We start from the raw sequence: 478,646 nt of genomic DNA, 5'->3' as shown, positions 1-478,646 counted from the left end.
GATGGCGCTGTCCACATTTATACAATAATTTTACATACCTTTTTTTGCTCCGTTACATACATCCCCTTTAAATTATGCTAAACTTGTGAAGCGTCAGTACAGTAGGAAAACTTAACACAAGAACCAGAAAAAGGTAAAGAAAACAAAACAAGAAAATGACTGTGAATATCCTTGACATTTCAGCATAAATGTCAATTACAAAATTCCTCAATAAGAGGTATGCAAGAATGGACTGGTACCAAAATCCAGACTAAACATAGACGAAAGGGATGCCCTAAACAGTTCTCTTCTAGGGCTGGGATAAACCATTATTTTTTAAACGATTAATCTAGCGATTATTTTTTCGATGCATCGATTAATCTAACGATTAATTTTTCAGACCGATTCGATTTCGATTGTCTCCCCATTAATTGACTACTAACAATTTATAAATGTTGATTTACATATCTGAATCAAAAAAACATGAATTCTTTAACATTGCAATATATGTTTATTGCTCTTAAAATTACAAAATAAAAGACTGACTAAGAATGCATTACTTTGCACTTGTATAGAGATAGCATTCAATAAAACCTTGAAGCCTTGAAAACGCATAGCTTACTGAAACAAGCTTACTGAACACATAGGGCCTAGCTTACTGAAAAAAAGTTCTTCTTTAAGATGAAAATAACAACAACTTGATGTCTAGCATTCAATAAAAAAGGTCACCCAAAATACTTGTTTAGTGCAATTGAAAGAATACAGTAACCAATGTAAACTTGAGGGCTTTAAGCTAATACAGAGAGTGCTTTTCCAAAAAAATAAAAATAAATTAACAGTGGGAGCCAACAGCCTGTCATGCAGAAGAAAAAATCTCAGAATGCTCCACGTGAAACTTTGGCGTTCCGCCCTTTTTCTATCGTGTCTAATGATTTTGGTTAATATGCACGAGGGAAAGAGAGAGAGAGAGAGAGAGAGAGCAAGACAGCGCTCGTGTAGTTTGAATACTGTGAGTGCGGGATGGCGCGTGAAACTTTGGTGTTTCGCCCTTTTTCTATCGTGTTTAATGATTTTGATTAATATGCACAAGGGAGAGAGAGAGCAAGAAGCACTCGTGTTGTTTGAAGACTGTGAGTGCGCGCGCCCGCCGGGGCTCTCTCTCGTACCCGCCCTGTCAGGCGCAGCAGTCATTCTATTCTACATCACTCACCGATCAAATAAGGCTTTGACAGTCGCCAAAAAAAAGATCAATGCAGAAAAACCCCTGGATTGGTTACATAACGTTGGACAGAATGTTGATCCGGCCATCGCGTATATTCAGCGCACATAAGGTAAACGTTTTGCAAACGTTTTTTAGAGAAATAAAAACAGGTCGACGAATCGATGCGCATATTTTGCGTCTACGTATTTTTTGCATCAACGTCATCGATGACCTCGACGCGTTGTCCCAGCCCTACTCTCTTCACATACACAATTCAAGGATTAAAAATTTCAACTCAAAATGGCAAAAATCAAACTCATAACCATATATATTTACCCATGAAAAATTATTTTCACCACATCTAAAAGAGAAATCACTGAAGGTGAGGGATCCTGCACAAACTGATTATTCATCTCACAGATCGATCTTTGTGGAGGTTTAATGGTCCTACCAGCCATAGTTCTGACTGTGCCTGTTGGAAAGTGTTCTGGTTGAGTGCCAACTACAGGGTTAACTGTATCCGGAACAGAATTATTGTCTACATGTGAAGGTGGAAAAACTGGCATAGCCAAGGAATGCTGTGAAGATATCTGGTCAAAGGCATCGTCTGGAGGTAGTCTATCATCCAACAAATGTGGAATGTCACTGGCCTGTTCAGTGGATATAGAGCTGTCACAGTTAAAAGAGTCTGGCTTTGAATTGGATTTCTGGATATCCAAAGAATACTGAACTTCAGACAAAGCCACTGAGTCGGTTTCATTTCCAGGGAAGTTGGGCTGATCAGACTGCATAACCCAGTGAGCTGTTCTTTTATCACTGTTGGGATGATCAGGCAAGTCTGAGGTTGCATTAATTGAATGAGACTGAGATGGTAAAGCAATTCCATCATCTTCGTACAGAAAGTTAACAGGGAGCAAAAGATTCCTGTGCACAGTCTTTTCTCTGCCTGTTTGTGTCCCTTATCCGATAGACATTAATAGGTGATCTCACTGACATTACTTCATAAAGATTGGACTCCCACTTATCTGCTATTTTCTGTTTGCCACACTCACCTCGATTTGCCAGAAGGACTTGGTCACCAACAGTCAAAGGTGAACCCCTCACTTTCCGATTGTAGATTTTTGCATGCCGAGCTTGCCCAGTAAAACTGTGCTTCTTTGCAATTTTTGCAGCTTCGCCAAGGTCACATTTAAGCATGAATACAAAATCTGAATACTTCACAACAGTATCATCCCTGAGAACATGTTGAAACATCACATCGATAGGAAGACATGGGACCCTCCTGAACATCAGATAGAAAGGCACAAAGCCTGTGGTCTCGTGAACAGTGCAGTTATAACAGAATGTCAGCATTTGCAAAGACTGCGGCCACTTGACTTTGGACTGGGGAGGTAAAGCTCTTATCATGTTCCCTAAGGTTCTGTTGAAGCGTTCAGTGATTCCATTTCCCATTGGGTGATAAGGAGTGGTATGTGATTTCTTGACACTGGCCATATCTAGCAACTCCTTCATCAATCTGCTCTCAAAACTCAGACCTTGATCCGAATGTACACGCCTAGGGAATCTGTAAATACAGAAGAGACCATTCCATAAATGATGAGCAACTTGCTTCGCAGACTGGTTCTTACAGGGAAAAGCATAGGCTAATTTGGTGAAATGGTCTGTTGCTACCAGAACATCCATACTCCTGTTATCACCCTGTTATGCTGTCCAGAAATCAATGCAGATTAGTTCCATCGGCTCAGAGGTGTGTATGTTCTCAAGAGGAGCACAATCTTTTGGTTCAGGGGTCTTGCCGACTATACACAGCATGCAGTTCCTCACATAATTAGCTATGTCCTGTTCCATTCCTTTCCAAAAGAACCATTGTTTGGCCAATGAAAGTGTCCTGGAGCGACCTTGATGACCAGCAGCATCATGCAGACCATTAAGCACTTGTTGTTTCAGAGCATCTGGGACAATTAATTGATACAACTTTTTGTTCATGTGATTATCTCTTTTTACTCTGAAAAGCATGCCATCTCTGAGGGTGAGTTTATTCCAATGCTTAAGAAGCCTTAAGACAGTACAGGGCTCACTAACACATTCATGCTTGTCAGCATGTCGGTGTCTTTGAACTTAAATGAGTGCTCTACTCACTGTGTTATCCTGTTCTTGTAGCTGACAGAGTGCTCACACTGAGTGCAGTAGTCTGGTCCACACGGATGAAATGCAGAATGCTTTCCATGCCCATCATTCATCCTACACCACCAGAACAGTGTGCATCCAATACTGCAATTACATCCTGCGAACTCAAAGCACACACAGTCATCTGACCTTGGCCACTTACTCCTGTTGCTTCAGAAAGATCATCAGCAGGGCTTAATACTTGACATTTAGCGGTAAGTATGAAAGAATCTTGGACTACTTGATCTAAAACTCTGTTAACCTGATTGAGCAAGAAGTGGTAAGGTTCTGTTACAAGTCGATGGCTTACACTAGACTGGACAAAAGGTTCCCTGCTCAATGCGTCAGCGACAATGTTCTTAGAGTTGGGAACGTATTTCAGGTCAAAGCTGAAAGAGGCTAATTTAGCAAACCCAGCGTTGCTCACAAGCATCGAGTCTTGGCTTGGTGAGTATGTAGGTGAGGGGATTATTGTCTGTCCAAGCAGTAAAGTGACGCCCCTTCAACCAATAATGGAACTTGTCACATATCGCCCACTTAAGTGCGAGGAACTCTAGCCTGTGAGCTGGGTAATTCATCTGAGAATGCGACAGTGTCTTGGTAGTGAATGCCACTGGTCTGGCCATAGTGCTGCCCTCTGGGATCTGAGAGAGAAAAGCTCCTAAGACATAAAATGAGGCATCTACTGCTAGTATGAAGTCACGGTTAAAATCAGGGTGTACTAGCATTACACTTGTGAGAAGGTCCTCCTTTAAAGTGTCAAATGCTTTCTGGAAATTGTCATTCCAGTCTGTTGGTGAAAGTTTAACACACACAGCCTTTGAGATTAGTTTCCTCCTCCTGCCTCTAGAGCCCGCATTGTCAGTTTTTGAGATCAGATCAAATAACGGTTTGGTTTTAACAGAGCATCTCTCTATAAAATGTTGGTAGTACAACACCATACCTAAGAATGATCTGATTTTCCTGTGACATGGAATGATTCCGTCAGAGACCATCAAGTCCGCTGCTTTAAAGGGGGGGTGAAATGCTATTTCAGGCATACTGAGTTTTTTACACTGTTAAAGAGTTGGATTCCCATGCTAAACATGGACAAAGTTTCAAAAAATAAGTTGTACGTTTGAAGGAGTATTTTTGTTCCCAAAATACTCCTTCCGGTTTGTCACAAGTTTCGGAAAGTGTTTTTCGAGTATGGCTCTGTGTGACGTTAGATGGAGCGGAATTTCCTTATATGGGTCCTAAGGGCACTTTTGCCGGAAGAGCGCGCGCTCCCGTCCAGCGAGGCTGAGCACAGACATTTCACTGATCAGAGTGAGAGCGTCGCGAAAAGTCACAAAAGAAGTGTGTTTTTGGTTGCCAGGGCAAGACAACCCTGCACAGATTACCAAAAAAAAAACAGCATTAAGGGACCAGTGGATGGAGTTTATTTTTACAGAGCATCAACGGAGTTGTGCAAGTGTTTTTGTTTGTTCCCTGCATTTTGAAGATGCTTGTTTTACAAACAAGGCCCAGTTTGACGACGGATTTGCGTATCGTTTATTTCTTAAGGATGATGCAATACCAAAGAAAAAGGGTCACGACCGTGTGTTGGAACCGCAGGCGGTGAGTAAAACTGCTTAAAATATCTCTGCCTCCTTGTTAGTGCGTCCCCTCCCATGCCGGAGACCCGGGTTCGAGCCCCACTCGGAGCGAGTCGTTGCTGCTGCTGCTCTCGTTCAGTTTTAGCCTCGGGATCTGATTCTGGATCATAAATAAATGGCTGAATCTGTAAGGCATGGTTTGTTTTGGATGATGTTTTTTCCTCAAGGTAATGTCACAGCTTCCAAAGGCTCTCAACGCAAAAGCCTACTGGCGCTCGTAATTCTTTAGCTCCGCCCACATGTCGCGCCTCCAGCTGGTCGTGTTTTTCCGGGAAAAATCGGTACAAACTATCTTTCTCTTATGAATATAATAAAACTAAAGACTTTTTGGAGTTATGAAGGATGCAGTACTACTCTATAGGTACTCAAGATTAACAGGATATTGAGTGAAAACGAGCATTTCACCCCCCCTTTAACATCTGTGATGACCTTAATTTTCCCCAGATCAGTCTTAACACTATCCTCACAAATGACATGTCCAAGAAACTTAACTGATTTTCTCAAGAAATGGCATTTTTTAGGTAAGGCTTGAGATTGTGGACCTTGAGTCTTGAAAACACCATCTCAAGCCTTTCAAGTGCAACCTGTTCGTTGGGGGCAAAGACCATGAGATCATCAAGATAGCACAGTAAACTTGTGAAGTTTTTGTCACCAAAGATTGACATCATCATTCGCATGAATGTCGCAGGACTATTACAGAGGCCCTGCGGCATTCTGTTGTATTCATGCAGCCCAAATGGTGATGAGAAAGCAGTGTATTTCTTATCGTCTTCGTGTAATGGTACATTATAGAAGCCTGAAGTAAGGTCCATAGTCGAGAAGAAAGCATTTCCTCCAAGAGCAGCTAAAGCATCTGACTGGTGTGGCAGAGGATGGGCATCTTTCACAGTCCTTGCATTTAACCATCGAAAATCAGTACAAATCCCCAAATCACCATTCTTTTTCCACACAAGGACAAGGGGGGGGGGGCGTACTCACTGTTTGATTTTCTGATTATGCCCTTCTCTTCCATTACATCCAGTTGTACTCTCAGTTTCTCATAATGACTTGGAGGTACACGACGGTAGGGGAGATGAAAGGGTTTGTCATCCACTAGGCGAATCCGATGTACAAAATCTTTGGCTTCTCCACAGTCCAGCTTATTCCTTGAGAATATGGACTCATATTTCTTGATGAGATGGAGTAACTTAGTTTTCCATACCGAAGACACTTCACATGCTGTCAGATCCAGGTGTCTTAGTCCCAAGTCATTTAAGGCTTGCACCATCTCATATTCAAATTCCTGGGAATTGTCCTCTAGTTGAATGTGCTGAACTTGAGACTTTATAAGGTCACTCTCTGGAAAATCTTCCACAGCGATACATGGAGAGACATCTGCAATCTTAGCATTTCTTCTTAATGTCAACACACTCTTTGTAGGATTTATAACTTTGATAGGTATCCAACCATTGCCCCATAAAGGTGTAATGACTCGGCCTACTATGATCTGTTTTGGGCCACATCTGGACTGGATGGGCTCCACCCGCACCATACTACCCGCAGACACCACAGTGTTGACAGGAAGCTTGCCCCATGGAAGGTGTTCACTCTTCGGTTGAAGTGTCACACAGTGCTTGAGTTTAACAGTACTAACTTTCTCAGGTACGTGATCACCTCTCCATCTCTGTGTGTTGGAAAGCAAGAAATTAACTCTAAACACTCGTTTTGTCCATTACCGCGTCGAAGTGAAATCAATTTCCAGTAGTCATCTGTTTTTTTCAGGAGAGTCAGCAAGCTCTTGATGGCGTTGCTGCCCAAGATCATCTCATCAGTTTGGTCTGGAACGATCAGCACAGGTATTATCAGTTTACATCCGTAAACACAGACGGACAAATCATACATCGCCATTGGTGTGACTCGATGACCACCACAACCGATAATTACAACATCATCGGCAGAAGATTTTGTAAACGTTGAAGTGCTTGCCAGCAAACTAGCTTCAGCTGCCTCACTGAGAGTGCAGGCCATTGAACCACTGTCAAGTAATGCAGCGAAAGATGGGCCATGCTCTACAGACACAGTAGTATAAAATAATGAATCAGCTCTAGGGACTCATTGTATTCCTTGAAAGACAGCAATTTTCCCAGATGAGACACTGTTCAAAAATAGACTCATAATCTTGTGTCACAAATATGGGAGGATTTTCAATCTGGTCTGTGCTAACCTCTCTTCTGCACAGACCTGGTAGTTTTCCGGACTGGGCTGAGTGGATTGACTTCTCCACCTAAGACAGAAACGCCTGGAGTGACCTGGTGACTGACACTGGAAACATAGTCGGTGCTCACGACAGTGCATCAAGGTGGAATGGGCAGCATCATTACAAATAGAACACGGTAAGACCTTCGATCCTAGGAAGTCTGGTTTTAGGCTGGCATCTAGGATGAGATGGAGGTTTGTTAGAATTGGTTAGCAGAACTTTTTCAAGCATGTCAATGACCTTTTCAAGGGCAGATAAATCTGTACTTTTTGGTTGTTCGCACTACGTGGGAGCGGGACTGGAACTGCGTTAACATCAATCTTGTTGATTGAAACTCTTTCACTTTGGCTGCGATGCACTGCACTGGTGGATTTGAACGATAAGTCAGATTGATAGTCATTAAGCACAGCCTGTACTTCATGGGCTGACCATTTGTCAATCGGTTTGGATCTGAAGGTTAAAGCTTTACTTGGGAAGTGTCTGATAAACATGTGGACTATTTCCACACTGGGCTTGTCAAGTGTTTTACCTTGCCCTTGCAAGCATTCAGAAGCAACATCTGCAGCTCTGTTGAGTCTAAGCCAGTAGTCGTATGGATTTTCATTGTCCTCGGGTAAAGTAGTGTAAAAATCAGCAAGAGGAACATGTGAGTAATGACTACAACTGAAATGTTTGCACAGCAGGCTGTAGACAGAGTTTGGGTAGACAGTGGTGGCAGAGTCACAGTTCCTGATCGAGAATTTGACTACATCTTTAGCTTTACCATGCAGGTGTACAAGGATTTCCTCCACATGTTCATCCACATTCAAGTTGCTTTTTTTGAACAAATGTCCTCATCAGATCTTCCCATTCCTCAATTTCAATTGTATCTGAACCATCTCCTCTGAATGAAGGTGGCTCTTTGAATTTTCTGTGCTGAATCACTTGATTTTGTGACTAATTAGCCATGCTTAAGGGGCTGTCACTCTTATAATCATCAGTGTGTTTTTTACTTGGTGCGTCGGTGTCAAAGCTATGGGAACTGAGATGAGACATAATGTTCTCTGCTAATTGTTGGCCAATTTGATGGACAATTGAACTCATCTGCCCTAACATATCAGGCACACTATCATTGCTGGGTGTAGATGTGGAGGCTACTCTGGGATTGACATCTGACTGCATGTCTGCTGTATCATACTCTCGTACAAAACACACCCCTCTTGTAAAAACAGGTCTACTATTGCTATTGCAAGTGTCGGGGCTATCCATCGGAAAGGGAATTGGGAAACCTAAAACCCCTCTGCCTATACCCACTGGAACAGGAGTACATTGACCAGGTAAGTATCTATTGATGTTACTATTCTTAAGCAATGAAATACGCTATAATAAGAACAGGCATTAACTCAGTATCAAAGAGCAGAAAGAGAAAAGTCCAACAGAGTGAAAAAGGATAAAGTCAATGAGTCCCTCAATCACCAAAGGCTGTGGAATGATGACGAACAGTTCAACTGACGAAACACGCTTCCAGTCCTAATGCAGCAGCACAGTGATCTCAATCAACTTGCTTGAAGACACGACCCAAAGCAACACAGTGGCATCATGTGACGTCTTGCCTGGGCGGTTTGCTTTCCGCACAATGGTGACGGTGTGTGTAAATATGGTTTCACTGATTCAGAAAGAATAAACCATTTCTGCATGAAACACAAGGCAACACACAAATTGATTACAATCAGGTCTCTAAACACGTTATAACTCAATATTGAGCAACACACTCAAAGCCAAACAAGGCTTAACAGAGTTCCAACATATTCATTGAAAGATACAGTCACAATAAAGCAACTACTTGTTTGTTTAGGACACTTATAAATGGTAATTCTCTTACCCACAGCAATGCTTCATTAACTCTGCTGTGGGCGGTCCCTACTCCACACGCTAAATCACACCACACAGCACATAGATGGCACTGTCCCCATTTATGCAATAATTTAACATACTTTTTCACTCTGTTGCACCTAGTTAATCTCTCAGGAGCAGTATTTATCTGCTTGATAGATCAAACACCTAGGCAAATCCCATAATATCATATAATAGAGTCTTCTAGGAGAATTTTTGTTTGTTCCAGATAATGTTAAATGAGGACAACAACAAAAAAGCAATTTTCCTGCATTGTAGGGTCTGATTAGGTTGTGCTGTTACAAATTAAAGATAATACTAGTAGCCTATGTGTCTCATATATTCACCCATCATAAAATACTTACTCCAACCAAGTTGGCAAGCCCGGCTGACACACACCATCACAATTCTCATGTAATTATGAAGAATTCAAAATATGGCAATCACAATCATGTGGCTTGCCGTCAGATGGGATACACTTTTAAGTGTATTAGATGATATATTGATATATGTTGTTGGTGGCACTTGTTTTTATCTTGAGGATACTTTTATTTAGCTGAACATTATAATCCAATACCAATTGTGACTTTTACTAAACTAGTTGAACGTAGGCCTCAAATAAATCAAATAATTAATTCAATTCAACTGACATTATTGTCACTACAGCATACACTTGAGTATGAAAGTGAAAGTCTTGGATGTGGTTATGTTGTGACAGGAAAGACAAAAATCCTCAAACTGCACAGTACACATGCAATGCAACGTATTCTCATAATGTACATTAATTGCTCACTATAGAAAATACACAAGGATATAATATACAGAATAAGTCTATCCTTTGAGTAGTTTCTGTTGCAGAATCAGTATCACAGTAGTGACTGGGTACATTATGTGGTGGCCTATACCGGAGTGTTAAATCACCAAAAATGACCAATAATCAATTTCCCTTATCATTTAGGCTACTCACTGGCATGGCATTACAGATGTCTGACTTTCTGACTTCTCCGGATGAACAAAGATTTTTAAGAAAAAGTGCATATACTGCAAGTGCATTGTAACCCATGCACGTGTGGCAGTTGGTCGAAAGTGATGGTTAATAGATAAAAAAAAGTACATGTGTCAAGTAACTTTGACAGTAAAACTGTCAACTTCAGCAGGACCCATGCTTTTACATTGGACAAGTGGTAACCCAACAGAGAATCAAAACTGTTTAGAATACAAAAGAAACAAAATTAGTCCTTACAATCAAATATGAAATATTAAAAATGTATCCTCCCTTGGTTTAGAAAGTGAGATGATAGATTCACGACAAAATACTGTAATTTGATTCAATGTGGTCTTTGACGTCAACAACAAATTAATCAATCAATCAGTTTTCTTGCTGCTGTCTGTAACCGGATTTGAACAAACCCGCGACACATTTTTGGATTACCACCCACCAGTTGAGGACCACCACTCATTACCATACGCAACTGTAATAGTTTAGCATCTTAAAAGAGAACAGTCAGCACTTTATTTAGGTCAAACCAAGAGAGACCAAAGCAGACAGACGTGTTTGACTGAAACAAAAAATTGCAAACATTTTGTTAGATGGAATGAAACTCGTGCCTGAAAAAAGGAGACATGCTCACTTCCTCATCTTACAAAATAAAAGAATAAGAATAAAAGAATATAACGACAACAAAACACTGTAATATTTATTTATCCTACTAGCAGATATTAGAGGTTAAAGTTGATTGGGTTTAATGTATGAAAGTTATAAAAATCATTATTATTGATAATATTTTAAATAATTCCAGTAACATGTTTTGCCATGTTTCTTTCTCTTTTCGATTTTCAGGCATTGTTTACAGACTACTCGCAAAAAGTGCAGGTAAATATGAAATGAAAAAGTCCTCTCTCAGCATGTACCTTCAATCTAAAAAACAAAAACAAGTGGTAACCTATTACAACCCACTTCCTGTCGCCTCCAGCAAATGAGTTTATGTAAAAAATGAGGCCAGCACATCGTCAATCTAAGCTGTTATCTGTCCTGTAAACAAAGTGTTCAAGTCACAGACAAAACAGGATTATTGTCTAATGCAAAATTAAATAAATGTTTGATGTTAAATGCCATTTAAATTAATCCCGTTTAAAATTATCAGGAACATTTGAAGGCTACTGAAACTTGCTTGATCTAAATGACTGATTTCAATTAAAAGTCTTGCAGATACACAACAACATTTAGTCCTTTCCTAGTGTTGTCTATATTAGCGTAATTGTGTTATAGAAAGACTGTGGTTTCTCAGCACAGCTGCATATTTCCTACAGAAGGCATTGACCTTTGGTTATGATACATATGATACTTAAATACAAAAAAGAAAAAGATTTGATTCAAGGAGTTTCCAAAGTCAAAAGTTTAACCATAAGCAAAATGAGATCTTACGGTATGACTCTACAAGTGTTTCTGTCTGGCAGACACTGGCAAGAAGCAGAGAAAGGTCTTACAACTGATCATAGTTGATAATTTGGATTTTGACCCATTGAGTAACCACATAAATGGATGTGGTGTGGCAACCCTAAAACAAATCTAGATGTCTTGAAACCGGCAGAAAACATGTGATTTCTCTGGTAATCCGTGTGGTGTTTCAGATCTCCTCTAACGAGGACAAAGGTCATTTGGAACCGGTTTATTTCAATGCTAATGTGTAATATGGTAAAGGAATCCCATCTTTAAAAAATAAAAACCCTGTTTAAAAATGTAAACAGTAGAAAAATGATTAAACACAAACCTTTATGAAACAGCAAAAAGAAAAAGAAAAAAAAAAATGATAACATCAAAACAAATTATCATTTCTATCTCAATAATTAGATACAAAATATATGCATGTGTGTAAAAGAACATTTCTACAAGGCAATAATTATATATATAAATGGGAATATACAGTATACAGTATATACCACCAAATTATAAGTTATATGACAAAAATGTGTACAAAGACTGAAAGGTCCCACGTTGTGATGAGATTTTTAGGCCTACAGTGTGGGATGGTGCAGCATCAGTGTGAGGAGGAGGTTTCAGGGTTGCTAGTGTAAGTACTCTCGAATGCGTCCGTGGGCGACTACACTGTGGTTAACATGCTGTAGCTCAGCAATGATCATGTGAGAACAAGAAAGGGGAGAAAGCACAGATACGTTTTTTTAGCGCAGTCATTTGTGTTTTCCGCAGAAACAGTGAGACATCTTTTCCTCCGGTCGGTGCCAATAACCAGAGAGGTTGGTAAGTAACCACGTGGCTAAAGGGCACCATTGGAGAAGAGTAACGTGGTGCAAAAAGGTGCGACAAGCACTTTGAGTTGCATTGTAAGAGCCTCTTCCCCCTCCCCTCCGAAACCACACTCTATCGCTGTAGGCCCCTATCACACAAAAACATCTCTCAACAACAGCATCGGTGGTTTCGCTGCATACAGTAGTTGAATGTACCCTATGCTCGAGGCTCCTATACCATAGGGTGCTTTTTTCTTAATGCCTCTGCACTCTTCTCCTTTATCTTGGTTGAGGTCGGGATCTTTGAGCTCCTATAAAAACCCCTGAAATGCAAGCAGGTGGTGCAGAGGGAGGAGACGAGCTGCTTTCTGTGGGAGAAAGTCACTTTATGGAGGCGCAAAACTCAAGTTTTATTGATTACAGAAGATTTTTCTGTTTCAAAGATCTAAGGGGTTTTATTGTCTTTTGGCTTATTGTGTTTAAGATGTTTAGTCTGTTAGTTATGGTAGGGCATATGTATCCACCAAATTAATTTTACTTCTAAAGAAAAGTGAAAGCTTGAACAAAACAGAAAAAAAGCAGATAGGGAGTAATGAAAACTCAGTCGCATCATGGTTTGTGGATAGACTTCCTCTGAATGATAGACTGACCTTAAAATAACTGCTGAGATAAACAGTTTTTTACAGAGATAGAAAAACAATATTAAAATGTTGCATTAACTCTATCAAATCTCATTTTATGATTGCATTTGAAATATCTTTAAGCGCCTGCATTGCCAAAATGCGATGACTTCCTGTGAAAAAGTTTACCACAAACAGGTTGAGCAGACAAGGCAAATGATCAAACTGGCATGTCTTGCCATCCTACGACCGTTACCACAGGGCTCATATGTCTGGGAAAAAGTGCACAGCCACATTCACAAGACCCCAGCGAGGAAGTTGAAAGCATCGAAAGTGATTTAAAAAAAAGATAAACAGATTGAAAGATTTGAATTGATCTGAATCATATTCAAATGTGGTCAACAGGGACAAAATAATGACTTCCTTTTAAATTCATAATCTTGACACTTGTTCTGACATTAACATCTTTTAATGTGAAATTCACACATATTCTGACATTTACTTGAGGCAGTTCGTGCAGCGTTTTAGCTGATCTAAAATTAATTAAATTAATTATATTTTACACATCAGTCCAATAAATGAGACATTAATATTGAATAACTTAAATTTTATACATAGTTTTGCTAGTTAAGTTGTGTTTTTGCCACGTCAACGAAAAGAGCGCTAAAAGAGCAAAACATGATTTCTGAATGAATCAGTTGAGAGAATGATTCAATGATTCACTCAAATACTTCAAAAGCTTTTTGATTCCCAATCTTGACACTTTTTCTGACAGTCAGCTTCTAATAGTATGCACTGGGTATGTTAAATTCACATAATAGCGAATATATATTTTAAGGAGAAACATGTATTTGTGGCGTTTAATTCCTTAATAAATCATCTTAGAGAATGATTCAGTGATTCATTCTTTTTTTGACCGTCAACCTTCAGAAAGATTGTGGTCACTGAAAAATCCCCAGACTGATGACTAATGACAGTCTGTCAGGAAAGCGAACAAAAGACAAGCAGTGATACAAACAGTGAAATACATGTGTAACTATACATGTATAACTATGAAATGAATGTATAATAATAGTCAATTAAGTTAAAATTATAATTAATTTAGAAAGCGTCTTATAAAAGTAATAAAACGCTTGCAGACCCTGCTGCTCGTAACTAACAACATCTTTTAGCTGTGAACTTTATTCACAAGACTTCATTTAGTATCATTAACTGGTGATCTAAAGGATGTGTTAATGTGCTTGTTTTATCAAAGTTAAAATTAAATAAATGAGCTTGATATTTTGGAACATAAAGTCCGAATAAACTGGTGTGATCTGCTTTCAAATGTGTGAGTTTCAAGCCACAAATAGAACGCACGTACTTTGAGTGTTACAGTAAAAAAAAAAGGGGGGCAAATGATATGAAGAGTTCGTCTGCAAAAACAGATAACTCCGTATTTTATTATTTTATTGTGCATTCCAATTAATCTCAATCAAACTGCAGTTGGGTTATTTTGATTAGGGTAAAAAAAAAAAAATACAAACGAACACAATAAAAACATAACATCATAAAAAAACATGATTTCTGAAAATTGAAAAAAAAGAAATTGTAGTTATCTGTTTTTACGAATAAACTGCACGATTTCTAACTCTGATGCACCAGGGGCTAAAATTAGCAATCATTTAGATAAAGGCATGCAATTTTTCAGAGCTCTGACTCAACTTCAAATATGGTCGCTAGAGGGCAGTAAAAATAAATAAATACAACCTTTACTTAGAACATAAAAAACTCCTTATAGTCAAATATACTCTATATTTACAAAATAACAATACAACTATAAAAAATAGACAGTTTATACTTTATTGGCGTTTAAAGAACTTTTTCAATCCAGAAAGTTGTATCCAGAGAGTGATTTTGACAGCTTTGTATAAACTTTGAAACCTAAAGCTAAAACGTGAATAACCTCTTTGAACAAAATACAGTATCCTGAATTGACACGATGCACTATTCTTGCTGAACAGCCCATTCTGTTGGCAACATACAAAATAAGGGGAAAACTGCAAGAGATTGTATAAAATTTTGGAAACCATGCATAGTTATTGCTATTTAATTATACATAATCATTTACAGAGCTGTGTAAAGTATAAAGTAAATTGTGATAACTGCTTTCATGAAACAGTAACCTGGTAGTTTTGAGAATGTCTTAAATCTCTTTAGATGCATTTCTTCATCATACTTGCACATGCCTTCCAGCACATTCTAGATTCCACCAACCAACAATCACAGGATTATTTATTTCAACACAATATTAAATATCCCAGCTCAAGCTCCTCTCATCATCCTCGTTCCCTCTGCTCCACGTACTTTGACTTATCATGGTCACTTTCACGATCTGCCACATTTGCTGGCCCTATGATTCAAGGTCCCACATTTCTACAGCACTTTCATCAACAAACGGGAAGAAAAAAAGCTTAGAAAGCCCCTGTTCGGAGAGTCCGATCCACTGGCAACAGCCACTGCAATGCAGAGATCTCCTGCTTCTTTTTGCTAGAGGTTGTGGGAATGAATCTTGGCAGACGATTTTAAAAGTTCACCTAGAAAAAAAAAGCGAGATTGTGGAATTGCTTCAGTGGAAGCCCATGTTTCTGAGATGAGACTGTGCTCCAGCACAAGCAAGGGAAATAAAAGACACTTTTCCATTACGAACACAAAGAAATCAGTGCACACTAATACAGATACATGAATACGGACACATACATCTCGCATTAGTGTTTCATGTCAGTAGCCCAAAACCCTCTTGCTTTATAGTAATATAGATTACACTTGTTTAATCATAAAAACTAGTCAAAGACGAACACATCCCAATCCAAATATAGTGTTTAAACTTCATATTTCAATAGCCTCGCTTGCCCAGAAAGAACTGGTTAAGTGTTATAAAAGGAAAGACAGTGTATTTACACCTGCATCATTTAGACTTATTTCCCCCCTTATCGAAAGCATCTCAACACCAGTTAGTCGCTCAGGGAGGTTGTCCGTCTTGTTAAATGTCGATACTGTAAATCCCACTCATGTGGTGTTGTTAGTATGTGGGTTAGCAGATCTGCGATGGGCCGCTGCGGGAGTTTGAGATGTCAGACCCGTGTGAGGAAGTCCAGGCTGAGGGAGGCAGGGATGTGTACGGTCTCCAGACTGAGCGCTGATGGAGTGTAAGGGAAGAGCACAGGGAAGGTGTATTTAGTGTCTACCAGCAGTTGGTTGTTTTCTATTCGATCTTGGAGGCGATTCTGTGAAAGGAGAAATGAGGGTATTTATTGGACGTGCTCATTGAGAAGCCATCAAACACTGCAGAAAATACAGAGCTTTCAGTAACAAGACAACACTAACTTATACCAGCTTTTAAATGATTTCATGTGTATGTGGAAAAAAATTTGTATATGTTGAATGATCTCATACACTTCTTGTTTGAAAAGCCCTTCTAAGACAGATGTTTATATCCACTTCAGATTTTGTAGTGTAAAGTGAACTTGAAAGTGTGCAGCTATCTATACAAAAATTAATTTAAAATGAGTCAATTTATCATTTGTTTAATGATACAAAGAAAACTGCACTTACATTTCTTTATTTGTTTTTATTTAGCAATGAATAAATGCATTAATCAAAAATTACACCTAAGACATTTATTATGTTACAACATATTGCTATTCTAAATAAATGCTGAATGCTTTTTTTTACAGCTAATAATATTTACCGTTTTCACTGTATATCTGTTCAAATGAGTGCAGCCTTGTACACTAATATGAACAGATCTCCTGGACAAAACATAAACCTTACCAAGCACAAACTTTTAAACAATGGTGTATAATATGAATCTATAATCTATCTGTTATATAAAAGAAATTCCTTTATATTATATACACTGACTAAACTTTTTAGGCAGGAGTTTGTTTACTAGCATATTTATGATTTCAAAATTGTTGAAGTGTTTTATTGATTTAGAAATGTTGGTACACCCTAGCAAGTGTGTGTCCATAGTGTGCTTACCTGAATGTCTCTAATGAAAGACACAGTGACTCGTTCCTCGAACTCATTGAGTGGTGTGTACAAGTTGAGGATCTTCACAATCTGAAGTGAATTAGAATAGCATGTTTAAGTCAATGAAACACAAAACAAAACAACGCATAAAGAAAAAATATGAATGTTAAATGTCTACCTGCTGTAAGCTGAGGGCGCTACAGAGCGAGCAAATGGCCTCAGCATCTTGGGAGGTCTTCTTCTTCACCTGCAGCAGCTGTGCGGCCTGGATCACAGGCTCCATGGTGGCTACGGCTCCACTCTGGTGCAGATTCTTTCCTCTCAGCCATTCCTCCAGCTGACTGATGTTGTACCTGAAGTGACAGTAATGAGACGGACGTTACGTTAATCTGAAGTCCTGAAGATTTAACAAGGCCAAGGGTTTGCCTGAGAGCATCAAACGTGTACCTGAGCTGCATGCCTGTACTCCAAGAGCACACATCCTTGCGCAGCAGCAGGTTGTTGAGGGTCACTGCATTGATGGAGTAGAAGAGCTGGCGAAACACCTGCTGAATGATCTCAGGGTCCAGGCCGTGGTCCGCCATGGTGGTGTAAAACTGTCCCAGCTGCTTGATCAGGGCCTGGAGCGTGTAGCCCACTGGACCGCCGCTCTCACAGTCCAAACTAGAGGAGCGGTTCCTGTAGCCCATGGGCTTCACTCCGGCCAGACTGGGGATGCTCTCGCTCTCAAGCATGGCAGAAACTGACAAAATCAAACACAAATAAACGTTATGGACTATTAGGACTTCATTTTTAGTGGTTGTGGTGGTCTGGCGTCGCTCTGTACCCACCGATCATGGGTTGCATCATGCCCTCTGCTACTCTGACGAGCTGCTGATAGATCTGGATGGAGAGGTCACTCAGAACCTGCCGATACTCGGCCAGGTCAAAGTTCTTCAGGCAATGCTCGTTCTGCTTGGCAGTGTTCTGTGTCATGAAGGCCTATGACAGGAAGCAACAGCCAAATCATACCAGTGATCTAGAAGGGGTCATCTGAGGCTTAAAACCACACTTTTCATGAAATCATCACTGGATGAAATCAAAATCTCACCTCGTCCCCGCTGTACTGCTTCAGACAGTGCAGAAGTCGACTGGCGTTGGCCAGCCAGAAGGAGGTCATCTCAAAGTCATCGTTGTTTCTCTGGAGAGAAGATGATTAAAAAAAAAGAGGGATGATGAAATCATTGTGGGTTTATACATTACTGTTTTCATGTTTTTGGAGTTAAGCTTTTTAAAAGTCTCTTGTTCAGTTAGGCTGGGTTTATTAAATCATAAATACAATAAAACTAAAAATATTATCAGATTTTAAAAAATCGTTTTCAATATATTCTAAAACAGAATTTATTCCTGTGATGCCAAAGTTGAATTTTCAGCATCATTACTCCAGTCTTCAGTGTCACATGACCCTTCAGAAATCATTCTAATATACTGGTGCTCAAGAAAAAAAATAAAATTTTTATAAGTGTTGAAAGATGGTTGTGTTGCTTAATGTTTACGTGACAACTTTGAAACATATTTTTCAGGATTATTTGATGAATAGAATGTTAAAAGCAGTCATGCTAAACTAGAATGTTATAAACGTCTTCATTTATGTTTAACAGATCAATTGTTTAACATAAAAAATAGCCTTTATTGAAACTTTTGATCAACTGAATGCATTTTTGCTGAATAAAAGAATTAATTTCTTTAAAAAACAAACAAACTTTGGAATAGAAGTGTAGCTGGTATGAATTCTGGGAGTGTGTCATGTGATTACATGCAGTATACATACCTTCAGGACCTTTTTGATGGCATTGATGTTTGAGGTAAGGAGAGAATGGACTTTCTGATCGTCGTTGATGTAGTCGGCATGACGGATACACATGAAGAGGATGTAAGCAGGGAGGCAGGGGACCGTGGCTGACACCGCATTGGGCTTCATGTCTAAAAACAAGACCTGTGTATTTAACATAGTTACAGGACATCTGCATTAAAACAAGCCTGCATGTAAATACACACACCTGTAATTAAAGACTTGACCAGCAAGGGCTCATCTTCTTTGTAGTACTCCAGCATGCCTTCAAAGTCCTTTTCTTTCCTTTGGACGGTGACCTGACGGGTCAGCTCTGGTCTGCTCTTTGTGGCCTGAGACACTGTACAAAGAATAACAGCACATCAGCAAATGGCAATAAGTACAAGACAATGGTAAACCCACAGGTAAAAGACAGATGTTTAACCTTCCAGCTCCTGCACTTTCTTCATATAGATCCTCAACTGCTTCTTCAACTTCTTCTCATTCTTCTCCAGCTTCTCAACAAGTTCCTTCAGATCCTGGAGAACAATAAATCACCATCATCTTGAGTGAGAATGTCAATATTGTGTGTTGGATATGAACCGTTGGCTACGTTTGAGGGCTCACTGGAAAACAATCGTGTTGTTTCCCAGTCGAAATATACTTAAAACCAGATGTTGATTGTGTCTTGTCTTGTTTTATATTTCTTATCGCGACGACAAACTGTTTATTTGTTTTACCATAAATCTAACTAAATTCAGAGATTCATGCTTAACACTAGAGCCTCCAGAGGTCGCAGTATACCTAAAACCGCCAGCTGGTAAATTTTACCCACGTACATTACAACTGTATTTATATGGCTAAAGCACATATTATTTCACTGTATTATGCCACTGTCTTCACAAAAAAAAGTGCTCAAAATATAGTATAATAGGTTAAATAACGTTTTTCTAATAAAAAATAACTGAACATTTAAATAAAATAAAGCAATTCAGAAATATACATAAAGTCAAAAGTTTTGCACAAATTAAAGTGCAAAAGAACTATAAAGACCAATAGGTAAGATGAACATCATAGCAAATCTGAATGGCTATTTAAAATTTATTTAAATATGTTTAAGAAAGTAGTGCAGCTGGTTTATATATGGGGTTTCCAGGTTAAGGACTGCATTCTCTGCAGTTTAGCGCCATCTACTGTCAGAGAATGAATGTGCTTTCATTCAACGCATCTCTCACGCATTCCTCCATGTGCTTCTCAGGCGTGCTTGTTTACATCAGAGCACACACGTGTCTTTCAAGCAGCATGCAGCGGCATTGTGCATTTTGACCAGTTGATTGAATTGGTTTCTTAAAATGCATTCCAATTTCTGAATATTTTTTTATATATAATTATTTGCGGTATTTATAAGTGCCCACGATAACAATATCGTGCATATTCATCACCGTAATATTACTGAATACCGGCACAAGTCTAGGTCTCACCAGGTTTTCGTTAGTGAGGCGCGTGATCTCCTGCTGCACGCTGAACTCCACCAGAGCTTCAGGAGAAAGTGTGGAGAAGTGGTCCAGCATTTCCTGTTTCTTCTCCAGATTGTCCTTCAGCAGTTCGATTTGCGTGTGGAGAGCCTCTAGCTCATCCTTGTGCTGTCGAGACTGTGTCTGCAGCTGGGCCTCCAGCAGCCTGAACACAAACATGCCACAATATGGTATGAGTGGGTGTAAACTGTGTATACACTTTGGTTAGCCCTCAAAACACTTCTCAAAACTGACAAAAAAACTCAATATATGCCTAAAATATGCCTTTACTGGTTGAAAAGACACTGACAGAAACAGAAGCCTCAAAATCCAGGAGTGAAATCCAAGAAATTGAAAGCACAACCTGGCAACTTGCTTTAGCCCCTGGTAGGCCAGGCCAAGCTCTCCATCTTCATTCAAATAACCCCAGTCTTGAGCTTTACTGGCATCCGAATAACAGAGAGCCAAAGAGACAGAGGAGCAGCAGCAGAAAGACAAGAGAGAAAGCAAAAGAGAAGAATGAGAAGATGACAGGGCCAGTTAGTGTAGCAAAGCAAGGTATGGCAGGGTAGTTTAGTCTTTTTTTGGGCACATCTGAATTCCCCATCTCTATTTCACCCATATTATCTTCTAGTAAAGAGGTCATGTAGCTGCTAGAACTTTGGTTATTTCTCTGGGATATAATTATTTATTTATTTTTAGGTGGGCTGCCTGCACAAGATGTGGCACTCACAGGAAATGAGAAATAGAGAAAGGAGGGAAAAATGCATGCATGAGAAATCAGACGGTGTTTAAAGTGCCAGGTCCTTAGACCACAGTGTACGAGAATGTATTATTTTTAACAGGTAATGGGCACCTCATCTAACATCTGTCACTCTCTGTTTCAAAAGACCACTTGAAAAATGTGACGGAGAGAAAGTGTCATGAATTCAGAGCAGCCTGGATGGATATTGGACAGCATGAAAGTTCAGATTTAACAAGAAAACTAAAACTGTTCCTTTAATTGGTTACCTCTAACTTTTGTTTTAGAGCAGTAGACATAATGCTGTAGTGCAACAGAATATAAATGTAATATGAAACATCTCCGTTTCAATACAACTAGTATGAATGCAAAATAATGTTTCATAGCCAAAAACATATTTATGGCCGCTAAATTGTCTCCAACCTGCCATGAGCCAGTGGTGATCTATAAATTTGACAGAAATATTGCAGATAACTTTTAAAATGTTAGCTTTGAGACTGTAAGTGCTTGTTTGAGGCAGCTCTATGCTAATTCATGAGAAGTGATTGGCTCTCCAGTAATGTGGGTAAGAAAACAGAGTTATACAGCTGTAAATGAAAGCAGACGGAGCATGAAGAGCTGCTCTGGACTTAGATGAACGGTCAATACCATTAGATTCAATCTTCATTAAAATAGACGAATGAGTATGTGGAGGAGAACTGGTGTCACTTTAAAAGCCTTTCATTAAGTCTATTGGACTGCCATACTTCTTTAAATCAGGCGCATCAACAGTGTCCTCCGAGTCCACGGGCTTCTTGTTGTTGGTCCATTCTGATTCATCATTGGAATCCTGTTTGAATGAAACAAATATATATCAAAAGGTAGCATGAATATATGTTCGACATTACTATTATAATGAACTTTCCTTGAACTTAAATAACTCTGAGCTCCATCCAAACCCATTATATATAATCTTATCCAATGCGATGTCTCATGCCTGATTGCTTTTATAGAAGCTAAAGAAGTTTTCCATTCAAGGGACCCTGAAGCCTGGTGGGATGCTTAGGAAGTCTGATATGATAATGACATACTACAATAGCTTCATTTGGTAAAAAAAAATGGATCAGATGTCTACAAATGTCAAATGTATAAAATGAGGGGTGGTGATGTTTTTAGACTCACAATGTGGTTTATGTTCTCTGACTGCCTTGTGGAGTTCACGATTTGGGTCTTAAGCATAAGGACCTCCTCCTTTCGCACATCCAGCTCCTCATTGGCCGCTTTGAGCTGATTCAGCAGCAGGTTGTAGCCCTCTTGAAGCTCATTGGATGAGTTGTTGTCGGAGGCCTTGTCGGCCACCGCTTTCCTCAACTCGTTCAGGTCATTCTTCAACTTCTTGTTCTCAGTCTCCAGCTCTTGCCGCTGCAAACAGAACAAATTATATGAATATTGTCTGAAGAAGATAAATGGCCTGCATTTGGTACCACTTAAAGGATTTATTTGTTATTAAAAGCTATCAAAAGTGACTGGAGGCAAAAAGTTGTGAGAGAAAGAATCTTTGAAACAGAGGGGGACTCAACAAAAAAAAAAATCAAGCAATGCTGACTGCAGTAAATTTATCCAAGTGAATCTAACGCCCGTAGCTAAAGCTTTGATCAGACACACAAAGCGTTTGAGTGCTGCAGAACAGGAACCATCAGCAATTATAATATAAGCTCACCACGCAAAGCTGGGGTGCTTTAAGAAAACAAACAAGCCAGTTATGTAATTCTACTGCCTTGAGCTCCTTATTCAGCTGCACAGCTTTCAGATCAACTTTGGGATCTGGTGACTTCATTCTTGTACTTTGCTCTCTGGTCAGAGTCAAACCTTTAAAGCCGGTAAACCAAGCCTGCTGTTGGGGATTCAACATGCCCTCGTGCTCAGATAAATGACTGATTGAACTGAAAACTGACTGCTGATATTAAAGTGTTAAGGGCTTGTGAGGTGTCCAATGAAGATCACAATCACGATAGTCAAACTTAGATCGGACAAAAAAGCTTTAGGACACAAAGGAATAAATTTGATTTCTTCTTAAGAAATCAATATTAAGACTAGTCCAAAAGTGTTGTACATACATATACAGTATTATATAGTAATTATATACAGCTTTATATGCTTATATTATTTCTAGCCAGACAAAATAAAACAGAAGGTTGAATAAAACAAAAATTGTATCACTTTCCTCCCCTCTGCCTCTGTGTGTTTTGACTGAGATCTATTAAGAAAATCAACCGGATCTTAAAGACAATGCATCCTATTAAACCTTCTGTCTATTCCACACAGCTGTGTTTTCTTTTGTCAAATTCAGTGTCTATGGCAAAGGCACTTTTCAAAGTTAGTCTGAAAGTTAAAGTGTTAATTAACAAAATAAAAGAATTTGAGAGTTTATGCAAATAGATTTAAAAAATAAATAAAAGCAAAACATCATCCACGTGCCTTCCTGCCATAATTCAAACCTCTTAAAATGCCCTGGTCTTAAATGTCTGCATCGTTCCACTCACCCACAGTTTAACAGGCAGAGCGAGCAACAGCAGCAGCAGAGCGGCCCAAGTGCAGAACAAATCAATGAGCACCAAGACAGACATTTGACCGGAGGCAGAGCGGCATGATCATCGCACGGAGCTGAACACTCTTACCTTCAGACTGTTGTAGGCCAGGTCTGCGTTTATATCATCCTCTGACGTGGAGCTCTTGGGCTCATTTCCCTATAAGATAAAAGAATAAATAAAGAAATAAAAAAAAAAGTAAACACAAGCTGACTGATAAAGCAGAGGACCATGCTGTTGCAAGTTCAGATGAGGGAACATCAGAAAAGATAACCGGTGTTTATGACCGGCCGGCTATGTTGTAACCCACGGCCAAAAAGTGGGAAACATTTAGCAGTCACCCAGGTTAAGTTCTCTTGCTAAAACTGTCATGATCAACACATAACAATCAGCAAATCTTGATTATTTTTATTAACGCATACATTCACTACCTCAAAAACCCTGTCAGATGATAAAACGGTCAGCTATCTTTCCTTTGTTGACATATTTCCAGTCAAAGCCAACAGACTTTAGTTTAAATGTCATAAAATATCAAAGTAAAAAAAACAATGATTACTCTATTTTTTTTTATTTTAAAAGTTTTGTAATTTTTAATATTGTTCTATTAAAAAAAAAAGTTAAGTTTTGTTTAAAACAGTTTTTTTGTTTAAAAAAAAATAAAAAAAATTTTTTTAAATTGTTTTCTTGCAACTGTGAGAAGGGTCTGAAAGCAGGAAAGACATGACAAATACACATGCCTTCTGTTTGCTCAGTTCCTCTACTTCCTCTAGACTGGTCTGCAGTCTCTTTCGCTCCTGCTCCAGCTCTCGCACACGCTTCTGTAACTTCATGAACACACTGAGGTCCATGGCAGCCTTCTCTATGCCCATCTCCTGCAGGAAGACAAAGCAAACTGATGCTCATCCTGAAGTGTCTTTACAGTCTGCTGGTGTATATGAGCAGATTCAGTGAAATGGCTTTACCTCCACCTGCTGGATGGTGTCATCAGTGTCTCCCACCTCTGACATATTGATGGAGGGGTAGTTAGAGTCCGAGCCCAGACTGCTCTGGTTAGAGGGGTTCCTCCGGTGGCCAGGCTGGAACTACAACCATAAAGATGTTACAGACAACAGTAAAAATTACAACAGTAATTCCAGAAGTTCAGACTCCCCTGTCAAAGCCTTACCTTCATGGAGGACATGTCCTCCTGCAGATTTTCGTATCTCTGCTCCAGTCTGGAGAATTCTTTCAGCAGATTCTGATACCGTTGCCTCTCCTCGTCCAGTTCAACCTGCAGACGGATCTCTTTCTGAGACACATCACCTCCTAGAAATGAGAGACAAAACAAAGGCATTCACTCACAGGAATAAAGCAATGAGCCAGACAACATGCAGCTCCCATTCACCTGTATCAACTTTCACAAGCGGAATATTTCTGTATCACGTGTGTGAAAAACTTGTATTTGTTTTTTTCAGCATCTAAGGGTATGAAAAACTAAAACGTCTTTTGATCCATTTTAGTTGCGAGATCCCAGTTTATTTTACATTCACACTGTTACCGTGTCCTCTTGAATATTATGCAATGTAATAGTGATGATAACACTTTTATCAATCTTTTATTGATCTTCGGCTTGATTGACATTTTATCCATCAATAAAAGATGTTTATTACTCTGATGGAAGACCTTTGAGCATCTATGTGAAGGTTACAAAATGTTCCCGATTCCGTAATCTCAACAGAAATAAAATGAGCACATCCTCTACATTCAAAATGCATATTATAATCCAAAAATCATCACCACTAACCTAAAGCAAACTCATCTGTACTCAAAGTTGTATGCACAGTGTGAAAGCCTATAAATCACATCCTTTCTGAAAGAGCTGTCAGATGTATGGCCTGATAGTAGTTTGATAAAGCAGCCATCTATAATTAAGAGATAATTATCATACCAAGATATATTGGTATAATTAACCTGTGACATCGTTTACTTTGACCCTTTTATTTGAAGCAATCAAACGAGTGAAGCTCCATAAAGACATACCAGAAATACCATACCTTGTTTCTTTTTGTTATAACTGTTATATAAATGACAAAACAAAAGGGTATTTCATGTTTTTTTTTTTTTTTTTTTGTGTTCAGCAAATGAAAAGGAAGTCATTTGGAATGACAGTCACGTCAACATTTGTGAAATGACGAAATCTTTCGATTGGCCGAAATAAAAGACCAGAAATTAAACTTCTGAGGTGAAAATTAGTTTCCTACTCAAGACACTGTTGAAGAAAGTCACCAAAACAATCACTGCATTCATAACAGTCCTTTAACCCTCTGGAGTCTAAGGGTATTTTTGGGGCCTTGAGAAGTTTTGTCATGCCCTGACATTTGTGCTTTTTTCAGTTTCTTATAAATATCTAAATGGGTAAAGTCTAATATCACTGTAATCAGCACAAACTGGGCTATAATAATATGTGAAATGCATGCATGTACATGATTGTATTTTTGAGAAAAAAAATGTTATGCATGGTTAGTGAAAAACTAAAAATGTTAAATCACTTGAATAAGGCAATAAAACACATACATAAAATTGGTTGCCGGAAAAGTTGAGAACTGGAGCTTGTAGCCTAGAATTTTTCTTTCTGAATGATGTGAAAATCATCTTGTTTACTCACTCACAGAAAACAATATATTGATTTAAATTTTCTAAAACACTTTTTGTTGGTAAAAGTCATATGCGAGTAGGCGTCAACTATCATGGATATCATTGTGATTTACACCTGAGAAGACAAAGGGCTGCATAATGAGCTGCATAATGAGCCTCTCATTCAACTGTGCCACTCTGAGGGAGGACTTACAAGAAAGAATGTGAGAACAAAATAAAAGTATATAATTTTATGTTTGTAGTTTATTAAGAATATATTTAATTATCCCACAACATAATTTAATATCCACTTGGGGAAGCAGGTAAACAGTTTATTAGGAACAATCAAAGCTGACTTTCAAATTTTTTGGCATCCTTTCTCTAGTCACACAATCCTTCATAAATCCTTTTAACAATCTTATTTTCTACCAAATAAACCCCATTTATTATCATCATCATCATCATTATTATTATTATTATTATTATTAATGTTGAAAAGAGCTGATAATATTTTTCAGGTTTTTTTAGGGGGAATAAATCGAAAGAACTGCATTGTTTTTACATTTGTTAGAGTTATCTCTATTTGTCACATTTATATTATTTACATCAAGCTTTTGAATGGTATAGTATTGTATATTGTTATTGAAACTTCATAATGTTTCACTTGATTATACATTTAGTCAGGAATTATAGTTTGGAAAAAGTATTTGGAAAAAGTCTAACTAGTAAAATGTTTACACGTTATGTGAAAACTAGTACAAATAAATAAAAAGAGACTTACTCATGTTTATGATCTCTGCTGAATAAAGTGCTTCATTCTTTTTTCTGAGGAAATCCATTTCTCAAATCCTCAACCACATCACATCTTTTTGGGGTGAATTATGTCTTATTCCTCTCATCGCGAAGCAAACAGTAAAATAAAATAAAAACTTGAAGAACAGTCTCAATGCCTTTTCTTCTGTGTGGGCGTATTCAAGCCGCGCGCTTCAGTTTGAATCTGAATAGCGCGTTCAGCGCGGGGGCGTGGTCACATTAGATATAATGAGCGGAGATATGAAAAACAGACATTGCGTTGTTTTCATATGGATTACTTTATTTCAGAATATTTGTTTTCAGCAGCACTTGTTTAGTTTAAAAGTAGACATTCCAGGCTTTCTATAGATATCTCTCTCATGTCTCTTCGTTGAGTATTCACGGAGTTACAGTTCATTTTAATGAAATGTTTGTACATGACGATCAGCGGAGACAAAGACTGTAGACAGCGCACCTTGTTTGTTATCTTTATTTTATAAGTGCACAAAGGTTTTTTGTTATTATGTCTGAATCCAAAAAAAACTAGACCCTTTACAGATTCGATTGATGTATTGCTCTTATCTGTACGAATAAAACTGAGAGTGTAATTTAAGTTCTTTTCGGGGTTATCAGGTGAAAATGACTCAAAACGCATATATGCGTTAATCGACTCGAAAGGGTTAAATAGTGTTTTGAACAACTTAAACAGCCTCGACAGCTGAACAGCACTGAGGAAAATAAGCGACATTTAACAAACAGAAAGCTTATTGAGACCGAACCTGGGGTTTCAAATAGCATTCTCCCATGTGAACCGGCTTGATACAATGGTCAGTTTTTAGTTGTGTAGGTAAAGCAGCAGTATCACATTCCTCTACTGAAATCCAATGCAGTTTGAGTCTCTCTCTCGTCCCACTTTTGCACACAGACCCTCTTGTGCGTCAAACAAAACCAGCCCAGCCCTCCAGGCAAGCCACACATCCTTTCGCTCCTCACACTCCTTCCTCCAGATGCTCTGCGTGTGCGTGTGACTCTGAAGCATGAAACTCACCCTGATTGGAGGTCTGGATTCTGCGGTTCATCTCTTCTTTCTCCTTCTTCAAAAGCGTGTTCTCTTTCTCCAGCTCCTCCACCCTCTGCAAAAGGAAGGAGAAGTCACACCACCCTTTCATCTCAGACCATCAGACAAACAAGCAAGTTTAACTGGAAGCAAGCCAGGTTAGATTATATACAGTGGGGTCAACAAGTTTGACATTTTAATTATTATTATTTTATTTTTTTTGCATTTCTCTAATTTAATATTAAAAGTTTTTACACAAATCTAAATTATATTATCCGCATAGAAATTTGAGTGAAAAGCTGAATTAAAATAAAATGTACAATTATTTCAAACCATCTTATTATTTGAAATATCCCTTTTTGTGCATATTATATATATATATATATATATATATATATATATATATATATATATATATATATATATATATATATATATATATATACACACACACACACACACACACACACACACACACATATATTATTATATTTTAAATTGATCACATTTTTAACTTATGGGAGATGATCACATTTAAAGCATACTAGTACTACTAGTGATTATTCCATTTCAAAAGACCTTTTGTGAGTTGGTCAAACCTTTTAAACAATTCCCATGCATTATTAAATTTGCTTGTGCATGACAGACATTAGTTATGTAACAGCTGCCCTGTGAGATTGCAAACTGAAAAGCTAAATGCATTGACCTGTTTTTCCTATTTAGCCTCAGACATTTTAAATGACACAGAAATATTGAGACGAAGAACATCAACAAATATCAACTTCTAGTTCTCCAAGCATCCTTTCTCACCTGTTGGAGTCCTTGTTTCTCGTTGCTGAACTCCTCCTCTATCTGCTTCCTCTGGGCGTGGGCTTCCTGGAGCTCCGCCCTCAACTTCTCAAGCTCTTCCTGCAGTGATGTCACCTTCGTGCCAGGAGTCTGCTGACTGCGAAGAGTCTCCACTTCTTTCTGGAGCTTAGTGACCTCTGATTCCAGAGTAGAGTTTGTAACAACCAGCTGCTCGTTCTGAGTTTTATACTCTTTCGACTGTAATGAAAGAAGATAACTAGTCAACACCATGCCACTTCCATTTTTGTCACTCTGTAATCATTCATGCATCCTATTATGCTCCTGTACCTTGTTATCCATCTTCTTCTGGAGCTGCACGATCTTGTTCTCCATTCCGACACTGAGGTTTTTAAAGTGTTCGGCCGAACGTGCCTCTATCTTGAGCTGTTTGAGTTGGCGCTTGGCACGTACACGGCGGTAGAAACACTGGATGACGATGGCAGCATATCGGGCACGGAGATACTTCTTTCTCACGAGCCAACCACGGACAGTCTTCTGTATGATCATGGCTTTGTGATGGAGCAGGAACTGAAAAGACAGAAAATGCAGCTTAAAACTGTGCTTTAAAGAAACATTAATAGAGTGTGAAACAAAAGATAAAGGGCTGTACAGTACCTCCTGATATAACCTGCGTATGAACATGCCCCGGGTGAAGGCTTGAATGGTGATCACAGCCCGACGGGTCCTCAGAAACTCCCGTCGAACTCGTACCATCCGGTACTGCTTCTGACAAATAAGTGCTGCTCGGGTCAGGCGAAGCATCTCTGCATATCTGAGAGGGAATGAGAGAACAAGGGCTGTAAGTAGAGCGAAAAACATGCCAGTGAAGTTCAAACTAAGAGCCGTCTCCTCAAACATTCACCTGCGTGCCAAGTAACCCCGGCCGTATCTCTGCAGAGTCATAGCAGATTTGCGGATCTTGCGGTACCGAATTCTCTGGAGCCATCCTCGCACGGTCTTCTGGATATTAATGCAGGCGAAGCGGAACTTATCAGCTCGGAGCTTCTCCAGATAGGCCACCTGACCTGCCCTGAAGAAAATCTTCGTCTTTCCAAACTGGAACTTATCTGGGTCCTGAAGGAGAAATGAAGTTAAGAGTCACAATTAACAGGTTTATTCATGACAAATATCAACATTACAAATCATTTTTTATGTTGTAGAAGGCAAATATGTAACCTCTTTACATTGCTCATGTGTCCAAAATGCTATTAATTAATAAAACTTTACACACAACTGGTAGGAAATGTGCTTTTGATATTTGATAATATATATGTTGCGTGATTTATTTGAACAAGTTTACTGTTTTTGTGGTGTTATGAGCAGCAAGTTCTTAAAATGAGAGAAAGGCAGACTTTTCCGCTTGCTGCAATAAATCGCTATTTTTCTGCACTAAACTAAACTAATATACAGTACAGACCAAAAGTTTGGACACACCTTCTCATTCAAAGGGTTTTCTTTATTTTCATGACTATGAAAATTGCAACAGTAATAATCGATAATCGAACACCCCTCCCGTGCATACACCCATGCACTCACGCAGGCATAAAACAAAAAAACATAAAAAGAGAGAGAGGGAGAGAGACTGTTCAGACTTTCAATCTGTATAACAAACTGTTTCATTCATTGTAGAATAGTCTATCCTAACCGAAGCCAATTGATGGTTTTATGATTGCTGAAACATATTTATATAACATAACCGAATGACGACACTTATTAACATTATTAACAGTCCGTCGATTATCAACTGCTCACAAAGCTGTAGGAGCCTAGGACATTTCCATTTTTAAAATAAGCATGAACATTAATAGCATTTTTTTTTTAGTTTACAGATTAATTAAGATTAGAACAGATTAATTCAGACATTAATTAAAACACATTACACGCTAAAACATATTGTGAACAGCGTGAATGACGGCACTAATGTGAACATAAATTTTAACGTCTGTATTTATTACAATAAAACTATTTCATATGTTTAAAAAAAAAAAAAAAAAAAGAGCATGTCCACAGTTCTACAGTAATTGGCGCAACCCTCTGGCACTGTTTCCCTACCCCTGCTGGCCTGTACTCAGACTGCACTTCACGCCCCGGCGGGGGTTCTGTCCATCACTGCTACCCTGTCAGAGTTTGCTACCTCCTATCAAAAAAATAGGTAGTACTTATAAGGGCCCGCCAAACCCAGGGGGAGCTTTTAACTGAAACGTGGGAACTAATATAGAGCCTTAAAAGGCCAGGCCCGGGGCTAATCAGATTTCTCTGCCTGTGTCGCTGTCCTCATTTCACAGCTGCGGTTGCAGCCATTATAATAGTTTAGTTTTGGTTTTTAATGGCAAAGTGGTCATATTTCACTTTGATTCTTTACTAATTTAATTCAGAATTTTATGTTTTTTTGTTTTTTAAATAGCCTACAAAGCAGTCAGCGCAAGACAGTGAGTTGAGCATTTTTGATCAGTTTATCCTTCTCAAAAAAAAAAAAAAAATTATATATATATATATATAAGCGTCATAATATTTCAGGAATTAAGTCAAAATTACGATGATAAAATCATGTTACATTTCATGATGTAAAATTGTAAATTGTAAAAATATATTACACTTGTATACTCCAAAAAAAAATATATAAAAAAAACAAGAAATGGTATGTGGCACCTGTCATTCTACACATTTCAAACGAAAAACAGCAATAGGCTTATTTCTTTCGGCGATTTTTTAAACTCGAATTGCTTTATATCACGAGTCACTTGTTTGTAATAAATTATTCAGGTTTTTTTTTTTTTATTATGTATATACATATACATATACATATACATATATATATATATATATATATATATATATATATATATATATATATATATATATATATATATATATATATATATATCTTACAGACCCCAAACCTTCAATCAGAATATATGTTAGAAATGTTAGAAATATTTACAAAACATTTCAATTTCTAGGATAGGAATACATTTTGAGCTTATCAATTTTCTTAATTAATAACATGGTAATAGATGGCACAATAGCATGGTAATAAATAAAAGTAAAAAGTACTTCAAAACTGCTGGGGTAAATGTCCAGACAAACATTGTATCACCACGACACCAGGATGAGAGTGAACACTATCCATGCAACTTACATTTGAGTCATTTCTAGCCATGGTATTCTTACCTTTACCAATGTCTCCAGCAGGTTCTTACAAACCTGCTTCTTATCCCCAATGGTCATGTCTTTCTTTGTCATGAGCACCCGATATCTGCTGAAGAAATCTGGATAGGTCCACCTAAGAAATGACATCAGATGTGATGAGGCAAAAGCATCCAAAATAAACTTTATTTGTGCTTTGATTTCCATAGTTCTATAATTTCCAACGATTAGTAATAGCATGAGGTTATGCACATGTATATGAAGTGCTTGTTTAAAAAAAAAAGCATAAGAGTTCCATGTGTACCCTGCCCTGAAGCCCTTTTAAGGAATCTGTAGATCCGTTACCTGGATGGATAGCCGGCCGCACTGATGCGGATGGTCTCCAGAACTCCACATGCTCGCAGTTGCTGAACAGCTCTTCTAGAATCGAACCTACAGAAAGCAAGAGAGCAATCGAAAAGTGAGGAATCTTTGTGAAAACCAACATAAGAAGATTCTAAAAAAGCAACACCTGGCTACAAAAAGTGAGCATGTCACACCACAAGAGATTTGGGGTGTTACCTAGACCTACCGGATCTTTCTTTTGAGCATAGAGCACATCTCCCGAGAGAGAGGCATTAGGAGACTGCAGTCCGCTCAGGGACAGGAGGATATCTGACTCAGACCTCTGTGACTGTGTGTTCACAACCTTAAGAGCATGTGACCGACAAAACCCTCTCAATTTAGCATCTGTGAAGGGGCTTTTGTGCTCTGAATTTGCAGAGGACACAAACAGAGCAAAACAAGATACTCTGTCCTTTCTTAGAAATGTGAATTTTACAAAATAAATATGACTGACTAAAGAAGAATATGGTGTAACATTAAAAAGCTGACAAATACTATATAAGACAGAAACATTTCTTTTTCTACAGTATTTTGGAACAGGGCAGTCAATATTACATCAGGATTTCACTCGCCTCAAACATTTCATGGAAAAAGAATTAACAAAAGTGTTAAATCAGCAAGTACTTTGGTTTAATTCTATTTTACAGAACCGTATTTGCTAATTCTTAGAGGAGATTTGATGTCTGATTGTTGGAGGAAACTTACAGTGCAATTGAGGTCGATCAAATGTCTCTGTACCAGCATGACTCTAATGTTCTCTGGCAGATTAAATTAATTTGCTGTATACCTATTTATATGCAAGATAAACTAGATAAGTACTAATGAATTGATAAGACCAAACTTACACAAAGGATTCCTTAAAATCATTGGGTTTAATGCAGCGCACATAATGAGGGGTGGTAGCATTCAGGGTTTCCATCAGAAGATGTAGAGAGTTCCTGAACTGTGAATAGGAATAGGTTTGCATTTTATAATTATGTTATGCACCTAATATTAATACGTCAGTGAAACCGCTGTCCAGCATAAATCTGGATCTAAAACTGGCCACCAATTCTCACCTGGGTTCCCACAGTCTTCCTGTGCTCTCGGTTGTGGCCTTTTGGAGCTGGTTTGGCAGCCCGGACATTGATCTTGGAGGTCTTGCTGGTGGCGGAGGGAGGACCAGCATCTTTACCATCGTGGAAGAGATCTGCAACCAACTGGAACTGTACCAAAAAAGTCAAAAGTCAAAGTGTTCAAAAGAGAAAATAGAACATAATTTAAATATATTTAGTAGAGGCACAAGAATATTAACACATTTGATTATATAAGGGTCACATGAAGAAATCTTGACTGCTTAAAGCTTTCCATTGATATTACAGACACATCACATCTTACATAAGGGGCACACTTTTTTTTTATTCTAGCTAGACTAGCGTAAAATTTGCATTCAACTGCAGCAGCACTTCAAAGCACATTTGGAAGCCCTTTAAAATCCACTCCCTAAACCTCCACCGCAAGGCTGGTGCACAGTGTGTTTCAATGCATCCCTAATACCATGATCCTGCCAAGATTCAAGGCTCGGAGACAGAATACAGATGACATCATTAAACTGCTGTCGCTGTAAGTCTGATACAGTAGGATGACACTGATAAACAGAGATGCTGGACTAAATACAAATGAAAAGTGCGGATAGCAGTGGTCTCCCGAGTTGAACAGGGTTGGAAAGTACTGAGAAATTACATTTAAGTCAAATTTAAAATTCAAATGATTTGTTATAATTCAAACTAAAAAAAAATGACGGTAACTTTAGTATAGGGACCAATTCTCACTATTAACTAGTTGCTTATTAGCATGCCTATTAACATATTGGTTGTTTATAGTACATACAAAAGGACATATTCTGTATGACCATATTCTACATATTCTTTAATCCTACCCAATACCTAAACTTAACAACTGCGTACTATTAATAAGCAGCAAATTAGGAGTTTATTGAGGCAAAAGTCATAGCTAAAGGTTTGTTAATAGCGAGAGTTGGACCTTAAAATAAAGTGTGACAACAAATACAATTTTAGACTGAAAAGGATTTCATTTGCTGTTTTAAATCAGCAATAAAAAATATTTTTTAAAGGAATAGTCAGTTCATCCAAAATGTAGATTAGTTTGGTTTTTAATCAGAACAGTTTCTGAGAAATGTATCATTCCTTTAAACAAATATTTCAACTATGATTTAATTTTAAAAGACAATAGGAATTTTTTTTTTATAGGAGGAAGTGTTATTATGAAGTAAGTATTACGTTTAAGTTAAAACGTCTTAATGGTGGATTTCTTTTTTATAACAGCTTTTCACTTGACAAGACTTAAATTGATGGACTGGAGTTGTGTGGACTACTTGTGGATTATTGTGATGTTATAATCAGCTGTTTGGACTCTCATTCTGACGGCACCCATTCACTGCAGTGGATCCATTGGCGAGCAAGTGATGTAATGCTAAATTTTTCAAAATCTGTTCCAATGAAGAAACGACATCTATATCTTTGATGGCCTGACGATTGCTAAATTTTCTGCACAATTTTCATTTTTGGACAAAGTATTCCAATAATAAGAAAATACGTACTTGAAATAGTATTTCTTAAGTGCGGATCAGTGGTAGATTAAATAATGAAGCTATAGACATCACACAGACTGCTCATTAAAACAGCAAAAGATCATGTTTAATTATTTGTGTACAACCTAATTAATATGAAAGAGCTAAGCCTTCACGGTTTCATCGATAAAAACCACAATGAGGGCCCTGCCTGATGAGAGCACTGCAGATATCCTGAAGAGAACATAGCTGGGAAAACATATTTAAACTTCAGATAGCAGTGCTGAAAACAGTTAGCACTTGAGACAAACTGATGTTTAAATTGCACTTCTTCCACAGGGACACCTCATTACAAGAGTCCTAACCAAAGTTTCATTTTAAACTCGACACTGTCCCGCAGAGAAGATGTTTAGCTTGTAGACGCTGATGTGCTGCTGTCTACAAATGAACTTATCTTAGATTCCAGTGAATTCTGTTGCCAAGAAATCTCATGACAAAACACTACGAGACAGATCAGTATTGACAAAGACAATGGATATACTATTAAATCTCGGGTTAAGATGGATCCGGCTGTTCGAGTGATACAGTGCTAGGTGTGGACAAGGTCTGGTCTCTTGTTTGTCTGAAAACTTTAAGTCAATTAACTGCTTAAACAGGCCAGAGAGCAAAACATGAGCTGAAGTGTGATTTCAATCATGCAGACATGAGGAAGCATGAAGCATAAACAGAGGCTTGGCTGGATGCGGAGTTAAATACACTGAGAAAAAATAAAATAAAAGCCCCAACAAGAAATAAAAAAAACAACGTTAAGAATAAAATTTAATAAAAATATACAGTGCTCACCTGGCTGGCCTTGAGGATGTTTATCTGCTCTTCATAAACAGTGTCTCTGTTCTTCTCCAGGAAGCCGTCACACTGGTATTCAACCTGTCACATCATGTCACAAGTGTGATGCATTCATCAGTACTACACTAAAAATAACATGCTACATCATTTTTGTGCCTCCAAACCGGCATGAAGAAGAATCGTCTATTTTGGTTGCATTCATCATGCATTATTAACCAAATCATTTGTGTTGTGTAACACAATTTTCACAATTTCATAAGTTGGGTTTCAGTGAGCCCATCTGCGCAACACACATTTTGCTCATTTCCACAAAAAATATTTACGCCATCTTTTCAATTTAAACCTGATACGGATTTCAAAATGGAAATGGTTTACAGCTTAAAGTGTGAAAAGCCTGCTTTTTTGTAAAAGAGTTTTAGGAAGTTAAAGGGATAGTTCACCCAAACATAAAAATTCTGTCATTAATTCCTCACCCTTGTTTCGTCCCAAACACGCAAGACATTATGAGTCCATCTTCGGAACACAAATTAACTTATTTTTGATGAAATCCGAGAGCTTTCTGACAGGAGTTTGAATAATTAATGACAGAATTTTTAATTTTTGGGTGAACTATCCCTTTAAGCATGATAGGTTTGGTAATATTATGTCCCAGCAACACCCTGAGCCCTATAGTGTGTTTAGTATAAGCTGAACAAACCTTATCTGCAAAGTGGACCACAATGAAAGACTTGTTGGACATCCTGGGCTTTTCGAAATGCCCGCTTTTTGAATGCTGGCTGTACAGCTTCTGCGCCCAGTTTTGATCCGTTCCTTTAGGCACCTGTCAGATGCAGTAAAGAAAAATACTTTGAACTGCAGGAAACTGAAAACATAATTTAGGTTACCTGTAGCAGAAATAGCATGATTAGACTCATGAAGCTGCTCGGATTCATACTCAAAAACTTCAAAGAGGCAGAGGTCTTTAAAACTAAATGAGACACTCTGTTCAGAGACCTGTTTAGGTAACACGCCTCTCAAATTCTCTTTATCGTATTCTCAACAACTGTTTTCTCTCTGCTCACGACTCACCTTACACTCTTCATCAAGAAGGTCCAGAATACCAAGCTTGGCTTCAATGAGGTCAATGCACGGCTGGTTATCATAGAAATCTATAAGTGTCCAGGGGATCTGCTCCTTCATATACTCTTCTTGCTCCAGTTTAAACACATGCTAAGGAATAAATGATGTATATGCATTAGGTAAATGCATCAAATACATTACATTTGAAAATAAATACAGCCAAGAGTCATGACAAACACATGGGTAATTCCTGTCATGTAGTACATTTTCTAACTTTTTCAAAATGAACGCTTTTGTATTTCTACACCGTATAATCTATTTACTTCTAAACGCAATTCTTAAATGCAATTGCAATTCTAAATTGTAAAATGTCCTAGAACATGATTATGCAACTGGCTTTTGTTATTCAAATTAATAATATAAAAGACTAGTAGGATAGAAAGTGATACTGAAAGCCACAAAAAAAAAAAAAAAAAAAAACTGATTAGAAAGTGATATAGAAAAACTATAAAATTATTATCAATTAAAAGAATATTCCTGAGAATATTAATGGATTTTAATGGATTATTATTTAGGAAATGTCCAGATTTTTTTTACTCTAGATGTGCACAACACTCAAGAACAAACTAAAGTAGTAGTTAAAGTAAAGTAGTTTAAATAAATAACAAAAAATGTTGTTGTTTTTTTGTTGAAAAAATACAAGTTACTATTATTAATAAAAGTTATTAAAATAAAACAAAACTAATTTCCAATTTTAAAACGTGAGAAAAAAATTATAATCACTATTATTATACTTCATCTAATAAATTAATACTTAATAAACAGTATACGTCTAAATACTCCATATGAGTGACAGTGAAATTGAAACTAAATAAGACTCAGAGTTCAGAGTTCTGTTGTGAAAAATCTTTAAATCACTGTGCAAAATATAAAAAAAAAATAAAAACATATCTAAAACAAAGCTAATACGATTGTCTAACCTTAAAAATTGAGAATATACATTATTTAGCCTATGCAATTATATTTTATCTAATATATTAAGACATTTAAGTATATACAGTACCATTTATCTAAACACTGCATAGCACGAGTGTCCCAAAAGACACTAACCATATGGATCTATTGCTAATCTTTTACTGACCGAGTTGAACTGTTGCTGTAGTTTCTCATTGGCGTAGTTAATACAGAACTGCTCAAAGCTGTTGATCTCGAATGTTTCAAATCTGTTGGGAGGTGAAGACATGTTAACAAAATCAATCCGACTTCCCTGAAAACAAACACAACACCTCCCAGACTTCTCTCTGCATCCTATAGCTTGGCACTTCTCTGCTTATTTACTCTAATGCTGATCAATAAGTTCCCCTCTTTGAGAAAGTAATTAGTCCCATGGTCAGAAAGGCTTAAAGGCAAATGCTGACTCTAAAAACTCAATGCAGCTTCTGCTAAGGGAAGGTCAAAAGACAAGACATATTACTCTACTGTACATAAGAACACAAAGAGCTACGTTTCTAAAGCTGTACTTTCATGCTTTCTAATTTTCACAAGCATTACCCATAGATATCCAGCACCCCAATGAAGGAGTGCTGTTTGGTGGACGTGTGCAAAGCCTTATTGATGTGCTCCACGATCCAGTCAAAGAGATGGGCGTAAATGTGTTTAGCCAGGGCGTCTCGGGCGTTGACCGCCTGGGCATAGGACACATTCTTCACATAGGTCTCGGCAGTGGTCACCAGCTTCCTGCGGCACAGCCAGTGCTCCATCTGTTCCTGCTCTATACCCAGCAGCCGACAGAAATGATGTAAATGTGTGTCATCCCTCTGCAGGTGCAAAAAGAGATTGTAATTGTTTAGTGAAGGATAGTCAGCAGTTTAATGGTTGTGTGCTAAAATAAATGGCATACAATAAAAAGACACCATATTTGTTGTACACTTACGTTGATATGGCAGGATTCTCCATCTCTCTCTGACACAATCCCCACGTTCCCCAGGTGCAAGATGGAGGCAATTACTTTAAAGATGCTCACTTGATCGATCTCTTTCACACCTGCACAACACACAGTGTCACCATGATAAATATTTATGTTTAACACTCAATATGGCTTGTTGAAAAATCTTGGTTACAGTCATATTTATTGCTGAAGTTTTTACCAAGCATTGTAAGAGCCTCTCTTGTCTTCACAAGGTCCCCTGCGTCGTTCACCCCTTCAATAAAAATGTTCTCACCGAGAGATGTGTAGGTAAAGTCCTCTGCGCTGGCTGAAACATGAGGGTGATATAGACAATTTGAATGAGTAAGACTTAAAGACTGTCAGTGGCAGCATTATGATCAAAATCATGTACGCTGGCATTCAAAAGTTTGCGGTCAGTAAAAGATTTTTTTAAATGTATTCAATAGGATGCATTCAATTCATCAAAAGTGACATTAAATACATTAACATAGTTACAAAAGATTTCTAGATTTTATTATATATTATATTGAACTTACTATTCATCGATTAATCCTGAAAAAAATGTTTACTGTTTCCACTAAAATGTTAAGCAACTGCTTTCAAGACTTATAATTATACTAAATGTTTTTTGAGCACCAAATCAGCATATTAGAATGATTTTTGAAGGATCACATGACACTGATGACTGGAGTAATGGATGGCAAAAAATCTGCTGTCACAAGAATAAATTACATCTTAAAACATAAAAAGCGTTATGACAAGTCTCAGTTAGCCTATGACAGTACACATAGCAAGATTTACATACATATATATATATATATATATATAGACACACACACACACACACACACACATAATTACAGTAACTATATTACTTTTTTGGGTAGTAAAGTAACGCATTACACTAATAATGTTGGTAACTACACTACTCTACTAGACTATAGGAACGCACTTTCCTGTGTTACACATATGGTGTATTTTCCTGTGTCTAAAGTCCCCTAACGATTGATCTTAGGGCTTAAGAGCGTTTTCTATGAGTAATTTTACGATCGTTCATTACTTTTTGACGTGCGTTTCCCAACATTGCACGTAAAGCAATCGCACAGCTGTGCATCAAGTGCTACCTAGGAGTCACTCACCATTTGTCTAGTGCTGAAACGTCACTTTATAGACGATTTCATCGGGCGCACGCGCCTGGCCCTAAGTTAACTTCCAGTCTGTGCTGTGTATATTGGTCTGGCCTTCTACAAACACAGTTAAAGTCAAGGTGATGAGTAGACTGAAGTTGGGGTCAGGTGGTTGTGATGTGGGATGTGTTTCCCATACATTTATTTATTTTTGGAGACTCGTCACGATTTGAAAACTAAACAATTTTCCAAAAGGCTTTGTTGAATAAACATTAGCACGTACTGCACGTTTAATAATAATAATAATTCCTTACATTTATATGTTTAAATATCAAAACGAGACACAGGTGTTTTTATATCACTGTATTTCTGAAGGAAGACTTGCAGATTATATGCCTGATAAAGCAGCGTTTGTGAGTTTAGCACTGCTTTGTTTCCAGCTGTTATTGGGGAAACCTCTATTTCTCACGCTTTAAAGCATCTCTTGCTTAAAACTTCTTGTTTTATTTTTAATAGTAAATTCCCTTTGTTTACTAAAAAATAAAGTTTTCTTAATTTTCAATATTTAAAAGAAAATCTAAATGAATGTTTTATGCCTTCATTTGAGAACCAGAAAATTTTAAATACACAACAGAATTTCTAAGGGGACAAAAAAACATTTCATAAGGCTATTTTAAGAAAAATTGAATAAATGAATAAATGTTTTTAAGCATTTAAATAATTACACATGCTAAAAAAAAAAATCAAACATATGGTGAAAAAAAATAAAACATTTCATATGGCCCTAAACGTGTAATTTTTAAAAAACTTTTAATAAATTGCTAAGAAAATGTATAAGTGTTATGATTTAAATTAATTAGACATGCTTTTTGATTAATATAATTAAATTTAACCATTAAAAAGGAGTTGAGAAAAAAATAAAACTGAAAAAAAATGGAATCCAGAAAAATGTAAAGGAATTTGGAATAAATTCCCTAAAAAAAAAATTTAAAAGTAAAATTAAAGTAATTAGTAGTGAAGTTACTTTTCAAATGCAGTAACTAGTAAAGTAATCTCATTACAATTTACAGAAGTAACTAGTAACTAATTACATTTTTTGAGTAACTACCCCAATATATATAAATATATATATAGATATATGCTGAGAACAGCTATCGTCATATCATCAGGATGAAAAGAGACACAGTTGAGTGTCATCAGCATAGCAAGAAATTAGTGATGTCAGGTAGACAGAGAAGAGAAGTGGTCCAAGAACTGAGCCCTGAGACACCCCAGTAGCTAGATGTTGCGACTTGGACACCTAACCCCTCCAATAAAATTTCCAAATACTTTTTTATTACATTTTAATAATAATAAAAAAAAATGTGCATATGAATATTTAATTAGTAAAAAAAAAAAAAAGAAGATACTTTAAAACATTACATTAAGGCCCTGTTTACCCTAAAGCATTTTTGTTTTAAAACTGCGTTTTCTACATGCTTGGAGCGGACGAATGGGGAATCTACCTATACATATCTATGGGTACAACTATGAGCATGATGTTACTGTTAACACAGTCATCAAGGATACGCAGAGCGAATGTGGGCAGCCATGCCATAATTTTCAAAAACTCTCCGTTTTGGTCTGTTTACACAATCACAACCCAAGAGTTTTCATACTAAAATGGGGTCTGAAGCATTTTCTCGTTTTCAACCCTCAAAAACGCCAGAGTAGTGTAAATGACAGGCATAATAAACAAAAACACACAAGTGTAAACATAGCCTCATTTGACAGATGAGCTGCATCATGCCTCACATTTTTTTTATGATGACCTATAAAACCTATTTCTGCCATCAAACAGTATGTATCGTCATAAGGCCCAGCCCTAGTCAATGGCAAATAAAAACAATTGGATTTCAAAAATACAGTTACAAGTAACCAAACTAGTCACTGAGTTAACTGGACCACTTACTCAAGGTAAGATCTTTAAACTCTGGCAAAGAGGATGAAGCACAGAGCTGGTAGAAGATGTGATAGTTCCTCTCTTCCTCAGCCTGCAAAAATATACTGATGTTCAACACTTGGAAAAGCACAAGAGGCTGCAAATGAATCTTAAAGCACCATTCCTACATGAGACGAACCTGAAATACTACTCTGGACTTCTCAAGCAGATACGTTCGCATGTTGGCACCAATGATGTGATATCTCTTATCAAAGCCGATCTGGATATATTTCCCGAAACGGCTGCTGTTGTCATTGCGGGTGGTTTTTGCATTTCCAATGGCCTGCACAGAAGAATAAAAAAAAAGTACAGTCACTCTTTGGTTGGTTTAATCTGAAAAGGGAGGTTATCAAATTACTATGATGCATAATGGAACATAAGAAGGGTGGAGAAAGGATTTCACAACAGAGGGTGTAGCATAATTGAGGATGCGTAAACCTAAAATCCTGTTTGCTGCATCATTTCGAATGAGTAATTATTACCATGATTTTGAATTATTTGTTTGTCTGAGCTGGGGTGTTATGAGTCACCTGTAGTATGAGGATAGTCTATGTCCCCATCCTAAGAGGCCCTTCTATCATCAATGCTCATTTCCACAGTAATGATATCTCTAAATTGACTGTAAGATATGGGTGCTCTCATTGGCACTCAGATTATCTTCCTGAAGGGCACAAGTGCCTGCTTTGCTCTTATCTGTTCAAACAGGCCTGCCAATTCTTGAGTTTAATTTTGCAGCTCAAGTGTGGCAATGAGATGGAGTGATGAGTGGAGTGAGGGCACCTTTACAGCTGCTGTACTTGACGTAAGTACTTGGTGTCACAAGTTTATTAAATTAAAACACAAATTATTCTGGTAATGTGTATGTGAAGCAAGCCAATTAAAGGGTTAGTTCACCCAAAAATCAAAATTATGTCATTCATAACTCACCCTCATGTCGTTCCAAACCCGGGAAACCTCTGTTTATCTTTGGAACACAGTTTTAAGATATTTTAGATTTAGTCCGAGAGCTCTCAGTCCCTCCATTGAAACTGTGTGTACGGTCTACTGTCCATGTCCAGAAAGGTAAGAAAAACATCATCAAAGTAGTCCATGGCCTGCACTCGGAAGGAATGTGGCTATTGTCACAAAATGGGACATATTCTCGCTGAGTGTCGAATTTTAAAACGAAAGCAAGAGTGTCAGGATGGTTCAATTCAACCTCGCGGGTCAGTTTTAGTAAAAGTTGTGTCTCAGCAGCCCACGTCTTTTGTAGCGCCTGATGAGTGTTTTCAACCTTTTGTGTTTGAGGGTTATGTATCGTTGACTGGTCGTGTGGAGGATCAGAAGGCTGTGAGGATCTTGCGGGATACGGGGGGATTCCAGTCCTTTATACTGTCCGACATTTTGCCTTTTTCCACGGAGTCCGCACGTGATACTAGTACTATTGTACAGGGTACAGAAATGGGTTTTGTAACTGTACCTCTTTATCGTGTCTGGGTGTCATCTGATTTAGTCTCTGGATGTTTTAATGTAGCGGCTCGTTCTTCCCTACCTGTGAGAGGTATTGATTTTATTATGGGAAATGATCTCGCTGGAGGCAAAGTAATGCCAGTTGTGCATGTTGTTAATACTCCATGTATTGATCAACAACCTGATGCGCTTGCACAACATTTTCCAAATGTTTTTGCTTCTAGTGTAGTTACGACGCGCGCTTAGGGAAAAAGTCTCACGAAGGAGAATGAAGTGAATTTGGGTGAGTCTGTTTTTTCAGAGATGTTTGAGAGAAATAAACTTTCTGAAGATTTGGATGTTAACCCAATCAAAAAGTCTGTTTGTCCAGATCCTGACGTATTTTTGCCTATTTCGTGTGATGTTCTTATTGAGGCTCAGAAAAGTGATACTACATTAGAGAAGTGTCGTCTCAGTGCGGATAGTGAAAAATCACCGTCGCATAACCATCAGTTTTATTGGAACAACACTGTGTTAATGCGTAAATGGAATGCTCGATTATCGAGTGATGAAAATTCAGACGATTGGAATGTGGTCCATCAGATTGTCGTACCCTCGAAATTTCGACAGCATATTTTGAGTCTGGCACATGATCATCCTTGGTCTGGGCACCTCGGTATAACTAAGACTTATAATCGGGTGCTCCAACACTTCTTCTGGCCTGGGTTGAAGACTGATGTGTCTCAATATTGTAAAACTTGCCATACATGTCAAGTAGTAGGAAAGCCCAATCAGATTGTGCCACCTCCTCCACTCCGTCCTATTCCGGCTGTGGGTGAACCTTTTGAACGCGTCCTTGTAGATTGTGTTGGTCCACTTCCGCGAACTAAATCTGGTTCTCAGTATATTTTAACAATTATGTGCACTGTCACACGATTTCCGGAAGCAATACCGTTACGGAATATAACTGCCAAATCTGTCACCAAAGCTCTAACCAAATTTTTCACAACTTTCGGATTGCCGAAAATTGTTCAAACAGATCAAGGTACTAATTTTTTGTCTAAAATATTCCGAAATGTGTTGAAAGCCTTGACCGTGTCACATGTCACCTCCAGTGCCTATCATCCAGAATCGCAGGGGGCTCTGGAGCGGTGGCATCAGACACTGAAATCCAGTCTGCGAAAATATTGCCTGGAGGCGGGGAATGAGTGGGATGATGGAGTCCCTTTGGTTTTATTTGCTTTGCGTGATGCGCGACAAGAGTCACTTGGTTTTAGTCCGTCTGAATTGGTCTTTGGGCATAATGTACGGGGTCCTTTAAAAGTACTGAAAGACAAATTTTTTGTTACCGGTAACTGAGAAACGTAATGTGCTCGATTTTGTTTCTCGTACTCGTGAACGGTTACAAAAGGCTTGTGCTGTCGCAAAAGAAGCTCTTTCTCGCTCTCAAAAGAAAATTAAACGTTGTTTTGACAAGCAGGCGGTCAGGCACGTGCACAGGTAGGGCTCAACCTGTGCAGAGCACATGCCCTTTTTGCCCTTACACTCCGAAGTGCCCTTTTTTTTGGTGTTTTTTTTTTTTTTTTTTCAATGCTATTGGTCACCATTTACTAGAGGTGGGCAGATCGATACTAATATCGATAATATCGATACCAACGTTGGTATCGGTATTGATCGATACCAACGGGAAAATATCGATACTTAAGTTTCAGTTTCTCACGTTTTGCGACCTGGCCGTGTTTGTCAAAATGCTGCTACTGTCACAGAGCAGAGCAAGCTCTCAAGAGTGCTGCTCGTGCTCGACACTGCTCTCCGCCCCCTCTCCTGTGTTGTACCGTCACGTGACTCACCACTAGCGCTACTTTCTTTTACTGTCTATGGCTACCACCAGCAGTCAGGCGCGCGCACCGCTCAGCCGCGCATTTCTAACAGCAGTCAGTCAGAGGCGGAGAGAAAGAGGAGCGTTGTATGGCTGTATTTTCAGGCCGATCTACCCTTTTTGTGTTAGCTGTGAAAGGGATACTAGTTTCTATATTTAAACTACACACAGATGTGCACCAGACTTAATTATTTTTATTATTTATTATTTTATCTATAGCTGATTCTCCAAGAGCAGTGGATATTACAAGGCGCCTATCAGAAATGATTGTGAACGACCTGCAGCCTCTTTCCATAGTGGAAGATGTCGGCTTCAGGAATTTTGTACAAGGAGAATTTGTTTTACATTGTGAAGTAAAACTTTGTGACTTTGTTTTAGAAAAAAAATCCTGAAAAGAAGTGCACTAAAGAGGAGAAACATTTTTTTTATTAACATGCTACTTGAAAAGAGAATTTGTTTTTACATTTTTTTTTATATTTGTGAAGTAATCATTTTGTAACTTTGTTTATTTAAATAAAACAGAAGTAACCAAAAGTTGTTTCTGAACAAAAGCTTTTGTAGTACTGATTAATAACCCAAAATGCAAATCACAAAAACAATTAAAAGTCATGAAAATTCATTTAGATTTAGGCTGAAGACGCATCCACCTTAATTATTAAAAAGTATTGGTATTGGTATCGGTATCGGCGATACTGGCCCTGTATTTACTTGGTATCGGATCGATACCAAATCTAGCGGTATCGCACACCTCTACCATTTACGTCTGTATGTCTGTTTTACAAATATTTAGCAAATGAAAGTTCTTAAAACAAGCTTGTGTAAATCTAATTCGATTCTCAAGCTGTCAGTAAGCTGATAACTCCGCCCCCTCTATATTCATTGAATCAACTGAAGTTCCACAGCAGCCGCACAGTAGACAACAGCTGAGCTGAACAGTTTTGCGAAGGGTAAATAAATATCTTGTTTTTTGAATAAGTACTACTAAACACTATGTCTATAAAGGCTCATATTTTATTTATTGGATGTCTGTCTGACTGGCTGAGACATGTGGGACGCATAGACAGTAAAAGGTGGGACGTCGCCTGAGAGAGAGGGCTAGCATTTGCCATCTAGTCATAGCCAATACATAGCCAACACTTAAATAGCCTGGGCATATAGTAGCATTTCATCTTTTATAAAATGCGATTTTGGCCAAATGCATTTTACCACAGGAAAAACTGAGCGCTCCGTCTATATAGCTAAAAAAACTAGTTTGTAACCTGTAGATGAAAATGTAATGTGATCCTGGCAGCGGCAGGCGCCGTCGCCGTTTTAATGACGGACAAAAAAAATAAATAACATTTACACGCATTCGCTGGTCAAAAACGATATATTGATAACAACAACATATAATTTTTTTTTTTTACCATCGGAAAATCATAACAAGTTTCGTACTGGAATTTACACAAAGCAGCGAGTGATCCTCGTCACCTAGATAACTATATTTCTAAGAAATTTCTTCTTTGATTTATGATTGCTGATACACTTAATTTTTTAACATTTAGGATAATCATGTTATGGTATACTCTCCGTATACTCTCTGTATAAAAAGTAGTAAAACATGGTTTTACTACAGTAATGTAGTAGTAACTAAAAAAAATTACAGAAGATCACTGTGAAATCTTTATATTTTATCATGCAGAATGTAATTCATGATTCATTCCAAGGCTTCGTTTATTTGATCCAAAATACAGCAAAAACAGTAATATAGTGTAATATTTTTACAATTTTAAATAACTGTTTTCTATTTGAATATTTTTTTAAATGTAATTTATTTTTGTGATCAAAGCTGAATTTTCAGCATCATTACTGCAGTTAGTACTCTTCAGTGTCACGTGATCCTTCAGAAATGCTTTTCACTGCAACTGTACTTTTCACACTATTTTTATTTATTTTTTCATTGCTGGCTTATTTTAGGGAAAGTGTAGTGAATAGGAGACCTTCAAGAAACCAACATCCCTGGTCCACCACAGTATCAAATTTTTGCCAGGTAGGCGGAAACATGTTGGATATGTTATAGTAACGGTATGGCTATAGTTTCTTATAATCTGGAATTGAGTTGTACCGTAGTGTTGGACATAATTACTTAAATTATATTTCAAAAAAGTTAGTCAAAAATACTTGACTCATTGCTCACCTTCCCCTCTTCTCAATGTCATTCATAAAAATGTTAACCAAATAATACAAATTAGCTTATGAAACCAAACAGAATAGCTAAAAAAGAGAATATATATAATTGATATAAAAAAAGGGAGGGGGTGCCCTTTTTCAGTTTCAGCACATGCCCCTCAAAAGGTCTGTGCACGGCCCTGCAGGCGGTGGTGCGGAAGTTTGAGCCTGGAGAAAGAGTATTGGTGTTGCTCCCTTCACCTGGTTCTGCCCTAGCTGCACGTTTTGCAGGTCCTTATTTGAGTAAGAGTAAGCTGAGTGACACTGATTATATAGTTCATACCCCAGAACGACAACGGAAGACACGTTTGTGTCATGTGAATATGTTGAAATCATATAAGGCCCGAAATGAGAAAACTGAGGGGAGTAACGTGTCTGAATGTGAGAAACCGGTGTCAAACGTGGAGCGAGTGTCGTTGCTGTCCCATTCAATGGATTCTGAGGATGTAGATGATGGGTTGAAAATGTCCACGGAAATGTTAAATGGTGGCCACTTCTGAGGTTTTAAGAGTTTTACCATCTCATTTATCTTATTTATCTAGCGACCAGCGTCAGGATGTGATTGACTTAGTAGAGAGTTATCCTAACCTGTTTAGTGATGTTTCGTCTGGAACTTCTGTCATCCAGCATGATATTGAAGTGGGTAATGCAGTTCCAATAAAACAGCTTACCCCGTAGGTAAGAGGGAAATCATGAAACGTGAAGTGAACTATCTGGTCCAGAATGGTTTTGCCAAAAAGAGTAGTAGCCCTTGGAGTTCACCATGCATTTTGGTACCTAAAGCTGACGGTTCATTCCGTTTTTGTACTGATTTTCGCAAGGTGAATTCTGTTACTGTACCTGATGCATTTCCGTTGCCTCGTATAGAGGACTGTATTGATAATCTTGGCACAGCTCGGTACATTATGAAACTAGACCTTTTAAAAGGCTATTGGCAGGTGCCATTGACTGAACGTGCTTCTGACATTTCTGCCTTTGTGACTCCCGATTTCTTCTTTCAGTATACACGGATGGCATTCGGGCTACGAAACGCACCGGCAACCTTTCAAAGATGAATGTCTATGGTTTTGGGTGATGTGCCAAACTGTAACATTTATCTTGATGACGTAGTTATTTATTCTTCTACGTGGATTGAGCACATTTCTACCTTGCACAATGTTTTTAGTCGATTGACAGCCGCCTCCCTAACGTTAAATCTGATGAAATGCGATTTTGCAAAAGCCTCTGTTATCTATCTAGGAAAACGGGTTGGAAATGGTCAGGTACGTCCAGTAGACGCAAAAGCGACGGCTATTCTTGACTATCCTGTACCTACTACGAGGCGAGAGTTGAGCAGATTCTTAGGGATGGCTGGCTATTACAGGTGCTTCTGTAAGAATTTCTCGACTGTGGTCGCTCCTTTAACAAAGATGTGCAGTCCTAAGGTTGTTTTTAATTGGACTGATGAATGTCAAAGTGCTTTTCTTTGTGCAAAGTCTCTCCTTTGCAGTGCCCCGGTGTTGTCTGCTCCTGACCTAGCTCGTCCGTTCAAGCTTGAGGTAGACGCCAGCGCGACCGGAGTTGGAGCTGTCCTGCTTCAGAGTGGTGCTGATGGCATATCCCATCCAGTGTCCTATTTTTCTTCTAAATTCAATCGTCATCAGTTGAATTATTCTACTATCGAGAAGGAGACTCTGGCTATGTTGCTTGCTTTGCAGCACTTCGACGTGTATGTTGGATTTAGCTCTACTCCCGTCATCGTTTTTTTTAAATAAAATGTACAACCATAACCAGCGTTTGATGCGTTGGGCGTTAATGGCTCAATGTTATTTTCTTGAGATTCATCACAAGAAAGGAAGTGAAAATGCCGTGGCAGATGCCCTTTCCCGGGGTTAGGTAAACGTATAATGAAATTTCTATGTCTGGGTTGGTGTAACTCCTATTTGCTAATACTGTAGCTTCACTCAGAACCTCGTTCTTTTAAGTGTGGGAGTGTTACGGCTTGTGCCTTGTGAGTTTCTTATCTACAATGTCCTGATTTTTCTTTCTTTTTCTGCGTCTTGAGTTTGATTACTAGGTGTGCCCCGTGCACCTGCGCGTCGTTGTACACCTGCGACTCATCGTACTCGTTGGTGAACGACGCTATTAAGGACGCTGAAGCAGAGCATGACGGTGTGAGGGAGGAGAGAGGAGACTCACCTGCCAACAGCTTGCTTTTCTTTTCTTGTCTTTCTTAATTGGAATTTATGGGGGTTTTTTTGTTGTTGTTTTCATATCTTGAAGTGTCTTGTTGTTAGTTTCTGTTTATCATAGTTTGGTAATCTTTTGTAGAAGTATTTTGGTGTTTATTCCGTTATGATACGTGTTTTCTTAGTTTTGTTTATTTAAATAAATGTTCTAGCCTTTCATTTAGGTCTCACGTATCCTTCTTTATGTTATGCAACCCTTTTCTCTATGAGTTCTAAAGAGGGGTTCGTAACATGTTTCTTAACTGTGTTTAACATCATGTGGTGACTTTAATTCTCACAAGAATTAGTTCATAGCATACCTCCATGATGGGGCTGGAGGCCAGTACTTTCTCTTCGACGCTGGTGTCATTCGCTGAACCTCCCACTGTGGCGAAGAAGCGCATGGCGTACTTTGCGGAAACTGTTTTACCGGCTCCCGACTCGCCACTCACGATTATCGACTGGTTCTTTTCATCTCTGCAGAAGAACAATCAGGTTTAAACACTGATGAAAACAGTGTCGCTATGAATAACTGAGATGATACTGTAAATCCATTGTTAATATTAAGCACATACAACTAATAAGAAGTATATGAAACATAGTATATGAAAGTATATGAAACATAGTTCCCTGGAAAAAAACAATATTCAAATAATTCAGGATAATCAGAATATTTAATAGAAAATGTATTTATTAAAAATGGACACGGTAACATAATTTGAATAAATAAAATTTGTAGTTAGTTTAGTAATTAGATTTAAAATTATGTGGTATGATTTATGCTGGTACCAATATGACATAGGCTTCAAAAATACATAAGCTATAGCCTCATATGAAAATTCTATTAAATTCAATACACATTACTGTCCCCATTGGGAAAATTTGTGTTGGATCCTGGAGCCCGCATACACATGTTCAATCTTATTCCCTAAATGTAGATTCTGCTATAACCTTTGAAATGACAGTAGCATCGGATCGGAATATTTAAACCTGCTTTGGCACAGCCACTGATCCAGAGAAAGCAGTGCTCATCATGTAGCCTAAGCTTCATGTTTGAAAGAGAGACAGAGAGAGAGAATAAAAATTACACTTTAAATATAGATTGTATATTTTACATCATGACAGCAAGTGGGGACCAGTGAGTGTTAAAATTTATTTGACGCAAAAAACTCTGAATGAAACAAGTCTTCACTTATTTATTTCTAATGATTTTTTATTTATTTAGTTATTTTAAAGTAATAGGCCTAAATATTTTTAAATAGACTAATTTATACAATTTTAGACATTTATAAACAGACTCATTTATAACATTAAAATATTTTGTCAGACAGTCATTAGCCCACATATTATTTTGCTTGGTTGTCTTGTTGTTTTGTTTTCAGAAACGTGGGTGAACCGTGATCTATATTCTAAAAATCAAATAGGCTAATAAAAACCACATAGGTTAATGTGTCTACCATCTTACTAATAGTAATACTATTGAAATGTAGTTGCTGCTATTTGAGGTGGGATGCAGTAAAGTTTAGGGACAGGGTGGGTTAGGGTGTAAGGGTTGGGTCGCCGTGATTTTGCCAAGACAGACATGTTCCTGGATCTACATCTTTTGATGATCCTGGATCAACATTGTCCAAAAATACAGACTTAACCCAATCCCTACCCCTAACCTAACCCTACCCATAATTTATTCCTATAATGACAGCTGATTAACAAGGGTGTAGAAGCGCCTAACCCTGATTGTCAGCCTAAAACAGATATTTACTGTTTGATTAACAAGGATGTTGATCCAGAAACATGATGTACTTGGAGAAATCACGTTCACAGAAAGGGATGGGTCAACAGTGTAATTACAAAATTAATTACAGAAATTAATTACAGATGTAATTAAATTCAGGATTTTTTTTTTATATAAGTACAATGTAAAAACATTTATGTACACAATAAGTGCATTGTTTTTAATTATTTAAATGCAAGTCCATAGTAGTTATGACCAACTGATATAAAGTGGCACCAAATACACATTCAAATTAATGAAATTTATATTTATTTTAAATGACCAAATGTTAAATAAATATAAATAGACCAAGTACTTTTTGCTGCGCACAGCAAAATACAGGGTGAGAAAAGATAAAATAAACATTAAAATTGGCTTTTTCCTTGTGGTAGACTAGCCTCATTGCAGTTGACAAATGCAGTTAAAATCCTCCCATCTAAACCCCACCGGATGCTGCTGGTTGGTCTATATGCACCAGACACACACAGATGTCCCAGGAGAGCTACCTCAGAAATACCCAAACGCAGCAAAGAGCCGTTTTGATTATTGAAGTGTCCATTCAGTGAATCTGGCATGTGTAAAACCGATCAAATGTCAACACAAGTCTGACCTCAAGCTTTGCCTTGTCTTTCCCTCCTCTTTGCCTGAGGTTATTTTAGAGCTTTAGCATTACACAAGTCATTAGTAAGTCATGATGTGTCTGCGTGGGATGTTTAGCTCCAGCTTAAACCTGATGTGCAAATGGCTTTGTTTTTTTGTTTCAAGCAACAAAACAAAAAAAACCACATGTAAATACAAAGGTTGGAAGAATGATGTTGCGTGCACTGTGATTATCTGCCCACTCTATCCATTATTGAGTCAAGCTGAACTTTTCAGATTTTGTGTATATACGGAACTGAATCTCATTTGAATAACTGACTGTCCACACAGTGTTTGCTGTGATTTGCACAGATCAGATTTCATGTAGTTTGTTGCATTTCAGACTATCTAAATATGATCGGATTTCATTCAGATCTGCACTACATTTGGGTTGACAGTCTGAACGAGGCTTTAAAAACTTAAACTTTTCTTGAGAAATGCTTATTCCAAGAATTTGGAATGGCTTTTACCTAAAAAGAGTTCTCTAAGAATAAAAGAGAAAGTAAAACCTTTTGTAACAGTTTAAATATATTTCTGTCTCTTTTAATACATTTAATGCATCACTGATAAATAAAAGCATTAATTGCCTTTAAAAAATCCTCCATTTAATTATACAATCAGAATTGAACTGTATGTTTTAGATTTGTTGACTTGGGAGTGGTTTTGAAAGAGGGGGTGTGTTTGAAGCTATTAAGATGTCAGAAAATGATTTATAGCATCAATAACTTTTTTAGGACTATTATAAAATGAGTACAAACCTGGCCATCTGTTTGTACGCTTCCTCCGCCACAGCAAATATATGAGGGTCCATGTCCCCCATGTTCTGGCCGCTGTATGCATTGATGACTTCTTCTCCATAGATCTGAAGCTGCTCGTATGGGTTGATGGCCACCAAAACGATTCCTAAAAAGAGAGATTGATATAGCTTTACTCCTACAACTGTGCTGTACTGGTGATCCACGGTACCACATCAATTAAATCAGACGGAATCTTGAGGATACTGATAAAATAAACAAGTTAATTAAATATTCGCTCAGAAATCTCAACTAAAATATCAGGAGACTGGAATGATGTCACAACAAGCAAAATGAGTTTAATGCATGATGGGTCATCTTCAAAGAGCGAACACAAAACAGACACATGCCTGTGAAAGTAAAAAGGAGCAAACATAAAAGAGGAATTATAAGGCAACAGGCACTGACGACACCTGACAGAGGCAATAATGAGAATCATTCAGTCATTACAAAACACAATAGAGGGAACCAACAATAAAACAAGACAAACATTTAGACATTAACTATCTGTGAGACCGTATGACCATGGCCTAGGTGTATACACTGTAAAACAGCCTACACTCTTTTTGATTGCCTCAGAACTTTTCAGTAGAAGTAACACACCCACAAATAAAAAGTAAACCCAAAATGCAACAACCTTTTAACAAGGGCATGCTGTCGTAGGGACCGTAACTAATAGAAACCCTGAATGTAATGAGTGCTGACTACATAGAGATGCTGTCTTTGTTCCTCTCCAGTAAAGTCTGTTGACCCTGGATACACAATTACCATATTTACAGTTAGTGAGAAGTAATTTGCAGGAAGCCCGGAGAACCCCACTTTAGAAATCAAAATCTGTCTCACAAGATAGTAACTACAATGAAGAGTGAAATTACAATTAAACTAGGACATTCATCACCAGTGTTTGGAGTAACGCATTACAGCTAACGCGAGTTACGTAATCAGATTTCTTTTTGTAAGTAAGTAGTAAAGTAACGCTAAGAAAATATAATAAGATATAAGAAAATATATTTTTACTTTTTCAGATAAGTAACGCCAGTTACTTAGAATAAAGTTCCATTAGTTAATGTTATTTAATGTATTACTTCACATGAACAAACAATAAACAATACATTTATTATAGGGGTGTGCACGGAGAGTTGAACATTCAAATATTCGTTCTGCTCTAATTATTCGATAAATAAAAATGATATTCGAATTTCGAAAAAAAAAAAAAAAAGTTCACAAAACCTAATTTGGTCACTTTCTGTGATTCTCCACGGCATATTTGAAGATGTATGCAAGCAAAAAATAATTAATTAATGAATAAGGGGCCGTTCACATATCGAGCCTAATAACGTGTGGAAAACGCTAGGCGTGCCGCTTTCTTCTTCTTTCCAAAACGCTCGGGCAGAAGCGCTCCTGAGGCGTTTGCCAATGACGCGCTCTCTCCATGAAGACGCAGAAATTTCAGCAAAGGATAAATGGATTTCCAGCACAAAAAAATCACTTTCAGTAGCTCTGCTACTAAATTTAATTAAAAATGGCAATCCATATACAGCTATGATCAGCTGTTCCTTCATCTTGGCTAAGCTTTCAAAGCTGTTACGGGAAAGGATGAAGCTGATTGTTTAGTTCTTGTCACATGACCTACGGTGCGCTTGTGGCATTCTGAAAAGTTGAGATGTTTTTAACTCGATGCGGTGCGGACACACCTGGAAAAAACAGGCGTGTCGCACCGCGTCGCTGCCATTATGGAAGCTACATACCCTACATTGGAAATTACTAACATGAGCGCGCAAAAGACGCGATATGTGAATGGCCCCTAAGAACTGCGGTCTTCTAAATAACTTTAAATATGCAGTGGAGAATAACAGAAAGTGACCGATTTCAAGAACATTGTTGCGGCATCTCTAAAGCAACGAATAAACACCGCTAACTTGGAGAATGCAGTGAAAACTCCTCTTCTCACATCTGCCCTAGACCCTCGGCACAAACATCTCAGGTTTCTCGATGATGAAAACATGAGAGAAGTAAGAAAGTTCATTGATGCGAGTGGTGCGGATGCAGCCGCCGCCAACGATGAAGAGGATGCAATGCTTACTCGTCGGAAAAGGCTGAGCCAGTTCTTCAGCAATGATTACAGAGTCCAGCCGAAACGAGTGGGAACAGTTCTTGCTGGAGCCATGTATTTCCCCAGATGAGGATCCCATTCAGTGGTGAAACGAAAACACGAAGCGCTTTAAAAGTTTAAAAGTTAAGTGTAGGCTACGTTCTACAATAGTCTAATTGCTGCAGGCTGCTTTACAGTTTTTCTTTGTTCACTTTTTTTTTTTTGCTTTTAATCTGTACTTTTGTTTGTTTGCATGCATTGTTAAAGGTTTTCAGCTACAAAACACGATGTGTAATGTTCAAGCTTATTGTGTGTAAGCTTGTTCAAAATGATGGAAACAATAAATGTTGCTGAAAAATAACGTCTGTCTCATTAAACTTAATTTAAATAAACAAATATTCGAATATTCATTTTTTTGTGAGCTCAAATATTCGAATGTGATATTTGCGGAAAACGTCCATCCCTAATTTATTACTGTATTTATTAATCTTTTTTAATGTTTGCTCAGGAAAATACAGTTATTCATTGTTAGTTCATGTTAATTCACAGTGGATTAACTAATGTTAACAAGCACAACTTTTGATTTGAATAATGCATTAGTAAATGTTGAAATGAACATGAACTAAGATTAATAAATGCTGTAGAAGGATTGTTCTTGCTTAGTTCATGTTAACTAAAGTAGTTAACTAACATCAACTAATGAAACCTTATTCTAAAGTGTTATCAAAATCAGATTTAGTTTTACTCAAAATTAATAAAAACAGTTAAAAGCAACTCAAAATTTGACTCAAAGCTTCAATAGTTAAATAATACAAATATCCTTTATGCCTTTAATACAATTTTATTAACTAATTTGCTGCTGACCTTCGATGATGCAATTCAACCATACCAATAAGAAAAATAACATAAGATAAATTAACATTTCTTCTTTTTTTATTGCTGAAATAAGAGTGTTGAACTTTCTTCTTCTGTGTTCTACTGTACAGACGTGAATTTAATTTTCCTTCAGCCTGAGGCTTTTGGTGTGAAAAGGCTTTTACATTTGCCAAAAATAGAACTTTTATCAAGCAAGCCCCGCCCTAATTTTTAAAAGTAACGCAAAAGTAACATAACGCATTACTTTCAATAATAAGTAACTAAATAACGTAATATGTTTCTTCATTAGGAAATAACGCAATATTGTAATGCATTACTTTTAAAAGAAACAATTCCTGAAAATAAAAAGTGTATCTCACATCTGGATTTAAGAACTACCAACGAAGCACACTTCCAGTAACCAACCATGTAAATATATTTATCAAGTTATGATCATAATAGGACAAATATAAACACAAATAAATATAAAATGACCAATACATCAAAGCCATTCTCTTTAACACAAACACACACACACACACACACACACACACACACACACACACACACACACACACTGACTTACCGCAGTAGGTGTAAATGTGATTGGACTCGAGGAAGCGGACCTTGAGGTTGTGGAGCACAGCAGGCTCGTGGAGGTAGCTGAGAGCCGTGAGGTCATTCTCTCCTACCAGAATATCAGGATTCCGAAGAAACGGAAGTGCATTGTGTTTGGGACCAATTGAATATTCTAACGTCTAGGAATGGAGACAGTAATGCCATTAAGAAGAAACAGTAGATTAGAGATTGATGGGATTCAAACCACAATGTCAAGTAACTCCATGGGCTTTTGGCCGACTGAGAGTGTTAGTAATGCATTACAGGCACAAGAGCTTCAATAAGTTATGCTGATCTTTATTTCATCTACTGGTTTATTTAGGTTTCCCCAACATTGTTTTTTGATAATACACTCGAGAATATGGCGTACAACCTTTCCTCTCAGGACCTGCCCTTCTTAGACACCAAAACATGATTACTGATTCATAAGACACACTTTCCTCAGTACGGTGAAACTCAAACTAATGCAGGAAGTGTTAGGATCTGGTTTAGTACACAATTGCTGTGTCATGATTGAGATTTTTTGTTTTGTAGTCAGAGGAGAAAATAATAATAAAATTTTTCTTTGTGCCAATTTTGTCGACTAGACGCACCTTTTTTTTTGGCTACTTTTCAAATATAAGTCAAATATAACTATTTCAAACACTTCTTTTTTTTTTTTCTTGGTTGTCCTAGACCCAGAATTTTGATTTTAATATGAAAATTATTCTAAACATAAACCGTTTCAATGTTTATTGTTTGAACAATTTCCCACAATGACAAAAAATAATTACCTCCTAATATTCTTTTTTTCCCACCGGCATTTTTTTGTTTTAAATTTAACAATAAAACAAGTCGTTACAGTGAATGCAAGATTTGTTGGTGAAAGATAAAGGGGAGGGTTTTTGCTTACCGATTCATCTTCTAATTGGAGATGAAGCACTGTGTCACCCTCCTTAAAATCCTTGATGATTTCAGCAGCCTTCCAAACCTCTTCTGGGTCAGGGATCCAAACCCGGGTGTACTGAAACACAGATAAAAACCACCTTGAAATAAAAGAAACCTCTGATATCCCACCATAAGCTCAATCAACACATATGAAAGCAACACATCTGTGTCAGTGTAATATGAACATACAATCATGGTTTTGCTTATGTAAGAAGACAACAACCCAAGTGGTCATTCATCTTCCCAGTGAGGAACTGGCAAAACTGAATAAAGCTGAATACAGAAGAACTCCAATGCTTTTATCAACAGACTCTGTTTATAACTGGAGGATCAGCAGTACAGGCAGAAAAGTTAACAGAGATAAATCAGTACCGCAGCAGGATGTAGACAAACTATGTTTGCAGAATTTGGCGTAACCTTCAGATAAAATGCTGCTCCATGTTATTTAGAGAAGAAAATTACTCAAATGGGATGCGTATGTGTTTGAGGTTGTCTGCCCTGAAAAATGAGACAATCTGATATGTCTGAATCAACTGCTGGATGTACTCAAGTAGTATTCTAGCAAATAGTCTTTGAGTTAATATATATAAGTAGCTGCTGGACAACTAGTTGGTCATCATGACACAGAGAGAGGTCTGCATTACCCAGCAAAAGACTAATGGAGAGGGATTCCTTCCTGTTACCCTGAGAGTTAGCCAAGATATTAAAGAAAGTGAGAGCCTCATGAATCAAATAAAAATATATACCACTAATAATAAACCATATCGTCTTGTGTCTAAACATTTGTGTGTAGGTGATAAACTGAAATCAAGCTGAAGGCTAAGAGGATGTAATGAGAGTGCTGTTATCTCTCCTGAAGGCGGTTAGATAGTTTCCGCTGGCGATCTGTGTGTAAAGAACGCAGCTCTTGACCTTCAAAAAAATCCAGGAAACACACTCTGGTGAATAAGCCGCTTAAAGAGCTGCAAGTTTATTAGAAGCACATTCAGTGGCTTAATCCACCACAACTCTGTATGATGAGCTTTAATAGATTCTTAACTAATAAATCATGCTCTAATATTAAGCAGCAACCAGTTAAACGCGGTTATAAAGTCTCACATTGGAACAACAGGGATATTTGAACCAAAAAAGAGAACTTGGTCTTCCTTGGGTCATTCCAAAATTGTATGACTTACTTTCTTCTGTGCAACATAAAAAAACATATTCTGAATAATGTACGTGCGGTCACCAAAATGGTTTGTTTTCCAACTTTCTTCAAAATATCTTCTTTTGTGCTCCACAGAGGAAAGTCACACAGGTTTAAAACAACATAAGGGTGAGTAACTGATGACAAAATGTTCAGTTGTCACTTTACCTATAGCACTGCATCCGTTTCAAAACGCTGTCTGACACCAAATTGACTTCGGTGTGTAAGATTACATTTAACAGTGTTATTAAATTATAATAGGATTAGGAAATATAAAAAAGGTTTGGTTTATTGTCTCACAAACAGAAGTTGCCCTCAATTGTGTACAATACGGAAAAGACAACTCAGTCCTTCCTGTAAACGCCTGAACTTTGCACAGTGTTGTCCACTGAAGTGGCTCCACATCAGAGACTTCCCAGGTGACCACAGTATTTTCAGTCCTAGTCAGAGGCGGAGTGAGATACTCAAGATACTACTGAATCAGGTGCTGAATCTGAGTGGGCTGCTCTTTGATAGATTACCCATGTGACACTTTCACATGGCGTTAGTTGCAAAAAGCACGTACATCCCTGAATGTCTTAAATAAGTTGTATGCACGGAAAGGAGGTGATTTTTGTTATTCTTGTTCATACCTGATTTTAAACAAAGATATATGACAACTAGCAAAGCCTTAATTTCTACAAGTCACACCTGCAGCCTGACTGAATGCCAAGATCTTATTGGGATCATCATACATTCTGGGACAAAAAAGGACAAAAAAGTGCATGGTGTGTATCCAGTTCATCTGATCTAGTCTGACACAATGGGGACGTACTTTAACGGAGATGAGTGAAATGTCGGGATGTACTGAACAGAGACAGTCTGCCTTTTAGGAGTCTGTGCTGTGCTTCAGGCAGAAATAAAAAGGAAAAAAATGGGAGCGAACAGTGAGATTCACCGAGACACAGCGGAAACAGACATTTCGATCGAACAGCAGGGGTCCTGTCTGGCTTTGCAGCCAACTCACGTCACTCCATGTTTTACTGTTTCAGTGCAGCGTTCAAAGGGGCTCAAGAGACACAAGTAGCTTGACGATAATAAGAGCTGATGGTACGGACTCATCTTAAACTTTTTGGAGCACTGCATAATTTTCGGGAAGTGGAAAACAAGTAAGCTGTCCCCTCAAGGGGTCCAGTGTTAGCAACCAACGAGTAACAATTTGCTAGACAGTGGCATAGGTATTTATAATTTCAAGAGAAAAGGTTAATGTGAGTGTAAGATGATTTAGTCAACTTCTTAAAAAATGTATGAATGACAGCGCACATTAAATAATTAAAAAACTAGTGGTATTTATTTTTAAGAAACCAAGCGCAACTTTCAAATAAATGCTGTTCTTTTGCTGTTCTGTTCTTTCCATTCATCAAATAATCCAGAAAAAATGCACAAAAATATCAAGCAGCAGAAAAGTTTAAGTTTTGATAATAATAAGAAACATTTCTTGAGCATAATAAAATCAGCATATTAGAAACATTTCTGAAAGATCATATGACATTAAGATTGAAAATGCAGCTTTGCAATAACATAGATACATTTTAAATTATAATAAACCAGTAAACAGGAGGAAATTAATTTATTTTATTGTAATAAAATCACTATAGTATTGTTTTTATTGTATTTTTGATCCATTAAACACAGCCTTGGTGAGCATAAAATAACTTTCAAAAATATTTTTTAAATCCTATTAACCCTTAATTTAAAAAGGTACACCGTTTAATAATAAAAAAAAAAGATTTAAACAGAATATGGTTATTGTTTTACATTTAATTAAAAAATAATAATAATAATTTTGTAAGTGCATAATGTGCTTCAAAAAGTCAAGACAAGGTTAGGTTTAGCCACACTGGCTGATAATGCTGGTTTCATGTGTGCCTTCTCACACAGATAAGTACACACAATAGTTACATAAATTCTCAGAAATATGGGTTTTAATCTTATCAAAAATGCCACTTTGGGGCTAAAGTACGTATGAAGTGACCTTTGTAAAAAAAATAAAACCCTACAAACCTGAACAGGATCATAATTAAGGACGCCTGTGGTTTAGATTTGTGCTTGGACCTCATTTGTGTCCTGGAAACTACCTTTGACTAAACCCTTGTGCTGGACACAAAATAATGATGACTTAACTGCTAGGTTTATACCTGGGCAATCTAGAATTGCTGATACAGATAAAAACTGACCTATTATTATTATTAACTGTTATACGAAGAACAAAATTCAATTGAAAAATACTAGAAACCTGCCCATTCAAGAATATTCAAAACACAAACCACAGACACTCGACGTGAGTACGAGGAATCTGGGACAGGTGTGATAAGCAAATGTACCTTATCCCATGAAGACATGCATGCTGCAATAACATTGTTTTAATTATCCTTTTGAAAGCTTTAGGTACATACAGCAGAGGAGCTCCACAGATGGGCGTGTGTACAGAAAGCAAAATGAATGAACTGAAATATGATGCTTGGACGTCATTAGTTTCTCAGTTGCCCTGATATAGAGGTGTTTGAGTAGAGTAGGCCACATGGAGCTGTGCAACACCATCCGCTTATTTGGCTTGTAAATGATTCTCTGATGACAAAACATTTGGAGTATATGATGACAGCCACAGCGGAGGATTGTGATTGGAGGCCTGGGTGATTTTCTACATTAATCAAGGAAGTAACAACAGTTCCAGGGTTGTACTTACTGTACAGTGAAGACTTTTAAACAAAATATCATCTGTGTCAGCTCATTAAGGGCATAGCATTACAGCAGTGTTTTTAGAGCAACATCACGGTAATAGGGTTAATTAACATAATTGAAAATTACAGTAATGATACATGACAAACATTTGTTTAAATAGATGTGATGCTTTAAAGAAAACCAATTTCTGGTTCAGGATGCATATCAAATACATATCAATAACGCATAACAAAACTAGTGTCGCAACAATTTATGCAATACACGCTAATAATTAAATCTGTGTGCATGGAAAACACATTAAGTCAGGAAAGCATTAATATTCTTCTAAATGTATTTATCATTTTAAATTTAGTGATTGAATTTAGAAATTGTTGGGAACTTTTGGGATAATGTATGTACACAACTGCATGAAATAATTCACGCTGGAGGTTGTTTTTGGATATTTTATGAAGAAAACATTACATATTGTGTTTTTAAAATGAAATGTGTGTATAATGTTTGATAGACAATATTTAGCACAATGTAGAATTACAGCTAGAAAAACTAATTCTCTAGTCTAAACATACTAAAAATACTGACTTTATTACTACTTTTGTGGCGATTTTAAATGATGAGGTTGATATGGCCATGGTCATAAATGCATAAAAGCACACTGTATGTGGTAAAATCGTATGTCACGTGACGTAAACTGAGAACATGGTGAATGAACAAATGCCTCATTACCAATACAGTGATAGCAAAGAACTCAGGAAGGGTGAAGCCCAATGAAACAATAGAGTCTATTTGGTCCTACCTCTGTTTTAGGTTGGGGACAAACACTGGCCCCCTTTCATACAATTAATTAATTAATATCACTTTGTGCTCCAGTGCTGAGCATGTCCTATTTTTAAAAGCACAGGCACACAAAGAGCAAATCCCCATCAAAACACACCCACAGTGTCCAGTCAAATATGCCTGTAATGTGTCTTTAACTTGGTGTGGAAAGAATGCATGATTGGCAGATTATAAGATTAGGGATATTTTAAAGTTTTAACAGCTTGTAGTGGCTAAATCATTCTTTATAGTTGCCTGAGCACAAATTATGGCATCATAACAACTGACATCATAAAAAGACTGGATCATCTAAGAAACCTTACATATGCAAATAAAATAATATTAGCTTAGCAACATGCTAACACATGATCAGAATCAACTGGGAGTGTCTCTTACACACTACACAGATTGTTAATGGTGTCTTCAGTAAAGAGGTCTTCAACCATACATTTGTTTTATGATTCTCGTAGCTTCATAACATTAAGGTTGAAGCACTGATTACACGTGGACTATTTTAATGATGTCCTTACTAACTTTCTGGGCTTTGATTGTGGTAGATGCGTTGCTGTGCAGGATCAGAAAGCTCTCGGATTTAATCAAAAACACCTTAATTTGTGTTCTGAAGAACCATGAAGGTCTTACAGGTTTGGAAGGACATGAGGACGAGTAATTAATGACAAAAAAAATCTTTTTTTGTTGAACTATCCCTTTGACAAAGTAGAAATATTATAGTAATAAGCTTCTGTAAAGAACTCAGTTATTCACAGAGATTTTCACATGGATTAATCAAAACTGGTTCCTCAGAGAAATGCTGAATTATTGACTAAGAAACTTGCTCATCAACCATTTCCTGTGAGTCCAGAAAAACTGGCATAGAAAATGAGTGCACTGAAGTGATGGGAATTCTGAAGAATGTACGGTGAATGAACAGTATCAGAAAAAGGGTTCTGAAAAACTATTTATGGGTTTCTCACACTTAAAATCCATTATTTAAGCATAGCTCACCCTTAAATCATTTACTTGAGTTTCATCCCAAAAATGTATGGCTCTCTATTTGTCTTTCTTGTAGAACACAAAAAAAGACATTATGAAGAAACAAAATTGGACCTCATTCCTATTTCATTGTCTGTACAATTAAAAAAAATACTATTATTGTTGTTGTTGTTTAAACTATAATTATAAAAACAAAGATGTAATATTGATCTAATATTTCTTAATATATGATGTATTTTGGTTGTAAATTATAATTATAGTAATAAATGTGCTGTGTCTGAAACTGACTATAGATTATAGAGTTATTTAATACATTTGCATCTTTTGATTTGTTAATCACACGAAGCTATGTCAATTATTGTGCAGCCCCATTTCTTTGTTTTACATCATAATTAATCATTAGCTTTTCATCAACTCGCAAAGCCCCTTATGGGAAACCCTGTTCTAAATGATGACAGAAAAACATAGATGGCATGTCTGATGGAAGACAGCCTTGGATGCCACATCTCAAAGCCTTAACAACAACATAAGCAGACAAGATAAATGACACTGCATCATCTTTCACTCAGTGACATTTTTGTATGTCTAATTTTTTAATCTCCCTATTATTAACCCTCATTCTAGATTTCTCACAAATATGCATAACACAAAAGGAATTAGCATGCATGACGAAGCTTTAACGGACAAACCAATCAGTTGAAACCGGTATGATCTTTGAACCATAAAAGCCGATACTGCATGAAGCAGCAGTGACAGAATGTCTAATAAAAGCCAAGAAGGAAAACCATTAACAAGACACGAAACTCTCTTTGGTGTGTTTAGCATGCATGCCATTCCACACCTCATCCTGTCATCATGCGAGCCTGACTGCTTTGTCAGTTGTTCCAATGCATTTCCTGCCACCATAATGAACTTCTCATCAGAGTCAATACAATCAGCTGCAAGTTTGCCAGGGTCATTTATTCATTATCTCAGAGTCTGAGCTCTCGGTTTGGCTTGAAGGACACCGTAATAAAGGCCACAGATAAATAGTGGAAAATCTGTTGTGGTGGGAGGGAGCTGATGAGGAACTAAGGTGAGACCTGTGTGACTGGTTTTGCATGGTTTAGCTGCATAATGAAGAGCCCTGGATCCACGTCAGCTGTTTAACTGAGCAGTGAGGGTTTGCAGCAGCTGTAATGATTTGATTTTGGTTAAAAAGAGAGATCAAAGTTAAAAGATAAACAGCTGAGTTTTACCGTTTTTGAAATTCGAATCCATTCAGCCGATTTTCGGGTCTGGCGGTAGCACTTTCTGCTTAGCTTAGCATAGATCATTGAATCTGATTAGACTGTTAGCATCCCCCGATGGAAAATTTAAAGTTTTGATTTTCTAGGCTAACTATACTCGCAACTTTTCATTTTCCATCGGTCTCTGTACATGATGTAACTACAGTAGAGTCAAGTTTTAAAAAGGTAAAATAATCGAAACTCTTTGGTCATTTTTGAGTTAGATGCTAATGGTCTAATCAGATTCAATGATCTGTGCTAAGCTACAGCTAAAAGTGCTACCGCCAGACCCAACGAATGGATTCGAAAATGATAAACTCTAGGGGAGTTGGAAAATGATCCTATTTTAAGTCTATTACCATTCAAACATTTAGGGGCTGCATAAAAAATTAAAAAAACATTTCAGCAAAGATACAAGGAAATTTTACTAGAAATTTAAAGAAAGAGACGTGTAATGTTTCAAAAGATTTCCATTTCAAATAAATTATGTTCTTTTAAACTTTCTATTCAAAGAACCCTCAAAACCAAATGCATCACGGTTTCCACAGAAATAAACAAACAAACAGAGCAGCATTACTCTTTTCAACACTCAAAAAACAATAAGAAATGTTTCCTGAGCATCAAATCAGCATTTTACGATGATTTCTAGAGAATTATGTGACACTGAAGACTGAAGTTATGCCTGCTGAAAATTCAATAAATAAATTACACTTGAGAAGATATTAGAGTAGGAAAAAATACAAATTTAATATTTCACAATATTACAGCTTCTACTGTATTTTTGATAACATACTGTAACTGCAGATTTGTTCACCATAAGAGAATTTCCGAGCTCAGAACTTACAGTTGAACGTTTGAATGCTAATGTCATTCAAAATTAGAAATTACATTTTGAAGAAAAATTCTGAAGACATATTTGGCATTAAATCTGTGAATTCATGTTGGTTTCAAAGACTGCTTGAATGGAAAACTAAAAACATTTATGAATAATAGTAATAACTAGAAATAAATCATCTTTTCTTAGATCCCTAGTATATTTCTGTTTGGGAATGATCAATGTCAGGAGGTCTCAGGTTTCAATGGGTTCTCCAGACTTTCCCTTTAGGCTAAAGGGTAAAGGGATAGTGTCTCTCTAGCCACACTGTGATCACTGGCAGCACACTCACAGAAGCCCTACAGGGAAAGGTCAGGGGTTTCCTGGAGAATGCGTTACACTTTTCTTTTCAACCTCTTTGTCCACTGTCTAGGAATAACTGGCCGATTGTCTGAATCTCTGCGAAATCTGACACAAGTGTCTGATTGTGCTGGATCAGGAATGAGGATTTGTTGCAGGGGTTAACAGGTGAGCTGCCCTAGGAGATTTCCGGTTAAATCAATGAATCGTAATAGGAGGAGAGCAGGTGCTCTCAATAAAGGTTTCATTGCACTCCTTTTCCCAATTCTGTATAAAGACATAATAAAAACTAATTGGGAGGCTATACTGCATTGCCTCGCTGAAGCTCAAACAGTAGAGCACACCGCTAGCAACAACAGGTCATGAGTTCGAATCTCAGGGATAGCAAGATCTGATAATGTGTGCACCTTGAATGCAATGTTACTCACCTTACTCCCCTGACAAAAGCACCTGCCAAATGCATGAAGGTAAATGCATTTAGAGATGTATTGCATTATGAGAGATGTATCATGCACATTGACAATACATATGTTTTTACAATTTTGCTTTAGTATGTTTAGAATTTAACAAAAATATATCATTCATATTATTAGATAATATTCACATTTAGATTTATTATTTTAAAAAATCATATGCATTTAAATAAAATGATTTCATATTATTCTTTCTTGTGTTTATTCAGTGTATAGCATGCCTTGATTATTTGATTATTTGTATTTACTATATATATATATACACGTTGTAATATTCTAACCATGTTTTTGGTTGAAGTAAATTAATGGTTTATTCAAAAAATATTTACCCCTATATATTTTTAACTATATTAAATATTGTTATATATTAAATATTGTCAAAATACTGAAGAATGTCTTGACAGAAATTTTATTTTTTCAATATTTAAGCAATATCGACCCGTAGCCTATTACACTGGGTTAATCAAAAAACTTTTGGTGCTGATGGAGCCAGGGATGTTAAATCAAAAATTGTTCATAAACCATTTTTAAACCTGCCATAATTCAAATTATGTTATACTGGGACTCAGAAAGGTACACAAAAAGGTGCATGAAGATTACAATAAAAGCTGTAGTGCTTATTTCAGACTTCTCTCTAGAGCTCTCATAGAGACTGTTGTTTCTGCATCAGTTACTTTAGCAGTGGCACTAACCGAGCCATGAGTGAACGGAGTGTGATCTCACATCCAGCCCATGCTCCACTCCCCCTGGACCTGCACAAGACTTGTTTACCTGCCCAGAAGCACTGAGAGACCTCAACAGTGACGTAACATACGGTTTAATCAAGGAGATGCAGTAACAGGAACAGAAGACCATAGAGTACAACAAAAAGCACAGAGAACAAATATAGAAAAATGTTATTTTCGTTTAAAAACAGCACATCAGAGTCTACCTGGGGCTAATGACTCTCTTTGTCCATCCCAACAAATCTAGGTTGTTTTGGGGTCAATTGAATTTAACCTCCTACGAAGGAGGGGGGTCGAAACTTTGGGAGGGGTGCTTGTACCCCAAACTAATCCTCTTTCTAAGAGAAATAACCAAGTAAATACACAAAGCTCCAAAAAACAGACTACATGGGCAAAAAAAAGGAGGCAGATTATTAAGATTAATTAGGAGATAAGAAAGAGGGGGTTGCCACAGATGACTTTGGGTGTCTAAAAAAATCCAGTTAAACAAGGATCATGTCTAACTACTGTATCTATCCCCTACTGTATCTATCTATGAACCAGTGGCCTAAAGTTCACTGGAAAAAAGCCTGGCAGTCCATTCAATAGTATTTGTTCTCAATGTAATCAACGACACATGTGGGTGTCAGCAAGGGCGTAACTTTGGGTCTACCATTGGGGGGGTTAAACTCGCGGCATATGAATAATTTTCTTGTGTAAAAGGTAACATGCTAATTTACACTACAGATTATTTAAAATATGATACTATCTTTCTTGCTGGCAAATGAAATTAATAAAGAAAACGAACAAAAGTATTCATTCTGAATATTTCATATTATTTTAATCTGAATGATGTTATGATATTAAGGGGGTTATATTAGTTGGATCTGATTTTTGGGGGGGGGTCATGACCCCCGTAACCCCCCTGCAAATTACGCGCATGGGTGTCAGGGTGGTTATGGTGACATCACTGGCTTGGCCTTTTTATGCTCATTGAGATAACAGCACACAAGTTAATAATACGACCTGAAAGCTGTGGAACACTTTTAGGGCAAAAGAGTATCAGAACAATACCAGAACACAAAGGCCAAAATAAGGGACTGAACTGAGGTAATATGAATCCACCCTTATGATGACTCTGTGAGAAAACCGGACTGAACTGAAGAGTCTTTCCACGGCTGTAGACTGGAGAAAAATAAATAAATTCATTTTTCATACAAGCCCAAACAACTTGGAATGACTGAGTCACCTTCAGCATTGGTATGTGAACATAAACATAAGGCTATACCAACGTTACTCCTAATCTGTAAAATCATATTTACATCTAGATTTCCCACTGTTAAATATATTTCTATGAGGTCAAAATATTATAATACAAATAAACAAATATCAGTTCATATTTGTGGAATAACAAGGCATAACTGCTAAGTTTATATTGCTTTTTCCAGTCGTTTATACCATTTCCTATATGATAAGATATTTTATAGGCACACACAGTTATAAAAAAAGTAGATTTTCATAATAACTTTTCCTACCTCTGGGAACCCTGAGAATAAATTACAACATGCAGAACAAACAAACAAACAAAAAAAAAACTACAATATTTAAATATCAAATTATAAATTCAATTCCTCACCTTCAACCAACAAATGTTACATAATATTGCCAAACAGTTTATCTATGAAAATAATTTACAGTACATTAATATCCAATAAACAGTTTACTGCTTATGCTGGTTTGACAGATAACGTTACACCTTAAACGTAAACAAACATCTTTCCTTTAGCCGCATATTAATATAAATATTAACTATTAGAGTCACTAAAGTCCTCAAAAGAGGAAGAGCTCGTCATCCCAGTGAGTTGTCTATATAGACAGCATTATTTGGCAAGAAAGACGCATTTGAACGCGCTTAAAGATGCTGTCTAGATAGGGAGCTCCAATGGTTTTCGAAACACAGCGAACTCCGAAACTACGACAGATCGAAACCAACAGAAACACACACCTGTCCGAGAGACTTCCCCGTGTTTTATAGGAAGTTAAAGGCAGTTAAGCAGAACTGCAGGGCGTCAAATAATTAAATATTTCCCTTTGTGGGATTGTATAATTACAAGATTTCAATGTTAGTCATGCTAACGTTACATTAATCGAGGATTTAAGATTGGTGAAGGCGTTTCGCGTCGTTTAACGTTGCCTCACACAGTAAATGAATTATTACTGTTTCACCTGTCTTATATTATTAACTATTTATTTAGTTATTTCATGGTGAAATAAAACTGATCCAAACCACTCACCCGAGAGTAGAGTTCAGTCACAGACATGATCCCAATAGAGCAGCTCCCACCTAAACGAGTTACAGGTAAAATATCTCCGTTTGAATACGATGAAATTCCCAACAAGTTTTATAATCCAGGTTTTCTGTGTCCTGTCACCACTCCATGTCGTCCTGTCGAGCTGGTTTGTACTTTTGAACTCCCCCTGACGGCTAATATTAGCGCGTTAGCCGCGCCTGATCACGGCAGGTGTCTGTCTGTCCCCATGACTGAAGTTGGAGTTGGACAAGCCCCTTTCATCTCATCCTTCACATATTAAAAATCAAGTTCAATTAAGCGATGGCCACGACTAATCACTGAGTCATAATAACGAATGAAAGGTACTGGTTACATGTGAGAAAAAATATGTAATTGTCAAAAAAGCAGGAGTGAAGTTGCTTCCCTCCCTTCTTCCCTTCTCCATGGACTCTATCATGCTGACTGACATGACCGCAGAGGCAAAGAGGCTCATGGATCAATGGCGCAATTCAGTGTGTCTACAGCGACACCCTCCGGCCAAGTACAGCACTGCACTACAAAATCACATGTTGACGGAAATGAGAACGTCGTGGTAATGCCAAGTGAAGGTTAAAGACCGTCCGCTTGTTTAAGAAAATATTACTAGAGCATTTTTAAGCGTTTGCTTTTGTAAAAGTGTCGTTTACATTTAAATGTACACCAAATGAGGAGAGATGCAAAGCTACAAGCATTCGTCTCATAGCTGTAAATGAGATGTAAAAATACCTATGTGTGTGAATGACAAATGATGTCTAAAGGTAAAAAAAAAGAACACAAGACTCGAGAACAGTTTAAACACTCTACAAACTCATTGGAAAAGAAAAAGATTAGGGCCTTAAAGTATCTAGTTTACTTGTCATATGACAACAAAATGTTTTTTTTTTTACTAATATTTCAAAACAAACCAAAATAATAAACAAAGCGATTACTATAATAAATCCAATATTTCCCCCCTTGTTTTTCTTTTTTCTGTATTGCACTTCTGCACCACTAGCTTACACTGAGAACTTCCCTTTGTGTACTGTGAATATTGATAGCTGGGTCTTATGATAAATTGTTACTGTTGGTCCTCATTTGTAAGTCACTTTGGATAAAAGCATCTGCTAATTGACTAAATGCAAATTTAAATGTAAAGTAGCTGTTTTTTTGTTTTTTTTTTAAGAAATAACAATATCTTTTTTTTTCTAATAATGTAATTTTTTTAGAGACTTTTCTTTTATCTGAACAGTTATTCCATACATATTTACCTTTAGACCAAACAAAAATGTTAAAAGTAAAAATACTTAATTATTTTTAAATCAAAAATTGTTTCTTATAGAAAATGACAGTTCCAAGTAAAAAAAAAAAATATTAACTGCAGTCTTATTTACCTTTATATGTATAATATTTGAATGGCTTATGAGATCCAGACAATATATATCCACACACACACACACACACACACATATACAATGAATGCAGTGCGTTTTTTACCAGTCAACTGAGAGCATTTTAGATTACATGATTGTTTACCACATTAAATTATTCTTATTTTAATTTACTTTTTTTAAATAGTCTACATAGTCATACACAGTATAAGCTATTAAATACATAGAAACACATAATTTCACCAAGATTACGTAACTAATTTGGTCCATTTCATACAATGTGATTTTGAACACAAGACTCTCTATACCCATGTCCTTTCTTGTGTTTCTCAGAAATATCTGAGAGCAGAAGCTGTCTTGAATAATCAGATAATGTGGACTGTGTATGCTCAGTATCTGCATCATTAATCAAAGACACAAAGCAGAGCAACACAACAGCCTCTCTACACTTATCTGTAAAATGCAGAGTGGACACAAGCCACGAGTAAACCACAGGATGAAACATACATTCAAAATAAGAAAAGCCTCAGTACTGTTCACATCCTGAATAAGGTCAGAACAAAATACATTAACAAATGCATGAACGTGTTTAGCTTAATGTATTTATTCATAAAGCTGTAACCTGTAACTATCAGTAGACCACATACTGTAATTAATGTGCTGTGGAAATCTAAAATGAAAGAATCAGAATCAGAATAAGCTTTATTGCCAGGTATGTTTAGATGTAAAGAGTAGCAATGCCTGACCTACCTTGACATAAAGTTCATGTTCCCGCATCTTCTTTTAGAAATTGTACCAATATCCACAGACGCAAGGATCATCAGAGCTCTGAATTATTCAGAAGTTGAATATTCCTCATGTTATGCTTAAAAAGATTGTATAGAGTACTTTGTAGTCCCAAACTGGCTTGAGTAAAAGTCAAACCTGTCTGAACAGCCTGGTGAGAAAGAAAATAGACAAAAATGACATCAGACCAATTGTTCCACACCCATACCACTCCTAGGTAAGGTATTGGGTGTTGACTAACTTCTTCAACATATACGAGCTGTCGTGGAATTTACAGAGTCAAAAGTTTTCCACCCACTAATCATTTAACCCAGCAGCTTATTGGTCTAAAACCTTGTCGCTAAATCATTATGGAAATAATCTGCATGTTAATTGTCATTTCTGAACCTTAACCTTTTGACCTCGTCTGATACTACTGTATGTACTGTACATGTTTCATAGCAACCCTAGACAGTTTCCCATTGTTTTTAAAATGCCTGGTGTTATATAAGGCGTCGTTGTATAAGGATGTCTGACTGATTTGCAGAAAGAGGACTTTGATTTGCAGAAAGAGGAATTATAAAAGCTTTCTTTAAATAATTATTTTTTAAATATGCAAATATCTACCTCAAAAGAAGTTAATCCAGTCAGACTTGTATTTAGGTCTAAATACCAACTATAGCACAGTATATCCTGAAGGGGTGAACTGCTATGGTGCCAGATATTGGCCTTGAGAGGATGTCCTGGATCTTCTTATTGTACTGCTCCTGGTACCACAGACCCCTCTGGAACTCTTGTTCTTCCTCAGCTTGTTCTGCTTCATGAATGCGCTGGCGGTGCAGCATCTGAGCCAACAAATCAGCCTTATACTCTTGAGTAGTCTGCCTGAAACTGGAAATTTAGGAAACAAAATATAATTTTTTGTATGTTTTGGTATAGGTATGATTCAGTTGAACAACTCTGACAGACAGGAACCTACCGAGTCTTTTCTTCTTCATCCAGCAATTTGTTCTCTACAAGGATTCTGTCGAGCTCCTCTCTCTCTTTGAAAGGCTCGGCCTGTTTCAGCATATTCTCATTCACTAAAGAGAAAAAGATCAACATCATGATATATATTTTATATCAGTTTGTAGATCGTTTCTTAAATTATTTGATTCTCACCATGGCTGCATTTATTTCAAACAAAAAAAAACTATATATATATATATATATATATATATATATATACAGCTACAGCATATATAAATATACAAATGTTATATAAGTATACGATATATACAAATATTATAAAAGTATATAATATATACACACACACAAATATAGATAGATAGATAGATAGATAGATAGATAGATAGATAGATAGATAGATAGATAGATAGATAGATAGATAGATAGATAGATAGATAGATAGATAGATAGATAGATAGATAGATAGATAGATAGATAGGGAAATGAGCATGCCTGAAATGATACAGTTCAATAATAAAAAATAAATAAAAGAATTGGCCAATAACCGATATGGTACAGACATATTGTGCATCCCTAATAACAACTGTGGCTTGATTTGATTGATTCATCCTATTGAATAATATGATAAATACCAGTAACTGGGCCTCCTCTTGCTTCAGCTGCTTGGCCTGTATTCTCTGCTCCTCCAAACACTCTGTCTTCCTCTAGTTGCATCCGTTGCACTTCTTCCTTATTACGGATCTGAGCAGCACATTCAGTGCAAACCTCATCCTCTCTGCACCTCACCTGCACGGCACAAAGCTCCTCACTTTGCTTTCTAAAACACAGGAAGATGGAACATCTTGTAGATTGATTTAAAGTTCATTCAACTTAAAAGTAAGGTCTTCTACCTAAAGAGCTGATCGAGTTTCTCAGCAACAAGTCTGTCTCTCACTCTCAATTCTATCTTACAGACTCTTGGCTCTTTCAAGCATCTTAGCTTGCCTCTCCAACACTGTCTCCTTTTTTGCCTCCATCTCCCTGAAGAGTTCCCTCTCCTCTGACTCTAGCAGCTCACGAAGCCTGTCAAAAAGAGCCAGGTCATTACACTATACAATGAGATGATTTCTTAATAATACATTCTTAATAATTCCATTCAAACCTTCTCCTCCTTTCATCATTGTCTATCTGGTACTACTCTCTTGCTTCCTGCAGATGTCTGCTAATAGTGGCCGACACCATCCACCACTGTGTGTTCCTTTCCCGTCGCATTCTCACATCACAGGAGCTCTGATTCTTTGTGGACTCCAGCAATTCTTTCCCTATGGCCTCCTGTTTCCTCCTCCACAGAGAGAGCTCAACTACGTCTTTGGAGAAAGCCGGCTTTGTTCTCTGAAATGCACATATATGAGTTTAATATATATATATATATATATATATATATATATATATATATATATATATATATATATATATATATATATATATATATATATAGCACTCACTATTCTAATTCTATTCTTTAAAAAAAAGTCTACCTTTCTAATCTTTTTGTATTCTATCTATTTTCTTTTTATTTATTATACAGTTATAAAAAAGACCTCTAACACTAGCTTGCTCTATTCTCTTTCTATTCTATGTTTTCTTTTTATTATATTACTTAAAAGCCCTTTCTACGTGCACTGCACTTATATATCATTGCTCTTTTGTTGTTTTTGATTGCTTCTGTCATTATTTGTAAGTCGCTTTGGATAAAAGCCTCTGCTAAATGACAAAATAAAAATGTAATGTAAATGTAAATGTATCTACTGTACATTATTAATTTTCTACATTAAAGCAGTACTTACATTTACAATACCTTTCATTAACATAACTACAAATATTATAAAAGAGACTAAAAGGGATCTAGACTGAAAAGTTTGTAAGATTAACTTTACGTTAAAGAAAGAAAGAAAGAAAGAAAGAAAGAAACCTTTCCATGTCAAGTCAAGTCACCTTTATTTATATAGCGCTTTAAACAAAATACATTGCGTCAAAGCAACTGAACAACATTCATTAGGATAAGTCTAAGGGATTTTTTTGGCAGTTTTTCGTCCATTTTAGTTAAAATTGGGTCAGAAATGTTGGTATACTACTACTACTACTACTAACACTACTTATTGCTACTACTTCTACTAACCTTAGCTAGCTTTAGAAATTACCCTCCAACTGCACAGTTGTGTTTACGGAACTGACCTGATGTTGCCATAACAACGACAGGCGAACTCCTATTGTTTTCAGCTCCTGTTATGTGATACTATCGATGGTGAATTAAGACAACTAGTAATTATGCTTGAAAATCTTTAAATTCTTTCAAATTAAATGTCGTATCACAAAAAGTGCAATAATCTTATGACTGTGAATGTATTTCCCTTGATGGACCGTGACACGCGAGCTTTTATTTTGTATAGTTTTCAAGCGTTTCAAACTGTACAAAATAAAAGCCCGGCTTTATACCTAATGTGTCTTTTTGTTGCTTGTACGACAAGTAAATAATAAAAACCCAAACAATCAAACATTTACACATCTAACCCTAACCAATATTCTTTACAAACTATAATAAAAAGCGCAGGAACACATAAAATAACATATCTAGCTCACATTCATATTTAGTCTATATATCTGCTATGACATTTCATTTGTTTATGGTTTTGGTTGTCTTCGTTACTGAGCAACTTTACAATACAATTCAAACAAAACAAACACGAAAAGGATAACATGAAATTCTCCAGTTAATACGAAACATTTCCCCTTATTTGTAAACTTGCTGCTGATTTAAGCTTTTATTTTAAAGTTTCTCTCCTCCAAGCGTTTCCTGTGACGTCACGTCTCCAGAACGCGCCAAAGTTTGGACGGACTCTCTTATATAAATACGAACATTTCTGTCTAGACACTTAACGGGTGTGTTTAAATATACCAGCAGAATAAATAAACAACCTGCATCAAATGAGACAGCTTCAACACTGATATAAGTGACACGTAAGGTATGTTTATTTGATTTGGACATTGGATAGCCCAAGGTTATCGGCTTTGACGTTTCACCAAAGTAACGTTACCTGGTTTTATTTAGCATGTCAGTTACTCAAAACTAATATATTCTGTGCAAGTGTTTTAGGCTTTGTGTGCTCTTTTTTTTATCCACAAATAACGTTACTGCTTCTTTCTGCTACTAGTTTTCAAGGATGTTCTGACTTGTGTCCACAGATCCGATCATGGCTGTGCCTTTTGTTAAAGACTGGGATGTGGTGCAGACCCTTGGAGAGGGGGCCTACGGAGAGTAAGTGTCCTTTTTATTAGTCTCATCCTGATTCGTTAGTCTAAAAATATATTAATCTTTTTCAAATTATTGTAGGGTGCGACTACTGGTCAACAAGAAGACAGAAGAGGCAGTGGCGGTGAAAGTTGTGGACATGGCAAAAGCCAAGGATTGTGTAGAGAATGTGAAGAAGGAGGTTTGCATATGCAAGATGCTTTCACACCCAAACATCGTGCGTTTCTTTGGGCACAGGAGTGAGGGGACGACACAGTACATCTTCCTGGAGTACTGTAGTGGAGGAGAGCTCTTTGACCGAATCGGTGAGCTAAACATATATTAGGAGATCTTATTTTTATTAGCTTCTTTGTCCAGTATAATGTAGATCTGGTGGGGTCTAAATATTTGTGGCGAGCAAATATGAAAGCTTCTACTCAAAATGTAATTTGTTTCCGATTCTGACAGAGCCAGACGTAGGGATGCCAGAAAAAGATGCACACAGGTTTTTTCAGCAGCTAATAGCTGGTGTGGTAAGTGTCAGCTTTCAGATCATTTTTCTTTGAGTCTGGTGTGTTTGTGAATGGTTTTCACTGCATAGCCACCTTTGTTGTAAAACTAGATTTCTCTCTTGCTGACAGGAATATCTTCACAGTGTTGGGATTACACATCGTGACATAAAGCCTGAGAATATTCTTCTTGATGATAAAGGTACATCTAATGGGTCTTGTGTTAAATGTCATTATTAAACCGATTCTGGCTTCTGATTGGTCAATGCAGTGTTCCAGCCAACAGTGACAGTTGAGACACATTTATGACACCCATAAAATTGTATTCTGTTATTAATAATATCTAAGGAGATATGTCTTCTTTGGTCACTGCTGGGGAAAATGTGAAAAAAAAATAAAATAAATATAAATTAATAAAACATAAATAATCCTAGTGCAAAATCAACTAAAATGTATTTGGAAAACATTTATTTCATGCTATGTCTATTACAAATACATAGACATATTCATGCATTTAAAAATACCCTGCAATTGTACTTTTGGTATACTAAAGTGTTATACTTAAAGTCTGTTAAACTGGAACAACTCATTTTGTGTGCAATGCACTTTAATTGTGTGGAAGTACTGAGGTCCAGCTAAAGCTATACTAAAGTATATTTGACTGTTAAAGGGGAACTATTGCAAGTATACTTTAGGTACACTTTAAATGTCTTGCATTCAAAGACAAATATTATCAAAGATTGTTGAATCCTCATCAATAGTGTGATTCAAACACATTTTAGGCTTCATATGAAGAAATGTGCATTGTGCACAAGTAGTACTCCAAATAAAGTTTAATTAAAATCTTTATATCAGGAAGTCGTTATGTCCGTATATATGGTTATTAATTTTAATTATATGCTTAACATTAAATATATTTTAAATATATTACTTTTTTACTAGGGAATAAAAATAAGATTAAACTAATGTGAATTAAAAAAAAAAAATAATAATTAAAAAGATATACATTTAACAGTACAGTACTATAGTAAGTAGAAAACCTAAATAATGAACTGTAACAGAATTATATATATACACATACATGCATCCTATTTATATTGTTTCTCAGATAATCTGAAGATCTCTGATTTTGGACTGGCCACCATGTTCCGCCATCGTGGCCGGGAGCGGGCATTGAACCGTCTGTGTGGCACTCTGCCCTATGTTGCCCCCGAGCTGATGTCACGCTCAGCATTCCATGCACAACCTGCAGACACTTGGGCTTGTGGCATCGTGCTCACTGCAATGTTAGCTGGAGGTAAGGCATCAGTATTCTGGGTGTGTCAGTCAGAGACTGCATCTTTGTTGAGAGTTCAGTTGTTGGAAGCTGCATTTTTCCATAGAGTTACCATGGGACCAACCGAGTGAAAACTGTCAGGAGTATTTGGATTGGCTAGAGAAGAAAATCTACCTCACACCCTGGAAGAAAATCGATGCTGTACCACTGAGTAAGTTTCTTAAGAGTTACTTAATGCAGTATATTTCAGTATTTATTTAGAGTTTTCTTTCAGTGTTAATTTAGACCAGACCTGTGGACTCTTTTGACTTAGACAAGGAAGGAGCCACCAAGAACTCCTGCACAGATGCTCGGAAACATGTTTAAAAACACTTGTGATTCTGAACTCTTTGTTTTCTTTTCTTTGTCAGGTCTGCTATCTAAGATATTACTGCATAATCCAGAGGACAGGATCACCATTCCTGAAATTAAGAAGCACAGATGGTTTAGCAGAAGTTTCAAATCAGGTACTGCTTTCAAACTTCAGCTCATTTAATTATGTTTGTCTTTCAAGAATGTTTCTGATTCTTTGGGATCTGAATGTGTGACCACAGCAGTAAAACGCCAGAGTGACACACCAGTATCCAAAATGCATAGGGCTGATTCTGAGCTCTCACAGCTGAGAAGAAAAAACAGGTCAGTATGACAACTACATGAGACCGCTGGCTTGATAGTTCAGTACAAATACAGTAACGTTCTAAGAAGCACATCCATCACTCACTACCTGTGTGTTTCTGCAGTGATGACAGAGCACAGATCTCCAGCTCTCAGCCTGAGCCGCAGGGATTGTGGGAGGAGAAGGGGGTTACGGTGCACACTGATGTCAGTGTCAGCTTTTCACAGCCTACCTGTCTTGACCACATGCTGCTGGGCAGCCAACTGCTGGGCACACCAGGAGCCAGCCAGGTAACCTGTTCTATAAAATGAATATTATTGATAGTATGTTGATTTATTGTCTTATTTATGTCCGTTATTTCTGTAAACAATTGTGTTCTTATTCCATAGCACTGGCTTGATTTAACTAATAGGTTATATGTATTTTAATTAATAATGGATTTATGTGAAATATTTGTGCATTTATTTTTACAGAGCCCGTGGCAGCGGTTGGTGAGAAGGATGACTAGGTTCTTTACTACGGTAAAGGCAGAACCGTCTTGCATTGCTCTCCGTGATGCCTGTATTGCTATGGGTCACACATGGAAACAGAGCTGCACCAATCAGGTGACCAATTAAATCAATCAGTTGTACCGTTTAAAGCATTTGAAATCTTTAGCACTGAATCTTGAACTGTGTTAATGCACTGATCTCATCTCCTTTTCGCTCTTTTGATTCATAGGCGACAGTTTCCACAATGGATCACCGCAACAGTAAGCTGATCTTCATAGTGCACTTCCTGGAAATGGAGGAACGCATTTTAGTAGATTTCCGATTGTCAAAGGTGAAAACAACCCCATTTATTAATTGCTTAATGCTTCTAAATTAACTGTTAAAACAAATAAAAACTAATATCGAGAATAGTTTTTTTTATATTATTGATTGATTTGTTGATTTATGAATAGTACTGATTTGATGATATCAATGTCTTCTCAAAACTATTATTTTGTGTTCCAGGGGGACGGTTTGGAATTTAAGAAGATATTCCTGAAACTAAAACAGAAGCTGTCTGACATTATTAGCAACCAAAAGGTTTTGCCTCTGAATTGATGCGTGTCCACATTTTTACATGCAAATCTGCTTTCACACGTGTACAAAGGTACACAAAGTTGTTTTATGACCGTGGAACGTGTTCAGATTTATATGTTCGTAGTTGTAGATGTCTGTTTTTCTGATCTGTATCTGAAGGAATGAGGAGAAGCTCTCGAGTTAAGTTTATCTGTTCATTCATGTTCCGTTAATATGAAGATAAGGTTTAATCTCTGCCCCTTGACAAGATGTGAGATTCTGAACGTGTAAATAAATCTGTCATTAATAATGCTGTTTGGTTTAGTAAGCTGTTTAAATTAGAAAAAGAAGGAAGTGTAGAAATCTTAGAGCATGTAACGTGACCATAGTGCAACTTGCTTTGGACAGTTCACTGTCTAGAGAATCAAATTAACATCCAGTTGTGTTCAGCATTCATTTTATTAAACAATGAGAGGTCAAAAACATTGAGAGTCTTTTGCTTATAAAGACCATTCGTTCAAAAATATCAATCAGTTTTACCTAAATGACTGGTTCATCTCAACCCATGTTATTTAGATGCAGCTGAAATCAGTTTAGGTCATTATAAATAGACACATGGAAGGTGAATGCCAAGGTGCTTAAGTAATGTGTGTATTGATGTAAAAAGACTGCTAAAATGTTCTTTGTATTACCTCACAAGAACAATTAATTGTAGCAAAAATGATAACAATCCTGCTGCTGATAATCAATGTTCTAGTATTTTAGTTATACCAAACTAATGAATTCGCTGTTCTAAAGCTAATCTAAATGGGAGGTGCTTGCTAGTGAACACTTAAATTGATATTTGTAAAAAGTTACATTCAACACAACCCCCCCCCCCCTTCTTTGTTGACTTCTACTGATGATGGAAAAAGTTTCTGATCTCCAAAGTGTTATCCTGTAGTAAGTGTATGGTAATCATGATTGTGATCAGCTTTGTCTTTAGCTTGAGGCCATGACAGTAATAGTTACGTTGACTGGCTCCTCGCCTGGGGGAAGGTTTGTGGGTGTTGCGGTTGGCCTCGGCAGTGCCATTGGTGCCGCTGCAAGAAAAAGTATTTTATTTTCATAAAAGTTGGAATAAAAAAGCATTCTCAAGTGCCAACGGCATGAGGTACCTGTACTAGCTGATTGGCTTGGTTGTCCTTCACCTTTCTCCCCCTCCGCTGTTCCACTACCCTCATCCTCAGGAAAGTTAATGTTCTCTCTAGACTGGCTGTTCTGCCTTAAAAGCACAAATAATATTTAAGTAGTAAAGTAATAATAATAATAATAATAATAAAAAATACCTGTAAAAATATCAATTGTAAACATACCTTCCAAATATCAAGTCATGAAGCCCTGTAAAATGTGACAGTGGTATTAACATGGAACCATGCTACAGAGTTATTAACCAATCTATATTTGATTTCCTGAAACATTAAAGATGCGTAACTCACGTGGGTTATTGTTGCGGTTCCGTACCACATAGATGAAGAGCAGTACAGTGATTAGTGTGGCTATGATCATGCCCCCGATGGCTGCCCCGATCACAGCTGGGTAGGCATTGAAGGGAGGGTCGGCTGGAAGACAGTATATCTATTTCAGCTTCACAAAACCAGTATCACAATTGCATAGTTTACCATGACAATTGGACGTCGTAAGAGCTTAATACATAATATTATACAATTGTATATTACAGTTTTTTGAGAAAAAGCTTAAACACTTGGGGTAGTTGTTTTTTGGTCATTAGCATATAAGATTATACGTACTTTAGCACAGAATAAGATTAAGAATAAGAAAAGTAACCTCAAGAAAGATCAAAGGGCAAGTTAACAGGCAGATCATGTAAGAAGAAAAGAACAGAAGAAGGGAGATGTGGGTATGGAAGTGGGCAATTGATTGTGCTTTTCACCTGAATGGACAACAAAACAAAAAACAACAGCTTTAGATTTACAGTGAGAACTGTAAGAACAATAAAAACACTCCAATCCTAAAACCTTTTTTAACAGCATCAAATTATACCCTGTCTTCTTTGGGTATTTTAATGTAAATGATTGTTATCCATGTTTAGATATGCCCTGATATTCAATGGTTTTGTATGTGTTCTCACCTGGGTTCTTTATCTCCGAGGGGTTTCCAATGGTGCGGTGGTTGATGGCAGTAACACGAAATGCATAGGCTCCATTGGGATCCAGATTGTTGATTTGGTAGTGTCGGGAATCGTGGTCTAGATCTGCCAGTTTTTGCCAGGGAAGGTCACTGTTTCTTTTCTTCACAGGTTCAGGGAGCCTCTGGCGCTCAATGAAAAACCCGGTGAGGTTACCCTCAGTCTGGAGCTTCCACTCTAGGTCAACATCAGTCCTTTGACGACTGTTGTAAATGATCTTACTGATGCTTATATTTGGGGGCATTGGGTACCCTGAAAATTTAAATGGTAAATCATTTATATGTAAAACCAGTTATAATCAAAAAGTGAGCTACTGGAGTTGAGAAAGATAGCATGCATCATTGTGCCTATCTACCTTGTACAGTAAAGTGCAATGTAGTGTGTCAGTCTAATATATAAAAGCTTGCTTACTCTTCACCATCAGCATAATGGGGATCTCTGCCCCACCGACAGCATTGGTAGCCGAACACCAGTAATCGCCACTGTCTGTGTTGCTGTCTGTTTCGCGCACTGTTAAGTTTGTCCAGGCAGCAGCTTGCTCCAGCACGTACTTCTTAGGAATCTCATTCACATGCTGCTTTAGGTTGTTGAACCAGGTGATCTCTGTGACAGGGTAGTTTCTACTCAAGACACAGGTGAGTTGGGCATCATTACCCTCATAGACGGTCATCATACTTCGCTGGGTCACTAGGACTGGTGCCTCTAAAGACAGTAAGAAAGGACCGTTTTTTAATGATTGTTTTACAGACGCAAAAATAATGATTGACCCTTTCTTACCTAGTTTTAAAACACACTGTTTGGTCTCCTTAGCCAGTGGATGTTTTGCATGGCATACAAAAGCTTTTCCACTGTAGGTAGCACTTGACCGCAAAACCAGGATGTTTGCGTTCTCCTCGGATGTGCCTTGCATGTCCCCTGTGCTGGAGGCCCACCACACCAGTGCTCGAGGAAACCCACCTTCCCAGGAGCAGGACAGCATTAGGTACTCATTGTTTCGCGTTGCATATGCAGAACACTTTGGTTCACCGTAGGGCATCCCTGGGATAAAGGGAATGTAAATACTATTTATTGACCCTTTGTTGATCTCAAAGTGAACAAGGTGCACTTGGTTTTACACTTACAAGTTCTGATACTGCAGCTTTTGATTTCATTCGATGCGACGTGGGAGCCTTGACAGATGAAGATGGAGTTGTTTGCAGTCTCCCGACCTTTCTGAATCTTGGTGATGTTTGCGAGTCCCTCGCTCTCTGCTCCAAACACATTTGGGGTCCATCTCAAAGAGCCTGCAGGGATCCCGCCCTCCCAGGTACACTGGAGGGCCAGGTCAGTGTGATTGTTTACCGGTAGGATCAAGCAAGTCGGAGCGCCATCTGGAGGATCTGTGGGAACAAAACGATTGTGTAACACAGGGCAGTGAAATGGATCTTAGGTGATTTGGGCCAATTTAGGAAACTGATAGAGGCAGAGAAGTGTTCCTGAAATTGAGCCAAACGAAGAGGTCGGATTAGGTGTCTATTATTTATCTACACAGTGGTAACAGCTAGTCGACTTCTAGAAAGTTCAAGAGCAATGCATTGGTATCTGTTGAAAACATCACCTAGGATCTGCTTGATCATTCCTGCTGTAACTGAGCCAAATTTGAAGTCATATCATGAGAAGGTGTTGCTGTGTTAGTATACAGTATCGGTGGGGTTGTTAGTACCCCAGTAAGTCAAGAATAGATGTACATTCAAGGCATGAAGGGGAGATTGAGGTGTTATGACAAAACAATACAAGGCCTCCTGACCTTTCTTGACTTGTCATAGCACAGAAACAATCACACCAGCTGTATACCTTCAGCTCTCAGAACTGTCCTTCACTTCCTCCAGATGCACGTCCACAATCGGCCATTCTGGAAGTCTGACACCTTTGTTTGCGTAACTGTCTGTCCCTTCGTGTGAGTGTGTTTGTGTGTAGGAAAAGGTGTAAGAGGAAGCAAATGCAAGAAATTTCAGAAGGAAACTTGAGGAAGCTATAGAAGGGCAGGTTGAAAGGTGGCCACCAGAATCCAGGCAGGGGTTTGTGGGAGCACTCACAGTAGACGGTGAGGGTGATGGTTTTCCTGGAGCGAGTGTTGAGGTAAGTGTTCTGAGCAAGGCATGCGTAGTGGCCCGTGTGCATGCGGAGGATCCTGTTGATGGTGTACTGGGGACCCGCATACACCTGAGAGTTGTTGTAGAACCAGACGTACTGACTTGGGGGATTAGAAGAAGCTTGACACAGGAGAGAAACCGTCTCTCTTTCCAGGGCAGAATAACCCCGCTCCGTCACTGAGTAAGGGGAGACATTGATCTGAGGCTGGTCTGGACCAACTGGAAAAGAGCCAGAGATATTTACATAGGATATCCTCTTGAAATTGCGCACCAAAACAATATGATGCATCAAATTTTGCTGAATATTTCAAAGGCTATTTAGGAGTCTCTTACAAATGGTGTCAAGCAAGACTCGATCACTGCGCTGCTGGTTGACCTGGTTGCTGGCAATACACCTGTACCATCCAGTGTGATTTCGGTTGACATCAGTGACATTTAATTGGTTGTCGTCATAGATCTCGGCTACAGTGGTGAGCTGACTCTCCCGGCTCTCATGTTCCCATATGTAATTAATCGGCCCCGTGCCATTCTCCAAGCCACAGCGCATGGTCACTGATGTACCCTCCACTGGCGAAGAGTCACTCATCACAATGTAAGGTTTGGTCACTGGCACTGTTTAAGTAATTACAAAATTGAGCCTTGTTACTGATAAACCATGAAAGAGTGGTTGTAATATATGTTAACTTTACTAGCACAACCTAAACAATAAAACATTAATGTTGGTTCAGTTGAACCTTTTCTCGGAAATAACCTTTACATTTATTCATTTAAAATTAAATTAAATTAAATTAAAATTATGCATTTAGCAGACGCTTTTATCCAAAGCGACTTACAGTGCATTCAGGCTATCAATTTTTACATATCATGTGTTCCCAGGGAATCGAACCCCCAACCTTGTGCTTGCTTGCTTGCGCAGTGCTCTACCAGTTGAGCTACAGTAACACTTTAGCAGATGGTAACATCAAACAGTTCATGCCAATAGCATTATAGCTTATACTTAACTAGTTATTCTCAACTAGCAATACAACAATAGTTTTGATGCATATGCTAGTTGAGAAGAACATATTCTGCTAATTTAGGGTTTCTACACCGCCCTAAATGTCAAGGACAACCTAAATGAATCTTGAACTTTGTCAGCCATTGTTCAGATCAGTATTTAGACATCACTTGATTACCACTGACCTAAAACACGCAGAAATACATAGTAGTAATACAGCTTGGCTCCTTCAAGTGTATCATACAGTGCCTGGCAGGTATACACTCCTTCTGCAGCCAGAGGAAGCTTCTCAATGGACAGAGAGGCGCTGTTGCTGATTACTGTCAGATTACCCAAGTCACTGGCTAATTTCTGTATTTTAGGACCCTTTCCAAAGTTGTACACAATGGCACGGATGGTGTCTGTGCCTGGTTTGGTAAAGCCCCAGATGTAGACATCGGGCAAAGTAGGGCCACACTCCAAGATCACTCCTCGTCCTACAACGCCATTGGTCTTGGTCTCACTGTATACCACCTGCCCCGGGTCCAAGATCTCTACGCCTGGAAAAGCACACATACATTTTTGAAGGAGGCAGTGCTCCAAGTTATTATTAGCATTGAGTAAGTTACAAAGGGTACATCCTGCGTGAATTTCTTTACACGCTTTTAATTAATTAATAATATAATTTTCCTTATGTTGGTATGCTAACACAAAAAAAAAAAAGATTTTATAATAATAATCCACAAGTCAGAGACTGGACAACCAAACAGATACTTCCAATCAAGTGGAACAGTTTACAAATATAAGACTGGAATAATTAGTTGACAGCACTGAAAAGAATATAAAAAATGATTGTTGATATTCTTACCTTGGAGGTAGAGGGGTAGAGATAAAACAATCAGGCAGATATAAGGCACCCCTAAAACCCTGTGGACCATGGTACCATGACTCTCATATCAAATGCCTTGACCAAGATGTCAAAAAAGCACAATAACTGTCTCCAAAATAATAAAGAGCGAGAGAGAAATATCCAATATATATTATGCAACCTCTCTGAGCTTATGATTACTGCCAAAGTCCACAAGCTCAATGAGAGAAAGAGGCAGCGGAGTCTATCTAAACTGATTTCGCTTGAATAATTCACAGACCTTCCCCTCCATGTACAAGAATACAGTGGACTGGAGTAGAAAGGTTTAGGATGACACAATGATAGCTGTGTCTCATATATTATTGAAGGAGGCTGGATGGATGGCCGTTCTTGCATTCCATCACCCACAGTAAGAAAGAAAAACCTCTGTACATGTTGAGTTTCAAAACAATGATTTATTCTCTTATATAAATAACAAAAAGGTTGCTAATAATAAATAACAGTGGTGCCTCAATAATGGTCATAGACATATTTTTCACCAGCCTGGACATAAACCATCCATGCAATCAATGTCTAACAACCAAAATGGTTTAAAGCAGAGACTGCATACAAAGGTAAGATGTGGCTAATTTGCAATTAAAAAAATTCTAAATATGGATTTCAAGGTTAGTTAGCCAGGTTCATCACAGCCCGAGGAGATGCACTTTAATCACAGATCCCAGCTCTTCTCTGAGCTCCTCCCTCTCTGGGTTTGAGGTCAGAATTATTTTAGTGTGTGTGTGTGTGTGTGTGTGTGTGTGTGTGTAAGTGTTTCCATCCACGACAGCTCAGCCAAGCAGAGGGAACAGAGTGCTCCCTACATTCATTCATGAGTTTCTCATGTTACGCTTCCATGTAAAGTTTATAAACACACCAAGAAAAACAGTTACGAACGCAAGGGTTCACACCCATACACTGTACACAGATGCCAATAAAAATTATGATAGATATGGCATGACCATTGTGTATGCATACACATAATATTTTTGTTGAAGGTTTGTGAACACTTGTTTGAAAGTGAATCGATTAGATTGATTTAACCTAGAATTGGTTTGATATTTTGTTGCAATGACATTCAGAAGTGTTCAATACTTCTTTGTGGTCGATATAATTTCTATAGAAGTCTTTTGGTCTTAACACAAGAGGTTTACAGCTGCTTCTCTGCTCACACACACTCATACAAATGGTTCCTAATCTGCGTTATGTGATTAGCGCAAATCAGTTCTGTAACCAGACAAACCTGCTGTGATCTGTCATGTTATGCTCACGCCAGATGGTATACAGTATGTCACGTATATTAAATGCAATTTATAAATAGGTTTAATCAGATTACTATTTCATCATAAATCTTGTGTAATCATCACAATTACTTCCTTATAACATTTTGCATTGCATTGCATCATTATATCCTGCTTAAATGCAATTATTTTATTTTATTTTATTTTATAACTTATTAGTTATAATCAGACATCCTAAACCTAAAAATAGCATTGAAGCCGATGTTTATTTATTTATGTATTTATTAGTAGAAAAGAGAAACAAAATAATCACAAGTGGTTAAAATATTCAAATATTACATAATTCACAGCTTATTTAATACCATATGGTCACTGTAACAACACACAAATACTTATAATGTAATCCATCACAATTTTGCACAGTTTAATGTGCTCTATACACTATATAAATACTCCTTATGCAGTTATTAGAGTTGCAGTGCATGAAAGAACTTTGTACCATTGTGCATGAATGCCACAAAGCATAATGTAAACAATAATAAAGGACAAATGACCAAAGAGATTCACAGTTCTAAATAAATACTTCCTGGAATTTGCTGGTGTGCATGTAAAAAAAACCCTCTCACATACATGTGTATATATATATATATATATACAGAATATACAATTTTAAGATGCAAAGGAATATGAATAATTACGAAAGCAGAAAAAAGATCCATTTTAAACACAATTAAATAAATATGGTAGTAATATTGTTTAACAATCATACATATAATAATTATTTTAATCGATTTTTCAAGAATATATATATTTTAATGCTACCATGTTATTGTTGCAAGTTCATCAAAAATACCTGTTTAGAAATTAAACAAATTCACTGGAAAATCCTGAAACTATGCAATGATGCATAACTGTACAGAATACAATAAACAATATGGGCCTGCCTGTTATAAATGGAGTGTATGCACCACCTTTAAAACAGATTTATAAATTTATTCATTCTGAATCTTTTCTGCTTTAATCTGTAATTATTTGCTGATTAATTCTAAGCAATATTAATACATTTCATAAAATATGAAAATATGCATGCAAATCCAATTATGCTTAGAGAATAACAGTTTTTAAAAAGATCTATTTAGAAAGAACACAGTAAAAAAAAGCACACGATGACCAGAGCAACTGAAGAAAGACAAGAAAGAGAAAGAGGTTGCAAATGTATTTACACATACTGCTCTTTGGGGAAGGTGTACGAGGAGACGGGGCCGGGGCCAGGGGGTGTGGGGTATGTGAATATGGCGTTCTGGTTACCGTGCTGAGTGTAGGGGTTTTGGGGCAGGAAGGTCAGAGGAGGCTGAATGGGAGGAGAGTTTTGCTCCAGATAGTCCTCTTTGTTACACGCCAAACGGTAACTCACGTAGTCTGCCGTGTTTGGGAGCTCATCGTAGAACCTCCCGGGGCTCTGTGGGAACAAAGATACAAGGTCAGATAGAGAGAATGAAGAATGAGAGAATGAGCGCTGTGCATATTTAATGAGTGCGCCCTGGCACACGGCTGACACTGTCACCCTGGTATTACGCATGCTGGTGCGTAATATCACGTTTGGACCTTTTTTCCAATTCAGAATACATAAATGTTTCAAAAGTAGCAAAGTTCAAGGAAGTTACACCAAGTTATTGCTAAAACATACTCTGTGATAAACTATTAGGGAGAAAGTATCAGCATGTTCGTTCTCTTCTCCAGTAGGAGGCGCTCTCTGCTCACTGTGTCTTTGAGGCCAGAGGCAATGCAGGTTTATCATTAAAGCCTCAGTTCCTCTATTCAGGTCGGTAGCCAGACCATGGTGCATTAGTGCATCTTTTCATCTGGTAAAAATGCCAGAGCCCTCACTGGTGTTTCTGTGGCTTTACTGAGTGCTCTCTTACCTGGAAGTCATCAGCTGCCTTCTTTTTAGACGAGCAAGGCTTTTTGTGGCCAGGAGAAGAACCATCTCTGCAACAATAGAGAGGCAGAGATAGAGGGTCTTAACTTCAACAATGACATAAAAGAACTACAGGCTAGTTTCATTTTGTTTTTTTGTCCAAGAAATTTTACTGAAGCCACACCATATCATTTTAAAAAAATAAAATAAAAAAATGAACCTATGAGGTTAGTTCTAACTAATATAGTTACATAATTTTAGCTTTGGCATAATTGTTTGTCCAATAATGTAAAATACTAAAATGAGAATGTTAAAAGTCATTAACAATATAACTTGGATATACATATATTATAACATTATATTTAATATTTTTAGAATATATTTGTATTATATTATTATATGTATTTATTATTAAATCTATTTATACGTGGATAATACTAATAATGTAAAACAACAATAATATAATAATTACATTATATTCAATATAAATATTAGTTGTATGACATTAATTTAAAAATGAATAATACATACACTATTTACTGTATATATATATATATATATATATATATATATATATATATATATATACTTTTTGTAATATTCTAATTAATAAATATATTATGCATAAGCACATAAAAATATGTATTTATTAAAATAAATACAAAATATATATATTAAAATATTAAATGTTCATATATATATACTTTTTATATTATAAAACATTGTCATATATATATAAGCAGATACATATTTTTTTAATATTAGTTGAAATATATATTTTGACATTAATATGATTAATAATATAAAATAAAAATGAAATAAAAAAAAATTATCATTTAATTAGGACATTAAGTGAGGTAAGCAAATAGACACTTGTAGACACTTAAGTCAGTGAGGCCTCAATAATGAAATCTCAGAATTTGATAGATCCTTGCAGATAGCTTTTTAATGAGCTGGATACTTACGAGTCATTGTCTGACCCTGCATGTTTGTGCTGCTGCTGTTTGTTGACCAAATATATTGTGCCAGCTATACTGAGGATGATGGCCAGTGCAATCACCCATCCAAGGACACCCATCACCCTCTCTGCAGCGCTCAGTGGCTGGGGTTTCTCTGCAGGAAAAATACATGTTGGGCATATCCTTGCTAATACCACCATATACAACACATCAAGTCATTGACTCAGTACTACTTACGTATTCAAACCTGACATGCCTCTGAAACATGTTTCCGCTCTAACATTCACGAGAATAGCTCTATTGTATGGCCCCACTCTTATTGTTTTGTGTTGATGAGAAAAAAAACTAAAAATCCCCACACATCCGGATCTCATGCTCTGCTTTTGTTCAAACTACAACAACACCATACCAACAAATGGGGCTGCCATGGAAGGGATTCATGGGAGCTTTCCCTTAGGTCACTGTGTACATAAAACAACAATGATGTAAAATGCCAGCTAGTGAAAAAGAGGATTTGTCATGTGGTGCTGTAATGCCTATAAAAGAGATGTTAATGGCATAATGTGTGCACTTGAAACAGACAATACCCAACCTCAAATAAGTGACTGACACCACAAAGTATGTCCTGATCAGACTGAATTGCTCTGCTTGGAAAAAATGTGCTTATTGAATTGATTTATACATTTTTATTTACGTCAGCAGAGAATTCACAAGACTTATTAACACTTGTGATATCACAATAAATACACTGTATATCTGAATATGTTGTTCTTGGCAGCATCATGAAGTTGAACTCATAAAGGACACAATAGCACATCAAGAGTTTCCTGAATAAATTAAGCAATGTTAACAAATTTATATTAGTGAACCAACAGGGCAAAAATCTTTATTGTGAAAATTACCTCTTTGCTTCTTTCTAGAAGAAATTTACAAATTAAAAAAACACTCATAAATGTTTTCAATTGGCACAAAACACAATGTATTAGACATTTTACAGCATATCATATGGAAGAACAGTACATTAGCTGAACACCACTTGCAAAAGACCAATGTAACATCCAACCAGTTTGTTCCTTGGTATCCTAAAAATTCAATAATTTAGCATTTCAAAGCACATATATATATTGTAGATTGCAGCCACTGAGACATGCATTGAAACACTGACTCTTAAAAGCTAAAGCCATATTTTAAATGGTGTGGTTGTTTATATATACACATTTATATTCTTTATAGGTGGTATTTTACTACTGCAGTGCACTTCTGTTGTACTGCATTATGGAACCTGTGATTACAGCAGCCTGAAATTCACTTTTCTGTTTGAATAAACAAAAAACACAATATCTGACAAAACAAGGCAAAGTTTCCATGAATCATGCACAAAATGATATACACAGTGTAAGATGTTCACAATTTATAGGTTATAGTGAAGTATCAACTGCTCTTAAGTCAACACTATCCCGAGGCGAAACTTCTTTCTCAATACAACAGAACTGTCAAGACATGTATTCTCTTCCAAACAAATACCTAGTTTGTTAGAGATAACTCTGTTGCAAAACCGGGTGAGTCAGCATCCTAAACGTAATGGAAAAGAACTGATTTCCCACGTAAATTGTGCTCTGTACTAAGGAATGCAAATCACAATCGATTTCAATGGAAGTTAGCATGTTGCTAGGCTAACAGCACAAACACTCCACACAGAACACAACGCACAGCTGATTTCAATACAGTTTCAAATTAGCATGTTGCTAAGCTAATAACAGACTAACAAAATCTTGTGATTCAACATCCTAAACAACATTGAAAGTGACCAATTTGCAAAGCCAACATAGGAAAATCTTGTAGGAGAAACCTTGTGTGTCACATAAATAGTGGTTTATTGTAGTAAGGTTTTTTTTTTTTTTTTTGGTGTATTGATTACTATTTGTATCAATTTTAGCCTACTACAAATACCATGGATAAACTATGGTTAGAATTGTAAAAGCATGGTTAGGGGTAAGGAAGAACACAAATCGCTATCAATTTCGATAGAGTTTGAAGTTAGCCTGTTGCTAAGCTCACAGACAATAAGCATATACGTACCCAAATATTTGGTAAAATAATTAATTACATTCAAATATGTATATCGCTATTTTTAAATATAAGAAATATAACCTAGAATTGCATAATAACACTAATATTTATCTCATTCTATGTGAGAGATTGTAATGCTGATTTAGAATTTGGCTGAAACAAGGGATTTCAAGAGGCAGCATAATTATGCAAATATCTATGCACAATTACGTTGGCTGCTGTAAACAGCTCGCTAGGTTTTGAAACAGAGTAATTTTATCAGGCAAAGTCAACAACATGACCAATCATCGGCCCATCTCCAAACATCTAGCATCCGTTTGGATTTTCATGTCAATAATGTCCTCTGGTGAATCGCATCCATTGTCAGTTTGGACCCCAAAGCCTGCTTTAAAAGGAAGGAGATGACAATGAATGCGAAGATGCTGAGAAGCTCAACGTCTTGAGTCCTACACATACCACTCTTCTTTAGAGATGACAGAGCCATCCATCTGAGGAATCATGTCCACTGAGACCTCCACCTCAGATCCGTAATCATAAATGTAAGTCTGCTCACTATGTCCGCATTTCTCATGGTCCTCGATCAGTCCCATGTGGTACGCCTTCATCCTGCTGTCACTGCAGTCGTGCAACTCCCCAACACTTCTTCCCAAGATACTGCAGCCTCTGTAAAGTTCCAGCTTCTTCTCTTCATCGGAGTCTTCGGAGAAGGGCAGACTGTGAGGTAATGAGGGGTGTGACGGCACGCTGCCAGCCTTGCTGTAACCATTTCCAAGGATTTGCTTCTTGGTACTGTAATCTCCTTTAAACATGCATCTCCGGCGATATAAAAACACTACCAGGAGCGTAATGGCGGCCAACAGCACTGTGCCACAAACAACAGCTCCACCAATGATGGCAAAAGCTTGCTGTGGCTCCTGAGAAACCCCGTGTGGGTTGCTAGGGAATTCTGGGTAAGGAAAAAGATCACCTTAATTACCAAAAGGGGAATGGAGTTGTTAAAGACCTTGTGCGCAGTTTTCTTTCCTGTGCTGGCACATTTCCTTTTGAAACAGGAAGTGGGGTCATATCAAGGGGCTTGTATCTTTACTTTATGTAAGACATAGGCTTTTAGACAACCATTCAAAAGTTTGGGGTTTTGAAAAAAAAAAAAAAAACTTGTGCTCACCAAGGCTTCATTTATTTGATTAAAATACAGTAAAAACAGTAATATTGTGAAATATTACATTTAAATTTAAAATAACTTTTCTATCTGAATATATTGTAAAATCTAATTTATTCTTATGATGACAAAGCTGAATTTTCAAAAAGATGATATTTTGAAGATTGCTGGTAATCAAACAGTTGGTGGTTGCCATTGACTTCCATAGTAAAAAAAAAAAAACCTTTGATTACCAGCAATCTTCAAAATCTCATCTTTTCTTTTATCTTCAACAGAAGAAAGCAACTCATACAGGTTTGAAACGACATGAGGGTGAGGAAATGATGACCGAATTTTTTTTATATTTTTTGATGAATTATCCCTTTAAAAAAACAATTCTTGCAATGCTGAAAATGGTTTTGTTGCTTAATGTTTTTGACAAATTGTGACACTTTTTGTCAGTGGAAAGCATTATTTGAAATAGAAATGTTTGCAACAATACAAAGTCTTTATTGTAACTTGTGATCAATTTAATCTTGATGAATGAAAGTATTAATTTATTTTAAATAAAACAAAACAAAATTAAATAAAAACTCACAGAGCCCAAACCTTTGAATGGCAAATGTACTTAAAGCTAAAAAAAAAATTATAAACTTTTATGAGTACACTAGCACAATGGACAATGACTTAAAGCCACAGAGCTTTTAGTCACTGTCAGATAATTTTGATTTCACAAGGTCTTTAAGAAAACAACATGGGGAGAAAGAGGAAGTTTAAATAGGGAAGGCTTTTCATTTCTTTGTATTTCTTCACCATGGAATCAAATCCCAGGTGCCATCACAACGACTGAACTATGCAGCAGACCAGAACCAAACATACATGTACACACAAGTAAATGTAAGCATGCAGTTTCTACAGACCACACCTTATGCTTGCAGCATGCAAAGAGAAAAATATGACTCAAGAGGTCCTCACAGACAAAGGTGCAGTCAGGAGCCACATGCAGATAACTTGCAGCAACATGCCAAGTTCTACCCCAGCAAGCAATTAATCAAAGCAAACACCTGAGGGCTGAAGAAAAAATACAGGCAGGAGACAAGCATCCACATTTCAGGCACTGAGCGTCTTCATTGTTTATTGAAAAAATGATGGCATGATCATAGCTCTTAGGTGATGTTTCAGAGGCAGTCGAGAGTAAATTTAGTGCAAAAGACAAAAAAAATAACATGCATATCCATATGCACAGAAGCCGTTAAGCCACATGCTTTCAGTCGAGTGAGAAGTTTAAACAACACACCTGTGACAATGACCTCAACAGATGCAGAGCCTGTCCCAATGCTGTTGCTGGCGTCACAGACATATGTGCCTGCGATGTCATAGGTTACAGGACCTTTAAAGATCATCACATCATCACGAAGCTCTACTGTACTCGGCATAGTTCCATTCAAGCTGGAGAGAGAAAGGCTCATCAGATATGCAAAAAATCAAGATATGCAGATCTGACAAAAATATGGTATGCCAATAATTTGCCCCATGGACATCAATTTTAAGTGCATTGCAAACAGAGCTGAAATTAATTTCTGTGGTAATCAACATATTATGTTGTTGTTCATATATAATAGAGTTAATATATAATATTCAGTAATTTAAGATATGGTATATTTTGAGATTATCATCCATTTCAAAGTTTTTTAACTGAGCATTAATAAATTTGTGCAGAATTGACTCAAATGACATACTATCTCCACTGAAACAATGAGATGGCTGGGTTGGCATCAGCCAAGCAGGTGAGCTGAACGTTTTCTCGGTTCAAATACCAGTTCCCATCGAAGCCTTCTATTATCACCTCGGGTTCATCTGTAAACGAGGAGAAAAGGGAGCACAAATTTATCCCATAACTTTTAATTTTATTATTTCCTTCAGTGGACATTTAATACAATTGACAAAAATTAATATTTAGAATAAAATGATTTTAATAGATAACCCATGATAATATATTTTAAAATATATTTTAAAATGTTAAACTGCTATTACTATTAAGCTAAACATTATAGTATATGTACTGTTTTAATAAGTGAAATATGGATCATAAAATAATCAATCGAATAATTAAAAAAACAAATACTATTTGAAGTGACTTGTAATTAGGGGGTTAGTAAGACTTCTCTTTCAAAAATATCGTGAAATATTATTGCAGCTGAAAATTTTCTATTTAAATACATTTTAAAATGTAACTGATTTCTGTGATGACAAAACTGAATTTTCAGCAGCCAATTCAGTCTCTAGTGTCACATGATCCTTCAGAAATCATTCTAATATGCTGATTTGATGCTCAGAATTTGTCAATGTTGAAAACAGTTGTGCTGCATAATATTTGTATGGAACCCAAGATACTTCTTTTCTTTTTTTATGAATAGAAAGTTCAAAAGATCAGCGTTTATTTGAAATAGAATTTATTTGGAACAATATTAATGTCTTTTCTGTCACTTTTAAATAATTTAATGCATCCCAGCTGAATAAGTATTATTTTTTAACCTTACTGACCCCAAATGTTTGAACAGTAGTGTTTAGCTGGTTTCTTACACTGAATGTTGAGCGTTACACTGTCAGTGTATTGTTCATCTTTATATGTGGAGACACAGGTGAGCAGCTGTTGGTGTATTTCTCGACTGGGAACCACCAAATAGTCACTGCGCACTGTGATAGTCCCATCAGGGTTGCGTATCTCTTGGGTGTTAGATTCTCCATCTAAATCAGTTTCCCATGTGATCACACTGGGTGGCTTCCCATTGGCAGAAACACATGTGGCAACAGTCATCTTCAGATCTTTGGTTCCCGCCACTATGGAGGGTGTGGAAAGACTCATCTGGATCATAGGGCGAGCTGCAGGACAAATACATAGGCTTAGAACACTGGGATATTTCATGCACTGCAGACAACCACTGGATTACTGTAATATTCTGTGCCACGCTATGTTTTGCAAGCTTTTGAGCTTATTGGTGTTTTTTTTCATTAAGAACTGCAAAGCGCTATATAATAACCAGTTTTCATGGAAAACATTTTGAAAAGACAAAGGCTTCTCAACTTGGAAAATTATGCAATATACGCAGAAATTCATCTTCTGTGAAATCAAAAGTTTTAGTAATTTTATCTCAACACAGCGGCTAACCATAAGCACTCCAACAAATGCTGAAATTCTCTTTTCGTCTGTTCCAGTGAAGAAACAAACATCCTGGCTGACCTTAGAATGAGTACATTTTCAGCACATTTTAATTTTTGGGTGAACTATACCTTTAAATCTTTACTCGACCACTGAAATGAATGTTGTTCAGCTATTAAATCTCATCTGAAGTCATATTTTTAGATGCATTGTTCGTGGTATTGGTCAGTTTTACAGTTGGTATTAGGAGAACAGCAGCATTACATACCATAAACAGTGAGATTAACCATGCTCTCCCTGTTGCCAGCTGGGAAGGTTGTGTACTCGCAGATGTAGGTGGATTCATCCGACAGTTTTAGTTTGTTGAAGACTATGGTGGTGTCCTCCAGGGAAGGCGTGCGTTGGCGGATCGCAGGGTTCTTGAAGCGTACACGCTCTCTGAAGGGGCTCAGTACTGACACCCCCAGGGCTGGATTGGCGATGGCAACATTCTGCTTAGTGCCATTGACCAGCTTCTGCCAGGTGACCTGTGAGATTTTAACAGGTGGGTTGCTGTTGACAAACTGACAGCGTAGCTCTACCTGTGATCCCACAAATCCTGACTTACTGCTGTCCATCTGGACCATCTGACCGTGAACACCTGGAAATAAAAAGATGAACAGTTAAACAACAAACAACAGAACTATTTTTTTCTCCATATTTGGTAACACTTTACTAAAAGCGTTTTTGTATAATGCATTATAAAGGGTTATTAGAGACTATAATGCATTCTAATTATTCATAATGTGCATTGTTATACATGATATCTTGTAACAATTATAACCGAATATAAGATGCATAGTGTAACAATGAATTAGTGTTATAATGTATTAATTGTGGTAACAATTATTCATTAGATTCCAAAAAAGTTGGGACACTGTACAAATTGTGAGTAAAAAAGGAATGGAATAATTTACAAATCTCATAAACATATATTTTATTTTACAATAGAATATAGATAACATATCAAATTTTGAAAGTTAGACATTTTGAAATGTCATGCCAAATATTGGCTCATTCTGGATTTCATGAGAGCTACACATTCCAAAAAAGTTGGGACAGTTAGCAATAAGAGGCTGGGAAAGTTAAATGTACATCTAAGGAACAGCTTTAGGATCAATTTGCAACTTATTAGGTCAATTGGCAACATGATTGGGTTTAAAAAGAGCCTCTCAGAGGAGCAGTGTCTCTCAGAAGTCAAGATGGGCAGAGGATCACCAACTCCCCCAATGCTGCGGCGAAAAATAGTAGTAGACAGCAAAAACTTTTACAATGTAAAAAAAAAAATCTATATTTCAAATAAATGCTATTCTAAATGCCATTTTTTTAATTTGTCACAGTTTTCTTAAAAATATTAAGGAGCACTGGTTTTGTTTTCAACATAATTTCATGTAATAATAATATATAAAGTCTCTCTCTCTCTCTCTCTCTCTTTATATATATATATATAAATCTAAACCAAAAATTCATTTTTATTTAATTTGACCCTTTATTTAAAATCATGCTAGAACTGGGGCAATTAACTCAGTAACTTCCCATATGGGTACATTCAGCTTATTGCCTTAAAAAGACTTTATCCACCAAGACAATGGCGTATGGAAGACAAAGAGTACAGAAAGATGTAGACGAGTCTCTTTACCGTGGGCCTATAGCTGGTAAATAAGGTGCAGCAACTCCATGCAACTGAGACTGGGCTTAGATGTAGTTGTCTAAAAATAGTAGGGTTTAAGAACCACGGCTACAATAAGATACAGAGAGGTACTTCACCCGCCCTGGCTAAAGGGTGTCTGTAAACACAGCCAGGGTTTACATGCGGGACGTGTGCGTGATACTCCAATCCCAAGCCTCTACATAGCCAGAGGACTCCTAGTGCTAAACCACTTAAAACAGGAGACATCCCTTCTCCAAAATAAGGCTGCACTTTACAGAGGCAAAGTCCCTTACATAACCATAAACAACATTTCTCCTCTTTTATTTTTTGTGGAAAATTCTAGTCCTTTCTGAGGCAGGGAGGTTCAGCTATGTCAGTAGTGGGTTTTACCTCTTTTAAATGATGCCAAAAAGAGTGTATGGGATTCAAAACGCAAAGTATTTAACTTTTATTGACAGAAATTTGAGTAGGAGGTAAATGTTACTTTGTGGTTAATTTCAGAGTTTGTAATAATTAAGGTCAAATTAATAGACAACATGACTATAAATCTGTTCAGTGATGAAAGAGAATGTAGCTTATTAAAAAAATGCTAAAAAGAGACCAAAAATACACACAATTAATAAAATGAATAAATTTAAGATAAGAGAATGGAGCGTATTAAAAAATTAATAAATACAAATACACACACTAAAATCTGAATCATGAATAATAATTAATCAAAAATAATCTACCTAATTCAAATAAATCAAGTTAATCGGTGATGTTTGACTATATAATACATCATATATATGATATATGTATATTTCACCACAGAGTCAAATGGGACATGGAATGATTTAGCAAAATAAAATGTCTGTTTCAGAAAAAAAAACAGATTAGGATATTCAGGACACAAATTTAATATTGTTAAATGCAGTCCTTAAGTCTTTGGTCACTATAGATAGGGTAAGCTTTAAAACAACAACAACAACAACAACGACAAAAAAATAAATGTGAGTCAGTGGCAGGCAGAAAGCCGGTCCTGGATTAGAGCAGACTGACGTTCCTGGGCTTTAGGACTGCTCATGAGCCAGCGCAAACACAGCAAAGCCCTGCTGAATGGAGGGCTGCTGGACGACAGGTTAGAGGAGGTTAGCGACAGCGGCAGATTACAGCACTCAGGATATTGAAGTTCAGCATTGCTTCCAACCGCATGAGAGAACATCAGTACAACGCCCTATGCATGATGCTGCATTAACCTGCATTACAGATACCTACATGAAGAGAGATGCCTTCAGCACGTCCCTGTCATTCACAGATAAACAGTTACTCTAGAAATCATTTACTGTTTGTGATATCCATTAGTCATGTTTGGGGCAATATGGCCAGATTTGCAGATCATATTCGGGAACAGACAGGTAGAGAACCAGTGGTGCATCTGCAGCTCAGGATTATATTACATTTTATCACCTTTTATGAAATGATTCAGCAATCAAAGCAGTAAGTAATCATTATTTTAGAGTACATTCAGTTTTTGAGATGTTTCACATGCTATATTACATGTCTGATAATTTGAGAGCAGCATTGAATCAGTGAGTTGAACTCAAGAATTGGATCAGTCTGATTCACAAACAAATTATTTAAATCTGTTTTTATGAACTTTTTTTATGAGCTTTTTTTTTACTTACAATTCAGACTACTTTCTTGCAATTCTGAGAATTTCCAGATAAAAACTTTGTGTGAATTGTGAGATATAAATCTTCAACTGTGTGAGAAAAAGTCTAAATCTAATATTGTCTAAAGTTGTAACTGCTTTTTTATTTTCTCTCATAGACAAAGAAAAATAAAATGATAAAATATAAACTCTGAATTGTGAGAAAGTCATAATTCTAAATTCATACCTCACAGTTCTGACTTTGTTTTCTCATAATTTCAAGAAAAAAGGTGAACTATGAGATAAAAATGAGCAATTACCTTTATTACTTTTTATTTTGTTGCATGAAATCCCCAGTTCTCACTAACTGTAACCACAAAACAGTTACAAAATTGTGTTGAAGAAAAGTGAATTACATCAACAAGTACAATAATTAAATACTGAAAGAAATTGAGATCTTATATTACCAGGCTATATATTCATCAGCTGATTTGGCAATGTTGACTCAAACACACACACATACACACACACACAAATGAACAGAAGCCAGTTTCAATAGAAAGACCAAACTACAAGTTGATGAAAACACAACATTTCTCACCATGACTTAAATCTGTGACAGAAACTAAAACAGGATTTGTCATTTGGACATGATGACCTGACACGATGGGCTGGACTGTGCTTCATAAGTCAGCTGTCATGACACTGAGCACAAAGGCTAATGAGAACTGAAAGTCCTCCGTCAACAAAGGGGACCAAGAACACAGTCCTAACTGCTGTTCAGCTGTCCAGTCTCGTCACTGCATTCTTGAGTCAATTGGAAAAGACACAGACATTTCCACACAGCACGCACTGTCAGCTCAGAAACTTGTTCAGACATTTGTTGCCTAATAAAAAAGCAAATAGAGTTTCACAGCTTTGCTTCTTATAATATTAAAGGATTAGTTCACCCAAAATTCTGTCATTATTTACTCACGCTCATTCCAAACCTGAATGAACAAATCTGCTTTACATGCAATTCAGTTTTGATCCATGAAACCACAATAAAATGATGAATGATCGAAAGGATGCAAAATCCCCATAAAATTATCATGGAACAATGCAATATCCCAAGTGTTTAGACACATTTAAAGCGGGTACAAATATGATAAAATGCACTGCTATGCAGATGTAATTTTAAGTTTTCTAAAGCAAGCAGAGGCTTTCACAACTTTACAGCAATATAGTATATATTATGATAGCTAAATCATACTTGTCATTCAAACATGGCTACTCTTAAATGTCATTTGACCTCATTCCTCCACTCTGCTGGAGGACTGATGAGCTCTGGTCTCTGAGCTGATTAAAAGCTTTGAGAAACGAGAGCTACAGTGTATCCAACACCTATGAAAAAGGCTGATGAACATTCCCAGTCATTCTATGAGTAAAATGAACAATGTCTTTCTATATTTGTGGGAAAGTCATGGCTTAGCGGTTAGAGAGTTTGACTCCTAACCCTAAGATTGTGGGTTTGAGTCTCATGCCGGCAATACCACGACTGAGGTGCCCTTGAGCAAGGCACCGAACCCCCAACTGCTCCCTGGGCGCCGCAGCATAAATGGCTGCTCACTGCTCTGGTGTGTGTGTGTGTGTGTTTACTGCTGTGTGTGTGCACATGGATAAGATAAATGCAGAGCACAGATTCTGAGTATGGGTCACCATACTTGGTTGTATGTCATGTAAAAAATCCCACAAAATGTGTAATAACCAAAGGTGCACTATTAAAGGGATAGTTCACCTAAGAATGAAAATGACCCCATGATTTACTTATCCTCAAGCCATCCTAGATGTTAATGAATTTCTTCTTTCAGACCAATACAATCGGAGTTATATTAAAAATGCCCTTCTGAAATTTATAATGGCGGTGAATGGGGGCCAAGATTTTGAAGCCCCAAAAAGTGCATCCATCCATCATAAAAAGTACTCCACATGGCTCCAGAGGTTTAATAAAGGGTTTCTGAAGTGAAGGGATGCATTTGTGTAAGAAAAATATCCATATCTATAAAAATATATATCCACAAGTTCCATTAAATGTCGTTTGAACATTTATGAGAGATACGAGCATAGCACAAGCTCTGGTGAGAATGCGTATCAACACCATGAGTTTTTGTTTTTATGTAGTGTAATATTAATACGCACTTTCATTAGATTGGGCTGCGCAAGTAATTTATATATGAAAATTATTATATTCAGTGGTTTCTCCTACTTTTCTTATTGATTTACAGTTTTTCAGGAAGTGATGATTTTGTATTTTTTAACTCGTTGGATGGAAACGGTGCTAGTTTTATCTGATATTCCTATTTTGCGCACAAGTTAAATTTACAACTTTGGAAGGAAACCTGACTACAGTCTTAACATCAGAAAAAGTACAAAACATTATTATTCACTCACACCTTTTCGAAATAAAGGTATGAATGCTGTCACTAGTTCCTTTTGCCTAAAGGGTCCACATCGGTACCTTAATTTAGGTACATGCAGTATTAGTAAAATGTACATATTGTTAAATAAAAGGTACAAAACTGTACCTTTGGAAAAGGCACCGCCCCAGTGACTGCTTTCACACGTTTTTTTTGTTTTGTTTTGTTTTTTTGTTCTGAGAGTGCAGAACCTTGTAGGAATTTTACTACCTGTTGATAAGTGATCATAGTTTCTAGTCGCACCCTGACATGACTCAGAACTAAAAAATGCCTGTTTATATGCAAGTCAATAGCTTTTGCCTAGCACTCTTGCACAACTCAATTGTGAAATTTCCTATTTCTGCTTCACTGCTTGTGTTAGGATCAGGAGTGAGCATATCTCAGGTACCCTTTTATCCTCAAAGTTGAGCCCTGTCCATTTCCACAAGAATGTTCAAGAAGATTTTTGATTATAATACACTCTTCTATGTTACCCGGGACAATTATCATAGGTCTTAGGAGAGTGAAATTAACTCTGTTCTTTAATTTTCCCCTTTATTAGAATCATGGTGGTCTAGTATCTCACATGTTTGATACTAATGAAGAACCTATGGAAAGCATCGACTTAAACCCAACCACAGATAAAGGATGAGAAGTCAATTGTTGAGAGGATTTTCACATTATTCATCACTCTAACAAAAAGTTCAGACCAAATCTGTGAACAGCCCATGAATATTAAAATAGCTAGCTTGTGCTTCCTTACTTTTTGTGAATGTGTGAAACAGCAATTATTTTAACAATACCATCAGAAGCACAAAAGCATTTCTACACTGCTGTTTTACCTGAGAGCTGTCCATCATGATACTCATCACAATTCACTCTATCTCCATGTACTAGGCTGTTAATCTAAAAGCAGACAGGCAAAGCTGGCGATATCCGCAAAAGCGCTGCAAACTGCTTTAATATGCCAACCATTGTGATAGCAGTAAAACAACATTCAAGTCTGTTCCTAATTTTCAAAAAGAAACAGTTCAAAGACAACTCTCAAACTCAACATAACACATGTAGCCATCAATGAAAAGTTTTAATAAGAAATTCTCTCCTTTCTGTGGAAATCACTTCTTGAAATACACAAAGGATACTTGTAACCGTTTATTTGAAAATATATTGTCATGTTTATAAGCCTGCAAGTATGGCAGATGTCATCATCTAATATTATAGCAAACATAAGGGAACAGAAACATATCTACACAGCCTTGTCCATATCTTTATCGAAAAAATATTTTAATTTCAACTTTAAAATACTTACTCTATTCCAGCTTGATATGCAGAGACAATAGAAAACTTTGGCTCTATACTCAACCAAGAAGCAGGATTATCCAATGACAATGCTGTCCATTGTTGGTCATTATTCTGTTTGGTGACTTTAGTGGTGTGGATATTACACACTTCAGCCTTAATACTAGTAGTGGATGAAGCTAACCAGAGCGGAGTACTACAGCAGTACACTGCCTTAAGCAAGCTATCATCCTTAATATGATGTGCCAGTAAGCCGTGAGAGCCCTCTGTGTGAATCAGGCAGGGTTATCAACTTTCACCAGTGGACCTACCATTACATGCAGTGACACTGCTCTACAACACTCGAGTTTGATATCTCTCTTTTCACTGGGTTTATTGGGTTTCTCATGATGAAATGTTGGATTTGTGAACTCTCAATCAGCTCAGATGTGAGGATGGATGACAGCCAGATGAGATGAGATTGGTGTTGCTTACAGTGTTTGAATAAAACACTTTTTTTTTCTAAAATCTTGTTTCTTTGAAATTACAAAAGCTCATACAATTACTAAAAAATTAAACTGAAAATATAAAAATACAACTAAATTGAAATATTAATATAATAATAATAAAGCATGTTATAAATAAACTCTTCTAAAAGCGTAACAATTCTCTTTTACTCTAACAGTGCTGTAATTTGCTTGGGATGATATGCAAGAAAGGGTTACTGAAAAAAACAATGAACAACTCTTTTCGGTGAATGGCTTCAAAAGTCACCGAGATGAACAAAATCCCCACCACTACAGAACACTCTTAATCCAGATTTATTTGATATCCATTTCTGATGAATTTTTACCCCATGGTACTGATTTGCGTCTGGTGGGTTGGTACAGTTGAATCATGTTAGCGATTAGTCCCTCAACTTAATCACAGCTCATCATTACTCAAGCTCAGAGCTGGCTTATGCCAACGCCGTGGTTTTAGTACGATGACCTGTTGCTGGAGTTCAGCCCTTTACTACATTACCCACGGACTACTGCATCGCCTGTTTAGAAAAGACTCCCAGTATTGCCATGGCAATGGGCCAGGGGATAACAGATGGTGGGAGCGTTTGCTCAGTGGCAGTTAAAGCGGGAGCACTGATAGTAAGGGGGGAAAGTGGGTCAGGATCAGCCACAGCAGGACCAGACAATGCTTAACACCAGACAGGCCACACACACACATATACAATGTTCTTCAATAATTCCTTCTAATTAGTGCTGCAAATGGAAGAATGCATTCATATTTCACAGGGATTTAAAAAATGCAAGTTCTCTTTTCATTATTCAAAAAGTCTTTCTACATTTCACATCTATATTAAATTGAGTTATGTTCTTAGCCATTATTTTCATACTAAGGTGAGTTCTGATACACATTTACGTTAACTGACATGTAGAAATAAATGCTGTAATAAAAAGCTTGCACACGCTTCACATTTTTCACACACATCCACTTTCTGATGCTGTTAATCATTTAAAAAAAATCAGCTGAGATTGTTGTTAATGAAGTTGACCAGCTGCTAAACATCCTGCTGTTTCCTTAGCTGTGCTTCTTCCTATATCAAGATGACATGAAGTCGAGATGACATGAAACCAGTTTCTGTGGTTGTTACTGAGTGACAACAGTTCAGAATTCATACTCAAGTCTCACCCCTAGTGATGTTCTATTTTGGGATCTCCTAAAGGAAACAGTAGAGAATGATAGACGGCATTATCCAAAACACTATAGATGCAGCAATCCAAAATAAGTTATGCATAATTTGTTGGATTCATACACAAATCATGCTAATGTACAAATATGTTTGTACTATGGCACCATCTTTGCAACAAAACACATTTGTCAACGGCTTGTTCAAACAAATCCAAGGCACAATTAATAAGGGTGAATCTCATAAAACCCGGCAAAAACATGCTCAGGTCACCATTTACTCCAATATCAAAAGAAATAGTAATAATACAAATAAATTTTGCATTGAAAATGTGATGTTTTATTTGTTTTGCATTGTTTCTTATGTATTTTAGGACAAACATGCATACTTTACCTCTCAGTTCTCACTTCTGTAAAGAAAAACTAGTCCTAAAAAATAAATATCCAGATTTCAAATGTAATAAACACCTTTTTCTCACTTCTGCTGACTGTGGGGAACTGGAAAACGTAAAGGAGGAAGATGGAAGTTGCATGTGTTGCGCGCACACCTCTGGGAAATGTAGGAGCAAAGGAAACAAAGTTTACTTACTTTAGCAAAGGAAAACCAGTCTCCTCTTGGCTTATTTTGATGTTTTTCTTTACAAATCCTCGTTTGGTTTTTCTAATTCGTGACTAGCGTTTTGTTTTGTTTAGGGCCGGGACTTTAACGCGTTAATTGAGATTAATTAATTACACAAAAAATAACGCGTTAACTAAGATTAATTAATTACAGGAAAAAAAATCCCGCATTTTTAATAACTTATTTTTGCACCGCGGAACGTTTCTCACTGGATGAGTTTCGGCGGACCGATTATACTGAAGCACCAACTAGCGTTCGCAAACTTCGCACAGAGCCATATAGAGATATATAGGGCCCTATTTTAACGATCTGAAACGCAAGTGTCAAAGCGCGAAGCGCAAGTAACTTTGTGGGCGGGTCTCGGCGCTGTTGCTATTTTCCCGGCGGGATAAATGGGTCTTGCGCCTGGCGCAAATCTAAAGTGGGTTGGTCTGAAGTAGCTTCATTATTCATAGGTGTGGTTTGGGCGTAACGTGAAATAAACCAATCAGAGCATCATCCAACATTCCCTTTAAAAGCAGGTGCGCAAGTTCCATTATGGATTGCTATTATTATGGCGTATTTACCATGCGCCCTTAAAATAGCATAATGAACAACGCGCAACGCGCCACTGACTTTAGACTAGGTTTTTTCTGGTCAGTGGCGCAATTGTTTAATGGAACAGCAAAAAAGCACCAGGGATCGCCGGAACACGCCTCCTTTTTTTGCGCTGAACCGCCCAGGGAGCGCAAGTTCATTCACTAGTTTAGCGACGTGCGTCTATGGAGGGAAAAGCGCGCTTTGCGAGTGTGCAAAATAGGAATGACACATGCGTCGGTGTACAAAGTCAATTGCGCTGGGTGCAAGATAGGGCCCATATTGTCACTCTATATGGCTCTGACTTCGCATATCACCGCAAGCACATTGAGCCTCAAGGATCACCTCAACGCAAAACATATAGCAGCTAGCGTGGACTTTACACTTTATGTTGAACTATGTATTATTCTTTATTGAACTCTTTTTTGTTTTGGCCAAGGTTATTGAGAGTTGGACTTAGTATGTTATGGCCTCTGAAGCAACAGAGAGATGTTTTCTAATAGTCAGTGTTTCCAATGTTTGGAATTTAATTGACAGTATTGTGTTTTACTTAAAAAAAAAACACTTTACAGAAGGTTCCAGCACCTATAAGCTTCCTGAATTTCTGAAATGTACTATTTCTAAATTGTTTCTAAATATGCTATTGCTACACTTTATGGCAAAAATTGCACTGGTCTGCTAGACTTGGTTGAACAAAGATAAACAATATTTTGTTGCTTAAGCTTATGTATTCAGTCATTATTCAATGGTATACTATAAATCCATGTGAAAAAAAATTACTTCTCACTGTTCTCAGGTCAAATATTTATATGCGATTAAAATGCAATTAATTTCGATTAATTAATTACAAAGCCTCTAATTAATTAGATAAAAAATTTTAATCGAGTCCCGGCCCTAGTTTTGTTCTCTTTCCATGCTCGTCACGAACCATGATGCAGCACTGACAAACTACAACATCCACCTGCATGTCTCCTGGTACCTCAACCGAAGTGAGAAAAAAAGTGTTTATTATGTTTGATACTGCATATTTATGTTACAAAAATGCATGTATACCCCCCCCCCCTCCAGGGTTGTGTGAGGGACATTTTATTACATATGCACGCACTTTATTTCACGTCTTCTGAAATGTTGACAACAAACACCGCTTACCCCAGTGAAAGGTTTGGAAAAGCAAGGACAATTTTAATATAACTTCGATTGGATTATTCTGAATTAAGCTTCAGGGGTTAGTAGAAGATGGGGTGAACTAACCCTTTAATAGCTGAGTACAAACAGCACAAAGAAAATACTGCTGCATATCCCACTATAGAGATAAATCCAGCACGCTGCACATGTGACTGCTTGAGCTGTTGATTTACTCCCCAACACAAGCGGATTGCATTCACTTTCCCGAAAAAAACCAATCACAATACACCAGATGGTTCTTAAGTGTAGCATAGTGTCTAGGAAATCTCAGACGGCCCATGTGTTTGTAAATAGGCAGACTCTGCAGACTTTTACTGTTACATACCAAGCAGTGCTTCTGATGTTACATTTACATTTGTAAATCTAGTTCAATACTACACTAAACATTCTGTGTGGTCTTGAACTGGATTTTTTGTAATGTAAATTTACTAATTTTCTGGCATGTAATTATTATGGTTCGTGCTCAACCAGACCCACTTGTCACTTTTAAAGTATTAGTTCACCCAAAAATGAAAATTAGCTTGTGTTTTACCATCGAGGCATCCCACGTATGACTATTATTTTAGATGAAACCAGTCGGCGTTATATAAAAAATTGTCCTGACTTTTCCAAGCTTAATAATTGCAGTCAGGGGATGTTGCAGTTGAACAGTACACAAGTTGTCAAATAAAGCTTGCGCATTCATAATAAAACGTACCGCACATGGCTCTGGATGGTGAATGAAGGCCTTCTGTAGTGAATCCATATGTTTTTGTAAAAAAAAAAAAGTAATATAATAATGTAATATGTAATAATAAACACTTCTCTATCACCTCTGGTATTTGTCATAAGCGAAAGCTGAATGTGTGGGCTTTATTCGAAGAATTGTGGACTGTTCAACTGCAACACCCAATTACTGCAATTATAGAGCTTGGAGTAGCCAGAACAATTTGTATTATATCTCCGACTGGATTCGTCTAAAAGAAGAAAGTCATGTACACTTAGGATGACTTGAGTAAAACAGTCTAATTTTCATTTTTGGGCGAACTAACCCTTTAAAAGATTCAGATCATCCAGCAAATGTTAATATTACACAAAGATAACCCAAGTAAATACAAAATGCAGATTGAAATAATGATTTCATTTATTAAGGTAAAAAGGCTGTCCAATCCTTCCCAGCATTACGTGAAAAAGTAACTGCCCCTAAATCTAATAACTGGTTGTGCCACCCTTTGCATCAACAACTGCAATCAATCGTTTGTTATAACTGGCCACGAGTCTTTCACATCGCTGTGGAGCAGGGCCATGAAAAGACATTTTGAGGGGCAGTGGCCCAAACCAAAAAAAAAAAAAAAAGAACTGACTTCCATTAAAGATGGAAGATAGGGGAGAGTGGGGTAAGATGAGCCAGTTGGTAAGTTGACCCACCCTCAGCAATACATAGACCTATTACTGTTATAGTTTTCATTAATAACCATTGCTATATAAATGATAACTTTGTCTAGTGCCCTTATGAATGCTTTTGGCACGACTTTGTGGAAATTTAACTACAATATGAAATAGCATAGATGTAACATACTGTAACATATGTTCTACAGATCTCTGCACTAGTGTTACATGCAACTGTTTTGATAGTGTTGATAAGGTTTCTGACAGATAATATCATGATGTGTGTGTGTGTGCGTGTGTGTTTTTTTTGCATTTGCATTTGCCTTACCGAATGTGGTATCCTGTCAGCAGTAACATGTCTCTGGGCTCTTTTGATTAGCATCAGTTTAAATTCTGGTAATGTTGCCAGATATTGCTATGAAATATATAAAAAATAAATAAATACAAATATCTTTCCACCTGTAGTCACTAATGGCCAACAAACTTTCTGTTTAGTCTGTTCTTAGGAAGGCTAAAAGTTTGGTGTTCAACATATTGTTTCAGAAATGTAAACTATTAAATATTGAAATTTAAACTTCATTTGATTGATGTTGATTTTAATTATTATTTATTTCACATGGGTTTGAATCAGATTTGGTCAGATGCTCATTTTACACACAGATGGTGCATCTTACCCCCTGACTCGACTCGGGTCATCTTACCCCAAACCCGGGGCAAACTGAGCTTTTTTTTTAATAAGAAACCATATTTTTTAGAACCCTTTGTCATAGATACATTCTGATTCAGTGTTTAAATGCATTAAATCTAAATGCCACTTCAGATGCAGCTTCTGTGTTGAATTCATTTGCTTGGTAACAGTCCAGATGTCCTATTATTCCAATTCACTGATTAAAAGTAAGAATTTCACTCAAAACATAAATGGACACTTTTAGATAAAATGACTTCATAAAGTTAAAAATGCCCATAAAATGTAAAAATAAGCCTAACTTATTGGAAAAGACGAATTTCTCTCAGTGTGAACTGACCACCACACAGAATATGAAGAATATTCAAAACATTTGGAGTCAGCTGTCCAAGGCAGTCCTTAAACCAGCACAATAACACACTCAGCTAAATATTGTCTAATGATCGTTATCGATAAAATGGCAGAAAAATAGAGATTTTTTTTTTTCAATATCGCACACCCCTAGCTCTCACCATGGCTCTCTGCAGTCCCAAAGCCTTAGAAATGACTTTATAACCCTTTCCAGACTGATGCATGTCAACTATTTTGTGTCTCACCTGTTCTTGAATTTCTTTAGATCGCGCCATGATGTGTTGCTCTTTAAGCATGTTAAGCTTTGTAAGACAGGTTCTATTTAACTGATTTCTTGATTCAACAGGTTTGAGTTTGGAAGTAAACAGGTCTGAGTGTGGTTAACTCAGCTTTCTAAAATAATGTGGTTAATCACAGGTCTTTCATGATTTAACAGCAGGGGGGTAATTCATTTTTCACATAGGGCTAGGCAGGTTTGGACAGCTTTTTTCCCTTAATAAATGAAATCATAATTTAAAAACGGCATTTTGTATTTACTTGCATAGTCTTTGTGTTATATTACAATTTATTTGATGATCTGAATCTTTTAAGTGTGAAAAGATTTGCACAAAAAATAGAATCTAAAAAAAAAAACAGAAAGGGGGCAAAAACCTTTTAACGGCACTGCATGAACACTTTCATCATGTTCTACAGGAAACATGGGGAATTTAAATAGCACAGTAAGCAGAAATAAAACAAATCAGTAATAAGATTTGGTCAGAAAAACAACATGTCCAATATGTTCAATACTGAAGAATGACCAACTAGTTTGACCAATATTTTGTTTTTAAACAAGTAACACTTTTATACACAATTGATTCTTTAATATCGGTTCTATGATAAATTGCATGGTGAACCACTAAAGAGCAGCACACAACTATAAACATAAATAGCATTTTCTAAATTATTATTGTTACTGTTGTTATTACTATTATTATTGATAATTAATTGAATATTATTAGTCTAACTACTGCTATTAATACTTTAAACGCAGCTTTTAATGAATGATTTAGCAGTTATTGTTTTTAATAGTATGTAATAGAACATATTGAAAAAAAGAATCTGTCTTACCTCGTATCAAAACGATGGACATCAGTGGAAGAAGCAATTTCATAAGCATCATGGTCTTGTTGAAGATGTACCGATTTCAAAACAAGTGGTGCGGTATGAGTTTAACAGAAAGCACAATCCCTTAGAGTACACGTATACGGGTTCCCCATTTATTGAGATGTGACAGGAAAACTGAAGATATTTAGATGTCCAGTTGTTTATTTGAATTTGTCAGTCTGTCCGTATGGGCACCAGGCGCTGGACCAAGCCCTTAAATTCTCAGATTGAGTAAAACAATTACGCGCGTCGAGGCGCACTTTGAACTGCGCGCGTGGGCAGCGGATCGAACATAAATCAGCTTAAAGCTCTGAGATTAAAGAAGAATGGAAGACCGTACCAACATAAACCTCAGGTCTCGGTCCATTTGCAGCATAGACTAAACGCTTGGTTTTCTTCCTTCAGTTGCTGTCCTAGCGTCCTGAAGCGTTATCCTCATCCACGCGCTTCTGACAAAAGTCTCAAACATCACCTGTTCCGAGGAAACTCGTCGTATTCACTTTACCTAACATAAACCCTGGTCCCCGTTAAACTGTAGGATGTTTAAGAAGCGTCAAATGACGCTAACCAGCAGAGGATTCAAAGTTGCGCCCAACTTGCAGCTCTCGTTTGATTCGCCCGGTGATTGAGGGCAATACGATTAATGGATCACAGCTTCAGGCGAGCAATAAAAGTAAAACTACGTGTTTGTGAATAACGTTTTAACAGTATGGTCTATCATTGATCAGTTTTAATGTGTGATAAACGCCCAAATTCTTGTTTGTAAAGCATTTTGGGATATTTAAACACGGAATTTATTGTGCAAGCGCGTGTCAAAGGTCCAGCTTGTCCTACACCTCCCTCTGGTGCTCCAAAATGAACATGCAATTTCAGAACTGCATTGCAGTGTCAAATACCCACACAATAATAATGAGAGGAGTATATTTATGTTCTAATATAATGTAATAAAATAAAATGTAGTATAAATTATATTACCAAAGATACTGCAATCGTATAGGATTACATTACATTGCTTTACATACTTTTGTCCAAAAATGTGTGCAAAACCTGTGGAAGGCCAATTCATGCTGTATTTTGAATCAGAATTATATGGAAACATTTTTTTTTTTTAAATAACTTATAAATAAACATTATAAAACATAAAAAACATAAACATTTCATCCCAATACATAAAAAGTTAACTGCTTCATTAAACTAAATAGCACTTTTTAAAATTAAGGAAGAAAAAATTGTCGACTGATACGACAAATAGTTCAGAGAATGAAGAATAAAAACTTAATAAAAATGACAAAAATTGAGTAAATTTTTTAAGTAAGGCATGGAATTTAGATTGTAAATCGCAATAAATTTGCCTTGGTATTATAACATGAAAACATTGCTTATAGTAAATCCGATTATTCCTATGATACTTTGGGCAGTATGATTGTGAAATAAATTTTTGTTGTTGTGTTAATTAAATTAAATAGCCATTTTTCATCTTAATTTGTTGGGACTCCAAAGCAATAAATGAATGAGGAACACTTGTATGGTACAGATGAATTAATCTTTTCATTTGATGTGAAGGGCAGGTTGTCATGGCTTATTTTGAAATCCTTTCAAATGTAAAACATCCTCTTTACACTCCGGCAGCATTGTTATCAGCTGAGGCAAATTAACAATTCAAAATAGAGCAGTGGAATTAATTCTCAACTTAAGCAATGAGCTGTCAGTGCTTTTCAAAAAGCACACGTTGTCACTTAAGGAAACACTGGAGATGTCACTCTCTTTAATCTCTTAAATAAATAAATAATCATTCATTCCCATGGAAAATAAAGCAACAATAAACACTGGTGTGTGTGATGTTCACCTGTCTAGAAACAGGATTTGTCTGAGGTGCAGATTGACTGAAATCTTAGCGGTATTGAATATACCTGCATACATCTTAGAAAATGACAAAGCCTTTTACATGCTAATTTGTGCTTTAATTGAAATGCATAGAGCAACAAACAAATAGTTCACTAGGGCACACCCATAGTGTTAACTGAAAATAAAATGCAAGAGAACCAAATGATTGGCAGCTGTCAGGGCACAACAGATCCGACATTATTACTTCCATATAATGTAGTAATGTTAAATAGTTTACATTTAAATGAGCAAAAAGCACATGCAAATATATACATTTTATTAATATGACCGATATTTATGTTTCCCAAATATTTTTATATCATATTTAGGAAATGATGAACCACTGCAAATATTGAAAAGAACAATATATTTTTGTATTCTTTTCTGCTGATGTTTGTTTATTTTATTTATTTTTTCAGAAAGTGATATGTTTATAAAAAAGTAATCCATACCTTGAGGTTTTCCATTGTTGGCCTTCTAAATCAACAGCAATGTATAGCTTGTTTATCTTAATGTAATTGTTTTGTTGTTTAATGTCCATTTAAAAATGCTATTCAAAACATATTAACTAATGTTAAAATATGGAATTTTACATGAAAATGTTTAAATTAAAAAAAGACCATAAATTGACCATACATTGACAATAACTAATATAATAAATGCTGTATAAAAGTTAATCAGTGACTGATGTGACTTTTTTTTACTCTGTTCATACAGCAAAATTGATAAACTAAGACTGAAGACATGGAGACATTATAATGTTTATGTATGTAAGGTTTATTATTCTTTGGACATTCTACTAATCAAATAATCCTAAAATACTTTGTCATGGTTTCCACAAAAACATTAAGCAGCACAAAATTTCTACATTGACAATAATAAGACATTTTTCTTGAGCATATTAAAATGATTGCATAAGGATCATGTGACACTGAAGACCGGAGTAATGATGCTGAAAAGTAAGCTTTGCTATCACAGTAATAAACTGCATTTTAAAATATATTAAAACTGAAAGCAGTGAATTAAACTGTAACAATATTTCACAATATTTTAGCTTTTTTAAGTGTTTTTCATCAAATAAATGCATCCTTAGTGAGCATAAGAGACTTCTTTTAAAAACATTTAAAAACTGGACTCCAAACTTTTGAACAGTAGTGTAATAGCAAACATAAACACTGAAACATCTTGTAAATACTTACTTCTTATACTTGGAGTTCTCTGATAGCTCAAGGCAAAAATAATCATTGTGGGAAACTCTGGATAACATTAAGTAAAAAGCATTTTCTAGTTCTTTCAAAAGGGGGAGACATACGGTTCTCCATCTCTCCTCTCTCCCTCTCTCCTCCTTCTCCTTCAACTCTCCATAGAGCTGAAGCTCGATGAACCACTGGAGAAGGTGTCCTGCTAAATCACACAGACACACATCACAGACTGGGATTAAAACAGCACGACCATAAAGCCTCTGAAAGGTAAATGTATATTGTGCATGCTCAGGCAAAAAAAGGTTTTGGGCTGTGATTGAGGATAAAACAGAGCAGATCAGCTTTTATGATATACAAGATAATGTACATCCTACCAGAAAATTACATGCCAAATTGTGCTGTACTGCACTCTCTATTTTACATAAAAGAATGACATTGGGCTCATCGAAGCAGCAAAAGGCCTTCATGACTCTCATCAGGGTATTTTACTTGGGGAAGGTGAAAAGACATATTATGCTCATGTGATGATGTTCTCATATGTTGTGATCTGAGGCGTTGCTTTTGTGCAGCATGGATGGGAGGGGCTGCTGCATTGCTCTGCAGTGCAGTACTTCATGCTGTTAGGTGGAATGCTATGTGAGGCAGTTAGGTGGAGCTACAGCACTGTTGTTTTTGTCAGAAGAGCACAGTTTCACTGATGGTCCACCTAGCCGAGGAGACTAAACATTTTAAAATGCAGGTTTGTTTAACAGTGTGCTTTCCTATATAAATATATTTTCAAATTATTTAATTTTAGATTTCAGCCTAGTTCAGCTTAGTTATTTCAAAGCTAATTATTAATTTATCTGCAATGCTTTTCATAGGAAGGTTATTTAGACCTTCACATGTTTTGGGAAAACAAGACTTATTTTATTATTATTATTTGAATATAACATAGCACATCTGATATAATCAAATAGTATATATTTATATATGTATAAAAAATTATTTTATTCTGTTCTGTGATATTTAACTCTCCTCTTTCCTTTTTTTCTATCTAGAGGTTTGCAATGAATACAATTAACTCTTTGTTTGGGTGGAGTCTGGCTCTGGGAGGTAAGAACATTATGAATGTTACTTTTCATATGAAAACCATTCTAATCATTCAAATATATTCTCAAAAAATAGATTTTAATTCTAGTTTCCTTTTAGTTTTCTTTGATTAAGCAATATATCTATCTATCTATCTATCTATCTATCTATCTATCTAAACACACACACACACAATATATGTATATATATATATATATATATATATATATATATATATATATATATATATATATATATATATATATTAAATGGAAAAGATCACCAGTCCAAAATTGAAAAATATTCAAAGATTCACCCTTTGTAATCCTCAAAAGAGAGAAAGTCTGTTTTGAGTTGCCATGATATTGAGAGTATGATGACCACTGTAATTTTGGGGAGCACCTTAAATAAATGTAGTGCTGTACTGAACTCTTGACTTTTCCAAATAAATGTGCAGATATGACGAATACCTAACAGGCTCAATGATTTCTCATCTCCAGTTCTGATGATCCCAGTGTTGTGTCAGGATGAAGAGAGTGTAATTACAGTATGCCAAGAGGAAGATAATGACCTCAGAGTGGACTGCCTTCTGGAGCCCAGACAAAGCTACCACACAGACTATGAGTTCTCCATGTCTAAAGGCCAGAAGGAGATCATCATAAACACCAACATCTCTGGAATCATGCCTGAACCCAAGTTCAGGCACAACACGTTTGTGACAGAGCTTGAGCCATATGGATTCAGGCTGACCATTATGAGCTTCACCGTCACTGAGAATACAACGTTCATCTGTAAAGTAACCAAGACCCAGAAGACTCTGTTTGTGGAACTGGGTAAGGCAGCTGTTTTGTGGCACTATGTAAAATTAAATGAATACTTTTTCTGCCTAAACCTGAACTTCTCTTTGCCTTTCAGACAGCATCGAGCCCTGCTCTGCCATCAGTGTGTTTCTACTGGGTTACCCTTGGCTCAATATTCTGGTTCCTCTGTGCATCTCACAGCTTTGGGAAGCCTTTTAAGAGACAGCCAGCTATGCCATCATATTTCCTGAGTATAACTAAAGTAACTCTGTAGATTTATCAGCACATTTAAGTATTTTTTTATGCTTTTTGATCTACTTGCTCTGCTTTTACTATAAAGTAAGTACCGATTGCTGCCTCTATGAAGGTATTTGTTTATGCCTTTTTACGTGTCTAGTCTAATCACAAGTAAAGACATGTTGTGTGTGCAATCAATTAAAGGATTTTTAAGATTCTTGACTGCTATTAAAATCGTTGATGAAGGTATGTCAAGCAATTGTACTGCAACAGTGCCATCAATGCTTTCAGTGAAATGCACCATAAACATCTTGGGTCATTAGAGTCTAGATAAATAAATAATTCCCATAATTTATTGGCTTAATTATGGTTTTCCCAGCAATTTGAAATTAGACACTGCAATTGCACGGTTTGATGTTTGTGTGAAAGAAAACATAATTTAATGGTATATAAGGTATCATTTTAATTTGATCAGTAGTTTGTTTTGAAAATGCTATTGCCTTCTCAGAAAATGTATCTTTAATAAAATGTATCACTGGTGTTATAGCTCTTGCTTCATTTGTGAAATAAAATTAACCACCATAAGATAAAAAAAAATAAATAAATAAAAGTTTTCATTTTTGATTGCTAATAATGTCAAGATAATAAATACCATCAGGTTGGTTATTGTAGATACAGTAAGTGAATGGGCTCAAGACTTCAACACATTTTTGAGAAAAACCCTTAACTTCTCTTCTCTTTAAACTCAATGAATTTTATGCTACTGATCAGGCTTTTATATGTAATTTGGGGTAACAAAAAGTTTTATAGGGTTGACAAATAATAATGCAATAACTGACACTTTAAATCAATGTTTTAATCAACAACAAAACAATTGAACAAAAAACAGATAAATGCAAAAAGTAGCCATTTGATAATATCTAAACATGTATCCAAATCCAAATTTAATAAAATTTGTTTAGTAGGGATTATGTGCAAATTATGTATATATATAAAACAGTTTTTAAAACAGTTTAAGGCACTGGCCCACCCCCAGACCTGTACACCATCTTATATGGTTCACTCTTGACAAATGTGATGAAGGGAAAAAACTCCATGAATGCAGTTATGACTTAAAGTTAAAAATATCGGGGGAAAAATGCCCCTGTGTCACGTCATGCTGTTGAGGAAGCACACAGGAGGCCCAAGTAAATGAGAACTGTTTTTAATCAAGGAAACACAGGAGAGAATCCACAATAGGTGTTTGAGTCAACACACATAGAGCGTGAGTACACCTGACAAACACAAACTAAACAGACTAGAGAACTTTTAAACATGGAACATAGTTCCACTAAACAATGGAACATAACCAAACTAAACGAGGACAGGAACATGACCAAATAAGGATAAACAGGAACAAAAACTGGGGCAAAACATCACAAAACAGGTCCATAATCCTGACATCCTTTGAGTTTTTATCTAATATTTATATTACATCATTGTTTGGTTGTCGATGTTATGGATCACGATTGTAAAACGTAAGCGTCCATATTCGGATACACGCAGACTGTGTGACAAACGGAGGAATAAAAGCAGGATAAATATCGGCCAGGCGTTTATGAGATGGAGCTGCGCGAAAATCTTGGACTTGACAGAGACTCTGCTCTCGCGAGTGTATTGATAGACAGGTAAGCAAATCAATTATTTATTTTGTTATTGTACAAGTAACGTAATAGTTACAGTAAATATGATTTTAATAGATATGAATTATACCACATGCCTGTATATTCTGTCACTGTAGCATTTTTTTTATCAATAACGTTACCTGTGAGAAAATAACATAACGTGGCAAATGGACTGTTTCAGTTTCAATAATAGCACTTATAAACAAAGTTATTGTCATGATTCTGCCCTCGTGTCCTTGATTTTTCCTAGTCTTGAGGCAGGATCATGACAGACCCTTGTTTTGTGTACAAGCACATGGCCTTGCCTTTGGGCCATGTGCTTGTGTTGTCTCGTTCCCTTGCCCCGCCCCCCTTGTTAACCTAGTCGTGTCTTGATTGTCCCATCTGTGCCACCTGTCGTGTCTTGATTGTTTCCCCTATTTAGGTCTCCAAGTGTGCTCTGTCTTGCGTCGGTTCATTGTGATTTGTGTACCTCATATGTGTTCATTCGTGATTGTACCTTGTCCTTGAAACTCCTCGAAGTCTTTTGTCCTGCAGTGAGTGTTTGTTAGTAGTTAGTGTTCAGTCTTTGTTTACCTTGTTTATTGTGTTTTGTAGAATTATTTAGTGTTTACCCTAGCCCTTGTTTTCCCCCTCGTGGGTTTTTGTTTTCCCTTTTTGTATAATAAATCCTGTGTTGAGTTACTTCCTGTCTGCACCTGAGTTCCTCCCTTGCCAAAACCCTGACAGAATGAACCGACCAAAAGGGAACTCAGCAGACAGGAGGCAATTCTGGTTATCATCAGCCAGCAAGCGGGATGGTTATGAGGGCTCTCGCCTAGTGGTGTTCCGGGGGACCAGGGGAGGTCGCTCCGGAGCAAGTGGTCGAGAGGAGCCACAGAGGTCCCCCCCACCTACCCAGCTGCCACCAATCCCAGAGGGTCGTGTCCTGGCCGTGGCAACCCTGGGGGATCAGGCAAGCCCCTCCCAGAGTCCTGAGGTGCCCTCCACAGCCAGCAGTCTCCCCATGAAACGAGGGAGACGGTTTTCATGGGAGTCAACTTCAGAGTCTTCGGCGTCCGAGACTGCCCTGCCCGAGACCAAACTCCCCCAACCCGCCTCTGACCCAGCTGTGGTCTCTGCACCGCGCCCAAGGAGGAAGAGGAGGAGGAGGGGGCCTGCCGGTCCTGTGACCCTGTCTCCTCCCGTGCCAGCAGCGGAGAGCGCTGGCGTGCCCGTGCCAGCAGCGGAGAGCGCTGGCGTGCCCGTGCCAGCAGCGGAGAGCGCTGGCGTGCCCGTGCCAGCAGCGGAGAGCGCTGGCGTGCCCGTGCCAGCAGCGGAGAGCGCTGGCGTGCCCGTGCCAGCAGCGGCGAGCGCTGGCGTGCCCGACCCAGCAGCGGTGAGCGTGCCCGTGCCAGCAGCGGTGAGCGCTGGCGTGCCCGACCCAGCAGCGGTGAGCGTGCCCGAGCCAGCAGCGGAGAGCGCTGGCGTGCCCGAGCCGGCAACGAAGAGGGCTGTATGCAAGTCGGCAGTCGTGAGAGCGGAGGAGAGTGCCGCGGCCGACTCTGCAGCAAAGACTTTAGTACAGTGTGTCTCATCTCGTAAGGAGATGCCAATTATCTTAGCGGCTAAAGCCTTTTCAGATTATTTGTCTAGTCTTGTCCGTATCCTAGAAGTCCCCGTCAGTCCTGTCTTGTCCTCAGACCCTGTCCCCAGAAATCCCGAGTGTCCTGATGTCGTCTCCCCGTGTCCCGTAGATGTCGTCTCCCCGTGTCCCGTGAGTGTTGCCCCGTGTCCTGCTGATGCAGTCATGTGTCCTGTTGATGTGGCCCCATGTCCCGTAGATGTCCCGTGTCCTGTTGTTCCCCGTGTCCTGTTTCCCCGTGTCCTGTTGTTCCCCCGTGTCCTGTTGTTCCCCCGTGTCCTGTTGTTCCCCCGTGTCCTGTTGTTCCCCCGTGTCCTGTTGTTCCCCCGTGTCCTGTTGTTCCCCCGTGTCCTGTTGTTCCCCCGTGTCCTGTTGTTCCCCCGTGTCCTGTTGTTCCCCCGTGTCCTGTTGTTCCCCCGTGTCCTGTTGTTCCCCCGTGTCCTGTTGTTCCCCCGTGTCCTGTTGTTCCCCCGTGTCCTGTTGTTCCCCCGTGTCCAGCTGTTCCCCCGTGTCCAGCTGTTCCCCCGTGTCCTGTTGTTCCCCCGTGTCCAGCTGTTGTTCCCCCGTGTCCAGCTGTTCCCCCGTGTCCAGCTGTTGTTCCCCCGTGTCCAGCTGTTGTTCCCCCGTGTCCAGCTGTTGTTCCCCCGTGTCCAGCTGTCGCCTCCCCGCGTCCCGTAAGTCTTGCCCCGCATCCCTTGTCTGCTCCTATCATGCCCCCTGTCAGTTCTCCCGAGACCCCTCCCCGCCCCTCACCACCCAGACCTGCCCGTACCCCCCGTCGTCAGCCTTCGTCCTGTCCTCCTAAGATTCCTGCACCACCCACCCACCCTGGTCTGTCCCCCATGAACTTTGTGGTCCCGCCTCCTCCCCTTCCCTGTTTGTTTTTTTTGATTTGTCACCCTAACCCTGCCGTCGTGTATTCATGTCTGCCTTTGTTATTATTTGTCATGTCTTGTTGGTTTGTGTCGGTGTCCCAGTCCGTCATGTCAGTCACGTCTCGTGTTTGATGTTCCCTTGAGGAGCGTCTGGAAGCCGCTCCTTAAGGGAGGGGTTCTGTCATGATTCTGCCCTCGTGTCCTTGATTTTTCCTAGTCTTGAGGCAGGATCATGACAGACCCTTGTTTTGTGTACAAGCACATGGCCTTGCCTTTGGGCCATGTGCTTGTGTTGTCTCGTTCCCTTGCCCCGCCCCCCTTGTTAACCTAGTCGTGTCTTGATTGTCCCATCTGTGCCACCTGTCGTGTCTTGATTGTTTCCCCTATTTAGGTCTCCAAGTGTGCTCTGTCTTGCGTCGGTTCATTGTGATTTGTGTACCTCATATGTGTTCATTCGTGATTGTACCTTGTCCTTGAAACTCCTCGAAGTCTTTTGTCCTGCAGTGAGTGTTTGTTAGTAGTTAGTGTTCAGTCTTTGTTTACCTTGTTTATTGTGTTTTGTAGAATTATTTAGTGTTTACCCTAGCCCTTGTTTTCCCCCTCGTGGGTTTTTGTTTTCCCTTTTTGTATAATAAATCCTGTGTTGAGTTACTTCCTGTCTGCACCTGAGTTCCTCCCTTGCCAAAACCCTGACAGTTCTATTGCTCTTTGTACTAAGGTAAGGATTTTTATCACGTGTGGTGACCGAGATTATGGCACTACAATTAAATACAATCGGATATGTGTTGTTAAAAATATATTTAGTCATTACTTGCAAATGTTTGTTCAAATTTACTTTTAGAACGATTGGTTTGAGCACGTTAAACAACATGGCATTAACCATAAACATGTAGCCATTTAGCCTCCTTGTTAGTGCGTCCGCCTCCCATGCTGAAGACCCGGGTTCGAGGCTTCGAGCCCCACTTGGAGCGAGTGCGAGGAGTGTCAGAGAGGACCCGGGAGAGAGGGGTATTACATAAAATAATACGATCAGATATACAGGTAATACAAAAACGAATAAATTACCTCATCTGTGATCGTGATTCGTTTATCCAATTTAGATACATTGCTATGGTGAAAACGCATTAAAAACGACATCTCCCATCGTCACCTGCTTCATAGCGTCATCAATCGTAGCCTTTGTTATTGTTGGAAATGCGCCCTCTTGTGGTCAATTACAAAAATCACATATTGCAGCTTTAATTAGATCACACATCATGTAATTAATTAGATTTTTAAAACAATATAAATAATATCATTGCTTTAAAACTGTTTCTCAGTAGGCCAATTTTTCAATATTGACCTTTACTTTGACTCTCAAGTAGCTAATCACAAGGGTATCTGCTGGTCTTGTTAATATTTTGCCTAAAGTAGACGAAACGTCCCAGCATGCCATCTACAGACTTTGATCTGTTCTGCTGAAGTTCCTGATTACAGAGTATAAATCAGTACCATGCATGACTCAAGTGTGGACAGAACAGCTACAGTTATAAGTGTAAAAAAAAAGGCTGCAGAGACTGACAGAACGCTACAAATCAGCAGGCATAAATCATAATCCAGCCAGCCAAGAACTTCCAAATAACAGGTATAAGAAAAACTCAAAAAACAATGCAGAAATATCCTGCCCTGTTAATTAATAGTGCTTCAATATTTCTTAATTTGATTATGAGAAACACATAAACACATTTTGTATTTTAGTTTAGCAACATTATTATTATTTAAATTTCTTTTAACTTCATGTAAATAAGAGATTTTCCCAACATATAATGAATATAAACAGAATTATTTTTGTAAATATAATACTGAGCTGAAAATGATTAAAGCTAGTTAATCCTAGATGTGGAATGTGAAGTTCAAACACAGAGATGCAGCTCTTAGCTGAAATGTAAATATGTGGGAGGTAAGACAGGTCTATGGAACAAAAAGTAACAAATCAGAGAAGATGGCATATGAGTGGAAAACAGTTTTGCTGGTGTGTTTATTAAGAAAATTCCCAGATAATATAGTTCCTGGTTCATCAATAGGGTGGAATACATTATTTTATTTTATTTGCTTTTTACAAATATATGTATACTATTATATTATTATACTATACGTAGAGTGTATAATATGAACTTGTATTTCAGTTTTGGTTCAATCAAATCTAATTTAATTTAGAAAAAGTCAGTAGTTAATTTAAGCTTTAAGTTATTTAAATAATTTTAAATGACAAAAATACCTAAACTAACACAGTTTATATATTGCCTTAGATATTTTTTCTAACCATTTGAGCTATGTAAACTAAACAAATATTATTTTCCAGTAATGTCTTACAATTCTGTAACAACCTTGATTTTAGTCTTGATTTTCAACACAGGCATGAAAATACAATGTGTAAAAAAATCTTTAAAATAAAAATAAGCACTGCAACTTCAGCACTGCAAAGATTAAGTTGACAGCAATGTTTTATTTTTTTAAAACATGAAAAATAACCATTACATTTGTCATTTCTATTTCTATTGTCTATTTCATGATTTTTTTAATAATAGCCACTCTGCACTTTTGGGTAAATTATATCAATGATCTGAATCCGGTTTGGATCCCAAACACAGTCTTCTTCCAGGCCGCTCAGCACCATGCCACAGTTAGGAGGGCACCAAGCAGTGTCGTACCCCTTATCATGCCAGGTCTTCTGCATTGGATTTTTTTTTACTCTTCCAACATTGACCCGCACTCTAATCACAACTCTTTGATGCTCAGGCAGATTAAGTGGGTATCTGCTGGCCTTGTTAAGATCTCGGCTGAGGTAGACGCCACGTCCAAGCATGCCATTTGCAGACAGGCGAAAGCCACAGGCCATGATCTGCTGTGCAGCATTTCGAGAGGTCCCATGATACATCAGGTATATTTGACCATTTACAGGCTCAGTGTAGCTGTTGAGACATGGCACACCTGGATACAAATCATCCTCTGCCCACATGTTTAAATCTACATAAAACAAACAAAACCGTCCATCTGCTGTTGTTTAAAGAGGTGCTGTGAGGTTTGTCGATATTGTGTAAAAGTTTAGAGAAACATGATGCTTACCTCTTGGATGACAAATTCAAACTGTGCAAACAGTTGCTTAGAGGCGGGGAATATATTGATGCCACACCTCAAAAAGATGGAAATCCCCCAAACATTAAGTTTTGTTTCTTATGAAAAAAGCAGTCCAGAAACAGCTTTTACACAGCTGACAGAGAGCAGCAGAGTGTGTTCATTTCAAATTTAAAATCTTAATGAAGGTTTGACAGTTTACAGTTTCTTTGTACCCCACACTTTCATCGCCTTATTGACATCTTTAAAATTACTTTGGCATTATTTGAATTGGTACAGTTAACTATAATAGCTTCACAATCACAGATGTAACATTATCCGCTCTTTTTTCCCTTTTTTTTAACAGAGCATTAGCACAAGTTTGTGTTGTGAAGCCTTAGTATTAAAACACATAATCACCTGTTGATTAAAAATTTTATAATTTGTATATGAATTTAAACAAATGAAAATATGAAACAGAAACTACAAAGTTGGCCTATAAAAAGAAATGAGGTTAAGATTGTTTGTCTTTTCAATGAGATGCCGTGCAGCTGCAGATTAGAGGAAGTGATTCAGTCCAAATGAAATTTCCTGAAAAAAAAAAATCCTCTGGATGTGAACATAGATGCATGTGTATAGACCACCAGGGCTGTATACAGAATTCCTAAAATAATTTGCTGATTTCCTCTCAGACTTTTTGGTTACCGTTGATAAAGCGTTAATTGTCAGAGATTTTAATATTCACGTTGATAATACAAATGATGCATTAGGACTCTTTTGGATTGAAGCAAAATGTCACTGGGCCAACTCATCATTTTAATTATACAGTACACTAGATTTAATTATATTGCATGGAATTGATCTTACTGCTATAGATATTGTACCTCAAAGCGATGATGTTACAGACCATTTCCTTGTATCGTGCATGCTGCGTATAACTGATATTAACTATATGTCGCAGCGATACCGTCTGGGCAGAACTATTGTTCCAGCCACCAAAGACAGATTCGCAAATAACCTGCCTGATTTATCTCAACTGCTATGTGTACCCAAAAATACACATGAATTAGACGAAATTACTGACAACATGGGCACTATTTTCTCTAATACATTAGAAGCTGTTGCTCCCATCAAATTGAAAAAGGTTAGAGAAAAACGTACTGTGCCATGGTATAACAGTAAGACCAGAAAGTCTTAAGCACAAATGGAGAAAATCTCAGGCTTCACAGATTGGTTGTTGATAACATTCAATACCCCGAGCAAAGACAATATCTAATTGGTCAAGACAACCTTTGAGGTGTGGCCAAAAGGTCAATTTAAATACTCAGGACACCATCAAATTTTGCTCTTAGCTTGCTTCTTAGCATTTGCTATTAGTCATGCTGGTTTTTAGCCTGCTTTTAGCTTTTGCTCCTAGTCATGCTTTTAGTCATCACTTTTATCGCACAGTTCAGACTGCATGGCTGCTGCTACTTAGCCACGATGAAAAGAAACACCACCTAGTCTCGTCAAACTTTACTTCTTTTCTTTTCCATTGAGAGTTTCGTGTTCTGAGTTAAGTTTTGTAACGCTGTGTCTCCCAGTCTGACCTCGAGTGACTGTTCAACTGCAACCAGCCACACACAACTCCGCATCGTCAGCCAACTTCAGCGACTACTGAACCTGCAGCCAATCAGCAACATCAGGAAACCCCCTTTCAATGACAAAAAGGGAAATAACAAATTTAATCGCAAAGGCAATAATCACAAATTATTATTATGAAGTATCAATACAGTTTAAAATAACTTTTCTATTTTAAGTTTTAAAAATGTGATTTATTCTTGTGATGGCAAAGCTGAAGTTTAAGCACCATTACTCCAGTCTTAAGTGTGATGTAATCCTTCTAATGATCCTATGCTGATTTGGTGCTCAAGAGACATTTATTATCACTGTTGAAAACTTCCCTTTTTTGTTGAAACCATAATATAGGATTTTTTGGTGAATAGAAAGAACAACTTTGTGTGTGTGTGTGTGTGTGTGTGTGTATTTGTCTTATATTGTAGCAACAGAGATCCCCAAGAAACCGAGGATTCTGCATTAGATAAAATGTATAAAGTAACTGGCCTTCCTCTTTAATTTTGATTATTTTTTAAATTATTAGTGCATAAAGAGTGTAAAAAAAATTTTTTTTAGCTCTGACCCTGACTCCTGAGGTCATGGAGTACAGCGAAAGATTTTTCAACATCCATAGAAATTACCATGGCTTTACATTGAGTTGTAAAGCAGTACTGAGCGATGCCCATAAGATGTGTAATATTTGTGAGCAGGGGCGTGTCTAGGGGGAGGCTGGGGGAGGCAGTGCCTCCCCTTGGATAGGCTAAGCCATGCCTCCCCTGAGAAATGGACTGTCCATCTGATGATAAATAAAAAAAATTAAAGTTGATTGTTTTGTGCATATTTTCCATCGCTAGCTGATGGGTCTGACCCAACCCAAAAATCCAGTTTGGCGCTGTTTGACAGAGCGCGCGCGCTTCAGGGATAGGCGCTCAAAAAAAAGTTAATTATTTGAGAACAGAACACCAATGAAATGTTTACCTGGCAGAGGTTTAAAATAGTAGCGTGTCCGCAAGGGACGCACAAATGAGCTTTGCCACCCCAGAACAGCGTATGGGATCGAAGTGCTTTGAGAGCGGAACAGCGTGATTTTGACTGAAACAGGTTTTTTTTTTTTAAGTCAGAGAATTCTGTGACTTTGAGGTCCAACGCTAAAGTGCCCCTGCTGTCCGGTCTGCTCCTCGATTTCTGCCGAGGGTAGTATATTAATATTTTCGGCTGTGGACGATAAAAATGTCTCCACGATCAGCTTTTGAAGAAATATTGTTGCACATTGTATCAGCTGCAGTTCTGGCTCAGCGGAATTAATATACTGTGACATTAACATCAGTGTTAACTCGGCGCTAGAGTTACTCAGGGACACTGCACTTATTCACAAACTATTTTTTGCATCTGCTTTAAATCCTTACTGGTTATTTCAACGTTTCATTTGTGTGCTTTTTTTACGTACATTTTTTCTGAGCCCAATCAAAGCGCTGCACGAAAACAAAAAAGCCCTTCAAACTGTGCCTGATTTCTAAGTAATGTTTTGTGCTTATACTGTCAAAACACACAAGGTTTATGTATAGACTCAGTTGGTTATGTCTAAAATGAAAGTAAACAACTGATATACGCGCAGGTCTTAAAGGGACAGTAGGCTACATGCTGCTGTGTGAATTAAAGGGATAGTTCACCTTAAAATGTAATTTCTGTCATTGTTTATACACTCACATTTTGTCCAAAACCTATATTAACTTCTTTCTTGAGCCGAACACATAAGAAGATTTTGAAGAATCTGTGTAACCAAACTGTTGCTGGTCCACATTGACTTAGATTGTAGCAAAACATACTGAAGTCACTGTGAACCAGCAACTGTTTGGGTTTCCACCTTCTTCAAAATAACTTATGTTTAGCAGAAGAAGGAAACTCATTCAGTTTTTTTTTCTTCACTATTTTAATTTTTGGGTGAATTATTCCATTTATGTTACTAAAACACCAAACACAGAGAGAAAAATCACTCAATACTCTTGACTGAAAAAAATAATAATACAGTTGCTTTAATAGGAATCAGTGTAATTTGTTTTAATGCTCCTGCTAAATACATCTCTTGTACCTGAAAATAAAATGCTTTATTTGTATAATATCTTTGTTCTGATTTTTAAGTAACAAAGATAAAATAATGACAAATATTTTAATCTTCACCCATGTACGTTGGCCTAAATATCTGCCACATTTTTTATAATAAAAAATTAATAAAAAAAGAAACTATATTTAAAAAAAATCATGTTGCCTGTGCTAATGATATCATAAATTCAATTCTTATAGTTTCACAAAAAAAAACTTTTATTTCAACTCTCTAGGTCTCCTGACCCCCTGTAGCCTAATACGTTTCCTTTTATCTAGGCCTACATGTTTTTATTTACATGTATTCATTTAGCAGATACTTTTATCCAAAGCCACTTACAAACAGAGAATACCATTCAAATACTGTTCTCATACTGTTCAAATGAGCATATATATTTTTTTTTTTACCTGGGGCCGCATTCACAAAAACTTAAAAGAGGCTACAAGTAGCTCCTAACTGACGAATTTAAGAGAGACTCCTAAAAATAATTTCCATGTAAGTCATAACTTTAGACTCTTAATGTGTTTTACTAAGAGTAATTCACGAAGCATTTTAGCCCTAGAAGTAGCACCTACGTCTGGAACAGCTTAGAAGAAATTAATTTACCTCTTGTCAGTTTCATTTAAAAAAGCCTGTGTAGCACGTCTTCTCACAAGCAAATACCTGTCACTCATCATCAGGCAATCACCGTGAGGAATCAGAGGAATGTTCCATATAGGGTCTATATTTTTTTAATTAATTGATTGTTTGCTTGGTACAGTGAGGATGGGAAACATCCTGATTCAAAGGAATGTATAAACATGTTATGAAGCTGGTCAATTATGTCCCTGCACTCTTTATAAAATTCTGGAATGAAGCCATCAAGCCCTGCGACTTCCCACTTTTAAGTGACATGATGGCATCTTTAACCTTCTGCTTAGAAATGTGTTCACACAGTGTGTTTCTATCTTCCTCCAGCCTAAATATTGCAGTGGAATGTTCTCTAGGAAGTTAGTTGATAGTAGTCTCTCGTTGTTTTATTAAAAGATTTAGTGGTCAGCTGTAAAACATTATTTGAGTCTTTAAGAGCTGCAATATTAATAGTACTTGGAAAACCCCCTGGTTTATTTCTTGAAATGTAGATTCTTTGTCTTGCATAAAATACTGCAGTTTCTGCTTTTTGAGTCAACAACTGATCCAGTGCACTCGCATTATTGGTGCTGTATGAGTTATTGCAAAAATTCTTGGCGGTATAAAAGAAAAGCATTCAAATGCCAAGATTTAGATATTGGGATTCTATATGTTGGTGCTATATGGTGGTGCGATGATCTCACATATCACTTGTTTCTATATGGCAAGGACCAGTCGAGATGTTAAAAAATAATCAGTTCTTAAAAATGACTAATGAAAAAGAATGGAAATAAAGTGTAATCTTTCTCAGTTGGTTGTCTTACTCTCCAGGCATGAAATAAACTAAGATCATTACAAAACCCCTGCTCGTCCTTTTTTAGAATGAACTTTTTTCGGTGGCTTTTGATCCAATGAAGGATTCAAAACACATTTAAAGTCACTACCCAAGATAAGAAAGGGTTTAGTGGCTTTGACACCTCATTGACAATTATTACTTTGTTTAGCAAAAGCCTAGACCACAGTACTAATTGTAATAATTTGTGTTTTAATGTTTGTTTCTCCAGAAAAAAAACCTCATTACAAAGGTCCACCACCACCCCTGAATCATTTTAACATTATGCCAGGATATCGCTGGGATGGAGTTGACAGGTAAGAGGTTTTGATGAGTGACAGCTGGTTTGAAATATCATGAGCAAACTAATGCAAACCTCAGAAAATGGTTTTAATAACTTTTTCTTTGATCCTTTAGGTCCAATGGTTTTGAGCAGTAGTGGTACAGCAGGATAGCCAATAAGAAAGCTGTCCAAGAGATGGCACACAAGTGTAATGTGGAAGACATGTAGCTCCAGATACGTATTTAGAGATTCATGATATAAAAACTGAAATGACTGAGATGAGTACTGTTCATCACTGCACCTGCACACACTGCAGTGGAACATTTTTGTGTTCCATCAAAAACCAAGATGTTTGTGTGGAGTTGTCGGTCCTACTGTGTACAAGAAACATACTTTTCTTTTCTTTTTTTTAACAAATGTGTATTGTCTTGATTTTCATCAGCGCCATTTCAAAACCAACAATTTTAGTTAACAGAACAAATTCTACACTGATTAAATGATGCAGCACACATTATTGTTTTTTTGTTTAGTTTTTTTTGTGAGAATTTTTTTATTATTATTACCGATAATAATAAAACAGTTGTGCTGCTTAATATTTATGTGGAAACTGTGTAAGATAGACAAGAACACATTTTAGTTTTAGAACAACTTTGTATATATATGTGTACATACATATGCTATGTTTACATTTTAAATACATTTATATTACAATAAACAAAGTATATTATATAAACAGAGTTTCTAAAGATATGAAATGTCATGTAATACAGGAGAAAGATAACAAGTAAAGCTGAATAACACAAATGCTTGATTTAAAGAAGCTTTTTTAATTATTTATGCATCCATTGTATAAATGAACTTTGACGGTTTTCTCTGGCCTTCAACTGTCAGCTACAGCTGTTCTTTTGAGAAGGGCAGGTGGTGGGCGCGTGTGCACAGACACATCCCAGCCTGGAAAAGCCTCTTTCTGCACTGTTTTGTATTCAGCTCTATAAAACAGATTTAAGTTCATCACTTTCAACATATTCTTTTAAGATTTTAAGTAAATCTGAATGCAGGTTCAAGGGTAGTGCACTTACCTCAGTGAAGTGTTGATTGCCAGGTTGTCAGGATGAGGGACGACCTGATTTCTCCGGACATAGATTCTTTTTGGAGCAGGGAAGTCCTGCTTGTAAAGAGAACATCTCTGGCCAGTCCTGTTTTCTCTTGTGGAGATTCTTCCATGCCACACAATCGGAGTGCCATCTGGTTTGTAATAAGGGAAATCCTCTCTATTGGTTGTGCTGAAACTCCTGTCACCTGCAATTACATAGAGATATTTGGCTCATAAATCTATTAAACAGATTAGGTAAGTTTACCATTGATATAAATAACTTTCCGTATCAAAACAAATACTAATTACTTATTTTCCAGAATTTCAATAAATTCCGCCACATATAGAGATAGGCTGCACAGTAATATATTTTTTTAAAGTAATTTATTCCTGTGATGGCAAAATTGAGTATCTTTGAGCAGCAATTACTCCAGTCTTCAGTGTACTCAAGAAACATTTCTAATCACTTTAATTATAATAATCATTTAAGGTGAAAATGACTTTACACGTTTTATGAAATCCTTGGTAACATTATAAATGTAAATACACTGTAATGTCTGCTTGTTCTGTTTTATTTTTGTCGTTGATGAAAATTTTTATCCCAAACTTTTGAACATTATCTACACAATATATAATGTAAAGATCTATTTTTTCAGCCTTCTAATCTTGTCTGCTAAGGAATTCAATAATTTAATCATAAACTTAATTGAACTTTGAGCATAGAAACAGCTGTTATGTAGTGATAACTAATATTTGACTCAAGTTAACAACAGATGGTTAGTAGCTTTTCTAATACAAACCCGATTCCAAACAAGTTGGGACACTGTACAAATTGTGAATAAAAACAGAATGCAATGATGTGGAAGTTTCAAATTTCAATATTTTATTCAGAATACAACATAGATGACATATCAAATGTTAAAACTGAGAAAATGAAAATTTTAAAGGGAAAATTTAGTTGATTTTAAATTTCATGGCATCAACACATCTCAAAAAAGTTGGGACAAGGCCATGTTTACCACAGTGTGGCATCCACTCTTCTTTTTATAACAGTCTGCAAACGTCTGGGGACTGAGGAGACAAGTTGATCAAGTTTAGGAATTGCAATGTTGTCCCATTCTTGTCTAATACAGGCTTCTAGTTGCTCAACTGTCTTAGGTCTTCTTTGTCGAATCTTCCTCTTTATGATGCACCAAGTGTTTTCTATGGGTGAAAGATCTTGACTGCAGGCTGGCCATTTCAGTACCTGGATCCTCCTTACATGATGTTGTTATTGATGCTGTATGTGTGGTCTGGCATTGTCCTGTTGGAAATTGCAAGGTTATCCCTGAAAGAGATGACGTCTGGATGGGAGCATAATGTTGTTTTAGAACTTGGATATAAACCTTTCGGCATTGATGGTGCCTTTACAGATGTGTAAGCTGCCCATGCCACACACACTCATGCAACCCCATACCATCAGAGATGCAGGCTTCTGAACTGCACGCTGATAACAACTTGTGTTGTGCTTGTCCTCTTTAGTCTGGACGACAGGGTGTCCCAGTTTTCCAAAAAGAACTTCAAATTTTGATTTGCCTGACCACAGAACAGTTTTCCACATTGCCACAGTCCATTTTAAATGAGCCCAGAGAAAACACCTGCGCTTCTGGATCATGTTTAGATATGGCTTCTTTTTTGACCTATAGAGTTTTAGCCGGGAACAGCAAATGGCACGGTGGATTGTGTTCACCGACAATGTTTTCTGGAAGTATTCCTGAGCCCATGTTGTGATTTCCAGTACAGTAGCATTCCTGTTATGTGATGCAGTGCTGTCTAAGAGCCCGAAGATCACGGACATCCAGTATGGTTTTCCAGCCTTGACCCTTACACACAGAGATTGTTCCAGATTCTCTGAATCTTTGGATGATATTGTGCACTGTAGATGATGATAACTTCAAACTCTTTGCAATTTTTCTCTGAGAAACTCCTTTCTGATATTGCTCCACTATTTTTTACCCCAGAATTGGGGGAATTGGTGATCCTCTGCCCATCTTGACTTCTGAGAGACACTGCCTCTCTGAGAGGCTCTTTTTATACCCAATCATGTTGCCAATATACCTAATAAATTGCAAATTGGTCCTCCAGCTGTTCCTTGTATGTACATTTAACTTTTCCAGCCTCTTATTGCTACCTGTCCCAAATTTTGGAATGTGTAGCTCTCATGAAATCCATTTCAAAATGTCTCATTTTCAACATTTGATATGTTATCTAAATTCTATTGTGAATAAAATATAAGTTTATAAGATTTGAAAATTATTCCATTCCTTTTTTACTCACAATTTGTATAGTGTCCCAACTTTTTGAAGTTTTGTTATTGAAATTAATTATTTTCCCAAATTCCAATGAAATTCATACCATCTAGAGTTAGGTTGCACTGTAGGATCCTCTTTGGCTCTACCTTTGGGCAGGCTTTGGGCCCGAATTCAGTTTCTGTTGTGGTTACCATCTTTTCCCGCTTACCAGGATAGAGCAGTAACCCTAAAGAGAAGATACGTTAGCATTTGTCTTGTTTTTTTTTTACTCATTAAAAAATATACTTTAGTCTAATATCTGAATGACATGTGCCATTTGCTGACTGTTACAGACTCAACTATGGTCATATATCTTTTGGAATTCTGAATGAAAATTCAAATCAAAAAAAGGACAAATCAAAATCTCCTTGTTTCACTGCTTACCTGCTAAAGAAGGAAGTTCTCCCAACATTGGAAAGGCACGTGCATGTTTTGATGCCATTTGACCGTTTTTGAGAAACAAGATATCTGTTCTACATCGATGACCAAATGGGATTTTTATAGATGGTCTCTGTTGCTTGCTGATTGTCTTCTCATGAGTGGCCATCTTTGAGTTACTGTTGAATCTGAATATATGTATTTTTTTCAATGAATGAAGGTGTTTCCAAGGTTATGATGGTTTCATATTTTTAATCAGTCATTTTAATCACACTTTAAATATTTTAGGTTCCATTTTATATTAAGTTTAAAATATGTACAATGTTAAGGCTACTTAATATAAAGTGGGACCATATTTTCTTATGAGATACTTCCCATGTGCACTATACATATTCAGAGTAGTTATTGGCTGAATAGTATTTAGAGAATTGAAAATTATTTTATCTTGTATTCTTTGTCCTGCAACTGAAGTGAACTCACCTCATGCATGGCAGTTTTTTCCCCATGAATCTGATTCCTGAGCAGTTTAGTAGCCTCTGATTATTTTACATTCTTGCAGCACAGTGGCATGTTTGGAAATGGCTGTTACACACAGTTAGCGGCTGTTGCCATGGATGCTCTATTCTTTATAGAAAGCCTGAAGGGTGATGGACTCAGCTCAAGAACAATGAGTGTTCTGTAATAAATATCGTAGACTGACGTGACGCTGCGGTTGTGCTCAGCATGAGATTTTTGTTTAATCAAACCAGAGGAAAGCCTGTTGGTTTAAGTTTGTGCTTAAAACTGTTCAATTAATGGATAACACCCAAGAAAACACATGCTGTTATTGTTGTCTTAATGTTGTTGTACTGTTTGGCTAATTCCATGGGAACATTCTTATGAATCTTTAGGTTGTTCCTTTCTGGTTTTATTTTTAAATAACCATAAACTAATACTAAAATTTCTCCAAAATTTGAACTATATTAAACATCTCTTAAAATTGCCAACACATGCATTTTTCATTCCGCATTTTCCATCAACATGTTTTCTATTCACATAAAATATTTAGTTGTCATAATAAAAGGTAAAAACTTCTTAAAACTACCCCTATACTTTCACAACCTTCACCTTAACCCTTTTAACCTCACAGGTAAATAATTATAAGATTGCCACATAATAAACAATTTGATTATTTACACTTTCTTTTTCTTTTCTTTTTTTCTATACACAGACAATGGTAATCAACTGGTTTGGTTACCAACATTCTTCAAATTATCTTCTTTTGTGATCTGTAGAAGGAAGTAAGCAATACAGTTTTGGAAAGACATCAGGGTGAGTAAATGGTCATTGAATTTTCTTGTTTGGGTGAAAAGACAGGGTATAAATTTAACACACACAGACAATTCTATTCCAAAAGTGAAAAATTGTGGTTTCTCTAAAAATGGCTAATTGAGACTTCAGACTCTCAGTGATAGACCTGTTATCTGCAGATTGCCTTTTTTTAATTCAGTATTTCAATTACAACACCCTCTTTCTGGCTCTCCAGCCCCATCCACCATGAGAATAGGCCTTCTTCTCTCACTTCAGTGAGACCATCCCTCTATCATGAGGCAAGGCCCTATATACCTCCCTCATTAGGGATATTCAAAGCCGGTCAGCAGTGATGTCAGCCAGTGAAGCTTCTGCTCTGAAAGGTGCAGAGTAGAAACCATATGTCTTTGTTCTAACATCCAGAAGAAGGGCATCTGTGGATGTGGAGCTTGGATGTTTGGGTACTTTGTCTGCCCTGTGAAAAAAATGCTGTTTTTACAATGTTTTAGACTGGACAGAAACTTTGCAAAGTGTCATACCATAACTACAACCAAATGTCAATGAAATGTTAGTCAAATCTATTCAAATCTTAGATCTAGAAGAATAGCATCATAGAGTTAATACTGTACATATGCCTTATATGCATAATATACACATGCATAAATGTGTTTTGCATATTCCTCCTCTTGGTGATAAAACCTGAAATGTATTTCAGAAATATCATTAATCCTTGTCTAATGCTAAAAAGTTAAATGTTTCTTGCAGAGATAATGCACATGCTAAGACTGCTATGTTTACATCTTGCTATTTAGCTGGCAGACAAAAAAAAGCTAAGAAAAGTTAACCTACCATAGTGTTTTTACTGTAAACTCCACACTAGTGTTCAGCTTATTTATTTAAACTTTGAGGGAGACTATATCTGTGTCTGCTCACTAGTTAAAAATAGACACTTTCATATACTGGGAGTGTGACTAAGGTTTTGGCATACAAGAGTCAAGTTACATGTTCTGTAACCATAGCTGCTCTATAGGTACCTGATGCTTTCAAGACGCTGTGTCAAGATTAAAGATGACATGCCATCCTAAACGTTTCTTAAGCTGTTCTTTTCAAATGTGGTGAATTTGGCTGTTTGAATGCAATACTTATTTTATCCACATATGGTGTTTTTAAAAAATGTCAGCATTATTTATTTACATTTGTTTGTTGAGCCTATATATTCAGCAGTGCTTTTCCAATCATACAATTATTGTGCATATAGTGCACACGAAAATGGTACATTTTACATAGGTTTATTATCCCCATTCATGCTTGCATGTTTAAACAAAAACTATAAAACATGACAAGCTATGGAAATCTAAAGTGAAGTGAAAAAAAAAAAACATTTTGCTTTACTGTAAGTTAAATTTAAAGTTTTATTGTTTAGTTTCACAGAGAGAGAATAAAAGGCAACATTAAGTTAGAAATCAAACACACAAGAAGTACCTTTAATATCTGAACATCTGAGAGTCAGAATTAATTTAAACCTAGAAATAAAATAAATAAATAAATAAGAACTTGCATTCCAGTCAAATGAGCAACTTTGTGATAGGGATAAAGTGGAAATGACTACTGTCAATAAAGCAAAAATCTAACAAACACTCAAATCACTCAAATGCTTTAACTCCGGTTGTTATCATTTGTAAAGAAACATATATTAGTAGAATATTAGTAGTAAATATTAGCATAATATAAATAGAATCATTTTCACTAGTGGATATTTGACTCGCTGTAAATACCAAAAATGTAAAATAAAAGTACCAGTTACAGTATCATTTGCGTCTCATCAACAAAGAAACCAAACTGTGTCTCTCCTTTCCTTTGTTGTCAAACATACTGGCCAGGGCAAAAGGCTCAGTTTTCACTTCAGTTTGGTAGAATGGACAGTGTTTCAGGTGTTCAGCCATTGATGGTGTGTCGCCGATGCACCAGTTACCAACTTTACTAAAAAGAGTACTGAACTCCCAGACCTGAGAAAGAGCGATAGAGAAATAGAAATCAAATCAATAAATCAATGCAGATTTTGAATTCTTAGAATCTTTTCAGACATACAATAGCAATAATTTCTAAACAAATGGTTGCTTGGTTTAACTAATTGTGTAAAAAAAAAAAACATTAAAAATATATTTGCTGAAATGTCTCACTTTGGTAGGTTTCCAGCGAGTACCTCCATGAGAGTATGACTTCTTGTGCCACTTAAAGCCCACCATGCCTCTTTCCTGCAGAAGTGTGGCACATATTTCCCTAAACAATCGGGAGACCAAGGCTAGCTGGGACAGGGTGAAACTATCCAGGTAACCAGCTATGTGGCAAAGCACCTCGAAGGGAAGGTCACTGAGAGAATCTTTATGTTTGATATGTGCCTTCTGTGAATCGCTCATAAGAGAGGCAGGAACCTCAGGTGTGAGGGTGAAAATACTGAGGTCTTGGTTATAGGAGACTTTGGCCCTGTGTGTGGAGGGCTGTAATCTTCTCTGACTGAAGGTGCAACCAAGGTAGGCCAGAGGACATCTCTGCTCAAACCAGCCACTCAGAGAGGACTGGATATCCAGGTGCACATTCTTAAAGTGTGAGGCAAACTCATCACGCCGGAAGACATGGCCACACATGAATGTGAAAGCTGAGGTTGATTTGTTGTGTCTGAGGGTAACTGCTTCTGTATCGAGGTCAAGGTGAAGTTTCAGATCCCGGCCTGCTGTGATTTCAGCCAGAGTTGTGTTGGATTTGAAGGGAGCTGTGGCAAAATTATACGTCTGTGTTGCGATGTCGACATAAAGTCCATCTGTTGCCACCGTTTCACTTATTTTGTGGCCCCTTATCTCAACCTCCGCATAAAAAAGTAGGGTTGAAAACATCTCATCCATCGCCCCACCATCTTTCTCAGGCAGATCCAGGTCAGATGTGCCAACACTCTTGTGCTCGGTCATTACTCTTGTATTGAATTCTCTGAGTTGAATGCGTTTTTGTTTGTAACTACTGGGAACCTTGAAGGTCCGTAGAGTCTGGACTGGTATTGGCTCCAAGTTCCCATAAACAAAATCTCTCTCACGGGGCGTGCAAGCATCCATCTGACCAAATGAGATCAACATGCGCCCATGATGCACTATGTACATGTTGAATTCTCTGGGTTTCACTTCCTGTCCGAGTCGCTCCAGGACACCATCCTGCCAAGGTGCCAGTCCAGTTTTGGTGATATCCACATGGGATACGTTTGCTTCCTTTTTCTCGGGCTCTACAGAAGCTCCTTGTGGCTTTGAAGAACCTTTAGATGTCTTTTTTCCATTCTGTTCTTCTTTTTTCAATGCCTCCGCCTCTGCCTGCTTGCAACCACCCATTTCCATGCTAAACATCTTTTCGAAAAGATTGTACTTGTCTTTATCAACAGGGCCATTGAGGACCACATCTTCTTTCAGAGCTTTCTCACAAGCTTTAGATGGTCCATTCACCAAGCCTCCTCCTGGACCTTCATGTCCATTGATGTGCATCCCATTACACATAGTCTCTTTTCCTACGGCTTCATCCTCATCGTCGTACTCCTCCACTGCAGCAGGCTCCTCTTCTAGTTCCTCCATTAACTCAGGAAAGCATTTCCTCATTTTCAACCGGGCACATAGATGTTTCTGGTCTCTCAGTGCCATGGAAAGGTCCAGTGATTCTTGCTCATGGAGCTCTTTCAGTAGGTTTGTATACAAGGGGGCATCTGGGTTCTCAAGAGGCCAACGATTCCACTCCATCGAGCAGCAGACGACGCTGGCGGGACACACCTCAAGATGTTTGGCCAACCGAGAGCGACACAAGGTGAAAGGGCAGCCATAGTAAGCATTGAGACAAGGCACCTTCTCATTAGGACACAGCAGAGAGTGTTCATCCTCTTTACACATGTGGAAGGAGGCCCCACAAAGCAAGCGGCAGTTGATGACCATGCATGACACAGACACTTCAATGGAGGCTTTGCAGCGGCGACTGAAACAGGTCTCACAATGTCTGTGCAGCCTCGGACCGGATCTCCTATAGCGGCTCTGTGGAAAAACACAATAGACAAGCACAACAAAGCAACTTGCACTGGTTCCAAATTGGAATTTCAAAAAGAGAAGCACAGAATTCATTCTATATTGTTGTATCTCCTATAGCAGGGCACACCAAACTTGGTCCTGGAGGGACGATGTCCTGCAGAGTTAAGCTTCAACCCTAATCAAACACATAGAACTAGCTAATCAAGGTCTTACTATGAATACTAGAAACTTCAAGGCAGGTGTGTTGTTGAGGATGGCATGGAGCAGATTCATTACACTTTTCATTAGTGCTTTCAAACGATTAATCATGATTAATGGCATCCAAAATAAAAGTTTTCGTTTACATAATATATGTGTGTGTACTGTGCATATTTATTTTGTATATATAAAGCCATACACATACAGTACATATTTTAAAAGATTTAAATGTATATGCATTTATATATTTATATTCATATAATTTATATTATAGATAAATATATTTAATATATAAACATGGCATATTTTGCTGAAATATATACATGCAAGTAATATACAAATTAATGCAAAATATACATTTATATATACATGATAAATATCCACAGTACACACACATATATTATGTAAATGAAAACTTTTATTTTGGATGCCATCATTAGTTTGACAGCACTACTTTTCATTAAACTATAATGCGCTGGAATATAATTCTACCAAATCCTGTAATTAAAATCTGTATTATGACATAAACAAATGATTTTTACATACAAAATATCACAATATCACATTTAACCAATATTTTAATCATCAAAAAATGATATGTACATACCATTATTTTCTGAAGCAATGTCAATGTGAAACAGCAGCTTCTGGAAAAAAATGTTGTATCTTATTCATTAAAATATTGATCAATTGTAGCAATTATCTTTATGCATTTATAGATTACATTGTACTAAAACATACATTTTCCTTATAAAAGTACCTGGTTTTGTAAAACCTTGCTGTAAGGGCAAACGGCTGTGGACAGCACTGACAGCAGAACCTAAACAGTTACCGAACAGCTTACCTAAAGGGTGAACCATGTCTCAAGAAGCTCCCCGGCTTGTTCCAAGAGTCTTTTCTAAGGAACAGGATTGTGGGTCATGTTAAAAATAGTTGTCTCAGCTGTCAGTAGCAAGTTACATGACTTGAAGTTAGGCTACTGAGGAAACTTTGACAAATGCATGACAAACACTGTCAAATAAAAATCGATTTTTGTCTCTCTTGCTATAATTGAAGCTCTTTACTACCTACAGAAGACAGGACAGATCAACAGAAAGAGTTAAATTTTTTTTTATTGCTTCATCAGTGGGTCACCAGATGGCAGTGTTTCCTTTAGGTTTAAGGAACAGGGATCCACAAGCAACACAACATGTAATTCAAGAAACCCTTTTGATATCTGAACACAAACACATTTTGTGTTGTTATCCTTCCTTACCTTATCCATATTTTTATTAATAAGTTTTTGCCATGTGATTTTCCTAATATATATTTTGTCAAAAGGCTCGGGAACATCCATCCTTTTTCCAAACTGCTTGTCCTCAGTAGAGTTGCAGGGATGCTAGAGCCTTATCTTGGCATCTCTGGAAATAGCATGGCTCAGAAACAAGTAAAATTAACTATTTTACTCGTAAAATAGTGAATTTTAACTATTAAAATAGTACACTATTTAGTACATAATAGTACACTAATAATACACATAATAGTACACTAAAGTAACCACATTTTCTGGTAAATTATGAAATGATAAATGTTATTAAATTAATATAATTTTTTAATAAAATTCAAATTAAAAATAGTAACTTTTAAAATAGTTGTATTTTTGTTTATTTCACTGGTGGAAACCAAGTAACAAATGCCAGTACCCGTTTAACTGTAGTATTTAGGACTAAATGTAGTATTATTTTTTGTAACTATAATTACCATGGTACATTTTTGAAAGCGTGGCTATAGGAAGCCTATATAGTGTAATTAGTACATAGTAAAGTGTAGTAGCTATGGCAAACACTAAAGTTCCACTGTAAACGTGAATGTTAAAATGTAAAAACTTAAAAGCTGTGTATTTTAATTTTGGTAAACAAATGTATGGAGAAATAAGCAGTTCTGTCAAATGTGGCATGTATTTTTATGATTTCTTTATGGGCCCTTTCTGGTCATGAAATTTCTAGTTTTCTAGTTTTGAAGATCAAACACTTAAATGTTTTTTTTTTTTCAGACTAAACAAGAAAATATGCTGATTCAGATGACTTAATATCCATGCAAATAAAACCCATCCTGTTACATTTTTGTCCTGAAAATCCTTCATATTTGTTGTACACAGAGACGACTTCTCGAGTCCTCTCAGGAGGGTGTAGCCCAGCCGCTAATCACGTCCTGATGTTTGCTGTAGGTGAGCGGGATCAGACCAGTAGGAGTCACCGCTACACTCGCGCTCTCTCTGCTGAGCCTCTCTGTGTTTGAGCAGGGAAACAAAATGCCGGAAGTGGGTTTTCGGGGAGACGGAGTATCGGGACTCGTAAGCGTGGAAAGTTTCCTTTATTAAGAGATCTAGTTTTCCCGAGGATTAAAGCTGTTCTTCAGGTGTTGTTTCACTGTTTCATTCATCCGCACTTTTACAATGGGGCTCCCGGCGCTGGAATTCAGTGATTCTTTCCTGGACAGTCCTGACTTCAGGGAGCGACTCAGATGCCACGAAATTGAGCTGGAGCGTACTAATAAATTCATCAAGGAACTTATCAAAGATGGAAATATGCTTATTAGTGCGCTTAAAAGTAAGTAACAGGTCGTGTGTCTTTTTAAAAGTAAGATAAGTTGTGATTTATGGAGGTTTATAAGTGAGAAACTATATATATATATATATATATATATATATATATATATATATATATATATATATATATATATATATATAGTTAAGAAATGACCTATGATAAACTGGTAGCTGGCATTTTGCCCTTTTAAAAACATTTAATTTAACTAGGCTACTTAAAACTACAGCTCCTCATACAAAGGGTCTTCAGAGTCATATTAACAATCTATCTCAATAGTTAATCTCAAAAATCAAATCATTACAAACATATATATCCACACTATTATCAAACAGGTTGAAGAAGTGAGCATGTACAGGGTTGGTGTATTCCATCATATAATACTTGTTTATTCAGCTGGTATCTGATGTGATATCAGAAAGGAGACAATTCTCTGCTAGATATGCTGTTATCATCCTCTTCACTATCATGGCTCCTCCTGCCTTCCTTTAGATAAATTTGCTTTGCTCTAGCATTAGCCTTTGAACATTTAGGTCCAATCAGCTTTGACTATTCTTGTTATTTTCAACGTTCTTCTCTTTCACAACTTTCTCTTTTATTCTCAGCCACAATGCAGTCTTGCAGAAGGCTCATTGGGGCTTTTGTACTAAAGAAAATCAGTGGATGTCTTCCAGAAAAGACCTACATCATTAATGCTTTTATTGACAAATGAAGTATTTGTGATGTTATCTCCTTCCTTTTATATCATATTATATTAAGATCTGAAAATTCAGTGGATATGCTCACATTATAAGGAAGCTCTGTCACATAACTCTTTGTTGTCTCTCCAACAGATCTATCTGCAGCTGTGCAGAAATTTTCCCAGTCCCTACAGGATTTCCAGTTTGAATGCATCGGAGATGCAGAAACAGATGATGAGATTAACATTGGTAAGTAGTTGGCAAATGATCAAGATGAAAATTATTTGAATAATCATACAATTTAATAAATTATACAATTTCCTATCTGGAGAAAAAAGAAAAGAAAAAATGTACTTACCTTAATGTTTTTCTGAACCAGTATTCTTTCATTCATGCAAGGGAACGTTTAGCAGAATGTTGAAGCTGCTCTCATTCATACAAAAAAAGTGGATGGGGACATCCCAAGAGGAGTCAATCCCAAAATAGTACCCTGAAGAAAATTTAGATCTTATTCACTAAAAATCTTGCCTTGAGAATTTAGCCTGATAGCAAAGATTGCCATTCATTGTAGGGAAAATTCATTTCTTGGTCATTCATCTATGACTAACTCCTTTGTCTCACAGAATAAAGAAAGTCATACAGGTTTGGAATGAGGTGAGAGTGTGTAAATAATGGCAGAACAGTCATTTGTTGGGAGAACTATTCCTTTAAGCTGTAAAAACAGTGATGAAAAATGGGAAAGTCTCCAAAATGTTCATGCCTCCATAAGCTTTTTATTTGCAGCTGTCGTCTAAGTCACCCACCAACAACAGTAAGCAGAGAAAACACATTACTGTAGCATTACAGCTCCATAGTGTCAAACACAACAGTGATGGTTCTTTATCAGACCGGGACAATTACTGCCTGGCATTTAGAAAACCATTATCCCAAACAGCAGTCTGCAAGGCGTGAGAATGTTCCCTCCGGCCTTGGCTCTCCATTTTGGTCATAACACTAGATATGTAGGCTGGTGAGATTCTGATCATTTGCAGATCATTTTCAGTTAAAATTGACCCCTTTTTTTCTTTCTTTCTATATTTTTTTATTTAAAATGTAAAAATGTTTCTTTAAAAAAATATTTCATTTAATAGGGTTTAGCGACACTGGTTTAAGGTTGTACTTACTTAAATTAATGGCCATACATTACTTTCAAAAGTTTGAGGTAGTAATATTTTTACTATCTGATCAAATAAATGCGGACTTGGTGAACATAAAAGACTTCTTTCAAAAAGAGTAAAAAAAAAAAACAGTAGAGTATGTTTGTGTTAAATCATAATACCAGTTCTTTGAATCTGATTTGAATATCTCAACAGGACAAGTATTGGTTCATGCACGCCTGGCATGTCCTTTTAAGTGCATCTCTGCTGATTTGTGGTTCTGCTACACGTCAAAGCAGATTTGTCTTGCTGTAACATGATTTTGAAATAACCGAGGGTGTATTTATGTGTAGGTCTGTGCTTTTAATAGAAAGTAGTTGCAAGTAGTTTTTATCTGAGTTCCTAATTGGATATCTGGAGGAGTTAAAATCCCCAGAGAATGACGAGGGGGACTGAAAGTTGGGACACTGTTTATCTCAAACCAGAAAAATGGTTTATATGCCACAACAGGAAGTGATGTGGCCAAAGTGTATTTTGTTTAGGAAAAAAAAAAAGCACAATCTCAGAATCACAACATAGCATGACATAATATCAACAGTAGTTTATTTTAGATCACAGATGTTTTCTCCTGCAAGTTTTGGATCATTTCTCAGGTGCTTAGCCTGTTTTTGCATTATATTTTAAGTATTACAACAAGCCAAGGCATATTCAGGAATTATCATTGACAATCACGCTGTCAGAAATGTAATGGATCATTGTAAAACATGCAATTCAGCTTTTGAAATAATTTATCTTCCCTTTTTTTCTATGACTGACCATGTTGCACACATGCAGGGCTCACACAGGAAACATGCTTTATTCTACTCTCACATTTCTACATCTTGAACATGTGGTCTGCTGTTTCTTGAAAAACCCCTTTGTGCATTGATCAGGTGTTAGGAGGCCATGGAATTATTAGTTTTTTTTATTTTTTTGCATAGTTGATATTATATGCAGGTTTTCTGTATTTCCTTTATGCTAAAGGTTCAAAGAGCAAAATCAGATGTGCTGATAGAGTAATTACAGATCCAGAGCTGATGATTTGTGATTGAAATTCTTTCCCTCTTATCACAGCCCAGTCATTAAAGGAATTCTCCCAGCTGCTGAACACGGTGGAGGAGGAAAGACGACGACTAGTAAGTTGCTTTGTTTAGAAGTCGTTTAGAATCTTTTGTAACATTAAACATGTCTTTACTATCACTTTTGATCAATGTAATACATAATTGCTGTACAAAATAATTCATTTCTTAAAGAAATGGAAGTGTCTTTTCAAAGAATTTGCCTTTCAGTTAATCAATTTAAATTCTCAGTGATGCCATAAACGCACAGCATGATGTGGTCTACTTCAAAAGTACCGCAAACCTCATAAATGAAGTAGCCAGAGTGATTGTTTGCATTCTAGCAGTTGTCTCTTTATTGTTCCTTTTTATGTGGTTTTGTTCACACTTAGTTAAAGTTTCATAGCACACTTCTAGCCTAGTGGTTTAGCACCATAAGTGTGCGCTATTTTGAGGGAGAGTTTTTGTGAGCATCCACAGTCAGGTCTGAGTTTTATGAGAAACAGAAAGATGCTTTCTGTAGGTCGTGACTCTTCGAGGAGGTAAGGGCTTAGATCAGCAAGTGCAGATGATAATGAAATACCACTCATGCTGTTTCTCTGAAATATCATTTGCAACATCAATGCCAACAGCATAGCCATCTTCACTGCTGTCAGCTGAAGCTGCTAACGGGTGCTTTAATGGGCATTTTTACATGAAGCAGCGTGTTGCTAGGAATATTCCTGCCATTCACTGCTGCAGCTGGTGGATCATTAGTCATAGTACAGCAGCGAAAGACCTCATCAGGAAAACAATGCTCCTCTGTGCTTCACTGCTGACTCTACCCACATCTTAACAAACATGCAGCTCTGTTTGGGATTCATGTGACACTTCTCTGTGCATTTCTTTTTTTGTTAATATAGTTTGAATGCACTACCGTTCAAAAGTTTGGGCTAATTTTCTTGGCAAGTCTGTTATGCTCAGCCAGGCTGAATTTATTTAATTAAGAAATACGGTAATAATGTGAAATATGTCATATATTCATATTCGCTGTAATGGTGTGACTGTAAGACAGGAGCCTCTGTTGTAACAAAGACAAACAGCTCTATTGTTTCTTCTGGGCTTTTGTCTGGATGTCTAACAAATACACTGAGGTCAAGCCTCAGGTCATCCACTCATGACACTTTGTTTTATTGGCTCATATCTTCAGATGATTGCTTTTCCAGCTTGTAGATCACACCGTGGTTTCCTTTCTTATGCTGCCTTGTGCAATAAAAATCATATCAGTGAGTCATTTCTGCTCTATATATTCATAGGGCCTTTCGCAACGTTTTAGTTCCAGAACTAAATGTACTAAAGTACTGGTACGATTTTGCACCAACTACTTCCCAATACCATTTAAAGGGTTGTACTAGGACTTGACGTAAGCCGACCGACAGCGATGTCATTTGTGCGTGTCATTCAACAATGTTAACAAAGAAGAATAACATTAACAACAGGAGGATGGAGGATGCTGTGATCGGAGCTGTGTTTTTGATGTGTCTCGCGGGTTTCCCAATAATGGACATGGAATGTCGACATATATACGTAAAGTGATTGAAAGAATGGATGGGAGGATTAAGAATCTCCAACGACAAATGGCAGTGCTGCATTTGCTACAAGTGAGACACTTCAGCCTCCGTATATTTATCGCTGGTCATCATACTTGCGGAATCGACACAATGTTTACAGTATGTCACACGGTTTTTAAATCATGGTGGGTGAGGGCGTTTTCGACCATGTCTGGCCAATCAGTGTCTACATGGGAAGTACATCACAGTTAGTACAAGTTGAGCTGGTTAGACCCTGGTCCGGAGTACGAGCTAATTTGGTTCTCGAAAAAGGCAGTCCGGTACTAAAATCGCACCCAGTTCCGTTGGTGGGAAAACGACCAAAAGTGGGTAGTTCCACAATTAGTTCTGGTACTATGATAAAGTTCCTGTGGTGCGAAAGGCCTTTTATCATCATATTTCATAAAGATGGATAATTTTATTTTTTCACAGCATCTTAATGAAGTGAACACATATGGCTGAACTTTAAATAAATTCAATACTATTTTTGAACTTTCTTGATAAAGATCTGGCAGGTATGTTTAAATATTCCAGATTTCTTCTCTCTTTTTTTGCCCTTTCTGAATTTTTTCTTGTTAATATCGTTTTAATTGGTGATCAGTTTTATTGGTTAGTCCATTGTTGTCAGTTATACTATTCTGTTCCATATAGTAAATTTTTGTAATATACCTTTAATAAAGAAACCCTGGTCTTTAATGACATCATCTTCCAGTAAGTGACATCAGTGACATCAACATTTTTGGTTGGCTAACAACAACCCAAACATTCTGTGATGTTGTGTGGTGTTAGTTCGTTTGATTTACTCTACAATAGAATTGTACAGGAAATGACCTTAAACGTGGATTACATTCAAAATGTGTCAGTACCCAAAGGAAAAACAATTTGTTTTGAATTGGAAACACTTGATTTATCCAAGAGGATATGAAATTTGTTGCATTTGCTCAGACAGTCCCAAGTCTGCAAGCATCCAAGCTGCAGTTTCAGTCCCATCCATTGTTCACTGGAGAATGCGGAGCTATGTGAAGAGCCTCAGGGGAAGAATTACCCAGCAGCCTTCTACAGTTTCTTTACTTCCTGCAGACCATGGCTGTGTTGCGCTTCAGTCTCACAGGCTCCTGCGCTGGGCCTCTCAGGATGACAAACACCTCCGTCAAGCTGAGAAAGTCCCAGAACGCCTTTTCATTCATAGACGTACAATAATAGAGCCAAAGGGTGAATAACTCCTAGTAAATGCATTGCCCTCCCATGGGGTGCAGATGGGAAGTACTCCGTGTTACTGGAGCATGGTGCCGAGACAGTCAGGTCTCACGTAACGGTGAATCATTATGTAAACACAATCGTAGTAGTGTTTGATTTAACTTCTGCCATTGTGTTCTGCCAGATTAGTAGACGCTCTCATATCCAGAGGTACTTTCATCTTAGGCGCACCGCCAACATGCTCTGCTTTGAGTGGGAGGCATTTTCCCACATGATGGATCGGACTGATGTAAGACATGAGTTTCCTCTCTGGCTAAAAAGGGCCATGGGAAGTTTTGACGGGAGAAACTTTTGAGCAAACAGAGCGACTGTCTGCACTCAGTGCTCAGCTGTATCTGAAGTCCTGAAAGGCCTCTTCTTTTAATGAGATGAGTGCTTGTTGTTAGGGATGTAACGATTACCTGAGAGTTGAAAATCAATTAAAATCGGTTGAGATGCTAAACAAATCATGATTCAATTAGGAGTTTATATGAATATTGACTGTCTTTAGAAAAGTTTAGATGGTATTTTTTCTTTTGCCTCTGTATAATGCGTATTAAAGTTCATAAGTGAAGCGTAGCTTTGTTTACAGAAACCAAGAAAAATGCTTTAAGCGCCACCTGCTGGCAGAGAGTGAATCTGCGTCTCGTTCAGCTTGTCTGCTGTTTCTGTTTCATCCAGATATTTTTTATGTATAGTTTCACAAAACTGAAGTGAAATCATTCTGTTTTTGCTTCACATTTCGAAATTATACAATCTAATTTAGATTAAAAACTGCTCATGTTGCATGTGTATGCAGCATCTTTGTTTGGGTCATGGTTAAAATGCAGTGGTTGTCTGCCTTTAATTTTAAATGGAAAGAGCACAGACAAAGCCTTATTTTGTTTATATGTAAGTGCTGTGTGTACATTAATGAGTAAAAAAAAAAATGAACAAATGATTTTAGCAAATAGCTGCAATATGAGTGACAAATTTAAGGGGAACTGAATACTTTCCGTACTCACTGTATCTTAACTTAAATGCTCCTCTGCTATCATGAATATGTTTTTAAAGTTCTGCATTAAAATGTATTTTGATCATGTTGGGAAGGCATCAAGGTGTTGAAACTCTTAAAAAGGAAATTAAGTAGTTTGGTGTAATTTATTAGTATTAAATAATAGTATTAAATATTTTAACATAAATGCTTCCCTGCTAATTAATATTTTAAAACCTTTGTCTGCCAATTAAAGTCATGCTGTGCATCCAACATGTAGAGACATTAAACAGGAAATTATATCATATAGGGGACCCCTGCAGGTCACTAAATTTCTGAAAATATTAGATCATTTATCCCGTTCATGACAACACAATCGTGTGATCATATAATTCTTGATATTTGTGAAACAAACAACCACTTTTTACATTTGAAATAAATAATTGAAAAACCTTTTTTGAAAATAATAAAGATATGTAACATGTGTAAAGACATTATTTTTGCCTTTATTTGAAGGTTACACCACATGACAAATGTATTTATTTTAGGGCCGGGACTTTAACGCGTTAATTGAGTTTAATTAATTACACAAAAAATAACGCGTTAACTAAGATTAATTAATTACAGAAAAAAAAATTCCCGCATTTTTAATAACTTATTTTTGCACCGCGGAACGTTTCTCACTGGATGAGTTTCGGCGGGACCGATTATACTGGAGCACCAACTAGCGTTCGCATATCACCGGCAGCACATCGAGCCTCAAGTATCACCTCAACGCAAAACATATAGCAGCTAGCATGGACTTTACACTTTATGTTGAACTATGTATTATTTTGTTGGTGCAACAGTTTATGTTGAACTCTTTATTGTTTTGGCCAAGGTTATTGAGAGTTGGACTTAGTATGTTATGGCCTCTGAAGCAACAGAGAGATGTTTTCTAATAGTCAGTGTTTCCAATGTTCTGAATGTTATTGACAGTATTGTGTTATACTTAAAAAAAAAAAAACACTTTACAAAAGGTTTCAAGACCTATAAGCTTCCTGAATTTCTGAAATGTACTATTTCTAAATTGTTTCAAAATATGCTATTGCTACACTTCATGGCAAAAATTGCACTGGTCTGCTAGACTTGGTTGAACAAAAATAAACAATATTTTGTTGCTTAAGCTTATGTATTCAGTCATTATTCAATGGTATACTATAAATCCATGTGAAAATAAATTACTTCTCACTGTTCTCAGGTCAAATATTTATATGCGATTAAAATGCGATTAATTTCGATTAATTAATTACAAAGCCTCTAATTAATTAGATTAATTTTTTTAATCGAGTCCCGGCCCTAATTTATTTATTTCAAAAATGAATTTGACTTCTGTATAGTTTTGGAAAAAGTTGTTCAATCTCTAAGAACTTAGCAAATGTGTCCCTTATTCTTTATTGTGGCCACTCAATAATATCATTTATATGTCCCATGTGCAGCTCATCTTTCTGATGCTTATAAGCCTGTCATGGATGTTTGTGTAAGGCAAGTTTGTTTGACTCGTTTAAAATGCAAGTTCGGCATTTTATGTATAACATGTATGCGGTAAAACCGCACTGAAATTTAGTATAAATATGCTGTTGGTTTACAATATAGGGAAAGACCGTGAGCCGAACAGGAAATGCACTCATATCTTAAAACTGAAGTTGTCACTACATCCTTTCAAAGCCTGTAGCATACATCTGGACTTGCTTGGAGTCTGTACATTTTCTATTATTTGCAAGTGCAAATTCCATTAATGTTGATGTGGGTGGATGGAGCCTGTAGAGATGGACGGTCCGTGCTGCCGCCGGCTGAGTGAAGGCAAGCATGTGGAACTTATTTTGACCAATTCTCCAGCGAGACATGAAGTCCTCCGTGCTGTGCCTGGGAAAGTGTATAAAAGGAACTAGTGTATGTAATTGTGTGTTTTTCCAATCGGAGTGCCTACATGAAAATGGGACTAATTATAGTGCCGTTATTTTACAGTAAATAAACGTAATTCCCTTGGATAGGTTCATGCACTGTGCCGCCTGTTAACTATTAACAGACTGTGATGTCACTGAGTTTACACATTAAGAGAACCTCATTGTTCAGTGTGCGTTTTAACACTATAGACTGTAAAATGGGTGAATTTCAAATACTTTGGTTTAAACATGTTGCAGTTAATCATGTTAGAACTTTTAAGATGGAAATACTTCAAATGTATTTAGAAGTACTTAAAATGCTCAAATTTTTTCTTCGTTTAATCAAAATATTTACAAAATTATAAAAAGTTTGTGTGTGTGTGTGTGTGGCAACATCACTTTCCTTCCTTTTTCCATCTAGACCTTGTATTTTAATAAAACTATTTAAAACTATTTTCAATGCAAGTTACTGAAATTCTCATATTTTTAATTCATATTAAATCTTACACTAATGAATACAGGTAAAATGAATAGACAATACCAAGGCTAAGTACAAAGCAGCCATTTCTCTCAATGACTAATAAATATTTTGTACAATTTTATTATATAGTTAAAGGTTTTTGACAGATGATTCATTAGTGTTGGTTTGTCATACTTGTCTGTTTTAAGTTTTTAATGATTTTTCTTTTATTTAGATACAGAATGCTGATGATGTCTTGATCACACCGCTGGCAAAGTTTCGGAAAGAGCAGATCGGAGCGGCCAAAGTGAGTTGTTAAACCCTTAATGTACTACATCTCAATGGAAAGTAATTTTTACCTATGATGTGACAGGATCCTATACGGTCAATATAGGCACGTGAAACCCTGCAGGAAGGGGGGAAATTGCAAACAACTGTTGAAGACAAGCGCAGTCAAATTATAGCCAGATACTGTAATGCCACATTGACCAACGTGAAATGGCCTGTGAGTGCTGTGCTAGAGGGCACGTTTACAACCAGACTCTAGTTAAAGCTTTACTCTTTCTAGGAGATTAGCTTGTTGTGCTGCATGGGAGCCCTGGTGATCTGTGAATGTGACCCCTCCAGAAGTATTAGAAGAGCTGGAGCGCTGCCTGTCGAGCTCAAGCATCCAGAGCCAGAACTCTTGATGCCTTATTTGGGTGTTTTGGCCCAATGCTCTTAAGCGAGAGCTGTGAACGAACTCGCTCAGCTTAGACATTGAGACATGATAGAGGCCAAAGGGAATGGCAGTCCGGCTGTTCAACCTCCCGCAGATGTGTGCACATATTCAGACCAAAACACTGTCACACACAATGTATTCCTGACTTGGATACATAAATATTATGTCAGAATTGGAACAAACAGCTGAATGATAACTAGATACTTAGATATTGTAAATATTATAATATTTCTTAATAATATTTAAATTTTTTAAGAGTTTTGTTATTTTTGAAAGAAGTCTCTCATACTCATACTCTCATACAAAAATTATTTTTTTATTTAGTAATGTTGGGGGCATATTACCGTCTTTTTTTTTTTAAATAACTGTTTTCTGTTAGAATGCATATTATAAAGCGTAATTTAATCTTGGTATGGCAAAACTGAATTTTCAGCATCATTACTCCAGTCTTCAGTGTCACATGATCCTTTAGAAGTCATTCTAATTTGCTGTTCAAGAAACATTTCTTCTTATTAATAACATTGAAAACAGTTGTATAGCTTAATATTTTTGTGGAAACCATGGCAAGATTTGAGAAAACTTAAACTATAAACATCTTTACTGTGACACTTTTGATCAAATTGATTATTTGTTTTACAGAACTGACCCCAGAATTTTCAACACTAGTGTACATTCATATTATTTATTTCTAAAAGGTTTACAGTAATGCTTTACTGAAAGCTTTTATGTATAATGCATTATAAAGGGTTATTATATTATATTATATTATATTATATTATATTATATTATATTATATTATATTATATTGTGTGTTGTAATACATTATACAATACATTCTTGTCATAAATAATTATAACTGAATTTAAAAAGCAGGTCACATTTTATTTTAAGGTCCAATTCTCGCCATTAACAAACCATGAACTATGACTTTTGCCTCAGTAAACTCCTAATTTGCTGCTTATTAATAGTTAATAAGGAGGTTGTTAAGTTTAGGTATTGGGTAGAATTAGGGATGTAGAAGATGGTAATGCAGAATATGTGCTTTATAAGTGCTAATAAACAGCCAATATGCTAGTAATATGCATGCTAATAAGCAACTACTTAAGTATAGGGTCCCCCTATAGTTTTACCAAAATGCACTGTGTAACAATGAATGAATTAGTGTTATAATATATTAACTGTGACAATTATTCATGAGACTGTACAATGCATTTCAAAGTGTTACCAGATCCACTTAAAAAATGTTTGCCTAACTCTCCTATGGTACTTTTGGAAGTGTTTCTTTCATGCACAGATAATGTTTTTCTTAAAAATGCTTTGTATACATGTCTTTTTTTAAATCCTTAAACAGAAAGCTTACATTTCTTAAAGAGAGTGATGTCATTGCTAGCCAGCAGATGGGCTTAGAAACTGGACTAAGCATGTCAGAAATGAGCTTCCTTCGGTTTGATGTTTGGCAATCCAGTCTGTGGTTTAGACGGTGTGTCCATTAGAGGGTCATGGGAAAGGTTAGGCTGATGTCAAACAGCAAAAACAAACAGCTCCAAACTGGTTTTAGTCACAGACGCAGTCTCAAAAAAAGGAAAAAAAAAAGATTCTCATGGCTGGAGGTCTGAAGCATATTAGTGCTTGGTCCAACGTAAATAGGTGCTTTTTCTACTTTAACATCTTAAATCATCTCGACTCTTTTGTTATATAAATTAACTTCTTTTTTTCTGACTTTGGGTGTAAATCTGTGAAATTTTATGGAACGTATTTAATACGGTGGATTATTTTAAACGGCTCTGCAGAATCTGCATCCAAAAACCTCTTCAGAAATCTACACAGAATTTTTTCTAATGTTTTCAGTTATAATACAGAAATAAAAAATAAATATGTTGGTTATGGAGATAAGTAGAATTTTATTGAAATAATATTTATTTAGTCTATTAATTTTTTTTATATATATTAAATTAAATCTATGGAATAAAATGTATATGTAAAATAAATAATATTTAGTCAAATATATAAGATCATTTAATAATTTATTATTTTATAGTGAATATGTATATAATAAAAAATGTCCATTTGAAATCTGGTGGAAATCTGTAGGCAAAGGCTTCCAGCTGAATATTTAAAGTAAACTTGAATTCAGGTTCCTGGAAAGTCAAATGTGAGTCTGCCATCTACTGGTTATAACATTTCAGGATTACTTTTTGGCCTGTCAAATAAAAAAAATAAACTGATTCAAACTTTCCTACTGTTTTCATGGTGTTTGTGAATAAGTCTAACATTTTATATAACATCTTATCTCTGCAAAAGGCATTCATCCTCATAATTACAGTGCAGGAAATTCCAACTCATGTCACCTTTTTTTTTTTTTTTTTTTGAAGGAAGGGAAGAAGAAATTTGACAAGGAGACCGAGAAGTATTACACAGTTTTGGAGAAGCACTTAAGCCTGTCTTCAAGAAAGAAAGAGTCACTTTTGCAGGAGGTAACTTGAAAGTTCATTTATTGATATAAAAGTTCCAGAAACACACAGAATATTACATTATTTTCGTATGATTTCTTTTACCTTCACTGAATGCTTTGATTATACTTCATAGGCAGACACCCAAATAAATAACGAAAGACAGATTTTCTATGACGCCTCCCTGGAATATGTTTTCAAAATCCAACAAGTGCAAGAAAGGAAAAAGTTTGAGTTTGTTGAGCCGGTAAGACACACCTATTTCCATTTCTGCAGTACTATGAATGCCACTTTTGTTTGGGGAGATGAGAAATACGAAGAAGGCTTCCTCTTACTGAGAGAAAATTGCTGCACTGTTTTTTAATCTATTACATCTTGTAACATCAGCAGGGTTGTTTCTCTGAAGCACATGTCTATCAGAAAGAAAATGATGATAACAGCCACATCCTGCAGCTCAATCAACCCCTGAATACACTGCATGATTATGAGAGTTATTGCTTTTATACAACTGTTGAAATGACCACTGTCTTTCTCGCAGCTGCTGGCCTTTCTCCAGGGATTAGTCACCTTCTACCACGAGGGTTACGAACTGGCACATGAGTTTGAGCCATACAAGCAACAGCTACAGTTCAACCTCCAGAATGTAAGAGCTTTCAGATAACGTTACCTGACATATCGGTCAGACAGTAAGCCAATAAAAATATTAGGCTTGTATAAACGCCATTGTGTAGTGCTAAACGTACCTTAAAATTGTTGATTGTGTGAATCACTCAATCTGTATAATAGAATATCCAGTATTTATTGTTGCATATGGAAGGAATTGTACTTTGGAGACCAGTGATGTCCCTCGAGAACCAATTTACTGTTGTTTTGATGTTCCCTCTAAAGACAAGAAATAATTTTGAGAGCACAAGACAGGAAGTGGAGAATTTGATGAGAAGGATAAGGTCTGCAGATCAGGACTTTAAAGCTCCAGGAGAGTGGACCATGGAGGGCTTCCTCTATGTGCAGGAGAAGCGTGAGTATCCCCCTGAGCATTTCTAATAATAAAATCATATATTTAAAGATTATTGTATAGCTTTTTATTAATACATGAAAAAAATGTTTTTTTTTCAAAAATTTACTTTTTTTAGCTTTATAAAAACTAAACTTTTTGACGTTATGTACTCCAAGGCTGGATTTATTTGAATAAAAATTCCAGTAATATTTTGAAATATTATCACAGTGCTTTCTGTTCCAATATATTTAAAATGTAATTTATTCCTGTGATGGCAAAGCTGAAGTTTCAGCAGCCATCACTAAATTCTTCAATGTCATTCATTTGTTGAAAAAAAATAAAAATAGATGCGTAATAAATATACATTGTTGTTCACTGGAACAATTGAAATTCACTAATGATCACCTGTTTTCTGTTGAAGGACCCTTGGGGTGTACATGGAGTCGACATTATTGCACGTATGAGAAAGAGACCAAAATGTTTACAATGAGCAACTCTGAATTCAAGTCTGGAGGCAAACAGGTATTAAATGTTCAGAATTTAAAGAGGTCATCGGATGCCCATTTTTCACCAGTTGATATAATTCTTTAGGGCCTTCATGAAAAGTCTATTACATACTTTGGTTACAATTTTGTAATGGTAGTGTAAAACAACACCCTTTTTTACTTAAAAAAAAAAAAAACAGCTCCATTCACAATGACCCATTTCGGTGCCATGCCCTTTAATTGTTAATGAGCTACTGCTGACCCCGCCCCTCTCTTCTGTAGAGTGACAAGCAGTTCTCTGAGACTGTTAACTTGCTAACTAGCACATTATTAGGAAAGGCAATTTTGCAAGGATTCATAAAATTACACTCACTTAATTGTAGATGTAACTGGATGAGCGAAGATAAACACATTTAGGTAGATCGGGGACACATTCCTTTCAGAAACAAATGAAATCCACCACGTCTTTAGCGGCTCGGATTTCGGAGTAAATGACGACTGTTATATTCATTATTACATCCAACAACAGAACACCTCAATCACTTAGGAGTCATTCTTGTCTACATCTGCTCCGGCTGTGAAACAATGGCAGGCTGTTCACAGCTCACACAGGGCGGGTCTAAGGAAACACGCCAGTGTCAGTCACCAATCGGGGGAGGGGCCTGTGCAGAACTACATCACTCTGCCTAGAATCTGTGAATGGCTTGATTTGAGAAAGCACTCTTTATTTTTGGAGATTTAAAAAAGAAAAACACTGGGTGGATTTCTGTCATTATAGGATTGTTGTGTACACACTGCCACCACACATTTCAGTCCAAACAGCATGTAAAAGTGTATTTTGCATCCAGTGACCCCTTTAAACGCTATTAGCTTAATTTCAAATTACCATATTGAGATACCTTTTGTTTTTTCTTGTCCAGAATGGATTGATCATGAGTCCTCCTGAGATGTTTAAGCTGAAGTCCTGCATCAGACGGAGGACTGACTCTATTGACAAGCGATTCTGCTTTGACATTGAGGTGGTAGAAAGGTGTGTTCACATAATTTCATGCATGACATTGAGAGAAATCTGAGAGCTGCAGGAGACGAGAGTTATATTCTGTTTAGATCTTTCTTCAGTCCGTCATTTTCAGCACTCTCCTTCCTTCCATTTCTTCTTTTCTCTCCTCATAACTGAAGAGGTAACCCCTGTGAAGGGCATCTGTTCAATTATCTGCAATGTTTCTATAATGTCCATCGGTATGTTGCACTTTTATCTAAAAATGCTGGTGTGTTTTAATAATAATAAAATCTCTTTTAATAAAAACAATCTCCCTTCCCCTGAATGTGGAGCATTTAAGTTACCTTTTTAATTCTAATTAACAGTGCTCTTAACATACTGAAACATTTTTTATGACATTGTTCTATATACAAAAAACCTAATAAGTGAATGTTAATTAAATAACTGCACTTAAGCTTTTGAGTTATTGAAACTAGTTAATTATCTGATTATGTGAAAATAGCTGAAAATTTACTCACCTGATGCTGTCCAAAATATAAATAAGTTAGTGCATTGCATCACTTGTTCATCAACTGATCCTCTGCAGTGAATGGGTGCCGTCAGAAAGAGAATTTATACAATTGTTAAAAACATTACAATAATTCACAAGTAATCCACACAACTCTAGTCCATCAATTAACATCTTGCGAAGTAAAAAGATGCGTGTTTGTAAGAAATCCATCAAGATGCTTTTAACTTCAAACCGTTGTTTCCAGCTAAAATAAATCATTTCCAATAACTCTCCATGATAATGCTTTTTCCAGTTAAGACATCTCATCTGAATCAGGAGAGAAATATGCACAGATCGACCACAAGCAAAAACATTCCAAAACAGTTCTAAACAAATATGTTGATGTGAGAAAATTGATGTGAGAAGACAACAGGGGATGGACTTTTCCAATGGAGGAACTGTTTATGAAGTACATGCTTGTATTTTGGACAGAAGTGACGGTTTAAAGTTAAAACATCTAAATGATGGATTTGTTTCCTACACACACAGCTTTTCATTTCACAAGACATTAATTGATGTACTATAGACTTTGGATTACTTATGGATTATAGTTATTTTATAAGATGTTTGCACTCTCCTTCTGACGGCACCCATTCACTGCAGAGGACAAACTCACCTACATCTTGGATGGCTTGAAAGGGGTACTACATTTTAAGCACATTTACATTTTTGGGTGAACTATTCCTTAAAATAAGTCAGTTCTTAAGAGCCATGGCTTGTTATTTAAACTAGTACTGTATAACTGGTTTTAAGTACAGCTAGAGATGATAACCCAAAAGAAAGATGGTTGTTTGTTTCATTCTGTGGTATCTGGCCCTTTAACTTATTTCATTCATTCGGTCTGCAACTTCGCCGCTCAGGTAAAATATGATTTCCTATGCTGTGGCGGAATTGGTGAATAGCAGTGAAGGAAAAACTGCTTCATAATACTGCTTGCATAACTCCGTTTCCTTCTTGCTACACTGTAGCATGTGGATTAGCTTTGCAGGCTTTGGCAACATTTCATTATTCAGTGGTATGATGCTTAAAACTAGTTTTAAACAGATAAATAAATAAAACTAAATGCAGAGTTCTGAGCCCTTACATTAGTATTTGAGAGTTAATAGTCTTCAGTGTGTCCCACAGGCATGGTATCATCACCCTTCAGGCTCTCTCTGAATCCAACAGAAGACTGTGGATGGAGGCCATGGATGGAAAAGAGCCGGTAAGTGCAACGGCCAAACCTAAATGAGATTCTGTTCTCAGTTTGATTAATATATGTCAGTTCACAGTACAATCATTTTTAACTTCTTGAAATCTTGATAAGGATTTAGACCACTGACTCCCTTTTTGCATTTTAGACATGTAATTATTGTTACACAGTCTTTTTGAAATCCAGGCAGTGGATAATGTACACACGGACAGGAAAAAGTTGACAGCTGAGAATTTACACTTCGCTAATGACTCTTTGTTTTGACTCTCATGCTGTCAGTTATAGTTGATTGGCTTAAACTCATTTGACCCTCGTTACACTGTTATTATTTAGCTGAGTTTGTGAATTCTAATATACAAAGGATTAATAGTGCATGTATGTTTATATTATGAAACTATAAATTGTGTTTTGTATATTCGTTCCTATAATTTATTTTCTGTAAAGAGATATGGATTATGCAATATAATGCATAAATGTATATGCTTTAAATAGCGTTTATCTTTAGTGTGTTATAAACACATGCTGATTTCTTCTAGATTTACACCCTTCCAGCACTTTTGAGCAAGAAAGAGGAAAGTAAGTTTATTCCTCCAATTTATTTAATTGTCATTTAGGTTTATATACAGTGAGATGAACAGTTTAATTTGGCCATGTGTGGTGTTAATTCATAAGACAAAAATAGTTTACCAGAATTGGCCTTATATTTATAACATACTCTGTGTCCACAGCATTCCTAAATGAAGCAGGCTTTAATTTTGTAAAGAAGTGTATAGATCTTGTGGAAACAAGAGGTAAGTCTCTGCTTCTGACCTACCTTTTTTCATACAGTATATATGACATATTATGTATCATGTATTATGTATCATTACCATTCAAAAGTTTAGGGTCAGGAAAAAAAAAAGTTTATTCAACAAGGTCAAATTAAATGGATTAAAAAAAAAACTGAAGAAATGGCTGTTAAAAATTTGCCATCATAGGAATAAATTGCATTTTAAACATTATTATAAGGTATATTAATATATTTGTGTTTTTACTGTTTTAAGATGAAATAAATGCTGCCTCATTGAGAATTAGAGATTTTACCCAAAGCATCTTACTGACCTCAAGCTTCTGAATGGTGGTGTAGGTCTGAACAAAAATAGCTTTTAATTTTACTTGCTGTAAATTGAATCAGATATATAAATATTATTAAAAAAATTATTTTTCCTTTAGGCATTTACACAATGGGGCTGTACAGAATTGGTGGAGTTAACTCTAAAGTCCAGCGACTGATGACCTCAGTGTTTGGTACAGTAACACAGAAACCCGATAAATACTTTAGAAAAATAGTTTGACTGTTAGAAGTACAGGTGCATCTCAATAAATTAGAATGTCATAGAAAAGTTCATTTATTTCAGTGATTCAACTCAAATTGTGAAACTCAGGTGATCAGGAGGTGATCAGTTTGTGGCAGTTTGTGGCACTGCTGAGGTGTATGGAAGCCCAGGTTTCTTTGACAGTGGCCTTCAGCTCATCTGCATTGTTTGGTCTCTTGTTTCTCATCTTCCTCTTGACAATACTCCATAGATTCTCTATGGTGTTCAGGTCTGGTGAGTTTGCTGGCCAGTAAAACTGGTGCAGTGACTTTGGTTTTCAAAAAACACAATGGACCAACACCAGCAGATGACATTGCACCCCAAATCATCACAGACTGTGGAAACTTAACACTGGACTTCAAGCAACTTAGGCTATGAGCTTCTCCACCCTTCCTCCAGACTCTAGGACCTTGGTTTCCAAATGAATTACAAAACTTGCTCTCATCTGAAAAGAGCACTTTGGACCACTGCACACACCAGTTCTTCTTTTCCTTAACCCAGGTAAGACGCCTCAGGAGTGGCTTAACACACTGCAGAGGACAGAGAGATGGAGCGTTCAGTGGCTTAACAACACGATCACTGTAGCCAAATTCCTTGACACATCTGTATGCCTTGACACCAGCCTCAGTCCATTCCTTGTGAAGTTCACTCAAACTATTGAATCGGTTTTGCTTGACAATCTTCATAAGGCTGCAGTTCTTTCAGTTGGTTGTGCATCTTTTTTTCTTCCAGACTTTTTCCTTCCCCTCAACTTTCCGTTAATGCTTGTATACAGCACTCTGTGAACAGCCAGCTTCTTTGGCAATGAATGTTTGTGGCTTACCCTTCTTGTAAAGGGTGTCAGTGATTGTCTTCTGGAAAACTGTCAGCAGTCAGCAGCAGTCTTCCCCAAGATTTTGTAGCCTAGTGAACCAAACTGAGAGACCATTTTGGAGGCTCGGGAAACCTTTGCAGGTGTTTTGAGTTGATTAGCTGATTGGCATGTCATCATATTCTAATTTGTTTAGGTTGAATTGGTGGTTTTTAGTTAAATGTGAGCCAAAATCATCACAATTAAAAGAACCAAAGACTTAAACTACTTCAGTCTGTGTGAACTGAATTTATTTAATACACGAGTTCCACAATTTGAATTAAATTACTGAAATAAATGAACTTTTCCACGACATTTTAATTTATTTAGATGCACCTGTACAAACTATTTCCATTAACTTGTACCAGATGTGTTTGATACCAAAATCCATTTAACCCAAGTTATTTTGACCCTTCCAGCGGCCAAAGCTCCTGCAGATATGGACCTTGACCCAGACACCTGGGATAACAAGACCATCACCAGCGGCCTGAAGAATTACCTCAGGTTTATAAATAATCCATACAATCATTCATTTCTTAAAATGGCATGTTACCAAGGAAAAACAGGAAGTCATTCTGTTCCCTGCAGGTGTCTGGCAGAACCCCTCATGACTTATAGACTCCACAAAGATTTCATCATGGCAGTCAGTACGTTCTAGCATGTTCTTTGCTCTCTAAACTCCTCATCACGTCCATATGTGACTTACTTATTTAATAATTGGATGCCTTTGGGTTGTTGTTTTTTTTTCTTTCTAGAGTCTGATGATCAGAACTACAGGGTGTGTGCTGTTCATGCCCTCGTCCACAAGCTCCCCGACAAGAATAAAGAGATGCTGGATATTCTGATAAAGCATCTACATGTGTACGTCACTCTAAATCCTCAAGTAGAAACTGCCCATCTAGAACATTTGTTCCTGAGCACACTTTAAACTTCACATGGTGATGCTGTGTTTGTGAAACAATTTTTCTGCTGTTTTTGACAGGGTTTCCACACATAGTCAGAAGAATCTGATGACCGTGTCTAACCTGGGTGTGATTTTTGGCCCAACACTCATGCGCTCTCAAGAAGAGACAGTTGCTGCCATGATGAACATCAAGTTTCAGAATATTGTGGTAGAGATCCTCATAGAAAACTATGACAAGGTGATTGTTTAAACAATGATCTTTTAATGGAAACCATGCTGATAGAAGAACAAATTATTAAATAAAGGATGAGAATTTTCTGAATACTAGGTTTACTCCCTATATTTTACCCTTGATATTAAAATTCATGTCATGGGCCATAACCAAGAAATTGCTAATATTACATTTCTATACTATTTTATTTAAATAGATTAGACACAAAATGCTTAATAAAATCAATACTTTTAAATGCTATAAGATAATTTAGCCATCATGACATTATAATGGACAGTATACAAAAAATAGATATTCCTTTTGAGATTTGATTTAAGATTACATTTAACATTAACAGTTTTATTCAATTATTAGTGTTTTAGTTTAAGTGAGCATTAGATTACAGCAAATTTTAAAAGATAAAACAATTTAAAAATCAATTTTTAAGTTTTTAAGAAGTTGATAAATTTTAGCAAGGATGCATTCAATTGATCAAAAGTGACAGTAATGACAATTAGAATATTTAAAAAATTGTAACTTTCTATTCATCAAAGAATCCTGAAAAAAAATATATCATGATTTCTGCAAAAAAAATATTAGTTTTCAACCTTGATAATAATAACAAATATTTCTTGAGAAGTTAATCAGCATAATAAAGGATCATGTTACACTTAGGACTGAAGTAATGGGGCTGAAAATTCCACTTTACCATGATAGGAATAAATAACATTTTTAAATATATGAAAATAGAACAGTTATTTTAAATTGTAATAATATTTCACAGTATTACAGTTTTTCTTTCAAAAACAAAACAAAAAAAAGTTAAATGATATTGTATATTCTGCAACTCCAAATATCTGGTTTTATATAGTTTTGCTTGTCTAATGTACACATTCTTAGTTTGGATCACAAACACTTATAGTACCATTTTGTCTTTTTTTTATTTATTTTTTAGATATTTCATCAAGCTCCAGACCCTAACGTCCCTCTGCCACAGCCTCAGTCTCATGCTAGTGCCCGCCGCAGCAAAGCCATCTGCCTGTCCTCAAGGTCCCGCAAATCCAGAGGCCTGTACTCTCCCACCTTGTGCCTGGCTGATGCTGACAGTGAGTGTCTCCAGAAACCGACATCAGTCCTTCTATTAGAGTGTCAACCTAACCCCTTCTCTCCATCAGGTGACACGTTCAGCAGCAGTCCGAGTAGCACTCCCATGGGCAGTATGGAGTCTCTCTCATCTCACTCTTCAGACCAGAACAGCTGCTCTAAGACGGGCTCCCCATCATGTACCAAACACAAGGCATCAGGGAACCTATGCTGGACCACTTCATCTCCCTCCTCCAATGGCCCCAAAAGCCCCGCTTGCACCACCAGCCCTGATTCCAGCTCCAAAGAGGACGCCAACAAGACTGATGGAGAATGGGAAGAAGCGCTGAGCACGAGTCCAGGTGATCGAAGCTCTCCGGCTTCAGAGATCCTCCAGAGAACCCTCAGAGAGACTCTGGAGGTTCATGGGGAAGAACGACACAGTCTGTCCACCTGCTCTTCTCTCACTTCACTCCGCATTTCTGAGGGTAAGAACGAATACGTTTCGCTTCATTTTTGTGAGGTGAATTCACTAAAGGCCGAAACAGATCACTCTGGTTGTTCAGTTTAACAAACTATTGCTAAATAAGGCAAAAAAGCTAGTGTATTTTGTTCTATGGTTTGTATATCTACAATCCTTTGAATGACATTTATAGACTACTGCCACCTACTGGTGTAGAGAGTTGTTTTCTCTCATGCAAGTGCATCATAGTTCATACTAGTTGGCATGCAAGATGCATGCAACATGTTGTGACAACACAGTTGGCTTTTATCGGCTCTAGTTCTTTGATGTCGGTTTTTTGTTTCATGGTCTCAAAACACAGCACAAAATCCTTTTTGTCCGCTTTATCCACTAAACATTCTCAATCCAATGATTAAACATTTACATTTACAGCTATCAATTTAACAGATGCCGCGTGTGCAAATCAACATCAGTGGATCTCATTCTTCCTGCAGTTTTGTCCTTTTTTACACTTCTCATGTATTAATAAATTATTTCACACAATTTGTAATGTGTTTTTTTTTTTTTTGGGTTACGCTCAGGTTTCAGAAGCTGTCACGGCTCTATTCAGAGCCTGGTGTCATGCAGTCAGAGAGACAGTCTGAAGTCCGTCCATCTGCCGGAGCTTCCTCCTAAAGTGACAGTGACATATAGACACTCCTCGGCCAGCAATGGCTACCAGAGACCAGGATCTGTGTAAGCTAGAACCTTCTCACTGATTTTCTGTCATAATGTAAAATCTGTTTGTTACACTGATCTCATGCTTTTTCTTCCGCCAGTGTGGCCTTGCGGGCAGCAGTCTTTGAGAGTCCTGGAATTTCCCAGCCCCCAACGGGAAGGTAATGAGTCAGACTAAGAGTATTTTTTCAGTTTTAGTAATTATTATTACATATTTCCAGGCCTAAATGGAATCTTCCTTTTAATGTTTTTACAGTGTCTAGCTGAGAAAAACTATATAGTTGTGATCAGATGTCATTTATGCTCTGTTATATCTTACTTCTAAGGTGTGTTCTATGCCACTGTTCAAAAGTTTGGGGTCGATAAGATTTGTAAAAAGTTTTTGATCAACAGTTGTTAATATTGTGAAGTATTTTTGCAGTTTAAAATGTTTTCTTTAAAAAAAAAAAAAATTCTTTGAATAGAATGTTCAAAAGAACAGCATTTATTTGAAATTACATTTTATGTTTTGTAACCTTCAAAAAGTTTTTGACATTTTATATTTAACGGAACAAAATGAATAAAATTTTGTTTAACAAAAATGTTCACCCCAAACCTTTTCTCTGTATAGTTCAGGTGTTGTTGGTCATTTTGTTCTACTTCTTTCCAAATAATAATTTATTGTTCACAAAAAAATGTAATCAAATTTGATATAAAAAGGCAGAGAATTGGATGCTGAAAACAGAGTAAATTTGTGTAGAAATGCTTAAATGATGTGTAATATGACTGAATTTCTATTTCCTGTACTAAGAACAGCCAACATGGCCAAAAGATAAGCCTGGTGTTGATGTTCCCAGTGATATTAGTATGTTTCCGCAGTTGTCTTGTCTCTTAAATCTGGTGTTTGTTTTACAGAGAGGCTAAAGCCTTGTATTCCTGTCAAGCGGAGCACAGTCATGAGCTGAGCTTCCCACAGGGGGCGCACTTCTCCAACGGTAATGTTCCTAAGGATAATGTTTGAGCAGTACTGTACTTTTTTTGTGGAAAGACATAAACATAAAATGCTCTGTAGAATGTTGTGTACTCAGTTCTGCTGTATTTGACTCTTCATGTCCATGCAGTGTATCCCTCAGTGGAACCCGGCTGGCTCCAAGCGACATATGATGGCAAAACCGGACTCATCCCAGAGAATTATGTGGCTTTCCTCTAATCTAATGGCACCAGAACAGGCAAAAGCAAAGTCCATGGTATCCATGGTATTCATTTCTGCAAAAAAAGGGATCATTATATGCCTTACTGTATGTAAATAGTTTTTGTGTGACGTTATAACCAGATCATTGACTGTCGCATATGATTACGTTTTTTCAGGATGTAAATATCACCTTTGTCTTAAATGTATTGTAGATTTGATTTCCATCTAGGTACATGCAGTTGACTGTATTAACATTTCTGTGTGGCCCACAATGCGAATGGGCTCTGATATTTCAAATTTGTTGACATAAGCTCATAACACTCTGAGAAGTGTTACGGTACAGCTCTGAAGGAATCTATGGATTTGTTTTACATAGAGGGAGCATTTATTAGCGACTATATAAAGTAGCAGAAGATAATGTATTGCCCAATGTGATATTTGTGAAACTCTTGAACATATGTAACATTATTTTCAGTGATGCCAAAAGGTGAATCATGTTTGGTAAAAGTGAGTTAGCACTCATTGTTATTCCATGCAATTTCAAAAGGATATATAGAAAATCGGTATCTCTTAGTAGTGAGTGTTTTTAATAAGAACCTTTGTCCTTAACATTTTTGTTCCAAATTTAAACAATTAATATCTTGATTGAACTAACTTTATAAGCCAAATATGTTTCTTATATGCTGCAAACCTGTTTTATTGTTCTAATATACTGTCAGTTTTGTGGCATTTGGTAAAAGTATGTTACAGAAAAGTGTTGTTTAGATGTTTTAGCTTATACTGAATATATTTGTTGAGTGTAATATAGTGGATTTCTTTTATTAATAAAGCACAAGAAAATACAAGTTCAATTTTGTAAAGTTTGTGGTAATTGCAATGAATTGTAGTTTGTGCTCACAAAAATGCAGCTATTCACATAATGGTTCTGCTGTATTTTATTTTACATGGGTTTAGCATTTTTTATATGTTGAAATGGAAAAATTATAATATGTTATACAGATTGTAATACTATTAAAATAATTTACATAGTAATTAAATGTTTGGTAATTTTCTGTTTAACTAGTAAAATGTCAGTTTATTTACTGATTGGTTCCTTTGGTTGTGTTTTGACCTGTTTGCATCTATCTATCTATCACTGCCTTTGAAACCTCAGTTCAAATCTCAAAGGTTTTTCTTTATAATGTTGTATCTGTAGTCTGCTTTACTGTCTTCGGGGGAAACACAAAAAGTGACACAAATTCACATTTAGAAATGTGTAGACCTTACTTAACTTTGTTTTTGTACTGTATAGTACATTACGTACATCTCGGTGACTTACGAAATCAATAAATGCGTAAGCAGTCAGTCCCAAAGTGTTATTGATAGTAGCTATCTTACAAATTCCCCTAACTTCGCTCTTGTTGTCATTTGCGTGGAAGTTAGCTTTTACTTTAAACCATTAATGAGAGGCTAATATCTGACCGCATCATAGCCATATTTACCTCAATGTCCACAGAAGGGAAATTCCAGCGAAGTAGCCTAATTTCCGGATTTGAAATACAGTTTTTTGACGTGGCTGTATGGACAAAACGGTAGGTCAAATATTAATCTTTCAAGCACATAAAACGTCATACTAGTTTTTTAAATAAAAAATCTCAGGATTTAATGACAAGTTGGTTTTTAAGTATACGAAATTCTGATCCGCACTCACGAGAGTAGACTCCTTTTTAAGCTTAATTTTACATTGTTTATTTCCCCATCAGTGATGCAATGTAAAATAAAACGTAAAAAGACGACCATGATTTCTTATAGCTACTAAGTAGCCTAACTTAATTTGTCACATCAAAAAAAAAAAAAAAGGACGTTTATTTTTTTAGACCAGGGCGGACAGACTTATTCTTAATTCTGCCAACTCAGCAGCATGTGTCACTGTGTCAGCAGTCAAACAACGTGACTCGCATTCTGGAAAAACTGCATCCGTATTTTTCCGTTCTCTCTGGAGTGTTTTGTGAGGGATTTCAAACACTGTGACTGAAACTTTAGGTTCCTCTTATTCATCTTCAACATTTTGAACAAAACTTCTCTTGTTACAAAATGGAGAAATTAAGCATGTTACATAAAGAGCGTCTGTGGTAAAAAAAAAATTGACATGCTGAAAAAGCAGGCTGTTGAAAGTAGAAAAAAAAATTCTTAACCTGTGTTCGAACAGAAGTTTTTGTAGGCCTAATTGAGGCATGATTTATGATAATGACAATGACATTTGACGTTAAATAATAATTATAATAGGTTTTATTTATATAGCATCTTTCCAGAGCTCGAAGACAATTTACAATAAACATCAGAAAAGCTCATTTCCAGCAACAGAAAAGTGTTCACCTAGCAATATTACCTTCTTTAAAGCTGTAGGTTTAGCAATTTTTTTTCCACTTTTGTGTGTGCGTGTTTGTGTGTGTTTTAACCCAGCAGGCCAAGGCAGAGAAGCATGTGAAACCACATGTAATCCTAGTGCAAATTCTTGCTTGTTAAATAGCTGATTATCTGCTTCTGTAAAATAAAACGCAGTGGCTTGGCTTCTTTAATGAGATTTTAGTTTCAAGCAGTCCTGAGAGAGAGATTTTTTTCAAGTGCCTTCACTAGCATTGCCAGCTCCTCCATGTTGTGTGACTTTTCCTCCAGCAGCTCATAGCGAAGGCTTGAAATGTCCTGCTTAATCTCCTTCAGTTCACCTGTAACACAGCAGCCTTATGTCTGAGTTATGAAATATACTGGTGAAACTTCATTTTAAGGTGTCCTTGTTACACATTACATGTACTATTACAATAACAAAATAATTATGCATAATTGTGTGCAAGTAACCATAAACCAAATCCTAATCAACATAATGTAGTTGAATAAGTAATATAATAAATGAATAAGTACACTATAACAAGGACACCTTATTAAAATAAAGTGTAACCAATATATTAATAATACTAATTTATTTGAGTATATTCCAGTTATACATTTGAAATATGTCAAATATGAAAACAAAGACATATTTCACCCCAAAATGCATTATTTAGTTACAATTGTGCTGTTTCATACCCCTTTTCTTTTATTTATTCAGTCGGACACAAAATGGAATTTTTATTTGTTATTTTTTAACATGACTCAGAAAATATATACAGTGGTGGCACTTGGAATATTTAAGATTGTGTCATTTGTTTTTGTTGAATTGGTCATTACAATACCCATAAAATGAACTGTGAAAAATCCCTGCTATAAAAGGAATCTTGAAATTTTGCTGGAATATTGAAACTGATGGAATGGCCCCCTCAAAGTCTGGACGTCAATCCCATCGAGCAAATTTGGGGCGAGTTGGAAAATATATACTGGACGGATGTATTGTACATTAAAAGAAAAGCCTTTGGCTTGAGTTGCAGAAGGCATGGGATAACATCAGTGTTGAAGTTCTCAGGAAATATACTGACACTATGCAAGAGAAATGTGCTGCTATTATTGCTGCAAAAGTTGGACACACCAAATATTAAATGTAACATTTTATAAAAACAGTACAACTCTGATATTTGTTGTGCTCAGAACAACCATCTTCATGTGTCATGAACATTATGAAATGAAATCACGTTTTGGAGGCAAAAAAGGTCAATATTTTCAGATCTATCAGGTGTTCTAAAAATTTTCACCACTCTATTTTACCATATATATTTTGTAAATTATACCTCTTATGAAAGCTTAAATCCACTCACCTTCATTGACTTCATCACATTCTTTGTCCTTTTGAGCTTTGATGATATATCGCTTAACAAGACGCTTCATAATTTTCTGTACAGATTAAATGCAGTAAATTCTATGTCAAATTGCAAACAAGCAATTAAGAACCATAATCAGATCTATAATAAAATACCAAAAAAAATGGAAGTTAACATGCCTGATATCGAGTGGAGCTGGGAAGAGATTTGTCCTGGCAAGTTTTGCTCTGTCCCAACTGAATTACAATCCAACAAATAAAAAGAGCAATATAAATGGATTCATTTATTAAGAGTGCCACACTGAATATTCTTACTCTAATGTAGAATTAGAGGGTATTTTCCTTACCTCACTGAGCTCAGACCCCTTCACAATGGCTTTGTGTCTGTTGAAAAGCTCCTGCAAAAGACTCTTAGCCCCCATAACTAGACCCAGAACAGATTTGGGACTGGGAACCAAGTTAAAAGGCACAGGGAGAGTCCGGCCTTCCTCAAAGTAGGTGAACCAAAGCTTGGCCCGGGCAAACTTCCACTCCACATCTGCATCATCCTTCATGAAAGAAAAGAGAACCCTAATGTTTTGAATACTTAAAGAAATGAATAAATACAGAGATGCAGAGGTACGAAATGTGAAAGAAAATGGTTTAGTTCAATTAAAACGAATTAAGCAGTCAAACTAATTAGCCCATTTTGAGGACATAAGGTCTTTTTTTTTTCGTAATATGCAAAAACTCTACACTGGTGTGCTTCATCAGCACAGTCTTAAATACAGATTTACAGATTTCATGTCAGCAGATTTATCATGTCAGCAGCTCTTCAAAAGAAATATCAAGACATTTACTAAGAAGACATCAAGTACCTCGATCTCCTGAAAGGAACTGTTGATCATAGCAATGAGCATGTTGAGTAGGACGATGACCACCGTGACATTGTAAACTCCATAGAGAACATAGCCAGTGTTCTCAATGAACTTGTGTCCATTGTTCACGACTACTGATTTGACTTCAGAAAGGCCAAATATTGCCCAAAATAATGTTTTGAAGCTTTCCTCTACACTACAGAGACATAAAGAGAAGATTTATATTTAATGAAGGAGGTTAAAATTTTGAAACATTTCCTTTTCTTATAAGAAGTGCATTTATTTTGCCATGTTCATGGATCAATTTACTGTGTATTCAAGATACTGTTCAAAGAATTTGGGGTCAGATATTATATTTTTCCCTTAATATAAGAGTAGTAAATGATAATTATACATTATATGTCATCAGCATGGTCCATTACGCTGTTGCAGACTGAGCGGGAATGGAAGGCGTTGTTATTGTAATACTACTGTATGTGATTTTTACTGTAATGTTTTCACACCAGTGAATGAGACATGAATTAATCTGACAGTGTTGCAATGAATCCTCCACCGGCGCCATCTCTTATCGTGTCGCTGGTTAGGATCTGAGCAGGGAGGGTGTGAGATAGCTTGCTATTACTAGGCTTTCTGAAATCAACTTCCCTGCCTTTAATGGGCAAAATCACCAAGATTGTATTTCTACTCACGTTGTGAAAGCTTCATTCTGTTTAGCGCCCCGATAATATGAGTAGAGGTTGAACATTCCAATCATGAAGGCCAGGAAGACTAAAATGAAGATAACCATGAACTTGAAGATGTCCTTCACAGTTCGCCCCAAAGATATCTGCAGTGGTCCAAAGCTCTCGTTCGCTGGCAGGATGTACGCAATTCGAGAAAAGCTCAGGACCACTGCAATGGCATACAAGCCCTCAGAAACTAACTGAGGATCAGACGGGAACCAGTAGATTCGAGCTGGAACATAAAATACATTTAGCTAGACATTGATTTGTAATTTAGTATTACTAAATGTTTCCTAACTTGACGGGACAATCACTCACCCAACTGGAAGTATCCCACCTCAAAAGGCAAAGTTACATTGGTTAAATCAGTGTAGTGCTCATCAACATAGCATTGTGCTACAGATGCATGCCAGAAAGCCATTATCCTCGAGATGAAGGATGCCACAAAAATGGCCAACATTCCAAAGTCTAGCAAATTCCATGGCTCAAGCAGATATTCTCTTGGACCTTGTGACCAGATCTCCTTGCACTCTGCCCAAATCATCCCTGAGCAAAGGACATTAAAACACAGAAATGGATGTTGAAACATGCAGTTTGTCTTGAGACATGCAAATGAACTGTACATTTTGTTCTCTAAATACAGATTATATTAGAGTAGTAAACTTTGACAAGTTAAAAATCAGTCAGAAACAAACCTATGACCCAGGAAATGATGAGCATTTCCATCCATGTAAAGGGAGTTGTTTTCATACGAAACAGCTGTGTCGGATAGTCATGAAGGGTCATATTTGGAAGCAGCTTTGTCCCATCGAAGCGGTCTGCAGCGTTCATGACCAAAAGGCCAAGGAAAATAGTGAAGGAGGCCGCATGTGCCACAAACTTAAGGAAAGGGCCACGCATGATCTTTCCCATCTGTTGGTAACAGAATTTTTTACTGATTGTGGTGTGATTTAAATAAGATTTTATGTGCTGTGGAAACATTCTTCTATTGTATATTTGTACTTTACTGCTTATCAGCCTGATATGTTTATCAGCATTTCTGTGACTCATAGGATATGGTGGATATTTTAAGCACTGGTATAATTTACAACCATGGGAACAGTTTTACTGAGGAAAGATTTCATTGAAGGATACATCTGTTTTTTGCCAGTGTTAGAAAGTAAACAGCATACCTTTGTGTGAACGCACTTACCTTGCTGCATGGTGCCACCCAATACACCATTGCTAGAAAGGGAAGTCCGATTGCAACACCTAAAACCACCAGGAACTTAATAGCCGTTTTTTGTTGCCTGAGTCCGGGCAGGTTTTCGTACCATATTGATAAGAGCTGTTGTTGACAGTTAGGATGGGCAACAAACTGTTTGGGACAAATCAATTAAAAGAATCATATTGAGATAGAATCCCTGTGTGAAAAAACTGCATATGTTGGTTAGGTATGTTCTGAAGTATGGTAGCTGGGTTAAGCTGGCCCTTAGTTGGTCCTTTATGAGCTGGTCCTGGATGAGCAACTTGCTTCTGCTCAGAACCAGCTTCAGGTCAGCTTAAACCAGCTCCCATTCATGCTTCAAAACACACCTAACCAGCATATGCTGGGTTTTCAACAGGGATTTGAAAGGAGGTTGTGAGATTTCTGTTTTTTGTATTTACCTTTTTCAGTTCATACTTTATTGCGAGTTTTAAGCGAATGAAACTTGGTCGTCCAGGCACTTCTAAAGTCTCATCCTCTTCACCATTCAGAATGGCTTCCACTTCCTCTGTACTCCGACACAGGTCCAGAAGCCCCACAACAAAGTCTTTGCATTGCATAGAAAGTTTCCTATATTCATTCTGAGGAAGATAATCATTACAAAGAACATGCAATCTTTTTACATATTTAAAGGAATAGTTCAACCAAAGTGAAAATTCTGTCAAAAATTCTTCTGTGAAGCACAAAAGAGAAGTACTGAAGAATGTACCGGTCGCCGAGTTTCAAACTGACAATAAATTATGAAATAAGGCAAAAAAAAAATTGTGTATGAATAAATGTGAAATGTGTAAACTGGTATTCTTCTGGTTTGTAATAAAATCGCATGACTTTCATGTTTGAGTGAACTATTCTTTTAAATGACAAACAGTCCAGGTTGCCACTTGGACTTAATTGGTGTACCTTAAATTCTTTTTCAATATTGGCCAAGGAAGCCAGCTCATTGCTGAGCTCCAGGGCCGCCAACACAGGATCCTCATTGGACAGAGAGAGGTACGCTGGACTGGCCAATCCCCTGTATGCATTGATACGCGAGCGGGAGTGGGAGAAAGAATCATATTTTTGATGATAATTGCAGGTGTTGCAGGCACAAAAGTAGTCGTGTGGTTGCTCAATGCAAGCACCCATTCCCAGAAGAATGTGCACGATTTCATATTCGTGACAATGAGATGCTACAATTATTGGAGTGACGTCATGAGAAAAGCGAGTGCCATCTTCGTCGTATGCAAAAAAGTCATCATGCATTGGAGCCTGACTAGGGCTCCCTGTGAGTCTCTTGGAGTCGGCGAAAGCTTTGTGGCTCAAAATGGCCTCAACAATCCTAGTGTATCCTTTGCTGATTGCCAACAAAAGTGCATCCCCAATACGTGACAGGTTGTCTTTCTTCAACAAGAGTTCTATTACTTCTAAGTGCTCGTTTGCCACCGCCAACTGCAATGCATTCTGGCCCATGTAGTCCACACAGTTAACGTCCAGCTCAGGGATCTCCTCAAGCATTCGGCGCACCTCGGGTATGTTTCCATACTCGGCTGCATCAAGGAAACGTTCCTCTACTGGGGTTAGGCTGTTGGGATGGGCATTAAACATGTAGGCTGCCCCTCGCACTGCCTGCCTTCTGCTCTTGGGTAATGCCTGTCTGGCCAGGTTCTCACTATGATTAAAACAGATCAAAAACGTGTACTGTGACTTCTATTTCATAAAATGATTTTAACTATTCACACCACTTCAGGTACTTAAAAATAACTAATTACCAATCTTCCAAAGTTTGCACTGCCATCTATCATTATAAATTATTGTATACACAGTATATTTAGTATAGGCATTGTACAGAAATTGGTATTGGTGTATTTTTATTGATGTATATTTATTTCAAATCAAATAAATAAATATTTGATATAAAACTTGAATTACTAATCTATAAAACAAATTAAAAGCATATTAAATTAATGTTATATTATTGTTTTGATAAATATAATACGGTATTATCACAATATATATTAATGATTGTGATGTCTAATGTTGCCTAAACAAATTATGAATTTTACAAATATAATGTTAATATTTTTTTTAATTTCAAGTTAACATTTTTTTAGAATATGTTTTCGAATAATACATATTAAATCTTCATAAGATTGTTTTTGCAGTTGTCTCCATCCAGAAACATCATTCATTTATTCAAAGAAACAAATACAAACAATGCTTTATAGCCGGTAAGTTGATAAACATGCATTACTGCCAATGCCTTTTGGATGATATGCTTTTTAACTGCATTACTAAAACCAAATTAATAAAACCAGACATTTTAAATAACCAAACCAATTGACAGAAATTTCACTAAATACTGAGTAACAGTTTAAGGTCAGGACATTGAACGATATATTATCTTAGAAGGCAATGGTATCTAAACATACAAAAACTTGACCAACTCACCCATGGTAGTGTCCATAACTGCCATAACAGTCCTCTCCAAAGTCTTCGTTCATCAGTAGATTGTCTTTACTTCTGTTCCTCTTTTCAACTGTGTGATACTTTGAATGATTTCCATCCTCCAGAACAGGTCTCCTTTGATTCATGCTTCCAACTGAGGCAGTACACGTCCGAAATGTGAATACAGCAAAGCTAACACATCCTGTTATCCAAACATCCAGCTGTGAGTGATTGAGTGTGCGCTACACACTGGCAAGTCACCATCTTCTACAATCCTTTGTTATGTTCCCAGTTAAGTCTTGAGACGTAGTGCAGAGCACAGAGGAATTCTGAATGTTCTTTTCCACTCATTGGCAATAAATTAGAAATATAACAATCTTCATGCTGGTTTACAAAATCACAAAATGTTTTATTTGATCAAACTCAATTAAGCTTAAAGTGTTTAGTCCTGATTTTATCATTAGACAGACAACAGAATCCACTGATTAGAAACATTTCCAATTTGAAGAAACCCTGAAGAAATCGTAGAAATGTCTCATGCAGCTCCCTCACCTTTCAAAATATGTTTACTTTACATTCCTCTCTGTTCGTAGGAACGGTGATTAAAATCTGCTTTCAGCTTCCAAAATCAAAACCCAGTGACGGAGTGCAGATATAGAATCCCTTTGGGTCTGTTTCAGCATTCCCAATAAACCTCCTGTGTGTTCATTACGAGTGCCCAGCTCTCTGTAAACTGTGGGAAAGGGCTTCAATGGAATTCCAGACTGACCAATTGTCAATGTACAATCAGCGGCGGCATCACAATTTTGATTTGCTTTATTTTTCTTCTCTCTGGCATTCTTTCTCCCACAGCCCCCCATCTGTGTGTGTGTGTATGTGTGTGTACAGTATACCCACATGATTAAATTTGTACGTGCTGTAGTGGTCAGTATACTGCCTCAGAAGTCTTAACTGAGCATGTGAGCCAAACCGATGGGTCAAAAGGCAACGCACACAGTGGGTCATGGGAAGCCACTGTCTTGTTTCTATACTCATGTTGATAGGCCCTGAAACTGATGACTATCAGAGTGACTATTTTTTGACACCGGTATTTCTTATTATTTCCAATGACAAGCTTGCCCACTGCCTATATATATTTATATATATATATATATATATATATATATATATATATATATATATATATATATATATATATATATTTTTTTTTTTTTTTTTTTTTTTTTTCAGATTTTATTTATTTATTGTATTTATTTTGCTAAATATATAATGATCTCTCCTATGACTGGCAAACCTCTGTGTACCCACATTACTGGCAATGTATATGTATTATACATACATGAAGTTAATATAGTCATGTCCTTCTAAGCTAAGTCAAGTGGAATTTACCAAATCACCAAATCAGCATTTTAAATTTCTTTTTTTATTTCTTCCTTATTAATGGATCATGTGACACTGAAGACTCCAGTAATGACTGCTGAAAATTCAGCATTGCCATCACAGGAATAAGTTACATTTTAAAATATATTACAGTAGAAACCATAAGTAATAATATTTTACAATATCTGATTTTACTTTTTCATCAAATAAATGCAGCCTTGCTTGATCATTAAAGATTTATTTCAAAAACATAAAAAACATCTTACCAACCACAAGCTTTTGAACAATAGCTTATCGCTTAGATATTAATACATTTTGTGTATTAAAAAATCTAAACTGTGACACTCCATGACTAAATTGAATCACTTCAATGAAGTCTGTAGGTTATTTGCTGTGAACGCAAAATTCCACCATGTAAATAATGTAATATACATTATATATTGTGTTACAAAAAATGAAATTTTTCAAAATATTGTACTATTTTGAGATGTACCATATAATTTTTTGAGCTGCATATGGTGCATCTCAAAATTGTACAATATTTTGAAAAAGTTCATTTTTTGTAACATTTCAAAAAGCAAACTTTCATATATTTTAGATACATTACATGTAAAGTTTGACTTTTTAAGACCTTTTTTTTAATTAGAGCTTACAGCTCATCAAACATCCTGTATATCTCAAAATATCAGAATATTTCCAAAAATATTCCAGAAGGAAACACGATGCATTAAGAGCCGGGGGTGAAAACTTTTGAACAGGATGGAGATGTCCAAATGTTTTTTTTTTTGTTTTTTTTTGCATTTAATACTGCCATTCGGAAGCAACAGAAGATACTTGCATGTTTCCCAGAAAACAAGTTAAGTACAATTTACCTTCAAAATTTTTTTCACACGCCGGTTCTTAATGCATCAGGTTTCCTTCTGGAGCGTCAGTGAATGTTTAAACCTTTTTTCCCTCCAATCTCTCACAGTGACTCCCACATAAACCCAGGGCAAGGTCCTGCTCACAAAACACTTCAGCAGAACTGGACTTTTTGTTTAGTCTTTGGCAGGACAAAATCTGGCAGGATTCTTTGCTGTAAATAGACATAGTACAGATGGTTTACCATATACACGTATCAACTGACATATTTACCAAAGGACAGTGATGCTAATAGTGGCCCACACACTATGCAGCTTGTTTTAAGCGTGTTAATTATCTCTGTCCTGCCAATGAATCAGGACAAACAACAGGCCACCCAAGTCAATGGGGACACTGCTGTGCACCCTTATTTCAAAGTGCCTGGTCACCTTAAAGCTTTTCATTGTCAGAACATCATTAAACCTTTTTTTTTATTATCTTAATGAATGCAGTCTAATAGTGTGCTCAGTAAATATTTTTAGTTTTTACTGTGTGAATTTACAAATATTTACAATATGAATTTATATCATGCAACTGTGACTGTTACTGTAATTATGACTTTAAATCTCCCAAAGTGACTCTATATGTTGCAATGTGATTGGATCTTGGAATTGCAACTTTATTACTCGTAACAAAGTTGTTATAGTTTAATACAGGGTTTTTAATTTAGTTGGTTTTTATTTCATTTTCAGTTTAAAATTATTTTGTTTAGTTTCCATTATTGTCTGTTGGTTAATAGTTACGTTAGTTTATGGTTTAGTCTTTATTTCTATTTCTCAAATGAGTAATGAGTAATGAGTAAATTACTTGGCAGGGGACAAATTTGTGTTGTTAAAATGATTCCTTATTCAGTCCAACATAACATAATTTTGCCCACATTTTATGGATTTTTGGACAACTGCATGTCCTCTGATGGGTCTTAATACTTGTTCAAATGAGGGTGGGCTTTACTCATTGATGGTAATTCAGACTTGTTGAACTTCTATCATAATTGAATTCTGCAAAGAGTGCAACTGAATTAAGATTCAGTAAAAGCCCTATTTAGAGTATGAATAAAATGTTAAATGGTATTTCTCCATCAGTCACTTATCTCTTCACCGTCATTCCTTGTCTGCTTGATTTAAATCAAAGAGGTTATGACTTGATTAAAGGTCCTGCCTGATTTGGGAGATGGCCATCTAAATCATCATGTAGAACTTTATGATAGACAGTTACATTTTAGGGAATGCTAGGGCCATTTCATGAAACTGTAGTCCAAAGTATTCAAACCAAAAAAAGAAAATTCAATATCATGTTAAAATCAAAGGATCATTTCTGTTTCGGTTTGAAGCAATGTGTGATAGTTTCAGTTCAGTTCTTAGGTTTTTTGTTATGTAGTTTCACTTTTAGAGTAAGTTCCAGTAAACTGTAATAACTTTCCTAACTCTCAGGACTTTGGCTTCTTCTGACTTAATTTCTCTGAACTGTGACCTCATGGGATTATGTGACTTTATTCCTCTGTGAATTCATACCTTACAGTGTTACTTTGTTTTATTTTATATTCAAGATAGATTTGTACACATTTTTATTTTATATTGCTTTATTTCAACCTCTATCTCACAATTACCATTTTTATTTTTACTCTGAAAGTGGCGAAAACAGGCTTTGAGTAAAATCTCTTGTAAACATTCAATGGAGAATTCCTGGAAATATCCCGTGTTGATAGTTTGACAGTTTCTTTCAGACTGAATTATTTGGTTTAATTTAGCATGGTTCCATGTAAATAAAACATTTTAGTAATGACACAGTTCTCTTTATTCATAACAAAAAAAGATGATGAATATTTTGGGCCGTGACCCAGGATTAAAAAACATGGTGGACTTAATCACAATGCCAAAAGGTTCATTCTTTGCTTTTTTAGAAAAGCTCACAGAAAAAAGTGCAAGTTTTTAGTGACTCCAGATGATAAGTTGTTCCACTTTAATGCAAAAGCTTCCAAAGCTTCAGCGATTTATTTTAAATTCGGGATCTCAACTCTTCTGATCTTCATAGTCACCGATTTGATTTTGACAAGTGTGCCATTTTTGGTCCAGGTGTCCCAGTGCATATGTGTCTGGGTGGAGAGATCTTGGTCCAGTGGTGAGCCATTCAGATTTGCCTTGCCACACTGATTAAACCACCATCCTGTGTTATTCTGGTTCACACTGCAGCTCTCAACAGCTTTATTAGCAAAAGTGCAGAATGGAGAACAACCGTCATTGTCAACATCAGAGGTACTGAAAGGGGCTGTGTCTTGATTCTGCTCTTGGTCATACCCTCGAAAAGCATCACCTGCAGAAAGAGAAACTGATAGATTACATATTTAATCCACATTTTCAGTAGATTTCTAGACTGTGCAACTTAATCATCAGCGGGCCCACATGGAATATGTGGACATTATTTGCATTTCCCATGCTAATTTTGTAGAAAAAAGAAGTGTTATAGGAATAATATTTGCTATTGGCTGACCTGCACTACCAGCATATCTGCCAAGGTGTATTGCAAAGAATTTAGTCTCGTCTTCAAGCCAGAAATTGTCATATGAAGCATAGGCGGTGGTGTCATCTTGCGAGACCAGAGACACGTGCAGCTGGAAGCGTGTGTTTCTTTGATTGACAATATTGAAGATTTTTCTCAAACCCAACCAGTGTTCACCTTCAGAGACACAGATATATTAAAGTCATTAACTGTATACAGTAACTGAAACCTGTATGAGTCTCTTTCTTTTGTTGAAGACATTCAACCGTTTTTTTACCTAGAATATGGAAGTCAATGATTACTTGTCTGGTTACTAACATTCTAAAAATAAAAAAAAATATCTTCTTTTGCATTCAACAGAAGAAAGAAACTTATACAAGTTTGGAACAACGAGGGTGGATAAATGATGACATAATTTAAATTTTTTGGTGAAATTTCCCATTAACTGACTAACTGTGGCCTACCTGGTAAATGTCCAAATCCATCCAAGTACTGTGACCACATTTGTTTGAAGTCAGTGAGACCATCCATCCGTCTCTGTATTACTGTCCATCCACCCTCCATGTAATCCATCTCACAGAACACCTGTTAGATGGCCAGGTTAAGATACTTAATTCATCATGTGTAAACCTAAAACCATGTTTGATTTGCTTTCAGATTAAAATAACTATGGTTGGAAGTTTTTACACATAACTAAAAGAATGTACTTTCCTCAAAGGAAACATCTGTGTTTTCTGGCTGAATTATATAAATCCCGCTAGGGATTTTTGGAGAAACGGCACCTAGCGTCTCTTGGATGTCACTACAGTCTTTCCCTGTGGAATGAAAGGGAATTCACTATGAGGATGTGTAAATAATAAATATTTTGCAGAACGTTTGACAGCATGTTAAATTTCTCACCGTGGGACTCCATGGGCTTTACCGAAAAGATGTCACTGTTGCTTCTCTGCACATCTGAACTGAGTGTGTTTACTTTGGCCATAAGCTCGGTTATCTAGAAAAGGACATCAAAGCAATGTGTTGAAGAATGCAAAAGAGGATATGCAGTTTGAAAGTTTGGACATTTTAGAATACCTGATTTGATAGAAATTCTGAGGATTTCTGCTGTTCATCAATGAGATCTCTGATCAACTTCCTAGTGTTTCTTGTATATGACACTATGGTATGCTGGAGGTTATCTAAGACAAACAACCTGCATTAAACTCTGTGAGAACTGCAGTGGGTTTAAAAGAGTGACAAAACGTAAATGTGAAGTGTGTGTAAAAAATTGTAATATGTTAGCCTTGACCCCAAAACCAGTCATAAGTAACATGGTTATATTTCTAGCAATAGCCAAAAATACACTGTTGGGGTCAAAATTACTGATTCTTTTTTTATGCCAGAAATCATTAGGATTTTGTTAAGATCATGTTCCATGGAAGTATTTTGTAAATTTCCCAACATAAGTATATCAAAACTTAATTTCTGGTTAGTAATATGCATTGCTAAGAACTTAATTTGGATACATTGGTGATTTTCTCAATATATATTTTTTCAATAGTTGTATATCAGCTAAATATTGTCCTATCCTAGCAAATCATACATCAATAGAAAGCTTTATTTATTCTGCTTTATTTCAGACTCGTATGCCTGGTTTTGTGGTCCAGGGTCACATACGCATATGCACATGCTCTGAGTGCTGTGCACAGAAAAATGTAACACCTACTACACAAGGAATGTTTCTCATCACGCATTAGCTTTGCAGTCATTTCACATGGCATAGTGCATTTGTCTTTGTCTGCATCTCTGTTATAATGCTCTTTTTGGCCTTGTAGAGAGGCGTCCTCAGATTCCCCAGTCAATATAGCAGGATCATTGCGATTAGTACTGCTAGTATTCTAAGACAAACAAAATATACCACACATTATTACTTATTCAGAAGTTGCATTATACAACAAAATATTCATTTAAAGTATAAGGAATTTGTAAAATAAAATGTAAATATGATTTATTGGATTATTTAACATTAACTTACATGTACCCTTTTCCAGTTTTTATATAAGCACCATATGTTTACTTTATTGTGATAAGAATGAAATACTGATAAATATTGCAAGAATATAAATAAAAACTTTAAGGTTTATTAACATTAATTACAGATTAATTACAGAAGGGAGAAGTTTACAACACTCACCACAGCTGATTATGCAAGAAGATGCAGAAATAAAGTGGTCCAGATCATTTTGGTGTACGCAGCGGTCCCACATGTGAAAGTGTGAAGATGTGCTCCTTCCAATGAGACGACAGTTTTCTCCAGCATTCTCTTGTGGACCGAACTGCCTGTTTGCTTCAGAAGAAAAAAAAGAAAAGAAAGAAAGAAAGAAAACCTCACAAAAACGACAAACAGCTGTTCTCACCTCAACAAAAAGTGTCCAGACCAATTCTGTTTCATTCTAAAGTACTTTTGTTTTATTGTACTCCGACAACATCCTGTATTGGCTATGAAAACCAGATGCTGAAATGTGACACTTCTCTCTGTTGAGGTGGGAATCAGCGGGACCCAGAGCAGCATACGTAAATGCATTCCTTCCAGAAACACATGAAAATCCTGGACATGGAAGAATGAAATGCTGTGAACCAAGAGGATGGCACTAGTAATGACAAAGTAATGGGTTTAATTCTAGTCGATTTATTTAAGCCTGATTCAAACTATATACTGATTTCACTATAAGTTTCTTTGAATAATAGCATGCAAAATGCATTAATGTATAAATGTCATTTTCATTGTACTCTTGGCATGAAGAAATTCTTGATCATGGTCAAAAGGTTTCATGGTATTGTCATTCATTATACCCTTAAGGAACCCATCTTACGACCCATGCACACCAAGAAAGATACAGTGCCGTGAAAAGTTTTTTGCTCCCTTCTTGTTTTTTTATATTATTTTTTTTTTGCATATTTAAAAGACTCAAAAAAATCTAACAAATTATAATATTACACAAAGATAATGCAAGTAAATACAAAATGCAGTTTTTAAATGATGATTTAATTTAAGGGAAAAAAACTGTCCAAACCTGCCTGGCCCTAAGTGAAAAATGAATTGCTCCCTCTTGCTAAATCATGAAAGATGTGTTTAGAAAGCTGAGTTAAATTTCACTAGCCAAACCCAGGCCTGATTACTGCCAGACCAGCTGAATCAAGAAATCACTTAAATAGATATTGTCTGACAAAGTGAAATATGCTTAAAGAGCAACCTATCACGCCACCATCTAAAGAAATTCAAGAACAAATGAGAAACAAATTTGACATGTTTTAGTCTGGCAAGGGTTATAAAGCCAATTCTAAGGCTTTGGGACTCCAGTGAACCATTTTAGAGCCATTATCCACAAATGAAGAAAACTTTAGAACAGTGGTGAACCTTCCTAGCAGAGGCAACAACAACTCATCCGGGAGGTCATAAAAGAACTCGGAACAACATCTAAAGAACTGAAGGCCTCACTTGCCTCTATGAAAATCAGTGTTCATTCAACAAAGACAAGGAGAACAAGACTGGGCAAAAACAGCATCCATGGAAGAGTTAAGCCACTGCCGACCAAAAAGAACACAAAGGCTCATCTCACATTTGCAAAAAAAAAATTACTTGATTATCCCTAAGACCAATGAGACAAAACTTTTACTTTTTGGAAGGTGTGTGCCCCATTTCTTCTGGCCTAAAACCAACACGCATTTCATTAATAAAAGAACATCATACCAACAGTCAAACATGGTGGTGGTAATGTGATGCTCTGTGGCTGCTTTGCATCTTCATTTACATTTATTCATTTAGCTGACGCTTTTATCCAAAGCAACTTACAATCGCTATATATGTCAGAGGTCGCACGCATCTGGAGCAACTAGTGTTAAGTGTCTTGCTAAGGGACACATTGGTGTTTTACAGACAAACATGCAAAAAAAAAAAAAAAAGATTTAAGAAAGCAAGAAGGGGACAAATACCTTTTCACGGCACTGTAACAAAAATGCTTGTCTGCATTTTTAAATGGACTCTTACTGGGTGTCAATGTTCATTAGCTGGAAAAAGTCATTCTGAAATTGATTCCATCATCATCATTATCCATTATCTTCAGTTATCGTCCTAGGAGCGAGCAGGCCTTCTGCTCCCGCGTCATTTTGCACCGTGAGCGCGACTGTCGTCAGTCGTCATGGTAACCGGCGGACAACAGGAAACATGGCGGAAGAGAAACTTTCATTTGAGCAAACGTTCTCTTTCAATTTGCTTTCTACAAAAAAATTCACGTTACAGCAAGATCCTAAGATATCACGACTCCTGATGAAATGGTAAGAATATGCTCTATAGGTGGTACAAGAGGCGCGTCATTAATTTTGTGCGTCTGTATTTTGCACTTTTTCTGCTTTGGAAGCTCCTGACACCAATACAAATACCATACTTGGCAATAAAACTCATTCTGATTGTGATTCTGAAATGAAAAGATGTATAAGTCTCTGCATCCATAAAACACATTTACTAGAAATATACACATTTTCTTAACATGAACTGAATTTCAATCAAGAATTGATTTGTGATGCTTTATAAAACATGGCTGCTATCCAAATCACAAACAAATAAGAGAAGAGCAAATAACAATGCCATGAAAAATAGAAAAAAGAAAGAGAAAACCTCGTTGATCAAATGGATGTCTCGCAAAATATGCATATCCATTTTACATCTGCAGTTTATTTTTTTCACTGCAAATCTGTAAAAGGTTTTTGATATACAAAAAAAAAATAACATCATGGAAACATGATTCACTCCTAATTAGTCGATGTAATTTGTTTAAAAGACAGATAGGATGTTTCAAAATCAACCCCACAAAATTTAGGGGGAATCCCAAATGAACAGATTCTTGTAAAGCTGTTTTGATTTCTTACCTATATGCATGTCAACCGGATATGTCATTGTGGATTCTTTAGGTAGTTTCCTGATGAGAAACTACCTATTTCACTGAGTAAAATGGGTGAAATTATGTAAAAATTGTGGATTACTTAAGTTACACATTACTGGTATTTTATCAGATGATCAGTATAAAAATAACATAAGATTACATGATTAATTGTTCTTGCACTTTCTATCAAAAATTGATAAATTACCAATTCTTAAATTCATCATTGCTTTTTAGGTCCATGCTAGGTCGAATTAACATCCAGGCCTTCAACTTTGACCAATCTTTCCAGTCTTATAAAAGCAATGACTTTGCTTGGGTAAATATTCACACATGAACTTCGACTTTCTTGGTCACAGCAACATTAAACAGTCAACATTATTATTAGTATTCTTTTATTTTTTATTTTTTTCAGAGTTTCTTTCAAGATCCATGTGTGAAGAACAATTTAAAGGTACTTGATACTGCTGGATCATGGACACCACTGGGTATGTTAATACTTCTGATGATAAGGCATATTGCCATTGGAATTCATTTACAATGTTTTATGTCAATTTATGTATATATCTCCTTTCATTGAGGCTAATAATGGCTCATGGCTTTTTAACCATTCACAGGTAGAGACATCACACATGTAAATGTTGAAGTTGTTCCATGCACAAAGGTGTCTGTAGATATATTCAATCCAATTTACTCAAATGGAATAGTGCGTACATCTGGCCACATTGTCAGATGTTATCATGAAATATACCCAGACTTTGATGAGTTAAGGATGGTATGTATTGTTACATCATTCACTTTTATCAATGATGCTCTCAAACATGGCTGATCATAGTGGCATCAAAATGATTGTTTAACCTCTGTTGTATGGCATGCTCTCTGACAGCTTTTGCTTGAAGAAGATTCTAACAACTATCATATAATCAGTCCAAGTGATCGTCAGGAGTTTTTATTTAGACTGTTCAAGCATTTGGTCTTAGGTGGTGAACTTTGCCAATGTGAGGATGTCATCGATCCCTATATTGAGACAGCAAAAATTATGTACAAAGACTTGGTCAGGTGAGAATTTTACAGACATGTTTGTTCCGTTTTAACATTTCACATGAATGTGGGACCAAAATAAGTAAACTTGAGTACACATTAATGTGGAAAAATGTTTAATGTAGTAATATCATATAGGATATACACCTTTTTTCTTTTAACACATGACGTCTTTACCATGATACCCAAACAAATGTATGGTTGGTTGTCATATGATACATTCTCTTTCATATGTCTTTTACAGTGTTCAAAAGGATCGAGAAACAAAAGAGATCACTGTGGTCACAACAATCTTGAAAGTTTCTGCTCATGTATGTCTCTTATTTCTTGTGCATTATTATCATTAAAGATGCAGAATTCCTTATTATGTTAACATTACTGTTTTTTTGTTTATTAGGATCACAGTGGATTGTGCTACCCATCTGCAACAGAAAATGAGCAGACATTTGCTTACCTCTGTATTGATCCATTCAAAAGGCATGTGTACGTCCTATACCATTCATTTGGTATAGGGGACTTTAAATGAAGGGCCCTAGATCTCATAAAAACACTGAGACATTATTATACACTACAACCACAACCTTTAATTTATGTTAATCAATAGGAGAAATTTAGTTAAATGAACAGTTAAACCTACAATGAAAAACTTCCAAGAATATAATGTAGCAATTCTGTAAATACATTTTGAATGTAGCTTCATGCTTGAAACATGGTGTTTAATTAATTTCAAGTGATTATTTTTAGAGACTGAATACATCTGTTTCTTTATATGTTTCATACATGCTAATAAACCTTTACACAATCATAGACTTGAAAAATAACTAATTTATCAAATCTTTCATACTAGTCATTGAGGAGCACACGGGAAAAGTGTTAAACGTGATGTGGTTGTCTTCCTCCCTACCTATAAATGTTGTGTATGGTTGGTTCATTTTAGTCATCAGTCAGATTTAAAGCAAAGCAAGCTGTTTTGATCCAACACTGATTGCCTTGTTCAGGTGTGTTTAATTAGGGTTGGAGCTAAACTCTGCAGGACAGTGGCCCTCCTGGACCGAAGTTGCCTATCCCTGCCTTATAGCATCATGCCAGTTCATTGGCCTCTTTTTTTTCAAGTTTCAATGTAAAAAAAAAAAAAAAAAAGTAACATTTTTGTGATGGTGATTACGTAGGTATGAAGTTAAACAAATTAGCATATCGTGACGTCACTGTCTGAGTCTTCAACCTGTGCCTTCGGGCGCATCATTGCAAACCTCATTTTGATGCAGGCTATATAGACCACAAACAAATTGAAATCTTTGTCAAAAACATGTTTATTGCATGAATTTCAGGTGAGAAAAAAATTAGGTACTGTCATTAAATCCATTTAAGAATGGCTGATAAAAAGAGCCTGCAGATCCCCAATTCTCTTAAGACAAGATAGGGCCACCAAAAGAACCATATTATGGGTCAAAGTTATCTGACACAGCATAAAATGGCTCAAATGGATGGCCTGCCAGAGTGGCAGTGGCCACCCCTTTAGAAAAACTACTCTGAAGAAACTCAGTATTGACCTACAGTATATATCAATGGGCTATGTCCAGATTGCGTTCCCTACACCAGGAGATTAAAAAAAAAAACTTTCCCTTAAGGGTATGCAAGCATCTCATGACGGAAGCCCTAGAATTAAGAAAAGTGTCTGTAATTTCTGCCGAGAAACCGGAACACATCAATGCACTCCACTCAGGGGGCCACACACAAAATCCAAATGGGGGTGTCAATCATGCCCCGAGCCTGATTCAGCAGGTTGTGTCTGAGGGGACCCTCCCAAGGAGGGCCGGCTAACTAGTTCAGAGAACCATGTCTGAGTGCACCAGAACAGGACCACCAACAGCAGACGTTCAACTCTATTTGTCCGTACTCTGAAGAGAACTGCTGGGAGCTAACGGATCGGTGGGAAGGTATAAAGAATAGCCCTGGTATACTCTATGGGCCAGAGCATCCATACCAAAGCTGACGGAGGACACAGAGAAAACCAAAGTGGGCAATGCGTAGTCATGCTTGAAGCAAACAAGTTCACTTCCACTCGGCTGGACCACTGCCAAATGAGACTCACCACCTGATGGTGCAATCTTCATACTCCATGCTTCGACCTCCAAACTCTGTCTCAAGAACAAGTCCACTCCTGAGTTCAGGTGACCTGGGATATGGACTGCTCTGACCAACAGGAACTTGGTCTGCGCCCAAAGAATAACGCATCTCACCAACCTGCACAGGGGGCGAGAGTGTGAGCCTCCCTGACAAATCAGGTACAAGACCACAGCAGTGTTGCCATCCTGATCTAAATGTGACATCTACTCAATTGGGGTAAGAACTTTTTAAGTGCCATAACACTAACAGTGTCTCCAAACGGCTTTTGTGATTGAGCTAATGCCAGCGATGTTAAGGTGACTCAAACCTCAGACACCCTGGAGCCAGAACGTTGCCAAAAACGTGTCCATTCACCATTCAGGCCAGTTCAAACAGAAGAATACAGTATTGCCAAGCTTCCAAAAGCAAGCCTGAGGAACTTGCTTGTGTCTCTTGATAATCTGGCTGCAGAAGCATACATCCTTAGATATATGGTCACAAAACAATCTCCAGTGAGACAGGATGAACCTCTACGTTAGCATCATGAAATTGCTACTCAAGCAAGTTTAGGTAATGCAAATCCAAATCAACACAATCAGTCACATTAGAAGTGACAACGTTACTTCCAAAACAGGTAGTACTATAAAGCTGGATGGTGTAACCATACAACAGCCTGATTGTCCTTAATGAGTAACCAAAACACCAGAATTGTGGGAAAAACCTCTGAAACATAAAATTGATCCTGAAATCAGGCAAGCCAGCGCCAACCAACATCTACTGCAGGACTCTTAGAGTCTGCACCTAAGGCCAGTACACAAAACAAAAGTTGGAAGCATAAACACCAATCAGTTGAACATGCCTGCATTAGTGCAGCGCAGAAGTAGAGAGAGGCATCTGCTCATCGGCTCACACTACACCCTGAGCCGTAATAGCAATGTTAAAACAGTTTGCCACTTAATGTTCCAGCTCAATGCAGCAGCAGATTTGAAACAAATACTGGACAGACCAATGTTCAGTAACATAAAGCACCAAGACCATTGTGCACTACAAAACATCTACTGCATGGCTCCTCAGACTCCGCACCTAATAACAGTAAACAAAAGCTGAAAGCACAAGCACCATTCAAATGGATGTGCCTGCATTAGTGCACTGGCGTGAGTAAGGAGAAAGATAGGAAAAAGCCGTCTGCTCACTCTACCACCATATGTTTTATCATTCTGCCACTATGTTTTAGCTTCAATAATTCAACAACCGAAAGAATCGCACTATGAGCTTCTGAAGTGTACCATAAATCATCATTGACAAAGACAACTGGGTCCAACTAGTGCTCCTTTTTACATTTGAACATATGTGGCCAGAGAGAGTGAGAGGAAGGAATGGCGGGGGTTAGACATGAGGACCCCTTTTTTAGGGAAGGCCTGTTGGAAAATGAAATCTGTATCTCCATAAAGTTGGTCATAAGCAGGAAGCATGAAGTGCTCTAAAACCTCCAGGTATACAGCTGTGTTGATCTTGGACCTCAGAAAACACAGTGGACCAATACCAGCAGATGACATGGCACCTCAAACCATCACTGACTGTGGAAACTTTACATTGGACCCCAAGCAACATGGATTGTGTGCCTCTCCTCTCTTCCTCCAGACTCTGGGACCCTGATATCCAATGGAAATGCACAATTTACTTTCATCAGAGAACACAACTTTGGACCACTCAGGACCAGTCCAGTCCTTTTTGAAGCAAGACACTTCTGACGCTATCTGTTGTTCAAGAGTGGCTTGACACAAGGAATGTGACAGCTGAAACCCATGTCTTGTATACGTCTGTGCTAGGGCTGGGATAAACTATTATTTTGTAAACGATTAATCTAGCGATTATTTTTCCGATGCATCGATTAATCTAACGATTAATTTTTCCAGACGGATTCGAATTCGATTATCTCCCCATTAATTGACTACTAACAATTTATACATGTTGATTTACATATCTGAATGAAAAAAAACATGAATTACTTAACATTGCAATATATGTTAATTGCTCTTAAAATTACAAAATAAAAGACTGACTAAAGCACTATTCGGACGGGACTAGTTTTCTAAACTACGTTTGAGTTTCGATTCTTACCACCTGACGTCTGTGATTTTCATGTACCAATTCGGACGGGACTAACATCTCCGTGTTTATTACAGAGGTGGGAGGGTCTGATTTGTGCATTTGGGCAATACATTGCATTAATTCAGAATGATTGTATTATAGTATTATTACACAATAAATACTAAATGGCTAGTATAACAAAACCATGTTAATGTGTGGTTCCTTTAGTTTAACTTGTTTTCCCTTTTTTTTTTTTTTATTAAATGTAATTAAAACATTATGTGAGTACATAAATGAACGTGAGTAATCTTACCTGATGCTGATATTACAATAGCCGGTATTAAAAGTTTACGCGATCTTGCTCTTGATTTTATTATTTGTATTATTTTTTTATTATTATTTATTTGCCGCTAAACAAATCTGTCAAACATCCGCGCGGTAAGAACATCTACGTAATTCACGTTGGCCAAACGCGTTGTGAAATAAAATATCACCGGCAATCACAGACATTCGCATTCGGACGGGATTAGTTTTCTCAGAGGATCACTGAGTTTGCTGAAAAACGGTAGGTAATTTGCTCTGGAATTATCACAGAGGTTGTGTGAGAAAAACACAGACGTAGCAGATTCGGACGGGATTAAAATAACCAAGTACGCTTAAACCCTATTCGGACGGGACTAGTTTTACAGGGGGTCGTTAGAGAAATCTGCGTTTCACAGACGTACTTGGTGATTTTAATCCCGTTCGCTCCAATAATATCCGTGGGATTTATCGATAACGATAAATAGACAATATTTTGCTGAGTGTCACTTTAATTGTGCTGATAAATGACTCCTAATTTTTTTTTTACCTTTTAAGACATTTTTTTCTAAAAGTGTGCACCATCTTTAAGGGCAAATACTTGCATTTGGGCTGTTACCAGGAAAATGTAATCAGTATCAACAAAATTGATCTTTGCAATGCAGAGAAAACATAAGCTGCATCTGAAGTGTTATTTAGATGTTTTATACACTGTTTAAAGCAGCTCTGTGGGACATGGAATACTTTAACCTGCAGTTACAAATGAATAAATAATTTTTTGATATTTTAAACATAAAACATTGAAAACTGATGTTTGAAATTATAAAAAAAAAATGAAAAGGTACATTAAATGTGAAATTAAAACTGGCAGTAAGTGGCAGCGAGTCACTGTTAATAACTGAGTCATTGCGATTGAACCATATAGACTGCAAAAAAAATATGGACGTAGTGTCCGTGACGTCACCCATAGACTCCTCAATAGCAGTTTTGAAGCGCAAAGTGTGCAGAGTGCATAGACAGTAAAATAAATGGACACAGCGACCCCATTGGAACTCAACTGAGACAAGTGAAGCCCGTTTTTAGCTATTTTTAGCACTTCCGTTTCTGACGCGCAGACTCAAACTAAGCTTGATAACATCAGCAACCTGTCTGACATTTTTAAATGTTCTAGTAGCTGTGGGTGCAAACTACCATCGTTAATCTTGCAGAGACGGCGAGCTTGAGTGGGGAGTTCTTTGGCGTGACTGAGGAGTAAGTATTCTGATTAATTATATTATTGTACGGTAATGCGACAGAGAGTTGAGTGGTTATGACGCAATCGTTAGCCTATTTTTACAAAAACTGTTTCTACGGGGCCATATGGAGCCCTAAATACATTGTCGTGTATCTTTAGAAATAAATAATGGACAAATGGAGTCTTTAAACGCCTCAGATTTAAAGTTATTCGCTGTCAGAGCAGCCGTGGCCATCTTGGCAGTGCGTCACCGTGCGACTCTCCCAGATAATCGAAAATGGGCAAAAAGGGCGGGAGGTGATTGCTGAAGCCACGCCCACCTAGCGGCAATCCACCTGTCACTCAAGTGGCCACGCCCTTAATTATGCAGAACTTTAAGTCTTAATATAATTAAAACGGATGAGTTTTTTTTTAAATTCACCCCCCTCACAGTTGTCAAAATTAGCAATATAGACCAAAATCATTTTTTGAACCAGGCTGTAAACATTTTTTTTTCTGCTGTAAAGTTGGGCATTTTAACATGGGGAGTCTATAGCCCCTTTCACACTGCACGTCGGACCCGCAATATTCCCGTAACATTGCCTGGTCGCCTTCTGTGTGAAAGCAACCACGTCCCGGAATTGATTACCGAATCGAACCCGGGTCGGGGACATAGTAACATTGCGGTAATCGATCCGGAACGAGCGCTGTGTGAACAAAAGCCAGATCTAATTCGGTATCGAAATGATGACGCGCGTTATCGCGCGACTCTTTTACCGGCTGTTTTGAAGGAAGATCAACATTCGCGACGAAAACACATGTGCAAACTGTAATGAAGCAGAGATCAGTTAGTTCCTCACTTTCCGCGCTGACGCAGAGATCGTTTGCTTGCTTCAGTTAAAGTATAACGTGCCAAGCGTTGTCGACTCGTACATTACACGTCACGCGCTGATGTCACGTGTCGTTACGGGATCTTCAGGGGTTGTGTGTGAAAGCACGCACATATACCGGGTCATCACTGGCAGTGTGAAAGTGCCAAATCTAGCGACCAGGGAACAATTACAGGAACACTTTACCGCTGTATTTGCCGGAATGGCAGTGTGAAAGGGGCTTATGAGACGGACTCCCTTTTGCTGCCAGCCTCAAGCGGCCAGTCGATGAATTGCAGTTTTAGTCACTTGATTATTGGCTTCACGAGAGAGAGAGCGCGAGGTTGCCGCTTGGATTGAACAGAATCATTTAAATGGTTGATTCCATCAGGAACGAAAACCAATCATGTTGCTCAGAGATGCAAAACAGTGGCTGTGTTTGGAATTATTTTTGTTTTTAGAAATAGAGCAAAAACAGGGAATGTGTTGTCTAAATGTAGTCTCTTAAAATTAACTTCTTGTTTGTTGAACTGTTGTATAAAAGCAATTTATTTAATAAATAAACATCCTCTCTCGGATTTTCACAGAAGAAGTGGCCAAGACCATAAGCTGGAAGACCATAAGCTGGAAGGGGGCAAATGGCAAGTCACATGTCGTCAAAGACACTAATGTACCGTAAATCACTTTAAGTATTCAGCTGCAGGGAAGGGAAGGGAAGTGTAACGGCTCCCACACACAGCTGCGTGCGGTGCAATGCTGGGGTCGGCTGAAACTGTAAACGGTGTTGCAAGATTGGGTTGAGTGATTTACGCCCAATCATGATCGAAAACCCGCCCCCTTCAGCAAAAAAACAACGATTCTGTCACAGATAAACAATTTAACTCCAATCTGCCCTACAATTTAACTTTATCTGCCCGCCTAAACCGGTGTCGGTTCCTGGAATATCTGATTCCAATGGGTGGAGCTACCATGAATATTCACGACACCATAGCGTGGCGGGGCAACAAATACAAGCGAGTGGAACAAATTATTAGCGCTTCAGATGGTGTTTTGTTCTAAACTACTTCTAACTGTTCGTTTCTCACGAATGACTGAGATTAAGCTTTTTAAATGTCTGTTATTGCATGGTTAAATAAATATTTACAAATATATTCTTGTGTTTTGATTCTGTCTCCCAAAGTTGTCTGTAGGCTATTATTGAAATAGCTTTTATATAATAGGATGATAGCTCAATTGAAATTAAAAAGTATTCTCATTTAAAGAATATAATATATATAATTTTTATAATGTAAAACAATATGCATGAAGTTATACCTGTCCTAAATACGATCTAGACTGTTTAAAATTGATAAACAAAAACATCTGCCTCAACATATTTCTGTGTAAAAATTGAGTTTTTTTTAAAGCATTCATTCATTAACTCGAAATTACTTTTAAAGTAAGATACAGTGTCTTAAAATTACATATTTTATTCATATTCATCTGTAAAAACGAGAATGTTAGACAAGAGAAAAACATGGGATCAAGGACAAAATTAATACAGCAGGACCAATAAAATATTTACTATATTATTCAAATATGTATTTATAAATGTACCTTTCCTTAATTTTTGTATACCCATGCCTTCTACACCAGTGTTTTTGTGTTCACTTGTTTACAAAAAGATTACATAAGAATGATAACATTACTAAACTGATAAGATGTAGGCCTAATTTTTATGATTAATGGTAAGCCATTATTATCAATTAATTTGACCAACGTTCTAAAGCATTGCTAGAGAAAACAACTGTTAATGCATCTGAAAGCTTAACATTTATGACAACCTTTGATAAAGTAAAGGTTGTGTATCAAAAAGATTTTCAGTTGAGTCAGTATAAAGCAACATCCAAAGCATGCAACATGCAACTCCAAGATCTTATGTTGACTTAAACAATCAGCCTATAATTTAAAGGCTATTTTAATAATATGCAGACAACTTTGGGAGACAGAATAAAGACACCAGAATATAATATTTATTTAAACAGCAATCACACACCTTTTAAAAATACTAATCTGTCATTCATGAGAAACGAACAGTTCTATATCATAAAATGTCAGCAAAAACTAATTTGAAAAATTTGGAGAAATTTAACCTTAAACCTTTATTGTAGGTCTTCCAACGCTTCCTACAGGATCAGGTCTGTAATAGGGGTGTAAATCTGATGGTTCATCACGATACGATATGATATTGATTCTCATACCCAGCGATACGATATTTTCCGATACCTCAAACAATTCTATGATACGATTACAATTCGATTCGATACAGGAGTATATCGATCAATATATCCATATTTTGATACTTTATATCTATTTTAAACAATCGTCTACATTTTTATTAACTCACAAATGCAACCAAAATATATAAAAAGAACATTTATCTGAAAATTTTACATTCTGTACTTCAGTTGGGACATTCACAACAAAAAAATAGGCCTACACATTTTTTTAAATAATAAAGAAAATAAACAATTGGAAAAACAATTCTGGCTGCTACTATGGACTCAGTGATAATCTTTTCTACAGATAACCAAATTACAAGCAATAGCAGAAAATAACTACAATCCAACAAAGACACAAGTTCAATAAACAGTGCTTTTCAGGTTTTTCAGCTCTCAGTTTTTCAGGTACGCGACAAAAATGTAATAGGCTAATCAAATGTAAAATAACTGCATAGTCTTCACTCTATAAATTAAATATATGTGAATCATTTCTGATGTTATAACGGTTATTTAGTAAGGAGCAGTGAGCACTTGTATTTTTTTAATAATATTTATTATTAGTTTGCTTTTACTTTAAGAAGGAAGCACAGATTTAATATGCTGATACACTCGCCTTTTCTTTCTCAACTGTTTACGTTAAGACATGCCTAACGACTGTGTTTACTAGGATATTCGTCAAAATGTGCATTTTGATTTAATTTTGTCTATTATTCATCCATGCACAAAAAAGCGGAAGAGAGCTCGATTTAGTATTCACGCAGTCTAGACGCGGCTGTCTGTGTGCGTGCGCATGCTTCAGATGTGTGCGCTAAAAACTTCTCACACAGCGCTCGACTGTACCACTAACAATCACGAGCTACTTTTATGCTTCACCTTGTGCCTTCGAGCAAGGGCAGTCCTTATATCGAGTCCTGATACGCGAGTTTGAGCGAGAATGAAGATCCCGTAACGACACGTGACATCAGCGCATGACGTGTAATGTACGAGTCGACAACGCTTGGCACGTTATACTTTAACTGAAGCAAGCAAACGATCTCTGTGTCAGTGCGGAAAGTGAGGAACTAACTGATCTCTGCTTCATTACAGTTTGCACATATGTTTTCGTCGCCAATGTTGATCTTCCTTCGAAACAGCCGGTAAAAGAGTCGCGCGATAACGCGTGTCATCACTTCGATACGGAATTAGATCTGGCTTTTGTTCACACAGCGCTCGTTCCGGATCGATTACCGCAATGTTACTAGGTCCCCGACCCGGGTTCAATTCGGTAATCAATTCCGGGACGTGGTTGCTTTCACACAGAAGGTGACCAGGCAATGTTAACGGGAATATTGCGGGTCCGACGTGCAGTGTGAAAGGGGCTAGTGAGACTTGAATGGGAGAACTGAGATATATTGGAGCGGCCTTCCCTGCGCTTAGCCTCCTTAACATGTTGTGGTCCCTAAAAGATATAGCATATAAAATTTTATTACTATAAGCTATAGGCCTATGTAATTAGTCGTTAATTATGTTTAAATATGTAGATTACTTTTACTATTTATATAATCTGCTTATACAATTTATGTAAACTTCTTTTATTTATTTTCCATTGCAACTTTAAACAGGTCTAAAGAGTTTTTTTTGTTTTCATGTAGCCTTGGCAACTAGCCTGAATAATATGCAGATGAAATGAAACTTGTCAACTCACCTCAACATGCCTTTTGCAATCATATAACCCGCCATGGGCAATGCTTGAGCAAGACTGTAAGAGTTTTACATCTATAAGACAGGGGTACTTTTTTTTTTTTTTGTGGCACTCTCCCTCTGCCATGGTGCTCCTGTTTCTAGATAGACATAACTGATTAATTTTGTTCAGGAGAAGAGATAAAAGCCTGCCCACACTGACAATTGATTGGTTGATTTGCAGAAACAGGCCAATCAGGATGCTCTCTGTCTGACATGCGCTTTGCACACACGCACATAAGCACACACACGCAAGGTCTCTCGCTCCCTCTCCCTCTCCGCCGTGCGCGCGCTACACGGTTTGAAATACAGTTTCTGTTTCGCATGCGCGCGCTACACGGTTTGAAATACAGTTTCTGTTTCGCATGCGCGCGCTACACGGTTTGAAACACAGTTTCTGTTTCGCATGCGCGCTTTTGCTCGCTCGGTCTAGATTCCGGGAGATTTTAACTAATTTGCGGGTCTCAGGGAGCCGCTTTTAATATGCGGGAGACTCCCGGAACTTCCGGGAGACTTGGGATGTCTGAGTAGTTAAGCTTAACTTCGTTCAACTTTATTACCTGTTTGAAATAAATAATCCATAAAACAAAACGAGGCGCTCACGCTAATAATTTCTGTTCCACTCACTTGTATTTGTCGCCCCGCCCATGCTATGGTCTCTTGAATATTCACAACCAAATATTGTTGTGAATATTTGTTGTGAATATTTCGGGAACCGAATATATTGTAACACCGGCTTATTTTCCCCAGCCGACGAAGTCAAAAGATGCCCAATCTGGCAACACTGATTAATTCCAGCCAATAACTGGGCACCCCGGGCTTAAGTCATAAGTAGCCTACCAAATGCATGCTGAATTTAAAACCTCATTTTGTGTCTACAGGTGCTGTACGCGCAAATAGTTTGTGTCGCACAGCCACAGACATTCAACGTTATGCCATAAGATGGTTTAACTTGGCTGCAGACCGTGGTGTGGCAAGGAGGCGCCTGACCAACCGGTCTAACCAGGCTGAGGCAGATGATTAGGCTACTTATGGTCATGTTTTCCTTTGTTAAATAAAATGTTTTATTTGTTTCAAATTGTTTCAGTTTTAATTTAAATAGTCTGTCGCAGGCTACATGTTGTTTTACAGTTCAGAGACCATGCCCTTTACAAATTCCATTGGCCTGGAGCCCATTCTGTTTAAACCCCACCCACGATCAACTGCAAGATAGAATACAACCAATTTACTGCTCCTTTTCAATAATCCGACTTGCATTCCAATACTAAAAAAACGTATGTTTGCTACTTATGTCTCATGTCAACTGTAAATGGTTACATACAACTTAACAGATATAAAACACATTCCCATTTCCCAGAATTCCATTATAATCAGAAAACATCTCCTCTTGTAGTACTTACAACTAGTCTTGCTGATCCTAGCACTTAGAACTGACACTCTGTTTAAAAACAGCTCTCACTGATGCTCTTTTTGTACTCAACTTTTTTTATAAATATATATATATATAATTGTTGAGAGAATTGCCTTAAAAAGAAAACTGTGTAGGCTAGCATGTTAGTCGCTTTGGTTAAAAATGCGTCAGCCAAATGTAATGCAGCCTAATTTATCACATACCAAAACCCAGAGACACTTCAAGCCTCGGATTTCACAGTTATTTCTTCTCATGACATCTTTAACAAGGCACGGTTCAATCACGTTCACACACTGGATTCACTGCATGAATTTTGGATGAGGAGGAAGTTATCAGGCAGTGTGGTGGAAAAAAGTGGCATTGCAGACGGAATTTTATGAACGGGTCCAAAACGGACCCGGGCCGGATACGATGCTCATATGACCGGGTCCAAAACGGACCTGGAGCGGATGGGGCTCATTCGCGGATCCAAAGCGAAGCCGGGGCGGATTGGACGCAGTTTCGGATCCGCTTTCTGGATCCGTTCCGGAGTTCACTGTACCTCCGCGGCGGATGCGTTTCGTAGTCAGTTTGCTGTCTGGGATGGGGACGCCCCTGATGTCGAGGAGGACTCTATATGGGATTAGAATCCCGCCAAATGTATTTTAGCCAAAGATCGAAAAATAATAAGCAAAGATCAAAATATTTAAAAACGAGTGTAAAATAATAATGCACAAAACCGAAAAACAAATGCAATTTTTTTAAATAACAAAAATGAATCAAAAAATAATAAGCGTAATTCAAAAATGTAAACACATTTAAAATTATGTTGCACAAAACTGAAACATGAATTCCACATTTTCCAAATCTCAAACAAAATCAGGTTTCCTGCTCATATGTTATTTTTGTGTGTGTGTGTGCTTGTGGTCTTTTCCCCTTTGCTCTTGTTTCCACGTTCTGCGCTTGCGTTTCTAAAAGTTGCATTTAGTGTTTCATGTAAATCAGGACAGGCTTCAGTGTCACCATTGGCCCACAAATTCTAGACTGACAGCTGCTCCTCCAGCCAATCAGTCCAAGGGGGAGTTGACCACTCGTGGCTGCTGTGGCAGGTGTGTGAAGCAGAGGGTGACGGTGACATGCCCACTTTAGTTAAATAAAAATGTAAAATGTAGTTTTTTTTGTTATTTTATAGAACTGAAAGCCATCTTAAACAATGAACATTGTGCATTGCACACACATAATGTAAATCATCCATGCTAACACGTTCTCTATTTTATTTTATTTTTTCATTTGAGCGTATTGCACTCTAAGAGTGGCACTCTAGATTTATTTTTCATAGACGGAGTTTATTGCTCAAGTTCAAATGACCAAGACGACAGAAATTGCATCTTGTTCTCTTTAATTACTTTACAGAAGCATAACGTTTCGTTGTTATTCTGAGTGCAAACAAATAAACGTATGTGGATTAGAAAGATTTATTACTTTTATCTGTATGACCAAAAATGACGGAGTATTTTAAGAGCAAGTGAGAGCACCGTGCCTCCATCTGTCCTGCTGTGAGCGCACTGCTGTTCAGTTTCCACACACACTTCAATAGTGTACATTTCTGTAGGTTAACATTAGATTGAGCTGCCATGTATTACTACATACATCTTTTAGATGAAAAGCTATATTTGAGGTCTATGAATGATAGGTGGGCTTTCAGATGTCCTGGCCGATGTAGGCTACTGTATTAACACATAGACCAGCCATTAATGATCTGTCCTTTACCAGCCACACCAAAACAAACAGGAGGAGAGCATAAAGACACAGGGCAAGTACAATTGAGTTCAAAATTAAAATATAATCCCACAGTTTATACTTTATTTATTTAAAAGGTAGGTTATATTTCTGTGTAAAGTTGTGGCTCAAACTGTTATTACGATTTCAGGTCCCGGTGTTGTGCCCAATTTTGACCCCCTGCCAAATTATTACCCCCCTCGTTCAAATCGCTACCTGATTGCCTAATCCTAACCCCACCCCTAATCCTAACCCCTCCCCCAAACCTACTCCTAAACCTACCAATACTAGGGGGGTAATAATTTGGCAGGGGGTCAGAACTGGGCACAACACCGCCAACATTTCCTCTCCCGTCCCAATCCCATGATTAATAGTAATTTTGTTTACAATCAATGTCAGACTCTAGTGTGAAGATGGATAAGCAGCATCAGCAGGCAAATCCCGGACCATCTCAGGTAATTAAGCTTAAATATTTTGTTAGTGGGTGATAGAAACATTCCCTTTGTGTGATATTTAATGCGCATCTTGTCAGTAAAGCTGGTTCTGTAATCAGTGGTAAATCTCCACCTGCGCGCTTTCACAAGGAGCAGCATTAGGCGTGTTCGACTTGAAGCAGCTGCACAGAATGATCACTGTATGATATCAAAGTACCGCAAGAGTGATTAGAATACATTAGGCTTGTTTGAGATGTACTTTGCCTCACCTGAATTGTTGGCGAGAGTAGGTGGCTGCAGTAAAGGGAGGGGTCAAAAAAGACCTTTAAAGCCAGACACTTCCTGAATATCGCTGTTATGTCACCCAGAAACGTCAGCAATGGAGGAGATCACGTTCACGTTTTTTATCGCAGACGAAGTGGATGTAATCGAAATACCACTGTATTGTCATCATGTGCAGATCACGTCCATAGTATTTTTTCCGAACTATGCAAGTCAAACCTGTTTTGTAGCAAACATTCTTCAGAATTCCTTCCCTTGTTTTAAGCCAGACTTTGACAATTCTCAGATGAAACCACACAAAGATGGGGCATAAATGGCTAAACAGTCCATTTAGATATGTATGTGTGCATGCATATTTTTTATGAATTTATTTATTAATTCACACAAACATACAATAGAATAAAGTAAAAATTACAACAAGAAAGAATTCTAATTAGAAGAAAAATAAGATAAAATAAACACGTGTCCTAATTTTTAACTCCATTAGGCGTTATTTGTTTTTGTTTAGTTACCAAGTAAACTTGGTATAAATAAATAAATGGGTAATCTAATTCTTAGAATTAATTGAATAGAATTTTTTCTGTCACCCACTAACAAAATATTTATGGCTAATTACCTGAGATCGTCCGGGATTTTCCTGCTGACACTGGTTATCCATCTTCACCTGCCACAGCAGCCACGAGTCGCATTGGAGTGGTGTCAACTCTCCCTTGGACTGATTGGCTGTAGGAGCAGCTGTCAATCTAGAACTTGTGGGCCAAAGGTGACGCTGAAGCATGCCCTGATTTACATTAAACTTTAACTGCAACTTTTAGAAACGCAAGCGCAGAACGTGGAAACAAGAGCAAAGGGGAAAAGACCACAAGCACACAAAAAAATAACATATGAGCAGGAAACCTGATTTTGTTTGCAATTTGGAAAATTTTGAATTTATGTTTCAGTTTTGTGCAATATAATTTTAAATGTGTTTACATTTTTGATTCACGCTTATTATTTTGTGACATACCCGGGTATGTTTATGAATGGACTGTTTGTCATTAAAAAAAAATTGCATTTGTTTTTTGGTTTTGTGGATTATTATTTTACACGCATTTTTAAATATTTTATTTATGGTTATTATTTTTCGATCTGTGACTGCAATACATTTGGCAGGTTTCTAATCCCATACACTAGCGTGCAAGCTTCTTAATTGTAGTCTGCAGCATGTTGGAAAGTCCCGTAGTTTTGGTTTGCGTCATCATTCCTCTGGCCAACACACTAAACTTCACGTTCTGACTGGTGACTAGAGAACTAGAGACTAGAGGTGACTTTGCTGTTGATTCCTCTGCCATCATCTCAGCTGGTGAGTAAAGAGATATCATTTGAGTATGTCCACTCAAATGTGGGTTAAGTGATTTTTTTTTTTTTTTTTTTTTTTTTTTTTGTAGTTGATTATGAGTGGGTTGGGAGTTTGTATGCCATCATAAGAGATCAATCAATAAATATGTTTTATTCTTAAGTTATTGTAAACCTTAATTAAGTAAATGTTCTTTATAAAGTGATCCTCCTTTTTTGTGGATCAACTTGTTGGTGATTATTTTAAAAACACTTTTTTACAGGGATACAAAAATCTAAAAATGTAGTCAACCTCATGATATTTTACACAAAATAGATGTACTGTAGAATAGTAATTTTTAAAGACACTGGTGTTTATGACTTTCTGGTGTTTTAAATATGCTTAAAGATAAACCATGTACAAATTAATCAGTTAACAACAGCATTTACTAGTATTTTCTTCTGTGCTGTACCAAAGCTTCTCAAAATCGCAGTTTGAACCCGCCCCAAACAATTGTATTCTGTCAATGCGCGGGGCGTGGTTTTAATTTTGATATAAAGTGTGCACACCAAAACTTAAACTATTTGCTAGAGCAAATGATGAATATTGCATTAAATATACTTTGATAGAGACTAGAGTATGCAAATACAGCACGAGCATCATTGGGAAGCAGAAAGTGTCCGACTTGATTTCTCCGCTACAGCCGCAAACTGCAAGGGGCAACTCTCGCTGATCAGTCTGTGCAGCGCTGCATTAAGTCAAACATATCTAATGCATATATATATATGTGTGTGTGTATGTATATATGTATGTATATATATATATATATATATATATATATATATATATATATATATATATATATACACACACACACACACACACACACATTAAATAAATAAACAAGAACTTTTATTTTGGATGCGATTAATCGTATGGCAGCACTATCTAAAATGTTTTTATCATAGTAAAAATAGATGATAAATGCGCCTTTCGTTTGGATTTAAATAACAAGCACTTTGGAGGTCTTGTTTATCATATTTATTTTAATTTAAAAGAAACATAACTAAAATTATATGTGAATAACGCGATATCCGCCTTTGATCTCGTAGGTCTCCGAGTCCGTTCCACTTCGAGAGGTCCGTCTTCACTGAGCTTATTTCGCTCCTCCCCTAACCGACTGCAGCCGTCTACCCTCGCCTACATTTCACACGAAGTGAGGCGCATCTCAAACAAACAAGACTAATGTTTTACTGAATAATGACATTACCGGAAGAGCTTTACGGACACTTTTACTGTCTATGGGGTTGACACGTAATTCGAGAATTTTTCCTTTGGAGCATTTGTAATGAGAAGCCACCCCACCCCGCCCCTTCTCTCTCTCTCTCTCTCTCTCTCTCTCTCTCTCTCTCTCTCACACACACACACAAACATACACACACACAATATGTAGAAATAAATATGTGACTACTGCCTGACAGACAGTGTAAGAAAAATATATAAATATCTAACCTTTTGTTAATAAAAAATAAAAACATTTGTTGCACTTTAAATTCGTGACAGTTAATGTGTGACGTCATTTCCGCCTCTTGGTCTAAGAAGAAAGGACATTTTGTGCTGAACAAAATCCGTTTTTGTTCTTAGCATCGGTGAGTCGTTTTTTTTTTTTTACTCTATGTTGGTCTAAATCAAGATTTGATTACCTTTGTAGCGTTGTATAGATTTTGTAGCGTTGTATAGTTTTTGGCATTGAAAAAGAATAACTGGTTGTCTGGTATGATACCATTAGTCGTCGATGAAATGGCAGCGTCACGGAAAAGAGTCTTCTGACTGCGGTCTTGCTGACAAATAATATTAACGTTAGCTATAAGATTTAACATCGGCGATACACAGGATGCCAATGTGGTTAGGCTACCCTCTTATGAGACGTAAACATGCGTACTTTTTAAAGGCAGAAATTACTCCTATAATATTTTTGTGTTTTAAATGGAATACTTGGAAGATCACAAATATCAGAAGAAAGGGTTGTCAAAGGGTAGAAACCGATGATCTATAATTGAGAACAATATATAGTTCAGTGGTAGAAACTCAAGAATTTTCTGAACAGTCATCGTCATCCAACAAATACGACACACAAGCACTGATCTCTAATAGAGTTAGTCATATATAGATCAGGGGGTATTCCCGAAAACAGGTTATGTGACATAACCGGGTATGTTAAAGAGTAAGTAAACGGATAACCTCAATTTTAAGTTCCAAAGACGGAGGTAACTTTCAGGGTATGTCAGTAGTGAAAGCAATTGTCACACTCTGAACTTAACCTGTTTCTAGGGTTAGTTCACTTCAGAGAGCCTTCAGTGGGCGTGACAGATAGCGCACAACATTATATAATATTACAATATGTAATATAGCCTATTATATATATATATATATATATATATATATATATATATATATATATATATATATATATATATATATATATATGATATGTTAATGAGGGAGCCCTAATATAAGTAATAAATAAGGTAATATATTATTCTAATATGATTGTTTATTTTATTGGCATATATAAGAGCTGTGTAAATTATAAAACACTATGACAAGGTAATGTTTAACTTAAGATATATATATATATATATATATATATATATATATATATATATATATATATATATATATATATATATATATATATATATATTTTACATTTTACATGTTATATTATCTCACACATGGAGCGGCATTTTCTGTAATATCTACATTTTAAATCAAAATACATTTCTGATATGACTTTATATATAATTGGCATAAAACAAACAATATAAATCACATTCTCAAGGATTAAAGATTAAATGGAAAAAAAATTAAATGATTGTACAGCCATCAGTTAGGTGGCGATATGCACTAAGCATGTAAACAACTAATGAACAAAAGAAGAAGAAAGAAACAGCTTGGCGCGCTTTTTCTTAGCGTCTGTTTCTATAGTGATTTGTCGCTCTGTTGAGAATGTCTTGAGTCTTAACCAGGAACATACTCTGAGTTGACTGAACTTACTCCTGGATGCGTTTTTGGAACCACATACCTCGAGTAAGCAAGGTTTGGGGTTAATCAACCGAGTGTTCAGGGTTTAGTTCACGATAAGGTAACCCTGCTTTCTGGAATACACCCCAGTCCTTACAAGGCTGGTTTGATCTCCTCTATTGTCCACGAGCTATGGTGCGGGGTTGCCAGGTTTTCACAACAAAACCTGCCCAATTGCTACTCAAAACTAGCCAAATCACGTTTCGAGAGGGATCCCCCCAGTAAAAGTCACATTGCAGATAGGTAAAATCGAGCAGCAACTTCCCGCTCTCTCCCGTGAAATCATCAAAACTGCAATTCATCAACTGGCCGCTAGAGACTGGCTGCAAAAGGGAGTCAGTCCCATAGACTCCCCATGTTAAAATGCCCAAATTTACAGAAGAAAAAAACATGTTTCCAGCCATGTGCAAAAAATGAGTTTGGTCTATATAGCTAATTTTGCCCTTCATGACAACTGTTTCTTCCGTTAAAATTATATTAAGCCTTATGCTGTGTTCACACCAAACGCGAATAGAGCGTCTGGCGTGAATGATTTCAATGTTAAGTCAATGCAAAAGCGCGTATACGTGCGTCTCGAGGTCTCGCGGTGGGAATGAGGCGTTTAGCGTGGTGCAGAAGATGCAAATTCGCCTCATGATGCGAATTGAGCATCTGGTGCGATATGCGCGTTACCCGCGAATGGTGCTTTTATTTCGCGTCTGCCGCCGAGTTAAAAAATTTGAACTTTGGCGTCAATTCCTGCCGCGTTAACCAATCAGGAGCCTGCTCAGGAGTCTCTCATTCAACAAGGAGGAACGACTGATGTTGTCAGTGAGCAGTCAACCAGAGCTTTATGACACAATTATCACAAACAAATGCATATTTCAGGAATAAAAAGGACCTCGCTTGGAAGTGTGTTGTAAATACACATTTAACTTTTGAGTCACTTTCATGTTTATTGACCCGCGGCCTTCCCGCTGTATTTTCCCCCTAATATAGCCTACAGCTACTTTTCGCTAACAAGATAATGCGTTTATTCAGAGGGAGTGTGCAGGAAAAAGTGGAAAAGACCCAAGTGCTCGATCAACATCAGCCATCTTGCAAACAGACAACCGCTAGCACTTGCCCCTCCCACAAGAAGCGGATTTCGCCTCAGACATGCATCAATTTCACTTCAAACTTTTGATTTTTACATGCGTCTATTTCACTCTAGCCGCGCGAATGCATTCAAAATTTTCAAGCGGCAAACTAGACGCGAATTTGACGCTCTGTTCGCCTTTGGTGTGAAAACAGCATTAAAGTTCTGCATAATTAAGGGCGTGTCCACTTGAGTGATCGGTGGATTGCAGCTGCTGACACTGCCGTCATGCTAGGTGGGCATGGCTTCAGCAACCAGCTGCCGCCTTTTTGCTCATTTTCGATGTCCAGGAGAGCCACGACGGACTGCTCTGCACACTTTGAGCTTAAAAAATACTCTTCAGGAGTCTACGGGTGATGGCACAGACACTATGTCCATGTTTTTATGAAGTCTATGGGTAAAATACATGATTTTGGTTAGGTTCCCCTGGTCAATTTAGCATTTTAGGGGATAAATATCATGTTATTGGGGTCGCTTAAACCTGCGGACATGAAAAACAAAAACCCTCTCCAATATTTTGATCACTTGGGGTAATAATCAACAATTATGATTTTAACCCTTAAATTTTAATTTAATTTTAACCCTACTATGATGTCGTAGGAGAATCCAGTGGACAGAAATTTCTGATCTTTCAGATCTGCCTCCATTTTGTTAGCAAGACCCAAACTTCCAATGACCCAATCAATTCCCAAAGGATGGAACCAAGTCTCGTCTTCTCATTTTAGATGCCGTTTCACTCAGATAGATGTCACATTAAAGAAAAAAATACAATTGCAACTTCTCTTTCATGTCGACTTTAAGAAAATTAAATAAGATGGACCTATTATTAGTTGTAATATTTCAATTGGTTGGAGAGGCTCCTCACTGCAGAGCCAATGGCTGGAGCTTGACGTTCAGAGCTCTTTTGACAAGTCGGCTGTTTCATGATTGGACAGATTTACCCAGATCCATATTAACTATGGTGTGTGTTTCATGTTTATTATATAAATACCATGCAGTAATATCTTCACTAGAGGGAGCGGGGGCCGGTGAGAGGATTTTTCACGAGTGAAGATATTACTGCGCCAAGACGAAGTGCTTACAAGCACTTGCCATGGTATTCCGCCATACAATATAGTTATCCATTTTACACGCTTGAAAAGCGCAACGTTTTGTTTTGTGTTACCGTCCTAGGTCAAGTTACACTACGCGAGTAACTGTATTTAAATAGGGAAAACGTGGAGGTGTTTGGTACCTTCTCTGCTTAGCCCATATTGAATGAATGGGCTAAGCTAAGCGCTTTCAAAGTGTCACCGCGCGCCAAAGCGATCGAGTGCACGCACTGAGACGAGAGAGCTATGTATCAACTCATCTTAGTTAAGGGAAAAACATACTTTAATATGAAAACATGGTGGAGTATCCCTTTAAGAAGCTAAGATTTAAGAAGTTGTGCCATTTTACAAAGATAAGCTGATTAGATGTGTGTGTGTGTGTGTGTAAAATAGTATATCAGTCTGGCGAGAAATCTGAAAAATTTACTAGCCAGTGGCGATTTTATTGCCAAGGTGTGCGTAGAGGGTTGCAGGTCAGAAATTGAATACCCATGCCATTTCACAATAAGGACAGAAAAGATGATCACAGCTTCTGTTTCATGCTCTAACATATTATACTTTTTCATGTTATGATTTGCAGAACTGTTAATTGTAGTTAATTGTACCCTTCATGTATTCTATGCTGGGAAAAGGAAGACATTCATTTAGACCTGTTAATTAATCATGTGGCTCTATGTGTTTTCAGGTTCCTTCATTAAAGGGGAAGAAAGCACATACTTCCTCCATTGACCTTTTATCTGTTCAAGAGTTCATTTAATTTTTTTAATAAGATAATGTGTTCTGTCATGGACGACTAGACACCCATCATGGGGTATCCAGCAGAGAGAAAGGCTTCAATTGGCACATCCTGTGGTCATATTTTTTTTGTTGGATTTCATATTGACTATATGTTAAGGTCCAAAGAAACCACCATTTGTCATTTAAAAATGTCTTTTGGTCAGTGTAGTTGCAGTGCATTTTTTAGTGATCCAGGATGAGGTTAAAGAGCTGCCATGGAGGAATGGCATAACATCCATCTTGTTCATCTAACCAAGCTTTTTGATTGATGTGGCTTCTTTTATGTTTCACATTATGATAAAGCAGTTTTAGTTCAGGGCACATGTCACCAGTTCTGTGAAGAAACCCTTCTGTTGTGTAATCAAGTCAAGTTTTAAAGACATGGATAAAGAGGATTTTTTTTCTCTCTCTCTCCGTTCAGGGTTAGATGTTTTTTTTGTCTTTTTTACACAGTTCATCCTCTATATGCACAGAGCGTATTCAAGCCTTTCTCTCTGCTGGACATCCCCTTCTCTTTCCCCAATTTTTTGAAATGGAAATTATACAAAACAGTGCTTTCCTGAGGGGTTTGTGTCGCAATAGCGCCCCTGCAGATTTACAGTATGATAATTCATCAGAACTCTTTCGTATATCCACATATGCTAAGTTCCCCACCACTGCGCCAGTGACGGAGAGGAGTCTCGCTCGGGCAGGCTTTTATTACACTGGAGTAGGTGACCGTGTCCAGTGTTTCCGCTGCAATGCGACGGCTGACAACTGGCAATCTGGTGACTGCCCTGCTGAGCGCCACAAACAGCTGTCTCCCAACTGCAGCTTCATCCAGAGTTTACCCGCCACCGCAAATCTCCTGTCGTCCTCCCACTCAGCCTTTTCCCCACTTCGCAATGTAGCCATCTTGCAGCTGTCTGCCCCTGCAACCACAGGAGTGTCGACCACTGCGGCATCATCTTCAGGCCAAACAGAGGAGCAGGTGGGTTACCTAAACATGGGATTCAGTAACCTGGCACCCTCCAGTCCCATTTCCTCCCGTGGAGTGGAGGATGTGTCTCACCAGAGACCGCCGGCTTGTCACAATCCCAGTATGCGTCGGGAACAAGATCGCCTTGACACGTTTCAGAATTGGACTCTTGCTACAGTAACTCCAGCTGAGCTCGCCAAAGCTGGTTTCTACTACCTTGGCCAGGGTGACAGGGTAGCTTGCTTCAGTTGTGGCGGCCAGCTTAGCAACTGGGAACCAGGAGACCGGGCAGTATCTGAGCACCAGAGGCATTACCCCAACTGTCGCTTTGTTCGAGGCGACCGTGCAGATAACGTACCGTTATCTGGTGGTGGCCTTTCAAATGTATCTAACTCAGCAATGCAACAGTGCGAAGAACGGCTGTTAACATTTGTCAACTGGCCCTCAAGAATACCTGTTCGACCAGACCAGTTGGCTAAAGCTGGGTTTTACTATGTTGGTAAGAGTCTTGATGACATTACAAGTCATTCAAAGTTTAACTATTGTGCTTAGATCCTCATGCTTAGGATTATTTCTTTCTGTTTGTTTTGGTAGGTCGTAACGATGACGTGAAGTGCTTTTGTTGCGATGGTGGACTCAGATGTTGGGAGTCTGGTGATGATCCATGGGTAGAACATGCTAAGTGGTTTCCAAGGTAAATAAAAGTGGCATGATTCTCTGTCCCATGATGATATTATGTGAATATTTATTATGCATGCATGTTCTTCCAGATGTGAATACCTGTTGCAAGAAAAGGGCCAAGAATTTGTTCATCAGATTCAAGCAAGATTTCCAAGACTATTTGAACAAGTATGGTAAAAATACTGGTGTCATTTGTTATTCAAACATTACAATGTACACTGATGGATTTCTATCCTTTTTTACGTTTTACAGCTTTTGACTAATGGAGACAGCAACTCAAGAGAATTTGTTGATCCCCCTGGTAAGTTTTCTATTGAGCTGACCTTCATGTGATATTAATTTCCTTTACATTTAGTCAGTATTTGTCATGTTTTATATTCATTAATTTTATTTTTTTAAACTGTGTAGTTGTACACCTGGGTCCTGGAGAAGACCGTTCAGAAGATGCAGTGATGATGAACAATCCCGTGGTTAAGTCAGCGTTAGAGATGGGATTCGAACGTAGTCTGGTGAAGCAAACAGTCCAGAGCAAAATTCTCACAAGTGGAGAAAATTACAAAACTGTTCAAGAATTGGTTTCTGATTTACTAAGTGCAGAAGATGAAAAGAGAGAAGAGGAGCGAGAGCTTCTTGCTGAGGAGATGGCTTCAGGTATTTCTACAAAATGTATTTTCAGTCTGATGATTCCAGAGTTTGACTCAACGGAATCTAACATTCAGTGTGTTTCTTTACAGATGGTTTTACTTTCCTTAAGAAACATCATGCTGCTTTGACACAGCGTCTAAAAAGTGTCCAGAGCTTAATGGATCATCTTCTGGAGGAGAATGTCATCTCACAGAAAGAGTATGACACTGTTCGTAACTGCACTTCAGTCAAGCAGCAGACAGGGCAGCTCATTGATTTAGTCCTGTCAAAAGGAAATGCTGCAGCAGAGGTTTTCCGCAACTGGATCAAAAAGAATGATGTGTACTTGCTGAGAGAATTGATGGGTATGTAATATATGAATCAGATATGAGATAGTGTCTGTAAATTTTCAGTGTTACATGTTGTTAGTCTGTGTCAGTGTGAAACTACAAGGCCAGTAGATAGGAACACTTGAATCACTTAAAAAAATGGTGATGCCTTTTATAAAGATCCTAAAAAGAGCAGGGACAAATCCACAACAAATAGAATCACTACATAATATTGACAACCAATTTTTATTTTTTTTGTTCTTACTGCAATTTCAGCCCAGACAAATGAAGCTGCATCACCGAGTCAAGATCTTTCAGGTATATTCAAACATGAGAAAAGGTTTTCTTTTGATTTTGCCCCTTTTTATCTCTAGCCATCACACTAAGGGAATCAGTTAGATCCCACTCTGAAACAGTGAGTTTGTATAAAGTAATTGACTTTTTCCATTATGTTCACAGATTTGCCTATGGAGGAACAGTTGAGGAGACTTCAAGAGGAGCGCACATGCAAAGTTTGCATGGACAAGGAGGTCAACATTGTCTTCATCCCCTGTGGCCATTTAGTGGTTTGCAAAGAGTGTGCACCTTCTTTACGCAAGTGCCCCATATGTAGAGGATTGGTCAAAGGGACAGTACGTACTTTCCTATCATAAAATAAACCCTTTGACAAGTAACAAATCAACAATAAATTGAGCTGAAAAAATATTTAAATTAAAACTATATGAGTAAAACAATAAAACCGTGAAACTCAACAAATACCTGATGCTTGATTTTTTAATTCATTAAAATCTTGTCTACAACAAATGCTTAAAAACAATGTACAGAAATATTTCCATTTCAAGTTTCTTTAACTTAATAGCATCTGTTGAATTTTATTTCAGATTAAAAACATTCATTGCATATATATATATATAAAAATGCATCTGCACATTTAGTGTCTTAAGAGTTGATTCATGTCATTCTTAATCACGATCAGTAATTTAGGAGTAGATTAAAGGACACATTTGTTTTAAATGTCCAGGTCTTGAAGTTTACCCCAGCTTGGTCCCACTTTGACTTTTACTCTGAGCTTAACATACAATTTCACAACACTTTCCATTTCTCGCTTCATAATCTGTGCAACCTGTAAAAACATTACCGTTAGACTTATCACCACTGAACTTTGCTTACAGTCCAAGGTACATGCAATAATTAGACTAGTCTTCCCAATTACCTGAATGACATCTTCCTCTGCAACCTCATAGATTAGTTCATCATGCAGCTGAAGTATAAAAAAGCCTCCTCGAGAGGGTCTACACTGGTTTCTGTGCCTACCACCTGAGCAAAACATTATATATTACATTTACATCTGACATGTAATAGTGAAAACGCTGTGATATGAAGTAGGTCATACTCAGTCTGATTGGAGGGTGTTGATGTGATGTGGGAACTCCAGGAAATGCTGCCTCCAATCTGCGCTGGATGTTGATGGTTGCTAACTTAACAATGTCAGCAGCAGAGCCCTGGACGGTTGTGTTTACTGCCTGTCGCTCTGCCTAAAACGTGAGGACAGAAATTAAACACTTATTCCACTGCAGGTATATTCTAATGGAGGAATCGTGAAGACTTACGTGAGACTTTATGTAAACATTTGTGTCTTTTATTCCAGGCAAAAAACGCTTCCTTCCAAGTAACGTCTGCACATAACCATTTTTCCCACATTTCTGCACAGTTTCACGCAGAAAGTTCTGTATGCCTGATGGAAAAACAAGAAATAAGTATCATTATTTCACACTTTTTTTTTTTGGACCAGGCACCAGTTATAAATTGTAATAATTTACCAGTGTATCTGGATTTAAACGTCTCAATATAACAAGCAGCATCATTCTCATCGATGCCCATTTGTTCTCCAAGTGACTTTGCTCCCATGCCATAGATTATTCCATAACAAATCTATTGACAAAATGTTTACGATTTTAGTGACAAAAATACAATTTCAATATTATCAGTGGCAAGTGATAATATGAATGTGCTAATTACTACTGTATAGTAATTTACAATTTTAAAGTTTATTTTAGAATGCTTGTACATGAAAACATATGTATTTATGTAGCAAACCTGTTTGGCTTGTTGCCTCATATTATCATCAACTGAAGCAGGGTCTACCATTTTCCACTCTGCTGCTATGCTTTTAAACACATCTTCACCACTGTTGAGCACATGGAGGAGCCGCCTGTCCCGGGACAGATGAGCTAAAATGCGGAGCTCCAACTGTGAGTAGTCAGCAGCCAGAATCAGACCTCCTGAACACAGGTACAAGATTAAAACAGAAAGCATGTAAATGTGGTATAAATAATGTTTATATAAGTAAACAGATGTCTATTTAAATTATCCCCTCTTTAACCAGACCTCTCAATAATAGTTTCATACCTGAAAAAGGAACAAAAGCATGCCTCATGCTGACAGAAAATGGCATCCCTTTTTCTGGTGATTCGTCTGATACCTTTAAAAGGGGTGCCAACTGCCGGTTCATTTTTAATCGTTTACCCCTGAAATAAACAATTTTCAATGTATATATTTAAATATGTACACATGTATTTTGGTATATAGAATAAAAAGTGGGAAAATATAAGACGGTACCATGTTTTGCTTGCACCATTCTGTGATGGTTGACTTTCTTCTATAAGTGTTGGCATCTGAATTTCAAAATCTTTAGGGACATTTTGAATGTTTGGTTCAGTAAAGCTCACGCGACCTATGTGAGAGAAAGATTCAAACATTCAAATTCTGTCATATATTAAGTTTAAAGGGTAATTCTTCATGCTCCACACCTGTGGCAGTGTGTGACTGTGAAACTGGATGTATTCGGTCCATCTTCAGAAGTGAGTGCCACTTCTTCTCTCGTTGCAAGGGGAAAACCACTTTTGTCAATGCATTCGTGATCCTTCTCCACTCAAGAATAACACTTGGTAACTGATGCAGTGGCTTGAGCTTTTCTAAAACATCCTGATGAAATAAGAAAAGAGTGTATTCAGGAAGTACATACCATAAGTTTAAATGAAAGAAAAGAGCCGACACTAGAACGTACCTTAGTTGTACTGAACTGCTTGGAAAGTTTGATACGGGCTCCTGCTCTCCTAGTGTAGCCCAGCGTCTTCTTATTCTTTAGAGCATTTAAATCTCCATTGGGAGGCAGCTTCAACTCAAGAAACAATACCTGTAAAAGTTGAGATGGAGAATTATAAAGTTTTTCATACAGGATAATGAATTTCTATGTGGGTAAATGTATAAGCCCATTATTATTTTAAATGGAAATAATGATAACCTCTGCTACATCCTCTGGACTGGTAAGTGAGAAGCTGTGTCCCGCTAGCTGATAAGCTTGGGATTCAAGAGCACTTAGCTTGGCCTGCATCACATGTTTTTGAGCCTCACATTCAGCAACACTAAACCCAATTCCATTTAGCTCCAACAATGCCAGGCAGTACTGGGTGGGCATCTCTACTTTCCTGAATACGTCTAGCAAAGAAAAGAACAAGACATCACATAATTAGTATCTATATCACCAACTCAAATATAGACCAGGTTTGTTCAATCCTGCACCTGTATTGCCACTATCCTGCAGAGTTTATTAACTAATTAAAAACATCCCAACCAGCTAATCAAGATCTTCAGAATTACTAGAAACTTTCACGTAAGTGTAGGGAATGGCTGGAGCTCCTACTCTGCAGGACACCCTTCAGTAGCAGGACTGGACACCCCTGATACAGACAAATCCAGAGGCTCAAATTATGTTTCTACCTAAGAAACCATCCTTTTCAAGAAGACAGTTGAGTTGCGTCATGACTCTGAAGACCAGAACAGACTCAACAGCAGCTCTGTAGCGTCCAGGCTGACTGGAATCTCCATAGATGCCTAAACTCTGCACACCCTGACCAGGACTAATTCCTTCCAGCATCAGGAGATCCTCAGTAGCAAAGCTGGATACCATGTTGTGGAGAGTGCGCTCTTTGGAGCTTGAATCCAGAAGCCAGCATGCAATCTAGTGAGGGACAAAGAATTGAACATAGTTAGAAATCCTATCCCTGCCAAACTCTGAACAGAATGTTTATTTTTTATTTTTTTTGTCTGACTGTATTCTAACCAACCTTTGGGTCTTCAAATGTGCCACGCATAGCAAGCTCACATGCAAGTAGCAGGGTCTTGTAAACATGAATGAAATCATAAGAGACTATCACTGATTCTTTTCCCAAGCAGCACTTTATTTGCTTCAGTCGCTCCTCAACTGTAAGGGTCTCATCAAGAGGTGGTGGAGCTAAACTGGCACTTATATCTGTCAAAAGACAAGAATAGCAGTAGGTTTAGAGGCATTCAATGAAACAAACTCATTAAAGTTGGTTAACAACTTCACAATGGCATGTTTCCTACCTGTGTCTGACAGCTCCTTTTGTAGAGACACAAAATAAGCATCTTTTGATCCCCAGCATACAGATATGCCAATGACAACAAGATCCTCATATCCCTTAAGAAAGAAGCCATCTTTTCTTTTCCTCACTGGGGTAGTAGCTTCAAACAGATAACACAAGTTTATAAACTGGATAATATCTGGAAATTACATTGTCTTATATGCAATGTTCCCTCTAATTTTTTTTCTTGCCGAGCAAAACTTTTCTCTATTGGGCGGACATTTTGGTTGCCTGAGCAAAAACAATCTTTATACCACACTTGCACAGTGGACACACAAAAATAGTGTGTAACTTCTAACTTTGATGTGTTATTTATTTTATATATGTGCATATTTCTATTTATTTGACCCCTGATGTAACTATATGATGTACATTTTTCTTTTTTTACAGTATAAACTGCCATTCAAAAGTTTGGAATCAGTAAATCAGTTTCTTAGGGTCACCACGGCTGTATCTATTTGATAAAAAAAAAAAAAAAAACATTATTATTTCACAAAATAATTTAGTGAAATATTATTGGAATTTAAATACAAGTTTTTTTATTTTTATATACTTATATACTATATATTATTTATTCCTATAAATCAAAGCTGAATTTTCAGTGTCACATGATCCATAAGAAATCATTATAATATGATTTTTTGAGACCGGTGATATTTTTCAGGATTCTTTGATAAATAAAAAGTTAAAAAGAACAGTGTTGATTCAAAATATAAATTTTGTGTTACAATATATACTATTCTATTTTTTTAATACTTTTATTCTGCAAGGATTTATAAATGGATAAAAAGTTATCATAAAGACTTAGAGGGAACATTGTACAGTATATTGGGATACTAAAACATATAAGAAACAACTTTTTTCTAAAGTCTTACGTTTTTTGAATTTTCCACCTATAACTGTCTCAGTTTGCACCGAGGTGTTGTCTATCTTTTCACAGGCAAGAGCAAAAGAAAATCTGTCCTTCGTTTTCCACTCCTTTATAAATGTATGGAAAAGCCTTATATCACTTGCCACATCGATTATGGAGAATGTTTCTGGACTGCAGGAGTTTGAAGCAGGAAGTGACTGACACTGAGAAAGCCTCATAAAGCCCTCATCAGCCAGAGACATGTCTAAATCTGATGCTGTGTTTGTCCTCAAACAAGACTGATAAACTTTCTGGGAACTGGATATAGAATTTGGATCCAGTTCAGACCTGTGCTTGGTGACATTAAGAGGTGATTGTATAGCTGAAGTGGTCATTTTAACTCGTGGTGTGACTGGTTCAGAAACTGGCGTGGGAGGAATAAGGTCATTGTGAGTCACTGGTTTGGCCGGGACTAACACAAAATCTTCTGTTTTTGAGTTTCTTGGACCTCCCTGATAAATTCCACTGTTTGTAACTGAGGCTACAGCTTTTTCGACAACAGCAGCAGCAGCATTTGGTTCCACCACTGTTGAATTTGACTGCCCTGGAATCTCAGATAGAGTTAAAAACTGATCAGACCATTTGTCAAAAATATCCTGCATTCCTGGGCTGATGTGAAATGATGAACTGTTTAATTGGCGTCTTTCAGCTGAAACCCTTGAAAGAGGCTCATTGCTTTGTGATACATGTAGTTCAGACACAATGTCATCTGTATAACTGGGCTTCTCTGCACCCAATCTTGGGCCATCACCAGCCTTGACAGCACTGTTAATTTTATCAAGGTACTGTTCTCCAATAAGTAGTGAATCTCCCCATTCTGAAAGATTGAAAGATGATTCCCCCCATTGGATTGCTTCCAGATCCTCCGTTGACACTGCATCTCTTCTCTCCGGAATGAGTTCTGGAGAAGAGGCGTTTGAATTGGCACGCGCTTCAACCACCTGTTCTTCTTCGTTGTCTCGATCCATTGCTGCCTCCTCCATGGCATCCAAGATTGAGTTGTCGTAGAGACTGTCAAACAGAAAACTGCTACTCCGGTTGAAGCTGTTGTCAGTAATTTGATCAGAGGACTCATGATTTTCCCTTTGCTCTGCAGGTTTATTGGAACTTGATTCTTCTTCAGTAACCTGGTTACTGTAATTTAAAATATTCTCCAACTGGCTATCAGTAAGCGAGATGTTATATTTCGGTTTGAATTCAGTGGCCAGGCCAATCTTATGAGGTGATAAACCATTAACTGGGTCTTTGTTTTGGTCTTGATTCACATTTTCCAGGAAAGATGACTTGTTGATAACTTTTCTCTCACTTTCTGAATCAACATGTTTGTTACTTTCTTTGAGAATGTTTAAATTACCAATGCCATCATCCCCTTGAAGCATCTTTTCAGTCTGTGTATCAAGTTGAAAACTATCACCAAACTCTTCCATTCCATTTGTGTACAAGTCAGGAGAGCTAAGCTTGCTAAGCTTCACAGAACAACAAACTAAATCATGTTTAACTTGGACAGTTTCATCTCTGCTGCTGGTTGTCCCAAAACTGTGAGTAACTGTTTCTCGCTTTTTATTTTGAGTTAAATGTTTAGTTTTAGATGTGCACTTTTTCGCAGTGACATTTTGTGTTTCTCCTCCCTTTTTTGGATCATACGAGTGAGTTTTTGACTCAATGACTTGGTTCAGTCCAGCAGTGAATGGCTGGATATTCACCTTATCTTTATCTATTTTACAATCAGTTTCAGGTTTATTAAAGCAAAGTTCTTCAACATTTGATATTAGTTTAGGGTCTTTTGAGATTAGAGGTGGTGTTTTTGATTCACTGACTGTGGGTAGTGCATCAGCGTCCACAACATCCATCCTTCTACGTTTCGAAACTGGACTTACACGATGGTCACTGCCAGAGTTGCAGGCACTTTTTATACAGGTATTGTGTCCAATTTTTTTTTGAAGTGATTTTGAAGAGCAATCCGATGACTCAGCTGTTTGGGTATTTTGACAGCCCTTGTCTTTCGCATTTATTGATTTTAGAACTTTATGCAATGTACTTGATTGCTGTTCACATTTTTTAGCAGGTTGACAGTCAGCAGATGATACACCGGAGTCAATATCCACTGGCTTTTCTGAATTAGTAGTGATCTCTAATGTCCTCAAAGGAGGATGGGAACAACTGTCAGAATTTTCACCCACCAACAATTTTTGTTTGTCCACATTGGTTATATTTTGCCCCTCTTCAAGTTCTGGACACCTTGACATAGACGGTAGTGGTTTTTCGTTGGCTGATTCCTCGGTTGAATGGGAATCTAGCTGGGTTTTTGTTGCGAGAGATGCTGGGTTCCATTCCACCCCAAGAAGAGCCAAATCCTGCTGGAGGAGCAGCTGGGCCTCAGCCACAATTTGCTGAGCAGCCTCCCTTTCAGTCAAGGCCTTTTTCCCGCTGACCCAGATGCAGCGCATACTCTTACGTTCTTGAGCCTCTGCCTCGCTTTCATCCACTGCCTGCCTGGAGCTGCAGAAATTCAAATGATCACAGTATGACTTAAAATAATTATAGATTAAATAGATTAAAAAATATTCAAATTCTGTCCATTAAAATAAACCGTTATGGATGGTAACCATAACACAAACTAAATTAATTTCCAAATAAATTAAACATAAAACAATACATTATAATGTATTAACTTAAAGTAACTGTTAAACAACAGGAAGGGTGATAATAAAAAAAAAAAAAAACAACCAAAATCAATCATTTTAAAATTAGTAATCAAATCATTAAAAACTAATATCAACCAAAAACTGATACACATCTCTAAAATGACCACATTCTGCAGTAAGTAAAAAGCTTATCAAACATAAGAATAACAAAAAAAAAAATTTTAGGCTTATCATCTCTCGGTTTCATTACCTTTTGAAAGGGATAGCTTTCCTGAGGGCCTTCTCCAACTCAGGAACATCAGCTCTTGCCACCTCTGCCACTGTGACAAACCCGGAGCTGTGGAGCGTACGTGCTCTCTGAGCGTTTAGTAAAGAAATACGAACCAGATCACACAACTCCCTCTGGACTCCAAAACTCAGACGACTCTGGAACTGGGATAGAAGCAGCTCTAGATTGTGCCATCCAAGTCGATTACAGAAGACTGTAACCATACCTGAAAAAAATTGTTGCCAGATTTTTTACTATGCCATAGTTTATCTTATATTGACAAGTAAGCAAGCCCGTGCCTACATCCTCACAGAGATGTCGATGTACCTGCATATGTTGAGGCAGACTGCTGAAGTGACTGAAGCTGTCCTCGGCTACAGCCGTACTTCTTTGCGACAGCTCCAAGTGGTTCTTCGCTTATCAGTTCATGGAGAACTAATGTTGTGAAAAAACTGCACAATTTTTTTTTTTACATCAACATACAGCAGCTTAATTGTAAACATTAATTGAAGCACTTTATAATAAGAAAATACATAGTACCGTTTGTGAATGGCCATCTGTCTGCGTTGCTTTTCGGTTTTAGCAATTAATTTGCCACCAACGGAGCGGGCCAGGAAACCTTCTTGGATGCCCACCATCTCAGCCACCCGTTTCATTGCAGACGGTAGTTGTTCCCACAAACAGAAGAATTGGTACCAGTCAATAGTAGTCCAGTCCACATACACAGGTGTTATCTTAAAAATGCAAAACACAATTTTGTTAATAACTCATATTTTGAATATAAAGAATAAATATGTAATAGAAAGTTATAAGCTGATGTGTTTGTATACCTGATAGAGGATATGGAGATCATTTTCCAACACAAATCCTTTCATTGCTCTTTGGAGATCTGCAAAAATCCCCAGGGCTTCTGGGGGTGATAAAGATGAGGACAGAGTGGCAGAACCCAGATGCGTGGGGCAGTACCTCTCCACTGTGAGACAGACAATTATTAAATTATCAAAATGTCAACATCTATCGTATACCAAAAAAAAATTCTTGATAAATTACCATCTCCCTCCGTCTGTATATGTATAAACTCATTGTCCATCAGCCACTCTATGCAGGCTTCAATAGCCCCCTTGTTTCGAGCTTCTGTTTCAGCTTCTTCCTCACGTGGCTGTTCAGCTGCAATACTGGCTGCGAGAAGAGTGCAAGAAGCATACATCCTCACATCCTGTGGTGAGCTGGCGACTCCTCCAACGATGATCTTCAGTCAAAATGATGAAATTAAATCCTGTACATATGCAACCAATACAGTATCATACAACATACTATAAGGAGAAAGACATTCCCACCTCGAGGATGGCCCTGAGCATGCTGGTAGTGACGCCCTCACCCTCCCGCTTCACCAGGCAGCTGCTGATAGGCTTGAGTGTGCCCTGGATGAGGCTGATGCCCTTCGCACGTTCAGCCTCTTTACAGACCAACACACTCTCACCTGAGTCAACACAGATCATTACATCACTATTAACTGTAATACTTTTGAAAATTTTTGAAGGAAGATTGTGGATCTTAATGTTGTGGAAACCTCAAAAAAGAAATACTTTTTTTTATTTGTTTGAATTATTGGATATTTTAAATACAATTTTTTGTAACAAAGTTAAATTCTGAAATGCCAAAAACTGTTTCTTTTGTTCAATTCAATATGCCCGATTTTTTTAATAGTAGTACACATTATATAACAATGATATATAACATAATAATATACTATCACAAAACGCATAATAATGAACAATTCAAAAATCTCTAACAAAACAGTTGTTATGAGATTGAAAAAACATGTAGCACTGACCTATAGTGTCCACTCCTTTACGGCCTGCTCGTCCCACCATCTGCTTATAGGTTAGAATGTCCAACAAATGACCATTAAAGACAGGGGTTCTGATAATCACACGACGGGCGGGCAGATTTACACCAGACGACAAGGTGGAGGTGGCAGCTAGCACCCTAATGTATCCTTGACGAAAAGCACCTTCTAGAATATCTCTCTCATCAAATGTCAGACCTAAAACAAGGATTACAAGAAAACACAATAGATTTGGGATGTCCTTATCTTTTTAAAATGAAAAAAAGGTTTACTTTTTTATGTTTTTTTTTCTTAAATATTTTATTTTACATTTTATATTATTTAAATTATCTACTTAACTAAGTTATTGTCTAGCAGTCGGATCATTTATTTGAAGGAATACTCCACCCCAAAATGAATTTTTTGTCATTAATCACTTACCCCAATGTCATTCCAAACCCATAAAAGCTTATTTCACTTTCGGAACAAAATTTAAAGATATTTTGGGTGAAAACCGGGAGGCTTGTGTCTGTCCCATATACTGCCAAGTAAATTACACTGTCAAGGTCCAGAAAAGTATGAAAGACATCATCAGAAATAGTCCATCTGCCATCAGTGGTTCAACCCTAACGTTATGAAGCGATGAGAATACTTTTTGTACGTAATGAAAACAAAAATAACAACTTTATTAAACAATTTGTTTCCTCTGTGTCTCTTCGCATCACCATAACTCCATTTTGTAGAATATCCACTGAACACAAGCAGCATATGCTCTTCTGTGTCAGCTGCACCACAAGGATATGTGTTCTGTTTATTAATGCTTTTATTTGAATGAAAACAGTGCATCCTTGTGGTGCGGCTGACATGGAAGAGCGTATGCTGCATGCGTTCAGCTCATATTCTCCAAAATGGAGCTACTGTGATGTGGAGAGACACAGATGAGAAAAATTGTTGAATAAAGTCATAATTTTTGTTTTCTTCCATTATAAAAAATAATCTTGCCGCTTCATAAAACTCAGATTGAACCACTGATGACAGATGGTCTATCCTGACGATGTCTTTAATACTTTACTTGGCAGTCAATTGGACAGTCACAAGCCTCCCAGATTTCATCCAAAATATCTTAAATTGTGTTCCGAAGACGAACCAAGCTTTTATGGGTTTGGAATCACATGGGGGTAAATGATTAATGACAAAATTTACAATTTGTGGTGGAGTATTCCTTCAATTATTATTATTTCTTTAAAAAAAATGTTTTTAAAAAAGTACAAAAGCTGAAAAAAGTGTTAATAAAGCTTCATAAAAAACTCGGATTAAAATGTTATATTTACAAAATCAATCATGTAATCACATGTACCTGCATGGTGGAAGGCCACCCCCCAGGGAACCGTTCGCTGGAGCACCTGGTCCAAGCCTGCAGGAGCACGCTTGAGCTGAGCTACAACATCCTGGAGACCTTCCTGATTCAGAGATATACTCTGCACTCCAGAGCCTGACTGCATTTCTACAAAAGCAAACAATGTAAAAGCATAACACGTACCGGAATACTAAAAAGCATGCAACTTGATATATTGTAATCTGTAAACCTTTGTGATGAAGATTGTAAAACTCTCTTCCAATGCTGTCTGCTAGTTTCTCACACCAGTTCTTTGAAGGGCAGAACAGCAGTGCAGAGTGTCCATCCTGCACCGTCTCAAAGCAGAGGCTGACAATGTGATCATCATCTCCCTACAGACACATTAACTTCTTATCTTGTAATAGTTAACATTAGCATGTACATTCTATGTCATGCAAAAATTTGATTCAGTTTTCAGATGCCAACAAATGTGTCAGGCTCTGACCTTTACAGGAAGAGCTGGGGTGAACTGTCTGATCAGGTTCATAGATCCATCGTAGACATTTGTGCCTATCTTGACCCACTCCATCAGTGGCACAGGACGATAGTTAGTACTATACAGCTCAGCATTCAACCAGTGAGCAAGAAGGTCCAAGTTTGGCAGTGTGGCGCTCATACCAACTATCTGCACACCAGCAGAGGCATTTTGAACAGAACCCCTTAAAATAGAAACAGGGTTAATCTTGACCAGAGAGACTGATTGTTAGGATTACCATTTCTGGAGGATTACTGGCTCAAACGTTGCATTATCACATACCTTGCTGTGTTTTTTTGGCCAATGTATTGGATTTTAGTAAGCAAAAGTTCTAACAGATATCCACGCCCTGAGTCCCCAACCATGTGCAGCTCATCAACCACAACAATTCCTGCAAATTGGGTGAAAATTTTGTTTTACAAGAGTAACTTAAAGAGTAAAAAATGTAAGTGTTTAAAATAATTTAATTATTTTACCAAGAAGATTCAATTTGTCTTCTTCAATGAGTCTGTTGATGAGTCCATTAGCTTTCTCTATTGTGCAAACAGCTACATCCAGAGCTGAAAACCCACCGGCTGCTGAAGTGTTACCCATATACCCCTCCACTCTGACCCCTGCCTCCTGAAATACATTCTGGGTGAAAATGGCAAGCGTAAAATTAGTAGAACCTCATCAACAAAATTCTTAATTGTATATTGACAGACATTTTAAATTTAGAAATCAACTATTAAATATCTAGATACTGTATGCACTCACAAACTTTGATCAGTGGGCAAACTGAGATTTTTATACAGTATGCACTCATCAAATGGGAACCAACCTGAAGATAAAACATCTTCTCACGAGCCACAGACACAAAAGGAAGAATGAACATGGCCTTCTGTCTCGTTTCCAAAACTCTCTTCAGGATTAACAGCTCAGAAACCAGAGTTTTTCCTGCACTGGTTGGAGCTTAAAAAAAGAAAATGTAAAACCGTACATTTTAAACTGGAAAGAAATGAATTAACTACATGTATTATAGTATCACATAATCGCAATAAGTTAAATATTAAGTATTCTATCAGGAGCTGTTTCTCAGGAAAACAAGACTAAATACAAACAAAACATTTGCAGTCAACAAACAATAAGAAAAACAGCTATTTACCAGAATACACCAGGTTCTGGCCCTCCAACACTTTGCCCAAGGTCAGACACTCAGCCTGCCACTCAAACATCCTCTGAACACCAAGACTCTGGTATTTCTCCAGAACAAGGTTAGGGAGACCCCAATTAGAGAGCAAAAGCTTGTCTGACTGGTCCGCAGGACGTCCCATATGGATGCTTTGTGCTGTTTGGTGTAATAAACAGCAAAAACTGAATTAATATTTCACATACCAGCATTTTTTATTGTTGTTATTTTCAATAACAAAATGCCACACAATTTTAAAAAGTCTGGAGTCAGAAAGTTTAAATTTGATGAAAATTGACAGTAAAAGATTTTTTTTTGTGTGTTTCACAAAAATAATTGTTCTAATAAATGCTGTTCTTTCTGTTCTCAAAGAATCCTGAATAAAGTATCACAGCTTCCACTTAATTATTACACAATACAAGTGTTTTTATCATTGACAATAATAAGAAATGTTTCTAGAGCAGCAAATCAGCATATTAGAATGACTTCTGAGAGATCATACAACATTAAAGATGGGAGCAATAGCTGAATAAATATAACATGAATGATGAAATTAGACAATTCTTTCTGTTTGTGAAAATCAGAAAATGTAAGTCCCTTGTTTAAATGCAACAGTGGAAAATATACCTGCATCTGGTAGTGTAGCATCACCGAGGACACTGAGATCCAGTCCAGGAGGAGGGGTTAGCACAGAAACTGAAAGGTTTTTCATTGATCTCTGCTGATGCAACATTGATCGCTCTTTAGCAGCAGCCATATGTGTCGGACTGAACAGAATGTAGTCCTTGGAGGTGCTGAGAGAGTCATTTGGGCTGGTATCTCTTCTGAAATTTAACTTTTGCTTGCTGTTTGCTACTTTAGGTGTTTTTTTCATGGAGTTGATGATCTTTTGAGGTGAAGAATATTCCTTGTCACATTTAATCTCATGGCCCCGGGCCCGTCCACCTGCTTCAGTCATTTTGGTTTCACTGAACAATAGCTTTTGGGCCAAATCCCTCCAGTCGTTCTCTTTTTTGGCTTGTGTTCTGGTTCTTCTGCGCTCTGTTGGTGACAACGCTGAGCCTGGACTTGAAGGGTTGATGTTTTCTCCATTTTGCACTTGTTGCTCACAAATATTTTGTGGAAATTCAGAGGTTTTTTTAAGCGATGCTGATTCAGTTTGTTGAAAGTTTTCATCTTTTTTGAATTTCAAGACTTCTGGACCCAGTTCATCAATAGCTTGTAAAATTTCCACATCCATCGCCAGAGTGGGGTCTCCTGCCATCCATTGCTTATTCTGGTTTTCCTTCAAATAGAAAAAGTGAATTTTGCACTTGGTGTAACTAAACTTATCAGTGTTTTAATATTATATAAACTGAGTATTAAAGACATACTTTAGGCTCATTATATCTTCTGTTCTCAGATATATCCGTTGCAGAGGAACATGCTTGATGCAGGCGACTTGATTGTCTATGTGGTTTCTCATCTGCAATAATTAAGCTACACAAATAAAAAAAAACTACCAGTTAGTGACAACAATTATTTACATCTCCCATCAGTCATAAAACAAACAAATGCAAAAACATGTAGTTAAAACAAGCTAAATATAGGAATTATAGCCTCAACACTAAAAAAACGCTATTGTTTTCAGCGGGAACTCATTCAAAGTCTCACTTACTTATTTGTGTACATTAAACAAAGTCCTTTCAAGCGTTAAGATTAAACAGTGAACCATTAAAAGCTCCATGTCAACCAAGTTTGTAAACAAAACCTTGGAAACGTACACAATAAACACAGATTCAGATTTCCAACAAATCTTACCCCTTTGTCTTTACAATCCGATGCTGTCCCAAATAAATCTTTCTTGTCGTTGAAGTAGTCATCACGTTTAGAAATTAAACGACTAACGTTACTAGTAATGTCTTTACAATCAATGCTTTGGTTGAGTGAAAATGTAAATAAAATAAAATATTTGGGTTAAGGTAGCTGTTGTGTTGCTACCTCCCGTCACTCCACACAAACAAACTCATATAAATGAATTAAAAGAAATTAACGGTACTGGCATTCCTCTTGTTATTTCATCCAGACGAACTCGCATTTATCATTTTCAGAATAAAGCTATTTACATAAAAGAATCGTTAAGTCTTTGAATGAATTATATTTCATTGGTCCTGTTGATGTAAATTCATATTTAATGACAATTCGAAGAAATCAAAACAAAACAAAAAACAACCAAATCAAAGAACCCGCGGTGTTTGCACACTAAACTGTCCCGCAGAAACAAGTCTACAGAGTCGAGGTTCCTCCAGTGACTGCATGCAATATCATTTTAGCTGAAAATAAAATCTAAACCATATTTAAAAACTGCCAATTGACACGCCTTTATCCTTAAATATAACATTTAATAAAAACAGTATTTAAATGGCGTTCTTGTTTTCTATGGTTTTAGTGGTGTGCGTGTGTTAGTGAGTCATATTTTTGAGTGAATCTTTTAACTGAACGATTCGTTCTCATCACTCCCACGATTCCTATTTTTCGTTCACTGAACGCCTCTCGTGTAAGTAACGACCGTTTTGCCGTCTTTATTAAAGATTAAGCACGACCAAATATAATCCGAGGTATCGAGGTATCTTTTGGTGATTCAAAAGATTCGAATCATTTGGATGAATTACAATTTACAGCACTGCCATCACTCGTATTACAGTAGATGGGGCTGTGCTCCTTCAGGATTGAGGGAGAAACCAGCGAGGAAGACAATCGTGCTTGTTTCGAAATTCAACTTCCAATTTTGTAGCTCACTTTTTTTTGTTTCTGGTCGCTTTTCATTCGATAATTTTCTTTATTGTTGTATGTCTTTAATAGATTTCAGTTTAAACAAAAAAAAAGAAAAAAAAAGATTTAAAACGCAATTCAAAAATTGAGTCCTCTTTTTTGTATTTCCTTGTAGAGAATAATGGTTTTATGGTCGCTGTTTGTAAACCTTGCCAGTATTCTAAGCACTCATGAGCAACAAACGGGCTCTGGTGAGTTGCACAATACTTTCTTTGCAAGACTCTTGTTTTTTATATCCGTGCTGCAAAGCCTGTCTATCCAGATTAATTCTGGAAATTAAAAGGTACGTTGTGAAATTAAGTTTATTATTATTATTATTATTATTATTATTATTATTATTACAAATGAGGTTGAATGTACTTTAAAATGTATTTTGTGAATGTGTAATTACTGATGCTATAAACAAATTATTATGCGTGTGTGTTAAATTAAAAGTGTCTAAACATTATGAATAACTTCTCAATCATTATTTTTAGGGCTATATGTGGAAGATGTGGATTCACTTGTGACTTACAAAACGTTGACTACAGATACAGACTGTTATTTAAAGTGTCCAGAAACCAAGACATATTTGGTGTGACAGTATTCGGGGGCTGTTTAAATCCCTTCTTTGGCATTACTGCTGGTGGCCTTCAAAGGTGTGTTTTAAAGCATTCACAAATTTGTAACATCTTGAGCAAACATTTCTGTTGATTCATTGCTGATATAAACTGATATATATATATTTTTTTCTTTCAGATGTATTGATATGGAGAGAACTGAAGGCACACATACTGTTCAACAACTGCTTGTCAAAGCTGTGGAAGACTGCTTTATAGGAAGATGTGTCATTTTTGGATTGAAGGTATGGAGGCATGTCTTCATTTGATTCTGGGTGGAGCATCTAGATGATCGTCTTTTTATTAATTTTGTTTTATGCAATTCTTGTTCCTTCCTATCAGCTCCCTCGTAATGTTGCCACTTATTCGCTATCTGGACAGTTAGTGGCCTGCCAGATCATTTCCCCATGCGAGTCTTTGATGGGATGTACTGTAATCAGCTATTTTAAAAACCTCCTGCAAGCAAATTCTCACTCTGCCAACAGTATCTATCCATCACAACAGAAAGACTCACAAAGTTCTCAAAGAAATGAACTCAGCAGTTTTGATTATACTCCTCCATCGTGTGCAAAGTTGGATTCTCAACCCAGCAATGAAGGATTCACACTCTCAAGCGCATGGCAATCACCTGGGTTATGTTTCCCACCGGAAGAATTAAGTAATGATGTATTAGAGCAGTCCGGCGATTGTGATCGTAATATTCTTTCACCAAAGAACGAGGACATACGAAAATGTAAATGCACTTCCCAGAGCAACACCAGTCATTTGAAGCATGCTAAACATATAAAGGATGAACTGAAGAATGAAACACAGAACCGTCACAGGAAATCTTTGTCCTCGAACTGTGATATGTTTGAATTATCAGCACATTTTAACAGTTTTAATGCATGTGACACTATAAATCCACTTAGCACCTTGTCTTGTGGAAATAATACTGAAATAACTAAATCCAAATGTCTTGTAAGTGCTAAAACCAGGGAAGAATATGATGCCTCTTTGGATGAGAAGTCACTTTACAGTCTTTATTTAGAAGATGCACCTTTATCCGAAAGCTTACAAGATTTTGTCAGCATGGAGCCTCCGATATCAGACATAAATGACAGAGAGGAGCTCTGTTCAGGTAAAAGTGCTCAAATGATTCAAGTGCAAAATAGATGCTCTCTGACTGAAAATTCAGCAAGCATCTCAAAAACTATACCAATGACTCTTTGTAGCGAAAAAATGTCCTCACCAATGTGCAATGTGAACCACATAAGTTGGAAAGAGAAACATTACTATCCAGAAAATCTTGAAACTAAGATAAACAGTGCTGAGATCCATAAGACTCCCACTCTTTTGTACACTACCAATTCTTCAAAAAAGATGATTCCTTTTAGTCCTGACATTAAATGTGGATTTAATCACTCTACAAACAACAGGTTGTCTTTTTTTAACAAAACAGAACTTCCTTTAAAAAGAAAAATATTAACTAGGAGCAGACCCTCTGTGGCTTTTTGTTCAGTAAACCGTGAAAAGGGCAAATATTTCGGGCACTGTGCACAAAGTGAGGTCCATTCTGTAAATTGCAGTCAGGCAGGAACGCATTGTGTTTGATGACCATGAGGAGAATTACAATTGCTCTGTAGACTTGTTTGCTTCTGGTCAAAGCAGTATGGACATGAACCTTTTGGATGTGACAAAGATTTCTAAAGGCAATGAACCGAGGAATGTCAACATATCAGAGCCTGGAGGTTCAGGTTTTCTGCTTTTTTCACCATGTTTGCAATCCACCCCAGTTTCTCATTATAACAACTCATGTGGGCAGAAGACCAGGCGAAGCCAAAAACGTGTAGACTCACTGTGCTCCAGAAAAATTAAATGTGAATTTAAAAGCAAGAGCTTAGATTTGAGGTTAAGTGATAAAAGACAAAAGGTGGATCAGTTGCCGATTGTGGGGTCTGCTGAGAGTTTCTCAGGCAAGTCTGACATGCAGGATGCAAGTTGTAATTTGTCTGTAAATGAGTGGTCCAAAGATCTTTTTGAAAATTCATTTTGAATTAAAATTAAGTGAGATTAATTACAATATTTGTTCTGTTTGGATATTGTAATTGTAAGTAAGCAGTTTTGTAAATGTAATTGTTAATAAACTGCTGTTTGAATCATTTAAAAATGTTCATGGAAAAAATACAGTTTTTTATTATTATAATGAATACATACCCAGAATTGTATATTCATATGCATTTATATTATGTAATCATAATTAAACAGATTTAACGTTTAATCATATATTTTTTATTATTATTATTTAAATATATATAATGAAAAGGGTGATAAGAAAACAGGTTTGTCCAATAAAATCGTGTATATTTTGTTCAGCAATGAATACTTCAGCAAGCAACCTTGTATTCAAATTTTTTTAAGGCAGTGATAGCTAAACCTATTTCCATACGTCTGTTCTTACAGCTAATTGAGAAAAAAATACTCTATATTATTTTGAACCCGTTGAACCTTCCTACAGTGTTTATCTCATTGTCAAGGTGATGACGACATTGTTCTCGCTGTTGTGATTTTTGTTGATTTATTGAATTACTTAATTCTGATAGGCTCTTCTTGAAAATAAAAGTTCTGTTTTGACCAATGGCATTGAGCGTAAGATCTTCATCGACCAATCATAAGCGAGCGTTTCACCGCAGCCAATCGGGAAGCAGTGACGCGCATTCAACTATAAAATATTTCAGATGACGCACGGTCTCCGGCTAAAGTACGACGGACATTTTGCAACGCTTTATCCAAACAGATAGCATCGTTGTTTAAACGCAAGACGCGAGGAGTTACAGCACGACATTCGACGTACAGTGGAAACCAAGAGGAAATTCAGATGTTTAAGAGGACTGTGTTGCAATTAATGCTTGTATAAAAGTTTAAGTTGCGTGGCGACTCAACGGCTCAAAGATGTCTGACGAAGGCGCGAGGGAGGACGCGTGCCGCGAATATCAGTCCTCGCTGGAAGATCTGACTTTCAACAGCAAACCGCACATCAACATGCTCACCATTCTAGCCGAAGAAAACATCCAGTTCACCAAGGATATCGTCGCAATAATTGAAGCACAAATTGCCAAGGTTTTTATGAAAATAGATTTATTTTTGTTTTGTTTCAGTCATCGTCTTTTAGCTCGATCGTGGCCGGTTTGTTAAATGACGACATGACATGAGGCCTGTAACATGGCGGCTGCACGACTAGTGTTCGCTAACCACTTTGTATACATCGATGTAAAACATGTTTTGATGCTATATTATCGGTAACTAGTAACCTATTTAGTTTATTATCATATACCAGTGTTTTAATGGCAATAAAAAGTCACACCCCTCCACATTCCCAAACTAGGCCAGTTGCAGCAGCGTGTTTATTCGCTTGAGTCACAGCTGCTCATAAAGTCGGATTTACTGTTGACGCATTTAGCTTTGAGTTAATAATCCATGTTTTACCTTGTCAGTAATCTTATCGGATCATGATAATCGCCTGGTGGCTTCACATACAGTATTCGCTATTTATTTATTTAAGCCAATGTTAGTCAATTTTACGTTTTATTGTTCAGTGTTAATTATATTAATGTAACGCTAAATCAATGGCATATGGTTTATATTAACATATTAACCGTAGACGGAAAAGATACCAAGTTTCCGTGTTATGTAATCAGCACAGCTAACGTTACCAGAGTCATCGTCGATGTGTAGTTGGTTGTATACTGTGCATAGCAACTTTGTAAATATTAATTGGTTGGAAATGTGCCAAGACACACCGTGTTGATACCAACCACAAGTCAATCAGGAATACGTTTTTGCACACTCATGGCTGTAGTTCTGTCATGTCACCAGTTGGAACACGTGGTATGTCGCCTGTGTAAATCGATGGATGGGTAATATTGGGGAAATCCGTGGAAAGTTTTCATATCCTTGTTTATGTTTGCAACCTATTTGAAATCTTGCATTAGTAAGGATAGTCGTGCTGGGCTGCTCCGTGAAAATGAGCACGCCTAAATTTAAAGTTTTTTTTTTTATATATACAAATGTGCGCCATTCAAAGTTCTGTATACTTGAACCAATAAAGGGTTTGGGTGTTAGATTGCTGAGTAATTTTCCATTATTTACTGCAATGTTAATAAATGGTATACAACTGTGACAATAAACTATGTGAAATGTCCTTTTGTCTTTATTTCCCAGTGTATTTTTTTGTGGTAATATTTTTATATGTTGATTTCATTCTAATCTAAGTGCTCTTTAATACAAATATATTTGCATTGGTGCAGTGTCCACTGTAATACTACAAAACTAAATGTGTAAAAAATACTTAAACAAAAATGACATGATTTTACAAAACCTGTGCTTCTGTCTGCACAGAGCCCATGTTGGTTACAACTTGTCAAAATCTTTTTATGGACTTGTGTAAAATTTAAAGACCCAAGAGGTGTTTCATCAATCCTCCCCATATGAAGATATAAAACTAAACTTGAATTTAAATGGATACTGGAGTTAAATTCCTGGTCAAGTACAAAAAAATACAAGTGAAAAAGCTTTAATACTTAATTTTTTCCCCGCCACTTTTAAGGACTTGGGCTTCTTGCTAAAAAAAAAAAAATGCGAATAACCGAAAATGATTTGTACTGACAACCTAACAAAATTTTCTTGATGGAACTGATCCTTGAGTGAAGATTGAACATTGAAGAATTTTTAAAGATTTTTTTCTACCTGGGACATGGATATTTTTGTTCCTGCATCTGAGAATCTTCCCTGATTTTTGATGGATCTTTTTTTTTTTGAAAGATTTTTTTTTTTTTACTGCAAACAATGGACTTCTCAAGTGCTTGATTTTTGTTCTCTGTGCCAGTGTTTTTAATCCAACTTCAACCATTTAATAACCTCAACAATCAAACTCTAATTTTATGTAGATGTGCATTTCTCCCATGTTGTTCTCTAAACTTGTCAGTTTTCTATCACTTTAGGCACCTCCTGGTGAGAAGCTCCCAGTTTTGTACTTAGTGGATTCCATAGTGAAGAATGTTGGAGGGGAATACCTTGAAGTGTTTGCTAAGAACCTAGTCAATTCCTTTATTTGTGTATTTGAGAAGGTACTTAATTCTTTGAAATTGTGTCCATGGTGTTACTTCTGATTAATCATCATGTGGTCTTTGTCCTCATTTAAAACACTGCATTGTGCTAATTCATTTTTGCCTTGATCATTTATTTCATACCTTAAAAGTGATTTAAGTTTTTGTTACATTTTTGAATGGTCATCTGTGTAGTTTTGTCGGTGTTCTTTGAGATTAAAGTGTCGAGGAGTCAGATATTCTTTCCCCCCTTTTTTTGCTTCACTTTAGGTGGATGAGGCCACTAGAAAAAGTCTCTTCAAACTGCGTTCCACATGGGATGAAATTTTCCCCTTGAAGAAACTATATGCGGTAGATGTGCGTGTGAACTCAATAGATCCTGCCTGGCCTATAAAACCATTGCCACCAAATGTGAATGCCAGCATACATGTCAACCCCAAATTTTTAAAACCGGTGAGCATTTAAGGAGTTCTAACTATTATTTTTGTTTTTCTAGAGGTGGGAAGAAATGTACAGCTTAAATGTGTGCTTTTCTCTTTGTGTAGACTGAAGAAACCTCTCCAAAGCCTCCTGCACCACAACCTCCAGCTCCGAGCTTGACACAAGAACAATTGATAAGGCAACAGTTGCTTGCCAAGCAAAAGCAGTTGTTAGAACTTCAGCAAAAGAAGATAGAGCTTGAGCTTGAACAAACGAAAGCTCAGTTGGTGAGTTTAAAATTGTGTGCTTTATAAAAAGACAAACTAGAAAGCACTGCATGTAATATTTGCTGTTTTTAGAAGTATAAAACTAGTTTTCTGTGATGTGCCAAGCACAAGTGATGCAACAGCAGTGCATAGGAGCTGTAGTTGGTCTTATGCGGTTTGACAGACAATCTTTATATTGCTTGATATTTAACTAAAATAGAATTGCTCTTATTTTTTTATTCTGAAGGCTTCCAGTCCTGCTATTTCTTCAAACCACCATGCCGGTGCTCCTGCACGTTTCAATATCTCACAAGTCACTCATACAGTTCCTTCAACACAGACCAAACCTTGGCTTCCAGCACCATCAGAAAAAATAGCAACCAGAGATCCTAGAATAAACAGGCTTGGTACAACTGTAAATGCAAAGGAACAAGTGATGCATAAGAAGGAGAGTCGGGTAACGCCAACCTTTCAGTCTACATCAGAAAAAAGAGGACAAGTCACAGCTGAAAGACAGAGTAAGTTGGATAAGTTGAGGATTCCTAAAAAGGATAACTCTGCAGTTGAGGAAAAGCCTAAATCCAAGTTGGTGTCACCATCTGGAAAAGGTATGCTTGTCAGACCCAGAGGATTGGAGTCTGATCATTCAAAAACTCCTGAAGTAAGTAAGAAGGACCCAAGGCTACATAAGCAGATGCATGACAGGACAGATTCAAAAGATGAAGATATCCGAGAGAAGAAAAAAAGTTCAGAGAAGAAAGACCGAGATGAAGGTGTCAAAAACATGGATCATCAGAAGTTCAGCAGCACCAGGGGCAAGCTTATAAACGGTTCTCTAAACAAGCATGAAAGACTTGAGACATTTCTGAAACAAGAAATTAAGGTGAACAAAGCAAATGTTAGAAAAAGGTCTCGGTCAAGATCACATTCACCCCCATTGCATTCTCCCAAAAGAAAAGAGAGGCGATCATCTCCAAAGAGGAAAACCAGGAGTATTACTCCACCCCCCAAGTCTGGAAAGGCTAGGATAAGTAAACATTCACATAATGAGGATGCTTTTCCACAGTCAAGTCTTAGAGATGAGCGAAGTGCCAAGAAAAGTGCCCCAGAACCAAGGCGATCAAAAAGGCCACTTGATAGAGCTGCTGATCAAAAAGATGGACCACAGCTGAGAATTTCTCCTGCAGAGCATAAAGACACAAAAGATAGCAAGAGATGGAGGAGTGGATGGGAGGAGAATAAACAGTAAGTGGCTTGACCTTTAATTTTCAATACTAAAACATCATTTGTCTTTCTGTTGTTGAAAATGTAACCTCATTCAGATTAATAAACTGCCTTTACAGTCCCAAACAGTCAGATTCAGATCTCTCACACGGACGACTAGGCAACCAGAGACACAAGACTTGGAACACTAATCAAAGACCACCCACATCTCGTATACCTAAACACCATCGTTTGAGTGTTGATAGCAACATACAAATACCAGAAGCACTTAATTCTGCAAGTAAACGGGACCTTTTAAGAAAGGTGTGTCAATATCTCCTTGTAGATTTGTAATAAAGTTTTCTTTTGTAATACATATTTAATTAACAGTATTTCTAAACTGGAAATTTTTCATTTCAGGCTAGCAAAAGACATGCTGATGGTGAAATATCCAATGACGAATTCCTCAATGTAGCCCATCAAATAAACCAACTTTTTCAGTATCAAGAGGAAAGACAGCGATCTGATTCTTGGGATGAATCGTGTGATGAGGGATTATATCTATCAAAAAAGAAACAAGGAGCCATGTCTGTTGCAGAGCTTTCTTATCTTGAGCATAAGTCTAAGTTGAGAAGAACACAGCTTCAGCGTCCAGGTTAGATTTGTCCTGTTTGTAAATACTGTATGTGAGTTGTAGCACATTTTGAATCTTATTTAAAGCTTTCGATTTTTTGTTTATTTATTATTACAATTTCACCTTGGCATATATTAGTATAGTATTTAACCATGCCCTACGTTGTTGATGTTGTTGGAATTTTATAGTCAGTCTAAACTTATTGTTCATCTCAATAGTGCAAAAAGAGGGCCAGTCACCTTTGGATGAAATGTTCTATCAGCCTCAACATGAAATGACAGAACAATACAGTGAAAGCTCAGGAGTGCATAAAATGTCTGGTGATGCCGTAAAGCCTGACCGTGAAGATCCTAGAAGAACCAACAGGCCTCCATCATGTACAAGTTCCACATTCAGAAATTCACCAAGTCCAGTCAAGTTAGAAGGGACCTGTGGGAAATCCACAGGACTGCCATTTGAACGGTCATCATCTCCAGTTGAAATGGATCAACCTGGAGACATCAGCCCACGTTTTGAAAGTCCCAACAGTGTGCACTCTGGTACAGGTCCCGATGATGGTCCTATAAATTTAGAGGGTCTATCAATGCAAGATAATTTCTTGGAACTGGGAAGAAGTGGACGAAACCTTGATGAATCTCCTGGGAATACACCAACGCACTCCTCAGAAGGATCTATGGCACAGGTGAACCCATCACGGCATGAGGGACCAAATATTTCTCAACGATTTGATAGATATAAGAGCTCTCAAGCTCCCTTTGATGGGCCACCTAGCCACATGAGAGAGCCAAGGTTAGATGGTCCTCCAAGACCTTATGCTCCTCCTCCTCGGTATGAAGGCAGTACTGGGGGATTTGATGGGTCTGGTGGACCTGTAAGGTTTCCTGGACATCGCTTTGATGCCCCTCACCGTTTTGAAAGATTTCCCAAAGCCCATGAAAGACCTGTGAGATTTAACAACCCAGCAGTATCACACAGGCCAGTGAGGTACACAGAGCCTCACAACATGGTGAGATTTGATCCTCAAGCCCCAATTCATTATGACCACCCAATGCACCAAAACAGATTTGTTAATCCACCAAGGTTTGATAATCCTCACATGCAACACGGCCCCCAAGGATACGAGGAACCACGGTTCCCGGCTAGACTAATGAATTATGATAAACCGCAGGGTGCAGTTAGATTTGATGGTCCATCAGGTGGGATGCGCTTTGAGAACCCGGTGCAGCCTGAACCCTTGAGATTTGATGCACCGCCTGTCATGCCAAGATATGACCCACAAGGTCCTCCAACATACTGCGGTCCAAATATTCCAAACCAGCTGAGACCACAGGAGCCAACAATGTATGATCAAACTCAAGGTCAAGCTCCTGTGATAAACCCTGCTGTTCTACCTCCTAATTTCAACATGCCACCCATGAACACATATGGTGGCCCAGCCCAACAGTTTACCATGCAACCAAATGTTTCTCAAGCATCTAACTTCAGTGTGACAGTCCCTACGTCATCGGATTTCCAGGGTTCATTTAGACCTGCCCCATTTCCTGGTCCAGGTGTTGGGAATGTTCCTCAGCCTGTAAGTATTTCTTGCTCACTTTTGAAGGTTAAAGAGTTTTCTTTTTGTTAAGCATGGAAATGTAAAGTTTAGTTCTTGTCTTGTGAATTTTTAGATTATGGGAGCTCAACCCTTCATGCCACCAAACCAAGTATCTTTCCTGCCTGGTAAGAATGTCTTTATTTTTTTGTTCGCATATCCTGAAACAGAATTATGCACTTTTGTTTGTTTTGATTGTGACGTGTATTTTAGGCCTGTATTATAAGAAGTAAATTTTTGATTCAGGTTCCCAGTTTCAGCAGCCTGAGCCTGAGCCATTGAGGCAAATAGATGTGAACGATTTGTTGTCAAAACTTATATTCACTGGAATAATTAAACCTGCACAAACAGACTCGACCACTGGTATGCATTCTATATTAATTTATTATCATAATAATATTTATTCATCCCTTATTGTTGGACTTTTTGATTTTCTTATTTAAAATGAGCCTGATTAAATATTTATAAATCTATTTTAGAGTCTACATCAACAAATCAGACTATATCTGTGCCTGAAGAGGAAGAGGAGGAGGAACAAGAGGAAGATGAAAGTGTCCCAGATCTGACTGGCTTTGTTTTGGAGGACATGAAACTGTATGTACATATAGTATCTACATACTCTCTGGAATTTAGACACAAGTGAATCTGACAAACACTTTTATTATTGTGTGTCAGTGAAAAATGACTTGATGACACCAGATGTTTTGTGTAATTTAGGAGACACGACAGCATTATCACCAAACTGTATACAGGAATCCAGTGCTATTCCTGCGGCATGCGTTTTACAGCATCTCAGACAGATGTGTATGCAGATCATTTGGACTGGCACTACAGGCAGAATCGTTCAGAGAAGGACATCAGTAAGAAAGTTACACACCGTCGGTGGTACTACAGTCTGACGGTAAGCTGGAAACAATACTGACATTTCTTTTTTTATTATTTCATTTTGTGTATTGTCAAAATATTGTCACTGAGAATGTAAATGACTTCTTGAAAATGGAAAAAAAGGTCTTTTAAAAACCTAACATGAAGTTCTCTTCCTTTTTTTAGGATTGGATTGAATTTGAGGAAATCGCTGATCTTGAGGAGAGGGCAAAGAGTCAGTTCTTTGAAAAAGTTCATGAAGAGGTTGTACAGAAAACTCAGGAAGCAGCCAAAGAGAAAGAGTTCCAGAGCGTAAAGGCTGCAGCAGATGTCGTTCACGAGGTTAGGCCATGTACACAGACTTAGTGATAATTCATAGTATTGGACAAAACTGTGTGAAGTTAAAGATTTCTTTATTTCTCTCTCCTCAGCTGTGTGAGATTTGCCAGGAGCAGTTTGAGATGTACTGGGAGGAGGAAGAGGAAGAGTGGCATCTAAAGAATGCCATCAGAGTCGATGAAAAGGTAAGAAATCCGCTAATTCAAAGAGCAGGTCAAATGTTGTGGCTTTGGTGTTTGAGAAAACACTTGAATTATTTTCTGTTCTCTTTTAGACATACCATCCCTCATGTTACGAAGACTACAAAAATGTAAGTGTTGATTTGGATAATGGCATCTTATCATGCATCACATATTAAAGTCACATGGCTAAAACCAACTGTATTTAGTAATCTGCTTTTATGTAAAGACTTGTGCGAAGAAAAAACATTCCATCTTAATTTTCCTTTAGTCAATTTAAATGCTTCCCCTTTTTCCGTAGACATCCTCCTTTGTGGACTGCACACCCTCACCCAATAAAATGCTTACAGAAAACCCTTTAACAGCTTTCATAAAACAAGAGCAGGGTGATGATGCATCATGCTCCAGTATTAAAGAAGAGCCCTCTGAGGACAATACAGACGCACCAATGGTAAAAGAGGAGGTTCAGGTTAAGTTAGAAGGAGAATCACAAACCAGTGCAATTATTTTCTAACTATGCTGCTCCTTAGCCACCTCTTTTTGTGGTTACTTTAGCTGGTCTTTTGTGTTTTGTAAAAAAAAAGGATATTTTTATATTGCAGAGCTCTGGGGTCGGGACCTCAGCTAGTCACTTTAAATACATTTTTGTATTTGTATTTGCCTGTACATTTCAGGTATTTTTTTGCCATGCGAATACCCAATGAAATGTACTGTGAAATATGTACGTTTGGGGTAAATGTATATGTATAATTTTATTTATAAATAAAGATATTTTTGGTATTCTTTGTGTAGTATTGATAAAAAAAAAAAAGAAAAAAAAGAATTTGAAGTTGTTGTGTTTTCGTTCACAATGAGACATTTGTTTTGACATTTAGAGAATGGTGAATGGTTGTTGAATACTTATTTATGAATGACTTTTTGTTCCAAAAAATAATAATAAAAATAAATCATTGATAATTCCCTAAATCCAGGATTGGGGCAGATTGTAAATTATTTATAGTTGATGGACCATAATTTACGATGAGAATTTCCCTGACCTCAATGTGTAAATAGTTATTTCAGTTTACTACTGTATTTGATTCAGAGTATGGCGTTTAGTTGAAAATGGAACAAAACAAAAAACAAAAAAAAAATCATGGTGGGTTTTTTTTTCCTCTCTCTCTTTTTTTTGCAGAGATACAAAGAGCAATTTTGGTTTATTCATAATATTCAATAAAAAAATAAATTGAGGAAGAAATAGTGTCTTGTGTGTAAAGTGATTATTGTGTGCTTTTAGAAAGATTTGCAGTTGTGAGATTTATGCATAATCCTAAATAAAGTTTCAGTGCTAATGGAACCTTCTCTGTTCATTTATTTGGTTATGATTTTTATAACCTATGTCTGTTTAAATGTCTCACATAATTAATTACAACCACATTTTTAGTTTATTCTAATATTTGCAAAGTAACAATACATAGAATTGCCATAGAATTATGCATAGTTTCCAGTTTAAAACCTTAAATGTCTTAATTTCCTATTTAAAAGAAGAAGAATATAAAACCTTGGTTGACCAACATGCTAAATAGCTTCCACATTACTTCTCTTCAAAGATATCCAGAACCCATGTAAAAAAAAAAATTATCACATGAAAAAAAAAAAAGCTCTGTGGACCTTCAACCCCTGTACGAAACAGTGGTTTTGTCTGAATTCTTTATATAATATTTGTCTTCATGCATACAAACATGCTCAAAAAATCTTCTAACACTTCAAAAAAATTGTAATTTAAATGCTTTTATTTTTTATTTATTTATATTTTTTGCACTTGCATAAAAGGGGAATAATGTTGGGAGAGATCTTTTAAAAACTGATATTATTGATGTAAAAAAATAAAAATGGCCAAACAGCATTTGTTAATAAATATATTCGGCGTGGCGCAAATCCAAAAATACTACTGACCTTAATGTGTATCAGTCACTCCTCTCTTCCTTCTCTACTAATGTCTCCACTGCTAAAATGACATACTACCATAACAAAATTAACGATTCATCTAACTCTCGCATGCTTTTTAAAACATTTTCCTTCCTCCTTTGTCCTCCTCCTCTCCCTCCTGCTTCATCTCTAATAGCTGATGACTTTGCCACGTTTTCATTGACAAAATTAAAAACATCAGTGCACAATTTTCCACACCACAATCCGTCAAGCTCATATCACCAGCAAACATACACTCATTCATATCATTCTCTTCACTCTCTGAGGCAGAAGTCTCCAAACTCATCCTTTCTAATCATCCTACTACTTGTCCGCTTGATCCTATTCCATCTCATCTCCTCCTGCAGTTGTACCTGCACTCACTCACATCATTAACACATCCCTCCACACTGGTGTTTTTCCCTTGTCACTTAGACAGGCTCGTATAACTCCACTACTTAAAAAACCCACCCTCAACCCATCTCTTTTAGAGAACTACAGACCTGTTTCCCTTCTTCCTTTCATTGCAAAAACTCTTGAATGTGCTGTGTTCAACCAAGTCTCTGCATTTCTCACAGAGAACGATCCTCCTTGACAGTAACCAATCTGGCTTCACAAGTGGACATTCAACTGGGACTGCCTTGCTCTCAGTTGTTGAACCCCTAAGATTGGCAATAGCAGAATCCAAGTCTTCAGTACATATCCTGCTTTATCTGTCCGCTGCTTTTGACATGGTTAACCACCAGATCCTCCTCTCAACCCTATTGGCAAAGGTCATCTCAGGAACCACACCTAAGTGGTTTGAGTCTTACCTATCAGATAGGTCCTTCAAAGTATCTTGGAGAGGTGAGGTGTCCAAGTCACAACATCTAACTACTGGGGTGCCTCAGGGCTCAGTTCTTGGACCACTTCTCTTCTCTATCTACATGGCATCATTAGGTTCTGTCATTCATAAATATGGCTTTTCATACCACTGCTATGCTGATGACACTCAACTCTACCTCTCATTCCATCCTGATTATCCGACGTTCCGCATCTCAGCTTGTCAAACAGACATCTCTTGCTGGATGAAGGACCATCACCTTCATCTCAACCTTGCCAAGAGAGAACTGCTTGTGATTCCAGCAAACCCATTGTTCCATTACAATTCCACCATCAAGTTAGGCCCATCAACCAGACTCCTCCAAAACAGCCAGAAACCTTGGAGTTATGATTGATAATCAGCTGACTTTCTCAGACAACATTGCTAAAACTGTCTGGTCCTGCAGAATTTCTTTATTCAACATCAGGAAGATCAGGCCCTTTCTTTCAGAACTCCTTGTTCAAGCTCTTTTTCTGTCCAGGCTCAACTATTGCAATGCTCTCTTGGCAGTACTTCCAGCCAGTTCTATAAAACCTTTACAATTAATACATTTTTAATGAGCTAAAAAGAATACACATCACACCTCTGTTTATCAATTTCCACTGGCTACCAATAGCTGCTCGCATAAAATTCAAGACATTGATGTTTGCCTACAAAACCACAACTGGCTCTGTACCCATTTACCTAAATGTATTGCCTCAGACTTGTGTGCCCTCTAGCTTGTGTTCTGCAAGTGAACTTCACTTTATTGCGCCATCCCAAAGAAGCACAGTCACATTTATGGACTTTTAAATTAAATGTTCCCTCATGGTGGAATGACCTGCCCAACTCAATCCGAGCAGCTGAGTGAGTCCTTAGCCATCTTCAAGAATTGGCCCTCTTTATTTGACCCTCTAACTTAAAAAAAGAAAACACACACACACACACACACACACACACACACACACACACACACACACACACATATATATATATATATATATATATATATATATTGCCAAGCAGGTAAAGATGCATTCTGTTAAAGAAAATATATAAAAAAGAAAAGAAAATAATACACAGATGATTCAATTTAACCTTCTTAGTTCCCATAAAAAGAATTTGCATCAACAAACAGAAGAGCCACTAACGAAGCACTTGATTAATTCATTTTGTCTTTTATCAGTATTATCTTTATGACTTCCAAACAAGTCACTGCTAAGTCATATATGTGTAGAGGTACAACTTTGATTTTTTTATTTATTTTTATTGCAGTTGATACTTTGTGTATAAATTAATTATTACCCATTCCATCAAGTATAGGTCTCTGCAGGAAAGTAATAGGAGTTACCAGATCAGGGAGTTTTTACACCATGATACCTGATTGGTTGACATAGTGACGTTAGGTTTAGGGGTGGGGTTGGGTACTGAAATGTCACGTAAAAGGACGATATGTTACTTTTTTTAATGACTGACCAATCACAGTCGTTTGTGATCCCTGTGTTTATACAGTCTATGGTTTAAGGTTTAAACATGAATTTGTAGGGATTACTGGGGCGGATTATTAATTTTCAGATTTAAAGAATTATGCAAATAGGCTATCTCGGGCCACATATAAAACAACGTCCTTTTCTGTTTTTATCCAGTCTATGGTCCTGATACACTTGCCTCTAAGGAGCTGTCGAGTTTCTGAGCCGCCGCGCGCGCCCTGCAGGAGCACATGTTTATGTCAGCAACATTGCGCCACCCAAAGGTTGTAATTCGGCTTTAAGAAATAAAGTTTTCTTTTAGGAAACTGTCATGGCTGCTCCCATGACTAACGATCAGCGCTTTTTTATTGCTCTGGCTCTCGGGGTTTCATTTCTCAAGTGTCTTTTGATAAACGCCTAGTAAGTGTTTATCTCAATTTATCTCACATAATATAAGTTACCTTTTCTCTCATATGATCACATTAAAACGGAAAACCCATTGCTATGTTAGAAGAGCGACCAAATACTCGAGACTCATTCATTCTGTCTTCCTTTTACGAAGAGGAAATGATTGTTTCTCATCACCTAATGCCGAGCAATTTCATATTTATTGTGTTCCAGCCATTCTACGGACTTTGAAGTACATAGGAACTGGCTCGCCCTGACTCACAGTCTGCCAGTATCACAGTGGTATTATGAGGTAGTCTTATGGGTTACATAACTTCTTCAAACAAATACATACGCCGGGTTTAATTTTGTGGTTTATTTTGTATATTTTCAGGCTACGTCTGAGTGGACATTGGATTATCCTCCCCTGTTTGCTTGGTTTGAATATGGACTCTCTCATATTGCCAGGTTTTTTGATAAGGAGATGCTGGTTGTTCAGAACCTGAGTTATGCAAGTCCAGCCACAATCCTGTTCCAAAGACTGTCAGTCATCGTGGCTGATGTGCTCTTCTTTTATGCAGTTAAAGAGTATGTAGCCTCTACATGCCACAATTAGATCCAAAGTAGTTTTTGTGCCTTTGTCTTTTTAGGTTTGAAAGATACTTTTAATGAAAGACGATATTAAATGTTGAATCTGAGATGAAGAACATTTGTACTGTTCTAGATGCTGCAGATGTTTGCGAGAAGACAAAGGAAAGGACCTCCTGGGAAAGCCATCTTTTATCCTGACAGTGTTGTTGCTGTGGAACTTTGGTCTTCTAATTGTTGATCGTATCCTTGGAGATCTGGAACATTGATACATCATGCATGCCCTGATGTGGCTCACACATTCATTTCCCTTACCTGAAATTAATTTCGCTTGACTGAATTCCTGCAGATATTCATTTCCAATATAACGGATTCCTTTTTGGAGTTCTTCTTTTATCAATAGCAAGACATTTCCAGGTATTAACTGTAATTTCTGTTATTTAGTGAGTTTCATAAAGAAGACATAACTAATAATCTCACATTTGAAATGCATTTGTGTTATACATGCTTTTAAATAGAATTTTGTTATATTTTGTCTTATTTGACTTTCTGCAAAGTTCCTTGGAATATGAGTTTCTATCTTGAAAATGATTTTGTGTTAACAGAATAGACATTTTGAAGGAGCCTTGCTGTTTTCAATACTTTTAAACTTGAAGCATATATATCTATACATCGCACCTGCATACGGTGTCTACCTGCTGAGATGTTTTTGTTTCACCCAGAGCAATGCAGGTAATACAGTCTTTATCATCTTTATATGTATTGTATATGTATTTGTGTGTGTGTGTGTTCATAAAGAATGTGTCAAATTCTACATAGAAATCTTGTTTTTCAGATGGATCTGTGCAGTGGAGAAGTTTCAGTGTTATGCGGCTTGTAACTCTAGGAACTATTGTCTTGTCTACTTTCGCAGTGTCATTTGGACCCTTTATAGCACTGGTCTGTTATCAATATATGAACAAAGCTCTTCATATAAACACATACTGTTCAACTGTAAAGTCAGTTTACATTTTTATTCAGCAAGGATGCATTAAATTGATCAGAAGTGGGAGTAACAAGTTTTTAAATTTTTACATACAATTTATCTTTGAATAAATGCTGTTGATTTAAACTTTTGCATTTTATGATATATATATATATATATATATATATATATATATATATATATCATAAAATGCGAAAGTTTAAATTATATATTTAAAAAAAATTATCGAACAATTATTTATAGTAATAATTCACAATGTTATTGTTTTTACTGTTCTTTTGATCAAATAAATGCAGTCTTTGTGAGCATAAATCGATTTGCATTTGTTTTAGTTTATCACAGAGATTCATTGATCAATTGTATTCATCTTTATTCATCAAGGGTCAGCTTCCACAAGTCCTGTCACGTCTCTTCCCTTTCAAGCGTGGTCTGTGTCATGCGTACTGGGCACCAAACATCTGGGCACTTTACAATATAGCAGATAAAGCTTTTTCCATCCTGGGTATGTTCAATAACTCAAACAATTGTGTTGTATTGCTATAGGTTAAACATATATATAAAAAAAAGTATGTTCATATTATGATTTCAACTGATTTTATCCTGATCATTGCTAATGCACTTATTTAGGTGTGAAATTCAAACTGCTTGATGTTAACAAGTTTCCCAAGGCCTCAATGACAGGTGGTCTGGTTCAGGAGTTTCAGCACTCGGTGCTTCCTTCGGTCTCTCCTTTAGCAACCCTTGTTTGTACGGTACTCTCAATATTGGTGAGTTCTTCTTTTTTATGTGTTTTGCTAAATTGGCCTTAATTTCATTCATTGACACATGAATAATTATCAATACAAAAAAGAGAAAATTGATTTCTAGATTTGCCAAGCTCTGATGCATATACCATTTTTGCTCTCTTGCAGCCTGCACTTTTCAGGATATGGCATCGACCTAATGGAGCGAGAGGATTCTTGCGCTGCCTTGTCATCTGTGCCCTTGGATCCTTTATGTTTGGTTGGCATGTGCATGAGAAAGCAATTCTGATGGCCATACTTCCTTTAAGGTGTTCATCTGAAGGTATTCTTACATGAGCACATTCGCCCGCTGACTACTAAACACGGTTTCTTGTTTTTCAGTTTGCTCGCTGTAGAGAGTAGAGAGGATGCCAGGATTTTTCTAATCCTCAGTATAACCGGTCATTATTCTCTATTTCCACTCCTCTTCACAACCCAAGGTACGTTTCCATTCAGAAAAACTCACAAGTGTTTTGCATCATCACTGATTGTAATTCTTAAACATTTCTATTTTTTATTCCAGAGTTGCCCATCAAAATATTTCTCATGTTGCTGTTTACAATCTTCAGTCTCACTTCTTTAAAAACGCTATTCAGGTCTGTTCATTAAACTGGGATTATTGGGCCATTATTGTCTTTTATGTTTGAGCAAAGCATTGGTAATGTGATTCTTCATTTGTTTTTCCAGGAAGGGCGGTGCTCTGTTGAAGCCGCTGGAAGCGATGTATCTCTTGGGCCTGATTCCTCTTGAGCTGATCTGTGAGTTTGTTTACCCGCTGACAGTCTGGAAGAAGACATTTCCCTTCCTCCCGCTCATGCTCACTTCCATTTACTGTGCTCTGGGAGTGACATATGCCTTCATCAGACTATACATTTCACTCCTGACATGTTCAGACAACAGTAAAAAGATGAAAATGCAGTGAGTCGTGTGATTCAGGTGCTGGAGGCTGCTCGTTTCTGATGAGGTGGACAATATTTTTTTATTGGACAAAAATGAATGATTTGTAGCTGATATCTAAGAATTTGTTTGGGGATGGTTTATGGGATATGAGTATCTTGGTACTCAGTTGTTTATTTCTTTTAATAATTTTATAATGTAGCTTATGATACAAATGTTTATTTCTAAAGGTGTTTCTATAAATGTATTTGCTTTGTAACCCTGCCTATGGCCTGCAGTGTATTACTTTGAAATAAAGCTGAAGTCATTTAAATATAAATATTGGACTGAAAAATATAAAATTAAAGAAATATTGCTGAAATAAAAGTACTACAATTACTAAAAATGTAATAAAATTAAAGCAAAACAGAAATACTATAAAAGCTTTTTTTACTATATAAAAGCTAATTTCAAAATGTAATAGTATACAAATAAAACTGAAACTTTTAACCCATTTTATTAATAAGGCAACATAAAAGTTCCATACCAGTTGACATATTACCTGATTCTAAGTACCTCATTGTTTTTCCTGAAATATTTCTAGAGTGAAAATCATCAAATACAGAGATTTGTCACCGTAGGCAAGTGTGAAGTATAGGGTGAAAACAATAATCTCAAAGCTTCATATCGAGGATTTGTGTCTTTCATTAAAAACATTATTTAAAAAAACAAAGAAATCACGAACAGTTCACACTTGTCTTCTTGTGAAGGTGCCAACTCAACATAACAAAAACAGCTGTGGAACTCAAATCATGCTAAATAAAGTCCATATACTGCCTTAGTTCTGGGACCACATTTATAACACAAAATCCATGCCAACGTTCATATTTTATAAAAATCAATCATTGATGTTGAATAGTGCTTATTGTCACTTCAGGTTCTAAGCAGATTTGTGCACTTTTTTTGTGCGTATGCTTGTACACAATCTGAAGGTGCAAAAAAATCTAAATACTGAGAAAATCCCCTTCAAAGTCCACATGAAGTTCTTAGCAATGCATATCACTAATCAAAAATTACGTTTTGTTATATTTACGTTAGGAGATTTTCAAAATATCTTCATGGAACATGATCTTTATCTGATATCCTAATGATTTTTGGCATAAAAGAAAAATTGATAATTTTGACCCATATATGTATTGTTGGCTATTTCTACAATTATACCTTCGCTACTTAAGACTGGTTTTCAGCTCCAGGGTCACAGTTTATAAACAAGGCCCCGGTATCTGGTGTGCATCAACTGAACAATGTTTCACTAGTGATTATCTATTGTATGCTATAATTGCACAATTTAAATTTTGTGTTAGAGATCAAGCCTCAGTCAAGACAAACGTATCTGCTTACTAGTGATGCTTTTAAAATATTTCCAAGAGTAAAAGTCATTTTGTGATTTGCCTGTGCTTTCCAGTGCAAGGGTTCTCCAGAAGACTCAAGACTGGAAAAACAAACACATGCAGACCTCAGAAATATACATTTAAATATGTGCATTACAAATTCAGATTTTTGGGGTCAGTAAGATTTTGTAATGTGTTTTTGAGCATAAAGCTCACCAAGGCTGCATTTATTTGATAAAAATAAAGTAAAAACAGTAATATAGTGAAATACTATTACAATTTAAATTAACAGCTGTGTTGCTTAATTTTTTTGTGTGGAAACTGATACTTTTTGCACAATGTTTTGATTACTTTGATTTTGCATTTGGTCACTTTTGATCAGTTTAATGTGTCCTTACTGAAGATTTTTTTCTCGCAAAATAAAATAGTAAATTAAACAAAATTCTTACCGAACTCAAACCTTTGAATGGTTTGAGTATAGTATATGCAAGTTTGGAATATGGAATTAATAATTGTTAAGACTTTTCGTTTTACTGTTTTGACAGCAAAGTTTAGATCAGCTAAAAAGATGATATATGGAAAATGCATTTAATGAATTTCTTTTGCACCTACAACCACAGCTAACTTTATCAGGTAAGTTTGATACTTTCCCTTGATAAAGTGCTTTATTTGTGATGTTATATCAGTGGTTCTCAACTGGTGGGTCTCAAATGAGAAATGGGTCTTAGGTCTGTTCTGATGGGTCACTGACGGCAAAACAGGCACAACTTCCCACATGGTTAATATAATCAAAGATGTCAGCCTTTTGTGGCCAAATATTGTTTATTGTAATATACAACAATATATAGACTTTTTTTATTTATTTACCGGTACATTTTGTACAGTAAACTTGGGTTGCCATTGGATGTCCTTTATAAAACAGTTGAGAACCACTGCTCTATATTCTATTAATTAATTAATTACATTAATTTCACAGTTTTAAGGGCAATTCAGGCTACGTCGGCAATGTACTGTCTCAGAGTTCACTCTTAGGGCAATATAGTAATGCCATAAACAGTTGATGTGCTCACCTAATGAAAGTCACTAGACACGCGCTCAGTGTTCTCCACTGAGCCTTTCCTTAAAAAGCCCCACATTGCTCACTCCTAAGCCTTGTCAGCAGTTCCTTAGTCTCTTGAAACCCTTATAGCATTAGAAGTTCAATGTTCAGCTGAGGACAGCTCAGATGCAAGGCTTGGTATCTCCACTGGGGTCAGACAGCACAATGCTTGGGTGAAAGTCTTCCCAAAGTTCCCCATGTTTTTCTGTTGAAGAGATCACACAGGTGTGGTGGGAAGCTGCATCTGTTCCTCAAGAGTGGGAATACCAAACTCTGAAATCATTTGGTTTTCAGGTGGGGAATTTTCTGGTTTCTCTGTCCTTAAGTTGACGTTTAACCCACCTAACTCCCATTGATTGGTTTCTGTCGCCCTTCAATAATAATGACCAGGACTGGGGTGAGGTCCATCAATTTCTTCAGCATATCCATAATGTCAGGATGATCTTTGGCTCCTTCAATGAACTCCTCGAGCGTCAGTTCCCCTGAAGGTTTAAGCAAAGAGAGATGTAGAATCTATTTATGTGAATAAATGAGGATTTTCATAAACAAACTGGTTCTCACCTTCTCCGTTAACATCAATCTTTTCAAATATAAGAGCCACTACTTCCTCTGGCACAATGTCACGATTTCTTGTAATGTCTTGTATAGCCTGTTGTAGAACAAAAAAAACATAACTTCAAATCTTTTTAAATAGAAACAGATGAAATTCAATTACAATTTCCCATCTCTAGACCTGCAGCATTATTGTATAAAGTAGTGGAGAAGCCACCCGAGGTCATCTGAACACTATTTCCACTTTAAGAAGTGTCAGTCTCAGAAACCTTTGCACAAGGAAGACAGTTCTGTAACTGGATTAAATCAGATCATCCACAAGTTAAGCAGATTGATCCAGTGTCCATGTTAACCTGACCCGATCTGAAGTCAGGTTCTGTTCTATTTTTGGTTCGTTCACCAAGACCTGATGTGGGAGAAAATATAAATGTAGATAATTCAGTGATTAGCCTAATCAGAGGTTAACATATGTCATCAGTTGCATCCCATGTTATGTACTTATGCACTAATCGGTTACGTTTGTTACCAATGAAAATTCCAACAAGAAAAGGTGCACTTTAAATACCCGGATGATGCACTTAGTGTGTTATTTTGGACACTTCATGGACTCAACTCTCACAGGCTCATCTGTAACTACGTTGTGAAGAGGTCGGGGCTATCAGACTCCAATTATGAATGAAGCACTACATGGTTGAGTACATAATATATTAGGGCATATTATATATTGCATAATGTGGGATACGGTTGTTGGAAATAATTTTTCACTTACAGTAAATATTGTTTCCAATTCATCCTTGTCAATTTTTCCATTGCCATCCTGGTCAAAAAGTTTAAAGTACCATTTGAGCTTCTGGTTGATTTCTCCCTTGAGCATTAAGCTGATAGCAGCGATATATTCCACAAAATTGATGTATCCATCCTAAAGAAAAGGGAGAAAAGAGAGGGGGATGGTTCATATTACAATATTTTTTGTTAGGCTGTTTTAATATGAACAATCCAGCTAAGGAGATCCAGGCAAGATCATCATGTTAGCTTGTTTGTTTTCAATCAGTGTAAGCTTCGTAACATTGTTACATTATAAGCTTTTCTCCTCTAAGCTGTACAGTTTCAGTGTTGTACTTGACTCAACATATCAGTAAACCAATAAAGTGAGCTTGGAAGAATTACAAAACGATATTTCTTATTAAACATCATATATCATATAACCTGCTGTTGAGTCAGTACCGATATAGCAAAATATAACAGTAAAATTAAATGGCCAAAAAATATTGCTAGAATAAAAAATTAATTTAGTTGCTAATATTTCCTTATATATGTTTTTTTTTTTTGTGCTATATTTTCAATTTTAATATATTAATACTGTCTCATTTATGTTTTAAAAATAACATTTTGCACTGACCCAAAATGGAGGTTTTGGATGTATTTTCTTTTTGTAGTATATTTTGAACACCTGTGTAAATGATAAATGGCTTACCACCAGAGTTTAACTTGTTTTACCAATCTGATCTCTGGTGCGAAAGATGATTTGCACAAATGCAGTATTAGATCCATCACAATCCTCAGAAATCACAATGCTGAGACTGATATTACAGTCAAATGTAACCAAGTTAAATCACTTCAAGAATCAATCCTCACCCCATCCATGTCGAAAGTGAAGAACACTTGGTCCACATAACTGTTGGCATCCTCATTCATCCCCTGCAGTCCCAGGATGGACTTGAGCTCAAAAAGTGTGATCAGACCTGATGGAGACTCCCGCATGAATTTGTTATACCAATGGTGCATGTCCTCAGCGAGGATGTCTTCCATACTTGCGTGTGTGTTCCCCATGACCCTCGCTGGTCCTGTGAGCTCCGACTGCGAAGTGCAGACTGGCCTCCAGGATACTGAATGTCTGAACCTATTAGATCCAGGTACCAATAAAAAGCCTTAAAATAACTACTGCTAATGGGATAATGGCAAGGTCTGACTGTTATAGAGTAACTGGCACAGAGTAGAGAATGCTTGTATAAGAGCGTTCAGCCTGCAGATGAACCATTTGTGCGGTCATTGTAGTGCAGAGTGCATCAGAGGCCACCTCACACTTGGCTTTCTTACAGTCCTGGGAGATCTCAGTTATACTGATCCAGCCATCTCTCAATGAAGACTAACTCTTATTTTTACAAAATACGTTTAAAACTTAAATAGGAGTGATAAAATTCTGGTTGATACTGATCATTGTTTTCAAATTATAGCTGACAACATCACATTTTTTCATCACAAATTTGACACAATTTTGGCTAAATATATTTAAAAAAAACTATAAACAATCATTTTAAAGACTGCAAGTAAATATAGGCATTGCAGCATAATACTGTGTATACATAAATTATCTCTGTGTGTGTGTGTGTGTATATATATATATATATATATATATATATATATATATATATATATATATATATAGTGTGTAATTTGCTTGTTAGATTTTTTTTCATATTATGGCTGATAACACATTAAAATTCTATATAATTTTTATAATTATAAAAAAAAAAAAAATCTAGAACTATATATATATATATATATATATATATATATATATATATTACATTTAATGGTATAATAATGGTTTTAAATTATTTGCTTTATGAATTATTATTAAACTTAGTTTATACTAAATTTTTTTAAATTAAATTTAAAAATGTAAATATATATATACATAGACCATTATTTGATAAATTACTGCATAGTTTCTGATCATGCAGAATCAACATAACATTTTATACTTAATGTTATACTTAAGTATATTTTTGTAGGATTTATTGTTTTGCATAATGCATGCATCAATTAAATTGAAAAAAAGAATTATGCAAATAAGATGTTTTGCATAACTAGGTAACATTTTTACAAAAACAGCTAAATCCAAACTTAAAAGGCTCAATCTCTTTAGCTTTGCAAAAAACACAAAAAAATCCTGTTCACTTTCATTTTGTGAATTAAATAGAAATGAAGGGTGAGAAAACTTTTTTTTTTTTTGCAATTCATGAGTAATGGAGTTTAATGCAACACTTGAATGCTAATGCTATTGGTGATCTGACCTGATGATCTCCCAGCCTCGTTTTGTCCACATGCCGATCAGATCACTGACTCTTCTCACTTGGAAGTGGTGGCGAGGGAGATCTGTGCTCTTCGTTAGGGTCTTAATGTGGTTTGTATCCACTGCAGTAAATGGGATTAAGTGACTGCAGTCATGAGCTCAAACGTTCACGGTGAGCATTAGCCTAACCTCTCAACTCTTACTTTCCTGCCATTTCTAAACATCTACCAGTAAATTAAGAGAAGTTTCCTGTCCTGGGATTAGCAGCAGCGACTCAAAACAAAACAAACGAACACATTAATGATCACGGTGCCACACAAGCCAACATAATTATATAAAAACAGTGACGTGATTAGCTCGTATGCTATGCATGCTCAAACCTGAGCAACAGGAGGATCTTACTCATCTTTGGAGAATTATTTGTAAAACATATATTGTCCAATCAGAACAGTAGTAAAGCAAAACGTGAACAAGCTTTAATTCCACCCAACAGTTACTTCTGCAAAAAATCATTTTCAAATTCTCATTGCAATGGTTCTTATCCTCATCAATTTCATATTGTTTATTTTTACACAGTCACACTTTCCCCTGACATTATTAGCAATCAGGACAAACCAAAAAGTGTATTCTAGTATTCTATTTCAGTAAAAGCCACATTAGCAAATCCTTCCACCCCTGACCTTGAATATCTGATTCCCAGGGGTGTTGGACAAGATCCCAGGCCCTATGCATAGGCAGTCCTGATGGGCCCCCTTAGCCCCGCCCCCATGAAAATATCCAGATAAAATAAAATATATTCCAGACTTTTCAAGGGCCCTCTCTTCCAGTCCGATGCCCCTGCTGATTCAAATCCAAAATTAATCTCATCTCTCCTTTCACAACATAGAAAAGCAGCATGATATTTGGGTTCATGCCATAATTAAATATACTAGTTGTTCAGTGTGAATATTAAAACAGAACAGATGCTTAATGAGCGAACTTTAAATGATAATCTGCGCCTCACTAGAGCTTCCATGAGGTCAAACTCAGCACAGATCCCAGAGATGAGAACAGATCTGTGCCCTGATTAGAATAAGATATTTGCACTGAGAAAAAAACACGATTGAAAACGATTTATTTTTCATTCTCCTTTTTATTTTCTTAAGATCAACCATTTCTATTTTTCTTTGACAGGAATACAACTATAAACAAAAACAGAATAAAAAAAAGTCCCTCGGTGGAGACTGTTTCCTATATACAAAAGCATTTCTCAAACCAAACTAATGTGTGAATTCACGCAAGCGGCTCAGAACAGAGGTATCAACTAAATATTAATACAACTGTACAGAAGAGAAAACACTGTTGTTCTCTGCACCTGCAGCTTTCACTTGCTCTTTCAGACGACTCAAATGTTTGAAGTCTGAAACCAAGTTATCCGCATTATTCATCTTCTCCGGATGACTTTGCTTTGGTTAAGAAGTGAGTTCTTCAGCCTGAGACAGATCTGACCTTTTTCTCTATTGAGAGACTTTACGATCCTGCAAAATATCAATAATGAGATCAAATGAGACATTAAGTTAGAGCATGTAACTAGTGTGAAGATGAATATGTCTCACCCTCACTTGCCTCTAATGGTTTACTTCATCCTCTTTCTGTTCCTCTTCTTTCTCATCGGTTGTGTCGGCTTCTGTTTGTGGTTTGACTGGCTCTTCGTGTTTTTCTTCTGTGCTGTTAGCCAGCTGTGGTTCATCTTCACTTTTCTCTTCTTTGTCTTCTGGTTTTATTTTCTCTTCTTTGTCTTCTGGTTTTATTTTCTCTTCTTTGTCTTCTGGTTTTGTTTTCTCTTCTGGTTTTGTTTTCTCTTCTTCGTCTTCTGGTTTTGTTTTCTCTTCTGGTTTTGTTTTCTCTTCTTCGTCTTCTGGTTTAGTTTTCTCTTCTTCGTCTTCTGGCTTAGTTTTCTCTTCTTCGTCTTCTGGTTTTGTTTTCTCCTCTCCCTCTTCTTTTTCTGAAATCACAGTCTCCACTATTTCCTCTGGTTCTGGCTTCTCAGAATCTGTGGCTTTAGTTTCCTGCTCAATCTGTTCTTTAGAGGAGAGAGATTCTGCATCTGGCGAGGTCTTGTGTCCTTCAAACACGTCTCCTTCGTGCCCGTTTGGAGTCGTTCGATCGAGGGTGGGTGTTTTATCCACCTCTTCTCCTCCTTCATCTGCACTGGACTTCCTGTGCCGGCGAGACGGCGGGCGCCGCTTGATGGAATGTCGAGCTCTACCCTGCGCAGATTTAAACAAAAAATGTGAATTTAAACACTGTAACAGTTTTTATTGGTTTGAATTCACTGACATGTGAAATGATACAAAGCCTTAAACCTTGTTGATGCTTTTGAGAACAGTTCCCTCGGCGGTACTCTCAAAGCTGGCAGGAGTCTCCTCTTCTTTAGGTGTGACAGTTGCAGGAGGACTGGAGGGGCTGCCGGGGGAACCGGGGGAGAAGGCCTGCACCGGAAACTTCATCACCCCAGGACCCGTGGGAGAAAGCGTAAGGCTGGCCTGTGTGAATGGGATGGAAAATCACTTTTATTATCTAACGCAATACTGACCTCTGCTCACTAGAGGGAGACATTGCTGCGGACAACCAACCTGCAGTTTCTCAATGAGGGCAGAGTTTCTGTTCTTCCTGGTTGATACTGTTTCAGTTCCTTTCTGAACAGATAAACAATAAATCAGTTTTGTAAATATAAAAAACTTTTAACAATACTCATGTTGAAAAAGCTTGAAAATCTGCATCATTGCTACAACACATTGCATATTTTGAATGTATATGCATTCATCTACTGAGGATAATGTTCTAACTACACTGTAATGAAAGCTAGTTTTATTACTGACAATGTAGGGTTTTTTTTGGAGGTCAATTCCCGGATCTTCTCACCTCATCCTGGCCTTGAACTGCGTCATTACCAGCAGGCAGCGGCAGAGAGCGCGGGGGTCTCCTCCTCACAGGCTTGTTCTGAAACAAGAGCTCAAGCAGCTCAGATCCACATGCCTAAACACGTACATACCTTACTACCACATTACTTCCTCAGAATTCTAATGATCAAAAAAGAATTAAAAAAATTAAATAATAAAAAAATATCTATAATAATAATAATAGACGAAACATTTGAAGAATTAAATAATTAAAATCAAATAAAATTAATAAAATTATATTATTGACAATAATAAAAAATAAACAAAACAATTTAATAGAAATTAATAAAAAAAAAACAGTCACAGTGATAAAACAATACATAATATTAAAATATATATATAGTAGAAATATTATACTCTAACAGAGATAAGAAAAAACCTCACATAAATAATTAAATGTAAATTAAAATAATTAAAATATACCACAAAATCAATACGTAATATTAATTACAAATAATTAATCAATTTATTTTAAATAAAATCAAATAAATAAACATAAGAAAAGAATAAAACTATTTAAAAATAAAAATCAGCTTTAAAAATTACACATGACTAGATCAAACATTAAGATATAGCCATATACAAACTGAAACAGACTTATAACTTATACTTGAGAGTTGGCAGTGAGGAATGTTTAAGAAATACTAAAGTAAACATCAGGGCTTGCAAAGGGGAAAAAGGCAGGAAAGTAGTTATAAAAAAACAATCAAACAGATAACATCTGTCACCTGCATAGACATGTAGCATAGTAGCTCTGCATTGCATAACATTCCCCGTTATTAATATCTGGGTTGCACTTTATTTTACAGTACGTGTACTTACATGTATAGTTTACTTACAGTGTACTTCTATATGAAAGTTCTTTGTAATACAATGTAACTACATGGGGTAAGGTTAGGTTTAGGGGTAGGTTTAGGATAAGTACCTAGTTATTACATAGTTATTGTAATTACTATAATAAGTACCTAGTATGTACATGGGGAACAGGACTGTAAAATAAATTGCTACCAATATCTGTGCTTGAGGATGCCTTCCTTCGGTGTCTGTTTCCTAAGCGATAGAATGACACTTTGTCAAGCTGTTCATGAGAATTTGCATAATCAGTCTTAACATCCACACTAAGCTTGGGGCTAACTGTTTTTTCAAAAGTAATCAATAAAGAGCAGAAAAACTGAAGTTTCAAATCAAAATGGTAAACTTTAAGCATAAGCATTAAAATAATGTTGAAAAGATGAGACGACTTTGTTAAAGTCATGAAAAAAGGAGATGGGAAATATTAGGAAGTTCAAGTGCGAAAGCAGAGAGGATGTGATCATATTCGGATACTATGAAACCTCACCACTTCAGCGTCTGTCATATGGGATACTGGACAACTGAATTTTCCAGCTAGTTCAGCCACAGAGCGCTTTTTTACAACAGAATGCTCCTGAAATAGAAAAATGTTACTGTATGAATAAGAACTAATATTTTTTGTAATATTAATCTTTTTTAATCTTTTCTTTTTCTTTGTAATATTAATCTAAGGCATAACAATCCATGACAAAGCACTCTAAAAATCAATTTATTAACTGTAAAATCACCTGCCACATTTATAAATACATAAAACTAATTTTATTAAACATGTATGAAAACACACTCAATATTGCAAAGGGCAAAGCAACACCTTATATTAGAGGAGTTTAGTTTAGCTTTGACTTTTTAATCTTCTAGTAAAGATTTTCTAATTACAAGCCACTAGGTTCTGTTATGCAGAGAAAATGTCTCGTTTTCAGCACAGGAAACCACAGTCGTAAATGCTCATTTGAGCAAGAGTGTATTTCAAAAGGAAATCTATGAGAACGTGTTTTTGGAGCCATGCAAGCTTCCTCAGGGGGACACACAGGCTCAGTGGGAGATGACTTCAGCCCGCTGTTATCATTCCCGTCTCAGGCTCTTCCATCTATGACCATTAGCACTCTCACTATCAGTGAAGGGAAACCAGTGCTGCCTTGTCAAAAGTGATGTTTTAGAGCTGAGGCAATGTCTATGAACTTACACGACTGGTTGTTTTCAAGACGTTCAGTCTCAGAGCATCGTGGGAACCCACTAACACTAAGCTGCATGCAGTCTATACCTTACAGGAAGTTGGTTATACAATGATGAGGCAACTTAAGATAAGACTGAAGAACACATGAAGAGTCAAAAACAGGAAGGGTGCTTGAGCAAGCCAAACACGACTGAACAAAGTTAATTATGAATAAAACTTTTCTAATAAAGTTTCTCAGTCTGCAGGTACAGTTTTTTTTTGTAACATTTTACTTAAAGCCTTTTGGTATAAGGAATTATAATGCGTTATTAAGTTGAAAATGTATTATATTTATTCATAATGTTTGTTGTAATACATGATTTCTTGTAAAAAAAAACAACAACAAAAAAACATTTTAAATGCATAATGAAACAATGAATTGATAAGTGTTATAATGCATTAACTGTGGTTATATTATAATGTATTCATTATTAATGGATTGTATATTCGGATACTATGAAACCTCACCACTTCAGCGTCTGTCATATGGGATACTGGACAACTGAATTTTCCAGCTAGTTCAGCCACAGAGCGCTTTTTTACAACAGAACGCTCCTGAAATACAAAAATGTTAGTGTATGAATAAGAACTAATATATTTTGTAATATTAATCTAAGGCATAACAATCCATGACAAAGCAAATTTATTTCAAATCAATTTATTAACTGTAAAATCACCTGCCACATTTATAAATACATAACACATTTTCTTAAACGTATGAAAACACAATATTGCAACAGGCAAAGCAACACCTTATATTAGAGGAGTTTAGTTTAGCTTTGACTTTTTAATCTTCTAGTAAAGTATAACTGTGGTTATATTATAATGTATTAATTATTAACGGGATTGTGCAATGCATTAAAATACTAATTTTAAAATGCATTATAAATAAAGGCTTTAAAGAGTTAGTTCACCAAAAATGAAAATTCTGTCACTAATTACTCACCCTCATGTCGTTCCAAGCCCATAAGACCTTTGTTCATCTTCGGAACACAAATTAAGTATATTCATATTTTTGATAATAATAATAATTTTGTTTCATTGTTTACGTTCAGCATGCGCACGCTGTCTATTAAATGTAAACTATCACTGATTACGTTGATTACGTTCTGGGATACTCTCCTAAATGGTGGAAGACGATAACTTGGAAAGAAGAATGGTTGAATAAATGATGTTATGATTGCTTTCTTTGACCTTAAAAAGTATTCTCGTAGCTTCATAAAATTCCGGTTGAAGTGCTGATGTCACATGGACTATTTCACCGATGTCCTTGATACGTTTCTGGACCTGGGAACATCACAGTTGCATTGCGGTCTACGGAGCTCTCAGATTTGATCAAAACGATCTTAATTTGTGTTCCAAAGATAAACGAAGGTCTTACGGCTTAAGTGTTATGTTTATTTAAAACAATGCTGGCTGTCAAATTGATAATTGAATTATTTTTTTATTAAATATTGTTTTATTTATAATAGATTTTATTATTATATACACACAACCATTAGATCAGATACCAGGTTGCAACAAGTGACTGACTTTAGAAGTGAGTAATTTAATCATTCACTCGACCGATTCGATCAAAAACGCTCATATATCCAGAACAAAACGTGACTACTGTCTTCATGAGTGAGTCATTAAAAATGATTCAAAAACAACAGATTCAATAACTCAACTAACTCTAAAACACTTTCATCTAAAAATGAAACACTCTAAAGAGGTCTTGTGCAGAGATGTGCTATGCTTCTACTGTGACATAGTTTAAAGTAAAATATGTTAGTCGATATGTTGTCAATATTAAATTGTAATTATATACTTTAATATACTTTTAAACCCTTTTAATATGTAAATGTATTAGGTTAAGATTTGAACCCGAATCTTCACTTATACACTCAAATATGTCAAGCTAACACAAAGAACTATACAATTCTTTAAAATTATTTTCGTCTTGTCTATTTAAGCCTGGTAGCAATTTAAAAAAAATGTAGGCACATGACAGCTAACTGCTTATTAAAAAAGCCAAATAAGACCTGGTAAACACCTGGTAACTTAATGCATTCAGGCCTACATTTATTAAAAAAAAAAAAAAAAAAAAAAAAAAAAATCTCTTTTGCCCAGCCTCTTTCTGTCTGCTGCCCATGTGTTCCAGCTCCACTAGATCCAGTCGTCTGTACGATAAGAGCATTCCATCATGACATCATTCGCCCTATTTAGTGCCCCAGAAAAAAGCTTGTTCTGTCAAATAGCCTGTTACCATTTTAAATCTAGGCATGTTTACGATTCACTGATATATCAATGCAACCCTCAAAATTTGATATTCCATGTTTCTAAATAGCAGTAACTCGTAACAGAAATATATTCAAGCAGTTTATCTCATAGCAGGCAGTTAGACATCTGACCCCTAGAAACGTTCACAGACAAATTGAGAAATTTATGCTAACCGCCAAAAACAACATGGGAAGATGACGAGGACCTGCCCCAGAGACCGAACCGCTCCCAGAGCAGAGCTCCCATGCCTGACACACAACATAAGAGCATGCTTGCCATTTTTAACAACAGCAACTGAAAAAACACTGATTTCCTTCATCCAGTTCCCCTCTATAATCACATTTTTGGTTTTACAGTAGATAACATGAAACATAATCTGGCTTTTTGCATCTCTGCAGGAATATTTTAGAGAGAAATATGTTTTTGCTGTTAATTTACTCGCCCTCAGGTCATTTAAGACGTAGGTGACATTCTTTCTTCAATAAAACAATAAAGATTTTAGCTGAAACGGTCATCCCTGGTGATTTATAAAATGCAAAATAAAAATGTAAAAATTACAATGATATGCATGTACGACTGACACTGTTGTTGTTTCCAAAAAGATTGACACTTCAGCTATACCAACATACAAGCATACAAATCTACCATTTTGATGAAAAAGCCACCTTCTGCAGACAACAAAAGTGTCTATATGAGGTCATCCTTAAAAATATTTTGGTTTGCAGTAACAGTTAAAATTTTTTACAAAAAGGGTCGGTAGGTAGGTCTAAATTCAAGTTTAAATTCATTACGTAGTTATGAATTTAAACAAATTAGTATATCGTGACATCACTGACTGGGTCTTCTACCCGTGCCTTTGGGCGCATCATTGCAAACCTCAATTTGATGCAGACTATATAGACCACAAACAAATTAAAATCTTTGTCAAAAACATGTTTATTGCATGAATTTCAGGTGAGACAAAAAAAAAATTGGTACTGTTATACTGTTTTACTTGCATCCACCGCTACGATGCAACCTACAAATGAGAGACCGTTTACTTTGCTTATTTGGGTTGTCACTTTTGTGAAAAAAAAAATCCTATTTGATTTTTAGAGACGTGTTCATCGAATCGATTGTAAAATCGATTTTGCATGTCTAAATACGTTTTATACAGCAAATAACACCAAATAAAGGTAAATCCACGGACAACAGGCAGGACGAATGTAAAGTTTCAATATATTGGTAAAGACCAATATTGCTGATGATTTATTGGCGTGAAGTTACGTGCACAATGACAAACGAGTGCAACATTCTCGAAAAACAATAACCGGAGAGGACTGCCATGATGCAAAACATTTACTGCAGGCTTCAACATGGCTGTGTTTACGATTAGAAATGTCAATAACAACAACAAAAAAATTGCATTCGTGGGCCATTCTAGCCCGAATCTGTATCTGTATGCATGAGACTGTCTGAATACTGGCAGAAAAAAAACCTGAACGCACTCCAAGAGAAGGTCATTAAAATCAATTTCCTATTTTTGTTTGTTAAACTTGTGTTGGTTGGTCCAATCGATTTGTGAAATAGATTTTCGAACAGTGACAGTCGACATGGTCAAGGTTTTAGATTAGACGGGAGAAGGGATGGGAAAAGATCCAGAACTTCGTGCCAAGTTAAAGCGGTGTCGAGCTGTTTTAATGTATTTTTTAGATGTATTACGGTGCCCGAACCCGTATGACTTTGAACAGCGTCCGCGAACATTTTGTTTTGCAGCTGCAGCCATCATTACCAAGCGAGAACCGTTGACTCTGACAGTGAGTGAGAGTATGAGACGAAGCGAACGCACAGGCCATAGTGTGACATCCGTGTAAACACAGATGACGTCAAGGTTTTATTATTTTTTTTAATAACGTAGCCTTCGTTTGTATCTAGGCCTAGGCAATTTATATATTTACAATACTTAATAAAATATCATTAATATTATTGTATTGCTTTTGTATTAGTTGTTTGAAGAGAAAAAAAATGGTCAGTCTTAATACAAATTTACAACTGGCAAATTGGTCGGACTAAAAGCAAAAAAATAAAAAATAATAATAATTTTAAGCCTAAATTGACAGGGTCGGTCGGGTTATGGCAAACAAGAATATTTTTAAGGATGCCTGAGAGAAAGCAATAGGATAACATTCGCTTCTTTACACAGACTACCGTATTTTCTGGACTATAAGTCGCACTTTTTTTCATTTGGCTGTTCCTGCAACTTATAGTCAGGTGCGACTTATTTATCAAAATTAATTTGACATTAACCAAGAGAAATGAACTAAGAGACATGAACCAAGGGAAAACTTTACCGTCTACAGCCACAAGAGGGCGCTCTATGCTGCTCAGTGCTCCTGTAGCCTACACTGAGCAGCATAGAGCGCCCTCTCGCGGCTGTAGACGGTCATGTTTTCTCTTGGTTCTTGGTTATAAATAAATGCGACTTATTTTTTTCCTCATCATGACGTATTTTTGGACTGATGAGACTTATACTCAGGTGCGACTTATAGTCCGAAAAATACGGTAATCGATTTGACTTCATAAGACCTCAATATGTCACGAGTCGCAGATTAATTGTTGGTTTTTGTATCTGCTTTTTTAACTCATAAAATGAAGGCGCCTCTTGGCTAGCATATGATAAATCACCAAGGACCACCGTTTTCACAAAAACTGTGTTCTATTGAATAAAGTCTTGGATGGTCTGAGGGTGAGTAAATAAGCAGCACCTTTTCATTTTTGGGTAAACTATGTCTTCACATGGACATAAATGACAAATGGTATGGTCTTTACTTTTGGAAGGTTTAATGCAGACGCAGTGTATATCTCACATGTTGAGTACAGGGCACTGAGCTCATTACTACTCATTTTAGGAAGGGTGTGGGCAGCTCTTCCCATGAGACCCAGTGGGTGGTAAGATTTACAGCATATGTGTGTGAGTATGGGTGGCTAAGGGTGTGTGTGCCCCACAGCTGTGCCTTTGCACACATTTAACACAAACACACACACACACCTGCAGAGATGACCCCTGAAGATGACATCACTGCTGCAATCACCACTAATAGTTTCTTCAACAATTTTACTACCTCAATAAACACTGTTAGCAACAAAAGACATATTCCTTCCAATGCTTACTTAATCTTTACAAGAGTTGGCAGCAGTCATATGACACAGAGTGAGTAAACAATGCAACAAACATAATCAGTTCAGCATGAGCCTTTCTTCATCTCCAAAACAGAGGCATGATTATGATGACACACGCTTTTAAACTGCACTGCAGAGCTGGAGCAAGAATCAGCTCATGAAGCATAAGGCCGTCATGAGTGTGGGAGCAGTTCCGTGTGAAAAAACATCTAAGTTAGGCTCTCGGGTATTGGTCTGCGTTTCCTCTACAATCGCTTCAGCCACATTGTTACAAGGGGAATTTTGTCAGTGGCAACAAGAGAGGCAGTCTCTCTTAAAAAAAAAAAAAAAAAGAAAAGAAAATTTCAAGCAACACTTTCAACTGATCAAGTGGATTTTTGCATTGTAACAAAATATGCTAACACTTTAGTATAGAGAGTTCTCACTATTAACTAGTTGCTTATTAGCATGTCTATTATTAACATATTGGCTGTTTATTAGTACTTATAAAACACATATTCAGCATGACCATTCACTGTATCAAATAAATTAAACTTAAGAGATATTTCTTTAAAAACATTACAAATCTTACTGACCCTAAGCTTTTCAATAGAGCCTTTCACATGACATGTTTTTTTGTTATAAATGCTAATATAACCATACAAAAATTTTCTTATTTCAAGTATCATTTTATGTCCATATGGTGTTGCATCTGTCCTTAACCCGGAAACTGTGAAAACATCAAATGTGACTGAAACATTACAATTATTTTGTTAGAGAAATAATGAAACTCAACCCAAACACGCTCCTCATTTCAGAAGTCCACCAGCACACGCTGCTGAGAAATTGGAAAGTGGAAAATGGAATCTTATTAGTGTCCCACAAAGAAACTGTTGTATGTCTGAGGGTTGAAGGACATGAGGAAGCAGCCATGATTCAATTTACACTGAAATTCATCCCTTAATATGGAAGGATGCACATGGAGGAAAGAGAAAACTTGTTTTACAGAGGGCCGTGAATGCAGACACTTCTATCTACATAAACTCAACCTTGTGTGATTTTGCTCTTCAAAACATGTCAGAATTCACTTTATAATGTAGAGGTACAAACTGCATTCTCAGCATTGCTGCATGGGATGCACAGTGGGAATAAGTACAAAGAAATTCATAACAAAGCAAATGAGAGGTCAACTCAAAAGATGTATGTCCTAGCCATTGTCCATCTCATTGGGCAGCTGGATTGGTGCAGGACCCTAGTTGTGATTTGCTGTATGCTTGCAGGCTCTCATCTCAATATCTGACTGTGACACTGTAACAACATTGAGTGCTTAATGGCACCACAAGAACGAGCACAAAGCCAATTCTCAACTAGGGGTGCTCCGATCACGATCGGCCGATCGTTAATGCGCATCTCGTCAGTAAAGCCGGTTCTCTAATCAGCGGTTAATTCCATCAGGTGCGTGATTTCACATAGAGCACCTGTTACTACACAGAGCTGTTGTTAATAGAGAAGATGCGCAAATCCACTTCATTTTCGACGTTTTTTGGCGCATCTTCTCTATTTTTATTTTTCTATTTTTTTCTATCTTCTCTACGATCGGCCAATCGTGATCGGAGCACCCCTATTCTTAACTACCATCTTTCCTGAGCTGGAATGTCAAATTCAATACCATAACGGTTATCCAAGTTATATATTTTATCCAATGGCACTAATATTTGAGGTTTGTTATACCCACAATAATGCAAGGTTGCATGTTATGTACAACAAAATCACACATTTTTGCACTTGTTTAGAGTATTTTTATGGCCTAAAGTCACCATTTCTTTATTAAAGGCAGGAGAGTTCTAGGACAATCATGTTCACGTAGAGTGATCTCTATCCAAAAGTGCCCCAGTACTATGACTTCATATACTGGCTCAGAATACTTGGAGCGGATGGTGTGCTGGAAAAGTCAAGGCTTCGCAAAACACTCTGGTGCGAGTCAGTGAGTTATGATGACGGATTCCACCTCTCACCCAGATCCCATCAGAGTCCAGTCTACAAAATAGACATCCACTTCCTGTGACAGGACAACCTGCATCCACTTGACATTATCTGACGAGGTCTCATTGATTGTAATGACTATGAACCAAGCAACTCTTCAAATTCATGACATGGAAAAGACACTGTGTCTTGCACTAAACATTTACATCACTTGCAAATACTCCAAATGAAGTTATGACCCTGAATTTTGAAGGGTAGCTGGGACAAGTTCACACCCAAATGCTCTCACAGTCTCCCAGCACAGAATTCTTCATGAGGTAATGGATGATCGCTATCTTAAATGCACAGAACACTCTCCATTATGAAAAACAAACCAAATATACAAGTATTTCGGGGAGGAAGCTTGTTGTAGTTGGTTAATGTCACATTGCAACAACATTTCCCTTCTTCAAATTGCTCTGTCTCATCTATGAACACACTCTGTGGTTGCGTACCGCTCTGACAAAAGAAGGCCGTTGCCCTAACAGCTGCTGAGGTGGGACTGACACTGACCCGCATGCTCACATAGCTGACATTCAGAAGATAATCAACTTAAATATCCCGACGTCCATGCGGTTCAGCGCTCTGAGAGTCAGTATGACCCAACACGAAGCTGTGAAACGGACAAGCTTACAATGAAGTCAATCCAGTCTTCACAACTCCTCTTGCAGCCAAGATTTTTGTTTAATGTTTAAATGTGATTCAGTTCACAATATATTTACAGAGAATGGTTCCTATGGCTTAAAGTATGCAAAAGTTGACGATCATGATAAAATGAGTTTGTATCTTGTCTATTATATGAGCAAACAAACCACAATGTAATTTTCCGAAACAGACAACAGAAGCACATCATGCATACTGCAGTCAGTTGTTTTGTATGTTATACACTCACTTTCCAAGCAGCAGCACATTAAATTTAGCTTGAATTATTACGCTATATTATTGTGCAACACCATAACGTTCTCTCAGCATGCATGATCAGTAATTAAAAAAAAACATCTAACATGATAAAGCACCAAATACAGCACAGTATTAATGTTGATGAGGGACTTTAAACCATTAATTGTTTCCAGTTGCAGATTCATTTGCATGAAAAAAAGAACTGCATTAAATATGAATAAACATTAAGCATATTAAATAATACACTTAATTTTTAAATAATACATTTTAGACAAAATTATCTGTTGGGTTTGTAGGCATTTATTTTGGTATGTTCAACTCAAAAAAATCATTGCTATTTAGAGATTTTATTAAAATAACAAAATTGGAAAAGTATCTGAATTATGTATGGCAGCTTCAGTGGGATATATTATATAGAGCCTATGTAAGTCACAGTATAAAACCGTCTAACCTATTGGAACATTTTTAAATTTGCCCACAAGCCAGTAAAAAAATAGCAAGTTGTCAAAGCTCTTTTTTTTTTTTTTAAAAAGCAGTCTATATTTAAGCCAGTTGTTTTTCTTTGATCACTTAAAAATGTTCAGAGATTGAAAAGGTGGTTTGAGTATTCAGCCACTTAATTAATCACAAACTATGCTGAAATCAATTGTCAAAAAAGCCTCTAATCTGCAAACACAAGCACGGGGTCCACCATCCAAACCCGCCATTTTAATCTGTCATTTAAGGTTACACCACTTCCTGTGTCAGTTAGCTCGCTGCCATTCCAGTCATACTTTCTTTCTAACTCGAGAGACATGTAAGTGAGGCAGTGTCAAGTCAACAGGGTTCTCTGGTCAAACACAATTGTATGCGTTACTGGCACAAACACAACAACAAAACTGTTGGTAATGATAGCCGCCTCTGCAAACAGGGTTATGTAAATGGAGGTTTGCAGGTGGCTTGGCCGATCTGAATGACATCGCCACAGCTTTGCTTTATTCATCTTTCACCCACTGACTCCAAACTCACATATGACTCAAACACATGCTGAGAGTGTTTATGTGGAATGTAAACCGTTATCTCTTAACCTTGACAGCACATATTTTAAAGAATAATGAATCTGTCTATAGTAATATATATGTATATATATACATTAAAATGATTCAAACCTGCACTAACAATAATTTAAACCAAACGTGTCTTAAATTAAAAACTATAAAACGTGAAAACAAACATATTATGCATACAGTGGAGTACAAAAGTCTAATTCAAAGCCTAATTTTAACCTAAAAGATACGTTTTAGAATTTTCAAATTGTAATCAGTTTTTCAAAAAAAGTGTGAAGTTCATGCAGCTTTAGTGCTGCTAACACTAAAGCAAGGTGACAAACCAATAAATAGAAAATAGCCTACTGAAATGTTTCTGTATTTTTATTTTTTAGATTTGCAAAAAAATTGCTGATATCATTAATAATGAAAATGTATTCAACAAGAAAACGAAAACAGACTATAGTCTAAATCAATTAGATCTATGACATCTCTTATGGCTGCTGCTTTGCCATCTTGAATCATCTCGTGGCATCTCATAGACTGAAATGCAACAAGTTTTGGTTTACTTTGTAGCAGACAATGTGTGAAGAGCATTAAATGAAATAAACTTGAAAATAAAAAAAGAAAGAAACAACAACAACAGTATTTTGAAGCGCAAGCACAGAACATATTATCATACCTCCATTTTACAGCGGTTTTAACGTGTTCTCGATGTCTTGTCGCAGTTTTGATGTGACACTTGCTGAAGTACACGCGCGCTCTCTCTCTCTCTTTCCTTGCACGAGCGCGCTCGCTCTCGCTCTCTCGATCTCTCTCTCACACACACACACACACAAGTCAAGAGGGTGGTCGTTAGTTATATTTAGGTCTGACTCTTACAACATTTCCATGGTCAAAAGATTGTGTCATACTCTGCTAAAAAAGCTGTTGCAGTGAAATGACCTGCAGTTTCTTACGTATTTTGCCATGAAACTCATATCTGTGCTGTGTGTGCTGAAAATACCGTTATTACCAAGGTGCACTTACATTACTTTTTTTTTTTTTATTAATGTTTCACAAAGAACAGCACTTTCACAAATATAATTAAAATTGTGCTGATTTCATGAAGACCCAATACATATGTTTTCTACACACAGCTGTTCTATTCTACATTGAGCATGTCGCCCCCTGAAGGGCGGAGCCGTATTTACATCACATGCCAAGGAATGGACAAAACTATACACAACTAGCACCACCAATACATCGATGTTTTAGTTATTTTTCAAAGCTTAAGACACTTTATAGTGTAAAAGTTCACCTTTAAAAACATTAAATAAAAATCTCAGAAACCGTCTAAGTGTGTTTCAAGATAACTTAAAATGACAAAACATAAAACAGGGCTGTGTTGCATGGTGCAGAAGTGTGTGGTCACAGAAACAAAACAGCTTTATTGCAGCAACAGAGGTTAGAAACACATTTCTTACATATAGACTAACAGATCAGCCTCAAAAACCACTGGTACTGTTGGGATGAAGAGGCTAAACGAAAACAAAAAACGTTAAGTAAATGCATGAAAATGCCTGTAATTACAGCTGGAGTGTTTGAATTTGGTCTGTTAACATCTACACGATATTGACAGTTTCTCATATCAATGATTATTTTAAAAGAAAAAGATTCTAAAAGACAAAAGTATTAGCCTCTGAGCTTTTAAAATATCCAAAGATGTTGTTATTGCTTGGTGACTAACAGTTAATTTGATTACAATCCAAGTCTAAGATTTTGAGGCATAACCTGTGTTGAGGCAGAGGATGTGCTTTTTGCAGAATGCAACGTAATGGGAGGAGCTTCAGTAAGGGAACAATGGTGTAGTGATAGCTAATACTTCCATTTATGGATGAAATGAAAGTAAGTTCAATGTTTACGTATAAACAAAACATAATTACTGTGGAAACGGTTTCCTTGAGATCTTCTCTAAGCAGTGCATCTTTTTAAAAAGAAAAAAAGGGGGAAAAAAAGTGTACTGCAATATGTACTGCAAGTACAGATGTGATGAAGATAAAGTGATATTCACCACAGAAAACTGAGCTTCCTCGTGTGAATGTGAAGACAAATAAACAGCACAGATATTTACCACAACATTAATGTGTCAAGTATGGAAACCTAAAAAGAGGAATGTGCACAGTTTTAATTTGGCAACAAGGAGAGCTGCGAAAAGCAGAGGAAGCCACATGCTTTGCTAGCATTACTTATGCTTCCTGATTGTGCAGACTTTAACATTGGGACTCTGCAGACACGTGCTATAGACATGCATAGAGAAGTGAAACCTTCAGTACAGGACTAAGTTTAACTGAAAATATATGCTGAAAAAATAATATACGCTATAGTATACACCTATGAGTGTAATAGCATTGCCTAAATATTAGCGTGATTAACAATCAACACCATAATACTAGGGTGCTTCCACTAACAGTGAATTAAACTTAAAAGAAAAAAAGAAATTTCAGATAGCAGGTAGCTATCAGGGAAAGCAATCACTGGCTAAGTTACCAAGTGGAGCAAAGTTAACTTTATGGATGTGAGCAGTGATAAAACATGACAAATGTCAATAAGTGCAAAAAGTGACTTACAAGCTCAAATCAACAGCATTGGGGGCATTCAAAAGTTGGGAAGTTTTGGCACTTTTAAATGATAAAAAACGAAAATAATTTAACTTCTACAAAATGTAAAATAAAATAAAAAATGCATATCAGATGTTATGCTTTTTTATATTCACATGACATTTATAAAGATACAGTAAACTAAATTTGTATATTCTATATAATTTGTATATTATGCATTGCAGGAATTGTACAAAAAATAATAATTGCAACATATTTACCATGTTTTTTTTTTTTTACTGACACACCCATAACTCAGGAGAAAAACAAACCCTCACAAACAACTCTGACATGAGTTGAACTCGCAGTCATAACAGAAGTAAATGGGGGCCAATTTCTGGAGGCTTTGTGATGCGTTTAATTTAGCTCTCACTCAACCGGATTCACTGCCAGAGCTTAAATTAATCCAGGATTAGGCCTTAAATTAGAACATTTAGGTAGTGCCCTTGAAGAAGAAAAAAAAAAATCCACCTTATTGCTGTGCCTCTTGATACAAATCATTGACACTTACACGATATGTCTGTGCAAGTTGCTTTCAGTTTTTTCTTTTTTGGGAATAGTCTTAAACCTTGTCTATGCAACCAGGCAGCCATTAGTTATCTATTTAAACCTATTTTAATTGTGTTGCGCTCTCATTGTGACTAAGTTACAAAATTAAACAGAAAAGGTTTATTTTTGTCTGTAAAAATACTGTTAACACACATATTAGTCTTGTTAATGTTTACAAATTAGCCCCATTCAGATTCATCATAACTGTGCAATTGCAACCAAAATTTGTGCCTTTTTAAAGAAAAAGATGTACCAAAATTAATTTGCAGAAATCAAAACTTTGTTGATTGTTCCTAACTTGTACTGAACCCAGTGTAAACAAGGCTGGTCAGTCAAAACATGACCTTTTCATCTTTTGTTTTTAAGAAGCACACCAAAGAATGAGGTACTTCTGGTCTGTTCTTTGTTATCTATTGAGCCATTTCCATTCAGTTCTGCAAAACATGCAACTCTTCCTGCTGTAGATTTCTCCCTGCAGTGCAAGCGCTGGGTTTTCTTCCTCCTGTCCATTTAGCAAAGACCGATCGGGAATTTTCCCCAACAAAGAAGAAGAGGACAGGATCCAGACAACTGTTAGCCGTGCACAAGCAATGCGCTATGACGGCAGCCTTCCGGACTACCAAAATATAGTTACACGAGTCTTTGTATGTACGATTCTGGACCTGTTTCTCGGTGATTAAGAAGATTGTCCGCACTACGTGATACGGCAAAAAGCACACCAGAAAGATCCCAAGGCTGATGATGACCAGAGCACAAGCCTTCTTCCTGCAAGGTCTGGTCCTACCGAGAGCAGGACTAGGCCTCAGAAGGTTCCTCGCAACCAAGACCGAGGAGAAAATGATAACCACCAAAGGCAACACAAAGCCCACCGGAAACGTAACGTTGTTGATAAGGAGCAATTTATCCACATTGTCTTCTGCCAGCTCCAAACACCGAAAACTGTCTAGGTCATTTTCTTTTCTCTTAGTGAACAACAGCGGACTGCAGCCTAAACCCATCAAGAGCCAAATGAGAGCACACACGATACCTGCGACATAGTGCCTCTGTATGCGAATGTACATGTACGGTCGCACCAGCGCCAGGTAACGCAAGATGTTCAGGGCCACTAGGAAATACACAGAGCTATACATATTCAGATAATAGACGTATGAGATGAGTTTACAGGTGATGTGACCAAAGATCCAGTGAGATTTCAGTATGTAGTACGAGACTCTCAGGGGCAGAGAGGACACCAGCATCAGGTCTGAGACCAACAGGTTCACCATTAACAAGTTGACTGGAGTGAAACTCTTCTGGGTCCTCCATTGGCTGAAGAAGATGCAGACCGATAAAGCGTGACCGGCGAGTCCCAGGACAAAAATGAGAACGTATGCTGCAGGATACACTTGGTGTTTGAAGTCATCAGTGTTGTTGGGGCTCAAACAGGAGAGCTCTGGATCAGACGCATTCATGTCCTTCCCTGTAGAATGATTACAAACTTAGTTTTAGAGATTTAAAACAAGTAGATCACCCCTTATGTCCACTCTTAAAAATAAAGGTGCTTAACAATGCCATAGAATAACTTTAAATGGTTCCATAAAGAACATCTGAACATCTGAAGAAGCTTTCGGTTTCACAAAAGGTTCTGTGGTGAAAGAAGGTTCTTCAGATTACAAAAAAGTAAAAAAACAAAACAAAAAAAAAAACAAAGATGGTTCTTTAAAGAACCTTTGACTGAATGGTTCTTTGTGGAACCAAAAATGGTTCTTCTATAGCATCGCCTGAAGAACCTCTTGAAGCACCTTTATTTGTGTTGTTCCAAATCCTGAACAGTTTTTCCATTCTTTCATTGCATCGACAGAAAAAGCACCAACATTCTTCAGAATATCTTTTGTTTCGATGGAATAAGGAAGCCATTTTTCATTGAAGTATACCTTAACTTAGTATGATACTGTCCACTTTTTTTTTTTTGGCATCAATGGTTCCACGAAGAACCTTTTCATTCCACCACAGGTTCTTCACAGTGTACATTTTTTTTCTTCAGATTATGAAAATATTTAATAAAGAAAATAAAAAAAAAAATGGTTCTTTAAAAAAAAAAAATGGTTATTTGAGGAACCCAACATGGTGGTTCTATTGCATGACTGCAAAAACCACATTTAGCCATCTTTATTCTTAAGAGTGAACATGTTTTGTATTTTTATTGAAAATTTGACTGCATGTACTATTTGCAGTTCACATTTTATTTAACTTTTATAAGCGGGGTCCTGAAAACAGGTTTGTCTAGTCTTGTGTGAACGATCTTCACATTCCCAGTCATAATAAAAATAAACCATTCTCTCAAATTACTTTCTAAACTTCACTCCACAGTAGTGCTCACATATGTGTGAACACAGTTTAACGGTTATATATTTCACAGCAAACTGTAAAAGCAAAAACATCTTACCTTTTCTGCAGTGTGGAGAGGTAAAAGCAGGTCGTCTAAAAGCGCTCACAGCTTGTCACTAACCAAACCACCACAGCATTGTCAGCTACTAGAGGTGGTATGAAATAGGAGGATGTCCCAAGACCGGCCTCCCCATCATCACTTTAATCTGTTCAAAATGAACGATTCATTTCCTTCTAAGAACAGCAGGCGTCTTTATACCTGCATTGTTCAGTATGGCAGTTCTATCAAATGCTGTAGATAAATGCTTTGAATATATCTTTATATACAGCATGTATGAAAGGTCCAAATTCCAATGCTTATCATTATTAGGTAAGTGGCATCAGCAATTTAGATGCAAAACAAAACACTAGTTACTTTGAACGGTGCAAACTAGCTTTAAACCACAAAAGCATATGCAAACGTGCATTTTACCGTTCCCCTTATTCGTGTCCTCATGTAACATGGAATTTAACCCAGTTACACTGCACTAAACTTTCACAAGCACAAGCACTTCTGTTGATGATGGACTGATAACCTTTTAAAAGAACCCACTGTTGACAAAGCAGAACCTTTGTGACGATAGAAGTACATTAAAAACCATAAATGATGCAAGGGGGAATTTGAGCGAACAAACTATATAAAATCATCTTCTGCCTTCAAGTACAGACATGTTCCAGTATTCCACTCACGATCATTTCTAAAGAGGAACGCACTTATGAAAATGGATGATTTCACAACTTTTGGGAAGCTTGGATGCAGACATGATTCCAATGTAAAAGTGATCAGGTTTTAAAAAAACAAAAAAGCAAGACGCAACGAGATTATTCCCTGGACTCTAAATACAACTATTGTGAGCAAGACATCTGCGAGCATGTCATTGCTTGACAAACAGCATACCGGTTTGGAAATTTGTCTGCCAACACTTGTCTAAACAGTTAATTGAAAAAACAAGCCTGATTTATCATTTTAGCACCATGAGCTCAGTCTCGGTTTGTGGCAACAAGAGCCAGGTAAAGGTGCCAGCGTCTTCTTTGAATCAAAACAGGACACGTGTCATTGTTCTTAAACGAGTCAGTTGTTAAAACTTTTGGGCATAGCATAATCTTTCAAAGAAAAAAGAACATTTGAGGTATAACATAATTGTTTGAATATTAGTAACAAAAGCTCTAAAACGATCTTAAAATCCAACAGCAATAACAACAATGCGGGCCAGGAAGAACATAAAAAGTCAGACAGATGACAAAAATGCACTTCCACACACACACAACGCCATCCAAAAAACTCAGTAATGCTTAAACGGCAACTCATTTATAATAGTTTCTAAATTAATTCAATTGACTTCTATCACGCAGAACAGGGGGTCCTCTAAGAAATGAGAATAGACACCAGCAGGGTTTAAATACATGATTAAAGGAAATTTGATCTTACACCCTGTGAATCTCAATTTCTTGTACAACAATGAGGAAAAAGTAGGAAGATTTAAAATGAATTGGAAAAAAAACATAAACAATAAATTATCATCATATGACACTAAACTTGCCAGATTTTACATGTCTGCATATCAATTAAAGGGATAGTTCACCCGAAAATGCTGTCATCATTTACTCACCCTTTTACTTAATTATTATTTTTTTCAATAATATGGAAGTCAATCAGCTATTTTGTTGCAAACATTCTTCAAAATATCTTCTCAGGTGTTCAGCAGGAGGAGGATACTCATACAGGTTTGGAACAACTTGAGGGCAAGTAAATGACAGAATCATCATTTAAGGAGGTATGCATCGCATTATTTCCTCAACAAACAACTAAAAGAATAAAACCTCCTTCATGGACCCTCACACACTTAAAACAAACTAAAATGAACTAACACAGGAAAAGCACCTGTGCTTTTTCAGAAAATGCAGTGCATCACTTAAATATTAAAACAGGGGGAGGAGTCCAAATTATAGCAACATATAACCCTCAGGCATGTCAGTGTTTCCCTTTCAATGGTGGAGTGGTTTTCTTCAGGGAGTATAGAGTGGATTTATTTAGGGCTCTGGATGTTCTTTAACGGACTCCTCCTTCAGTTTCTGTTCCTGCATACGAGTGCGTGTGGAACCTGAAGGGACAAGAACAAATGTTTAAGCAATAGCCTTTACGTGAGAATGAATTATTCAACAATGAGTTGCACCTTTTGATTACAGTATTTTGCAATGCTTCCATCTGAGCTAATTATGCAAAATAGAAAATAAGTTCTTATTGTGGAGTATTCAGCTGGGAAATGAGACTTGTCATTCTGGATTATAAAAGAAAAATTCTTATGCACACCAAGATAGCATTTATTTGATAGATAATACAGTAAAAAAAAGGTAATATTGTGAAATATTAGTGTAATTTAAAATAACGTTTCTATTTTTAATACATTGGAAAATGTAATCTATTCCTGCGATGGCAAAGCTATATTTTTACCAGCCATTACTGGAGTCTTTAATGTAACATGGCATAACAAGAAATCAGTCTTAATTCTTTTTTTTTTTCCTTGCAGGATATATATTAGTACGTAACAATATGATACATCCGTTCCAGTCCTGGGTGATGACTGCTCAATACAGCATTCAAAAATGCACAACTGTTTTTGCTTTACAATTAATAGTGCAGCAGAACTACTTCATCTTATTTGCATGTGAGAATGCAGAAAAAGGCGAACTATCAATTCAAAGAATCCTGAAAAAATTATGAAAATATCCACAAAAATACTAAGCAGCACAATTGTTTTTAACATTGATAATTACTATGAAATACCAAAATACTGACCACCAAATCAGCATATTAGAATGATTTCTGATGGAGCATGTGACACTAATTCAGCTTGGCTAGCATAGGAATAAATTACATTTTAAAATACATTCAAATAGAAACCATTGTTTTTTGAATTTACTACTGTTATATGCAGTCACTTAAGACAAGGGATTTTGTTCATTCAACCCACCTAATACGTACTATATAATAAACACCACCATCTGACTCATAACAAAAAAAAAAACTACCAAAAAACAAACAAACCAAAAAAAGATGCACAGACAGGAGGAAGTGTGATGGTTTGAGTATCTTTGTGATTCTAGGAAATCCAGCTCACGGTTCAGATAACAGACACGCATGAAGACTGCGGGAAACTTACTCATCTCAGCCAGCTTCTGGATAAGTGTTGACTCCCCACTCGATTTGCTAAAAATGAACAAACATTTTGTTGATGAGTCACTGCATTTAAACTTGGAGCGATAACTAAAAAAAAAAAAAAAAAGGAACATAAATCCGACCTTCCATCAGCTTCATCTTGTCCATCCATGTCAAAGCGTAACCTCTTCAGGGGTTTGGGGGCGGAGCCTCCATCCAGACTCCTCTTGAGGGACCAATCGGTGCTGCTCACCATCTCATTAATCTTCTGAAATTTGTCTGCAGACTGTTCAGATGAAAAGAGAGAGTTTTAAATAAAGTCAAACACACTTAAAATAGATCGAACATTTACTAAGTGCTTTCATCACTAACCCCAAAGGACTCGCCAATAGATATAAGAATTCTGTCCAGGACGCCATAAAAGAAAAGATACAGCACGATTAGTACAAAAAACATGCACAAAACCACATAATCCTGTCTTTTTTTTTTTTTACGGTAAGAAAAACTAACTAAATCAACCTCACTATTCATCATTCCTCATCTTAAACAAAAAAAAGGCATCTAGTCAAAAGACAATATTTTAAACGTATAGATTCTGAGTCTAAAAGTGATCGACGAGCTCCGGAATGTAATCACAGACCTGCTCCGTGGGGTCATGACCACTGGGGACACACGGCTGCTTTTCAAAGGGGAGACGTAGACGTTATTGCTCCCAGGCACACGCAGAGGAGAGTTTTTATAGGGGCTGCAGGGGATGCGGGGAATGGGAGACAGAGGAGGAGGCTGGGAGACAAGCACACACACCCTCAAGTCAACCCAAAGTTGTTGTGAAATCTTTCATTCATTTAAACATGTCTCAAAGCCACCAGGGGGCAGTACAATACAAGTAAAGTTTGATTCAGTGAAGGTAAACCTGAGCGTCTCACCCGAGGAGAGGAATACTGAAGGATGTTAGTCTTCAGCTTCTGCATGAAGACCAGGTTGTAGAAGACAATGATGGAGTCATACTGCCCCTCTCTGATAAGCACACGCTTAAATGTCTGACAGATTCAGAAAAAAAAAAGAGAACGATGATTTGTTTAATATCACTTTAGATTCTTTCTTAATGTATTTGAATGATCATCAGAATTAAACTATTTAAAAGGGAACACAAGACAGACTGACTCTCACCTCTTGATTAGTATTAGGCATCTCCTTGTAAGCGGTCACAATCGTTTTAAAGCGCAAGTCCACGTTCTTCACCTTGCATATGGCATACATAGCCGACATAATCAACTGAGAAGAAAACGGGGAGGAGAGTTTTTAAAACATTATGCAGAACATAGGCAAAGCTAATTAAATGCAAATGCAGGATATTATAACATTTATGAAAAAAGCGCTGGTAGTACCTGGTCCAAGTGTCTGTCTCGCATCAATTCGTACTCGTTCTGGAGGGTGTGCTGAAGCAGGGTCCATATGATTGGCTCCAGTTCTGGGTGTGAGGTCAGCAGGTGTGAGAACAGTGTTTTCAGTCGCAGGTAGGCCATCCTATACACTGAAACACAGAAAAAAAATTAACATGAATAGATATGGATAGATATGTAATATGGATAGATATGTAAATATATATATATATATATATATATATATATATATATATATATATTATATATATTTACACACTAACGTTCAAATGTTTGGATCAGTAAAATATTTAATGCTTTTGAAAAAACTTTCTTATAAAGGCTGTATCAGGCTGTATATTTTATATAACTAATTTTGGGAAATATTATTTCAATTTAAAAAATCTTTTTCCAAATATACTTTTAAGTATTATTTATCCTGTGAAGCAAAGGTTTTTTACAAAAGCTGATTTATAATCAATGTTAAAAACAGTTGCTGCTCAATATTTTTTGGACCATGTGACACTTTTTTTTAGGATTCTTTGATAAATCATAATAATTAGAGTCACAATAATACACTACTATTCAAAAATGTAAAGTAACAATAAAATTGTAGCATTTTTTTAAAAGAAATTAATACTTTTATTTAGCAAGGATGTGTTAAATGGATAAAAAGTGATCATAAAGATATATATTTTACGATAATATTTCTATTTTGAGTTCTTTTTTTTTTTTTTTACTTTTTATTCAAATAATTTTTTTTTTTTTGTATTTTTGATCAAATATAGCTTTAATGAGCATAAGAAACTCCATTTAAAAAACCCCCACAATATATCTTTTAACTTTTGAAAAGCAGTGTGTATATATATATATTTTAGTGTATTTACATCCCTCCACACACACACACACACATCATTTTAGAAGACCAACTCTATTAATTAGGGCTGCACAATATACAGTTTCAGCTTCGATATCGCAATGTGCACCCCCGTAATAGTCACATTGCAGGATGTGCGATGTTTAGTACACAGAGTTATGTTTATACTGATTGTTTATTGCTCACACACAGACATCGTTTCCCTGTACTCTGCTCCACCCCGCAACAGCTAAAGTCTGTCATCTGAACTGTTTTAGTGCATCATAAAAAGAATGCGGCTTGCGTTTATTGTCAGACATTTTTAGTGTCGCACCGCATCCAGTGTAGACAACATCAATGATTCTAATGTGTTCATAGTATTTTGCATTGTTTGCATTGGAGACACAGTGAGGGCCACACAGATGCACATGAACTCTGAATTCACTTCCACATCTATTAATAACATGCAAAGTTATGTTTAGGTGAAGGTAAACACTTGAGAAAGACAATGGATGTGTGTAAAAATGTTGTCGCTTTAACACAAATCTTTGTAGATTTATTAGGTTTAATTTATATAGCGAAGACTTCGCGCTGTTATTTTACATTTGATTATTCAATTTCTGTACCTGAATACTATTAGACTTACCTGAAAAAAAGTAAAGCACGGTTCATTTCATTTGTATCTTTGTTCTATTATATTGATCTATGCTTGTAATTAGTTTATATTATATGCTGATTTAATCACCCACAAAAATCACCCTAATCATAGATAATTTTTTCCCCAAACAGAGCTATTCAAGTCGTGGTCATTTCTTAATTTTTTTATATCACAATATATATAGCAGAAAAACTAAATGTCGCAAAATGTTATTTTTTTTCCAAAACCATGCAGCCCTACTTTTAAGGCATGCTATTATTGCTTCTGTATAAACTAACAAAAAAAGTAGGGGTGCTCCAATTGATCACTACCAGCCGATAATCATTGGGATGATTAATCGGCGGTCTCCAAAAGGCTGATCTAAAAAAACAAAACAAAAAAACAACCATGTCAAGCCTATGACGCTGTCGTGAGAGGTTTGGCACAACATGCAGCAGCAGCAGTACCATCTCAGGCTCTGTCCGGCGCAGGTACCTCACCTTCATATTTTTCCATTAATTAACTAATTAATTTGAAAACCTTGTGTGAGATGTAATTTTACAAACAGCGCGAGTGAATCAAAGAGTACACGCTCCTTCCTTTCTCTTAAAATATGCAAATGGCTTCAAATCAACATATCGCTTTTTCTATAAGCGAGCTGCACACTGCACAGTTGACATAGGAATTGTCACTTGCACAGTCAAGGCAGTGTCACATCGTCACTAAAGTTTAGAAATTGCTTTTCTTTTTAATTCTTGTCAGTGTGTGCATATTAAAATGAATGCATATTATTGAAGTCTATGGTGTTTCACCAACACATATGGCTTCTTGGCTAGGCTTAAAGGAAAAGAGCACTTTTAGATAAACAAAAAGTCAATAATAGATGGCACTCGTAAAGGTAGCACAAGAAAAGTTTTTTTATGAACCGCAGGACTGCTTGTAATAAAGCTGCAAAAGAAAAGACAGTGGAGCTGACTATTTCTGTCAGTGGTAAGTTTGTGATAATAAAGAGAAAAGTACTTAAAAAATGTTGCCAATTGCTTGAGCAACTTAATATATAAATATATAAGTAAATGCAAAAGTAAAAAGCATTGACAATTATGTGTTGCTTATATTTATCAAAATAATGGATAACTGTGTGTAATGGATTGTGTATGTGGTAAACGTGGATCAGTAGCAGACTCGTGTGTGAAAGCACAGTCCGTGCTACTTCTCCTCTCACAAGAGTCACCTAAGAGGGGAATTCCCCCCATTTTTTAAAATCCTGATTGGAGTACGACAATAAATAGTTCTAAATGATCGGTCTCAATAACCCTGATCAGAGAACCCCTATAAAACAAGCTTTAAAATGTTCTTTACAGAACTCACTGCATTTGAATGTAAGCTTTGCTTTAACCTACATTTTTTGTAGAAGAGGCTCAGAGAGTTTGAACGGAGTGCTTTGGTGCCTGGTGCGGGGGGCTCGGACTCTGTTGCTGGGGGTTGACGGCTCGGCCGCTCGGGAGACAGATACCTGAGGAAGGTGAGGAGGTTAAACACATTACATTCACATTTTGCCAATGAAAAGGAGATAAAAATGAGAGAGCTAATTAATGCCAGTGGTTAAAATACTGTTTTGCTGTGTAAAGTTTTTGAAGTCTTAAAAACATGCAAAATACAGTAATACTGTGAAATATTACAATTTAACACAATGTAACAAACACACACACACACACACACACACAACTTAACATGAATCTTTATGCAGCCTTTACAAAAACTGAGGTGAACAAAACATTCAGTCTTTAGATTTAGCTTCAACAGATTAATTCAAAAGTACCAGCTGAAAAGAATGATTCATTCACAAACAAAAATGATTCAGTCACTGAGTTTAACTTCACAGTGGTTTTTGGGAGTTCACTGGAGGGGAAGATTAGCAGCAAATTACTTAAAATATTGGTTTGCTCGTGCATAATTTGTTTGAAACTTGTTTTGAATTCATGAATTTGCATAAACTGAAATGATAACTGTTTCCAGCCACTGCACAAAACTAGCATATGAGGCTGACCATAATCAAGTGGTTGAGCTCGTTTCAGGGAAACATCTATATATCACAGACTAACCACAGCTCACAGACAGGCGTTCTCTGAGCGCATAGCAAACTGGCCTAATAACTTATGAGCTTGTTTGCAACCTAAAAAAAACCCAGACTTTTGGTTCCTTGTTTGCATCCTAAAAGAAATCACGCCACTTTGTTCTCACGCAAAGTTCGCACTGAAACATTAATCGTAAGGTGCAGCAATACACTGAACCATGACTAATCAGTCTTTGAATTACACAACAGCTATTTAAAAAACGATCTCTGCTCTGAAAAAACTCAATTTTAGGCCCCTAAACCCCAGAGGCATTTTTAGTATCAGCATAAACTCAAATTACGGTGTATATTATATATATATATATATATATATATATATATATATATATATATATATATATATATATCTACCAGCTCAAGAATTCTCTGAAAATCACCAATTAACAAATTAAACATTTTCTTTTAATTAAAATGGCCCTTTTAAAGTGTCAAATCACAAGATAAGATCATGTAGTCAATCATCCAAGGAAATTTAAACCCGGTTTTAAACGAAGATTTAAACTAAACCCTTTGCTAATTGGCACTGAGGTATTTTGTGTCAAAGGATGAGGGTAAGGTCCTCATTTTTTGGGAGTGACAGACTGAACACGTTATTAAGATGTCGATTCAGATACGAGTTCACATTGGCAAAATTAACTTGTTTTGATCTTGTCTGTTTTCCTGTGCACTGCTTATGCAATAACTTCCTATGTTAGAATGGGGAACATTTCCTCTTTAACCCTAATTAATTTCAGACGTCACAGCTACATGTGCAGCATCCTGTAAAAACAGTGGAAGAAACGGTCTCAAAGTTGTTGATTCCTCAATTTAAATTAGTTCTATTATCAAAGGTATGTAGTACAGGAATTGAGTCTTAAACATTTGACGCTATAACCTTTTAACAGGATGTTGTGTGGTTCAGAATCGCACAGCTCTAGTTTTGAGGAATGACTTACAGATCAGCAGCAGTGTGGCTGTGATTAAGGGGTTGGTTTAGTGTTGCGGGGGGCTCTGCTTGTTCACCAGGTCCTTCCTCACGAGACTGTCTGAGGAGGTCAAAGAGCGGAGAGCCCTGCACAGAAGAACAAGATGGTGAGTTACATCACTGATCCGAAACTGAGAGAGCCTCATAAAGAGGAACTGATTAGAGGATACAATGTGCATTATTCTGAATTAGGCACTGTTTGTAATTTCATTTGAACACTATGTAATTTTAATATAATTTATATAATTTTTAAATAAAGTTAAAAACGAATTATATTAAACTATCAAAGACACTTTACAGATTAAATAATAATAATAATAATAATAATAATAATAATAATAATATTAAAAATTAAAATTAAAGCTAAACAAAAATGGCAACCCACTTTCTAGCAAAGGTCTGAACAATCAAGGGCCCCAAAATATAACAAAACAAAATTCACTTTATGACTATAACAGAAACTTTCCCAAAAACCTTATTTTCACAATTGGATTCACGTTGATTTTAAAGGTTATGATGTTGCTAAAAAGAACATTACTTTGTGTATTTGGTGTAATGAAATGTGTTTATGTGATTTAAGGTTCAATAAACATTATTTTCCACATACTGTACACTCTTGCTCCTCCATGCCCCACCTTTCTGAAACGCATTGATTTTTACAAAACTCATCTTTCTGAAAAGCAAAGGTGTGCTCTGACTGGCCAGCTACCCTGTACGTTGTGTTTAGCTGAATTGCTCAAGTGTGTGACGAAAATGTTACACCCCTCATCATATAGTGATGCCGTCTCCGGGAGGGACGAAACAAAAACATTCAAATCCAGTATAAACCAGGCATTTGTTGCATCCAGTGGGGACATAATTCTGTGTAATTACATGTAAAATTACTTTTTACATGTTGCATTGTTCCATGTAAACATAAAACCATGTCTGCATGTGTGATTAATATAACGGAAACATTGTCTATAATAGTCAACCATGATTCTAAAAGTAGCATTAAAACCAATGTGAACTCTACATTCAACTCATTCTCATGTCTGGTGCGTGCATGAGAGAGTAACAAAGAGGAGGTGCTTTAACACCAGCCCCACCCTATCGTCTGCCTTCCAGTCCTCCACATGAAGAAAAACTCATTCTGTAAACCAGAGACTGAACAGCAGGTTGGGTTCTAAAAGCCTTATATGACTACAACAAAGTGACAGGCTATGACTAAGATCTCGACGAGACAAAGATGATCACGCCTAAAGTCACAGAGTGATGGGAAGCCAAACAAAAGGATAGGAACTGAAATGAAACCAGGCTGGTTGGTGGAAATTTCACGTTACTCTTCTTCATGAAGAACATCTTCAACCCGGTATGGATCCTCCTTTCATGAAAGGCTCAAAACTGAGATCAAGAATCTTCCGAGTAATTTGGAACAAACATCTAAAAACCAACTTCCTGTGCCGGTAAACAAGGCTTCTATTTATTCAACCACACGCAAAGCATTCATCATGCCTTGTTGAGAGGAAAAAGGAAGGTAATCTAATGTGGTTTGCTCATGCAAATGCCTACATGCATTTTTCTTGCACTTTTACAGTAGGATTACGCAACATCTGAGTGGAAAGACGCTTCTTCTGGCCCCTTTGTGAAATGTATACACTGGATTTGTATACATTTACATGAATCTTCATGGAATTTCATATTTTTGTTCTGAGTGACTGACTCCTTTTAAGCCAAACTCTAATCGATGACAATGACTGAAAACAGTTCAACCACAAACTGTACCAAAGATGGCTTTAAATATGTGTTATACAGCTCCGTTTTCAGTATTGTCTTTATTTTTGGGCTGCTCTTGAACATGGTGGCCATGTACATTTTTTTTTGCAGACTGAAAATGCGCAACGAGACCACAACATACATGATGAACCTTGTGGTCTCAGACATCCTCTTCGTCTTCAGCTTGCCTTTCAGGACATTCTACTTTATTAACCGTCATTGGCCATTCGGCGATGTTCTCTGCAAACTCTCAATGGCTGTGTTCTACACCAATATGTATGGCAGCATCCTCTTCCTTACATGCATCAGTGTGGACCGATTCTTGGCGATCGTTTACCCCTTTGCATCTAGAACATGGAGGACCAAGCGCAAAGCAATAATCACCTGCTGTGTGATCTGGGTGTGTATGCTGTCAGGAAGCCTAACTGGAGTTTTAATAATGGACACCACAATGAACACCACTTCGAAAACAAACGGCAGAGTGTACTGTTTTGAGAACTACTCAAACTCCCAGTGGAAGTCCAAGGTATCAAAAGTGGTGGTGCTTATGGGAACCGTGGGCTTCCTGATTCCACTGATGATCAACATTTTTTGCTCCATGAGGGTCCTACAGACCCTACGAAACACAGAGATCATCAACCGTGGAGGGCAGCTGAACAAGGCTAAGATATTGCGTATGATTGTTGTGCACTTGGTCATTTTCTGTTTTTGCTTCATTCCATACAACATCAATCTGGTCTTCTACACACTGGTCCGGAGTCAGGTTATTACAAGCTGCACCGTGGAGACAGTGGTCCGGACAATTTATCCAATTGCATTTTGCATTGCCATAACCAACTGTTGCTTTGACCCAGTGATCTATTACTTCACCTCCGAGACGATTCAGAACTCCATTAAACGGAAGTCTTACACTGAACACAAAAACACAATTGACAACAGTTTTAATAGAAGTGATTCGAAGAATAAATCTCTTATTGTTAAATTCATCAACAAAGAGTCTACAAGATAAGCAGACACAAATTGTTTTTATACCCATTTTATATTAAATTCTCATCTGACATACTCTTAGCAATTGGTTGGCAGAGGAAGTATTGACTGATAACTAACTGAAGACTGTTGAACTTGCAGAACTATGAAGTATCATTTTGGTGCTAGAATGGATGTGTTTAAAGGCTAAATTCAACTACCATTACTGAACCTGTAATTGTATTGTACTTAACCTGTAATTGTATTAGAACCGTATATTACTGAGACCTGACAAGAATAATCAGTATTTCAGTATAAAGTGATACATTTCAAAACAACAGATTAAATTAACCTTAAACTCTCTTGCTTTACATTGAAAATGTCTAAATGTATCAACTAATAATTAATATTTTATTTACAACATTTAATAATCCAGGTTCATTTATTTAACAAATAACTAAGTTTAATAATGCTCATTCAAAATACCCTTAACCTTTACAAAGTGTATATAGAAATTAAATTAAATGCTGTTGTTCATTGTTTTTCCCTCCATATAATCTACTGAATTAAGTGTTAATTGAACCTTATTTTAAAGTGTTACCATCTAAACAAAGTTCATTATTTCAATGAATTAATGAAATGAATTAAATTAATGAAATGAACCTCTAGTTTAAGTATAGTAATATTCAGCAAAACTGCCAGTCTCTCGTGACACTTGGGATAAACATTTTTCTAGATAAAATATCCCCATGTGTCATTTCCTGTTTATTCCTGAGCAATTCAGACAGTTGTATTGTCTGAGGACAAACAGTAAGAGGAAAAGGGAGTGACTCAGAGAACGATGACATTAAGTGGGCTTTGGTCTACTGATTATATCAAGGTTCTTCAATGTAAGAAATTAAGCTGATGATGAACAGGTCTGCAGGCAATGCCACTTCCATGCAGTTAGAGATTTTCCCAGCAATAGCTCAAGCTGTATTTTTCTTCTTTTAAAAATAAATATTTATTACTTTATTTTATTTCTGATTCATATCTTATTTTATTATTTGTAAAATATCAGTTTTAAAAACATACGATGAAGAAACTGAATGTACCAAATCAAAGCTGCATTTCAGGAGCACAGAACAGGACTGAATGAGCCCTGCACCATCACTCACACTGCATTCCATGTGCAATCACATGCCCGGGGGCTACACTCACAAACACTCAAATCATACCTCTAAAGGGCATTTTAAACCGTATGCAATAGGCAGCAGTCTTTGCATGTGATCTTCCTGCCACACACACCGGAGCCTGAATTGAATGAGCCAGTGCAATCCTGGCCAAGACAACATTTCTGAGAGTGATTTTTGTAAATGTTATTGTTTTTTGGATGTAAATGCTAATAAAATGAAAAAAATGTAAATTAAATGCAATTTATTTCTTGATAAAATGTCTTGAATGCACAGAAAAACACTCTCTCTCCCTTGTGCATATTAATCAAAATCATTAAACACAATAGAAAAAGGGCGAAACACCAAAGTTTGATGCGCGCTCGTGCACTCACAGTCTTCAAACTACACAAGCACTGTCTTCTCTCTCTCTCTCTCGTGCATATTAACCAAAATTATTAGACACGATAGAAAAAGGGCGGAACGCCAAAGTTTCACATGGAGCATTCGGAGATTTTTTTTCTCCATGACAGGATGCTGGCTCCCACTGTTAATATTTTTTTTTTTTTTTTTTGGAAAAGCACTCTCTGTATTAGCTTAAAGCCTTCAAGTTTACATTGGTTACTGTATTCTTTAAATTGCTCTAAACAAGTATTTTGGGTGTAAAGTAAGTAATGCATTCTTAGTCAGTCTTTTATTTTGCAATTTTAAGAGCAATAAACATATATTGCAATTAGGAGTGTGAAAATTGCTAATAAATTACGTTCGAATATTCCCTCTAAAAAATACACAAATATTCGAACTATTCGAACATCTGGATGCGCATGTTGTCAATGACACGCATTACGTCAATAACAGGCCAAAATAATACAAAGAGACATAACTACTTGTATAGATAGTCTATTTAAGTTTAAACATATGACAACGTATTACCTACACAAAAACAAGGATATCAACCACTGGCGAACACTGCAGACCTCACGCTCTCTCACCCTCACGTTCTCTGCGCATAACGGTAAAAATTTTTGTGCAAGCAATTTAAGGTCGCGACTGTTGTCCCAAATATAGCAGGCTTCATTCAGTGATTCAAACAAATATTATTAATATTAATTGAATTTTTACAGCATATAGAACTGACATTGAATGCTCCGAGCGAGCTGTGCTGTGGTAAACATGGAACTTCTCCTTGACATGAAATGATAAATAATCAAACCTCGGTTCCATTGCTTGACAGAACTCCCTGAAGCCTGCCCCATCCGCGATACTGATCGGTCTCATGTCCTTACAAATGAACAAAATTATTTTATCCGTTATGGACTCTTGTCGTGTTGCAGACAAAGAGCTTGCGGCGGGCGATGCAAAGTAATGTTAAGTGTCAAGACGTGACTGTTTAGCTGGAGTTCCACACATTATGCCATGCTCATTTGGGTGCACATTTTTGAGATGTGACCTCATGATAAATAGCATGCATACAACTTTATCTCGCGGGTCAACAATTTTACCTCGTTTTCTCTGCTGCGGTCGAGTTTGGCGCTGCACTTGCTGGTATCTTCCATGAAGACGCGTCAACTTTCAGCAGTGATGCTGTGCCAGCCAGTGCAACTCTTGTGAGGCTGTGACCTGTCCCTGAACCCTCAGGCGCGCTAGCGCGCCCACTCGCAAAGCAGACAACCACGCCTCTACTACCGCGGGCCTTTTTTTCAAATTTTTTTTTTCTTTGAATACTAATTTTCACCTTCAAAATTCGTTTTTTTTAACTATTCGAATGCATATTCGAATTTAGAATATTCGTTGACAGCCCTAATTGCAATGTTAAGGAATTCATGTTTTTTTTTCATTCAGATATGTAAATCAACATGTATAAATAGTTAGTAGTCAATTAATGGGGAGATAATCGAAATCGAATCGGTCTAAAAAAATTAATCGTTAGATTAATTGATGCATCGAAAAAATAATCGCTAGATTAATCGTTTAAAAAATAATCGTTTATCCCAGCCCTAGTCTGAGAGCTCTCAGTCCCTCCGTTGAAACTGTGTGCACGGTATACTGTCCATGTCCAGAAAGGTAATAAAAACATCTTCAAAGTAGTCCATGTGACATCGAAGGGTCAGTTAGAATTTTTTTGAAGCATCGAAAATACATTTTGGTAAAAAATAGCAAAAACTACAACTTTATTCATCATTGTCTTCTCTTCCGTGTCTGTTGTGACAACAGTTCAATGATATCTGGTTCGCGAACGAATTACTCGATGTAACTTTTTTAATGTGGCTGTCACTCCTTCTGAGTTAAAACAAACCAATATCCCGGAGTAATTCATTTACTCAAACAGAACACTGACTGAACTGCTGTGAAGAGAGAACTGAACACTGAACTGAAAGCGGTTCACGGGTTCTTTTGCGCTCAACGTAATGACGTCATTGGAGATGATTGCCGTTGATTGAAACCTTCGGTTTACCCCCGCTCATAACATTAACACAGAATCAGTTCAGAATCAATCATCAAAAGAATCAGTTCTGTTCAGACGCTCTGCGTGTCGATTTGCTTCACACTGAATCACACATGCGCGTTATCATAAGCTCCTCGGTTCTCGAATTGGACGCCTCTGACAGAAACGGTTCTTGACTCGTGAACGAGTCAGTCTGTTGTTCGTTATCTGGCTCGGCTCGGTGTTCATCTTCAATTCTCTCTTCACAGCAGTTCAGTCAGTGTACTGTTTGAGTACATGAATTACTCCGGGATACTGGTTTATTTTAACTCAGAGGGAATGTCAGCCACATTAAAAAAGTTAACAGCTTAAGTCATTTGTGGATTAATGCGTATTGGAGATGAGAACCATTTCAAACGATTCCGTTTGATTTGGTGAACTGATTCAAGAAGATCCGGTTACAGTGAATGATTCGTTCACGAACCGGATATCACAAACTGCTTTGTCTTGAACTCGCTCACGACAGACACAGAAGAGCAGACAATGCTGAATAAAGTCGTAGTTTATGCTATTTTTTTTTACCAAAATGTATTTTCGATGCTTCAAAAAAATTCTAACTGACCCTCTAATGTCGCATGGACCACTTTGAAGTTGTTTTTATCACCTTTCTGGACATGGACAGTATACCGTACACACAGATTCAAAGCAGGGACTGAGAGCTCTCCGACTAAATCTAAAATATCTTAAACGGTGTTCTGAAGATAAACAGAGGTCTTACGGGTTTAGAATGACATGAGGGTGAGTCATTAATGACAATTTTCATTTTTTGGTGAACTAACCCTTTAACTAAAGTAAACATAAGAAGATAAAAACCATTTAATCTGATACTGCCTGTGAATATCTGTGATGATCTGTCAAGATTTTATTCTGAGAAAACAGTGAGGAAATCGTTCATGGAATCAGATTAATTTTCTGACATATATAGACCAACTAATATATAACACATCCTTGGACCGAGACATACAAGTGAAAGCAAGTTACTAAAGGGTTCAAAATGCCATTAAAATGCCATTTCCTTTATAAAATAAACATTTTCAACAAGCTGGAAAATAAATAGCTATACTTCATAAATACATTTTGCTGTAAAATTATGATATATGACAAACATTACAAATTTGGTTTTAAAGTTCAACATTTTTACTAATGCTACTCAGTGATGCTCACAAGTAATTTTTGCATACATAACACAATCTTTCTGAGAAATCAGCTAAATTTGCAACTGCAATGTACAAGATATCACAGGAAATCAAAAAAGGTTGTACAAGATCAAAGTAAATTAAAATTTAAAATCCAGTACAATTTTCCCGTCAACTGACCTTATCTTTAAGTTCTTTTAAGTGTTTTGTAAATCACCAATTTTTAATCAAACTATGTGAATTCAGTTTGTTCCAAAAACAAAAATTAAGTTCATTTTTAACAGAAGTTAATATACATACATACATACATAAAAGACTTAGTGTTAAAGGCACCTTCACTTAAGCTTTAGAGTGAACAGAGCATGTTTTGAACAAAGTTATCAACACTGTATATGTTTTTCCATGGTTTTACACTAAGGTTAAACCAAACCTTTCTGCAAGTATTATTTAATATAGCAGACAAAATTTCTTTGTTTTATTCAATCAATTTAACATGCATAAGACAAGTTTAATTAACAGGCAGTTTGACATTCATGTGATTCTAAGGTCCTTCACTAGAGCTGTCGTGATAGTCAATAAATCAATTAATTGCACAAAAAAAAAAAAAAAAAAGGAGCTCGATAATATTTTCGGCCGAGATATTTTTCTATTTTAAAAAAAAATAATAATGTAGCATGTCATGATGTGATGTGGTGTTAGTCTGGAAAGCAGCCTGTGGAGAGCACATGGCAGAAAACACCCTCTCCAATGGCACCCAGGAATAAAGAGATAACGTCTCGCTAGAGTGACCAGCTTTGGGAAGTGCCTTTCATTTGCTTGTGGATGTTTGCGTCGCAAGTAATACAGCTACTTGCACAACTATTGTACTTCATTTTAATACCACGTAACATATTTTGCAAGTAACTTTGTTGCCCTTTCTGTCAAAATAGGCCTTATTTTCGCTCGCTTCATTTGGCTTGCTCAGCTAAATATGCCTGTAGGCGTGTTTTTGCGTTTCAACGCACCCAGTTAACACACACGCTTCGTTTTCTCGTTTCTAAAGCGCTCATGCAGTTGCACTCCTGAGTCGTCAGCCGTTACTAAGCATCCATCAGCTGCGATATCCGTAACAACAAGGAAATATCAGTAATGGATTTCCTCCACCGAAAAACCCTTGCTGTAATTCTGCTACACAATTTATTTATGAAGAAAAGTAAAATAAAACTCTGCAGTGTTTTGGTGCACCCCGTTTTTCAAAAACAAAGGTTAATTTCACCCCGAAGGAAGCGGATTGGTTCTTTTCACATATCCTAGAGCACTTGATTCATTCCGAACATCATTTCGAGATGTTTTTTTAATTAGGAGTGGATGCACCTGGAAAAAACGAGCGCATCGCTCCATTATGAGCAGCATACTGCATTTGAAATAACCAGAGATGTATAGTAACGAAGTAGAACTACTTCACTACTGTACTTAAGTACTAAAAGGCGGTATCTGTACTTTACTAGAGTATTATTTTTTTCTCCTACTTCCACTTTTACTTCGGTACATATTTTCGCTGAGTTTAATACTTTTACTCCGATATTTTTTTTTATGTGCTGCATCGTTACTCGTTACAATTATAATAATGTTACGAATCATTCCATTACAAACCACTGCCAGAACTGTAGATGGCAGGTTTGATGAAGCTGCCACATCATTGAGCGAAACGAGCGATTAAGAAGACTGCGTGTGCTGACTGAACTGCTGTGAAGAGAGAAATGAACACCGAGCCGAGCCAGATAATGACTCGTTCACGAGTCAAGAACCGGTTGCATCGGTTTTCGGATGACCAGTAACGTTAGTTCTTTCTGACAGTTCGATTCAATAAACCAGTTGAAGAAAACAGTTCACCGATTCTTTTGCGCTCGATGCAATGGCGTCATTGGCGTTGACTGCACATGGGCTCATAACATTAGAATCAGTTCAGAATCAATCACCAAAAGAATCAGTTCGGTTCCAGACGCTCTGTGTGTCGGTTTGCTTCACGCTAAATCACACATGCGCAGTATCATCAGCTCCTCGGTTCACGAATCGGACGCGTCTGACAGAAACGGTTCTTGACTCGTGAACGAGTCATTATCTGGCTCGGCTCGGTGTTCATCTTCAGTTCTCTCTTCACATCAGTTCAGTGTACTGTTTGAGTCAATGAATTACTCCGGGATATTGGTTTGTTTTAACTCAGAGGGAGTGTCAGACACATTAAACAAGTTAACAGCTTACTTCATCTGTGGATTAATGCGTATTGGAGACGCGAACTGTTTAAAACGATTCAGTTCGATTTGGTGGACTGTTTCAAAAAGATCCGGTTAAATCGAATGATTCGTTCGTGAACCAGATATCACAAACTGCTTTGTTTTTAACTGTCTTACAACAGACACTGAAGAGAAGACAATGCTGAATAAAGTCGTAGTTTTTGCTATTTTTGGACCAAAATGTATTTTCGATGCTTCAAAAAATTCTAAATGACCCTCTGATGTCTTACGGGTTTGAAACAACATGAGGGTAAGTTATTAATGACATCATTTTGCAAATTGGGCTAACTAACCCTAGTAACTGTTTTGTGTTTACAAGAAGTTACAGTCAAAGGAATTGTGATTGTCCTTTAGGTTAATCATTTGAAATAGTAAAAACAATATGTTCAAACTTTTGACTATTTTCTTTAATAGCTACATAACACAATACTTCTACTTTTACTTTCAGTACTTGAGTAGTAAATTTTAAAATAGACTACTTGCAATACTTAAGTACAAAAAATGTTGAATACTTTAGTACTTCTACTTAAGTGTGGTGCTTAAAGAGCACTTCTACTTCTACTCAAGTCACTTTTTTGATAGAGCACTTGTACTTTTACTCAAGTATGGTTCTCTAGTACTTTATACATCTCTGGAAATAACGAACTTGAGCACAAAAAAAGACGTGATATGTGAATGGCCCCTTCATCGAGCTCCTTCATCTGTCAAAATATTTACTTTCGGTTAACTGTTAAACGGTCAATATGAGCATCCCTAACTGGCATACAGACATAATATAACATACAAAATTAATTCATTTTAAGCCACACAAAGTCAACATGTTGGTATTTCTTGCTCTGAAACTGCCATAAAATAAAAAAGTTTATTGATCTTTGAAAAGGTGCACTTACGTTTTTATGCCATTATTATTATATTAGTTGAAACTGGTCTTAGAACGACGATATTATTGTTTATCGTGATAATTTCTTGGACAATTTATCGTTCAGCAAAATTTGTTATCGTGACAGGCCTATCCTTCACTGGCAGAAACAACTGCTTTCTAAATGAAGTCCTCGTCTGTCATAATCAATCACTTTACATTTCCATTTCATAAACCCAGGTCATATAGACACAGCTGCCCTGGCTGATTATGACAAGGTGAGAGCATGTGTTCGCTTTACATGAAGAGGAAGTTGTAACTTTGTAAATTTCTTTCTACGCTTTGAGGTGGCTATATGAAGAGGTGGCTCCTGGATTGTAACCAAATTAATAAAAGTCAATCTCCATGGTGCCCGAAACCTCTTATATTATATTTCTAAATTTTAGTAACAGTATAACCATACAGCTGTTTTCCCTCTTGCCAAAGACAGGTCCCTCATTTGGTTCTGGACTGAAAGAAGCAGGTTTTGACTGATGCAACAAAGGCCAGCCAAGCTGAAAGTGATTATGGATCTCCATAATGCAACATACATATTTATTCAAGCCAACTGGACGGTGGACACCAGCTACTGCTTCACCTACTACAAGATCTCCTACAGCGTGAGATTCATATTCGGCATATTCAGCAATGCCACAGCATTGCAGCATTTTTGTCACGTGCCTCGGACGTTCACCAGCACGGCCATCTACATGGCCAACCTGGCCACTGTGGATATCTTCTTCTTGATCTCCCTCCCCCTGTGCATCTATTATTAATCATAACAAAGCTGCCACTTCCTCCAACCTCACCAAAGACTGGTCTCCAGGAGGTGTTTTCTGTCAGGTGACCTTCACGCTGAAGTATATCAGCCTATACGGAGGAATCTTCTTCCTGGTTTGTATCGGAGCAGCTACTTTGCTGTGGTTCACCCTCTACATCAGCATCTGAGGAAGGTTTGCACCGTCCGCATACTCAGCGTTGGGATATGGTGCTTGGTTCTGGCACGCAGCCTAACTCTGCCTCTGCATCCCGATGGCACAAGTCATGCCTCTTGGATCCGTCTTCTAAACGCCACCGTAACATAATCCTATCTGCTCTGGGCTTGGTGCAAATGGCCTACATGTTGCCCACATAGTTCCTGCTGTTAAACTAGTCTAGCATACTCTGTGTGCTCTGCAGGCTGCCACACCGCAGTAAGAGCCAGAACTGACGCACACTCACCGTCATCTACTGGGTCCTGGTGGTCTCTTTTTTTTTAATCTGCTTTACCCCTTATCACCTCAATCTGCTAGATTACGCTCTCATGTCACGAAAGTGCTTCATCCTGTAGTGCTCTCATTGACCAGCACTAATTGCTGCCTGAACCCCATTATTTACTACTTTTCCAGTAGTTTGGTACGCAAAGGGCCGACCAGCAGCATGTGCTATGTGCTAGTCAACGAGGTGCTCAGGAATGACGTATGAAAAGTTTTAAATATCATTTAAAGGAGGTCTGTTATGCAACTTTCTACAAGATGCAATAAGTCTGAGGTGTTCCCAGGATATGTCTGTGAAGTTTCAGCTTGAAATCCCCCACAGATCCTGTATTATATAATTTTGAACATGCCTATTTTGAGTGGAAGCAGAAACACGCTGTTTTGTCACATGCAAATGAGCTGTTGTTCTCCCCTTTTTTTAGAATAGAGCTGTGCCTTTATAGCTTCTACCTAATATATTCTGCTAAGTACATCTGCTTGTTTTTGATTATCATGTCTATCATGCTGATATCATGTGTTTTAAACCATATCAGTTTAAACTTTTGATATACAGTTTTCTGAGCGCACACATCCGAAGTGCATGCACATTTATAGGATCACTCTGCCATGTTGCAGAGTAGCTAAACTAAAACTGAAGGCTTGCTAAACAGATGCTTTATTGACTAAATTAAGAAAATAATCCACGTAAATGGCAGTGGACAGTTACTCACCGCTTTCCAAGCGAGACTCTCCATGATAACGTGTTCGCACTGCTCCAGGTGCTTCATCATGTCGTGTTTCAGGGTGGGCTCGGCTTTAATGAAGCTCTCTATCACCTTGTAGAAGTCGAAAGCAGGCAGCTGGAAGACGTCCAAGATCCAGGGGAAGCACAGATCAGTTTCGACAGAATCGCTGGCCCCTGAGCTGCGGCCAAAACCTCCATTCTTTAAGGAGTTCCCTGGACAAGGAAGCAACATGTGTGGCTAATGTGTACAAGTTTGTTCTATCTTAAATGAAATTTATAAACTGAAGCTAAAAAAGGCTTTAGATAACAATTTGAGTTGTTGTAAAAGTGTAAATGGCAAGCACTTACCAACATAGGTTGCCATTACAACTTCCAGGGCACATGCAAGCAATGAGGTATGGAACGCTGCATTGTTGAGAAGTTTACTGAAAAAGGAAGTAAGATGATTTATTGTCAATGTATATCTCATAACAAAACCACAGATTATTTATGGCTGTAATGATCTGATAAATGATGGTTAATGATCTGAGATGATGTTCATGTTGTTCTCACCTGAAGTTTTGTACAGATAATCTCTTCTCCTCCTAAAAACAGTACAAATGTTACCACCAGAAAAAAATATATGACTAATAATATGACTGAATGTTTTATTGGGGCTTACCGATTTAAGCATGGACTCCATGACTTTGTAGTAGAGCTGGGCACCAAGATTAAAACGCTGGAAATACACACAATGAAGTTTGCCCCTTTGTTGTACAAAAGCTACATTATTACCATTCAAAAGTTTTTTGATTAAACATTAACAAGATAAGGTTTTAGTAAAAAAAACTATTATGTAAATTCTATTATGTTGTTTAATATTATGACAATTTAAAGTGACTTTAATATTTTAATATTTGTTTTTTTTTAAATAAATTTAAATGCCAATTTTCTGCAGTTTTGCTGCTCAAGAAACATTTTGCATTATTATCTATGCATTATCAAACAGTTGTGCTACTTAATATTTGTCTGAAAACCACGGATACATTTCTTTTCAGGATTCTTGGATGAATGCAGCATTTATTTGAAATCTTTTGTTAATATTACTGTCACTTTTGAACAATTTAATGCATTCTTGCTAAACAGTAGTATAAAACTAAGTATTAAAAGTAAATGTTATCTAGGGTGTCATTTAATAAAAACCACAATTATGGCAGCATAAACAAAAATCAAATAAGATCGCAAACTTTTAACAGTATGATGGGGATAAATGTAAAAAGAAAAGTGTCTAGGAGTACCTTTCTGCCCAGTCCCTCACAGTGTTGGCCCACCGCCTGTGCAAACCTCTCGATGAAGACCTGACCCAGCTCTTCAACCCTCTTTCTGATCTCTTCGGATGGGTCAACAGTGCAGTTCTGAGAAACACATTCCAAATAATATATTATATATCACTTGGTTTCTGTATAAAATAGATCTGGCTTTTCTATTTAGCAAACATAATATATTTTTAAAGGAAATACCTTGTAATAGACCAGGAGATTGCTTGAGGGCTGATCACTGGCTGAGATGAGATCAACTCTAAGCTGCTTTATAGAGTTCATTGCAGCCCTGGAGAAACAAAACATAAGTGAAAAGAGAAAAGTGCTTGCACGACTTAAGGTTGGAAAAGTTTCCAATATGGTCAAATGTTTTCAAGGAGACCTTTGCTATTTTTACAAACTCAGTTAGAAGAGGTCTCTTTGCTCATTTACATCCTTCATAAAATCAATTACTGATATGCATTTTGAAATGCTCTCCAGTCAAATATTGTACTGTGTGTTCCCAGTAATAAGTAAAACCCAGGATAAGTCAAGAGCTTTGGGGGCCACATGAAAACACCAAAACCAATCTCAGAGGGAATCCCATCATGTGACATTATCTTAGAGCATTACAAAACTGTTAGGTGCACATAACTGTGATCCTGACTAGTGAACAAATTCCCAAGCTGCTTTTCTTTCATAGATTTAGGAAATTATTGTGATTTGGTGTTTTTATTAATGCTGTTGGAGAACTGGTTCATTCTTTCATGTTCTGGGAACTGAAGTCACACCTGATCGGGGTCTGTGGAACTGGAATTGCAACATCATCTCCAGACAGATTCTTTCTTGGAGTCATTTCCAATTTTGACCTATGAGGAATATTGACATTTATTCCAAAGACATATGTATCTGCAAAAATGTTTGACGCCGTGATTTTAATTTGATCACGCTTACACTTCCGTTATGCTTGGGGAAAGCGTCTCATCATCAACCAAGAACAACCTGGCATCAAAGTCCTTGTTTTTGTGGTACAGCTCTTCATATTGCTTGGAAAGTGTTTCCAGCTACAATAAAAGAAAACAGATGACCACAAACATTACTTTAATTCAGACGTTGGCAAATCTAAAAACCATATAGCTCTCAAAAGCAGAAGCAGCTTTTTTTTTTCTCCATATTACTCACAGGAGGAAGCCCTTGGAGTCCTGACAGACCCACAGATTCCAGGAACGCACAAAAAGTCATCTGGTACACGTTTTTCACCTGAAAAGGAAAACAACACGACCTCTGGTTAGAAAAAAGAAAAGCTCAGTGCATGTGATGAGCTACTCTTCACACACAGTTATGTAAATGCAGACGTGATTATCCAAATATTAATCTATTTTATGAACACAGGCGGTGTTTGAAAGATTGCAACGGCTCATGGGATTGTATCTGAATGAGTGCCAACCTCATCCACACTGCAGTCGCTCTCCTTGCACAGTGTTTCCAGCAACTGCATGTCCATCTCTGGAGGACGGGTTTTGGCTTTGCCCTGATTTCGTCGGGATGTCCTAGTTGGAGGACTCAAGGTGGCTGAACTAACGGCTGACTCTGGAAATAAAAGAGTGAAAAACATCTGAGATAATGGTAGTTGCAAGCCAGAAAAGCCTGATCCTTCAGATACTATCATTATGTTCTTGAAATGCACTTAACTTGTCACTCCAAGAAAATAAGGCTGTTTATAAGGTGGTCAATTTTTTTTTTTTTAAGAAACAAATGTAATTCCCCAAAATGACACTGAAAAGATTCTGTTACTGTAATAAATGCTGCAAATACCAGCAGGAAAACACTGATACAATATTTTTTTGTATATGCCCAAAGTTTGTGAAAAAAAAAAAAAAAATCAATAAAAAAAGTTGTTTGCTGGGTCATTCACAATATTTTCACTTGTCTCTGAGCTGAGGAATGTGAGGAGCACTCACTGTAGGGTGACAGAAGCAGAGACGGAGTGAAACGCTTGGTGAAGAACTCCAGAACACACAGCAGCAATTGAAAGGCTATCACAAGGTCATCCTCCATCTGGAGAAAAGTTCCTATACAGGATAAAGGACACACGAAAACAAGAAGTGACAAAGTGGCCGTGAGGATACTCTATCCATGACACATACAACCCAGAAATCTCCACTCACGAAAGCAGAAACTCTAAACAAGGCTGATTATTCACATGGACAAACAATAGAATGTGACAAACATTTCCATTTTTCCTTTATGACTCACCCTTGGCCAAGAGGAACATGGTCCAACTGCTTTCCCAGAGCTCTGTTCTCCTTGAAGAAACACACATGGGACAGTAAGATCTCTGGTGTTTAATGGAACAATACTATAATCTTTAGGTAACTACGGGTGGCCAAACAACAGAACGAAACAGGACTTCTACTCACTTTGCTTTGTCAGGCTCTGCAGAAATTTTTTCACAAGTCCTGCAGGGAAATTAAAGATGGACTTTAAGTTAGTCTCGGCACACTTGAAGAACATGTGGAAAGGGATTTATACAGACTGCATGCACTAGAGGTGCCCCAAAAATTAAATAACTCAACACAATTATTATTATCATTGTTATCATTATTTTTATTAACAACAATAGCATTAATAATAACTATTATTATTATTATTATTATTGCTAATAATAATAGCTATAAATAACAATACTTCTTAATAGCTAAAAAAAATACCAATTTAAAAATATTATTAACTAAAAAATTTAACTGTTATTGTTAATAATAAACGCATAAAAAAAGAGAAAGTAGACTAAAAAACATAGCCAAAAATGTTTACTATTCAATAAAATAATCTTTGACATGGAAGAAAAATTTAACTGAAGGCTAAATAAATAAATGCACTTTTAAAAAATTGACAACATTTATAAAATAAATAGTAAATTCAATATAAATAGATTTTGGTTACTTTTGGTGCATCATTAGCACATGCTGTACATTAAAACCACAAAACTAAAAAAACTAAAAAATTCACTGAAAGCCACTAATAATGTCAAACAAGAGATCATTGAATGTTATAGACACAAAACATAAAAACTTTATTTCTGATGCAGTGAGGACATTGCCACAAATAACCACAGAGCCTGCCAGCACGATGCACTCGAAGCACAAAAACAAAGGGCTTCTCTGCAGTTTGACCACAGGCTTCAATCAGACCACATAACTAGACTTTCTGGTCACCACTAATGAAGCACTGTTTTTCAGTAACTGCAGAAGACAAGACTGGACTGGGGCCAATCAAACAAATAACCCACAAAGCAGATCTATCTTATAATGAGACAGCTGCTGCCACCTTCAGGTTTACAACTGACATTTAGAAACGTTTCAAGGTTTTAACCATTTTAATACACTAAGAAATGAATCATCAAGTTATAATGCAGATCATGCAATACAGAAGCTTAAGTAATTATTGTAGGCAAAAGAGAAAACCGTTTTAACGCAGTAATACACAACAGAACAACCAAGGAGTGACTTGAGATGAGTCACACATTCTTTAAATGAGAGGCAATGCAAGCTGTATCTAAATAAAGTGACTTGCTGAGGGAAGGGCGAGCACACCCTGAGACATGCCCAAACATCACCCGACTAGTAACTGTTTAGTCCTTTACTGTAAGGAGCCTGTAAACCTAGGATGCATCAATGTCCTGAACACTGAGGGTAGGGTTTTATAAAGCATACAGAAATAGAATAGTGATGGAATTTCAAAGTCTAATTCCAGTTGGTAGGTAGCCTAATCATTTTGAGCAATTTGCAAATAATATTTTAAACGCATGCACTTTATTTATATGCCTAATATCAAAAACGCAAAGCATGTCATGTCTCGTCACTACAATGCATGCTTACAATAAACAGAACATTATAATGGACGCAAAATATAATTATTGTTATACTTCTCATTTGTGGTGCCAATGGGTCTTAAGTAGAGGTCAACCAATAGTGGATTTTGCCGATACTGACAGATGAGTTGGACCACAACTGATACCGATTAATTAACCAATAGTTTTTAAAATGGATACTGCAGGGCTTGAATTTCGGTGCGGGAATGCGGGGATTGCGCATAATTTTAACCATTCCCGCAAGGTTAGCTTTTATAGTGCGAGAAATTCCCGCACAAATATATTTGCTTCATCTCAGAGCAAATTATTAAAAAATAAATTCACAGATGCGAGAAAAAATATGTCAAATTGTTTAGTCAAACTGTCATTTATTTTCGAATTTAATTCCTCAATCAGCGCTGGACCGGCATTTTCTGGCTCAGCGCTGAGCTCATAGTAAACGGCGAGCCCTGGCTGCTGTAGACAGACCATGTTTCACGCTGTCAATGCAGCGGTCTACGTTGCGCTGATCTTATTCACACTATCAAGTGTAGGTGCAGCATTCTAACATTTTGAGTCAAAATGAGCTGTTTGTGAAGAAATTATCCGCTTCCAAATTGTCGTTGTAATAACGAAACTGAAACATTAAAAAACATTTTGCTCTTTATGGTGTGCGAGTGATAGAGCGCGGCAGCAACGAACCAACTGATCAGCTTACAGCGTCACAACATTGAATGCTCGGCCGAACAGCTGATCATAGCTGTACAGGGCGCCTTTATTATTTTTCATCTCCATAAATATATCTATAAATAAATCTAGTAATAAAGTTAACGCAAGGGCTAGAAATCAATTAATATTTTGCTGATCCTTCTTGTCATCATGGAGAGCGCAGTTGGTTGCATGGCAACGACAGACGCCACGAGAGTGCAAGCGCTTGTGGAAATGAGACTGCGGCGCGCGCGCTCGAGCTTTCCACTTGTATGAGCATGTGACTGCGCGTTTCCCCTTGTTTTCTATTCATTATGCGCAGCATATTTCCCGCGCGCACAAACACGGCCACAGACAATGAATTGTTTGGTTAGCGTAGTAGTTTAAATATGGACCGTTGGCTGAAGCGAAAGACAAGTTCGGATGATGCAGATCACGATCCAAAGAAAAAAGTTTTCACTGAAATGGAGAAACTCATTCAGACAGCCATGGTCATACCAGTAGCGAGTGTGTCGTGTGAACGTGGATTCAGCACACAAAACAGGATCAAAACTAAATTCAGAAATTCACTGAATAATACAAGTCTCACAAATCTAATAATCATTTCAGAGCTTGGACCTTCCCTTGAGCAGTTTGACTTCAACAGAGCCATCATCAAATGGAAAGAAATGAAGATGAGGAGACAGATGAGAAACTTAGAATAAGTCACATGAAAAAAAGAAATGGAAAAAAAATGACTGAAATAGAACTGAAATGTATGAAAGACATAAATACTTATAGTTTAAACTGAGTTCTTAATATCAATTTACGATATCAGTATCAAAAGTTAAAAAAAAAGCAAAGAATTGAACTGAACTGAAACACATGAACTGAAATAAACATTAATATATAGCATAGGCCTAGTTTAAACAGAGGTCTTAATGTCAATTTGAAGAGCATGATGTATTTTGTATAAAGTTGGGTTTTTTTTTTTAACTGATTTGAGAACTGGAAATGCACAATTCATGCATACAAATCTGTAGATATAAATAAATGAACATGATTAAATTAGACCGATGCATCAAAAGTCATTCTCCCCCCATAATCTTTAGATCCCCCCCATGTGATCCATGTAAGGGGGGAATTCCCCCCCAGTTTAAAAAACGAAATTCAGGCCCTGTACTGAACAAAAACAGTACTGAACCATACTAGTAGTAGTAATACTAGTCATAATAACAGTAATAATAATAATAATAATAATAATAATAATAATAGTACATGTTGAAATTACCACACTCTTAACAAGGAACAATACGTACACAGCTTTTATTAATCTTAATTTTACAAATAGACTCTTATTTTAAAGTGTTACCATTTAATTTCAACAGTGACTACGTTTACATGCAGCCAATAACCCATTCAAAACCGGGATATTAGCAATAACCCGGTCGCGCAAGGCCATGTAAACACCGGCAAAAACCCGGATAAGAATCGGAAATTACGCATATTGCGTCTTACGTCCAGACGCTAACCGTGCGTCGCCGTTTACATCGGGATATTGGTGACTGATTACACATTCCATGTATACAGGAGTAACTCTCTCTGCTCACGCATGTAAACAGGTTATCCCGAATGTTTCAGAAACCCGAATAGTGACCTTAACCCGACTATTACCCGAATTTTAACAGCTTGTAAACGTAGTCAGTTATGCTTGATGCGCATCTTTAAATATATATAAATATATATACACAAAGGCCATAGCATTACAATTATACCAGCACATATATTCTCACACTTTAACTGCTTCTATTCTTGAACACTTAATAATTATCGAATCAAAATAAAAGAGCAGCGCTGAGACTCTAGGAGAACTCACCGGTATCACACACACTCCAGACACAAGCAGCGGTCTAAAACGGTTTATTTAATCACCAAACAGACACAAGTTTACTTAAAAAAAGAACTATGAGGCATAGATAAGTTTGAAGTTCAGTGTTTAAAAAACGGAGCAAACGGAAAGAGCGCTCTATATTATAGCTCTATAAATGAAGCATACAGACTTTATTAGAGCCGCAGAAAGACAAACGTTTCAATGAAAATGCTCAATGCATAATTCATTATGTACATTAACAATGATTCAAATTTATGAATGGCGCGGTAGGATTTTCTGTCAGCTGCATTTAAACTCGGGTTTGAAGTTTACTCTGTTCAGCGTGCAGTATCACATGACTAAACTAACAGCACATGCATAATTACTTTTTTAATTTATTGACAGTTGCCAGTAGATCTTGAATGCTGATTAAATCAAGAAAATGTCAAAACATTGTTTAATAAATCCTATTTTTCATTTAAAAAACATCACTACTATAAATTTAAAGCAAAACCGTACAACAAAACTTACTTCACAAATCTTTGGTAGAGAGCCAGAGTCACATCGTATTTGTTCTCCAGTCGTTTCAAAGCAGTGTTCACTTTAGGGCTTATTGTGTCCACATTTACATCCATCTTCCTCACAAGACTGATAAACTGCTTCACACTGCACAGGAAGAGCAACTTATTTAAAGTGTAGTATATGCATTATTAATACCTTAAAGACGTAACCACACTCTGACAGCTCAAACTGCTCACCCCAAGCGAGACAACTAGGATTTCTCAATGATATTTATTTATTTATTAATTTGCCACACATACCTTAGTCCAACTACTTTCAGGAACTGTGTGAAGGTGAGGCTGAGGCCATCAAGCTCCATCCCCGCAATGAACAGACAAGCTCCCCACTGCTGTCTGTTTGAATATGGCATCTAGCATGGAGGACACATGTTTGTGTTATTATCACACATTAATAAATGAACACATTAGATTGGTAGACATAAGAGGAAAGCGTACATTTGCCTTGTCCATCGACCTGATCTCCCTCTCCCAAATTCTCCAGGCATGATCACAGATGGGATTGGTGGCCTGAAGCTCCTCACTGAGAGACACGAACTCAGGCTCCTTGTCCTTGTGTCTGGTAAAACAACACCGTCGACAGACATGAGTAAACACATTGTGAGCTGAGTGACACTATTGTGGGGTGGTCTCCATACTGGCGCTGCTGGACGTGCAACATCGCTTATACACGTAAACATTTGTCAGCTATTTGGGAACCATGTGAAGCAGTATATAAGATCTTTTTTAGCATTTAGGATATATATTTTAATAAGATACATGTCAAAAATATGTTGTTTCATCTATCTATTACATACAATGATAATGGAACATATTTTGAAATTTTATTTTCACAAAGGATATTTGAAACATTAAAGTAGACACTTTACTTGCATTTAATTTGTATATATAAAAACACTTCTGTAAATATTGGCCAATAAACAGATTTATTACTAGCTACAGTATAGATATTTGTAGTACCTACATCTTATCGGTGGGTTCTGTGATAATAGCGTAGTAAACAGTTAAATACTGGGTGCTTCCTAATTATCATGTTATTACTAAAGTAATTAAAAACTATGAAAAATTATTTGCTATCAAAAACAGAAACTATCATTTATAACTGTTAAAAGTAACTCAAATAAAAAGTGTACATTTAGCATTTTTCTTAAGACGACAGAATCTTATTCATTCATACAGTTGGTCGCTGGTTTCCTCTCCCACCTTCATCAGTAATTAAGACTGTCAGCACTACTCATTCATTACAGTGTGTTGTGTCGTTGAGGTTTATTTTCGAGGCAGTGGCGCGGTATTAGCTCACCGTTCGGGGCTCAGCACTGAGTTGTCGCTGCTGTCCGGAGATCCGCTCTTCATGTTCCCCTTGAGCTCTTTCTTCTGCGGGGTCCCGCTGCTGCGCTTCTTCGGCGGCATGTTGACAATGAAGAGCGCGTTCACTCCCAGCACAGCGAGCAAACCCGAGCGGCGGGCTGGTAGTGTTGATGTTGTGGTTAGCGGTTGGATGTCGGAGCTTGAGATCGCTTGTTTGTGTCCGCAACTCTCCACTATTTCCTCAACAACCCAAAAACGCGGGAAAATTGTTCGACGCAGCATCCGCCACAATCGCGTCACGTCCGGTTTTTGCGCGTAGTCAACCTTAACTTTTTAATGTTACAGTGATTTTAAAACTTTTTTTTTTGTCTGTCTGAACAATATATTCAGATTAGTGGATGGTAAAAACATGAAGTTTAAAATGCTAGTGAAACATAAACGTGAACGGTTTCAAAGATTTCTAACGTACTCAATTCTAAACTCCCCAGATGGCATTGTATGTCAAGTTTGTGATGTAAGATGCTACCACTGATCTATAATATAGTCATAAAACAGTCATATATAGATCAGTGTATGCTACGCATTTATAACCATTTTGATTACTATTGTTATCAGAACCTAACATGTGAAGGAAACGTTTAAATGTTCATGATTTGAGACAAGAAAACACGGTTTTGATATTACAACAAAAAATATTTCTAATATTTTATTACTTATCTGTATACGTATCTATCGAAAATAAAAGTGGAGAAGAACGTCTGAACATAAGACGGCCACCCTTTCTTTTATTTTATTTTATATTATATTCACATTAAGTGATTCTCCCCTTATAGAAATGTACTGAAATGTAAATGATACTTTGCATGACATGGTAGACCAGTAAGATTACACAAGTAAACTTTATAGAATCATATCAATGTGCAATATATCTTATTTGAATGTCTATTTTGTTTATTCCCTCTCATGTTTTATGTCATTTTAAATATTGATATATTAGTCATATTCGTTCCCCTCAAGAAAAAAAGAAAAATAATCTCAGTTTGTCCAAATCGCATTGACTGCATTTCGACTGCATTTTTTCCCCTACAAGATACAAACATGTTTATTCATTCATATTGAAAACCTTTCTTTTGTTTCTCCATAGGTTTATTCATAACAGCAGTTCACCCCATGAATTGTGCGTTATTCATTAAAGAATGACTTGAAAATATAACCACCATTTTAAAAGAAATACCAAGGTGCTATAAACAGGAGCAAAGGCACTAACGTGCTTTGTCTGGAGCGAGAGATGTAATAAATTAAATTGCCTATATAAAACTCTGCCCACATACCAAGATGTGAAGATGTGAAGATGTGAAGCATCTTCACACAATCTCAGTGGAACAGCCATCATGAATACGCCACTTATGTAACTTGTGTATGACTACTATGAAGCAATACAGAAAATAAACCTATGCACCGAATAATGGGTCATCGATAAATTTCAATTGTATTGAGACAATATTTGGCACACACATCTCCAGATCTCATCACGGTTTTTCTTGTACAGAAAGAATACTCATATTGTGCCAATGAATGTGTAATGATACATGGAAACAAGTCAAAGCTTTTAGGTACAGATGATGAGACATTATTCTTTGATCTAATGGCAAACACAGACTTACAGTGCTTGTAACAATATCCTGAAGGAAGAAGAAAACCCTTGCATTATCTTCTGAAACTACAGAAAACAACCTTAACAATTACTTACGACTTTGGGTTGAGAGGTTACTTCAGGATTTAGGAAGCACTGTTGAAAATACAGTATATGAAAGGGAGTATGTGAGTGATAAGAAAAATAAAAAGAGAGAGGAGAGAACCAGCTGTTATAATTCCCAGGGAAAGCATACAAGCAATGAGAGAGACCTATCCAAATCTTAAAGTCCACTGTTTTTTGGGGGAGGGCCAGGAGCCTTTAAACTTCCTGCTCACAGGAGCATTGTGTATGGTTTCTCCAGGAACTTGCGGAACTCGGCCAGCCACTGTGCGCCAACAGCGCCATCTACCACCCGGTGATCACAGCTCAGAGTCACAGACATCATGCTTGCCACATCAAACCTACGAGACACACAGAAAACACATGCACTGACTGGAGGAACTGTTTTAGAAGCACCATGTATATTAGTAGGGCTGATGGCAAATGAATGTCTCTCTATTTCCCTTGCTCACCCTTTTTCGTTGTCTGCAGGCAGAAGTCTCTTTTCTGAGCCACCCACAGCCAGAATGCAGGCTTGAGGAGGGTTAATGATAGCAGAAAAATGCTTGATCCCATACATGCCCAGATTGGAAATAGTGAAGGTACCACCCTAGGAAAACCAAGAATGTTTGCTTTAAAAAACAAAACAAATAATGCATTTTATATACACAATACATTTTATATTATTTCAGCTATATACACATATACAGTTTATTATATTAGTTTGTTGTCAGAATTTTTTTTTTTTTAATCAAAAGTCACAGTAAAGACATTTATTATTTTACAAAAATTATATTTTAAATAAATGCTGTTCTTTTAAACTTCATATTCATCAAAGAATTCTATGGATTTTTTTTTAAATCATAGTTTGTACAGATATATTAAGCAGTAAAATAAACTGTTTTAAAATTTTATATGAAAATCTAAATCAGCATGTTATATCCTGGAGGATCATGTGACACTGACACCAAATAGAAATAGAAACAGAAAGCCTATATAAGTATAAAAATGGATGCATTTATTGTATTTTTGATATAACGGATGCAGCCTTGTTGAGCATTAGTTACGTCCTTCAAAAACATACGTACACACACACACACACACACGCTAGTGATGTCAAATGATTAATCACAAATATCGCATCTAAAATAAGTTTTTGTTTACACAACGTGTGTACTGTGTATTATTATGTTTATAAATACACACACCTCTATATATATATATATATATATATATATAAAATGTTATGTTTATATATTAAATATATTTATAGGTAATATAAATATTAGATGTAAATACATGTAAATATTTGTAAAAACAAAAATATACTTATATATATACTTATATATATATACTTATATATATATATATATATATATATATATATATATATATATATATATATATATATATATATATATATATATATATATATATATACACACACACAAAAAAAAAACACACACACAAAGTAATTACATAAGTATACATAAGATATAATTACATTTTTTTTTTTTTTTTTTTTACTTTTCAGTAAAAAACATTTTTTTTATCATATTATTAAAACGTTCAAATTTTAAGAAAGACACAGGTTGTTACAAAACAACACATCATTAAATAATAATTTCTTAAAAAGAATTATATCTTAACTGACCACCTAAAATACTCACCTGGAATTCGTGCGGTTGTAGTTTTCCCTCTCGGGCTTTAGCAGCTAATGAGGCTACGTCTTTGCTGATAGTCGCAAGACCCTTAATATGAGCATTAAATACAATGGGAGTTATTAGACCCACAGGTGTACTGACTGCCACACTAACATCCACCACGTGATTTCTGTGCGGAGAGAAAAAAAAAAATTACATTTACTGATAATTGCCCTCTAATGGTTAATTTGCATTGTGGGAGTCCACTCACTGTCTGATGATTGTGTCCATCCAGGAGGAGTTGGCCTCTGGCACTTTTAAACAGGCCAGAGCCGAGGCCTTGATGATGAAGTCATTGACCGAGAGTTTGAGGTTATCCGCTTTCAGCTCCTGATCAGGAGGAAAAGGTACAGTCTAAATTAGGAATACTATAATGTGGAGTTCACTATCACGCCACGGTCATGAGAAATGATTTCACTCACAGCATTGAGTTCTTTCCTGAGTTCAACAACTTGGTCCATGTTGACATCGATAGACAAATAATAGTGAGGAATAGTCTGCTTCGATTGCATCAACCTCTGGGCAATCACCTAGACAGCATGACAGTAGGAGACAGGCAGGAAACAGAACATTATGGGTAACAAAAGTCTTCACGTATGCATAGAGAACATAAAGCGGTTTCTGTGGTCAGTGGACTCACTCTGCGGATGTTGCTGATGGGGATGTCAGTGAAGGTTCCTGTAGGTACAGCAGCAAAAGCAGGGGCGGCTGGAGGGCTGGGTGTGGGTGTGGGTGCAGCAGCTGGTGTCTGGCAGCATGTAAAAGAATGAGCATAAAATATGAAAATAAAAGAAGAATGAAAAATAATGTATTTTACACTGCATTTTTACTACTATAAAAAATACAATATAAAGTGTATGCATTTTTTGCTCCAAATGAGTTTGCTGTATTACAGGAATCTACAGACTTGCATTTTCTAAACCGATTTGGAGGAAATTCTAATAATTATATTAAAACATATTTTATATATATAAAAAACCCTACTAAAAAATGTGAATTTAAGTAAATTTGGCAACACATATTTAATAAAAGAACATTCCTGGGGTGAGATGGAGTGTTATTTTAGTATTATATATATACTATTTCACTTTTATAAATATTTTGAATAAATATAAATAATATAAAAAAATAAATATAAATAATATATAAAAATACGTTTTTTTTTTTACTATATCTGAATTAACCATTTTTTTATAGTATAAGTTTTGGATAGATGATAATAACTGGTGAGAGAATTTAAAAACTTTGAAATGGTGGGAATTATTCGGACGTTTGTGCAGCATTATGATACATAGACTTTCTCAAAGGCCTTATACCTCCATTTCGTTACTGGATGAGCATCATTATGGCTATTCATAAAAAATTTTAATCAGACTAATTATATGGTGGGGCGACTGATTTTTGATTTGAGAGTCAAACAAAACTAGATGGTTACCGACAGTCTTCAAAATACCTTATTTCATATTGCACAAAAGAAACTAAGTCATTCAGGTTTCAAATGACAAGAAGATTTGTCAACTATCCCATTTATTTATTTTTATTTAATAAATAAAATGGTACTCTAAAAAATAAACTAAAACTGCCAGCTGGTGGCAGGAAATGTCTTTATGAGTGAGTGATTCATGTCATTCAAACGGCTGATTCATTCAGTAAAAAGTTACGACTCTCTATATGAAAAGGTCTTTGAATTATTGGTTCACTCAACTCGTTCAAAACTAGTCTTCACGCAGAAACTTTGCTGTGATGCTCAAAGATACACATCAGTTCTGCGGTGGCTTAATAGGTAATATTTTTGTTGGCAAAATTGAGCAAAAACATGATATCGCTTATCATGTGATATAAATACGAGACACAGACTCATACAGGGGCATTTTTTGCCCCAATATCTTGAATTTCAGAGCATAACTGATTTATGGAGTTGCCCTGCATCATATTTGTCAACAGTCAACTGTATGAAATTTAAGAGGAAGACAGGTCTAGGAGCGGGGCCAGTGCTTAACGGTTTTAAAATATTTTAATTGTGTTATTTTTCTATTAATTAATTAATTAACATGTTTTCTAAACTAATTAATTAACATGTTAAACTGTTAAACTGACAGCCCTAGTACAAACAAAGTGTGTTGGATCTAGTTGCATCAAAATTTGACTTACAGGAGCGGGCTTAGGTGGAACGAAAGTGTCGATATCTTTCTTGGTGACTGCGCCGTCTGGTCCAGTTCCTATGGACACGGCAGTAGCACATTCCCATTTCTGTCAGTGTCACATATAAATCACCCATAACTGACAGAATTAAAGTCAATCTGCCCCTACCTGTGACTTGGGCGATATCAATTCCCTTCTCGGCTGCCAGTTTCTTGGCTAGTGGACTGGCAAACACCCTACCCTTCCTAGGAGCAGCAGGGGCGGCTGGAGTAGTGGCAGGTGCTTGGGTGGGAGCTGCTGGAGCTGGTGGTGGGGTGGCCACCTGAGCAGTGAATTACAGTTTAAAGACATATGTAAACCACCTACTAAAATTATTTCTTTTTTGTTAGGTTAAATGTCAAAATTCTGGGTTATAAAACACATTAGAACACATTATGTTTGTTGTAACTGTAGATTAGCAGTAAGTGCACATGCTAACTATAACCAATCAATTAGTACATAGCTATATAATCATTTTTAAATTAAATAAATATCTTAATATCTCGTCAGACAAAATATTTGTTGTACAGCCAACCCCACAAAACAGGCTCAGCATGATCGTGGCTTGTGTCATTCAAAGTGCTGCTGCACCTCAAAATGAACAATAAATGATTTCTGCTAATGTTTACTGATGTTAAAAAATTCCTTAATTTTTAAAAAATAATAATATTATTAAGTGTGCATGATTAACCTTAGCAGTAATTACATAAACAATAAAGGTCTTGTAGAAAAGATGGAGCTTTCTACCGGTGTTGGTGCGGGAGGTGGGCTTGTAGCCACCCCTGTCTCTACATAGTCTGCAAATGCGCCAATATCGGTTTCCTTTTCCACAATGATACAGAGAGGAGTGCCAAGGGGAACGTCTCTGGTGCCCTCAGCAATCAATATCTTAGCCAGGTAACCCTCCTCCTGTACCTCAAAACCTGAAAATCAAAGGAAGAAATTATGTTGTGAACACTTAAATCTGGTTTATGCATATATTTTTGATTGTGTATAAATAGTTAATGTATTTATTAGGGATGAGCGAGTACAGCATTATCTGTATCTGTTAACCATATGAATTATCTGTATCTGTATCTGTACTCGGACTGGGAGGGGCCTAACCAGAAAGTGGGCGGAATTTAACCCCGGAAGTAGGTCTGGTTGACTTAAAAAGGGAGGGGCTTTAACTGGTATGTTATTTTAAGCATGAAATTGATAGGGGTTGATCAGAGATTGTTACATTTATTGCTGATTAGAAAACTATTTACATGACAGCGTCAGCATTGAGCTTCAGATAAATGGTTTTGATCACAATAACAAATGAACTATATACAGAACAAGTTTTGCAATGAATACAACACATGCGGTTGCAATTATGAAGTTAAATGTAATGAAGAAGAGTTTTCATCTCAACATAACTTTCTTTTTTTAACTTTAAATTTTTTTATAATCAGTGTGATTTTTTATTTTTGGTTCTTTTTTTATTTTTTATTTCCACACCAGGTATGTGTGTGTGTGTTAATTTGTAATATTATTTATACCACAACTACCTTTATTTTTTTTATGAAATAGAGCAAGAAAGTGTCACAGTGCGTGAAGTCAAAAAACTGGTTAGAGCCAGCTGACGTTTAAAAAAGAAAAAAAACTCAAGATGACCGGCAGAGAGATGGAGAAAGAGACTGTGTGTGTGTGTGTAGCTAATTAATTTGTAATAGTTTTATATACCACAACAACCTTTATTTATTTTTTATGAAATACAACAAGAAATAAGTGTCACTCAGTGCGTGAAGTCAAAAAACTGGTTAGAGCCAGCTGACGTTTAAAAAAAGAGTTTGCGAGTCGCATTCTACCAAGCGCCACGTCTAAACAAACCCCATTTTAAATGCTGTACTTTTGAATTATCTACTTGTGAAAGAATCCTGAAAAATACCTTTCCAAATATAAGCCCCGAATCATCATATGAGAATGATTTCTGAAGGATCATGTGACACTGAAGACTGGAGTAATGATACAATTTACATTTTATGAATAAATGTAATAATAATAATAATAATTAATAAATTACATTTTAAACTGTAATAATATTTCAGAGTATTACAGTTTTTTTTATTGTATTTCTGATAAAATTATTGCTGCCTTGGTGAGACTTCTTTCAAAATATAAAAAAAAATATTTAAAGACCCCAAACTTTTGAACGATAGCGTATAAATAATGTTGAGTGCGACCGATCATCAATGACCAAATCTGCCCAACCTAAATATGTGATTACAATTTAGCCATAAATCTCAAAAATCACCATTTCCATAATGAGAAACTGTTATCTATAAGCAAAATAATTGACAATTTACCGATTGTTGCCTTATCGGTCTCGATTTCAGCCAGCAGGTCTCCCTCACCAAGTTTCTCACCCACCTTCTTCTCCCAGCGCTGCACGGTGCCCACAGTCATAGTGGGGGAGAGAGCTGGGAGAAGAACCTAATGAAAGCAAGACAGAAAGTCAGTAACAGCAGGATCAAAACATACTTGCATTTGCTTAAACCGGCCAATATCCCAAATATTTTTTCTAATTTTAAGTCATTTTCATATTTGGTCCACATCTCATACCTTCATGTGAGGTGGGTGGGAGCTTCCAGGAACTTGTGGTGAAGCAGGAGCAGCAGCAGGCGCTGCTGGAGGGGGAGGGGCAGCTGCAGGTGCAGAGGCGGAGCTAGCGATTTTATCCAATGTAAGGTCTTTAAATGCAGGGATGAGGTCAGGACTAAAGGTCAAAGGTTAGATGATGTATATAAGGCGGGAAAATCTCAAACATACATTCTATTTAACACACACACAGATATTAAACATACAACTTCATGCTTTCATAAAAAGCTAAGATCAAGACACAGAATCAATTAAGCCCTTTATTATGACTGCACCATTTCTCTGTGGTACCACAAAAATGATAGGAAAGTTTCCTCTCAAGTATGAATACTTTTAACTATCATTTTACATTATTAAGGACATTATGCAATATGTATACAGCAAACAGTAGATATTGGTAGTGCAGGTAAAAATGATGCTTACTTGTCAACTGTAATACAAATGACACCCCCAATGGGCACATCTCTTGTACCCTGAGGGACCAAGATCTTGGCAAGGTAGCACTCCTCCAGCATTTCAAATCCAACAGTAGCCTTGTCTGTTTCAACCTGACCAAATCAAAACAGAATAGCTAAAATTCAGAATTATGCCATGGGGCTGTTGAGCGTTTGATTCTGATTGGTTGACAGATGCTAAAAGGTGCCATGCTCCATGTCGTTGTCTCATTCATTCTCAGTCAGATGTACATTAATATTACAAAATTCATCAATTATTACTTATTCTTGTCATCACTATTAAACTATTAAGTGTAATTTTATCTTGTTGGTAAAACTGAATGTGCTTCACCTCAGCAATCAAATCTCCCTCATTGATTTTGTCTCCTTCTTTCTTCTCCCAGCGTGCAATAGTGCCCATCTGCATAGTTGGGGACAACGCGGGTAGTTCCACCTGTAATAAAATGAATTAGGTTAAATTAACTGAAAGCATTTTGCATGAATGAATATAAATTCTACTCATAGAATGTAATAAATTAACAGTCAGAAGTTGAGAGTAATTGTGTTCCTGTAGCTCAGTTGGTAGAGCATTGCGCTTTATCAAGTGCAAGGTTGGGGTTTCAATTCCCCGGGAACACTTGATAGGTAAAAATGTATAGCCTGAATGCACTGTCGCTTTGGATAAAAGCGTCTGCTAAATGCATAAATTTAATTTAATTTAATTTAATTTAATAACAATGACTTCTGATCAGGTTGATCATGTAACACTGAATACTGAAGTAATCATTGTTGAAAATTCAGCTTTACGGTCACAGAAATAAATAACATTTTAAAATAAATTAAAATAGAAAACATTTTAAATGGTTACATTTTTGTACAATATTACATTTTAATGCATTTTTTTTTTTACTGAATAAATGCAGCTTTTGTGAGCATAAGAAACTTCTTTTTGGATAATTACAAATCATAACTATTCCATACTTTTTGTTATGTAAATGATCTGCATTGAAATTGTAGTTCAACAGTTCTGTTGTTGATTACTGTGATGTAAGATCATGATATTCAGGAATCCCACAACTTCCAAATGATGGATTTCCATGACTTGTGCCAGTTTTTTGTTTTGTTTTTACGAATGAGGATTTTTATTTATTTTATGGAGACTGGACTCACAAACAGCTATTTCAAACTGATGAAATGGTTTAGAGCAGAGTATTAATGTATAATCATTATGGAGATGAGCATTTATTTTATAATTTAATTATTTTCTAAGCATGGAAATATATGAAGACATCTACTAAGACTAAATATTTAGAATATTATTAAATCATATGAAACTGTTCTGGCGTCTCGTGAGATAGCATGCAAACACGGACCTCTGACAGCTCACAGAATTTATGACATACCTATATACACATATATATAGAAATAACATCTTGAAGGTGACACCAACAGAAGAAACGCACTGATGCGCTATTCCAGGATTCAGTTCACATAAAACATTTTGAAATAATTTTATTCTCCCTCATGTTTTCCAAATCTGTGCCTTAGTATATTCAAAAAGAGAGAAAAAAATCAAGTCAAACGGGGTTGGAAGCACATAATAACATGAGTTAGCCCTTAGCTTACTTTCTGATGTGGCGGCAGACTGTACACTCGCATGCTTTGACTGAAACTAGCCGTCTGGCTTCTCCAGACCCATGATCTGTTAATGAGGATGCTGTTGAACACACGCCGACCGTCACTCAAGATCCGGGGCCGGGCCGGGCCGCTGGAGTGGTATCGCTTGAGATGATGGCATGACAGCGGTCCGGATCGTGGACTAGCAGCAGCAGCAGGGCCCGTCCGGACACTGGGCCGGGTGAATCTGGGAGATGGACGCACTCGCAGCGCTAAACGCAACATTTTGAACGTGATGACCCCTGTAAAACGACGCTGGATTTGAGTAAAGCCACTCTGGTATCAGAGTATCTGCTATTCCCCCGACAACGTACCAAACAACCTCACTTTCCAATGACCTCCTCACTCAAAAACATTCCACTTTACGACAGTCTCCTTCGCTTCGTCCTCCTGTTAACGCGCCAGGGTTGCCAGATACGTTTCCTTTTAAATTTTCTCATGAACAAAATCATGTTTAGTCGCAAATTATAACTATGATAGATATGAAAGTGATTAACACTTACATTCTTCGCATAAGCTTAGAGAATCGTTAGGTTACACAATTATATGGGCGAGTATTTTATTGAACAGATGCATCAATCTGAGAGCGGGCGAGTGTAATTGTAAATACATGGCAACCTTCAAGCTGTCAAAACCGGTGTCGTACTTCTCAAGCAAGCACTGACGTAAAAGTGCCGCAAAGTAAAAGTTTAACTATCCACGCCTACTTTTCAAATATGGATCACTTCGCATTTACATTGCTAATGCATTGCGACTCAAGTGAATTATTTTAAGGTATGATTCTTTTCCATTTTTTATCCTTTAAATGTTTAATATACCCATAAATAAAACGCAAACTCCCTCGTGTCGTTAAATCCCCCCACTTTATATCTTCCATAAACACACAGTAATTTGAAAAACTTATCAGCATAAAACAAGACAATGCAATTGTTGCATTTTATTGAGGTATTTTTCCAACCAACTATTAATTCATATACTGATAAGAGAGCAGGCACGTGCTTAGAAAAGCATTTATTGTAATGCAACTTTCAGCAAAATAGAAAAATATAGAATACAATACATGTAAGGAAAAGCATCAAGTAGCGTTATTTTGCATTGGTATTTTGGTTGTTTATTTTACGATTTTAGCGAGGGCTGCTGCTCGTCTCTCTGTGTTCTTGAACAGAGCTCGAATAAGGCTCTTCATCTCATTACAGGAGAACTCCACTGCCAAAGGGCCTTTCCCCTCTGCCCACCTAAATAAGAAGAAAAATATGTTTAACGTGAGCTCCAATTAAATATATGAACTCTACATAATCCTAAATAAAATAATGAAAAGCTAATAAAGCAATTACAGACAAGATCCTATAAAATAAACCATATATAAAAGAAGATGTGTATCACCGGTCCACAATCTCCTGTAGATTTGCATTTAGCACCATGGAGATCTCTTTTAAGGTCATCCATTTCTTAACATAGACTGGAACCTCTTCTTGATATTTTTTGTTCTTGTTTTCATCCGGCAATGGATTGAAGACCAGCGGCCCTTCCTCGATGATGGTTTGACATAGTGTTCGCAGTCGCTCACCATCCACGTTAGAGATGTCCTGGAATGAGAGCACTTAGTTTATACCCCAAACAGTTAATTGTTGTCCCCAAAAACAACAGCATTATGTATTGCCTTACCTCCAACATCATAATTTTGTTAATCAGCTCTGAAATTGCGGTATTGAGGAGAGTCCCAATGGCTTTGCAGTATATGTTCACAGGCAAGACATCTTGCCAAACTTTTCCCAACCTCCTCAGCTGATGAATTACCTAAAATAAACGATAACAATAAAACCTCAGTGACAAGCACTCTAGGCACAAAACCCTCTACTGTTCATTCAAGGACAGTGAATTTGTGGTGTTTCATCATACTTGTCTGATAGCCTTGCTGGCTACAGAGTAATTGTCTTCATCATCCAAGTTGGAGAAGTTCCTTGCAGTGGACAGTCTCTCCAACATCTCAGCTTTTTGAACGTTCATTTGTGCCACAAAGCACCGAGCACCTTAAAATAAAGAAAAAAAATAAGCATCTCATCTTGAACACTGCTATGTACACTACTGTTCAAAAGGTTGAGGTTGGTAAGATTTCTCTTATGCTCACCAAGGCTGCATTTATTTTATCAAGTAATATTGTGAAATATTGTTATAATTTAAAATGACAAATGCAATTTATTCCTGTGACAATCCTTCAGAAATTATTCATTATTCAATTATTCATTATTTGGTTTCATTTAATTTTGAAATGAACTATACTGAATTGTTGTGATTGTTGTTAATTGTAATGCTGAATAAAAGTATTAATTTCTTACGGACCAATTTGAACAGTATCATAAAATGTCAGTGTGCCCTCACCTAGTCTTCTGAAGCCTGGGACCAAGTCTACAAAATAAGCAACTCCATCTTTCAAAGGAAGGTGAGGTTTAAACTGGAAACCCAAGGTTAAGAGGTGGTGAGCTATGAACATACAGTTATTGTGTTGGATTGCAGCCAAGTGAGGCAACTTCAGGAAGTTGTCCCTAAGTTATGAAAAAAAGAACCACATTAAAAACAAACAAACAATATACTGAGAATATGGCCATTTAAAAAAAATACATCAGCTTACTTGTGATATGTAGGCACAACATCATAGAATAGGTGAAAAATGTTTCTGACTGTGTAGAAAAGCTGGACTGCACTGCAAAAAGAAAAAGACCACATATTCATGAAGTTCAGCAATTAGAGCTTCCACATGGACATAAATCCATACAGTATCTGCTAGGGATGCACCGAATTCTCGGCCACCAAATATTATTATTATTATTATATTATTCAGCGCACAGGATTCACTCTCCTCATCACTGCTCCACTCAATATTCCACTCTATGAATGTGCACCACTCATACAGTACTCACTGGAAAAGCTAAATCTGCTCAAATAACCCACCGACAGGATATTTCTTTGTAGTATATTTGTTTCTGTCTGCAATAGCTCTACATTGCTGTAACATGGCAATGCTGGTAAAATGATGCTACTCTCGTGACGCTCTGCTCACTAATAATAATATCTTTATAGGATTATACATAATTTTAATAATTAGTAAAAAAAAAAAAAAAAAAAAAAAGCTCTATCTGATTCTGTTGCATGGAACCGAATAAATAATACTGATATTTAATAATATAAAATAATATTGATGTTTAATATTAAGGTAACACTTCACAATAAGATTCCGTTAGTGTTAGTTAATGAAGCCTATTAACTAACATGAACAATACATTACAGTATTTATTCATCTTTCCTAATGTTAGTTAATGAGAATAGAGTTGTTCAGTGTTAGTTCATGTGCATTAACTGTTAACAAGCACAACTGTTGATTTTAATAGTAAATGTTTAAATTGACTAAGACTTCAAGATTTTAAGGCATTGCCTTAATGTAATGTGTAAATCTGTGTAAAATATATCGTAAAGCTTTTACGGGTTTGGAACGACATACAAGTAAGTGATTAAAAACAACATTTTCATTTTGGGGCGGAGTAACCCTTTAAAGGGATAGTTCACCCAAATAGCAAAATTATGTCTATTAACTCACCCTCATGTCGTTCCAAACCCGTGAGACCTGTTTATCTTCGGAACACAGTTTAAGATATTTTAGATTTAGTCTGAGAGCTCTCAGTCCCTCCATTGAAACTATGTGTTCGGTCTACTGTCCATGTCCAGAAAGTTAAGAAAAGCATCATCAAAGTAGTCCATGTGACATCAGAGGGTCAGTTAGAATTTTTTGAAGCATCGTAAATACATTTTGGTCCAAAAATAGCAAAAACTACGACTTTATTCAGCATTGTCTTCTCTTCCATGTCTTTTGCGATAGAGAGTTCAAAAAGCAGTTTGTGATATCCGGTTCGCGAACGAATCATTCGATGTAACTGGATCTTTTTGAACCAGTTCACCAAATCGAACTGAATCGTTTTAAACGGTTCGCTTCTCTAATGCGCATTAATCTACAAATTACTTAAGCTGTTAACTTTTTTAATGTGGCTGACACTTCCTCGGAGTTAAAACAAACCAATATCCCGGTGTAATTCATTTACTCCAACAGTACACTGACTGAACTGCTGTGAAGAGAAAACTGAAGATGAACACCGAGCCGTTGTGTAACTCTCTCTCACAACAGACACGGAAGAGAAGACAATGCTGAATAAAGTCGTAGTTTTTGCTATTTTTGGACCGAAATGTGTTTTAAAATTCTAACTGACCCTCTGATGTCACATGGACTACTTTGATGATGTTTTTATTATCTTTCTGGACATGGACAGTATACCGTTCACACAGCTTCAATGGAGGGACTGAGAGCTCTCAGACTAAATCTAAAATATCTTAAACTGTGTTCCAAAGATAAATGGAGGTCTTATGGGTTTGGAACAACATGAGGGTAAGTTATTAATGGCATAATTTTGCTATTTGGGTGAACTATCCCTTTAATTATAGTGTCTGTAATGCCTGCTACGTACCACTGGGGGGAGCTTCCCACCACCTCAGACAGAGTCTGAATGGCAAGCTCCATGAGCTGCTGCACTGACTCACTAATGCGACACACAGGCAGGCAGAGAGTGTTGGGACTCAGCTGCTTCTCGTTTTCCAGGCTCTGCTGATCATAATGGGCAGTTTTCTTATTAGACTCCTTCCTCTCCTTCTCTCCTCCACTGGGACTTGGTAGTTTAGGGATAGAGAGCTTATACTCCGGAGTGATCTGGATGAGAAGAACATATAGAAGCCTTTAAATACAATCTTTAATAGCTTAATTTAAATAAGAGAATTTAAAGAGGTCTTACTTTCACTGTGTTGTGCATCTCAGATGTCATCAGTTTCCGTGCAGCCACAATGACATCTTGGCATTTTTTACTTGCGAAGTGCGAGTTGATGTTCCTGGCGTATTTTAAGAGGTCCGTTGAGTCCCCTGCGAGGTAGCCCATTTCTTTCAGACTGCTCTCAAAATCTTCTGTCTGTTTAATGACCTGACAATACAATTTAATATTGTATTACAAAGTCTGCTGCACAGTTGTCATATGCTGATAGATCCTTGCAGTCTTACCTCACTATACTCAGCTAGCTGACTACTGTTAGCTGGTATGGAATGAACCAGGCATTCACGAATTATGCATTCAGACATCTCCTCCCATATCAGGTCTCCTAAAATCTCAGACACTTTCTTTCCATCTATAGACACATCTGAAGAAAAAAAAAAACACACACACCATACTCAGCCTACTTAGATCCTTTTTTAAGACCACTTGTTAGATAAAGTGACGTACTAGGGACTCCCTACTATATTTTCTATGAAACAGTTTTGCATTTTATGCCTGACCAATAATGACATGCAAATAGCACCATAACACTTATAAAGAGTTAGTTCACATACACCGAATTAAATAAACACAGACAATTGTGCATGCTAGAACACACCTGATTGGTTCTAGTGCTGTGGGCTGTTTAACATAAGTTACTTGTCTCTATAATGTTTAAATGTGAATAAAATCCTACATGAAATCTGTTCTTATATATTAAGCAACCATATCTCTTCACAAAGCTTGGATAAAACTGATTGAATCATGTGGAATATTTTAAAGGGTTGGTTCACCCAAAAATGAAAATTCTGTCATTAGTTACACACACCCTCATGTCGTTCCAAACCTGTAAGACCTTGGTTTATCTTCGGAACACAAATTAAGATATTTTTGATGAAATCTGAGAACTCGCTGACCCTCCCTCCAGAAACAGCAAGGATATTACCACGATCAAAGCACAGAAACTTAACAAGGACATAGAATACTTTTTGTGCACAAAGAAAACCATAACACCACAATACATTCAGCAATTCTTCTCACAGAGTTATCATCTTCCCATCATTTTGGAGAGTACCCCAGAATGTAATTAACATAATAAGCTTAGAAAAAATACGGTTGAACCCCTGATGTCACAGACTTTTTCACCAATGTCCTGGATACGTTTCTGCCTTGATCTTGGTAATATCCTTGTGGTCTATGGAGGATCAGAGAGCTCACGGGATGCATCAAAAATATCTTCATTTGTGTTCCAAAGATGATTGAAGGTCTTGCAGGTTTGGAACGACATGAGGGTGCGTAAATAATTACAGAATTTTCATTTTGGGGTGAGTTAACCCTTTAATAATGCCTTAGTTAAAATTAGTTTGCAAAGACATGAGCTTGTTGAGATGACAGAATTTTCATTTTGAAAGTTATATAATTGTATTAATTAAAAATTATTATAAATATGTAACATTATAAAGTTATATAATAGTAATAATTAACCACTAATAACCGCTAGCATAGTGTACAAATTGTAATTATTAATCATGACTACAATGTCTATGGTGAACAAAATAAACTTTTTGGTCACACACACAAAAAAAAAAAAAACGTACCAAAAAGGTGTTCATGTAGTGTTTTAAGCACGGTGAGCACTTTGGTATAAGCCTGGCTGGGATCTGGATGCTCTGCTTTGGTTTCTGTACACTGCAGGCTCAAGACAGCGCCCTGTTCTGGGTGACTGCTCACTTCCACCACCAACGAGGGGTATATGATCAGAGGCTTCAGCATGTACTTAAACAACACTTGCCCTAAAGGATTGACAAAGAGTCAGGCAGTCAACTTACAGACTAAAATGTGAACAAATCGATCTAGAGGTACAAATGGGCTGTAACGCCAAAACCTATTCGTACCAAAGAGTTTAATTTTTTTATGTAGCTCTCCTTGAATGAAGAGGGCTTGGAGAATGCTGGGGAGAAGGGCATGTGGGACAGATTCATCTCCCTTAGAACCTCCTCTGTTCAAATGAAGCGCTGTCTTCAGGAAAGACTTCACACTAGTGAGCTCGGCTGAGAAAAAAAAACAAACAAACAGAAAAATCAAAACTATTTAGGTCACCGAACAGAGACAGAATGTTCTTAAAGATAACATTTTTTCCAGTTAGACACCAGCAACAGAGCTTTTCTTCTGTATTGTGACATACCGGAGTGAAACTGATTACTAAAGAAAAAACAAATTGTAACCTAAATTGGTCACAATGAGATCAACAAAATGCATTACAGAGAGGGTGAATTTTCATTTCATACCAGTTTTAAGTAAAATATAGTTAGTTACTTTTAGTGGAAGGAAGTTTCCAGACTGCCAGTTTCTGCCACTCTTCCCCAAGGTGGTAGATGAGATTCTCTCTCTGTATTGTGACCTCTGAGCTGAGGGCATGAACTAAAGGCAACTCTGTGTCTTTCCAGGCTTTCAGGGCATCGACACTAGCTCGTGCCTGTATAATGCAAGTAGGAATATGTGATTAAGACACTGTATAGTAATTCATAGGGCTGTTAATCGACCAAAATGCTATTCAAATTAATTACATGATAATGCCAATAAATGTATAAAATTTGAGGATGAGGAAAAGCCCTCATTGTTTTATATAAAACATTAAATATACAATTAATTAATAAACCTGTTAAATTCAGAGGGTAGTAATATGATGAATGAATTTAATGTTGAATGCGACTGACCTTTCCATGTTGTTTGGCTGCAACCACAAAGTTTTTTTCCTGCAAGGCCCTGTGATACTCCTCTATTGCCGTGTCAAACTATAAGAGCATATCAGAATAATCAGATAATGTTTCTATTACACAAACCATGTGCCCTTACTTAAATAAACAGGCAAATTACTGTAAACTGTTATTACACAATCAACTGAATTACAAGAATGCACATGCTTTAAATCATAAGTCTAGCTTTATGGTCAGAAAATCTTCTAAGCCTATACAAAAATCCCAGTAGCATTACCTCTTGGAGATGCTGGAGCAGGTCTATAACTGCAGTATTTTTCTCTAGCTGCTGTTTAAGCTTAGCATACTCTGTTACGGCATCATGGAGATTCTGCTGAACCTGGAAATGCATACACTTAGTTTTCATAAACTGTTTTTTTGTGTGTGTGGAACTAACGCATACTTGTTTATTAATAGTAAAATAAAGGTACCTCATTCTCAATGCAGCTTTTTAATAAATCAATGTCTTTGGAAACTGATTCAACCTGGTCCAAAAGCTCTTCTGCTCCCTCCATACTGGGCATAAACTCAATATATTTTTTATTTATCATGTCTGTAACCTCTTCCTGCATGGAGAAAAATAAAGGAGGTTAAAACTGACACAGAAACATAAAACGGTAATAAATACAAGCTTAAACACAAAAAGGGTTTTGATATAAATGGAAAAATATTTTTTTCAGGAATACAAGGATAAACTCATCATCCAATTGAAATATTAAGACTAAGACACATTTCATTTGATAGATTTAATTACAAAAAGCTCTGAAAGTGATATAATGATCTCGTTAGACACAAAATCTCACAAATCTCTAAACATAATCAAGAATAAAACACAAAAAGGCAAGTTTGATGGGTAAAAAAAAGAACCAAGACAGATATTATTATTATCGTTGTTAACACGGTCTCAAGACTGTAAAGAACACAGTAATGTTGCCTGAAACAAGTCTAATAACATATAACTTAATCTTTCTCAAAGAGCTCAGACTGACAATGATATCAGCAGCATAACACGTGAGCCAGAAAGTGTCACATCAATACCGCTCTATTCTCGAATTAAACATGAATCAAAGTTTTTATTGTCCAGTGAAGCTTATTACACGTTTGCTATTCTTAAATGACTTCATATGTCATGAGAGGAGTGTGAGCCGCACTTTAGTTAACGGTCGGTCAATGTAACGTTATGCTAACATTATTACCAAAAGAGTTAGTGTGCCAAAAAACTAAATAATCGCATTTTTTAATTATTAAATGTAACATGAATTATTGTTTACAGTTAAGTTAACTCAGTTTTATTGGGGTTTGACAGCTGCTAACTAGCTAACTCAACTAACGTTACACTGTTTACCTTCGTTTCTTCCACTTTCCGTGACAGTTTGGAGATTTTGCAGGCGAGGTCATCTTTCTCCAGCTTTCCTGAGCTGGCGAGCACTTCTGTCACAAACGACGACATGACGGTAACGTTAACGGGTAAACGACTGAACGCTCAAGATAATTCACCACTTCATACCACGACCCGCCATTCCGCGCGCAAGGGATTCTGGGAGTCTCTGTCTGTTGGAGGAAAAAACAAAGCAGTATTTGATTTTAAAAAGGGGGGCGGTTAGAAATGATCGCTTGCTGCCCGGCGAGGTGCTTTAAACCATACAATTGGGTCATTCTGTAATTTTATTAGGGCAGGTTAAAGACGAGACTGAAAAACAATGAAATGTATTCATTGTTTTGGATTGTTTTGTTTGTTTTAGTGGATATACAATAATTTAAATTTCGCTTCTAGTCAGACTGAAAATGTGTATTCTTAGTAAACACACTTTAAATAGAAAAGCAACTGCACTAAATTAAAATGGCAGAAAACAACAACAACTACGGTGCTTTCTGGAATATAAAAGAGTAAGAAAAATAAATAAAAGGTTTAAAATTATAATAACAAAGAAATGACATTTAGATTTTCATCTGAGTGAATTAGGGTAACGTTACTACTGTCATATAGTGTGTGAAATGGAGATTTTTTATTTTGGTAGCTTTGTCTAACAAGTGGTATCAAATAGATGTACAGAGACATCATTAAAGTGAATCTGGGTAAGCCTTCAGAACGTTTAATAACCTTAGACCAGCAGGCTAACAAGTTGTGACAAGTCTGAAGTTTGTGTCACTTCTCAGCCATTATGTTGACGGCCATCACCCCCACCAAAGGGAATGAGTCAAAGATCAGGGAGGTGGCATCCCACCCATGTCCATCCTCATGTGGAGCTACCATCTCAGGCAGGGACCCTAACCCGCATAGTGTGTATAGGTTATGATATAGATTTTTATAATGTTCACATATGACACAGTGTATAATGAATATCAGAACCCTCTTCTGTGGCCTGGAGATCTACTGTAGCAGACATGCAATCATCAAATCATTAACACATCAGTAATTGAACCAATGCATAATGTTTATCTTAAAATACACACTGTTAGCATGTGTAATACTGCAGTTTAAGTAAATGAGCATTGTGACAATGGCTCTAGTCGATTACCTTGTTTGAGGACTGGACGTTGAGGTTTCACTCTTTGCCACCTTTACTGAGCACCTATTATTGTGTTATTCTTTGGTATTACTCAATACAAATGTGTTATTCTATGTTATTTACTTAATATGGTTTTATATTACTTATAATATTATGCATAACTATGACAGAAAGCAATATACTGATCAATATGCTGAGTTATTCCCAAATACTGGTTGTCGTGAAAAGGGTCAGGTGTATAAAAGCCCTCCCATAGGGCAGTACTAGTAGTGTTGAACAGGATTGGACATAAAAGACCTCCCACTGGGAGATCCTGGTAATATTCCACTAAGTTGTATCTGTGAACTAAACTGACCTCTATAATGCACCTGTGAACTAAAATAACCCTGAGAACTTTGGGTGATTTCCAAATGCTGACAGTGGTAAACAGACTTGGAGGGAGGGCTCACGTGACCATATCCAACCAATAGGGAGAGATTGTTTAATTGTTGATTTGGCCGAATTCCATCATTAAGTGAGAAGGGGTGGGAAACTTGGCGGGCAATGCCAATTAAAAACCGGAACTACCAAATAAGGTATGGAGATAGAGGTATAAAATGAGTGCATGGACAGACAGAATATTCAGATGCGACGGCCGTCATCTCGGCTTTGTTGTTTTGAGCAATAAAGTCTATATTCTGACACCTGGAACCCCGTCTCCTTAGCCTTATTTATTTGACTGAAGAAATTCATCATCAGCCCTAAGACACGACACTATTCTCTAAAACTATTCTGTTACCTACTGATGAAGGTGTAGCATAACAGACAGTAGGTGACAGTAAAAAGTAAACAGTTAAAAAGCCTCTTCATTTTCTGCAGGGCAATAGGAGAGTGTAATCCTGATAATATAATGACATGTTTCTGAAACTTAACCAGATGGCTCCAGTGCTTCTTATCTTTCTTAAATGCTTCCCATGTAGCTTTAGAAGACCACAATCCACTGTGCAGAGCAGTACTTTGTTGCATCAACACAATCATTCCCATGATCAAATTCTAATTAAACTTAGGAGGTTACGTCTAATTCTGTAAATTAATCCAGGGAGTAACAGGCATGAAGTGTTGTGGTGATGCACTTTTTTTTTCTGATGATTTAATACAGATGTATGAAAAATATCCAATTGTCTTCATTTAATCTTTTTTCCACACTTTGCTATTTAATAACACAGAATGTTCAGTTTTAGATGGGAAAGCACAGTCTGACTTTACAAAAAAATGATGGAAAAAAACAAATGCAGATTGGAGCATTTCTTTTGATGAATATAATAGCAATTTGACACTGTGGCATAGGATATGTCTCACTAATTTTATCTGAATTACACAACATTTTTATATTTTGTTAAACATAAATCAACACTATGCCATAGGCATTAATCAAACAAGTGTAGTTAACAAAAAAACAAAACAGATTGGACATTGTATGCATGAGTTACAACAACTTCCTGTCTGATGGCATTTATAGCATGCTTTAGGACTTAGTAAGTGTTGCTAGCATGTTTAGCACACAGTGGAATGTTTTACTGTAGCCTATTGCTAATAGTGCATCACAGTGTTAAACATGTCATGTCCTGTTGACAGTAGGTGGCGCTATGATTCTGACTGAATCTTGGCATGTCAATGTGTTCAGGCCAGGACTCTAATCAGTCATGTTATGCTTGGGGCAAATTAGACACTGTATACCTGAGTTATAGCAACTTCCTGTTTATTGCATTAATAGCATGCTTTAGCAAATTAGCTAAGTGTTGCTAGCATGCTTTTTTCATGTTTGTAGCATGTTGCTAGTCTATTTAACACTTGCTGAGACTTTTTAATATATTTCTAAAAGTCTATTACGGTGTTAAACATATCCCTTAATAGGTAGGCTATGTGAACAAAGATATGTGAACAAAATGCACGTTTTTGCCATTTGCAATCCATATTAAGCACCCGTGGCAATATTTCAATCATTAAACAGTGCGTCAAATGGTGTAAAAACACTTCAAGCACCTTAATATATTTAAAACAGTAATATTAAAAGATCAAAATTCAGTAATCACTATATTAATGATCTATAGTTTACACAGGCAAGCAGATGAGCTCGGAATATGAAGGCAATACACTTAATGGTTCAGTGTTTTCGTTATAATGGTTTTCTAAGGGAAAACATGTAACGTGAAACTTTGCACATTGTGTTTATATTCTGGGTCCATATAAAATATACATCATCAATATGGTGATTACTGAATTTCACCTTTAAATATCTGTGTTTTCCTACACTACCACTTAATGCAAACTGTGTAAAAATAACTGCCGGTCAGTGGAGCAAAGCTCGTTTTGCCCTTCAGGTGGGCGTTTCTATGAGTGTGTGACATCATGTGAAAACTACTACCTCACTGTGTAGATAAACAATTCATATAAATGCATGAAACTGTAGCTGCTCTTTGTATGTGCTTATTTTTAGTAACAGGCCATTCTGAAAGCTTCTTACCCACTGAAACATGTTTAAGAGAGGAAGATAAAACTATTATTTAAAAGCAAAAACTATTGCTTGACAGAGAGTTATACTTCTTTTGAAACATAATTAACATGGCAGTGTTTTGTGGATACTGACAAAGGATTTGGCCTAATATATATATGTATATATATATATATATATATATATATATATATATGTGTGTGTGTGTATATATATATATATATATATATATATATATATATATATATATATATATATATAAAATGGCAAATATATGAGGAATATGACGAAATATATGAAACTAAAACTTGTTAATGTAAAAATATTTAAAAATCTTTATTAACAATATTTTATAACATTTGTATATTTTGTAAGATATATTAAATATACACATCTGAAAATATATTCTTTGCACGGTTATGACTGCAGAAGCCATAACGTGATGAAACATGTACAAATAAGAGTTCACATAGATTTACAAATAAATGGTCCTGTCAGTGGTCTCCTACATAATAACTAGTTATTATCAATGGACCTGCAGCAGATGTATCGTATAAATGGAAACTCTTATAGAATTATGATGAGAAGAACTTGGAAGAAACAGAAATGAGAACAGACAGAGGGTGAAAACATAAGAAAAAAGAGAACTCACAGGACAGGGCGACAAAGTGAGAAATCAAATTTTTATTGAAAGGTAAAAGAGGGGTAGAACAAAGGAGTGGAATATCAGATAACCACTGTACAAAGAAAGAATACACAGAAGATCTTCAGCTTAGTGTAGACTGAAATAAAGTGGCTCCAGCAAATCTCTATAAAGGACTATATTTTCACGCTGTCTACAGCTCATGTGAAAAGAAGAATGGGGTACAAGCTTTCACTCTGCCTTTTCTGCCCTCTCACAAACCTGGCTACAAAATGTCATCTATTTGATCTTTCCTGAGATCAATAAGAAAATAAAATCCAGCTCAGCCTGAGGCAGAGGATAGATCACCTTGTGACTGTGCCTTTTTTTGTTTTATTTTTTACCTTGCCTCACTTCACAGTGACGACTGAGCTGCTGTGGATGGACTCCATGACAGCAGTCAGGCGGCTGCACAGATCATGGGGAGATTTCCTCACTTTGGGGGGCTCCTTCAGGACCACCATTTCTGCAGAACAATCCAGGACTCTGGGCAGGAATTCACTGAGCTTTTCCTGGACAGAATCTGATTATCCAAAAAACAGCCAAACATGAACAAAAACATGAGCATGTAAGAATCTAATTTAAATGGTCTATATATGAAATCTGGGGGAAAAGAGCCCACCATCCATGTCCTGCCCCAGGTAGGAGCACCAGCAACTCCTGATCAGCTCAATGATGTCCAAGTCCTCTTGGCTGATGCTGTCTCTGACCATGAGGTGCATGCAAGGGATAATGCACTCATTCATGATGGTCACTGCCTCTGCCACTTCATTTTCATCTTGACTTTTAAAGAGTGTGGCTGCGTTCTCATTCAGCACCTGCAGGGGGCAACACATACACAGAAATTTCATATCAGATGGGATTAAAATATATTGTACCAGTCAATGTTTCTCATGAGCCTAAAAATATTTTGATCTAAAGGTTTTTGACTGATATAATACATTAGGGGTGTACTCATACATGTATTTGGACCAAACCGGCATGGTATGAACACCTTGGTTCGGTGCATGAGAGTTTATAACAAATACACGCAATTCATCCTCAATCCAGCAGTAATGCTACATTGTTTGATAATCGCCAGCAGAAGAACAGCGAATGCCATGATTTGCGCACTTTTTTGTGCACAAACAAAGCCCACTAGACAGTGACCATGTGCTGATTCTGAATGCGTCTCTCACTGACAAAGGAGTATACTTTAAATGTGCATACACTCAACTGTTCATGTTTCCTACCTCTCTCATTCAGCACAAATCCAAATATTATACTATATATATATATATATATAATACATATATATATATATATATATATATATATATATATATATATATATATATATATATATATATATATATATATATATATATATATATATATATACATATGTACACTAGCAATGAAAACAAAACATTGTGCTTTTGTAAAATAAAGAAAACAAATAGGATGTCGCTTTCTGTCATTTGAGTTTCCTTTCTATGAATATATATATATAACATTATAATTTAAATATAATATTTAGTATTTTCACATCTAGGTGGAAAAAATAGAAATTGTACTACTGTCTGTTCAAAATAAATGAAAAGAATCCGAGCATAATAGATTTGTTGTTTTTTCCTGTTGTACTGAAATCATATCAAACCGTGACCCCCAAACCGAGGTACGTACCGAACCGTGACATCTGTGTACTGTTACACCCCTATAGGACATGTAAAAGAATATCTTTACAAAACTACATATACCAAAGTTCAAATTAATTGTGATCAGATTTAAAAGCAAGTATTCAATAAATAAAAAACTTCACAAAAAACCTTTATAATGTTACAAAATAAATTATTTTCTTTTGAACTTTCTCCTTATCAAGTAAACCTGAAAAAAAAATTTGACCACTCTTTTTTAGTGTATGTTTTGGATTATCAATGTCTACATACTTTCAAACACTTTCTTCTGTAAAGTGCTATAAGTGACTGGTTCACTCCTTTCTTCTCCCCTTTCCTAAGAAGGACTGAGTTGTCCTGGTGTGCATGTGCGAGATAATTCAGAGCTTCTCTTATCCTGCAATGAAAAAGATAATTGTTGTACAAACTCTCCAATTAAATGCAAAAAAAAAAAAAAAAGTGAGTCTACATACTTTCCATTCTGATACTGCTCGAGACCTGTCAACAGGTAGGCAAACACTGTCTTGAACATGCTGTAGTCATCATGCCATTGCTGGGAAGAGAGGGGGAAAAAGTAGTTTAAAATGATCAAATACAAAAAGTTTAAAGTCTATAATAGGAGTCACTTATGCTCATCAAGGTTGCATTTATTTATTTAATCAAAAATACAGTAAAAACAGTGATATTATAAAATATTATTAATTAAAAAAATATTTTAGATTTTAATATATTTGAAAATGTAATCTATTCTTGTGATGCCAAAGCTGAATTTTTAGCAGCCAATGCTCCAGTCTTCAGTTGTGCTGCTTAGTATATTTGAGAAAGCATGGTAGATTGTTTTCAGCTTAATTAATTAAAACAGCATTTATAAAAAAAAAAAAAAAAAAAAAAAAAGTAACACTATAACTGTCTTTACTGTCATTTTTGATCAATTTAATGCATGCCTGCTGAATAAAAGTATCAATCTCCTCAAAAGCATATTAAAATCGTACTGACTACAAACTGTTAAACACCATCATATTATATGTTTAAGAAAAAAAAAAAGTTGATAGCATTTTTGATTTTACCAAGTACTCATCCATGTCCATGTCTTCTGGTTTTATGAGACGGATCTTAGATCTAGCCTCTCTCATGATACTGATAGCCCTATAAGGAAAAAGTACCAGTTTAAATTATTTCAATTATTCAATCTTAATTTATCCCCCCCCCCCCAACCAAATACTGAATGAAGTAATTGATTTAAAGGAAATGGGTACCGGTCATCAAAACTCAGGTTACGATCTGCAAACTGCTCCAGTAATGTCCTCTCAATGACAGGGTTAGGTGCCTGGTTTTGGAAAAAGTAGACCAGAACATGCTGGAGTCGAGGGTCTTGCTGGGGCGTGGTCTCTTCCTGGGACAGCTCATACAATCTGGAATATTCCTCATGAAACGCCTGATGAAGAGATCCAAAAGATTTCCAAAGAAATAAACAGGTTGAGCATGCTTAATAAAGTTTATATATCTAAGTTTATGTGAATTATTATCTGAATATATGAGAACTGTGAAGTAGCACCATATGGTTTGTTCAGCCGCAGAGTATTTTTGAGTTGTATACCTTGATGAGTCCTGCTTCAGGCCCGTCTTTGTCAAACACCTGTCTTGCCTTGGCAATTGCAAAAATGACACCCTGCATAGCTGGTGTTAGCATCATCTATTCAATTACAGATTAAAAATATGTCAAACTTTGATGTTAAATTTCATGTATGAATAGCCTAGTTTTACAATTCATGAAACATTTACCTCCTCATTGTAGCCATCGGCATCAGAGCGCACCAGAATCTTGCCTACATAGGGTATGTCGACCTCAGACACGTCATTCTCAGGCTGGCTGTGTGCGGCCGTTGCCTGGTTCTCCTCTGTGGACAAGGCCTCCGGCTCTGCCTCTGGTCCTCCCTCATCACTGATGACCTGCTCCTTCACCTCCACCTCTGACTCAGATCTGTCTGTAGTGGCTGACTCCACCTCAGGCTCCTGAGAAACACGGTGAAACAGGGTGTTAATTGACTTTCAATGATTTTTTCCACTCATTATAGTCTATATACAGATGTTCACTCATAACGTCAATTTGTATTCAAACCAGGAAGTCTAATTCATCATGAGAACTCTCAGGAATTCTGAATTGATTTTTAAATGAGTAGAAATGTGAATCTCCCAGCATCATTTGACTAGATTTATAGTAGTTTTCGCCCATCAAAAGACTGTTTTGGCTGACTGTGAAGAAACCAGCACTGAATGCTAGTAAGTTGGTCAAGGAAATGTATTTTATTTTTATTTTTCATCATTTATTCCTTTTACTGCTTTAATGCATGGATGAATGTTGAATGTTTGAAAATAGTCCGGCCCACTTTCTGTGTGTACAACAGTGATGTGGGGTTTTTGTGTGCCGGACAGAGTCATTATCATAATTGAAACTAAAGCTGAAACCACAAAAAAATTCACTAATCTCAGTTAAAATGAAAATTATATTAGATTTAACATAATACATGTAGTTTCACTGTAATATGCTGCACATTTTGGAAGTATGTTTTACGTCTCAGATGATTTATCAAAGTGTATGAATAGTATGAAGTAAAAGTATGAATTATAGTTTATTTTGTGGTGAATTTGTGTATTATATTTAACAAGACGTTAAATATTTAAACATATTTAACAAAATCTTTCATTAAAATACAGTAAAAAATTATTTGTAAAAAATAAATGTCACACATGAGTCACATTGCGGATTATATTTTAAGTAGTTATTTTGTTAAATGTGTTAGTGTTGTGTGTTTTTGTCATTATTATAACAGTTACTAAAACTGAAATCATAAAAAAAAACGTAAAATAAAAGTATTTTATTTCAGCTAGTTGCCAAGGAAACATTTCTCATTTTCATTTAGTTTAAGTTCAAGTACTAAAATAACTAAAAATAAACTAAAACTGAAAAAAATCTAATGTTATTCGTTATATTAACCAAAACTGTAATAGTGCATGAGTGATACTAAAATATGAGATATTAACCACTAGAGGTCATATCACTACCATTTATGACAATTCGTAGCAACCACATCATGTAGTGACAGCACAGTCATAAAACAGGAGCATCAATAAAATCAATGAGTCAAAGAGATAAACAGCAGACGAATAAATCCTGTGTTGTACGTATAGAATGGACTTGCTTGATTGAAACTCCATATACTGACTCAACAATATCCAAGATTACGCTCTCTAAAGACTAGACAGCAAGAACACATGGCGCTTAAACAATTGCCTGTTGACTGAAGCATCAGGAAAATGTCCTCCACAATCATTTAATGACTGCGGAAAGGTAGGAATCCAGTTGATCTTGATGGTGCATGCAGGAAACACAGGGCTCAGGTTCTATTTAAAGCTCTTGTCTGACACACTGTCCCCAGCAACCCCACATTAAACATGAACCAGAAAGACTGAGGAATGTTGGACGGCTCTCAGCTGTCCGATGAACCTTATCCACATATTCCTTTCCAAAACGTATCCTCTTACAAAATACCAGAGCTTTTGCACAACACAACACAACAGATAAAACATTAAACAAGTGCAAACAAACAAGTTTGTAGCGATTTAACCACTAATGTAAATCTAGAATCTTCTCCCGATATTCCCATACATAGTGCCCAAAATATACCCAAACATCTTTTCTATACGGGAAATCCAAAAATAATTCACTAAAAACATTAATAATTGTAATGAAAAAATAATATTGTTAAAAATTACTTATTTTCTGTATAGAAATTCCTGACAAATCCACTAATATGATCAACTATGAATGGAAAAAGAGATGAAAAAATATGTTTAAATGTATAAAAATACAAATTAATACATTACATTTCACTGCTGGTCATGTATGTCATAAATAAAAATCTTGAATCTTAATAAAAAATGTATACACTATGCATTTTATATATGTACATACACAATATACAGTAATGATATACGGTAAAAAGGGAACAATTTGATTTGTTTTTATATAAAACATAAGTTTACTGTAATTTGCTACACATTTTGGAAGAATGTTTTACATCTAAAATACGTTTTATCAAACTGTGTGAATAGTATGAAGTAAAAGTATGAATTACAATTTGTTATGGCATTTTATGGCATGTGAATTGTGTATTATACATGTACAATATAAATATATTCTTTATTTAACTCGCATTTAGTTCAAATCCCATCATATTCTTTTTGTTAGTGTTGTGTGTTTTTTGTGTGATAGTACTCTGTTGCAGTTTATGTTAACACTGTGACCCATATGTAGTGTGCGTGAAGCCTCCAGTGCTGTATATGTGACCTATTTTCTGCACATCTCAAATAACGCTTTAACACTCTCACCTGACTCTGATCTGACTTCTCTTCATCAGACGGGCCATGTGTCTGGCTGCTGGGGATACGCTCCTCACCTCCCTCTTCCACATTCTCACTGGGCTCTGATGATATCGAGTTGAGAGCTGTTGAATTGGCCATGGGCTCTGGGAAGGGAAAACACGGTGAAGATATACCTGCAATGGATCCATGGAAAACATCTGACCTGAAGATAAAGGTTCTGACCTTCACTGTCCTGGGCAGGTGCTGGTGTTGAATCCGTGGGTGGCTCTTGGGACACTTCATTTGTTTGTCCTTGATCTGGTTCTGGGTTTTGCTCCTGTTCTGGGTTCTGTGGCTCTTCTGGGACGGGTTTCTCTGTGTGTGTTTGAACTTGCGCTTCTTCACATTGGGCTTGGCTGAACTGCTCTTCCCATTCTCTCAGTTCCTGCTGGAACCAGCGGTTATCCTCCCGAACATAACGCTTCAGGATAGACGGGAGGGAGTCCATTCCTTTCAGAGCTTGCCCTGTTTCATCGTCCGTGTCTTCTGTCATTCATAAGCAAGAAAAAAGTCATGTTCAATTTCATTATTGTAGCAGATAGGAAGAGCATTACAAAAAGGCCTAATGTTACATAAAAGCACTGCACTGCAATTTTATCCGTCAAACGTAAAATCTTATTTAACGTTCTGTGGTAAAAAGGTGTTGTTTTGGCTCTGAAATCTTGATAATTGACATCCAGAGTGGCTAGTTAATGGAGTTTTGTTCATTCAGCTCCTAAAATCAGCCAGCCAATATCAAAAAATGCAAGGACAAACTTGTTCATTTGAAATTTCCATGATAATTTTAATAAATTAGACATGCTTTTTGATGAATACATTTTAATTTAACAATTCAAACAGAGTCTGGGAAAATTAAAACTGAAAAATTTAATTTGGAAAAAAATTAAATAATTTTGGTCAAACATATAATGGATTTCATAGGGCCCTAGAACTGCATTAGAAATAATTTGTTCACCAAAAAAAAAAAACAAAAAAAAAAAACAGCAAGTTAACTGTTACATTGATATAGAGTACCTGCCCTTGAACAGTGGTGACTTAAAAACACTTTTTTATCACGTTTTAATATTAAAACATTTAAATAATGCATTAAACGTCCACCCTATTTCAAATAAATATTCATATCACTTTTTTTTTTACAGAAAATACTAGAAGAATTTATCAAAATAAAAAGCATTAAGCGTATCTAATGTTCACAGCTTGACAGAGACTCTCATATACGCCCACGAATAATAAAATCTATCAGCATTTATTTCTGAAAGAAATCAGAGCTAAGGCCAAAGCCTTAAATCAAGTGTGTGATGTGCTTGGCTCCTTCAGCAAAATCTGACTGCAGATGCGTAATCTGAGAAGCACATTGGAAAGTACCTGCTATGAGGTATGGCAGCTTGTCATTGATGTACATGAGGCAGTAGGCGCTAGCATTGGTCATGCCACCGTATGAGTCTCGAACCAGCTCCTCCCAGGTTGACTCTGTCACCATTACATCGTTGTACTTCAGCCAGCGTTTATTAGCATGATCATAGATGTACGCCCAGTAATGGCCGGCAGAGGCCTGTCCTTCATGCACAAGTACAGCGTGTAGCCTGTAGGGCACCTGGAAGCATCAAATACATTGAGGTGTCATGCTAATTTCTTGAAAGGGCTCAGTCAATATAAAAGTACCAATGAGTGTTCAGGATATAGACTTTACCTGACACAGACTGTTATCTGAGTACATGCCCTCCAGGGTCTGGCTGACCTTGTCAATGCTGGCTTTCAGCTCTGCACACAGAGAGGGAACACAGATCAATACGCTACGCCTGAAGCCAGGATCCTGATACAGTCACAAACACATTAGGATAACTGCATGTGAATAACGATGGCCTTCAGAACAGAAAAATTAAAATGCACAACAGCTCGGATACAAAACCTAGTGAGCTGCCTCGCTGCCTACATAGACAGCTGTCTTCTGTGGCAACAAGAACTCTGCGTGCCAGACAAATAACACTCAGCATACAAAGTGCCCAGAAGATTTGCCTCACAAATGATTCCAGGCATCAAAATATAATGAAAGCATAAAAAATGGTTCTCAAATTTTGGTAAAATAGTCAGTATTTTAAAAACATTTTTATTAATGCTTTTTAGTACTAAAGGAGTTTTTTATATATATATGTTTTTAGTAATAGGAACTATTTAATATTATTATATTATCTTGAAGATTTAGAATTTATATTTTCACAGATATATTAATAACTATGGTATGTGTGTAGTAGTAGGACATCCAAGTTTTTTCAGCTAATGTTTTATGAATAATGTAAACATTTGGCCATACTACTTCAGACATAAAAGTTTGGTGTAGATATGAATTTTAATGTTTTTGAAAAAGGTACTCACAAAGGCTTTTGTTAAAAATATAGTAAAACCATAAATAATATTATAGAATATTATTACACTTCAAAATAGCTGTTTTCTATTTTAATATTTTTTTTAAATGTCATTTTACTTAATTTACAGAATTTTCATTAGCCATTACTGCAGTCACATGATCCTTCAGAAATCATTCTAATATGCTGATTTGCTGCTCAAGAAACATATTATTATTATTATTATTATTATTATTATTATTATTAATAAATCTTTGGTAAGATAAGTAATGTCTTTACTGTCACTTTTGATCAATTTAATGTGTCCTTGCTAATAAAAGCCATTGTTTCTTAAAAAAAAAAAAAACACTTTTTGATGCTACACATTAAACATATTGCTTTCTACATAGGAGGCAAATTGACACATTTTTAATTAGACTGCATTCTTTTTTTGGACAGTCTTTGCATCAAGAGTGCACCTATGATGCCTTAAAATCACTAGGGTTTGAGGCAGATTTATGTGTTTGCTTAAATACACTGATTCAAGTTTCACTCAGTGAAGGATCTACCGTTTATGGTGTTGTCAACTTCTGCTCTCCAGCGCTGTAAGCAGCTCTTGACGAAGTACAGCTCTTCCTCGGTCACGCTGTGGGGCGCTGGTTGCAGTGGCACCTCTATGGGGGGTCTGCTCTGAGTAAAAGGCTTGTGTATTGGAGTTCTCTGTGTAGCTGTCTGCGTGCAGCCCGAGCCATCTGATGAGCCTGCATCGTCTGGTTCTGTTTGACTACAGAAAGAAATTAAACATTTAGATGGGGAAAAACATGGAAGAGAAGACAAACAATAAGCACAGTTTGTCACACAGCTGATGAATAAGAATGCAAGAAAACGGGCCTTGCCTGCTGTCACCTGAGCTGGGTTCTGTGTGTGCGGCAGGGTTCATCGGTGCTGAGGCTGGAGACACGTTTGTGGGTTTTGTGGTGGCAAACTCCAGCACATACTGCAACATGTCTGCCAGGGGGTACCTGGTTGGACCTGAGCCATAGTTTTTATATCTTAAAAAAAAAGAAAGTCATAGTTTTAATATTTTAAATTGAAAAACAAACCACAAATTACAATTTTAAAAGATTACTTGCACTGTTGACCAGGATTTAGCCTCTATTTGGGTTTTGAACGTACCCCTCAAGTTCCTGCTGTAGAACTGTTAACTGGTCCTTGAGTCTCTTGACTTCTCCTCTCCTACCATGGGTCTGATCAACATTTCTGTGGAGGTATCTGATCAGAGAAAAAGTGAATTTCCATTTACCACTTTTTATGATTTTAAGAGACAAAACAAACAAATAATTTATAAGTTATATATATATATATATATATATATATATATATATATATATATATATATATATATATGTATATTATAAATGAATATATATGCCAATATACTTCAATACATTTTTATACAAAAATATACATAATTAAAAATAAATAAATCTACGAACAAACATAAATAAATAAATATAAATGTTTATTAATTATTAGAAATATATTTGTTCATTATTACATATATCTATGAATAGATAAATCTACAAACAAATAAATAAAGTCAAGTTGTAGTGATGATATTTCTCACCTGTCCATATAGATCACTTGGGGAAACTCCAGTTTTTTATGTATTTTTTCAGGTCGCCCTAAAGACTGATTGAACTCAAATCTGGACAGCTCAAATGTCAACACTGGCGGCAGCTTAGAAAACCACCTCTGCAAAAAGCGAAAAAACCTCAAACTTTTAATTAACTTAAAACAACCTGTGCATGTTGGTGACATATAACGCCCTTGCATTTCGGGGGTCCTGAGTTCAAATCCTGGCTCGAGGACCTTTCCCGATCCTGCCCCCCTCTATATATATATCTCAGATCCTTTCTTAGCTCAAACAGTAAAACGTGGTGCTGACAACACCAAGGCCATGGGCTTGATTCCCCAGGCAAGAATAAATAACAGGCGTTTATATAATTGTATGTAGTTAAGTAGAAAAACTCACCTCTTGGCCAGAAGACATTGTCTGATCTGAATGGAGCGATTCAATCTCTCCTTCAACCATGGCACCCTCCAAACATTCATCTAAGTCATCGAAGCCGTTCACTTGGAGAGGGTATTGTCCAAATTGCTCAATGTTGGACACAATCTTTCCTGCACACAATTACACAAATATCATCAAGGCCTCTAATAAACAGAATAATTGCAGAAGAAATATCATTCTCTTACCTTCATGGAGTCTCTCAGCCACAAATGTGCCATAAAACAGCTGGACCATGGGGTTGTTTTGTTTATCCTCTGGATTACTGAAAATAACAGCTGCCATGTTTTATTTTTGGGACAAAAATAAATCCTGGCAAGTACATTAGCAACCAAATATACCATGGGGTAATTACTCATGATTCTTTAACAAATGCTACGCTCATTAGCATTTATTAATTAACCCTCCACAGCAAGATGTTGCCTTGGGGTAACAAACACATTTTCTTCATGTTGCAAGCACATGATGCATATAAGATGGCAATACAATTATTTTAAATAAACCATTAAAAAGGTTTGTATTTTTAACACATATATTAACATATTTTTAAATCATTTTCTGGCATGATGCACCCTGTGGTGGATTTGTCCGCTGGAGAACTGCCTTCAAAAAGATATTTTAAAGTTTTCCACCCATAAACAATGATTCACATTTGTTAGCAAGTAAAGTTAATTTTATGAAGAATCGCTTCAATGTATTTCTTGCCAAAAAGGAACATTGTTTGACTGTGGAATGAATTAAGGATGCAGTGAACATAGATGTAGCCACCACAAAATATTGCAGTTATCAAATACCAAATGTAATTATTTTTTTATTTACACTATTTTGTATTAAAATATAGAATATTATATCATACAACTTTAATGATATTTATATTTGTGAGGTCCATTTTTTGTAATAAAACATTTAATGCATCAAAATGAAGTCATGCTCTCTTCATCATAGCTATTATTTCTTTGACTCTATAAACTTACTTTCCGTTAGCAGCCAGCTGGAATGCATCCTCGAGCCAGTCAAGCAACTTGTGTGTGAATTCACTGACATCCTAGAATAAGCAAGCTTAAAATAAACACGGTTTTCCTAAAATACAACACAGTGTCTGTTTAGAGGCAGCTCTAATGTAGTGCTGTGATTGGCAAACATTTCAAGATACCTTTAATTTAGCCCTGCCATTTGCATCTGTTTCATTTTAAAATTAGCCCCTGACAGAACAGCTGTGAATCATATTATTCAAATGATGTACCTGTTGTGCCTCACTGGTTCTAAATGCATCCCTGAGAAGCTCGACTGCTGCAGAGGGGTCTACGAACCTACGGTTTGAGCCCACCATCAGAGCAAACAGGCAACGCAACTCCTGCATGAAGGCAATGTTTCTTTTCTCCTGCAACAGAAATCCAGTCAGCACATAGTGGAATAATTCACATATTCAAGAAGATGTACTAGTGAAGCTGAGCAATACGGGCATAAAGTAGCTGAATTTGAATTTAAAAAAATTGTTCACCAAAAAACAAATTAATATATATATATATATATATATATATATATATATATATATATATATATAAATGACACTCAATACAACACAAAGACTTAAACGATACTCATGCTCATCTGGCAGATTACTCACTGAATGACTCTTGCATTTCTCCAGCACACGCTCAGACAGACAGTAATTGAGCACCAGTCTACGGAACACCGGCAGATGGAACAGAGACTAAACACAAGAGAATTTCGTTTTATTAGTCCAATTCGCCCTCTTCTAGCATGCATTAGGCCATGAACAATTATAGTTGCACTTTTTGACAAGTTTTATTGATACAGTTGTTGCTGATTTTGTTCATGTCATGTTTAACATCTTTTGATGTCAGGGTGCATTGAGTATTACCCTTGTTGTGTTTCATGTACAAGGTTTTACAAATTTTATGAATATTCTGTCTCTTGGTAATATATGTGATATTTTCAACAATTTAAGAAGCTAACAAGAGGCACAGTGTGTAATCTTTGCTGGCATATAAAAATAAAGACAACCCACCTTAGATACTAAAAATCCGAACACATGCACAACTGATTTGCATTAGCAGAAAACAAATGCGACAATGCCTGCTCATGTTGGTCAAAATCAATATGCAACAGTTTAATAAGCACAAAAAAACAATTAAAAAAACTTTTAATTCTAATTTACAGATGCAAAAAAGGTTTCTCAAAAAACCTTTTGGGGTCGATAAGATTTCATAATGTTTCTGAAAGATAATTCTTATGCTCACCAAGTCTTGATCAAAAATACAGGTAGAAACAGGAAAACTGTGAAATATTATTACAAATAACTTTACTATTTTTATATTTTACAATACGATTTATTTGTTAGATGGCCAAGAAGGATTTTTAGCATCACAAGATCCTTCAGAAATCATTCTAAAATGCTGATTTGGCGCTCAAGAAACATTATTATCAATGTTGAGAACAGTTGTTCTGCTTAATATTTTTTTTGTGGAAACTTACACGTTTTTTTTTTTTTTAATGCGTTGATGAGTAGAAAGTTTAAAGGTATCATATTTATTTACCATTAAAAATTTCTGCAACAATTTCTGTACCTTTAATTTTTTACTGTAAAGTATTCATTTCATTTTAAAAAACCTGAAATCTAAGTGGTAATGCATAATACTATAGGTATATTCATATTCATGCTGGGGCTGTTTTCAAATGACATCATTAAACTGCATTACGAATGAACAAAAGAATGTTACTTATCTGTAAGCCATAAACTCACTCCATGAGTTCATGCCTCTCTTTATCATCAAAACAATGCTCTATTTAATTAGCTCAGACATCTATCAATATCAGTGAAGGCTTATATTTCAACACAGACATCTGAGAAGCCTCGCTAAATTCAGTCTGGAATGGATATAATAAAATTACCGCTCTGAGACGCTTCTGCAGTCAGGAACAGAAAGAAAACAGACACTCCATCTGATCTTCTCTATTCTCCAGTCATTAGCAACACCGCTAATTTAATTTACGCTATGGCCAGATGATGTAACAGGTTAGAAGAGAGCCATGACTGCAGTTCTTTTGTCTTACAGTTTGATTTCCTTATGAATCTGTTAAAGTATTCTATCAAATAAAAAAGGTCCACATTCACAATCACCTTTCACAACACAATTTTTCTTTCATAATGAAACACATTCTAAAGATTCAGCTTACCAAAGTGCCTAAAATGTGTGATTAAAAACTCCACAAATACCTGAATGACAGCACTGAACCAGCAAGTATTTCCCACATTACGGATGCCAACAGGACAGTCGTCCTGTCGGATCCAGTCAGCAGGGCTGCAGCTCTCTCCAGACACCTCACACCTCTTTCTTTTCACGCAGGCCGCATTCTCTTCTGCACTAACCTCCAGAGCCCTAGAGTGAAAACAGGAGCAGGTAAGACAGTCAAGACCTGAGACTGATAGTTACTGCTGCCCATGATTTCTAAATTCACACAAAACCACTGCAGCAGGAGAGAGAGGCCAATTGTAACGCTCTAAACTGATTAATTCACACTCAGGTTAGAGTCATGACACTTGCTTAGCATTTGGTTAATAAAGTCTCTTCTCTCGGTCAAAGAAAAGGGTGTTAAAAATTATTTTTTCATTACATTATTTTGAGAAATAATGTTTGAGGGTGTCAATAAATGATCCAGTTTTGATGCCCTTGATAACCTGGTTGTTGTTTGAAAGTTAACATGAATGATTTAGGAGGGACTGTAACACTAAAACTAAATTGTAACCTGACATGCTGAGGACTGTTTTGGCCTTGGTTGGCTGATCAGTATATTTAAAAGACAAATGAACTTATTTCAGATAATTACTGTATTTTTTAAACATCATTTCTTACAGCTAAAAATACTATTATAGAACAGCAAAAAACATTAATTAACATTAAAGTGTATTAAAGCAATGAAGTTATTTTTAGGTGTGCTCTTATTTGAGACTCAGTGTGTTTATATTGTTAGTCTTCCAACTATAAGAATTGCCCCCAAGCACTGTAGCAACTATTACAGAAGTATTTCCTTACCAGTTTTATATGATATAGTCCTTTTTACTACAAGTTGATTAATTGTAGTTATATATATATACCAAAATCAGTGGCATGTACCATATCCTTCAAAACTGTGGGGCCGGTAAGATTTTTTGTTTCTGAAAGATGTCTCATTTATTTGTCATTGATTTGACTAAAATATAGCCACAATATTACTATTATGAAATATAATTTTCTATTCTAGTATATTACAATGCAGTTTATTCCTGTGATGGCAAAGCAGAATTCTCAGCAGCCATTACTCCAGTTTTCAGTGTCACACGATCCTTCAGAAATCAATCTATTAATATGTATGTGTCCTTGCTGAATAAAGGTAATAATATCATTTGGAACAGCAATGTACTTTTGGCACATGCAAGTATTTCTCATACCAAAAGCAGATGACTTGTACATTAGTAGTAATCAATGAGTTATGAAGGAAAGTGTTCAAATGTTACAGTTGCCTCTACTGGTAATGAACCTGTGCAGCTCTCTCTGCTCCGCTTCGGCCTGCTGCGACTCCTGAAGACTGAGCTCAATGGCGGTCTGCAGATCATCTTTAGCAGCACCTGAGAACAAGTCCATACTACATGAGCATAAAATAAACACCATGACTTCATCTGTCACACTGCTATATAAATAAGTTAATCTTTGGAAAATATGGTGACATGAAAATCATCTGATATTAATAGTGTCGTTTAAGCCCACCGTTCTGTGTATTGGGGGTGTTCCTCTCATTATTGGCTTTAGTTGTTTCTTCGGGCATGTGCTCCTCTTCTGGGGACTGGGTGGTCAGTAGCCCAATGGCATGGCTGATGTCACCTTGACTAGCCTGGATAAAGAGTTCTCTCACAATTAGTCATAACTACTGAAATACATGAACATGTTTTGCTGTGTTTTATTTCAACGTCTAGGTGAGCCAACCCTCACAGAAACTCTCGCACATGGTATGATTTTCCTATTTACAAACATTTGTCAGGCTTATTTTCTATTAATAGCCATGTCATTATCATTACATCTGCTGCTCGCGTTATAAACACATGGATAAGTGCTGCTGTACTAAACATACGTTCAGGGCGCTCTGGAGAACCTGCAGATCCTGAATGCCAGTAATCTCTCTGAGCTGGTTAAGCAGCATTTGGCTCTGAAAAAGACAAGCAAACATGCTGTTTTTTCATTTCTGTGGATCAAAAATTCAAATGCTTTGCCACAGGCATATTGAGGATACTTCTGTTTGTGATAACAAGACCCACTTGAGCAATTAACCACTCAATAACAGGATCTGTTCCAGTAAAAAAAAGAGCAGGTGTGAACTGATCAAAACAAGAATATGATATGAGACGCAATTTGCACTTGGATTTATCACCCAGCATAACCACATTTCTGACTCAGGTGTCAAATGAGTGTGGGATGGAGGAGTCTATAGCTGGCCCGATCAACAGTTATGAAAGCCTTGGGCATGAAAATATCTAGATCTTCTATTAAATCCATATCAGATTAGATTTTTTTTCAAGTACAGTATGCCTGAAAATAAGCTTTAGCATGTGGCATGTAAACATAAAAAAAGACTGTGGCCCAGATAATAGATGCAGGAGCAACAGAACTATATAAAGCCATTCTGACAGCAGGTGGGAATGTCAGCAGGGCTGAGGAGGAAGCCAGACACCCGAGGCTGGGAGCAGAAGACATATATGGTGAGCTGGAGGCCTGTGAGCGACACTCAGAGCTCTATTTTGGGCCTTCAACACAGATAGCGCTTGTGTTATCATAGATGAGCTCGAGTGACACAAGCAAAGAAAATTCACTAATTCCTAGATTTAATTTAGAAGGTAGAATTGAGTAGTTAAAAACTTAACTTAGAAGGGAAATTAAGAGGAAATAAAAATAGTAATTTAAACATTTAAAACCGTTCAGAACAGAATCTCAGTCTGTACAAGATTCCTATGGTAGTTATTTATCATAAATTGAAAACAGTCCTAATGGGATCAAACAATCATCTAAAACTCAAACAAGTGCATAAACTAGATAGTGGATACTGGATATATTTAATTCTGAAATTTGTGTAATGCTTGTCCGAACTACACAAATTATTGTTCAATGAGAAAGGGTTCCAAGGGGTGTGTTCCAAATTAGGATAGAAATTCTTATTGCTGTATATGTTTAAGATTTTATAAACATATGTTAAATTAAATATTACAAGTTCACAATATAATGCTCAGTAGTGCTCAAATATAATCAGTCTACAACATCCACTAGCTGTTTAAAGCAAATAAAACGGTGACAGCCACTGCTGTGTGTCTAGATCTCATTAACACAAACCGTGTTTTTTTTCAGGTGAACAAATTTTTTGTAAAACACAACATACTCACCGAGTTATCAGACGTTTCCCCATGTTCAAAATCCTTTTCAACTCTCATGGCAATGTCTTCAAAATTATATATTTCTCCAGACTGCTTCGCCCTGGCTCGAGAGTGTGACCTACTCCATATGCCTCCAACACACACACAAACACACACACACACCCACACAAACACAAGCGCGCGCTGGGAAAGGTCGTGCTCGCGCGCTTGATAAACAGTCAAGAAACGTCAAAGGATACTAGTCCGGTCTATTAATAATTACAGACTCATTTAGACAGCGGTAATGTGGATTCAACTAAAATAAATCGCAATTTTCGTTTTAATTAAAAATATAGGCAATACACAATTAAATTTAGACCTCAAAAATGCTGCCATATGGTAAAATCGCATTTAGTCACTGCTAAACAAAATAACAAAGCTTCTTAGAATTTTTTTTTAATTTTATTTTTTTAACATCTCACTTGAATTTGGTAATTGCATTTACTAAATTAATACGGATTCTCCTTAGTTTATGAAGCTTAATTTTTGCTTAATTTCTTTGAAAACAGTGACTTGCACTGTAGTAACTTTTTTTCGGCGGAAATTATTGTTACTTAGGGTATGTAAATAAAACTAACAACTAATACATTTAAATACATAACCTCTCAACATCTTTAGGACCGATAATAAGGAATCATATTCTTCATGATGCTCTTACTGCAGACTTATTCTGACAGAATGTAGCAATAATTTAAAGTTGAGAAAACCTGTTGAAAATATAAGAAAAACCTGCTTAAACTTTTATCATTCTATTGGCTACCACACTACATCACACTAACTAAAATACATTCCAATGACCTTAAAATATGCGCATATTTGTTTTTGTTTTCTTTATCTCATTCTGAAAAGCAGCATTACGTCCTGCTAAATATATATTAAATAGAAATAAAGAAATAAAATGTGTATTTTAAGATGATTTACTGATAACACATAATTGTATAATTATGATGATGTATGTTTTATAGCCCATTATGTTCTAGTTTACAATGCTTAGGGTCCATGAATGGAACAGTCAGAGTACACATACTATTCACTAAACCCAGATCTTCTTACCATCATAATGGAAAATCAATTTGCTAGAGTGGTGAGCAAGCTGCCCCTGTGCATTTGTTGCAGTCATGTGTACAACGACCGTTCTGATGCTCCATAGCATTTTACTGGAATAAAACATAATTCTTGGTAGTGTAAAATTTTAGAAGCTGGGACAAAGGCAGTGGAAACCGACTTGAATCTGTTTGCGGTTTTCTTCTTAATTGCCAGGATGAGTCCCGTCCTCCTGCTATCTTTGTTACTGTCAGGTAAGTCCAGTGCTTTTTCTTGTTCCTATTATATTAATTATACAATCTTTCTGTTACGTATATTGCATAACTTTTAATGCTGTTTGCATAAAAATTTAATATCCCAAAAATGTAACAAAATTAGAAACATTTTAAGACTATTTACTGTATACCATGGAGTGAATGTGACTGAATTCTATATGCTGCCAAACTGAACTGATAACTCTAACTTAACCAAGTCAAGCAAGCTCTTCACTGATTAACATTTCTGTACAGTTATTCCACAAGCTGAATTAGTTCCAGAGAAACCAAAGAGATCTGCTCTGAACCAACTCACCAGGTTACTGCTTCGCAAATATAACTCTGGAGTCCGGCCTGTCCAAAACTGGACCAAAGCAACTACCGTTTACATTGACCTTATAATCCAATCTGTCCTAGATGTGGTGAGTGCATTTTAACATTTAGAGAGATTACTTGTATTAGTTTAACTTGTAATATTGGTCATACAATGACATTTTTTTTATGCCAAGCTGTTTTATATGCAGTGCATGTTAACTGTTAGAAGTTCTTAAATAAATTGTTATTGTTAAATAAATGTATTGCACAGTTATTAAAGTGTGTTTCTTTGTTAGTAAAATAAAGTACATTTGCACATCTTTTCACAGGATGGACAGATGCAGAAAGTGACCACCAGCATTTGGTATCGCCAAGTTGGTATCAATTAATTTGTTTAATTAGTGGTAACAGTTCATAACAAAAAATACACAGCAGCATTATTGTACATGGCTAACATACTTTATTCAGATTAGCCTGATGCAGATTGTATAAGGTAGCTGTTTTTAAAATGTTCTTGCACTGTAACCTCTTGGAATCAAACCTATTGTCCTTTGATCTGACCTGAATATTTACTTTAAATATTTTCAATAGACCAGAAAATGAATATCAGTATATATTGCACATTATATACATACCTGAGTGCCTGCATAAACGGCATGTCTTATTCCTTTTAAATAAGAATGCGATGGATGAGCAGGTTTCATAAACTACATTTATGAGACAGATTCAGCAAAGAATACACATACACAATAATCTGATTTTGAAATGCATGGAATCTGATATTTGAGTGATCTGAATCTTTCACATGGGACCTGCTAGGTGGTAATAGTACACCGCATTACTCTAATGTTTCAGATATGGAACGATGAGTTTCTTGTTTGGGATCCTGAAGAGTTTGATGGAATCACTGAAATATCGCTGTCCTCGGATGCCATCTGGGTGCCTGATGTCATCATAAGTGAATTGTATGTCCATGATAGATGAATCTCTCCAGCCTGCATCACAAACTCCTTTCGTGTTCTGGAAATGGATTTTGCCGAGTTATGCTCTCATTGCATCATATGTCTCCCTATCTCTCCAGCGTCGATGTTGGCAAATCCCCAGTCATCCCATATGTTTATGTCAACTGCTCAGGAACAGTAAAAAACTACAAACCCATCCAGGTGGTCTCAGCCTGTCACCTGGAGATTTATGCCTTTCCCTTTGACAAGCAGAACTGCACTCTGACCTTTCGCAGCTGGCTCCACTCAGGTAAATTACTCACTTGTGCACAGCGTGTGCTTTGTATACAAGCTGGCCTCCGTATAATAAGAGTTGCTGTGATTACTGAGTGTTTTTGATCAGCCCTGGTTAGAATCTCTTAAAAGCTGACATATTTCAAAATAAAAGCTCTCACAAACCTGCCAACATAAACACTTCAACAATAACACAATGAACTGCTGATGTGTTTCTCTGGCAGTGAATGAAGTGGATTTAGTTCTGTGGAGGCCTGCTGAGGAAATCGCCAATGATACGAGAGGGTTCATGAATGATGGTGAATGGGAGCTGCTGTCTGTGCCTTCTCACTACTGGACACTGAACCTAGAGGACAGAGTCTATGCACAGATTCAGTTTAATGTGAGAATTAATATTATTCAATCAGTACAAATGACTGATTTCTTTATATCTTGATATCTTTCATGATATCTTTATACCTTACAGCCAGATTTAGATTAGAGATATGTGATAACATAGTTTGCGATGATGTAATCTGTATGCATGTGGATAGAGTTTGACATATTTATATCTGACTTTATTTTGTCATAACATCTGAACACAACCTCGCTGTGAAACAAAAGGTTTAAAGGGATTAATTAACTGTTATTAATTACTTACCCTCATGTCATTCCACACCTAACCTTTTACTTCACTCCTGAATGAATCAGCCATTTGAACGAATCAAATGAATTAATAAATGACTCGCTGAATTAATATTTAAGACATTTACCACCACCTACTGGCAGTTTTAGTTTATTATTTAGAGTATCATTTCATTAAAGAAAGATTTCATATTTTCATAGTAATATTAATACAAATAAGAAAATAAATTATTAAACTTATAGTTAACCCAACCAAAAATGACAATTCTGTCATCATTTACTCACATGGTCCAAAAGAGTATATCTAATACATTTTATTAAAACAAAATATTTCTTGCTGAACCTTTGTAATTTCTGTTTGATGCTTTGCACAACAATGACTATAAATTATCTTTTCAGAGTAATTTCTCCAAATTTGATGTGCGATTAATTAGATTAATTGTTGATTCCAAGTACTTGTTTTACAAATAAATAAAAACTCTAAACAGATATAGTAAAATGCAAATGCATATAAAATGTAAGTTAAAGTCACAGCATCTTAAAATTCTACATTTGAGTAAAAAAAAAAAAATGTAATCTCCACTTGAAGATCCCATTAACAATAGAGAAAATTGCCACATCATGTAATTAATTAGATTACAAATGTAATCGCTTACCCACCCTATTTGTAATATATTAAGAATTTCTTATTAACTCGCCACTGGCAAATTTGACTTGAATTAAAAATATTTAACATTTTTAAAAAATATTCATTTTTGACCCTGACTGAGACATTTGGCACGTAACAGTAGGCCAGACATGCTAGCTAGAGTATTGACGTTAGTCTGACATGTCACAACCCTTCTCTACCCTTTGAATGACTGTTAGTGGATTCACACTAAAGCTAATAGATGAGGCTTAGCGGCAGACAACACACAGAAAGGATGATAATAATGAGATGTCTTTCTGTCATTTGATCAATGAGCGTGGTGTTCAGTGGGAGGAATGGGCCAATAGCTCAAAGCTCGTGGGCAATCCACCCGTTCCACTGAGATGAGCACACCATGGAAACGGCTGCGTACTTTGATTACCTTTGCTCTGCGGCTCATTGCCGAAAGCCATTTAGGGATCCATATTTGTGTTTTTACTCACTGGCCAAATGGGTGGGGAACATGTTTAAGTCGGTATGAAATTGCTCTTTGTTGTACTGTGGAAGCTTAAGCAGCCTTAAATAAGGAAAGTGAAATGGATGGTCCTGATCCAGATGAGGGGCAGCGAGAGGAAAAAGCTCCGTGGCAGCAAAGTTGATCAGGATGCTCGAGAATCAAGTCTGGGTTCTCAGGAGGAGCTGAGGTGTGGGAAAACAATTTCAGCTCTAGAATGAGAAATTGGACTGATTTAGCAAATCCAGGAAATGGGGAGAAGGCTTAAGCTCCCTATGTAATTCCCCTTTAGACACAGTCATTTCAGTCTGCTCTGTGAGCACATTTCTCTGAGGGCAAGTAATGGAATAAATATCACCCAGAGAGAGGGCGTTCAATTCCAGCCTTTTGTCTCTCTCTGTAGGTGCTGATCCGCAGGCGCCCCCTGCTGTACGTGGTAAGTCTGCTCATCCCGAGCATCTTCTTCATGGTGGTGGATGTCACCAGCTTCTATCTGCCTCCGAACAGTGGCACTCGCATCACTTTCAAGACCAGCATTCTCTTGGGTTTCACTGTAATCAGAGTCAATCTAATGGATGAAATCCCTGCTACCGCTATTAAAACCCCCCTCATTGGTATAGTACAGTTAGAGGTCTTACTAATTACAATGTTCACCTATTAACAACACTTTTGATGGACAGCAACCTCACCTTTCTGACAATAATGTCTGATGTTTTTGCCACAGGGGCCTTCTTCGCTGTCTGCATGGCACTGCTGGTGCTGAGTTTGGCAATGTCCATATTTGTAGTGAAGCTTTTGCATTACAGTGAGAAGGAGGTCAAGGAGATGTCCATGTCCGCTTGCTTACTAGACAAATACGGCTCAATGGATCAGAGCTTTATTGAGAGCGCTTTCACATCGATGAAGACACTGGATGATATGGAGCAGTCTGGAGGTAGGAGAGAAAAATATAATTTATTTTGCGTTCTATACTTTGAAAATAGTTAGGAACAATGTTTTTACAATGTCCATTAATTTGTTAATTTCAGCATATACTAATACATTTTAAAATGTTTAAATAAAATTAGTTATAGGCAAACATTAATTTACATTGACCAATAGTTTTATGCATAAAAGAACATTAATGTAGATGGAAAAAAAGTTTGTGTCAGCAAACATCTTTGGAACACAAATTAAGATATTTTGGATGAAATCCAAGAGCTTTCTGACCCTGCATAGACATCAATACAACGACCACGTTCAAGGCCCAGAAAGGTAGCAAGTTTTTTTATGCAAATATAATAAAAAATAACTTTATTTAACAACTTCTTCTCTTCCGTGTCAGTCTCCGCTGCTATTCACGAGAATACCACAAGAAATATTAATTGTGTTCTCTCTCTTCTGATTCAGGCTTCGAGTTTGATCTCTCTCCAGAGCCAGACCTGTTCTCCCTGACAGAAGTCTCAAACAATGACTCTCCACTGGAGAAGATCCTGCAGGAGGTGGTGTCTCTCCGACTGTACCTTCAGGAGGAGGACAATGAGGGCAGTTCACAGTCTTACTGGGTGGAACTGTGCCTGAAAGTGGACAAGCTCCTCTTCTGTGTGTACCTGCTAATTATGCTCATCTATGTCATGACTCTGCTGCTGCTCTGGGGCGTCTGGAGCTCTGCCTGAAAGTCTGAAGGAGGTGGGAGGGAAAAAGAGGGGTAATGAGAAGAGAAGGACAAAACAGAAGTAGAGGGGATTGAGAAAGTTAAAACAAAGTGACAGACTTCACAACTGCAGTTTCAGTTTTAAAGTATAATTAATTACATTTGATGCCTAATATTAACATGAGTTCAGATTTTCTTCTGTGGATTGATTCTATAATATAAAATGAGCCCAGTTTGCCAAAAGGGATATATATAGGTGAAGTCTTTATTTGTAAAACATGATTAAACTTACTTTCAGTAATGTAAAAATCATGACTAGTTGTGCGCAAATTGCCTTCATGTTGTATGTGATTATTTGCCATAGAATAACGAAAAACTAATTAATGATCAAATTTATGTTTGAATATTGTCTGTCTCGTCCATACTTCCCTTCTTTTTACTAATGACTCTGAAGTGTTATGTTTTAACTGTAGCACTTGATGATAAGGGACTGTCTCATTGAAATAAACCCCCATTCATAAACACGGAGGTTGCTTTTTATGTTAATATTCTATAAAGGTACAGTATGGCAATAGTCTCTATTGTTAATGGCATCTTCAAGTGGAGATTAATTTTTTTTTTTTACTCAAATGTAGAATTTTAAGACGCTGTGACTTTAACTTACATTTTATGTGCATTTGCATTTCACTATATCTGTTTAGATTTTTCATTTATTTGTAAAGCAAGTAATTGGAATCAACAATAAAATAATACTGTAAATTATAAATGATACATAAATTATACTGTTGAACAACGTGCAAAAATAAATAGTGCTTTCCAAAATAAGTTGTATTGTTTTGAGATTTTGTTCTGCTAAAATTTGTAACAAATATTTCATTATAAATACACGTGTCCAGAATAAATAAAACAGTTCATAAAAATCATGCTATTGTAAAACTGATTTACTAGGTAATCAAAATGGTTTTATTCAATTCAAACATGGAAAATGATTTAAAATGTCGGAATCAATTTAACTATATGTTTACACAAACAAATGTAATTTTAAAGGCCAGATTACAGAGCATTCTTTGAAAAATTACACATAACATATTAGAATGAAGAACGTACATTTATCTGTCCCTCCCTGTACTATAACATTATCAAATATCAAGCTCCAGTTTCCTTACCGAAAAATAAACCACAATCACCTTCACATCACTATCATTATAGTACATTTTCATTACATCACTTCTCAGAGCTGCCAGTTCAGTCAGAAAAAAAAAACACCTAATTCAATTCCTCATCAAAATTCTGATAATATTTTCCTGACACAAATCTAATCACCTGCCTATTGCCGGGCTAATTAAGTCTCATCATGGCTGGGTGAAGTATTAGATCACAGTTTAATGTAGTAGTCTAAGTGCTCATGGAAATTGACTTGAACTTGGTGGTGAAATATGACCCATGAAATGTCAATGGTATCTGTAATTCATGCGCCGTCCGCTGTTGAGTTAGTGTGAGAGGGAAAAACACTAGTATTATCATTTGATGATGTATATGTTGTTTATCCTGTTATATTTAAAATCTTAAACAAATGAATAACCTATTGCCTCCATGCTGCATTTTTAACATGATAATGAGGCCTAATAGAACATATAGAACATGCTGTTAACAAAATAACTGTGAATTAATCGTTTTTGAAGAACAATTTTTAGAATAAATAGAACTCTATCTGTATCTAGCTTTTCAAGAGTAGATAATGCTTGTCATGCTTATATAGTTAATTCTCTCTGTTGTGTCTCTTGGGACAAGCTGAAGTGCTTTTGACCTGCCTAAACTGTGAGATGATCACACAGAAGAGGGAGGGAGGGTGGACTAAGTGCTGTAATGACACAATCCGAGTGCTTATGGAAGACTCAGAGATAACTAATGGAGCTCAGGGTGCATCACTGGAAGGAAGCAGCCCCAGGCTAGAAGCCCGCGAGAAGAACCCAGAGCGAGGCTAAACGGCTCAGCACAATGAAATGTTCAGCACTCTGGACAGCTCTCTGCGTTTGGATGTATGGCGCGCTGGTGACTTGCTCAGGTAACTTTTCTTATGCTTTATTTGTGATCTTGGTTAGAAAAACTAATTGAATTTGAGCTTCCAAACGAACAAGCGCTGTACTTTGTACACGATGCCACATTAAACGAGCTTAAGACTCGAGGGCTGTGTCTCAAAACTTGAAAAAAAAGTGAGCCGCCAACCTAGAACTTTGGTCATCGTGTGCATTCTAAATTAGAGAGTTATCTAGGTTTTGAGACACCACCAATATTCCTATTCATTAATTAATATGCATTCATGTGTATCTGACAGCCTAACATTTTAATGCAGAAGCTGAATGAAGTAAAAGTGATAAGTGGCTATTCTTTTGTCTCGGTGTAGTGAAGAAGCTAAGCAACAACACCGGGCGTTTCGCCAATGCCACTCTGGTTCGTCTAAATGAGTTTTTAAGTGCCGGATATAAGAAAGGAGTTCGACCAGTGCGCGACTGGAGGCAGTCAACAACGGTGGCTATTGACCTAATGGTTTATGCGATTCTTAATGTGGTGGGTAGAGGTCTCAAAAGTCTATTAAATATGTTAACTGTTGATTAAGACTTTTTGTGTTCATTCTTTTGTACATATTTTTGTGCCACACAGGATGAGAAGAACCAGGTCTTGACGACTTATGTCTGGTACAGACAGGTATGTTGGTGGAAAATTCAAGATTTATTAAATATCAGATAACTGACAGCATCAAAAGATCCGATTTCTGAACGAATGACTCTTATGAATTATGTAGTCCGTTTGACTGAATGAATTACTGTGAGTCGATTCTTTGTATGAATATTGAGCAATGAACGTACTGTACTTCTGTTTTTATTTATTTATTTTGTGAAGCAACAATTTGTAGCGCTAAACAATCGTTTGACGCTTACGAGCAGATAATTTTTTGTGTATTAAAAACATACAAGATGAGCGTGTAGTTCGATTCCCGAACAAATGACTCACACGAGCCGGTTCTTTTTTTGTGTATCAGTCACTGATCTATCAGTGGTATCAGTAATTTACGGCAAAACTATTTTTTTTATTATATATATTTATTTTTTATGCAAACAAAATACTATTTTCTTATTAATAAAACATAAAAGCAAAAAGCAGTATAGTCGGATTCTTTAAGATTCGTTTATTAGACCTTCTGTACATCTCTATATTAAACAAGAACAGTTACTTGCTATACTTAATTAAGCCTATTAAGAATTAATAGTTTTTACAGTGTGCAGGTCTTGTACTTGACATTTGTCTTACCTCAAAAGCAATGGATAGACGAGTTCCTTGCGTGGGATCCAGAAGAATTTGATGACGCTAAACAGATATCCATTCCCACTGCCAACATCTGGGTTCCAGATATTCTTATCAATGAATTGTGAGTAGACTTGACATAATGAGATAATTAAAACGTTAATGGTAGAATTATTGAAAGCTTTTCTCTGACCGCTCCATCTCTCTGTCCTCTGCAGTGTGGATGTGGGAAAGTCTCCTGATATTCCTTACGTCTATGTAAACTATACTGGGCTTGTTCGCAACTATAAGCCTATCCAGGTAGTGACCGCCTGCTCCCTCAACATCTACAACTTTCCTTATGATGTCCAAAACTGTAGCCTGACTTTCCAGAGCTGGCTACACACAAGTAAGTAAACGCATTTCATTGACCTTGAGTGAGATCATTCAGTCATCAGTGACAAAATGTACCTCCTACACACAGAATCCAAGTCTAATAGGATTTTGAGAGATGTGATCTGTCTTGAATCATTTATGAAACTCTGAAGCATGAAAGCTTAATAAAATACAAACAAGCATAAAGTTATTTTCCAAAAACAACACACAGCAGAAATAAGGATGCCCTGGAATTTGAGCATTTCAGAAACGATTCGAGGACAACATTGCTTTTCCTGAAAACCGAATGAACTGACCTTTAACCTCATCTCATCCTGTAGCTAAAGACATCAACATCACACTAATGAGAACCCCTGAGGAAGTAATGAATGACAAGAGTGTGTTCATGAACCAGGGAGAATGGGAGCTGCTTCACGTCCTCTCTACATACAAAGAGTTCAGCGTAGATAATGATGATTACTATGCCGAAATGAAGTTCCATGTGAGTAACATAATAATGCCAAATTAAGCCATGGCACACATTAGCATTCACAAATGAAAAATGTCAGGGATACAAATAAAAGCTTTTTGCAGTCAGGACAGACAGAAGTCTTACTGACTATAAACATAATTGCATTAGCTTTGTATTATTATTGAGTGTTGTGTAACCATTAAAAATGAGCTATAGATCAATATGTATTAGAAGGGCAATATTCCATCAACATTTGCAGTTGCAGAAGAAAATGTGTTCCAACACTTATTGGTATTAAAATACATTAATACTTTTGTGTAAACAATCCACAAACATGATCAAAAGTGAGAGTAAATTTTTTTTTACAAAATATTTCTATTTAAAATAAAAGGCGTTTGAACTTTCAATTCATCAGTTTCCACAAAAATAGTAACATTGCTAATAATAAGAAATCTTTCTTGAGCACCAGATCTGTATATTAAAATGATTTCTTGAGGCTCATGTGGCACTGAAGACTGGAGTAAAGACTGATGAAAATTCAGTCTTGTCATAGCAGAAATAAATTACATTTAAAATTGAATTAAAATAGTAAAGTAGTAAAATTTCACAGCATAATGTATTTAAGTGCACTACTAAATGCACATGGTCCGAATGTCAGGTCATATTTCTTTTAGAAAGCAGTTTTGAATTAGTACCCAAATGAAATAAAAACAAAGTGAGAAAGATCAACATTATGAAAGACATCTCTTTCTTTTTTTGTCAGGTTGTGATCCGACGCAGACCTCTGTTCTACACAGTCAACCTCCTGTTGCCCAGTGTATTCCTGATGGTGATGGACATCGTTGGATTCTACTTGCCCCCAGACAGCGGCGAGAGAGTATCCTTCAAGATCACCCTGCTCTTGGGCTATTCTGTCTTTCTCATCATCGTCTCTGACACTCTGCCAGCGACCGCCATAGGGACCCCTCTCATTGGTAATGAGGTCTTTCTGATTCATAGAACATGACCTGATGCATTTCAAAAAGACACTCAATCATTCATTCTTTAGTTCCTGAAGATTATTATTATTGTGTGTGAGAGAGGTGACGTGTAATTTAGACATTATTACAGGTATATGTCCTTAGATAAAGAGGTTTTTGTTATTTGTAGCAAGTAGTGTGATCCTGTTAAGTTTCCTCTCAACTGGCTGCACTTCTGATCGCAACAGTCAGAAGGCAAAAAAACAAGCCCTTTCTTGAGTATTTCAACTGAAGTCAATCCACATGTCTATTGATTTTCAATATGGAATCGCAGCTGTGAGGAAGCTTGTGCAGAAATACACAGCGCTGATTAATTTGAAAGATAAGGTGAGCAGCCTAGATCACTACAGAGGTTTCAAGTTCAAATACGACTGCAAAACTAATGCTTTCAAACACACTAAAGACTACAGAGGGCTTGCATTTTCTTCTGTTTGTTTTCTTAAGAAAGTATTGAGAGAAGTAAATCCTCAGTAAGATCTCAAGTAAATAGAGTAATAGAGAAAAAGAACAATGCTTGACCTCTGGGTAACTTAGTAATATTATCAAGCTGAGACAGTTAAAAATGCTTAATGTAGAAACATAAATATATACATTGGAAATTTTGGATTTTAAATCCAATTTAAACCTGGGAATAAATGCTTTAGGATTTTGAAAAATGTATAACAGAGAAATATTATGAACATAACACAATTGTACACTATATTTAGGTCACTAATCAAATAAATTTGTGGCATTGATTACGTAACTATTTATAGATGATCAGCTTTTTTCCCTATCAACATTTCCTTCTATCTAGTGTTTAAAATTATTAAATATATATAATAAAATAACGTATATACATATACATACAGGTGAATCTCAATAAATTAGAATGTTGTGGAAAAGTTCATTTATTTCAGTAATTCAACTCAAATTGTGAAACTCAAATGCTCAAATAAATTCAATGCACACAGACTGAAATAGTTTAAGTCTTTGGTTCTCAACAATCTCAACAAATTAGAATACTTGTGAAATGTGAAGTGACATTCAGCCAAGTATGGTGACCCATACTCAGAATTTGTGCTCTGCATTTAACCCATCCAAAATGCACACACACAGAGCAGTGAACACACACACACACTGTGAGCACACACCCGGAGCAGTGGGCAGCCATTTATGCTGCGGCGCCCGGGGAGCAGTTGGGGGTTCGATGCCTTGCTCAAGGGCACCTAAGTCGTGGTATTGAAGGTGGAGAGAGAACTGTCCGGCCCGAGACTAGAACCCACAACCTTTCGATTGGGAGTCCAACCCTCTAACCATTAGGCCACGACTTCCCCCAGTCGGGGGGAGTCTTACTTCATAAGACCAATAAAAAAAAAAACAGTGAATTGTTGGCCTTCTGGAAAGTATGTTCATTTACTGTACGTGTACTCAATACTTGGTACTTTTCCTTTAATTACTGCCTCGATTCGGCGTGACATGAAGGAGATCAGTTTGTGGCACTGCTGAGGTGGTCTGGAAGCCCAGGTTTCTTTGACAGTGACCTTCGGCTCATCTGCATTTTTTGGTCTCTTGTTTCTCATCTTCCTCTTGACAATAATAGAATCTATGGGATTCAGGTCTGGTGAGTTTGCTGGCCAGTCAAGCACACCGACACCATGGTCATTTAAGCAACTTTTGGTGCTTTTGGCAGTGTGGGTATGTGTCAAATCCTGCTGGAAAATGAAATCAGCATCTCCAAAAAGCTAGTCAGCAGAAGGAAGCATGAAGTGCCCCAAGATGTATTGGTAAACAGGTGCAGTGACTTTGGTTTTCAAAAAACACAATGGACCAACACCAGCAGATGACATTGCACCCCAAATAATCACAGACTGTGGAAACTTAACACTGGACTCCAAGCAACTTAGGCTATGAGCTTCTCCACCCTTCCTCCAGACTCTAGGACCTTGGTTTCCAAATGAATTACAAAACTTGCTCTCATCTGAAAAGAGCACTTTGGACCACTGGGCAACACACCAGTTCTTATTTTCCTTAACCCAGGTAAGACGCCTCAGGAGTGGCTTAACACACTGCAGAGGACAGAGAGATGGAGCGGTCAGTGGCTTAACAACACGATCACTTTAGCCAAATTCCTTGACACATCTGTATGCCTTGACACCAGCCTCAGTCCATTCCTTGTGAAGTTCACTCAAACTATTGAATCAGTTTTGCTTGACAATCCGCATAAGGCAGCGGTTCTCTCGGTTGCTTGTGCATCTTTTCCTTCCACTCAACTTTCTGTTAACATGCTTGGATACAGCACTCTGTGAACAGCCAGCTTCTTTAGCAATGAATGTTTGTGGCTTACCCTCCTTGTGAAGGGTGTCAGTGATTGTCTTCTGGATAACTGTCAGATCAGCAGTCTTCTCCATGTGTAGCCTAGTGAACCACACTGAAAGACCATTTGAAGGCTCAGGAAACCTTTGCAGGTGTTTTGAGTTGATAAGCTGATTGGCATGTCACCATATTGTAATTTGTTGAGATCGTGAATTGGTGGGTTTTTGTTAAATGTGAGCCAAATTCATCATAATTTAAAGAACCAAAGACTTAGTAAAATTAGAGATTTATTTAATAGTTATACAGAATACGGAATAAGTTTCACAATTTGAGTTAAATTACAAAATTACTGAGGCACCTGTATATATATATATATATGTGTGTGTGTGTGTGTGTGTTTAGCTACTGCTGTATAAAATAAGACCAGTTATTACATACACCTTTCTAATGTATAGAGACAGCAAGTTTTCTTTATTTTTGTATTTTATTCCAAAAAATAAAAAATAAATAAAAATAAAAATAAATAAAAACTCCTGAAAAAGGTATAAAAATATTAGGCAGCACAACTGTTTTCAGTGATAATAATCAGAAATGTTTCCTGTTTCTGAAGGATCTTGTGACACTGAAGCCTGAAGTAATGGCTGCTGAATATTCAGCTTTGCCATCACAAGAATTGCATTTTAAATATATGAACAAAATAGTTTTTACCATATTACTGTTTTGGCTATTTTGGTTTAAACCGATGCAGACTTGATGGAAATATCTAAAAAGTCTTTAGAAAACATTGTAAAAATCTTACCAACTCCAAAACGGATTTTGAAAATTGAAATTCTGTGTTTCTTGTTTCGCTCAGAAAGAGCACAAATAAGAGCAGACACTTATGCATATGTGATGTCTGTGTATTTGAGTGTAGGTGTGTACTTTGTGGTATGCATGGCGCTGCTGGTCATCAGCCTGACCGAGTCAGTTTTGATCGTGAGGCTGGTGCACAAGCAGGATCTGCAGTCTCGTGTGCCCCAGTGGGTCAAACATCTGGTGCTGGAGAAGGCCACGGTGCTGCTCTGCATTCGCAACAGGAAGGTCTGCACGATCCTCTCGCAGGGATCTGACCTGCCGCTCTACAAAGAAAACAACATGAACACAGGTAACTGACGCTTTCGCTAAGCCCCGCCTTAAATGTTACGGACCAATCCTACCTTAGCAATGGCTGCCAACCACTTCATCTGTAAAGTTTAACATAGCAACAGTTCAAAAGTGGGTGGAGCTTAGCAAATGAAATTGATCTTTGATTCTTTAAGCAGTCCACTGCAACCATCACATCTCAGAGGGCTCCAGAGACTCTGGGAGAACCCTGGGTTTGGGGCTGTCCACGCGGGACAGCGGGTCTCCTGTCATGGACGGCATCCTGCGTGAAATCACCACCATCCGCCAGTTCATGGAGAAGAAGGATGAGAGCAGGGAGATCGCTAAAGAGTGGCTTCAGGTGGGGTACGTGCTGGACGTCCTGCTGTTCCGCGTCTACCTGCTCACCGTGTTGGCCTACAGCATCACTTTAGGCACACTGTGGTCCGTCTGGCAGAACGTCTGACCGCAGATGTGGGTCACAGAGGGAAGGCGCCAATTCGGTCTCACTGCTCAGTGTAAATGCAGTGTTTGACGTAATTTAAGTGCTGGTAATCTGATTGTTATCTCACAAGAGAATAACTTGAGTACCATAGAGGAGAAATGTGCTTTCAAATCAAGAGTTATTACTTGTAGACTGCTGTTCTAGCCGGATGAAAGCTCTTCAAACTGCCGTCTCTGAAAAGCATACCGAATACATGTATGACTGTTATAATATCGCAGTCTTCTCATATTTAGAACAACAGCGCGACTGCAAGTGTGATATTCTCTTTTTACAACCGTAAAACATATAAAGAAGTTAAAAATGAAGAATTCACATTTTTTGACATATTTTGGTCGTCTCGGCCGATGGAAACGGTTTTAAAAACATCAAAGAAAGAAGCAGCAAATACAGACAAACAAAGCTTTAAACATATATGAAATACATAACTCACTGTGAAACAGCATATCAAAACCTTCAGCAGTGTATTGTGCCGGAGTATTCCATTATTAATAAAAAAAACCCTGCATTTCATTAATCACACTGACATAAACTACTGTTCAAAAGTCAGTAGGCTGAAATCTTTGAACGGTAGTGTATTTACTTCAACCATGTTTGCGTATGTTTGGAATCAAATAATTGAAGTTTTATGCAGTCATTGAAACAACAATCTATCCTTTAGGTTCCAATTAATATCATTTCGCTTCTGTTATCCTGATCAAATCTGTAGTACTGTGAGAAAAAAAACATTCAATCCTGTTGTTGAAATGTAAACCTCTTGTAAACTGTCTGTATTCCTGTGTCTTGAGAAGATGTTGGACCATGTCTATATTGTGCTCCCTCTCTTCCAGCCCAAGGGCGGCTGATTATTAGTCGTTGCCTGTGACACTAAATGTACTAATTGTAAAGATTTTCACCTCACTGGGAATGCACTCAGCAGGCCTGGGGTGGTTGGACAAATGCCATCGACACCCTACATAATTAAAGAAAAAAAAAATCAGTTAGACAGTAAATGGGAGCATTGATCCCAATACAATCAATGCGGCTACATCTCTCCATCCCGCCAGCACACCACAGTCCTGAATTAGGCATAAAACTTCATGTTTTGTGAGGAACAACAGTTACCAAATGCCACTCTTTATGTAAATAAATAATCATTAAAAATGCAATATTATCATAATTACCATTCAACAACACCACAACCATAGACCTTTGATGTCTGCACTCAACTTTGACCAGCAGAGGGCTTCTAAGGCCATGTAATGTATTTAAGGCACTGCTGATGTTAGGGACATCATAACATGCTCCTGAGTTTAACTGGAATCTGTAATATTAAATACAGTCTGCATTTGGAGCGCACACAATAGGATGCCAGTGCCAGAGGAATTTCATTATCAACCAAGAACGGAATGTTGGCAGGCTGAAGTTGGCCGTGTAATTCATGAAAGCCATACACAGTCATAACAAATGGCTTCAAGTGGCATTTGTAGGCTGTTTCTTGTTTTGCAAATTCATCTGCTGGAGGTCGTCCACTGGCTGTGGCTGGGCCTGCTCGCGCCCGCAGGCACGGTTTAGCTGGGAACACAATTGAAGGGATTTGAGAAGACCACGGCCACCTTTCAGTCCTGCACTGTCTAAATGTCCCTTGTCCATTATATCATATCTGGGTCAAAGAGCAACCAAAGATGGGACCCCCTGCTCGCCTCACAAAAGCCATTCACGCAGAGAAGGTCATGTGACCTTAGCCGAAAACGGGCGGTCTTTGGTGCCAGCTGTATTAGCGTTTCTCTAATGAATGATTCTTAACTTCCAAAGGCCTTGCAAAGCAAATATAGGCTACAATCTGAACCCTGCTGTCTTTCTCAGACGATCATTAAAATAAATCAGTTTCATCTTAAGAGATAGAGCTAATTAAAAGACTCATTAGCACAGCACACTGATGTAGCATTGTGTGCTTTATACGAGGCACGATATTTCCAGAGGGTGAAACAGCGTTTCATTAGCCACTGTAAAGGTGCAGTCACATTTACCGTTTTCGGTTTTAAACATTAATTCGCTTGACAATATCTTGTGTAGCAGCACTGAGCTTGTTGTCTTCTGTTTTCCTGCTTGTATTTCCATAGAATGGAGGCTTGTACGAATTTCTGAATGAACTGTTCGTTTTAAAACAAAACCTGTTTTGACTTAACTTCTGTGAGCGGCATCTAACACATCCACGCTATTGACAGCTTTTTATAGCGAAATTTCGCTGTAGATTTGCTATATGTTAAGAGAAAACACAAAACCAACCCAGATAGCACACGTCCGTCTACACGTCTGTTAAAGATCGCTTGATCTGGAAAACATCTGCTGTTTACAAACATCTGACAGACGTCAGTTTTACATACATTCTAAATAAACATCTTAAAGCATCTAATAAACGTCTATTTGACAGCCGATAGGAAACATCTACAAATGAATGAACTAACACACACAAAAACCTCTAGCAGAAGACAGACGTCAAATAGACGTCTCTGTAGGCTATGTGTGCTATCAGGAAACCAAAAACGCAAAAATTGACGTCTAGTGATGGAAAAGTGTATTATATTGTATACAGATCCTTCAGGTATACTATCCGTGTTGTATTTGTATGTAGAATTAATACATTAATAAAATGTTCATACTTTGTGATCACGTAACGTTTGTTTTCAATTATATCAGGCAATTGTTGAATATGAACTAACAGGCACAAATTGTGGCGCTCACACAAGATGGCAGCAGTAACACTGAGCTTTCGCTATGTGTGTAGTCTTACACTGGCAGATGTTTACAATAATTCAACAGGATCATAACTCAAACACACACACAGAGTGTTAGACAGATACGATACCAGAGGGAGCATTAGCATAGCAGCGAATTGCCATTATTTGCTCAGATGGTTCCTGGTATTAACACAGAGCTCTATGTAATGAACACAGGCAGACTCTCTAAAGCACTGAGGTTTGTATTCTCAGCTTGTCTCCCCCCAGAATAAAAGAGAAGCAGAGACTGCTTTTGTTTCAGTCTATTTCCCTCTGAATAGTAATGAGAGCTGGCAGTGGAGGCACAGAACCTGTTCTCTTCACTACCTGTGTGACTCCACTTTACTGTCTTACGGATTTATTGGATAATGTATTTGCATCAAGTTCAGTCTCGTTGTCCTGTTTTGTCCCCCTACTCTCTTAAATTGTCATTTTAAACTTAAGATATTTGCCAATATCACAGCTGCAGGTGATGGTAACCCACATTATTTTCACAATGCATTTAACTTTTATGTAATTTATTTATTTTTAATAAAGCTAAGTTTGAATCAGACTAATCTGTAATGTTTAATGTTTAAACTGTCTCAGCCTTGTTTTACAGAGTCTAGGCTGCCTATAATAAACAACAGCATCATAAGGAACAGCATTTTTTTTTTATGCTAAACTGATATATTTACAGTCTAAGATAAAAAAAATTTTTTTTATATAATTTACTCCCTCATCTTACAAACCTATACCAATGTTCATGCTTTCTCTCTTTAGTGCAGAAATGGATGGTGACCAGGAGATTTCAAAAATAGCATTTCTATTTCTACTTTGAGAAATATTAACTCATTTTATATTTTTTATGTAATCTTGTTTTTACAGTAATGGTCACCATTAACTTTTGATTTCATAGAAAAGAGCAGCTTGAACATTCTGCATAACATCTCCTTTTACGATCCACACAGGAAAGTCCATAATATAGGTTTGGAACTATGAGGGTACACTACATGGGTCGAACACATGAAAAAGCCAGACAAACTTAAGTCCATTTTTATTATTTTTTTTCTATCTGCAGATTTAAGGAATACAATTGAACATTGTTATTTTGAGACTCATAAATAAAAAAAATAACACTACAAAAACAATTACTGTTAGTAGGGTGTAAAAAATATCTTTCACTATTAAAGGCACAAAATGTACTTAGTGACAACACTGAGAAGAAAACCTGCAGCATTCGATCTCTTTAAATTCTTTATTTTTTTTCACACTCCATCAGAGAACACTGAAATGTTACAAAGAGATGTGTCTGATCCTACACCGAAAGAAAGACTACATTAGGAAACTGATGCCAATATCTGTAGCACAACATTCAGAAAGTAGTGCTACAAAAAATAGCATGTTACTGGAAAAGACAAAGGACCGTTGCAAAGCTCTAATGCAAATTCAAATTTGTACAATTGACAAAAAAAAAAAAAAAAGACAAGAAAAATTGGGCACCTTCTAAGATTAGGCTAAGATTAGGTGCTGAGGTAGACGCAACTATAACAATTCAAATAATTATAATAGAACAAACAAAAATAAAATCCCCAGAAACAAAACACTATATTCTTAAAGAGCAACAGGACTGGCACTTAAGCTGTCACAAGGGAGGAAAAAAATACAGACAAGCCAGAGAAGGAGAGGAGGATACAGTAGAGAGAGGGGGAAGAGAGAAACTGCTTTGTTACATAAAAAGCTTTGTTATGCTTGGTCCGACAGGGCAATTGGTCCTCAGTGCTAATATAAAAAAAGACAACGTCTTGGTGCTTTGTTACTCAAACAGTTTAGTTTTGACCTCAATGGCACATGCATGGCAACACAGCATGAAATGGCTACTCTTTCTAGAACACCACACTGGAACACAGTGAGCCAACTCCAGGGATGCAATGATAACATAAGTACTTTAAACAACAAATAAACATGTCTAGTAGGGGCAGTACAAATGTCGAATGTTAAAGGGACCTGGTTGAAAAGTTCAATCAGCAAACCTGTTGCTGAGGCAAAAAAAGAATGAGGAAATGAAAGCAAGTTTGATTCTCAAACATTAATTTTTCCCCCCTCAAAGCAGGATATTCATAGTGAAAAACGCTCTTATTCCAATCCAAGGAATGTTTGGCTCGTCTTTCTCGAACTGTGTATAAAACACTACAATACTGATCGGTCGCCAGTGGAACCACTGAAAATAGACCAAATGATCATCACATAACAAAAACGTGAATCGATCCGAGATCATCATGGCATCCCTGGAGCCCTGAAGACACCAATATTTTTCTTGAAAATACAGAAACTAAGCAGATATATGTGGACAATTTGTTGAACAATTTCATTTAGGCACAAAGATATTACAGAAACATCAGAAGAACATTGAGGGAAGAACTATATCAATGCCAATATTTTTTTAATCATGGTGAGAGAAAAGTGGCATAGAATATGACTTTCAGATTAGTGCATTCGACACTAACGTGCTCTCACACACGCGGACGCACACACACACACACACACACACTCGCATTCGTTCTCAAACACGCACACTGTGTGAAAACACTCAAAGCAAAGTACAAAATCAAAAAGGTACACTAACATGTGACCTAATATCTCGTTTTGTTGCCACATATTGTAAAACTCTGTTTTACTCATTTAACATCAGTCGACATTATCCATTTACAGAACAAAATATATATTTCAGCCTTTTTTTTCATGGAGCTACTAGATTTTAAATTCTCACAGGGGGCAAGTATGCCCAAACTCACAGTGTTTTCCAGAAAACAACGGCAAGACACACGACAATTGCGTTTCCTTTGACGCGTCTTCCCATCCCTTCTTTTTTAGTCACTTCAAGTAAAAAACAAAACGTTGGCAACATTGATTGTTTTGTTTGAGATATGGTGTGCAATGGAATTGATCATTGGCATCACATCTTTTTTTGTTTGTTTGTTGTTATTTTCACAAAGGAGAATGTGGCTGATTTAGTCCTTCACCTGCAATGTATTGACATCCAGAAAGCAACATTTATCACTATAGGATCACGCACTGTCCAATATTACCGAAGAGGAGCAAGGCAAACGATTCAAACGAGAGAACAATGATATAAAAAAAGAACTACAAAGTTTTGCCCCGCTGCAACCTCAACAAATGGAAAAAAGGGACTGACACTTAATACAAAAATATCACAATTTTATATATCAAATGGCCTCTGTTGGCTCTTGCTCAGGACTACACTCATACAAAGAAACATGTCAACTGACAGGATTTTTCGTGTTTTTTTTTCTTTTTTCTTCCTTTCATCTTTGATTACCACTTGCAGTCCCAATTGTCCAACGCACAATGCACTGCTGCATATGACCTGTTCTTGGCGGCTCACGCTCTGTGAACCTTCTTTTTTCACATTACAAAACTACAATTCTATTCACATATTGTCAAGTTTAACTTTTTTTTAACTTTTCTTTTTTTTTCAGACTTTAAAGTACTACACTTCACTTGTTCCATACGCACCTCCCAGATCAACTCCGACCCCGAACTTAAGGCTTCAGAAATCTATGTTCTGCTCTTAAGGTAACATTTACAGGGGTGGGGGTTCTGATTATTTTTTTCAATCCACTTTTCCTATAAGCAAATCTTACCCTTTCATATTCGTCGTTTCCGACGTACAACACTCGAAAGCGTGAGATGAAGTTGCAATAACGCAAAACACAAAAATGTGCTTTCGCAAACGAATCGCAACAAAAAGAAACAAAACTTAGAGGTAGCTTACAAAAAAAAAAAACGACCAAACCCACAAGCTCTTCAACAAGCAGGGTTAGTAAAACAAAACAGACAAAACCAAAACATAATACCAAGTTTGGTAAGATTAACGCAAAGAAAAACTACACAAACTTCGAACGAAAGACAAATAATCTCTCTTCACCACGGCACTTAATTTCTAAAGCACATAAAAGCACACGTCGCTCCTGCTCGCAAAGCAAACAGTCAAATATACAAAGAAACAAAGGAAAAATTAAAACAAGCACATGAGGTCATGACAAAAAAACGAAAAAACAAAAAACGAGGTAATTCAAGTACGATGTGCTGAAGATAATCAAGGTATAATAGGAAACACAAACAAAGCGAAAGGAACCAAACCAAAAGAGTTGATCTGCTCTGTTCATTCATCCCAGCGTTCCCGGCTGGACAGGCCAAGCCTCGTGACCACCTACGAACACACGGATATGTGCGGACGAGCCCTGTACGTCACAGTGCCGCTCAGTCTGCAAGCCACCGACAAAAGCAGCTTTAGTCATCATTTTGGTCTCTATAACAACAGCATAAACAGTTGATTAGATTTCTAGTGTGTAATGGATGTTCTGTATGTATTGCCAAGTTACTCGTTTCGAACGGTTAAGCGATTTCAGACTTGATGAGGGAAGGAGGAGATAACGTGAGCATGTACAGTGTGTGCGTGTTTTTCCGCTTAAAATAAACCCGAAATGCTGCGCTTGAGAAATCAACATCAAACAAAAACTGTCGTCGTGAAGTCAGCTGGTAATGCACGCTATGCCGAGAGAAAAAAGAAAGTGAAAAGACATTGATGAGCAGAGTACTCAGAGCTTAGCTGATTTGTACGCTGGTTAAACCAATAAGCCCTTAATGAACATGAATCATATGGGAGGGATCTACATGCTGACTGTCAGCCGGGCATCGCGAGCATGTTTTGCAGGAAGCTTACGTTCCAGTTTGCAGTAATGACCCTGATGAACATGACGGTTCATATTTGCTGTGGAGTACCTGACTGGCACGTTACTGGGTCTAAGTGCTTCCTGCACACACATCTCTGAGAGATAAACACTGTGTCTGGTTCACACTACTGTTTTTGTACCAGAAGAGGGCATCCTTATGAAGAGGAGGAATTGTTGTTGAAGTGTGTGTCGTTTGACTGATAAGACATATTTAATATTTGGGACGTAAGCTGACATGTAGAGAGTGGACTTCCCATATGATCAGTGCTGCGAATGGATACACGGCTGTAATATGATGCTTTTTTTAAAAAATGTTTTGCTATACTGACAGGGTAAGATTTCTGCCTTTTTAGTTCCTGTCCGCCTTGCCTTGCCCAGCCCCTCCGACAAATCAGTCCATTTCCTGACCATGTTTCCAGGCGCTTTAACCCCTCGCCCTCCCGCTCCCCTCCCTTCCCGTCGTCTTCCCCCTTCAGACGTAGCAGAGGTACAGGTAAGTCTTCTCTATCCTCCAGTCCGGGGGGATGTCTTCAGGCTTGTGGCCCTTCATGTGCTTCTGCATGGCGGAGAGGCTGGGGCAGTATTCCAGGCAGATGGTGCACTGGTACGGTGAGGCTCCGTTGTGGGTACGCAGGTGTTTGATCATGGCTGAGTAGTCCCTGGAGCGCTGGTGGCAGAGCTTGCACTCAAACGGCTTCTCACCTGCATGGAGAACAGAAAATGTCAAGATTTTGCACAACATGTCAAGAGATTTTGTACTCTGAACAGTGCTGCTGATATTAATGAACAGACAGGAATACTCATCTGTATGGAAAGTAGGAATATGATTAAGTGAATGACTCTCCTAGTAATGCTATATGGAACATGCATAATCCATAGATATTTTTTAAATCAAGATTTTAATGTCAATTTACATAAGACTAAGGTTGTGTAACTTGTTAACATTATTATACAGTTGTTTAATATATATATATATATATATATATATATATATATATATATATATATATATATATATATATATATGTGTGTGTGTGTGTGTGTGTGTACATATTCACTTATATACATAAATCAAACAAATAAAATGATGAATAAAATTGATCAAAAGCAACAGTAAAGACATTTACATCGTAATTTGTTTTTTAATAAACACTGAATGCTGAAATATATCACAGTTTCCACAAAATTATGAAGCTGTTAACAACACTGAAAATAATAATAATAAGAAATGTTTCTTGAGCAACAGTTACCAATGATTTATAAAGAATCATGCGACAATTGCTGCTGAAAATGTAATATTTTTTACATTATTGTATTTTAAAGTAAAATGATATTTAATAACTAATGATTTGACTGCATTTTAAATTCTAACTACTCTCCAAATTTTTAGGGATGCATATGCATATATATACAGATATACATTATATATATACAGATATACATTATATATATATATATATATATATATATATATATATATATATATATATATATATATATATATATATATATACACACACATACACACACACACACACATATATTACAATCTCATTACAGACAAGTGTACAAAAACTTTGCAGTCATTTGGAATAGCAGTGAATGTTGCATTTGACAAACTAGCTACATGGTTAAATCTGTCTCTTAGTTCAGAATGTTGACAGAAACCTCTTAAAGAGACAGTAAGGCAAAGCACAGCACATTTGTTCCGACGGTGAAAATAAGTCATCTAAACGTTGACCTTTAAAAATGTCACTAGGGAAAGCATTGATGAGTTGTGGATTGAAGAACGCTCATGTTGGGTAAAGGCATCCTGGGAATGCAAAGTCTCTGCGTTGTTTGTTCAGGTCTTCTGTTTGTTTAATGGAGGAATTGAGGAACCTTGACCTCGCCGGTTCGAGCAATGTCATGTCCGTCTACCTTTGCGTATGCAAAGGCTATAATGAGACGGCCATTAAACTGTCGACACTCCAGTGATACATGCACGTGTGGTCAGTGTACTTTAACTGCACTGTAAACAGGGCAGCCTCAGATAACCAGGCAATAATGAATTGCAAATGGAGCCGAGTTATTGATTGCCCATCGACAGGAGCAGGGCTGCCAATGTCGATGCTTCATCAAGCGGCTCCCTTTTTGTATGCAGTGGCCTTTGACTGTGAGCTTGTCGTTGTTCTTGTTATCTCGGGCGCTCTGTACTCGCTGCCGAGGCTTTACTCCATCCCCACCCCACCCAAAGAAGCCAATTATTCGACAGGCTTTCTTGATAGTTTGGCTTAACGGCATCGCTTTTTGAGTGGCAGAGGAGGGGAAGATCTGGTGTCCGTCGTGTACGTCCGAGAGACCTGGTCTCTACAGTAACGCGCTAATCCCTTTGTCAAAGAGTGAGCTGACAGCACTGGAAATGGCCTGGCCTTTGGTGTGAGCTTTACAGAGCGCCAAGACGTAGGAATCTATCAGATATCACCTTAACAAGAGGAAAGGGGCTCTTTACACAGGTCTGAAGCCAAACAGAGGCAAGGCCTGCTCTGGCATCGGCCTCAGCTGTGATCTAAAGATCTGATATGACGCTCACCCACTGACAAGGATAACAGAAAGCTGCTACATGTGACCGTAGCGCTTAATGTGATTTAAGTAGGGCATGTTACTGAATCAAAATCCTCACTGGTACTGGAAAAGTAGTACAATAAACCAAGGAAGACTATAATACCCTAAGAAAGCTTTTGCAGTCGCCTTGGCTTGATAAACAGGAAGAAGGAATGCACAGTACCTGTATGGACACGGTAGTGGGTCTCTAGCTGGTGTTTGAGGCTGAACTTCTTGCCGCAGCCGTTACATTCATAGGGTTTTTCTCCGGTGTGGATGCGCTTGTGCCCCTTAAGCGTGCTCTCATCTCGGAAGCAGCTGCCGCAGAACTCGCACTCAAATGGATGGTCACCTGCTGGTCAGAGGTCTGGTCAGTATATGTATTATATGCAGGGTAATGTTAATCAAACATGTGCATTAAATGTTTAAATTACACTTAAAGGGACAGTTCACCCTAAAATGAAAATTCTAAAGCCTCTGTTTTATCATTTCTTTGCACACAGAAGTATTCTTGTAGATTAAAAAAATTACGGTTGAGGAAATTGTAACAATTTCCTTACTATCTTTCTAGGCCTTGAACGTGGTGGTTCCCTTGCTGTCTATGCATGGTCAGAAAGTTCTCAGATTTAATAAAAAATGTATTGTGTTCCGAAGATGAACTAAGGACTCATGGGTTTGAAATGACACGAGGCTAAGTAATTAATGACAATTTAATTTTGGGGGGAACTATCCCTTTAAATGTTTAATTTCTATAACTTTAGTGACATAGAATGACATTGTTGCAGTGTTGTGAGACAAACATAACTATGTTTATAGTTGATAAACTTCATATAGTTGATGGAGCCATAAAACAGTTTTTACTCTTACTTTATACACCGTTTTGCACTGATATACATCGGAAAGCAATCTTCCAATTAATCATTTGCACAGAAACAACAATAAATAATTTTGCATCACCGCAAAACAAAATGAAACAAGAATAGAAGAATGAATTTTACAACCTTTAATGTCAATAAACTGAATATCCAAAAGCTGTAAAATTAATATATATATAAAAATGTTAAGATAATAGGAGGAAAAAATCATGAGAAAAAAAAAAAAATAACCATAGTATTTCTTTCTCTCACAAAAGCATAAAACAGCTGGCCTATAAGATTTATTTGAAATCAAGCCATCATAAGCTCTCAGTACAATATGATCAGTTGTCTGTTATAGGTCATTGTCATTTATATCTTCCTGTCTTCTTGCACTGTAATGGATATTCAGAGGTCAGTAATCAGTGATATTATGATATGCGGGGGTGTTTCTTTTTCTGCTCTCTGCTCTAATTGCGTTTCTGTGTCTCACTATCAGCTAACCATATATCACTCTCTCTCCGTACAGATGCACGACTCCGCCAGGCGTGTAATGTTCCCCATATTTAATGCATTTCACTTCTGTGCGGAGGGTTTAAGTCATCGTCTATGACCTACGCGTTTCATTATCTGGCTGTCCGAGCGGCACCGTGCCTGGGAATAAATTGCATTTCTCGTTATGTACTGTCATGCTCAGACTCTCGCCGCCTCCCGTTACCAGACAATGTCAATTTCCTCAGGCACGTTTTGTGGCGAGAGGCAGCTAAACGCCTCACATTTACACGGCTGCTCGGGCTCCACCGTCTTCACTTCACCAGTAATAGGAGAGAGAGAAAAAAACCAGGAGATGACACGAAACAGAAAAAAAAAACCCATACATTTCAGAAATCAATAAAAGTGACAGTATTTATTTGTGTGCATGAAGTTATCAGTCGCTGTAAGAAATTTGGCGCTTCGAAATGCCTCCTCCGCAGAAGAGATCACAATCCATCACGCTCCCTGACTGCTCTCGGGCACGCGACGAGAATAGCAATCATGCCAAATTCACCTGACTTTAATTGCGCCTAAGCTGGCGCTTCAATCGAAGACATCTGCGTTAGCCTCCAGAAAACTGGCCACCAGTTCAATCCGCAGGCTTGCTTCTACCCTCTGTAAAAGCATCTTTAATCTTTATTTGACAAAATAATTTGTGACAGCTCTCTCCTGATACCACAAGGCACAAATTCTCGCCTGGTATTTTTTTAGGCTACCTGTTATGTAAATGCAGCGTGTCGCTGCTATAAACAGAAGGCAATTTGCTTATCAAATTCTGTTTGGCGGCTTTGCTTTGTTTGGAATACATTAAGCTTTGAGGCAGTAAAGATACAAGGTGATAGATCAAGATGCTGTCACAGACTGCGTGTTCCTCGGTTCCTTTCTGTGTCTGTCTGTTAGTCTGGTGGCTTCAAGGCACAAAGAGGGCGGAAAAGACATTTGGGAAGCTTGGGGGCTGCCACCTGCGTCCCCGTGCCTCAGTGGACCGCTGCGGTGGCGTACCTGGCCGGGGTCTGCAGGCACCGCCTGGCGCCTGGCAGGGCCGAGGCTTACGTTAAGGCAGGGGCCGAGTTCATTATGCGCTAAGCAGCGTAAATCAAGGATCCATCACTGCCAGGGTCTCGACTGGGCTGCACTATCAAACACAGCTGCGAACACAAAACACCCGCCGCAGATGGAAAATGGGCTCCGAATAAAACACAAGCACAGAACAACAACGGAATATTAACGAGGCACGGCCGGCAGCGTGCAGAACAGAGGGGGGAGCGAGGGGACTGCTGTGATTATCAGCCCTAATGGATGCCAGCGTTCGCTCACACTGCGCACGCCTGTAAAAGTACACGAGCAAGTATATTCAAGAGCAGAAATTCCTCTCTAAAATCAGCGGAAACGCATGTAATCATTTGCTGAAATCCTGTCAAAATCGGTTCTGCATCAGCATTTAGGTGGAGGTATGACTGAAATCAAATTTAAGCTTGGGCATGAATTACTGAGTAATGACTGTGTGGGCCCATAATCACTCATTTAACTTCTTTTTGAGTGGGCACCACACACATGGAGCAAAAGGATACAGTACGTTAAGCTATTGCTTCAGTGTTTTTGCATAGCAGCGATTTAAGAGTACATACTGCAGAAAATACTTGAAAATACTTTGAGTTCGCTTGCCTATACAAATGAATTTATTTGATTTAACCTATACAACTGATATTAGATAATTATTAGATAATAGTTTCATGTATTTAATGCACTAAATAAAGAAAACAACATGTGCAAGCTATACAAATGAAATTACTAACAGCTCTTTACAGATGTTTGGATTCTGTAAGGTATTATGTTTCTAAAAAAGAAGTCTCAAGTAGTCTCAAGTCATCATATGTTGATTTGTTGTTTAAAAACACTAATTATTTATCTTATTATAATTTAGAGGAAAGAATTACAGATTCCACAGTTTTGAAGTGTAATTCATGTATATAAAGAAATCGTAAAGATATAGAATTCAACGTTTTAAAATCAATAAAATGCTGAAAGGCAATATTAATAAAATGTGAATGTATATATTGTTAATGATTAATCATTTATAACTATTATAGATTCAGTTACACTTAAATTCCACTATATAAAGTGCGCAAATGACTGAAATGTATGTTAAACATCAATCACAAAATGTATGTTAAAATCTTTGAGACTTTTAAGTCTTTCAGAATGTCTATGATTGAATGGCAAAACAAGTTATATATATATATATATATAGTATATATATATATATACACGTGTATAAACCAACTGGTGACTCAAACACAGTAGTGGTGATTGTTTTAAAGTAAATTAATGTAACAATGGCGACTTCAAATATATAAACATAAACAATAAATTCAAGGAAGTTATTTCTGGTGTGGTGTTAATAAAAAGGTTAATAAAAACCCTATTGACAGGGTTGTAGGAGTACATCAAATCAAAAAAGGTTGGAAAACATGGCTCTGGAGGAACATCCGAGTGCTTATCACATCAGCGACTCAGTTTCCAGCATTAAAATAAAATACACTGTGAATGAGATTAAAAAGATCAAAGGAGAATTAAACACGAGCAGTGAGTCTTCTTTTTTTGTCCTCTTCAAGACAAAATTTAGAGACTTATTTTTGGTGGTTTTTGCAAGTGCCAATAGCAGTTTTTCCCTTTCAGCTCCTTGACAAAAGCCCCCACATCACATTAAACGGGTGCTTGCTAGCGCTCATTGTAATTTAATACACGCCTACAGAGAATTGGGTTCAAACTAGCGCGACGCTGCATCACAGCCTCTCTCTCCCCCTCCACCGTGTCTGCGGTGAAGCAGACCGCTGACATTTATATGTGCAGGCGGGAGCGTCGGCTCCAATGTACAGTCCGGCGAGGACATGTGAGTACAGTAAGCGTTCGGCCACCTTGTACCGTCAGCCGCCCAATAAAGGCAGGGTGGCCTATAAACAGGCGGGATTTGCTCATCTCCCACTTTCACTTCAAATATTCATCCCTGCCGCTGCTGAGTAAAGCAACTCTGACACGTCAGGCTGTTATTTAGGGTCATAGATGAACAGGGAAAAAGGCTTTCTGAAGAAAATGGGATTCATTTCCAGTGTCTCATATTAGGAGACAGTAATGGAGACTGTTCCCCGAGACGCCGCATCTGCTCAGCCACGCATCTGGCCACATGGGGATGGATCCGCCGTATAGCAGGACTAGCCCAACTGGGGAGGGCGATATCTGCGCTGTCACAAGCCATCACAGCGCTTTGGCCTTTCGCTAAATGACATGTCACTTCAGCCTGCTATCTTCATTCCATCCACCTCCATCCAGAAGGTGATGGGATGACAGGTGGGAGAAAAAAAGCCAACACAATGACTGTACCAGGATCCTGATTTAAACACTCACCAGGGTGAATCACATCTCAGCATGTTTAAAATAATCACTGGGCTTGACGGATGTGCGTAAAACATCAAAGAACCAAATTAGTATGTATTACTGATTCATTCCAAAAATGTGGCTCCTGAGGCTGTCGGTTATGCATAAATGCGCAACGTTAAGACACACAAGCTGAAGAACTGATGTGAGACCTGTATGCGAACGGAGATGGCGCTTGAGTGCGGTGTGGCTGGGAAATGTGCGGTTGCACTCGCTGCAGATGTAGCTGCGCACGCCTGCGTGGACCTCCATGTGCTGCTGCAGAGCCGTCTGCGTCTGGAAGCGCTTCCCGCACAGCAAACAAAAGATGGCCATATCTGATCCTGGGAACAGAAAGAGCGAGATGTTAGCATGACTGTACGATTTCATTTACAGGATGCATGTTAAAGTGTCCTAACTAACTAAAACACAGCAGCTTTGGCTTTTGGAGCAGGACTATTATTTGCCTGACTCCTTACTGAAAAAAAAAAATCATTATTTTGGCAATTACGGGTTTTTGTGAATCACACGATCACTGTAGAAACTGGACAATCAAGCTGAAAAAAAGACAATGATTCATTTAGAAAATACACTCAGTCTCAGTGGATCAATGGGACAATCTAATTCAGTACTACAGGGTGAGGTGCACATATAATACGTGGCACAAATGGTCGGCATTGGTTGACAGACACAGGAAATGACAAAACAACTAGAGTGGCTGGAATTAATATTAGCAAATCATTGAAATCTCTGGTTAAAAAAAAAAAACAGAATCACACCTGGGTGTTTAAATACATAAAGGCATAAAGTGAGCAATTTTTCCTTCACTTTTGCTTTGCGCTCATACACAGACTTACACTTCACACTTTTTTTTCAATTATCAGGCTCTAGAAAACTCTGGGGAAAGTGGGAGTGTTTTAAGCTCCGCTTCTATTTCATGAGTCGATAACACATCTTTGGGGCAAAGCTGCCACTAATTTAAAAATCTATGAGGAGCCCCAGTCTCATGTTCATAAAGCTCGATCAATCAGCATTTGCTGGGGAAAAAAATGGGAGCGATTGAGAGGATGAGAGAAGGAGTTCGAGGTGAGCGAGAGAAACGACTATTTCTGTTCTTAAATCTCAGACAGTGCAGCTGAATTGCTGCTTCTCTGCAAATAAATACTGACAAGCCTTCCTTCTGGCTTTCTCTGGGCCCAGCCGTTTCCCTCCCCCTCTTGCTGTCTCCATCTTTAATGACTCCTTACATCTCTTGGTTTATCAATAAAAAGGAAGGGTGGTCATTGATTATGGATGGAAATCCCAAAGAAGTTATGAGATGTGGAAAGCAAGTTTGCTTCAGGAAGGTTTCTTGGCAAAACTAATGGCTGTAAACTAACTTAAAAAGCTAAATTTAAGGGGGCGGGTGGAGGGAGATGAAAGACAGGGTGACGGGGGTAGGGAGGAAAGGCTCTGAGGAATGCGAGAGGTTAGGTGGACTCTGACCCAGGGAGCTCAAGGGTCTGCATGAGGCAGTGGGAAAGATTAAGCAATATCACCAGAGCTGCTCTGTGATTGCTCTTAAAATCCCGCATTATTTGTGTCTGAAAGATTTAATGATGATAATTTGCCCACTTTTCATTTCAAGTATTCCCTTCACAGAAAAGCCCAATCAGTGACCATGTTCTGTGCCTCATGTCTGTTTTTTTTGGTCACATTTTGGATCAATAACATTACGCTGTTAGCATGCTATAAAGAGAATAGTTTCCAGACAATATTTGAATCATTTCAAGCTCTGTTTTAAGGATTTTTTACCAGTAAAATAACACATCTTACAGTTCACTCCAAATGCACCATATTTCTCAGGTGGTAGAACACTTGCACTGAAGAACGAACACTATTTTGGGAACAGGAGAAGGGCAGGAGGACAGTTGATAAAGCAGCAGCCATGAAGGGAAGTGCAGTGTCCATGTGATTGGTGTTAGCTGGAATTAAGTGTTCCTCGGTGTGAAGTAAAGAGCGTCACAAGTAAATGGCCTGGCTCGGAGAAACTCTTCTGTGAGGTACTGAAGGGTAAGGCAGAGAAAAAGAACTAGAGAGGGAGAGAAAGAGAGAGAGAGAGAGAGAGAGAGAGAAGTGGCTGACCCACTCGCCTCTATTACAGTGCAAAATTGAGTTGGACAAAGTGACACCTGGATAGAGGACTGGCTTTGGCTTCTGCTGCCTGAGTTTTGGCATAATTTACCTCCACTCCTGTGTCTATTTATAAGGGCCTCTTGGCTCCATCGCAGTGTTAAGTTAATGGCTCTGAAGAACCATTGGCCGTTACTTAACAGCGGGTGCTCTGCACCGTTTAGGTATTGAGGGTGTTCCGCTTGTGTTCACCACTGCAAACACTTTCAAACTCCAGGATGGTTGTGTCCACATGATCCCTGGCTCAGAAGACAACTTCTAGGAATACCAGAAATCCACGTCTAGCATAATATTCCATGTAACACGTAGACATAATCACAATCTCCTAGACACCCAGTGAATACACTTGACCAAAGCAGTTTTCTGTCCTCTGTTGACATATTTGCTGTTGCAATAGGAAGTCTAGGGAAGTTTTTGGTTACAATGCAGCCCAAACAATTGGCTGTGTAGAGCAGGATTACGGAGTCATCAACATTTTTGAATGACCAAAATAAGAGATATACTATGCATTTTAAATGCATACATGTACTATAAGTAAATTTTGTCCAGATGATTTCAAAGATTTTATACATTACCACAAAAAATAGTCTCATATTTAAAGATTGCAGTAAAGTATGAATGCAATACTGTTCTGTTTTTTTACGCAAACAAACTGAATGGGGCTGTGATTAAAACTTAATGTGAGAGTTAGACGAGTCAACTGTGTTTCCCACAGGGCCGATGCTTGAGCTGAGAAACCCCACATGGAGAGCGTGTGTCGTTCTAAGCTGGTGGGACCAAAGTCAATTAGCTTGAGTTTCCATTCACCCGTGCTGATGGAATACAAACTCCTGCTGCTTTGTCTGTCGCCAATACCACGAGGTGTGATGTCACCTGTTGCTCAGCGAAGAGCTTGGAAATGACACACCTGTTCTGAAGCTCCGCTTGGAATGTGTTACCAAGATGAGCATGCAGTATACAGGATGATGGTGTTTGAGCAGATGTATCTGATGTGTCACTAAAGCTACTTACTGTCAATTTGTGTTCCGCCAAACAAAAGAGTGCCAAATCAAATCAAACAATGATAAGTAATTATGTTTTTAATTAATAAGTGTGTTTGAACAAATCAGTTGAGGGAACAGTTTGATAACATCATGTTTTTGTTCCTCAATGGATGTTTGACAATTAAATTCAAGTTTATTTGTATAGTGCTTTTCACGATATCAATCGTTGCAAAGCAGCTTTACAGAAAATATTTAGTTCCTACATTACATTTAGTAGTAGGTAAAATGGTGAAATTAAAATATTGAAATGTACAGTAAGAATCATGCAGATGGTAACAAATTACATGTAACCAAACAGATGGTGGACACTATTAACTGCAATGATTATGCGTTGAAATTAAACGTTGTGATTAAGCAACATTTTTTTATTTTATATGTTGTTCCTGTATCTGAGACCTTCTGGGGGGTTGGCATCATACTTCTCAGGTGTTTGGTCATCTCAGAAATAATTTTTCAAAGGCTTGCTTGTTTCATTCCTTAATGATTCAATGTTTTTGAATTAATCATTTGAATAAATGATTCAGTCACTTGTCTTATCGCCACCTACTGGTGTAATGAAGTAACCCGCGGAATAGGTCATTGAAAAATCCCGAATATACAGTAATATTTGAATATTATAGGCATGTACGGTTAACTACACCCACAATTACGATTAGGTCCTCAAGTCAAAATGTAATAAATAAGTAAATATGCATGTAGAAGACATCCAGGCAGAAAGGCAGACTGACAGATTAGATGGGTCTGCAAAGCACATGGGCTTGTGTGTCATATGTGAGTACCAGGAAAGCCAGTGCCATGAAGTATATACACTAAGACTGTATGGTATGCATGAAGCCTGTGAGAGAAGTTCAGGCCTGACAGCAGGAGGGGAGCGAGGGGTCATGGGGCAGCTGTTTGGGCCAGGTGGGGGTAGGGCTGCCCAGGCGCTCCGGGGCAGAGGGGGCCTTGGCAGCCCCGCTGAGCTTGGGGACAATGGGTGCTTGCAGGGGCTCAGGAGGGCGAGATAATATGGTCAAAATGGTGCCAAAACCATGCGACCCTTCTAACGTATACGGGGGTGTGCAGAGCTCTCAAAAGAAAGCCCAAATATTTAGTCCCACAATTAGTATAATGTGCAAAACACAGAACTTTGGCTCAGTGTGAAACTAGGCCATCAAGAGAAATTTACCATTTCCTACTGCGCTTGCAAGCGAGCATATCTGTGTATAGCATGGCGTACTGAGAACATTAGTCACGAGAACCCCCGAGAGCAGTGTAATGATTTTCATGGGGACTGCATCTTAATTATAATTGGGATGTATAAATGTGAGCATTATAGGAGCGCTTTACCACAGGGCTCTAGGTCTTAAGGGTAAAGCCACATCTAAAGGCTTTCTGACCCATTCATTTCCACGGTAACATGACGCTGAATGAAATACAAACAACACGGGGTCTTGCACTCAGAGCAATTGGAGAGAAATGGTTTTCCCTTGCCTGGCTTCATATCTCCCCTGTCTTTTTCCCAGTACAAATCAGATTTTTAGTCGGGAAGAGAGCAAGACAGATAGATAAAGAGATGTTACATGAGTGTTTTTATGATAGAGTGCTACAGGCTGCTGGGAAGTCAACAGGTACAAGCTGTTCCAGCAGCAGTGTGTGTGTGTGATGCGATATGTCTGCAGCATCGCTTCGGCCAGGTTATTCACTCACTCGCTCGCTCTCTCACTCCGGCTGACACCTAATGAGCCCAGACTACAGGAGGACTGCACATCCATGTAATCCGGGAGAGTGGCTGGGCATAATGTGGCATTAGAGGAGCCCAAGGCTTTCGAAGGGGGTTGCTGAGGGAGGGAGGGCAGGGACTGACAGCTTTGGTCTGGAATACAGAGCGTGTGACAGCACAGAGCGCTGCCTTAATGCATTCAAAACGCCTCTGTGCCTCTGACAAGAAAAGCAAAGAAAAGAGCTTCAATGAATTGTTTATTGATCTAACAGGAGGAGAGATGGTGAGACGGGAGACAGCGAGAGAGGGAGAGAGAGTGAGAAACAAAATAACATTTTGTGTGTTACTATCAAAGTGTCATTGGTCTCCGACGGTCTGCCTTACAAATACATGACACCCAACAGGGGGACGTGTAAAATATGCCATTTGATTTAACAGGTTTTCATCTCAAGAGGTGGCTTTTTAAAAGGAGAATTACAATGGCAGGCTGCATTTAAAAGCATTAAACTGATGCTTGGAAGGGAAAGAATGAGGACGGCGCAACCTGCGTTAAACCGTTGAAAAGATTGCTTCTCATTCTGGGGCTGGTACCTTTCCAGACTTTGCACCAATAATAGTTACAGATAATTCACTTTCGTGTCGGGCGGCTGCGGTGAGATGCCACGTTCTCAGATAGATTAATGCCACCAGATGTCATTGTAGAAGCCATATTAATTACCTCAAGATAATGTCATGGAACCATATGGTTTCTCCAGTGTCCATTTAGACAGAGAAAATGTCTTCATCACTCACAAACCCACATGGAAGAAATTGGCCCTATTGACTTTGACAGGTGTTGGAGGCAGATTCTTCATAATTAAGTAAGCTTTCAACACTAGCTCGACGTGACTGCAAAGAGGATTCGGTAAAACAGATTCAATCTTGACGATTCCAGGTTTAAGTCAGTAATCCTCAATTATTTTGAATCATTCTTAAGTTTTAAATGATTTCAAAAAGGCAAAAATCATTGTTACAATAAGATCCTTAAAATGGATATCAGTGCTTTCACGATAACAGGTTTCCATTACATGTTTATCATGGCCAAAATAAAATCACAACAACTACTGTACATTACCAAGATATCTATAGAAACTTTGAAACATAAATAATGCAATCAGTAAAATTCATCTCTAACTTGCTTGTGTTCTCTCTCTCTGTTTTCGTCTTTCGCCACACTCCACACGTCACAGTATTGTCAACAATTTAAATTGCAATTTATAGGCAAAATGTGGCTTATTGACATTATAAAATGTTTCATCTTCAATGTCTCAATGAGACATTTTTTTTGCATAACATGGACAATAATATCATAAAGGGATGTAGATATTTTTAATGAACTCTTCTTAAAAAGGAAGAGAAAAAAATAAAATAAATTAATCATTATGAATTAAAAAACCCTGCCGATTCTCTGAAAGCGATCTGATTTTTAATCATATTAAAAGTGAGACTTGCAACCTGCATAGCCTATACATCATCGCCCGTGTCTGAATCATTCTACTGCCCTGATAGATGAAGTGATAAAAGATCATAAACACTAACGCCGGAGGGAGGAATTTATGAGTGGACCCACCCTTGCGTTAGGTCTACAAAAGACACGGTGTCCCTTTAAGAGAGCAGAATTTACAGTGCACGGCTGGCCCTCGCCTCGGATGAGGATCGTTTACAAAGCAGAGGACCATGCTTGCTTTTCCCCCCATCCCACAAATCCGATTTAATCAGACAACCCTTGCAGTGCGGCTCCCAGTAAGAAAAAGGATAATTAGTAAACAGGCAGCCTCTCCTCTGCTTCATTGGCATTCGCGCGGGGTGAGTGTCGCATTTAAAATGCAGTCTGATGAAGTCTACAAAATCAAACCATTTGTTACTCCTATTGAGGAGGCTTCAGACCACTGGCAATTAAATTGGAATTAGTGCAGGGAATGAGATACGGACGATTCATACCAAGGAGGCAAGAGTGTCTGGAGCTCTCTCAAGTTTACAGTGCTGATGAGTCCCATAATAACCAAAGCTCATCTGCTGTCTGAAGATGATGACACGCATGCAGAAATCTGGATTTGTCAGATTCTGGCGTGTTCTCGTGTTCACCGTGCATATACATCTCATTTGGTTTTCTTTAGTGTCCGTGCTGTCATAGTGCAAGTGATGAAATCAGAGGTGTTGTTCAGACGGTGTAGTCAATATCTGCTTTATCCACACGGGTTGCCATAGTAATGACTTAAGCGTCAGCAGGACGCTGACAGAAGAGAGTATCTGTCAAGCAGGACTGAAAACTGGAAATCATGCCTCTGCCGATGTCCAGCATGACATTTCGCCAGGGTGCTCCACTCATCAAGGCACCTGACAGGATAAGCTTTACTGTATTTACACATTCATGCATGTCTCATGTCCCAAACGGCTCACTCATTCATCCGTTTACCATACAAACTAGCTAGAGAAAATGACTAAGCTTTGTGCGCGACGTTACATGCACAACATATTGTGATTGACACTACTATATGACTGAAATTCATATTTCAAACCACACATGCATTTGTAAACATTTCATTCCACATGTTTTTGCTGTTTAGGCTACACATGTATAAATATATATATATACACACACAAACACTTTATTTGTCTGCAATTTTGAGTTACATTTATTTATACATTTATAATTATTTTCTACAACAAAAGTCAGATGCATCAAAAAATAGAAATCTTTTGCTCACAACAAAGATTTTGGCTTGGAGGCTCTTACATTTATTTCCTAAATGCTTCACCAAATGATTTTGCCTCTGAGACACAAGTGTTTCCCTTACACATAAGTTCATCAAACACAGCTGCTGATTTTAAATAACAATCGATACATAACTGTCACTGCATCGATGTGTAAGCGAAGCGACTGTCATACGCAGCTTTAGTAATGCATGTCATTTACTCATTGCAGGCTACATTTGACAATACTTTTTATTGACATACGCTTTGGCGGCAATTTTTATTGTATGCGTGTGTATGAGCTAGTGTCTCCACATCTGTGGTTTTATATGAAGGATGGCCGAGGCTATGCTGTGTGCATGTGTGAGTTATTTTGAATGAATAAAAGGGGGAGAGAGATGCCATTTACTTTCCACAGTTGATTGGGCACAATGGAGATGAGGTTACCAGTGGGAGCTTGTGTGTGTGTGTGTGTGTGTGTTGGCGAGGCTTGCGGAGATGGGAGATAAATGAACTGCAAATGAGAAGGAACAGCTCCTGCAGTACAGCTGGCTTCCGAATTGCTTGCTTGCTTGGCCGTGGCAACCAGGCGAACGGTTGCCAAGGGCGTCAGTTCAGTGTCCCTCATACGCCATACGTGAGCGCTGCACAGGATTGCGTTACTGCGCATTGGCCAGTAGGGGTCACTCTGTGCTACTAACCCATCACAGAGAAACTGTTGATATGACTCCATTTGAATAATCTTTACACATACACAAATTCATCTAATGCATAAGATGCAGGATAAATATATCTAGCACAAAACTACTGAATTTTAATGACATTCTCAGTGCTTGGCAACTAATTTGTACTCTGGATATTAGATGCATGCAAATAATGAATGCACTGAACAAGGCTTGATGTTTACATGTTCCACATTTGAAAATCAGGCAGTGTGGTGTTATTCAGTGTGAGTGAGGGGGGAAGAACAGTAAGAGAGAGAGCTCGTACGTGCATGCATGTGTGAGCTTTTCCCCTCTGGGTGTATGCAGAAACGGTCTCTATGCAAAGCCATTACTAGGAAACACATCAGGAGGATGAAAATAAATTATACTGTTCCACCAAATGACAAACTGCCACTATAAAGGAGATCTGCAGTGGGAAGGTAATTCGAGGGTCCTGTCTGTTCCCCCTTTCTCAAAATGGTGAAATGTTTGTTTACTGTTGTCAATTCCCTTTGATGCCTATCTATTTTTGCTCATAATGGAACGCCTGCTAATCTTTTAAGACGGTTTAACACGATTTATTTAATCAATGTTAATGCTAAGACGAATTACTAATCTGTTCAACATATCAGATACACAAGCTTATTTGAATCTGCATGTATGATTAGAATACAGAATATTCAGTAATTGCTAAACAAGCTTTGGGTGATCGATAAAAGTGGTCTATCAAACTGGTGCAGTCTCAAACCTGGTTGTGAAACAGTGCCACGTGTTGTCCGTGGTCCAGGGCAGTGGCTGCAGTAAGCCACAGGTGATGGATTTACAGCGAGCAGCAGTCAGCTGCCGGGAGTCTGACCGTGAGGCTGACGATAAACGGACTCCAATGCTATTTCTACCAGGGTGCCGTACTGTCCTGCAGCTCAGCAGTACCAGCCCCTGTCATCCTGTCTGCAAATCTTCCTGCCTCTAACATCTCACACCCTCCAGTGATCAAAGAGATGACAACAATAAAGAGCGCTTCAACACTTTCTGCGCACCTTTCGGTGTTCACGTGTCAAGTTTATTGTACAAAAGTCTGGACACAAGACTGAATGTATGTCTCTCATGATCTTAAAAACCTTTCATCTAAAGTCTTGTGCTTAAATGCTTGAAGTTTTGCAGAAAAATATAAATTGTACAATTAAGAAGGCTGAGGTTTTTAAGATTACTTTTGTTGTTTTAGGAAATGTATATTTATTATGGTTAAAATTTTTATGCCAACTAATACTATAACCGAAATGTCTGGGGTAAGAAAGATTTATAATAATAATAATAATAGTTTTATTCAGCAATTAAATGAGCATTAGAAAAGTCACTGTAAAGACATTTAAGTAACAAAAGATATCTATTTCAAATGAATGCTGATCTGATCTTCAAATTAATCTGAGAACCCTGAAAAAGTGTCAGTATTTAACAAAATTATTAAGCATCACAACTGTTTTCAACATTAATTATAATAAGAAATGTTTTTGAGCATTAAACCAGCTTATCAGTAAGACTTAAGAATAATCTGACTGAACTGGAGTAATAGCTGCTGAAAATGTAGTTTTGTCATCAAATGAATGAATCATATTTCAAAATATATTACAACATATATTTTAAACATTAAATATTTCACAATATTACTGTTTTTATTGTATTTTTGATTAAATGCAGCATTAATAAGCATCAAACTTTAAAAAGTTTACAGATCCCAAACTTGCAAATGCTGTATCAATTACACCACAATGAAATATATATATATATATATATATATATATATATATATATATATATATAAAATGCTGATCTAAAAATCAGAAAGTGAGAAAAATAAAAGGCAAGTGACTTTCTCCACTACACGATAATCTGACAGGAAGTCAAGACTAGCAATCCACCGAGCTCCCACTCTCGCTGTGATTTATTCCCAGAGACCATCTGGACAGTGGACAAACAATGTGGCGAGAGCTGTGAATGACCAGCCACATTAGTCATAGGCTTTTAGCTCGACCCCTTACGTCCCTAATCTTTACACTTTCGGTCTTTTACTGTGGCCAAATGACCGGAGCCCCTTTTCTCACTGGCTGCTGACACGGTTTTTCCCACTGGACAAAGGGCTTTGAGCTGCTGCACCCCCACCACACTTCACTGTTACCACCCCACCCCACCGCTGCCCCTATCTCCGACCCAACTGACAGGAACAGGAGTTTGTTTTGTTTTCTGAGACGACAGGAATGAGAATGGAACTCTAAAGCCGCGCGGCTACAAAAACATTAGGGGAGGGGGCCGCTGGGCCATGATCCGCTTGTGAATATAAAGAGGAGGGAAAAAATGAAGCGCCAGTGTTAATCATATTTAAATGCTTCTGGAGAAGCATGGCCAAATAACATATATAGATAAAGGTATTAAGAATAATGGGACTGGCATGCCTCTTTCCAGCTTAATGTAGGCTTTTGTGTAGCTCTTAGAGGAAATGAGGGCCATCGAACAAGCCTGTTGCCCGGCAAAATCATCTTCCCGATGGCGCGCACAAGTTCGCTTTGTTGGGCTTCTTTACGGGACTGCGTGTTTTAAATTCAGCATTAAGAATGAATGCTCAGCCGAGCAACCGTGAAGCCTCTCTCTGTCATAGGGAGACTCAAATGAGAAGATGGAAAGCAATCAACATGCTCTGTAAATTGGAGGCCAGTGGCGTTATAGTGCTACAGTGTCTTCTCCGACTCTCTGCACAGTAAACAAATGAAATGTAAAACGACGTTGTGACTAAACGTCTCAAGATCGCTGAGGAAAACAAGGGTCATGCATATCAAGGTCATGCAGTGCTCGCTGAGAGCAAAAGTATTTTAGTTACTGAAAGAACTTGACTACTGTACCATAGTTTTTATTGGTTTGCAAAAAAATTTACTGAGTGTCTAATAGAAGCAGGTGCTATAGCCTTTTATTCCCAACATAGATTTGTTGTTTGTTTAGCAAGTTGGTGCAAATGAGAACGAGGAAGAAAAAAAAAGACAGCAAGGGAAATCAGAGAAAATTAGAGATGCTTTCCTCAAACAGCTGACAGAAGCTGCCCGTCTCAATTAGGACCAGGTTATTTTCCTAATGATCACTGGAACATGTCTTTTCAGAACAGCCTGACCCTGACCTTGAGGACAAACAGTAAACCGCAAAGTCTTTGTGAAGAAAGAAAAGACTTTATTTATAGATCAGCTGAGCGTCGATCAAGCGGCATCGGTGCTTGGGGAGGAAAGAAAAAACGAGGGGCCTGGGGGAAATGCTTTTGAAGCAACTAATATAGAGGTCTGCCTCGATCACTTCAACCCTCTTTTAATTCCATTAGAAAGCAAATTGATTTGGCTTTGCAGACGGCGAGTGTGGCAGGTGTGGGCTATACACTCCCAGGTAAAAATCCTTGGTGAAAACGGAGGGTTTTAAAAAAAACGGCAATAAACTAAGAGATGTTTTCATTGTGAGAGCGCATTAGAGGATGCATTAGACAACTGGAAATGCTTAAAGGGTCCATGGGAAATAGAATCAAAAGCTTAGTGAGCTTCAAACAGTAAAAAAACAGAAGAAAAGGAAACATAATCAGTTCGTATAAACTCAAGCCCACCAAATGTTCAAAAAGGCCTCGTCGCCCCATGATGATTTTGTGGCGTGTTTAATTTAGATAGAATCTAATTAATTTACATTTGATACTGGAGGAGATGCTTTCATCAGCCTGTCATTTATCCTGTGTGTTAACACCTGTTAATTCACTATCTCTCCAGTAATGAGCTTTTAAAAAGGAAAGAAGGCTCTGCATGCCCAAACACATTCGCAAAACACACAAACAACATCTTTCACAGATGTGAGGAACTACTCTGACGGATAGATTCACCAAACACGGGTCACTCCCAATGAGATCCTGGCTGACCTCCAGTCCTGCCGCCTGATTATCATCAAAGCATTTGTCATGGGACAGAAGTGCAGAGAGCCGTCAAATACGATCTTAAGGTGATATCTTATTATTCCAGCCACATACAAGCAAACCAGCATCCCTCCGCTGCTGCAAGCTTCCTGGCATTTCACTTGCTTCTAAAAAAAAAAAAAAACAGTTATATACACAGTCTCTCCTTTCCAATCACAGAGAAGGCTCCTTCTACATTTTCTTTTATATTTGACTTACTACATGTGAAAGGGATATGCTTTGGAATCATATTAACTGGCCGTCAGGTACTAGAACGACAATATTTTCAAAGAGCCCGTGGTCACAAATGTCATTCTGTGAACTCACAATGCGCTGCATCCATGCGCCGCGGCCGACCTGAGAATGAATCACCGAGTGAGGAGAGAGATGAGAGATATAGAGAAACACAGCCAGAGTGACAAAATCAAATCGAATCGATGGCGTCGCACAACACATCTAGTGCGCACCTTTATCTGTCATATTTCAAGGTTGGCGACTTGGTTTCAATTATGTCTGATTTGTTTGGAGCCACGTGGGTGCATTTCAAAACCAACAGACAGAAAGTAGTATTGGCAATGGTGGCATTACAAAGTTATCTGAATGACTTTTACATGTAGTCAAACTTGTAATTGTTTTTTTTTCTAGTCTTTGTATATTAAAGAAAAAGCAATGATGATGAAGACAATAAGAACATGTTAAGCGGGTTTGAGTATGCTGTCAAGTGCACGACATCAGAGACGTCCAGAAGGGGGAGCTCTACCTGCCCTCATAGGCAGCAGCCACACAAGCTTCAAGTTAAGATGAGGACAGACCTCAAATGACCTCAAAGCATATGGATAACATAGAAGCGCGTTTTATTTTACAAACGAAAACCGCTCGTTAAACGGTGAGTTTCTCACTCTTTCACATCAACTGACCCTTTACATTTGTTCAGATCCTGGAACAAGGCTTCCTCTCTAAAAATTGCGGAAACTGAGTGTAATATTAAACCCAAAATTGGTTTAATAAGAGCAGGACATTCCTTATATGAACCAAAACCACAGAGTAGATTAAATAAATACACATAGGCTAGACATTTTTTTTTTCCACTCTCGATGTTTGTAGTCTAGTGCCTTCCTCCGCCTGCTACAAATCAGACGCGCGCTTTGGGAGTCTCTGGCCTCTCTCAGAGCCGTATATCTCATAGACCTTGAGCCCTGCAAATTACAGCAAACACAGGATAAGACTCTTGTTTCTAAAACCAGACCGGCATGTATGCCACACATTCTTCAGAAGGGCTAGTTTGAATCCCTAGTGCTCTCAGAGAGACATAATGGCACATCACACACACATAAAAATCTCAGAAGAAACGCCACCTCCTGCGAGAACGTCTAGAAACGGCATCTATATGAGGAATGTGTGTTACAATCTGTGTTACGACAGAGAGACATTGCAAACAAGACCTTGTGCCCAGGGTGCGACTCCTGAGGGTCTCAGGTGAATGTTTATCAGTGGTGAAATCCCTAACTGAGCTTACTGGGTGAGAAGATACTGCATTCCTGAGGAGAGAGAGGACTTTCTTTTTTCCCCTCCGAACAAGGCCACTGGCCTTTCACCTCGCCTAGAGACCCTCCCTGGGGTTAAAGTGTAATCCAGGGCGTATGACCACAAAGACCTGAGCCTAAAGGCCAAGGACCAGCACATTTTCTGAATTACACTGTTCTGTCAGCCACATATCAAAGAGGAAGGTTCCTAGCGGCAGCTTTCCCACAGTATTTTTCATTTAAAGCTTTATAGCTTGGAGTAACGCAACCTAGATTTAGGATAATAGAGATTGATTGCAAAAATTTGATAGGTCTCATAAATCTGACGGTGATGGGGAATTAGTTAAACGAGCTCAAAATATATTCAAAAAATTAGATTGCACAGTTAGATAATTTACATATTAGAGCATAATTTTCTAATCTAGCTTCCTGTTGCTGCCAGCTCTGTGAACATAAGCACATTTATCTGAAGGTATCTATTAAAATTCTTTTAACGTCACTACTCCTCTTACAGAGACAACATTTCTTTAATTTTGCTTTAACAAAAGATTCTCGGACGTTTAATGAAAGCCATATGGGGAAAGAAACGGTGTAAAAGAAGAGAGCCGTTTAAATGACATTCCCATCCCCCGTTTTCCCAGGGTAAAGAAGGGAGAAAAAGGTTTTGTGTGTCTCACTGTACAAAAGGAAGCAGATTTGCGGATGCGATGACCCTGCGACCCCTGGAGCCGTTGAAAGGTTCTCAATGGCATAAACCCCACATAATCAATCACATTCTGGGGCTGTGGTCAGCACCGGGGCGGCACAGGCAGCCCTCTGAGCCGGACTGTAAACAGACACCCAATCCTACAGGGTGACAGGGGGATGGAAAGACCCTAACGGCATTCCTTTATTCTTCTCTTTGTGTGAGTGTGTGTGTAAAAAATCCAAGCAAACAGACACATCCAAACAGCTTATTATATAAGCAGGATGCCTAAAAAAATGAATGAAGAGAATTCTTCTACCCGCAGACGAGAATAAAAGAAACATCCATTCATTTCGGACACAAATGCACCAAACTGAGGTGCTCAGGGCTGCATCTGAACCCGATGCTACTCTGGGTCCCGTGTCTTAAGAACAGGAGGAAAGATTAACTCGGACTGCTGCACACCCAACCTTTATGACTGAGCAATCAATGGTTGAGTATTTTCAGTGATATCTTATCTAGCCTAGCATTTCATTTCTAATGCTTTGTGTGACTTGTGAGCGGGTGACCAGGTGTCATCTATCAAAACAATCCTAGTCTCTGGAAACCTGCTATTAACTGATAAGGGCAAGCCTCCATGGCATAATGGCTCCCACCTGAGCTCACAACTCAACTCTGTTTGGGTACAGGCAGGCATAGGGGAATGAGAGAAACTGAAGGTTAAGAGCTTACATATAATCAGTGCTAAGGTAAGCAACACTATTACTACTGCTCATACTTGGTTAGGGATTTTAACTCTTAAACCTAAATTTAACCTAGATGCATAGGTGCTTGATCATGCATGAATGCATGCTATTATTTTATAAACAGTTATACTAATGATTTTCACCTGGTGGTAAATTTAACATGCAAATAAATAAATAAATAAAGTTGCTTAGAAAACAGATACTTTCAAAGAAGACAAAAAAAGAAATATCTAGGATCGGGTCGGCTCTTCTGAACAAGCAACCACCAAGCATCATTGCAGTAACTTGTGCATTAACAAACACCATTAATAATAAAGTTATTTTTGACTAACAAGGATGAAAAAATAAATAAATTATTGCATCATGTATATTATTTTTTTTAAACCAAGGGTTTATCAATTATAGATGCATATTATAGTTGAAAGAGAAAATTTATATGTAGATGTATAGAGAAAAACAGAGATAAAAGATTAAATATAGATGTACTGTATATTAGAACATAAATTTATTAATCCACTTGTCTTTGTAAAATAGTAAAACAAGATTTGATTAATTTAAAATATGAAAAATATTAAGTATTATATAATACACAAAATAAAATATGTAAACATGCAATCTTAAAAAATTAAAAGTGTGGTGGAGCCAATGAAACTTTTTGAAGTGTAAAAAAAAAAAAAGCATGAAATTGAGCATTTGCATATCACCGTAATCTGAATGTAAAATAAATACCATACAGGAATGGAGCTTTAAACCAATGGAAAACTCGCATAAAATAAGAATATTCACCTTTTATAACCACTGAGATGCTAAGGTTTATACTCCAGGCCGGTATATGAAGGCATTCATATCTGGCCCAGAAATGAAGACTTATGGAATCAGTCACTCCCTGCTCCATCAATTGCACAGGCACAGGTAGTGAGAACCAGCTCACTGGTTAAATTGGCCAGTGTGAAGACCTTGTCACTAGGCAACAAGACCTGATCGCTCCTTTGTTTGGGGTGAAAGGTTGGAAGTGTTCACACTAATCTCAGAATTCACAATTAAGTAACAGAAGAGTGTCTTCCACCTCCCTTCACTCCCCCTTCTCCTTTCATGGGAACAAACAGCACCAAATCCCCCATCGCTAATGGAAAAGTATTTGCACTGTAAATTAAAGGGTACACTTTTTTATGCTTTGTACAGATCACTTTTGGGATGTCTGCAAACAGTTCCAATCTAATTACAGGGTTTGGGGAGGTTGGATTTCCTCGAAAAGCTGAAGGAACAAAAGAAGACTGGACCATTGTGGAGTAGCTCAGTTGCGTCTTCAGTGAATCCTTGTCTATTCAGGCCACTCGTGGGACGGGGGTTAATCCATTACAGGGATACTTTAAGGTGGGAAACTCAATCACAAAGGGTCTGTGTGTGTACGGTTTCTGAGTTTTATCATAGCAGAAGATTGTCCTGTACTTCAGTTCTCCTTTTCATATCTTAACTCCCCCTCAGCATTTAATTACCTATGGTTATTAGTGCCGAGATGCAACGCATTCAGAACCGAGGCGGATAATGCTTGTTCAACACAGGATGAGTCTTATTGTAGCGGGCAGGGGCATCCCATCTCGGGCGAGTTTGGCGTACAAGATCGGGAGATTCCTGCTGGCTTCTTTTTAGCACGCGAATCACTGGGCCTACAGGAGTCCGTAATCTCCCCACAAAACTTTTATTTTCTTTTGGACATGTGCTGCTGTCTCTCCTCACAAAGCCTCTCTCTCGTCGAGATTCTTCTCTAACACCATGCCAGGCGGATTTAGACATCGCTATTTGCTGTCAAATCTCTGCCAAGAAAAAAATGCACGTTGCTGCCATCACGCTGAGATGCCACAAAACCTCATTTCCCCTCACTGTAACTACTAGGCTGGGACAGTGACCCCGGTGCAGCCTGTTGACTGCGGTGGGTCTTCGTGGAAGGGCCACCGGCCTGAGTTCCCAAGCAGACCTCTTACATTGACTTAGTTGATAAAAGTGGAGCTCATTGTGAGAATTTATACTTCGCCTAATGGCTAAACATTCTTGCCAACAGATGATTACTTTTGGGTGTTGGCTGCACGTCTGCACATGGTATCTATCAGCCAACTGAGCATCTCACCCACTGGAAAACTCATTTAGATCCCATCTAGGGAAAAAATTAGTTGTGAAAAAAACAGAGAGGCCAGGCCGGTCTGCGCTTGATTTAATTTGGTCACTGATACAGAGTCCAAGCACTTGTGCCCTCTGTATTTGGAAAAAATAAAAAAATAAATAAGCTTGACACACACACACACACTTCAAAGGATTTAAGCGTCAAACAGGGTCTAAGCCGCTGCCTCTGCTGGACCGGCAAAATCCCACATAACACATTCAGATAATCATTTTCAGTCTTTTCGTTTAAATCTTACAGCCCTCTGAATAGAGCTTGAAAAGCTAAATTGACATGGGGGTCAAATGATTTCGGGTTTAAAGTCTGCTCCGTGTCACCTGTTATTCACCCTTCAAGCTGTGGAATGACAGATTTTATGACACAGGAAAGGGAAAACAGTTACGAGGATATCATATGCTCAAGCTGCTACTTTAGGAAATCGTGATTACGAAGTGATTTAAGTAACAAATTAGTGTTGTTTTTGTGTTCTTATGTAAATAAAAAAAAGAAGAAAGATGAATGGAAGCAGCGCTTTATGTATCTATCACTGTCGTGCTGTCACTAAAAATAGTGGGAAATTAAGTTAGCCTGTACATCAACGCAGCAATAATAGCAACCGTAGAGCCAAACTGCAATGAGGATAATGAAGGCCTACAGTAACCAAGCTGGGTGCAGGCGGTCAGCGGGGCTCGGACAGATGGGTCCTCCGCTTGAGAGAGGGACAGCTTGCTCAGTAATGGATGTAGAATGAGATATGGGGATAGAGTCTGGCACAGCTAATAGTCATTTAATCAGCTGCAGCTGACCGGCACATGGACACCATTTCTGATGCCATGCTGTCTCCGAGCGATCCAACCCCATCAGCCTTTACCTACAAACACTGCCACAATTCAGGCTAAGAGCTCATTGTCCTGTACAAAAAAAAAAAGAATCCCACTGAAAAACACATTTGGATTAAAGCAATGCTCCTGGGCGTATAAAAAAAAACACACAACAAAAACAGAAAAATAAAATGGTGCAATTTAAAAGAAATTCAGAGAAATATTAGAATATTATAAATGTATACATTTGTATTACTTTTTTTCTAAATATATTATGTTTGTTTATATGTATACACACATACACACACACACACTAGCAGTCAAACAAAAACTTGTAATATATATATATATATATATATATATATATATATATATATATATATATATATATATATATATATATATATGTATGTATGTATGTATGTATGTAATATATTACATTTTAAAATATACTTCAAACAGAAAGCAGTTATTTCAAATAGTAATAATGTTACAATTCTTAATGCATTTTTGTTCAAACAAATGCAGCCCTGACTTTCAAAATGAATGATTAATAATTATTCCAAATTACCAGTGGGCATTATACTTCTGGTCACCTTCTGAAGCACAGGATGAACAGGATGCCCAAACCAGTCACACATTCATTCGAATTGGCTTGTGCAACTTTAATGCACACTGACAGGTTAATTACGTCACAATTAACTAAATGCCTAACAGCCGTTCTACTAGTAGCTAAGAGTTAATAGAGGGTTATGACATGACCTGTGTTTACCGTGGCACAGACCCCATTTGCGAGAGTGACAAGCTCGCGGAGGGGTTGAGAAGTGGAAGCCTCTGGGCACATTATTCGAGGATATTTTCAGATGTGGGAGAGAAAGTGATGGGGTGGGGGGCCCAAAAAAAGCGCTCTTTTCTCTTTCTTGCTGTGCCAAAACACAGCTGTGTTGCTCTATTCCTTTCTCTCGCTCTGTCAAAACTATTTCTGGCTTCAGAGAAGAAAATGTTTACTCTGTGGCCTGGTTCACTGGAGTCACGCCGTGTTCCCACCGAGCAAATCCGCTGTTCTCTCTCCAAAATGGTTTGCATATTTTCCCTGTAACACAAGACTTAAAAGAGGACGAGAGGAAATCAAAAGGGAAGGGGGAGCCGTTGATATTATATCTGGATTTACATGCAGTCAGCTGCTCGGCCGGTTTAAAAAAGGCTGTGTGACAACTATGCCACCGACCTCATCTATAACAGTATCTGTGAGTGTAAACCAATAATGGCTGTGATTTTTCGTGGCGTATTGCTGAGCAGGAGAGTCCTGGAAGTCTAACTGATTCATCGATAGAGATCTGATTGCACAGACCCGGGAGCTTCATGGTCAGTTTCCTCATAATAGTTTTGTCAAAACACAATTCTGAGTTTCGTAGCTTCAGTAGAAATGCTGGAACTTTCCCCCCTCATCTCAAATCTTTCATTCGAGCCGTCACAGCAAATAAAGCACCGCTGTGTGTGGTAAAGCGCATCTCTCGGCTAGACATCATATCAGTGCTTCAGACTGAAATGAGACATGCCATTTCGCACTCTGTAAAAAGTCAATACCCCTTATTTAAAATGCACAAACACACACAAAGGCCCCTTTAGCAGGATTCATGAGTGAATTTTTCATTGCAGTCCCTTGAGATAAGTGATCGTGGAGCTGTAGTCTCTTCAAATTGGGCTGCCCTTTAAAGTAGGTCAGAACTGAGACTCCAGTAGCACTGTGGCTGTGCGTCAACAACAGCACATGATGTTGTTTTTCTCTCAGAGTCCTGGCACCAAACATGACCGACCATTTCTGTGCCTTAACCAACCTCTCCAACTGTCTAAAAGCACCTGACGTCACAGGCAGCAAACACCTCGCCAAAGAATGCCATCAAAAGTCATTTGAGGAGCCACACTGTAAAGTTCAGATATATTACAAGCTATTTTGATGCTTTCAGATAACCTTATCTATGTTCTTTGCTGCATAGAGAACTATATTAAATGCTGAATAAATAGAACATGTAAATAATTAGATGAAACAAACCCGATTTATCTTATCTTTATATGTCTGAAATACTACAGACTGTACACAAGGCCCCTCATTCTTCCAATCAACATATCACAGCAGCTGATTTCTCTGACATCAACAGAAATGAGACGAGCCTACAAAGGGACCCATTGAAGTAGTGGTGTTAGTCTGGAATGAGGCATGAATCGTGCCGGCCATAAAGTTAACAAAAGCTCTTTTAACAAGAATTTTTATTCGATTTTAGATACTTTAGAACTTCAACACTTGAATCTACAGACATATACATACCGAAAACTCTCATCAAGTCTCATTTATTTGATCAAAATAAATAAAAATAAAAATAAATAACGGCTTAACTATTCTCTATAATAATATGAAATTTATTCCTGTGAGTTTGAAATATTAATGTTGTAATGCACATTATTTTTTTAACCATTTGTAACACTAAGAATGTCTTTAAAGCAGATGCCTTAATTAGTTATGAAAAAATAACGCAAATAAAATATTTTAATGCAGTTAACACACTGGCCCTGCCCCTAAACCTGTACATCATCTTGCAGTTCATACAGCTGATTGTTGACAAATATGATGCAGCAGGGCAACAACTCTATAAATACAGTTATGCCCTAACGGTACATTCCCACGGTGTGTCGGCGTCAATGATTGACGGAGGGCGTGTCTGAAATTTGGTGCTGACGCAATCATTATAGTGACAATAGTTTGGACCGCAACTGGTTAGCACTTAAGCTAGGCTTTTTGCATATTGCATATTTGTAGTAGGCAATCTGATTGGCTGGTGCCTCTATTGGCTATCTATCGACTTCTGACACAAGCAACAAAAAATTCTGAGATGTTTCTCAATGTATCTTCTTTTATGTTCCATGTTAGGCCATTGTAGCCTAAATGTTTGGGTGTAATACATTTTATTTTAAATCAAATAATTAAAACATTTCTTTCTAAAGCTGCAATTTGTAATGTTTACTTGATACTTTCTCATTTAACACAATACTAGCTTTAAATAATATTTTGTGGGTACTTTCACAGATTAATCAAAACAGCATGCAATTAATTATTATACATTTTAATCGACTGACAGCCCTAATATATATATATATATATATATATATATATATATATATATATATATAGTTGCCCTATTTAAAGTTGCCCTATTTAAAGTGTAACAGGTAGTGTTATTATTTAAATTACTTTATTAATGTAGTGGATTACATTTGATTACTTGCTGATAACTTTCTACATTTTAATTTGTAAATTATTTCCCCTACATTTTTCTAAACTGTTAAAACATTTAAAGCAGTCAGGGTTAACTTTATAGTAGGTCTCAACACTGATTACTGTCAGACTTTCGAAATCTTTTTTTAAGATTATAATAATTTAAAGCACAGCCACCACTAAATCCGACTTTGGCACCTTTTTTTTTTTTTTAGATAATTCTGAGGTTAAACACTGGGTTTTAACAATGACTCGGGAAAAAAATATTACGTATTCTGTTACATGTAACTAGTTACTTCCCAACACTGTATACCGTACATTAACACACCTACTACTCATACTGTGTGTGAAGCGTCTCTGCTGCTTTAGAGAAGCAGAAAATAATCTGACAACTACACATTGTATTCAGGTGGGGTAAAAAAAAAAAAAGAAAAAAAAAAGGCTTATTTATTTTTTTATTAGAGAAAACTAAAACTCTAAATTCTAATTTTGTGGTCATTTTGTTATTGTTGTGTTACTCAATCATTGCGGCATTTTACTTTTGTTTCATCATTCATGCATTCAGGTCGACTTCATCGGCTGTCCTCCTGATAGTGTTACAGGAAATGACCGCTGCTCCATGCACTTCAGCCTTTTGCCAGTCGAGCTGCCAACTTGAAAACCGAGACCTGGATGTTTACAACGACAAGAAACCTTTGCCCATCGTAAACACCACCACCATGCCAACAAACATTAACTATTTATAAAGAGGGTGCAACTGTGAGTTACACATCCACTAGGGCTGGTGTCGGGGCAGAGATGTGCTTTTTGGCCTATTAAGTAACAGTAGTAGCATAACGTAAGCAGGGCAAAATCAGACTTGGCTTCGAATCTAGGTTTTGGAAGCAGGGTTTGACACTATGATCTTACTAACAGTGGGAGATAACAAGGTGAAATAAGCATTTCCTGTTGAGGCCTTTACACCATCTCAAAGAATGATTAAAAACCCCACCCTTGGTGCGTAGCAAAATGTGGACGTCTGCGTGTCATGGCTTGTGTTCAGGGAAAAAAAAAAAAAACATGAAGCCACAAACATAAAAACCCCCAATAACCCACTTCAAGTCTATCTAGGCTGTGAAAATGAAGCATATGGGTGAGCATATTGAAGGACTGTGGAAAAAAAGCCAGCGTATCAAACTAGCCATGCGTTATAGCACATTTAAAATATAAGCCTGGTAGCCACAGGGGAGGCTGGCCTCACTGCTGTTCAGGTCCCTGGCAGGAAGACACTGCCCATTTTTTTTTACTCCAGACTCCAAATCTATATTTAGCCAGGCTTTTCCACTGGTATGCCTTTCTCTGATCGTTAGCCCTGTTTAACCCCTATTTACAATGGGCCCCATATTGGTCAAGGCTCTCGGGAGGCCCCATCAGCGAGGGTATGGAAAGCCTTTTACGCATGTCTGTCAAATAACACAAAGTGCTTCCAACCAGCTCGAAGACTGGGAGAGAGCTGGGCTGGATATATGAAATATTCATGATATATTCACAATGAATTGGCAAATTGTGAATATCAATCATTTAATTGTGTTTATTTGCCAATTAAATTTCCTAAAGCCTTGCAATCCCTAGAGCAAAAGCAATAAAATAGCGTTTTAATAATTATTCAATAGCTAACAGCTAGTTATGGTTAATCTTGTCAGTGAAATTACTAATGAAAAGGCTCAATAAAGAATGTTTTTATTTAGTCAACAATTAAGATGAAGAAAAACGACAAGAAACCTTTGCCCATCGTACACACCACCACCATGCCAACAGGCATTAACTATTTATAAAGAGGGTTAAGATTGCGATAATAATTAAGAGGGTGAGACAATTAAGATTTCAATCAAAACATACTTTTGATATAAATATGAAAAGCAGGGGGGAAAAAGGGGATGACAATGCTGTAAAACTGATTTAAAGAATGCATCATTAAAATTGTGTTTCAAATCAGTGTTTTGAACTGATATATATTTATAAGAAATAAAAATGAATCAAAACACTGTGTATGTGTGTATGTATATATTTATATACATGTAAAAAATATACTTGGAAAAATATTCACTTAAAATATAAAAAGATGTAGATCTGTTATTGCAAATTTTCATTTAAGTAGTATAAAATAAAATAAAAATTATTATAAATATAAAAAGTACAATAAAATACTAGTTATTTATATAAGATGTAGAACTGTGTTCTATAAAATATAACAATTACTAGAAATATTGTTATATTTTATAGTATTTGTAAATTAGAAATAATTGTGTTCTGAACGGATTAATTATTTTCCTTATATTGACGCCCCTAGGTCAGGATACAGAGTGTTTGCAGAAATAATATCGAAGCCACAATGAACTACAGACATATTGTTTGAAGCCTTCACACAGTTTTAAACATTCATCCAATCCTTTGCATTTGATGCTGGTTTAAAAACGCCTGTCTTTATCACAACAGTGATTAAAGTTCTGAACACTCACTCAAGCCATTTTGGCAGCCATAAAAGCTCCATTCAAGTGTGTCCACTTACATATGAAAGACCTAATTGAATTCGCTGAACTATTGACTGTACATTTTAAAGATGTCAATCTCAAGTACCTAGTTCCTGAAGGTGGTTCGAGGCCACATGGGTGTGATGAATCTTTTCAGCACAACAAAAATGAGAACATGATCACAAATGTAATGCATTAACAGTGCTTTATATACCCAAAGTGATCTAAGCAAGCCAGACTGTTATGCTGTGGAGTGCTAGACACGTTTGTGCTAGAACATTCTCCCAAGGGCAGATAGCGAGGGTTGTCTGGAAAGTGAGGAGTCATAGCATGGCAGTGTACTGAGGGCCACATGCATCAGCACAGCTCTTGTGTCCAGCAACCCAGCAGAGGTCATCATATCAGGGTCAGGTGCACATGAGCACATACCCCACTCGGGTTGCCACAAAGTTCGCAAGCAGAGGTGGAAATTGGAGAGGTCTTCCTTCCATGCCACAACATTGTTTTAAGGGTTCCTAATAAACAAACCGATCCAACCAAGCCTGACCACAACTGCCCTGTTTCTCACAACCAATAATTTATCTGCCTAGAATGACAAGCAGGTATGTATGTGCGTAATTGTTGGAGTTGGTTGCCAGCTTTATACCTGCTAGTGTGGCTTGCCTTTCACCTCTTCCAGTAAACATTTGCCTGTCACCATGTGTTCCAAAGAAGTTGTTGGACGCAACTCTTTAAACACATGATCGTGGCTCAAGCTTTATTTGTTTATAAATAACCAAGGTGGCTGACTGTTTACCAGGCTTTGCGAATAAACACACAGTGAACTTCTATTCTTAGAACAGAAGAATTCTTAATATTGCATGGATACAAGTTTGGGAAAAAACATTTCGCTAAAGTTAAATTAAATTGGAAAAAACATTCCATTATTTACTGTAATTACAGTATGAGTAAATAATGAATAATGAAACAACAAAAGCAATTTAACAATTCTTAAGTTATTTTTTACATTTAGAATTAATTTCAAGTCATTTCAAAATTATAGTTATTACAACTGTAATCAGCTTGCTATTTTCTTACGTATTCAATATAAATCTGAACATGATATTCAACACTGCCCATTTGTAACTGCATTAATAAACAACAGATGGAGGATATGTAAAGTAGAGGTATTTATATTCCCTTTTTAAAAAAAAAAAAAAAAAAAAAATTATATATATATATATATATATATATATATATATATATATATATATATATATATATATATATATATATATATATATATATATATATATATATATATACACACATATACACACAAACACACAAAACACAAAATAAATATGAAACATGATGAAAGTGACTATTTAGAAATTCTGCAAAGGCATGACGTAAAATAAGATTTTTTAAAAATGTGAATAAATTGAAGGAAACATTTAAAAATAATTTAGATAAAGAAAGCTTGTGCATGTTTTTCCTTAAAAAATATACAAGACCTTAGGTATAGTAATAATTTATCTTATTAAACGTAAACACATGTGGGCCCTCAAATGCAAACTTGTACATACAGTGACACACTGCATATACTGAATGCAAGACATCTGAGTGTGTTTGATCTATGCAGTGTGGGTTGGTGTTTGTGTCGTACCTGTGTGGATCTGCCGGTGGGCCTCTAGAGCATCTTCCTTCTGAAACTGAGCTCCACACTGGTCACAAACGATGGCTTTCTCACCAGCTACAAGACAAAAAAAAAATGCAAAGGTTATTCAATCTTCTTCATTTTGGAAGTCCTCGGGTGGTGCACGGTGTCATATCTCTCATTTGAACCCCCAGTAATACGTAAAATTATTTGGTGCCTGCAAGATCTAGTCTGCTGGATTCACTTCAGTAAAAGTTGCTGGCAAAAACACTGTTTACAAAGAGTTTTGGAGGATATGTATGCCAGACACTGATATTGTGTGCACTGTGCAATGAAAGCAATGTATCATAAAAAGGATTTATCATTCAAGGCATACTTTCATTAAAAATCATACAAATGCTGTCAAACACAATCCTGAAAAAAGATAAAAACAAGAAGCCATACATATGACATCCGCATAGCATGTTCAGATGTTGCAATGGGACACCAAGAGGAACTGTGAGACCACAGGATGCCAATATACAATCTGATCTATAAATCAGAATTAAGCAGAAACACTGTATTGCATTCACACTGTATTTATCTGCTCCATCAAAAGGGAGTTTTTAAAATGTGCAACAGAACTGTCAGCTCTCATTATTATGTATTTAAATCTTACAAGCCTTCACAAGCACAACAGGAAGTCATAGCTTAGATTTAAAAAGAAGAAAAAAAAAAGAAGAAAAAAACCAAAGTCCATTTCGCAATCAGGTTGCAAAATGTACTGTACTGTCAAGCAGTAGAAAAAAAAAAGTGTTTTTCTTTCTTTTCTTGCAGATGATGCCACTCAGCAAAATAAACTTATAAATGTGGCACAAACAAGTTCCTCTAAATGGCTCAAGAAATCAAACATCATTATTTAAACAAAAAACTGCACACAAAGAGGAACTACCACAGACCTCAGAACTGGTTACTTCAGTGTATTCATACCCAATAATTGTTAACCATAAAACACTGTTTCTTCTGCAATGGGTGCTGCATTTAAAAGTGCAGAGAAACTGTAAGCAAGCAATCCCAAGTTTAACTTCCCAAAAACTGTTAATACTGTCTCTAAACATTGCTGATTGCTGGTCTGACATCTCAACTTCTGGCTTGACCATTAGTATAATATTGGGGTAGACTACCTGATTGAATTTGAATTAAATTAGCATTGAATGATGCAGAATGATCAAATGACAGATAGATATATAGATATGACAGACAGACAAAACGATAGAAAATGATAGAATGATAAATCCATAGAACAATGGCAGAACAATATACACTAGCTGCATTTCCTTTATCCTTCAAATTGTGCAAACTGAAATTGTGAATTGAAAATATGCCCAAAAGGAAATGCGTAAATTTAGCAAAAACTTCCATATAATCGCAAAAAGTTTTTACCCTCACATGAGGTAGTTTTCAGACAATTTGTAATTTCACAAAACTGCAAGGGAAACTTTTTTCCCCTCACATTTACATATCACCTGATGTAAAAAAAAAAAAAAAAAAAAAAAAAAAAAGGAACATGATAATTCTTTAATGTACTATAACCTCCAAGAAACACCTCATATGTTGCCGCTCTCAAGTATATAAGGGGCTTTCCTTGCCATTAATGCTTAGATAACACCTTATTTACAGTGCACACATCTGTGGAGCATTACAGCTCTGACACAGTCACACTGATCAAAGTTTGGGTTTATACAAGCCATGCCACGACACGTTTCAGAAGCAACTCTTCACCAAAGATACACACGTACATCTCATTCGATTAATTCGATTATTTTATTGCACAATAGCATAATATAAAAAAAAAAAAATCACAAAGTTTTGCACAAATCTGTAATGGAGGCACGGCTAGATAGATAGAATGATCAATAGACAGACAGACAGAGTTAAATAAAGATACATAGGCAGATAGATTTTGCCCAGTCCTGGTGTTAAGTAGATCTTGCATCTGGCCACTGAGCAGAAAGGTCCAGGAACTAAAGTAGCTTGAGATGGAGGGCCAGCGGGACATTGATCACCACCTTAAGTGGCAGAGAGGGAAAAGCCAGACCTTAAAACCCAGCCCACAACATAAACGGAGCTTATTGAAGCGGGTCATTATCTCGCAGGGGGTGACAACATCCAGCCACGCAGCAGGAGTATGCTTTCAGGCCCAGCAAAAGTCATGGAATTAAAGTGATAAATTCTATCCTCTCTCTTTGATCAATAGCGATTTTCTTGTTATGCACGTCAAAAATGGGGGAAAAAAAAGTGTGAAGAAAAAAAACACCTCCCTCAGATTTGGCAGAATTCATACCCCACTTTCAAACCCCTTCCCAGCAAAGACAAAAAACAGAGACCAGTGCTAGAAATAACTGCCTCTCCAGCAAAAAAGAAAACAACATAAAAAATACTGTGGCTATAAAAGATTCTCTCTCTAGCAACTCCCACTTCCTCCCTCCTTCACTCGGAGTTGCCACAGTGATGCCGACCTGACATAATGGGCCCTTACACAACCGTGGCTCCCAACAAGTGGAGGAGAGGTGCCACGTGCCACAGGCCCGTTCCTTTTTCACTTCCCTCCTCTGAATGTATTGCACAACTGAAACCCTGGGATTTACGGTTTCCGAAAGAGGATGCCTTGTTGATCCGTCTTGTTTGTATGGGCCATGCGCATGATTAAAATGACGCGAGTGAAACCAGAGCCTATACGGGAGCTGTGGCAAGCATCCAGAGTCAGATTACCCAGCACTGGGACTGCGCTGGCTTTGTTGATGAGTCCCTGAAGAGAGCGATACTACAGCACAGCTGTAATGGAAAGACCTGTGAACAAGCACATTGTCTAATAAAGGTGGATTCTCATCACACACTCTGATCAGACGCACCCCCCCCCCCCTTGTCGCTCGGAAGCGGGAACATGAGTAGACAAATACGGCGCAAACAAAAACATACCCTTGCTGTTTGGTGAGCCTACACAAATGCGTTATATAAGACAGCACACTCGGTACCAAAAAAAATAAAGAGGCAAAAAAATCCATATAAAAAGGAAAAACTGTGCCGTCAGAACAATGAGTACAGACAGCGTGCTCTCCTTTTTCCTTTAGCCGTAACGAGCTGTGCTGTACAGTTTTATTTACACTATCCTCTTATCAGTCACAGAACAGTACGGAGACTGCCAATTGGAAAGGACAGCCAGGAACTGTGTGTTCCCGCTCTTGACTAGATGTGTACTGCAGGCAGAGCAATTTTTTTTTTTTTTTTTATCAACCAAGACAAAAATGCTGGGAGACTGCCAGATCCCCCTTGTAGAAATATGCATGTTCACGTGAGCATGCCGGCGTGGATGAGTATATTTGTGGAGCGCTGTCAGGCTGATGCAGGGCTCCAGACTGAAACAATGACGAGGGAGCCACTGGAACCTCAAATGAAGCATTTAGATTAAAATTAAAATGAGAATTAGAGAACCACTCAATATGGGTGAATGTTCAGAAGCACTGTCAACCATGCATGTGCTATCATAATATACTAGTCATTGAATATTTACAGGTGTGTGCGAAAAAAAACAATTCCGTAGTTTGAATTTCATCTGGCATTTAGAAAAGAGCTGCAGGTAACTGAAGTACGAAGTCCAAGTGTTAAGTATAGGTAGCTGAATAAGGATTTTATTTGTATGAGAGCTTTAGATATTTTTATATTTAATACTATGGATACTGGAAACATTAACACATTATAGACACTGACACACACACCATATACTGCGGTACTAATATTTCATTCAATTAAAATAAACAATGAGAAAAAAAGAAAACTCTGAAACAGAAACAAAATGTTGCATTTCTATGCAAATAGACGATTTGAATACAAAAGAATCGCTCATGAATAAAATGACCCAAGTGGAAACTGCAGTGGCAAGTCTAATATACTGATTTTCTTAAATTCAAGGATTTTTAAAAGAATCAGCCCCGATTTAATCTGATGCTAAGTCTGACGAATCTGAAGTACACATCACAGTAACGGTTCTGTGTCCATTTTCAATTAGACAGAATTGAAAAATGATTCACAGATCAGTGAGGGAGTCTTAGTATTGGGAGTCTGTTTAATGAATCGTTTAAATTGAATCATTAAGAAGAACCATTCATATGAGTCACTTGTTTGCAAATAAGGCAGTGCAGCTTTGGTCTAACAAAACAGATAGAGCACACTTTAAAATGTGATTAACTAAAACCTCAGGAGATGATATCTGACAAAATCACATATAGATTTTACTAACAGACTTATTTTCTTTGGTAAACGTATACAGAGACCCAAAACTAAACAAACAAGCAGCACAGATTGAATTTCCAGACACTAAACAGTAGATTACTCCGTACTATCAGAAAATGAAGAGAAGTCAGCTGGTTAATATTTATACAGCCTTCACAGAGAACAGAAAGAATAGCAAAGGAGATAAACACTGAGGATATCTAGGCTTCTTCTGATAGCTTCATGGTCTGGTGCGCAGACAGAGGACGTCTCGGGACAGACCAAAGCAGACAAATATTGACTTGCTAAACACACTTTCACATCAAAGACACTTCTAAATTTATCTGCTCAAAATGAGCGCAGTGTTGCACATGCATTCACTTGTTTTTTAGCTTGCTTTAAAGCTCTTAATCCATTTTGCCTGCAGACCAATTTATCTGGCCGGCAGGTCACACTCAGTCCTACATTTTCCACTTTTTCTCTCTCACTGTACAACGCCATCATATCTGCGGTCTAGCTCCAGATATACTTGGGGTATTTTTCAGTTCACAAAGATGCACATACACGTATAAGCTTGAGACCTATCAGTTATGTACAGACGGATGCCTCCGTGCAATCTGCATGCAGAAACAATACAAATATCAGCAACAGGAAAATGTTTGTGTATGATCCTGGTGTGCGGCAGGCTAAACCCTTCTATTGCAACAAAGGTGAAAGGTTTCATGTGTTTTCCTCTTCCTTTCTTGCCTCTCTCTCTTTTTTTTTCTTCAGGCCATGATGCCTTAAATTATGAGTCTGGGCAGCTTTCCTAACGGTATATAGTGAGAGGAGTTTTCAGAAATGGAGGAAACAGGAGCTGGGCTGGACAGGAACTTGTAGGGTTAGCCTGGTGTGAAGTGGCAGGAAATGAGTGGAGCCTCTAGCTTCTCACCATTCTTTGAGCTCTGTTTATGCCACCATCACACTTGAGGTGGGATTTGTACAATTTGTAGACACTAGCACATATACGTACAAGGTTTACAATGGCAAGTATACATGATAAAGAGTCAAGTCCAAAGTCTAAATATTAATTTAACATTAGTTAAAGGTTTAGGTATCAAAAACTGTTACTGAATTGATTAATTTAGTTCAGTGTTAATTCTCAATACACTACACTGTTTGAGGTTAAGTCTTGTATGCTTATGAAGGCTACATTTATTTGAGAAAAAATACAATACATTTTGTGAAATGTTATTACAATTTAATAACTGTTTTCCATTTTAATACATTTGAAAATGTAATGTATTTCTTTGTAAATCATGAAAACATTATGCAAGATTATATAACAAACAAAATTGTTCAAAAGAATAGAATTTATTTGAAATGGAAATATCTGTAACATTATAAATGTGTTTACTGTCAATAAAATGCATGTTAATATATTTTTAACATTTCATGTTGTGTACTTAAATGTATTATGAACATTAGCAACAAACAATACTATATTTATAAATTAAAATGTTAATTATTAATTGGTTTATTATCATGAACTGATAATTATTCATTATTAGTTCATGACATCTAATGCATCTTCTAATTACACCTTATGGTAAAGTGTTCTACTGTATGTGTTGACTAAGTATATTATAAAATTAAAGAGTTGGAATGGGTGATAAATGACATATGTCGTCTTGTGCTTTTTAAGCATCTCACGCCATAGGTGTTGCATTTTTTAAACTACATTACTTGAAAATTGTTCACAAAACCCAGTGACTCCTCAAATTTGTAAATCTGTAATTGTGGACCCCCCTATGTAAACCGCCAAAATGCCTCTTGAAAAGTTAGTTTGCACACCAAGAAAGAAAGGGCAAGAAATGATCTGCCTCTCCTCTGCTGCATGATCAATCCCTGTAAGGTCAGCTGAAAACAAGCGATACCTCTAGCCCTCTTTTATTTATCAATGGAGAACCTGACCATGCGGTGAACCCTTTCCCAAAACGACCACCGAAACTTCAACCAACCGCTGGATGCAACAATTGAGCCGTCTTTACAGTGCTGTAAATGCCTTTACTGCTGGGCATAGAGCAGTGGGAGGCCGGTTTGGCTCTTTCCTTATTTGCCTTTCATGAGGAGGGAGAGTGAATCCAGGTCCTGATATATAATTGGATGGGTCGACATCAATTTAAGAGTGGTTTTCAAACTGTGGTCTGTGGATTCCAAGTGATCCATTAGTAGATTGACTGACAAAATAAAATAATTTAACTTCTATATTATTAAAAATAAAATCAGAAAGAAATTAATCGATTATGTTAATATTAATTTTAGGATGTCAGGTGAAGACCAAAGATAAACAACAAGGAATGAATGCATCTCAATGCAGATACTAAAAACTAACCTGGAAAGAATCCCAGGCGGAGTCCTGATTTTTGACAGCGATGTGAGAAATGCTAAGTAGCAACTGACAGATGCAGTTAAGTGTTAGCATAGTCGAAAGCCTGGTACCAAAGTGCTAGGCTGTCAGTGTCAGGCTGCACATAGTTAACAGAGCCCATGTATGCTCCACAGGTCAATAACCTGTAAAGATTTAACATTTAGTGCCCATTATTTCCTGCTTTCAAGTCACACATTGTCAAAGGCACTCTCTAGTTTATTAAGGCCTGGGTCAGGAGTGTGGAGGAGGGGACACGGGCTACACAACGACCTACAGGACAGCATCTAGAACACAGCCACACAGTACAGGTCATTATTAAACCCTTCCACACTTAACACAGGCATGCAATAGAAGGGTGTTAAGGTTTTCAAAAAAAAAATCGAATTTTTGAAAGTTTAAGCAACTCCAGCTGGGACCGAGAAGCAAACAATCGGTCTGAACGCATTGCACAAATAAAAAATCCAACAGAAAACAACAGGAAATGCAAACATACTGAGTTTACCAGCTCTCAGGTGCAGTCATTTACATTTGTTTATTGCTTGATTTGAAATGATTCTTCCACTAATAAAAGTTAATCAACTTCAGATTCAAAACCGGAACTGCAAACTTCATGGTGTATTTTGTTCTACAAATAAACTTGCACAGAGGGCCAAATGACACCAACTAACCCTGATCTTTCTTTCCATTATGTCACAAGATTTTTTTTTAATAATTTTAAGAGAGCAGGAACCTTCCTTAGCTTAAAAAAAAAGTATGGAAAGGGGAAGAGAAAGAGGGTGAAGGCAAAAGAAAAAAAAAGAAGAAAAAGTTACTTCCATAAAGTTCTTTTTTTTTTTCCACGAATGTCGACTGCGCGACACCCTCTTTAACTTCCTCACTAAAACCCTTTACGACGTCCTCACACTCGTTCCAGATCCACTGACTTCCTCTTCATCTTCTTTCGCTCTGCATCTGTATGTAGAATTTCTGTACGATCACAATTACAATCCGCATCGACTAGACAGGATATTCATATATATATATAGCTGCTAGATTAAATTTTTTCTTGTGAGCACCTATTGGCAGCACTTCTTCAGTCAGTTATATAATCTGATGCTTTTCCAGAGAATATATATATTTTTTTTTTCAATAGCCCCAGAGCGTTTTAGAAGGTTTTGCCCTGTCGTATAGTTGCCCATTACACATTAATTACTCATGTCATTACAAACGGTTTCAAAGTGCCTGAAATAGAGGTGTTTTTCTTCAGCGCTGAAATTGTTTGGAAGGCCCGCGATTAGTATTCTGATCCACAGACGCATTTGCAACAGTAATAACACAATATCCACGGCTGCTTTTCATGTTCAACCTCCCAGTGGACTGGATAGCATAAAAGCAACCCTTGTGTGTCCTGGCTACTTCCAGATGGGACTGCTTTTATCTTCCTTTTTTTTTTTTTTTTTTTTTTTACATGAAAGCGCCGTCGGCAGATCTTTGCTTAGCGTCTGATTCACTCTTCAGCCAAAATATGAAAGTTTCAAAGAGCATTTCATAAGGGAGCTCTTCCATAAATGGGATTCATAGCTTTTTAATCTGTGCTAAGAAATTGATCTAAAAGTTTCCCAGAAGCAATCGGTTGAGCTAACGCAACACGATGAAAAAAAAAAGTACCTTGGAGAGTATTTACTTTTATTGCTATTATGCAGAAAACAAATCATATTATATTAAGCATATGCATAGATACAATGATGCTCTTTATATTGTACTGACCCACAGATATGCAGGGGAATAACAGGATTTTCTTGGGTGACTTAAACAGGTTATTTTTATTTATTTTTTTTATTTATTGTTTTTGTGCTAAGGGGGCGGAGAGGATGTCATTAGACGTTGACGCATTTAAAAATAAAAACCACACCGCTGCCGCATTTATTCAGAATGAAAACCTGGAAACATGCTGTACACGTCTATATACGGAAGATATAAGATGTAAAGGTCTCGAATAAGACACCCCCTGGGGGGGCAAGAGAGAAGAGCAGGCGGAAACAGATGCATTTGAATGGAATAAACAGAATTCAGGCATTTATCACACAAGAGCACACATTCTGTCTTCATGGCCTCAACCGAGATAAAGGACAGGTGAGGCTTCGGTGGGTGGCAGCGCTGAAGGGTTTAGACTGTACCCTGTGCGTGCATGGCTTTGAATGTGCGTTTCACGCTAGAGGGCCCTTCTTAACATGTGGCGGTGCGCACGAGGCCTCTGCCATAGAGGTGTGCCCGCTCGCTTCACTCAAACTCAATTGGACTGGCACAGAGTGTGCCAACACATTCCACCATTTATTTCAACTCCGGCAGCAGATGACCCGCTTAATCTTAATCTAATAATCACCGTCACGGAGGAGGTGCGCTCTTTAACGGCACTTCGTAAATAACTTTTTATCCGTGGCTACATCTAATTTAGAGACTTAAAATCTAATTTTTGCCTGCAGCTTCCACTCTTAAAGGAATATTTCACCCAAAATTAAACATTTTGCATCATTTATTTGCCCTCCTGTTGTTCCAAACCTGTATGACTTTTTCTTTTTTGGAATACAAAAGAAAATATTTAGGAAAATGCCTTTTGTGTGTGTGTGTGTACATGGCAGTGTGTTTTTTGTTTTCTAGCTGAAATAAATATTGTAAATATTTGAAAGTTTTTTATTTCAAATATCAAAAAATGTTTTTAAGGTTTTAGAATTAGAATTAGTTAACTATAACATACATGGCCTATAAAATTTACATTAATATGATTCTGACTTGTACAGACAAATAAGTAAAGAATTCTTCAAAATATCATTTGTGTTCAGGAAAAGGGGGGAAAAAAATCATACAGTTACATTTTTGGGTGAGCTACTCCTTTGATATAGTAGAAAAAGCCATTTAGGAAGTGTACTAAAGCATTGACATGAGTTTGATGTATTCAATTCATGAATGAGTGCACTGTCCGACTGCTCAGCACTCCATATGGAGCATGAAGCTGATGGGAACTGTCCGAATATGATCTGAATGCAAAGTGGACAGTGATATGATAAATCCACAAAGGATGTCTGTCTGCTCAGCGGCCAATCAGGCCTGGCAGAGTGGGTCCGGCCTCAATGATGAAAGAAAAAAAAGAAAACTAAATCCATACTGGCCACAGGCTCCTCTCCAATCTATTTTCTGCTCAGCTGGTTTTAAATGAAGTTATTATGACTCATTAAAATGCCCGCAAGCTTGTGGAAGTCGGCCAATTACAATTTAAATTTAGCCTCCCTTTACAAACCCCCCACCCCCTCCTCTTCAGCAGCACCCCCCCCCACCCCCACCCCCCCACACACACACTACCAGCAACAACACACCACACCAATGCATTTCAACCACTGGCTCGCAGCTGCAATCAAAGCCTTGATCTTTGAACACAAACAAAACCCAATAAACAAACAAATCATCATTTTTTCCAAGGACTCTGCCAGTGACTGAAATCTGGTGGCGGAACTGCAACTTCCCCAGACTGGTTTAAATCAGTATGACCTAAAACACTCGCAAACCGGAGGCTTGACTGATATATGCGGTTGGGTCTGCAGGACATGGAGGGTGGTATCCCTCTGATGTTGATTATTTATCAGTCATTGTTGTGAATCAGTGATGAAACCTTGATTAGGTCAAGGCTTTCCCTCATATGTATGTCAGCAAAGCAGAGTTATCAGTGAGGCGAAAGCGATTGCGCCATAAAGATTTACTGTGATATAAATGGATATAAAACTGAGATATGGCACAAAACAGCTTTCTAGACTGGATTGCGTCCAATTTTGTTAGTGTCGTAAAACAATAAAAGTCTTTCGCTCAGACACTATCAAGAAAATTGCCCACAATTTCAACTGCAATGGCCTAAAATGACACCATTTAAAATACAAAATTTAATTAACTTAACATACACCTATATATATATTTTTTTAAATAAACAAATATAAATATATTCAAATGCATTACACCAGTCAATTTACATGTGTTGCCTAATCATGCAATACCAGCTTCATTGCCGTTCATAGGTGTTCATCCATTCTGACGGCAGCAGCATTCCCTGCTGTAGCTGCGCCTCTGTGCGTTTCACTGTATTCTTCAGAATGCTCGTTGCGCGCGCATGTTGCGTGTTTGTGTGTGTTTTGCTGTACCGCTCTCATTTCCAGCAGAACAAATTAATCTGTGCCCTTCCAGCTACGCTCCCTTTTTGACAGAGGCTGCTCAGAGGAGAGAAATGATGAAGCAAATCCAAAATTCAATCGCCTGTGTTCTGTTTTAGAAGGCACACGGTGTACTGTACAGCCCATAAAACTCCCAAACAGCCTCCAGACGCTGCTGCAATCACCCTCCATCAAAACACTTTGTCTCGCATACAAAAATAAGACCCAGCATTGAGCTGAATACCAAATCAGCCCATTAGAGCACAGGGGCACTTGCTACTTAGCAACCAAAGAGATTTAAAGCTGCAATACCCGACAACAAAGGACTAAGATCAGGATCTTTAACAGGGTATTATAGCTGGTGTGAGCTTATTCCATGTTTAAATCGAAAAATGGTAACAAGATGATGGCTGCAATGAAAAGAGGAATGAAACAAATACCAAACATCCATAAACTGAACCATCCTAAAAGAGAGAAAAAAAAAAAACTGCACAGTGATGCCACTTTTTTTAAATCCCTTTTCGCAGAAAGAATTGTGAACATACATATATATATATATATATATATATATATATACACACACATAGACACAGGGTAAACCCTAACTCCTATATATACACACACTCACACATTACATATTTAACAGTGATGCATTAGTCTTGTGTTAATATAAAATTGTTCAATGCTTGAAAAACTGTTTCTTTAGTTTAACACCCAGACTTGAGGTTTTATTCAGATGAAATCATAGTATTTAGGGTTCACTCAAGTCTGGGAGTTTTCATAATTTCCTGTTCATGACTCAAAACATTAACCACAGACATTAAAGCTGACATTAATATTTATCATGTCATGCCATCCGAGGCTGAGAAAAATCACCGTGCAGCTCACCCCTGGGCATCATGGGAATAAACTCTTGTCAGCTTTTTGATGGGATGTAAACTTGTCAAACAATTACAGAGCCATTACCCACATGCGTAATCATTTCTCCTGGACCTTATAACGGAGGATTTATGTGGCACATAATTCAAGCGCTGTTTTAAATGGGGATTTAATGTACATCAACAGGTCAGGGAAAGTATTATTGGTTTAAACCACCAGAGAGAACTTAGGGCATGCGGCCAAACAGAAGCTCAGGCCATTTATCCATGCGGCCCGTCATCCCCTGACTATTGCACATGAGGGAGGGCAGGAGGAGGAAGGAGGGTGAGACGGGGGCTTTATCAGCTGCTGTAAAGAATTTACATGAGAGCGTTGAGCACCAGGGCATTCTCCCCCTTTCCCCCCACTCTTTATTTAGAGCCCTTTCTTCCACCCCCCCGTCCCATTTGCAGGCTCTCTATTTTGGAATATGTGGCTTGGAAAGCAGTCAAGTTTCATTAATTTCTAGTTTGGGTACAGTATGTTCCTGGACTCACATCTGCGAGCGATCATAAACGCTCTGGAATGTTGGCAGAACATCCAGACCTGCCGGCAGCTGATGATGTCATCACTGTGAGGGAAGAGCTGGCGAGGGGCCAGACTGTGGGAGCCCAGCGCTTTCTGACAGAGAGAGAGAGAGAGAGAGAAAGAGAGAAACAGAGAGAAAGAGAGAAACAGAGAGAGAGAGAGAGAGAGAGAGAGAAGAGAGAGAGAGAGAGAGAGAGAGAGAGAAATGCTCTCTCTGTCTTCTCTTTTCCTCTTCCTTCATGCCTTACATTTTCAGTGTCTCTGTTCAGCTTCCTATTGCAGTGGTTCTCAACTGGAGGGCCGTGACCGTCTGTTTTGACAAGGTCACGGACATGAGAGAAAATCCACTGTTAAATTGAAAGAAAAAAATAATCTACATGTCACTTGATCCAAGCTAACATGGACACGTTTGTGAAACCTTGAAAACCATAAATAAAACTATAAAATATATATATATATATATATATATATATATATATATATATATATATATATATATATATATATATAAAACTTTTGGTGATGTTTGTGCCAACCATAACGTTTATTTATTTTTTGAGCCATTTAATATTAATACTAATTTTTTTTTCAGGACCTGAATTATATATTGGACATTAAAAGTCAACCAAAAAAAGTATAATGATCTAATAATAATAATTATTATTATAATTATTATAAGATATGTAATATATTATGAATAACTATTTTGACATCTTACTGTTGTATTATATGAAAAATAATAAAAATAAAAATAATAAATATATTTATAATAAAATGGTAATAATACTACTACTATAATAATAATAATAACAATAATAATAATAATAATAATAATAATAATACTTGTTTTCACATAGATATATATAATGAAAAATATTATTTTTATTTCTTTTTTGTATTAATATTATCAATACAATACTTTGTGTGGTCACCACTTGATGTCCAATCTTAAAAAAAAGAAAAGAAAATAGTTGAGAACCACTGGTCTATATTATACACAAATCTGCAATCACAATTTTGGCTCACTGTGACCTCAGATTATGCTAGGATGAGAAATGGAAGCAGTTTGTGAAAATGTATTTTCTCACCTTGAAGAACGAGGACACCGATCTGAGAACTGTTTCTGTGCTTAAACACAGTGTCAACACATGCAGCTGAGGACATGAACCAGGAAACCAATGTGGAGTGGGCCGACAAAAGCTACACAACGAAGATAATAGCTAGGCAACAATGGAGCTAAAGAAAAGCCTGCAGGCCAAGTAACACAGCCATAATTGAAACGGCTAATTCGCTGTCATCAAAAGAAAGAAAAGCACATGTGCTTGCAAGTCAACTTGAAAGCAACAGCTGATAGATCACAATAGCCAAGAAAATGATTCCCATTTCTTCTAAATTACTAGGTTATGGAAGAGTTACAAAACTTTTACTAAAAACACAGTTGCATAAATGTGTGATTGCAATGGCAAAGGCACATGCCAAGCTGCTGGGTAGTGTACAAGGGGTCTTGCTGTGTTAGCCCTGTCTCAGTCTACTGAGCTAATGAAGTCAAGCGAGGTCCACTGGCTGGGTCCTCTGGAGAATAACACATAGACTTAATCAGCCTGGGCCAGGCACTTCGCCTTGCTAATGAGAGTGTTCACACAGTCCCCAAGTGTACATGTGCATGCATGCATGTGTGTGGACAGTTCAATTCACCCAGCTTTGCCCAAACAGGTAGAAGAAAAAAAAAAAAAAAAAAAGAAACTTTTTGTGCCTGCTGAATGTTACTTCACTTCAGGTTGTGGAACTTTTTATCTGGAGAACTGCAAAAGCTGCAGATGGTTAAATAGAGATAAAAAGATGGTTTTATACATACATTTAAAATAAATAAATAAATAAAAATGCATAATAGCCTACACTGAAGAAACTAGACAAATTAGTGAGAAGCCAACATGGATGAGTTGCATAACATCCTGGAAACAATAAAAAAATAACTATGCAAACATGTTATAGTAATTATAATATATAATATTTAGGAATATGGTTTTAAATGTATAAACATGAAGTGTAAAAATGATTATATGAAATTAGTAAAAATATTTTATTAGAAGATATATTAATACAGTAGTAGTTTGAACTACAGATAAACTTATGATAGCCTACGATGAAGAACTCAGAAAAATTGTTGCATAACGTCCTGAAAAAAAAGATAATTATGATTATATAATAAACACTTATAATCATATTTTAAATATACAGTATAAATAAAAAATAATTACAAATTTGAAATGCGTATACAGAACTATTTTTCTTATTATTATAATAATATGTAAAATATATCAAAAGTATAAAATAATATGTATTTTTTTAATACAAAAAGGTTTTAAATTATATTAATACAAGCATTGTTGACCTCTAACAGCTATAGCTGCAGATAAAAAAAATATATATAATAATTTTTTATTAAATTAAAAAAACATTATATATATTTAAACAAAGTTAAAGTTAAAAATATTTGTGATATATGCTAAACAGCATATGTTGATCTGTAATCCCAGCAAAAAACTTTGCCTCTCCTTTCAAAAATGGATCAAAATATGTCCCTTGGCTAGCCTACCCAGACCATGCTCTGCACTCTTTGAAGTCACAAGGGAAGCTCACATAACACTAATAGCCTAGTCGTGCTCCAAATGGCTGAGTCACTTTTTTCCCCCCACTTTTTTTTTTTTTGCTCCAGTGGTGTGCTGCCTCACTACCCAGCAGCTCCCAAGACCATGCTGACCTTAAACCTGAGAAAAAACACACGCACTTTTCCATTAACAGAATCTCGCCGCAATACACTTCCACCCAAACTCCAGTACGTGAGGCCTTGAAAGCCCCAGAAGAAAAAGCCCCAACAAAACAGCCACCACAACCGCTGCTGTCAGACAATAATTTGAAAAAAGACAACACAGGAAAGAAAAAAAACTGGCACAAAATTCACTGTACATACTGTACCCTGGGCTGTGGCAGGCGGCCCAGACTGGCGCCCTGCCAAGTCCACAATAAAACAAACAGAGACGGCGTGCACCAGCTGAGAGGAGTGAGGGGGGGTGTGTGTGACTGAAATGGTACACCACAATACACACGACATACCTAATACCATTCTTCAGCACCTTCTCCTGAAGACAAGGGAGTGGAGGAGGTGGAGGGCAAAGCCACTTGCTTGGTGTCACTCAAAACAAAAAATCAAACCGCTCAGAACAGAAAGGATAAAAACAGAAAGTTTGCAATGAAAGAACAAAGCAATAAAAAAAACAAAAGAAAACAAAACAATCAAAGAGGCGAGCTGTGTCTCTGCCTCTCTGCCATTGTCTGTGTCTATAAAAGTGTTTCCACTGAAAAGCTTGAGCATTACACAAGAGTGAAGCTCTCAAGAGCCAGACTGCTACAAACAAAAACCAGGTTAGCGCTGTGTGTCAAGCATCGAGCATATGAACGTTAAAACTGTTTTGTTCTAGGGGTTTTTTTGTGTTCTGTTTTGATGCACTAAAAATAAGCCGCCTCGCAATGCTCGCTCATTCCGCCTGTTGAGGGAGGCTGTCTGAGGCTGATTCTTTTGGTAAAGATCTTAAAGAATTATGACTGGTTCTTCTGCCGTTTTAAAAGCAAAACTGCTATCGTGATTACAGACATTTCTCATTTTTGGTTCAACTTTACGAAGGTGATGTAAATTTAGCAAAAAAAACAAAAAAAACAGAAACTGCAGAGTGCTTAATGAACACAGCCCATGTGCAGATCCCATTATCATGTCTTCTGGTGTTTTCCATCAGGTCCGTTTCAGAGATCCAAGATACATTTAGAAGGGAGCACTTCAAAACACCTGTTTCTGATGTGAAAGCTGGCTTAAAGTTAAACGACTTATTCTAATATTAATTTTATGAAGAATTAGAATAAACTGATGGTGATGATAGAAGGAAGCAGCAGCAAAAGATAGAAATGATGAAGAAAAAGAAGGTAGTGGTGCAGAAGAAATGCAGGGGAAGAAATAGCAGCATCAAAAGAAGAGGAAGAAGAAGAGCAGAGTACAAGCATCAGCAGATGAAGAAGACTAAGCAGAAAAGCCACAAGGAAAAATAGTAAAAAAGTAACAGCAGAAGAAAAGAAAGCAGCAGCAGAGGAAAAAGCAACAGCAACCGAAGCAGCAACAGATGATGCAGCAGCAGAAGCAGCAGCAGCAGAAGACAAGAAAGAAGAAGAGAAGTGAAAACAAAGCATCACTAGAGGAAGATGAAGTAGAAAAGCAACAAAAACAGCAAAAGGAAAAAGAAGCAGCAGCAAAGAAAGCAAGAGATTAAGAACCAGAAGCAGCAGCAAAAGAAGCAGCAATAGATGAAGCAGAAGCAGAGGAAGAAATAGCAGCAGCAGTAAAAAAACAGGAAGCGGAAGAGCAGAGGAACAGTAAAAGCAGCAACAAAGAAAGAAGAAACAGATGGAGAAGCAGCAACAGAGCAAGAAGCAGAAGAAGAGTGAAAGCAGTATCAGCAAACAAAACAGCAGGGGAAATGGAAAAAGCAGCAACAACTGAAGCAATAGATAAAGAACCCGAAGCTGCAGCAAAGGAAGCAGCAATAGATAAAGAGACAGAAGCAAAAGAAGCAGTGAAAGAAGTAGCAGAAAAAAGAAGAAGAGTAAATGCAGTAGCAGACGAAGATGAACAAGTAAAAAATCAACAAAAACATCTGCGGAAAAGGAAGCAGCATCAAATGAAAAAGAAAAATATGGAGTGGCAGCAGCAGAGTAAGAAGCAGAGGCAGTGAAAAGAGGAAGAAGAGCAGAGGAAGAGTAAAAGCAGTAGCAGAGGAAGATGAACAAGTAGAAAATCAACATAAACCGCAGAGGAATAGGGAAGCAGCAGCAAAGAAAGAAGCAACAGAAGAAAAAGCAACAGGTGAAAAATCAGCAGGAGAAACATCCGCAGTAGGAGCAGCAAGAGATGAAGCAGCAGAAAAAGACAAGGAAGATGAGGAAGAAGAAGAGGACAAGGAAGAACCATGAGGTACAAGTAAAAGAAAACAGCATTGTTGTTTGAGAAAATGAGATTTGAGACTACGTTTTAAAGCTGAGGACACTTGAGCCGCAGGGGCCAACATTCGGACTACAGTAAACCCCCTCAATAATCCAGGGAGGGTAAAGTGTAAGGCACCGCAAGCACTAACAACACATCAAATGGCACTCAGTCCTTCTGTCTGGAGAGTCACTGAGCAAGTCAGTGGCTCTACAAAGGCCTTTTTGAAGCGTTCTCTAGCCCACAGTCTCATGCAACCCAGCTTCTGAGCGCAGGATTATCCGCAGTCATATTATCCAAACTGCACAAGCCAGTCTCCCATAAGGATTTCTGGATTACTATAATGACACGGAACATACTTTAGCACGAGTACAGGCGTCTCTGCGGGTCAGTACGAATACCAAACAGAGGTATTCATCAAAGTTCAGACTCGGCCTCTTTGTCTCATCGCAGAATAGCTCTCATAAATGTCACCATGCAGTACATGCTCCGTGGGCTTCCTTTATGAGCACACGAGTACTACAATATCTCCACAGAGTCTGTTATTGAACATGCATCTTGGGATTTGAACAGCCTCTAAAATAAACATTAGATATTTCCTTAGAGCAGTGTCTGCCATGCTGAGTTGTGCATGAATTGAATTGGGCGGCCCAGCGTGAGATGTCACTCATCTCTCCACTCCACATATTTTTAAACGTCCCTGCAAAAAGTCAATCTCATCTCACTATATGAAGATATTGACATCGAAATATTCCACTGCTGCGAGGTGGAAAGTTGGAAAGGTTTGGAGGAGTAATCTGTGTGTTTTTTTAACTAATCTAATCAAATCTAAACCCCCAATTACTGTGGAATCAATTACCTCGGCATAGCACTCGCTCTTAATTATCATAAACCCAAGTGCGCTCGATGGGGGGCAAAAAGTCTACAAAATTTGACCATTGTAGATTTGCTATGTGTTAAGGACTTTGGCTTCTCTGGCCTGTGAATTTGGCAATCGCAGAGGGAGGTGAAGGGAGAATCCTGTTTGGCCTGGGCTGGAAACCTGGAGTCCCACTGCTTTTATAGACTATTTAAACCAGATTGACTACAGACCACGAAAAGAGCACTTCTCTATTAAAGAAAAGACTCTCCCCTCCAGAAAAAAACAAAACATATACAACCTCCAAAAATTAACTGGAAACAAATGTAGATATTCCAGGATTCGACCTATAGAAGAGATAGAAAAATACTACTGTTCAAAAGTTTGAGGTCTGTAAGATTGTTTTTAAATAAATTAATGCTTTTATTCAGCAAAGGCCCATTAAATTAATCAAAAATAGACAGTAAAGACATAATGCTACAAAATATTTTGAGATATATTTTTTTTTAATCCAAAAAACCCTGAAAGAATGAATCTGGTTTCCACAAGAATATTAAGCAGTGATTTCAACAGTTTTTGAAATGTTTCTTTTAGCACCAAACCAACATTTTAGAATGATTTCTGAAGGATCATGTGACACTGAAAACTTGAGTAATGATGAGGAAAATCCATTTACAATCACATTTTTTACAAAATACAGAACCCAAACTTATTATTACATTTTTACAATTAATAAAAAATAAGTCAACTGTTGATTGCAATTCAATTCCTCTTCCTGTCATTCCAATTCAACTTTCAAATGCATGAACATAAATTCAGAATTTCACCCAACCCTTAAAAACAAGGATCCTTATTAGTGATGTTACCTGAGTGAGACAGCAAGTGCATCCTTAGGCGCAGACTGTCTAGGAAGCGTTTTCCACAAAGCTCGCATCCGTAGGTCTTCATTCCGCTGTGCAGCTTCCTGCGGGGAGAAACAGGACAAAATAACATCAGCCAACACCATTTAAGTCACTCGCATAAAAACCAGGAAAGCACCTGGGTATACTAGAGATTCGATTAGCGTGCTAAATGGCAAAGACAGAATAGCATAATTTTACTTCCCACCACACAAGTCCTACCATTCCTCTTACACCAGATAACAAGAAAGAGGGTATTCAGATCAGAAGAAAAAGCAGCCCTCAAAACAGCAAGAACTAATCTGTCCTGTGGCATCAAAACTGCAAAACGGTCATATGCTCAAAATTTTTTTAATAAACAATCACTTCACCGACAGCAGAGTCACGCGGAGCCTGTGGTAAGCCATTCAGACCATCACAGACTACAAGCCCCCACCACAGGCCTGTGCTGACGACACATCCCTCCCGGATGCACTCAACCACTTTTATTCATGGTTTGACATGCAGAATGACACACCTGCACAAAAACTGCCCACACCTCCCAACGACCAGGCGCTCTATCTGTCTCCAACCTATGTAAGGAAGACCCCATCTAGGATTAACCCACGCAAGGCTGTGTAGTGTTGCTTTTGTCAATTAAAATTATGACTAAATATCGTCGTCAACGAACCTTTATCACGTGATAAAAACAAGACACAACATAAATGCTGGTCATGTGACAATGACTAATTAAATGTGTAATGCAATATTGTTGACGAATAAAAATGAGACTTAATGAGGTTTACAAAATAATAACTATGCTAAAATGTATCTTCATTTTCGTTGACCAAAACGAGATGAAACTAAATGTTATAACGTTATTTCGTCTCGTTTAGTCGTGTTATTATTATTATTTTGCAGTATTTCTGTTTCCTGTGTCTCACTTCAGGGGCTTCATCAGGTCACACTGTGCAGACAAAGGCGACGTCACTTCCTCAAACCCAACTCGCAGCATTATTTATAAGATGGCAACAGACAAAGTTAAGTCTGACACAGAGAAATGGACCGATATGTGCACTTCTAACATGTTTGGTTGGTAAAATAAAGTTTTCTGTGTCTGGAATGGATGTATTCTTGAGTCTATAAGGTAAAAATAATATAATAAGATAACCTGGTTTGAAATGGGTTTGGGTAAAATAAAATTTTGGTTTCATTTCTACTACTACTACGTACTTATACTATATTGACTGGGTTAAATAGAATTGCATTACTAAAAAGATACTAAAATACAATTTTAAAGAGAGTATGAACGTGAATAAAACTAATAAAAACTAAAATGACAGCTTCACACAAAGACTAGACTAAAATTACAGTTAAAACAGGCCGCCAAAAACGACACTAGCTGTGGGTTCCGACAACATACCTGGCCATGTACTGAAAGACTGTGCTACACAGCTGAGGGATTTCCAAACAGATATCTTCAATACCTAGCTGAGCCAGGCAGTTATTCCCACATGTCTCAAATCCACAGCAATCATACCAGTACCAAAAAATTACCTGTGTCCTGTCCAAACGACTACCATCCCATAGCACTGACTCCAATCATGATGAAGTGCTTTGAGAGGTTAGTCATGCACATCATCAAAACCAGCCTCCCCAATGCCCTCGATCCCATCTAGAGAGTAAAGACTCCTATGTTCCTGGACTTTCTAACTGGAAGACCTCAGTCAGTCCATGTCGGCCACAACACCTCGAGGACTACCACCCTGAACACAGGTGCTCCACAAGGCTGTGTGCTCAGCCCACTGCTCCTCACGCTGCTGACCCATGACTACACTGCCAAGTTTAGCTCCAACCACATCATTAAGTTTATGGAAGACACAACTGTGGTAGGTCTCATAAGCAACAGCAATGAAACACTATAGAGAGGAAGCGGCACAACTGGCTGAATGGTGTGGCACTAACAACCTATCTCTCAATGTAAGACAAAGGAGGCTGTGATGGACTTCAGGAGAAACTCGGTTGACCCCCCCACTGACCATTGACAACTTGACTGTGGTGAGAGTCAGCAGCACTAGATTCCTTGGGGTGCACATCACAGAGGATCTCAGCTGAACCACCAACACCATGTCTCCAAGAAGGCACTACAGCACCTACACTTTCTCTGCCGGCTGAAAAAAAGCAAGTCTCCCTCCACCCATCCTCACCACATTCTACAGGGGCACCTCAGAACACATGCTGACCAGCTGCATCATGCACTGGTATGGGAACTGTAATGCAGCGGACCACAAGACCCTCCAGTGGACAGTTAACACAGATCATCAGTGCCCCTCTCCCCTCCACCCTAGACATTTTCATTTCAAAATGCTCCAGCAAAGACAACAGTATCGTGAAGGACCCCACCCATCCCTCCCACATTCTTTTCCAGCTTCTACCATCAGGAAGATGGTCCTGGAGCATCAGAGCCTGCTCCGCCAGACTGCTCTACAGCTTTTACCCCAGTCTGTGAGAGCCTCTGAAACCCAACACAAACCCTGTAGCTTTTTTTGTGTGCAATTTGAAGTGTGCTACACACAGGTGAGTGGCCCTGTACAAACCACCTGTAGTAACACACTCTCCTCTATGTGCACTAGACACTTTTCACACACTGCTGTGTGCACATAATCCCAAAAAAGACTCCCTAATAATTGTATATTTACATGCTCATGCACTACAAATCATCTTGCACTGTTTCCCAGCCAGCTGCTTGACTACCAATGTTTCTCTTTGCACATGTACAGTATAATGTGAAGCTTTTGTATATTCTGTTTTTTTTTTTAGTTTATGTATAGGCAAACCTTTATATATAGTATATTTATAGTCAAATTTGTCAGTAGGTAAATTGTGTATAGGTACAGTATTTACGTGAAGCATTCGTGTAGTTTGTATTTTTTAGTTTAAGTATTAGGTAAACATTTATATATAGTGTATTTATAGTCAAAATCTGTCAGTAGGTTAGTTTGTGTATAGGTCTATACTGTTTTATTTTACTGTTGTATTTCTGTATTTACAGTATGTAGCACCGTGATCTTGTATGGCATGACATTTTGTTCCACTGTATGTCCACACGTTGCGACAATGGAATGACAATAAAGCTCGACTTGACTTGACTTAAGACCAGAGCCCTTGTTTTCTGGAAATACTAAAGTGAGATTTGTAAAACTGCTGTTTATCTTCTTGAGAGAGGAATAAACTATTTTTTGCAACCACTTGAAGCTAAATTTGAACATCTCCCTGTCACTTCAACCAATTATTCCCATATTTAGACGATCTTATGTTTATTTAAGCCTGTCACTAAATGTCATGAAATGCCTTGAAAGCGAAAATTATCAATGGTACAAAAGTACAAAGTCCTATTGTTCATTCATTCAGTTCCCCAAGTGGAGATGAAGGAGCCCTTTATCTAAACAGGAACATATAGATGGCCATGAGTCCCCAGATAAGAGTGACTTTAACAGCTGAATTTGGCTGCAGGGTACATTTCAAACAGGGGTCAACTTTTCATGAGGCTAAAAGAGAAACATTTGTTCTCTTAAATTATTACATCTCTGAGTATCAGGGAAAAATTAAACCAACAGAATTGAGTAATGCAAAAGCATGAGTCAAGTGGACTTTTTAAAGCAGCTGTGCATTGAACTAGTAAGTGTCTAAAACATTGCTAAAGAAATCTACATCATCTTATTCCAATCAAGTTTCAAATCATTGCTTGCAACTACTAAAAAAAAATATATATATATATATATATATTTTTTTTCTTTTGGTCATGTCAAGTGAGTCAGGACTGCCACATTGAGCCCTATTGAGTTCAGCAAGAGACGTTTTTTTTTGTTTTGTTTCACTGTTCCTTGAATTAAGCCTGAAACCTGGTGCAGATTGGCTATGTTAGTGTATTTACCATTTCCACTATTAGCATTCTGCCCTTACCAATGTGTGGATTCAAATCAACTAGTGAATGCACATGTGTGACTTTCTCAGGCTTGAAGAAACAAAAGGTCTCAAGCATCTGCATCTTTTCAAACCACACTAATCCTCAGATGCATCGCATCCGATTGCAAGTCAATGCAAGCAACTGAACAAACTCAGGCTGGTCACTGCCACTCATTAAGAATATGAAACTCAGACAAGGCAGGTACAGTAAGTGGTTTTATGGGTTGTGGTTGAGTGACGAGCTGCTCAAAGTACGAGGTTTGTAAGAATGCCACGAGAACGCTGGCAACTTGCTGCGAGTAGTGAACTGAATTGGTTTTTATTAGCATGCTTACAGCATTTGGTAATTGTTTGCAGAGTGGTAATTAGCTCATTGTTTGCACTTTAGTGCCAAACGTATACATCTTTAATGAGGAACAAAGAAGTTTACTTTCTTCACTTTCTATTCATACTACATAGATAACGCACACTGCACAAGGCAGGTTTTTTCTTTTCTTTGCGTCATTTTCATGCTAGTGAAATCCATAATCTGTTTGGTTCAACTGATGCTTTGGTTGATTCTTCTATAAAGATGCACTAACCCAAAACTATTTTTATCAAAGAACCCCTCGTTCCTGTTTGAAGTTGTGAGAATCAGCATCACATGCTGGGTTGTAATGATTTAAGCTTTTATTCTCTGTTCTTATAAACAAGAGTTGGCAGAACATGGAAATAGTGGCAAGAATTATGAAGCAAGGAAGTGTGGTTTAACCTCAGCGAGCGAGAGAAAGAAAAAAACACCAATGGAAAACCATTTGAGGGTTGAGAATCACAAAAGAGAGACTTCAGAAAATAAACAAAAGGGGTGGGGGGGTGAGAGAAAACTTGCAACGCATCCAAAATCCTGATGGCTGTCTTCTAGATGGGGATTGTGGAGACCCAACAAACAAAGAGAAGAATGAAGCAGCAAAGCCCTTTGGCAAGCTGCAAGTAATTAAAAAGGCCTGTAAACGCCTTCCAGGATAAAGGGCACTTCAAAAGACGGGCGGGCGAGTGAGCGCACGAGGGGGAGCTGGGAAAAGCCAGGGGTCTGTGCACCTTTGGGATCTGTGCTAATGCGGCACAATACAGAGATACTGTAGGGGGAACACTCAAAGGCCTTTGTGTGCCTTCAATCTAGCCATTGTCCCTCTCCTGAGGTCTGAGGAGAGCGCGCTACCACTGATTAGAGACTGACAGAGAGCGCATACTGTCGGAGTGACCCTTCGAGCCCTGAGGGGACATTTGAGAGCTGATAGAAGGCAGACTGGCTACTTGAGGCAGGAAGGACTTTCACTATATATAGTACATTAGAATAAGAGACTTGTGTAATCATCAGAACGTTTACAACCTTAACAAATGTCACTGTGAATTAGGATTGTGCAATATATATATATATATATATTAGTGCTGTCAAAATTAGCGCGTTAACGCATTCGATTAATTTGAAATATTTAACGCGTTAAAATAAAATAACGCAATTAACGCGGTTGCAGTTTTTTTTTATTTCCAGTTGTGGCCTATGTGTGTTCAACGTGCAAAGAAATATGGATAAGACCAAGGAAGGACTTTTAGACGGAAAGTTTCAGTATAAAACTCTGCCGGATTACTCTTCAGTCTGCCACAAGAAACATTACTCTTCATTCAGTCTGCCACAAGAAACAGCAACATTAAAATCATGAACTCAAATGTCATTGTTTAAAAAAAAAACAAAAAAAACAATGACTGTAACAGTGCGTAAATCAGACCTTTCTGTAACGCTAACGTTAATAAGCTTAAACGAAATAATTTTGTAGCGGAGTATTTTTTGTACACAGTGCCGCGAACTGTCAATCACTCCTGTGCGCGTGCATCACTGTCCTCCTCGCAGCTGCAGCAACTTGCGCTCTCTCTCTTCATCAAGCTTTAAAACAAAAAGGGGACAAAAAGATCATATTGTCTTTGTGCATAGGCTATAGATTAATTAGATAAATGAATATCTAAATTTGTGCCTTGCCGTCTAAGGTATTTTTTTAGAACTTAGAAAAAAGATGCTGCAGCCAATGAACAGCCAGCGGGGGCTGCAGGACGACTCAACCTCCGCAGACAGTTTTTAATGTTTATCAGACAATAAATACTCAAGATTTTGCTTTAGTATAACTCACATCGAGTTTCACACACCTTCTCCGGCCACGTTGAGTTGTTGACACTTAACAGTGGGAAAAGCGACACATGCGCTATTCACTTGTATAACTTAAGGGTGAATGGGTAATGTAGTTTCTGCTCTGGGTGGGATGAATTAGGAAGCTTGCATTGTGAAGGGCGCTCTGAAAATCGGCGGTGCAGGTAAAAGATTAAAACCTCTATTAAAACAGATGTCCAAATGAGCGTACCGGTACGCTACAAGCACGTTCTGGGCGCACGGAGAGGTGGAGGTACGCTCAAGAGCTATATTTGGAAGTGGCGGTACTGAGTACTGGTGCCTACTGGCCCACTTAAAGCACTGGCAATGACTATACTTTGGAATTTTTTTGCAGTCCACTTAGAATTCAACATGGAAATCATTTTTGTTTTTCATTGGCATTGATTGTTTTGAAATTCAAATGGTACTTACATGCCTGTGTTTTTATTTCTGTAATAAATATGGCTTTCAAGCCAACAGTTAATTTGGAGGATATTGATGGTTTATTGCAGGTATGTTGTTTACATGAGAAAATCTGTGTTACAAGTTAAACAAAAATTCCAATAAACAATCATATTTTGAATTTAAATATTTTGAATTTAAATTTAAATGTCTTGAGTTTACATTAATTATTTACATTTTACATTTACATATCCAAAAAGTTTCAGTCTTTTAATTGCGATTAATCGCGATTAATTTTTAAAAATTGTGCGATTAATTAGTTAATTTTTTTTAATCGATTGACAGCACTAATATATATATATATATATATATATATATATAAACTTTTCCTTACTTAAAATAAATGTTAACTGAAATAAAATACAAAAAACAGACATTCTTTTTAGAATTTCATTAAGCTTATCTTGATTTACTAAAGTAACAAAAGACTGAAAACTAGAATATAACTGAAATCGAATTAAATCTATATTGTCATGCTTTAAAAACACAAATGAGGAAAAACAACAAAATGTAAGAAAATAAAAATAAATAATTATTTTTTATAAAAATAATTAACTTTTCTGTCATCTAACACTCAATTACAATTGATCTTGAAAGACCACTAATAATTCTAATCTTTCAAATCTCTAAATGAATATCCACTTTCATAGTACTGTCATGTGACGACTAAATTAATTTGTAGTGCCACACAGTGCCAGACATTTTATCACGCAAAATTTGTATTTTTTATTTAAAGACAAAATAGTGTTGGTTATATAGTAATGGTCATATATTGATAATCAATATTATTGGTCATATATTTATTGTTAGCAATGACATGAAAACACATATCAGCACTATCTATTGTGCATCCCTAGTCCCAAACCTACTGTAGAGTGGTTTTGCCTTTATTGAAACGGTCAGATGTTTACATGCAATACCATGGTTTGCTTAAAATCAGAGGGAGGTAATTAGTTTTATCTGTGCTTTATTTTTACAGGGCGACCCTGAATATGACATGCTTAAACCTGCTTCCAGCATGGAGCGCGGCAGGCCTGTCGTAAAGACAAAGTCACCGGGGCACCTGCCCCTGCAATTTCCACAACTTCTATTTTCTGGACAACCAGAAGTAAAGTCTCAGTAGATTTTATGGGAGATATATGCCCCACACCCCACCTCTTCAAGACACACACAACTCGTATGTGTGAACTATGGCAGTTCCTTTTCCCCTCAGGCCTCTCCAACCAGCTGTGCTCTGGTTTTGCCACAGAAACTGTAGATGGTGTGTGTGTGAAAGCAGAAGAGAAAGGGGAGGGGGTGGCACTCTGTGTGCCTGAAACAGACTGACTGTAGTCATTAAGGAAGCAGGCATAAAACTCTCAAGCCATTTACTCAGTTAATAAGCGACTTTGTCTAACAGTCAGTTTTGACAACGGCAATAAATTTTAAATTTATGTCAACAAAACATATGCTGAACACCTAATTTCAATGCCGGAGTGGCGTGCTGGCTCGTAAATCAGCCCTGTGTTTGAAACCCGAGTAGATTACGGGCCTGTGTTATTGAGCTGTTAGAGACCGGCTCATATAAACCTGAACTTTCTCACTCCTGAGTGGACCCCAGGCCGTACATCATAGATAGGATTTCCCCTGTCAGTGTGGCCTGCTCACTGCCCCCCAGTAGGCCGGAAACCCCTAAAACACTAGGTATAAACGGCATGCGTGTTAGTAAAATTAAAGAGTGGTTGGATGCCAGAAATGACTACTTGACTGATCAGCCTCTAAAGAATAGTTCACCTAAATATCAAGATTCTTGATTAAATTCATCATTTACTTATCCTCATGTATGCCTGTATGACATTTTTTTTCTGAGAAACACAAGAGAGAGATATTTTGTAGAATGTTGGTAACCAAACAGCTTTGGTGACCATTAATCCACCTGTAAAAAAAATTTGTGAGATGACAAACGAGAACAAGAACAGTTAGCTCACTAGTGTAGGAGTTGCCTGGATTCTCCAAAAAAAAAAAAAAAAAAGTGTTGAACAGCAGTTCATTATTTTTGTGCACTTTTGTACAGAATGGTTACAAACTCTTTTACTCCATTTCCCCACTTTCATATCTTGGCAAAAACTACAGAAAGCACAAAAAAGTAAATGTGACAATTCTTTGATATTTATGTGAATATCCCAATGATATTGTTGTTGTGAATTATTTTGGCCACAATAATCATGTTCTAAAAATATGATATTGTGACAGCACTAAAACATACATTAAAACATACATTCAGATAAAAATAATAGTAATGCAAAAAGTTGATTTTAAATAATCGACAAGATGTTCTTATATATACTGCATATATAATGCATGCATTAAAATTCCCTTCAATAAATTCCTTTCGAATTTTGAACTATATTTAACAGAGAGCTGATTCAGTTCTAAATGCTCATGTCTCCACAACAATAAACCATGCTCTACTGTCTGCCGTCTACTGTCCTCTACGTTGTTCTTTTCATCCTAGAGCCTTTCATCTGTCTGGCCCTGCCCTGATGAAACATGTTGGAGCACTGCTAGGTTTAAGAGCAGCGTGCTTAACAACTGTGGCGGAGGGGCATGTGACACTAGCAGCGGGAGAGGCTATGAATGCTAGGCCAAAGAAATGATAATGCAAAGATAATCATGGGAGAGTAGAAGGCTGTTCCTGGGAACAGAGAAGCTGGCCCATGCAGCCAACCATGCCCCTCATTCATCTGCTTTTAGAAGGTCCCACTCAATCCCTAAAAGGCATGCCGGCCCATGTGCACACTCAGATTAAGGTATTTGTCAAAGGGGGCCAACAATGCACAAGAGAGGGAAAGAGAAATGGGGTGGGGGGCCAATCTGTCAATCCACTGCTGCACTTGAGTTTAATAGAGATTTCAGTGAGGTGTTGACACCACACTGCCACAACATTACCATAATGATGATTAATGTTAATTCACTTTTCAAAAGATCCTCTTTAGTAAAGGACAGTTGACTGACCTCAGCTATAAAGTGTTTTATTATTACAATGTACAAATAGAAAACAGAAGAACAGAACAACATAATGTCTAGTACTCAACAGTAACAGCAAAACATAGTGAGTCTAAAAGTCTGAGACCACACTGACTAATTTAAACCTGTAAATAAATGGTTTATTTTAAACTTAAACAGTTTTAAATTACAAAAAATGCCATTCTAAACAAATATACAAGAATTACAGGGTTTGGGGGTCTAGAAATTTTCTTCAACAAAGATGATTTAAATTGATCAAAGTGACAGTAATGACACATTCCAAATATTTAAAGAATATTAGATTGAATACTTGGGAGACAAGCATAAAAAAAAGACACGAAACCAGTTTTGTCCCTCTTCGGAGGGATGAGACATCCCTAAACTGACTGTTTGCGGTATATCTGCTTTATTTTAGCAATCTTCTGTGAGACTACCAGCATGTCTTTTCCCCAGTCTTTTCCAGTCCATTAAGAATGAATGAGGCAGACAATGGCGAATCAGATGGCGAAAAAACAAAAAAACAGAACGACAGCATCAACAACAAAAACCAACCAAATTTCAGCTGTTCGAGATAAGCCCACCCTTAACCCCTGCAACTGCATCCATGAAAAGCCATTACTGCGTTTATGAGCCGTGTGCCACTTCTCCCGCGCTCTTTATCTCTTTCTCTCACACACAATGTGGTTACGCTCTATAAGATACAATTGTGCTTGAATATATTATTTTGACTGACAGAAAATTACATAGTACTGCCAGTCTCTCTCACTGTTTACCAACCCTGTCTTTATGTCTATCCTTTGTTTCAAGATCTTTTTTCTCTGCCTTTTTTTTCATGATCGGAATGTATCAAATGGCTGGGTAATTCTCAGCGGCGCGGGCTGTTTATCAGGAGTCCTCCTGTACATATCAATGACTCGGCCCTCTCTCCCTGCGGCGAGACATTCATATGAATTCCAGCCACACTCGCACATACTGCAAACTCGTGCTAAGCATAGATGAGTAGCGGTTGAAGAGAGACACAGACAGAGAAAGCGAGACAGTGTGAGAAACGACGGTGGCTGCCTTTATTATGATCCAGAAAGGGCTTTATTCCCCACTATACACACACTGATTTCCCCTACAGCTCACAGATTAGGATAGATAACATTAACAACATATTGTGCGGATGAGACCAAAATGGCAAGCAGTCAAACCTTTAACAGGGCGTTTTCTAAATAGCAGCCAAGAATTCGGATCTGTTCCAAAACCTAGCGAGCTGCCTGCACAGGCGTTATGGGTACACTCCCCAAAGAGAAGGCTGTTAGTAAAGGTTGTTAGCATGATTTCACTGCCTAGAGATAGTTACATTAGTGAATTTTGGGCGAAATTTTGCAAGCAAAAACGGTTGCATTTTTTAAATAGTCCTTGCACCATCATGTAAAATTACAGATCACATGAATTATTATTAAAATGAACAGATTTTACTCATTCAATACCGAAAAAAGGAAAAGAAAAACTAACTAAAACATTTAAATAAATAAACCCTACATGCACAGGGCATTCTAACATGGCAAAGCAAATTATTAAAAATATATAATTATACTTATTTACCATTAAATGCATTTAATATTTATGAACTTATTCAATATTGAAAAATAACTAGCACTAATAAATGAATGAATAAATATCACGAGTAATCAAAATACATGGTTTTAATCTAAATATTTATAACTGATTTAATAATGAGAACATTATAACAGTAACACAATTATAAACAAACAAACAAACATGGGTAAGCAATAGAAAAATAATAATAACAACAAAAACAATAACAATTATAAATAAATAAATAAATAATTTAAAAGATCAATCAATACAATGTGGTCTATTTCTCACACTAATGTATGCTATGCCTTAGAAAGCTGGCTACAGAATCATAAGTGTAGCATTCAATATAAATTGCATTTCATTCAGTATGTCAACTAAAGGTGGTACCTGCCTTTAGAAAGTAGGATGTAGATGGCAAGTCAGCTCGCTAGGTTTTGAAACCGAGCGGCTGTATTTAAAAACCAACCATAGCCCTGTTGCACAAAATTACCAAAGACGCCCTAAAGAAACATTCTTTTCTTTCGTGGCCGATGTCATTAATAAATCCCTGTCTTGTTTTGTGGATAAGTCTGGTTTTTCGGCGAACATCCCACGCTGGGTGGCTGAACCACACCATGGATGCTAGGTTAAATAAGCAGCATGCAGTCCGGGCTCTTCTATGAGAAGGCAGGGGGGTCTCTTCAAAAACAAGACAGCGAAGGTGTATTGGGAGACTGGGGCGTTGAACAAAGCTCAATTATGTTGTCCGGGGGAACGACACAGCACTCTTTTCATTATCCTTTCGAAGCCTCTTTTCTGTGGAGTCAACAGGCAGAACTATGGCGCATTAGCCTCACACAAGAGCTCTGTCAGGAAGCGGGCTTAAGCCGGCGCTCCTAATTGCGCTACCTGGGAAAAAGAGACATTCCCCCCATTCTAATCCACAATTTATACCTGCACCCACAACAGCAGCTCAGGAGAGAGGATTCGCACCTAATGCCTCATTCAGCGGCAGCCATTACGAGACAGCCTCTGTCATTAACCTAATGACACAAACTAGAGTGCTATGACCAGCGCATTTCCCAATAAAAGGGATACCGTGATGTTTAAGGTTATTGATAGCGACAGAAGGAGGAGTCTTTTTTTGGAGGACACTCATGTTTGCAAATATATCAGGTCTGTGTTCAGTGATTAGCTCTGTGATTTGAAAGCCTGTGACACTTACAATAATAGCTGTGCCGGCTAATCAAGGGTTTGTGCTTCTTGGTAAAAATGAGAACAGAGAAAAGGAGAGAGAGTGAGCGAGCGAGTGCGGAAAGGAGAAAACAAGAAAAGCGCTGGGTTAACTGACATCTTTAAGCCTGGAAGAGTGCGAGGTTAAATGGCAGCGCAAGCTCCCAAATCCTCTTTTTCTTCTCCTTTTATCACGACGCCAGCCTCTTTCTATCTCTGAATATAGCAATTCTTTCATTTCTCAACATTCCTTAGCAGTTTGTTATGTTCTTGTTTTCCTCCGTTGCCATTTGTTGATCTTCAGATCTGTGAGGCTAGCGCACACAAGCGCGTCGTGGCTCTATAAAAAGCCCCAGACGAGATTTCCCTCCGCCATGCATTATTCATGGGCTTCACCTTCAATCAAGTGGCAGAAACCTCAAGGATGTCTAACTTTAGGTCTTCTCTTTTTGAAAAAGAAGACAGAAGCAGGCAAGACACATTCCAGTGTTGTATAATTTATTCCCTGTTCAGATGACATCAAATACTTGTACCCTCTTGTGTGTTCCAGTTTATATCTGCCATGCTCCGGGAGAAATACATTTCTTCCTGTTCTAACAAGCTGGCACCTGTTACATTAATAAAGATGAAACTAAATAACAACTTGTACAAGGTGGAATGTGCAAAAACAAGATGCTAAAATTTAAGAGGAACAGCCTGTGAAGCGGAGCACAGACGTATTATCATTACCATAAAAAAAGCCTTAAACTCAACTCATATCATCATTATCGCCACCTGCTATGACGCTCTTTGTAAACAGGCATGTTTGGTTGTCTGGGCACGGGCACAAGAAGGACATTAAAGGCTTGTGAAGGCCGCTCGATGAGATTATTTGAGCAGCTCTGGCTGTTGCTTTCAGAGTGTTACGCAACGACTCGAGGCGGAATGCGATCCGGGGACAGTGACAGGTGGGGACTCGCTGGTGGTCAGTGGATTTATAGATTTCATTTTGGTTTGATTTATGCTTTTATTTTGGTCGGTTACTCTGTCCAGACAGGGCACTTTGACTGAGCTTGACCTCAGAAACGTGAGACGGCGTAAACACCTCTGCCCTGCAGTGTCATGATACCGCCCAGGGCCTCGCCCAGGGCCGCGGTGGGGGTTTCAGGTGTTTGCGAAGCCCACACACTTACGTACCCTGCCAAAGATGTGGTATCTGCACAGTCATGCCCCCACCCTCCGCTCTGCTTGAGAACAGCAGTGGTCTGAAATAGCCAGGCTGTAGCATCCTTTCGCCTGCGGTAAACAAGCCTCCCGTCTGGCACGGCCGAGCGGCATCCGAGCCCTGCTACGTGCAGAGTCACCGTCCCTGTTACTCACCCACAAACCAGCCTCTCACCGAGAAAGTGCCATCAACAGCTTGCATGCAGAGGAAGACCGAAGAAGAAGAGGAGGGGAGGAAATAAAGGCGTGAAGACATACTGAGATATTGAAAGAGAAACGCTGAGAAGGGGTCAGACAGAATAGAATGGAAGCACACAAAACACGGCAATGTCAAGAATGTGTGCCGTATTAGATTTCTGCTGTATGCGGGACATTGATAATGGCTCTCATAGAGATTTCGTGTCACCCCGTCTGGTGGTTTGTCGCTTTTTTTTTTTTTTTACAGAATAGGCCAGTGTGTGAAGCTCAGCTGAGTGCAGTTATGAAGCGCATGGTGCTCTGCAAAACGCATTAGCAAAATGTGAGGCAAATTTTGGCCGCATAGCAAGACACCAATTCACTAACACTTGAACACTTGAGAACTCCTGACAGCTCTCTTGCTCTGACATTTACAATTTTGGCATATCGGTCCATAACAGCAAGGTTTCTTGAGTGAGGTCTAAAATATTACACTATTGCAAATCCTAATATTAAGTATAATATTAAGTATATATATATATATATATATATATATATATATATATATATATATATATAAAAAAATAATATAAATTGGATGACCATAAACTGCACTTATTTTGTCTTCTGGGAAACATGTAGGTGTTTATGTAGCTTCTGAAGTCCAGTACTAAATGAAAAAATATGATCGTTAAACAAAATGAGAAGAATTTACATATAATCCTGTTCAAAAGTTTACATCCCCTGGCTCTTAATGCATTGCGGTTTGCCCTCTTGAGCATCAGTAAATGTTTTCACCTTTTGTAATAGTTGTGTATGAGTTTGATATTTTATATTTATCATGTAGGCTTATGACTAAAGTCATGCAGGGATTAAAAACGAATTTTGAGCAAAAACATTAAGTTATTATTATTTTTTTAACTTTCTGGTAGCCTACTAGTCTCTTTTGACCTATTTTTAATGAAATAAAAATAACTGCTTTATTCATTTAGAAGCAGGGCAATTTAGATTTCATTTTTGTACATTCATTTTTATCATTTTTATTTTATTAATCAAAATACAATAACCAACAATATAATATTCAGTGTTGGGCTGCTGAAACTCCGAACACATGCTTTAGCGAGCTTGAAGTCCAAGTCTTCATCCTTTTTCAAATAAAAACCCTGTTATAGTCTTGTTTCAAATTAATTAATAATTTATAGTGCTTTATCTTAGCTTAATTAAACAATGTAATATTGTATACACGGTTTAAAAAATCTGTAAAAATATTACACGGAAATGTGTGCTGAAGGAATTTTCTTAATTGTACCTGTCATGCTTGTCTGTTTCACAGTCTGTTTAAATAAATATTTAGAATTGCATGCAGTGCAAATTTTTTTCTTTTTTTTCGGTTTAATTTTTTTTATTAAACTGCAGATAAAAATAGAAAAGTCCTATATCCTAAATAAGGATAAATTACAATGGCATGCAAGGGTTTGGGAACCCCTTACAGAATCTGTGAAAATGTGTATAATTTTAACAAAATAACAGAATTCATACAAAATGCTAGAGATGCACTGATAGATCGGCCATTGGATCAGAATTGGCAGATTTTCCTCACAATCGGCTAGGATTGATGACTTCTGTCCGATTTCGAACCGATATGTTTTGTTACCAGTGGCACAGGCAATAACGTCATGTCAGCCACGCATTCTCGCACTGTTCTATATTAGTTCTATATGCACCGATCTATATTAGTGGAGCGCACAAGCCACGCTCAGTCTCAAATAGTGGCTAATTGCGCTAAAACGTTCAAATGCATACACAATTATGTCAAAATTGTATCCAGTTAAACAAAGTCAGTTTTGGTATGTTAAATAGTTGAGAAAGAGAACGCATGTTGTGTAATATATTGGGTCCGCAGATAAACTCTTAAAGGGACCGCAGTCCAATATTCCTTCTGCTGCTGATCATGTTAATCAAAAAACAAACAAAGAAAATCACTTTCTGCTCTAGAATGAATACTTTTTATAACTTTAAATGGCAAGCATTAATTTGTATTTAATTTTTACAATGAAGACTACAGAAATTACCTTTGATAAAAAAAAATTCATTTGATTAATTTCTGTAGTATTTCTTAACTGAATAAACTTACTTAAACTGAAAAACTTGGTTTCATTGCTTTTTTTATACTATTGTATTTATTTGTGCTTTTGTAAAAAAAAAAAAAAATATTTGTTCTTATTTTATTAGTGACATTTTATACTTGTTTTTAATGAAAATTTGTGTTGAAGAAAATTAGATTTTTGTTTGTATATGCTGTCAATTATATCTCTCAGGAAAGGAAAAAAAAATTGCAACAACAATTGGTATAGGCAAATAAAAACAAAAACAAAAAAACAAACAAAAACAAAACTGCATCTCCACTAATGCATGTTATTTTTTATTTAGTACTGTCCTGAGTTAGATACTTTACATAAAAGATTTATTACATATAGTCCACAAGACAAAAACATTGCTGAAATTATTATAATAACCCCAATCAAGTTTGGCAACCCTTGGTTCTTAAACTGTGTGTTGTTACCTGGATGATCCACGATTGTTTTTTGTTTTGTGATTGTTGTAAATGAGTCCCTTGTTTGTTCTGAACAATTAATTAAACTGAGAACTGTTCTTCAGAAAAATCCAGTTCCTCCAGTTCCTGCAGATTCTTCCCTTTTCCAGCATCTTTTGCATATTTGAACCATTTCCAGCAGTGACTATATGAGTTTGAAATCCGTCTTTTCACACTGAGGACTATTGAGGGACTTAAACATAACTATTAAAAAGGGTTCAAACATTCACTGATGCTCCAGAAGGAAACACGATGCATTAAGAACCGGGAGGTGAAAACGTTTGGAACTTGAAGATCAAGGCAAATTGTACTTAATTTTTCTTGAGTCAGCTTCAGAATCGAGTCTCCAGTAGTGCAGAACTTGCTCAGGCATGGCAGCAGGTCGGTGTGAGCATCTCCACGCACAGTGAGGCCAAGACTTTTGGACAATGGCCTGGTGTCAAGAAAGGCAGCAAAGAAGCCACTTCTCTCCAAGAAAAAAGTAAAGAACAGACTGAAATTCTGCAGGAAGTACAAGGATTGGACAGCAGAAGACTGGTGCAGTTATTTTCTCCAATGAAGCTCCCTTCCGACTGTTTAGGAAATCTGGAAAATCGATAGTTTGGAGAAGAAAAAGTGAATGCTACCATGAGTCCTGTGACGTGCCAACAGTGAAGCATCCTGAGACATCCATGTGTGGGGTTGTTCTTTAACCAAGGGAGTGGGCTCTCTCATAACTCTGGCCAAAAACACTGCCATGAATAAAGAATGGTATCAAAACGTCCATGAGTAATACACACACACACACACACACACACATACATACATACATACATATATACATATATACACACACACACACACACACACACACACCACATATACACACACACACACACACACACAGTATAAGAAAAAAATATTGAAAATTAGAAAATACTTTGTAATTACAAATAATAAAATATAGTTCTGTTTAATGTGCACTAAGACATCATTATTTTCTTTACTACTTATTTTTATTTTTATTTTTATCAGGTCTGGAGCAAAAATAATTGACAGTATTACGCATACAAATTATAGCTAGTTACTCAATCAACTAATTCAACCAAAATGGTAGAGAGAGATATTAGAGACACCATTACAACATGTTTTGATGTGCATCCTTTATAAAGTCTATTCAGCTATGTGTAACGCTATATATATTTTGCTGAACACAGAACTGTAAATGTAAACCTTAAGCATGGCTAGATAAGCTATCAGATGGGTCTCGGATCAGTGCCAAGGGGCAAACACTTTCTCCGATGCTTATTTACAATGCTGGGAGCAAGAGAAGCCATAGATTGGGACTGAAAGAGGTTGGAGGAAGCCATGGCTGTGTGATTCAGGTCCAACCCAGGCCTCATTACTGACCGCCCGCTGTCTGAGAACGAAGAAAGCAGGGTGAAGGAGCCTTAGCTCTGGAATGAGAGTGTAAGGAGAAATCAATACGGCTCCCATGACCCAGTCGCACGCTGCCTCTCATTGTGAAGGGAAATCAAAACAGACTTCTGTACAAAACTAATAACTATCAGCAGCATGAATGCCTGGGAGGACTTGTCACTCCTGAGCTGGGTGCTTGGTGAGAGAGAAAGCAGGAGCGAGAAAGATAGAAATAGAGAGAGTGGTCTAGCCAGACACATCAGTCTGTCTTTCTCTCTCTTTCATCCTTCACATCTCAGCAGGGGCACAATAACAGCACACTCTGAGTGGCTGGATGCAGGTACACAGAAAACACACATAAGCCTTTCTAAGGTCTTTTAATGTGCGCCTCCACCTGCCATGTTACATCACTTTCATAACCGCTCAGAGCAATCCATGAACACTGCAAATATTATTTTCTTAATCAGTACGGTGTCTTGTATTCCAGTAGACATTATCTAAACATCCTTAAAAAAAGTTATTTACTTAAAGAAAAAAAACTGACTGAATAAAATCAAGTCCTGAACAGCATTTTCTTCTTACTGAATTTCAGTTAAAATTCAACCGGAAGTAGGTTCAAGAAAAAGAAATAAACATGAAAAGAAACCTGAAAACAACCTAACACAATATTGTTCCAAATAAATAACTCTTATTTCACTGAGGAAAAATCTCCAAGCTCTGCGCATGTCTAATAAACACTCATTCACATGATTTAGCTGTGAAATTCTTGAAAGCAGCAGCGTCATCTGTTCCACGCATCTGAAGACCATGAATAATGCATTGAGGAGTGGTGAGCGCTGTAGTGGCTGCTCGGCTTCATCAAACACTCCGTCCTCAGTAAGGTGTCATGTCTTTCAACAGATGCATGCAACAAAAGAGTAATTAATAGCCCAGCGGCGAGTGTTAGAATCCCCCGTGCCTCAATATGTCTTCATTTGCCATCCAGTATGCGGCAGGATGGAGCTTTCTGCGGGCCATGTTTCTCCTCATTATGCCCATCAACAGCAGCCAGTCTCTGCGGGAGTATTTGCAAGCTCATTCTGATTCAAGCGTCACTAACACACTCCATTGCCATAATGTATAGAATAAACAAGTCATGCTGTCTGCATATAAAAGGTCCTCAGAAGAACCTCTTCTTGTAGACAAAGTGTAGACCAGCACATGCACATCTTGATAGATCAACTGCAGGGTGCACAGTTAAAAAAAAGAAGATGTGTAATAACTGGATATTAAATGGATCTAAAATGAAAGTAGGACTGTGGATAGCTGGGGCACTTAAAAAATATGTTTCTGAAACTTTTTTTTGTCTTCGATATGATTTAAAAGAACTGAAGACCCATTACTCTAAACCAGGCTATATCATCTGAAAATTTCAATTGATCCCCAGAGGCGAAATCTTGAAATAAGCGGTTCCCCTGGATATGTATGCCATGATATATCTCCAACATGACAGACAAAATGAGATTTTGGAGGGATCTTGTGAGTTTTCCTAAATATATTGCTGCATCTATCATCTCATCAACTGTACGGCACCACATATGCATTATTATCCGGCTTCAAAATGTACGCCTTGAGCTAAAAACATCCATTTCTGAAAATCATGGCATAAAATTCCAGTTCCCAAGATTATGCATGTAGAAGTTTAAACCTATTGCCCTCTGTACATAGTACAGAAGCTGCATCTGGAGCAGCATATATATAAAATAATATAGATATTATTATTAAGCATAAATCTTGTTTTATGCATAAATAACGTTTGAAGTTTATACATGAAACAAGTCAGATTTATATGGTTTAAACCTTTTTTTCCACTGGAAAGGAAGGCAAAATTCTGATTTCTGCAGGGAACGCACGATTAGTGCTGCATTCTCTACTGAGATGCTCTACAGGTTAGTACTGCTGTTGTTCAGACCTCCATGCACTCTCTAGGGGTTTAAGGATCAAATGGCACTTTTCACACAAGTGATGTGTTGTTTTAAAGTCCACCAACTGATGCATTCAAATCAGCATTTTAACAAACGTCTCCACCATCTCTCACCAACAGAAATCCCCCTTGTGTTACTCGAGACAAGCAATTTGCCTTTTTTGTTGTTTGCTTGACCTAGAGAAAACAATTTCAAAGGGTCTTCCTGTTGGTTTAACAGCTCAGTTGAACAGGTAGGCACCGGGCGGCTTTTTTCCCTCGGAAGATGAATTGGTGAGCTGTCGGTTCCAGACAGGGCGAGTAGTTGTGTTTCTGTAATAGGACACTGGAAGTGTCTTTGATTAATGAAAGTGTGATACTGAGCTGTTAGAGAGCCTTCCTACTGAAAGAGCGATTGAAGCGGGGATACGTGGCGACAGATGCAGGAACACGGCTGGACCTGGAGGAGAGGACAGGTTTGGACATAGTCCCTCATAAAGCACAGGAGGGGGTTCAAGGGATAGATATTGGGAAGCGACTACGGGGTGCAGAAACGTCCTGTGGACAGAAGGGGAACCATTAGCGAACGGTTCTTTTGATGAGAAATGACACACATTAACTGGCGAAGCAGTCACAGGGAACAATTATTTTAAGCGTCTTAAGTATGATCACTTTAAATCTAAAATGTACAATAAAACTAATTTATTGCATTTCATTAGACAGGAAACAAATGCTTCTAGAGTTAAATCGTAATTATGAGCCAGACATTACAGGATTAGATTTGTCTGTCTTTTAAGCTTTCATCAACAACAGATTCCTTTTCCTGTAAACCAAGTCATTTCGTTCTTGTTTTGTCTAAATACATTTCTTCTGTCTTTTATTTAGAACTTCTTTCCCCTGGCTTGAATCTTAAAACCTCAAGAAAACACACTGTGCTCAAGCAAACACATCCTCTTCAAAACATGCTGGAAAGGTTTTTGTTTACCCGGTTTTATAAATGCCCAACAATGCAAAGTTTGCGAAGCAAGAACACTCTGTCGAGCTGCTGACAGGCCAAACTCTGTTCCAACGCCTGGGGAGAACTTTAAATAAGCAATTGTCTTCATACAAAATGTCTGACAACCTAGTCACGAACGTCCTTCCATTCCAGAACACGCTCTTGCATTCGATAATAGTTTGAATTAAACATCTTTTTATTTGAAAATAAACCAAAATGAGGGAATCAGATCACTGCGGGATGATTGGCTGCTTGTTGTTTTACGTTTATTGAGGAATTGCATTATTACATTTCAAGGCAGAACATGTTTTAACAAGCTGATTAGCATCCTGAGATGACTGCAAGCTATCAAGGGCTTTCCCTCCGAGCGCTTGCTTTATAAGCCTTTTTTAACACGTCACCCAAAATGGTTCAAGATGGGCAGAACAACGAGAGATACGAAAAAAAAACCAACCTTCAAAACAAGCACAACAAACATTTTCCCCCTCCAAAAATGTGTTTTCGCAGTTCTCAACCCCCTTTGTGCCAAAGACGGGATTATTTGGTGGTGTTGGGGGGGGGGGGGGGGGGTAGTACGGAAGAAAGGATGTTTATGCTCGCCTCGTTTCTATGCTGTGAGCTCTCCCAAGGGAGTGCATTCCTCACCCAAAGCATGACTAAAGGTATGTGAACCATCTGGACAAAGCCACTGGCCACAATGGCCCTACACACCCAAGCCAAAGAAGCCTTTCATTCAATGGCCAGGACCTTGATATCCATCTGCTTTAGCCGGGTCAACCATAATTTCAGCTATTATCAACTGTGATTGGCTGCATTCATTCAGAGCAGGTACACAACAAAAATTATTTTTGGAAATTATAATCGTTAGAATACAAGTTTTAGAGGGAAATACTACTTCAGTTTAGGGCTGGGCGATAAAACGATAATGATAATTATCGCAATATAATTTTCCTCAATGAAACGATAACAAGAGGTCGATAAATGTTCAATATAATGTTTATGCACCAAATGCGGAACGAAACAGCAAGACTCATTTGAAATACATCGCAAGAACCATTAAACTGCACGTTTACTAGAGCAGATGCGTTTTTTCACTAACAAGTTTCTGATCACTAACCAACACCAACAGTGACTTAAACTAGTTTAAAAGCAGATGAAACAATGTGTGCAATGATACAGTAAGAAGGCTTTCAATCGACAAATCGCCATAATTTACCATGAATTTACTGTAGTAACATTAACTCATCCATGGTATTGTGGCAGACAAGTTGGATATTCATATTGAAGGTTATATTATTAATCCAGAGTGTTTTTGTGATTAAACTGTAGTGTTTGTGCATTTACACTAAATGCATTCAGACTACTGTTTATCATACAAATATTGAACCATAATTATAGTTACATAATTGTATTGATGTACTATATGTGTGGATTTAACTGCGGTTATCAAAGTCAGGCAACACAAATCTGTTTTATGATTTGAAACAATATCAATCACATGCAGAAAACTCAGAATCTTTCTATTAAGAAATTTATTTTGTTTAGGAAAAATGACTGGAAAAATATAAAGAAATAAAAAAAGTGTTTGCCATGTTTTGACAATAAAGAGTAGTTTAAAACCACAATCGATGGTCTGGTTTCTAAAACTTTCATTTAGGAGCAACAATTTGCCTTTAAACTTAAGAAAAAAGATTTGAAAATTATCATAACATTTTTCACATCAGCTGATAGTGGGATTTATCATGATATTTTTGTTGCTTTTTGCCAAATCACTCAGCCCTACTTCAATGTTTCTACTTCAAAATTTAATGTGTTATTTCCAGTACCTTTGTGAAATTCACAAGCAATTTACTGAATTAAAATGAGTTTCTACACCAATTTTTCTTCAATGTATAAAAGGTTACTAAATAATTCAGTGTACGAGTGGCAAACATAACTCAATGCAGTACACTGAAGGAAGTGAAGTTTAAATGTCAAATTACAGCTCAATCTGATTCATTATCAATAACGTGATCATTAGGAAAATGCCATGTGAATGGAAACGCACTGGCCGATGTTTATGTGAGCTGAATTTAAAGCAACGAATGTCTGCCCCCTCTGAGCTCCTCAAATATCAGTATGCACCAGAAATCTCACCGCAAACTTAAGTTTATAATTTTCCTCTCCTGCCGTTGCTGGGCAGCTGCTACAGAGCGCCGCAGAGATGCTGGAGGGGGCGGATGTCTGATTAAGGTAGACTGGAGAGGGCTACAGGAGCCGTTCCTCCACCTGGAGACCCTTCGGTCCTTTAGAGACCGCTCTCCAGGTAAAGCATCGATACACACACACACACACAAGACCTCATGCACTCTCGCAGGGGAATCGCTAATAAAGAAGCTGGATTTGATAATCAGCTCAGACAGTCAATTTGCAAATAACCGATTCTAATTAATTAATCAATGTGCATTTTAACGACAGCATTGTCAAGAGCATTCAAGTGCAGTTTTCTTACACGTGGGTTTTTGCTCTATTTAAAACACAGGCATAATCATTTAGCCCTCCTTAGGCAACCTGAAAAGAAAACACTATTCCGGTGCAAGAAATAAATAAAACCAGACCTTAAGCAGCTTAAATAGTCTTGCTAAAAATGACAAAAAAAGTGTCATGTTTAAACAATCTGACATGTTTTACAATATAAACCTGCTACTAAACTAGAAGAAGAAAAAAAAAGATTTCTTTAAGAAACACTCAGTGTTGCCTCAACAAAAAGCCCACATCACTATGAATCAGCAGGGGAGCCGGGGTGTTTTCTTGTTAATTTGGGAGATTAAAGGTTAACCTCAGACAGACTGCCTCTATTCTCTGGTCTGTTTGGGGTATTTAACATTAACCATTGCTGCTTAGGCTCAGCAGTTAAAAACCAAAAAGAAATGATGCTTTTTTTTAAAAAAATACATAAGCAATACGTCTCCTTTTCCTCTTGCAACCATACAAATATCTAATATTTATGGTAATGCACATTATTTACAATGAGGTTATTAGAGTGGAAGAGGAGGAAAAAAAACCTAAGCAAACAGAATGCGTTCATGGGGTCCTGTTTCCCAGAGCGGTGGGAGACTGCAAATGATCCAAACAGAAACAACTGTGCTCCAGACACTCTTAATGCAACGGCGGATTGTGAAGAATGGTGGGGAATCTAATTTGCTTGAGTCGCTCTATGCATAAAGTGTAATGAAAATCATCATCACATGCTGATCCCGACATAGTTTTGTGCAGTTTAGAAACAAGAACTTCAGCGTCTGCGGTCTGAGCCATGCGCTGCTGTATAAAGCAATCAGAGTTGGCGATGACAGTGAAAGCTGTGGGGGAAACTCTGAAGGTTTTTTAAGAGAGAAGAAGAGGAAAATCAAAGATGTGGGCCATGTTCAAGGCAGTAGTGCCCTCTAGGCTGAAAATAAGCTGACCCCCAAACCGCCCAACAGGAAGCCAATATGTTAAAGGAAAAGAAAGGAAAGACAGCTCACCTGCAAAAGGGGGCTATTATGAGCACAGACAAATAAATCTTTCAAAATCAACATCTTTAAGTTAAATTTGCATTTAAATGGCCTTAAATACATTTTTAAGAGAGAATCCCAAGCATTCTCAGTTTGACAAAAGCATGTGGACATGATGAAGCCGTTTCTATCATGGAAAGACAGTCTTAAGAATGATGCATGATGTTTGTGCACACAGCCCATTGTTAAAACCACCCCTTTTCGCCCAGCCCTGAAAAAAAAAAAAAAAAAAACTTTCCACTGCTTTATAGTTAAGGGGAAGGAATTTATGGAGGGGAAGGTTGGGGGTCAAAGGTCAGCCCTAGCACTCAACAGTCAACCTAAAAGGCCAGATAAGGACTGAAAGCATCCTGTGTGTGGCTGATACCAGCCTCTGGCCAAACAGATACTGTAAAGGCTGACCGAACAGGATCCATCCACCACACGGGTAAAACCGGACTACGACTGTCATCCCTCATTCATCAAGCTTAACAGTTGGAGGCTTTTCAATTGTCAGAATAAACGATCTTTGTCAGCACACAACAACTGAGAAATGCCTCAAACTCCAAATCCAACTGAATCTCAATAAGAGCTCAGAGGATCGTCCGGCCACTCGACACGTCTATTTGTGCATTAACCCTGAGATTATCTTGCATGCAAGACGGCGAGGGTGAAGACTTTTTTTTTTTCAGTAGTCTGATTTGCGGACAAGCCAATCCTCTGCAGTCTCCTATCTGATGTAATGTAAAAATACAGCCTCGTTTAATTAGGTGTTGCAGGGCCTAAACACAAAATTACATCAAGTGGATAAAAGAAATTGGTATTCCGTAGAGTGAGTGTCTTGTTCTAATCTAGATCAGACGGAACAGTACGAGACGGAAAGGAGAACCTGACTGGAAAATCAAGCGACTAACGCAAGATCCCTCCGTCTGTGTATCATCTGTCCTTCTAGATAGTCCTTATCCCTTCAAATCAGGCAGAAATGACGAGTTGTTTCCTAAAACCCTCTGAAAGTGTCGAAAGCTCATGTGAGTGTGCAAACATTTGTGCCATGTTGTTCTATTTGCTATTTTTAAGAATGCACGAGCGAACTGGAAAAAATTTCCTTTGGTAGCCCCTCCTTTTTTCTTTTCTTTTTTTTTTTTATTCTCATGACACAAGTCTGTCAGCAAACCCGACGCTGCTGTACTAACAGAGGAAGTGGTTGTGCACACCGACATTTGTTCACAAGACACACGCGTGTACACATGCAAACAGTAAAAAGGCAGTTATTTTTACAAGCCTTCTTATGAAATATGTTGCAAGTAGCCCATGTAGGTGAGAGAGAGCTATAAATAACGTTCATCTGTCCCGATGTACTGGGGAATTGAGTATGCACATATTTCCAACTCATGAATTCCTTTAACAGCGGAAAAGAATTATGGTCCGAAACACTCTGATTTGGCATCAATATCCTCTTGTTTTATTAACAAAGGCAGCATAATTATTCAGACATCTTTAGTGTTTGAAAATGGGATCCTTTCAAGACTGCTGGCGTGTGTCCTGTTGGCACCATGTCGGACACCAAACAAAGGCATCCGCAGGCATAATTGCGGCTGGTATTTTAGCATTAAGACAATGGCGAAATTTAATAAACCTCATTCCAAGAAAAGCTAGAAAAGGTAGCGATATCCCAGCTCACAGCAAACTAAAGAAAACTGTCAAATTGATGAAATAATTATGGCGTTTTTGTCTTCAGACTAATTTTTATGCACACAAAATCCTCCTGACCAAATCAGCGAGCTGCGCTTCATTCCAAACCATCTGTGGACAAACAATCATAACATTTCTTTATAAGCTAGCACTGTTAGCACTAAATGAAAAGCAGGGTCATTCCTCATTAGGAATGATCTGCCTGCATTGATCCCAGCAGCAGAGCAAAATGTCACCTTAATTAAAAAGCGACGGTGCTCTGTAGGAATGTGTGCAGGAATCAGAGCTCACAGTAGTGCATGCTGGAGTTTACCTACGAGTCTGAAAATACAAGCACTCTACTGCACAGAACATCATCGTAAACTAAACTGAGGATGTGATTTAATACTGTAATTAAATCATCTGAGAAATGCTTGTTTTGAATCTAACCACAAAGATATGAAAAATGGTCAAAATGGTCCTTTTTGTAAATAAACACCATGCTATTTAATCAATAGCAAAGCAATAAAGAGCCTTTGAAAAGACGTTTTTAATGGAACACATTCAGTAAATCATGTCTTCTGACGGATGTTGTGTTGGATGACACTGTGGTTTTTAACCAAGTGAAATCTGAAAATCTCTCTATCCATGTGGCTTTAAAAGCCTTACCTCACTTCCTGAACGCTGTGCTCAGTAAAGGTGCGGTCACACTAGACTTAAGGCTGCAAAATTACTTCAGAGCCTGTGAAAATGGGCAACAGGATTTGACATGACACTAGAACTTCTGTTTTTTAAAAAATGATAAATTCTTAAATGCTAAAATACAAGTTCCAAAAAAAGAAAAGAAAAAAAACTCACACAATAAGTTTAAAAAAAATCATGCCTTTTCCGAAGAACAGCAAGCCATTCAGTATCAAGGTTTGTATTTTTATTTTTTTTGTATTGAGCCAAAAAGTCAATTTGTGATATTCATCTATTGGTCAAACATATTTTCGATATATTAATTTAAAAGTTAGAGTTACACTGAGTAATTACACTGAACTCACTGAAAAGGCAAGACTTCCTGGTAAGTGGATGTACTGTAAAACAAAGTCTACACTGCGACTGCATCTAAACAGGGACGGCCAGGGCTAACACATTCAAATTGCTCCCAGGTTCACAACACCTGCCTATTTTAATTTCTCAAGACTTTGTTCTTTTCTCTGTATCTGTGGCCAAATAAAAAGAGAGAAAAGTGCAGCTTTGGGAGGGGGAAGTGGAGGTTGTTATGGAAAGCTGAGAGCTTGCGAGAGACATGTGAAAGTCAGGAATGTCCTGTCTATCACCTTCGTCAGTGTGAGGGGAGAGTGGAAAGAATAAGTGACTCAAATTTGCTCAAGCTAGCCATTAAAAGGACAGAGAAGCAAGCTGTCTCCTTTGTGACTGGAAGAATTTTCAGAAGTCCTTAACTACTCTCAGATCAATATAGGGGTCTGACTGGATGATGTGAAATCTCAATTATGGTATAATAATTATAACCTGACCGATATATCATTTTGCCAATATTATCGGCCGTTATGAGCCTGTTGCCGATATATCAGTATTTATTTATTTTTTATTTTTTTACATAATACAGGTAAAATTCTTGAAATTGTGTAATTACTTAGTTTGTACAGCAGAGCGCAAACAGTCAATAATGTCTCAAGTTAATAAAAACAACTGAGAAAGAAATGTTATGTGATGAGTATAAATGGTCAGCATTTGATTTTGCCAAATAAGACATGTTCCTGGATCAACACCTTTTGTTGACCCTGGATCAACATTACAGTCCAAAAATACAGACTAAACCCAATCCCTGTCCCTAAAACTAAACTTACCTATAATTTATTCTTAAAATAAGAGGGAAATAATAGCTGATTAACAAGAGTGTAGAAGCATCAAATCCTGACAGTAAGCCTAAAACTGACATTTCCTGAAAGGTTATCTCTCAATTCTGATTGGTTGAAGGATGTTGATCTAGGAACATGTGAAAATCACGCACACCGTGTAATCATTATATCAGATCCGTGCATCAGGTCTTAAAGGGACAGCGGCCTATAAATACTGCTGCTCTCATTAATGATAATCAAACAACAAAACAGTTTTGATAAAAATCTATATTTGATATATACATTAAAATCTATGCAGTGTAATTTTCTCTAACCATTATTTTCTGTATTTAAATAGTATCAACCTTATTTTATTTGCATCATATTGTATTGTATTTATCTATGCTTGTAATTTGTGTATTTGTTTTTATTTTTACTGGCTGTTCTCGTCTCTATAATCTTTATTTATTTATTTATTTGAGCAGTAAGCGCCCACCCCCAAAATTAATACAATAAAAATTCTCATTTTACAATAGTACAAAGGAACACAAGGAATCATGTTTAAACTTTCTTAGTTAATCTAGTAGTATTTGCTGTGGTATCAAAGACGTACTTTTCTTTAAGTAATAAATGGAAAGCAAGTTACATTTAAATATTTTTATTTTCTTGCTGATCCGAAAAATGATCTGATCCATGGGTAAAAAACTGTAATGTGATTCGAACCGTGATTTGTGATTCACTGAACAAGTATAATATACACATAGAATATCGGCCAATATATTGATATCTCCCTTTTTTTTTACTCCCTAATATCAGTATCGGTATCTGCCCCAAAAAACCCATATCGGTGAGGTTCTAATAATAACTTCATCATAATCATCTTTTTTGTTTTGGTTTATATAATGAGCAGAATTCAATATAATTTGTCTCATTTGAAATGTATTTTTATTTCTTCCTTTGTTTTGTTTATTTCTTATGAACCTTTGATTAGCTTTAATTCACTTATATGTAAACTCCTTTAAATTACCATTGCATATGGAGGGTTATATTTATCTAAACAAATAGTCAGTCTATATAAATAAAACTGCTTTGCCTTTTAGATTGTGTTCCAAATGAATAAGGGAAAAAATACGTACAGGAGTACCTCTCACTTGTACAGGATATCTAAAAAATAGAAATCAACACACATTTAATATTCATTTTCCTCACTGAATTTTCAGGGGGGAAAAACACCATATACATCACTATAATGATAATATTACTCAGAGCATAATAAAAGCTTTGTAATGTCTCCCGCTTCCAATCCAATAGTTCCCATTTATAACTTGATAAAGCATAATTTGTTCAAAAAAGCATTGTGTTTAGTTCAGTAAAGAACAGGCTGGACTTCCAGGAGCCTGTGGGCCAAATAAAGATTTAAAACAATCCCGTCGAAACATCAACAGCAGCTGATCTAGATCTTCTCACTATTCAGGCCACCCTTACCTACGGGCTGGGCAGAAGTAAAAATATTAGTGATCATATTAGGAGTAATGGTTAAACACAGCCCTATTCTCTGGGCACAGAGAGACTGACCTAGAAAAACAGCCGCTCTCATCTGGAGAGTGATGTAGGAGAAATTGGCCCGAGATAAGACGACCCGCTCTGCTATGGCATTCATGCCCAGGTGCTATCAATTTCCCCCAGTGTGTGCCAGTTCAGAACTGGCACAATCTCACCCCGCAAGAAAGATGCGACGATACGGGGCACAGTGCAGCTCGGTTTGTAGCAGGATGGGACGCTGCTTATCTCCGAGTTCAGATTTGCCCATTACTCGAGATAGATTCTGCTCCCTGTCATGCAAAATCCATAGCTTGAGCGAGCAAATGGCTGTTTTTCCTGTGTGCCTAATTGGCATAGTAAATAGCATTCAGAATTAATTACAAGGCTGTAAAATAAGTATTTTTGGATAACTAAAGTCGTATAAAAGTCTTACTGGCCTTTCCATTGCTGTTATTTAGTTTTATGAAGGATGTGTGAGTGATTTAAGCACCAGTGATTGCTCTAGTTCAAATGCTCCACCAAAAACACAATAAATTCGGCTGATATCAACAGTTCGGTATGTGCTCCTTGTTCCTACAGGAAATTTAACCTCATTTGGTTTGAATGCATAAATCATTTAAAGAGAACAGGATTTACACGATGCTGAGAAACGACAGGTATTATTGCATTATCAGCATCTGTGTAAAATCAAACAAAATATGAACAGACTGTTCTTTTACTGTACGACTGATGCGCTGCCTGATAGGACATGATATGATTGAAAGCTGGCTTTGGCCTAAAAAAAAACAAACAAACAACAAAAAAATAGCTCAGATTTCATCGGATATAAAAAGAAATCCACAGCAACTGTGCTAACTGCAACGACTCGAGCTGGTCTAAGAGATGACTTATTCTCTGGGTTTAGTACCTTTCCTGTCCTTCCCTCCTTTATCTTTTGGTCTGCCGAGTGCCACAGACACAGACGGTTCCAGGAGTGGCCCTTCAGGGAGAGAGAGAGAGCGGTCCACATGTGGCGTTTATTTTTAGTGCAGCCGACGAGCAGAAAGCCCTCTGGTTAGTTTCTTCAAATGTTTCGAGAGGTGATAAATCTAATATTGACCCTCCTTCTCTTCATGGGCTCTGTCTACCTACTGCAAATTTTTAATTTGGCCCTGTGGGCACGTGAAACACGGTGCAGTGTCCTTACACCAAGATCAGTGAGTCTGACAGAAAAAGCAATGCTTCCTTTGCACGTGTTGACACCACTGAAGAAAGCTGCTGATTTTGTTGCAGTGACAAAGCCCAACTGTCCAGATCTAAAAATATGCAGACACATCTGTTCTCTCCATGTTGTCGAACATATGGCGGTCAAACATTCATTGAATGTAAACTTCATAATAATAAAAAAAGATACAAACCAATCAAAACTAAAGGTAAAAAAGACGTAATCTGACAGGACTAGTTTTCCCTGAGTAGGTTGTGCAAATTTAAGTCTCTTATGCTAACAAAGGCATCCTTTTTAATCAAAAGTAAAGTTTTCGATTTTGATACATTTTTTTATTTTTTATAATTCAGTCCTGTGATGACTATATATGTGCCGTTATTCATCACTGTACTGAATGTGCAAGATATTGTTAATGTGGACATTTCAAAATACCGTGAATAATTATATATTTATTACTAATTATATAGATTTTTTTTTATTTCATTTTAATAATATTTTCCCCATCAACTGCACAACACGTATAAGACGCATCTGCACTCTGATATAAACGAGATAAACGCATGGCAGAACACGTGAGAAACGCTCTGGATGAAAGCACACATTCACCCTCTGACAGCAGATGGCGCTGAACAGCAGAAATGCATCTGTTACCCCATAAACAAAGAAGCTGCACTACTTCCTAAAATCATATTACATATCTATGGTTCAAACAGCCATTCACATTTTTGTATTCGCAGTGGTGTTCCTCACAACACCAAATACTTCAATATTTAGACTTAATAGGCTGTTTATTTTCAAACTTTTTTTTCCATTTTAAATTGAACTACAAGAGCCCCTAGATATTATTTGAAAATGTTTTGATTCTTTATTGTTTGGTAACACTTTCGGCTACATTAAGGCTCAATTAATTATCATTAGTTAATTAATTAGTTAAACTGCCAGTGAAAAATTATTTTAAACATTCATTAATCTTAGGTCATTTCAATGTTTAATATGTTTTTTTAAATCAAAAGGTGCAAGTATGATATTTAATTAAGTTGTATTTTTTTTATATTATCACAGGACCTCTGTGTTTGGCAATATATTATAGTTCACTTTAGGAGGAATTTTTACTTACCAATATGCGCGGGATTAAGATCACAGACAACCTCCGCAAATGACTGGAGGTCACCAGGTAATAGTAATGATAAATTATAAAGATTTAATAGTAAATCCCATGCAAATAGGGCTTATGATATCACTTTTTTTGCAAAAAAATTTCAATACTGTGATAATACTGTATACTGTGAAAAAAGCATTAGCAATTAAATCGCAACATGAAAACTTGATACCGTCATATGCCTAGTGATGACAAAGATGAAATTTCAGCAGCCATTAATCTAGTCTTTAGTATCGCATGATTCTTCAGAAAACATCCCAATAAGATGATTTGATGCTTAATTATTATAATTTATTACTGGTGCTCAAGTGTTAATAATGGTTCGAATAAATTATCAATACTGAAAACAGCTTTTGCTGTTTAATTTGTGGATGAATAGGATGTAAAAATTATTTCAAATAGAATTCTTTTGTGACAATGAATTGTCTTTACTGTCACTTTTGTGTTCAATTCAATCACTTAAATTTCACCCATTGTATCCTTGCAAAATTAATTTATCAAAAAAAGAGCCCACATCCAGACAACAGACACTGCCAAATTACTAATACAAAAATCCCAATCAGTAAAATAAATCATAGACATCCTGTTAACAATTGTAACTCGAACATCAAGGTGAATACTGTCTGAATATTGCTAAAGACAGAATACAAAAACACAAGCTCACAGAAAGTTAAATAAGACTGAGACTGAAGGTGGGAGATGAGATACAGCACCTCTGAAGGCATGTCACATTGCTCCAATAAAATCGTAAAAGCTTGCACTCTGTCACCCATCTCTCCGTTTTTAATGGAGACAGAGAGGAAATCAGAGGGAAGGGGAAAAACAACAAGTAATCAACAGTTGTCCAACATTGCTCCAATGCACCATATACCTGGACATGTCTGTGCAAGGTCAATTTCACATGGAAAAACAAACCCCGATTCAAGAAACTGCTTTTATTACTTATCTAGTTAGCACACTATGTAATGCACTCAATGCCCAAAATGATTTGTTTACACATGAAAGGAAACAAAAATGCTTCTCTCTTGCAAAACCTAATCAAAAAATGAACAACAGCCCACAGCTGGTGATATAATGTGCATTACATCAGTTCCACTGTCACTACTAATGTCTCAAGAAGGCTGAGGATCTGTGCCTCTTACTGAGGAAAAGGGAACAGATCGAACAAACGCAAGGGTCAGAACCTTGACACTATATAACAGCTCTATCATCTCTTGGCTTTGGGTGATTCTGCAGTTCCACCACTGCAACTACTGGCCTTCAGCGGTGGACTGTGGCTCTCAATATTTAATGTAACCGACTAGGAAGAAAATGTGACCCTCACCAGTCCACATAACAGCAGGCAAAGCACAAACAGCTTTGAGAGGATCAACCCTGACTGTTTGCTCTCCTCCATCCAGCGATCAAGAAGAAAGTAAAAACTTTTAAATGGCAAAACCATTCAAAAATACACAATAATGTATTACGTTTTTTTTTTTTTTTTAGTTAGCTTTGCTAACTTAAATGAAACTATGATGATTCACAGACTTTAGAATGTAAATGTTAAATTTTGTTAAAGATTTTTATTATTTGTTTTTAAATCAAACAGTTTTTTGGTATTATAATAAATTCAGGGAACAGTTACAATTCAGCTGGCCTGGAAAATGGACAAGGTGACCTTAATTTAGCATTCCTGCCAAAGAACCTTTTGACCTTTTGAAAAATTTACCTGACACACAGATTCTAAGCCTTCACCAGTGGATGCTATTACTTGTATATATTTTTTATTAGTGGTGGGCATAGATTATTATTTTTTAATCTAGATTAATCTCACTGTAATCTTGGAATTCATCTAAATTAATCTAGATTAAAATGGCCCATTTGAATTCTGCTGAAAACATTCAGAATATGTGTGCTACCCCAAAAAAATAATGACTAAAAGTAAGTCTTTTAGAAGGAGTTTCTCAAGCCAGGTGGTGCATTAGACCAGGGGCTCTGTTTCCAAAGTGCATCACAGAGTACTTGAGAAAGCAGTAAACGAATTCCACATTGCACAAGGTGCAAACAACCTTACGCCTGTTTCACACATACTCCGTCTGTAGTGCGTATGCATTTCGTATTTTTTTACGCACCCATGTTAACGGATTCCAGTGTTCAAATGGTTGGGGCCCATCAGTGTTTGCCAGGTGATCGATTGTTTACGTACCGAGTAGCGGACCGCAAACACGTCCTGTGTGAAAGCACAATGAGTATGAGTCTGTGCTGCTTCTGCACCCAGGGCCGTAGCTGAGGTCAGCGGGGCCCCAGTGAAGGTTGTACCAATGGGCCCTGTCTGAAATAGCTTTATTTGTATGTTCGTTCGTTTTTATTTATTTGTGCTATTTACACAATGTTTACGTTTTTTTTTTCTTCAAGTTTGTAGGTGTCAAGGTACAGAAACTAAACAATTTTATTAAAATGTAAAAAAGCACTGGATAGTCTTCAATGTAAAAATGAAATATACAATCAAACCAAAATGTATTCAGACACCTTCAACATTTCTCACATTACAGTCTTTTTGCTATTACTTGTAAAATGGTTCTAAAATATGACAAGAACTTGGAGTTAAACTGTGTCAGAACAAATTTGTCTTGATAATGTCATAACTTTGATAGGAATGTATTTATGTATTTAATGCATTACAATCAACCAAAACTACAGACAACTGTTTTTATGACAATATTTACACTACACTACACTAATTGTTGAACAATTACCAAGCAATGCTTAATTTTGTTCAGAGTGGTGTAAAAAGGTTGCATTAGCAATTCAGAAAAAATAAATAAAACAAATAAGCAATACATGGTGCTTTATAAATTGCTGATTAATTTATGATGTACAATTTTTTATCAATTTCACTAGTAGTTCACTGTATGAAGATTATTTGGGTATAATATGTCACGGTTCACTTAATTTTGCTATACTCACTTACATAAATGTATTATAGTGTCATGTACCTACTAGTCAAATATATCAAAAAATATAGCTGGTGTCTGAATAAGTTTTGGTTTGACTGTGCATTAATTCTTGTTAAAACTACAAAGTAATTCAGGCAAGAGCAGTGAGTGATTTTCATTTTCTTGAATTAACATTACAGCAGCCAGTAGCTAAATTAGGCGCGGTCACTTTAAGAGACGCATCCAATATAATACACATCCCATTTTTTTCCTCGACTGTTTACTTTCACTTAAGAAATAACTGACAGTTTTTTTCGAGCATACTTTCTAAGGTGGGTATTTTGACATATTTTGTATGTATTTGTCGGCACAAGAGCTAAAAGAAGCAGATTCGATGTTCAAGTGTTTTGAGATGCCCTTCTCTGCATGAGCCCTGAACAACTCATTCAGGTGTAGGAGGGACTTCGAGGAGAACTTCGCAGAAGAGAGCTCGGTTCAGTGTCGCTGTCCGTGATATGGGCTCTCTCTCTGCGTGCGCACCGTGTTAGCACGTCACGTTTGATGTGGTAATTTCACAGTAGGTTTAAAGACTCATTCTCGCCCCCTACAGATTCGGCTAGGTATACACCCGCGCTAAAATCTAAAGTTGAAAGTCGTCATAGCTTGCTTAGTATAGACCCAGCTCTCAACCCAACTTTGAGAATAGATTAACGGTAATATTTTTTTTATCACCCGATAAGAGTCTCACATTAACGCAGCACGTTAACGCCGATAACGGCGCACCACTAATTTTTATTTATTTATTCATTCATTAATTGATTTATTAATTTATTTCTTTTTTAATACATTATTATATTGTATTATATAAAATAAAATGTTTAAATAAAAATAAATATATTTTATATATAAATGTAAATTGTTAAAAATCTAAGCATTCACCAATTTCTAAAATAAAAACATTTAATTTTATTATTATTTATTTGATTTACATTTTTAAATATATACATCTCAATCAAAATATTGGTTATTTCATTATTACAAATCCAATAGATCAAATTCTTACTAACATTATAACAATAATAATATTGCTATTATTAGCCAAATCATTTGCACCCATAGTTCTCATATTCTGGAGTCATGACACCACATAAACAACCACATGCTACACTATATGTTCAGGGTTTCCCATCGCCGCCTCTCTCTCACATCTATAGGAAGCATATGGACTTCCCTGACAAGAGACGTTAATAACTCAGTTAGAGGATTTAAATGTGGTCCTCTCCCCCAAAATAACTTGTATAAAAAGGTTTATTTTTAACCATTCCCCACATTAGACAACAGAAAGCAGCTGACAGGGGCAGAATGAGGACCCATTACTTCATCACAATAGTGGGGGCGCAAGGAGCCGAGAGACAAAGGAAAGAGGGGGAGAGGAGTTTGTGGCCACTACACACTCACACATCAGCATTTCCACAGCACAACTCTATTTCAGCCCGCCTGACTGAAGCGAACTCTGTAAAGTGGATGGAGAGTGATGTGCTCCTAATGCAGGTGATTGGGTCTCTATGCAGTCGGAAGAACACTGCAACTAAGAAAACAGGTCAGACAGATAGTGCCATACAATCATGAGAGAAGGGAAAGGGACTTTAAAATGTATGCTAATTTATACTTATGTCTTATTTAAATAAACATTTTTTAAAGAGAAGATTTAGCTTCAACCAAATTGCTTTTTTCAAAATAAAAGGTTTGGCTTTATTAGCATTCTTTGAGTTTGAACAAAAAGCTCTTTCAGCGTTTGATTGTTCACTGTTCTGTCAACCAAATTCAAAGCCTCTGTCAAACTCAGCTTGAGGTTGGCCAAACTGGAGGATGACCATCCGTTGTGCTCTTCGGGACAATGGTCCGAAAGGTTGGGGTCAACACTGGACCCCTGAGACCCTCCCATTCCTACCTCCCGCATGCAGACCTCTGCCCCATGAACTCTGACCCTGTCCGTATTGTGTGCCTAAAAATAATAAAATCTGTTCCGGCAGATTGTTCTGTTATGCGTATTGTATGTAGGGCTCTTTCTTTGAACACTCTCACTCTCATTCTTAGCATTTAAGTCAAGATTACACCAAGATTATGTGGGATTCAACTGGCAGATGGTGCTTTTTTCTCTCCATAAAGCTGAGTGGAGCCAGGAGCTGGCTGGGCTACTTTCCCTTACTTAATGAAAGAAAACAAATACTACTGGTTTCAGAACGCTTTGGGTATTGAGTCCAACAAGATGGCATATAATATTACAAAACGGGGTCTGTTTTTTCAAGAGCGTGACACAAAACAATATAAAACCATATGTGGAGCTGCATTTTTGCAGACATTGTGGTCCAATTGAGATTAATTTTCCCAAGCAACGGCCAGTCACACTAAGCTGCAGAAACGGGATAAATGAATAAACTAATTTTAACAAGTAAAATATCTAAAAATATTTTAACAATAATAATAATACCAATAAAAGTTTATTTTATTTAAAATGTAATATTTATTAAAATAAAGTTATAATAATAATAATAAAAAAATTACACTAAAATAGAAATGTAAAAGATTAAAATAAAGATAAAAATATAGAATAGAAATTTGGAATAAAGTCATCCAATGTAAAGCAGAATATGTTCTCCTCTTCTTAAATCACATTCTGGTCCCACCATAGCAATGGGGTATTGCTGTTGTTGTTTTTTTTAAAACTATGCCTGTGTGACAGATTCTTAGCTGATCAATAAAAGACCGTCTATGCAGGCCTGGAATCAGCTAACCCCACCCACGATGCTCTTTGACCTTATGGAAGGCCTGACTGAGCAAAAACACTGCTCTTCCCATGAGGCCCCTGGAGGCTCCTGTTTCACTTGGCCAATGAAAGGGACTACTGTAAATAATGGGGGCCTGTTTGACCCCGCCTTTGTCTGTGGCAAGACCCCTGCATCCACTCTACTGTAACAGACTAACCTTTCACAATGGAAGCTCTCATGGCTCCGAGACCCCACTACACCCAAGTCAGGATTTAAAATAGCACAGTCAAACCTCTCGACCGAGCACTCTATATTCTATAAGACAGCCTTTTATCTCACCAACCCAGTCATACCCCCAACGAACCTCCATTTCTTAATTCTCTAAAGGTGTACTTGCTGATGTAAGTGCACCTAACGCTTCTTTTCCACAGCGTAACATGAAAACCCACATCTTGAGAACTTGCACCACTGATGTCTTATGTGTAAGAATAGGAGGACAGACCTTGATGGAGAAACCCAGCTCAGGCTTGATGAGGAACAAGGTGCAAGTGTGGAATGAGGTCAGAGGCCAAGTTATTCTGATGCATGCGTGAGGATGCAGGAAGCTGAACCTCTGAGATAAGGCTTGATGGGCTGATAAGGACACCAACACCTGTTGAGGACTCCAGCTCTTCTCTAGTTGCACAAAAGCCAGACTTGATGACTAGCAGGAAAAAGTCTTCTTGTTTGGTCCTTATTCTGTCCAAAAACTTAGGCCCACTTAGACAGGAAGAGACCAGATGAATGATGTTTATTGTGACCGGGGTGCATACAGCGAACTAACCAGATTGATACTTGCACACTGAAATGCCTAAAAATCCCAAAATGCATTAGACAATGTAGAATTGGCTCTTAAAAAGTCACCGCCACCAACCCCAAAGACAGGATCAATGTGACTTTTCTTTCACAGGAAGGTCAACCAAAGAGCACGGGGTGTAAAATTGCTGGGCGAGACCGTGGTGGCTCATGTAGGGGAGAAGCCTCCATTCTGCTCTATGCTTAATGGTGTACAGCACGTCCTGACAGCATCATCAGTTTCCTTCTGCCACGGACACAAACAGCAGAAATGATGCCGTGTGAGTCATGACGTGTCACAGTGGGCAGCCCTGGTGATCAGTCCAGTAAATGGAATGGCTTTTGGACTCCCAGACAGTGAGGGAACACAAAAACACTTCAGCCTGAACTAAAGGGAGAGAAAGCTCTCTGTGTAACGCGCCAATAAAACTCAAGTGCAATTTTGGTGACAGGTCAAAAATAGTCTGAGAGACACAGGGTAGAAAACTATATCAATTCATCTGCAAAAAACAAAAACAAAAAAAACATTACGGTTTCATGTCTGTCTCGAGCAGATGGGGAAAGAGATGAAGTGCGTGTCACTGACAATATTGGCTGTTCGTGGCATGAGAAACAGACACTGAGGTAATTAAAATGTTACAGGGCCATTTTAGTTTTATAAAACGTTTTCAGACTCAGAAAGCCCGGCAGTCACAATGCATGCCAAACAATGGCAATTTACTGACGGCCATCACTCAATCTGAGGCTAAATGAAGGTAGTGCGCTTAGTGAAATAATCTCTGTTATATTGAATTAGAGCTCAGATGTATTTGGTAATGTAAGTGCAGGGCACGGCCTCTCGCCCAGACAAGCTCTCTTAAGGCCAAGCCATTAATCATTCATCCTGTCCTGCTAGTGATCACTGCAGGCGTCTTCAGTCAGCAAATACATAAATCAATTATGGTTTGAGCTTTATTCTACCATTTATCCAACTGATCCCCCTGGATTACAACATGGCTTATAACGTGCTGGTTAGCTTTCTATATTCACTGAGAGTTGCCATCCCGTATCTCTCAAATGCCTCCAGCAGGAGATAATGGAGGAGAAAGAGAGGCAGGCTTCTTTAGGCCATGTCTAAACTAACTCGATTTCCACCCCTCACAAAAAGGGGGAGAAAGAGGGGAAATCAGAGAGTGTAAGAAAAGAGATGGGGGCTGAAAGACAGAACACACTGAAAGGGCGCTGGCACTATGAAAAAGTCACTAAATAATAAGCATTTTAATGTGGTGTACTTGAACTTCTAAACCTGCGTCTTAAGTTCTGGTGACTGGTCACGTTTACTTTAAGAAGGATGTGTAGAACAAAAAACACTGTGTAACAGTCTAATTTAAACATTCTGTGTCAAGATTAAATAAAAATGTCTAGAAAAGAATAACATATTTACACATTTACTTATTTACTCTTTTAAACATATTTATGCGCAGTTACAAAAAATCTGCACAACTTGTGAATTTACACACAGCATTTAACACAATGTGTAGACCAATGTGCTTAACACGGTTTTAAACGTGCTGGCACAGCGTAATGTTGTGGGCAAAACGCAGTCAAGTATAACATTAGCTGAAGCACATTAGTCGTGTGAAAGTTATTAACATAACTTTACTGCAAAAACGTGCTGAAAACTGATTTCAAATCGACAATCTTACCACACAAAATATCCGATAGTGAAGGAACTTACAAATGACTGAATTTAGCTTGCAAAATTTCACGTTTTTCAATTTGGAGTTTTTGCCTCAAACAGTTAACCCTTCATTGCAGACAAGCTCAAGGCTAAATCCTCATTTGGAGTGTTTCTCTCTGTAGATAAGCATTTTTTGGACAGAATTTAGGATGTGAAAGTATTACAATTAAATCTGGCATAATTTAGTTTACAGTTTAGCTGAAATGTTTGTATATGTTATTGACAAGCTGCTGCTTACTGATATCTCTTATGTTAGAGTAAAAAAGGTTTAAAAGGTTTCAAAATGTAGTTTAAAAATAATTTGACACTTATGTGGAATTTTCTCCTCTCTTTCTGTTTTAATATAGTGTTGTAACCCAGGATCTCCACTGGAGGACTGAGTAAATTTGTGTTTGTGGACACGCATACAGACCAGTGAACATTCTGATGTTGTCAGTCAAGTTCTGAGCAGGATCCAGTCTTCGGAGAAGTTCATTTATTCCCAAAGAAGGACAAAAACATTGTGTTGGCTTGTAAAAGGCTATTTTGATAATGACTTTTACTTCTGTGCTGTGGAAAAGATGGAGGAGTGCAGACATTGATAATAAGAAATGTTTTTAGAGCATCAAAGAGACTTCTTTCAAAATACATTTGGCCACCAGTGTACATCAAGCCAGTAAAGTTGGGAAGAAAATGAAATGATTATGAAGGTGGGGTTGTGTCATGTTACTTAATGAGATGAAAATAACTTTTGTTCCGTGTAGGACAGTTCCTGTTTGAATGCTTAAATATATACATATATTCTGCAGTTCTATGAATGTAATTAAATAAAAAATATAAATATTAAATATATAATTAAATATTTTGACAATAAGCTAAACAACCAACGATTTTTTTCCATCAACATTTTGTTTAGAATTTCATGTGTTTTTTTTTTTACCAATTTATGTACTAAAGGATAGCACATGCTGTGCTAAATTATACGTTTACACATCTTTGTAATAACCTTTCTGAAACATTTACGGTGTTAAAATCATCAACACAATGAATGAGTAAAAATGTACATAAAAAACATCCCAGAACTAACCCATTAATGTGTTAAAATTGAACACTGGTTGTGTCATTTTTAACACATCTTTTCTAAGAGTGACTGTATTAATGAAAATCCACAATCCAGACCAGAATATCCATTTATTTCAATTGGAAGGAATCCTGCATGAAGGAGAAAGATTGCACTGATTTCACACTGGGTTCAATTTGGTCACATGAATTCACCACAATGATCAACAGACAGCTATCCCGCGTTTACACAACTGGAACTTTACCCAGGAACTAGGGACCGGTACTCTGTGTGTTTTGACCACAGGAACCAGGATCTAAATAAGTGAAAAATTGTTCATCATGAAGTCCCTGCTGGCGAGGTGGCACTTTTTCAAAGGTCTGGAACTTTCCGAGGCAGGACTTGGGCACTGATCATGCTGATTGGTTGAGTTCACGCAGCATTGGGATTTCAACCACCATTTATTCAGATAATTTTCTAAATATTACCATTATCGTGTCATGAAATGTACTTTTAAAAAGTATTTCAGATGAGAATGTAGTTGTTTAAAACTCAAATATGCTGCTTATTTCTAAAAACATCGCCTATTTAAAAATGTGTTTTGTGCAAGTACGAAATTTGCATATATTGTATTGAGAAATGTGTGCAGACCTACATCACCAGACTATTTCACGGTATCTTCACGCTACTTTAGACCACGGTGGAAATGCAGAACACAACAGGTCTTGGGGGGTTAATAAATATTAAATTGTTCTGGGTAATTTCGGTGGAAACGCGGCACTACATGGTTTAATAATAGACCTTTTGTATAATAACTTCAACTAAGCTATACAAGTTTAAAGTATACTTTTACTAACTGTAAAACAACTGATTTGCAGCAACTGAAATTAAGCTGCTGGTGGAATTTCTTACAGTTCACTATGCGGAAAAAAAAGGGAAAAATTTTTAAATTAGCTTCATTATCATTTGAACCTTTATTGATTTACCTCTGAGCAGTTAAGCAACTAAGAACTACCATGCTTGGCATTCAAGCCCAGGATTTTCCCATAAAAAAAATCCTCCAACATGAAGCTTTGCTGCTTCCTACCTGGTCCGACATCACACAGATCTAATGTGATGGGTATTTTATGACCCCCTCTGTAGCGCACTTGTATCACTCTATCGGGGGCCCCTTGCCAATCTCTGGCACCCCATTCAACAGGCAACAAAGGAGCTAATTAGAGCCCCTCTCGGTGGAAGCCCGAGGAAGGTTCTGATTTGATACTTCCAGGGGATTCCGGAGCCCCAGCAGTGCATTCACACAGCCCTCGTGCACGCTTGGCTTGGCCCTTTGCTCCAGACCTTTATTGTAGGCAGAGCTCGGCAGCGCCTTAGAACTAGCAAGGGGGAACCGACACGTCTTCTTTCATGTCGCGGGAGCCAGAAACCAGATGCTAATGGGATATTGATGGGATTAAAACACTGTATTTACTGAAAAGAGAAACCTGTGGTATATAACGTGGCTGAAACAAACCTGGATGTTGACTTTTCTTCGAGGATACAAGAAGTGTAATGTATATTTTAGTTATATTTAAAATACTATTAAAGGTATAGTCTGCCCAAAAATGAAAATTACATAATTTACTCATCCTCAAGTTGTTCCAAACCTGTATGAGGTTTTTTCTTCTGTTGAGCCCAAAAGAAGATATTTTGAAAAATGTTGGTAAGCAAACAGTTGACGGTAGCCAAAAACAACCTTTTAAATTCAACCATGGAAAGAATGTTGTTTAGATTTGAAACAACTTGACGGTGAGTAAGTGATGACAGAATTTTAATTTTGGGGTGAAATTTCCTCTCCCGACAAATACAGTGAAAACGAATATAAAAGGTCAAAAAGTTACTAAATGATAGAGATCATTTTATAGGGCAAATGGAAAGAACCAGAAGTTACAAGGCCATAAAATCCTTCATTTTCTGTAAAGTGGCAGTACAGCAACTATAGCATTTTCCCATCAAATTCAACCAAATGAACTGATTCAGACCAGCAGCGAATCTGATTTCAGACCAGTCGCACAAGTGAAACAAGACCAGGACAGGGCAAAAAAGACAAGCCCACCTTCTATGAAACACCAGCCTCTTATCGCGACCAGCCTGCTTTCGCTTCATCTACATCGCCACGGCAACTGTTTAAATCTGATTTCGATGCACGTATACGCACATCAACATGTGCGGCTGAACAGAATGGCTTCAGATATTTTCGCAGACGGTTAGTGTGCCACCTGGCACCGCAGTGGGCTTGCAGCGCCCTGCTCTGTCTGTAATCCTTCCATCTCCAGTTGCAGAAACCAGATAAGAAAGCGGCCAGTGAAAAGCACCCTTAGTGAAAAAAGCCCTGTGAGCAACCGTCCTGTCTTTTTACTGGGCATGTCAGATGCCTATCGCTTTAATAATATGGGGCAGCGCTGTCTGCCTTTACTTTTATTCCTTATTCATGTGCGAATCAAAAAGTCTCTTATTTTCTACATGTGAGTGCCGAACCCAAACCCTGTGCAAGTGATGCCTTAGATATGAGTAGACAGAAGCGAATCAAATAGGAGTTAGGTGGCAAAATTCAACTAATGGACTGCTCTGATACACGAATCAACAAACTTGTTTTCGTCAGCGAGGCTCTGAAGATACAGAGCTGCAGTCAAGGTGCGCAAGTCCAATACACATGATGCAACCTAGTGTTAAGTCTTTAATCGATACATCTCTTGTCTTGACAGTGAGGACAGAAGGCAGATTCCAGATCAGAGGGGTGGTGGTGTAAATCTTTACAGTTCAAGCGAGGCTTTTAAAGCCTGTCCATAATTGGGTGCCTGCCAGCTGCTGCTGTATGTGTGCTGCATAGACAAATACTAGAATCTGAAAGAAAAAGCACTGAAAAAAATATTTCACTGGCATTCAATAAATACGGTTTTCTTATCACTAAATAAAAAAAATAAATGTTTGTGACGGCATATTCTGTAAAATTATGCAACTATAAACTAAAATTGGCTATGAAAACCTGTGAATTAATTTATACTTCTCGGTTGAAAAGCTATGATTCCCTCTTTCTAAGCGGTCTTCCTTAGCACAGAACATCTTGAGAAAGAGAGTAGCTTTAATAAGGCAATGACTCAAATTCATCCTCAAAACACTAACAAAACTCATCTCGAACATTAAACAGGCCATTTCAGATTTTTAGACAACTAGACATGAGAATCCCAACTTTCACAAGACAAAATTTCTTGTCCCAGAAATGTATTGAAAAGGTCAAAATCATTTTTGGGAGGCATTATTTCCATTTTCAAAGCAGCCATGAAGAGTTTCAGAAACTTAATTGGCTAACTTGACAAAGTGAAGGGTCCACTTGTTTGAAGTCTCTTTGGCTTAATTGCAATCATTCTTAATTACCATAAGGCTTTAGAGTTAAACACCACACTATCAAATCAGCTGGCACAGAGGACGTTTCACTTTTAAAGTGACCTAAATGGATAAACTGTCCAAGTTCAAAAGTAATTTCCTGGGTTTTGACTTTCCAGGACATGCCTGGGCATTATGCATGTGACATATACAGTATATCCACCATATATAACCCTGTATTGGGATACAAATACGACATATAACTGAAAGGTCTGTTAAATGTACTATATGCAGATTGTTTGCAGATTTAGAAATACATTGTTTAACTAAAAAAAAAAAAAAAAAATTGTCAGGTTTTATTAACAATTTGAAATATATCTTGGAAAACTTGTTTCACTCATAAATAGGAGCTCTACTTATATGTATATTACCTGTATATGTAAACTCCCCTGGCAAGTGGTATTAATCATCTAAAAAGGACAGTTCACCCAGATAGACATCGTGAAAAATATATCTTGAAAGAATGTTGGTAACCAAACCATTTTGATGACCACTGCCTATGGACCAGAAAAAGCCGAAACATCTAAAAAAAATTTTAGAAACTTTTTTTTACTACATTTCATGGGGTGAACAATAAAACACAGCATATTATAGCAGCTCACTGGTAACACATACTGAACCCAAAGTTCATGTTGTGTGTCACAAATCAAGGGGACAGCCGTTACAGGGACGTTACAGCGCTGTGGTAAGATTCAGCTGCACTTGTGAGCATACAAGGAAAGTTGTGAGGTGCCTCTCACCTCACTGCAGCCTTGTGTTATCTCATTCTGCAGCACCATGAGGACTTATCATCCACATCTGCTCTTAGTATAGTGGAAAGGAGAGCACAGGGTTATCGCTGTCTCTGATATGAACAGATAAGGCCTTGCCTCCTATTTAAACACTGTAGCTAGCTCTACAGTTAGCACTACCTATGCTAACTTAATAACGCTTAACTTTCTTCAATCTGTCTGCCACAAAGAACAACCTAAAAAACATTGCTTAAAAAAAAAAAAAAAGATCTGTCGATCAACTCGATACCTTTTCCAAAAATGACTTTTAGAGTTTGGATTAAATGCAGTGTCTTTTTTTCCTCCTTCAATTTCAGTGCTGTGCATGTTTATTAGTTTCTTCGCCAGGTTGCTGAAATATTTCTGTAATCATTTTCCATGAGTCAAAGGGCCACAAATTGTTTATCTTGGCGAAAAAAAAAATTCCTCCAGTTTGTCAAAAAAAAACAAAAAAAACAAGGCTGTTACGGTACCTCGATTTAGCTCCAGTAGGGAACTCTGGGTGATTGAAAAACAAATAAACTCTATCATTTAGGCAACCCTCAGACATACATCTACCCTAGATATTACAAGATTACTCCAGTGGTCTAGTTAATAGGATAGTCTTGACACTCACATGGTTTTGGAAGCGATGCACACATCATTCAGAGCTTTATGACATAACCCAGGGCAATAGGGAATGAATGCAGCAAGCTAAATTTATGCAGGAAGCAAACACTTACTAATGCGTTCGCACACATCCACACGCAGAAATGGCTCATGCCCAATCTGGGAATAATTACAGACGGTTAACTTGACCTGTGTGCCCTATGAACTCTCAAACAGAAATATTTTTCACAGAGAATGCTCGAGATGGCTGTGACCCTGGCACAAGATGTTGCAAAATAATCTGTAATTAGTAACAAGAGCTGCCGCCCCGTCTGCTGTGAGCTGTCAGGAGCGGTGATGAAAAAACCTTTAAAAAGGAACTAAACCTTATGGCAAATCTGACACTGTCATTCCTTTTATTAAAAGAAGAAGATCACTTTAACTTCTAAAGAAAGAAAAGTACATCGATATCTCTAGCATATAATAAATAAAGAGTGGAAAATCATCTGAATTTTTATGATTTGAAATTACATTCTATTATCACTGTCATGCATCTTTTAGATTTTTTAAAGTATTGAAATAAATACTTTTGAAGATATGATGCAAATTTAAAGAGACAAACATGCCCATCTTAAGAACCCTTAATGTACTGACTCAAACAACAATATGGGTCTCACACAAGCACAGGCAACTTTTAAATTAACACGGCTTGTCAATAATTCTGTTATCAACCTTAAAGGGGTCATATGACGCTGCTAAAAAGAACATTATTTTGTGTATTTGATGTAATGCAATATGTTTATGCGGTTTATAATAAAAAACAACTTATTCTCCGCATTACTGTTGCTCCTCCTAACGTGTACATTTTTACCAAGCTAATTTTTTAAAAATCTTTTTGAAAAGCGAAGTGTATGCTGATTGGCCAGCAATCCAGTGTGTTGTGATTAGACGAATTCCTCAAGCATGTGATGGAAATGTTATGCCCCTTAACATACTGTGTTGCCGTGTTCCGGAAAAAAAGACAAAACCAATAATTACCCATTGCAAACGAGGCATTGGTTGTATCCAGTGGGGACATAATTACTGATTATAATGACTTGTAGTGTCTTTTTAAGCTTTACATTGCGTATTGTGTCGTGTAAACATAAAACCATGTCTGCATTTGTGACATAGACATGTGGGGGTGTATTTAAACAAGGCGTTTAGGAAAAAAATCTCTCTTTGAGTTTGAGACTTTAGTCTTTGCAACTTTAGGGATCTTATCTATGCACGAACAGCTTGTAACACTCCAAAGAGAAAGGAAAACTTGAAATTGCATCATGTGACCCCTTTAAAGTTTACAAGATTGAAAGAGCATTTTTCACTCTGCGAATAATGAAGGTAATTAAGAGGGATTTATTAATGCCATCTTGAGCACTTCCAAAGACAAATGAATATTTGGACTGAAACTGAATCCTCAGATGAACTTTCACCGTTGTGCATTCCAGCAGATTAAGGACGAACGCTCAAACCAGTTTATTCTCAATCCTGGGCCTGTCATTAAGAAACCCGCAGAAAGCAGATCTGCTGAAATCCTGTAAACAACAGGCACTAAAACTCTCACAACTATCAAAATAACGTTGTATGTATTGTGAAATCAATACATACAAATCGTCTTTGAAGAGACACCTTTTCATACAGTTGCGGCTGTATAATCTTATTGCATCTCAATGCAATAACTCCAAGATGTGCACGACTGGCTCACTTTAACTATCTTTTATCCAATCAAAACTCTCTCCGCTGGAGAGCAACTGAACAGCCTGCTTCATGACACAAGAATAAACACAATCAGCCCCTCATTTGAGTCATCGGCTGTTTCTTAAATGCAGTAAATGTGAATCTAAAAGAAACGGTTAAATGTTTATGTGTAACCTGTAAGCATTTATGGGTTACATTTTTTACTATGAATATTGTTGGCTCTATAAAAAATTGCTCATGTATCGCTTTGGATAAAAATGTCTACTAAATGAATTCATTTGAACATAAAATATGTTTTGTCCAATTCCACAGTAATTGTACAAATAAGTTCAACATGTGAATCCTGCAATCTTTGTCTAGTCGACGGCAACAAGGGTGTGGCTGCGGGCTTCAAAAGCTGATAACGTCTGGCGTGGATTTCCTCGCCTCATCCCAGCTCCTTGCAACACCCCACAAGTCACACTGATGAGAACCAGAGGCCAGCCAAGTGGCCAAAAGGTTATGCTGTGGAGGTCGGCACAGGTCCTCCACGTAGACCCTCATTTCCTGGGCTGGACAGTCTGCTCTACCCATAAAGCTAATAAGGCCCTCCTTTTCCCGGTTGGCTGGGGCCCAGCCTGGCCTACTCATCACTGGCCACACCATGGGGGTCAGGGGGGCTGCTTCCCATTAGCCTGCCCCCTCTCCAGGTGCAGCTAATGGGCTCAGCCAGAGCCTCTCCAGGACCACTCGACAGCCACCAGCGCAGGCCTGGAAGTGATCAGCACCCAACGCCTGGAAGCCGTGACAAACAAACGGCCCACTTAAAGGAACTAAGTTAAAAATAATCTTTTTTCTTCACTAGCCTGGGAATGTCTCATCTTGCTGCCTGCACTTGCAGCATTTTACATTTTAGAGTAAGCAAAAGAATTTACAAATATTTTCACTTTTAATCATGTCAAAAGCCTACAACTCTTTTTTTTTTAAAAACCTATTTATTATTTTGCAAAAACAATTTATTTATTATAAATTATAAACAACTACTGGCTTCTTATATACACAGCATTTTCTGTTTACTGAATCCACTGATATTCTTAATGAATGATTCTTTGTGCAATATATTTAGCCATTTCAATAGTTATTACAAGATCTTTTATTGCAACTTTATTGACCTATTTTTCCTTACTCCTTTCAAAAGTTATTTCAGTTGAAGAGCAATTTTTCTTGATAAGGGGAAAGCAAGGAGAAAACATATATGCGCGTAAATCAGCTCTGCAATCATTCTCTCTCATATCCACCACAGGCAGAGTGTTAAGCAAATTGACCTCCAGCATGAAAGAAGATAAGCAATCAACAGTTAACCATCATGACTCATCTTCCACTAACATTTCTCTGCAACGGAGTTCTTTAATCAAAAGAATTTTAAAAAATGGGCACCTTGCGGTCCTTTGTTTCACAGAGCGCAATAAACTAATTGAATTAGGGACCTGCCTTTGCGCCAGAGGGAGGCCAAAGAAATAAAAAAAATAATAAAAATAAAAAAACAATTTGGAAGAGCATGCATTTATGTCAACTGAAAAACAAAAACATGAGCTTACCTGTGTTGCTCTACGGCCTCATTGTCAGGCAGTTCGGCGCCGCACACGTTGCAGCGCTCGTTCGGGCTGCGGCCGTCGGGCTTCATCCCAGCAGCTAACTCACCGAGCTTGTTGAAGAACTCCCTCTGGATGAAGCTCTGAGGCAGCAAGCCCCCGTAGGCACTGAAGTCCATGGACATGGCCAAGGCTGGGGACATGTGCAAGGTTGAGGCCATAGAGGCAGGCATAGAAAGCATTGCTTCGTTCTTGTGGTTGGGAGGAATGCCATAGAGGGACGCCAAGTGCTTTTCGGTCATCCCTGCCATGGCCTCCAGGCCCATCTGGTTGACCTCTGCCTGCTGGTCACCCACACCTTCTTCCCTGACGTAGTGCAGTTCACGGGCACTAGTGATCACGCTGCTCCTGGTAGGGGTGCCAGGCCCATCGCGGTTCTTGTCATGTTCTCCGCTGCGCTCGCCGTTGCTGGAGGCACTGGATTCCATGGCTTTAGGGCTCTCGTGTTCTCCGCTCTCATCTACTTGCATCATCTCTGTTTTGATCTCTCCCATCATGGGGTGGGAGTTGCCATGCAGGGTCTGTTCGGCACCCGCGCCGGGGTGCATGGTGCTCTGCAGGAGGGACTGGCCGATGCTCATCAGGCTGTCCACGGCTGCTTTGGTTGGGCTCATGGTGGAGAGGCCGAAAGAGGTGGACACAGAAGGACTCTGATCCACCATTCCTGGCAGCATCAGTGCTTGCTGGGCAGCTGACACGTATCCGCCACCTTCCTCCACGGAATGCTTTTTCGGGTTCCTGCCATGACGTCCCTTGCGCTCCTCGTCGTCTTCTGCACCTCCGTCATTCATGTCATTTTCATCTGAGGACTGGATGGTCTCCAGTATCTTCAGGCATTGCTCTTCCAAGTACTCTATTTCTAAGATTTCTGCTGCGTACAGCAGGTCATCCAGATCCTCCACTTTAGCTTGAAGCGTGGCAGTGTAGGCATACTCCAGAATCTGCTGGAAGGTCTTTGGTGAGAGAAAGTCGAGAGTGTAATGTTGGCTGTTCCTGTGAAAGAGGATCTCGAACATCTTACTGGTGCAGGCCAACACGGTCCGGTGAGCGTGGAACTCCTGGCTGTCCACCATGATGACCACGTCGCACAGCGTGCCGGCCAGGCGCATCTGATTAGCCTTGAGCAGCAGGGCATTGGGGTGATTGGGGTTTTGGAGCTGGATCATACCCATTTTAGTCAAATCCATAACGTCTCTGAAATCCACACGGCCAACTCATGAGTCTTTCTTTCCACGTAGCAGTCTGTTCAGTTATCTTTGTAAACAAGATAAGGTCAATCTAGAAAGAGATGAAAGAGTCCCACAGTTAGATGCAGCAAACTCACAATGTTTTTCATTTTTTTCTTTGATCTTAAATTAAAAGCCATCATTCTAATTATTTCAGTATAAAAAAAAATAAAGATGCCCTTAAAAAACTAATACTAATATCAGTATGTAAGACTTCAAATGTACTCTGTACTATACAAAATACAAATCTATCATTATTTAAAAGCTAAAAACCTTTTTTAGCAAATGATCCCTTAAAACAAACAAATGAAAAATCCGTCAAAATGCACAAAATAAAACACAAAACGACAAGTGGCCCACATCAGAAACTTGGCTCTAATGCTAGTAAAGGCCGGCAGTAATCAACCCTTTGTTTCTATGTGTTCAAGCTCGCCTCACAAAGCCCATCAACAGCCTCCTGAAATGAAATGGCATCTTACTCAGTATTCTCATCACAGACAGGGATACTGAGCGGAGCATGGAGAGTGAGGCAAGCTGTTGCCAGGAATAGCTGGAACAGAAGATGACACAAAAAAGCTCAGAGCTCCTAAAACACACCAACATGCCATTTTTATTCTAAATACACTTCCATGAACCATATGTAAATTATATGATGTCATTTTTCCTGCTTAATCAGATAAAAACTGCAAACATAAAGCATCAATGCACTTAATTTAATCTTAACAAAAGAGTGCATTTCTTAAATGAACAATTTTAAATGGCTGTGATTTTTTTTATTATATGTAAAATATTTACCTTCATAATAATTTTAATTACTTAATAAAATACATTCTAGCTATAATTTAACGTTTAAAATCTGCTTTGTACAACAGTCTACATACTATATTAAAAACAAAAACATCACCGTCACTTTTAAGTGAAGACAATCAGAGGACGATCCACCACTAATATTTGGTAACAGCAGCGAGAGGCAGCCTTTCCTTTAATAACATTATCATATATATTTAAAATAGTGCATAAAGTAGATAAAGAACGGATGATTTACTCAAACCTTTAATATTTCCCCCCATCTTTTTGATCAACAAAAGCCTCACGGGAGAAGAGCAGACTAGTAAATAAATAGTATTTACATCAAACAACACTAAGACCTTAGCGGTGAATGACGGGCTTTTTCACTGTAAATACCGTTTCAAGACCGCAAGTAAGAGAAAATAAGGATAAAGGACGACAGAAGATAAATATATTCGAGGGATTTCACGCTGTTTAAATTCTACAAAGTACAGGAAGGCGAGTAACAAGTGAGAAATGAATAAGTAGTCTTTGAAGTGCAGTTAACTGAGGAGACGTTAGTAATGACGCCAGTTCACGCACGCGAACTGTACAACTTAAAACAAAAGTCAAGAAACGATCAGTACATTCGTATTAGCCAACTACTGCTGTGATAAGCGTTATCTACCTCATATATGATAAAAAGGACAGATGAAAAGTCCAGTCAGAGATCATTTGACTGATCAATACATGATTATTCAACTGTTCACACGTGAATCAATTGAAGTTAAAGAACCCGTTTGTTATTGTGTTACATACACAAACACATCGGGCGAAAAAGCAAAACAGCGTTACCGTTAAAATAAGCTATTTCAGAATTGTTATAAAACAAGCAAAAAAATCAAAACAAAGGTCATTTTACAACACAAACAATATAATGTTAGTTCGGTTCATTTAGAAAGACAGTGACACGCACCTCCACGGTGGCCCTGATTAAATGACCAGACTTCCTGACAAGCAAAATAATAATCACCAAAACCCCGACATCTGTTTGTTCTATGACATACTTTTTTTCATTTAGGACATGTTTAAACTCTTCGGGTGTTCAATTTGAAGCAGTCACGCTGAAAATAAAGCACATGGAAGCACGTCACTGTCTGGTGCGCGAGCAGACTTCACGTCCCCCGAATACTAAAACACACGCCGCTTACGTCAACATAACATCCCCACATGTGTAAAGATGAACATAAACAGCCACATCCATCAGGTGCCCCGAGCCTGCACCACACTGACAGCCACACTTGTACTTTTTCGGTGCACTCTCCCAATTCACCTTCTCTTGAAGCAACAGTAGAAACCCAGTAACTTGATGTGATGCTGAGCGCAAACACCTCTGACCTACACAACGCGGATCATCTCTTAATGTGAACATTTCCCAAACTGAAAACACACGCAGACAGATGGGTCTGTCAGGAGCTGTGGGTGGTTTAAAGGTGCGCGCCTGTACTCACCTGTCTTGCACGTTTGGCTTCCGAGCGTGCGGTTATTAGGACTGTGGCATAGTAACGCGGTTCACAGTCCCCGCTCGCTCTCTCTCGCTCTCTCTCTCTCTCTCTCCCCCACACACACATACACACACACTCACACTAACTCCTCTCTGCTCGCCGCTTAGCAAATCAACACGGCGGTGACGTCAGCGCACATCCTCGCCGGAGTCCTGACAAACACTGCTAAAGTGAGACACCTAGGGGGCTGTCGAATATAGGCCAGCGTGTCTGGGACATTATCTATCACAGCGTTTGGACTTTAATCATTAACCTCCAGACATCATCACCTTTGCTACCACTTCTACAACCAGGTAACTTCCCACGGAGGTCTTCAGCGAGCGCGATATGTAAATTCGTATTTAGAACCCAGGAGTGCCACATCCACTATTTTTACACTTTCTTGAAACCGATTGGTTCGTAAACGTAAATATGTTATTTTTCTGTAATTCTTGTCTAGCTGTGAGTACCTGGAGCTTTTGTTACAATGCCAAATTCCTTGTGTGCTTGACCCAAATAAACTAATTCAAACAAACAAACATGATCTACCTCAAGTTCCTTTCAGGTTGATGTTCTATAAAGGCAGGCTATTTTAAAATCATCAAGTGCATACTCAACTGTGCTATTACTGGGACACCATGAACTAAAATGTGACCATTGACATCTGAAAGCTGAATAAATAAGCTTTCCATTGATGTATGGTTTGTTAGGATAGGGCACTATGTTTCAGAGATAGAAAGAACTATTTCAAAATCTCAAATCTAAGGGTGCAAAAAAATCTAAATATTGAAAAAAATTACCTTTAAAATTGTCCAAATGAAGTTCTTAACAATGTATATTCCTAATCAAAAATGAAGTTTTGATGTATTTACGGTAGGAAATTTACAAAATATCTCCATGGAACATGATTTTAATGCAATATCCTAATAATTTTTGGCATAAAAGAAAAACTGATAATTTTGACCCATGCAAATTTTGGCTATTGCTACAAATATACATGTGCTACTTATAACTGCTTTTGTAGTCCAGGGTCAGAAATGCATTTTTAACATACTCTCTTTGAATTAAAAAAAATTATGTACTTGAGTGTACTAGTGTATGGAAGATTGTTCAAGTGTAGTACAGAGATAGTATATAAAAAGTGCATTTTATATTCATGGTGTCCAAAAATAGCATAGTTGAGTAGGCTACACTTAGTTGAGCTGAAGTTTATCTTAAGAAGTACTAAAGAATATTTTTTTGTATTAAGTACAAAATTAGTGCGCGAAAATAGAGCACTTTAAATATATTATGAAAGTTAACTTTTTTCCACCTGGGGATGCTTTAAAAAGGAAAAAGATTAAAAGGATTACTCGTATGACTGTAAATGTTTTATTCATTCAATTATTGTGAATTTTTCATCTATTTAAAACTTTAAATGTTTAATTAAACATTTTATAATCAAACAACAGTTCTCGGTAGAATATAATGATATATGCTTAATTTAACTAGAATTATACTTAATTAGTATAGGTAAAATAAATCATGCAGGCTACAGTTCATTAAATTGTGTTGACAAACTAAACATTGTCATTCTACAAATTTTAACCCATTGCCGTCAGCTACATTTGTCACATTTTCAGTGCAATGACAGCCTGAAAATGGAGGGAAACGGTGTAAAATCTGCACTAGACCCTGTAAAGCTTGAGATGGGAGATCATAGAGTGCCATCACCTTTGAGCTGCATGCTGTGCTGGCTTACTTAGGGATAAAGATATAGGCACTGCCCTAATCTCCATCGAATCCACATTTTACTGGAGAGTACTCTAATAAATTCTAAATTATACACAGATTTTTTATTTTTTTTTTTTTTTTAAAATCAAAAGCACAAGCTAACACAGTTTCAGAAAACATGAAATTACATTAGTAAATTATGTATAAACAATATATGTTTACATTAACATTTTTCTTTGAAATCTAACTCTAAAACTTAAGCTCATACATGTACATTCATGCATTATAAACATGTGAGATTATGTTCTTTAATGAAAGTCACATTTATGTGCAATTCATTGGCCTTGGCTCCGCAGGAGTGCAGGAGACACTTAATATTGAATTTGTGTAATTACTATAATTACACATATTTTGATGCATAACACCATGCAATAGCTTCTGAATGCACCAAGATCATGTTTGCTACATATTTATCCACATATTCACATATATAAACAATGATGTACTGAGGTAATGACATACCCTGGAGGTTTTGCTCATGAGCTAACAGTGGATCTTTGTGAATTTCGCTCAAAGCTTTGACTGAATAGGCTCTTTTTACACTTGTATAATCCTGGGGGTGTATTATGCATTTAGGGCCTGCCCCCATGACCTCTGACCCCTACCTCTGACCTTGGCTGGATTTTCTCCTGTACAAAATGCCCTTCCTTGTGCATGGCTAAAAATTCCTTTTGACACTTTTCATCATGTAGGTATCTATTATATCATGCAATTCATCCATAATATCTGAGCCAACTGCAGGTTTAGAGTTAGGCTTAAATTGATTTAGGACACAGTAATTCCTAATTATATTATTAGGTACTTGTTTATGATTTAAGCCTTATAAGTAGCACATGGGACAGTTTACAGATCAAATTTAATTTCATGTTATGTTTTTGGTACAAATAAATCTTAAATCTAATTATAAATGTCTAACATCACACTTTTGGCTGCATTTACAGCATAACGTTTTATTTTCATTAAGAAGAATGGGTGACATTCTCTTTGTTAATGGATTGAAACAGTCATGTTGACACAGCCGTTTGCTCGACTCAGTGCATATTTGCCTTCACTCTCCCTCCAGCCTTATACCTGTTTGGTTAGATGACAAGGTGATCCCTTGATCAATACTGATGTGGTATCAGCAGGCTGAACAATAGAACTGTGTTGGTAAACCTTTACTGGTTTCAAGTGACAAGAATCTCATTCTCAGAGGTCACAGATCTCACAATCTCTGACTGCACTCTGTGTATTAGGACAGGCACATTCCAGTCACTGATTTCTGTTTTGTATCTGTAAAATGAGATGCAGAGCATGGATAACTGTAACACTCAATAAAATAAATACCAGTGATTAATTATATCAGTAAGCAAGTATAAGAGCAATTTTTCTGTCTCTTCCCAGTTCAGTTTGTATTGTTTTTGTGCCAATATTAAAAAAATCCTTTTATAATTTTACAAAAAAAAAAAACAGATGACAACTAATGACTTGACTATTCATATTAATAGATGATTTTAGACTGCTGTTGTAGTTCCTTGATGTTGTTATTCATTTAACATGTACATGCTATACATTTACATTAAATAATTTGTTTTTATAAAAAAAAATATTGAGAAAACTAAAAACTAAAATATAAATCTCTCCCCAAACTTTATTAGTTGTAGTTTGAATGCATCTTATTCAATTACATTTAACTGGCAAACTGAAATCTATACATTTTATGAATAACTAAGAAAAATCCCAGTTCTCCATCTGAGTTACAGATTTAGTTAGTCATCCTCTCACATCATAAGTTGATCCACTTTCCTTGTTTCCGTCTCTCCATTACTGACCTCTGCCTCACACACCTAATCTTCAATCTTCTTTTTCCTCATAACCTGCTGATCCTAATGACTGTTAATAACAAATGATCTGAATATGTGAGGTACTGTGGGGGTCACCTCAATATTTTGTACACTGTGTCGTCATTTATCACAAGAGCTTTAAATAGAACAACTTCTCTTGATTACTGTATTTAAAAAAATGTTAGGAAAACTTTGATTAAATTTAGCACGGGGCAGGGCATGGTCACTAAAATGAATGGAAAGAAAGTGCCAAGTCTTCTTCAGAACTGTCAGATGTCCATCATAGATGCACTTTTCCATCAGGGTAGTGGGTGGTTTGCTTCCTTTTATGGGAGCAGCCCCGGCCCTTAACCAGAGTGTTCTAATGAATACTAACCCCCTTTAAAAGGAGCTTCCCTGCAGTTTCCATTGGGTGGACATTTATTAAACTTTCTTTCAGGTCTGAAGCAGCTTAGAAAGACTATTGTCCTCCTGTTGAACAAGACCTGGACACTCAAAACAGTTTAAACCAATGATGATTAATGACAGGCCTGTCAAACAAACAGCGCCGACTAAGGCTCGCGCTCACAGCAATCCTGTGACTGAAGAAAATGAAATAAAAAACACACACTCCATCGTTCAAAGCCTCCAATAAGAGGTTAAATATATTAGTATGGAAGAGCTCTAACCGGTATAGACCAGTGGCCGATTTTTGAACTCCTACATTCGGTTACTGCCTCAGTGTACCTTGAGTTTATTTTGTGCTTACACTCACTAATTGAAATGAAATGAAACACATGTGGTAAAATTCGACAGTATTTATTTTTTGCAAACAACACGTCCCGGAGCTTTTCAAAAGGGCAGCGAGGAAAACTGTTTGTTAGTTGTACAGATAAACATTTGCGATGACGTCTGTCGGAGAATGCCTTTCCTCTGTGTAACAGTAGGGATGCAGGAGGGGAGCCCGGGGCCTCTGTAGAGATCCAAAGAGCCCCGCTGACCCTGCCTGGTGCACCTCTGCAGAACACAGTGGTACAGAGCACCATACATGCCTTTCATTCAGCCAAAGAAAAGGCCACTTTTTTTCTCCTTCTCTCCTCTCTAAGTGTAAGACCCCAGCTGTCCTCAGTCAAGCAGAATTCCAACTTTCCCTCCAAAAAATTCTCTCATTGTCCATCCTGGAGGTGGCCGAACCCTCCTCTCTATAGTGCTTAACCACTGGACCGGGCGCAAACAACAGAGTAATCATATTACAGTGTCCCTGGGAAAAAAGGGACAGCTATCCACAGGGAATCTCCTGTGGCTAATCCCTGCGAGGCCGCTGCTTTTCTTCTCCAGCGCCGAGTCCACCTTTCACAGCGGTTTCGGAGGCACAAAGGCCTTTAACCGCTCAAGGATATCGGCTTCACGTCTCTCCTCCTGCATTCCCCTCGAATCTGCGGAAAATAGTGAGAAACCACCGCACCACCACCTCTTCGTTTCTCCTTCATGCAATTTTATTTTGGTACCTTCATTACCTCACCTTCTTTATTCCACGGATCCTCATTTTCTTTGCCCCTATGACTGGAGACATGATTGCCGTTATTGTAAATAATTAATAAGCTGTAATATATTACCTCTAATTAAACATTAGTCAGCAGAGTCTTGCAGAATTACTACCCCGAGTCCAGTGATATTCAAATGAGCCTCACTCCCATCAATAATGCAAATAGATGCACTATAAACATTTCTCAGTGTACAGTAACTGTTGCAGCCCACGGGAGCATTTGAACATAAATTAGAATTAACATCATTAGCATTCACTTTTATTCACACTGTAGGTCCGCATAGAAAATCATCTGCACAGCTAAAAAATAAAAACCGTAAATCGTATTATGCAACAGTCCTCAAATTTTATTGGCTGAGAGGCATTCCAAGAGCCCCGATGTCGTCCAACAGCGCTGGGACTTTCTACTGTTTGTATCACTCGGCTTGTTTGTTTTCACTTTCCAGACAGACTGCCAGTCTCTGTATTAGTGGTGGGGATTTTTCAGTGACTCGTTCTGCAGATTACATCAATACACCAAAGATGAGACAAGTGTGATCTTGTCTACACCAAAGTTGAGACAAGTGTCATCTGGATTTTTCAAGCAACAACCTTGCTAAAAATCACTCATTCATGTGGGTTGAAACAAGTGACTGGCCTTACAAGCGATTTCCAATGTTGATGAATTCCAAATCATTTGAATCATTTACTCAACGGATTTGTTCAAAAACACTGAATATAAGAACTGTACTGAACAGAAGAATGTGAACAAACAAAACTGGACTGGTACAATACTGAAAAGTTGTTCAACCAACAAGCATCATAATAGCAAATGAATGCAGAAAAGGCAAGTTCCTCTAGAAAATTACAGAATCCAATCCATCCTTATTTCCCCAATAATGTCAGCAATAAGAAAACAACACTTTCCCCTGTGGAATATGTACGTAGATATTTGGTAAAGTTTTCAGAAATGTATTCTTATGTAAAAATAATTTCCCAATGATACTATGTTGCAATTTCTGTATGTTAATCGCTAATGTGTGTTTCATCCTCCATAAATATATCACAAGTAAATATAAATCACATTTTCCTCTTTTTTTTGTTGTTCTTATAAGTGGATCAATTGAATCATTCACCGATTCATTCAAATTCCTGATTCATTCAGTAACAAAACAGCACCACTGGTTTGAATCATGGCTGTGCAACCATATTTGAGAAGAACAGACTCTAATGCTCTGTGATATTGTTTAGTTATGGTGAACAGTTAGTGCCATCCCTAACAAGTTGTTTATGTTCCTTCCCTAGGACATTGAAAAATGAAACTTCATTTAAAAACGCTTTTTCCCTTTTTTAATTTAATTATTTTTTAAGTTAAACCTGGAGATTGATTAAAGGGGCTAACAAATCCAGCTAGGTTCGTGTAAAGAGAACAGAGGCTAATTTAAAAGAAACCCATGCTTGCTATTTTCTCCTGGGTACCAGCTGGTCTTCTAACAGATGTTGAACACACGATTTAACGGAGATGCTGTATAAAAAGTGTACCCGACTATCTCTTGTTTCCTTTTAAGTTATGACTTCTGCAGCACTGTCAATGAATTGCAAGCTGTAATGATTGACCGCCTATATGCTTCGCTCATTTCTAACAGCAGTTTTGTCAAACCGGACTTCAAATCTCTGAATTACAAGAGTCTTTTCCAGACCGGGCACGTATTTTCAACCTAAGATCACATTCTCTGTGGTTACAGGAGCAGTTCTTGGGGTTAAAAGGTGACGGCCGTTCCTCTGAGAGAAGCTAGGATGACTTTGAGGCCCATTGACGTGGATGAGCTGGAATGAAAAATAGAAGCAAATAATTCAGAGCGCTTCGACAGGAGAGTGATTTAAGACACGGAGGAGGATACGAAGCAGAATGTTCTCAACTGGAATGCACATTGGCTTTCACAGCATGGGCCTGGGCAGGCAGTCAAAACCAAACAGAAAACTCCAAAGCAACTAGCAGAGTACTTCCAACACACAGGTCGAACTAAAATATGTCATTTAAAAATGTTACTCAATCCTGTCTAATCCGTTTAAACAAGGCCCGGTTGCTCCAATTTCTACCGGGTTATGTAAATGAGTGGGAACCATCCAAATGTTGATTTGATCAACCGTCAGATTTATCCTTTCCAGGCACAAACAACAAGTGTTTACAGTATAATTCCAGTAACAGGAAGCATCTTGCTCAGATCGAGGCTCTGTGTGAGATCCACCCAGGACCGGACCAGCTGTATGGCCCCAGCTAACACCATTGTTACATGCGGGGGGTCGGGAGGACTACGAGGGCCTCTAATCTTGGTTGGCTGTGTAACAGTGTTGGCTGTTATTGAGGAAGAAAGAGAAAGTGAGATAAAAGTGATGCCAATGTTTTCCCGAATGGCTTTGGTCCAGAAGAAAGCCACATTAAACCATATGGCTGCGGATTCAACCAAAATCAATGTTCGAAAGCCACTTTTTTTTCATTGCATCAACATCTTGAGAAGTTTAGAGCGAGTGCATCTAAACAGGAAATATTAAAATCAGGCTTTTGATAGACCATATGCCATGTGTTTGGCAATTGCCACATGGTTTGAGGGACCAGCATTACATAATCTTGTCTGCCGTCTGCCAGAGAGGGACGGGACGGGCCACGGTTGCGGCTCACGCTACTCTGCCGTTTCTCTTCTGCTTAATCTGATGGGACAACAGCATTCTTCTGTGAGAACAAGAAGGACTTGTACGGGCCAGGTAGAAGAAGAAAGCAAGCGGAACACTGTGAGATTTGGGGGGTTATTTCCCAGCAAAGCATGTGACAGGAAAGCTGTAGGGAATTAACTGAAAGTAAAAACGAAAATAAATTGTGGGAAAATACGTAACTAAAATAAGAACATAAACAAGAATTACAAGCTGGTGTAGTTTTAGTTAACTAAAATATCCCTGACACTGATAAAAATACACTATAATACAATATAACTGATTACACTAAATAAAAATAAGCATTCATACTGATTAAACTAAAAACCCTGGACCATGAAACCAGTGCTGGGGTATATTTCTAGCAATAACCAAAAATACATTGTATGGGTCAAAATTATTGATTTTTCTTTTATGCCAAAAATCATTAGGATATTAAGAAAAGATCATGTTCCAAGAAGATATTTAGTCAATTTCCTACTGTAAATATATCAAACATAATTTTTGATTGGTAATATGTATTGCTAAGAACTTAGTTTTGACAACTTTAAAGGTGATTTTCTCTCTCTCTCTCTCTATATATATATATATTTTACCCTCAGATTCCAGATTTTTAAATAGTTATCTCGGCCAAATATTTTCCTATCCTACCAAACCATATATCGATGGAAAGCTTTCACATGATGTATAAATCTCAATTTTGAAAAATGTACCCTTATGACTATTTGTAGTGCAGGGTCACATATATGTCCTTAAAAACAGTGTAAATACAATGATTCAATAAAATGACATTCAACAGAATAAAGACAACAGTAACCAAATTAATCTAAGACATTGGAGGGCAGCTGCCTCCGAATATGAAATGCTTAAACCATAAATCAACTAACATCTTGATTAAGCAAATGCAGTAGCACAGTAATGTGGAAAGCAGAGCTTGTTTAAGCTGTTGCAAATGACAAATAAATGTAAAATGTTTGTACATGTTTATGTAGGATGGCAAAAAGCAACAAGCTGGTATATTATTATGAGCAGCTGGCATAAGGGAAAGCACATTCATTGTACAGTTTTCTTTGTGCAATCATTTGTAAGGCTTAGTTAAATAATTTCTAATTTGTCAAACCAATTTGCAAATCAAAGTAAGAGCAAGAAAAAACATCATATACAAAACATGCATGACTATAGTGATCGAAAACTTTCTAATTGAAAACTGTTTCTTCAGACTTGGTTAATGGTTGGTTAATGGTTAAAGCAAAGGTTTAGTAATTCCGTGACCCAGAAGTGACCCAGGACCAGAAGAGCTGCTGCAACATAAGCCTGCCTCATACTACTTCAAACAAGTTCTTCCAGAATAGGTTGTTCCTAACTATTTAATTTGTAACGTGCTTTGAGTGTGAAATGCATCCACAATTGGAGATAATCTATAAACTCTGAAAAAGTGTTTCATCTGCCTCGTCTGGATATGAACAGGTCTCAGATAAGAGCTCTGAAGCCACACACTTCCACTGCAAATACACATATTTAATGGCTATTATTGCACTGGTGATTTAGGTAGTGACAACCTATGCAGGTTTCAGACACACAGATCAGTACCTGATCGATGGGGTCTCTGCTCCCCGTGGAGTCTGTTTCCATAATACAACATTCAGTGGAACCTGCCAGCATCATTTACATAGGTTAAGGGTAATTAACCCAGCTTTAAAATCCAATATCAATGGTCATTTATGAACAAATTCTCAAAAGATATACATTTTCCAGGAACATCGGAAAACTTTATCAATCTTAATTAATCAGACTAATACAAATTTTTCTGCAAATTCTGATAATTAAATGAATTATAATAAACAGTATATATAATAAACTATATAGCATATTAGCCCATTTAATCAAAGGAGACAAAATATGTCACCATATTTTAAGAAGGACTCATTTGAGGTGTTGGTCACACCTATAATATACAGTTATATCCAACATCTTCTCCAGCTCTTCTGTCCATGATGACCAGGCCTTCAGGAACTCAGAAGCTCATGAGTCACATCGAAGCTCGATTTGTGTGCGCATGTGCTAAACGACGTACCTTAGGATCGATAAACCAAGTAGTTAAAACTGTTTGTGACATATAAAAGCTGATATGTTTGATATAGTGAAGTATACAGCATGATAAATGCTAAAAGTTTGTGACAAACTCTTGTGAATCTTGGACTCTTGACTCAACTTTCTCTGTTATATAAACAGGCCACTAATCAAAGCCATTTTAAATTGGAAGCACCTGAATAAAATCTGTGGATTAACTGCAGAGGAAACGGCTGTTGCATTCAAAGCCTATTATTCTGCTGTCATATTTTCTCTGGCTACAAGGTTGAAAAAAGATCTGTCGTTCAAATATGGTAACAATACCACTATGGTAAAAAGGAAAACATGTATCAAAAAAAATGCCTTTGTATGTTTTTAATTAGTCTACATTGGCTTGTTGTGAGTCAACAACCGTTGACAGCGACACATCATTTAGGGCGGTGCTTTACTGCCACCCAGTGGACAAAAACGTGTAAGTGCAACTTACCAGAGAAAACTAGAAATACCTCTTTGGTTCTACCACCGTCATGACTGAGAAATACGACACATTTAATTTGGCATCCCAAATTCACAATGCAGCTGATGAGTTGCTTTGGCAGCAGATAATTTACAGTAAAGGTTTCAAGTCAGTAATGAATCCGTAGCGTCTTTAAACGTAGCAAACTCGACGTAATATAGATTGTGATCTTGTGCGCCATCTGGTGGTGATGGTGCGCGTCTGCAGCACGCGTCTCTCTTTTACTTGTGATTGCACTCTGGGGGTGACTTATTTATATAGCTTATTTTATAGCTAATTTTTGTGGTATACATGACTACAGTAGTAATATTTAATAAGTT

General features: G+C 37.3%; 27 protein-coding genes and 2 pseudogenes across 46 annotated transcripts; 12 read left to right on the top strand and 17 right to left on the bottom strand.

Annotated features, from left to right (window-relative positions):
* Positions 1–14,778: 14,778 nt before the first annotated feature.
* On the bottom strand, positions 14,779–69,484 carry myo5b (myosin VB). The gene is made up of 39 exons (XM_026196187.1): positions 69,021–69,484; positions 57,360–57,470; positions 56,436–56,607; positions 52,867–53,011; positions 50,019–50,175; positions 42,116–42,259; positions 41,947–42,028; positions 39,068–39,175; positions 38,854–38,963; positions 38,472–38,737; positions 38,062–38,143; positions 36,930–37,070; positions 36,559–36,681; positions 35,859–35,942; positions 33,505–33,651; positions 33,292–33,389; positions 32,408–32,494; positions 32,087–32,198; positions 29,778–29,989; positions 29,531–29,687; positions 29,204–29,443; positions 28,877–29,113; positions 28,058–28,142; positions 24,770–24,909; positions 24,567–24,686; positions 24,342–24,476; positions 23,695–23,763; positions 22,199–22,438; positions 21,784–21,866; positions 20,263–20,461; positions 19,227–19,320; positions 19,011–19,142; positions 18,782–18,933; positions 18,062–18,151; positions 17,802–17,952; positions 17,419–17,713; positions 17,150–17,324; positions 16,981–17,061; positions 14,779–16,223 (listed from the first exon to the last, which is right to left on the bottom strand). The coding sequence occupies exons 1-39, from the start codon at positions 69,045–69,047 to the stop codon at positions 16,071–16,073; spliced, it is 5,436 nt and encodes a 1,811-aa protein (XP_026051972.1). The 5' UTR covers positions 69,048–69,484; the 3' UTR covers positions 14,779–16,070.
* Positions 69,485–70,792: 1,308 nt separating this feature from the next.
* LOC113038098 (cilia- and flagella-associated protein 53-like) lies at positions 70,793–74,384 on the bottom strand (annotated as a pseudogene).
* Positions 74,385–74,996: 612 nt separating this feature from the next.
* On the top strand, positions 74,997–79,221 carry chek1 (checkpoint kinase 1). 3 transcript variants are annotated; one of them, XM_026196183.1, is made up of 13 exons: positions 74,997–75,154; positions 75,380–75,452; positions 75,528–75,751; positions 75,894–75,958; positions 76,067–76,136; positions 77,043–77,231; positions 77,317–77,421; positions 77,621–77,716; positions 77,804–77,885; positions 77,990–78,155; positions 78,339–78,470; positions 78,586–78,687; positions 78,861–79,221. In XM_026196183.1, the coding sequence occupies exons 2-13, from the start codon at positions 75,388–75,390 to the stop codon at positions 78,951–78,953; spliced, it is 1,389 nt and encodes a 462-aa protein (XP_026051968.1). In that variant the 5' UTR covers positions 74,997–75,154; positions 75,380–75,387; the 3' UTR covers positions 78,954–79,221. The 3 variants fall into 3 exon arrangements, with proteins under 3 accessions (XP_026051968.1, XP_026051969.1, XP_026051967.1); XM_026196184.1 differs by having other exon boundaries at positions 74,997–75,159; positions 77,807–77,885; XM_026196182.1 differs by having other exon boundaries at positions 74,997–75,159.
* Positions 79,222–79,374: 153 nt separating this feature from the next.
* On the bottom strand, positions 79,375–85,156 carry vsig10l2 (V-set and immunoglobulin domain containing 10 like 2). Its single transcript, XM_026196186.1, has 12 exons — positions 85,076–85,156; positions 84,414–84,767; positions 83,565–83,843; positions 83,175–83,450; positions 82,221–82,478; positions 81,877–82,137; positions 81,511–81,801; positions 81,043–81,351; positions 80,390–80,512; positions 80,267–80,291; positions 80,069–80,175; positions 79,375–79,993 (listed from the first exon to the last, which is right to left on the bottom strand). The coding sequence occupies exons 1-12, from the start codon at positions 85,143–85,145 to the stop codon at positions 79,893–79,895; spliced, it is 2,454 nt and encodes an 817-aa protein (XP_026051971.1). The 5' UTR covers positions 85,146–85,156; the 3' UTR covers positions 79,375–79,892.
* A 1,475-nt stretch (positions 85,157–86,631) lies between these two features.
* On the bottom strand, positions 86,632–110,905 carry nectin1a (nectin cell adhesion molecule 1a). 2 transcript variants are annotated; one of them, XM_026196181.1, is made up of 8 exons: positions 110,211–110,905; positions 95,866–96,237; positions 95,021–95,320; positions 94,177–94,294; positions 93,735–93,886; positions 89,236–89,383; positions 88,275–88,341; positions 86,632–87,811 (listed from the first exon to the last, which is right to left on the bottom strand). In XM_026196181.1, the coding sequence occupies exons 1-8, from the start codon at positions 110,260–110,262 to the stop codon at positions 87,572–87,574; spliced, it is 1,449 nt and encodes a 482-aa protein (XP_026051966.1). In that variant the 5' UTR covers positions 110,263–110,905; the 3' UTR covers positions 86,632–87,571. The 2 variants fall into 2 exon arrangements, with proteins under 2 accessions (XP_026051966.1, XP_026051965.1); XM_026196180.1 differs by lacking the exons at positions 86,632–87,811; positions 88,275–88,341; positions 89,236–89,383 and adding an exon at positions 90,100–92,245 and having other exon boundaries at positions 110,211–110,893.
* A 2,529-nt stretch (positions 110,906–113,434) lies between these two features.
* Positions 113,435–115,984, top strand: LOC113038612 (thy-1 membrane glycoprotein). Of its 2 annotated transcripts, none has more exons than XM_026196179.1 (4): positions 113,435–113,599; positions 114,373–114,427; positions 114,904–115,236; positions 115,319–115,984. In XM_026196179.1, exons 2-4 carry the CDS (start codon positions 114,382–114,384, stop codon positions 115,420–115,422), a joined length of 483 nt encoding a protein of 160 aa, XP_026051964.1. In that variant the 5' UTR covers positions 113,435–113,599; positions 114,373–114,381; the 3' UTR covers positions 115,423–115,984. The 2 variants fall into 2 exon arrangements, with proteins under 2 accessions (XP_026051964.1, XP_026051963.1); XM_026196178.1 differs by lacking the exon at positions 113,435–113,599 and adding an exon at positions 113,666–114,071.
* A 12,983-nt stretch (positions 115,985–128,967) lies between these two features.
* On the bottom strand, positions 128,968–132,482 carry LOC113039198 (uncharacterized). Its single transcript, XM_026197085.1, has 5 exons — positions 132,399–132,482; positions 131,925–132,106; positions 131,605–131,727; positions 129,197–129,416; positions 128,968–129,106 (listed from the first exon to the last, which is right to left on the bottom strand). Exons 1-5 carry the CDS (start codon positions 132,422–132,424, stop codon positions 128,998–129,000), a joined length of 660 nt encoding a protein of 219 aa, XP_026052870.1. The 5' UTR covers positions 132,425–132,482; the 3' UTR covers positions 128,968–128,997.
* Positions 132,483–134,592: 2,110 nt separating this feature from the next.
* fbxo40.2 (F-box protein 40, tandem duplicate 2) lies at positions 134,593–141,763 on the bottom strand. 3 transcript variants are annotated; one of them, XM_026196175.1, is made up of 5 exons: positions 141,079–141,763; positions 138,300–138,353; positions 138,063–138,102; positions 135,389–137,263; positions 134,593–135,214 (listed from the first exon to the last, which is right to left on the bottom strand). In XM_026196175.1, the coding sequence occupies exons 1-5, from the start codon at positions 141,108–141,110 to the stop codon at positions 135,017–135,019; spliced, it is 2,199 nt and encodes a 732-aa protein (XP_026051960.1). In that variant the 5' UTR covers positions 141,111–141,763; the 3' UTR covers positions 134,593–135,016. The 3 variants fall into 3 exon arrangements, with proteins under 3 accessions (XP_026051960.1, XP_026051962.1, XP_026051961.1); XM_026196177.1 differs by having other exon boundaries at positions 134,594–135,214; positions 138,216–138,353; positions 141,079–141,761; XM_026196176.1 differs by lacking the exon at positions 141,079–141,763 and having other exon boundaries at positions 134,594–135,214; positions 138,216–138,979.
* On the top strand, positions 139,523–164,368 carry LOC113038609 (rho GTPase-activating protein 42). 3 transcript variants are annotated; one of them, XR_003274796.1, is made up of 26 exons: positions 139,890–140,043; positions 140,874–140,969; positions 142,970–143,031; positions 149,372–149,443; positions 152,230–152,331; positions 152,444–152,554; positions 152,846–152,950; positions 153,196–153,325; positions 153,726–153,826; positions 154,710–154,819; positions 154,969–155,028; positions 156,465–156,543; positions 157,068–157,107; positions 157,260–157,322; positions 157,744–157,818; positions 159,156–159,240; positions 159,325–159,383; positions 159,492–159,597; positions 159,719–159,878; positions 160,807–160,957; positions 161,027–161,422; positions 161,979–162,132; positions 162,216–162,275; positions 163,009–163,088; positions 163,215–163,360; positions 163,409–164,368. XR_003274796.1 is itself a non-coding variant. In XM_026196171.1 (25 exons), exons 1-25 carry the CDS (start codon positions 139,890–139,892, stop codon positions 163,301–163,303), a joined length of 2,700 nt encoding a protein of 899 aa, XP_026051956.1. In that variant the 5' UTR covers positions 139,523–139,889; the 3' UTR covers positions 163,304–164,368. The 3 variants fall into 3 exon arrangements, 2 of the variants coding, with proteins under 2 accessions (XP_026051956.1, XP_026051958.1); XM_026196171.1 differs by having other exon boundaries at positions 139,523–140,043; positions 163,215–164,368; XM_026196173.1 differs by lacking the exon at positions 154,969–155,028 and having other exon boundaries at positions 163,215–164,368.
* A 931-nt stretch (positions 164,369–165,299) lies between these two features.
* LOC113038610 (short transient receptor potential channel 6) lies at positions 165,300–173,300 on the bottom strand. Its single transcript, XM_026196174.1, has 12 exons — positions 172,265–173,300; positions 170,738–171,485; positions 170,239–170,418; positions 169,784–169,948; positions 169,287–169,503; positions 168,910–169,137; positions 168,559–168,823; positions 167,870–168,065; positions 167,360–167,560; positions 167,193–167,249; positions 167,011–167,086; positions 165,300–165,990 (listed from the first exon to the last, which is right to left on the bottom strand). Exons 1-12 carry the CDS (start codon positions 172,405–172,407, stop codon positions 165,857–165,859), a joined length of 2,610 nt encoding a protein of 869 aa, XP_026051959.1. The 5' UTR covers positions 172,408–173,300; the 3' UTR covers positions 165,300–165,856.
* Positions 173,301–176,356: 3,056 nt separating this feature from the next.
* angptl5 (angiopoietin-like 5) lies at positions 176,357–179,736 on the bottom strand. Of its 3 annotated transcripts, none has more exons than XM_026196169.1 (9): positions 179,434–179,736; positions 179,211–179,363; positions 178,743–178,914; positions 178,112–178,215; positions 177,938–178,031; positions 177,749–177,852; positions 177,502–177,622; positions 177,029–177,214; positions 176,357–176,851 (listed from the first exon to the last, which is right to left on the bottom strand). In XM_026196169.1, the coding sequence occupies exons 3-9, from the start codon at positions 178,795–178,797 to the stop codon at positions 176,532–176,534; spliced, it is 984 nt and encodes a 327-aa protein (XP_026051954.1). In that variant the 5' UTR covers positions 178,798–178,914; positions 179,211–179,363; positions 179,434–179,736; the 3' UTR covers positions 176,357–176,531. The 3 variants fall into 3 exon arrangements, with proteins under 3 accessions (XP_026051954.1, XP_026051955.1, XP_026051953.1); XM_026196170.1 differs by having other exon boundaries at positions 179,211–179,356; XM_026196168.1 differs by having other exon boundaries at positions 179,211–179,736.
* Positions 179,737–180,992: 1,256 nt separating this feature from the next.
* On the top strand, positions 180,993–183,802 carry cfap300 (cilia and flagella associated protein 300). The gene is made up of 7 exons (XM_026196167.1): positions 180,993–181,351; positions 182,191–182,272; positions 182,369–182,441; positions 182,571–182,728; positions 182,840–183,012; positions 183,239–183,305; positions 183,392–183,802. Exons 1-7 carry the CDS (start codon positions 181,242–181,244, stop codon positions 183,518–183,520), a joined length of 792 nt encoding a protein of 263 aa, XP_026051952.1. The 5' UTR covers positions 180,993–181,241; the 3' UTR covers positions 183,521–183,802.
* Positions 183,803–198,662: 14,860 nt separating this feature from the next.
* LOC113038605 (baculoviral IAP repeat-containing protein 2-like) lies at positions 198,663–208,172 on the top strand. Of its 3 annotated transcripts, none has more exons than XM_026196162.1 (9): positions 198,663–198,780; positions 204,731–206,279; positions 206,375–206,474; positions 206,551–206,629; positions 206,714–206,762; positions 206,870–207,112; positions 207,196–207,450; positions 207,691–207,732; positions 207,874–208,067. In XM_026196162.1, exons 2-9 carry the CDS (start codon positions 205,250–205,252, stop codon positions 208,065–208,067), a joined length of 1,992 nt encoding a protein of 663 aa, XP_026051947.1. In that variant the 5' UTR covers positions 198,663–198,780; positions 204,731–205,249. The 3 variants fall into 3 exon arrangements, with proteins under 3 accessions (XP_026051947.1, XP_026051948.1, XP_026051950.1); XM_026196163.1 differs by lacking the exon at positions 198,663–198,780 and adding an exon at positions 200,264–200,402 and having other exon boundaries at positions 207,874–208,172; XM_026196165.1 differs by lacking the exons at positions 198,663–198,780; positions 207,691–207,732 and adding an exon at positions 200,264–200,402 and having other exon boundaries at positions 207,874–208,172.
* A 138-nt stretch (positions 208,173–208,310) lies between these two features.
* polq (polymerase (DNA directed), theta) lies at positions 208,311–222,765 on the bottom strand. 2 transcript variants are annotated; one of them, XM_026196161.1, is made up of 32 exons: positions 222,350–222,764; positions 221,923–222,028; positions 221,177–221,834; positions 220,526–220,708; positions 220,202–220,332; positions 219,858–220,014; positions 219,664–219,772; positions 219,352–219,565; positions 219,097–219,238; positions 218,868–219,014; positions 217,517–217,729; positions 217,020–217,162; positions 216,733–216,931; positions 216,513–216,655; positions 216,223–216,416; positions 216,010–216,134; positions 215,665–215,908; positions 212,735–215,268; positions 211,822–211,959; positions 211,542–211,726; positions 211,195–211,435; positions 210,719–210,912; positions 210,482–210,610; positions 210,225–210,399; positions 210,034–210,148; positions 209,824–209,942; positions 209,512–209,696; positions 209,235–209,346; positions 209,025–209,149; positions 208,808–208,949; positions 208,628–208,731; positions 208,311–208,537 (listed from the first exon to the last, which is right to left on the bottom strand). In XM_026196161.1, exons 1-32 carry the CDS (start codon positions 222,409–222,411, stop codon positions 208,424–208,426), a joined length of 7,782 nt encoding a protein of 2,593 aa, XP_026051946.1. In that variant the 5' UTR covers positions 222,412–222,764; the 3' UTR covers positions 208,311–208,423. The 2 variants fall into 2 exon arrangements, with proteins under 2 accessions (XP_026051946.1, XP_026051945.1); XM_026196160.1 differs by having other exon boundaries at positions 208,311–208,731; positions 222,350–222,765.
* Positions 222,766–222,996: 231 nt separating this feature from the next.
* On the top strand, positions 222,997–226,151 carry LOC113038606 (uncharacterized). Its single transcript, XM_026196166.1, has 4 exons — positions 222,997–223,643; positions 223,837–223,998; positions 224,099–224,204; positions 224,302–226,151. The coding sequence occupies exons 1-4, from the start codon at positions 223,531–223,533 to the stop codon at positions 225,550–225,552; spliced, it is 1,632 nt and encodes a 543-aa protein (XP_026051951.1). The 5' UTR covers positions 222,997–223,530; the 3' UTR covers positions 225,553–226,151.
* Positions 226,152–226,668: 517 nt separating this feature from the next.
* LOC113038603 (pre-mRNA cleavage complex 2 protein Pcf11-like) lies at positions 226,669–235,875 on the top strand. The gene is made up of 16 exons (XM_026196159.1): positions 226,669–227,058; positions 228,939–229,064; positions 229,314–229,496; positions 229,589–229,750; positions 229,977–230,974; positions 231,073–231,256; positions 231,353–231,587; positions 231,785–233,139; positions 233,234–233,285; positions 233,404–233,520; positions 233,637–233,751; positions 233,875–234,058; positions 234,208–234,363; positions 234,453–234,545; positions 234,635–234,670; positions 234,841–235,875. The coding sequence occupies exons 1-16, from the start codon at positions 226,891–226,893 to the stop codon at positions 235,051–235,053; spliced, it is 4,377 nt and encodes a 1,458-aa protein (XP_026051944.1). The 5' UTR covers positions 226,669–226,890; the 3' UTR covers positions 235,054–235,875.
* Positions 235,876–238,991: 3,116 nt separating this feature from the next.
* Positions 238,992–242,699, top strand: LOC113038602 (probable dolichyl pyrophosphate Glc1Man9GlcNAc2 alpha-1,3-glucosyltransferase). Its single transcript, XM_026196158.1, has 13 exons — positions 238,992–239,216; positions 239,418–239,496; positions 239,578–239,771; positions 239,908–240,014; positions 240,121–240,188; positions 240,377–240,503; positions 240,607–240,710; positions 241,138–241,258; positions 241,384–241,523; positions 241,668–241,807; positions 241,881–241,978; positions 242,062–242,134; positions 242,226–242,699. The coding sequence occupies exons 1-13, from the start codon at positions 239,128–239,130 to the stop codon at positions 242,458–242,460; spliced, it is 1,575 nt and encodes a 524-aa protein (XP_026051943.1). The 5' UTR covers positions 238,992–239,127; the 3' UTR covers positions 242,461–242,699.
* Positions 242,700–244,048: 1,349 nt separating this feature from the next.
* LOC113038601 (guanylyl cyclase-activating protein 1) lies at positions 244,049–249,518 on the bottom strand. Its single transcript, XM_026196157.1, has 5 exons — positions 248,534–249,518; positions 247,092–247,356; positions 246,226–246,375; positions 245,466–245,553; positions 244,049–245,386 (listed from the first exon to the last, which is right to left on the bottom strand). The coding sequence occupies exons 1-5, from the start codon at positions 248,563–248,565 to the stop codon at positions 245,247–245,249; spliced, it is 675 nt and encodes a 224-aa protein (XP_026051942.1). The 5' UTR covers positions 248,566–249,518; the 3' UTR covers positions 244,049–245,246.
* A 168-nt stretch (positions 249,519–249,686) lies between these two features.
* Positions 249,687–263,719, bottom strand: dub (duboraya). Of its 5 annotated transcripts, none has more exons than XM_026196150.1 (8): positions 263,569–263,714; positions 254,008–254,094; positions 252,814–252,900; positions 251,437–251,514; positions 251,148–251,210; positions 250,878–251,057; positions 250,128–250,781; positions 249,687–250,049 (listed from the first exon to the last, which is right to left on the bottom strand). In XM_026196150.1, exons 1-7 carry the CDS (start codon positions 263,572–263,574, stop codon positions 250,140–250,142), a joined length of 1,143 nt encoding a protein of 380 aa, XP_026051935.1. In that variant the 5' UTR covers positions 263,575–263,714; the 3' UTR covers positions 249,687–250,049; positions 250,128–250,139. The 5 variants fall into 5 exon arrangements, with proteins under 5 accessions (XP_026051935.1, XP_026051934.1, XP_026051936.1 ...); XM_026196149.1 differs by having other exon boundaries at positions 250,138–250,781; XM_026196151.1 differs by lacking the exon at positions 254,008–254,094 and having other exon boundaries at positions 250,138–250,781; positions 263,569–263,719.
* A 1,992-nt stretch (positions 263,720–265,711) lies between these two features.
* cysltr2a (cysteinyl leukotriene receptor 2a) lies at positions 265,712–269,400 on the bottom strand. The gene is made up of 2 exons (XM_026196155.1): positions 268,500–269,400; positions 265,712–267,533 (listed from the first exon to the last, which is right to left on the bottom strand). The coding sequence occupies exon 2, from the start codon at positions 267,523–267,525 to the stop codon at positions 266,503–266,505; it is 1,023 nt and encodes a 340-aa protein (XP_026051940.1). The 5' UTR covers positions 267,526–267,533; positions 268,500–269,400; the 3' UTR covers positions 265,712–266,502.
* A 137-nt stretch (positions 269,401–269,537) lies between these two features.
* Positions 269,538–300,121, bottom strand: LOC113038593 (retinoblastoma-associated protein-like). Its single transcript, XM_026196146.1, has 27 exons — positions 299,817–300,121; positions 298,955–299,075; positions 298,760–298,869; positions 298,470–298,604; positions 293,952–293,990; positions 293,788–293,837; positions 293,493–293,603; positions 292,979–293,121; positions 292,714–292,791; positions 292,486–292,595; positions 292,323–292,400; positions 291,754–291,841; positions 291,532–291,648; positions 290,916–290,972; positions 290,807–290,838; positions 290,603–290,679; positions 290,241–290,467; positions 277,582–277,697; positions 275,913–276,025; positions 273,026–273,171; positions 272,808–272,912; positions 272,564–272,677; positions 272,278–272,420; positions 272,010–272,040; positions 271,781–271,923; positions 271,642–271,688; positions 269,538–270,582 (listed from the first exon to the last, which is right to left on the bottom strand). Exons 1-27 carry the CDS (start codon positions 300,104–300,106, stop codon positions 270,512–270,514), a joined length of 2,892 nt encoding a protein of 963 aa, XP_026051931.1. The 5' UTR covers positions 300,107–300,121; the 3' UTR covers positions 269,538–270,511.
* Positions 278,547–281,314, top strand: LOC113038598 (lysophosphatidic acid receptor 6-like). The gene has a single exon (XM_026196154.1). The coding sequence runs from the start codon at positions 279,337–279,339 to the stop codon at positions 280,372–280,374; it is 1,038 nt and encodes a 345-aa protein (XP_026051939.1). The 5' UTR covers positions 278,547–279,336; the 3' UTR covers positions 280,375–281,314.
* Positions 288,024–290,225, top strand: LOC113038600 (lysophosphatidic acid receptor 6-like; annotated as a pseudogene).
* Positions 300,122–300,592: 471 nt separating the features above from the next.
* LOC113038595 (dihydrolipoyllysine-residue acetyltransferase component of pyruvate dehydrogenase complex, mitochondrial) lies at positions 300,593–310,571 on the bottom strand. Its single transcript, XM_026196148.1, has 14 exons — positions 310,126–310,571; positions 308,852–308,953; positions 308,489–308,613; positions 308,030–308,183; positions 307,774–307,900; positions 306,191–306,366; positions 305,573–305,726; positions 305,414–305,481; positions 303,903–304,010; positions 303,685–303,792; positions 303,474–303,592; positions 303,230–303,392; positions 302,033–302,169; positions 300,593–301,921 (listed from the first exon to the last, which is right to left on the bottom strand). The coding sequence occupies exons 1-14, from the start codon at positions 310,399–310,401 to the stop codon at positions 301,792–301,794; spliced, it is 1,947 nt and encodes a 648-aa protein (XP_026051933.1). The 5' UTR covers positions 310,402–310,571; the 3' UTR covers positions 300,593–301,791.
* Positions 310,572–311,099: 528 nt separating this feature from the next.
* LOC113038594 (centromere/kinetochore protein zw10 homolog) lies at positions 311,100–319,326 on the bottom strand. Its single transcript, XM_026196147.1, has 16 exons — positions 319,122–319,326; positions 318,208–318,342; positions 318,015–318,116; positions 317,738–317,815; positions 317,337–317,496; positions 316,916–317,071; positions 316,619–316,813; positions 315,269–315,405; positions 315,009–315,191; positions 314,688–314,926; positions 312,806–312,877; positions 312,556–312,719; positions 312,076–312,206; positions 311,842–311,973; positions 311,560–311,762; positions 311,100–311,411 (listed from the first exon to the last, which is right to left on the bottom strand). The coding sequence occupies exons 1-16, from the start codon at positions 319,224–319,226 to the stop codon at positions 311,288–311,290; spliced, it is 2,316 nt and encodes a 771-aa protein (XP_026051932.1). The 5' UTR covers positions 319,227–319,326; the 3' UTR covers positions 311,100–311,287.
* A 4,114-nt stretch (positions 319,327–323,440) lies between these two features.
* Positions 323,441–340,568, bottom strand: LOC113038592 (ubiquitin carboxyl-terminal hydrolase 28-like). The gene is made up of 26 exons (XM_026196145.1): positions 340,380–340,568; positions 339,080–339,154; positions 338,719–338,842; positions 338,492–338,579; positions 337,191–337,353; positions 335,577–335,663; positions 335,193–335,330; positions 334,924–334,994; positions 334,138–334,214; positions 333,914–334,062; positions 333,506–333,633; positions 333,055–333,150; positions 332,775–332,930; positions 332,448–332,662; positions 331,227–331,297; positions 330,902–331,130; positions 329,720–330,022; positions 329,504–329,640; positions 326,897–327,127; positions 326,712–326,807; positions 326,371–326,549; positions 326,182–326,260; positions 325,588–325,667; positions 325,388–325,511; positions 324,082–324,277; positions 323,441–323,982 (listed from the first exon to the last, which is right to left on the bottom strand). Exons 1-26 carry the CDS (start codon positions 340,425–340,427, stop codon positions 323,810–323,812), a joined length of 3,513 nt encoding a protein of 1,170 aa, XP_026051930.1. The 5' UTR covers positions 340,428–340,568; the 3' UTR covers positions 323,441–323,809.
* Positions 340,569–341,670: 1,102 nt separating this feature from the next.
* On the top strand, positions 341,671–347,294 carry LOC113038097 (5-hydroxytryptamine receptor 3B-like). Its single transcript, XM_026195299.1, has 9 exons — positions 341,671–341,707; positions 341,963–342,129; positions 342,352–342,396; positions 342,878–342,987; positions 343,104–343,273; positions 343,482–343,639; positions 345,427–345,637; positions 345,748–345,957; positions 346,413–347,294. The coding sequence occupies exons 1-9, from the start codon at positions 341,671–341,673 to the stop codon at positions 346,676–346,678; spliced, it is 1,374 nt and encodes a 457-aa protein (XP_026051084.1). The 3' UTR covers positions 346,679–347,294.
* A 1,285-nt stretch (positions 347,295–348,579) lies between these two features.
* On the top strand, positions 348,580–357,087 carry LOC113038591 (5-hydroxytryptamine receptor 3A-like). The gene is made up of 9 exons (XM_026196143.1): positions 348,580–348,721; positions 349,061–349,224; positions 349,318–349,362; positions 349,974–350,083; positions 350,178–350,347; positions 350,655–350,815; positions 351,549–351,759; positions 355,013–355,243; positions 355,398–357,087. Exons 1-9 carry the CDS (start codon positions 348,655–348,657, stop codon positions 355,685–355,687), a joined length of 1,449 nt encoding a protein of 482 aa, XP_026051928.1. The 5' UTR covers positions 348,580–348,654; the 3' UTR covers positions 355,688–357,087.
* Positions 357,088–359,502: 2,415 nt separating this feature from the next.
* On the bottom strand, positions 359,503–468,053 carry LOC113038590 (zinc finger and BTB domain-containing protein 16-A-like). 3 transcript variants are annotated; one of them, XM_026196141.1, is made up of 8 exons: positions 467,898–468,037; positions 466,098–466,168; positions 464,339–465,670; positions 415,299–415,396; positions 396,281–396,367; positions 370,777–370,947; positions 365,986–366,153; positions 359,503–363,920 (listed from the first exon to the last, which is right to left on the bottom strand). In XM_026196141.1, exons 3-8 carry the CDS (start codon positions 465,577–465,579, stop codon positions 363,691–363,693), a joined length of 1,995 nt encoding a protein of 664 aa, XP_026051926.1. In that variant the 5' UTR covers positions 465,580–465,670; positions 466,098–466,168; positions 467,898–468,037; the 3' UTR covers positions 359,503–363,690. The 3 variants fall into 3 exon arrangements, with proteins under 3 accessions (XP_026051926.1, XP_026051925.1, XP_026051927.1); XM_026196140.1 differs by lacking the exon at positions 466,098–466,168 and having other exon boundaries at positions 467,898–468,053; XM_026196142.1 differs by lacking the exons at positions 466,098–466,168; positions 467,898–468,037 and adding an exon at positions 467,720–467,883.
* Positions 468,054–478,646: the final 10,593 nt, after the last annotated feature.

The sequence above is a fragment of the Carassius auratus genome, chromosome 21 (genome assembly GCF_003368295.1).
Source record: "Carassius auratus strain Wakin chromosome 21, ASM336829v1, whole genome shotgun sequence".
Classification (NCBI taxonomy): domain Eukaryota; kingdom Metazoa; phylum Chordata; class Actinopteri; order Cypriniformes; family Cyprinidae; genus Carassius; species Carassius auratus.
This window is presented reverse-complemented; position numbering and strand designations above follow the sequence as displayed.

Coding starts and splice junctions, on each gene's coding strand:
- myo5b (XM_026196187.1), bottom strand. CDS start 69,047: ATGTCTGTGACTGAACTCTACTCTCGG. Junction 56,608..57,359: donor TCCAATTAGAAGATGAATCG/GTAAGCAAAAAC, acceptor CTCCATTCCTAG/ACGTTAGAATATTCAATTGG. Junction 38,738..38,853: donor GAGAATCCTGCCATATCAAC/GTAAGTGTACAA, acceptor TTGCACCTGCAG/AGGGATGACACACATTTACA.
- chek1 (XM_026196183.1), top strand. CDS start 75,388: ATGGCTGTGCCTTTTGTTAAAGACTGGGATGTGGTGCAGACCCTTGGA. Junction 77,886..77,989: donor CAGCTGAGAAGAAAAAACAG/GTCAGTATGACA, acceptor GTGTTTCTGCAG/TGATGACAGAGCACAGATCT. Junction 78,156..78,338: donor GCACACCAGGAGCCAGCCAG/GTAACCTGTTCT, acceptor TTATTTTTACAG/AGCCCGTGGCAGCGGTTGGT.
- vsig10l2 (XM_026196186.1), bottom strand. CDS start 85,145: ATGGTCCACAGGGTTTTAGGGGTGCCTTATATCTGCCTGATTGTTTTA. Junction 84,768..85,075: donor TCTACCCCTCTACCTCCAAG/GTAAGAATATCA, acceptor GTGCTTTTCCAG/GCGTAGAGATCTTGGACCCG. Junction 80,513..81,042: donor CTCGGAGATAAAGAACCCAG/GTGAGAACACAT, acceptor ACTGTCTTCCAG/CCGACCCTCCCTTCAATGCC.
- nectin1a (XM_026196180.1), bottom strand. CDS start 110,262: ATGATGCTTATGAAATTGCTTCTTCCACTGATGTCCATCGTTTTGATA. Junction 95,321..95,865: donor GGTTAATCTCACTGTTTATG/GTATGTAATGCT, acceptor TTTGTCCTGCAG/CTCGCCCTATGATCCAGATG. Junction 94,295..95,020: donor TGTAACGCTCAACATTCAGT/GTAAGAAACCAG, acceptor CCTCGTTTACAG/ATGAACCCGAGGTGATAATA.
- LOC113038612 (XM_026196178.1), top strand. CDS start 114,030: ATGGTCCACCTAGCCGAGGAGACTAAACATTTTAAAATGCAG. Junction 114,428..114,903: donor GTGGAGTCTGGCTCTGGGAG/GTAAGAACATTA, acceptor TCTCATCTCCAG/TTCTGATGATCCCAGTGTTG. Junction 115,237..115,318: donor GACTCTGTTTGTGGAACTGG/GTAAGGCAGCTG, acceptor TTTGCCTTTCAG/ACAGCATCGAGCCCTGCTCT.
- LOC113039198 (XM_026197085.1), bottom strand. CDS start 132,424: ATGGGGAAAAAACTGCCATGCATGAG. Junction 132,107..132,398: donor AAAAAACTGCCATGCATGAG/GTGAGTTCACTT, acceptor ACATATATTCAG/ATTCAACAGTAACTCAAAGA. Junction 129,107..129,196: donor GCAATCAACACTTCACTGAG/GTAAGTGCACTA, acceptor TCTGTTTTATAG/AGCTGAATACAAAACAGTGC.
- LOC113038609 (XM_026196171.1), top strand. CDS start 139,890: ATGGGGCTCCCGGCGCTGGAATTCAGTGATTCTTTCCTGGACAGTCCT. Junction 152,555..152,845: donor AGTTTGAGTTTGTTGAGCCG/GTAAGACACACC, acceptor TCTTTCTCGCAG/CTGCTGGCCTTTCTCCAGGG. Junction 159,598..159,718: donor CTGATAAAGCATCTACATGT/GTACGTCACTCT, acceptor TGTTTTTGACAG/GGTTTCCACACATAGTCAGA.
- fbxo40.2 (XM_026196175.1), bottom strand. CDS start 141,110: ATGAAAGAATACTGGTTCAGAAAAACATTAAG. Junction 137,264..138,062: donor CATTGCTTCAGAAAATAATG/GTATGTACATAT, acceptor GTTTTTCCACAG/AGCCGCTATAGGAGATCCGG. Junction 135,215..135,388: donor CTCGCTGGAAACCTACCAAA/GTGAGACATTTC, acceptor GCTCTTTCTCAG/GTCTGGGAGTTCAGTACTCT.
- LOC113038610 (XM_026196174.1), bottom strand. CDS start 172,407: ATGAATCAAAGGAGACCTGTTCTGGAGGATGGAAATCATTCAAAGTAT. Junction 171,486..172,264: donor AGTTATGGACACTACCATGG/GTGAGTTGGTCA, acceptor TTTTAATCATAG/TGAGAACCTGGCCAGACAGG. Junction 169,504..169,783: donor GGGTGGCACCATGCAGCAAG/GTAAGTGCGTTC, acceptor TGTTACCAACAG/ATGGGAAAGATCATGCGTGG.
- angptl5 (XM_026196168.1), bottom strand. CDS start 178,797: ATGCCATGTGAAATGACTGCAAAGCTAATGCGTGATGAGAAACATTCC. Junction 177,853..177,937: donor AAAGCCCATGGAGTCCCACG/GTGAGAAATTTA, acceptor TTCATTCCACAG/GGAAAGACTGTAGTGACATC. Junction 176,852..177,028: donor CAGATATGCTGGTAGTGCAG/GTCAGCCAATAG, acceptor CTCTTTCTGCAG/GTGATGCTTTTCGAGGGTAT.
- cfap300 (XM_026196167.1), top strand. CDS start 181,242: ATGGCGGAAGAGAAACTTTCATTTGAGCAAACGTTCTCTTTCAATTTG. Junction 181,352..182,190: donor TCACGACTCCTGATGAAATG/GTAAGAATATGC, acceptor ATTGCTTTTTAG/GTCCATGCTAGGTCGAATTA. Junction 182,273..182,368: donor AAAGCAATGACTTTGCTTGG/GTAAATATTCAC, acceptor TATTTTTTTCAG/AGTTTCTTTCAAGATCCATG.
- LOC113038605 (XM_026196163.1), top strand. CDS start 205,250: ATGTTTTTTTTGTCTTTTTTACACAGTTCATCCTCTATATGCACAGAG. Junction 206,630..206,713: donor TTCCAAGACTATTTGAACAA/GTATGGTAAAAA, acceptor TACGTTTTACAG/CTTTTGACTAATGGAGACAG. Junction 207,451..207,690: donor CTTGCTGAGAGAATTGATGG/GTATGTAATATA, acceptor CTGCAATTTCAG/CCCAGACAAATGAAGCTGCA.
- polq (XM_026196160.1), bottom strand. CDS start 222,411: ATGACTACTTCAACGACAAGAAAGATTTATTTGGGACAGCATCGGATT. Junction 219,015..219,096: donor TTACAATCTTCATCACAAAG/GTTTACAGATTA, acceptor TTGCTTTTGTAG/AAATGCAGTCAGGCTCTGGA. Junction 210,149..210,224: donor ACAGTCACACACTGCCACAG/GTGTGGAGCATG, acceptor TCTCTCACATAG/GTCGCGTGAGCTTTACTGAA.
- LOC113038606 (XM_026196166.1), top strand. CDS start 223,531: ATGAGCAACAAACGGGCTCTGGTGAGTTGCACAATACTTTCTTTGCAA. Junction 223,644..223,836: donor TTAATTCTGGAAATTAAAAG/GTACGTTGTGAA, acceptor CATTATTTTTAG/GGCTATATGTGGAAGATGTG. Junction 224,205..224,301: donor GTGTCATTTTTGGATTGAAG/GTATGGAGGCAT, acceptor CCTTCCTATCAG/CTCCCTCGTAATGTTGCCAC.
- LOC113038603 (XM_026196159.1), top strand. CDS start 226,891: ATGTCTGACGAAGGCGCGAGGGAGGACGCGTGCCGCGAATATCAGTCC. Junction 230,975..231,072: donor GGATGGGAGGAGAATAAACA/GTAAGTGGCTTG, acceptor CTGCCTTTACAG/TCCCAAACAGTCAGATTCAG. Junction 234,546..234,634: donor CCATCAGAGTCGATGAAAAG/GTAAGAAATCCG, acceptor GTTCTCTTTTAG/ACATACCATCCCTCATGTTA.
- LOC113038602 (XM_026196158.1), top strand. CDS start 239,128: ATGGCTGCTCCCATGACTAACGATCAGCGCTTTTTTATTGCTCTGGCT. Junction 241,808..241,880: donor ATGGCCATACTTCCTTTAAG/GTGTTCATCTGA, acceptor CTTGTTTTTCAG/TTTGCTCGCTGTAGAGAGTA. Junction 242,135..242,225: donor TCTTTAAAAACGCTATTCAG/GTCTGTTCATTA, acceptor TTGTTTTTCCAG/GAAGGGCGGTGCTCTGTTGA.
- LOC113038601 (XM_026196157.1), bottom strand. CDS start 248,565: ATGTGGACAAAACGAGGCTGGGAGATCATCAG. Junction 246,376..247,091: donor TCACTTTCGACATGGATGGG/GTGAGGATTGAT, acceptor CCTTTTCTTTAG/GATGGATACATCAATTTTGT. Junction 245,554..246,225: donor AATTGGAAACAATATTTACT/GTAAGTGAAAAA, acceptor GTTCTACAACAG/GCTATACAAGACATTACAAG.
- dub (XM_026196150.1), bottom strand. Junction 252,901..254,007: donor ATATGACAGACGCTGAAGTG/GTGAGGTTTCAT, acceptor TTTCTATTTCAG/GAGCATTCTGTTGTAAAAAA. Junction 251,515..252,813: donor ATATGACAGACGCTGAAGTG/GTGAGGTTTCAT, acceptor CTCTTGTTTCAG/AACAAGCCTGTGAGGAGGAG.
- cysltr2a (XM_026196155.1), bottom strand. CDS start 267,525: ATGAATGCGTCTGATCCAGAGCTCTCCTGTTTGAGCCCCAACAACACT.
- LOC113038598 (XM_026196154.1), top strand. CDS start 279,337: ATGACAATGACTGAAAACAGTTCAACCACAAACTGTACCAAAGATGGC.
- LOC113038593 (XM_026196146.1), bottom strand. CDS start 300,106: ATGCTGCGTCGAACAATTTTCCCGCGTTTTTGGGTTGTTGAGGAAATA. Junction 293,991..298,469: donor CTCTACCAAAGATTTGTGAA/GTAAGTTTTGTT, acceptor ATTTCCCTGCAG/GACTTGTGAAAAAATTTCTG. Junction 290,680..290,806: donor TTATCTGTACAAAACTTCAG/GTGAGAACAACA, acceptor TTCCTTTTTCAG/TAAACTTCTCAACAATGCAG.
- LOC113038595 (XM_026196148.1), bottom strand. CDS start 310,401: ATGTTGCGTTTAGCGCTGCGAGTGCGTCCATCTCCCAGATTCACCCGG. Junction 306,367..307,773: donor GACCGATAAGGCAACAATCG/GTAAATTGTCAA, acceptor TTTGATTTTCAG/GTTTTGAGGTACAGGAGGAG. Junction 302,170..303,229: donor TACAACCGCACGAATTCCAG/GTGAGTATTTTA, acceptor TGGTTTTCCTAG/GGTGGTACCTTCACTATTTC.
- LOC113038594 (XM_026196147.1), bottom strand. CDS start 319,226: ATGTCGTCGTTTGTGACAGAAGTGCTCGCCAGCTCAGGAAAGCTGGAG. Junction 317,816..318,014: donor TGCTCCAGCATCTCCAAGAG/GTAATGCTACTG, acceptor ATGCTCTTATAG/TTTGACACGGCAATAGAGGA. Junction 311,974..312,075: donor CCAGCAAGGCTATCAGACAA/GTATGATGAAAC, acceptor CGTTTATTTTAG/GTAATTCATCAGCTGAGGAG.
- LOC113038592 (XM_026196145.1), bottom strand. CDS start 340,427: ATGAGAGTTGAAAAGGATTTTGAACATGGGGAAACGTCTGATAACTCG. Junction 331,298..332,447: donor AGTTGACAACACCATAAACG/GTAGATCCTTCA, acceptor CTCTGTGTGCAG/AGCTGAAAGCCAGCATTGAC. Junction 325,512..325,587: donor GAGCAGTATCAGAATGGAAA/GTATGTAGACTC, acceptor TTTTCATTGCAG/GATAAGAGAAGCTCTGAATT.
- LOC113038097 (XM_026195299.1), top strand. CDS start 341,671: ATGAGTCCCGTCCTCCTGCTATCTTTGTTACTGTCAG. Junction 342,397..342,877: donor CCAGCATTTGGTATCGCCAA/GTTGGTATCAAT, acceptor CTAATGTTTCAG/ATATGGAACGATGAGTTTCT. Junction 343,274..343,481: donor TCGCAGCTGGCTCCACTCAG/GTAAATTACTCA, acceptor TTTCTCTGGCAG/TGAATGAAGTGGATTTAGTT.
- LOC113038591 (XM_026196143.1), top strand. CDS start 348,655: ATGAAATGTTCAGCACTCTGGACAGCTCTCTGCGTTTGGATGTATGGC. Junction 350,348..350,654: donor CCAGAGCTGGCTACACACAA/GTAAGTAAACGC, acceptor CTCATCCTGTAG/CTAAAGACATCAACATCACA. Junction 355,244..355,397: donor AGAAAACAACATGAACACAG/GTAACTGACGCT, acceptor TGATTCTTTAAG/CAGTCCACTGCAACCATCAC.
- LOC113038590 (XM_026196140.1), bottom strand. CDS start 465,579: ATGGATTTGACTAAAATGGGTATGATCCAGCTCCAAAACCCCAATCAC. Junction 415,397..464,338: donor GAGGCCGTAGAGCAACACAG/GTAAGCTCATGT, acceptor TTCTCCCCGCAG/GAAGCTGCACAGCGGAATGA. Junction 363,921..365,985: donor CCACTACCGTGTCCATACAG/GTACTGTGCATT, acceptor TTCTCCATGCAG/GTGAGAAGCCGTTTGAGTGC.